The sequence below is a fragment of the Poeciliopsis prolifica genome, unplaced genomic scaffold (genome assembly GCF_027474105.1).
Source record: "Poeciliopsis prolifica strain line A6 unplaced genomic scaffold, Auburn_PproV2 SCAFFOLD018, whole genome shotgun sequence".
In the NCBI taxonomy this organism is placed as follows: Eukaryota; Metazoa; Chordata; class Actinopteri; order Cyprinodontiformes; family Poeciliidae; genus Poeciliopsis; species Poeciliopsis prolifica.
This window is the reverse complement of record NW_026562393.1, coordinates 7941142-8406938: the sequence shown is the minus strand read 5'-3', so window position 1 is coordinate 8406938 and position 465797 is coordinate 7941142. Positions and strand designations below refer to the sequence as shown.

Sequence of the window (465797 nt, the reverse complement as noted above, 5' to 3'; positions counted from 1 at the left end):
ATTCTTTACCAAAACAAGGGGGTCATTACGGCAGCTTGTCAAATCAATGCCGAGAGTGTCCTGGCTGATTAAGGCGTCCCCTCTCAGTCCTGACACGGTGTCAATATTGGCTGGCCTGTAGCTGCACACTCCCATGATTGGACTGAAATGCCCATCAGTCAGGCAGCTGAGCTGGACTAATGATTCCCTGTGCTGCCTATTAGAGAGACATGACAATTTAATCCTGTGGGCCAGGCGAGGAAAAGTGACCTTGGTGCTTTATATTGAGGCTGAGGTAAATTGACAAGAGCAGATAAATCTTTACCTTGGGCTATTAACAGAATTAAACAACAAAGGCAGAATGTTCTGTCTTTGTTGTTGTGCTTGAATGTGCCTTTTCCTATCCCAGTAAATTTAGGGCTCCCACATGTTTTTGATTTAAAAAAAAAAAATCATATTCCAGAAGATATAATTTTTTCCCACAGTTCTCAGTCTTTTAAGATGATTTTAAAATTCAAAATACCAAAATGCATTATGGAAGACTTTTTTATTTATTTATTTATTTTACCATGGATTGACCTTAAATGTGGAACCTGGATAAACCAGGGGCAGGCAGTCAGGAAGAAAAAAAAAGCCTGAAGAATACAAGGTAGCAAAGAAGAAGATTACAAGAAAGAAAGGAAGGGAGTAAGGAAGGAAATGATGACAAAAAGGAAAACCACAACAGGAATGAAAATGAGGTAGGACACAATGAAGGGGAAAAGAAATAAAGGAAGGAATTTATAAATGAAGGAAGTTAAGACACAAAGAAAGGAAAGTAAAATATAAGAAAAGCAGAGGAAACAAAGAAGGAAAAAAGGACAAGGGGAAGTGAAGGAGAAAGGCAATCATGAGAAACAAGAAAAGGAGAGAGAATAAAAACAAAGAAGGATATACGATAAGAGGAAAGGAAGGGTTGAAACGAGGTAAGGCACAAGTAATAAAGAAAACAGCGAGAATCTAAATAATACAAGAAAGACTGAAGGACACAAAAAGGAAGAACAGAAAGTAAGAAGGAAAACAAGGAATGGAGTAAAGAAAGGAAAGATGACAAAAAGTGGACATTAGTAAAGAAAGATACAAGAAATGACACTAAAAAAGAAGAAGGCAATGAAGGACATAATGAAAGAAGGGATAAAAGAGATTAATAACACATTTAAACACTGAGATAGGGAATAAAGTATAGATTTAATTATATTTTCTATACTCATAAATCCCAGACATGGAAGATAATCAAATTCCACATTTTTCAAGACTGCATAGGAAACTTGTAAATCTAAATCTCAATATTAAACAAACAAAAGTTGTTTAACATTTACAAAATATTGTTTGTAATAATCACCTCCACCTTCTGGAGGGTCACCTCCTCACGAGTCAAATAAAAGCCATTGTTTAAATCCATCTATTTTTAAGAATCAAGCTGGAATATTAAATTGGATGCTGCTTGAAGCTCGGTGTTTTTCAGATGTTCAAAGCCATTCCTGTATTGCCACAGGGCAAGCTATATTGCCTTGGACATCTATCTTAAGGGTACAAGAACAGTGTCTACATGGTTGGAAAAAAGCCATGTGTTTACACAGATGTTCCAAGCTTTTAGCACATTTCTTCCCCGACTGAGTTGCGGTGCCATCCTTTGTGCCGAGGGCCATATACATTTTATATTAGTTTCCCCTTTCATACTGAAATGAGGGATGGTAAGGTTTGCACTCAAAGGCTCTTTAAAACTGCATTTAAATTGAGAAAAATGAAAAAAAAAATGTGTTGTTAAGACTGAATTTGTTTCTCTTTTTTTGCATGGCTGTGTCAATATAACCTATATAAGAAAGAAAGGTGATGTGCCTTCAGCATTAAAAATAGAAAAAGATAAAAATTGAATTACTGTTGTAAGGATGGATCACGATTCTCCAATCCAATCTGTCTTGCAGGGCCTGGTTAAAATACTAACCTTTAATGTTCACTGAAACAAAAAAGGATAACTTGCTTCATTTACTTTGTTCTCATGCACGCTTATAGGCTATATAGTCTAAAGTAAAGCTTTCGGATAATTTAATATTTTAGCACAGACAACATGGCTAACTGATAGGGTGCCATTCCGGGCACAGATCGAAGGATAGGAGCCTCACATTGACAATATGTACCAAAATTAAAATCCTACAATTTGTAAGCTGCAAAATGGGTGTGGCACATAACAGAAGGATCTGATCATCAATGATGGAACGAACTGACTTATAACTTCCACAGCGGTGATCAGTGACAGGATGCAGTGCAGTTCAGTGGATAACTGGTGGAAAAATGACTAATGAAAACAGAAATGTTTTCACAGTGTCCTAAATATGGAGAGAAAGGATTTACCAAAGTGAAAGCCAACTCCAACAGTAAAATAAAAGTACTGAATAGTGGTTTGAAGATTTGTTGTAGTTTTAGAATTTAAAAAAGAAAAGGCTTAAACAATAAGTTTTTCTGTGTCCCACAGCAGAGAAATTCAGGATTGGGGATTCAACCGTGGCTGACGACAGGTGGGTACAACCAAAAACTTAATTTTATATTAAGTTTCATAAATTTACCGCCTGTTTTTTCTGTTTTTAACTTTTCTTCTGCACATTTAAAATATATTTTTGTCTTAAAGAAAATAACCTGTAGCAAATGACAAACAGATGGAAGCATCCCATAACATTACTTCTAAGCCAAAGTTGTAAAGATGATTTACAATTTGCACGATATCATTCTCTGTGATTCATGTTTCTGTCAGCTCACTCACTGGAGGTTAATAGAAATGCCAGCATACTTGCTGATTTACTTAGTAAAATTTTCATCCCAAGGTTCTGTTGTAGAAGATTGGAGTCAGAGAGAGTTACAGGATTCATGCATTATGCAGAACAAGTTGAAGCGACCTTCAGCCATCACAGTCTTTTCTATATATTACTGTGGGCTTGACCCTTCCAAGGCTAGAAGGAACGTTTGATATATTTAACCACTACTGCCATTAAATTACTCAGAGTACTTATGAACTGAGCCCTTTTTTATACATCCAGTAACATCCAGGAGGTATCGTTTTGATTAAAAGAGTTTATGATTTTCTTTTTCTTTTATCCGCAGGTAAAGTTTTATCAAAGAGGAAGAAAATCATATTTTAAACGTGAATTTAATCAACCAATAAATCTCCCGCTTGGCCCTTCTGATTTTTATGGCCCCATTATTGACTTCACCATATGTCTGACGTACGCAGAAAAAGAAAAAGAAAAACCTCTGCTGCCTCTGTTTGACACAGAACACATCAGGAATGGACAGGGAGTAAAAGGTTGGTTTACAGTATGATGCCCCTTTTCATATAATTGGCGTTAGGAATTATTTATGACATTAATTGCTGCATTATCGACTAGCTGTCAACTCCTTGAGCTTAGAGTCCATTCTTCTTCGCTAAGAGCGCCTGCTCAGCCTAAAGTAGACTGACAAGCTAATTATACCATCTTCCCTCTCAATGATAAATGCCACTAATGTGAATCTAGCCTTGAAATGAGACTCCCAAATCGACCCAGATCATCTTCATTCTGCCTTATTTCCTCTCCAATCAATTTATCTTAAAGAATTCATGGCACTTTAAAAAAAAAAAAAATCTCTAATATTACCCATTTATTTTGTATACAAGTTCAGAAAAAACTAAACCAACTCTGTTTATGTTTAAACAGTGATTGGTTAGAGAGACTTGCCAAACATGCAAGTGGTTGTATCAGTTAAGGCCTGAACATGTAACTGACACCTCAGGTTTACTTTCATAGTATAGAAAAACTCACTTTTTGACAACATCATGCAAAACTTTTCTTGTTTGAGGTCATTTAGGACAACCAGAGTTATTTCTAATTGCCTAATTCCATACCAATGAAAATACTTTTGAAAACACTTAAGATTTTGATGGCATGGGCTGCATTAGCAGATCATTAGCACTGTTCATGTGTTCTGTTTGTTGTTTGTCCTTTTTGTCTCAGTGCCTCTAACCTGTCCAGAGATACTGTCCTCTTCTTACTGACAAACTGCAGCAGACTGGCCGTCTTCCTACCTCGGACAGACAGATGGATGATTGAAACCAGTTGTGATTCCTTTCCTTCTCCACACAGCAACATTAGCATCAGGTGTAAAGAGGCATATTGTATCAGTATGAAAGGACTGTTGCCCACTTCGCATCTTTGTCACTATATTGAGCAACTTTTGATAACTTTTTATAAAATAAACCATTTAATTCTAAAGCGCTTTGAAACATTTGTCTTGAATTAGCACTATATGAATAAACTGATTTTAACTGAAAATGTCAATAACAATAACTGTATCTCCTGCCTTTTCCGTAAAAGATTATCCACACGTTCAGTGTCGATGTTTCGTTGCCAGGGCAGCTTAGCAAAAATCTATACATTAACGCAACTGTGTCAAAACATTAAACTTGAACTTTAAAAATCCCTTCAAGCTACTTAGCTCACAGAAACATTTTAAAAATGAGACCTTCCTTGTCAACCCTGCCCACACACTCTGAATAAGCATAAGAGGCTCACATTATCATCCTACACTTGAGTACTTATAAAAATAAAAAAATGAGGGGAAAAGACAAAAAAAATAAAAAATTATGCGACTTGGAACTGATTTTTCATACAATTTTTCCATTTTAATGACACCGTTAACATATCCCTACTTCACAGTGGATGTACCCTGACAACAATGAGAGCTGACACATACCAAACTTGGTATGTCCCAGAGCCATCTTCAGTGGCTGGGATGCTGTCAGCTCCACCTACATCAGTGGCTGTGTCTCAATGGTAGCGTGACACATGTCACAAACTTTTACATGTCTGCTCTTTTCTGCACAGAGCTTACTCATCCTGGAGGTGATGTTTTACTTATATTTATGTGTATGAATATTCAAAGTGGTTTTATTTGCTGTGATTTTGACAGCACTTTTGTCTCACTCTCCAACATTAAAAATCAGACAAAACTTTTCCTGTTTTTTTTAATATTTAGGATAAGGATTTTCATATGCTAACTTAAAAAAATAATGAAGATATAATATTTTGTATGATGGTTAGATTCAACTGAACCCTCAATCAGCTAAAAATATTAATAAAATGCCTATCATCTTTTTAAACCCACTCAATACATTTTCAGTAATTAATAGACTATGTTCATCTGCAGCTCCATCAGCCTCAGCAGCTAAAAACAGAGCCTACAATTCAACAGGAAAAGCCATCTGTGATGATTGCACATGCCTGCTACATCCAGAAGCACATCTGATCTTTAACCTCCTTTGATCAGCAGTTTTGGCAAGGCAATCCATCATGGTGCTCTTACTGTCAGAAGAGGTGCCTGGCTGCAGCTGTGTGTCACTGGCTAAGAGGGGCTGCTTAAAGGCAATCATGTCAAGCTCCTCACGACTGCTCAGACTCCCAGATTGAAGGAGGACTTGACAGGGCCAGAAGAGTCAGCTGAAGACACTGGAGGGCTGCGTCTGACTGCTCTGTAGCATGACAGGATGGCTGATTGCATACTGCAAACAGCTGACTGGATTCACTCAAAAATGCATCAAACTTAACACACTAATACACAATTTGTAATTGTGACTAAACAACACTGTATGGTGGCACAAAAAATCTATTATAACAGTAACTTAAATGTATATTTTGTCATGTTACAACCACCAAGATAAATTTTGTTTTCTGGGATTCCCCTTTACTGTTATGCTTCTAAAAAAAATCCAGTGCAAACATTTACCTTTGAAATCCTCATAATTATTAAATAGATTTCTCTTGCTTGTGGCTTTATCTCAATATAGATCTCATCCATCTTCTATAGCCGCTTCGATGGATTGCTGCACAGCCAATGACTCAATGCAATTGGTTGGATTTCCTCTAAAGCAATTTTTCTTTTTTTTTTTCATTTGTTTACATATTTGACAGAACTTGATTTTGTTTACGTGAAATACATGTAACTGAATCTGTCTTCAAGACCAATCAGAACTGAATATATATTTCTGTACAAGAATTTGATATGTTTTGTTTTGGAAAGTGTCTCGAGACCACATTTGCTGTGGATCAATGTTATATACAGTACCTACACTAAATTGAACTGCTTCAAATCAATACTTTCAAGACTGCTGAAGTGTGGTGGCAGATGGGGAGAGGTTATTTTTTTTCTTCTCTGACTAAACAATGCTGTACGGCGACACAAAAAATCTATTATAACAGTGCGGCATGGCAGTGACAACGTCATGCTGTGCAAATGCTTCTGTTTAGCAGGGAGACTGCTCAGAGATAATTAGAGGTGGGATGAACCTAAATATTACACAATCATAGAAAAATACCTGCTGGATGCTACAAAAGACTTGAAACCAGAGTTTAAGGCTCAGCTTTCAACAGAACAATGCTCCTAAACATGCAGTCAGAAATACAACGGATGGTTCAGACTAAAGAATAATCATGATCCAGTCAATGTCCAGACCTAAATCCAATTAGGGGTCTTTGAAGGGACTTAAAAATGACCGTCTCCAGATGTTTTCCAATCAATCAGTCGGAGCCTGTGTGGTTTTCCAAAAAAGGATGGGGAAAACTTTCTGTCTCTAGATGTGGAAATATGAAAGAGACATAAACCAAAACACTTGAAACCTTAATTGCAAAAAAAGTTGGAGTTACAATGTATCAACTGAATATAATACCACACTGTTCCTTCCAGAATACGTAATACATTTTTTGGTCAAAGACTGGAAATTCCAGTGAAGTAGTTGTTATATAACAAACACTTAAAAATGTCATGTTGTGTTTAACATTACTGAAAAACAGAAAGTTAGCCTCTGGAATTCTGACTTTCAAAGCAAGGAGCTTTGAAAAAGCATCTGTACTGTTTCATGGGAGTATTCTGCCAATCCATGGTCACAAAAGTGTTGCCTTTGGCTTTATTTCCAAAAAGGATCTAGGGTGAGTTGACCTGAAATGCATCAAAAATATGATGCATCTTTTTGAAAGTCACACACCGAAGGACACACTGAATATTTTTATGCCGATGTACACAATAAAAAAACGACCTAACTCTGGTTCTCAAAGAGATCTTCCAAAAATCAGGTCAAGCCGTCATTCCGCAAAATAACACTTGTCAGAGACTCAGAGAAACCAGTGGGAGCTATTCTGACTCCACTGTCGATGACTCTTTGACAGAGAAACAGATAGAAAATTCTCCATCTCTTTCACACAAGCACTGAGTGCATTAAGTGCAAAAACCAGCCCTGACTTTCAGACAAAGAAGCTGAGTGACGGCTTGCTGACTGCAGCTCTAAGGGTGCAATAACATGATGTGAAAGGACATTGTCAGGAGCCGAGGAGACGAGCCAAGATTGTACATAGTGACAGAAAACAGAGATGAGGACAGAGATACTGGTGCCATATTAGTGGCCAGCATATTCAAACACCGCGCTTGAGTTTAAGCAAACTTGACATCACCTCCAGTGGCTTCAAAGCGTTCACTCCCCTCTGCCTCCCACTTCTGTCTGCAGCCAGTTTTTCCCTCTGATGTGTCTCCACGCTCCTCTGTCTCTCATGTGGAGGGTAACCAGCAGGCCTGCTCTGACAAGATGGCGGATGGGGGGCGCTGCGGCCTGCAGATACCCTCAGTCAATCTAAATTTGGTCACGGCGGCGGGAAGTGTGCTCATTTTTTCCGATATCTGCGCTACTTGAGGTGATCTGCATGCCGAAGTGTGAGGAGCTGTCACCTTGTATGAGAGCCTGTACCAAACCCTCTGGAGGTGGTTTGAGGCAACGGAGGTGATGGAGATCTCTCCATCCTGATAGGCTGCTGGGACACTGTGGACCCTCAAAGTCGGAGCGGAGGGATCATGTTCCCCAGCATCTGCTTGGTGACGGGAGGCCGACAGTGCAATCACGGCTCCTCTTTGCAAGGAGTCGTGATTTTGCCTGACCAATCCACATTCATTCAGTGGAAAAGTGAAAATGTGACTGGTTGCTGTATTTGTTTTGGAATCTGATTTCAAAAAACAAAAAGACAATGGATAGACCAACTCTCATTGGGTCCATGTTAATGAAGGCTCCAAAAAACGGCATACAGTTTACATGACATTGTCAGCAGCAGAGCATCATGGAAAGTCTATCTAGACTTCCTTTTTTCAACTCATGTTATACTTTCATCAAACAGGCTGAATAGCTCGCCTGAACACAAATGTGTTGTCTTCTAACACTAACTGCTCTGCCACGTTTCTCATCTAAATTTCTCTCTTTTTTTCCATTTTAAAAATAAACTATTATATGGAGAATAATTGAGCTTCAAAATCTGTAAGAACATGTCAGCAGAAAGTATCAAGAATAAACAAAATGCTTTAAGACAAGAGAGACTAGTGATAAACCATGCATGGCATCAATGAAGCAGTCCCACTTGTGAATTCTGGCATTTGTTTGGGTTTTGCACTCTTCCTGGAAGGGATGCTGCAAGCCTGCCTTGAGGCAGCAGTAGGCACCGGTGTTTGCACTCCACAGGCCATTAACAGTTCAGCCCACCTTCCACAGCAGGGCAGCAGCTGGAGAGAGAGCAACAACCAGCAGTGGTGTGGGATGTGACCAGCACATTTAAAAAATAAAAAAAAAACACAGCCAGAGGCAGGGAAGGCTGGAATACGCTCCGAGTTAAGCTGCCAGCTGTGCGGCTGTGTGTGATAAAGTGCAGATCAGCATAAACACACTCAGGGGCTCCCTGCACAGCTGGTCACCGTAGGTTACAGTTCTGAAAGATGAAGTGCGGGAAAGGGAGGGTGGGAGAAGGAGACAGATGAGGATGGTGGCTGATCCACAGATCAGGTCTGAGGTGAAGAGGAGAAAAAAACATGAGGAGAGGGGAGATGATTGTGTAAGGAAAGAATTGGACATTCATAGTCATGTGCTGGCAATTAAAAAGACATCATCATAAAGGCATGAAAGCACTTTATGCATAATACAGCTCAAATTATATGTCAGCACACGAGTGTCCTCAGTACATAATGACCATTGTGCAATATTAAATAATGGACACACAGGTGGGACAGATTAGCTATCTCCTTACAGATTGAAAACAAGCACAGCCAACATGTCAGGGTTAGATTATAGTTAACAGGAAACACATTTATACCGAAATCAGCTCTCAGGCTTTTGGAGTCATTACTCTGACAAGGGGTGACACAGCCAAATGACGTGAAAACAACATGACCCAGTGACCCGTTTGCAACATCTTTAAGTGCTCGACTAGTCAAAAAGAGTTCAAATACTGTGCAAAAACCCTTTTGAACATAATTTACCATTCTTAATCACCGCCAACTTCATTTACATTAAGATGAACAAATGATAGGGTAGAATAATGGTGTTGATTTGCCTAAATTAATAACAAAAATGTAGTATAGTTACTTCTTAACTATAAGCAATCATTTTTTCTTAGAGTTAAGAAAAAAATGTTCTATAGTTGTTTTTTTTTACCGCAAGTCATTTTTCTCATAAATACTTAAAATGAATGTATCTTTTTTTTTTACTCTAATATAAGGGGGAAATAAACTTTAAGACATCAAAATCTTTGTATCAAAACTGATACACAAAACTTTTAGTGCATTGTAATTTTTAGAACTGAAAATTTGTAAAATTTTAGTTATGGGGTATATCTAGAAATCTGACTTTATTAAATGTCCAATGGAATCAATTCTTCAGACCTCATTAATATGAGTACAGTTTGACATAGACCAAACATTCCTAAACTAATACAGATTTTTAAAGTAATGAGATATAAGCAAATGTTTTTCAGTTTTTCTGAAGACAAGAAAAAAGCCAGAAGACACCAGGATCGACTGTAGCCGAATGGTGACTGTATAGTGAAACAGTAATTTAACATGAAACTGATTAAATTTAGAACTGAGTATAACTTTTATCAAGCATGTAGAACTTAATGACATCTTTCTTCACTGTATTAAATAATCTTACACCAAATATTTAATCATATGTTGAATACTGAGAGCCAAAACAGCCTGACACTGGGTGAAAGCCGCTGAAGTTTAGATGATTCATTCATTTCCGCGGTTGTGTTTGCTGAAATTCATCTGATCCCAGAGAAAACACAGAGCCGCATCTGATAAAGTTATGCAGGCATTTAAGTTTTCACTTTCCCTGATTTAGCATGACTGCGCTTGTCACAGAGATTTAGGACGGCCTGCAGTCTGCATTCTGTTTGTTGTGACCGAACATGCTGAGCGCCTGCATGCTTTCAACTTCAGAGTTATTGATTCATGTTTTAAATGGTTCCCATATCATCCAAGGACCTCTGAAAGATTAATTTGCGTCACGGTTCAGCTGTAATTTATTAGTCATTTGGAGAGTTTAACCAAAGAGACTCTGTCTTGAGCTGGAAAAAAAAAATCACTGAAGAGAAGCTTGTATGAGAGATAAACTTCTAGATTGTCAGTCACATACACTGAGACATGTGGCATAATAAGGTGTCTCATGTTTACAATAGTAACACACATAAATATGGATCAACACAAAGTAACAAACAAATGTAAATTGAAAGGAAAAGGATACATTTTTAAATAATAAAAAAATGAATAACTATGTTTTTTTAGATAATATGTTATCTCCACTACCCTGACACCACTGAATAAGATTACACAATATGTTTCAAAAATCCAACTCTGTGCAGTTCCACCTGTTAGCAAACAGCCTAATAAGGACCAATGGACACATTAAATAGGCTAGAGAAAAAGTAGTGGAGGTTAAAACTTCTATTCAATCCATCATCTGAAAAATTAAAGATTAAAGTACAAAATCAAAACATGGTCACTGATCATTGCTGACAGGCCAGGCAAGGAGACCAAAGGAGATCTGGGTGAGCTGTTGAGGTTCACAGCTCAGGTGACAATTTTGGGTTATATTCTCCCCAAATGAAAGTATGGCAAGAAGAAAACCAATTTTGAAAGAAAGTGAAAATAAATTCCGTTTGCAGTTTATCGCAGGCCTCACAGGAGACGCAGTAAAACAGATGGACCGAATGTGCATTTTTGGCCTACATGGAGAATGCTGCATGTGGAGGAAAACTATCCATCTGCCTCAAACTGAACACATGATGATCACTTGATCACTGTAATGAAGCATGATGGAAAAGAAAGCTAATCAGAGTGAAAAGAAGATGGCTGGAGCTTCCTCTGTCTTTGTGATTCTATTTGTTCACATTGGGAGACTTTACAGAACAGCTGAATTTATACCAAGATAAATTACATTCAGTTGAACTCTATTAATTAGGAGACTTCTGATGGTTCTTGCTTGGACAAGATTTTTTTTTTTGGGGTCATCTGAATCTGGGTGTATTAGTGCAATTTTGTGTAGTTTTATCTCATAAAATACAAGCTACTGTAGATCGTTTTGTTTTCCATATTGCAAAGTGAATGCTAGAACTTCATGACTTGTTTCCCTGAAAAACAGCATGCACTGTTTATGTGAGACTAAACAACAAATGTGACTGTGAAAATGAACACTGAGCTGGCTGTGTGTGACGGCAGGCTGTGTCCCGAGGCTTTGGGTCAGCAGTCAATTAAATTATCACACCAAAATGAAAGACTTACAAAATCCCCTTACTGAATAATGGCTGTCACACAGTCTGTATCCTCCATCATGTTCTGTTAAAATATGGTTGTAGAAATGGGATTAGGGCTTCATCCTCAGCTTCTTGTGTGCCCAGTCTAAAATGACTATCCTCTTATCTCAAGGCAACAGAGCTACATTATGTTATGTTCCGACTTCGTCAAGATAGAAGGGATGTCATTGAAATTAATTTAATCTTCCTTAAATTAGCTTCAGACTATGATCTCACCCAATCAGAATTTATGTCCTCCAGAATTCAATTTCCTGCACACAGTGATATGCTTTTATCAGTTGGTAACTATTCGGTGGCCTCCAATAATGAGAGCTGTCACAGAGACCAGAGACGGATAGTATTTGATGGCGAGCATGTTGTGACCACTGGAAGTGTTTCCTGCATCTGCCAGGAAACACACAGAAAAGGTTTGGAATTTCCTTCAATTTAACAAAGCAATTCTTGACTAAAAAATAAAATAAAAAAAATAATAATAACTTTCCCAACATTTACTGATCAAACTGAAAACATGGTATCCAGTTGCAGATGGAGTTTACATTTTGTCAGGGTGAAAGCAACCTTAGTGGATTCTGGAATTGTTTGGATTTGGGACTCTGAGGGAAAAAAAAGGCAAAAATTACTTTAAGATGACTTTAAACCTGAACTGCAGGCTAAGCAATTAGGTCACTTGCCAAAGAAGCAAACAAAAGATCCAGAACGTATCAGCTGGACAATTGCTGATTGTGTAATCTACAAATTTGGCCTTTATGGAAATGCTACAAGACGAATGTTGATGCTCCTTCAGGAGCACCAAAACAAAGCGTCACCTCTTACCTAAGATGTTTGGAGCCCGTCCAGCTTTCTGGTCCCCACTATTACTTTCATCTCATCTCAGCTCCTGATGCTTAATAAACTAATACCTGGGGGTCTTGTCTCTGTCTCTAAACTTGTATTTGATGTGGCAAGGAGACAGAAAACAGGGAAGAGCGGGGACAGAAATAAAAGAACAAGGGATCAAAATAACTGAGGCTTGCTGGCTGAGCGGAGTGGGGCCCATCAACACCAATAACCGTTAGCCGTGGACACGTGTGTCAAAGCGGGACAAGTGTCATATCACTCAGTCCACTGCTTCATTTGACTGGAGCACATCAATCACTCAGGGAAAATCAGCTCAGACATGCTGAGATAGGCTTCACCTCTGGCTCCCTCATTACATTGTGTCAGTGTTAGTAAAGTCCTCAGCCTGTCAGCAGTTTACTACCATCTTCCTATAAAGTAGGTTCTCCTGTCCAGGTGTTTCTAGCAAACACACAGTGCAACATCAAGAGAGACTTACCACAATGCATGGACAAATTTAACCCAATGAATCTTTCTTTCTGCAATGAATGTTTCATTAAAACTTCCCTTAAAATGCATGACTGCACATATCTTGGCTAGAGGTTAAATTTTTTCAAAATGTGCAAACCACCCACCGGCAGTATTAGTTGCATTTTCTCTCAACTTCAAAATTATGCACTACTTTGTATTAAATGAAATCCCAACAAAAATAATTAAAGTTCTAAGTTTTTCACTGTAACATGATGGAGTATAAAAAAGTTAAAGGTGTGTGATTACTTTTGAAAAGCACTGTGGTGGGCTTTAACGAAGGCATAACGTCTGATTAACGCCCCCTTTGAAAGCCCGTAGCTTTCTCTCTCGCCACCGTCCTGCAAACAGCAACGTATATAACTGCGACAGGTAGAATAATAACATCTATGTATCACAGTACCTAAGAGCCCGATCATCTAAATCTTCCCCTGCTCCCACCTCCCAGACTCCATTTTTGTATTGACGTACAATCTTCAGGAGCAGAGAAATCCTCAGCGCGTAAGGTCACTTGGTTATGAAGACATATTATCATATTATCTGCATGAGGGTTGTAGGGCTCAGGCCTGACAAAGCTAATTATAATTGGACATGATACAGAGCTCAGAGCATATTACGTGCTTGGCTGCCTGACAAAGTCGCAGCTGAGATATGAGTAGAAAGAGGAGCGGAACATGAGCTGAAACTCAATGCAGAGCTGTACAATAACAGTGGCGAGCGCTCTGATGATTATTTATGGATACACCAAGTAAAAGCACCAGGATGAACCTGTTTCTGCTCAGTCATAAGGACTGATATGGATAATACCTGTTTTATTGGAATGCAAGTTTAATATGTGTGTTCGCTCTAATGTCTGAATGTCACAAACTGGACAGATAATGTCTTATCTCCACTCCCAAAATTATTTCATTATCAACTTCTGTTTTACTTCTTAAGTGGCCAAGTCCTCATGCTGACTTTTTATGTACTTGTGGAACATTATTATTATTATTATGAATAGAGTCTCACTCAAATTTGAAACTGAAATTGAAACAGGAAATGAAAAATCTTACATATTAGTTCCTTTCTCTAAAATAATAATAATTTTATTGTTCATCTTGTGATCATCGCAACAAGAAGTTGTGTTTGACAGAAGGCTCAGACGGTAAAAGGCCCAGCATGGCTGGACTGAAGTCGAACTGTCGATCCCGTGGTTGCGGGATGTTCACTTTTGCACTCTCAATATTCCATAAGATACACAGAGCCAAACTACTCAGAAACCCCTCCCGCTGCAGTTTACGTCATGGTGTTTTGTCAAATGTGTGGTTAACAACAGTATAATAAACACAGCAATTATGGCAGAGAGGAATGACTGTAGCAAGTTCACGAGTTCAGATGAGAAGGGGGGGAATAATGATTGATATGCTGCAATATCTCATCGTATTTTCCATGTTATCGGAAGCCAAAAAAAAGCAGAGGGCGCTGGTGGGATGTTTGCCTGCTGCATCGGACCAGAACTGAGCAGAAAGAAGGTCCAACAGTACATACTTCCTCACGGCCTCGGACAACTGCTCCTCAAAACTAGTCTTTGTGGTCTGCAGCTGAAAAACTGGCTTCTGGACGTTCAATAGGCGTGACTGTTTTCTGCATAAACAAACACACCCATAAAATTCTGACCAATCACAAAATAGTTTCAGAAAGATTGGGTTGTGACAGGAACGGGTGGATGACATAAGACTGAAATCAAAATGATGTGATTTTCGATTCACAACTGCAACAACGAGAATCGATTTTGCCATGTAGGGCCGACCATTTTAAGAGAAAAACTGAATTGCTGTAATTTTATGTCTCTTTAGTAACTGGAGACACTGTCCAGTATTTGTATGTGGAAGGGATTAAAACACAGCCAATCACATGGGAGAAACTGGATGTATTAATGCATCTATGGTGATGAAGACAACTTGTTAAAGTTCAAACTGAGCTGTAGAATGGGAAAGAAAAATTATTTATGTGACATTGACCATGTCATGGTTATTGCTGGCAGACATGCTGGTCTGAGTTTCCTTATATCTGCTGCGATTTTTACCACAATCATCTTTTGTGTTTACAGGGAATGGTCCAACTGGGAAGTTCAGCTCACTTCATGGCAAATATTGGATTAAAATTAAAACAAGTGTCCTAATTTCTAAAACACAAATTCCGTTTGTCTGGGGGGAAAAAAAGCATTCCAAGCATCTGGAAGTTGAGATTCCAGTAAATCTCTCTGATAAACGATGCCGGCTTCAGAAATCTGAGGAAAATAATGAGTGGTGCAACATCTTGGCACAACTAAAAACATACTTGAAACACAAGACTACATCTGAGATGCTCAGCACCAAGACCACAAATCATCAAGGCTCAGAGTATTAGGAATTTATTTCAAAGCATATCATGTCTCACACACACACACACACACACACACACACACATTTGCAACCGTATATCTTTCCAGATACTGGCAAATGAAGCTTGAAGTCTGATTAATGATCATAGGTGAATTGGCTTGTTCAACAGCCCTGAGAGCGCTATGCTGTTATTAACAGGCACTTATTTCTGTAAGAATTTGCTTGGTCCATCATAAAGTGCCTTGTAAAAGTATTCATACCAGTTATTTTTTTATTTTATCCTGCTGCAACTATAAACTTTAATATATTTTATGGTGTTTTTATGCTGTAGATCCACACCAACTAGTCCGTAATTGCAAAAAGGACAGAAAATGATGAGCTTGATCTTAGCTTGATCTAAAAGCAAACAAAGAAAAACAGATTTAAACAGGAAAGGACTGTGAAAAAAAACTCAAATGCCAAAGCAAAATTTTAGACAGAAAGTTTTCTAGTGATAGGCCTAAACCACATATACTGAAGGTTTAACTTTACAAATCTTAGACACAATTTTTCTTCATATTTCAAAAATTCTTTGGATCAGTTAACCAATAATGTTAGATATCTGATCATGTAATAGAGATGGGCCAAGCAAACATATCCGTAGCACTATGTAGGACTTCAGTCTAAAAACTCACATCAGTCTCATTCATGTTACAGAAATTATTTGCAATATATTTTAGTGACTTTAATTATGCTTTTAGGAGTTATGCTTCTAGGAATTAGCTCACAAAGAAAAAAGACACCAATTATTACTTGCAACTAGTTAAGTAGTGACATAAATAAACTTCTGTGCAGTCCAAGATGACACGGACATTTGGAGAGAACTGCAGAAATTTCTGAGGCATACTGGCTTTTACCTTCTCACGACTAATCCACAGGTTGATGGAAGAGAACACAATGAAGAGGTAGTTGGCCCAGGTGATGGTTACTCGGCTGACAGTAGCTATGTTGACTTGAAACATGTCAGCAATGATCTGCTCCTTCAGGCCCACTGCAACCCTGAATGAGAACATCAGGAAGTCATCAATCAGAGGCATGCAGCGGGCAGGGCTGGCTTCAGCACATGCTTCCTCTCCAAGTTTCTGTGCTCTGGTCCAGTACACCAGGCGTGATGCAGAGAGTGCAATGGACTCCCAGAAGATCCGGAACACACATTCAGATGGAAATTTGGTGTATAACCGGATCTGGTCATCAGAGGCACAGTAGCGGCTAAAAAGTGTGGCAGACAAATCCACTTTCTGAAGTCTGGCCTCCAACTCCTTGATATAATCCAGAGCTTCATCAAGTGCACCTGTAAAATCACAAAATAAAATAGCAAAACATACGGTTAGCAATAAGTTTTAATTATATATTTGAAACATTACTTCTGTGAAGATCAATACATGTCTATACATCACTATAGCAAGCTATTTACCTGTGTACAGAGTGAACCCTACCGAGTTGACAAGGTTAGTACTGTAGAAATATCAAAACTCACAAGGTCTATCAATCAATTAAAGATCTGTCTGTAAATAAATCCATAGGAAAGGATCTTATTTCAGCTGAACATCTCAAATTTGCAAGTTCTAGGGTAGCCCCTCTTCTTGCTTTGTGCTTCACTGGTTTTATTATGCATGGCTTTATTCCTGATTCCTTGATGAATGTTCTTCTACTTCCTGTGATTAAAAACAAAGCTGGTAGAATTGGCAGCTCTGATAACTATAGACCTATAGCCATAGCTAGTACACTGTCTAAAGTCTTTGAACTAATTCTTTTGCCTAAATTTGAAAAGACAGTTATGTCTACTGATAATCAATTTGGGTTTAAGTCCAAACATGGCACTGATGTGTGTATATATGGCCTAAAAGAATTACTGAATAATTATACCAGCAAAACTCTACAGTCTTTTTGTGTTTTTTAGACGCCACGAAGGCTTTTGATCGTGTAATCATAGAAAATTATTTTAAAATTGTGCCAAGCTGGTGTGTCCAAATATATAGTAAGATGTCTGACATATTAGTATACCAATCAAACTATGCAGGTCAAATGGGACAATTGTATATATGCATCCTTTCGTGTCAGCCATGGAGTCAGACAAGGTAGTATTTTATCACCCATGTTATTTAACTTTTATATGAATTATCTCTCTAAGCAGCTTAACCTGTGTAGAACTGGCTGCATGGTTGGCAACACCATTATTAATCATTTAATGTATGCTGATGATATAGTGATTTTTAGTCCAAGTTCAGCTGGTCTTCAGAAGTTGCTTAATGTCTGTTCAGCATAATGTTAAATTTAATCCATCAAAAAGCATCATCTTGATCTGTCACACTAAGGAGGACAAATATAGCAAATTTCTTAATTTCATGCTGTCTGGGACTCAATTGAATATCTTGGTCATGTGTTGAGAGATACTTTGTCTGATGATGCAGACATTTATTCACAGGTTCGAAAGCTATATGCTTAGGCAAATATCCTGGTCCGTAAGTTTGACTTCTGTACAGATGCAGTGAAACTGCATTTGTTTCGATCATATTGTACATCATTGTATACAGCACATTTGTATACAGTCTTCAAAAATTGAAGGTGGCTTTTAATAATGCTCTAAGACTTTTGTTAAATAAGCCCAGATGGACCAGTGCTGGTGAACTGTTTGTATCTGCTCGCGTTAGCACTTTGATGGCTGTTTTAAGGAAGCTTATGTATCAATTTATTTGTCGTGTAAACGAGTCTAATAATAGAATTATTCTATTGTTGACGAATGTTAAATATAGTGTCGTAAAATACTCATCTGTACTCTGGAGACATTGGTACGATTGCCTCCTGACGGGTTAGTTGCCATTTTTTAACACACGTTTTATTGTTTTTCTTTTATATATTGTATATTTGGACTTTGAGTCTGTGTAATAAAATCTATCTATCTATCTATCTATCTATCTATCTATCTATCTATCTATCTATCTATGTTGTGAGTCGCAGCATGCATGTATACAGCCATTGATTTAATCTCTCCACAAAATACATAACCACATAATCTCATAATTTCATTATTATGTGATCATAATAATTATAATATTATACAGTTATATTTTACTGAAATTATCTTACATGGAAAACATATACAATGTACTCTTTATTAGACGTTTACCTGGTGGTGGATGTGCCGTGTAGTCATGGTCCGCAGTAGCATCTTCAGTCTGGCTAGCTTTCTGAGAGGACAAACTGCCGTTTCTTAGCCCTCTCGAAAGCAGTCTCTCTCATTGCCGGTGCAGTGAAGTTATTCCAGGCAAACAGGGAAGGAACAGCTCCACTTTTAAGGAGGCTGGTGGTGGATCCGCTAACAAAATCCTCCGGTGTGAAGTGGCGGCTACATACGAAAGTGCTCCCCGTCTTTATGCAAAAGTCCGGACCTTCATCTCTTCGGATTGCCTGGATCCACTGCCTCCGTTGGTCCGGGTCCGTCGGGAACGCATGATATGACAGATAAGGCTGTTTTCTTGCCCCACATGAACAACCAGGGACTGAACAAAAACAACTGCGCCGAGACTGAGCCATTTTCCTAGCCTTTTAATGCTAACGCTAGAGTCACCGGAAGTTGTCCAACCCACATCCGCCCCGTCCCGGCGCATGCGCACAACCGACCCGGCCCCGCGCATGCGCACAATCATCCCGTCCCCGCGCATGCGCACAACCAACCTTGCCCGCGCATGCGCACAACCAACCTTGCCCGCGCATGCGCACAACCGACCTAGTCCCGCGCATGCGCACAACCGTCCCGGCCCCGCGCATGCGCACAACCGTCCCGGCCCCGCGCATGCGCATAACTGCCCCTACCCCGCGCATGCGCACAACCGCCCCAGCCCCTGCGGGTTGATGTGCCGTGTAGTCATAGTCCGCAGTAGCATCTTCAGCCTGGCTAGCAGACTCTCTCATTGCCACTGAAGTTATTCCAGGCAAACAGGGAAGGAACAGCTCCACTTTTAAGGCGGCTGGTGGTGGATCCGCTAACAAAATCCTCCGCTGTGAAGTGGCGGCTACATACGAAAGTGCTCCCCGTGTTTATGCAAAAGTCCGGACCTTCATCTCTTCGGATCGCCTGGATCCATTGCCTCCGTTGGTCCGTCGGCAGTGGATCCAGCTCTTACACTTAAAAGCAGCTGTGTTTCAATTATTAGACTACAATACCCAGATCCTTGCTTACTATTTCTTATTAAAGATTACAAATGTGAAAGCCACAACTGAAACTGCCAAACATCTAAAACTGGTCAAGATGAGCTGGCAGCAGATAATTGTTGCTGTTTTCTTCCCTGATTCTGTCAAAACACTTCAATTGCATGATCTTGTTTGAGTGTAAAGAGAAGAATAAATAAAGACAAAATTTAGCAGACACATTTTTTCCAACAAAACGCAACAAAAAAGGTGCAAATGAAGGTCAGGAAAGCAGATGTTTCAGTTCATGCTGCTATGTGTAAACACTCCAACAGGTGGCATGAGACTCTTGCCCTGATCAGCTGGAGGAATTTCTCTTTTCTCTATTTTTCCAGAGAGCATGACCGAAACCTAATTTTCATATTTAGGTTTTAATTGTGCACAATGAACACCTGATTTTCTGTTCAATAATTCAATTCACAATTTTAAAACAAAAGTGGACCTTTGTAGCATTTTAGAAAAAATTGTTTCCATCCCTCTTCACTTTAGTCTTCCTTGTGAATACACACCAAGACAAATATTAAATCCACCCGCCCCTAGAGAACGTCAACAATTTTTCCCCCCCTATTTATTTCAATAGCCTTTGTGCACAGGCCTTTCATTTCCTAAAGTACGCTGTTAAAAGGGCTGCTCCACCCTGCCCTGACCAATTTCCTCTCAGCCTCACAGATCACAGGCCTTTTCCACCCGGTGCTCCCTTTGCTCCCACAAAGGCCGTCGTAATCCTGCTGCTTGTCTACAATTAATCTTCCCAGTTGCCACATTATTAACACAACCACCCACGGCCAGCGGATGCAAATGTAAAGCCAGGAATGGGCTTCTCGGCGTGTACTCCTCCCTTCCCTCCATCTCATCTTTGCTCCATAGTGGAGAGGCAAATGTGTCAATCACTAAGGGGGTTAAACTGCTGCCCATTATCAGCATCAAGGGCGTTTCAACCCCTTTCACCCCCTTCAACCGATCAAGCAACATGACCCCACCCCACCTTTCTCTTCATACCATCCACTGTCAGTCAGTCTTAGTCGGAGTCTTCTTGTATTCTAAATGCAGCTGCATTGTAGTCTAAATGCAGATTTAACTTAAAAATATTTTTTATGTCAGAAAATACAGAAAAAAAAATCCAATTTCAATTGGATTATTGAGTATGGTGCAGGATCCATGATGCTGTGGAGTTGTTTCTCCATAATTACAGAGGATGGCATCATAGGCCGAATACCACAATACCACAACTTTTTGCATTTAAAATCTGGTAGGTTGGGAAAAAGAGCATATAAGCAGACCCTGTGTATTCATCTATGAATGTGGGAACATTGTCAAAGAGATGTGAAAGCCTTCGAGTGTTTTGACAAGAAAAACTTTAAGCTTATCCTTTCATTTTCACAATAATTTCTGAAAATGTGTTACTAAATATAGACTCTATAATGCTTACAATGATTTCCTGAATAATGACCACAGTTCTTAATCTGTTTAGCAAAACTGCTGAAGATTAACTGAGCTATGTTAAATTTAAAAACTGTACATTTCTACAAGTTTTAGGTAAAACAATGAAGTTAAAAATGTAATTTGAATTGGTCAATGTACTTACCGAGCCACACTGTGATTGTCTTTTTTTTTCTTCAATATTTTAAATTCACCAAAACAGATTTGATTAAATTATCTCAATCAGAGCAACACAATAATCACTTGTAGACTTACTGACATATCACCAGCATTAAAAAATTTTTTTTTTGAATTAGAACATCAAAAAACAATTATGTTATTGAAGTGCTTAAACTCAGGATATTCATTTACCAAAGATTCTTAAATGATGAGTAATGACCTGCTGTGAATGTTCCTTCTACTCCATATAAATCCCACTGCTTTGGCACTGATGTGTTGTCATGTAAATGTTTAGAGGACATAAAAAAGCCCTTTGCATTGTTTGTCATGTTGCATTAAAGACTTGTGACCTACACAGTTTTCTAACAGGGTGAGCTCTACCAGTCGACCATTAGCCGTCAGACCACACTCTGCAAATCGCAGCCATGATCAAAGCTGCGACTGTGTGAATAGCTTGGCACCACTTTAAAAGGAATATGAAATAATGTCCCAATCCAGCAGTTCAGGAAAAACTAGAGAGGAAAAAGGGGAACGCATATGAGAAAAGCTGGTCACTCTATTGCCTTCAGTGTCACTTAACATGAAAGTAATGCCAGTTCTATGGAGATCCAAGCTGTTCCCCAGTGCTTGAAATGCTATTGTGTGTCAGACAAAAGGCATGGTTTCATAGCACCCCCGTGTTTGCATGCATGACCAACACTTTCAAATAAGGCCTTCAGATCTAAATCTCAGATTGCACTCAACACAGAAGACAGCAGGTAGCTCTGTTAGTGGTGAGAAATTACTGAGGATGTTCAAAACTGGAAGCTTTCACATCTCTTAACAGGAGCTTTGATTATAAGCTCTGTGTCAAAAAACCATGGTGAAGACGGTGCTGCAGCACTGAAGCATGTTTGTTGAAGCACAGAGATATGAATTGGTCTTTTGTTGCAAGGTCTTTGGAGACAAAGCTTTAAGGCATCTCAGATTTAAGAGATAAAAAGACAAACATTTTCGCAGTTGGAGGTTAATGGTTTAAAACAAAGATATTCTATTAAATGTACAAAAATAAGGACAGAAATTTTCTTTCTTTACAATGCTTTATAAAAGTGTCCATACAGTTTAAAAGCTGGAAATCTCAGAGTGGAACACAAGAATTATGTAAGGTTTTCCAGTGTTATTTTGTGTTTTTTTCTATATTTATTATTGTGCATTAATATCAACCTGCTGCCAATGGGACTACAAATGGCAATTAGCCACCTCTAGCTATAATTTAAATTTTGCATTTAAAATGTTCATTAATACTTATTGTCCAATTTTTTAAAATAACTAACTTATTTATGTTTCAAATAAAATTTGTTTTAGACAACAGGAGAAAACCATCAGCATCACAAAGACAAAGGAACATGGGTTAAAAAATAATATCCCAAGCTTTGAACTAAAGATGCACCAATCCGATATTAATATCTGCATTGGTCCCAATACTGAAGGAAATTGTAGATCGGTTATCACTGACAATGTACCTGATTTATAAAGGCAGATTTATTTATTTCCTACTTTGAACACATCACAGAGCTGTGTTAAATTCACTGTACAAAAATGGAAAGATTGTAGCACAACTGCAAGCCGCACCAACACATCGTCATCCATGAACTGTCTGAAGGAGTATGGTTACTATGGAGGTTCTGCAGGAGTCCACAGCTCAAACGGATAATCTCTCGGCAAGCCAGTTGTTAGCTCGTTGTCCAGTAAAATAATCTGGCCTCTATGAAAGAGTGTGAAAACAAGAAAGCCATTGTTTTGAACACAGAAACATGAGGAAGGTGCTCTGGTAAAACGCAATCAATATCCAAACATAAATCCAACTGATAATCAGTGACAATAATGGAAAATAAATGTTCACAGAAGTATGTGTTGCTTACAAAGTTTTCTATTCAACATTTTTTTTTCTAAATCAAGCATAATCCTAATATGACATGTTTGCTTAAAGAACTTGAGAAGTAACTAAAGTAGGATAAAATAAAGTGCAACTTTCTTCTTCTGAATTGTCAGTGTTGGCCTCAAACCTAAACTGTTATTTCAGTCTGACTTTAAAACCTTTCTTTAGCATGCTTTCTTGATGTTAAAAGGGAAAGATATATATTTCCCTCACTTTTCATGCTAAGAGAGAGCCCTAGCCAGCCTAAGCTCTCTGTCAGTGCTCAAAGTTATTATCAGAGGGAATAAAGAAACCATTTTTCTGCAGCGGGAGAGAAATTCTCACAGTGATATATCACCGCCTTGGATTCGGGGGAAGATAGACTGTCAGTAAAATATGTGATGATGCGTTAAACTTTAAGGACCTCCTGGGAGACGCCAAAGACAAAGTGAATAACAAATATGTGTTATTATTTGCAGCTATGATGACCTCAACTAAAAACTATACCTCTGAGGTAGAGCAAATAAGAAGGTCGAGCATGATTTACAAATGTTTTGTTAAATCATTGGCTGTACTAAATAATACGTCAGCAGCTCTCTGTGTAACACAGATGTGTTAAACTTGATAAATATAGCAGTGCAACGACTGAATATCTATCTGTCATATGCTGAAATCATTAAGATTTTTCCCTCTAGCAGCCTTTAGATTTAACTGAAAACCCAAAGAGCTGCCTGCAGAACATAAAAAAGAAAAATATGATTTTTATTGAAACTATGAAAAGGACAAACTGTTTTCAAAATTAGAGAGCCTGGTGCAATCTTAAGGGGTCAACGAGTGAGAGGTGGGGTACACCCTGGACAGGTCGCCAGTCCATTGGAGGGGACATTTTAACTTATAATATGAGAAAAATATTTTGTTCCACTGGCAGATTATTTCACTTATAACTACTACTTTTTAATCAATATCATAAAATAATTGACTAAAACACAAGCTACTATTTCTCTCCAAAAAGTATCTTGTAAATTAGTTTTGTCTTATCTGTAGTGTGCAAAGATATTTAAGCAAGAAACTAGACCAAAAATACTTCTGTACTTTGTGTTTTTATAGTATAACAAGTGTCACACTGTCATCGGCATCACTTGTTTCCAAATGAGTGTAGAAGCAACTTTGCTGAGAAGGTATTGTCTAAATAATGATTTAGAATGAAATTTTAAAATAAAAAGCAATGCTAAGATGCCATCTTTGCTTCAGATGCCTAAAGGTGAGAGATCATTTTGCTTCCTATAAACCCCCATGACTGTGTCAACCGTTCAGCCATTTCCTGACTTACTTTAACACCATATTCTTTTGTCTTTGCCATTTTGAGTAATGACTAAAAAAAATTGTGATCCTCTTCAACAAAAAGGACTAAGTAACTAGTAACCAGTGATTTGGTCAAAGAACAATTCTAGCGTTTATTTTTGCTCCTCTGAATAAATGTACTTCAATTGAAAGCTGGACGTTTTTCAAATTACCCTGCAGTAATAAGGGATAATTTTTTTGGAGCTCCAGTTTCAATAAAAATGTTGAAATTAATCAGTGATGAAATACGTAACACTGGCCTCCTCTGTTCCAGCTGGATTTATAAACAAGCACTTATTCCTAAACACATTAGCCATAACTGATTAAAGATGAAATAATTTGTTGTTGGATTATATATGGCAGTAAACATTTCATAACAGCACTTAAAATAAGCACATTAATGATAACTGCAGTAAACTGTTAAATTGCTTGTCGGGGAGGCAGAGACCCCCTCAGTGACTCATATTTAGTTTGGCGCCAAACACCAGAACAGAGGTGTAATTCTTCCAGGGTGCCTACTGCCAAAAACTCCTGGTGCTGTGCCACATTCGGACGTTTCCTCCGAAGACATGCGGCAGAGGATGCAGCGGGTGGGGCTGTCTGAAAAACAAAGAACAAGTCCTTCTCCAGCTGCTGGATTCCCATGTGAAAGAGCTGAGAACATGTGGAGGGGTTAGTCAGAGCTTGCCATGGATGAGCTGTGTGTAGGTTGGCCCAGTGGGCGTCAAGTGCTACTTTACTCACAGCGGGATTCGTAGCACCATTGTCTTAGTGACTCTGTAAATTCACATGTCATCAGCTGGAGCCACTGTCCTACAATACTCAAATTTTCAATGGAAGGCTGGTTGATTGGTATGTTGGCGTAAAAATGTTAGTGGTACCAAATAATTTGCCATTGTTATGCCAAATTTCAAAGATTATATTATTAAAGAACCTGTCCATGACAGGAATCTGTTCTACTAACTACAGTAGTTTTCTGAGGCCTTTATTAATGATCCACAACATTTAACTCAGTAAAAGCAAATCACTAGGTCAGATATTTAGCAAGACCTTGTCAGGTAAAGATGTGGGGGTAGTGGGTTGTGAATACAGAAGGCTAAACTCTGTCAAAAATGTTACATTGATTGATTTTTGTTTTATGTTCTAAACCACTGAACATAGTTTCAGTTTTAAATGCTTTAAAGCTGAAACCTTTGATAACTTTTACAAACAGGCGTTGAACAATCAGCAAAATCAGCGGCTGAGGAACTAAATCCTTAAAGTAATTTTGCAAGATTTTAAGAAATTTATGTTCAGCAGCACAAGAAAAAAACAATCACAACCTTCATGGATTCTTAACATTTTTTTGTGAAACAAGTGCTGCTGCTTTGAGGTGATTATAACAGTTTCACAGTGCAAACTCTGTGACATGAGCTATGGCTTGGTTACAGCTGTCTCTCCTCTTTTCTCACCTCAGAAGAAAGAGAACACCAATGTCCCAAGTCACCAAAGTCCTTTCTGTGGGATTTGTGGTGCCACAAAACTGGCTATAAAATCTACCTGCTATGACAGAAACTTTTACTGCTGAAAATTAAGCATTTTAATTCCACAATTTGAGCCTCTGCATACAATGCTGGAGTGGAAAGAGTGACCGCTCATCTTCGTCCAACATTAGGAACCATATTGGGCCCTGATATGGATCCAATATGGCCCCAGAATTTTTGGTCATGTTGAATCTTATTTCTGAAAATCCTACTACTAATAACTGTGTGATAACAATATTAATAATGCCAGTAGCTCTGCTTCTGAGGTCAGCATGTACAACAGACTTCAGTTGCCCTTAAGGGTGTCAGGCATCACTTTTCAAAAATCTAATTAAGCTGCTTTGTCAGACCTCCTCCGATGATCTGCCAAAATGTATGTTTCACATCACCTGGGAAATTGTTGGCAACACAATTTAATTACAACCTACAAAAAGTGTAGAAGTGTAAACATCACTCTCTTTCATCCCTTTATGTAAGTGGACATGAAGACAATGTGTTAGGTGGAAACAAATGTGCCCTGACAGCCACATCAAAGGGTGCAGTGAGGGGCTTACTGCTACTTAAGGCTAGGAATGCTGTTGCTAAGCATCGGCTCAGAACCTATCAGCCCTTTAAGGACTATACCAGTTTTGGGGGGAGGGTTAAACATTTATGTATAAACCCTATGACCAAACTTAGCATTCTTGGTACAAGTATTTTGGGACGCCAAAAGCAAAGTTAATATATTGCTCCATAACTGGTTGCATCAAGGAAAATGAAACAAGGCATCTAGAAATTGTAACATTGGATGAACACAACTTGTGGAGGTGCAAAACTCTCATCTTGATTTTTATTTATTCATTTATTTGTTTTTTAGCCGACTTCTTTAGATTCTTCGTTGATATCAAACAAGGAAGAAACACATTTAAAGTTTTGCCTTAAAACTCATTCACAGAATTACATCCAACTGATTCTTATGCTGTAATGTCAGTCAGAAAGAAAGGGATGTCTTTTTATGCAATGCATGTAAATATTGTAAATAATAAAATCCACAAATTAGCCTTAAAACTGAAACATGGATAGAAGAAAAAGACATATTGGTACATAAATGTAAGAGCACTGTGCATCACTACTCAAACAGTGATTTTAAAATGGACTGATATTTAATTTTGTTAGCAGCATCCAAAAAACCTTCAGTAGTTAAACAGAATAATTTTCAGACAATTATTTATTCAATTTGTCTCTAAATGTGTAATCTTGACGAAACCAGGGACAGATTTTATTCAGAAGTTTTATTGTATTTATGAAAAAAGAGAGAAGCTATCTGTTATGTGATTTCCTCTTGCGTTTTTATGGCGTTCATGCTTGCTGATGAATAGATGCATGCATCACTACATAAAAGCATTGAGTCAGTGCTAGTTGCCACCTTCCTGTGAATAAATTCAGCTCCCTCCTCTTGCCCGGATGAGGTGCTAAATCACTGGCACCGTTTGGAAACAGCGGGGTGTCATTGGACGGCCAGGGCAAGCAGGCTCTTATAATTCTGTCCATCAACTTAATTCATTATTTCAGCAGCTGCAGATTTCTGCTCTGAATTAGAGAAACTGACAGGTTTGAGCACAGTTCAAAGGAGAGAGCTTTCAAGTCAGACTTTGGCAAATGATCTGGAGGAGCACGTCGAATGCGCCCTGTCATTCACCATGCTGACAAGCAGTACATTTTCATGTCGGGGCAAGAAAATGAGCCAAAGCACGTCTGAAGGCTCACTTCTCGGAAATAGAAGTGCTAGGTGACCTCTCACTAACTTGTAATCCGCACAGTATTAGTCATAACAAGAGAGGATAAATCCTCTGTGAGAGATCTAAGCATGGCATGGGGCTGCCTGACCAACAAATCCTCTATTCTCTTCCCCCCCTTATTGTTGAGATGAAAGAGAAACGGTGCTGCAGATTACTGAGAACAATCAGCCATTATTAGCAATAAAAAAAGGAGAAAAATACAGGATCTGCTTTGTGAGAGGCCACTCATTACCAATTACATGCAATTTCTGACAGCCGGGAATAATTACCCGACATCAATTTGAGACAGACCTTAGTTGGTGTAACAGCTACAATCCTGCAGCTTCTCAATGGAAATCTATGTTTGTCATGTGTACGTTGCTTTGCAGCTACAAATTTCAAAAGCATTTTATTGGGATTTCATGTGACAGAAAAACTCAAAACAGTGTCTTCCTTACTCTGCTTGTTTTATCAGCTGTCATGATGGAGAAGCAATCCATTATTCTGCCACTATCATGTTTTACCTTCGAGATGGAGTGTTCGGACTGTTCAGTCTTACCTTTTCATTATGCGTATGGTGTAGGAAAATCGAAAGGTTTATTTTTGATTTCAAATTACCAAAGCATTTATTTCGCATGTTTTTTAAGGGGTATCAACTACTTTCAAAGGCACATGCACTAAATGGCATTTTTAGCTCTACAATCTTGCACTAATACTCCTTCACAATTGCTATTGTGAAAGAAGACATGTCATAAAGGCCAAAGAGAAGCAAAATTCACCTAAAAACTGTCTTACAATATCTCTAAAAAGAATCCCTCTGGGTTTTTTTGTCCTTCTTTTCTGCTTCTTTTTGAGCCAAACAGAGGCTCTGACAAAATCCAAAGGGTAACAGAAAGGAACAAAACCAATGTGTCAGTGTCCTGCCTTTAACCAGGCATGTAAAGAAGTCAAAAGTTTGTGGCTACACAATAATCAGACTGTACTTAAGAAGTGGCAGTCCATTCAGGGGTTGTTGAAACATCTCAACACTATCACTCTTCAATGTGCAACAGCCTGTGCTAAGGAGAGCAAAAAGGTCTAAGGCTTCCAAAGATGTGAAGTTAGCAGTGACAGACTACTACTGGGGTATGGCAAACCACAGTAGTAGTCTGTAATATATGTAATATATCTGACATCATATAATATGCATTTATTGCAACACTTGAGATTAAACAGTGCTGTACGAGGCAACTACCACTAGTCGCCACATACAGACGAGGTGTTAATTAAGCACAACCTATTGGTGTCTTGCCAGAGGAGGCAAAAGTGTAAACATATTATGATTGTTAACACCACAACATGAGGATTTCTGTACATTAGTCTGACTGCTGGGCACCGTTTAGTTAAAGCCAGAGAGAAACGTATTAAAATGATTGTTCAAATTTGATTCTGTTATATATAGCCCGCCTTGTCAGAAACTTTTCATAGCAAGATTGATTTTTCTATCTGTTTTTGAGATGGAGGATTTTGTTTTGTTTTATCAAACATTTCTCAATCTTTAACCTTAAAATCCTAACTTTAATGGAATATGAATCCCCAATAAATTACACAGAGGTTTGTGATTGTTCCACCGAAGTCTTAAATCTTTTGCAGAATCTAAAACGGCTTCCTTCCAGATCTGCTGGGTCTTTATCTTCATCCATATTTCCATCAACTCTGACAAACATTCTTGTCCATGCTGAAGAAAAGCATCTCTGCAGCATAATGCTGCAATCACTATGTTTCACAGTTGGCCAGGTTTGTTCAGGGTGAGAGAAAAAAAAAACAAGATGATACCAATCCTTGAGTAACTTTTACTCAAGGATTGGCACAGTAAAAGTTTTTCGTTTACTGTGAAGAAAAACAAAGAGAAGACAGAGAAAAAAAAAACATTTCAAGGAGAGATAGAAATTTAGATAAAGAAGCTGTGAGGAATGAGAACCTTGTATGGGAAATGTAAACAGTGTTATTCATATCACTGGCTCCTTTAAAAAGACATGATCAACATCAGTATTGGCTGTGTAGGAAAAATCAGGGGGTCAAAGTGTAAAGTCAATCCAAATTGGTGCAAGCAGTTGATATGACTGAGTACATTTACTGTTCAGTATGTATGTCAGCATGTATATAAAATGCACTTGAAAAAAATCTGATCTAACACAAAAATATTATCCATTAGTTTCAAAAAATGCAAGTAACGAGTTCCTCTAAAATACTCTCCAATAAATTAAAACCAAACTAAGAATTTCTTATTTAATACTCCAGGGAAAAATAACAGGAAAAAAAAAAACCGCAGAACTGTTCCTATTTTTAGTCTTTATGTGATATTTGCTGATGGACACACTACACTGACTCTGACTCAGTCAATCTTTTTCCTTTACTACAACCAGCTTTCATTCCAAGCCTTTTGATCAGTCGCTTTCCTTTGTGCGACACACCTCATCACCTTTATTTTCTGCCATAATTGCATGGGAAAGATCTCCCCTTTGATACCGTCTGCATGCCAAATCACTATCAGGGAAAGAGTGTCGAAAAGTGCCATGTGTGCTGTCTGCCGAGAGAGGACAAAAGGGTTCATACACCTGTGGAAGACAAACAGCCTTTTCAGAGATATGACATATCTATCATCCCAGTGCAGGATATGAACTGTTCTGTCATCTTAATGGTGCATAGTGGAACTTCAGGTGCTGATAGACATGTGTTGCACATGGTGAACTGTCTGGCAGCTGGCATTCCCAGATCTCCAACTCATACTTCTACAGCTTTAAGCCCTCCAAGGCCCCCCTGTCTCATCTCCTGGCCGTAATATGCAGACAGTCCTCTTCTAAAGGCCCATTGCTGAGCGACTGGGTGCAGCTGAACGGGATGTTCTGCTGCCTCCTGGGCCTGATTTCTCTTCTTGTTTACCACTGCTGTGATGTCAACACTTATCCTACATAACAGCCAAGTGGATTGTGAATATGTCTATTCTCTCCCTTAAAGAAATTATTTTTCTCACAAAATGAGCTTAAACATATAAAGGAAACATAAAACAAAATTGAATGAGCATTACATAGCTTTACAAGATGAAAAACGTTTTCTTAAAAACCCTGCAAAGGTCGAAGTGCATGTTTTAGAAAGAAATGCAAGCATAGCAGGTGAAACTCAAAATTTTAACGTTTAAGCAAACAGTGAATGCATCAACAGTGAATGCATCACAACAAAATTATAGAACGAAAGGCATTACTTTGAGAAAAAGGGTTAAAACTAAGTATTTTTAGCATCAGTAAAATGTTAAAAATGAAGCCAGCTTGTCTTTACTAGACTGCATTCAGTGGCACTCAGAAGAAATATTGATGTCAGCAAATACAATAAATGTACTATAATGAGTTGTTTAAGTCAGTAGACTAATCCTTGGTTCAAACAGAAAGTACAGAAAAAGAAGCACACCAGAGAATATTTTAAGAATGTCAGACATTTATATGCAGATGACAGTGAACTAAAAAGAAGCTGCTGTCAGCGACGTCTTGTATGCTGCTTTCTATTTACTCTTAAAGTTTGAACCGTTTCAAAAACAATGGCAACACCAAAGGAGGTTTTGGTTGAGATCAATAAAGACATGACAGAAAACAGAAAACACTGCTTTAGAAAAACATATAGTGGGCAGACCTTTACAATTAGTAAAAATAGCCATGCTATTCATGCTAATCACTTAAATTATAATGACTAGCATGCTGAAAACAACTTGAAATATCAAGTCGAAAAAACTTTTGTGTTTAAAAATAGTAAAGTTGTTGGACAGCTTTATTACACGGTGTTGTTGCTTCTGCTCATTAGAGAAATAGTACAAGGCATTAAAGATAGAAAGAAATCAAAATAAGCTAAAAAAAACTCAACTTGATTTGCACAAATTAAATGAGTGTCATAAATCCTCTTCTTCCTGTTTTTCTAGCTGTTTGTTTGATTTGGTTGGTTAAAACGAAAGACCTGCATTAGTCCGTCATGTTTGCTGCTTATTTATTGGGGGGAAAATGAAATAGAGTAGAACAATTTGAAATATTCTGAAGCAGCTCTGAGATGATTGCAAACAACAGAATGAATGCATGCCATCTACCCACACAGAGAGGCAGGGAGATAAGCAGGACGGATTCGACTGAGAGAATCTGTTATCAGGAATGGCGCTATGCTCTGACATCAGGATAAGCATATCTATCAGCATGCTGCCAAACATCCTCAAGTGAGCTTGGCGGAGAACAAAGCCTGCATCGTCTCTCACAGCTAAGGTTACAGCCGGATGATGATGTACTTGTCACTGCAGTGTAAATGATCCACTGCCCCAGCCAGTTCTAAGGGAACAAAAAGAACCCATACTAACATGGATATCATTTGAACTGTTTTAGATATCTGCTTATTAGTCCCTTGATAGATACAGCTGACTTGTTTCTTACAGCTCTGAACCAGGAAGCTGTGAAAGCCTGTCTCAGATAAAAGGCAAATCAAAAACAGTTGAAGTAAAACAAGGAAGATGGTTAATGCGGTCCATCAACACCTCGGCAGACACGCCTGTCTAGGTGAGGTCTCCCCACAGTCCAGTCTGTTCAGAATTATTGTTCTCTCATTACAACATCAGAGTAATGTCTTTGTTATTGAAACTCACCAAAAACCAGACAAGAGTTCAGTTGCATGAAGCAAAGTATATTTTCAAACCTTTGGAATCGTTATGAGAAGACAGACACAGTTAAGTTCTGCCATAATTGCATGGGAAAGATCTCCCCTTTGATACCGTCTGCATCCCAAATCACTATCAGGGAAAGAGTGTCAAAAAGTGCCATGTGTGCTGACAGCACACATGGTTAAGTTGCAAACAGTAACTTGCAAAAGTTTTCACACCCCTTGAACTTTTGTTGTGACATGTAGTAGTATTTACTCAACACAAAATTCAGCCACGTTGGCGGGTTTACAGTTACAAATAATGTGTTTAACGGCATGCCACAAAATATTATTGAGATTTAAGTTCACACACAAACTTATAATCTTACAGAACTTGATTTGACTTAAAATGAAATCTGCAAAAAGCTACCAAAGGTTTCAGATTGGGGCAAAGATTCGCCTTCCACTAGGTTACGAACCCTAAACTTATAGCCAGAGACAATGGAGCATTTTGGATCCAATCATATTCATGTATTTGAATGGTCCAGTCAAAGTTTATGGATATACTCAGAGCTATTTAGCAACTTTTTTCCTTTTCTCCTTCCACTTCCAGATTGGTTTTGACATAAAAAACAGTGAACAGAGTTAGTGGTTAAGCCATCCAATGATATGGATTCTCCGCTTCTTACACCTATTGTACCAGTAACACCATGAGCTAGCGAGCTATTAGTGACGCACTCTGCGTATCTCATTACCGAGAGGCCTAAAAAGAAAAAAAAAAGAACAGAAGCAAAACAAAAGCAGGACGGAGCAGCGTTTTGGCAGATGCTGCAAGTAAGAGCATATCCCCCGTTTTGTTCAAGGCCGTGAGAAAAAAAACAAAGCAAAAGAGAGCTGGCAGAACAATTTCAACCTGACAAAGTGTTGGTGGATGAGTCAGTGAATGAATCACTCACAGTATCACAGACCAAAGCGCAGCGTTTGAAGAGAAATCCAGCCCTCGAAGGGAAGTACAGCACTGGCAGTGATGAATTGCGGCCCACTCCGGTGCCTTCCACATGGTTCACCTCAATATCCTGTTCATTATGATGTACTGAGTCCCATCAATGGTATGTCTGTGGTTTATTTTTGGACAGTAACAGCCAGGCAGTTAGTTGAGCCAAATCACGAAATGACCCAGAGCCAAGAAAAGACATTGTGTATACAAATTCTGGGGTCTGATCTGAAGGATAAAAGCTGGTCCTGTATGAAGCAAATCTGTGTTTTATGTCTTTGTCCTGCTGCCAGCTAAAGCCAGAGACACTACTACAACAATCACAAAAGATCTCTGAGGTCACCACACACAGACAGCAAAGGTGCGAGTAGACAGAAAGGGTGTGGAGTGCTCAGAGCCAGACGAGGCAACTTGTCTTGCTCGCAAAGAGAAACATCCATCGGTGTGATCGCTCCACTCCACATGCCGGAGTCTAAACAAGCCGCTGTTTTTATTTCCATAAAGCCACGTTCTGTCTTTTGTTCTGACGCAGATAAGATGTATAAATTATGAGCAGCTGACAAAGTATACCGGGGCGCCTCGGGCAGCTCATCAGTCATGCTCAGCCTGTCAGCAGGTAACTGATGGGGGCCCTACAGGCACAAAGCCTCCTTTTTAAGCAAAGGAGGAGAAGGGGAGGGAGGTGGAGGAATTAAAGCAGTTGTTGGAATCCTGAGCACAACAGCTGACTCATATTTAACAGTCTCTTTAAAGGAGTACGGCAGACGCCAAGAGCTTCGGGCTTCACAGTGCGTTTTTGTGGCTCTCTCCTCAGGAGCGCATGTCTATCTGTTGTGCTCCGTCGGTATTACACAATGGTAGTCAAACTGGATGGAGGCACAAAAAGAGTCATCCTGAGAGACCACCCAAGACGGTCTGTGCTTAGAAGACCACATGGTTGCAAAGGTCTTCCATTTAAACAAATCACGCAGTGCTGGTCAGGAGTTTATTTAACTCCAGGTATTTAATAAAGTAGTAAAATGTCCATATGAAAAATTTCTGTCCTCTTGCAAACAGCATATTCCCCTGACTTACTTACATACAGATAGATATAAGATCATTTATCATAATATTTGACAAATGCAATATTAAATTTAACTTCACTTCTTCTTAGTAGAGACATCTAGACAGATATTTAATCATTCCATCTCCTTTGTAGACTCATATTTCACTGGTGGAAAAACAGGATGATGTTCCCACCTCACCTGAAAGCCTCACCTTGCCTCCTCCAAACAAAGGAGGCCAATGTTTGGTCATTATTGCCAAAAAGCTAAATCTAGTCTAAGACCTTTCTGCAGAAGGCATTTTGTTTTTATGTGGACAGTGGCAAATCTTGGTAAGAGTTGAAGGTTTTGGTTCTGGAGCAAAATCTTTCAACAGCCTCTCAGTCCAAGTGGATGTAAAACTCTGATCAGTTACACTGGAGTCCCAGGATGTCATAGTTTACGACAGACCAAATACTAAGTGGTTCCTCAATTCTTCCTCCACATACTAATCTGTTATATTTAATTAGACCTAACAGCTTGGGTTTGACTAATAAAACTTGGACACTGTTAAGTTTTCTAAGAGGGTAATCCCCCAAGCATTTAAAATCGGTCTGGAAAAGATAAATCTGCCTAACACCAAAAGAGAACTTTACATCTCGCAAACAAGATGAAACAATTGAGTTACCTATTTATTTGACTGTGCATTTTAGGGAATCATAATGAGACTGTATTGCAGTAAGGAAAGAAAGGTAAGAATGAATGACTCCATCTGCAGCCCTGTGGGCTTTGTTTTTGGGATTATTGCAACTATTCAAATTAAATTTAACAGCACTGAGAAGGATATGACAACAAAAGGGTGTTCATTATAGTAATTACAAAACAGATGTTTTTTTTGTTTTGTTTTTTTATCTGATCCACTTTAGATAATTCATACATAGGGTCAATACGTACATTTAGGTCTCCTGTTTTTACAGGAAACAAAACTCATTCTGAAGACAAGGGCGGTGAATTCAGCTGCATTCATGGTCCCTCATCATATTTCTGCAAACCTATCTCCAGAGCTGTCTGTCTGGAAGGACATAAAGCATCACACCTTCATGTGGGTCAGACAGGTATGTTACAGTATCAAATGATTGGGCGTATAAAACGTTGAAAAGTGTCCTGATACAAAAAAAATGAAGGACACCAACTGATGTACAGGAGATGTAAAATGAGACAGCCTATCTTGTGATGGCCTGGAGAAAAAGACATGTCCCATAGTTCCAAATACTGACAGCTTTGTATAAGAGTCACTGTGAAAAGTAAAAAATGTTTTGACCTGTAAAGTTGCAAAAATATTTTGGTTACACTACATTTCTCAGCTTCTACATCAGCAGACTGCTTATATATATATAAATCTATATATATACAGTCAAATAAATGACTGATTTAGGATTTATCTGGAAAAATTTACTTAGGGGAAGCCAAGAGCGCTAAATGTTTTCAAAGCTACATCGATAAGCTGCTAGTGCATGAGAAGAGTAGCAGAAGTGTGTGGAAGAACACATTATGATTTGATAAAACATCCATAAGGTATATTCTGTATAAGCAACACTGACCACCACCAAGACCACACCAGACCCACAGTAAGTCGGGGTTGTGGCAGCATCATGCTCTGTAATTAGCTTTCCTCAGATGGTTTTTGTATGGCGAATGAAATTATGATGACTTTGAAATACCAGACAGACCGATAAGCTTAAGAGGAAGACATATTTCACTGTCCTAGTCAACAAAAGATTGAGTTAAATAGGAAAAATTAAAGCCCAAGGATGTTCAAGGCCGGATTCTATAAGAGCTACCTTATAGTGCTTTCTCCACATATATGAATACAGCTATAAGTCACACTGCTCTTGAGCACAAGCTTTGTGAAGCGTTTGCATAAAGAAAGAAAGAGTGAAAGCAGGACAGAGTGGAACCTCAAAGGAGACAAAAAGCAAAAGCAAACATGCTTGTGTGAATTTGTACCAGAGCACTCACTCTATTCAGCTCCAGCCCGAAAGAGTTGTCTCAGAAACAACAATAGCGGGTAACATGATCTTTCATTACACATTGTGTAAACAGTGTAAGCTATCAGTGCTGCCAGTCAGCATGATTGATTGCGGCCTGTCACGGAAGAAGAGTGACACGTCAGGAAAAAGAAAAAGTTTTTCTCTCAACAAAGCGAGGCGCATTCAGGCTGCCACAGAAAAGCGGTGATTAATGCGTTCTCTCTGGGTAATCCCACACCCCTGGCTAATGAAGGAGGAATCTATCATCCGTGTTGCAGTGGCAGATGTCACAAGGACAGCAATCCAAGTGCATGGGAACAATTTACTTTCTTTTCTCTAATTGTTCCTGAAATGTGTGACAAGTTTGGAGAAAAACACTTGAGTCGACGGTTCCTGAGGGCAGACACAACAACAGCCGCCACTTCAATACACAATCCAGCCATTCTCTGCAGGATCCAAAGTACCGTTTGGATCCTGGAAGCACTCAGAGATAAGAACTGCCATTAGGCCACTCTCTATAGCTACTGCATTCTTTGACATTTTTGCTGTACGCAGCTCTGAGAGGCTGCCAAAGTAGAAAGCTGCTCAAATAAACTATATGCTCAGTACAAAAACTAGCCTTGAACTCCTTCATGCTAACAAGGGAAAGACCAGGAAATTCATAAACAATTTGTCTGTGCTTCATTAAGCTCGCTAGGGCCCATAATCAACTGCAAAGCAAAGAAATTAGGCAGCAATTAGAGAAAAGAGTTGAAGCTGAGGGATCATGACTCAAGTCCCTGAAGAATATGTCTTATAAAACATCCAGCTGCAGCCTGAGCAAAAACAGCTTTGGATTGATTGTTTACAAACTGTAATTTTCCAGAGGCTACACTGCTGTAAAAACTCTTACAGATTTCTTCTGTTTCTACTGTTTTTTTTTTTTTTTACTTTTAAATATTTCATAATAAACTATGTTAGATATTATATAAAGAGAAGCTGTTTTGTTTCTCTTACAAAGAAAAAAAGCTGTTCAAACCAATCTGTGAAAAAGGAAGTGTTCACTCTTAGTGGCAACAACTGCTTACACTATCAATGAGTGTTTTTTTCTCTCTTTTTGTTGGTATCCTTTGCACCATGGTCCTGCTGCGTAATTTGGGTCTCTATTAATTAAAACTAGCTGTACAGGTCCAGAAGCAGCAACGTCTCCCCTCACCATAACACTACCACCGTGTTTGACTACCGGTGTGATGACAGTGCACTGAACATTTTTCTAGCTGTTTTTACCCTAACTGTCCACTGGATGTTATTTTTCTCCCCGGTTTCTTTCTTATCTACTGTTAAATCATGAACAATGACTTAACCACGTGAGGCCTGCAGTGCTCCAGATGATGTTCTCGGTTCATTTGTGACTTCCTGGATGAATACGTGTTGGGCTCCTTTAGTGGTTTATTTGTGTTTTAATGTCCTGGTTAATCCAAAATATTTTTGTTGCTATTCAATGTGTTATAGATAAAGCTCCCATGGTGGTTTACTGGACTCCCAAAGCCTTAGAAATTACTGTGTAATTTTTTTAACACCGATAAATGTCAAAGTCTTTGTTTGAGGAATGTTGTTGCTTTTGGAGATCATTTAGCCTAATTCATGTTGTCAGATGGTTATATTAAAGTAATTTTTTATTCTACAATAATTAGGCTCAGGTAAGGCTCGAGAAAATGAATCAAGACTCTGTATAACACACTTAATTGAGACACATTGGCTGAAGGTATTTTTTTCTTTTAAAATAATTGCTACAGGCAGATTTGTATTTGAGTAAATACAAAACAGCATGTTGTATTTAGTCAAGCTATTTTTGTTTGATACATAGGATACTTTGATGATTTAAAATATTTAAGTATGAGAAAAAAAAAAGCATAGCAGAAAAAAAATCTAAAAGGAAGAAAATACTTTTCACTGTATTTTACTTTTGTTCTAAATATTTTATCTTCTCCCCATGTTGCTTCATTTTGATCGCTGAAAATAGGGCGAGGCAAAATAAAAAGAGCACATTTTCCATTTAGGAGCATGAACATCTAATTAGTGCAAAAGAGGCATGGCAGCAAAGTCCAAATGTACCACAGCTGTCTGTCCTCACATCATTTAATTTGATCTGGTTTCATGCCTGTTCATATTACGCTCCTGATAAAAACAGCAACACTCTCAAACATCTGCTCGCCTGGGAAGCCTGTTGATTATCCATTCAGCTGGAGGTCAGATGGCGCTCAGCTCATGCAGCTTCACAACCAAGCTAATAAATCAATTTCTGGAACAATTATGAGTAATTGTGTGCGCTTTAAATTTTAACAGTCAGAGTTTAGGAGGCTCTGCGTGGCGTGAAATATGTGAGTAGGTTGAGTCATGGTCTAATTGTGCGTGTTTTTGTGGACAGTGACCCAGTTGTGACCTCTGCACATACAAGTATGCCTCTTCTGGTGTTGCTTTAGATCACAACATGTGTTGATAGAAAGATTAAAGGCTCCGGCTGGAGTGTAAATCTTACACTTGACACATCAAATGAAGAGGAAGCCATCCATCAGGTGTAATTTTAACTTGCTAGAGATTACACAGCCCTGTAAGAGTATTTATACAACTTAAACTTTTTAGAAATGGTCACATTACAGCCAAAAAATCTTTAACGTTATGCACTGGGGCTTCATGAGAACGACCAACACAAAGTAGTGTGTAATTATGAGGTTGAGAAAAAATATACATGGTCTGCTAACTTCCTACAAATTAAATTTGCGTTAGGAAACGTGAGAACAAACAAGATCATCCAAAAAACAGAAAGCTGTTGCATGAATTTACATTGAGCCCCTGCTAAATCAATACTTTCAGCTACGGTTACAGCTGCGGGTATTCTAGGCTGTCTTTTCACATCAAGACGTTATATTTTTTTGCCCATTCCTTTTTGCAGAATAGCTAGAGCTTTGTTAGACTTGGTGGAGAATATCTGAAGTCTTGCCACATATTTTAACAAGTTTGCCCTGTTTTCAGCTCCATTCATCTTCCCGTCAACACCAGAAAATATGTATAAGTGTCCGTGCAGAAGCATCCCCAAAGCATAATTTTCCCACCAGCATGTGGTGGTTTTCTTCCACAAACACCATGTAGGCCAACAAAATTAATTGTGGTCTCATCTGAAAACAGCACTTTATTCCACCTTTGCTGTGTCCATAATGTGTGTTTTTAACAGGAATTTTTATGGCTTTTTTCAACATTTTCAAATTTCCTCTAACTGCTCTTCCATAAATATGAGATTTTTGGCATGCAGATCCTACAGAGACTTGTTTGTCAACAGATTATCTCATGTGAAGTTTGAATCTCTGCAGCTTCTACAGAGATTCTGATCAACACTCTCCTTGCTAAACATGTCATTTTTTATGATTGACCATGTCTTGTTAGGTTTGCAATTACAAAGTATTTGACTGAATTGAGTTGAACAGAAATGAAGTCGATCTGAAGTTGATTTGACTTAAAAAAATATATATATATATATATGTCTTTTATTTTTGTCATTAATGACTCAAGCAGGTTGTGAAGGTTTAAACAGATGCAACATAAAAACTAAAATGTTTGATTAATCTTTCATAGTTCTGGTATATTAAAAAAAACAAAAACATTTGTTGAATGGGAAAAAATAATCCCATAAGTAACTAAGGTGAGTAAAAAGGGATCAAAATGGCATTTGTAGGTTTAAATCATAAGGATTGTAAAATGTTTGGCAGTGCTGTAGTTGTTTCAGAGATTTATTTAGACATATGTCAGTAAAAAATAAGTTTAAGTTTATATTGCACTTTTTTCAAAAAGAATACAACTGAAATCAACCCCAGGGGGAGAAAATCTCAAGAAAATGCACAACAATTTCTGGTTTTAATATGACAAAGCAGGAAAACATTGAGATGGTGTGAATACTGAGTCAGTGGGTGAACAAAAGCATAAAAGCTCTTTGTAGAACCATGCTGGAGGTTAAAAGGTGATATTGCAAGTATGTTTGTTCTGGATTTTTAAAGCAGCACTTTGATCTGTTAAACAGCAATGACAAATCAACAATTTACCAGGCCTGATTTTTAATTCAAACCTAAATTATTTGTGCTGTTAGTACTCATCGAGTTTGGTTACCTTGTTAAATTTCATTTACACTAATGTGAACTATATTTTTCATAAAGCACTTTCTTGGCTAGAGTTGTAAAACTGTATAATTCCTTAGGAACCCAATAAAAATTAATTTATCCATATTTGCCTCCATATATGCATGTTCCTTTCTTTTCAACATCTCTCCTCCAGGGTTTAGTATGTTGGTTTTTGCTTGGGTGGAATTTTGCTATGAAAAAAAAAAAGACAGACAGAAATTGATTTTCCTTATGAAGCTTAAGCTATTAAACCTTTTCAGAATGGCCCGTCTCTATTATAAATCAGGCAGATGTAAAATTAAATACAGAGGGTATGATAGTGCAGTTGTCCTTTGGCCGAGGCTAAAACCCAGCTGTTATCATAATCAAAACAGCTGGACTCACTGTCCTCATGATCTCATCAAGGCTGAGTCAAGTAAACACTCGTGGAGAGATTAAGCATCAAAGAGCTGCCAAACAAGACTGAGTACCTGGCAGAGGTCCTGAACTGTGGGCTGGTTGTTCGAGCAGGCAGATCAGTGTGAGGTCAGTAGCTGACTTCAAACAGCAGAAAAATGTGCCTGCAGAGCTGCAGGTGGAGCGCATAAGAATGAGTGTTTCAGGCCTTCAAGTATGACTGTTGAATCACTGCAGTTAGAAGCTCATACCATTTTTTTAACCAGTGCTTCTAAACAGCACAGTTAGGTCAGCTTTTGTTGGAAAATAATTCCTAACCCTCAACATGTCAGACTGTGTTGCAACCTCAAGTGCTTTTAAGTGATGTGTTCTGTGATATGCTAATGAGTAATTGTGAATTGTAAGGAAAATGACACATGGTTGTCAGAATTTAGCATGGATATCGAAAATGTGTGGCAAGCATTTCCATTCAGACCAACCCCTAATTCAAAGTTATGACATTTTCCCCAAACCTTTTTGCAAAATAACTCAAGGTCAGTCAGTTACAATAGAAAGAAACCATGAATATAGACCTCAAACAGCTCAGTCTACTTCATAAATATTCTTTAATCTGAATTATTTCATTGTAGCTCTGTCTGATTATCTATGATTGCTATTCTGCTGGAGATGAAATTATTTTTCCACTTCTAAATGTTTTTGTTCCAGGGTTGTCATTTATTTAATTAAATCCATCTTTCCATTTACCCTGACCTGCACCTGTCAAATAAATAAACAATATTCCCACAGTATGATACTGTCACTACCATGTTTCGCTGTAAATAGAGTTATGTAAACTGCTAAGTTTTTGCCACACAGAGTGTTTTCTACATAGAGTTTTCATGGCACTCTACTTTCAGACCAAATTTGTGGAGTGCATGACTAATAGCTGTCTTAGTGATACACTCTAAACTGTGACTCTCTGCGGCTCTTTCAGAATTAGAATGGGTCTCTTGGTTGCTTCTCTGATTAATGCTCTTCCTGCTTAGCCTGTCAGTTTAAGGGAATGGCTGTGTCTTGGTAGGTTTGTAATTTTATCATTGTTGTTTCTTCTTTCATATAATGGATTAAATGCAGCTCTGGGAGATGTTCACAACTTGGGGTGATGTTTTATAACCTAAACCTGCTTTAAACATTTTCACAGCTTTTTTTTAACAGCTTCATTTTGAGCTGTAAGGCAGTTGGTTGCAATAGATACACTGTGATAAATTATGCACTTCCTTAACAGAGGCGAGCTTTGTGGCAAATTAAAGAATTATTACCAACTCTACTACACAAGACTCTTACTTAAACCTGATGTTTGAGAGCAGTATGAAAGTACATATGGATCTGCCGTTATTGAGCTTAACCTTGGCTGAATAATAAAGTGAAATTAGTTTGGAGGTCTTCTCTGTTTGGACTCTTTTGGCTGGTGCTTTTCCTACTCAGTCTCCAGGTTAGCAACAGCCTTTCTCCCAAAACGGATGGACATGAATCAGTCAGGACAAATTCAAACATTGTCACAGGTAAGATAGGACCTGTGATTCAGATACAAAATATTGTTTCAATGTAACAGTTTTTCAAAAAGAACTTTCAATGGACAGTTTAATAAATAGAGGTAGTTTTTACCTCTCCCCTGAGGGGTTTTTGTTTATCACCTGACCACTTATAGTATAAATATATAAATGTACATCAACCCAGTCATGGAATTGTTAATCATACAAGGCCAGCCTGAGATAAAACTGCACGTCCTGAACTTAATTAAGAAATCCTGACCTCCATGAATGTGTTTTGTCACTTCAATGTGAAACACTTTCAAGCCTAACATTGCACAGACTGGACAGATGCTGTCTACTTTGATGTAGGCTTATGCATATAAAATGAGGTCAGATTCTGGTCATTAAAAAGAACTCCTTTACACAGGACATCACGCTACAAGAGGCAATTTCTTCAAAGGGATTTTACTCAGGAGATTTCAGAGGGATTATGACAGGAAGGCATGTATAAACAAAGCAATGTGAGAAGAAACAGAAAAAAAAAAATGGGTCAGATAATTCCTTCTGTCACAGTTATTACATGTCTCAATTATTCAGTTCAAGGAGAAGTTACAAGGGATCTTTTACCAGAAAGGAGAACAAGACCAGCTGCATAGCCGGTTGATTCTGGGGCCATGTTTCATTTCTGTGCAGAAACTTTGGTATGTTGTTTAATTTTGCAACATAGAACTTATTTCTGTTAAGTCAACAAATAAATTATCTCAAAGAGGATCAAGAATAGGGTTGTATAAGTACATGTATCCCTCCCAAAATATCAGTTTGGTTGCCAGGTGTACCAATGAAATGCAGCATTGTTTCCTATCTGAACATATGCATAACGATTATGTGGGGAAGTACATTTGCAGTCCAATGTTGTGTAGCGCAACTTTAAAAAGTGACGCTCAAAAAACTGAATTACTCACCTTAAACAATACCAAGCTACATGTAAACGTCACTGGTACTGGAGAATCATCTGCTCAAGCTCAAATCCAGCTAGCATTGAAGCAATCCAAACTGTTATGGTTGTGATATGAAAACAACTCTAAACTGATTTAGACCCTTTTCAGTTCTCAAACGTCTACACAGGGTCCTTGTGCAAAAACTCTAAAAAATGATTGACCATTTTCAAGTGGTTTTAATGTTGGATATTCCGTCCATCCATTTAAGGAAATATTCCTACCACTGCTGACACTACTGCCCCCAGATATACAGTATGTAAGCTTGCAAAGCCTAAATATAGTTCATCCAGGTTATTTCTTTGATGAATGGGGGTTAATTGGTTTTCATATTTAGACTCTGGAGATTTTTCATCCTTTGCTACAACATTCACATCAACAAACAGGAAGAATCTGTGTCAAAGAAAAGGGCTTGGAATTCATCTTTCAGTGCTAAATTAATATTGTTATTTAATTATTTTCTATAGCCTTATTTGTTCCATAAATATGTCACTGGATTCATGCATTGTGATTGCTGTTTGAAGATTTACATTTGCTTTGGCAGAACTTCCCATGACCTGACTCTGCCCAGTCATTGTTAGCCTCTCGAGCCTAACCCTTGAAACAATAGATCACTTCTGAACTAATGTACAGTGATATGATGGAAAATAAATATTACATCAGAGAATCCCACTCTGCTGTCATTCAGATAATCTTTTTTGAGACAACTCCTAAGCAAATGTTTCTGTAAGGTCTTGGTGTATGATAAATAACTCAAGGTGTGGGCATTGTTTAAAAACAGCACTTACGAGGGGGGATCTGGTTTAAGTAAATATTAGTCATAGTTTAAAAAAATGCTATATGCATTATAAAAGGCTGTCTGAACTCATACTAAAGCCTTAGCTTGTTAATGGATACAAAGGTCTCAGAGGAGCGAGACTTTAAATAGATTTGTTTCTACGTACTTTTGAAACTCTAAAAAGTCCGTTAACAGGACAGACAGATGGAGGCAAAATATTATTTGTATAGTAAAAAAAAATCTAAGGTCATGTTTTAATAGAGAGGAAATAACCTACTTATCATGCTTTCTAAAGGATGAAAACATTGGGTGTTTTGTTCAGATCCTCTTGAGAAAGATTTATTTCTAACAGTTCTTTTACACTTTGAGGAATACATGAATACCCTTCCCAGTAATCACAAGTAATTGACATGAACAGAAGACCAAGCTGACAGCACAAAGTTCCCCTTCATTTGAATAAAAGACAAATTAGTAAAAACACAACAACAAAAAAACCCAACTATGTTGTCTTTGGAGGAGTTGGATGTTGAACTGAAACTTCAATAACACTCAAGTCAACACATATGGCTTATAACTCATTTCCTGAAACTGAAAATTCACAAATTCTCTCCAAGTTGTGGTCACAATCAAAAACAAAAGAGAGCCAAATTTATACATACCTCCTGAAAGCAGCACACTTCTTTTTGTTGCCTTCCTCACTCAGCTGAGATTCTGTAAGTTCAAAACATTAAGGTGTTGACAAAATGATGGATGGAGCTTGGTGAAGTGGTTAGCAATTTTAAGGGACTTGAAAACTTTTTTCTTTTTCTTTTTCAAGGCACAAACAAATGACTACTCAGTATTTCAATCAGCACTGCATCATTCTTTGTTGGAGGAGTGAGAAAACTGGTACAAGAGCACCACAAATGTAGATTAAAGGAAGACATGTTTCTTACATGTTCAGCATACAATATATAATTATTTTTTTTATTAGTTTTCCAAAAGTAAATGTGTAAATGTTTACCTATTGTCTAATATTTCAGTCTAATATACCAAGAGGTTTAAGTCGGAACATGCCACCATTTAAATTTGATGAACTCATCAGCCAACAGCAACAGTTTTATTTTTAACTTCATCCTATAACTGACCTGTTGGGACCAGCAACGTGGCAGAGCTGCTTGAACTGCAGATATCATTAACAGCAGAAGAAGAACTGAACTATGTCTTCAGTCTGGGGAAGCTTGGGGTGGTGATGTTTTGAAAACGGCAAAGGCGGTCCAACTATAATACGTCTGAGTGTATGTTGGCAAAAGAAATCATATACTTTTCTTGATACTGATGCACGCTGTTACAATGTTGAAATTGCATGAAATGTTCAAAGCTGCAATGTGATTCAAGTTAAACTAAAGTCTTCTTCAGTCTCCACTAGAGGTCTCTATGGCTCATACCCTTCTTAAAAAGGGTTTTCCCTTACAGACACTTCCACGTTTCCACAGTGCTTTTTTTCCCAAATGTGCAAAAGTGAAATGTGCAGAAAAATTATAACTGCAGCAACAACAAATACTAAATTAATCTGATTGTGTTTAAATGCATCAGATCAACAGAAATACGTGTTATATGTTTCTGGATCCCTTCGAATCTTTTAGAACTTGAATTAACTCAGTGGCCCAGAATCCAACATTTCCTGATAACCCCAAACAAACAGTGCTCAAAATGAGTCAATGATTTAGGCCTCACAGAAGAATGAACAACAAGCTTCGGCAGAGGCGGGATGCCTGGCGTGGTGCAGCATTCTTCACACACTGGCAGCATGAGCGATGCGGGTCACTTAGCAAGTGGCCAGGATTCAAAACAAAGAAAAGGGCCCAAGCAATGGGGTCCACTGGATAAATTTGTCAATGTCTTGTGCCTTAAGGCACCCAGCCTTGCCTGACCCCAACCTCCATTCTCAAGATAAATACCTCTGTCACCATTCACCTTCAGTCCCTGGACACAAATTTAACTTGTCATCCATCATCCTTGTACTGAGGCATAATTTTGCCCCCTTGCAGTAATGAGTTTAAGACCCTTGAAAAGAGCAGGGATGGGACCTCACTACTGAACATGACAAGACATTTTGGAAACCAGATTTTTTTGTCTTTGTTTGTGGCTGCTATTTGTATAAAATTGCTTGATCTTAGCGCTCCCTGCTGCAAAGGTTGCCAACTGGATAAATGATTGACTGTGACATTCACAGCAACTGTGGGTCCATACAAAGTTCAAGCCGTGGAAGGTGTAAAGCTCTGGGTATTTGTTTCTCTCAAATGGCCCCGCCTGACAACCTTGTATGATAATGTGCCCACGGTACATCATCTTAATTGACACTTAAATCTGTCAGTAGCCTTACAAATGCCGACCTTCTTGGGGGAACAAATCCTTTTTAATGTGCATTCGCTGTGAGTGATTGTTCATGGGGGGATGGTTTTCTCGGGAATGAGAGGATACAGAGTGGATAGAGAGAAAACTGTCAAGATAACCAATGTAGTGCAAACAGAATCATACAAGGTGAAGTGATTGTTCAGAAATGTCGAAGCTAGGTTTTGTTTAAAGGCAATTTATATTCAGCTGGCATTAGATAAACTTCTTGTTGCCTTCTATTGGTATAAAACCAGATTATTTGGACATAGAGGGTAAAGCCAATGGCTAGTCCAAGAGAGCCAAGACCAAAGTGGACTTCAACAATCTTAAAACAAGACCAACCTCTAAAACATCATAGCTGAATTAGCTGACTAAATTTGTGTTTATTTATTACAGCCAAAGGAACCATTGGATTCTCCAGTAACAGAGTTATTTTATTACAACTTAAAGGTAAATAAAATACCATCCACATTAACAGCTGTTCTGTTTTTGAGATTGGACCAAGAAAGCAGAAGCATGTTTGTTCTTTGACCCTCTAAGATTAGCCGTTAGTTAAGCCTTGGAGACCAACTAATGTGGATTTACATTAAATGCAAATGTAAAAAGTTTTCTGCTATATGTAAGATGTTAAATTTTCAAAACCATCTGATAGAACCCCTTGAAAAATGTATTCAAAGCTAATTATTTTAGATTTATTACATAAAAGTCCACACAAGCTAAGAGTCTACTCAGGAAGAAAATAATATTACCTCTGCATCTCTTTTCCCCTGTCTGATTAGGATATTTTTGCCCTGTAATGTTATTAGCGACCCGGTTAAAACGGAGCCGCTGTGCACTGGGGGTTGGCTTATTAATTGTTGTTTTCGTGTCACCAACGCTGTGTGCACCCGGTGATTTAATCAGCTAAATTCCCTGCCATGGGAGCTGCGGCTCGGGCCAGGTTTAACGCTTTAGGTGTAATAATAATATATTGGCAATGAAACTGTCATTACAATTCATTTCTGAAAATAATTTACATCTTTGTGCAGTGGATAACACTGATTAGCCAAATGGGATGGAGTTATCACCGTACTGCTTCATTGCATAAAAGCCGCCGTTTCATTAATTCAATCACTGCTTGCTCCTTGCAGCCTCTGAATGTCTGCTCATCGTGAAAGATTGCTCTGACTGGCTGACAGTTTAGGGCAAAATAGTAGGCCTATTATCACATGGACATTGTTAAGCTTTAAATTGTATGTATGCCTTCTGCTTCCTGAAGGGCTATAATGACCTGGGGGCAGCAGCGTCTATCTCCCTTGCAGGTACAATCTTGTTCAGCTCAATTCCCAACAGACTTGCACCTATCTCTCTCCTCAGAGGCCTGATCTGGCTTTTTTACCCTCACCTCTGTCACCTCCATGGCCCCTTTCTCTAATCACAATGCTTCTCTCTGCTCTGAGGCTGCATGTTATCAGAGGAGACAAGGCCTCTGGTACTTGCTGCAATTAACCTGGGGCCTTGTTACGAATACAGTCTTTGCAGCGAGTCAGTCTCCATGGGCAAATAGTACAAACAAGACATGGCTACTTTGCACTCATTAATGATAGTAAAAGTGATGACCAGGGTCACAGACAATACATATGCACATCATGAAATAAATCAAGCAGGGTGCTAAATCCAGAAAGGTGACTTCCCTAAGAAAAAGAAGCATTTATCTCTGCACCAAACAGGTAAGACATCCTCAAGATTTTACAAAATGATCGTTCTAAATCCCTTCTTCAATATGGACGGATTGCAAATATGTGCTTCTGCAGCCATCTCTTCTCACAGCCAATCCACTGAATGACACCGACAGCTACAGTGATGCAGAGGGAGCAGGACAGAGATGGATGGATCGATAGACGACCGCATATGCAGACATGCCTATTGATAAACTCCTGCTGACAACGGGCGAACACTTTGGGCTCATTGGTGGAAACGTCAGTCATGCTGGCCATTACTTTGCATGCACTTCAGGTCGGATGTCCTCAACCCGCGACCGAGGGGTACTCGGGCCAGCCCACAAGGCCCGTAACATGCCAAAACACTTTTTTATCACTTGTCAGATGGCGTTCCACTCGGTGTCAATCCAGGCTTCTCCTCCGCTGTTTGTGACAAGGAGGGAGGCTGTCTTGATGTTTGACATTGATGAACAGATAATGCATTTGACAAAGTGAAATAGGTCTGATAGACTACTAAATGAATTCACATTATCTTTACTGTCGTTCGCTTTAATTGCAGTTGTTTAAAACGCAGTTTGTGATTTGTGAAACTTTTACTGTTTTCATAAAAACAAACAAAATGTTTTTTTTACTTTCACTCGTCTCGTTCTTGTAAAACTAGAACTATTTATCATTTGATCTTTTGGGCTGGATGTAGTGTCTCACCACTCGTAAGTTTAAGTTATTGCTCTTTAGTCATTTCAATAATTTTGTTGACAACAAGTGAAGGAGCCTTAGTTTTTCCAAAAATATTGATAAGTTGTATCATCACAGGTCTATGACTATTAATCTCACTCCTTTAAATAAACTCCAGGGTAGCTGCTTTCAAAAGTGACATAATTAATAAACTGATGCCATCTGAGTCATTTAAATACATAATAAATACACGAGTTATTTGACGGCTACAGAAAATAGGCCATTCCCCCAAAAATATTGCTACAATCTCATTCTTGTGAATCCATATCTTGTGAGCATCTAAACTTGAGATCAATTAATCATTACACCCCGACTATTAAATAGTCAAAACCCAAACAAACATCCGATATAGTTGCTCATTTTTGCCACATGCAGAGTAACAGCACTTCATCATGTAGAGTAAACTGCGTAGAACAATCTCTTGCGCTCCACTGAGACATGCATTACGTGTCATATTATTAAACGTAAATAATTGAATCTTTGTACAACTAAAATGATGCAATATAAATATCCTGTCTATCCTGTGCCGTCGGCTTAATTCAGACCAATGTAAACTGAAGCCTGTGATCTATTCACTGACAGGTAACGGCTTATCACTGTAAGAGGTCCCAACGAGCTGCAGACCAGAGAAGTCATGTTTGTACCTTAATGAGGCCATTCTTGGCCAAGGAATGGCAGTCAAATCTAAATTCTGCTCGGGGAGCTCAGGGGAAAAATGCCTGATGAATTTGTCAATACAAGAAGAGTGATGGGGCTCATATGTGTGTAATGGACTGGATGTTCCACTGTATTGCCTGTCAAGACAGGGAACTATAATGAATGGCACACCAGAGCATAGCTGTAAATACATAATTCTCTCACATTCATTTAAAACGGTGAGGCATTGTTGGTTAAAATTCCAGTACGCTTTTTCATATCACTGGGGTAAATTTAGATGCCCTTTAATGTTTGAAATTGTGTTATTACAAAAACTAGAGATTTTGTGACAAAAATCACACAATATCAAATCTTTAACAACCTTATTAAATATAGTAGAGCATACAAATATGCATGTTTCAGTCATTTAGTCAGTTTTCTTGGTAGTATAGCATTCATAAAGTCACAGGTTGTGTTAGAGAATCATGTGAACGCTAAAGCTTTCATCAGCCCACAAAATCTCAGGAAAAGAATAGGAAGACGGTACTTTAACAAGGTTTAGATCACCACAAAGTAGCAGATAATTGTGCAGTAAAAAAATGTAAAAATCACAGTGTTCATAACAGTCAAGAGACCCAATATAACTCTAGAGGAGCTGCAGATATCCACAGATCAGGTGGAACAATTTGATTGCCAGATAACTATTGAAAAATGTGTAGAACAAGAAGTTGTTCTACAAAGTATTTACCAAGTGGGATGCATACTAGTCATTGACCACTAGATGTCAGTAGATGCTATGCGCTGCTCCTTTAAAGTGCAAATTTTAAATAAATGAACACATGCTGATTTTAACACCTTTTTAGTTTATTAGTCTTTGTTTAAGGTTAATTTTAAGATTCTCCTCAATATTTTTATTCTGTGACTGTCATTTTAATTATTTCTTTACTCAGCAGAAAATTATTTTACAGATAACATTTTACAAAATGCTTTATTCTTAGATTACTTTTAACCACTTATACTTCAAGACAGTTTCTCTCAGTCTTGAATATTTTCATTTTATTGGACTGTCAACTGGGAGTGAATGTAAAAATGGAGACGGTCACAAACTGGTTTGCTGACATAAGCAAGTGTATGATAAAACATTTCCTGCAAAGAGTGTAAGTATTTAGCATCATAGAATTTAAAAAGTAGTTGTTAAAATGTTTTTTTTTTTTTTTATATATAACTGATGATGTTTGCACTGATATTCCACCAATTCTTTCACTATTTTAACACGTAGGCAGACCTGTGGGAAAAAAAACTGTGTTTGACTAAAACCTTGAATGAATAATAGACTGCTTCCCTAGCAGAAGCACTCTTGGTGGTAGGAGGTTAATATTCTCACATGTCATTAGGTCTGCTGGCTGGACTGATGGCTCATTGAATCAGGCAGCAAATGATTTCCTCATGCTGGAGAGGACACAGCACTTCAAAGGGAAGGGGCTGAGGTCAGGACAGCACTCCGCTTTGATTAATGACCGGGGCTCTGCAGAGGTTGCCTGTAGGTAAAAATGTGACGCTGAATTGGATGTGAAGGGGCCCGACTTTTAAGCTGGATTTGACCCACCTTGAGTAAAGAAAAAAAAAAACTTGCAGATACCATCACATAGGTTGGCTTGATGGCTTGTGACTGAAAAGCCTGCTGACCCCTCTGGCTTACACAATCATAAAAATGAGACTTGCCTGCTGACAAGCTACATAAAATTGATGTAGAATAAAATAAATTTTTGTTTAAATAATGGTAGTGGAAATTAGATTTGAGTTGAGTTGATACTTAGTGACCTAACATTTTAACAATGTATCTGTTTAAGTAGAAGAAGACTTGGAAGAAAAGTAAGCTCCCACCCGGGTTGTCATTCTCCTGGGCCCCATTATCACCGTCCTTATTAGTTTTTGACTCAGCAGAACAAAACGTGACCACTTCAATCTTTGATCTTTCATGCGCTGACACAAATCCTTTCAAGCCTCCTGACGTTCCTCTGCTAAGGTAATTAGCACTAATTAAAAGGTTTCCAGCTGGCTTGTGTGCATTTTTTTTTTGTTCACACACAGCACATTGTCCTCACAGATGCATTTATTATGTTTACTGTGAGCATGTCACTCATATTCCTCCTCACTTGTTCACAGTGCATGATGAAGGGGATTAGGACCATTGTTTGTAAATGGCAAAGGAGGGAAAGATCAGATACATTCAGCAGAAAGCCATTTCAGGATTTATAAAAGGATTTATATAAAAATAAATCCTTTTATATTGTAAAAGGATTTATTTGTGAGTTAATGGTTTAATGTGGACAATAAGTTATTTTGGTTTTAATCTGTTTACGGACTGTGTGATTATGAGTTCAAGTATATATTTATAAAAACACCATCATCTAAGTATTTTATTAGGGTTTAGATGATACACCAACTTGAAGCAGCACAAAGTAAAGTAATGTATGTTCCAGGCACATAATGCCATTTCATAGCACAATCAAGTGACTATTTTACCTTCTAATTAGCTCTTACATTTCTGATACATCATCACAACAATGTCACTACACAGGAGGAGCTATGGGTAAACAGGTGGAGTTCTGTGTGAGCAAGCGTTTAGGCACCCCCAAAGGACTGCCACTAGAGATTCAGAGCAACATGCCAGGTACAGTTTAGAGAGAATGACATTTTAACATGACATGAATCTCAAAAAGTCAATGTCCCAAATTTAAGATTCATTTTCAAGTGTTGCCACGGATTCTCAAATAGATTTAGATCTGGACTTTGAGTCATAATACATGAATATTAGATCCCCAATGGAAATTAAATCAACAAAAGCATGCTTCTGAAATGTAAATCAGCTGCTTACAGTACTAAAAGGAAATGAGCTATTGCCATAGTTTTACATCACAACATCTGACCAAAAGTCAAAAAAAGAAACGGCAAACATCCTTCCAAAAACTGCACAAAAATGAAATGCAATGTTTCCAAAACAGAAAAGGAAGAAGGAGAAGAATAAATCACAAGGAACGTAACCGAGATACAGCAAAAGGTTTGGATAGACAATTCATTTCAACATTCCGGAAAAGCAACTTTGACTGAAGACATATTTTCCAAGTTTATAGTTGTTATAAAAATGTTAATATCTATAGCAAAAGGTCTGCATTCCATAGCACCTTATCTAGTCTTAGGATTCCAAACTGCTTTACATTACAATCAATCATTCACACACATATTCACATTCTAATGGCGGTAAGCTACATTGTAGCCACAACTGCCCTGTACATCAGTGTACTCTTTATATTGGAAAAAATCAGTTAAAATAATGTTAACTCTTCGATTGCAAGTTGACAAACGCAAACAAGTTTTTGTGGTTTGAATACAATATACTGTTGAGCTCATAAAATGTCATTTATAAATGATTAACGAAGGATTGCCCTCCCTCTTTCCTTAAATAAAACCCACCCAGTCAGATGACTAACAATCTTTTAAATTCACTTGCAAATCAGACTAAATAGCTTATAAATAACAGTAGCAGTCATTTCCCTGTCTGCTTCAGTTACATGTGAAGTGTTTTTAATTGTGTAATGAGCCAATGTATCTGAAAAAATTGCCACTTCAATGCCTCACATGAAACCTGTCGCCCAATGCCACCCGCTGACATGTCAAACTGGGATTAAACGTCCCCCATAATCAAGCCTTTGTGTTTAAATGAGCCCATTGTTTATTTGCACCTTGGGTGACAGGCGTCAAGGGCAAGCAGCGCTGCAGTGACACGGGACGTGGCAAAACGAATACTTCAAGGATCCACTTAAGCACATGCGAAAGTTTTTGTTTTAATTTATTTTTCCTACTGGTTGCAGCTCTGGACTGTTCCTGATTTGAATTCGCCTGCTGCCAAACTCTCCTTCCAAGAAAAATGCAATTTAAAAAATTTAGGGGAAGGAAAAAACTGACATGAGTGTAATTTAGGACTGATGTGAGACACATATTTATAAATAACCACCACCTAGTTTATCATTCTGGGAAGCTGAGGAAAAAGTCTTCATCTGCAAAATATAAAGTTAAATCATTTTTATCTCCTCTCTCTCTTTTATGAAGCATTAAGGGTTATTTAGAGCCCAGGAGAACAACTGAATTTCTGCAGCAGTTGTTATGCAGGAGATCATCCTTCCATCTTAGAAAAACAGATCTTTGTCTGAGACTGAAGCACTGGGTCTTCAGTGGAGCAAAAATATTAAGCCTGGGCAACAGAGGACACTTCTCTGGGTCATTAGGAACTACAGTAAATCTTCAGACAATTTATCCAAATGGAGGGACGAGAAAAACAGGAAACTAAATGAATAACCAAGATCAATTAGCAGGCCATGACCTTCAGAACTCCCTAGAAAGACACCCATCTCACATCAGGTGATGAAATATTGAGACTGACGAGTCTAAAGGGGCCACCATGTAAATCTTTAAAGCCAAGGTAGTTTTGGAAATGATGTGCGCAGGCATGCAGGAGGAAATGAGCGATAAATGGAGATCATTACCAGAACATATGTACTTGTTTAAAGAAATAAAATTGAGCAGAAAAGACTTAAAAAAAGAAGAAAATCAGCAAACCACTATTTTGGCATTTAAAGGAACATCTTTCAATAACAAAAGGAGAGACACTCTCTAACAAAGTTAAGATCAGGATCCCAATTGGGGTCATAATTACTTTACAAGTAATTATGTAAAAAAATTATGGAAATTATGGCTGCAAACTTGACAATTAGTTGCATTGCTATTTTTCTTTTTGTCTGAGCTAAATGAAGAATACGTTGTTTGATTTCTTGTGTTTGGGTATTCTGGTGCCCCTTCCATCCATCACATGTAAAGCAATGACATGTTGTGGAGAAGAAAACTATAAATTGACTTAAAGAGTTTGAGTGTTGTCATTGAAGGCGTCTTCAGTATGTTTCAACAGTTAGCTATCAAATTTTTGCAGTTAAATACCGGAACAATTTTCCACTAAATTAACAATGATTTACTTTCCGTAACACCTGTATGTAATGCATGTGTATATATACTTATCAAGACAGTTACTGTAATCCTGTAAATTAACAGTGATTACAGTATAATACTGCTGTTCAAACTTAGCTCTTACTCCACCTTTACAGTAGACACTGAACTTGCATTGCATTATCGGTATACCTTGAATTAATTGGTGTCATTTTGTCACTGTTCTCAGACTAAATACTTTTAGCATGCTACATTACTAAGCTAATGTACAAAATGCGTAGTGTAATGTGTTTGTAATCTGAAGCTGATTTGCATTAATGGCCCAATTCCTTTCATTTTATCTTTTTAAAGGTATTTGCACCAGTAAAATATGCCACTGCCAATATTACTGTAACTATAATGGTTATGGCAACAGACTGGTAGCACCATTGCCTATTTCCATTGTCACCAGTTCACAGTAGTTTTCTTGTGACTGTGAGGCTGGTGTGTTATCAGAACATAGGTAGATATGGTCACTAACTAACAACAGTGCTGTCAGTAAGTCCCTATAACATAAAGCAAAAAAAAAAAAAATGACAGCATACTTTCAAAGTTTTTGAAATCAGAGTTTTTAGCAGTCATTTCCCACTACATTTCTTTGTGTGCAGTAAATTACTTTTTGTAAAATATGAATGGCACAGAGCTCTACAGATCAATTATTGTTTTTCACAGTATTTCTATTACTAGTCTCGACTAATTATTACTAATCATACTAAAATTGGCAATCAACAATATTATAACACAAAGTGATTCAGTCTTTGATCACCAGGTCAGTTACTTTACATATAACAAATATTATTAGCATTAAATCTAGGCATATTTCTGTGTTTTGAATGATATTCCCAACAACTGTTTAAAAAAAACTTCCCAGTGTCTGGTCTGATTTGAACAATTATAATGAACACTGCAGACTTCCTGACGCTGCAGAGGACCAAATTGTGAGGCATTAGTCACAATAATGCATATGTTATAATCACAGAGAACTTACTTAAAATTCAATCCGCTTTGGCATCATTATCGTGTATCAACAAAATGAATGACTCCTTCAGAGTATGGTAATTATAATTTGATAAATCATCAGCAGAAAATTAACTAGATGTCAAAACATTCACTGGGAGGGGTGATGAATCGAGGATGATTGTGGTGATGAATTGTGTTAATCTGCACAGTATGTATCCAGTGAACTGGCTAAACAGCCCAAGATGGATGGAGCAGAGAAGCTGCAAGGTCAGACTATAAAGCTTTGAGGAAAAGGGAAATAATGGAAAAGCTCTGCCTCTGTGCATGTTTGACTTTGGTCACTTGTTTTCCTGATTTTGTTCAAATAATACTGACATTAAAAGCCGGATATTTTTGAGCCAGAAAACATACAACACATAACTAATTCACAATCTATTATTTATTTAGAAAAAAATCTCACTTAATGGGATTGATATGTCGTCGCTTACTGGCGACACCAACGTCTGTAGCACTGTCTATTGCTCCAACAGAAACACTTTTTGCAACAGAATTATATTTCACAACTGTACTGCTGGCTTTAAGTCAACTCAAAACTAATGGGAACACATTTATCACAGCGCATTTATCATCCACATCTATGACGAAGATCTCTGACGAAGAATTATAAAGAAAGATACTGAGGCAAACGGTGTGTCTTTTTATGCATGATAAGTTAATCTGCTAAGAAAATGTAACGACTTTCCTCAATTTTTACGGGTCCTGTCAGTACAAAATGTTGCTAATAGGATGCTTTAGTAAAATAAAAAATAATCCCTCCTTCCAACCATTCCTTCAGCATCTTTACCCACAGGAAAGATGCTGGAAAGATTTAAGAATTGACTTAATTATTTTTTTGTGTGTCTGAGCCAAATGAAGGAGAGAACATTTCACTGCAGATGCTGAGCCACCATTGTTCTGCTGCATGTGCAACCTTAGCTTTAAGTGACTTTTAAGGGAAAGTAATAGAATAAAATTAACAGCTCACAGACTAAAAGAGAGTAAATAATGTCAGAGCCCTCAGAATAAAGTTTTGACTGCTACATTACTGCATAACAAATGAACTATTATGAGTTAAACCTGGACTGGTTATGTGTGGAAAATAAAGACTTCCACCATCACAGAGTGGCTCCCCAATTTAAAGCATTCTTGTGGAGAAGTTGTTTGGAGAAATGGAGGGATTGATGTTGGTATGAGAAACAACTCTGCACAGGAAAAGAACAGACATTGCACCATGAATCCTGAATCCTATTGGAATGAATTTCCAATTAATTTTGTTACAAGCAATGTGTCCCCAAAGGTATAAGGTACAGTCAAACATGGCTCACCACAGAATACTTTTAAATTCCTCCATGGGAGGTTGGTTTGTTAAATCTCTAAGCTACTTTCTTTCTGATATACTTCTCACTAAATACTCTACCATCCAAAATTTTTTTAATCAAGTCACATTTCATGTGAAAATTTTACTGATCACTCATTTTATTCTGAGTGAATGTTGTGTTTTCACTCAGAAAACATTTCAAATGTGACTTTGGCCTTTAGTAATGTTCCTGTTAGCTGTGTTAAAGACTGTCTTGTGTTCACTGTTTGACACATATCATAAATTTATTCATAAATTGTTTCAAGCCTGAACACAAATGAAAAGGAAAAGTTGTTAAAAATATTATATTTGTCCCATAAAGTTCCAGAGATGAAATATGGGCTAGTCAGCATGTTGATAATTCAATAATCTATCATTTCACCTTTGAGCACTAATACTGAAAAATGCTGGTCATACAAGCCTCCCTTCCACACATCTGTAATTGTGCCCCCCTCCTGGATGTTCTTGATGTGAAAGATGTTGCTGCTAAGTGGGAGAGGTCAAACACGAGTCTAGATATTTATTACATGTGCTGAAACCAGATGGAGGCAACACATTCATCACAGCACAGTGTCACCGACGTAACACCCTCCTCACATAAAAAAGCTGCTCCCTCTTCCCAGCAGAAGCACTGGCCTTTACTGGTGTTTACAGCGACAGGGCTTGCATTGCTTTAAAAGCAGCCGGCTGGTTGCCGAAATAATCATCTCCACCTCTCTCTGCTTGGATTTCATCGACCGAGGTGACGTTGGAAACTTTTGGCTTTCTATCGATACTTTCTGCTCTGTAGCTGGGGGAGATATTAAAGCTGCACCAGGGCAAAGAAGGGCGTTTCTGACACTTGCTCCCTCATTTATCAGTCTCCTTCATAGGCCCCGTCAGTGACAATGAAAAGATTTCACAATACCGCAGGCAGAAACTCATTCCACCAGTAATCCATCATGCTCAGCCTAGCAGCCGTTCCACTGACCTAATCGGTAATGCCTGGCTGCATGCTGGAGACTTTTTAAAGCACTCTTTTCATTAGGTCTAGTTAGAATGAGGAGAGTGACTGGGCTAAGCTCTGTTGCTGGATGTGTCTTTCAATTCCTCCACATTAATTGGAAAATAAAAACATAAGTGTCATCCATGACCGTTCACCTATAAAGATAAGGCATCCATTTTTTGTTTGCATTCTTCATTCATGCAACCTTGAAAACGTCTGAAAAGAGTGTACTAAATAAGTGACAGATTCAAATTATTAATAATTAATTAATTAATTAATAGACAAGTAGCAGGTAATAACCTTTGCTCTCCAAAGACTCTATGCTCTTTTGCTCCCTTCTGGTAACCAGCTAATGTTTTCATTTAAATGAAATTAAATGATTCATTTAATTTAACTAAGGGGGATTTCTATTTTTTTTTCTTTTTTCCTCTTTAATCTTTTTATTTTTGATATATAAATTATTCATTTAAGTTGAAATTAAACAAATTATTTAATTTCAAATGATTCTTCATTCATGCAACCAAATTTGTCAATTTTGCAGACAGTCATAAAAGTGTTTGTAACAAAAGTGTTAGCAACCTTTCAAGCGTTGTGTCATTCTGTTTGTCTAAAAGCCACCTGTCGCAAATCAAAATGTGAAACTTCTTTAATTTGTTTTAATTGTTTTTATGTCTAGCCTTTAAGGGTTCCTTAACATTTGTTTATGTATTTCATTTGTCCACAACTTTGGCTAACACATAAGTTTGTGCATTTTTGAGAAAAACACATTCTGATCATTTTTTTAAGTGCTGATTTCACATTTTTGACCCCAAATATATATTTCAAATATGCTATCATGGCAATTTAATTTTTTTTTATTGAAATTACTTCATGGTGTCGAAATGCCTTCAGAAGTTCCTGTTTTATTATTTTCTATTGGATACTTCTTCATACTTTTGCATGTTTGGGATGAGAATTTATTTATTTTTTGACATTTTAATTACTTTGCACATAATATTGCTAGACATGTTTTACATGCCCAGGCTAAGGTAATACTTTAATTCAATTCAAATTGTTTAAGTGAGTTGAGGAAAAACAAAACTTTATATGTTTTAAAAGTGGCCGTATAGCAAAACCCCATTTGGATTGTTCTTGCCATAAACGTTTGTTTTGATACATACACCAATTTGTTCATTTTGGAGTAAAGTCTGTTTGTGTGACACATTTTTTGTGCTTACCCCCTATCCTGAAGGTGTGCAGTCTTTCTTTATTTTATGGTGCTTTCAAAGCCACCTCTGTGAGCCAGCAGAAGCAGTGACATACTCGAAGTTAAGATAAAGTTTTAAGCCAGAGACATTTCAAAAGAGAGCCACATATCTGTGCGGATGCAAGGGTTTCGGTGAGAAACTGAAACAGTAAATTTTATCCAATTTTAATATGAATTGTTGCAAAACTCTGGCGGTTCGTAAAATTTTATTTTTTCTCCTCAAATTTCCTGTTCTTTTGTAATTCTGTTTTCATGACTGTAGTTAAGAATTCATGGAATAGTAACCCATTCTTCAGATAAAATTCATTTCACTGATAATTTATGAGATTGATTTAATTATCATACCCTGCGAGACCAGTTGCGTTATCGACCCTAAAGTCAATTAAAGTAGCTACCTTAAAAGTTGCTGCTCACAAAAGGCACATAAATCGACATCAATTGAAAAGAAAAAAAAAAAGCAACAAATATTTCATGACCCTCCAAGCCTTAAGATAATTTGTGTTTTATTTCAACGTTATATTCTTTATGAGCGTGGATACATTTCTCCAAATCAACCATGGCTTTGAGGGCTTCTTCTAAAGTCCCCATCTCCCTTAATACCCCCACCCCTAATGAAGAGAGGTAGGTTCAGCCAGGGCACAGGGTTTGGTTCCAACTGTGTGGCCCTGCCAGCCCCAAGTTCAAGCTGCACTCTGGTGAGCATTAGTTAACACACAGGAGGAAAGCAAAGAGGATGAGGGAAAAGGAGAGGGGGGTTCAGGAGCGCTCTTTGACCCACTGCTGGCTTTTATAGAGAGATTATTCCCTAAACCCCCACAGCTGAGCTTTCTGGCACATTTCTCTTATCTACATCACTCCTTTTTCACTGCTTCCATCTATCACAGCTGTCTGCTGTGACCTGTCTCTTTAGTAAGCCTCTCCATGATGGGTGTCAGTACATTTTGCCAACATTTGGGTCAAATTAAGCTTGAACAAAGGTCTTCACTGTCCTACATTAGGGGAAAATGTAAAACACACAATACTTATCCTCTCATTCTCCTGCCAAACACCATTGGAAAGGGAAATCAGGAAGCACTTTGGGCAATGGTGCAACTTCAGATACATATTCAACCTTGGCTTGTTCGGTTCGCATTTGTTTGGGGGAATAGTTTTAAAGATACTGAAATTTGCCTTAAGACAGACCATTAAAAGACCTCGAATGGATAAAATCTGGGATTGTGAAGATTTGCAAAGTCAATTGTAAAATATTGAATATATTTTCCGCAACTGCTTCTCTTTGGAGGTCAGAGTTTGGACTAGACATACTGGCTGGTGTGAGTTTGTCATGGTATAATAAACACTTACAAAACATCCAACTGTTCTAATCAAATTATTTGAAAATTGTGGGTTACACTGGGTGATTTAAACTAAACATATTAGACAATATTTTAGTTTGACAATGTCATAAAATACTGTGAATTGGGTAACAAATCTGTTGAAAACTAGATTTGGGGATGGATCAGTAATCCAAACTTTCAATAAAAACATGGCGAAAGCAGCATTATTCTGTGGGGATGTTTATTAGGTTTTTGGGAGGATTATCAAAAGGTACACCTTAATAGAGTCGAGAAAATTTAATCAAAACAGCTGCTCAAAATTTTATTAGAATTATTGGAATCTCAAAAAAACCTGACAGCCCCCCTAAGCAAATAGTCTTATTTATTCAGTTACTTAATGTGATGTTTTTAAAAACATGCAGTATTATGTGCAGACTGATGTGAAAAATAGAGAGAAAGTTTTAATGTTTCATAAAAATTCAAAAGGACAACAGAGCAAGATCAGTGTACTCAAATAAAATCAGATGGAGTACAAAACTCTACTTTGTTTAAATCTTTCTGTTTACTGCTGAAGCACTTTATCTGAATGCAGCACAGACAATTTCCTCTAAAGTCACACCTTATGCCTCCGTGTTTCCAAAACATAATTTTAAAACACCTATCAGATGCAAAGTTAGCAAACTTTGAGTCATCTTCTGGCATTGACAATTTTGACAAAGGAAAGTGTTCACAGTATTTACACTAAAACTATAAACATAATGCATAGCAGCCTTAAATTGTTTTTATTTAAAAAAAAAAAAAAACAGAAAAGCAAGACATAGTTCTGTTGGTTCACTGAGACACTATTTAGGAAAAACTTGAAGAAAATCTCCAGTTTTTGGAAACTTTGGTTCTGTGAATGGCTCTCTTCATTGTTGCTACTGGCAAAGCTGCCGTTAGTGGGAGGATGCCACTTGATGGAGGTGTTGAGGTGGTATCTAAAACACTCATTGGACAGAGGGTATCTTGCCTGACCTCTGCATATTCACCTCGATATATGGGAAGCGCAGACCTTGATTCTATTGAACTTTCTCTGAGTGTCTCTGTCAAAGTACATTTTGAAACAAAAAGGGAAAACACGTTTTAAACAGTGCAAAACAAATATTTCTAACCCTTAGAGGCTAGTAAGGCACACATCCTATTATTCTGCTAACTATCAGCAATTATCTCCCTGTCAAAGCTCTAGGTGACAAATTCTCCCCATATCCCGCCTGGCAGTATCATCAACCGGACATGAGCTTCATGTGATGGAAACTAAATCACTGGCTCCACTCACAGTCCTGACAGACAAATGGCGTGGCTTGGAAAACCTAGGCCCATCACTCTGAGCTGGAGAGGGGAAAAAAGTCTCTCCCTCCCATTTGACCTTCTTTTATTCGCAGAGAGAGGAGATTAAATACCACAGATTCTGTATGTATGGTCTGTTTCCAAAATATGAGAATTATTAATGGCTTTTTCTAAGGGACTGTTTAATCTTTTGCCAGGTTGCAGTCATCGTTTTTACCTTGGGCTGTTTGCTTTCCTTACAGATGGTTCCAGAAAAACAGGAACTGTTTCCTATCCTTACAGCAAAGGCAAAGGAAGTGTGTGGGCAGTGTTAGGGCAGCAGAGTGATCATCCCTCTTGAGGCAGTGTAACATAATGATGTTAATAGTATTCAAAATTTATCCCTCTGTGTGAATGGATGTGAACAATACACAGACCTGGCAGGGACACCAAACAAGCTTTAACAAATGAACAGTAGTGGACGGTTAATTGTTTCACACCTAAACTCTGGTCTCTTCTCTTTACAGCATGACAGATTTGACCAGCAAAGGATTAATATTGCTTGTTGTTATCAGCAGCATGCTAGTTTAGACCACAGATGTGAGAAAGCACACCTTCCCTGAAGTGCGCATACTTACAGACAGATGCCACTTTTCACAATGAGGCCACAAATCAAATCCCAAAGCCAGAATGACGACTTGATCACAAGAGCATGACACAGTTAGTAAATTATTCTCTTGTCTTTTTGACCCCATGCTCCATTGAACTTTGTCTAAAAAGCCCGACTGGTGGTTTTAGTGCGTTTGCAATTCCATTGCATAATTTGCATTACACAAAAAGGAACTCAGTTGGTTGCGTCAGCAGCTCTTAGTAATGTTTTACACTATCAAGATGTATTGAGGTTTCAAAAATTTTAATGTGATTTAAGAGAAAGTACAGAAGAAACTAAAGTGATGTCAGCTATTATTCTTGGTAAGACTGCAAAATTCACCCAAAATATACTCCCAATTCATATCAGTTTGTTTTCGTATGATAATATATATTACTATATGAGAGATTTTGCACCACAAAACAAACAAAATTTGGAATATTTTATTCTGGTTAATTAAATAAAATAAGAAACTAAAGTTATAGTAAGCCTTCATGTAACCTTGACAACCAATAGATTATACATTAATGTTGTAGCTGTAAGAATAAATTGTCTTTTTTTTTGTCAGAAACAAAATCATGCCTTGTCTTTAAACTAAAATGAAATAATTTCTACTTAAATTATTATTTGTTAATGATTAATTCCTATATATGGCATTGCCATTTTATGTAAAAGAAGAACAATCTTGTGCAAGATTACTATCAAATGATAATATATTGTTAATCATCAAAAATGGTGGGTAGCATAACAACAGCAAAATATTCTATGAAAGTAAGTGTAGGATGTTGGTGCAGCATGTTTTTTGATGAAAAGTGTTATTCACCGGTGATTTTAATTGGGTTTCTTATGTAATCAAAACACCACACATACAAACTTGTGTTTTTTCGACATTAGTAGACTATCAACCAAGTTTTTTGCATATTTGTCATGAAAATGCAGCTTTCATCTGGTGCATTTTTGATTGAAATGTGCTTGTCATTCAGTGAAGTAGCTCGAGTTAGGTAGGGTGCTATCAAAATGTGTACTCAAGTAAGAGTTCAAAAATAATATTATTCATGGGAAATGTTGTTTCCAACTTAAAACTAGAAGGTTGTTAATTTTTATTCTTTTGGCCTTCTCCAAAGTACTCTGGTCCACCAGCTGCTTAAAGAGTTGCTTCCTTCTTTCCCTTGCCTGGAACGTTGCAGCACAGTTTGGGCTCCCTATTATTTACTTAAATTCCTTTGGTAGGCTGTCTACCAGGACAATCAGTGAATAGATAGAAGTTGTGAATAATGACGTTTTTCTGCACCGTCAACTGCAGGGGATAAAGTGAACAAAGCTGTTCGGTCTATGTTGACCACTCTTCCAAATATTGACTTAACATGAACAGTCGCCTTGTTCAGCTTGTCACTTCTGTCCTTGCAGTGGAGAATTTTTAATTTCTTTTTATAAAGCAGGTTATTTCCGGCAAACTTCATAGGGACGAACTGGCACACTACATTTGTTGGGTTGGGTCAGATTTAAAACGTCAATAGAGCCCAAGTCTCAAGGAAGTGATCGTTTTTCGATAGCTAAGAGTCCAGACCCTCGGTATGAAGCTAATAGTTTTTACCAAGAATTAAGGAACTGCCAGTGGTTTTCTTGTTTTTTGGCAAAAATAAATCACTGTTCTACAACAAATCACTATATTTATATTCTTTTTTGGGTCTATTTAGATTTGTAATGTGTATGTCCACAACAATTATGTTTTATTAGAGGAGCTTAGAATAAAAAACAATCCAGACAAATGAAATGAGATATAAAAGTTCCTTTCTAGTTCTAAACCCATTTACAGTGATGGATACTCACTTAGTTTGACTCCCATTATATTATACAGCGCTAATACAGTGCCCAGTGAAATTACATGCAGATGACCAATTATGCAAATTAGGTGATTACATCTTTAGCAACTTTTAGTGGCATTTAAAACACTCAGTAACCCTTTCGCATACCAAGCAGTTGGCTCAATTTAACCAACAAAACTTGAAAACACATTTAATCATCGTTTAGACTTAGATCACTTACAAGGTAAAAAAAAAAGTACTTGTTGACATTTTATAGAACACTAAAGTTTTAAGCTGTGTAATTGCTTAATTAATTTAGAACTCTTAGCTGTGGAATAGAATGACCAAATGTCCTCTTTTTCCAAGACATGTCCACGTTTCCTGTTTTGACCAGGACATCTTGGGAACATTCATTCATTGATGAAAATGTCAGGGTTTTCATTGATTTTTAAGGACACTGATAGGCATCCTTAAACTGACTGGTGCAATGCATGGAATACAACATCCTCTCTTTCGTGTGAAGGAGCCGCTGCCTATTGGGTTGTTCACCTCCGTTCATAGACAACAGGCTGCTCTGCAGAGCTCCTGCTGATGTTTACAAGATGCCAAAGTGCAAGGGTAGCTTTGCAGAGTAACTGGAAAATAAATTTACTTCATACCCTCCCTGTTACAACAAACAAGAGGCTGAGTGTATGGAGCACATGGCTGCCATATGTGTTTCTGTTCATGACAAACGTGCCAAAGATCCCTCACGTCATACGGACACAAAAGTTCAAAGTTAGTAATATATTGTAGTTACTTGATTAAACATTTTAGCTACCGTCTATTTGGGAACTCCTCAATTCCTTCACTGTTTCATGTCTTTGGAGGTATAATATTATGTCTTTGAAAGAGCCAATTCAATAGGAACAGTTCACAATTTTGCACAAACTTGTAGTCTACTCTAAGGACAAGTCTATGTATCTGATATATACAGCAACATCCTATTTAAAAGCAGGGATTGCTAAGGGATATTTTGGTTGCTCAGTGATCAAAGTCCCTACATTTAATGTATAAACTGGACCAAACAGGAAAATGGCTGTTATAAAAAGGTCAACATTAATGTAGGAAGGGTTAAAACACCAACGCATGGGAGTGATACAAGGGCAAAAACTGTCAAGAAGATGGGTAGTACTACAACAAAGTCTCCCAAAAATTCAAAGTTGGAACAAGTTATTGCCCATCCTCTTTTTGTCGATTAGACTTTCTGCACTCGGCCGCAACTAATTGACCTAAAAATGTTGGAAAAAGCAGCTCAGAGCCATCATGACCCTGACTTTGACAGGTACCTCACAAATCTGATTAATCCCTTCAGCTGAAGCTTACATCAAAACTGACTTGCCATGATAAATGACATTACTAACACCTCAGCCTTCTTCAGATTTCCTTGGAAGAAGGATTGAGTTATTGATATATTAAATCAATCCACTCGCTCCCCTGTGAAGGATCAAAACCACCCAAAACTGTATTACATAATGGTCTCTTTGCCCTTGGCATTCAGTGGACTCTTGCAAGGAATCCATATTGAGGGACATTCATGTCTCAGTGGGATCCAAACTTAATTAGCAACTTCTACTGTGCTTTAAAGGCTGTTCCCCCTATCTTCACCAATATATCACCTGGCCAAGTCAATTGAAGACAACTTCAGCAGCCTTTTCTTCCTGACCTTGGCATTTCTTCTCAGCCGTGGATTATTGATAATTTTCCGGCTGTGGTGCCTCTCCTCATTTGTCATGATTATTGCTGAATTTTTACTCTGTCATCCGCAAGCGTGGATCAATGCTTGTCGACTTTTCTTTTGTCATATTGGCAGCACAAATGTCCCTTCCTCTCCAAATGAGGCTCCTTTTACCTCCCTATCTATTAGCTGTCTGTCTACACCGCACTTGATCCTTTGTTGGGTCAGTCTATATGTCATTGTCCAAAGAAAAAATAAAAACTGACACTTTTGCATTGCAGGAATCAAGCAGATAAATGGATAACACATTGTCCATGGGTTTTTAGTGGAGCTCTAAACTGACTGGCCACTTTATTAGGTACATTTTCTGGATTTATCGACACATAGCAAATCAGTATATCACAGGCAGCAACTCAACTCATTTGTAAATATAGAATTTACTGAAGTTCAACCTGAGCATCAGTATGCTGAAAAAATAGACTCTGTCTGTCTTTGAATCTGGTGAGAACATTGTTTCCCAAACAGGTTACTCTGAGAATAGTTTAAATAAGAGGAAATATTCAGTGTGTGGCAGTTGTGTGAATAAGATTGTCCCATTGACGTCAAGAGGAAAAAGGAGATTGGGCAAACTGATTTGGAATAATATAACGTAGCAGTAGCTCCAATAATCACTTGCTACAATTAATGTATGCAGAATACCATCTTTGTGTGCACAACATGCCACATGGTGAATGTGGCACAGTGTGTAGAGTAGTCGCTTTAAGGTCAAGCAGTCATGAGAACAATGGCCACACATTACATTTTGTGACTTAACTCCCACTTCCATACTGGCTTGTGTACTTGTGTATGACTCTGTGCTTGTTAATGGGTAAATGTTTTGCAGTATTAAGATGCATTTGAAATAATGTGTTAATGTAACAGTAAGGATTTATTCACAATTATTAGTTGAAATTTTAAAACCAAGGCTTTTTCAGCAATAGCTGCATTAGGAAAACTTTATTATTATTATTATTATTATTATTATTATTATTATTATTATTACCTTAGTTAATTGCAAAAAGTTTTTTGCAATTAACTAAAAAAGCCTACCTTTCTTTTGCTAATGATGAAATCCATCAACAGTGAGAGCATCTTCTGATGGCCACTTCCAGCTCAAATCATCTCTGCTGAGGTCACAAGCACAACAGTGAGTTCACTGCACTCCAGTCACCAGATCTCAATCCAATAGAGCCCCTGTGGGAAAGGGTGAAAAATTAGACTCTTGTCATGAATGCACTGCTGCTGTAATGTCAATATGGACCAAAATTTCAGGGGAATTTTTTTGACACCTATGCCATCAAAAGTAAATTCAATTCAGCTCACACATCTTAAAAATAACTGGCTTGTGTTATTTACAACAGGGCCACGTTTCCCACTGAACTGCTCTTCTAATAAAATGCACTGGACAATCCAATCACTCAAGAGTCAACTATTCCATGTAATAAGGCCACATCTGTCAAACTGATTAATGAATTGTCACAGCAAAAGGAACCAGTTGGAGCCAGTAGCCGCCTCAAGCAGCTCACAATCCATCTCAGTTGGCTAGATGGTTAGTTCCTGTAGCCAGGCCAGTGGCATGGCTGGCTTCGTCCAGCTCTACCATGTCTACACCTATTCCTCCTTGTTCCCTCCTCCTCCCTTGACTGGCTGAACAGGTCTGACAGGCGGATTCCTTTTCTTTTCAATGTATTAAAGGCACTTTCCTGCTCTGACAGCTTGCTCTGTTCTGCCACCTTCTAGCTGGGGCTTCACACTACTCTGGGCAGCCACTACGTCTTGACAGACCACTGTCACTTCCCATCATCCTCTCTGTAGATCCTGTTCTCCCCCTTCTAAGCACGCAGACCCAGTTCCCAACCAGTGCAATTATTTTTTTTGACAAGCCATCCATCAGCTTTAACTTTAAAGCACTTTCCACTGATTCCCATTGTTACAGTTCTGTGGCTTTTTATGCAGGCGGCAGGAGAGAATATGATAGCAGACATTCAGACTACCCAACCATGTAAATCTACTTTGTTCCTTTTTTATTTCCAATTTTCTGTTCCATTTTTTTGCCAAATTATGCATATTTGTTGTGCATAATACGCCCTTGTCAAATCACATTAACATGTCCTTTTTTGCCGTCAGAAAAGATTATGATTGCGCTTTACACAAGAAACAGGGCATAAAGTCAAACCTAACTGCATAGCTTTACTCTTACTATGAGTCATGGCAGAGTGGTTACACTGGGATACATTTCTTGAAGACAAGTCACTGCAATTACACGACCTGCTGAAAGAGTGCCCTGACTCATGATGCATCGGATTGCACAATTAGAATGACAATCTCTAAAAATGTTGGCCGGATACAAAATATGATTTATGCCCCAAGGAGATCTAATTATGATCTCCGACACCGAGTTAATGATAGAAGGTGGGAGTAGCATCTGGGGATCTGGAGGGGACAATCTCTCAGCATGCGACATTTGCTGCCTCCTAACAACTGGGGTCATCAATGGGCTTCAGAAGTCCCTCCCACTGATTGGGAGCTTATGAGTGGAAGTTGTGTTGTATGAGGCCAAAATAGATTACATTTTCTGTAATGACTGGGTTTTCTGCCGTATTCTCTAATATTCTAACGTTCTGTAAAATTTTACGGAAATATCAATCTCATAATTTCTAGCTCAAATGGCCTTGCTCTAGCCAATCAGAAACTTAAAAATCTAGTTTTTTTTCTATCAGTATCAAAGTGCAACTTTGGACACTCTTCGGTGTGGAAGTTATTACAGGAGGAAGGAACCCAAACTCAGCCCGTCAATAAGATGTTTGACTTTTAAGCAAACACATGTATGAAGCTAATGTGTTGAATTGGTTTCTCACCAGTTCAACGTGTGAGAAACAAAGAGAGGGTCAAAACAGCTTCATCCTCTACTGCAGTACTGCAATGCGTCATGGACCGAGCTGGATTTAATCTGGATTATGTTGACAGTCTTTTCAAGTCAGGGTTTAGCAAAGAGACACATCTACAAACTTCAGGGAATACACTTGATTAGCTAGCAAGGCTAATTGCTAATAAAAGACAATGGATTCCTTTTGTAAGACGTTTCCTACTTCTTCGTTGGAATAAAAAAGGCCTAATTTAATCTTAATTTTGTCAAAGAAATTGGAGGCTGCCAAGAAAGAGTTCAGTGTCTGAAATACCTACTGTGTGCATAAAAGATTGTGAAAACAAGATAAATAAACTATTCATTAGTCACTTTTAAAGTTAACACAGTACTAAAAAAACTATAAAAATGTTGCACAGTGTTTGAATACATGAATAATAAAATTCTGACTCATAACCTTAATCATAATTAACAAATAGGAAATAGCAAATCCCACTTGTTTTCCAGTTTGCAACTAGAATACAAGTTGGGGTTGCAGTGCTTTTCTTAGATATAAATTCTGATTTGGATCTAGAAACCAAATCCCACCTTAAAAAAAGCTCAACATTTGTAATTATTTTAATCCTCATACAAAAAATAGATCAGAAATGGGCTGCAAAGCTCTAATTGGTGCAACTCTAGTACTCAAGATGATTTTTGTTCAATTTAATTTAATTTAATTTAAACATTGTTAGAATGTGTTCTGGAAGATCTGACAACAAAAATGGACATTTTTACTCATAAGTGAATCTTTACAAGTAGTTGAATACATTTCATTTAAAAAATCACAAAGTATTTGTGCTTTTGATTAATAAGAATAATTGGACAAGGCACTTAGTTGGTGCATTATACTAAGTAGTGAATCTGAAGTGCTGAGCAGCTAAAGAGCATATTTCCCAGGCAAACAAAGAATAAAAAAACATTTTCCTGAAACGGTTCAACAGTGACAAAGTGTGAACATATGGCACAGAATGACCCAGATGGTCTTATCACCCCTGAAGACCGTTAACTTATCTCTTCTTCCACAAGATTTCCAAAGCAGGTGTTGATGAGACATAATGAGAAACTCCACATTCAGCCTGAAGTCTATGATTTGCTGTTTATTGGCTATTATGGGCATTAATCTGACCCCACAGACGGGGGAACATTCGGTCTGCGTCCCTGCATAATCAGTCGAGGAGTTAATAACACACAGGTTGTCACAGCTGTTGAAGACAGAGAGACAAGCTGCCCTGGGTGACAATATGTCAATGGTTGTCTAGCAGATGAAACTGTGGATATTAATAAATCAAAGTGACCCCTACCTGAAGCCAAACAGATGCGACACCTGGACATGTAAATTCCTGCATAATGGGTGCCATAAATTTAAATCCGAAAAGCTCTGGTTTAATAACTGTGCAAGACAGCTGCAAGCGAGACAAACAGGTTGTGCTTAATGTGAAAGACAGATTTGGAGTAACAAACATCATCTGCTCCCATCACTTAATTCTAAACTGGGTAAAGAAGAATGTAGAACCACCATTTCTCTACTTTCTCCTGATGAAAACCATACATCAAGGAAGAAGGTGCAATAAAGTGTGTTTAGGTACGTAAGGTGAGAAGTGTGTTTGTCAGAAACAGTAGCTGGCTGGCAGTAAGGGGGGGTAACCTCCCGGCTGCTGTCAGTGTATTAATCACCACTGATGTGTGTTGTAAAAGGATTGCTGCAGGAAATAAAGACACCATGGTGTCAGCTGCATTGCCCTGATGTGACTCCATCAGACAAGAGGATGCTTATTGACAGGGTGAGAAAGGGGAATGGACAGAGAGAGAGAGAGGGGGGGAGAAAGAGGGAGCAATCAGTCCTCGAGTCAGTCACCTTGGCACTGACGCAATGTCACAAGAGCCCAGACCATTATTCCTCCTAGCCCACAGGAACATTATTTAAACTCAAACCTCAACCAGTGACTAGCCTGAATGTCACCAGAAGGACAAACATCAACACATACACAGCTGGGCCCAAAATTACTCATATCTTTGGCATATAAGAACAAGAAATATGGTCATTTAAGACATCTCTCAAAAGATATAAGAAACTAAAGGTCTCATTAAATATCATATGTTTTTGCTGACATTTTATTTTTGAAAAACTGCATGTAACTGATTATTTTATAATCCTCAATAAACAGTGAAAAAATCTTAACTGACATAGCAATGAAAGCCTTGTTATAACTGCATAGTTCAGGTATTCTAGTGGTTTATCATTGGTAATGAGTTCCAAGTCTTCAAGACTGGGTGACCTCCTTGCCAACACCTTAATCTTTAACTCAATCCACAGACTCTTTATCAGATTCAAGTCAGATTTCTCCTACATGAGGTTAACATTACTTCCAGTCAGAAGAAACATCCGGGTACCTAGAGGGGCTGATGACTATCTCCAAGAGTCATTGGGTGAGAACGATTCACCCTAGACAGGTCACCAGTGTGTCTCAAGGCAACACAGACACAGCTTTACACACACAAACTGTCTCATTCACTCCCAAGGGGGAATGAGACCTAACAGGGACATGGAGTACACTGAGACGTTTTCCCATGCTTGCTGAGAAAGAACATGCAAACTCAATGCAGAAACAGTCGAGGCTGGGATTTAAACCCAATACCCTCTTTCTACAACTAGGAATGCAGTGATATGAAAATGTGAGCCAATCTTCTGAAAATCTGAAAAAAATATTGAATAATATCGTTATGACTGATAACCAATATTTACAGATTTTGTATATTTTTTACATATTGGGAAAAAAACAACCACCCTGCTCCAAAACCATAATGGAAATAGATAGCGGTTGTTAAAATTGACCCAGTTTTATTTATCAATGTTAAAAAATTACCAGCATAGGCTAGTACCAACATTTGTATCATGCATCCCTAGCTATTATGCAACAGTATTAACAGCTACACCAAGCATCCCTCTGAATGAACATTTTGGCAAAAATTAAAGATTAAATAGACCTAACCCTCCAAGAGGAATTTATATATTTTTTGAGTTAATTGTCTGGTGAAATCAGGAGAAATGTGGTTTTGGAGCAGTAGCTGATTAACTTTATGCACATAAACTACACTCACAGTTGCCTTGGTACCGTACTTGTTGTGCCTGCTCAACTTATCACTTGTTGGCTTTTTGTTGTACAAAAGTGCCTAATTAATATCCACCTTGAAAAACACTGGTAAAAACCCATTGGAATGTATTTATTTTTAATACTTTCGGTATTTAAAGGTGTTATAGCTCTAAAAGATTTTAACACACTGAAATGCTTAAACATGCAGAAAACAGGACAACCCTAATACAAAGTTTAAAAGAATTTGAAGAAAAAAAAAAAACTTGATGGCATTTATATTGGTGACTGTGGGGCCTTTGCAATGAGCCATTCTGTATTAGCGCTCAAAAAAAAGGATAGAGGAAACTTTCAGAAGTTGCAACGCTGCACACACATACACACACATGCATGCACACACACTTCCTCTCGAGAGCTGTCAGTAGATCAAAGCACTCAGTCCTTCATCAAACACCCTTACAGAAGCACAAAGCCATACACTGACATTGTATGACCGCTGGCGTTTCAGATAGCACACACAATTTAACTTTACTGCACGTTCCTGCTAAACACCCTGGAAACCGACTCTAAGTACTAGATGAATGCTGCTGCTCAACAGGCAAGTTCAGCTGCTGGGCCAAATGCAGTATTTCATAGTTGGTTGTACCTTAAAAGGCGACACTCTCAGCACACAAAATGATCATTATTACATGGCACAAAAGTTGAAGTAGTTAAATGTTTTGTCCATTTGATTTTATTTTATTTGACAAAAACATAATTGCCAGGAGAAATTATACACAAGGATTGCAAATGACTCAGGTGAGGTAAACTCTTCCAAAGTTGTTTCTGCCTGTATTGCAATGGAGCAGTTGTCAGCATATCAGCCTCTGCATGTGTAATACTGTATATAAACATCCAGGAATGACATAGTCTAACACAATCTGGAAAAGTATGCAATTTGATTTATGTATTTTATTCAAACATTTTCAAGGCCCGAATAAGCATGACTAATAAAAACAAAGCATGGGAAAATATTTGTATATCAAGACTACATCCCCTGCAGAGTTCTGTAAAACGTAAATCCAACAATTCGTCTATCTATTGATCTAGCTGTCTTTCATACATTTCCCGGAAACTTGTAGCTCAGAAAATGATGGATTTATGTCAAAGAAAATCTGCAGGAATCCTGTGATACAGATGTTGCTTTGCTTAAAAAACTAAAAGTCAAATGCAAAAGAATATAGGTTTACAACCTGCTAATTCAAAGTATTGTCTATTATTTGTGGGAACCCTGAGTTAATTTTAAAAGTCTGAAATCTGCTATAGTCCATAATCTGAGTATTCAGAATAGTATACCAAAAAAGTATCCCTTCAAACTCACTTTGATTAAAAAAAATCAACTTAATGCAATAAAGATACTGATTGCTAATAACTACTTTACAAAGTCCAGCTACTAAAAATTCAGACGATATACTTAATCCAATTTCAAATATTTTTATATTGAACTTAAACTGTTCACTGAATACAGCAATAAAACAATATGTCACAGAAAAACTGAGAGCAGCACTGACTTCCTTGACCTGTCTTGGTAGAGTACCTTTCTAACCTGCCCCAAAAGGTGGGTTATTTAAGAAACAATTAGGAGCGTACACAAAGCAATTTGCAGGCAGTCGAACTCCTCAGGCTGAGCCAGTGAAGGGCTTTTCAGCGCTGATTTATCACGCTGTCGCCTTCAGAAGGCAACATAATTAATAGGAGCATGGACTTCTAATTCCACCCGCTTCCACGGCCAGTAGATTCCATTTGATTTATGACGGCCAAGGACTTTGCATTTTATCAGTTCATTCGCTCGTTATTTATGTTGATGACCAATTTCAGTGGGTCGCCATCATCTAACTCGCCACTAATCAAAGAGAATTAGGGTTCACTGCATTATTTAGAAGCAGCTAATTTATCTTTAGAATGAGAATGAGAAGTAAGTGTTGGTGCAGCAGTTCAGTTTGTGGTAACCGCACGGCTGTGCTTTTAAAATAATACAATTATGACCGCAGTTCAGTTTTATCCCCTGCATTTGATTGAATGATTAGACCTGGTTGCATTGATTAGGCTGCTGATGCTGAACTGAAAAATTATGAAAAGGCATTCATCAGGGGCAGAAACATTTTATTATGGCTTTTAAACCTTTGTTTCAAAAGAAACTGGTGCACCTGTGAGAATTTGTTCATTAGTGATCAAAACTAAACAGTTAAAATTATTCCCTCACAATATTTAATATTTGAATAAATAACCTCTAGCAAGGTTCAAAGCAGAATGTTGGCAAAGTTCTGCCCAAATATTTGACCTGGATATCTAATTGGGCACGACAGAGTTCATTTAAATTAGTCAGTTTCCTGACCTGGCTTTTAAAAATAGCCCATCCACATTCAATTGGGTTTAGGCTGGTCCCATTCCAGGAACCTAATGTCATCCTGTAATCTCATTCAAAAACCATTCTACAAATACTAAATTCCTTCCAGAGGAGAACTTTTGATGAGACAAAGATGAACCTGTTCAACCACAATGGCAAGAAGATTCAATTCGTAAAGGCGGCCATTAAACCTTATAAATGCGTCAAGCATGGTGGTAGGTGAACTAAGCAGAGGGGACGTTTTACTGGTAGTGATGCTGGTATATGGAAAGAAGATGTGATAATGAAGAAAGTGCTCTACATTCATACATAAACAGGTGTTCCAGCAGGACAATAATCACAATTACCATCTAAAAGAGATAAAGTCGGCTAGAATTCAACCTCAGATCTGTTGACAATTTATGGATTCCACTTTAAATGATAAAAAAGTAATCAAATATCCAAGCAGAATTGGATCACTACCATGTTGATGGCTACAAAAACTGTGATTTCAATATATATATAAATTCTAAGTTTAATAAATGACTGTAGTTGTTTTTTGACCTCATCAAAAAAAACTTGCATGTCAAAATGTGCAAAAGTAACATGATAACTGCATATAAACTTCTCACCTTTAGCATTAATTATCAGCTCTTCCTGTGTCTGAGGGAAAGTCATCAGAACACTATTAAAGATCAAAGATGGCGATAAAGCCGGATTTTTTTTCTTTTCTTTTCTTTTCAACTGAGTGCCTCACAAGAGCCCATTTCACTCCTCATAACCTATAATGGCTCATGGATTCTTGTGCAAAAGGCTATAAAGTCAAACTCCAATGGATCACAAGCTGGAACATCGAAGCACAACTGGACTGAAAAGATTTGCCGCAACACTAAGAGTGAATTATTGTCCAGCTAAAATAATGGGTCATGAATGGGTTGCAGATTAATACAATATATTACAAGAAACACAGATAAATAGGGTCACATTGCAGACGTGTTTGTTAGAAAAATTACACCTGTTCCAAGTGTTATGAACCTGCAAATGCTATTCTGAAGGTTAAATTGTGTATTACTGTAAAACAAATTGAGAGAGAGAAAGCCGCTGACAGAGGGACATTACTTAACGCCCTTGCAGGCAGTGCTACAAAAGGGGTAGGATTAAGATGCAATAAACCTTACACAGTCAAAGAAAAATAGCCCTTGTAAACAATGCAGTATAGAAGCTGTGGAGCACGTTGGGTAGGTTTAGGGGTTCGCATATGTCACTTTAATGCTACAGCAAACTTTCCAGGCAGGGATATTAGATTAAAAAACAGCTTTAGATTAAGATTTGACCTTCCAAGGTGCAGCACAGCAATGAATAAAATGTTTAGTAGTTATTTCTATTTAACAGCTGAATGCTTTGCAGAGGGATGTTATCATCTGTCTGTCTCATTATGTTTAATTATTCAGCAGAAAGGAAGATAGGATGTTTTTTGACAAAACGCTACTCGGTGCTTAGCACTGACACTGGGCGCTGTGATGTTCAGACGCTACGAAATCGACTGAGCTGCAGCCCCCTTGTTCACAAGGTGTATCATTTATCCAGCAGGGTAATAAGATGCTGAATTTACACAGGCCTGTCAATAGGCATGTCAATAGGAAGACACTTAGCATCTATCATCCAAAGAATCAATGCCATTTTTCAGCCATGAATCCCAGGAAATGATAGCTTTCAAATAAATGGTGCAAAAAGAAACACGACTCCCCTTGGGGACAGATAGATGTAGAGTGGCTCAATTTCCCTCTTTCTTGCTTCCTTCACAGCTTCTGCATGCTATCTGGTTTAAAGCAGAAGGTCAGGAGACACAAGAAAGAAAAATCCCCTGGAAAAAGGGAAGTGTTCCTTAAATATCTGGTTAACAAGCCAGCTCGCCGTTCACAGAGATTGACGTTTCTATCAATATCTGAGATCGAGAGCCATAATTAAAACAGGGAGAAGAGTGGATGTGCTCGATTCAGTTAAGCCTGCAATCTGGCCTCTCTTAAGATCAGTTCGAGTCTGAAAGCGAGGATCAGCCTCTGTTCAGCAATCGTCTCGCTGAAAGCATGTAAAGAGAAGAAAAGGCTTTTCATATCTGAGAGATAGAACCACAATTACATTCTCTAAAACAGTGTGTATGTTTGATGTATTTGTCTAAATTATATATTAGCATACTACACAACCTAAAGGCTGGATATTATGTAAAATCAACTTTTGAGGTTTATAATATGGTATAATGTTATTCCCTCATCAAAAAGATTGTAGACTTATTTCTTTCATGCATGTTTGATAAATTTGTGAATCTCCCCGTGGCAACCATTCAGTGCTACCCAAGCGCTTGCTGTGAAAAAGTGCTGCCTATTTCCACAAAGCTCCTCCTTGGAGCTGCAGACTCCAGCAAGGGTTTCCACATCACAGAGACCTCTCCTCCCCAACTCTCCCCACACAGCTCCAACAGACTAGCGGCGGCAACGATTAGCAAATACCTGACAGAGCTCCTCATCCTCTGAGCTCATCGTACGAACTTCTTCTCGGTTCAACTCTCCTAAGAATGATTGTAAATGACACAGTGGAGAAGCAATGTTGTGATTATGTCAAATTGCAAAGTAAAATTTGTTTGAATTAGTTTGATATATGCAGCATTTTTATAAAAGGTAACAGACTTACGTTCTTGTTCAACAAAATGGCACTAAGTACCTGGAAAATACATAACATCACCCCTTTAAACTACATATAGTCTTGGTTTTGGGTAAATGAAGGGGCCTGAAGGTAGAGGTCTGCTTTGGTCTTGGTTTATACTTATCAGAATCAACCTAAACTATATGAGTGCTATTATGCCACAAGTCGTCTACTGCAGTACACTTTAAAAATTCTTAAGCTTACTCAATTTAGTGATGTGTAACAATTAATAACTTTCAAATTAGTATCTAATACAATGATTTCTAAAAGCTACACTTCATTTATATACAAATTAAAACTCTGGCCAATGTTTATCAATGATCCTAATTTGAAATTCAAATAAAAACAGTGATCAGCTTGATAAATCAAAGTCAGAACTGTATGACTTTAATTTGATGATACAACATATCATTTTAATGCCATCTATATCATCTGTTTAGACATGGTGAGAACCTCTAGTCCTGTGGACAGCCAGGAGCAGCCACACTTAATCCTGTGTTGGTATCCTTACATTTCTCCGCTGCTGCTGATGCTCATAAAAGAGTGAGAGAGAGAGAGCAAAAAAGAAAATGATTTACACAAATCAATCATTTGCTGCTGCTGCTGCTCATCAGCTGTAATACTGGCAGCCTGTCATTATACCTCCATTGTAAAGGGCGCCTGCTGACAACCACAGTTGATTAAAGGCTATGGCTCCCTAACCTTATATGCTAAGAAGACTGTCACTGAGTGACACAAACTCTTTCTCCTCTTCCAGCCAGTTTGAGGCAAGAGTATTGGCATTAAAATTTGTGGCTGCTCTTGTGAACAGATGTGTGTTCTGGCGAATAAGGGTAATGACACCAGCAGGCCTTCTCTGCTTCCTGGGGCTATAACAGCATACACCCCGACCCCCCACCTACGAGTGCTCCAGAGGGGCAGGAGGGACAGCCTCAACAAGTGAATGCTTCACAAGCCTGCTTTCCACAGTTCTTTTCCCTTCTCTGCAATTATCATCAAAGAACATCTGTTTGTTGTTCCTCATCCACCCCACCTCTTCACAAGTGTCCTAGCCTCACCTTGACCCACACTTTCAATTGTGGTGGATGTTATGACTAAAAATAAACAGAGTGAAGGAGTGAGGCTACCCTTTGTGTGAGGAGGGCGTTTTCTCTCACTGCCGCCGTGAGGAAGGATATCGGCCAGCAAACAAAGCAGCTTCCTCCTACTACACCAACATCAAACCAACACATTTGTGTGGATCTGATCTGGGAGATGAATCGTGGTTGCTTGACTTGTTTACAGGTGTTCAAGTAGATCCGACTGTCGTTTTGCTGCTGTCACGGTCTGAATGGCCTTTCACAGAAATGTTCAATTGTTCCATGCAGGCAACACAGTTGCCTTCATCCTGTCTGATCCCTGAGACTAATCTATATTACAAGGCCTGGTCTTTGGTTTATTGCAGAGTCGTTTAACTCATTTCACAAATTGAAGTCAGGAACCTGACAGGGCTGCTTCAAAATGTTTGCATTAGCTTCATAGCCAAGTACTGGCAGAGTTTGTACTTTCTTTTTACAGTGATTGTAATTATCAAGGAATTAATTCTAAAAATCAATAAATACTACTAGCTACCCCTGTCCAAGGGCTAAACTATGTGGCTAAAGTTGATGATATATTGAGCAGTTAACCTTGAAAACAATAAATGGATGATAACACTATGGCAAAAATAAAGAATGTGATTGGCCAGCATAAATAATTCACAGTCAGTTATATTGATGGTATAATTAATCTGGACTGCAATGACTTTATTGCCACTTTAATGGACTAAACACATCAGCAAATACATGAGGGAAATGTGTACTTTTAGTTAAAGAGTTACTCAACAAATGAGCACAACTGAATAAGTTTAGAAGTATAAAATAACCTCACTTAACCCTAACTTTCTTGTTGACCCCAAAATGTTACCAAATTGATTATGTCTCCTACATCACCGTCATTCCCACACTTGAAACCCTCCCCACTCCACGCATCCCAAAAGCCAACCCTGTCCACAAAGCGTAGCCTATGCACTGAATGACCACTACAAGATGACGCCTCACACTAGTTCAGGACAAGGCAATGGTCGTCTGGTTGGTCTGGTGGAACAGGGGCAATGTCCTCTCAGATGCAGATTTGTTCATACTAACATTTTCACCTGATTTTGCATAATTAATTAAATAATCAAATGAGGTCAAAGGTTACTTGGCACATTGAGATAATGACATCTGCAGGATGTGGCATTGAATTTTCATGTTTTTAAAATATTTATAATATTTCTTGGAACCATTCTTTGTTGTGATAAGTTATGCATGTCATGATTTTTCTTATTTTGTATGTGTATAAATAAATTATTTTTCACGTGTATAAATTACACAGATTTGTGTAATTTTAGACTCTGCAGTTTCCCACCAGCAACAATTATTGCAGAGTATAAAACCTACATTTTCCCTAACATAACCAACATAAAATGTAATAATTTATAAATATCATGTTGTTAGGGAGGTCCAAGGATTTAATTTTGGATTAAACGGGTTAAGTTCACCAGACGAGCACCAGAAGACATGTACAGAATGAAGCCAAACAGTTTTGCTTCGTCCAGCTCCATCATTTTGACTTCAACATTTGAAATTTTGTCAACCTTACCATCTACTCTACTTAATCCTGTATGTACATGGTATAGCGAGTGAATGAGTAAAAAGCAGAAGAATGACCTAACAACACAGACCTCCTCTGCGCCCAGATACAATCACTATAGATAAGATTTTAAAACATGCTTACGAATTTCTACCCTTAACATCTGTCACAATACTTTAGCATGAAATATTTGACTGAGTGTCTTGGTGCCATGCCATGCAGCTAAGGTGGAGTCAAAATGACAACATTATAGATGGCTGTAATTAAATAATGCACAAGACCATTGTGCTGAACATTTTGGAAAATGGACAGACTCCAAGCCATCTGTGTTTGCTGACTGTCAATGGGTTACTAATGGGTAAAAACAAATGCAGATTTGCTTGTTTTAGATCTATTTTCTTTACGGAAATCCCTGGAGAAGTCTGATGATGGCAGTATGATTATTTCAGCCACATGGTCCAAGATGGATAAGCCCTAATTCTCAGTGCTCCAATCAATCTTCTTCGATCATCAAGATGACTCAAATTCTGAAATCAAACTTGATGGGAAAAAAAAAGAGGCCAAGCATTAAAAATCATAAGAGGGGGGAGGGGAAATCCAACTATACAAGTCAATCAGTTTTGAATATATGTAAGAAAACATATGGAGGAATAGTGGGGGTGTAGTGGTCAGCCTGCCTGTATGCAGTCCGTAATGTTCTATAAATCTTCCTCTATCTTCTCTGTAGTGATGGCAGAAAGGGATGAGCTGCTCACCAACCCCCCTCCATCTCTTTCACATGTCTATCTGCCTGTTATCTGTGCCCTTGAGCAAAGATTACTGATCCCCTGCCTTTGATATATGACACATCATGTGCCACAACATTTCATCCAGTGAATTAACCTGGAGAAAAGCAAAAAAAAAAAAAAAATGGCTGCTGTCAGTTTCCCAAATCACTCCCAAGTTCTCGTTTTTTGTGTGGGTACTTGCTGAAATTACAACTGAATCACTGGAGAAGTGTTATCTGACCTTTGCAGGACTCAGCATTATGCTATCCAGAGTGATTCAACTCACAGTCAACATAACAAAAATGAATCACTTTTAAAGGTCTTAATTCACCAGAGGTTAAAATCCTAAAATACTTTAATACCTTAAAAAAGTTATACTATTTTTGAGAAAGTGAAGCGGTCTGTTCAGAGTTTATGTCACTTCTTGCTCAACAGGTTTTATACATTACTTATTGTTTTCAACACCTTAAGACTTTTTGTTTTTGTGTGAACCTTTATACCTGATGCTGCTGTTACATTTGAATTTTTTCTTTGTTGGAATTTCTAACTTTCCTGAATTCAAGCAACACATGGATTATGGACGCAATAGAAAATAGCACATTGCAATAGATTAATAAAATATTTAAGCAAAGATTTTGATAATGGATTTTGCAGCAGCCTAAAGTCACTTGGCTTGAAGAGCTTTACATGTTTTGGATTTGCATGTTCTCCCCATGTATGCAGTGGTTCATGCCTGGTACTCCAGTTTCCACCCACATGAATTGGAATCACCAACTTGGCCTCAAGAGTGTGTAGGCGCGTGTGTGTGGATGGTTGACTGTCCTGTGTGCCTCTGTGATGAACTGAAAAACCTGTGTAGGGCATAATGCACCTCTTGCCCAATCACTGCTAGCGGCACCTTTTGTGAAAAACTGTTGAAAAAATAAATATGGGCGAACATATAGTACACTCAGTGCAGCAGTAAAATGCCTCTTCATCACCACAAATCTCACATCGGCATCTTAGAACAGTTTGTCTCCCTCAGTGTTATTCTTCTTTTTACATACCAGTCACCTGCCTGATACCCTTCAGCCATTTTCCACAGAAGCTGTCACACACCCCGGCTATAATATATGGCTGCACCAATGAGAACAGCTGTAGCCAATCTCCGTCCGCTCTCGCTCTCCTGGAGCCTACCGCCTGTCCAGCATAAAATAATAAATCAGGATTAATTGATTTTCTGTCACTCATGGAGAAGAAAATAAATTTCCATGCAGTCTGTTTCCAACAGTATTATAATTTTGTACATGGCATGTAATTTAAGTTTTTTAATTATACATGAGAGTGGAAAAAGTGTGATAAAATGTCTTGCCGCCTGGCTCAAGGCCACAAACGCTGGCCTTCATGTGTGCTGAGACAACGGCATTAACTTGAGCACATATAAATAATGCATTCATGTATTTAGAAGCTACACACCTTTGTCCAAAAAGAGAAAAAAAAAAGAGGTTCAGAGTCAAGGTCAGGAGCAGGCTATTTGTCTTAAAGCAATGACGTTCATTTGGAGAGCATGAGTCATCAAACATGTTCTCGGATGCCAAAATGTCAAGAGCAGGAAAGTCAGGATCGCTCTGATTTCCAGCCAGTGACAGGAAAACAGATAATGTGCTAACAAAACTGTGAAACTCTGGAAGCAATAATATGTTCCCTTGGAGCTTGAATACCTTTCAAAAAGTGTTTATGACGAAAGAGCTGGCCTCGTAAAACAAAGGACAGAAAAATGTAAAGGCCCATTATTAAAGATTTACACACTTCAGCATTTGTAGCTGGCTCTTTTTCATTGTTCAACAGATTAATGAATAGTGCACAGAACGAGAGGGCATTTCCCTAAGTCGAGCAAAACTGAAGCCTGGGATGAGGCAAGGAGAAGGAGGATGGGAGGGAGCAGCAAACAGGGTCATCAGTAGGCCAGGGTCTTAAATCAGACCAAAGGCCTGACCTGGTGTCAGCACTGGACCAGAGGGGGAGGAAAGTCTTCACAACAATGAGGAGGGGCTGAAAGGAGGCCTATTTGTCGTGGATATCTTTCTTTTTTTTTTCAGAAGCGACCAGCTGGGACTGAAAAGCAGCTGGACAGAAAGAGGCTACAGTATGAAAAGCCTCTGGGTCACGGAGAACTCTCAGTTACCCCCTAACTCACACAAATGGCACGAGTTTAACGAGGTATCACGCTGGAAATGATTACAAGCTTTGTTCACTCAAAACAGCTCAGAAAAGGAGAAAAAAAAAGATGTTTCAGTGATTTATTCTGCGGCTGTTGTTTTCTTACCCCGAAAAATGGCTTCACATCTGCAAACTGTCTGATTCAGAGCGTCCTGTGGCTAAAATTACAATGTGATGAATTGCATCATGAAAGATTTAACTGCTTTGACATTAAATAGCGCTCACAGCCTGATGTGGAGGTATTTTACCACAAATAAATACAGCCTATCTCTTGTTTGGTGACATGCGAAAGCGATTCCACACTAGTTAGCAAAATTCTCACCATCCTTCATGTTTTATTTTTATTTATTTGAACTCTGAGACACATGAATCTTGTTTTTCACTTCTATGTTTGTTGAGAACTACAATGTTGTGTAGTAGTAGCTTTTAAATAGATTTAATCTCTTTGCTTCAAAAAAAATAAAATAAAGATCTTAATATCAGCCAAACTGAGTAAACAGAAGATGATTTCAAATAGTGATTTCACTTATTGAGGGGATTAAAGGAACTGACTTATGTGAACATGTGCTCCCTAACATATTTACAGCAACTACAGCCATCAAGAGTTTGTAATATGTGTCTATCAGTTTTAACACAAATAAATGTTGACCTCTCCTTAGCTAATTTGTTTTAATTCAGCTAAACTGGAGGGTTTCTCATCAAAAAGAGGCCACTTAAAGTCACTTGATCTGGATTAAAGTCAAGACTTTGACTAGGCCACTAGCAAACACAGAGGAAATCAGAAAGGCAGCAAATACTTTTTCAGAGCACATCTGTTTTTATCTGTTGAAAAAATGCATGCTCATCTAAAATATGATCAAAAGGATTCGGGTAAGCTAACAATCAAATATCAAAGGTCAGGAATACACAGATAATAAATTGCTTGACTGTCATGTTCAATTCTCAGGGCTGCATTATCCCTAACAGGATTTAATTGTTATCAGGATGCTGAACAATTCACTTTGTGTCCTGCAAGCGTCCTGCCTCAAGTGAGGAAACCTCTATCACATTTCCCTGCATCCCACTGTAACACTGCCGCACTTCATGATCTGAGATGTTTGGGTGAATAAATTACTTCCACACTGGCCTCTGCCAAGGAGAGCTATCGCCTTTAATTGTCCTTCTTCCTCTCACTCCGGCTGCGTCTGCAACTCCATCCTCACTCGAGCACATGGCCAAAATAAATTAAGTTCAGCCTGAGCTTTGGCTGAACAAGCTGTACTACAAGGCTGTGGACAAGAGCTCTTAATGTTTTGTGAATGTGCCACATCTGCTAGGAGTTCACAGGGCTAGCAGATTTACGATTAAATATTAACAATGAAATCAATGTTACTTAAGCACTTTAACGTAAGTACTAATAGTAGATATATTATTAGATAATTGTTTTATTATGGCAGCTAAATTGCTCAGATATTACAATCTATGAAAATCTTCAAACAGTGAAGATGTGCTTTGTTGGGTTGCACAACACAGTCCATCTTAAGCATTTTTTGTACACTTTTTATTATGTACCAACCCCAAAATTCAATAGATTTTAGTATAATCTAATTCTAAAGTGGAAGGAAAAAATGATACAGGTATTTTAAATTTTTGTGCAGAAAAACATCTTGAATGTGTGCTAAATACGTTGATGCAGTTCTAGCTTTTGCAGAAAAAACTGCAGGTATTTTGGGGTGTAACTATCAGCTCGCATATCTATACAATGGAAATTTGGCTCATTCTTCTATGCAAAAGGTCCAAGGTGAGAAATTATTATGACTTATGAGAAATTACAAATTCTGCTAAATAGTGGCACTAATTTTATATAGCATGGAGCCAGTTACAGTGTTAAGGAGGCCTAGATTAAAATTATATAGACTTTTAGTTTGTTTTGCCAGTTCTAGTGTTTTTTTGTCTACCACCTAACATTACTCCGTAGATTATCAGCAGTGTTTAGATCAAGCCAGTTTATTGGCCTGTAAAACACAGTGATACCATGGTCATTAATGAAGGCATTGATAATTATGATTTTGTTTTTCAGCCATATTCTGCTAAAAAAAAAAAAAAAAAAAAGAATCAATAACTCCACCCATAAAGCTTCACAGCAAAGGGAAGAATGAATTGATCTAAAATTTCCCAGTAGATGATGGATCTGACTTTGGACTTTATAAATAATTATTGGAACTATACCAGCAAATGTCCGGCCCTGGAACATTGATTATGAAATGGAATGCATCTTCATATCAAAGGATTACTTTGGACCTCAGTCATTTCCATCAGAGCCAGGGAATGTGAAAGCTGTAGGCTAGGCTTGTGAATCTGCCTCTGGTCTTTTCTTTGTGGACCTCTTACTACTGCAGTCATTGTTGTTACTTTCTTTCTTCCCCTGAACTTTCTGTTAATATAGGGACTGTCAATAACTGTTTCCAGGACAACTTTCAACATTGCAGCCTCACCCATGATTGTGTTGTAGGACATATGCATTGCCATTTCATATATTTAAACTATTCAGAGAAGCTGAATTTGAAACACTTTTCATCTAAATTACCTGTCAAGCTCAAACAGCTTTTTATGCATACATGGAACTTAACAGTAGCATGCTTATATGTTATTTCATCAATCAAATCAAAGAAGTTTTTATCTGTATGCTGTCAAATTACATCACTGTGAAAGGATGTTCAACATTATTTAATTTCAAGAACTACTCATCAAATGCAAACACACCTATTTATTATTGCTTAATTTAACGCAGTTCAACTTCTTAAACTGGATTAAGAAAACATAAATGGACTTTTCTTTGGTAATCTTGACATGCGCCTGTATGATGTCTGCAACTGTTTAAACCATTATATGTATGATTTTTAAATGTACGCAGAGATGTTTAAATGTATAATTTAAGAGTTTTGTGTATGGATTCAAAGTACATGTTACGGATTTCTTTGTGATATAACAGACTTAACTGCAGTTCAAAACATTAATTACAATCTCCAATGTTCAGCTGAAAGACTTGTCAATCAATTAGAAAGTGACAATGGGTCGAAGCTGCAGCTCTTTTGTTTATATTTCAATTCTAATTGTTTTCTTCATTGTTTCTTTTGCCTTTTGTGTGAATGTATGATTAACACCAACCACTGATGAAGAGCGTGTTCACATACCTTCAGCACACCTTTATTTTATTTTTTTTGAGGTCTTAGTGTATTGATATACAATCCCCCCAGCTTTCTTACAAAATCTGAAAACAATCAGTGTGCGGTGCAGCACAATGCCGGGACATTAATCACAACAGGCAACACTTTATTCCACACAACCACACAGTACTGTTGCAACAGCTGCTAAGCATTCTGCTAAAGAAAATGATTTATAGCTGTGTCGCAATAACGATGAGAAAGAGCCATTACCATATCGACAAGCTCCCAGATGGATTATCTTCATTGATTACTTCATGGCCTGTTGATAAGTATTTGTTTGAAAGGCAAATGAGGAAAGAAAAATGTGCTTGGATGCTTTAAACAAAGCAAAAACTGAAGTATTTTGACTAAACCACATTACTGACGCTATTCACACTCAGATACAGTCAGGCTGTCAGATCAAAAGAGATGCGAGGTAAATAGTCCGGATGATGAGAAACAGCAAAGTGAGAGTTCACATGTGTAAGATTTCACAGCTAATCACAGATCACTCTGATTCATGGTGCAACTCCTTCTACCAGCTCATATATCACATCAAGCTTTCTTTAGCCCCCCTCCCTCCAGCGTCTCGTCACCCGGCCTTCCCATCCTGCAACCTTGCCAAGGTCAGCTGAAGGAAATGATACCTCTACACCGCAAGATTTATGAGAGATTCACTCCCGTTTGCCTCCCTGTTTACAGAATACATCGACTCCCACCAAGGAGCTGTTTCCTTCTCTTAGCGATAACAGAAAGGGAGCCCATCTACTGGATGTCACACAGGGGCTGAGTCCAACAGCTCGTCTCCTGTGACAGGTGCTAATTGAGAAGCAAGCACAGCCTAGATCTGTTAGAAAGCCAACCCTTGGACAGGACCAAAAAAAACTAACTCTAAGGATGATGTGTTGCAATACAAATACAATGAAAGTGTCACTAAAACCAGCCAGTTATGGTACAAAAACTGTAATCATTTTCAGGTGAGCTTAGTATCTGTTAGAAGTAGAATGAGAATCAGAATGAGTCTTTATTATCACCGTAAAGGAGCACAAAAAAATCTGTCAGTACAACCAATACAAAAAACACACACACACAAACAAGATGCAAAAAAAAAAAAAAAAAGTAAATGTTTTTACTTGAGAACACACAAAAATGAAAGTTATATTTCCAAAAAAAATTAAGCCTAAAAAATACAGTTTGAGTTTTTGTCAAAATGGACAAAATAAATTCATGGACCCTCCCAAAAAAGATGGTGAAAAAAATGTATTTTTTACGTCTCGTGGAGTCCATCTCATTGATGGTGTGTCGAGATAAACAACCAACAAGAAAACCCCGAAACATTGTTTTCAACTTCAACTATAAATGTAATGTTGTCTTTAGTAAAGTTTGGCCCTAATGCTACAAAAATATAAAGAGAAAAAGAAACAGAAAAAGTAGAAAGAGACCCTACGTTTGAAAATAAAACAAAAAGACAAGAATTGACTTAACACTAAACCTATTCTTCTCACATGGACTCTTTGTGAAAGTAGACACCAACAAAGGTCAGTTCTGCCAATGTGAGACAAGTAATACATTTGAGGGTGACTTGTTTATCCAGCTTCTCTGTAAGGCCAGAAATCTATTCTAGTTTTTCTATATATCTTGCAAATCTAATCCTAAAAATTTATCAAACTTAAAGAACAGACTTTTACCAACCAAATCTGACACCTGGTTGCCTGTTATCTCAAGTAGATAATTTTAAATCAGATTAATTAAAAGTGAGGACATAAGGTGGATGGTCTTCACATGCCCTTGGCTTTGTAATAAAAGGATAGCAAATGAGTGCGAGTGCATCACCCTCATCATTGACAGGGTGTTGCCCTGCCCCTTGCTTCTAAAGGACCGGGGCTTTAAATTGCTTCCATCTTTGTCACTGTGATTAATGAGAATAGTTCTAATCGGAGTTCCTCAGGCCAACAGCATTAGTCTTAATCTTCCAGGCTCCATCCAGCAGCAACACTGACATTTAACGTAGTGCTAGTGCAAATGGTAATGAGAATTCATTCCCCAACCAGCAAACTCCTCTACCCTCCACATTACAGGGCTTGGATTTGGGAAGGTTATTGGCCCTGAGTTTCAGGCCTTATTAACTCGTTTCAAACCATGAATTGTCTAAAATATCTGGTGTTTTACAGCTATGTAAATATACATATTAGAACAACACAATTTGTGTGGTCTCACACAAACTAAACAAATCATGTTGAGATTGACAGGTATGGATTCCTGTTTTACAAATCTAAATATTGTAAGAGTTTTTTGTAGACTATGAAGAGTATTGAACATGAATAGCCTTGGATCTCACTGTAAAATAAAAGAGAAATATTTTTGCAGAGAAGAAAATGTAAAACCTTTCAAAGTATGAAACAAGAGGAAATCAGTCGTCATTTCAAATGTTTGACAAACTGGATAAACACTTTCTGACAAAAAGGAAATTGGTCTTCAACGGACCAGTGCTTTCTCTTCTGTCCAACAATGCAAGAATAAATTTGAAAATATGACTAGGAGAAGTGTTTCTGTGTGACTTCATCTGTGTCTTTACAATAAGGAATTTGTGCCCATAGTTAATATGCATTAAATTGTGTAAAGAAAAAAAAAGCAACAATAAAAACAGCGTAAAACCATGCAACCTCAATAGAGGCCATTCCTGCTGTCAGGTGCTCTTGAAGTGATGCAAACAGCCCTCCTGTGCTCAGTTAGCAGTAGGTAAATTGCTCTGGGATTTGTGTTGCCGGAATGCTTTAGCAGGTAATTCCTCTCTGTCTTTCATTTTGTTTGTCTGTGTTAAGTTTCCACTTTGGCCCCATCCATTCTCACATCCAGTTCCCAGCTTTGTCCATCCATCAACGGGGCGCACTTTGTCAGCGCTGACTTCATCCCGGCTGCCGCAATCACATCCGAGCACGGCCCCGACTGCCACTGGGGAGCTTTTTCACCTCCCATCTGCATCCACCCGATGTGCTGACGGAGCCCCTGACGTGTAGTGTTTTCTATTGCACAGGCAAGCAAAAAAACACTAATGCTGCACCTCATTTCTTCAAACCACTCCAGGCCTCGGCTGGAAGGGGTGGGGTGAATGAGGTGAGATTGAGAGAGACAGGAAGGTAAAGAGGGGAGCAGTTTTACGCAGGATTGGCTCTCGGGTCAGGCAACAGCTCAATTTGTCTTTTCTTCTCAAATACATCAATAGACATCACAGCTAGAAAATGTATCACTAATTAAGACTTGATAAGCTGCAAGTCAACCGTACTTTGGAGCAGGAGAGAAAGGAAGGAAAGCAAGAGAAATACGGGAAATAAAAACCTTAATACTTTAATGCACAATTTGTGGAAAATTACAGTTTATGAAATCTAGGATCTAGTATAAAATATCATCAGAAAATAAGCATATTTTTTTGCATTAGTATCCATATTTTACCTTTTCAGCTAAGTACTGAGTGCTGATTTTTGTGAAAACGTATCTTTTCTCTGATTTTCTCTAAAGTATTAGAAAGAAAATGCAGGCCATGAAGCCGAAATACCTAGAAGAAATGCTACTTTTCTCCAGTCTGAGGGAAATAGTCAATCAGCAAATAGAAAAATGAATTTCAACCTTGGATAGGCTGCCTTGCAAAAGCTGGTCAACATCATGTAGAGTAGCATGGTACGTTGGTATCTTATTTTCCCAAGCTGCATTTTTTTGGGGGGGTGGGTTTTTTTTTTAGAAAACAATCAGCAAAGAAGTGAATTTCTGCAAATAATTTGGAGCTGCATCCCACACAAAAATCTGCAAATAGGTAAATACTGAACTGCCAATAGGTGGTGGTCCACTATTTTTTGCGTTGTTTGCTGATAAACTAAGGGATAATTAAACAGAATGAAAATTTTATTTCCACTTCTTAAAAAAAATCCAAATTGGACCCATATAGTAGGCTTCCAGAAAACGTATCTGTGAGTTTTATCATGCAGGATGTGCAGCTCCTAATGACCCTGCAGCATAAAGGCAAAACAACCAGCTGAAACCTCGAGACAGAACAATTATCTACAAAAAACAGCACTGTCACCAAAACACAGCATGTTACATTTAATCCATAATATTGGCTTCTTCAGTTGAGTTATTTAAAAAAATAGATGACACCAACAAAGATTTTTACAGCTCAAATTCACAGGCACTATGATTCATGCTCGTTTACATCAGGGTAGCACTAATTAGACTGCAATGGAGGGTTATTAATAGGCTGGACTTTCCAGAATGATCTTGTTATAAATGGTCCTGTCAAGACTTTCCTCAACCTCCAAATGAGTATTCTCACTTCACTGCCCCCGTCCCAAGTATCAGCACGGGCGCAGAATAACAAATGATTGCTATTAGCCGCATTGTCAGTAATGATGCCAGAGAACAAACAAAAGTTCATAAATAACAATTTGCTGTGGAAAAAAAATGAGCCCTCAAATCAGACAGATATGAAGGTGAGCTGTAGTGAATGATACAACAAGGTTTGAGGAGAAGAGGAAGGAAAAGTATTGTTGATAACCTATGGATGCATAGATGGACGGATGGATGAACAGTTATACAGCTGGACAGACAAATGACTCATACAAAATGGATCTCATGAGTTGCAGCAAATGACAGAGCGCCAGATGAGAAAAGGAGGAGGTTGATGTTTGAGCAGGGAGAATAAGGGATGAAGTGGGATCAGGGGAATGAGAATTTAACTGTTCCATCCAGTCCGTTGTTTTCCATGATGAGCTGTAATGATATTGGCAGATTACGGCTTATTCCACACACGCACACAAGCACACATACCAAATAGGAAAAACAAAATTCCCCTACCAAGCACTCAACTGAGTGGGCTTAAACAACAAAGCAGCTCCTGCTCAAGTCATTTACCCGGACACAAAGGCAATTCCTCATATTAATTAAGCCCTGTCACCAACATGCTCGCTCTCTCTCGCCAGGCACATGTCCGCAGCTCTGATATGTGGGGTAAGTGTTTTCCCTGACGCCTCTCTCAGCTCGCTGTTCGCAAAGAGCCTCTAGTGGGAGCCGCTGTTTACAGAGTCAGTTCCACTTACACAAATCCCCCCTGCCGTGTAAACAATATCCACGGTGACTAAACAGAGCTCTGTGCTGGGTGTTTACGGCATGAAAAATGTTTATCCAATTAAGTGACATTTCAATAACATAATCCTAAAACCATGAAGGCTTTTAACAAGATTACATGACCCACGGAGACGGAGGAGAGTCAACCGCTCTTTGACTTATGGCTCAATAACATTAAAAGCAGCAAAAGAATCTGATCATAACTACATGGAGTCCACACAGTGGTCGGTGCCAGAAGACAACAGTGAGGCTCATGTGATTAAACACCTAGCAAAATCACTTAAGCTCAGTCACACAGGATGGAGAATGTCCATAAACATTAGATTAGACATCATGTTTGTCTGGGCTTTGACTGGGCAATCTTAATCCAAAACCCTTTAATTGTTGTTTTAACTATTTCGCCAAACTGGAATGGAGGTTCGAAAGTGAACCTCCCTTGTATTGTATTAGCATCTTAACTTAATTAACTATGAAATACCTACATCAACATATTTGGCAAAATCACCAAAACGTTTTTTGACCACAACACTACACTGAGATTGCACCAGAAAAACATTCATATGTCATTCGACTGCATCACAAACATCTGCCCTATTCAACATCTGCGTTTGACACAGCGAATCAAACGCTAAAATACTGAATAATAGACCTTGATCTTGATCAGCCTGATGAAATATTAAAATTAGAACACAGAAAACCTAGCACATGTTTAGTTTTATTGGTTAGCTTATGGCAATGGTATCTTTACAGACTGTTACATGCAGTGGTTGCCTTGGGAATTTAATACAGACGTAAAATTTTTTTTTTAATTATCTGAAACGTTACTGTCAGAATCCTAACTAACACCAAGAACATGCATTATATTACAATAGTCCTTAAATCACTACCCAGGCTCCCTCTTTGTAAAATAATAGATTAAACTACAATTTTATTTACCAAAGTTCCTTTATTTTTTCTGTAAATCAATTTGGGTTACCTTATGTATGAATGGTACTTAACAAATAAACTTTCCTTTCTTTTCAGAAGGATTTTAATTCAGCCACACAAGATGTAATTTGTTTTATGATGAAGTCAAACAATTTGGAACCACCTTAAGATATTCAGCTAAAGTTAATGAAAAAAAGAAAGTGGAAAATGTATCAAAACGCTGAATGATTGTTTACGAGATGTGGCATGAAATGGGAGGTTCTAAGAGAGGGGCTGGGGCGCAGAGAGGCGATGGTGACGGATGGACAGAACTGACAGTGCGGTATTCATCCTGCACGCTAGAGCGCACGTCCTGCTAGTGGCAGTCGACAGAGCAATAAATCACAGGCCTTCCATCCTGTATCTACAGCTTATTACATCCACCATGACAAATAAATAATAATCTCTGTCAGCACAGCCCTTTGCTCAAGGATTGAGTCTGAAAGCGTTTGCTCATCACTCCTTTGCCTGAGTGAAAACACCAAAGAGAGAAAACAGGAAGATATAGTTTACTGGGCCTCTGCAGTTCTGATTGACTTGTTCAAAACAAGAGCAAAAAAAACAGCAAAAATTAATAACAAATACACGTGATTGCATAGGGTTAATATGACATGGCACACAGCTGAAGTCATAGGATGGTGAACATGACTGGATATTAATTGTAGTCCAGGTATTATTTGAGCTTTTTAGATGCTAATTTGCTGTTTCTAGTGTAAAATAACAAAACCTTGTTGCCGACAATTATGCATTATAACAACAGTCCAAAAGTGAAAAAATAAATAAATAAAAAATGTGAGAGGTGCACAGAGAAACCAGAGGGAATAATTGGCCAAACATGTAATCCTCTCAACCTAAAAGATCTATGAAACAAAGTCAGCAAAAAGATCAAATCAGAACAAAAATAACAAAGATACTCCAACATGTCACCATGAGCAGCACAATTTTTTAACTCAAGGATTTTCTCAAGGATGATTTAATTTAGCACAGAAAAAAGCTAACCAAACCAGCTTAGCCCTATGTGAAAAAAATAATTGCCCTAAAACTGGTTGTGCCATTCTTAGCAGCAAAAACTGCCATCAAGCACTTACAACAACTGTCCATCAGTCTTTTACATCTATGTTGAGAAGTATTTACCCAGTCTTCTTGAAAGAATTGCTTTGAAATGACCAAACTGGAAGATTTTATTGAGTGAGTCCTGCCAAAGAATCTGAATTTACTTCAAGTCTGGACTTAGTTCCTTTAAAACCCTCCTTCAATTTTTTTCTTAAACCATGCAGATGCAGTTTGATTTGTTTTAGTATTGGTTTGCTTTGGATTAGTATCTTGCTGCTTAACCTAAAAACACTTAGCTTAAGGTCATACTCAAACAGCCAGATATTCTCCAAGACAAGACAGTCTCATTCATGCTCTCATCAATTACAACATCTTGTACAGATCCCAGAACAGCTCAATCCTGCCGTTACATTAGCGCCACCCGTCTCTTAAATGTCAAGTTGATTTTACATTCTATATTGTGGTAGAACAGAGGAGCTGGAGGATGGAAATTACACTACTAAATATGAAAAATCAGAGGTCTGGAAGGATTTTAAACTGATAGCAGTTTAAAATAATATGCCAGTTCTGTTTGGTTAATTAGTAGAGTTAATAAATCGGGCTGGGCTTGGACACAATAATGTCCACGGGTTCGGGTCAGGTCTGGTTGGATTTCTAAACTATTTCTATACTATATAATATATATATATATATATATATATATATAAAAAATTATATATATATATATATATATATATATATATATATATATATATATATATATGCTGATGCAGCAAAAATTGTTTGCAGGATTTTTGAAAAATCATGGTATTAAGTATGTTCTAATTTTCTGGTTTATAAAGAAGGGTTCACAATCCAACTATTCAAATAATGCGGTGCTTTTTAGAAAAATTTTATCTTACTGGTTTATTTCCTCAAACTATTTTTGTCTGAGCAGAAAATATAGAAAGATCCTAATTAAAAGCACCTTGAAGTTAGGTAAGCATTCCCCATATACAGATATGGGGAACATTCAGATACCACTTAAACACTGAAGATGTATAACTGTGTGGATTCAGCTGCATCAAATATAATTTTCAATTTGGATAGATTCAGCATTTATCTAATTGTTTAATCGATGAATGTGCCATGCTGCTGGCTGTGTTGTTTGGATCAATACAAATTGATTTACATGTGTCTGCAGAGAAACACATCCTCATCATGGCACGTCTCGCTCTTCGCCTCTTCCTCCTCCTCCTCCTGTGACATTATTTAGAGGACACAGGCTATAAAGCTCATTTCAGGCCTTTGTCCTTCCTGCCCTCATGTTTCTGTTAAATACATAAGACCATTTAATCATGCTTAGATGAGGAACCATTTACTTTGCGCCGTCCTTCAATAAAAATTAAAAGCTCTCATAAAACCCGGAACGAGAGCGAGACACCCTCCCCTAAATCAAAGACTGCTGTTGTTCCAAAAGACGAGCCTGAATGCTTTTTGGGTCAGTTTTATTTTGACATTTGCAGACAACTTGAGCCGTTGAAAACAAAATAAAATGCACGTGAGAGTGTGCAGTCATAAAGGTTAGTGAACTGTAAATGGTGCTCTCCATCTTCTCTTATAGTAGGTGTAAAATTGTAAACAAGCCCGGGGGTGTGAGAAAGTCCTGTAGCTCCTTTAGGGACTGCATAAACATTAATCATATGATCACTCAGCAGTGATTAATCATGAGTGCCCGATCACACTCATCTCCAAGAGAAAATAAAGAGCTTGTTATTGCCGTCTCACAGCAATGTCTGTCACCATGAAATGTGGCTATTATGAACACGCACAGAGACATACTTACACAACTGCTCATGCCTATACCTTAATATGTTTGATTTAGGACCGGTAAAGATAAAACAAAAGTTCAGCGCAATGAACAAAAACTCAGCAGCTTTAAAATGGAGTAGAGTGTCACTTCATTTTATCAGTATTGCACTGGTTTTGCAACAATCATGTTCTAGACCCCACAGTTTACGGTTGTCTTGACAGTTGCAGTATTTTATGTTAAGATAAGTTGCTGGGTCAAGAAAGCTATTACAATATTTTGACAATGCATCACCTAAAGAAGGCATTGCTTCATCTAAATATCTGACTCAATATGTAGAGACAGTCTTCAACAAATTTATGTCTTGCTCCTGCTGACATTGAAAACATTATTAGTTCAAGTGCCGCCATCATTTTTGTCCCCATTTTTAACATGATTTGTTGCAGTTAATTGTATATGTGAAAGAGAACTTTTATAAAAAGTTGTTCTCTTTATCACTTGAGTTGAAAATCTTTGGACTGAGATGAAAATGTTTGCTACAGCAAGACTGCCCAGAAACTTAGTTACTCTGTTTCTATAAAGATAAATAACTAAAGTTAGACAATACTTGGCCAGGATACCCAAAATGTTTGTCTAAAGTCATCTCTATTATTAATAATAGTACGTTTGATAGATAGATATATCAATAGATATATAAAACACACTTTTCACATTTATACTTTTGAAACATTTGGAAAGTCACTTATCTTTTGACACTTATGTCTGTTTTTGTGTTTTTCTGTCACATAAAATCCCGATAAAGTTGAACTGATTTTGTGGTTTTGATCAGATGAAATGTGAAAGATTCAAGAAATATGAAGAAACTGTGTTTTGGTACTCTAATGGATCTTAGATTTCCCTAAAAATCTCTGGCATTCACAGTTAGAGATTATGCTAATCTGCTGCTTCTGCTCAGTATTCCATATGGAGAAGAGTTTAATGTACAAAGCACTACTAACCATTCGTTATAAATTCTTAAACCAAATTGTCTCCTGGCATTTTCATAATGTTTCTATGTATAACTGCTTAAACAGATGAATCTTGCACCTTGAAGCATCTGGAATTTCTATCCAAGTGTAAACCAGACAATTCTCTTTCCTTTCCTGCTATTCTTGCTGATTTGTTATTATGACACACAAGGAAGCAGTGTGGTTGAAGTTTTGCTTTAAATAAATCCACAGGTGTGCCAACAGTTACCTAAAAATGTTGTGAATTAACCCATCAAATGTTTACCACAACAGCTGGGCTCTCCGAATTTGAAGCTTAATTATTGTAGTTCACCTGAGCTTGTAAATTTCTGCCAAATAGAAATCATTTTGGTAGTCCTAAAGTTCTCAAACAGGAAGTGTTTAGTGCATATCTGAAAAGGAGAAACATTTTTCAGGTCTATTTGTATCGCAAATGTCTGGTTTCTTCTGTAAATCGAGCTCTTCAGTGAAGGCCTCAGAGGTTTGTTTGAGAACGTATCTGCCCTGTGCCCTGGTCAGATGAAACCCAACTTTAACCTTCTGACCTACATGCAAAAACCGATGTTTGGTGACTGATGTGGTATATCATGGTAATGATAGTTTTGTTTTTCTTAAGCTGGTTCAAAAAAGATGGTTTGTGTCAACAGTGAAACAAAATTGGCTTTACTTGTACTCTAACTCTTCCCTGCAGTTTACATGTTTTTGAACAAAAGCTGCATTGGTTTGTATTTTTAAATCAACTTTAATTCCTACGTAAATATAATTTTACCCTCTTAAAAAATAAAAGTATTTTGTTGATTTTTTTTTTATTCCAAACACAGAACCCAATACAACTTTTTTTTTCTAAATCTAAGCCTGAGCAGATGTTGAGACAAAATTCATGTCTGCTTTAATTTATTGTAAAAATGTCTGCAAGGTGTGTATATTAGAGGCCTGATGACCTCTGACTGAGAAAGTTAAAACAGCACCTTGTGCAGAAAAAGACAGAGCCTAATTAACATGTTTTTGGGAGATTGTAAATCTTCCCAAAGCAAACTCGGTACCTGAGCTCGCGGGAAGGGCTCAAATTCCACACTGTGTGGGAGTGAATATATGCCAAGAGGTAAACCACATGTCAGGCCCAAAGCTTGACAGATATGAGTCAGCTGCTGTCAGCCTAAATTCACGCCAATGATTCCTCAAAGGCTTATGAGCCCCTAAATCATCTGACTGTACTGGTAATTTACCATAATTCTGGGATTTGCAGTTATTTTCCGTGTCACGGGATGAACAAAGCGCACAGACTTAGGTGGGAGAAGCCTGATAAGAGCCGGTTACATTAAAGGGGTCGGGAGTTCACGCCCTTCTCTTCAACTCCTCAGGCGGGATTTTCAACTCCTGACCTTCTGAAAAGGGGGTGGTCTGACATGCACAGTAGCTGCATTTACAAATGCATGCTGACTCCATGCCAGCAAAGCGGATTCGAGATGAATCTGATAACATCTCACTTTGGAAAGGAGCTGCTCAGCTAGTCCTTTGTATTTATGGACAAGTCTCGTGGCTCTCCCTTCCTGCCACCAAAACAGCAGCACCACCATAAATCATGTTAATTGGTTTACTGATAAAATGTCTGTCAAGCCTTATTCATGTAAAGCTGAGGCAACCCCAGTTACTGTTTAATCTTTGTCCCGCAATAGTTCATCTGTTTAACTGACTTCTGGTGGGGAGTGTTAGAAAAAAAAGGAGCTGTGTATAAAACAGCTCAGCAATGCAAATTTTAGACACAGCATGGCTGACCAAAATGATAAACAACCAGACTTTTACTTCAAATATTTTCAGAATAACTCTACATGAGGCCAAATTAATTTTTTCCCAGCAATTTAATTTTTCAAAGCAATAAACTGGTATTATTTGTGCTTTGATATGCACAAGTATCCACACCTTCTAAGCTTTTTTAAGCACATATTTTACAACAACAAATTTCAATATATTTTATCAGATTTTTATGGACTACACCAGGAGCAGCCAGCTATACTTATTAAGAGGCATACTTTAGTTGTGTTACTCCTCCAACCTAACTGAATTATCTCTTCATTATATACTGTAGTTCTGCAGAGGCTTCAAATTGAACCAGTCATTTGATTCAGGTGTGTTGAAACATGAGTTCATCTTTTATCTTTATGCCTTACAACATTTCAAGCTGTTATCAAATTTTTGCACTACATTGCCCTCTGTTAACCAACTCATCCACCTAAGCTGGACGAGGAGAGGCTGCTAAAAATGTAACTGTGGAGGAGCTGCAGAGTCCCACTGCTCAGGTGGAGGAATTTGCTTCTCTTGAAGGCCACACATCTGGCTTTATGTGTGAGCCATAACATACCCCATTTCAAGTTATCCACAAGTCGCACAAGAGACACAATAAACATGTGGAAGTAGGTTTTCTGAGGAGCTGAGAGTAACACCTTCTGGTCTACAAGTCAAAACGTTTATACAAAATCAGCCTGAATTCACTCTTTTCACTGTAAAACACGGTGGTGGCTGCATCATGTTGCTTTGGAATGCATGGAGCAGCAATGGAATAGGTTAGGAATAGGTGTAAAAATGTAAAAAGGTTCAAAGGGTAGGAGGACCTTTGCCTCTTACCTTACATGCAGTTGCATTGATGTGATCAAAAATGGCAACAACTCACTTGTCAGGTTGGCAGTAATAAATAAAAAATGTTTGCCTTAAGGCTTCTCAGTAAATTGTATCAACTTTCAGGCAAGGACATGACAGCTCACAGAACGTAGCTATCCCTTCTCAACAGATAGGCCACACACAGACGTTCAGTTGTTTGTCAGACTAACATTAAGAGTAAGTCTGCACCAGGCTGTATAACAAGAAACCAAGAATAGTACTCGGAAAAAGGCATTCTTGTCTTTCAAAACCAGCTGTTGTGGTCATTTCATCAAAAAATGGGAAATTATAAACGGCAGCATTTTAACTGTCCTGACCAATAAGAATTTCTTCCAACCACAGTATAACTTTAATTAAAATGTAAGTAAAATCAGCTGGAAATAATCATATATAAGTTTATGTATAAGTAGACGCCATGATCCTCATAAGTTCCAGTGGCAATGCAGTGCAATCTATTTTTTGGGGCTGTCGTTGATCTTTGCATGATTAATGGCTTGAAAGGATCCAGAAAAAAGGTCAAACACAGAGTTGGGGATAGAGCTGCTATTCAGGGTAATTAAGAAAAACATGATTAATAACCCCGAGCTGCCACTGTGCTCTGTAAACAAGATTCAGCCGGATGGGATGCATATTATTAATATCATACATTAGTTTCCCAGATGCTTAAGGTGCATTCTTGAAAAAGTTTAATGCTAATTTTGGTTAAAAAAACCATAACAAAACCAAAAAAAAAGAAAAAAAACAGTAATAGCTTGTGATGTACGATGAGACGTGTGAATATAAAAGCCTTTACACCTCATTGAAGCTCAGCTTTCCATATAAAAATAAAATAAAATTGCTCCAATTACTACAAAGATGGAAAACTGATTGCATTTAATTACTCCTTAACTTTATTTTTCCCAAGACAAGAGCTGTGGATAACATGAGTATAGTATAATAGCTCCATCTTGGAGAGTAATAACAAGCCGTGATTACAGTCATGGTTGAGAGGGGAAATGTCTTCCATTTAGTTTGTTATCTTGCCCATTTTCCTCTCATTCTGCCCAGACAGACAACAGAGAAAGGGAATGAGTCCAGCTTCTATGGAGAGCATTGAGAAAGATGTGACATGATCCAACAAGCAAAGCAGATCAGCTCTGTTGTCTCTAAGATCCATTTTAATCCCCTGCTTCTCAAACTACACTAGCTTTCAAGAGTCAGCACTAAGACAGTTGCCTTAACTACTGGTAAATGATGGAGCCAGTTGATATAATACATGTTCTGAAACACGTACACCACTTTCTGGAATCAAACAAAGATAAATAATTAAAAAAAATAAAAAAGAAGAGAAGAACCAGCAAGTTGAGGCCTGCGACAACCAGTGATGTAATGACCAATGGTGAAATTTGATATGGGCCATATTGGCACTAACCCAGGGTAGCATTAGAAAGGGGTGTGCAGAAGCCAACTGTGCAAAGCAATGCAACTTATCTGTTGACTGTGTCTGGAAGAAGTTTGCAAGCCTGATGTGTGTTGTCAATCTGTGTTTTGGAATTAACTATTAACATAAAGATTGAGTGAAAATGCTTCTTAAGCTGGTAAGAATGTCTCATTACCCAGAGTGACATAAGTCTAGTATCAACATGAGCTGAAGAGGAAGAAGTAGCAGAGAAGAAGCCGTTGCTATAAATGCAAGATGGAAAGCCAGATCACAGTTTGGAAATTAATTCAGCTACAAAGTCCTTTCATATTCCAACATTTGTAAGTTTTTGACTAAAATGACCATTGTTGACCATTGCGAGTTAGATCAAATCCAGAAAAAACATCCCAATTTTTGGAAGGGTACCCAAATCCCACTGAAGTTACAGAAACTTATAAATACGTACAATAAATCTCAGCATGTATCGATATTGTGCTAGATACAAGATCAATATCGGTAAAAAATATGTCTGATAGAATTTTCTATAATTTCACTAAACTTCGGTCCATAACCCGACAGAACTCTGGGGCATGTAGGCTTTATTTGCTCAATATCTCACAGCTAGCGAAGCTCGCTGGGTGGCATCAACTAATTCGCTCGTTGGTTACTTAGCAACAATCAGTTGAATAACTTGTGGTTACCTAGCAACCATCTGTTGAGAAACTTGGACAGCAGCACTTTCAGGTTTAGCTACCGTGCCACATAACTGCTTAAAAATAAAAAACAGCTGCATGAACGGAGAAAATGACTACAACACCTTAATTGTAGTCACCATAGTTGACTAGAACTATGGTGTTGTCAACTACACCAATATTCTAAATCTTCATTTAGGCAAATGAAGATTAGGCTTCATTAGGCATCTGCATTTGATGCCTAATCAATACTTCTAATTATCAGGAAAGTACACGCCACAAGTTTGCCAGTATTTTAGATGTTTTAGAACAGAAAAACTAATCAATAATTAAAAATATCGAATGATATGAAATCCTTACATCGTGATAGCTTTAAATACACATTTTTAAGAACAGGATTACACAATATCATACCTGCATAAGACAAAAATCCTGAGGGACAAAACATTTATTAGCTCTAAATAAATAATAATGAGACGTTCAGGATAATTAACCTGCAGATGTCCAAAAGCATTGTTCTATCACTTCAAAGCAGCAAGATGAGGAAATGTGAGCTTCAAAGAAACCAAGGCAGACAAGGCACCACACACTCATGTATTGAAATAATAGCTGACAAAGATACTCAGCATTTGTGTCAGTGTAATGCTCAGTGGCACCCAAAGCAGCGCCTTTACTAAAGCCTCCAGTTTAATTTGGGCTGATGGGCCTGGGACTCTCTGTGGGCCGAGGAGGCCCACTGATGCAGGCGGCAGTCTGGCCTAATGCACCAACTTGATAGGAGATGAGTGTGTATTTACACGTTTGTGTGTGTGTGTTTATATGTGTCTGTGTTGGTGTGGGGGGGGATCGAGTGGAAGGAGGGGAGGTTAGGTCGCAGCTAGTGGGCACTTGCTGAGGTAAGACCACAGTGACAGTGAGCAGCTGTGAGAACTTTGATTCTCGCTCTCAACAGGAGTTCGTGCAAAGTAAGAGCATTTCAGAGGTTTGACAAAGGAGTGTTGCAGGGCTCTGATTAAATGTCAACTATGTGCCGATCTCAGCAAGCAGCTGCAGGTGGACAAAAGTGTTTAAGCAGGCAGAGGAAGGTGATGTCATGTATGAAACTCTTTGATCCACAATACAAAGGTCTGGTTTGAATCCAGCTAAAACCAAGAAACAGGCAGGAGATTTTGAGAATCTGGATTGCTCAAATCCCAAAAAAAAAAAAAATATTAATTATTAGTTTTCATGATTATCAGATCAAACCTTATTATGATGTCTTTAACATGATGGTTTTGTTGAGCAAGTTATTCAAATGCCAAAAGAGCTCCAAGTCTATTCATCTTCATTTGATACCATGTTGTGTTATAAAATAACACCACTTAAAAATACAAAATAAAAAAAACATCATTAAAACCATATTATTTAATAATGAATTTGAATGCATTTTGAAATACTGTCCTCTATGTTGGGTATTAAAAGTACTACCTTTTGCTTTGATTATTACAAAATGTATAGGAAGCTTTTGAAATGATAATGTACAACATGACACATTTTATAATAAATGCCCATTATATAATAAACTACCACAAACCACTGTTTGTGTTTATCCTAATCAATACTTCTAATAATTATGTCGTAGACTGTACATGTTTAAGTATTTGAAATTCATAGTATTTGAAAACAATTTTTCTATGGTGACAGATGAATGAATGGATATTTTTTTTAGAATTTATCTCCTCTGTTGAAGCTATAAAGTATAAAATCTCATTGCAATTTCTTTAATTCATTTATCGTTTTGCTTTCAAGTTACACATGAAGTTATGAGTAAAAAAAAAGCCTATTGCAATTATGTGTTGGACAAAAATTTGTTGAAATTATGAAAAAGTTGCATTGGATTACATCAAAGTACTATATGCGCAGTCCAAAAATAAAAAAACAGCCACAACTCCCTGCAAGAGAGAATTTCACTTTCAGGGTCAGTAGTCATTCTAAAGTAACAAGGCAAGCATATGCCACAGTGGTTCCTGTAATGTCCCAAGAAAGATCCAATTAATTCATCAATCTGTACACCTCTGTCACCACCTTGTGCATTTTAGCCCCTTGCCAGCAAAGATCCATCCATTACCCGCCAGGTTGTTCAGCACTTACTCTCCAACACATTCAGACTGCCAAAAACAGCCATTCACCATGGCTGCTGGGTAATTACACATTGCCTTGACAACGCAAATGATCGTTTTCCTAGCATATATTACTTCATTAGTACTTTCCAATATGCTGGAATTTTTTATGTCACTTTTTTCACTTAACTCCATCCATTCGTAACTCGTCTGGACATCATAACAATCATTAATAACTGTCAGTCGACAGCATCAGTTCAGCGGGCCGGCTGCCTCATTAGCATGGCCCGGCGTTTGTTCTCTGGTAAAGCTGATTATTTTCTACAACAGGCCAGCCCAATTACTTCAGTGAAATGGTATCACATAAATCAAAACTTAACAAGGTGGCAAATTTGAAGCTATCAGATTCCAAGAGACACTGTAACTAATATGTCACTGTCACAAGTGCTCTCTGTAGGTATGCCTCTGCCATACCAAATATATCATCCCCCCCAGGATCTCTTAGGCTTTCCAAGGGAAATTACCATATTCAGAAAAGTGGAAGCACAAATGGTATGAAAATGTAAACAGGAAAACCTGCTTTGGGGCAGTGGAAAGGGTGAGATGCTCAGAAAGGAAATGATCCTGCTATACTACATTTTCAGGTCAGTCCTGGAGAAAAAAACTCAGGCATTTCCTTGGATCTTAGGCCTTTTCCTTTAACATTTTACATAATAAAAAGAATATCATATCATGACAGCTACATCAGATCAATAAAAATACATGTAATCTAAATATGCTTGTGAACCACTTTGTTTTCTTATACAACTGCACAACTTTGAAAAGCAGAAGTAGAGCCTCCTGCACAACCAACAAGAACATAGCAAGTATGTTCTTGCCTGAAAAACACTTGTCTTTTCAGGCAGTCATTGTATAGCACATACAGAGATAAATAAACCAGCTGACCAAACACGCTGAAGCTCCACTTAAGTCGCTAGATTGTTAAGAAATGGGTTGGTTGGGGTTGCTAGGCAATGACATAGTGTGACGTAATCAGGGGGGTATCAAAATAACTTTTTTTACAGACATCAAAAAATGTTAACTTATTGGTAGAAATAGCTGGGTGCATATTTTAAGTGAGTGGGGTTTTTTTTTAGAAACAACTGAAACCCAAATGGAAGTAGAAATGTGCAAAATGTGGACTTTGCATAACAGGTCCCATTTAATAAGCAACAATGATGCTTTTACATTACTATGTAGGAATTTAGCCCCACTCTTCTCTGCAGAATTGCTCATCAGTTGCACTACAGGATTTTCTAGCATAAATAACCTAAATAAGGTCATGTCACTGCATGTCGATCTCACAATTTATGGTTCCATTAATTATGTCAGGTCGTTCAGGTCGTAAAGCAAATTGAGATCATCATAAATGAGGGAATATTTAGTTGATCTTTATGCACTTGTGATTTTTCATACAACCAGCCTGTTTGACTGTAGGCATGATGTTCTTATTCATTTAAAAAATGCATTCTGCATTAACTAAGGGTATCTTTGAAACTGAGTTGTTCTGATCATCTGAAACATTTTAGTAACAACAAAAGCAAAAAGAAGGGCGTATCTACAGCGGAGCAAATCCATTTTACAGCACCATAGTTGAATGAGACGTTCTAGCATCTGTACATTTATTCATGTAGAAAGAAAATAATTCTGCTATAATGTGTTTTCAGGTCAGTGCGGGACAATAAACGCAGGCTTTCTGTCGGATCTCGAGTCTCTCGTTTTAACTTTTTACATGATGATATTCATCCATCACTTTATGACAGCTAAATCAGAACAACAACAAACATGCAAACCCAGCAATCTAAAATATGCTGACACCACGTGCAGGCCCATAAATACTGGAATGCTTCAGCTCTGCTTTGTGTGGCCCCCTTTTTCTGTAGTCTGTTTAAACTAGATTTCCAATCTGCTGGGAATTCCCACAACACAGCATGTGTGATAAAGTACACCTCTGGTATAGGCAGTGACATGAGAGTGATTGCAGAAGCTGTGTAAATGGGTTTCTGTTTGTCTGCCCTTGTTTCTTCTCTCTCAGCACACTGAAGCCGTGGTTACTGACTGGTAAGTAAGTGACTGATTTTCTTCTTGATGTTAGTTAAAGAGGGATTACCTCTCGGTAAACAGTCGCCTCATCTTAACGTCATCTGATTCATTCGTTTTTCTTCGGCATGCAGCTCCTTCCTCATTTTGAAGAGAGAATCGAGGACAGACGAATGCAGACTTAAAGTTTCTGATCTTTAGCAGAAGTTATGGAGGGTTATCTTTGGCTGTATATCTCCGCTCTGGCAGCATTCCCTTGGTGATGAAGGATTAACCACCGCAGCTGTCTCCTCCCCGGAATGATGCAGTGCGCTGCTCCCCGACGCGACAGCATCACTTAATCTTAATGTCCGCCTCTACGGAGCGGCCGCACAGGACAAAGCCAATCAGCATCACATGCCATGGGGATGGACCTACAGCTTGGCCCTGGAGTTTCTCACCCTTGCAGGCCTATTCATCAACTTCAGCCACACCAATCCCAGAGTTCTACCTCGCAAACCGCAGCTGAGCCGGACGGTGATGTATGGGACAATGAAAAGGGTGTGGGGGTGTCCTGGCACACGCTGGAGAACACTTATCAGATTGCACATTATGCACTGCTTTGTGTTCTCAGGGACAAAAAGGAAGGGAGAGGAGTAATGAATGTACTCTGCCTTTCCTTCAGCCCAGACCACCTCTTTGCAGTGTTTAAAGAGATATCTGCTCAATAGTGCTCCGGCATTAAGAATGGGCCAGATCTGGAATAATGATCACTGCTCATTTAGATAAATTGCACTCGGGGAATCAATTTGTAAGGGCTTGAATTCACCTGGAAACTAAAACAATGGAAATGCATCTGTATCTTCTCAGCAACCACCTGCATCGCTGTAGCTGCAAAGAGCTCAGCATCATCCAGCTGTGGTCAGTTTGCCTGTTCATACCTCCCCTTTGGTACCCAGACATTGTCATTTCATCCCAGTCTATTTCAATTTCCAACCAGTGAACAAACCATTTCATACCTGTGTACCCAACGATCATAGTTCAATATTACTGATATGATAAAGATAAACTGAATACAATTTCAGAAGATTTTCCCGTCTCTTTCTTTTCTGGCATCAGGAGACCATTTTCACTCTATCTTAGCTTCAGCATCTAGGCCATTTCATATCATGTGGGGGTAATCTAGGGCAGCCCAGATTACCCCCACTGACAAAAGTATCCAACAACATTAAAATAAGTTGCTAAAATTGTTATTAGTTGCTTTCTTGGTTTAAAAAAATGGACAAAAGAGAAGGAGAAGTGGATGAATGTAACAGAAAAGCTCATGACTGGACCAAAGACGATTAGAACCAAACATTAGTCACAGCAACAATCACACCATATTATTGTCCCATAAAATGTTAGAACATGCCTGATATTTGTCATAGATCCTCTGAGATGTGGGAGCAATAAGTCGACTGTTACTGTCTGTCACAAAAATGATTTAGATAAGCTGCCCAATAAAGCTAATATGTTGTGTTCAGACCCCAAGCTTAACAACATTTTAAGAAAACAATGGAGAATTTAAATGAATTGTACGTGTTCTTTGAACACATGAGTATTTATCTGCAGTTATTTAAAATAATTACAATAAAAACTATAAAGCAAAATAAACTGAAATGCAATCGTTTATCTACAGACATACAAAATTGTTTGTTTATGGGTATGAAACGGTAATATCTAAATATAAAATTAATTCCTTCCTCAATGAATTGAGGAAGGAATTGATAAAAAATTAAGCCCATATATTCTCCACTGAAAGGTTGGTACTGCTTTCATTTAACATCAAAGAACAAAATCCAGATAACACTTAAAAGTAACAAAAGTATGATCTAAACATATTGATGATAAAAAATTATATATCCCCACCATATCGCGAGGCAGTCTTGTAATGTAAATTATGCCAAACAATATCGCGACGATAACCTAACCATAGCAATTTGAGTACTTCGGCAGCGTCAGCCGCCGGCCCCTGTTGAGAACCCGATAATAAAGAGATGACACTTTTATGATACCATAATTAACAGTGCTCCAGGATAAAATTAAATCAATATGCCCATCTAATATCATTTTCTCTATGCAAATCAAACATTCAAAGCCCTTGGAAAGTGATATGAATTGCTTTCACATTTCAGTTCACACATATTATCATATCAGAGCTCTTAGGTTTGATGACATGGAGGATGGTTGGGGTGGTGTTGGGGGGTTAACGATGTGAAGATTTCACTGTAGAGAGAAGGAGAGCCTCTCTGACTGCTGATTAGCTCCCAGTAACAGGGAGATAATGTGAGTGCTTAGATCGAAATACTTCTACTCATTTCTAAGATAAAACAGTTAAATCTCACTAAAAGAAATCTCCTGAACATTACAGCTCAGAATTAAGCCCCTGCTGCTGCTGCTGCTGCTGCTGCTGAGTAATGAAACGGCTGCAATATAACAAGATAGAGTTTAATTCCTGAGAGTAAATCTTAGTACCATTCTCCGATGAAACTGCACAGCCTTTCCCTATATGGGTGTGGGACAAAAGAGTGGCTGCAAAAGCTCAGCGCAGACAACACGAACAGTAGAAGGGGGAGCCTAATGGCCGTGATTAATGACAATAGGCCAGAGGAGAGCTGGGACACTGGCGCTACATATATCATCCCTTCTCATCAGTCCCTGCACCTCTGTGGCCTCCTCCCTGCAAACCAGCACATTACGCTAAGTAAAAAAAAAAAAATCTCATCTGGTCTCAGTCAGCAAACCACAGGCAAGCTTTTCATATGATTTTTTATGGGCCTCGCAGATGATAGCTAAGCAGGGAAATGACATGTAGAATAAGATATAATAAGTAAAGGGGAGACGGCTTTGTGTGCGATCACTCATGTTTTCCATGAACCAAATACTTCCTGCGCTTAAGTCACATCTCCAAGGTCTAATCTTCCATATGGAGGCAGATGAGTTATTGGCTATTTATGAATAGAAGTGATGATGAATGGTGCTGCATTTATCTGCATAAGTAACTCCAAGGCTATAATAAACATAGTTTGCACTCAGGGCAGCGCTTTATTTATGAGGCCTCTACGAATAGATATTATGTGGCCATCATCAGTTCCTTTCACTTCCCCGAGGAGAAGATAGGAAATGGCTCCACTACAGTGGTTTGTAAAAGTATTCATACCTAGTGAACTTTTCCCCTCTTTATCACATTACAACCATAAACTCCAATACATTTTATTGGCATTTTATGTGATAGACCAACACAGGGTGGAGCAAAGCTTTAGTAGATGAAAAATACGGTGATAGATGGTTTTGAAAATTGTTTTAAGAATAAAAATCTTAGTATTTTCCTGTCTTCTACACTGATACCCCCCAAAAAAGATCAAGTTCAGCAATTATCTGAAGGTAGAGTCTAATTGTACCTTTTTTAAACTAAATGCAAGAACTCCTATTCTACAAAGGCTTCAGATTTTTATTAAGAACATTAGATGCCATCATGAAGATCAAGAGAGACACCAGACACATGTAAGCCAGGCGGAAAAAAAAGGATTAGCTATTAGAAGTGTGCCCACCACACTTCTATGGTGAAAACCTTATCAAAATGGTTTATTGACTTTTTTCAGCAGTGACATCAAAAAAGCTTATAGAACCCACAGTCTTTCATTTCAGCTTTGTCACATATTTATTCAATTGTTTAATTTAGAACTAGAACTAGCATTTTGTATTTATCCCCAAACGGTTACATCGGGGGTGGGAATCGTTATAATTGTTTTTCCGTGTTTTTTCGGTCTCAATTTGTGTCATATTTTGCCATTTAACCTCTTCTTAGTAGAACCTTTTTTTAAAAAAAATAAAGTTGGTTTCCTTGCTCATAATTTAGATCATAGCATTTCAATGCAGTTCAAGCTACTAGTGTTGGACAAAGCTCCAAGAACAAGTTGTTCCGCTGCTTTATTGAAGAGGCCATGATTTAAAAAAATTGGCCACTCAGAACAAGGCTGGATGACTGCTGCAGGGTTTTTTTTTTTTATTGCAATGCCCTTACAAAGCCTACAGCCTACTGTAAATCGAAGCTGCTGAAAAAGTCGGTAAGGGCACAAAGTTATGTTTGATGAACCCTCTATGAGTCAACTAAGTGTAGGTCTGTGATGCTGAATAACCCAAAAGTTTATAATTTGCTTCTTCTGCTCTTCTTTATATCACTGTTTGACTGTATGGATAAAAAACCATGCAGAGAGATGTTGGAGTTGGGGATGTGATCCTTGCACATTATGATCAACGGAAGAGATCAAAAGATCACGCAAAGTATAGATCTGAGACTGAATGAACACATGTAGGCCACACTTTTCAAATCTGCAAGACTAAAACGTTTTGTTGTTGTTGTTGTTTTTTTCATGAGCTTTAAAGTTATGCACTACTCTGCATTGTTCTGTCTCACAAAATCCCAATAATATACTTTGAGGATTGTGGGTGAAAAGCACCAAAATACGAAAAGTTCAAGGGGTATGAACATTTTTGCAAGGCACTGTATATTCAAAACTCTCACAATTTAAACTCCAGTGAGAAGACTTACTGCCATCACCATAATCAGCTCTACTTGGGGTTTAGTTATGACCAATTAATGAACCACATTCTTATGGGAATTATAACACACTGAGGAACTTGAAGTTTTAATTAGGAGGCACCTTGTTAGATCCAAGTTAATGCCTTCATCGTACTGAAAACATGGCAAATTAATCCCCAATTAATACTACAGGCAGATTTAGTCATTATGAAACAGCTTTCCACATAACAGGGTTAAAAATCCCCTAAGTTCTTACAGTAATCTTATTTGGAGAGCAAAATACAGCATTTTGCTAAAGAGAAGCTCAACTACCTCCTAGCTTTTACTTATTTTTCTTAATAAGAATAGAAGATTAGATTAATAATCTTTTACCCCAGGGCTATCATCCCCTTTACCAGTTGCATTAAAAGGAAGTTATTTTAAAGTGGTGTAATGAAGCAAAGTGCATTTACACAAGTAAAACCAATTATTTTCAATATCTATTTTCAGGGTAATCCACTGTAAGCACAATTGTATAACAAGACATATATACTAGCACAACAAAAAAAGGAAAAAAGTACACTTAGGACACTCAGTTTTTCAACATTTTAGCAAAAATTGGTTATTTTGAACTTAGAGCACTGATCCTTGTCTGTTGACATCCACCGGAAAAAATGTCCAAAAGCCTAAAAGTAAATACTTGTTCTATTGCAGCAGTATAATCTCCCACTAAAAAAGAAAAACTCAATCTGTCAATACACATATTGGGTGAGAAGAAAAATCGCACAACCTCCAACCTGACCTATAACCCCAAGTGAATAATACACAACAATAGCAATGATGCATTACATTTTTGTCATGTTTACTAATTTAATGACACAGAATCTCTATGCTGTTCACCATGTTTGTTTTCTTGCGTTTAGCACAAAATACTTTATGCGTGTGCCCTCGTCTCTGCTTAGCTCCACCTACAGGCCTGGAAGACTAAAATAATAATAATAAAAATAGTTTTGTTCTGTTCTTTCTGTCTGAATGAAAACATTTCTGGAAAAGGTCCCCTGTGGATGCAAGTGTTTTCAAAAGCGGCAACCACTTTAAGAAAAAACATTATGTGTGTACAGGAATGTGAGTTAGTACTTTTCTTAAACACTTGCTATAGCAGGTAAATCTATTACAAAATACTTTTTACATATTCAGTATTAAATTGAAAAAAAAATATTTACATTGATTTAAAAAGTTACAATTTATGACGGCTTTTTGTTTGCTCTTTCTTTTAATAGCTGTCTGAAATTTATGTTTTTCCTTTTCAATAATGGCCGCAACATCTAATGTACCAATCATGCCACATAAAAATTCAAACTGGACCAAAAAGTATTTTTTATTCGACCTAATCAATATACATTGTTATTTTAAAAATCAAGTATTTTTTGTAACTTTCTCTGTAGGGTTAAATTGCTCTAAACATGAGTTCTCACACTGGATTCTTGTTCAGTTTCATACAAACAGGCAAGTAGACATTAATCATCACCCCTGTCATCTATGTTTCATGACTGCCTGCTCTTGACAGTAGAGAGAATTAAGAGCTTCTCACCTTCCTCGCTGCGTCTTCTGCTCTCCGAAAGCACAAACACGGCATCGTGTGAGAAAACAAAACATCTTTTGTCTATCTAACTGTTTTCGCCCACTTTCCACGGATGCTGTGTATAATTAATATCTCAGCAGTGCCCGGGGTTGTCATTTTTCAAATGGTTTCCCTGGAAATGTTCTACACCTCTTAATGGCCCTGCTAATGCTGTAGCTGTCATGTCTTGGACAGCTGCACTTTCAGAAGACAAACTCAGCTGTGCCACCAGCTTCTCTGTGGACTTACTTACTCGCTGGCTTAGAAGCCGGTCTTGCCAGCTGGTGATAGTGCACACAACGTTTGATTAATCGGCGCCTTGTGTCCATGAGTGGCGAGTCACCTTCCAGTATACTGAATATTTTAGCACCTGTTTGTGTGGGAATGTCGATCAAACAACTGGCCACAAATTCAGACAAACAAAAATTTATTGTTCAGCTTGGTAATAATTTGTGAAAATGACAGAAAAATACATTTATGTTTTATGGAAGCAGCATCATTTTTAATAGGAACTTTTGTTGAGTTTCAAGGGGGAAAAAAACATGTAAATGGATTTTTGTTTCATTTGTCTGGTGACTGAAGCTATGAAAAGAGGTTGATTTGGTGTCTGCAGAACAATTTATGTGTTGATTTGGCACTACATTTTGGATATGGACGTACATTTTATTCTGCTACAAAACCAATGATGAACTGTTTTCAGATTTTTGGCAAAACTCTGGAAATATTCCACTAAAATATCCTGGTATATCAGAGATAATAATCCAAAGATTCGAAATTTCCAGAAACAGACTCACGGCACTGGTCTGTTTCTCCACTTCACTTCACAGCAGACATAATATGCTTATTAATACAATCCTGTGTTTAATGTTAAATTGATTTTTAAAAAAGAAACAAAGCTAAAACCATCTAATTGCCATCTCATCTGACTTAGATAGATTTTGGCAAACTTTATCTGTATAGTTAATCTGAGATTATTTGAGTATTTATTTACTTATTTACATATCTTTTCTCTACAATTGCGCAAAGGGCATTTACTTGGTTTGACAGTTGAAAATAAATCCTGGCTATGTATAGATTTAATGTATACATATATTTAAGTTATTTTCATGTTTTTATTCTCTCATGTGGTATAAACTTGTATTTGCATTCCTTTTTTTTTGCAGCAGACTGACTTCAGGATTATTGCAAGTTAACAAGATATTTCTTCCAATGGACTCATTTGTGTCTGACAGAAGATCCTTTGGTGGTTTGTTGAGCCGGAGGGCTGAAAAATCTGCAGTTCAAAGTACCGTTGTTAGAACTGATATTTCAACCAAACTTCCTCAGTTGTAGATCAAAGACTTTTTGGAATAAAATTAAAACCCTGGGAGCAGTTTGTCCACCCTTGAAGCAATCATAAGATAAAGTGGAGATGTCACAAGATAATCAAGTTTCGACAGAGGGTAAAAAAAAAAAATAGCACAACTTTTTCTAAATGTTTACAGAGATAAGGTCATGTGCAGCCTTACACATTTGAAAAAAAGGAATGAAGAATCATATTTTAGCTTTCAGATAGGGAATAAGTTGTATTAATTAACAACAGGACTGATTATGAACAATTTATTTCTGTTTTGTCTGTCACCTTTTGGCTCTTTTGCCTAAAAAGGCAAGGCTAGGACCTGAATATTTTAAATCCAAAAATGACTACTTGAGACTTCGGTTGTTTCAGAGGACAATTTAGCCATAGAAAACGTTCAATAGCAAAAAGAACCAACTTAAATGGTATTGCGACCTAAACGAGCTTGCTTTTTTTTACATTGATGTGTACACAGACTACATATCCTGCATCCCCCATGTTGATTGGTAAATATATGTGAAAATTATTAAAATAAATAATAAATAATTGCAGTAGTATAATCAAAAAGTAAAAAAAAAAAACTCCAACCTTTAGCTTAAATGCATTATGTTTATTCAATGGAGGGACAATATAGTTCATACATATGTTTTAATAAATCATAAATGTGAACCTGCCATTCAAGTAAGGTAAATGTGAAATGTCACTTTTGCTGGTACCATTCCAATTAAGGAGCAGAGTTTGATATGCGATGAAAAAAAGGCATGAATTAAGAGAAGAAAGATCAAACATATTCAGTGCTTTTCACTCATTCTGTTTCTTACTCTGATATTTCCCTCTCTTACAGCATCATTACAGTTATATGAATAAGGCCAAATACGTAAAACATTACTTAGTGACTTCTAGGAATTTGGGACAGTCAAAGGATACTTTTCTTACCCCTTGCTCTTTGTGTCCTTCCCTGTCACATGTCCTTCCTTCCCTCCTGATTGAAAGATGTGTGTGAAACCTAATTTTTATAGTTTATTGTAACACATTCAGAGCTAGACACTTACTTGAAAACCAAAAACATATTGTCATGCAAACAATGACAGGAAACACCACTGTTTTTGCCATCTAATTAAAAAGGATTAAAAAGGACAAAAAAGATTTTTTTAAACCATTGGCTTTCCTTTGAGCTTTCTTTTTCACATGCAACTTCCCCCTTCCCCCAAAAAAGAGCCAATTTAACATCCCTTCAACACAAAGAATAAAAAAAGATCCACTGAAGTCCAAATCTGCCAGTAATGATAAGTAAAACCACCATGATGTGTGATATAATCACTGGGTAAGCATAAGAGCTGCTGTTTTTCTCTTTTCTAACACTATCTCTTTATTTCTCTGCTGAAAGCAGATATTGTTGACTGTGAGATGGCTATCATAATTCATGGGAGTTCAGATGGAGTTCAGGACAAACACTTCACATGCTTGTTACTTGTTAATAAAATGACAGAAGACAGATAAAGCCCCTGTTTTTTGGACATGTGGATCATGTGTGTGGGGTATGTGTGATCAGCGCTCAGATGGTGGAAATAAAGCAGTCATTGTAGCAGCCAGGCTTCACTCGAGGTCAGAGGACCACGTAATAGTGTTAATCTTGAATCAAGAAGTGTGAGGTCACAGGACATAAGATACCGAAACACAAAAACAAGTTTAAGTAGAGGACACTAGCTGTTACAGCCTTGAAAAACCATGCCTTTTTATGTCTGTATCTCTGGCTGAGGCGAAGCATGCAGGTGGCCCCTCAGCCCCCTACTTTCCAGCAGCTTAGACCTGGCTGTTTGATGAGGGCTTATCCCTCAGCTGACATATTATCATTGGACAGGCCTCTGGCTGAGAAAAAAGAACGAGCGACGCATGGGATTAGCCTCCGCACTCGTGCTAATGCAGTCAAACTGTCAGAGGGATCAAAGCCGCTCGCTTCAGATTAAGACCAATTAAAGCAGGTGGCCCTGCACAAATTAATAGCTGGAGCACTCACCTGTTAAAAGGAGGAAAAGCACTGAGAGGCTTTGTTCTTTCGGATGAAGTGAGAACGTGTCTAGCTTTCCTCTTGCCAGTGATGCGTTTCGGCAGGTAGTCAGCAAACACAATCACTTGTTTCATGGTGCTGAGAAAAAACAAAGTATGTGGTTAGTTCTTCCACATGAACTCAAGCCTTCTGAAGTGAGTGGCCATGTCCTGATGCCAGCTGGACAGTTGTGACTGATGCTTTTAGTAGTTAGCTTTAAGATAAATGGCAATGCTTCATTACAGTTCTTGTACAACTATTTACACTCTTTGAACATGTTAACATTTTGTTGCATTGCATATTAAGATATATATGGTTCTCAACATTTTTGCTTCTTGTACTAGAGGCTGCAAAAGACTTGTGACTAGGTCAGAGGATCACCTTCCAGCAGGACAACAACGCTAACCATATAGTCAGAGATACAATGGAATGGTTTAAATCAAAGCAACTAATGTGTTACAACAGTCCAGTCAAAGTCTACACATACTCTGAATTGACTATTTAAGTGAAGACTTGAAAACTAATGTTCAGAAATGCTTCCCATCCAATCTGACTGACTTTTTGATACTGGTAAAAAAATAAAAAGCTCTAACAGATTTTCCCAAAAGACTATTTTCAGTAAAAACTGACAGGACCAAGTACATATTCACTCCAGACTATTTTGTTGTTAAAATGTTTTAAAACTAGGATGTCTAGAGTCAAAAAGTTCAAGAGGTAGAGATACATTTGCATAGGATTGTATCAGACAACAATTTGGTCTTTTTCAGTGCTCTCCACTCAAAGAGAAGGTTTTCAAATTACCTAACACAGCAAGAGTATCTTGTTTCAAAATTATAAGACTGCTTCATCCAATTTAGAAAAGGGTTTTCCTGTATGAGAGTGTTTTGGAGAGAGGGTTAACAGTCTTACAGAAATGTGAACATCTGAGACTGAGGCATCTGAACCACAGCTGGTCAGATAGCCTGTGGGGTCATTTGAGGGCCAACGGAGGCTCTGCTGATCAAGGCCTCTCCTCTCGACAGGGGGATGAATGATGACTGCAGAGTAAATGCCAAAACTATAAATTTCATCCCACACTGAGCCAAAGCTCCTCCAGAGTTTATTTACATTTTGACATAGCATCTACTCTCGAGCGTCAATGTCGAAGGATCTCTCAGGATGGGGTGAATTAGTGATGCCAGTGCACGCGCTCTAAAGCACACATAGTCCGGGAAAGTTAATTTTGCTCCGACATGTCGGCCGTGCACGGCGCCGCTGAGAGGACTGAAAGAATCTTTCATTAACTTGTCTTTTCTAGTTACGCTCCCTGAATCTTGCTTTTGACTCGATCCAGCAGTGCTGAGCAGATCCAGTCGCAGCGTGTAAACCGCTCCTCAAACGACGCTTTGTCCCATTAATTACTAACATTAATGAGAAAGCAAAAAAAAAAAAAGGGAAAAGAAAGTCTAAAGAATCTGAGACCAGTCACATTTTTATATGTGGAAACTAAATAAATAACCTCGGCACCCCTGTGGCAAACTTTCCAATGAGCTTCGTAAGAGAGGCCTGTTTGATGTGGATGCCTAGAGTCGACTGTGTTTGGACAGTCATGAGGTGGGGCTGCCAGGCTTTTAACTGCTCCAGAGAACACAACCCACCACAGAGTGGCTCATAGGAGTCCCTCTGTCCTGAGGCTGGACACAAACTATCAACGGAGAGAATGAAAAAGAGAGAGAGAGAGCCAGACAGAGACCCACACTGGGATTTATTTCAGCACAGACCTGCCGGCAAAGACTGTGCAACACCTAAAAACATTCGGGGCCATTTAGCTTATACTAGAAAGTACAACAAATGAGGATTTTGTTTAATTTGATTTCTATTTGCTGCATTTTGTTTGATTCTTGTGAACTTGTCAAAGGTGAAACTGAGGGATCTCAAAAGTAGCTTAAAGTAAAATCATTCATTCCACTGAAGATATATTCAGACAGGGTGCAAATAACTCGTTGCTCCCATTTAGTGCTGTGGGAAGCAGGGAATGTCTAATTTGAGAGAACGAGCGTGCTTAAGTTATTACTGCAGAAAGGCAATCTGTCAAAGGCAGGCTGTTTTGGCATGTCGCATACCACTGCTGAGATCATAGAGTCAGATTCTGCTTGCAATTACCGCCGAAGGACCTTGGGTACAGGCAGGCGGCCATTAATCCTCCTTCTGGCCCCGCACATTCTGACATGTCAAAATCCTCACTGTCCTCCGTGCAACGACTCAGGGAAAAAAAGAAGAAAAAAAAGAAACGAAATTAAAAATGCACCCGAGCAGCCAAAACCACACCAGTGGAGTAATCGACGCCATCATTAGTTTAATTAGGTTCCTTTAAGTTGGCAGTATGTTATTATGACTTACTTTGTCCTGTGTGAATGTTATGTGGGGAGAGGAGATCACTGACATTTGCTTGATTAAGAGTTTATTAGAAAGCGGAGGGAGAGGGAGGGAGAAGAGTCTCAATTGTGAACTGAGTGGTAGTTCTTTAAAAACAAACAAAAAAATCATTTTTGAGCAAGAAAACCAGAAAATCTCAAAGGTATGCAATATAGGTAAATCAAAATGACCTTTCTATTGTTTTTCAAAATGAACTATAATTTCTTATCTCATACAAAAGTAAAAGCACTTGGAGACACACCCTCAATGCACTTTCATATCCACAAGGATGATGTCAGTGTCCACCACCATTTTGAAGTCTGTCATTGTGTTTTGTTCCAGAAAAATAATGTATAGCTTTCTTGTAGAAAAAAAGTTAAGGAAGTCAACAGGTAAAGAGACCAGCTCTCTAAACCCAGGACTATACACACTTGAAAATTTAAACTTTAGGGATGCTACAACCAAAAACCAGTTAAAAAGTGGATTTTGTAGGTGGAAGAAGAAGAAACCAACACAGTCATCCTCTCCTTGTGCAAAGGGAGGAGAGAGGAAGGTTTTTATTGTGAGTAGAGTATTAAACATTATGGTCTTAGAGTTACTACAAAATTAAACACAAAATATTCAAGTTATCATATCCACTGAAATAAAAGTAAAAAAACCTCTGTTAAGAATAAAACTATGTCAACTGAGAGCCTCAACCCTTTGTTTAAGGTAGCTGTTGAAGTAACTTCTCCAGTTTGGGCGTCTCTGGCCCAAGTGCCCTAATGACCACAGGCACTGTAGTTGCCTTCCCCTGTCAAGCTTTCTCCAGCTCCTCCCTGAGCAGTTGGTATTTCTCCATCTCCCTGGTGTTTCAGTCATGTGGCTGTCAGTTGGTTGACCATTACCACTTCCGCTTGTAAAAATTGCATTGCAGTACTTACTTCAGTTTTAAAGTCACAGTCTGGAATAATTTCAGTTTAAGCAAAAGAGAAAAATAAAAAAACAGCCCGTTTGGAATTGACTTGGGATTTGATTGTATTTTCTTTCATTAATAAATAATAATCAAGCCATTGCATGGATGAACGGGTCAATGAATGGATGAACATATGGATGGATGGAAAACAAAAAAACTATGCACTATGAATCTGGTTGATTTATAAACAACATTAATTCAATTTAAAGCAGCTTAAAATCACTATGCCTACTTAAAAAAAAATACATTTAGCAACTTACAAATAAATAAAAAACAGGATTATCAGAATCCAGTTGACATTCCGTGAACTATGGCATTACCCTTATTGTCACGCCTTCAAATATCTGCGTGGTGTGTCATAGTATGTCTGAGCATCTGTGTGCAATTGGAATGACTAGCATGACTGCCGTGCAGATGGTCACAGGATGTGACCACCTCAGATCTCCTGTTCCCATCCATCCACCGCTAAATAGCTCCTTTGACACTCTGTGCACACCGCCTGTCCTGTCCTAATCACATGATCATCACCATTTTGAAAATAACACAAAAATGAGATGAACAGATTCAGAATCTAGGAACTTTTGACCTTTTTGCAGCAGGCCGGGTGTCACAAGTTCGTCCTCTTGATATCACTCTTTGAAATCTAAATGTCCAACTGCCCTGCTTCATGGCCCCCTGCTCAACCGCTAAATCAGATTTATAACTACTGTCAAAGGCAGGAATGAAAGATAGATTAATCTTCCCCTCACAAGTTTACATCTTGGGCATCTGGACTGCTGATCTTGCCCTAACAAGCACAGAGGTCTTGGTGAGCTGTCTTTTAATGTTGATGTGTTTATGTCCAAAGATGAATGGTGCTGTCACAGGAATCTATTTATACAGCAGTTATATGGCAGTGCCACCAGATCCAGGACATTTCACTTCCCCGAGACGGGCACCAGCATCTGTTATAGGAAGTCAACAAATAGTACTTTCTTCTTGGTTTGGAGAGTTCAAGGTACATTTTGCATGTGTTACTGTCAATTTAAAAAAAAAGACACTGTACATATGAATGTTTTTTTTCTATCTAGTTCAAAATTATGACCCAAATCAGACATTAGAAAAATACATTTGTCGGTCATACATTGTCCATAAAAAGTATTGGATGTTTAACTTTTTTTTCAAAATTTTCCAAAAAATACACCTTAATGTTCAAGTGAAAACTGCTTACTACAAAATAATGACAATAATTGAGAGCATAAATATTTACCCCCTTTGAAGTGACTGTCCTATTTAAACAGAAGTCACTTTAAGTAGGTGACTTTTTAAATTTACATAATAGCTTTATGTTAGTAATGGCTTACAGTATGGGTTACTTCCAAAAGTTTAAAATCATAACTTGTCCTTCGCCATTTTTCTACTCATACCAGAGAGAAAATATGAAGACAAACACGATGGAATGTGCAATTTAAAGAGGATCACAAAAGGATGTCTGTTCAACAAAGCCACCTCAGACTTTTATCTCTCCTGGCCTCCTCCATGACCCTTTATACTGCATTTTCTTTTTTGTTTACACTAAGACCAATGGTAAAGCATCCCAAGTGCAGGACAGTGTTCTTATATCAGCTAATCTCTCCTGGATCATCCATAAACCTCACTTTATTAGCTCATGCACAAGGATAATCCGTATGGAATTAGAGCAAAAAGAAATTAACCAATGTAACTTTATTCAGATGTTCTGAAGGCAAACGTACAGCGATGTTGTTGAAATTTACTTTGAAAACCGTTTCTTATTATCCGTGAGGCATGAGAGGTTCAGGCTCAATGGATGCCAGGTGATCCCCGATGGGGGTGGAGGTGGTCCTGCTTCACACAAAATCAATTCTGGCCTTTGGTGTTGGCAAGACAGCAGGGTAGGGGGGCAGAAAGAGGGGGTAACACATGTCTGATACCTCCTGACTTTTTCATGAGGAACTGTTTGAAGTTTCAAACCCCCACAGAGGATTCTTGGGGCGATGAAGGCAGAAAGGTGCAGCTTAGGGCTCAGGCATATTATCATCAATGAAATCCGTGGCACAGCTTGATGAGAGGAGTCTAACAATTTCAATTTTAAGACCGAAATTAGTTTTTGCATCCTAAAATTTGAGACTTTGAGGTTGATATTCTATTTCTTCTTCTGCTTTCTTTTATGATGGACATCCTTTCTTTAAAAAGCCCCTCCTAAGCCATCCTCTTCTTAAGTAGCTCTGTTCACAGCCTGTTCTGCACACAAAGAAGAAGAGCACAACCTCAAAGCATCTTTTGTCACAGAAGCAGTGAAGGGTAGTGACTGCGATTCATGTGATGGGGTAAAGAGGTGTGGTAGGTACTGAGGAGGGTGGGCTAACACTGAAAGGCTTCAGTTTTGCAGCCCTGGTGGTCCGGTCTTGCAGCTGTTTTTGCAATAACAAAACTCAGCCATTTCTTAAGAGATCCGATAGTAACATGTTCATCACCAGCTCCGAGAGGTTTTGCATGTTGTTGAATGACTGAAGTTTGGCATATTTCTGGTTTCACCCTGGTATGACCTGCTGAACATCATGTCAGCGTAATGTGTCTTTTGTTTCACACACTCAGATTCCTTGGCTGACAGCTGTGTTGTTGGACCTCCATCATTCGCACCGTGTTCTGCTTCAGTAGAGCAGCTGAGAATAAATGTTTTGCCTCTAACAGCAGGCACTAAGGGGAGTTAAAGGGTAGAACGCTAAAGAATAGTTGTGGTTACATTTTTTCAGTGAGTTTGTGTTTCATCTAAATTGTGTTTTAGCAAAAGTTCTCAAAAAGCATGCATTGGAGGGGATTTTACTTCTAGATTTTTTATATTGCCAAAATCATAGGTTTGTACCCAATTTCTGAACACGTCATCATTGAATAAAATCTGGAGATTAAGGAAAAAAATGGCACTTTGTGAGCAGGAGAAGTGATCTGTAAGACTAGGTTTAAATTGATAAAATGATTTAGAATGAATTTAAAAACAATTTAACATCTTATTTTAGCGATTAGCACAATTACCATCATCGCCAGCCTCTGTTTATATTTTCTATGAAGAATATAGATATCACAAGAGGTTACCAATATTTTCAAACAAAGTATCATCCATAGAAGATGGAGGTTGGAAGCTGAGATTATAAAAATACTTTTTGTAATACATTTTATCTTTCTGTTATAGTAAAGTTGGGTTCAGGTGAATTTGGTACTGATCTAGTTTGATAAGGTACCCTGCAGGTGTGTATGAATTGACATCAAGCCAATTCATACACACAACTCTGTTTTGAACCTAAAAAAACAAAACTGCAAGATTACAAAATGGAGGAGTAAAATGACCAGCACCCACAGAGACTAGCTGTGTGATGCAGCATCCTAAATTAACAACCACGTTGTCCCTACAGAACATAATTTCTTTTAAAAAGTTTTTTATAGGTCTTTTGCTCTTCCTCTAATTTAAAATCCCTTAAGGATGCCGAAATGTCCAAATTTAAATGTTTCCTTCCTTCAGTAACAACTTCCACACCAAAGAAAGTTGTTGCAATATGTTAGCACTTAGGTGCTAATAGAATTTTTTGTTTAAGATAGATTTCTTTGAGTTTTTGACTCTCAAACATTTCATTCGTTTTCCCCTCAAGGATCCATGACTGCGACTATCAATTCAGGTTTCTGTGTGATTCCTATGAAAATTAATTCATCACCAGATTATACATGCAATATAAAACATTGTTTTATCTTGAACAATGCTAAAGATCTGCTCTTTAGCTTTTAAAGAACAGTTCTGTAGTAGTTTTCTTCCTTTGGTGCATATTAAATAGAGACCGACTCGAAGACTCAGACTTCCCAGATGTTAAAACCACCAGACCAACAAAAGTTAATTCCATAGGTCATTGATGGTGTTGGGGTCAAAGATTCCACTGAAGAGCATTAAAATTATATTAGCATCAAGATGAGCAAAGGACCATTTAGAAGAAAGTGAATAACAGTAACCATAAATTTAGTGACTCATACAGTGCTATGGTAACAGGACACCATCCATGAATACATTACAAAATCAAAGCTGAAGTAGAGCCATTTTGGCAAATTAATTTTTAATGGTGAGCTTAAGACCAGTAACAAATGTAAGTCCAGTATAACTTCACATGCAGAAAATAAAACTTTAATGCAGCCAATTTCACGTTAATAAAGTGTAATGTTAATAGATTTGACAGATTTTTACTTTTATATTACCTACTGCAGACATGTGTCACTTATGTCACAAAATGACCTAATAAAAGCACCACTGAAGCAGAAGACAAGCTGGTAAATGAGCTGCCAGGAGTATGTTTTGAAACAGTGTTTTAAAGAGGTCCTGGCGTCTATGTGTGAGACATAACTTCCTTCTTTTTAACAGTGGGCACTTCAAGCGCTGGCTCGGTGTCAACCTTCCATTCTAATGGACAGCCACAAAGCTGACAGGCAGTAAATCACAGGAAGTATAGAAAGCCATTAGTCCAGGGATACACAATAAAAAGCGGTAATGGTCTCATAAAGCCTGCAACACCACAGCAGACATTCTGATTCTGTCTATTAAGGCGTACGCAGAGTCTCAGATGAGTGAAAATAGAGAAGACATTTCTCTTCTGTGCATTGTTGCCTGGGGTCCTGTGTTCGTGATCAATGTACAGTGAAACGCAGTGCCCCGAAAACTATTTATTTAGATTGTACCATGGGTGAGAGAATATTAGAGGAGAACGCTGTGATTATGAAGTGCTTGTACAGAGCTCTGTGTTATAGACACTTTACTGACGTACTGAGAGCTGGTTAAAATGTGTTTTATGGATTAAAAGGGGAAAAAAAAACAATTGCTCAATTGAAATGTATAAAATGTCTAGTTAGGTCACAACTTTTAAGAAATTGTTGATTTAATAATCTAAACCAAATTTTTACCTAAGGCTTAGGTATGTTTACACATACACCATATTTTTATGCAATATTTTTGAGCACAAATTCAGACTGGTCTATGGCTGAAAAGTTTTGCACAAAAGAGAGTGCTTCTCCATAAATGAAATTGTCATCAACATATACATTTATTTTGACACGGTTTAGTCTCCATTCCATATGTTTTATAAAAACTCAGAAGAAAATGAAGGTTAAAATGGAGCCTTGGAAAACACATGGAAGCATTGTATCATAAATTAAACGGCAACACACCAAATCCTTTAAAAAGATAATTCATACATTTGGAGACTTTTTCTCAAGCCCCAAAGAATTGCTATGATCAAAAGTATTGAATACTTTAGAAAGGACAGTGTATTGGTTTTAATATCACATCTAAGGGTGAGAAACACAGAAGAAACAACCAGGATTTATTATAACAAAAATGTATTTGGATTGAATTAGTCCTACTCATTCAATAATAGAGAAATTCGGGCTTGAACTAAGATGTGTTCAAGGAGAAATGTATCTAAAATATGCATGACAGAACCTGAAGTTTCCACTTTTTACTGAAACTGTTTCAGATCATTGAATGTTTCAGCTTGCTTCGCATAACAGACGCAAGGACAGAATAGATTAGACACCGATAATGGATGGCCTGGCCTTCGACAGTAAATATTATGTAAACAGTTTCAGTCCAAATCTAAACAGAGGGTTTTGACAGAAAATGTAAAAAAAAAAAACCCAATATTGGCACAGCCAGAGGCTCATCTGTATTCAACAGGACTATAATTCACTGAAAAATAAAATCTTCCTTAAACTGTGCCAGCAATACAACCAGCTGCCAGATGTCTAAATAATTTCACAAAAATCAACCCAAATTTCTCTTCCCGAGAGATAAGAAATTCCTCAGAGTGACATTTCAACAGGCTGTTCCTAACTTATAGCAAGGCTGAACTCGCCCGAAGACAATGACAAGCTCCTCTCTGTCTGATGTCACTTCCCATTTCCAGGCCGGCCGCTATCTGCTGCTGGCTTCTGCCAATAATAGCTCATCAAAACAACACAACCCATCTTGGCACAAAAATAAAGGCTGCACTCCACGTCCGTGCCACTCAGTTGTCAATTAAGACTCCTCTTCACACTGACACTTGTGACTTAAAAGAAACAGTCAAGAGTGTGATGAATCCGAGTCGACAGATGAGAAGGCAGTGCGCTGCGTTGCAGTACCATAATGCACTTGAGATATGGATAACAACTGACACCACTGGCAGGTCTTATGAAGTTTGATTTCATTTGTCAGGCCTCTTCTACTTTGTCTTTTCAGCTCACTCGCTCCCTCGCTTTTCAATCATCATGGTAATAGCTCATTCTGATCGCCTGAAGAAACTCAGCCTCGTTTTCATTTAAAATGCAGAGACATAAATATAGCAAGCGCTGCTATGAGCAACATATAGTCAAGGAAGGTGGGGGAGCACAAAAACTAAGTACACCCCTACAGATTCGATTGGATTTAAGAGAGAAATCAGCAGCCTTTATGAGTTTTGGGCCGTTAGTTGATCTTGAGGATTCAAGCCCCTATTAAAAATGTCAAGAAAAAAGAGAAGCAACTGTTGCTGCAGATGAGTCTTTTTAAGACTGAGGTCTTAAAAAGGTTATTATTTTCAAACGCAAAACATTTAAGACTGGAAGGAAAGCAGACATGAGACAAAATATGGTATTATGTTGAGCACAAAAAGGATCTCTGCTGACGAAAATCATCAGATATCATAGTGCCGTATGACAAGGTATGGAAACAAAAGATATTTAACGGAAACTGAAGCATTATCGTACTGTGAAGAGATTTGTGGCTGATTCAGAACAAAGATGGGTTCATACAGATAAAGCCACAATGTACAATGTAGAAACAAAGCAATGAGTTATCCATGAAGTTTTCTGCTCACAGAAGTTTTGTAGAGTCAAATGTGAGACCAAACTGGTTTCTCAAGAGGAGCAGCAAATCTACAACAGAATGGCAGGAAGAGCCCAGTCAATGTTGGAACCTCAGCCTAATTTAAAATCTATTGTGAGACTTAAAGAGGAGTGTGCCAAAAACCCTTCCCAACAATGAGAGATTTTTAAAGTCTCCAAAGACTCACAAAGACTAATGTTCTTTTTTATGTGAAATGCGTGCAACTAAAACACAAATATCACACAAAAAAACACAAATTATAGAGAAACAACCTTCTGCTTCGATACGTGATCACTGTGAAGACAAACCGAACACTAAGTGTCCAAGCCTGTTTTGACAAATACCTCGCATGCTTGTCTCCAGCCAACCACATGACGGTAATTCCTGACTGAAGCGCTCCTCCTGTGAATCTCTATAATCCTGACTGTGAAATGTGACAAGATCATTCTTTAGGCTGCTTTAGTCTGAATAATCTGCCCGTCACAGACGTTCATCCTGACCTGCACAGCGCTTCCAGCGTCATAACGCGCTACCTGAACATTTCCACCCCCTGACTTTGGTTCCAGAAATTAAATCTAGATAAACAAATGTGAAGGATCAGCATCTAGTGCTGTATGAGTGTCATGTTGATTTTACAGTTATTGCTTCTCAGTTGAAATCTCACTGCATGGTGAGCTTTAAACTGATTTGAGACACTGACTTTAAAAGGCAAGATGGGTCACATTGTCTGGTCTGTTAAAAGAAGAAGAAAATCTGGACTGCATAAGTCAGAAAATGCTTTGGTTCTGGTCTTGTTTGATTTGTTTGTACTATACATTTAATTTATCAGAGAAATCAAGACAGCCACAGAACTTTCAGAAAATACTTTACAGTTGCAATCTCAATATATAAAATTGAGTTAAACGCCAAACTTTAATGTCAGCCAACATGAAAATGTTTGTTCCTGTGCAGCTCAAAGCCAACTGGCTCTGACATGAGCCCCTTGGAGTTTCCACAAAGTTCTAAACCAGTAATACGGCAGCTGTCAGCTTGAATCCAGCAGCTGGTTCCAGTGCTAACAGGGAGGTAAGGTGAAGTTAACTCTTCTCTACAGCATGACTACAACCCACGGGGGGGATCCTCACCCACCTGACGGCGAGTGGACGACAGCACGCCATCTCCGCAGGCTTTACTTTCAGCTCCTGACCAGCTTTGACTAATTGAGGAGACAAAGTGAATAAGACCCTTCAACCAGCACCATCTTGGCTGCAACTCAACTTTTCTGACTCTCACTCAGAGCTGAGCTCCGACGCTCTGACGTCCGGCTAGATACTGTAAGTTCTGCGTGTCACCTTTGAGTTGAGTTCTCGCAAAATGAAGTCAGCGCTACGTTCTTTGACACGAGAAGGTAGTGGGAAAGAGAAAAATATCCTCTGAGAAGTCAAAGAGAATGGGTATGACTTCTAAGTATCTCAAATGTCCTGTCTTGAGAACATAATATCTGTAATACTTCTTGACACATTCGCCTATAACCGCTTATTCTTTGCCGGCTTCTGTGGGGCCCTTTCTTCCCCCCTCTCTGGGCAGGAAAGAAAAGCAGTCTATTTTCTTGTCATATTTGGCTGAAAGGTGGGGGGAGGGAGAGTTTCAGCTTGGAGTCTAATTTCCTGCACTTTAAAGACAGTCCGCATGCAAGGTGCATTACCATGCTATCAAGGTGATGGGAACAATTTCAAAGTGTCAGTCAGTCATGGAAATATCAGAACGACTTAATGTCTGGAGCAACCTGTCAAAGGCTGTAAAGAAGTGGTGCAGAGTAGGAGTTTTATTCAGTCTGCACCCCTTACTTAGACTTTAGCTCAGTGTTGCACTCTAAAAAGTAGTCATGCCATATGTCTGCATGGGGATGTATTAATAGGTGAACCAAGGAGCACATCTAATGTAATTTTGAACAGGCAGAGAACAGAAACTTTGCTGGATGTTATACTAAAGCGATCAGCTTGTGCAGAAAACCGCCGTTCCTCATATGATCCCACCATTCGCCGCTTCACAGACGGCAGTTAGTTAAGGCTGTTAATTTCCTGATAGACGCACCACTGTGGGTGACACACACGGGCTGTACTTAACCATTATTAATGTGACAGGCCTCAGCGCAAAGCAAATCAATTAAACAGGAGCAATCACCGCAGCCTGGATAAGCAGCCTTTTAAGGCTGTTTTTTTCTTGACAAGGAGGTCCTCGATCCAGGCCCTCCAGTGCCAGGGCCTGACAGGTCAAGAAAGCACTGCGAAACAATAGCACCTTCCAACCATCATCTCGCCTTTTTACCTGTCACATCCAGTCGGCCTGTCTGGCTGCTGACGCGGCGCACCCTGTGCCGCCTGCCACAGGGGTGAATTTTCATGTCACCAAGAGGGAATTTCTTATTCTATTTGCTTGACATTATAATGCTGCATTTATCATCCATATCTCCCCCATTTCTTATTTGAAAGCTATATGTTAGGAGCTTTTGTGCCTGCAGTATCTTGGGAAAATAGTCATACTCCATGAAATGTTTCACATTTTGCCAAGTTACAATCACAAATTGTGATTCATTTTATTTGGATTTTACATAATAGACCAACATGAAAACACAAAAGGGCAAATTGCACTTTGTTTTAAATGTTTTAATAAATAAAAATAAAAATATTTACAATGTGTACACCCAGAGTTGTACCTTTGTGAAACCTTTGCTGCATCACCTCCATCCGTCTCCGCATTAACACAAACCAGCCTTACTGTTCAAGATGAATAAAATCCTTTAGGTGTTTTAGAGTAAAATGAATTGCATCTCTTTAAATTTTGAAAAACCATAAATTAATAATTATGTTCTGCTTTGTGTTTATCACATAAATTCAAATAAAACATATTTACATTTGTTATCAATGTGCCTAAATATTAAAAGGTTAAAGGAACATTAACAAGCTTTGCAAACAGTCTCAGTTTTTGACAATTTTCTTAAGATTTAGGTTGCTATGCTGTAGTTTTCAAAGATAGAACAGATTAACAGGACTGTTGCAAGGGCTCACCTTAATCTTAATCTTCCACCGCTGCTTGCAACCTTTAAAGTGTCCACAATGACATTACTTTAAAGCTTCATCAAGTCTTTAGCTGCTGTTAAAACAAGCACTGTCGCAATCTAATTTAAAATTTTCTAATCAGCCCAGCAGCAACCATCCTCCTTCAACAAGTTACATGATCCATGCAAGGTTACTTAATATGGACCTGGTCCTGCAGGCTTCAATAGCTAATACATTTCAATGTCATCAGTCACAGTGATAAAATGTAAGGCTGCCCAAAATTCATATTCTACAATATTAAATGAAATATTTTTTTCAAAGCATGGTTTCTTGAAATCTTACAACAGATTCTGCTTGTTCAGATAATATAAGGACAAGTTTAGTCAGGATGCAAGTTCCTTAAATTAGGTTTTCCTTTACAGCTTTAAGTTGCACATGGAGAAACAGAAAAGGTTTGCAAATATCATAAATAACTTGTCGACTAAAACTATGAGGTTGAAATGCTTTCTAAAGTTTGATATTTAAAACTTTGCAGAAAGTAGTAAAACAAAATTTCCTCCAGCTATTAGTTTTGGATTATCAGTGGCCCCCATCAGGCCACCCTTTGGAGGCACCCCTGCTCTTTAAAGTTTAATTTCCTCCACAATCTTTGTGATTAACTATTACCTGTCATAAAAAAAAAAAAGTTTGATTGTCACGAATGATGGCACCCAAACCTGTATTTGCATTAGGATTCATAACGAAGCCCTGGTGGTAAAATATTCTGCTTTGAACTAATGACTTACTGTGGAAGCCATTTAAGGATAAAGCTGAGAATTTGGTGTCTGCTGCTGCGAACCATCCATCACGTCCACAATAAAAGGAGTTTTTTTGCCTGACAGTTGAAATTTATGGTCGCCCTTCTCTGCCCTAATAACTCAAAGAGCTGTGTCAAAGCCTGACAGCCCTTGCCGAAAACAGCAGTCCTGTTATCAATCAAAAAACACTTGCATATGTTTAAACTTTCGCCTGATCAGCAAGACATTTATAGGCTATTGAGTAATAAGATGAGTGGGTCTGGTTCGATGGTCTAATGATTAATGGTGGCAAAAGGAGATATTTTAAAGCACGGTTCAAGTAAAAAGAAAAAGTACATTTTTGGGCAAGAATTTGGAGAAATAGGGGTAAATTTATGGTTTTTGTAAATACTTATCACTGCATTCGGTCAGTGATAAGTTTTTAAACCAGAAACGAATGAAGAGAAGCAGAAAAAGGGACATCTCACCTTATACCAAACATATATGGATTCATTTATTTTAAATCCAACAGAGAAGTGACAAGTGAGAAGAATAGCAGACAGCTGACAGATAGGCTGTCAGTGTGCTGTCCTGCATGGCAGCAGTGATTTACAGGGCAAAGTTCTAGCAAATGTGAAAAAATGTAAAAGAGCAGAGGTGCCACTATAAAGAGGGAAAAGGAGGACAACAATGGCTACAACTTTAAACTTGTTTCCTGGCTGACCAGTTTTATATGCATCTTTAATATTAGCATTAAGAAACATAACACATTTCCATAAAATAAAATATTTATTTATGCAATTTTAATAAACGCTAAGGCCTTTGTTTACCCTTTACAACATACCACTTCTAAATCTACCACTCCCTTCTGGCACCACCTCACTAAGTACGGCGATAGTCTGTTTAAGCTCATATTAAAGAGCTATTTTTGACTTTTGGTTTAGATTATCATTGCCCCCCCCTCTTGAAAGATGTTACATATTGAAGGTTTTTATCTACAATGGTGCATCAACACTCTTTTTTTGAAATTTTTGCTTCATGCAGGTATGTCTATGACTTTGGTAAAAAAAAATTTAATCAAAAAGTTTAGGCACTTCAGTAATTTAATTCAAACTCCTCTGAACAGCTCCTACACAAAGTTTCTGACATGATTATTACGGCTTTCAGATAATGAAAACTTAATATATTATAAAATTACAATAAAATATTATCTTAATTAAACACACTGATGCTATTCACATGCTGTAGGTTTTTCCATTGTGTGCAGACTTTTCACTTTATAGTTCTCCAGCAGACTCTCCCTGACACCTTCCTCAAAAAGAGAAAGCCTCAAAGGATCATTGTTAAGCAAGCTGGTAGTTCAGAGACTGTTGTATTAAAATGTTTAGTGGAAGGAAAATCTGTGTGACAACTTAGGAGAACTATAAAGGAAAGTCCATTTAAGAAATTAGGGGAGAATATTTATACCTGGGCTACAGATGGACAGACTATTCAGAACATCAGCTACATCTATCGTATTCCTGAACCAGAGACAGCATCAGAAGTTGGGCTGTTGCTCAGAGCTACAGAACCCTATTTATATGTGATCGTAAATTATGTACTATATTTGGATTTAACAAAAAAACTGAATTAAGCTTTTATTAAAGTCATAATATTAACATTTAAAATTAAAGTCTGGAAGAATGTCACTTTTTAGGAATACATCTGCCTTTCACTATATAAATGTTATTTACGGTAGTACTTTTGCTGACAATGTTCTAATTGAATTATGTTTATTAATTGTATGTCAAAAACTGTCCTCTGCAGTCCATCAACTTTGAAGTGTTGGCATGCATGAACTCCAAAACGTTCAAAAACGAGTTGGAATAAGGATGAAAATAAAAATCTTACAAGCTCAAATTATTTAATACCTTCTGTTCACTTCATGGAATTCGTGTTTGGATGATCTTTATCTATCGATCATTCTGCTCCAGAAAACCTAAATGTGCACACCCAAGCAGCAGAGGCGCAGCGCATGCGTCAGATCTCCAATTACGCAAATACACAGATAAAAATCTCCAAATTAAAAGGGCGCATGTTGCTGAAAACTGAACCAGACGTGAGTGTGAGGTCGGAAACGTCATGTTACTTCCACCTTCCATCACATTTGGTGGGATCTCTTTTTGATTGGGAGGCTGCGGACTGATTCAGACGCCGCTGAGGAGGAGGGGGAGGCGGAGTGATCCCTCCTGCCAGTTAAACCAAGTTCTCCCTGGGACCTAGCGCCCACATTGCTGAAGCGTCGCAGGGGATGAAGGCGCACGGATTCTGCTCTCTCATTCCGACTCCGATTTAAGGATATTTATTACTTCTTTGCATTTTTCCATCGCGAGGCTCTAATTAACATTAAAACAATCCTGACCGCTGGCTTTCTCTGATCTCCACATGTCTTTTCCAACCATTTGTACGAGAATCGGGTCATGATCACATCGCCCTTGGTGTCTGTTCTGAGAAATAGCACGAATCCAGCGTGGGAGAGCGGCTCCTCGGTGGGGGAGAAGGGAGCAGCGAACATCAGCCGACTGTCCGTCCACCACTGCGTCTCTCCCGCGGATCCCTCTCGCCAAGCCGGCCGTCTTCCCATCAAGGTGCTGAAAATGCTCACCGCTCGGGCAGGACACATCTTACACCCGGAGTACCTCCAGCCTCTGCCGTCCACTCCAGTTAGTCCCATCGAGGTAAGCATTAAAGCACATTTAGGGGACGTTTTTTGCGCACAGGAAAGTCAAGCTTCCGATGCGGGTTTCGTATAAAAATGTTGCATCAGACTTTTAGATTTGTTGTTATTCGCTTTAAATGTTTAACTCTGATGTTAGATTTGGAATAACTGCATATACTGACAACTATTTAGCAAGCTGGTGACTCTAAAATAACGTAAGCTTTAATGAGCAAATCTTCTACGCACATTAGAGTTTATTTAGTTTCTCTTCGAGATAACTTCATGCGCAGTGCGTAAAATACGCAAAGCGATTGTCTTTGCTGTCCTGAAAACATTTGCATGTTGACGTGTTTTTATTCCTTAAATACATCTTTTTTATTATTATTTTTCGCAGCTGGATGCAAAAAAGAGTCCGCTGGCCCTTTTGGCACAGACTTGCTCTCAGATCGGAAAGCCGGACCCCCCGTCCTCTTCCAAGCTTTCCTCCGTGACCTCCAGCGGATCCAGCGACAAGGAGACCAAATCCGGTCCGCTGAAAATGAGCGACATCGGAGCAGAGGACAAGTCCAGCTTCAAACCCTACTCGAAATCTTCAGAGAAGAAGGACTCCTCGAGCAGCATCAGTGGAGATAAAACTGGTTTCCGGGTGCCTAGCGCCACCTGCCAGCCGTTCACGCCCAGGACAGGCAGCCCCAGCTCCTGCACCTCCGTGTCGCCTCTACCGTCGGAGGGGAAAACTGGGGACAAGGAGGAAAAGAAGGAGCCTGACAGCAATAAAAGCGGCACGACTGATGGCAGCGGAAGCCAAAGGATAAATGGAATTACCTCTGACGACAGCACATCTGGACCCAAGGCTGCTACGTCAGACTCCACGTCTGTAACCTCCTCCTCTGTTCTCGGATCCGGACTGGTAGCTCCTGTCTCCCCCTATAAGCCGGGACACACAGTTTTTCCTTTGCCGCCCGCGAGTATTTCCTATCCTGGAAGTTTAGCCGGAGCGTATGCAGGTTACCCGCAGCCGTTCCTCCCGCCCGGAATGACCCTGGACCCCACCAAACCCAGCAGCCAGCTGCTGAGCGCGCAGTTCGCGGCCGCCAGCTCGTTGGGGTGCAGTAAAGCGGGGTCGAGCCCCCTGGCTGGAGCTTCTCCTCCTTCTTTAATGTCCGCCAGCCTGTGCAGAGACCCATACTGCCTGAGCTACCACTGCACCAGCCATCTGTCCGGTGCGTCAGGCGCAAACTGCGCGCACGACTCCGCTCTGAAGTCTGGATACCCGCTCATGTATCCAACACACCCCCTGCACGGTGTGCATTCCTCAGCCCCGTCTTTCAGCGGACACCCCCTGTACCCTTACGGCTTTATGTTGCCCAACGACCCGCTGCCGCATGTTTGCAATTGGGTATCTGCTAACGGACCCTGCGATAAGCGCTTCTCTTCCTCAGAGGAGCTTCTTAGCCACCTGCGGACTCACACCTCCTTCGCCGGGACGGAGAAGTTGATATCCGGGTACCCGGGCTCCACCACACTCGCGAACGCGGCTGCAGCCGCTGCCATGGCCTGTCACATGCACATCCCTTCAAACGGCAGTCCGGGCAGCCCCAGTGCGCTGGCCCTCCGGGGCCCCCACCACCCGCTCGGACTCAGCAGCCGCTATCACCCGTACTCAAAGAGCCCTCTGCCCGCTCCAGGGGCCCCGGTTCCGGTGCCCGCGGCCACAGGGCCTTATTACTCCCCGTACGCCCTGTACGGGCAAAGACTGACGACAGCTTCTGCCTTAGGATACCAGTGAAGTCGGAGAATTACACATTTATAACAGAATAATTTAGGCCCAATGAGTTTTATATTGGGACTGAATCCACGCCGGGATCAGTGTATTTATTTGCGATAGCTTCAAGCGTGACTAAAATAAAAAATATTATAATATACATTTTATAAGCCTCAACGTGCTTTATTTTATACTAGAAATGTTTGTTTTAGTAAATGTAAATACGATTTTAAATTCTGAACCCAAATTTCATTGTTGACCTTTTTAAGTTTTAAAAACAGGTGGAGGGGAAAAAAACAGTATGAGAAACTCACTCCTTCAGATGTGCACTGGATTTATTTTGCAGGGGTAAATGTTGCATTAAGCCCCGTATGTTGATCGTCACACCGCTATAAAACCAGAATGTTTTTAGTGTTTTACTTTAGACTCAAGATTTGATTAAATTAAAAGTAGAATTAATTGGGTCCAGTCAAGCTCTGGAGAACACATCAATATTTTTTAAGTTTCTCTGATTTTATTATTTATACTTATGTATATTAACTATTTTTATTTTAAATATTGCCAGTTTTAGAGTTTATTTTCAGAAAGTCACAAAAGATCATATATAAATTAGTAAAACATAAAATTAATATTTTACGTTCTGTATTCAGAAATACACATTTGGTGAAAACCTGTGATTTTCACTCATGCATTTGAGGATGATCTCCATTAATCTTTCGTATTGTTGTTGTGTGTAACTCAAACACTGAATGTCACACAGAATTTTTTTTATTCTAAAGCTTCAAATGTATTTTAATAATTGTTTTTTTTTTATTATTTTTGCTTAATTTATATGTGAATTGAAGTTTAAAAACAAATCCAATATTAAAGAAAACAAAAAAGTAGCACCTACTTTTAGTTGCAGCCTGGATTTTATGAGCTGGTGTCAGGCATGCTCCTTTATTCTGATTGTAATTGAAAAAATTGAAAATTCTGTTTTAAAAACAAAACAGAATCATTTAATTGTTTTAATTTAAAAAATAACTAAACAATTAGCCCATTAAAGTAATTACAATTGTATTATATAGACAAAAATTAAAATACAGGGGAAAATACAAAATTAATTATAGATTTTTAGTGCTTTTTTGCACAGAAAATAACTTTTTTTCCTTTTTTGCTCTTCACAAATTACCACAAGAATTAAAGACTGATTAGCTACTCAATAAGTGGGACTATCTGCTCCAGCAGAGCTAGCAGTTAACTACTGAAGCTTGTAGTTTGTAAACTGTATGTTTCTCTTCGGTTGGTTGTCTCATTGCTTACTATTGACACCCGGCCGGGCGCTGTGCAATTCTCTTGACATCACAAATTTGAACAGACAGTGTCCATTTTATTTTGTGGTACTCAGAAAAATGTAAGGCGAGGAGGTACTTAGCAAATTTTAAAAACTAATACTCAGACACTTAGCAAAAAGCTGAGAAAAACTGCAACAACAAAAAAACAAGTGAAAATCAGTTTCAAATTTTTGTCAAGAGCCAAGTTGGTGTGGGATACAATACACACACACACACACACACACACACACACACACACACACACACACACACACACACACACACACACACACACACACACACACACACACACACACACACACACGCACACACACTCGAGTTTTAAAAAAAAACATCCTTGGTATGATGAATTTGTTCTGGGTTGTTTTGAAGTTTGATTTATTAATCTTAGAGAGCTCTTGATACCATTACTGCATTGCTTACTATTTGATAGTAATTTAAATGATCACTGATTCAAATGAGTTTAAAATTGCAAAACGCATTAGCAGAATCCGTTCCCAAACTTATGTCTGTATCTGCAGACAAAAAGCTAGAATTTAACAAAAAAATAACTTTTTTTTTTAACTGAGACTACTTTAAATAACTACTTAAAGTAGTTAGTTAATTAGTAAATACTTGTACAATTAACTGCAAAACTAAACTATGCACCTTCATCATCCTGAGCTTAATGAAGGAGTATTTAATTTAAAATGTTTCACTGGTGAAGAGTAAAAAGGTTTTATAGCAGAAGTACCTATATCACTAATTGGAGCGGCAACTTTAGCTCCCATATATATATATGCTGGATCTTAAAATACTTCCTAACAGCTGAATTATATTTTTGTGAGCAAGGAAAATGTTTGAGGTTGTTTTCTGTCAGCTGACCTGCAGTGTACAGCAATGTGTGGGGGAGGGGCTGAACTGTGCTACTCTATGGTTCACAGACCTGAGAAAATCTGTGAGAACCTCGTTAAAAGGATTTTGAACCAATTGATGGTAGCCTGGTGAATCAGCAAGCACTGTTCATCATGACATATCTATATTGTGTTTTTTCAGCAAATCTACTTCACTAAAACTCTCTGAATTTCCTTCATCTTGCTGATAATTGATTCACCTTAAGACAGACAAGCTTTTAATATGACAAACCTCGAAACCAAAATTTACAGTGACTCAGATGTAAAATGTTTCCAGAGCTTTTTGTGATTGTTCTAATGAGGCTGTGAAGCACAGACTTTTAACAAGTTAATCAGTCCCTTAAAACAAATCAGCTAAATCAAGCCAACAGTGTCATTATCCATTCTCAGTAAATCAGACTGTTCTCCAGCAATGAGGAGAAGGAAAAAAAAAAAGAAGAATCAGCACGGTCAGACGTCGTATTCATCAAACCCGCCCATCCGTCATGCAGATGAGGCCCTAAACATAGCCTGGTGATAGATGGCAATAAAGCCGCGATTCAGCACTGCAGCCAGCCAGCCATGAAGGCAGCGTGGGTCACAGACGTGATGCATTCCGTTTTTACTAAAAACAGCACCATTAACATGATGTGAACAAATGGGGCAGAGATCTCAAGAGGCATTTATCAGAGGTTAATTGATGTGTGACGGTGTGGTATTGATTCACACATGAACCAGCAGATAAACTTGTCAACTATTTATTATGTAGATTTTCCTTAAATCCATTAAAGGAGTAAATTACTTTATATTTAGCAATTGACTGCAAGCATGGGTAGAATTAAATTATCTTAAAGTGAATATTTACATGGTAGTTCTGGCTTGTGTAATAGCATATATGACATTTAGTCTGGAACCATTTATTGAATTAAGCAGTTGATGCTTCAATATCCCTGTTTGAAGTGTTTTAATGAAACAACTTTGGATCAAACTTAAAAAAAATTGACACAATATAAAAGCTGAAAAGCTACCAATAAGTGTGCACAGAGATAATACCGATTGTACTTTAAATTATATAAATACAAAAAAGAAAAAAAAATCCTGCATCCAATCAGGTTTTTTTTATAGCAAAGTATCTCAATCTAAAGAATATGACAATTTTTTTTAAAGTCAATGTTTAGTTTTGTTTTTAAGATGCATCTTAAGTTATTTGTTTGGTAATATATTTTTTTCCCTTTAAATCAATGAAGAGTTGTTGACACGTACATTCATATGCATTACGTAAAAATGAGCCATAGGTGTCAGAAAATTAGCCAATGATAAATGTCTATAAGTTGGCAATAATCTAAATTTTTAGCTGTATTTTCAGTCTATTATCTAAATTGATAGATTATACCAAATTGTTAGCCTTTCTAAACTGTTTGCAGGCTATCAGGCAGGATAAACTTCATGTTTAAAGATAAGTTTAGGAGCGCAAATGATCTTTGGTCTTAAATTATCAATTGTTCTGTAAGTTAAGTGAGACCAAGAGCACAACGTGAGACGTGGACAACAAATCACAGGTCTTGAGATAATTTTCAAAACTTAAACAAAAAATTTAAGGTTTGATGGATAATAGTTGATCAGTTTCTGATAGAAGCTATGAATTGATACATATTGAAAGATTTACTAGTAATTGTAAGAATCCCCTTATACTTTTGTTTTAATATGAGCTTAGATTGCATTGCTACAGTTTTTTGTTGTTGTATTGGGTAACAATGGAAAACTATGGAAGCCACTAAAATAGCAAAAAAAAAAATAAAAAAAGCTATTTGGAAGAAATTATCACTTTGTAGTGAAGAGCATTAGTCTAATGTTACACTAATAGCATTTGGCCACTTTCTTTATCTTCATCTCAAGGTATTTCACCCAAAACGTTAATTTATTAAAAAAAACATTCCAATTTATCTCAGTAATCAAACAATGCAATAAGTTCAGTTTATTATTGGAATTGGTTTAAAAAGTCATTGACTTGGAGGATTCACTCCTATTGGATGAGTGTATAGCAACAGTAGACAATCACTTGCGGCTGTCTCTTCTTCTGAGCATGCATATAGTGACAGTGGAGAGTAAAAACTCCCCTTTAACAGAAAGACACCACCAGCAAAATATAAATAAATGATCAAACAAAAAACTTTCTGCATTTAAAAACATTGTGTAGCTTGATGCACTCTTTTAGTTTGATAAAACATGTGATGGAAGTTTAATGCATGAATGGGGAAAATCTTGCAATTTCTTCGTTTTCTTGATTGCACATAATTTCTTCTTTTAATGAAGCAGCAACATGGTTTCTTTTATGTGTTATAAACCAAAGAGGAAAAGAAAACAACACTCAGTAAGTCGGGACCTCAAGGAAAACTGGAAATCAGAATTCTCCAGGAATGCTATTCAATTAGAATATCATTGAAACTTTCAGTAATTCAGTTCAAGAAGTGGAAATTATACAGAATGATAAACATGTTTATTTTCTCATTTTGATTTCCAGCTAATAAAAAAAAACATCTTAAAATATGAATTTAATGTAATACCAACAAAAAGAGTTTTAAAATCTTATTTTGTGACCACAATGTGGCCTACGCAGTCCAAGGAAAGATTTTTAACATGAGTCATAGCACTCTAGACACGGAGGCTATGAAACAAAAGGTTATTACAACAGAAGATGTCTGTTCACAGACTGCTGTACCAAGTATATTACTGGAAAGCTTAGTGGAAGAAGAAAGTATGCACAAGCCAAAGGGATAACCCCAGCCCTGAGGGGAACGTGAACCAGAGCTCAGACATACATACTTTTTATTCAATTCCATTCATGGTCAAATTTGTTTGCACTCTTGGAAAAGATGAGTAAAAAGCAAGGCCCTTTAAAAAATAAAAATAAAAAAACACTGGTGGTATAATTATTAGTAGCTTGAAATTTTCCGTTGAAAAATGTTGGTTTTGTGACTTTATGCGTTTATCTCATGTTTTCAGTCAAACGTCGTTGAGGTAGGATTTAAAACTATCCACACTGACAGCAGATTCAACACTAACACAGTTTGGTTGAGTCTATTATCTTTTTTAAGATAGTGGACACATACCAGGCATAGAAAGCATACAATTGGGTTTCAAGGCGCTTTGGGAGAGACCCAGGCCCACAGAATCACAGATCCTTCACTGTGCTTAACAGGAGTCACAAGCTGTTGCAAAAACTCTGTGGTCTCCCAGCCACTACCCTGAAATGAGTTCCACAGTGCTATTAGTTTTTATTTTCTGAGCTTCAGTTCGACTTAATTAAAGGTCAGCAGGGGCCAGAGCCACGTCACGAGTTTCTGCTTAACAAGTTGCTGTTTATTCCATCACCTTAGAGACTGTTAAACACCATCAATCTTTCTGCTATTTGTGGATCTAAATGTCAGTTACAGCTATAATATGCAACAATATTCAGCTTTGTGACTGTTTTTACTGTAGCGTGAACGCAATGTGCAGTTTTCCACCTGGACATCAACAGTTCAGTGCAAAGCAGTTCTTCACAGACATGATTTTTTGTTAAAAATAGTAGTTTTGTCCCAGCTGGGGGCCATGTGTTTCTCCGTCCGCTGCCTCTTGTGAATAAAGGCCGAGGACGTCGCCAAACCAGTGTTTCCTCTCAAAAACGACTCTGGTTCAGTATGAAGAATCATGTTTTCCATATGCATGCAATACATAGATCAACACACTTTCAAACACTTGTCACTGATGTTGCAGTCGCATAATGAGTTTAGCACCCTTTTGTCAGTAATATTAATGATGCAATCACGGGATTTCCCCCAGAGTTACACAAACATTTGCTGCTTTGAGTAAACCTTCCTCTGTGCTTATGTTCTCTGGAAAAGCAAGCAGATCTCTGTTTATAGACACAAAGGAGGGGTGGGGGAAAAATTATGACCTTTTGCATGTTCACTCGGCTGAAAAGCGTGTCTTCCATCATCCGGCGAAACATGCGGTTTATTTTCACTGGAGAAAGGCTTTTTGCTTCTCCAAACAAGACCCCGAATTTATCATCGCCCCATCATTTCCTCCCTTTGACGGAGCACGTAAAAGCCAGGAACGCAGAGTAAAATCTGGGTTTCAGTGAGCTGCTGACCTTTGGAGCTTGTCCTCTTCAATTAATGCTGCATCATAAAGCGGAGGAAGTAAGCTTGGTATACGGAGATTATCCCAGTGTGAAGAACTCTGTGTGTGCAAAAAACCATAAAGCTATCCGATTGGGAAGCACAGTGAAGGGGTGGAGGGATTTTCTTTTTGAAGCGAGCTTGTCAACACACAAAGCAAAGAAAAGAGCAACAGTGAGTTAAACAGTGGGCTCTTGTCTTTCAGCGCTCGACATGCCCTATAATTTGAACACCGCTGACAGGGGCCATTTTGAAGCCTGTCATAGGCGGCAAACTTTTTGTCTCTGAACATCTTGCTCACAGTGAAGTCGACTCCTGCTACAGTTCAGGGTGATTAATGACTTATGGCCTTATTGTGTGGAGGTGGCTAATTAACTACAGGCTGACTGAAGAGACACGCTATAAAAACCCGGCTCTGATAACCCCCAACTTTTTCCCTTTCCTTTTTACTTGGCATGTGGAAGCTCTTACTGACAAATTTGCAAGAAGCAGACCAACGTTGAGTAAGATGAATGGCCTCTGCGAACGGTAAACAGCCTTTAATTTAGCCGTGTTTAAATGTATGACACGCTGGTATTGTGCTTCTTTGCTGTTCGTGCTCTAAAGCTGGTAAATGCAGCCAAACATCCCCCCCCTCCATCCTCTTGCTGTTGGGTTAAATTTAGGCTTGGCATATTCATGAAGGGAGTTTCTTCTGGCAAACATGTGTTCGTTGCCTCTTCAAGTTTTCCACAATCTCTTCAAACTGACATCTAAAGATACAGACAATCAATTTCTTTAACAAAGTAGCCTTAAATCACACCAAGCAGGGGGAACATTTTACAGAGATTTTTGTAGTATTACATGATCACATTAACTATAGGCCACTGTGCCTTCAAAAGCATTTCGAAGTGAAATGTTGCAGATTTTTTCAGGTTACAACCACCAACGTCAATTTTACTGCAATTATGTGTGATATGCTTTGCTTTGTGTTGGTCCAACTGTGAAATGGTAGATAAATGTATGTACAAAGTTTCTACTTTATTCGAAAGGTCAGGTTTGCAGAGTTGTCCTACTGATATAGGTAAAAATGCCCAAAGGGTGCTGTGTGGTCAGCTACACAGAGAAGGGCGTAAACCGAAATTGTCATTTTATTGTAAATGTTTTGATGAGGATAGAAAATGGCAATGGACAGCAACCGTTAATCATAAGGACTGTATTCAAGTCCTTTGGTGTCCTTTGGTGTATTCAAGGTTTTGCAGTGAACACATTTTACAAGGTAAGAAGATTCATATACTCCATGACTACGTAAGATTAACAAGATACAATCAAGTATCGTATTATGGAGAAGGTATGCATCTAACCATTAGCAACCATGGAGATAATGACCAATCGCTTTCTATACTTTCTATACTTTCAACCCTCACTTCCAATGTCTCTCATGGCGCCTCGGCGATCATATGACAGAGTCGCAAATGGTCAATACAGTTGACCAGTTTTAGCAATACCCCAGAAGGAACTGGAGCATGTGGCTGGGGAAAGGGATGTCTGGGGCTCTTTCCTGAATCTGTTGCCCCTGCAACGTAATCCTGTATAATTGCAAGAAAATGGATTTATGCAAAAGCAACTTGCATAGAGGTCCTAGTACAAATCTATGTCATATTTTTGGATGGATATTTTAAAAACCATCCATCTTTTTGTTTCCACACTATAATTTCACTGGACGTGTTACATAACTTCTGAATAAAAACACTTGGAAAAAAATGTGTGACGTTTGAAGCTGTATGAATATGTTTGTATTCATACAGCAACTGACATATGACCTTCAAATTATGTTAGCAGCCATTTTCGCCTTTGATAATTAGATTTGCTAACTTACAGTCTTGCCATGTTCACAGTCAGGTCAACAGTCTAATAAAGTTACAGTCGAACTGGTGCACCTCGCTGAGTGTGACAGCTTTAGTGCCAAAATTATTGCTCGAGCCTCGATGAGGAAATTAACTGTGGACACAACTTGGGAAGGTTTTTTTTTCCCTCCCAGGGTGAAAAACAATATTTACCACTGGAGTGACAATGATGGAAAATGGAGAGAAGAAATTTTCCTTCAATAAAGATGCATATGAAATATGCCTAGTGGACCAAAAAGAAGGGGGGAAAGCACAGTACCAGCTGGGAGAACATTAGAAGTTATGGACATTTTACTTTCCTAAGTCAAATATAACATACTGCTGTCCATTAATATACAGAAGGGCCTGCAGAATCGAGCCTGCCATCTGGTTGAAGTGACAGAGTAATCTACAGCTTGTAATTATAGCTGAGGAGCAGAGTTTCTCTTTAATCTTTTCCAGCTTTCATACAACAGAAAAAAAAGGAAAGAAAAATCCATCTGCACCGTGTAGCAGATCATTTTTCTTTAAGACAAATGGGTTGTTTTTGTATGATCCAAAATTAGATCAGCAGAAAAACAATCAATCTTGGAAAGGGCCTGGGAAAGGTATTAAGATTTGGATTCTGTTTTTCTTCCTCTTGTCTTCAACATTTCATCTCTCACTTTCTTTGCCTGGCTGGACGGCCATCAGCATTCCTCCCATGATGCTCTCTGCCATCACTCAACATACACTCGGCTAATGATGAATATGACAGTCGGCCTTAATATAGTGATCAGTCCTTAGCTTTTGCTTCCCCTGTGGCGTTCCACAAACAGATGGTGACCTGTGAGAGTCAAAATCCACATTGAGAGAAAAAAAAAGGACAAAATACTTTGTCATCCTGCCTGCAAATTAGAAAGATGATATAATTGTCAGATGCCAGCTTCCTGTGGCAGCAGAACCCTCCTCCCTTTTCCAGTTACAGGAGGACTGATGCTTTCACTACACGACAAAAAGGGAAATGGGCGCATGCTTTTTTATAGGAGACCTGTCTGTCAGCTGGCTCTAAAGTCATAACAAATCACCGGCACTCAGCTGAGGCTGAACATTCGGGGCGTCAGGAGGAAGACGGATGACCCGAGGCTTTTTGAAGTGCTCTGGCAGTTCAGATGGCTCGGCAGCGCTGACAGAGAAATATACACAACAGAGCAACCAATAATGAGAACATTAAACATTCCAGCCACCTGACAGGCTGACAAAAACAGCCTGGCCTCATATCAATCATCCTACGAGTCATAACCTTGACAATTAAGTCTCCTCTGATACTGCCCTGTTATACCTTCTGGGCCCGCACTGCAGAGAGTGTCTCCACTTATGTGTCTCCACTCTTTTAACGCTTTAATCAGATTCCTTAATTCTGATTGATAAAGATATAGGAGAGAGAAAAACACAATGAATTCAGAATAAGTTGTCACTGCCCCATCTGGTTTATTTCAGTGGTCTGCTTGGTGGGGGATCCTTCCCTTTGATTCAGTTTTTAAATTATGATTTATTAAATAAAAACACAAGCTATTCAAAGCAACTTGACCCTTTGTGGAAATATTATTGCTCACTAATCTGAAAAGCTCACCAAATTAATCTTGGTGAAAACAATCAAGTCAAGTTTTTGTGATACCCGATAGGTCTCATACATCTCAGTGGAGGAATTCTGGTAAACCATTCATTGAAGAATTGTTTTAATTCAGCCACAGGGGGTTTTCAAGAATAAATATCCTGTTTATGGTCCAGCCACAAGATCTCAATATTATTCAAGTCCAAACTTTGATTAGATCACACAAAGATTTGAGTGGTTTGTGTGACTGTCAGTCAGTCAGTCAGAACTGACTGACTGATATGTCAATTCTGACTGACTGAACTCACTGGCAGGAATAAATTTTCAGCATTTTCTGCTTGAGAACAAGTTATCCAGGATCTAAAGCAGCATTCCAGATCATTACACTGCCATCATCATGTTTTACTGTTGTTCTTGTTCTGAAATGTTGCTGGTTGTTAGTGAAGATGTAATCAGACAAACAAAGTTCAAATACATTCCACTTTTGTCCCATTAGTCCACAGAACTTTTTCTGTTCTGGTAACTGTCGATTCATTTTCTGGCAAACGTTAAAACAAATTGCATTGTTGCCCAGTATATTTTTTATACTTAAATCTAGAACACTGACCATAACCTACACAAGTTATACCTTTTATTATGCTACATTCGCTGCACTTTTGTCTTACAGACCACAGACTATTTCTTTTTATCTTGGAGATCATAAATACAGACCTTTGTGGGGGGGTTTGTCCTCTAAAATGGGTTTTTGCTTGGGATCTTTCCCATGAATTGGAGCACTTTTTGGTCAGTTATTTCCTTTTCTTCCCTTTTCTGTCTGGTCTCATCCCCTTCCATATTTTTTTCACTCTTTCCAGTTTAGTGTTTTTTTGTAATTGTCACAGCCTGCACTGGCTTCTTGCCCCAGAGACAGTCTGTTGCACCTTTATTTACTTAAATTAATTATATGAAGGCACTATCCCTTTTCTCACAGTTATAAAAAAAATCTGTTGTGACACAGTAAGGAAATCAGACTCACAGCACTGCTTGCTTAACATATCAGGACAGGACACCTCTAAAAAGGAAAAAAGTTAGTGCTTATCAGTTAAAAAATAAAAATATGCTTACACTGATGTTAGATTATTTTCCAATTGAGTGCACCTCAGTAAAGAGCATTAAAATGAATCAAGCATATGTTTACAGCTCTGGCTGCTCAAGTATGTGTTTTAAGGACACCCTGCAGGCATTTGGAAGCTATATAAGTGCTTGCAGTAGAGCCAACACATTTCAATAGGTGTAGATCAGCATTACAAGTCCTTCTTTATGACCATTTAATAAGGTTATATCCAAGCATGTATGTGGTGAAATGCCAAATGTCAGATCTAATAAAATGCTTTTGGAACATTGATTATTAAAGAAATTATTATTACCAGAAATTTCTTAATGATTCCTTCTGCTGACAAGCTTCATTGAGATGCTGTTTCCAGCCAGACTTGGCATCAAGCTGCCAAAGGTACCAAAACTTTTGGTGGTTTTACTGTGCTTGAGTGGTTATGAGACTGGGATGACCTGAACTCCATAGACAATCCAAAGAGTATCGTCAAGAAGAAGATTAAAAAAACCATCAGATCCAACAATGCAGAAGAAACAAACTTTTAAGAATTGTGAGATTACTGTATAATATGCTTTTGTACTAAACTTAGGTAATAAGTCTGTAATGTGTGAGACACTTTGGTTTTTCATTGACTGCAAACAATAACTATAACAATGACTTAAAAAAAAGATATTTCACTCTTTGTGTAATGAATCTATCTAATATAAAATGTCAACCTTTTGAAATGAGTGACAAAAATTATTTACCCTTATCACTAGAAAAAGTGCATGAAAAGAACTTCTACTCACCAAGCACAGAAAGACAAAGTACACCAATAGCTCCATCAAAGAAAAAGACAAAGTTAGAAACAGAGGCACTATGCCAGGTGTACTTTCTACACCTGCTTTAGCTTTTTATGCTAAAGCAGAAAAATCCCAGTGGTTAGCTCCAACTGGGAAAGACACATAGCTAAAGAGTAAATGGTAAGATGTACGTCCAATTCAATGAAAAACAAGAAAAAACATTGTTAGTGGAAGCAATATTCACAATTAAATAATGAAAAAAAAAACAGCTTACAACTTTAGCATTATTACCAAAGAGGTATCTCGGAATAACCTATGCTACACAAAAAGGAGAGTTGTAAGTCTTCCATTAAAAGCAGACAATGTGCCTGTCTAACAGATAAAGGCTTCAAATCTAAAGCAGAAGGTCATGCTGTCATCACGCTATCCACTCTTAACTATGTAGTTAACATATGACAAATGAGCCATGAGAAATGACATTTCCCTTTTGCCTTCACACCTGTAGAGAAAAAAGCAAAGCGAGTGACAGAAGGATGGATGGCAGAACCTCAAAACTACCGTATTGCCTTCTCATTTAGTGAAATGGAAAGAGCTGGACCGATGATTGTTTACAAAACCTACCTGAGATGGAGCAGTGGAGCTCCAAGCCCTCAGGATGATAAATGACTTTGCTAACCTTGCGAGACTGCAGAACCAAATGAGGACGGAACTAATTGCCATGCGAAACACTTTGGCATGAAGGAAAAGAAAATGCAGGCACGCCACTGCCAAAGAAAAAAAAAAGGGGGCCATTGGCTGCTCTGAACTCCAAGCGGGCTTTTGCTTACAAGAGTTCAGTTGGTGTCCATAAATCATGGACTGCTTACAGCTTAAACTACCCTTAGTCATCAACATGCAATAGACTGAATGACAGATTCCATCCTGACTACATTAGTTTCGGATTCAAGGGGTGGGGGGACTTTTTTTTTATCTCCCTCCATCTTGAACTCATAGGAAATGAAAACCATCTGTCCAACAATTGTTATGTGTAATGTAAAGCTGGGCTTGTATGAGAAAAAGACGCAAGAACTTGCAAGTTAGAAAGGGGAAATGTATATACATGGTTAAAGAAAACGACAGCGGTCAACTCAATGTATTTTGGGTGTTTGATATCCTCCAAGCGTTGCTTCGGACTCGGCTCTGTCCAGAGGCTGTGATTTGCAGCACATTCCTCATTTTCAGCTGACAAAAAAAACTGTCAGCTGAAATTTGGTGTTACGCCCGCACAGAAGAGCCCAAACTTTAGAGGTGTTCTCAGTTATGGTCTTAATTTCTATCATTATTATTATATGTAGCAGGTTTGACCAGCACAAGACAATTAAGTCACTCTGAACAACAGTGCAAAACAGAATGAACATTCTTATTTGAATTAATACCAATTTCTTTATTAACAAAAAAAAAAAGGATTTGAACCAATTGCAAATTTTAGAGGGGATTGAGAAACATCCATATATTATGAGTAAAAATATTCTGAAAACTGACAAACTTTTCAAATTAGAGAAAAAACTTCATTAGGCTAGTGAAATGTTTTTCCAACTTCCAACCCAAAAAGTAAGTAATTTTGATTCAGTTGCTGAACAAGCTGCTGAAAACCTGATTCCCCAACACTAAAAGTCCGCTCCATATAGTCTATCAAAACTTAGAGTCTAGGCATTAAAATCTGTTGGCACAGCAAACATTCGTCACAAATCTAGTCTTTATGAAAAAGTAACAAGAGGAATTGTCATGGAAAGAAAGCCATGCCACTTTAATCATGTGGGAAATTCATTGTGTGACAGAAACAAACACCCTCAATCCACTTTCCCCTTCATGAAGCATGGTAGTGGTAGCATCATGATCTGGGATAGAGACATACCCAAAAGACTTGCAACTCCAAGAGAATTATTAGGGAGAATAGAAATACACACCATAGTTTTGGTGTCATTAATTCAAGGTCCTGTATAAGTGAATAAATAATTTATGCAGATGGCCTGAATTAAGTGCCGAGGGGCAGGTGAAAGTGTAAGGCTAGGCTATGATTAACCTAGGAATCCTAGAGTTGTTTTCTAAGCCATATGGAAGTCTGTTTTAAATTACATGCTCAAAACAAATGATGTGATACAACCCTGAGTCTTTACTTTATTGTAAAACCCTCATACCAAATGCATAATCACTGAATTATTTTCCTCCAGAGAAAATCTTTAACCCTCGGTCGAGTGGCAAATAGGTAATCAGCATATCTCACACTACATGTCTTATTTATTATGAGTCCTGCAATTACCTCGCACAAACTGCGACTCCCTGGGGACTCTTTCAAGAAACATGTAATTAATGTAATTTATAAAGAGTAAATCCTACAGCTACAAGCATTTGCAAGGTAAATGTAACAGCATGGTTAGCTGTTTAAAGGGTTCCATTTGTAATGTGCAACGTAAAGGCCACAGACTGTTTTATGCTCAGGTGGCTTCGTAAACATCAAAGAAGCGCAACAAAGAACCTCATGTGGGCATGGAAAGCAGCATAGCAGGGAAGGAGTGGCTGCAATATAGTGAGCTGCAAAGTGAGCTGTGGTTTTTAATAACAATGATTTATATACTGTGCACTGCTTGTATCTCAGGAGTCGTTCCTTAACAACAGATTCCCTGATGAAATCTGTTGTCAGTTGTGCGTTTTTTTTGGGGGGGGGGGTTTGTGCCCAGCCGCCCCAAATGCCAAGACAATATTTGCGTTTTTATTAAAGCAGCATGTGACTCAAGTTATTCAGCTGCATAGCCTGCTTTTCATGTTGGACAGCTGAAAACTGTTGGCCTAATCTTACAGCAAATATGTTAGGTGAACAGATGTTGTGAGGTCAGCCTTTAGAGAACAGAATTTATAGACTGGAGTGAATCAGAGAGGCCAGAAGAGTAAGCCATTTTTGGTCTTCATAAATTATATATTGGAGATAGAAGATTTTTCTGAAAAATCAACTGCCAACCACAAAGAAAGTCAGTTAAACTTTCTCTCTGGAAAGTGAAGAAAGCTGAAATCTTTTATTTGTGTTTGCTTTTCAGTCATTGGTGAAGATCAAAGCTTGCACTCAGGGCCCTAGGTGTCAACGCACGACATCAATGACATCTCCCATTCACACCACATCTTCCCCTCACATCTCACATGCGCTCCGTCGTCACATCCCAACAACAAAGAGAGACGCCTCGAGTTATCATCCATCAAACCGAGCCTTTTATGGTCCATCAAAAGACAATGAAGTGCCAGAGTGAGAGGACTGTTTGCAACATGAAGAGACGGCAAATACTCCAGACGCAGATTAAACAGTGCTGGAAATGAGACGGCTGCCGACCGTTTTGGATAATTTTCGGGGATTAGACATATTATGAGTCATCCTTATGTTGGAAGAGGAGCTCGGATAAAAGCTGGTAGTTTGTATAGCTTAATTTTCTTTGATTCTGAAGTATGAACGTTTTCTTACAGTCACAGAGCGAGAACTTTGTTTTCAAACTTCGTCTCATCTTTAATGTGCAGCTCGTTAAGCAAAGGCTACGTGTAAGATAAAAAACAGGCTGATGAGGCAGATTTTCTTTTAAAGGCAGGCCACTGACAAAAACAGCAAAGGTTTAAAAACACATGAACTACTGACATCAGCAGGACTTTTAAGTTTCCCTCTAAGAGGTTTTCTTTCAGAATTGTCCTGTGTTTAGTTCAATGTGAATAGATTTCTTCTCCTCTTCCCACAGTACAGCCACCATGTTCCACTGAGGAGATGTTCCACTGAGGAGATTGAATGTGCAGAGAGATGTGCACTGATCATTTTTCACATTTAGATTTTGCATGTAGCATTTTATACATTCTTTCCTATGCCTGCTGTATTCCCTATGTCAATGGTCCTCAGCACTGGTCCATCGGACCCACTATCTTGGATGGTTTAGATGTTTTCCTGTTGATATGTTCAGCCTTATGTGCAAGGTTAATTTTCACAATGTATTTTCAACATTTTTAAGTTGGGCATCTGATCAAAGCATCATATATCACATTGCTGTGTCCCCTACTTGGCTTGTGGCAAACTCCAAACGCTACTTCTTTTGGCTTTCTGCTTGCCACTCTTCCACAAAGCCCAGATATGTGTAGTGCACAATCACGTCTCGTCTTTATTGCCTAAACATATAGACTACATTGTAAGACATAGCGCAGGTCGTCAAGACAGATTTTCTTTCAAAGGCAGCCCATTGACAATCAAAGCCAAAGAGGTTTAGCAAATAAGCAAACTACTGGCAGCCCAGAACATCACAGTGCACAATAAATGACTTGCATTATAAACTATCAACAGCTCTTTGTGTTCCATCTCCCATGGATTATTTCTCTGCAGTCAACCATCAACCACTGTGGGCACAGCGGTGTATGTGTAGTGCCTCACTCAGCAGAAGCCGAGTGAAACAGGACACCAGGATGATTATACTGTATCCTGGCTGTTACTGATTTATTGTGACAGCATTAACTCCCTACAGAACCCATGTTGTCAGGTGCGAGGACTGGTGTTGTGCAAGACACTTGATACGCCTCAGCCTTCTCCAACAAAGACCTTGTGAGAAAGTCTCCAGACGCTGCCGAGAACCTTCAAATCTTCATTACTAAATATACAATTGTGTTTTTGCTAATGCCTGAGGAGAAACAGAACTGTCAAGCTTGCAAAGTAACAACTGAGGTATATTTTTTACCAATAGGGGCCTCAAAATGTATAGTTATGCTTGTTTGAAGCCTTTTACTGTTTTCTATGTAGTTATTGCAGTGGTGGAATGCATGTACAGAAAAGAAAAATAAAACATTACATTACAGATCAATGCCTTAAATATCTTGTGAACTCAAATAGCTAAGTCAATTTGGATGGGCAGTGTCTGAAATTTTTTTTTAAAGTTTTCCAAAAGCTTCTTTGTTGGACTTGGGTTTGGAATTTGACTGACTTGGCCTAAGAGAAAATACATTTAAATCGCTCTATTGTAGCTCTGCCGGCATGTTTTGAGTTGTTGTTCAACTGGAGGGTGAACCTCCATCCCAGTTTCAATTCTTTTGTAGCCTCTAACTGGTTCAGCACTTTCACTACTGGTGTGACCTTTTTGTAGGAAAAATAAAATGTTTTGGCTCCAATATGAGTAACTGAGACCCACATACGACTGAATTTGCTAAAATATTTAAGTTTTAATGCATTTATTTGCTTTGCATGTTAGTTTATGTGATTTGCGGGATTAAGCTATGAGAGATGTCTATATTCTTCTGTACACCAACTCTCTTTAGTGATGCCTAGTTCATATTTGAGCAGAACTGGGTGTTCTCCTAAAGGAATTGAATAGTGTTTAAATATCAGGGCGTCTGCAGACCACATGTTCCTGCTAACTCTTAGGGGGGCTCTGTTGGGATATTGTAAATATTATATGCACACACATAAACAGTTGGTTATTCAAATATTGGTGGATAAGAATAATTTCCTTGAATAAAAAAATAAGTTTATTGCTAATTAAACGTTGTAAAAGTTAGGATAAGTAAATAACTTACAGTGAATTATTAATAATCTTCATTTGAAGAGTAATTTAAAATACATTAAACAAGTTAATTTAACTTTTTTTTTCTTAAATAATGTGTTTAACATGCCATGATAGGACTGACAATATTCAAGAGTTTCATGAAGCACGCGAACACAGCAGCATGAGCATGAAGGGAGGCATTATTTAGAATAAATGGATAATAAGAGAAACCAGCATGAACGACTCAATAAAAACGGTTGAAGCAGCCAGCGAGCGGAGGCCAACATGATTAATCACAGGCGTTCCAGGCCTGGATTTATTTTGTCTTTTATTTCTCCTTTAATGACTGGCTGTGAACACCAGTCTTAATATATCACCCATGTTTCCGGATTACGGGTGACTAATGAGGATTCGAATAGCTGTTATCTGCATTAACGTCTTCACATTCAAGAAGTCAATACTGCCCATGTGTGCGTCACGAATGTTTGAGTCAGGGCAACCGGCGGTAATCTGTTATAAACCTCGCAATTAAAAGGGGTTTTGGAAGCATAAATGAATCCTGGCATTTTTTAAAGTACATAGTACATTCCTAGATGTATTCATCCAAATAGGAAGGAACCGTTTCTCCACTTAGAAGTAAATTTATTACCCCTCCACCTGCATTTGAATTATTAAAAGGCTGAGTTGTCGCTTATTTTCACCACAAAGGATCGATGTTCTGCATCTGTTGGGTAAATGAGGCCATACTTCACATGTTGCTGTTTTCCAAGACCGTAGAGGTACAGTGTTGATAGATGGTTCCTAGCTGCCCTTGCATTAAAGCAGCTCAATTAAATGAAAAGAGCTGAGTCCAGCTCAGTAATGACCCCTGTGATTCATATATTCAGAACAGAAATCAATTCTACATCAGCTTTGCTCAGAAACAGAATCCTCTGCAGCCTTTAATCTTAGTGCCGAGCAGTCCGCACAAAACGGTGAGTCTAAATGGGGAACGGTGCCTTGAATGAGACAGATGAAGTTCATTAAAGAGTCAAATACAGGTATGAAGACAAAGCATTATTTCCAATAGCCAGTTTTTGAAGAGAATGGGAAACAAACGCACACAACGATACCTTGTCAGCCCATTTTACCGCTTTGCCGAAGTTATTTCAATCCATGATGTACAACAGCTGAGCTGAGCATGGCTGGATGGCACCCAGGAGAGGACTTGAGGTTCATGTTTGCCAATCTTTCTTTATACCCGCCCCCGGTGACCGTAAATACACTTTTATGCCTCCCAGAGAAATGCTTAAAGAAGCAAGTTGTCTGACTCCTGGAAGCGTTCGCATGGTAATATCCTTGATTAACGATGGCAGCAAAGTTCAAAAGACACCCTGAAGAGTTTCTTGCTCTTATTCATTTGGGAGATTTTCGTCTCTCAATATTCTCCTAGTGAACAATTGCACTGGAAATAATGAACACAGGTGTTAAAATAAGTCTAAAGGAATCTATTCAAAGAGAAGCTTACAGTAATTTTTTTTGGTGTTTTTTTTTTTTTTACTAAAAAAATTGAAGAGTGCTTTAACATCAGAGTAGGGGCAGACCTTTTGCTGTGTATTACAGGAAAACAAAAACCAATATTCAAACTAAAAACTTCAAAAGGTAAAATTAATAATCTCTTCAAAGCATCTGTCACTGACCTATCATCTATATCCATCTCTCCATGCTCCATTCAACAAGAGGCGGGGTGCACCTTCAACAGAGTAACACATAAAGTATACTACCATTTTTTGTAGTTTCATTGGAAATGTTCTGCAAAAATTGCAATAAGACACTTCATAAAGTTCCAAATGGCAAAAGAAAATATTCACCGCCTCGCTCAGAATCACACTGACATACAGCAGAGCTGGAAGCTGGAATTGAAATTACAACTTTTTGATTGGAAGGTGACAACTGAGCCACAGTCGCTCCCCAAAAAATACATGTTGAGTAAATGTGTTTTAAAATTGGCTAGACTTTGACCTGAACCGCCCGGATGTTTTTTTTTTTTTTTATTATTATCCAGAACTGAAACACCCAATGCTCTTAGCAAAAAGAACATGACTCAAGCCAGACTGAATAACTGGCCCACATTGTTACACACATAACCCCATTGTAACACAGCAGTTAGAGTCACATTACAGCGTTTCCAGTCAATAACAAGATGATTGGCTGGCAGCGGCATGTCTAGTTAGCGGCATATTGTTGCGCTTGACATTTATCACAGCTCTGGGGTCGTGAACTCGAAGCTAAACAGCGACTGAATCATTAAATCTGAATGGTCGCAGCTTTGTCGACTCTCTGAGGCACTGACATAAGTGTTTTCACGCTGAAATGAGTGACTAACTTCCGCTAAGCTAAACACGCCTTTGTTCAAACTAGGACATAATATGCTAAGAGGGAAATGTACTCATATTTTTGGTCGAACAAAGGCTTCTTTAACAGGGAATATTTTTGCTGCATTTGATACAAAATACCACTAACTGGATTAAATTGTCAATGGCATTTTCCAGCAAATCAAGTCATGTGTTTTGTCTAAGGAGTTTAAAAAGGAAACAACTTCAATTCAGGAAAAGACGCTTTGTAGGATGACAATGGAACTAAACACCAGGTTTCATGCTTCAACACATTCAGGACAGACTACTGTGGATTTATTTGGACTTTATGTGACAGAGACCACGAGAAGATGGATGGAGCTAAATACAGCACAATCTTTTAAAGAAAACTTGTCAGAGGTTGAAAAAAACTTGAGACCAGGGTGAAAGTTCGCAGTTTAGCTCAAACATGTTATGTTACTATGCAAAGAAGAACTAGCAGAAAGTCTCTGTCTCAGTCTGTGGATGTAGGTAGAGACATCCTCTACTTACAAGTATTGACTCCTGGGAGGTGCTGAATACAAACGCACACCACACTTTTTAGATTTTTATTTGTAAAACAAAAAAAGTTCCAAAACTAAGACTAAACTTGAGTAAAATGTTCAGCTTTTTATTAGTCTATCATTTAAAATCTTAATAAAATACAGATTTCATTAAGTTTGTGGTTGTAAATGAGACAAAAGGTTGAAAAGAATTTCTGGGGTGTGAACACTTTTGCAAGGCACTGTATTTAGAGGATTCACATTTCAAACATTTACATTGCAGAAGGAGATTAAACATCAAGAAGCCTCATTTAGCTGCTAAATTAATGCAATCCAGCTCCTGGAGCCCAGTAAAATAAACCAAATAGTTTCATTTCCACTCTTGAGCTCAAAGCAAATAAGGTGTTCGATAAAACGCAGCACTCTGCCTCTTGGTTAAAAGAAAAGGAAAAAGAAAATCAATGGCAAGGGGACGAAGAACCTATAGCCATTGCTTAATTCTCTTATCGTTGTGATTCAGTGAACAAGGATGATGTTAAATAACTGTAAATACTTATCTGTGACTTTGTGTGTGGTTTATGGCAGTTTCAACTGCGGCTCAGAGACAGAATGTCCATACCTTCTGCCGGATTTGCGATTTATAGCTTTATTACTCTTTGTCTCAAAGAGCAGAGAAACATAATTGAAAGGAGGAGATAGCAGCTATAGTTGAGGAGCAGGAGAGGGGGCATGCAGGAATTGAAGAATATCATTGCTGCAGACACATCAGAGCGACAGCTTTATGGCTGAAGAGCCGACCCAGTGGTTTCTTTTGGGGCTCTTTTTTTATGAAATGAGCAAGATCCAATTTTCTGATTCATCTGCAAACAATCCAGAATGAGCTTAGCGTTCTGGCACCGGGTTTAAAGCTGGCTTACATGAGTGCAGAGGTCACCAAGAGGGCTTGTGGAGCTGAAGTCATGAGTTTGCGCTCGCACTGTCACAGGCCTGCTCATATTTTTACCCTCTGTGACAACAAGCCTATTGTTTTCCCTGATAAGGCTTCAGTGTGCACAGTAATGGGAATTAAGCAGGGCATAAGTCACGGCAAAATTGGGTGACAGCAGATCAATAGATAGTGGTAAAACCTCTGGGAGCATTAGTGAAGGGGACTCCTTTGTTTGTCCAATGCTGCAAAAAGAGTTAATGGATGTTCACTTCTAAATTAATTGTCTGAACTAAGAATATAATAAGCTCATGAGACAAGGGAAGGAAAAGGATCAGACCTTTGTGTTTTTGTAAATAATGTAACTGTAGCACATCACAAAGTGCATAAGCTCATAACCACCTCTAATAAAATGGATCTTTTCCTTGGGTTGGTTTTGGTTTGCTTATTGTGCACTGCACTTTTGAAGGAGGAGGAATGTTTATGAAGGTTTTACCAAATTTACTCATGACTAAAAGGAATAACTTCCTCAAATCCAGATTCAGGCATTAACAACAGAAGGTAGTTACTGGAGAATGAACCTCATATTCATGAGAAGATTAGTATATTACAGGCAAAAACAACTACGGTACTTGAAAACGCACTATTTGTTCAAATATGCATTGACATTTACAAGTATTTCATTAATTTAATGGTATTGAAAAATCTGATGAAAAATCAGCAAAAAAAGAAAGATTCCACAGAGAAAAAACAGACAGGAAAGAATTAAATGAAGTAACACTTGAAGTTTAGCTACAAACTATGTGAGACATAATGATGATGGTAATATCCCATTAATTGGGTAATCTAACATTTAAAAAATTAAAAACAAATTTCAGTTTTCTTTGTGAAAAGTTAAATAAAAAAAACTAAAAAATAAAAATAGAAATAGATAAGCAGTCCATTGACTAAAAAGTTAAACATGAAAATTGTTTTCTTAAATTTGAACCCTTGTTTAGATTAAATCAATGGAAAATCAGTTAACCAACCAACTTGCATAAGAAGACCAAAAGTGAATAATATGTCATACTGTATATTTCTGGTTTAACTTATAAAATGTAGATAACATTAAAAGAATTAAATGCATACTTTTTACATTCAATAAATTCCAAAAAATCCAAATAGATTTGACAACGATAATACATAATACATGAAAAACTATATAACTAAAAAAAATAGGGTCAGTGTTATTGCAATTCAACATTTCATCACTGAAAACTATTTAATAATAAGTAAAACATATCTCAGTCAAGCAATTTTTTTCTTTTACTTGTTTACAGGATGAAGTGTGTCAGAGAGAGCACATGTGGTTTACGGTGAGTGTGACTGTGGGAAATGTGTACTACACCATTAAAGATGCCCTGCAGCCCTGTTCTGGAGCTGGAGGATGAAAATGCATTTGCCTCATCTACACAGTGTTCATAATGATTAGACAGAACATGTGACAACTCTGATAAAACCAATTCCCTTATTAAGCTCTTTGGGCAAATGCATATTGTGGCCATCACTCCAGGACATTCCCACTTAAATGCACATATAATTCGTTGCTGCAATGTATTATTCCTGCCCCAGAACAAGACCCCAGCCAAGCGAGCAGCGTGCCAATGATAACTGAAGATATTAATTAGTATATTACAACCGTGGCACATTCACTTTCGCTATTAATAAATTCCAGGCCATCAGGTTGTGATTTAATTATAAATTATGTAAATGGTTGCCATGAATCATTAAGGTTTATACATTTTACGAGCTAAATAGGAGGGTTGCATGTAGGCAAATCACAGTGATGAGGACGCCTATGTGATGACAGCACATGTACGAGAATAATTAGTGAACAAATCTTCCTGCTAATGGTAGAAAACATTTTTAAAAATCCATTAATAATTGACAAAAACATGTAATTTAGTTTATTAATTATTTTTATGTGAGTCTAAAATGATAATTATGTGTATAAATTAAATCTCCAGCTCAACAATAAATAGTGTAAATAAGATCATTCAAATTAAATTTTTTGTTCTATTAATCAGAGCCAGAATCAGCTTTATTTGTTTGTTAGGAATTAGTCTCAGTTTGCTCTCATTGAAACATAATATTTAGAAAAACTGTTGGGAATTGTTTTTTTTAATATGCGTCTACGCAATCATTTTTACAAGAGCTCAAGTTAAGGTTAAATTAGCGCAAACATGTCTGGCATCAGTCTGAGCACTATTAAGTTTTCTCACAGTAGACTCATTAATAACATTGATCTTGTTTAACCCCTCGACCTAGTTTGGTGTATCATTAGCTTTTGCTTCTCCAATTTGATCCACTCATATCCCACAAAACACAGACAGCAGTGTGGGTCCAATTTACCACAAGAATCAAAACTTAGAACCTGTATCTTGGAATGATGGAGTTAGTGTGGTGAAAAAGCAAAAGCAGTGGGAGAGTTCTCCGATGTTCTCAACAAACAGCAGTACAAGCTAATAACTATTTTCTTTCTCAAGATTGTTAAACAGTTCATGTTCCCAAAATGTTTATGTGGGCAACAGATATAAGGAAATACAGCCCATCAAACAGGCAAATAAAAAGTCTACATTGCATGTTCTGCTACATTTTATTGTTTCAGTGGCTATATTGGATGAGGAGTCCTGGGTTGAAGAGCCTTAGCATGAAAATATTGTGACTTTATGGGTTGATTTTTTTTCTAATGCAAACTGAAATTGCGGGTAGGAGAACCCTCATAGTGACAGCAAATACACAGCTTAGTGCAAAATCAACCTCCATCAGCAGCTAAAGAAATCATTTTTGTTTTACTTAAGCTGAGATTCTGCTGAAATAGCTGTCAGCTTTTGCAATATCATAGAGGCAGATGAAAACAATAAAAACAGAAAACCTCGCTGAAACTGGAGCCACATTTGTTCCTCCTCAGTGAAAAGCTAGCATCATCGCTGCAGCAGACAGCTGCTTCAGAAAGTTAGAAAAACAATGGTTTGAAATTCCCTTGAGCCACATAAATAGCAGCATTTAGGTAGATAACCATTGGAATGAGGTGTTCAGTGGTATTACATAATGCTTTTTTTGCTTGATGTTAGTCCAGTTGCGTTGATCATTAGACATTATTAGAACAAATCATCTACCATAAGTTTATGATCTAAGGGTAATTTTGTGAACAACAAAAGCATCCTGCATCTACTCCGGTGCGACAGATGGAGAAAGGAGCCAAAACTTACATTTATCTTGACATTGGGATACTTTCAAATTATGTATGTGATCATTTTGTAGTGTACCTAAAGTCAGACCTGATCTGCTCTCAGTCGTGATGGCAATCATTTTCAGACCCTGATGGTTGTAGCAAAAACCACATTATAGGGTAAGTCAAGAGAAAGGCACAAAGTTTTCAGTGGATGCTTCAAGTTAGATCCCTCCTTCGTCTTGATTGCTCATCTAATGGAAAAAGATGATAAATAAGCCACTGATCCCTCTGGGTGAACGTTTAATGTACCCACTAAATCCATTTGTTTAGACAAGTCTGATATTTTAACAATGACTGTAAAACTTTGTTGACTTTATATTTTAAAAATAATCATCTTCGTTTACATCAACACAAACACTATCAAATTTAAAAAAATATATCAAACAGGAATCCTTTTTGATAATTGAGACAGAAACCCAGTAGAATTCACACACATCAAATCAGTCCCACAAATTCTCTGACATTTCATAGCAAAATATAAACTTACACACCGTTTTGATTGTATACAAGTCTAACACAGAGCAGATGCATAGTTGGAATAAAATATTGGAGTGTTTTTTCCCCATAATTTCACATTGAAACAGGCATTAAACTAGTGAGAGCCAAATCAAATTTTTAAGCACTTTTCGTCTTGTCAGGTTGATGTAGCACCAGGAATGAGGAGTATATTTGGTCTGAAGAGGCCTGTCATATCGAACTGTCAGGCAGCACTTTTTGATGGGGCTGTATCATTCGCTCATATGTCAGTCAAAGAGAAAGACTGCTGCCAACGTCAAGCTCCAGAGCTGAGACAAGAGGCGTACATGACATTTCATTGTCTGGCAAGGAAAGAAAGCTCAGCAGTGGAGTTTGTGGGGCCATGTTTGCTCAGTAATAAAGTTTAACAAAGGGTAAAGATGAGAACAACTCTTAAAACTTGTCACAGAGGAGATGTCTAATGCCAAGTATAGAGATAGCCATAAAGTTTTCATCAAGTAAATGACATGAAGATTATTGCCTCATCAGGCTTAGAAAGCATAGACTTTTCATATACAACATTTTCATGAGAGGTCATAAAATGTATATCATTATTTTTCCAAACATTTAGTCAGACGATTATAGTTCTAGTATCTGCAAAGAAGCGAGATTAACCCGAGTGCATGGAACAGTAACTGTAGTCCTTGAACATTATAGATTTTGTCATAAGATAACTATTTATAGACCTATAAACAGTTATATAAACACCACTGGTATTTTATGTGTAATAGACAAACAAACTGGTGCATATTTGAGAAGTGAAATGAAAATTATTTTTAACAAAATGTTTAATACAAATCTAAGTCAATCCAAACTGCCAGATTCCATTGTAACTCTGAAGGAGCTAAAGATTCACAGAAACTATTAGTTGTGTACAACACAAATCTGGTCTTTAGTGAATACTAAGTAGAAGAAGGTTTATGTTTTTCAAAGCATTAAAAACATTCATTAACAGTTTGCTACAAGCCACATAGGCAACATTAGTAACACGAGGAAGAAAGAGTTCTGGTCAGAGGAGACCAAAATTAAAGGTTTGTTTTACACAATTTGTGGAAAAAAGAAAAAACGGTGGTGGCTGCATTATGCCATTGAAATATTTTTGTTTTGTATGGCTACAGAAGATGGTCAGAGTTAATCAAAGTATGGATGGTGCTAAATATAGAACAATCCTGGAAGAAAAACTGTTTGAGGTTGAAATAAACTTGGGTGGACGATTACCTTCCAACAGGACAATAACCCCAAACATGCAGCCTGAGTTACAAATGAACAGTTTAAAGCACCTTCATGTCTGAGAAAGGTGCAGTAAAAGTGCAAACCTGAATTTAACTGAGAATATGTGGCAAGACTTGACAACTGATGTTTATGAACACTTTGACACTAAAATTTACTGCAAACTGGCATAAATATTCATCCCTAGAGATCTAGAAATGTGCAAAATTGTCAGACAGATACCCCCAAATTGAAATTTTTATTTAAAAAAATTCTGAAGCTATTTTCTCCACTTTCTAATTATGCACAACTTTGTGTTAATGCATCACTTTGCCACACACTGAATGAAAAACTCAGCTAGTAGGTAAATACTGTTGCAAGATGCTGCATAGTCAGAATTCCATTAAAGATGTATACAAAACAACAACCATAATGCTGCTGAAAATACTTCTTTCTGTTAGTTTTCTGGCTGTTTTCATTATGTCTCTTTCTTAAATTGGAAAAGAAAATAGGTTGTGAAAAGGTAAATATGTAAACTCATTTCAGTCTGGAGTCTTTAAGGTCCTTCATCCTTTTTTAGTGCTTAGAAACTAGTAAAAACAACAACTAAACTTTCAGGCCTCTGCAGGAAACTGTGGATACTACTTGTGGTCAGTAAGAGTTGTCCATAACATCAAAGCCAAACTGGCCAATATTGCGTCTTTGTTTTTGCATTTACTCACAGCAGAGGTTTATTCTGAAGGAAGAAGTCACACCTCTCCGGCCCAGATGTTAATGTCCCAACTCTCCTGGGGGTTCCTCTATTCTTTCCTGTTGTCTGGACTCTGTCACTGCAAACCACAAGCCAGGAAGCAGAGTGAGAATCTAAAAGTAAATGAACAAGCGGAGCATTAGATCTTTTATTGCTGAAATCAACACCTTGTTAAACTGAACCAATTATGCTCAATGCTATGCACTGTATCATGGTGTAATTCCTTTATTTTATTAATAAATAAGACATTTATAAATCAACCACCTTTAATAATATAACAAGAAAAAATATAATAAAAAAAAAACTAATACATTTTTTCAGATTAATAACTATTATTCCAGAAATCCTAATAGCTTCTTGTGGACAAACCAGACAGCTGAGACATGTCTAAGTTTATTTGCAATGTATTCACTGCCCCTTTGTGCATGAACACTGGCATTGCAAGTGGAGAAAACAACAACATTTCACCAAATGTCTCACACAATGACCACCTTACAGCCTGAGTAAAAAGCCTGAGTATGGTACTATCATAACTTGCCACAAGTTTTAAAATGATTCAGTCCATTTTAAGAACAAGTGGAAGCCTTTATTCAGTTATCAGAAAATCAACCGGGCACTAGAGAAGGCATGCATTAAGGTCCACTCTAACATTACACCACACATCTAAAAAAAATTTACAAACCTGATAAAATTGTGCATATCATTTTCATTCAACCAAGACATTCGTTTCTAATCAAAGTTAGTAGGCTAAGGCATGGTGGTAGATCTGATTTAAGAACAAATTTCTACATTCACCTCAAAACATTTGAAGACATTGAAATATATATTGAATAATGCTTGCTAGTTTTTTAAATATGAACATGCTGTTTCTGCAATGTAGTTAATGTAATAAGTCACATACATTACTGACTAAATGAAATCAGGATAGAAGAACATCATTGCTGCACAAAGTCAGAGCAAATGTGAGAAAGAAAATGCAGAAATGCAGTTTTTAGACTATAGCGCACAAACTCTATTCTTTTAACTAGAAGTTGAAATAATAGGAGTCAATCCAGAATTTTAAAATAGAACTCGGTTTGTATTTTTGACCAGAAGGGGGCAGTCAAACTTCAAAAGATTCATCTTGAGTTTCTCTGCATGACCACAGTTTGAACTTCTCGTCGTTTCATGGAGGTATTTAAAGCAGTTCGTGGTGAGAACTATTTGGTATTTTATTATATTTATGTATGCATATTTGCACAGAAAGCAATACACCAAAGGTTGCAAAAGCATTTTTTTGTATTCAGTAAGTTCAGAAATTGCTGGATGAACAGTCGATGGATTTATTCCCTTTTTTGATATCTTTGTATTTTGTCTTTATGGAATTTATTACATTTAATTTGTTTCCTTTTGTTAGCAGCGCTTGTTTTAGTCACACCTGCTCTCATTTACTAATCATTTCACCTTGCAGCCATTGTTTCTCACCATTTCGTTGCCTGTCATGTCCTCAGCTTCTAACGGGTTTTTTATATTTCTTGTCCAATTTGTTTCCTTTTTAGTTTTTGTGAGTAAACATAATTAAACAACTTACCTGCCCGTTGCCCCTTTCCCTCGCATTTGTGTGCGTCGCAGACGGAAGGGCTGCCAATCCTGCAGCTCCCTCGTGTGGTGATTGAAGAAAGTAGCACCTATACTTAATGTTTCAGCAAGAAAGAAGGCAGTTTTTCTCTTCTTCCTCAGGCAAGAAATTATCTTGGCGAAGATGCTTTCGAGCAGCGGAAAGGAATATTAGTAAACGAGCTTAAACCCAATTTTTACTTCATGTTTATCTTTAGTGGACTCATTGATTATTTTTAGTTATTTCAAGATTTTTCAACGGAGCTTAGCGACTGAAAGGGTTGAAGTAGTTAATGCAGTTGCATCTCAATGAATCACCAACATCAAAAGGTTTGATTTATTTCTGTAAATCAATTTAAGAAGTCAAACATGTTCTATACATTTAATATGTGACATAATTAAGCCTTCACTTTTATTGTGGCTTCCAGTGACTGAAAAATACAGAATTCAGAAAACTGTATTATTAACAGTAAATTTCTGATACACTGTTATGTTGAGGGCCACACAAGCACGAGACTGCTGATGTTAAAGTTGTTTTTCAAACACAAAAGGTCATTGTTGAAGAAGCAGGTATTTAGCAGGTGTTCAACCTAAGTCAATTAATAGAACATTTAGTGGGAGGAAAAACTTGATGAAACAGATGGATTTATGCTGAGATTTAATTATACTTATGTGGATGCTAGTTGGTTATACTGGATTTCATTTAGAGGTATCAGAATAAACGGGCCTCGCTATAAATTAATGCCATTCTTTTTAATATCATATATATTTAAATTAAAGTCATGCAATATTTTCCTTCCACTTCATAATTATCCACTACACTTAAATACTTAATGTTAAATTTGCAGTATATTTGTTAGAGAAATATCACAAATGTATCTGATGTGACGGACGCAAAGTAATGCAATTTAAAGGTCATGAATTTTACAGACTTGGATGAGCTTTTCCAAATGAATGGTCACACTGTTTGATCTTTGACCTGGCAAAGACATTGGTTAGCAGACCAAAGAGCTCTGGGCAATGTTTGTAAAAAGTCACATAAACAAGAAGATGCAATCCCATTAACAACTTTAAAATATACTGGGAGCCACTGAATGGGGTCCAGAAGTGATGTGATTGTGTCTTCAAGTGTTCATTAACAGGTGAGGTTGAGGGAGTCCTGGTTTATTCCAACATAAAGATAATTACAATAATGAAAACATGAGTAGCCTTTTCAATGTCACTTTGACTCAGAAAGAGTTTAATTTAGTCAGAAGTCAACTAAAGTTCAACCGACTTTAGAAACTGGAACAAGCAGATGGTGAAACTGGTTGCACCATCAACCTGTTCCTCCACTCAAATACTTAATGTAATTGATGTATCAGACCCAAAATAATTTGTATGTCTATATTTCATTTCGAGGTACAAAAAAAAAAATAAAGGGTTGGCTTCATGTTTTAATCCTGGAATGGAGACATTATATGTTTCCTCCCTATTACGGCCAATAATTCATGTTGAGCAGTACAGAATTAAATTCCTGGGAGAATTTATACAAGCAGCCCATCTCACAATGAATTAATTAAAAATTTCATTTAGAAAGAGAGATGTAAACATTAGGTTTTTCATCATAAAAGTCCTTTTCTTATGACGTTTCTCTCTCCCCGCCCAAATATCTGGACAGCATCATGAAACATTAAACATTTTCTATTAAATGAGCCAATCATTTGCAGAGTCCCTCTGTTCTGACAGGGGGCGTCTGTAATTTATTTATTTCATACAAGCCTATCACAAAAGCCTCAGCGGATCACATGATTACTGTCAGACACACATGACTTGCCAGGTCTTCAGAGCTCATTTAAGAAGGAATCGCCTCCGTAATTGCAGTCCAGGGAAGGAGGTTTACCAACTTTAAAAGTGGTGAGTTAAATTTAGTTTAAAGGACTGAGCTGCGTTTTCATGCCTTTGCAGCCAGGAACGCTGCCATTGCATAATAATTCCTAATTAACATTCATTATGATAATATTATGATTAATATTCTTGAGCATCATTTCCATTCATGAAAAAAATGGGTTATTTATGTTCTTTTGCATTTTATGCGCGTCGTATTTTCCTGACAGTATTACGGTAAAGCAGCTGAGGCAACACGGAAGCGCCTGCGCTGCCCCGCTGTATAATCCTGCGTGGATATTTATCGCTCTTGTACAAACATGTCTTATCGCAATATTTCCAAAGAGGCTCTGGTTGGCTCTCTCGCCGTCGGGGTTGTTTTCGTCGCAGGATATGTCCTTGGTAAGAGCGAAGAGGTTCGACTCTTTCTAATAATCTAATACAGTCCGAGATTTAAAAGGTTACTTTCGAGGTAATCTTCCAGGAACAGGTTGACGTGCGCGCGTACGTGTGTGTGGGTGTGCGTGCGTGGAAAAGTTGGAGGGAAAGTCAAATTAGTCCATATTAACATTTATTGATCTGACGTGCAGCAAAAATAACAAAAGAGAAGAAATCCTTCAGGATTAGTCTGGTGGTGTGTGTGTGTGTGTGTGTGTGTGTGTGTGTGCGTGTGCGTGTGTGTGTGTGGGTGTGGGTGTGTGGGTGTTTTGAGAAAAGAATTTTAGTCTAACTGGAATTTCATAGTAATAAAATATATATATATATATATATATATATATATATATATATATATATATATATATATATAAATGCCATGGCTCCTCAAACCTAAATGTGAGACATCTGTTTAATCTTTGATTACATATCCTGTTTCAAATTTATTATGTTCCACTTGAATTTTTCTATTTGATATGTTAAACTTTATCAGAGTGTGTCTATATTTCATTTTTTTAACTAAACCTCTTATGTCTATTGTGGTAGAGACAAAGATGTCCCAGTATGTGGATTTGAGAGACAGATCTATACAAACAAATGCTGCACTTAGTAAAGCTAAATTATTCAGTCAAGATAACATTCATGTGTAGTGTGTATATCATTAAATTTTACGATTTAATGCGTATCGTCCATGTAGTTTTTCTGGGTTTCTTTATGGCTCTTCTCAATATTCTATTTCAGATACAAATCTCTTGTTGACTTATTATACTTCCTTGAAGCTGCAACATGAAATCACGTCACTATTTCCTTTGTATGTCGCCTTCAAATACTTAAATTTAATTTTCTCTCTGAGGTCACTTGTCCTGGAATACATCTCAATTTAATAACAGCTCCAATACCAGTCTGCAATTTTATGAGGTCTGGACTCTTGAGATCCTTATTGTTTCATGTTTTCCATCAGGAAAAAAGAAATCATTCAGAATGAGCATCTCCAAAAGTCACACTGGGGGAAAAGACAACCCACTGATGCAGTACGTGCTTAATCATTCGCTGAGGGAACATCCGGTTCTGAAAAACCTCCGGCTGGTCAGTATTGGAGTACTGCTTTTGTGAATTCTGTGTGGTCAGATATGATCAGGTTTCAGGAAATTGTATGTGATCAGTTTCTGTTTGCTGGTTTAGAGGACGATGCAGGACTCCTGGAACATCATGATGGTTGCCTGTGAGCAGGCGCAGTTCATGGCCAATTTGGCTAAACTAATTCAAGCCAAAAAGGCACTGGAGATTGGTAAGTAGGCATCCAAGTTAGTTTCACTTTCTTTTGCCTTGATGACAAACTGAGGTTAAAAAGCATGTATTACCACAATGCAAGATGTGTGGAAAACTGTTACTGGATTTCTTATGGCTTTTGTACAAAAGGCCAGATCACTTCACAATACAAAGTTGTTGTTTTTTTAAAAAGACCTTAAAAAGATGCATTTTTTACAACAGTCACTCCTAAGTCAAAGTGCTTTCTATTAGTACAAGAATAAAAGATATGACAATAGTAACAGACTAGAATAAATACCATTTAAAAACATATTTATATAGTGCTGCTATGTGCTAAAAGCAACTCTACACAAATGTGTTTTAGCTTAGATTTAAACAGGAATAGATCATTAACAGTAAACTGTTTAAAGGCCATGAATTTCCCAGGTATGGACCAACTTTTGCGAATAAATGGTTACCACACTGTTTGAACTTTGACCCAGGGAAGATGTTGGTCAATAGCTAGAAGAGCTCCGAGTAATGTCTGTAAAAGGTCACATAAATAAAAAGATGCAACTTTAAAATACACTAGAAGCCAGTGAGAAATGATGTGACTGTGCCTTCAAGTATTTATCAGCAGGCCAAGGAATCCTGGTTTTAGGCCTGCTGTAAACTAATATTTTAGTAATTGAGTAATCTATTGATTATTCTTACGATTAATCTAGTAATTGAATTTTTAAAAAAAGATGAAATAAAACATTAGTAAATCTAACATAACAGCAGTATTACTATCGCATATCAACATCAGTCCAATTTTTTCACAGTCATGCATCCCTAACAATAATTTTTCAGTAGTTTTAGAAAATCAACTCGTAACAATAGCAGCTCACTTTCCAAGTTATACAAAAATCGGAAATTATAGTCAATTCAATAATACAGAGGCAGACTCACATTTACACTTATAAAAATGTCTATGCTCCAGCTTTTGGTTTATGTATTTGACTTCAGTCAGTTTCATAGCTGAACTCTGACCTTGTCCAGACATTTATAGATTTTGTGTTTATGTTAGTGGCGGGATTTAATCAATCAATCAAATTTTATTTGTATAGCACATTTCAGCAGCAAGGCATTTCAAAGTGCTTTACATCATAAACACAAAAACACAAAGTCATGCATCATGGAATAAACAATACATTGTTACATATTACATTTCAAATACAGTTATAAACAGGTGTGTTTTTAGTTGAGATTTAAAGGAAATCAGTTTACAGTTTTCTGGAAGTTTGTTCCAAATTTTTGGTGCAAAAATGTCTGTGTGCGACACCTTCGTTCGTCACACACAGAAACCTACCAGCTACGTGCCGCCATGATGAGCTCTGCTACCCATTTGTTGAAACCAGGATGACGTGAAATAAATTTTCTGCTTCGTCCATAAAGCTACCCTTAGGTTAATTATCTAATGCGCAGCCGCCCACCGTCTTCAGTCTATCCACTCACCTCTATAAATACACCTGCAGCCCTCTTCCCCACTGTTCGCTCTGAACCGGGAGGAGAAAAGACTACCATACTCCAGGCATCACACCAATAAGCCTTTTAAGGTGCTTATTGGTCCCCCGAAAAATGACAAAGATCCAGATATTGTCATCAATCAATAAAATGCCCCCAGGCCGAACTTGAAAACTGGACATTATGCTGTTAACACTTAGCTTTCGTCAAGCGGTGGGCAACGCAAGTAATGAAATATAATTTAACAAAGCTTCGAGGCAGATAAACTTTCCTCAAGAAATTTTAATACTTGAGCTACTCTAATCACTCGAGGAATCGTTTCAGCTCTACCTGGTTTACGCCAACATAAAATTTATGACAATAATCGATATGGGAGCCAATGAAACATCCATAGCCTTTTCAAGGTCACTTTGACTCAGAAGGGGTTTAACTTTAGCCAGAAGTCAACTAAAGTTAAATCTAGGTAAAGTCAGAAGTCACCAGTTTTCCAGACATTTAAGAATCTTCCTCTGGTATTTGTGTGTTAACATTCAGTTTTAAATCTTTAGAAAGAATGGGCCACAAATCAACACAAAGTTGAGTCAAATTGGTCTGAAACAGTACCCCCCTCTCGTTCTTATGTAATCTGTTCTTTCATCCTTCCACTCTGATGCTGCCGCCTGCACACATTTCAAAAGCCGATTAAAAGCCTGTTTGGATGCATCTGCTGCCAGGAAATCAGCTTTCTCCAGGAGAAGTGTGGCTGCTGAATTTGGGTCACAGGTCACCGCCTGCTGTGACATACCTCTGCAGACAGTGACCCTGATGACTGAGCTTGGTAGCCGAGAAAGAGATAAGACTTTTGAAATATGTTTTGACCAAATCAGTCAAGCCTTATTTCTTAAGTGCATCTTTATTTATTTTTTAAAAATACATGAAAAGGATTGTTAGTATTTTACCACGAGCCTATTAAGGGATTGCAGAAAATACTGCAGTCTACCCTTTAACTTTACAATTGTGCTCTACTTTGTGTTAGTCTGTCATATATCATCCCAATAAAATACCCCAAAGTTTGGCTTTATTCTCAAACTTTATTAATGTTATCAGGTTGTGGAAACTACTGACTGTGAAGCCACAAAGTTGTTTACTTACTTCTAAAGATTTTACTCTTTGTGTTATCATATTTCAATGTTATAACCCTAACCGTAACCATGTATTCACAGGAGTATACACAGGCTACAACACTCTGAATATGGCGCTGTCCTTACCTGAGGATGGAGTTGTGGTAGCATGTGACATCAGTGAAGAATACACGAATATCGGCAAACCGTTCTGGAAAGAAGTACAGTAACCATCTATTCTCTTGACTGAAATACAGCAAGTGGCATTCTGGACTTATTCAACTGTATATGCTTTGTTTTTATATTATATGTTGCAAAACGTCTGTAATTGTGTCGACATTCTCAATATTCTTCTATGAGAAAACATGATCCAGTTTGTTGCGATGTTCTGTTGGAATCAAGCAGTGAACTGAACCAAAGTGTATTGATTTTCTCTATTAATGTTTGTATTTTTGCTTATAGGCTGGAGTTGAACATAAAATTGATCTCCGCATTCAACCAGCACTGCAAACTCTCGGTACAGTGCTTCGTCTTTGATAACAGGAATTTGACAGGAATTGTACTTCAGATGTTGGGAAAGTGACTGGGAAGTATTCGTTTCATAGAAACAAAAAGTCCTCATGTCATTTATTACTTTTTGTTTGTTTGTTCAACATGCAAATATGCTTAAAACTCAGAAAAGCTCATCTGGGTTGTAAGGAGCAACTAATCAGAAACGCAACCCGTTACAAATGTGGTTTAGTGCAAGTTTGAGTCTATGAATTTGAATATCTTCGAAAAAGATCAAATAAACTTCAAAATGTTATTCCCATGTAGGATCTCATAGGAGCACTAGGTATACTCTGACTGTTTAACTTAGTTTCAAATGCATTGATACCTAAAAATTGACATGAGTAACAATGGCTAAACTGGCTTTGAATAGAAGATTTTCAGTCATGAGTAAGAACAAAATCTTAAATTCCTCTAAATATGAGAACAAAAGCTTGGCTTTGTCACAGCCAGAGATTATGCAACAGAAACAATACAGTTTCTATACTGTGTCTAGTGAGATAACTCCCAACAGTAAGGAGTGAAAGACTTACTACCTAAACATACACACATTTTCACTAATGTTTGTGTTTTTCTTTAACAGATGAACTCCTATCTTCTGGACAGGCCGAAACGTTTGACTTTGTCTTTATTGACGCAGACAAAGTTAATTATGACAATTACTACGAAAAGTCTCTGCTACTGTTGAGGAAAGGCGGCATCATCGCTATCGACAATGTGAGAGCTGCACTGAAAACAGGAGCCTTCTTTTTCCATTTATAATGTGTAATAATACATGTTTGTGGTGTCTTCAGGTGCTGTGGGGTGGGAGGGTGCTGAATCCGTCTCCCAATGATGCCGACACGGTTGCGATTGACAAGCTGAACAAGAAGCTCCACAGAGACATCCGGGTCACTTTGAGCATGCTCACAGTGGGAGACGGCCTGACGCTGGCAATGAAACTGTAGATTTTCATGTCTTTGAAACCATTGTGAGCGCTAATCTGGATAATGTTAAAGTCACATGCTGTATGAATGATATGATTGGTTAATTTTTTGGAGTTCCTGCCTAAACAGAACTTCCACATTGATCTTTATGCCCATTAATCCAATGAATCTGATTAAAGTGAAACATTCCTTTTGAATTACACCAAGTTGCCTTTTGAAATAAAATTCAGTGGAGAACAGTCTGATTTCAAGGTTTTATTTTGCAGGTAGACACACGCCAACATACAGACTGCTCTTTTAGCGTCGTCTCTAAAACGGAAGAGAACTTGATTTTGATTCAATGAGGAAAACTTTTGCATTGCCACGCAACTAAAGGCAAACTAAAAAAATGTGACGCCACAATGAAAGGTTCTACTGGAAATAAGTGAGGAGCAGCAAAATTCCACCAGGCAGTACAACTCTACCAAAATATGCAGAGATAATAGGACCAAGAGCTTAAATAAAAGTTATATATTCTACTGTGCAAAATATCAGTTGTACATTCTACATAATCACATTGCAGCAGAATATTAAGGTTCTGAAACCACTTTTGGATTGTCAAACTAAACAAGCTGGGGCATTTCTCTGTTGTGTGGGATAAATTGGCATAAGGGGAAAGTAGCTGATAAATAAATACATGTGGCTGAATCACAATTACAGGAGGTTGGTGGAAATGCTCGTTTCCATCTGATAGGTGCCTGTGTCTTGGGACTCTACTTTGTTTGGCCTCGTCGTTAAAATATCCGTCGCTGAGCGCACAGAATCTGCTGATATTCTTCTGAAACTGTGAAGCGGTTCTTTACGCCTCCAGCTCCAGGCCTAGACCAACCTTGTGACCACCAGCATTGATGTTCTTCCCATCCACTAATGCCGAGAGGTTTAGCTTCATACCTGCACAAAGGTTTGAAAGTTGAATGCTATTCAGTTTTTAAGATTTCTCAACTCTCTTGCTTTGAGATGGTTCTTACCAGGCCGCAGGGTCTGGGTGTATCCAACTCCTACCAAGCTGGAATTATTCACCTTAGCCTGAAGGAAAAGCACAAATTTTCTTGATTTCAAAAAGGTGAAATCCAGATCAAAGACTGGTGCATCTCACTACATTAGATTATTGAGAAATTTATTTAGGCTAATTGGTGCTATGGATGGCTTCCAGCTACAAAAACACTCATTTGGTCTGACAAAATTTAGAATATTACACAAGAATTGAGTATTATTTTTGATTGAGAAATGTTATGTTCTACTCTTATCATGGAGAAACTGCTGACTTGGCAGTCATAAACAACCTCCACAAGGAAGGTAACCATAGCAGGTTGTTCAGAGTACTGCATCCTCAAATTTAAAAGGGACAATCACAGCTTTAAGAAGCTTGTTCAGCAAACCCTCGTTGAAGAAATTCACAAGTTGGTGCCTCAGATGCGACAGGACAGTTTGCATATGTGGCACATGTTTACAGATTACATTAAGTGATAATGTAGGAAGCCTCAATTTCTCAGGACTGCAGTTATTCCTGTTACTTGCTGCCATGTTTTTCTTCCTCTAAGCTTTCCATTAACATGCTTGGATACAACATTCTGAAAAGGCAAGTTTTTTGGGGTTTTTTTTTTTTTGCAATATCCACAAGATTTGTTTTATAAAATCATAATATAATTTTTTCTCAATAAGCTTCAGATAAGCTACAAATTTAATCGTGTTAAGGAATCAAAGATATATTATCACTGCTAAATGAGTGTAGGCAATTTCAAACTCACAAGCTACTTGAACTGCTTTAAATATTAGCCAACTCTTCAAATACATGTAGTGATACTCTCAGAGCGGGTAACACATTTAGCTGCATTTGTTTATTGTGGTAGCAATTTTTTTAAAGAAGGGGATCAGGATGTTCTGGAAGAACCAATTAGAAACTACAACTAATGTGTTTTTGCCAAAGCAGAAAATTTAACCATTTGGAACTTTTTTAATAATCCCATGTTGTTGGGATAGAAATATTTTTTTTCCCCCAGAAGTTGGACTGACGTCTCATTATCTGGGATCTATGTCCAAACTGAATCATCATAATTAACATATACACATTTTACTTTTTTAACTGAAATAAATGAACTTTTCAACAATATTTGAATTTAAGATCTACAGGCAAAGCTGCACTTACTGATACAGAGGCACTAGAGTCTAACTGGTATTTAGCAGCAATTCCGAAGCGAGTGCCATTGCTGCCAGCGGACCAGGCGATGTTCACGGCCGTCTCCAGGTCCTTGTTTACCTTCTGATAGATCGATCCACCAAACTCCGAACCATCATTTCTGTGGGGGGGGGGAAGAAAGGATGAGCACAACACTTGAAAGTTAAAAACTTTTAAATATCTACACCTAAAACAAAATCAAGATGTTAACATAATATTTGTGAATGTTATTCATTTTGAGACCTACATATTGGTGTGAAGCTGGAAGTCCCCTGTCTTGTATCCAATAGCGAAGTTGCTCTGAGCCATCTTAGATTTAGCAGAGTCAAAGGTCATCTGGTAGCCACCAAGCCAACCCTCGTATCCAACCACCGCCGCTGCATGGATAGTTGGACCGGCAAAGTCTAAGTCCACATCGACTCCAGCGTTGACGTATTCCCGTTTATATGTTATCTTGATTTTACCGCTCTTCTTCCTGTGGCAATACGACAGAAGATGAACACTGAGAATACACACAGGAAAAAACTCCACTTAATAAGATGCAATTGAAATCCAACTTGCCCAGTGTTGGGTGAAAACGTGTTTTCAAATTGAAGTTTCAGTCCCTTGGTGATCTGTTAAAAGGAAGAATCTGCTATAAGTCATTTCAAACCTTTTCAAAGTGGTGACAGAATCACAAGAGGAGCAAATTTTTCTCCGTTTACCTTATCCTCAACACAGATTTCTGTCCCCAGAGTGTTTTCCGTGGTCCACTTCTCTGTAAAGGTCAGCCCATACTCAGCCAACTTATACTTGGTTTCCAGAGTGCCAGTGACCTTGCTGGTGTCTATGTTTGAGGTGCCAGATGTTTTAAATTCCTGAAAGGAACATAAAAGAAATGTATAAAAAGCTGAAGACAATATAGATTGGAAAGTTTCTTTATCTTTCAATGCTGGTAGATATGAGGCCAGCCCTGATGGCAGTTATTTCAGAAACTACTAAATATTTTTTTTAAAAGGAGCATAATCAAAAGAACAAATGTTTCTGGCACCTTGATGAATCAATCTACGGAGAAGAGGAGCTGATTGGTACCTGCAAGTCTACCGAATAAAGTGGACACTCAGCATAATTTCACAAAAACTTAAAAAAAAAAAAAAATTATGCATCGAGGAAAATAGTTCTAAACCTACAGTGCAACAGTACGTAGAACCCCTAACAAATCCTATAAAATACATTTTGCTTTTCTTTTTAAGGACATCAAAGTTTTCAGAACTTTCTAATTCATAATCCACAACTTCCTGTTTCTCTTTGTTGTAAATGACAAACAAATCTTGCCATAGCCACAAGACTGGACAAGAACCTATGTTGGGAGTTCATCTTACCACTCCATTTGAAGACGTGGTCTTCACATCAAGCTTAATCGTTCCAAAACCTGTAGAGACAGAGACAGTGAGCAGCTGCATCCAGCGCACACCTCCTGAAAAGACTCATCTTGTTTCTAGTTACCATATCCTTTGTTGAAGATATCCTTTGCTAATTTCCCAAGGTCGGTATATGCTGGAGGAACTGCCATTATGTCTATTGAAAAAAGGTTTCAGAAGAGACAGGTTAGGAAAATAGTAAATAATCTGTGAAACTGCATATATGGGTTACCAAATATAGAAACGTATCATTCAAGACTTGTCCCTTTTAAACAATATCTAAAACAAACCTTTTATGGACAGCATTTTTGTCATGATACAAGCACAAACTTTAATTTTATTGAGACTTTAAGGATAGGCCATCACTATGTAGTGGATAAAAGTGAAATGAAATAATGAATTGTAATCAAACTACAGCCAGAATTACTTTCCATAGCCCTGGCTGTGGTTAGGATCGTCATCCTACTGGAAGGTGAACTTCTACGCTAGCGTCAACTCTTTTGCACCTCTGTAAAGTTTTCTCTCAGGTCCTTGTATTAAGCGCCATCTTTATGATCGCATTTTCTGATCCTGTTGAAGATTGGTAGCTTCACAGAATAATATTGCCGCCAGCATGTATCACTGTACACATGGTGTCTCCAGGATGAAAAAGGCCATATTTGTCAAGAGTGTGGCCAATAGCTGTCCTGTCAATATATTTTCCCACCTAAGCCATGGATTTCTGCAGCTCCTCCATAGATGCTTCTCTGACTAACATAGTCCCCACTCTGCTTGTCAGGTTAAGTGGATGGCCATGTCCTTAGACAACTGCAGGTATCCAGTAATTCACAATTCTGCAATACCTAATGTTAGCCTATCACATAAAATCCCAATAAAACACAGGGATGTTTGTGTGTGTCTAAAAAGAACGTAAAGGCACAAAACGCCAACAATATTAACAGACTAGATATCACTCATCATTTCTAATTAAATTTAAATGCATACAGGATGAATGATTATACAAGCTTCTTTTCTACATAAATCATCTGAATAGTTTGAATAAAAGTGGGCTGACGGTACAGCTCGGGGCACCTATTGACTAAGTTAAATAGTCAAGGTTAAACCGAAAGGCTCCAGCTTCCTTCCCACAGCCTGTTGCCATAAATACGAAGTCACACCTTGTCCTCATGTTGCTAATGTGCTACTTTCTGAACAGTAGATGTCAAATTTCAGCTAACATTTTACGACAGGAAGAGCAACTGATTATCATGTTGCACTGAAGTGATGTATATGGACAAATAATTTCAATTTAATTCAATAGGAATGGTTTTATTCGGAGTATTTTTGTTCATTTTCGACGTGAATCAAGCTAGCTTTCGCTCATGATGATCCGCAGCCTGAGTCTGTCGTTCCCACTGTTATGAAGGAGTTTCGGAAAGTGAGCCAGGGGGGCGTTTTACGGCTTTCGAATTAGGTAACCGGTCCTTAACAAGCTTTTATGTAAGCAAAACACGAAACAATGAACGCACAGGAGCGAACTACTTACCAAGAATAACGGCTACTCGGTCTACCGGTGAGATTAGCAAAGGTTGGAGGCAGCCGGTGTAAGGACGATATGGAGGAGATACTGCATAGACACCCTGTTGACCTCGGCACCGAAGGACCCCAGAATAAAGCTGTTTAATTAGCGCCTGATGAAAATCAGACGGCGATGGACACGTTGTTGCTCTTTATCTAGGTAATTTAGAAATCTATTTCACGAATTACTCAACATAAAATGTAAACGATTTGATCTTTGTATGACGAATTTTTATTTGGAGGACACAGGCAGTAGAAAGATATCTACGTCACCATGGTAACTAATATATACTAATACGTAGCCATAAAGCTAATGTGATGAATCACAATTTTAGCTTGATTTTAGAAAATACAAATGTCCATATATATATATATTATTTTATTTTGTTTTGCGTTAGGTCTTTCCGAAAATGTTTGTGTTCAATTTTACAACAGTTGGAATTAAATTCAAAGTGCCATATAAGATAAATATGGCATTTTAAATAAGCGTTTAACCGATTTATCATGGGGAATAATAGTTGATGACGGATGAATCACTCCTAAAAAGGTTATCTTTTTCTCTCGCCAATAATTAACCGTGTTAACCTACAATAAAACTATAATATCCAGCTGGATCAACTTATTTATTCTGAAGACTTCAGCAAATCACCCCTAGAATTAATTTATCTATTAAAAAAAAGAGTCATCTTGTGTGAAATTTTGAGTATAAATATTGTTGTTCTGTGAAGGTTTCAGAGGTTTGTTTGCAATTATCATCAAAGCCAAGGAAAACACTAGGAAGGTCAGGGATACAAATCTGGAGACATTCAAGTTTTGAATATCTAAAAATTCCATTACCTAAAAATGGAAAGTGTATGACAACTGCAAACCTGCAGCCATCCAGGTGAGGACCGCTTTAATCCAAGCAGGTCAGAGGGCCGTGGTAACGCTGGAGGAGCTGTAGCAGCTCACAGCCCAGGTGAGAATCTATTGATTGAAGAACTCCACAAATTTTATATTTAGAGTGGTGATAGAGCAATTGTATCAAAGAACCCTGATTTAAAATTGACAAAAATGTAATAAAGACTGGCAAAATATGAGAAAAGAGGTGGAAATATGGCAGACAACTTGCACTACACATCACCTTCAATTAGTCAGAATTGAAAATCGCTGTTAACATCCTCTTAACTTTAAGGCATGAAGTCATGCTAAAATGTATTTTCTTGCACAATAGAGAAAGACAAAAAAGTTTTTTTTATCCAGTTCTTTAATGAAAGAAATGACTGACCAAAATAAGCGATGAGGCGCTGAACACATCAACCTTTCTGAATGAAAGAATATTTTGGATTGTTCTATACATCATGTTTCAGATAATCTGCAATGACAACATTCTCTCCATGAAAGAGCACAAATCAAAGTCTACACTTAACACTCTGTATTTCAAACATACAATTCAACATAACTGTAAACATTTCTTTCAATGTACATGATTCTGCAACTGTGGAGGGGAAGTATAAAAATATCTATTGATGTTTAGAAAATAAATATACACACATACCGTAACATCTCTCTCAGGGGTTAGTTTTGTAGTGATTAAAGACAAAGGTATAATATCAGAAAGCGCACAAAAACTGGTCTTAGACTTGTAATTTTATAGTGCATGGAGATTTCTTCCATCTAAAATTACACCGATATGCAACATGAAATCTGAAAACATTTTGATGGAGTGAAATCTCTTAATTGGCAAGGAAATACTTAAGACATATTGTAGAGACAGCAGAAAAGTTTTCTTCCCAAGGATTTGGCTGATGACATTTTTTAATAAATTAGACCTTGTTAAATAGTGAAATAAAATATGATCTCAGGAAACAGATATTGATAATTTCCATGCCTAAAGATCACAAATGTCAACTAACAGCATGACTTGTGTCAGAAGCTACAAAATATGTAATTCTTACTACATGAAAAGATTTCCCTCTTGCTGTAACTTCACTGTGTTCTTTTAAACAACACGACTGAGCTTACAGTAGACCTTGCCTAATTCACCTAAAAAATTGTTGCCATCACGAAGCAAATTAGAGGTGGTCTCCAAAACTAACAGAAGGTTTGGCTCTGAGCATCACATCGGGCGTCTTTGTCAAGGATGTCACAGTTGGCAACTTCACAAAACGTGACTAAAAAAACCCAGGGGTGTCGCAGTTTGTTATCCAATCAGCCGCTTCATTATGGCAGGTCTGGAGAAGGGCCAGCAGTACTCGTTGGGGACGGGCCCGTTGACGTTGCACTCAAAGAAGGAGAACATGGGGAACCAGATGCGGGCTCGCCGACTCTGCTGGTACGCCCGGGTGTTGGCCAGAGTGTGGTAGTACAGGAAGAGTCTGGTAGTGATATAGAAGGCAATGAACACATCAATGGAGTAGTGTTCATGGGCAGCCAGGATGAAGAAGATCCCAAAGAGGTTGAGGACCCAAGACAAGGTGTGAATGAAGTTCCAGCTTCGTGGAGTGTCTGAGCGAATGAAAAGAAGAACGTATTTGTTAATATTACCCATAAATGCTTCACGTCGGAGGTGAAATTGTCAAAAAAAAAACAAAAGAATTCCATTTTAATCTACTCCCAGTAGATATTTTGTAGAGACACAATTAACTATATCTGGAAAAACTTTTCAGATTTTTCTTTACAAAATAGATAAAGTTCAATCAAACATTTTCAGATTCTCTATTGGACTTTTGTCTGGACTTTGACTGGGCCATTGTAACATGAATTTGCTTTGATGTAAACCATTAAATTTAAGCTCTCGCTGTATTTTTAGAGTTGTAGTCCTCTTGTAAGGTTAACTTATTCATCAATCCATTAAATTTTATGTATACATTTAACTAATTTTATTTTAAATATTATACTGCAAATGTTCTTGTAATATAGTGATTATAATTTTAGAACCTCTAATCCCTGCAATTCTAAATGGCTGAGGTTCTGTGATGTTGTGGGACTCTCTCTTCCTAAGTCCCTGTGACCTTTAGAGTGCATGACATCACCAACTCAATAACATTAAGAGACTTTTAATTAAAACTGGTCAAGGATGAAACTTTTTTTACCCAAAACAGGTCATAATCAGGTCCATTCAGCAGGATAACAATCCAAAACAACAAGATCAATTTATTTTCAGATGAGATTTTGTCACTAAAATAAAAATAAATCCATTTTGCTACTTTTCACACATTTTCTTTTACTAGGGGTGCCAACAATTGTACGTGAAATATATTTTGTTTTACTCACACTCAGTGACAAAGAAGTTGAGCATTGTGAGGACGACAGTATGGCCACTGAACATGTAGTCCCCACATGTATGCACACCAGTCAGGCTCATTCCAAAACCACTCCAGATGGCCACGGCCCGCTGCAGTTTGGCCCACATGTCGCCATAAATCTACAATGACGGAGGAAGTGAGACCATTAAATATTGTTGTATGTAAGACAGCACGAAAATGGATGGAAAATTGAACTAGTTTACCTTTCCTGTGCACTGCAGATGTTGCCCAGGCACAGACAGGGAGGTGACAAACATGGTTACACACCGCAGCATAAAAACTGTCCCCATCAGGCTACACATGCGTCGCAAAAGGATGGACCTGCAAGTCGACGCAAACAGGGAACTGAGCTCTCATCCAATGTCAAGCAATGTCCTTAAGTCTTTATTGTACTTTTCATCCAAACAAAGTGATTTAGTTATAAGGAAAACAGTAGACAATAAGATAACTGCAAAACAATCTATGAGTTAAACCAGGGTAAATGTGGGAGAAAAAAGTACAGAAATGTGTAACTTTCAACAGATAAATTTGAAGTATTGAACTATGTGTTGATGTTGAGATAGAAGACCGTAGAAGCAGAAACAAAAGACATACGGACTAAAATCCTGATAAAAGTGTTAAATCTCTCAAAAAAATTTTTTTGTTTGAATCACAATTAAAAAGACAACTAAATAAATAACTAGAAAAACTATTCAAAATCCATATTGAGCCAAACTAAAGAAGCTATAATCTCCACCTTCTGGAAACCTAAACTGTTCACTGATTGATTATATTACCTGTGTTTATGCAGCAACAGAACCAGCAGCCAGATGTTACAGAGAATCACCCCGCATGCCTCGGCCATAGCAAAGGCCCATGGTATTCTTGGCACGCTGTTGAAAAGTGTAAAATCATTTATTTTTTTAAACAAAACACAAAAAATATCTGACACGTCTTCAACAAAAAAATAGAACAGATGAGCCCGTGTTGTCGACATTCAGAATAACTTTAAAAAAGCTGAAAGCAGTATTTTATTACCAGCTGCCTACCAAAAAGACAGAACGTGCTTCTATTTTCCTTTAGCCACAAGCCCTGGCAAAGTGTTGACACCCCTTAACTTTTCCATCACTACCACAAATTTGAATAAACTCTGTGAGCTGGACCAGCACAGATTAAAGCATACTGGAAATGTTTGCAAAACAAATCTAAAAGTATTTTATGCTGATTTAGTTTCATTTTTTGTTCAATCTATCACTGGGTACTTGTGTGAGACTTATTCAGCTGTTGGAACATATTCGTTGATTTTAAGGCTTTGAGCAGAAAACAAAAACATTTAAACACAAAATGAAGAAATTATGGTGTTTCAAAACTGAACACGACAGAAAACATTTACTTTCAAGTATTCTTCTCTAAGCTGCTCATTAAGAAGAAAATCATGGGACTAAATTGGGGAAATAACTGACGTCAGCATGTTTTATTTCCCCAAACGCATCCTGAAGCAGCTCCCTGAAATCAGCTGATCAGGCGGAGCATTTTCATAAAAGTTCAAAGCCGCTTTTTAACAGTAGATCACACCTCAAACTAGGTCAGTTTAAAAACTCTCCATGATCTCTTGGAAGCCGAGTTTCCTCTTCAGGAGTTTGTGAGGACAACAATAGACAGAAGACTGCAGTAGTAACATCAAATTCACCCACTCAGCCACACTTCACAACTGATTATTTCTTTATGTCATAAATCAGGATTGGTGAGCACTAACCTGTCGAGGAAAATGTCAGGCAGTGGTGGGTAGGTGCGCATGTCAGGCACCCTTTCGTGTACTATGACCATGACGAAGGACGTGAACCCGAACACAAACACCACGTAGACGGAGCTGAGCACCGTCTTCCAGTATTCAGGATCCAGCCGCCTCATCTGCTGCTTGTATTTCCCGTTGGTGTACTGCTGGTACTCCTCCCCCACCGGAGCCGTGTTGGTGCTGTCACAGTCTCTGCCAGGGTCTCCATTGCACAACCATTCCAAGTTGCTCCCAGAGCTCGACGGAGAGAGGCCGTCGAAGGGGACGCCCAACTCTTCCAGCAAGTCCATGTTCTGTTTCTGCAGCTTGCGGATGGACATCATCAGCCTCTTGATGTCGCCCAGCACCTTGAGCTCCAGAGGCGGTGAGCGCAGGTCGTACTCGCTGAGGGCAAGCAGGCTGGTGCCATCCAGCCGGTGTTTGTTGCACAGCAGGTCCACGTACTCGCAGAAGCCTTCTTCCTTTAGCCACCTGGCTACGTGTTTAGGCGCCCAGTGACGGACGCTAAGCTGGGTCATTTTCTTCTCACGCCGAAGGCTGAAACAATCAGACTTCAATGTGAACGCAAAGTATTTACTGTCTCTGCAACACCGAACAAGGCTAAGAAGCAAACTGATCAGGTTATTTATAATAAATAAATATCTTTAAGAACAGACCTGGAGATTATGAGTTTCTTTTTTTCTTAAAAGAAACAATATGCCATTTGAGTGAGATAGAAGTTTTTAAAATCCAACAGAAAAATGCAATGATTACATTCTTACTCACATTTTCGAATCAAAGTAGGACAGAAGCGATTAATCGCATTAATCATGATGAGTCAACTATGAAACTATTGAAAGGAAACGCTGAGTTCTTTTAAATAAAGACAAAAAATATTTGTTTAAAGTTACCTTTGATTAATAATAACACTGACAAATTCTAATCTGGATCACAACTTTTCATGACTTGTCTTTATTTTGCCACTGATACAATATTGTTTGTTTATTGCGTTATGTCTTCATCATGCAAAGCACGCTGAACTGCCTTGCTGTTGGAATGTGCTGTGCATATAAACTTGACCACATATTTCTCAGAGGAAATGGTAGAGGAAAAAAATAGTTAAATCATTTGGTAATCAAAACTTATGCCCACATAGATTAAATGACATGTTCTCTTTGTTAAATATATCAATAAAGTCAAATTACGCAATGCTTGGAATTTCCTATACTTCCACTTTTGAAGGGAAATTAGTCTCCAAGACTGTAAGGCAACCAGAGTAGAGAATAACCAAAATTAATAAAATTTGTGACAAAAGGTAAACAAGACTCTTTTAAAAAAATAAGTAAGAGTACCGCCAATACTTGGCTGGGAATGGTACAATCGGCTGGGCCCCTGAAAACAGATCTGTCATTTAAAACTGCATTTTTGTCCTATCGACAATCTAAACATACTCAGAATAAAATTAGTTCTCTTTTTTTAACCATTCATTTTAATGACATGTAATCCAGGGACAATTGCTGAAGTTCAAATTACCTTTAGACAACAACAAATTTTATGTCAACACTACTAAACAGGTGATGAAAGTTAATCATTGATTGCATATTCTTAAACTGCAGAATAATCATCAAAAGATTGCTTACATAGCTTCATTTTTAAATTAAGCCATTCATTAATAAGTTATACCAAAGTTCTGTATTTTTAGAGTACTGAGTCTCATCACTACCTATTTTGTCTATGTAGTTGTATGTACTGTATGAGGGAAATATCATATTCCTTTTCTTGGAAACAACACCCCCAACACATCAAATATGAGAAGATACTGAGACATCTTTTATTTGTTGAGTGACTACTTTCCGAAATCCTCCATTCACAGCAGCTCAAATCACTGGTAAGCAAACATGCTGAAGAGGAAGTCTAAGTCACCACTTCTGCAGCTCAGTTTTCATCCTGCAACTTGTATGGGTTGTACGCAAACACAATTTCTGTCTGACAAAAACGTGAAAACAAATCTAAGCATCGCCTGCGATCTACGTCTTAAAGGACATAGGTCCTAGCTTAATGGCGCTAACGGACGGTAGCTTTCACTCACCAGTTTGAGACGCACCTGAAGAAGACACGGAGCTTCTTTACTCAGCTAACTAACTAACCGGCATCTCTCGAAAACTAACCGACACCCTGTTAGCGGAGCATGGAGCAACACGAGCTGGGAGGAAATCATTTTGGCCAAGATTCGCGCTGACTAGCTTACTGTTGACAAGCCAGTGCGCTAATGTGGGGAATAGACGCGCACTTAAAAAAAAAAAGAAAGAGCTTTTGCTCAAGCTGATCAACACTGACATCTGGTGGTCAAAGTTGATACTGCTGATTAACACTGACACCAACTTTGACCACACGGTGGTCAAAGTTGATACTGCAGCGTTTTTCGGCATCAGCGTTTCTATGCCATACTGTAAAATTACAAGAAATGTTGTAATTTAATGATTGTTTTCTTAACTGTTGGAATAGTGTTCTGAGGTTTAAAAACTTTATCAAATCCAATAAGACTTATTGTCATTGTGGAAAGGGTTTTCTTTTCATGCAGGTAGCTAGAAATTAACTACTACTATTATTATAGAGCCTAATTTTAGAATATGTACTTCTTTGTTGGCCAGAAAAGCCTTCCAGTCAATTTGGATTTAAAACTATCTTCACTGTTGTATGACATTGGGCTAGGTGGATCCAGGGTTGTTTTTGAACATCTTAACCAGTTTTCTGTCCTGAGAGGTAGAGTAAAATTGCAACATTTGGTTTTATTTATTTATTTATTTGTTTGTTTGTTTGTTTCAAACAGGTTTTGAAATAAAAAAATAAAACAAACAATCAGTAGGATAGAGAAAATACGTGCATTCATAACTGAAAACAAAATAAGTAGTTCACCATTTCATCCTTTGTTTAATATTTAAATGTCATTTGTTTCCATATTTAGGATAAATATCTAGATTTGATGTATTATTTACTGAGTTCTTTGTTTGTTTCAAGTTTAGGTATTTTTTCTTTAACTAATAAATTCTTGTGCATGTATATAAAAAAATTATAAAATTAACAACAGTATTATAATTTATGTATTCTGTCGCTCATTTCTTTCTTTGTTTGTTTTTGTACTGCAAAAAAGTAAGTCAATCACAGTGGTCTAAACCTGACATTAAGAAAATAGGTCAGTGTTTTAATTTTAGAACAGAGCCACCTGTCTATGTCAGTACTAACATGGCTGTAGTAAAGCCTCAACAGTTTAGAAATACATTTTTCATCCTCAGGGAATCTAGAGAATAAATCATCTGAAGTGGTAGTTTTTGGAGTAGTATTTTAGTAGACATATATTTAATATTTTGAACACAGAATTTCTCAAAATGCAGGATAAAAGCAGTGCAGTTTCCTGTGTCACTGTCTCTCTAAAAGAACTGCAGAAGGTTTTGTATGGAGGTAAGAGATTTGGGAACCATGTGGATGAAGTTTGGCCAAGGCTCTACATTGGGGACATGTAAGTGTTAACTTCCACAATATTCGTTTCTCATCCGGTCCCGTGCCGAATATTATGGATGTTTGCTTTCTCCTCAGGTCAGTTGCTAACGACCGCTACAGACTGTGGAAGCTGGGAATTACTCATGTTGTGAATGCAGCTCATGGGAGGACATACAGTCAGGGAAGTCGTGACTTTTATGGAGCCACAGTGGAATATTATGGAGTCCCTGCTGATGACTCACCGAGTTTTGACCTTTCTCGCTATTTCTTGCCAACTGCTGAGTATATTCACGACTCACTCAACACGAATGGGGGTAAATACCTGTCAAGTTGCCTTAGTTTCATTATTTAAGAGAATAACAATAATGTCCTCCACTTTAATTTATTTTCTTCTACTGTAGCTCGGGTGTTAGTGCACTGTGCAGTTGGAGTGAGCAGGTCTGCCTCGCTGGTGTTGGCTTACCTCATAATCTACCATTCTTACACCCTGCTGGATGCCATCAATAAGGTCAAAGAGTGCAGGTGGATTTTCCCAAACAGTGGTTTTCTGAAGCAGCTGTGTGCTTTGGATCTGAAACTACAAAATACTCCTGCTAATGGGACTTAAGACATCGGTTTTCTTCAGGATGAGTGATGCTGTGCGTTTCTGCCTGCAGAGGTTGACACAAAGCTGGCCAGGGCCAGAAACAAACTAAGCTGCTGCAGGGCGCCTCCAGGCCAGCAGGGGTCCCCCAAGAACTCCTCAATTCTCATGCAGATGTTTGATATTTGTTTTTCGAGAGTGAACGTTCCTTGTCATTTGTCCTAATGATTTCAAAATAGGAAAGCTGGTAATCTATATTATTATTTTCATTTTAGAAATGTAATTCCTTTAAGATTAACATGTGTTTAAAAACTTGCAACTTGTCATCACACAACGGACAAACTTCAAGATTAGTTCAGTTGTAAATGAATCTAACAAGTAATTACAGGTTGTAATTTCTGCGACACACGACTAATTAAACCCGTTCCCTCTTGCTTGACTCCACTGAGTCTGCTTGAAACACAGAACAACAGAACAAATGTGTTGGTCAGTGAAATACTCTGCAGGATATGTCTGGCTTTCTGTCTGTTGTCATTTACACGGGCTTTCTGAAATGCAGACTACTGATGAGGTGAAAAGCTGTGCTGTCTGTTGTTTTCAAGTCAGTCACATCAGGGAGGAAGTGACTCAGGATCATCAATGCTCTTCACCTGAGTAGTGCAGAAAATGAAGCAACAAGAGGGAAATCAGAATTTGATCAACTCAAAAAAATGCAACCTCTTTACGAGGAGATGAGAGAGGCCTGCACCCGAAACTACCACCCTCTCCAGGAGACCGGCATTGATGAGAATGGTTGCCTCAAAAGCAAGGGTTATATTCAAGCAAAGATAGAGGGCAAGAATGTCTTCAGGGGCTTCAATTTTTTTCTTTCATACCTCCAGCTATGGATACACCTGGGACTTCTTTGTTTATGAGGAGAAAACAGTACTAGAAAATGACTCAGTCATGACTCTTTGACAAGGTTTATAAAAACATCATTGCTTGGCACAGGCTACAAATAGTTTGAGGACAATTTTTACACCAGTCCCATCCTTTTCCAAGATTTCCTATAGCAGAGGATCATGGTGTGCTACCTTAAGTAAAAAGGCAATGCCCTTACTCCTAGACCTCCTCAAGGCAGCATTTGTTGGCTTCACTTCAGCTCACTCCTTTGTCCAGTACATAGATACCTGCAATGTCTTCCTTTGCTCCATCATCTACACAACAGTGACACAGGAAAGTGAAGGACAGCAGTGGCCTCTGAACAAAGAACATTCCAATTCCTCTTTTCATCAAAGATTATCTAAGTTCTTTGACATACTCAGGTTCAAGGGAGGAGCAGAGGCAAATCAAGATCTCCACAAAATCCATAAGCGGCACAGAATATTTTTCTAGCACGTTTTGACGTTGCGGTAGTGAACGTCTTCCTTCTCTTCGAAAAGCTCTGCTCAGCTGACCATTCATGTGACGCTCTACCACGGGAATATCACAGACTTTTAATGAGGTCAGTAACATGAGCTCTAAACTATTGTGTTGTAGGAACATCTCAACCAGGGTCAGATCCATCAAGATATTCATTGATTCAAAAATATTTTATCACACTTTATACACACTTAACTCGCTTTATTTTCCTCAAAAGATTAAGATTTTAGTATTTGTGCTTCACTGAAGGGGGTAGATTTTATGTTGAATGGGAAGTTTTTGCTGAATTGTTGCTTTATTACCTAAAGGTAGTGAATTTGTGTGATGGTGACCATCATTAAGCAACTTCTCTAGTTCCAGCCACAGTCTTTGAATGTAGCTCATTATGATTTAAGAAATCTGACTATTCAGCAATTACCAAGAAAAACATTTGAGTTGTCACGTTTTTGCTGGTTTTCACCAAATAAGTTAGGCTTTCATAATGCTGTCAGCAGATGGTGGTATAGGCTTTAATAAGCTTAGCTGTGACAGAAAACCAAAGTTCATCAAGAAAGAAAACTAGAAATTTTGTTACTTTAGTTTAAAGATTGTGCATCTAATGGGATAATAATGGCTATACAGAGACTATTTGTTGCAAATTGAGCCAAAAAATAAACAACCCAACAAAAGGTTGTATCTATTGTGCTTTATGAATAATAAATCACAAGAATTTACCTGTGTAATTTCTCATTATTTCCTACCACTCTAAAGAAAAAAAAAGCTATTTCAAAGTGTTCCTTAAAAATTTGACCACTTTTTAAAAAATGTTTTGAATGACAGAATAAACTTCAGTCATCATTCACAAACAACGTTCGTGGATTGTTTTGGTTTATTATTTCAAACCCCTTAAATGTCAGATTTAGTTAATAAAATATAAATTTCTTTACCATTCAAGTTCAACGTTATGAAAAAACGTGTAATTGAACTCAGGACAGTTACATTTTAGTAAAGTTGGCCTAAAAAACAAAACACAAAACGGATGGTAATGTCGAATAGTTATCTCATTCTGGTTTTTACTCTTTGGTAGTCTACCTAGAACTGTTACCATCTGTCAGAACAACAACAACAAAACTGAAGCAGAAATTTTCTCCTTAAGGTCTGTAAATCTCATTGCTAATAATTTATTTATGAGAAATCCTGTTTTTTGCAGCTCAGGTTCTAAGAAACACAATTTACAAAACACATTTGGACATCGATTAATTGCATATATTCTACATTAGTGGTGGGAACTGTCACATAAATATGAAACAAAAGCCTGCCTTTAAATAATCCATCGATTACCTTCAGGTCAAAAATTACCCACAAAGATTTTTTGACCAGCACTCGCACTGAACACGTTCCATCAACATTTATGATCCAACAAGAGAAAAATTTGTGATGAAATAAAGTTTTCTTTTACTCTCTCTGACAGCTAGAATGAGTTCAACCTGCAACCTGATAAGGGTGAAACATGACAAGCATGTGTTTCACTCTTTTAAACCCAATTTGCTGCGATGTTTGCACGGCAGCATTTAACACATGACGCAAAGTGATTCTGTTCAATAAATGCTGAGTTACATCCAATATAAGCAGTGCTCTTTAACAGTTTGACCATAATTATGCCCAATTATCACTGCTTTATAGAATGATTCATCACTGAGCGAGGCTGATTAAATTAAAGTCCCATGGCGGTGTGTGAAAAGCAGAGTCCCTGCTGCAGAGTGTGTTGCTCTGCCCTCTGCATGGGTAAGACTACACGCTAGGTTAAGCACCAAATTGGGTAACTGTCCAGCGACAGCACCTGCTGGAAATGATCATCCCAATCTGGACAGAGACTGGGACTGCTTTGATAACAACAAACACTTTGGCCGGCAATCGATCCAAGACAGGACTTTTGGACTTATAATGACGACTGTGAAAGACAAGGCAAAAGAATATCCAACTGTGAAGGACCTGCAGAAGGTTCTGGATGCTTGTAAGCTGCACCTCAACCAAATTGATGAAGTATGGCCAAATATATACATAGGAAACGTGTAAGTAGTATTTAATTACATTTTTATAGGATGGAACTGCATGTACAGAGGTTCATTTAGAAAATTTGATTATCATAAACATTCGTTTCAGTAAGTATTTATTTTCACTTATGTTGATGATTCTACTTTAAAGCTAACAAAAATGGACAATTATGTCTCAAATATTAGAATAATGCATAATTCCAATAAAATAAAGTCATTCAAAAATGTTATGCCCAACATGATGATGAGGAAGATTGCTGACTTGATAATTGTCCAGCAGACGTTCGCTGACAAAACCCACAATGAGGGCAAACCACAGTCCAATGTGTTCGGGCATATCAATGGAAAGTTGACTGGAAGGTAGAAAAGGGCCACTGCAACCTTAGGATGATAAAGTGAAGGATATTCAAAGTTTTGGGGGAAATATCAATGTTGTATCAAGGTGTGGAGTTGCAATTGTTGCCTTCCTTACTTGAAGAAAAAGGCTGGAGTATAAAGTCCTCGTTTCAGATGAAAGTACATTTTTCATTTCATTTGAAATTCAAGATCCCTCATTCTGGGGGTGTGGTGGGGAAATAGTGAGATCCAGTGTGAAGTTTCCACTGTCAGTCCCTTTGTGTTAAAAGTCAATCCTTTTATATGTCACCACATACTAGCTCTCCTAAATAAATGACTCAAACCAATCAACTGACCTTCTTTAGGTAAAAAAAAAAATGCATCAATTGGCATTATGAACAAAATTTTACTGCTTTGGAATATATTAAAATTAAATAGACTCTTATAAGATTAAACTGAGATGAATTTGTTGTGGATTGAGTATCTTTGTTCATTTCTTTCATATAGAAATAAATAAAGTGACTGAATTGATTAGTTGAGCCACGTTGTGCTAGTGTTGAGATCAAGTCTGTCAGTGCAGCCATCTAACAGGAAATCTTTGAGCACTTTATGCTTCACTCTGCTGACAAGCTTAATAGAGATGCTGATTTCATTTTCCAGCAGGACTTGGCAACTGCCCACACTCCTAAAAGTGCCAACATTTGATTTAGTGGCCATATAGTATCTCTGATCTCGACTGGTCAGCAAACTGGTCTGATCTGTATTCCACAGAAAAGCAGTGGAGTATTGTGAGGAGAAAAATGAGAGACTCTAAAACAAATGGAATAAAGTTGCCTATGGAGAATCTATGGCGTTTAGTTCAAGCGATTAAGTGCTGAGTATATATATTATATAGTATAGGTAGTTTTCAGTAAGCCATCATTTCTGCAATACGTATTTTTTTAATTAGTGCGATATTACATATTATTTATCTACCAAACAAAATTTTGGATTTTCATCAACTCTCGTACATAATCAGTCAACTGTACAAAGGACCAACTGTACATTTGATAAGACTCTTCAAATATCTAAGCACATGTGCAATACTTTCTGTGGCATTTTTCCTTCCACTCAATTTTCCATTAAAATCTTTAAAAACCACACTGTTTGTACAGCCAGTTTCTTTTTATTGCTCACCCTCCTTGTGAAGGGTGTCAGTGATTTCCCACTGGACACTTGTCAACTCCTCCTCACGACTTTGCATTTCATAGTCACAATGTCGCATTTCACTATCAAAAAATATTTTTTATGGGCCCTATGAGATATTCCTTTTTTATCAGAAGATGAACTTAAGGGTTTCATTAGCTGTTAACAGCATTATCAAAATTAACAGAAACAACCACTTGAAATATATCAATCCGTGTAATGTAGAGTACAATACGAAATTAATCACTGTGACAAAATACATTTTTTTAATGATGTTCTAATTTACTTACATCCAGCCATCACATTTTTTGAAGCTCTACCCCATATTGTCATTCTGATAGAAAACCATTGTGCTGTGATGCATAGCTTTCACCAACGTCTTGAACTTCTCTCTGTCTCTGTGTCTTGCTAGGGCAGTAGCCCAAAACAAGGCTGTCCTGCTGAATTTAGGCATAACTCATGTGTTAAATGCTGCTCACTCCAAGCAAGGCAGCCCAGGGAACCAAAGCTTTTATGGCAACGACTTTGTGTATTTTGGCATTCCAGCAGATGACTCAACGCACTTTGATCTGGACGTCTACTTCCAGCCCGCTGCGGATTTCATTCACAAAGCTCTGAAGTCACCTGGTGGTAAGAACTTTCAACAAACTTGATCCAGAACGAACAGAAGGAAAAGACGCTTCCCAGAATGAAACGAAAATCATTCGTTTCATTCTGTAAATTCTTAATAGAGTTAACCATCCAAAAAAAAAAAAAAAACCCTCTCACATCTTGCTGCTCTTTCAATGTCACCTGGCACCACAATGTAGCAGAGCTTGTACTGCTATGCAAATGTATGTTCACCCTGTAACAATAAGACTCTTACCTTGCTGAATTTAAGTATGCAATAGCTTCTTTCAAAGAAAAAAGGAGAGGATGAGTTGGGATTAAAGAGAGTTGGCCTGTCTAAAAGAACTTCAAATGAACAAAGATGATGAATTGTCGACTATTTTTAGCTCACAAGCAGAAAAAAGGAAAGGCCACAGTGTGAGACGGGCAGTCATGTATGATATTAATAAGTCTGAGGCCTCACTAATCCTTCCCTCACACCTCTCTCTGTCTTTGTCTTGTTCTTCAGGGAAGGTTTTGGTGCACTGCATCATGGGAATGAGCCGCTCGTCGACTTTGGTGCTGGCCTACCTCATGATCTACCATCACCTCCCGCTCAAACAGGCCCTGCAGAAAGTGGTCCAGAAAAGGGCCATTTATCCCAACAGGAATTTCCTGGCTTTGCTGCTGGATCTAGATCTTCAGATGACAAGAAAAAAGAAAACCTGCCACATACTGTAGACTTTCGTAGCCTTACTGCGTTTTAGTCATGCGTCAAGTATTCCAGCAGTCTGTTGATCCAGCAGTCTGGACTGCGAGTTTTCTTCAGAAAAAATGTTTTTGGCTCGGCAGGTCACAGATTTTTGGAGACATTCAGGTGACAGTATGTTAGCATTTAAGCTGCAAAGAGAATCTGTGTACACATTTGCGCTTCCAAAAATCGTATTCATCAGACTATTGTTTCCCAGACCCACGATTAATCTTTTGTCATGTTAATCAATGACTTAAGAATTCAGATTCTACCAAAAATCTAAATATCACTAAATTTCACTCTCTGTAACAGACCTGCAGAGCAATAGTACAATATCAGTACAGCTGTACTTCTAAGTGGATGGGACGTTTTGTGCCTTTGTGTACTTCACCCATTATTCAGCAATTTACTTCTCAAGTGGTGAAGTATTTTCATGAATTATTGAGATAAATGGTCCAAAAAATATTGGTCCAAATGTTTGGAGGGTGAGAACACAGTTTTGTTCAACCAAAACTACAAAAGTGCAAAACAACAAACACCCATCTTTGGATGTTTAAGGGTTTTCTACCTCTCTTTTCTGATTTCTTTTTATGTTCTGTCTTGTAATGTTGAGGTTTTTACAACTGTGTGTGCTATTTTGTCAAATATGAAGTTATTGATGAACTTTTGAGCAGATTTGTTTTGTTCAGTTTCAGCAACAAGTTTTGAGTTATATACTGCAAAAAAATACCCACAGCGCAATGTTGTTCTCCCCAGACAAATCACCATGAAAATATGGAAAAAAGTTATGTTACGGTTTCTCTTGTTCCCCTGGAAACTATATTAGGTCATGAGGTTTAATCATGACCTAATATGATTAAAGTTGGATTATTGCAGTAAAAGAAAAAAACAAAACACTAAACCTTCAGTGATATCATTGACTATAACTAGTTTTGATTATTGATATTTCTAGGCAAGTATTTGTCATAAAATATGGACATAATTGTCACAAAATACAAAAATCAAACATATTGTAAATGATATTGATATTTTCTACTTTAATTGCAATCACGGCATTCATGCTTTGATGTCCATTTTCCTTAATTTATGAACATTTGATGAAGAAACCGTTTGTGTTTTGATTTTGGATGAAATCTAAAAAGTCCAAATGTCTTGTTGGTTAGTGATACAGAAGATGATAGCTATTATTTACAAGCAGTTACTCATATTTCAATCATTCTCATAAGAGAAAAAGGACCAAATGAATCATAACCATGCTGAACAAGAATTGTTTACTTTAGCTTCTTCATCTCTGGAAAAGAGAGAATAATTCAACAACATCTGTCCAACACATCACAGCGTGAATTTCCTTTGTTGTATTTATCATAGCGGCTGAGTTGATCACTGCTGTGCATCAAAAGGCATCAGTTCCTTTGACGGTCTCTGAACTCATCTGTAAGAATCTGAGTTACAAAAAAGGTATGAACAAAATCTCTATAGTCACGGTTTCTAAATGTTATGTACTTTATTCCTAGAAAGCACTAGCACAATTCAACACAAAACTTGTTAAAATTAAATATCAATGCCATTCAGAACTTGGATAAACAGATATCAAATAACAGTGAATAATGACATTTTTCATTTCATTTTGTCAAGACATCTCTTTCTATACATATAAAAAATTGCGAGAAAAAAAAAGAATAAATTCTTAAAAAAAATAAATACATCAATTGGTTCAATGTGGTATTTTCATATTTTGCGTAAGGCAAGAAGTGTATCAGTGTTCTGGAGGTAAATAAAGTAATCAATAAATGACACAAAGCTTTAAAAAAAAATGAAAAGTCCTGATCAAACGGCATGTGGTTGATTAAAATACATGGAAGGATGGAAGATTGACAGAAAAGTTCAGGCACGGGAGCACGGATCTAATTTTCCTCACTATTAAAAAAAGCAGCGTCCTATCCTCGTTCCTGCACTGGCAGCTCGGGTAACCTTTAAGGAATGTAGAGGATGACGCCAGAATTATTTTGGGCCGTGATTCAGATGTTAAAATTAGCAAAAAAGGTTGCAGGGTAGATTTCCAAGGAGAACACATAGACAGTTGTGCTCTCGACCTAGATGTAGGTCTTGTGTAGCGAGACCATGAAAAGCGACGATTTCAGCCAAGGCAAGTGTCTGCTAACAATCTGCTCTTCTAAATTTACTGCACATATGGTGTGTTGGGAAATATCTGAGTATGTTCTGTGTGGCGTAGAGCTCCTCGTCATTTTAGCTGACCAGGTGAAATTCATAATTGAGGAAAAATTTAATCTTGTAGATTTCTCAAAACAATAAGCTAATCTCTTCAAATGAATAGTTTTCTGACGCTCCAGATTATTTGTTTTGTTTAAATGAAAGTAAGCTGCAGCTCCACTGGACTCTGTTACATGAAACAAGTACAGGTAAAGGTAATTTTATCTATATAGCACATTTTCAACAAAAAGGCAATACAAAGTGCTTTACAAGAATTAAAGGAAATACAAACAAAACAACAAACCACAGGAAAAAGCAAAAGAAGAAAAAGCTAATAATGTTGTTCCAAAGTAAATAAACGAGATATTCCTATTCAGGGTTGGTAGGGAGGGTTGGTCTAATACCTTTTCTGGTTGAAGTCTAAAAGCTCAATGAACGCTGGGATTAGACGTGCCGCCTCGTTCCAGGTTTCACAGCACAGGCTGAAATACCAGTAAGAACAGTTTTGCAGTAGCCAGGGCAGACTGGGTTTTGTGTTGGATTAGGTTAGATGTTGTTCTGGGTTCAGTCTGGTCTCCTGGGTGTGTTGATGCACTCGATTAAGTTCACCTGCCACTCCTGGGAAGGTTCACCAACCGTTCCAGATTTTCTCCATTTGTGTCTAACCGTTTGCTCCAATCCGAAAGCCTCTTAAATGGCTTTGCTTCTTATTCTTGAATTTCTTTAATACCCAGCATAATGTGTTTGTTTTTAAGATGATTTAGTCTGCTTCAGGTCGTCAAACAGGTTCTACTTATGTAGTTTCTTGATTCTACAGTTGAGACAGGTGTGGCTTGTGAAAATGTACACAAAATATGAGCTTAACGACACTTAGCTCAATGTTTTAAAAAAGGAGGGGCGTTATATTTTCACGTGGGAACAAGTTGGTTGAGAAATCTTGATTCTCGTACTAACTGACATCATTTGAAAATTGCTTTTTGTATTTCCTCCTTATTTCTGACTGATTAATAACAGTTGTTTTATGATCTAATTATGACAAAAGAAATCTTCGAGGAACGATTTTTTTTAAACGTTATTTCTATTTGAGTTGTCATAGGAATCATTTCTGCATTTATGATATATATTCTTAGAGCCCATAGAGATACTACTGTTCTTTCACTGAGTGCATAACGGACTACTAAAGAAGAATATGTCCAGCACAGACACAGTTCTTCCTAGCAGGTTTTCAAACTTTCTTCTTTTTAGTAATTTGCCTATGAATCCAGATGAGCCACATCTGAAAGGCTAAAGTAGGTAATGCAATTCTTAAAATCACCAAGAAAAGGGCCTGAGGTGGCAAAAAAGAGGCCATTTTTATTTGCCCTCCGTGTTAACTGCAGGCACTTTCCCATAGAAAGTATCTTTAATTACACAAAAGTGGAGCAGGAAGGACAGCTTCGCCTGAGGGGGGTAGGCTGAGAAAGCAGAGCTGAAGCTCAACATATGCACCAGGGAAATCAGTTCTCTGCCCCTGACTGTGGGATGGAGGGAAAAGGCTGCACTCCTAGATCAATGAGGAGAAAGAAGAGCCTGCAGGTTCTTCTGGGTTTGTGTTGTATAAAGATGCTCTTCAACCTGCCTTCAACGCTCAAACACTCATGGAGCACGCGCTGGGTCATCTGCAGCTTCTTCTCGCATGCACCTCCTCAAAGTGACACTTGGGCAATCAGCAGCGATGGATCCAGCCATCATGATGTGCCCCTCCATATGCTACAGCAGCTCAGTCAAAGGTCACTGGAACAGACTTGGTCTCAATGACTCATTACCGTGGACAAAAACATCAGAACCACAGCACGTCCCCCACTCACGAGAAAGCCTGCAAGTAAGAAGCGGAGCATGCGGTAGTGCATGCACATCAGTTGTTCGCTCTCAGCCTTAAGCACAGTCACACACAAGGCTAAACTGATGCTAATGTATACAGCATGTAGCATAGAAGTCTCTCTAAAGCCTGGCATATAAATTGTAAAGGCACAGGTTAGAACTGAATACAGGAAATGAAAATCAGTTTACAGACCTTGAATACAAACTTTCTGTTTCTCTGGAGATAAATAAATTTACCAAGAGCTGCTGAATTATAAATAAAATAAAGAGAGCAGCATAAGGTCAACTCATAATTATGTGATCTTGTGCTTCTGTGCCAGTATGGAGAGCATTTATTGGAGTAACTCTGGTCTATATTTAAAAGCTAAATATAAATACTTATAATGAATGTTCTACTTAACAGGCCCTCTCTATAACCCTGCATCTCCTTTATCCATTTATAAAATGATGCCCTCATTTGAATTGTATAATGTGTTTTAATTAAATCATGTGGCATTTTAGGGTAAGGCGTATCGTGTCAGAAGCTGGGAAAACACCGGTGTCTCAAAGGAGAAATTGGAAACAATATGCAAATCTGTTGCTAGATTCAGTTGCTAATGTTTCATTTCAAGTAAATTTATGTTTACAATCAGCAAGAAAACCCACAAAAGGACACAAGTAATTATAATTACAGTCAGTTAACAATTAGTACTGATAAAAATCAAATATAGCGCAATTAATTCACTTAAATAGTGTTAATAAAATGCACGCTTCATAGCACAGCTATCTGGTACAGGAAGATAGAAAAGAAGCATTGCACTTTCACATTTCTATATGTGAAAGTTGCTGTGAGTTACTCAGGACATTATTGCCATTTTATGCATCAATGTTTATCCAAATAAAAATTGATGCATAACATCTGCGTGGGGCACGTATGTTTTTCTAGGTTTGTTTTAAGGTTTGAGAGATAATGAGGCATTGTCTTTTTCTAACCTTATTGCTTCAAACATCTCAACAAATTTATCCTTGAGTTGTCTGATGTTTTTTACCGGTGCTGATGCTTCTTTTTAATTACTGAAGTTGTCCAACAAAACCCTCAGGGCTAATAGAACATCTGGATTTATACAGAGATTAAACTGCACAGGTGGACTCTTGTAAGTGGCTTGGTCAATCACATACAATGTCAAAAAACAATGTGGTTTTAATGGGACAAATCTGAACAGGTTCATGGTATCATCTTTCAAAGCACTACTGAGTCCCTCACCTTATTGTTTTAAGTGCCTTTGTATTTCCTTTTAGCTGAAGTTGTACCTTAACATATTTAAACATGATAAATGTTTGTGGAGCTTCCTTTGATAAATAAAAAATGTTATTTAATACAGAGAAAAGCTTGACCAGAGTCACCTGACTCTACACCCTGCAGGCCTGTTCGGTAATTCTTGCATGCTTCTCAGCAGTCATTGTTGAACAAAGACGATTACCAGTTCTGTTCTTGGCAATAGAGTGAAGGTAGCGCAAGATATGCCCAGAGGCCTTGGCAGCATGGCGAGCCGTCAGGTGCAACCGGGCAGCTATGAGACCCCCACAGCCTCTGAACTACACAGACTGATGTGGACAAAGAAAGGCGGGAACAACCGTATGGACGAAGTTTATCCCCGGATCTATATAGGAGACATGTGAGAATTAACCACCTGTTTGATTAGCATTTGTTATGAATGGTGTGACAATGAATCCAGTAAAATCATTCACAGAATAAGTCAGAAGCTTTATATCCAGATATGTTTATCTATTATTTTGTGCAATTTGTGGCTTTCACTTGTAGTGTTTAGACAGGAAAGGGTTAGAAAGAGAAGAGGTCAGACAAGCTGCAAAGGTCATGAGATTGTAAGCCGAACCCCAGACGGCTGCAAGAACTTAGCATTAGGGGCGCTTGCTCTCCCGTCAAGTCATGAGTCACCTCAAAGATCCCAGAATGCTGCCACACCAAGGGTTTCTGAGCTTTGAAAGCCTCTTTACTGTTTTTGGAACAAAATATTGTGAACCAGCCCAATGAGAAGTCAACTCAGGCTGCCTTTATGCCACCAGGACGAACGGTTGAGTTAAAAACTCAATGCTAAATATTTGGCAGCATTCACGCAGCATAACATCTGAAAAAAAATATTTACATATATATGTAGAGAGAGAGAGAGAGAGAGAGAGAGAGAGAGAGAATGTACTGATGTGCTTGCGTATCATTTTTCTCCCAATGTCAGTGAATTATGATTGCACAGGTTTCTCCATATAATCAATCAATATTTTATCACCAGTCAATTTTTATAACACTGTCTACAATACAATTATAACATATTTAGTACTAAAAAACATCACTTCAGGCTAAAGCTACACATTCTGGATAGAAGTTAAAATACTGGTGTACAATCGATTTGGAAATGCTTTGTCATTCCTTTGGCTCAGACACAGGAAAAGAAAACAAGCCACACCATCTTTGCCAGCAATAAAATGTCTTAAGCATTCCTCTTGCTCAGACTTTAATTGCTCGTAATTTTGGAAGTGTGGTCAACACAGACTGAATGGCTTTGTTCACTTCCTCCCCTGCCATTGCCAAACTCCAACCAAAGACAGATTCAAATTGAAAAACAGTGCAGAAAACTGACGTCATCATTCATAACTTCTCCTTCAGGTCACCAGAATAAAATTCATCCAGGGAAATTGAGCTCAAGGGGACAAATTCCACATGGACCACTGAAGGGAGATCAGAATAAAGCAGAATTGCATAGAAAAGCAATGGACAGGCTAGTAAAAATGTGATCCATTGCATTACTGCACAAAGGGTCTCTGTTAATGAGATAAACATTCTGTTTGTTGTTTATGGAAACAGGCAGTAAGTGACTCATGCGGCATCAACTCTAAATGAAAGTAGAAGAAAATAGATGGCTCTTCAATCAAAATTTAACTGCAACAAGAAGTTTTTATATTGAGACCTTTTTACACCCCTTTCTTTCATATTTAATCTAGCTAGAGAGAGCTTACTTATCATTTAGTCTGTTAAAATGCAAACAGTTACTGTACACATTCATTTTTTTGCCTTAGGTATGCAGCAAAGGACAAGAGGACACTCCAGGCTCACCACATCACCCATGTCCTCAATGCCGCTGATGGAAAATTCAACGTGAACACGGGACCAAGCTTTTACAGGGACACCGCCATCACTTATCATGGAGTGGAAGCTTTTGACATGCCGTCCTTTGACTTGAGTCCCTTCTTTTACCCAGCGGCCAGTTTTATCAAGAATGCTCTGAGTCTGCCCACAGGTGAGGAGGCTCTCTTGGCACTGAAGGTGTTTCTCTTCATTATCCACATGTTGACTTTGGGAAGGCGAAGCAGATTGTTGAAACATTTGTCAGTCAATTCCCACTACAGCAACCCCCAGTTGTGTTACTCATTAAAATGCAAATCAAACACTAAACATAATATCAAGCTAATATCTTCCCCCACGGTAATCTTCTCATGGGCTCAGACCTTTGTCGGGGAAATTAGTTTTAAATGGATTGCCCTGGTAATTTGTAAGCTAGACTTTTATTGGACATGGAAATTACACAATTATGTTTGTGGCCTGCGTCTGCATGGCCTGTTATGCAAAGTGAAGTCGGTATCTGACATGACAGTAATAAGATGAGGCCTCCTTCTTCACATGCCGGCTGATCAGGGGGCTCCAGTGTGTGGCGGGGCCTGCGGTAATCCCCGGCGGAAATACACAGAAGCCAAGACAGTTCAATTACTTGCTCCTCTGCTCCCTAATCCTCGGGCCTGATAAGAAACCCGGGATTAACGTGTGTAGAAACATTTGTTGCAACATTGTCGAAAACTTTTACTTTGGAGTTAGAAGTGTTCTCTTTTTTTGTGACGTTCATGGTTTTTAATCCACAGAGGAGTAACAAATTGGACATTTAGAATGATGTCTGACACAATAATCCCTTGATTGCATGGTTGTAAATGCAGAAATAAAGCTTGTAGGGAATGCCACAAAAAGACGGTGATCCACTGGGTCTGTGTTTTTTTGTTTTGTTTTGTTTCCGTTGGTCCCCAGGGAAGGTTTTTGTCCACTGCGCAATGGGACTCAGCCGGTCCTCCACCTTGGTTCTGGCCTATTTAATGATCCACGAGAACATGACTCTGGTGGACGCCATCAAAGCTGTCAGTGCCAACAGGAATGTTTCACCCAACGAGGGATTCCTGGAGCAGCTCCGTCGTCTGGACAAAAAGCTGCACTGTCTTTAGGCAGTTGAACAATCAGAGTGGATTTAGTTAAGCTTAATTATATTGTGGCCTCTTGCTGATATGAAGCTGCTATAACAACAAACACAATGTAAATCATATTGTTGTATTGTCTTTGTAAAATATATTCTATCTGTGTTACAAAAAAAAGCTAGTAATAGCTTGAAATGTTATGATCTCAGACAAGAACATGTAGACATTACAGTTGGTCTTTGATTCAAAATCATTCAGAGGAACGAAAACAAGCGAGCAGAAACATAACCCAGAAAACCCAGAAAACAATTTTGAGAGAAAACTGACTGAAAATCAAAACAAATTTATGGATGTCCCCATGAACTGTATTTTATTAAATGTAAACAATATACCAATTCTACAATAATAATAAAAAAAATTCCTTACATATTTTAAAATTCCTTACATATTTTAGTGACATTTCAAGAGGACAAAGCAGTTAACATCCTACGTATGTAGCCAAAGATGCAGAAAATATTTAAATGGTTCATTTTACACTTCTCTGTCAACTCAAATTCAAAGAACAACATGGCCAATAAAGTTCATATTTCATCATGTGTTGTTCCCAGAAACTGTAGGACTCTTGAGAGTGCTAGCATAAATATTTCTCAACAAGGTTGCAAATCACTTTTTCAGGGCAGTTAAGTGAATTTCAACAAACATTTCTGTAAAAGTGAGGATTTTTATATGCAGGTGTGCATCAACTGCATTACAATGGATGAAGCGTTGACAGGTCGTCAAACATTGCAAAGGGTCTCCAGTGCCAACCCATCTGACCTGTCTTTACGAAGTAGATTCTAACATGGCCACAAGTTGGACAGTGAAAGACTGGCAAGAACCTGCTGATGTGGGATCTAAGGTCCCTCAGAGGCTGGGGTCCACCATCAACCCAACTCATGCACTTCATCGAAGAGGTGAAGGGCCATTTTAATACAACTCAAAAGATTGTAACCTATGCCTGAGTTGAGGAAAGTTGGAGGAGACGAGTAGAGTCCTGCAGTCATCTTGCGAATTGGTTGTCTGACCTACAGGGACAAAAAAGACTAACTGAACCATCTCGAAGCGAGTTAGCGCCACATTTCTCCTCAGGACAGTTTACATTCAGCCTCATTGTTTACCTCATCTATCTTTGTTCCTTTTTAGTGGAATGTTGCTCCAAATCACTTGCAACAGAATGTGCGTATTCATATTTATTTATTGGGTTTATCTAAAATATTCAAATGAAAATGAAGTTTGGGAAGCTGAAACATTTTGGTGCAATGCTAAGTGACACTATTGGCTGGGATTTGCAAAGCAGCCAATCTGGGAGCAGCACTAATTTTCATTTAGGAAAACTGTGTGTGTTAACTTCTGCAGTAGTGCCAAAATGGTTCCCATTGTGCTCGTTAATGCATAGTAAAGTATATTTGATGTCTGAACTTATAAAACAGGTAATCGTACACATTTTTAGAGGGGGCCTCATCAAGTATTTGTAACTTTTAGCAGTTTGCTGTCCATAAATCCTGTAATTACTAGGGTCCTCCATAAATGATTAGCCTTCCTGGAGAAATGCTAATAAGTCCCAACTTATTGACTTGGAATTGGAAGTGGAAAACGAGTTGCCCAGTGGGCCATACTTGGTAAGAGCTAGCTGAAGTAAATGTAAGGTTAAGGTAATCGTTGCTGGCAGTCATTAACCTATAACCACAAATTTTATTGTTATTTCAACAGGAAAGGATTGGAGCTTTCTAACCAAAACTGTTAATTGGGTGAATTATTAATGTTTATTGCAATGACAGCCAAGATAGAGTAAGTATTTCTATTTTTTGCCAAAGGTGCTGTAACCTTGGGAATGTGTACAGTACTGCAATGGTTAAGACATTACAGGAAAAATGTGGACCGATTGTGTGCAGATAGGTGTGACTTTCAGCTCCTTCCATTCACTGAAGCTATGTTTTACACTGCCACTGAACAGCCCACTATAATAAAGTATTCTGATGGCTTTCTGAATAATAATTACTGTCACAAGCTGTTATTCGCCACTGTGGAGAACGACAGGCAGACTGGCTTTGCTGCAATGTCCATCTGTTGGGTTTCCAAGCTGTTGGTTCCCAGATAAAGTTTCACCTTACATTTTCTTCATCAGTGGATAAATTACAGCATAAACCTTCATTAAATGAGTTTACAATAAAGCCTGAAACTTTAATATCAGTGTTAGATTCCTGGTTGGCCTCTGTGTTAATTTTGGTTAGGAATGTAGTTCTGAGGAGAGAGTTGTTTGAAAGAATGTTTTGTGTTGGAATACAAGTGAAATCTTCAAATCTATGTTGTAATTTTTACAATTTAAGTGTGAAATAAAGGCCCCTTTAATTGCTAAGCTGGTGGGGTTTTTTTGTTTGTGTTTTTGCTCTAATTCTTTATCCACATTTGAGATCTTAAAGAGTTAAACCTCTGATGCCAGGATGGTGGAAACATGAGACATTAACAGACATCCTGTGAAGGCTGAATGGACATTCCTATCATTTTTTTGTTGAGTTCAAATAAACTCAACAAAAAGTTCATTTGTTGCAACTAAACAGCCTACAACCAACTCAGTCCCACTTGTTTTTAAAGTTTACAGATAACTCTGATTTTAGATGCGTTTGATACAGCTTTGAGTCACTAGTCCAACATAAATGTTGAAAGAGTCATTGCAAAGATGCAGGCTGACTTCTGGCGCACAGGAATAAATAGTCTACACTGCCTCAGTTTAGCCTCTGGCATGTTCAGCTGTCCATTTGCAGCGGGTCAACTATCCTGATTTCCAGCTAAGTCTCAAAACCGAGCAGATTGAAGCTGTTTGGTTAAGATTTACTGCAAGGTTTGCAAAGGGAAAAGTTGTGGCAAGATTTTATTTTTAACTTTTGTTACTGAACCACATTTGGGAAAGTCATCTGGCTTTTAGGTTCAAATCGAGAGGAATATAAATCGTGGTAATCATATACCAACATTGAGGTGAGAATTAGCGGGTATGAGCTCAGAGGAGTCAATGGATCAGACACCGCCCACTTGCGGTCTGCTGGGCCTTCTGCTGAAGAACAGGCGTCCCACCGGAGCTGTCAACGAGGTCTGGCCCGGTCTCTTCATTGGGAACGCGTAAGTGACATTCTCACTTTTGGGAAATGTGCTGATGTGATTGTGAAACTGTTTCTGCAAACATGCCTGACCAACTGATGGGACGGATATAGAAAAAAAAAAATCTGTACATTTGAGTCACCAGTGATGCATTTTTGCAAACATATGCTGCCAGAGATGGCTGCGGGTGAGAAAAAAAACGGCAAAACGTCACAGTCCTCCTATCATCTCTGCGTGCTATTTGTAGGGCGACAGCTCGAAATAAGACGCTGCTACAGAATCTGGGAATAACACACGTGGTGAATGCTGCAGATGGCCCTCGGCACAGTGACACCCTGCCACGTTTCTACAGAGACACCAACATTCAGTATCATGGAGTAGAGGCAGCAGACTGCAGAGATTTTGACTTGAGTCCGTTCTTCTCAGAGACTGCTGATTTCATTCAAGGAGCTCTGAGTCAGAAAGGTACGATTCGGTCAAACCACATCAGGTCGGAGGCGTGGAGGTAACTCATGAGGCACAAATGTGATGCATCACCAAGATGGATTAAATGTCAACAAAATCTGCAAAATTATGACTAAATAATGCTCAAATCTGTTGCTTTCTTGCTTTGCAAGAGGGAGAGTATAAATATTTCTTAATAAGACTAAACAGTCTGATGCCTCCTGCATTTTTGAGTTTTAAGCTGAAAGTTTTAGTTGAATAAATCACTTTCAGCTTACATTTTACTACATTTTATGTGAAAATCAATGAGGAAAACAACTTCAGTTAAAGGCTCATGTTTTATTCTACATTTTGTAATAACTGTTTGTTGGTTAAAGATGGACCATTTTTGCAGCCTGGGGTGTAAATGTAAATTATTGATTGCTGCACTGAATGTCAGTTTTATGCTTCTGGATTAAGTGAAAACGACGCAATATTATTTGAAGTGTACAACCTTGTATTATTGAATTGTTAAAAAGCTCATTGTGCCTCAGAAAAGTTTTAATTTCACATTTTATGCTGCGACAACAAACTTTGGTATATTTTAATGGGATTTCCTAAAATCTGCAGATTGTAAAGCTAAACTGCTAATTTAAAAAAATAGAAGATAAAAATCCCCAAACTGTGGCATATGGACACTAAACTTTTTGTCCATAGTGCTTTAAAAAATAGCAACATAGCTAATGTTGTTACGTTTAAAATAGTACATTTTTCGATCTTGCCATTACTAAGACATGAATATGCTTTCCTCTAAACTACATCGTAGCTTAGGCTGTACATCTATCGTTGATATTCTCCTGCGTGGTGAATCCACAAAAGTCTCTAATCCTATGAAGCCTCCTGCACTTTTTCCATCCATCTTCCAGCTTTACTGAAAAACTACCCTGCCAGCTGGGTACCGGAAGGTCGTTGAACCTTATTTATTTATTTAATTAAAGTAAAGGGGACTGAATAGGAATGCATACATTAAAGTTTGTATTTGCAAAAAAATATATATCACATAAAATCCCAATAAAATACTCAGAGGATTTTCGCTGTAATGCAATTTTTTTTCTTCTTTTTTACAACACACTATATTCTGTGGCAAAGGTTTGTAGGTGGTGTGTTTTTTTTCTCTGTGCAGGTAAAGTACTTGTCCACTGCGCTCGGGGAATCAGCCGCTCAGGAACTCTCGTGTTAGCCTTCCTCATGATCAAAGAAGGTCTTACCCTGGTGGAAGCAGTGGAGCTCGTTTGCAGGAGCAGAAATATCCTGCCGAACACTGGGTTTCTGAATCAGCTCCGTCAGCTGGACTCAGCTTTGCAAAGAAGAAAAATAACATTCGGAGGCGGAGAGAACATGTGAATGATGTACTGCTAAAAGGAGTTTCATTTTCATGAATACTTTCTATATATATATATATATGTAAAAATACAAATCCCTATGGAAGCCCGTTTAACTTTGTTAAAAAAAAAAAATCTCATTATAATGAGATACTATCTCAAAATAATGATATATATATATATATATATATATATATATATATATATATATATATATATATATATATATATATATATATATATATATATATATATATATATGTTTTTTGTTTTTTTTTAAACACGGTGGTGGAAACGGGCTTCCATAGTTTGAGATACTATCTCATTATAATGAGAAAATTTATTTACATTTTTTTTAACAGGGTGGCAGAAACACGCTTCCATACAAAACAGAATGGTTCAGTCTGGATTTTCTGTTTTCGAATTACGTCCCCTGTAATTGTTCACATTTTGAGACATATTTTATTGGGGTTTTATGAATGCACGCTGCAATTTTAAGATATTTCTAAAAAGAACAAACTTTTGGAATAATCATTTTCTGTCCTCTTAACTACATCCTCCCAAATATTTCAAGGACCGTGTAAATATGACAGAAATAAAGTCATAATATTATGAGAAAACAGTCATAATATTATTTATGAATATTATTTATTCTGGTAATATTATGACTTTACTCTCATATCTTTAGTGCCTTATTCTTGTAAGACTTTATTCTTGGGACATTATGAGTTAAATCTCATAAAACTACAACTTTATTGTCAAAATGTGACTTTATTCTCACAATTTTATGACTATTTTCCTAATTTAACTTTTTCTTAGTATGGCCCTACTGTTAGGGCCATACTAAAGTGACTAGTATTGCAAGTCACTGTAACCACATAAAACATCTCGACATGCAATACTCATGATCTGAACTAATGCAATGTTTGACGACCAACAGGAGAAACACATGATTCTAGTCTTTAGGGAGAATTTCCCATGATGGATCTCAAATCTACAGAATATCGCTGCCTAAAACACACCAACATTAGTACCAGACTGCAGAGACCCAGGCTGCATTGAAACAACACAGAAACAGCTTACGCCTATAAATAAACAATGCTCCACCTAAGTATTCATTTCAGTCCAGTGAAGTATGGTTAAAACTGTGAAATGTCTAAAAAGGCTTGATGCAAATTGACAAAAAATATGCCATCGTGGTTCTGAAGGAGTATACAGATTCAGGTCAGACTTTGAAAGAGAGATGAAAAGCCGAAGCCATCTTAATAAGAAATGCTCTCCAGAGCTCACTGGGAGAAAGATGCTGTCAAAATAAAAGGAATTGGATATCACAGGTTTAATGATTTCACTGTCAGAATGAATGATGGCGGGGTATGAAGATACGAGGGGTGGAGGGAGCAAGTAAAAGGGGCCTGATGGTGTGAAAACTCAGTCTGACATGTTAGCAGCTTCATCCCGCCATCCTGCAACGCAGCCATCACTGCGCTCCCACTTTTGGGGGCTCGCGTTTAGATCTCTGAATGGACCGTGCATATCATATAATGGGGGAATCAAAGGCATGTGCCATCCCACTTGAAAACCTCATCTGTTGAACTGTCTGACACGTTTCAGCTCCAGCCTACGGCCCCCCGAGAGGCTGCGGGAGATGCAGAACATCCTTAACGGGTGTTGTAAGGCTGCACTTACACGCTTTCTCCCTGCATCTGAAGACACGCGGAAAGGCTAAGAGAGACTGACGCGATTTCAAGAAGCAAAGCCTCGGAGTGCCCTGTTCACTCCATTGCATGTGGGTATCCTCTGGCAAGCTCAGAGTTTGGATAAGCGCAGCTTGCCGCCAGCAGTGGAGATTAAAGTCGCACGTTTAAATGTGGATGGCAGGGACTGGCTGGGTGGAAGCTTTTCCCCACAGGCAGGAACACATGGCAGCTAAGGTCAGAGGGGCCCTGCCGCATCACAGCCCTAAAAATATCCTCTGCATTTGATGCCCTGTCACACAGACAGTTACACAATCTGCACCCAGAACTAACCCTTCGTATGTTCTGCCTTCGAGCGTTGCTTCACAACAATCTGGCAGAGGGATGAAAACAAAGATCCTCCATGTCTCGGTGAGCTGAGCTGGAGATGCATGCGGAAGATAAAAAACAAAAAGTGTGCTTTTTCACGACTTCAGGCAAAGGGACCATGTATGGAAGGGAGCCACGGTGAGGGGGAAAAAATGGCTTCTTATGAGTCAAAGGACAGATCAAAGATAAACGCTGCCAAAGCAGCAGAGGAGTCCAACACGGCGGACGATTATGTCACACCTGGAACCTACGAGCTGGAGAAAATCCTCAACCGTGGGAGCGTGGCTTACACTCATGTCAACGAGGTGTGGCCTAACGTCTACATTGGAAATGAGTGAGTAAAAAAAAAAAAGAGAAAAAAATACTAGACAGTCTAAAAATAGAGTAGTGTGAAAAATTGGTTGCCTTCCTCGATTTCCTGTCCTTTCTTTTTTCTCACACTTAAATATTTCAGATCAAACAAATTCAAATGTCAAACATAACCTGAGCAAATACAAGATGCAATAAAAAACAAATTTTAAACCCTCGTGGGTTTAAAATTGCCCCTAAACATGATGCTTAGGCGGGTAATTGGCAACAAGTTTTTTAAATTGCTGGAAAGGAATTTCGGCACTTTGTTTTAATTCAGTACCACTGAGGGGTTACAACTCCGCATGTCTTAATGAAATCTAAGTCCAGTCTTTGGATAGCATTAACTTTGACTTTATGAAAAGATATCAAAAGCTAATAGCAAGACATTTGCCAAAAAAGCAGAATTAATGGATCCATCAATTGCAGAAACTGTTCAGGTTCTGATCATCACACTCCCACCACCATGTTTGACTGTAACGATGCTTTTTTCTGAAAGGCTGTTTTGGGTTTTAAAACAGATCTAATGAGACCCCAACTTCCCAAAACGTTCCAATTTTGTTCCGATAGGCCACAGAAAACCATAGCAGTATTTAAATTTTTACCTGGATCTCACACATGGATGCAATCTTTAAGAATTTTTGAGCTTTAAACAATTTTCTGGGCTCTTTTGTTCCCATTTGCTCTGGGACACCTGAGATTCACCAGTGTTTTATGCTTTCTCCATTTGTTCATAAAGACCCTTTCCCAACTTACATGTCAGGCCTCGTTTCTCATTTGTTTTTGACTTTATTTAGATCATCACATACTGTGTTTTAAGATCTTATAACCTACTGCATATTGTCAGAAAGGCTCTTTTTATTTCCATGCAATTTTCAAGTATGAACAGTGCTTTTTATTGACTTCCTGCAGGGAGACTGCGATGGATAAGTGTACCCTGAAGAGGCTGGGAGTTACTCACATATTGAATGCAGCAGAAGGAACTTGGAACAATGTGGACACTGGACCTGGCTACTACAAAGACATGGACATTGTTTACTATGGTGTTGTTGCAGAAGACATCCCAACATTTGACCTCAGCCAGCATTTCTTCTCTGCAGCCAAGTTCATTCAGGAAACACTGAGAAATCCTCAGAGTAAGACAATTTTACCAGCTTCACAGAAACGTTACTGTCTATGGGTTTTTTTTTTCTTTTTTTCTGGTTTATCACGTTACAAAAACTCCAGACTTAAATTCAGTTTTAAGTAATGGACCAGCACAAAGTAGCTCATAACTGTAGAGGAAGGTGTTCAAAATTGTTCACTAAAACTGGGGTGGAGATTCAAGATCTAGCAGGACAAAACCTACAGCAGTAACCTTTAGATAAAAATAAATCCATGATAGAAATGTAACTGAGAATCTGTCCAAGACTTTAAGATTGACAATCCCAAATTTATGTTACGAAAACTTTCCCTTTCACATCGCAATTATGAGCTTCTTGGTGTTGCTCAAATTCCCAACAAAATGTATTGAAATTTTAGATTCATTGCAGGACAAAATTTTATGACGCACTTTTTCACGGCACTAAATATATAAAGAATAAACAACATAATCCAATCAATAGCTCACAGGCATTTACATTATCCCTAATTTTATTTTCTTAAATGTAAATTCTGCTGGTTGTGCACACTTCATGTCATTTCATTATTCATCTATCACTTCTGAAGGAAATAAAAAGTGTCGTGATTTATCTCCAGATAAACTGCTGGTTCATTGTGTGATGGGAAGGAGTCGGTCCGCCACCCTCTTTCTTGCCTACCTGATGATCTACGAGAGCATGACGATTGTGGACGCCATCGAGCACGTAAAGAGACGCCGACGGATCATCCCTAACTGGGGCTTCCTGAAGCAGCTGAGGGAACTAGACCAGCAGCTCCTGGAGGGAAGAGGAGGCTTATAAATTTAAGAGTCAAATCAAGTCCACTATACTTGATAATTGTACCAAGATTTTTTTAAAAAAGTAAATGTATGTTTTTCACATCCTTAAATATAAATAAGAAAAACATTTGGACAATCAAGCCTTCTTAATACCAATTCAAATATTCACTGTGTGGCCTTGAAAAGACGGTTCAAAACTTTTGGTTTTGGATAACGCCTTGATACTTTTTTTTTTTTTTAGAGAAATCCAAGCTGTGTCTCACATAAAAGGAGAACAATCAAGTACATGGTCAATCATAATTTATTCTTATGCTAAAATGTACAGCATTTTAAGTGACTGACAAAAGGAGAAAAGTCATAAATACAAGAATGTCATTCTGTTCGATTTGAGTGCACATAGCCAGATATTTCCCCCCGTTCTTACCAGCAACTCTGTACAGGTACAAAGGCTACAAAAGAGCAATATTAACAAAAACACAAGTACAAGTTGCGTTTTACATGCAATCCATTAGCTTAGTTTGGTCTATTCACAGGCTCTATTCTTCTACAATTCGGTAAAATATAAATCCAACGTTTTATAAAGATAGAAAACAAATCTACACATGGAATGAAAACGTAGCTTTAAAGGCATTATGTAAAATATCAACTTTGGACTAAATTTATATCATCTTTATTGTTATTTCATCATTATAATCATTTAATCTTTTTAAATTCTGCCACACTTCGGGACACTTTGAAATGTTTTAGAATTTTCTTTTTCAGGGTACAAACACTGAGATATGCTTTGTTATTTTCTGACAGAAATCAGTCTGTTTTATTAAACAGAAAGCTGCCTTGAGGAGATCTGTTACAAAAGGCTTCAGAATTATACATACATCGCAATAAAACCTTTCAAACCAAACAGAAGACTAAAGTTTACATTTTTTTTACATTATTAGATTTAATAAAATATAGTTTCATCTTTCTCCCTGTGAAGGGAAACCTAATAAAGGCCATATATTTTTTTTAAATGGCTTGCTATTAAGCACAACACTTGTACAGTACTACTCAATGCACTGTCACTAACAGAGACTGAAGCATGCTTTTTATCACTTTACAAAATAAGTACAATAATTTAAATATACAAAGGCATGAGTATAGTACAAACTAATTGTCAGCACTGTTAGACAGGTACACTGAACAGCCACTATTTCCACTCGCAGCAGGCGCATTAAATGGCTTCATTTGAGGCTGCTACACTGATGAAACTTCTACGACTGAGCTCCGAACCCGCCTGGCCTAAAGACACATCAGAGACACTAACACTAATTAAATAGATTTTCATCTTAATGATGTAAGGCTTCCCATCTGGAGGAACAAAAATACTTTTTAACGCTAGCTTTAAAAGTTACCTCACGGATGAAAGTTTTTGCATTCTTTACAAGTGCTGCTGCTGGTTTTTTTTTTTTTTTTTTTTTTTTTTTAAGTAACAAACATAAGAAAAACGGAAGAAAAAAAAAAAAGGACACCAAAAACAACAAAAGAAGAAGAAGAAGAAAGCAAGGCCTAATCAGTGCATCTTTAGAAACAGCCAAATGCACAGGAGGAGAAGCAGCTCTGTCCTGCGGAGAGTTACCGCCTGATTAAGGGACCTTTCAGGGACTGCTTGGACATGCCCGTGTTCATGTAGCCATGGTGACCAGCTGGAGGGTACACCATGTTGCCATGTGGCGGAGCCTGCATGGACTGCTGGGGGTATGGCTGCGTTCCCATCATGCCCATCTGCATAGAGTACTGGGGTGACTGGTTCATATAGGCGTGGTTGCCATGGTAGCCACTGTTCATCATGGGCTGGCTCATGCCGTAGCCGTTCATGGCGTTGAGGGAGGGCATGTTCATCGAATTGACATTGTAGCCCGGCGCCGGCATGATGTTCATGCTCATGTTCATGCGCGGCATGGCGGCCAGGGTCCTGGGCGCCTGCATGGCGACGGCCTGCGGCGGTCGGGCGTACATCTGCTGCTGGTGGTTATGGGACAGCGGCGCCGACTTGGAGCGCGCCGAGACGTGGCTCTTCGACGGCATGTGGGGCACGCGCTGCGAGCGGGAGATGCCCATGTTGGGCTGCAGCATCATGGATGATGGGGAGCTCAGATTTGGGGGCGGGGTCATGGTGGCCTGCACCTGCGGGTTGGGGACTCTGTGAGGATTCTGGGGTAAGGACACCAAGCTGGAGTGCTGCGATGACAGCGAAGGATTGTTTGCGTACGACGTGATGGGGTGTGGGGCTGCGTGGTTGAACGGATTGGAGTGCGGGTGGTCAATGAACGTGTTGGTGAATTGCTGCAGCTTGGCTAGGCTGAGGCCCGACGACTGGGGGTAATGCCCGCTGCCATACTCCCCCTGTGGGTTGATTCTCTCATAGAGGGCAAAGTTGGGGTTGCCAGACTCGGGGATGTCCGCCAGCTGCATGGTGGTGGTGAAGTTGGGAGGGATGGAGCACTGGGCCATGTGCGGCGGCTGCTGCTGGCTGTGGAGGCCGTGCTGAGCGTGCTGATTGTGCTGGCTGAGCTGATTGTGCTGCGGGTGGTGATTGTGGTGGTGGCTGTGCTGGCTGTGTTGACTGAGCTGATTGTGTGGGGCGTGCTGATTGTGTTGGCTGTGCTGATTGTGTGGCGGGCCATGCCTGCTGTGTTGGCTGCGTTGGCTGTGTTGGCTGTGCTGGTTGTGCTGGGAGTTACTGGGGGGCCTCTCCACCACCACGCAGCCCTGTGGTGACTTGACGCCGCAGTGTGGCGGCGAGCTCAGGCTATTCTGCTGAATCATCCCGCAACTGCCAGGGTTGACGGCCGCCATTTGCTGGCTCACGGCGCAGCTGCTAGGGGGGATGGTGCCGTACGAGCAGCTGTTCTGGGAGGGGCCCGCGCCGCAGATGCTGCCCCCCATGGTGGAGTCATAGCTGCTGGGATTCTCGTAATTCTCCGTGGTGCTCTCGATGCTACCTAGGTCGCTGAAACCGCTGTCCACAACCTGCTGTGAGTGATCCGACACCGATGGCACGTCCATCATGGGGCTGGTCTCCATATTGTGGATCGAGGGCACTGATATGGCGCTGTGGTCTGGGCTTATCTGCGTGTAGCCACTCTCCAGGATGGAGACAGCGGGGCTGCTGACCGAGCGTACAGACTGGCTGGGATGGGACTGCGCGGAGGAGAGGGGGCTGCTGTGGTCCGACTGAGGGCAGTCGTCCAGCGGAGTGAGCTGAGGACTTTGCGTCACGTGGGCGTAGGTCTGCAGATTCCTGCAGGGTTCCTGGCTCTCGGCGCAGTCCTGGAACACCGTCTCTCCCTCACTTTCCTGCGTCAGCGACTGAACAGCTTGGACCGTCTCTGAGTCAAACTCTGTGCAGACGGGGGGATCCTCTCTCAGCACGGGGCTGAGCGCAGATCTTCCTATGGGTGGAAGAGGTGGGTGGTTTGGACCAGGGCTGGGCGCGCTTTCCTCCTCAGATTCAGAGTCTGCTGGGTTATCAGAGTCTGGTGGAGCTATGGATGCAACTGCTGTTGCTGCCGGAGGTGAAGTTTCTGCTGTAGTTTCTGGCATTGCATCCTGCAGTTTATCTACAGCACTAACCGGTACCTCTTCATTGCAGGATTCTTTGGAAACCTGCTGACTTAGTTCAGAGCCGTCATCTTCTTTTGGATCTAAAAAAGCCTGAGTGACATTTGGTGCGCCTTTCAAACTTTGCTCTGATTCTTCTGTGCCACCCTCAGGCGCCGCCTTCTTGCTGTGACGTTCATCTTCATCATCAGCATTCTGATCCTCTATAAGAGTTCTCTGCTCCTCCTCGTAACTTTCTTCATTGCTGTTCTCTGGCGATGCAGCCCTCTCAGAACTGTCCTCCATGTCTTTGGCTGGAGAATCAGGATCATGACCGCTATCCTGCTTGTCATCCCCTGGCGGTTCTGGTGAGTCAGTTCTGTCCTCAGGCTGTGGGGAGGGAGCCTCAACAGAAAGAGCAGGTGAACACGCTGGCGAAGCAACTGGTGACCCTTCAGGGGAGCTTGATGTCTGGGAGCCATGATCAGCAGGACTTGGGGGGTCTGAGTGGAGCCCCTCCTGCATTACATCTGGACTGTCCAAGGACCCTCCTGCTTTTGTTTCCTCGTCGCCACTGAATGACTCCTGGTCCGGTATGTGTTTTGTTTCCTCAGTGCGAATGTGATGCTGCTCTGCCTCCATGGGTGTTTCTGGTGGAGTGTAGAGATTCAGCTTGAAGCTGTTCTTGAGCCTCCATTTAGGAGGGCCGCGCTTGACCCCCTTGGGCCAGCCTTTCTTCCGTTTCACTGGACGGGGTCTGCTGGATCTCTTTGAAACCAGTTCGGGTCCTGCAAATTAAAAAACAAACATCAAAGATGTCCCATCTCTGAATTTTTAGCAGGTTTAAAGGACAACTTTTTAAAATTAATTTAAAACCTTAATTTTAAGACATTTTAAAGACTTTTTTTGAAACTACAAATATTTGAAATTCTAACCTCTAACAGATCGTCCACATTTGTAAAGAATGATTTTTAAGTAGAAGCAAATACCTTCACTCCAGCGCTCAAGATTGTCTTTGCGTGCATTTTTGTCAAGCCTTGGACGGCCTCTTTGCCGTTTCATTGGTAAAGCTGATATCTTGTACTTTTGCATCTCTTCCTCCTCGTCATCATCATCATCATCGTCTTCATCGTCCTCCATCTCTCTCATCCTGGAGGTGTGCTCCAACCGGGGCATTGGACGCTCATCCTCTGAGTTGTCAAACGGTTCGTTCAGAACCTCGGTCGTCTCAGAGATTGTTTCTGTCGTTACGCTGCTGTTGATTCGCTTCCTTTTACGCCCTCGCTTCTTGAGAACCGCTGAGCTCTGAAAGATAAACAAACCAAACATCACATATAAAAGTTAAGTAAAATTGTTTAATTTCAATTGGAGTTACAATTAACCTGGGCTTTCAGACTGAATGTTGTGAAGTAGGAGGACTGAAATTTTCAAAGCTTGAAATATTGTTTTATCACCTAACTCTGGTCATTGTCAACCAGTCTTGCATGTTCTTGTGCTAATCTTCTCCACTGAAAACCAGAGGCTTTTGCTACAGGTGGATTGATACAGAAATTAAATTAAACAAGTAGGATCTATTTATTGAACTGAATTTCATGTATGGGTATTGGAATAAAATGGACTGAATACAAATCCACATCATACTTTAAAACTTCATTTTCATTCTGCTTTACAGTTATGCACTACTTTAAGTTGGTCTATAACATAAAATTTAGTTAAAATACGTTGAAAAGTTACCTCACAGATGAACCCACATTTGTGAGTTTAATATGGGAAAATATAAGTAGACTTCAAAGGGTTTAAATTTATTTTGAAAGGTACTTTAACATAAAAATCTTCAGCTGTACTTCAGATTGCGTGATTAAAGTCACAGCAACTGTAGATTTTTCAAATGTTGTAGTTTTAGAAGAATGATAAAAGTTACCAAATATAATATAAATTAGACATTAAAAGCATTACAATGGCATTAAAATCTGTTAACTGAGAAAATAGTTCTATTTCTGGGAGTTATTGCATGTCTAGCTCCTGTTCTTTAGTTTCCAAGCATGCCACTGAAAATTCTGTTTTAAGGGCCACAGAGCAATTTCCTTTCACCCTTCCCCATACTCTGCAAAAACAAACAAACATAAAAAACAGTGTTACCCTATTCCATTAGAAATGTTGGGTAAAGGGCTAAGAATGACAGCTGAGGAGTGAAATGAGATCCAGCGTGAAAAGCAATGCAGCACAGTGTGGAAAACCACAAATGAGAAAGTCAAGAGTAAGCAGACCACAGTCTATATTTTACATTCTTCAGTTGTTTCCCACTGACTTGCCTGCGACTCTTCTTCAAAACCCCTTTCACAAGCAGAATGTGAAATCAATACTGTAACTAAGGCACTAAATAAACTCAGCCGGACAGCATCAAGGCATTTTCTGGCTCGGTGTAATATTATCTGCAGCACAAGGGGGCAGTGCCTTATAGAAAGAACAGATGTGAGGAGCAACAGAAGAGGGCGGTAAATTAACCATGACCGCTGACAATAGAACAAGGTTTAGCCTGCAAAGTCTCGACACCAGCAGTGAAAACACAATCCATTATCTACTGCTGCAGGCACACACAAGAGGCTCCAGAAGACAGGATGGAGTTACTGGAGCCTGAGCACACTTTATGAGTAATTACTAAAACTTATATCACATGCAAGTAAACAAGATGTTCTTTAATGAGGGGAAATATCTGGCTAAAAACTTATCAATGTGGTAATCGCATGGAGAACAGATCAAACCTTTCTCTTGGCTGAAAGCAATTCATGAGCTTTTGTCAGGATGGGTGGTGAGCCATCGGAGTCGTCGTCGGCGTCGCTCACAACCTCTGGTCGCTGGACACGCCTGGACCATGGAGGGGCCGGCCGGCGCTCGTAGGTCCTGTAGGGAATCTTGCAGTGGACCTTGGTGAGAGGTTGCCTGCTTCCATGAGTCATCATGTAGCTCTCCCTCTCCTCCTTCTCCCAGCAGCTGGCTTGCTCCTTCAGCCGCTCGGCCTGGTAATTAAACGGACAAGATGCATTATCTCTGGGAAAGGAGCATGCACGGAAAAAGAAAAAAGAAAAAGAGAAAGAAAACCATCTGAGCAACGAGGCTAATGGGAAAACAAGAGATCTGAATTAACATCATGACAAATGAATCATTGAAGATTTCTTCCAGATAATATGAACAGCATCCTGATTGGATGTCTGCCCGTCAGGATGAAAACATTTCCGTAAAGCAACCGTAGAGAGATTGCATTTCATGGTTTATTCAGTGCTATCAATTATATGATGATTTAGGGGTAATTTTGCACAACATTAGATGCCTCCTGAAAGTCAAAGTGAATTTCTCATGATTTGCCTCAATTTAAACTCCTCAGCCAATCTAACATACATCTGCTAAAAGCATTTCAGGTACATGTAGACAAATAACTCCCAGCATAGCTCAATAAAACAATTTACTTTAGTATGATTCTTCATTACACATAGTTGCTGAAAAAGCAATGTCATTAATATAGATGAAAAGTTGAGTGGAAAGAAAAAATGAGTTAGAAAAAGATGCAAAGGAGATGAATCATAATTGTTAAGACGGGAGATTTGACAATATGTAAATACATTATGAAATCTGTTCAGAAAAGAAAATAACCTATATTTTCTGATGACATTCTAACGTTTTGAGGTGTACATGCATTTTTTTCTCTCGAGCTCAGAAACCTACATCCATCTCTGCCTCCCTTTCTTCCTCAGACAAGACAGCGTTCAGAGTGGTAGAGGGAGTCCAGCGCAGGGCGTCCGGGTCCACCTCATTTTTGCGTGGGTTAGCCCTCAGCCTCTCCATGTGCCTCTGTATCAGCCTCTCTCTTCTGACCAACACAGTCCTACAACACAGAAGAGCAGAGCGCATGAATTAGGAGTCAGAGTGGAGAGAGAAGTGAGGCGGGGGGATGTGCAGTTAAACACAAGCACAAAGACAAGCTCTTCGGGACCGCAGGTGCTCCATGTCCTTGGGGGTACTTAACCTGACTTACTTCTGTCAATATTCAGCAGCATTAATGGATATGCTGTTAAAAATACTCCCTGGCCTGGATAAGTCAGACGGCGTGCAGAAGCGGCAACTGAAAGAGAGTGGCTGTGAAACTGACCTGCCGTCCCGTCTGTCAATCATGCCAAGCTGCTGGAGAGTGGCGGCGATGTCATGTGGACACATCCCAGTGGCCCTGCTGATTCCTTTAACGCTGATGTGTTTATCTGGGTGCTTATAAAGGTGCTCCAGCATGACACTTTTCCAATATGCCAGGTAGGATAAGCGACCCAGTTCTGACAGCGGCTTCTCTGGGGAGCCAGCTTGTCCTTCTTGTCTGGTGAGGAGGTAACCTAAAAAGACACGAATCAAACACACACAAGGAAAAAAAATGCTTTAGTCAAGCTAAATAGCGCCACTGGGTTGTTTCCTTACATATTCAATGAGGTAAGAATATGACAAAGAAGTCACCGTTTTATGTCGTCAGCCACTGTTAGTGAGCTACGATGGAGGGTGATAAAATTTTGTTGAAACTAGAAGGTTGTTTTTGAGACCTGTAAAGTAATTACTATATTAAATTCACAACTGTGCGCTATTGTGTTGTTCTATCACATGAAATCCAAATAAAATATCTAAACGTTTCTGGCTGTAACACAGCAAAATGCGGGAAAAGCTTAGAGGATATGAGTACTTTAGCCTGGCACTATAAAGGAGCCAAACAGAGAAGCAACTGAATGTCGTTGCTCACATGACTGCACTAAGGACAGATAATGAACAAGAAAAAATCTAATATGTATGCGAGTGTAATTAGTTTCATGGCCGCCCTGTAAAGGGTCATCCATTATGAGAGACATAAAATTAATTAATGCCTTTTAAGAGCACCCACTTCTGAGAGCCAAACAAGCACATCTAATGGCAGAACAGTGAACATAACAATATTTCACTGATTGTGACAATATTTATAACTAAAGCTAAGATAATGAGCCTTTGATTGCAATGAATATAGTAATGAAATTAAACGAGAAAAACATTTCCTGCTCTTTTTTGTTCTGAGTTCAAAGGGAATATTTTCCTAGCAAACACATATTTTTGAAGCTACCTGTGAAAATGTGTTCCTCCAAAACAATCCAATATAACAGAAAATCTTAATCTAAACAACTTCCAGCACCAAAGCTACATTTTCCAATAAAGCCTTCAAAGAGCTCAGAACTCAGCTGCGTTCAATCTCCCTTAATCCCCGTCTTTGTTATCTGCTCACTCTCAATATCACAGATCCTCTCGCATCTCTGTGTCTCAATGGCTCCCAAAAGTGAACAGGAAATCAAATGCTCCATTACCGCCCGCCCTCCCTGCGCTTGCCCCTTGTATCCTCCCCCCCTTTCTTACACAAACAAAGTCAACAATTCTTGAATTTTTTCTCATTACTTTTTATTACTTTTTAAAAATGCCTATACAGACAAAAAAAACCTGCCAGGTCAAACACAGAAATCCACTCAAGGCAGCAACTGTTTTCTTAAGTGGACCGCAGAGCTATAAATATTGTATGTGCTGCATTTACTACCACTCAAACATAAAAGCAGCATCTACACCTCGTCACAAGTCAACAAGAGAAAATTGGGGGCTATTATTTTGTATAGAAATAGCTGTTTAGGTGAAAACACTACTAGGGATCGAATAATACAAGCACCCATAATATTGTTTTTTGGGGTGTGATTGCCTAAGCACTGTACATGAATGCTCTTGATTAGACCCTTTCAAAGCCTTAACAAAATAACAGCACCTTGCCACAAGCTACAAATCCCCCTTTTAATCTAAAATTATTTGTAAAGACCAATAAAATAGGTGAAATTGTGTTTCTGGTGGTCCAAAAAACAAGCATTAAAGAACTTACTGAAATCAATGAGGAACCTTCCAAATCCTTGCCTTTGGTACTGAGGCATAATCATTATGCAGGAGACATTGTACTTCTGCTGGCAAAGCTTTTCCTGAGGGAAGGAGAAACAGATCAAGTATGTCAGAGCTCTGCTGAAGCTGGCAATTTACTGCACCTGCCACTGTCCTTGTCTTTACACACAAAACACACACTCACACACATAATGGCATTCAATTTAAGAGCACGGCTGAGTGAGAAATTAGGTACGTAACTGATGATTATCAGTAAATCAGCTTGATGAGAGAATCTGTTATTTAGCAAGTCAGAGTTGTTCGGCAAAGCCAAAATTGTTAGAAATATACTTCAAATCCTCCAAAATCAGTTTAAAAAAACTAATTTCCATGCTGGAAAAGCAGACTTAATGCACTGAGGTCTTTTTGTAATCGTTTAAAAAATGAAGTGCCGTAATCCGTAGTTTCCCATAAAATCACCCTGTAATCCATACCTTGGAGAAATAGCCCACAAGATGACAGCCTTTCTCATCATTCTTCGTAAGTATGTAGAAGAGGAAAGGCTCCACATCATAATACAAGGTCTTGTGATCCAGGAAAAGCTTGGCTAACAGGCAGAGGTTTTGGCAGAAGAGTTTGCTGACATTTCCATCAACCTAAACATGGAAAAACAGAGAAGAGAGACAAAGAAAGAAAGCAAGGGGACAGCGTTTAAGTAGCTTGTATATTTTCCCCTGCTCATTCCTGACCTCATTCATTGGTGAAATCTCATGCTGTACACCGTTGTTGCTGTGTTGCCATAAAGCAGAGCTGACCTCAAACACGGAAAGGTTGTCCTTTCTGTAGATTTCAGTGGCAGGAGGGTGAAACCAGCCACACTTCTTTGTGTGTCTCTGGAGAATGTTTTTGCTTCTCATATACTTCAGGCAGAACTCACACAGATAAAGCTTTTGTAATCTGTTGGAGACAACGTTTAAAGCTGAAGTTTAGACTTCTAGAATGAGAGGTATTTACAACAGAACCAAGAAAAGAAGGGGACTTTCTTCTGAAGTAAGAATAAACATCACCTGGAATATTCAGGTGGGTACGGTGAGGAGTACCAGGTCTGGATCTCGTACTTTCCGAATTCGATGACAGCGGGACGCCGGACGAAGTCTGTGTTCGTTAGAGAGCCGGTTTTCTATGAGAGATGAAGAATCGCTTAGCAACTCAAATCATTTAAAGTTACATTGCTTCTTATCATCAGTAAATGTTATTATATTGAAATAAATTCAGTTTAAGTTTCCCGTGAGGGAACAACAGATACATCAAGATACATGAGAACAAGATGGGACTCTTAAACTCAGTAAGAGCAGTTTTATGGTTGTTAAATCAGTCATTCTAATAGTCTGAACATGTGTCTCTTTTTCTATCATCCAACTGGGAAATGTTCTGCATATGATCATTTCAGTCAAACCATTACAGATCTTGTTGCATTTACCAATTTTAATAAAAACCAGAGAAAGCAGAATCATACCAAATTACACATAAATGTAAATGATAAGTTCATAGACATTTTTACAAACAAGAAGAGTTTTCTAGAACCAAATTTTCAAAGTTCAAATTTTTTGTTTAGTCTATTTTTGCTCATATTTAAAGTATAGAAACAGTTTGCAAGTTTACAGAAAATGTTTCAGAGGCAAAGCTTTACATACAGACATGGATGGATGAATAATAGACAGGTGACTGCAGCTCTCATAAAAAAAATGGGATAAGTGATTGTGTGGGTGGGTTACCAGCTTTATCTCTGTACTTTACCGACATGCAAAGCTATGTAGAAATCTCAAATTGCAACATTCCCCACACTTTTCTTATCCCATTTCTCACCTGAGCAGCAAGCTCCTGGACACGAGTGAATGTCTCAATGTCTTCCTCTGAGACGTGATCTCTGGACATGGCCGCCAAGTCCGCTTGGGCCTCCTGCTTCACATGCAGCTTGCTGAGGTGGCCTGTCACAGGCACAATAAGAAATCAACACCAACGCATCAAACACCAGCCTTTTAAAGCAGCCGCAGCTGAATAATCTCATAAATGCATTCTATGCAAATGTTCTTATACTGAGTACTGCTGCCGAGTCTCTGAGGAATTTCATAATGTATCATCTTTGCATGTTTGTATTAAAATCCCTAATGTAATGAAGTGAAACTAAATCACTCTAATTGCATAACCGCTTTCATGTGCTTAGTCATCCACCAAGACAGTTTCCCATGAATTAAGAAGCCGATGCAGTGAGGGGAGCGAGTGTCGACATGAAAAGCAACTGATGTTGGAAAGCAGGCAGTAATTTTATGAAAGACATCAACAACATGATTTAACCACCAAAACAAAAACCCATTAGAAGTGGAAGTGAAGTGTCATCAGCATATTTATGGATACAGTACCTTGCACATGTGTTTATGCTCTGAACATGTTTATGAAGTTACAACCACAAACTTAAAACGTTTTCAATATGATTTTAGTGACATACCAGCACAAAATAGTGCATAATTGTGAGCAGGAATGAAAAGGGTACATGAATCTCACATCCTTTTACACGTAAAAATCAAAAACATTTTGACAATTGTGGCATGCATTTGTATTTACCACCACTCTAATCTGTTATTGCAGGAATTGAATCCAGCTGAACCATTTGCTTTAAGATGTTCCCAAATTAGCCTTATTCAGCCTACTATGGAAAGAGTATACCAAATTGCATTTTTATTACCCAAACTGACTGAGTGGGCAAAGTGAGAATTAATCAGAGAAGCAGCCAAGAGGTCCATGGTAACGCTGGAGAACTTGAAATCCAATCTGTTGACAGGACATCTATTAGTTGTACTTTCCACAAATCTGTCTTTAATGAAAGAGTGGCAGGAAGAAAATAGTTGTTCAAGGAAAAGTAGAACATGTCCAACTCTAACTCAAGTGATTTGTTTAGAAGAGACTAAACTTTTACTTTTTGGCCTTCAGTTGCTTTTCCTCAGCAGAGACAGGAAAGCTGGTCAGAGTTGATAGGCATTCCTGGAAAACAAAACCCTTAGAGGCTACAAAAGGTTTGCATTCCACCAGGACAACAACTCTTAACACACAGAACTGAAATAGGATTTACACTGAGAACCTGTGGCAAAACTTCACAATTTAAGTTCAAAGACCTTACTCTGTTTTGGCTTTTCCCTTTAGGACTCCACTTAGTCCTACCCTCACACCAACTAACTTCATGTCTTCTTTCAGCACATCCATAAATTCCTCTTGACCTCCCAGCCTGTGGTTCCATCCTCAGCATCCTTCTACTGCTATAAATATTGTGTCTCCTCTGCACAAGTCCAAACCACCTGGCCTCTCTGATTTTATCTCTAAAACATCTAACTTGAGCCATCTGTCCAATGTACTAAATCCTGATTCTATCCATTCTCATCACTCAAAGAGAATCTCAACATCTTGAGCTCTGAAACCTCTAGTTCTGCCTTCTGTCTTTTCCTCAAAGGAACTGTTTCACTCATCTGCAAACATTTCAGCCCAACTCTAAGCTCAACTGTCTTCCTGTCCATCACCAAAGCAAACAAGATGGAGCTTAGAGCTGACCTTGGATGATGTCCTACATCCACCTTGAACTCCTCCGTCACTCCTAGAGCACATTTCACTGCTGTCTCACAGCTCTCATACACGTCCTACACCACAGCAGTTCTCAAAAGGTCTTGACTTAAAGTGACAGAACATGACCAATTTTGCATTTAGTCTGTGGATGCACAAAGCTAGTAGATACATAACAGTCCCGCAGTTATAATAGTAGCAAAACTTAGTTCTGCAAAGTATATATTTAAAGGTCATTACAAATGCACAAAAAACAAAACAAAATAACAGGGTGAGAACTAGTCGTCCCTTTAGATTAATGCTTCATATCGCTCTATCACAAAAAACCCACATTAACCCCAATGACGGTTTAAAGTCTGTGGTTGTACTATGACAAAATGTGAAAAGGTATAAACACCTTTGCAAGGCAATATATACTGCTGCATGTTTGAGCAGAAGCTCAAAACTTCTTGAAGTATGTATTCTTTAGTTTTTCTTCTGTGATTATTCCTACTAGGACTTCATTCTGGTGGACAGTGAAATATGAGGGTGAGTGCACTTCTGGGTGTAATCATCGTGTCAGCTCTGAGTCAACTTGGGTGGCTGAATTACTGGGTTGTATGCGTCTAATGACCACTGGAAGTGAGGCTGAGAAGACACAGTGGGATGAGGAGGAGCGCAATGTGACTACAGGCTCTACTGTGTGGTGATCACAATGTGCGCACTATTGGAGAGGGTCAAGGACAGAGCAAGGAGCGGTATGAGGGAGTTAGTGGGCCATGCACTATGACAAAAAGCCAACGGGCGAGAAGATGGAAGCCATTGAAACTTCGCAGCCAAGTCAAAACGCAACAAAACTGTGTTAATGAACTAAAACTAATTCAAATCAGGAGGAGGATTAGTAGCCTGTTAGAATGTTGAGGGTGACTTCAAAAAGAAAATATTAGCTCTACAATTGCTAGTGTCAAGCTTAACACAAAAAAAAAAGAAAAAAAAAAAAAAGAAGCTTAAAGATGTGGAGACGCAGATCTTGGCTGGTATTTTGAGCCTTGCTTACCATGATTATTCTCAGGCTTAATTCTTCCATCTGTCAAGTCTCCCTTTTCTGGTGAGGTGGCTCCGTTGTGAGCTCTCACTCTATACTTCAGTCTGCCTAGTGTCCTGTGATTTTTAAGGAAAGGGTTGCATTTGAAATGACTGACCATCTTAAAAGAGGGTCCTCTGAGTCGGCCAGACCCTGCAGAGGTGGGGTGGAACCTATTTTTGCTAAACTCGTTCTTTCCAAGGCACTGGGACAAGTCCTGCTTATAGGGCCTGCGCTTAGGTGGTGCGTAGCACGGTAGTCTCTTTTTCCGCGACTGTCCCTGAGTCGTGTAAATATGAGAGAGTCCATCAAAGAGTCCCTTCAGTTGGCTGCTACTGCAGAGACTACCCAGGGAAGGAACACTAGACTGGCTGGAAGAGCTCTGAGGCGAGTTTGCCGAGGTGGAGCTGCTGGACACCTGCGGGGGGGAGCTAAGTCCTGGTGACGTGGAAGTGGCAGGAAGTGCAGAGGATGTCGGGGTTATCTTATGAGGGGCATCAGCAGCAAAGGCGAACGGTTCTGGATGCTGGGACAGCTTGGGTGTGCCCTTGTCTCTAGAGCTCAACTCTATGGCTACGGCTCGCGAGCGACGGCCCACAGGGGAAGGAGTAAAGAATTTGGAAAGCCCATCAATAAGCCCTTTGGTTTTCTTGTTAACAGTGAGTGTGGCTGGGGTGGAGGTGGGCGTGAGGGAGGGAGTGGTGGTGGTGGGAGGGGAGGGGGTGAATTGGGAGGCGTTGACCGCACAACAAGGCTGTGCGACAGTCAATCTGTCTCTGGCGTCCTTCACAGATGCAGCATGACCAGATGAAGGTGTGGAACAGACGGTAATCTTTTGACCCCTACCAGGTGACCCCCTTCCTCCAAGTGCTACCATGGAGCCATCACCACTGGTTACAGACCTGCAGAGACAAGCAGAAAAAGTCTGTTGTTAGAAGGCAGCAGCATTACTTATTAAGAAATTAAAATATCATTCAAAAGGTAAAAAAATAAAATAAAATAAACCCATCATTCAGGTAAAAAAAAATACAAATTAATACTAATGAAAACCCTAATTAAGTTTCTCAGAAAATTTGTATATTACATACAAATACTACACACAAGAATTACACAGACTCTGCAGAGTCAAATAATCTTTTTAAGCCTCCTGAATGTCTTTGGTGTGTATCATGTTCCTTGTAAAAATACTTCAGATTTTCCATGGGGTTTAGTTTAGGTGAACTTGCTTGTGAGTTGTGATAACACGTTCATTAAGTATTAGTACTTTTGGCAGTGTGACAAGACCCTAAGTCCTGCTTGGAAATGAAATCAGCATCTCCATAAAGCTTGTCAGCAATGGGAAACATGGAGTGCTCTAAAATTTCCTGGTAGACAGCTGTGCTGACTTTGGACTTGATAAAACACATTGGACCTACACCAGCAGATGTCATTGCTCCCAAAATCATCACTCACTGTGGAAACTTCACACTGGACTAACAGCAATTTGCATTCTGTGCCTCTTCACTCTTCCTCCACACTCTGGGAGTTTGATTTCTAAATTAAATGCAGATTTTACGTTCATTTAAAAGTATCTGGACCACTGAGAAACAATTCAGTACTTTTTCTCTTCAGTCCAAATTTTGACTTTGTGTCAGATTCATGTGACGGCTGTAGTTCTAATCCTTGGATGCATCTGTTTCTGGTGGCTCATAAAGTTCTAACTCCAGCCGCAATGCACAGTTGCGAATCTTTGAATGAACTTTGTTTCACAATCTTTTCAAGACTGCATGTTTTTCTGCACCCTTTTCTCGCCAATTTTTTTCTTGCACTTAACTTTCTATTAACATGCTTGGGTATAGCACTTTAAGCAGCCAGCTTTATTTCTGGTAGCTTTTATGTCCAAGTTGCATTATTTTAACTGTGTTTGAAGAATAAATGGGCATTGACATTACATTAAATGGAAAATTCATTTGTGGCCAAATAAGACACCATTATTTTAAACAGTGCACACTTACATTCTTTGTTTGAGCTTATTTTTCGGTCGTCCAATGGGCTTTGCATATCGACGTTTGATCTCGTCAGCCTTCCTGTGCAGCAGCTTTTTGCCGTTCTCCTTCGGCCTGCACACTTGGCAGATCCAGGTTCCTGGAGGGCATCCAAGCAGAGAAGTACCATTTTATTTTTGGTAGGGTTCATCAAGCAAGGGGACAAACAGCACATTCATTTCAAACATTTCCTTTAATGCACAGCGCTGGCGAGAATCCCACCAGCTCACAATGACCAATCAATTACTCAGCACAAAGCGAAAATCCATAGGAAAAACATGGGGTCAATTCTCTGGCTGGTGAAATAGACTTCGTGTCAGCTTGTTGAGCTAAGCTATGTGACTTGTATGCACTGCCTGCCAAATACCCAACTACAGTACGTGTGGCATCATTACAAGCCTTGCTGTAGGGTCAGTACTGTAATCCAGAGATAGAAGATCTCCCCAGGGATGCTGGGAAAATTTGATATGCATGCAAAGCCCCTAATAAGCCACTGCTGCTTCTTGGTGTGCTGAGTGACAGCCCCAAACGGCGGTCTGTGAAGCAAACGCTTTGAATTGACAGCAGAAGGGGAGCAAGCGGCGAAGGCAGACAGTGTAAACACCTCACCTTTTGGCATTCTTGAAAGTGGCGGATCGCAGCATTCCATGTGAAAGCCCCGATCGCATGAATCGCAGAAAAGCATCTCGTCCTGAAAGGGAACAGCAGGCGTGTGTAAGTGACGTCCCAGCTGCATACATGTAACACCACTGTCATTTAACGTCTTTAGGAGAAATAAGCCCAACTCTGCACACGAGAAGGTTTGCAAATCTTGACAAATCCCCAGAGATCTACAGTCAAGCCATCGGCACTGAAAAGGGTGTATTAAGATGAACATATTATACTCACAGCATTTTTCCCCTGTATTCGACAGGAGCTGCAGGTTTTGCATTCAATGCACTGCCACCGTAATCTCTTTACATTTGAGGTCAGCTCGGGGGAGAACTTTAGACATGATGGATGCCCTTGAGAAACGACAACACATTTTAGTATGACATGCTTCTACCAGCGCAGGCTGAGTCAACAAGCAACAGCTATCGTTTTCCATTTCTTCACACATTAAAGTTAAACATTAACACCAAAAATCATAAAAACAATGGTGTGCCTGTGTGTCCGCACCGCGCTCTCTTCTTCAGGCTACTTCTGCCTAAAAACAGTATGATCAAACATCTGAGCTGCTAATTACAGATAATTTGATCTTAATGAGGCAGAAACAGCAGCAGAGCTCTTTCTAATGGAAGGCGATCCATGAAAGTCATGTAAAAAGCTTGCCGTCTCTCTCATGCTGCTCCCTCTCATGGTTGTAAAACAGCTGTTTTACAGTGAGAGCACAATTTGTGTACACTAAAAGTGGTTAATGAAAACCACCTCAATGGCACTCTGTCAAATTTGAGCTATAAAAATGTCACTGGGAGAACAATTCCTTACGGCATTTAAAATAATTGTTCAAACATAAATGACTCCTTGGTTGAGGTAATTTTACGGGAACAAAGGACCACTAAAAGGAATACCAACAATCTGCTGTGAGGCAGGAATGGGGCCATAACTGGGACGTTCTACTCCACAACCTGAACCGGAGAAAAAATTACATGTATTGATTTTGGACTTTGACAGTCACCTGGAATAGTTTTATTCCTGCTTGACTTGCATGCAATTCGCAAAGTTAGACTTCTTTTTTAATGTTTGGATAAGTGAAGAAAAAAATGGAAAAGTAATTTAAATAAGATGGATTTTCAGACAGCATTCCATGCCACACTGTCTAAATCCAGCTGTTTGTTCAACCAATCCAGGAAGACTTCATTAAATACAATAAAAATGAATGAAAAAATGAAGACAAGTCACCATTTATCTGACTTTTAATAAGGGCTCTCATTTCATCATCTTAAATGTTGGAAAAAAGTCAAGCAGTGTAAAACAAATTTGCATCTGTAAAAATATATAAATCACACTGAATGTTAAAAAAGTTGGCCTTTAGGAAATGGCAGAATGTGCATATTTTGGGGGGAGTTTTATCATGTGTTACATTTGCACTACATGATTTAATTAGCCTTTCAGCATCGCCAGAAGCTGTGACTTCTTAGCTCTCACCAAATGAGTCAATTATCCGTCCGCAATGTAACACTACACCAATTCTAAACTCAAACCCACCAGTCCATTTAAACACTTACAGTTTCCATAAAGTTGATTGTAGTAAGACTGTTGTATGCTCAGTAATGACAAAAAAACAGAAAAGGAAAGTTTGCTTGCATGGCAATTTTCTGAATAAATCTTCAAGCAGAATACTACTTTTTATGAGGCCAACACAATTTTTGCTTCAGTGCGCCGTCAATCATTTAAAATTCACGGGTAAAACAATCTCTTCTTCAGTCTTTGTAAAATAAATTCTTTTTGCTATAATAAAACTTCAAAACTGAGGCAAGTCTAAAATAATTGCTTCTATGCATTGTTGGTTGTTTATATTTGAGGACAACCATATTTTGTTTGAAGATCGTTTTTGTATGAAATTGGATATGCTCTCAGCAGGTCCTTTAAAATGTTTGCTGGTTTTTGGAAAATGTCTCAGTTTTACATAAGTTATGGCAAACAAAGCATTACAACCCATTGAACTTCACTACAGAGATCTTTAAAGTGTTTTCTCTCATGCTGATGCTCTAATACGTTTTTAATTTTTTATTTTTTGGGAAAATACTTTGAAAATATGCTTTCTTTCACTTTTTATGTCACAACTACAACTACCTGACAATATGTGAAAATGTTCAATTGATATGAATACTTTTGCAAAACAAAGTGTACACTTCTAAAATTTGCCGGTTTCTTTAACACCACTATAATATTCACAACATTTTTTCCACCTCTAATTCATTCCAATTTCAGTTTTTGAGCTACTCTAACATCACTTTCGTGTCTGAAACAAAAAGCAATAATTTTGAAAACATTTGCTCAACGAAGCGTTACAGAAGCTCGCTTACCACTGCTTCCACAGTCTGCACAGGACAGCAGCTCTTCCGGCCGCTTGTCCCGATTTGACTCCTTCGTCCCGAGACAGAAACTGCATATTGGGATGGGGTCGACCCGGAGCTGAGTGGAGAAAAAGAACAGAAAGAAACCTTTTAAAACACATGAATAGGAAGTGGCTATAAGCATGTTTCGGTGCGAACTTTAAGAGATGACTGTAGTATTATCTCTTTGAGTCAAAGAGGATAAAACTGGTCTGTGGGTTTAATAAAACAGTGGCAAAAATATCATCTGAAAGCAGAAGCTCAGAAAATGGGAAAAAAAAGAGGAGTTCTCACAGACTAGAAATGAATAATAAATGGCTTTCATCCTCAGAGAGATGCTGCGTTTGAGATCCACCTCCTTTTATCCATTACATCTGAATGTGTAAGTGATCTTGGTAATCATAGTTTAAGGGCTTAATCCAATTCTTAAAGCTTGCACTTGAGTCTGAAAGGATTAACCAGCATGTAATCAAATTACCTCAATAATATAACATGCTCTCATTGTTACTGCCCTGATCCACTGTAAATGTTGCAAATCTCAGAACAAACACTCATTTAAGGGCTTATAGTACAGTTCAGAAGTAAAATATGAGCTCAAGGTTTAGGATTTCTCTCCATTGATCACTCAGAATGAAGGAAGGTAAAGGAAACTTAGTGTCACACTTAGGAGTGGTCTAAACGTAACCGATCATATGTGGAAATCAAGATCAAACATAAACGGCTCAAGCAGAGCAGCAAACAGACTACTGGGAGGAAGTTCATAATGGAAAATAACAATCTCTGGGTGTGACCATAAATAACCCACCTCATCATCAGTTTACACACTAAGGCCTTACCAACTGACTACAGCTCTGAATGGCACTCTGGGGATGCCCATAATTAGTTCCTGGTTTCTATGACGCAGATCAGCATCCTGAGTCAAACCAAATTTGCATCTTTCAAATCTACCCTGGTGCTGACCTTGAGCTGGCCTCCACTCAATCATTTTATTTGTCATTTCATTTATGTCAATACACACAAAGTAGGCGGAGCTGGAGCACTTTTATTTTAATCTGTCACACCATCCAAATGATGCCCAGGGGGGTGGGAAGCAGAGGCCGTTTGGTCATTGTTCCTGGCTCCATCAATGTGTTGTTGTAGAGAGGGGAAGCAGTTTACTTCCACATCGATGATTGCTCTATTTTCCAACCTGCCAGGTCAATATCTGGGGCATTAGGTGAACCAGAAGCGACTGGAAAAGAGGAAAGTCCACAAAAATTTGTGACTGCTTGATAGAAATGTTTATAATAAAGTTTATAGGACTCAATTAAGTTTTACAGTTATTTAAATTATAAATCACCGCTTAATTGCTACGGAAGACTGTTTGGCATTCTTACATAATTTCACTAAAAATACTTCATGACAAACATAAAAAAACAAAAACATTTTACTCTAACCAACTAGACATGGGTCGTTCAGTGTACCGACATTTTTCGTTTCAATACTACAAACCTTTTCATCATACCACTTCAATGTTTTGCACTGCTTTTAATGAGTTGTTGGAGAAAGAGCCAGAGCGACTTGAGTTTTTTCTGGCTTTATCAAGTGCAGATTAATGAAGCATTCCCTTTCTTCCAATTGTTAGTGCACGCTGCCTGTCAGCTGGCCTAAAAAGAGAAACTATACTTTTACTTCAACAAGAAAGAGAAATTCAACTCTTTGCAAACACTCCTGCTCATTAAAACAGACCATCTTGTGGAAATTAAGCAGGATCATGACACTGCTTCAAAACAGTTGGCAAACTCCGAGTGGTAAGTTTGGAAAGCAGTTGACCGCAGGTTTTATACTGCAGCAGATAGCCCAGCTAATATAAAACATATATTTTAGTTATTCTCCAAAGAGTGAAATCATTGTACTTTACCCAAGGCCACCACACTATGATAATCTCATGTTATCCTATGCTTAAATAATAACATAAGGGGGAAATAACACATGTAAGAACAACATTAGCTGTAGCCTCTCCTCCAAAATAATAGTTTGGAATAGAACAGAAAATAACTCACTTTTGTTGAAAGTTCAAAGTACATCCTCTCAGTTGATATACATTTATGGACCAAATATTTTAGTTCAAAAAGTAGGAAAAAGGGAACTCAATTGGCTGATTCTGATCTTCGGTTGATTGATTAATTTATGTCTAACAAAAATGCGTGTTTTATATTTTGAGTTACAAAAAATGTAGTAATGTAGTAATGTCGTAATATTTCCAAACAGAGGATCATAAGCTCTGAGCTATGAAGTCTAACCCAGGAACTAGATTCATTTCCATGAGGATTTTTTTTTTTGCTCTAGTGATTATAATCAATAGCAATTTACAATTTATAAGAGGCTAAAATGCAAAAAATAAACACAGCTGTAGAGATGCTGATGATTTACTTGGGGATTCTAAATTAAGAACATTACAGGAAATTATGCTGCTTCAAAAGAGCAGGCTGTCCTGAGTGAGGGGGTGGGGTCCTATTAGAACACTGCTGGTAGAGCGAGAGGGAGCTCAAGTGGTTGCATAACACAGCAGGGGAAAAAAAAAAAAAAAACACTCATTCCTTGTCTTTGTTCCTGCCAGAGTCTCTTCAGAATCTAATAAACTCTAAAACCAAGACTGCTCTTTTTTTAACCTCAAAGTATCTCTCATTATCAGCACGCACACACACGCTCTCTCTCTCGTTGCGCCTTAACAGCTAAGCAGGCAGAAACGTCTCATCCTTTGAAGTAAATGTTAAACCTGAACTGGTGAGGTGATGTCATCAAGGGCCGGGAGCGAGGGGTTGAAATTTTCCAAATGGAAAACAGTGGGGCCCTTCCTGAGAGCCGTCGCAGGACACAGTGTCTCTGCAGCACTTCTCGGTTTCACTTTTGGCCTGATCACAGACAACAGTCACAGTTGTGGCTGCAGTATCAAGGTGTCGCTTCCTGATTATTCACTGCGAAACTGCCGGGGAGTGGGGTGACATCTCTGTTGCCTGATGCAGCTCACCACTTCAGCTGCACAACTTGCATAAAGCATGAGACCGCGCTTAATCTCGATAAGCCCCAACACGAGATACGTTAAAAGCCTCCACAACAAACCAGATGACTGCACATTGCGCTTAACAGAAGCTGCAAAATGACAACCGTTTTCCATCAAAAATTACAAATCATATTGCAATTAACATAAGTGCTGCCATTTCTGGGACTTTTCAAATTGCAAGGGATCAGACAAAGAAACACAGGAGGAGGTGAAAGCAATGGTATTGATGCTAACCTGGAAGTTTGTTTGTCAGGTTCTTATTTCCTCCCTCTGGCATGTTTGTTTGCACAAAGCTCATAACAGCTGCATGCAGTCAGAGAGCACTCTGGGTTCCTTACTCAACATATTCTCATGCCACCTACAAATTACCAATAAAATAGCTGTTCTATTGCAGCTCATAAGACAAGCTAGTCCCATCCTTTAAGGTCATTAGGATAGGGTTGCATAACCTGTGGGAAGACCACTGCAGACTGCCTACCACACACAGACACTGTCAGCATGACTTTCTGATTATCCAAGCTCTCTTGTTATGGAACTCGCAACACAGACGTAAAAGAATGAACTTTAAATGGCATTGTTTTAACTCTTGGGCTTAAGTCCCAAATAAGAAGGCTTTAATAGTGAAATTCTTACGAAGAAAAAAACTATCCATGCTTTAAATTAATTTTGGACAAAAAGAAACAAACCTTACCTTTCACAACCTTGCAGTGCATTTTAAAAGGGAAAGTTCAAGTCAAGTCAAGCTGATAAGCAGGTAACAATAAACACCTTTGAAAGGGGCATTTGGTTTAAAACAGAAATAAGGAAAAAAGAAAAAAAATCTGCTGTATCATGTGATGTCATGAACGATTGTTTTTGTGAGAGACTTTATCAAAACTAGCAAGACAAATAGAAGGCAATCCCCATTGCATTTCTAAGCAATGGGCATTGCTCTAAATTATTTTTACTGGATTTCGCAGCAGAGGTGGGCCAATTTGGTCCTTAAAGGCACATGTCCTAAAAATTTTAGATGTACCCCTACTCCAACACCTGATTCAAATCATTAAATTAACTCCTGAGCCTGTTTTCAAGTTGTGCAGCTGCTTGCTAATGATCCCCTCATTTAAGTCAGCTGTGTTTGAGCAGGGAAATGTCTAAACCTGCACCACATCATACCTTGTGGACCATTTTTGTTTAGATTGCAGCTTTGGTATCCTACTTTCCATGTATAGCTGCTTTAGTGTCTTTGTTAAGTACAAATTAAGATTAGCTAGACCTTGAAGCTGAAGGTAAATGTTGGTTAGTAGATCAAGACTGAAGAGGACCTCTATCATTTTAAAACTCCGCCAAAATGCTGTGGCAGTTTATATAGCGTTATTGTCAGTGGTCAACTGGTTCGATCAAGAAAAAGAAGTAGCTTGGTTTCCACAGCCAGAGAACCAGCAAAAATTTGTGTATATCAGTTCTAGATTAATCAGCTCACACTTTTATCCGAATGTTACTTCAAACAACTAGCCCATTATCATCAACTTCATTTATTCACGCTGTTTTAAGCAAGATCCTTTGGTTGTGAACATTTCATAAGCAGCTAAACTCTAATCAGCACCAGCACTGCTACAAGAGGCAGTTCAACACTGTGATTAGAGGAGGATTCAATAACCTAATTTTTAAAAGACCGGCAGCGTCTAACAACTGAATCGAAGATGGCATTTATGCAGCTAGCATTAAATATCAGCTATAAGGGCTGCTCTATGCAGTGCATTCATCCAATCAAATTCCATGACAAATGCCAGCAGGAAATAGAATGTGAGCTCATATTTACCAATGCTAATTAACTTTGTGTTCATTCTGAAGCTCAGTGGTTATCTTGCTTTTTTGTCTTCAGTTAGGTAGATGAAAATCAAAGCTAACTCAGGAGCTTTCAACATGGCTGTCATATTTTTTTTTATTGGTTGCTGGTTTCATGACACTAACCTAACCCTTAAGAGTACACTTCTTCCCTATAAAACAGCTCAAAGCAGCAGCGGCTCATAGATTCCAGAGGAAGAGTTTTACTTTTACATGAGGTAGTCGTCCCCACTGGCAAGTATGCTTTAAATGTTAAGCTCTCAGGTTGATTATTGGTGGTGGATCCCATTCTGACCCCTATCTTCTCCAGGAAATGGCCTGAAGTTGTTTCAAGACTATAAAAGTTTGTGTTGGTCTTGACCATCTCTCTCACTCAGGGTTTCTGCAGGTTTCACCAATTTCACCAAATTCAAGACTTCTTGTGTTTTTTTTCTTTTTTTTTTGCACAGAATTAATGTAGCATTGTATGGGTTGGCAACGGAAGTGATCCAACAGCGAAGATGAATGACATCCACCCTACTGGTGATAAATTTCCACTTAACCATTGATAGAGGCAAAAAAAGCAAGCTTGCTAGCCTTTTATTTTAGACAAAAGGCTAGCATTTCAACTCCAGGAACCAGAACCACTAGTCCCTTCTAACATAGCTGCTAATATACATTTGCCAGCCAGCAAGTATAAATTAGCAGATAGCTACTAGAAGTCTCAACCGCCTCGAGTCACACAACACAATGAAGAGACTCAAAAGTGACAAACATCTACTTCATGGAAAATTGATGAGGAAAAAGAAAATACATAGAATATGAGAGATTTAATACTATTACCACCACAACATTTAAGATCTGTGATTCACATATTTTAGCCCAACTTAACTTTTTTAATGAATTTTTTAGGCCTTGATTTTAGATAGTTGAATTTAAGACTTTTTCAGGATGCACAAACTCTCCTCGCTTTACCCACTTAGACATCTGGAGTTGAATCAAAAGTCTCCTGTACTTCAGGTAAGATATTGCTTCAAAGACTCACAAATGTCCATGGCCTTTAAGGATACTGCTCTTTGCATCACTGAAAAATTAATTGTTTGAAAAAGTTTTTTTGAAGTTTTTTTTACCTTGACGTAAATGAGTGAAAGTGCAAAGGTCTAGGTGTGTATACCTGCTCGCGCTCATGAGGGAGGAGTGTCACTGATGACAGGACCAAGGGGGAAGCACTTGGACACCTGGGGTTCCTTCCCTCCACGCTGCCATGGCTGAGTTTATACCGAGGGCCGTTTTTTAACAGCCTGCCATTGTTGACTGACCGCTTAGCGGCTAGCCGCAACCTCTGACGGAAAGCGGAATTATCAACAACTTCTGACAGATCGTCCTGATTCCTCAGATATCGCTCAATGTTTTTAAGTGAGGAGCCATGGGTATCATCCAGACCCTCGATGGCCCTCCTGAGTATTTTATTCCAATCGATATGGCGCAGATCACTTGAATTCCATATAGATTCCTTTGACGGCAAAGGTGCATTTGCAGGCAATATTGATCCGATTCTTCCAGGGTTTCCTGGGTCCTTGTAGGAGGCGCTTCCTTTATTTGTAACCTTAAGGACAGAGCCATCATGAACACTTAATTCCAACTGCTCAAGGACGATCTTCTTGTCCAGTCCATGCAACGTGGACACCGCATGACAAATTCGCTCCTCAGAAGGCCTCTGCTTTTGCCTCTTAATTTTCTGTATTGCTTCAAGAATCCACTCCGTGTAGTGAGGGTTTGCAAGTTTTACCATGGTTGAACAATAAGCCTCACAGAAACGTGATCCATAAAGATTCCCTCTTTCTGCAGCCGAAAGCAAGGTACATCCACATCCTTAGGAAAAAGGTCACGAAGTTAGGTTCCACAAAAGCATCCAGAGATATGTCCTCAGGTTCCAAGGGTGAGCTTGAGAAAAAGTTGGCACAAGTAAATTCCACACTGGTGTAGGTATCACATGACCTGGAATAGGTCTGTATTAAAATCCGAGATCAAATCTGCAAAAGAAAACAAAAAAGCAATTAATATTGAGGCAATTTAATTACCATTCACAATACACCCAATATTCATAGCTATGGTATGTTTGGTGTAAATCAGCTACAAACTGATTGGTGACAAATCAACACAAAGTATTACATAATAGTTAAATGGCAGAAATTTAAAACATCGTTCAAAACTTTTCACACATACAAATCTATAAGTGTGCTTTATTGTGACAGCACTAAATACAATCCAGTGCAATAAACTGGCTTCAGAGATTTCTTAATTAATAGAGTACACCTTATTGTAGTGTAATCTAACAGGTTTGATAGAGAACAATAGTGAGCCACAAAACAAGGAACACACCATACAGTTTTTGAGAAGTTCAAGGCAGGGTCATGTTATAAAACGATATTCCTTGTGCACATCACAAAACTGGCCTTTATAGGTGAGTACCAAAAATAAAGTCATTGTTAACAGAAAGCCATAAAAATACTGTCTGCACTGTTTCACAAGCCATTTAGGGACACTGTAAACATGTGGTTCTTTGGTCAGATGAGAGCACTTTTTTCTTTCTTGGGCTATGTGAAAAACTGTGCAGCGGAAATCAAGCACTGCATATTAGCCAGGACAAACCCCCTCAAGGTAGTGGCAGCATTATGCTGATTTTATTCAATAGGGACAGTGAAGCTGATGAGAGTTGATAAGGCAATGAAATAAGCAAGTATAGCATTCCTGGTAGAACACCTGTAAGAAGCTGCAAAATACTTCTGACTGAGGCTGAGGTTCACCTTTCAGCAGGACAACAACCCTTAACACAGCCTGAGATGCCATTGAGTCACTTAGGTTAAAGCAATATCATGCCTGATTTAGTCAAAGTCTGAATCCAAGTCTAAAAGTAAATTGTAAATGATTATCACATATGACTTAAGATATTTTGAAGAATGTGCAAACATTTCATTTTCCAGATCTATAAAACTTGCACACAATTGAATGGCATACTTTACAGATTTTTATTTGTATAAAAAATGAAAAGCATGCATCACTTTCCCTCCACTTCACAAGTATGCACTACTTTGCATTGGCCCACAACAGAAACAATTGATCATTGACTAAAATTAACTAAAAATATGTAGATGTCCCAGGGGTGTGAATACTTTTGCAAGGGGCTAGTGATCATAACATGTTATGTTAGGTATGAATAAAACAAGCATATTAGATGCCTTGATTTCTAAACATTAACACCAGCCATGTAGTATAAAAAGGCTACAGCTAAGGAATGCAGGACTTCTTAAAGATGTGCATACACACGAGAAACAGATGGATAAAAACAGATGCAGGCGCTGTCATGGCTGCTGCTAAGGAAATCAAAGTGACTTAATCCGTAGTCTGACACCATAATCCGCACACCAAACCAGATGTCCAATTCAAAAGAGACCGTTTTCTCAAATAAAAAGGGCAAGTTATTCACACTATGACAGCCATCTAGAAACTTCTCATGACCTGTGGAAAACTGCTCGCTGTCTTCGACAGATCCATATTTTCGGTTTCAGATTCCTTCGAAAGTTTACATTTATTTCAACAGTGCGTTATTTTAGAAAAGAAAACACAACTGCGTTAAGTGTCTGGCTTAAAAATACATAAAATGGAGAAAGCAGAACAACAAGCCAAAGTTTTAACCGTTAGATGTCCGCGCGACACTTTTTGACAGCTCGACAAACGAGCAACCCGATCAGCGCGAGCCTTAATGACACCCGTATAATCAATGCTCACATCCTGACAGCTGCTCCGACACCATGTTTACCCCCCCCACGGAGCCGTTTATCCGAAGAAAGAAGAAGAAAAGCAGAAATAGCTGCGTAACAAACCCCCGTGAGTCGCGCTCCGCCGAGTTGGGCTGTTAAACGTCAAGTGCTGCCAGCTTTACCCCCGATGTCACCTAAACTAGCGGTCGCCATTTTGTTACAATGTTGTAGTTTACATGAATCCGACATGACGCTGATTACAATCCAATGGAGTCTCATTAAACCTCACCTAACGCTAATGCGCCCTCCCCAGCAACTTCAATATTGGCTGTAAAGGCGAGATCCGATCCCTGGTTTGATAAAGCGCACGTCAATCTTTATGTATGAGCTCACTCCGAAAGGCACGTCACTGGCTGTGTGATCTGTCACTTCACTCTGTTAACCCGCCTCTTAAGGTGCCTCTGGTGATGAATCGATAGCACTCACCTCTAAATGCTCGTAAAAAACGCCGAATTTTACGGCTTAAGTGGACATAAAAGGGTTGTTAATAAGTTACAAACGCGTGGTAACGCACGTAAACCGGCTGGAATAAATATTTAACCTCGTTTGCGCGGCGTTTAACGTCGGCCCACCTTTACTCGGATTCCTCCTTGAAACAGTTGGTTACACTTGAAAGTGATTTGGATCATTTTAGACTTTAATTGGCTGTTTGTTAAATCGATCATTTGTTTGCATAAAAACGCACCGACTTAAAGCGGAACGCGTTGAATTTATTTTAGCACTTCCAGGTAGCGCCGCATAGCACACAAAAAAATAAACATAAAAATAAAAATGTACCCAAGCTGTCGCCTCTTCATCCTTGTCCGGTTTCTTTATATTTCCTCCTCCGAGGAGATATTTAACGTTCAAACTACGTGACGTACAAGAAGGGCTATAAATGCACACAATTTGCTGAGAAAATAATTATAAGAAGAAGAAAAAGTGGAATTATTAACGTCACGTTTATCACCATTAACTATCAAATGCCTCCCCATGAGGAGAAATAGTAAAGAGCCCGGAGGAAGAAAAGACGTTCAGCAGGGGAATACAAGTTATAACCGCTTCTCTCAGTTATGCATCGTCAGCCCCATATTTTGTTTTCAGCCTCAACTCTCGACTCCCATGCATTACATTCGCAATCTCTTTTTAAAACACATACATCGTCTTCCGAGATGTCGCGCAAACCCACTCTGCTGTGGCGGAGAAGACCTAATTAACGCCAAGTTTAGCGCGAGGACGAACGTGCATCCGTGGATATAAAATTTTTAAAAAAGAGCAGACGCGACGGTAAATATTTGCTGGTAGTTTTTTTTTTTTTTTTTTACCTCTTCAAGTTTTTCCCCCTCTCTCTCTCTCGGGTACTCCTCTTCTTTATCACGTCGAATGGGGTAAAATGCGAAGCGACGTATCCGAGCGATTTCGTGGGATTTTTTTTTTTTTTTTTTTTTTTGACGTGTTAAAAGCGAAGGCTGGAAAGCTCTCGCCGAGACATGGAGAGGACCTGATAACAACTAATTGAAAGGTTAATCTACATAGCAGCCTGTGACAAAGTGGTACCCTCCCCCTTCTTCTTCTTCCTCTCCCACTGTAGACATCCCTTTACTTCAGCGTAGCGGACCGTCGCCCCTTTTTTAGTGCGCTCCTCACAATGATATTGTCAATTTCAATTTTTTCCACACTTTTCTTATAGCCTACATGACATATTACTACTATCTTTTTTCCCCCCTTATTATTATTATTATTATTTATGTAGCACCTATTAACATTAATTCCCAAAGGGCATTTTAAACTTCCATTTATTTAACATTTAACATGATAGGGCTACTTTTCATTTTTAAAGAAGCTATTTCCTACAATTGACACAAGGGGTATTTAACGCCCTAATCAGGTAATTAACTCCACCGAGCTGAAGACAGAGCAACAGCAATAGCAATAATGCTAATGTATGATTACATTTTTCAGTTTCTACATCAGTGCTCCCTTCACTCATCTCTCTTGCAGCAAAAGAAATACCAGAAAGCTCATTTCTCATGCAGTAATGCGGATGTAATTAGAGAGATAATTGGTTACTTCTCATCAGATAACAAACACATACACAGAGCTGGATGAGGAGCCCAAATGAAAGCTTTTCTCTCCTGTAGAGATCCATTTAGTGACTCATTTAAATAATCTAGTACACTTGTTAATAATCTTGTCATTTGGCCATCAAGAAGGTCCACAGTTAACTCAAGAAAAAAAAAGATGAAGCTTGATCTCACTGGATCAAGACCCAAAGGAAGACTTATCTGCAAGCAGATCAATTAGTTATCAGTCTTTTTGATTTTACTACAGTTGATGAGCTCTTGCAAACTTCTGATGAATACTAAATGCGATCACTGGCTACTTAGATAGGTGAGCTTTCCTAGTCCGAGGTTGAACTGCTTTGACTCTTTGTGGCACAGACTCAACAAGTGGTCAGAAACATTCCTCAGAGATTTTGGTTCAAGTTAATATGACAGTATCACACAGTAGCGATCAGATTTCTCAGATGGACATCCGTGATGTGAATCTCTACCACACTCCAAAGGTGATTTTTTTTTTTTTTTGATTGATGCTGGATCACTGTCAAGGTCGTTAGTATACAGGGAAGTCATTAAAAGGATGGAAATGGTTAACAACCTCCAAACCGTTACATCTAGTAGCACCAGGACTGACAGACTGAATATATGCTTTCATGTTGTTTACACTGAATTCTGACCTTTGAATGCAACATCTGAAATTGATGCTCATCAGACAAGGAAACCTTTTCCAGTCTCATATTGTCCAACTTTGGGGAATATGTAAGATGCATATAGCTTAAGTTTTTCTTTTGTTAGTTAACAGAAAAGACATCCAGGATGGCATCCTGTTACTGCAACCGTGCAAAGGATACAATGTTGTGTGTTCAGAGATTTCTTGTGGAATATCAATTCCTCATACCTTGTTTCTATTGAATGTGCACCTGAACTGTTGTCTTTCTATAATCCTAAACTAGTCTGACCGTTTTCCTTTGACATCAACAAGGTATTATCGTCCACACAAGTCACACACAGTTAATTGAAAAAAAATGAGTGCACCCAACTTAAAATTCAGTTTCTCCAAAAGAAACATTCATATCATGCCTAGTCTTTTTTATTTATTTCAAGAGAAAGTGATTTATTTCCAGGTGAACACCAACTGACTTTGTTGTAGTCATTAACAAAGTCATACAAAAAGATGGGTATTTTGACAAAAAAAAGTTTGCACCACTCTTTATTTTCAGCTGTGAGTTGTTTGAGCGATTTCTTGCAAGAAAAGCCTTTTTTAAACAACCCAGCCAGCATCTCAATGAGATGAAGATGTGTGTTTTGACACAACCAGGGATTTTCTTAGTTGTCAGTCAGCAGATATACTGGTATGTTTTGGGTCACTATCATTTTAAAGGTTTCGGTTTTGGTTCAGCTGACATTCAACATGTCCTCTGTTCTAGTGTCTAAAAAAATTCAATTTCAGATTCACCTCTCCTAGAACAGTACTCAAGAAGTCCTGGTCCATATTCTTCTCTATGGCAACATTTTTTTTGGCTCTCATGTTTTTCTCAGAGATCAAAGGTTCCTCCTTGCACACTCGATGAAAGTTTAACTTGCATATTATCTTTCTGATTGCACAAGAAAGATAATATGCAAGAATATCAGCAGTAGCGAGAGCCTGCAGTATGTTCAGTGATCACATTTTAGGAACTTTGGAGACTTCTTTTAGCTCCTTGCAGTCTGTTCTTAAGGTAGGTTTGCTTGGCGGACCAAACCTCAGCATGCTGGCAGTCCTTTAGAGTCTCTTGCATTTGGAGACAGTTTTTCAGACAGCGGATTGGCTGATTTAAAAATCCTTTGATTCTTCTGTAAATCCCTTACCAGACTTCTAAGCTCCTAAAATCTTCTTTCTGAAGGCCACAAACAGTTCTTTCAGTCTCATCATCGTTTTCAACCTCACTTCAGTAGTCAGGGTTGCACCAAGTAAACATCTGAGTTTTAAATATGGAAAGCCTTTTTCAAAATGCTGAGTAACACTCTTTTAATTGTGTGTTTCTGGCTTGATATGCCTGTGTGTAATATTAGCCATTAAAATAGGATTAAATGTGGGGTGTCCTAATGTAATCCTTACCAGACACTGCAATATTAAAGATTGAAAAAGTATTTTATTTACTTTTGTCGTTAAGTTATATTACTTGAAACTTCTGGTTATTTCCTGCTCTGATGCTCAGTTTGGAACTCAGTCAGCCTCAATACAGAAGTCCATTCAGTTGCAGCCATGTTGCTGGCTGATCCCCTACTTTGTTCAACAATTTAACAGGTGTACCTAATAAAGGGACTGGTGAGTTTACACTCCTGATGTTTTTGAGTGGATATCGCTCAACGTTAATTGAAGCTCCCTCATTATCAGGATTGGCTGTTCTTGTCATTATCTACATGTTTTTATTGAACTGCAGCATTTGTCATGTTTTCTGCTATTCATCTACTGAAATTTATGCAAATCGACAAAACGATTCAGTCAACAAAATTGTCAATTTAGAAAACGTTTAAGCAGGTGAAATATGAATAAAGAGAATTTGTGGATTGGGGGTCATAATAAATAGCGACTGAGCAGAGGAAAAAAAAAAAAAAAAACATGCCAGTGTCTGGGTGTAATGAATGCCACCCTGGGCCCCAGCAGGTCCTCCACTGCTGCATGGGTCCAGGGATAATTTGAATTGGAGCATGTGCCATAGCAGTCGGCCCATCCCCCCCCTCAATCCCTGCCAACTGCCACACTGGTGTTCACAAACACTGCTGCCCATCTGCGGGGCAAAACACTGGCTAGGACCCCAGTTACTCCTTTGCAAGCATTATTATTATCATCATTAGTGCTAACAGCAACTATATATGCTGGTGAACTAACTACTGTGGACAAATGTCACAAAATCTAAATTTAATGTAATGGAAAAGTGAAGTTTTGGCCAAAGAATGAAAATTAGAGACATTGCAGACCAAGCTTCACTATTTGTTGAAGGTCTGTTGAAATCACAGAACGTGATAATATGCTAAATGCTCTCGAGTTTGTTTTTCATCCGTGTGCACTGAGCAGGGCCAAAGTTTGTTGGAGAAAGTGAGAAAAGTAGTTTCCCTCATTGTGGCAGGCATCCTCATGACTTAATCATGGCTCTCTCTCTTTTTGTGTTTGTGTTTTGCCATCTGTCATCTTGAGAAGTAAATGAACCAGCTGCCATGGAGTCTTGTCCAATCAGAATGGTGGACCTTTTCAGAGCGCATCTGTGGAAATCCTTTTTTAAAAAAATGGTTGATTAAAAAAAATAAGAGTTGTAAGTAACACTTTGGCAAGAGAAAGTTTTTCAACCTGTATGATCTGGGTTAATACAAGCAAAGGCAAAAAAAAAAAAGATACAGGATGTAACAAGTATTTCAATAGGAGTAAAAACGGTTATTCTCACACTTCACTGTGGAACAGATGAGTTTGAATTAGTTCAAACACTTGAGACACTTCCCAACAGTTTCTGCCGGCGGGTGGGCAACCCTTTTTTACCAAGGGTTGCTCCCTCTGATCTCTGCCTCCCACCCCCAACAACGGCACAGCTGGGTATGAAGGATCAGGCTAATTTTCGGGTCCCTTTAATGATCGTGGCGAAGAGCAAACCACTAATCCCTTAAACTGAGAGAAATGATCTCCTGCTGCCCTGCAGACACAGAGTCCAGTTTGGACCCCAACTAGCCATGGGAGTGATGGGGGAGGCTGGGTGACCCGAGCAATTCCAGGTTACAATGACCATGATGTCAGAGTGCGATACCTTGCTGATTAAATGAAATAAAGGAACTTTACAAATTATCTGTGTGTTGCATGGTACATTTCAGGTGAGTTCACCTGTTTGTTTAAGAAATAAAAATCAAATGTGACTTTGTGTGGGTTGAGACAAGACTAATGTGGTTTTTCTTGTTTCTGTACAAACAAAACAATTACCTCCAGTTTGGCTTTGTTGTTTCTGAAAGGGAAAATGTCATCAAGGTTTAGAGCCATAAACTCTACAAATGCATGAAAATGAAACATAATGAGGCTTTTGTTGTTTTTCAAGTAAGAAAAGAAGTTTTAAAAACCATTTTTGCACCTGGACTCCAATTTTGGGTGATGATCTTACATCTGAAACACCACTATCAGATTAACTATTGATTGCGATGTAGGACATAGATCGTTTTCTTGATAGAAAAAAAAATACAGATAAAGTTAATCTATATAAAAACTATGGGTGAATTCCATCAAAGTGAAAGATGAATTTTTCCAAAAACAGCTGTTTTGCACCCAGCATTATGCAACACTCAGAATCTTGGTTCTAACTGAATAAAAGGCCCCAAACATAAGAGAAGAGGACATAGCAGAGTTCATGCCATAGCTGGAACAGGGAAACCACTGTCATACCTCAATAAAAAAAACTGTGGGTATTGTTTGTGAGCATAAATTTCTGGTAAGATAATTCTTCATCCTGCAGATGTTTTTAATTTTTGTGTGGCTTCTATCACACTACTAGCTTCCACTCTGACTTCTTCTCATCTGTGGTGTGGCAACAGTTTCATTAGAATAACTCAGATATTTTACCACGTCACTTTGTTGTAGTTTAACCCTCATGAGTAAAATATAGACCGAATGTGCAGAGAAAATTTAGACTTCTGACAGTTTTTGTCACAAGCAGTAAAACTCCACTGTGGGCTCCAGACAGCGTGCTTTTAAATCCCTTAGAGGGGTGCCTGTTTGTAAGATATCCAAGCTGCTGCTCCAAACATTTCTCTTGACTTCCTCCTCATCACTGGATGACGCTCTACAAAAGTCTTCACTTCATTGGATTAACTTAAAACTGGAGACACTGCAATCACCATTTTGTTCTTGGGGCATTCTCTGCTGTTGATAAAGTTTGGTGTTCCAACATTTAACGTCATCACTTTTATACTTTTCTTGTATTTTCAGTCGAAAAATAATGAATGTGTTGATTGATATGTGCTCCATACGAAATGGGAAGCAGTCAATAGTCGTAATTTATCAACGATGTCTGCAGCACCAAACTGCAAATCAAAGGAATATTCTTTTTTAAATTGAATAACAAACATTTTTACCAACAGGCATCAATGATGATGCTTTGTACAGTGCTAGCTTGCATTAATTATTTACACCACAACAGGGCCTTCTGCACACACAATAAAGTTTTGTAAATAGCCCTAAAATAAATTAAGCTTTTATTGCAGCAGCATAATTGTACACTAAACAATTAGGAAAATTACACCTTTAATTTCAGTATATTTCTTCAACAAGGAAAAAATATCCATCCTTAGGAAATATTTGATTTTACAAACCGCTGGTGACAAACTTAATGATATATGTAATCATTTTTATAAAATCAATGGAACTGAAATATTTTATGAATGTTCACCTTTTACTTTTTATTAGTTGACTTTCTGCTACCCTGGTATTTAACCTTCTTAGGGTGAGTGGTATGCATGAAATCCCTAAATTACTGCGATATTTTAAATGGAAATCTATGCATGCTTCTTCCAGACAACTGAAAGTTTATTATCATTGGATCTGTCAGCAAAATACAAGAGTCAAACCAACACCAAAATGGTTCACCAGTCACCAACATTCTGAATTTACCAGAATAAGGGTTGATTATTTTTTAGAATAACGAAAATAATTGTGTGATCTTATGCTGCTGCAATACATTTATTCTGACAGTTGAGAAGTGGATTGTAATGCTGTTTGTTCATTAGCATTTTGTGGTCACAAGTTACTTATAACTCTCAGGTAAGGGAACAAGAAACCACATTTTAGAATAACTACTGAGAAACACTTGAGATATCCCCACACTATGATACATTTCTCAGACATTGAGCAATTTCTTTTATATATTTAAATTATATTATGAAATACCTTCAAGCTATTTCTTAAATATTATGGACAAAGTACCAAGACAGTGTCTACATTACTGATTCAAAATTATCAGCTATTCAGGTATGCAGTTGTTGATTCTCAAATGGCAGTTGCTGCTGGAATGCGGCTTTTCCTATGAACATTTTCCAATGTCTGATGCTAGTACATTGTTTGAATAGCATTATAATATCTCAATTGCTTATCATGGCTCGATAAATCCATCAAGCCGCAGCAATTATTTTCAAAATGCCAGTCAGAGGGAATAGAAAAATACACGTAAAATCCTGAAGAGTATAAATCGGTACAGTAAGCATCTTGTGGGAATGACAGATCGGATTAATCAGTGAAAATCCGGTTTCTCTGGGAAGGTGCATCCGACCCGCCTGATGATCACGTTGGCTGCATAGTGCCCGGCCCGGATGCACTCCTCCAATGACTGCTCTTGGACAAGTGCAAAGAGGAATCCTGAGGAGGAAGAGCAACTGAGGTAACTTATCAGAATCAGAAGTTTCAGAATAAATCAAATTTTATCACGTGTTAGCAATGCAGACAGTTCTGTTTCCTTGACAAAACCCATGTGTTGGAAGTTCTATGTTAAGCTGATTGACATACAATTTCATACCTCCAACAAAGGCGTCTCCTGCTCCGTTGGTGTCCACAATGTCATTTTGGTCGATGTCCAAAACAGGAAACACGGTCACTTTATCACCTGTGGCCAGGAAGTAAAATGATAGTTACTTGAAACGCCTCTAATTTTCTTCACAGTGCAAAAGTATTTATAGCCATTTAGCTTTTTCACATTAAAACCACACAGTTCGATGTATTTCAATGAATATAATGGGATAAATCAACTTAAGGTAGAGAACATTATAAAAAAAGAATGAAAATGATACATGGTTAAATGCATCATTTCACAAACATGATGACTAGTTCCACAATTTTTCTTTGTAAAAAACCTCAAACGTCAGATTAGACATTTAAATCCCTGCCATATACTCTTTGTTCTGGAAGAGGATGACCCTTCAGTCCAATGTGAAGTCCTTTGCAGCCTATAAAGCAGTTCTTGCAGGATTTTGCTGTTTTCAGTTTCATCGATCTTCCCCTCAACTCAGACCAGTTTTTCTATCTTTGCTGAAGAAAAGCATCTCCACAGCATCATGATGCAACCTCCATGTCTGACAGAGTTCTGGCTGTGCGCAGGTCACTTTTCTTCCTCTATAGGTGTATTGTTAGAAACGGGAGTGAAAAGTAATGCATAGAACACTGTTAAAAAAATGTTATTGCTGAAACCAGTTAAAACCTCATATCATTTTCCTTCCACAGAATAATTATGAACCACTTTGTGTTTTGAATTAGCACATAAAATTACAATAAAGTGCATTAAGGTTTGTTTGTGATTTCCTGAGATTAATAGTGTTAAGTAATCACTTAGCTGAGGATAACATTCTGCTGTGTGAGAGAGCATTTCAGTTTGAATAATCATATGTGAAATATTAGAAGATCTTTGAACTACAAACAGTTTGAATCTGGAACAGCTTAGATCAGATTAACAGCAATGCTGCCGCTCAGATGTTCGTCCTCCTAAAGAAAACTACTTCCCACATCACACACTTGAAAATGTTTTTACTTTTCCTCACTCCTGTCAACCTTAATGCTTGGCTTGGATTTTTATGCCCCCCTTGGGATAAACTATCTCAGCTTTGGTGATCAAATATGTACAAAGTTAAAGAGCGTCAGTGCTAGAAGTGGTTAGTTTGTCCAAAGCCAGATGGTTGATTGAATAAATAAATAAGGATAAATAATAAAATATAAAACAAATCCAGATTTACTAATATTGCACATATTCACAACTACAACTCATCTGAAAGAACTTTATATAATGAGAAAACTAACATTTCACTTTCAAGAACTACTCAGAGCTCCTGGGGGAAAAAACTAATAAGAAATTGGTACATAATCAAGGCTTTTTTTCTTTCCAATAAGGTGATATATTATGTACTTATGTTAGTTTCAGCTGAATGTTAATGTTTGCTGACAGAAAAGTCAGTTTTTCTTCAGCTCAGTTTCTAACAGCAACAATATTACAATGTTTATTCCTTTGCGTTCTTTGGGCGGTTCTTTGTGTTTTAAGAATCAGTGAGATCAGCAGTGAAAAGTCTCTTCTGTTAAACTATTTCCCTACATGATCTTAAACAATCAGTCTAAGGCACTTCAATAAATTTATCTGGAGTTATATGTTATGAACCACGACAAAATCATGTAAAATTGTTAAATGGAAGTAAATTGAAACAAAAAAATTTGTAATTATTTTTTTAAAATCAAGATTTGAAAGGCATGATTCACTTTTGTATTGAACTCTCCTGATTCATTGCTTTGCAAACCCAGCTTTCACTGCAGTTAAAGCTTTAATTTGCTAGGGTTTTGACATAATTTCTCTGCTGTGAAAGGCACTTAGATAAAACTTGCTGTCTTGCATGCTTTTATCTTAACTTCTTTTCATTTTTACATAAATTATTTTTAAAATATCACCAATTTACTGAAAAAAAAATAGATACATGTGCTTTTTTAAAAAAATGCTACTTCTAGGTAAATGGTTAGCCTTTTCAACATTCCCAAATTTTATCACAGGCATTTTACCATCACTACACATCTCAACAGTACAGGAGCTCAAATATGTCATTAGTTTACTAAAAAGCATAATGGAAATTATCATTCTCAACGAGTTTTTAATAAGTTTTTAAAAGTTACTCTATTCTATAAGTGACCAAATAGAAGATGGATGAAAATCTAGAGGAAATATTAACTTTTCAGACGGTGAACAAGCTTTACGCGCCTACTGTTTTGGATTAACCGCAGCGCGAGGTCAGTGTAGTGGTTTCACTTTAAAACTGAATCCATAACATGAGAGTCTTTTTATTATTTTCAGAGGATTACGCTGAAATCACATACTGCTTCAATTATCAGCAGTGTGTGAACTTCAAAGACGCTTCCAGCTTAAAGTGGAGAGAGGGGTGGAAGGAAGAGGAACAAAAATCTACCAGATGACAAAGTCTTGAGGTGTAGAGTGACATTAAATCAGCAACTTATGTCAGAACAATGTAAACCACACACACGATCTTCAAACAATCCGAGGGCCCCGGTGCAGACGTGAACCTTCAAGAGGGTGTCGGAGACAAAAGACTGACATGTGGATGAAAGTAACAAGAGGAGGCTGACAGACCTCTTATTGAGAAGAGACACGGGGAGTTTAAGGAGAACATGAAATAGAAAAGAACTACAAAAAATTTGTTTAATGAGGCTCCCTGCTATGTGACAAGGGCTCAGAGTCGATCTGAGCAGCAGATAAGACACCGCACCTTATCAATTTTTTAATACGTTAAAGTTCCCGCCCTGAAGAGCAAGAGATAAACCTGCAGTTGAACACCTGATGTCATTGAACAAAGCTGAAGAAACTCCTTGTGTAGCGAAAAGCTGCGCAACAGATCATCTATCAATAATGCAGCAGATAAAAGAGTTCAATGGTGTTTTCATAACAGCACTAATTCTTGTGAAAAGGAAGCAGATGAGTGATAAAAATAATTACAATAAAACAAGAATCCTTTCAGGATCAGCTAATTAACAGCATAAAGACTTTGTTTAATTAATGCCACAGATGAAGCCTGAGAGCCCTCCTCTCTCTTGAAATGATTAATCACACGTAAAAATGCGTGCTTACAATAAATTTGAGCTTGTCAGTTATTCTGCTGTTGAGTGAACTGAAGTCGTTAAATGTGGTCTTGCAAATTCGACGAGCTTTGCGGATGCTTTAAAAGGCTGAAACTGCTGCACTTGTTCTCCAGAGGCCGGAGCTCAACACAGCCAGATTATCTCTCATCAGGATTCTCAACTTTGTACTTAGAAGTATTAGGACTTTGATGTTTTGTCACGTATTAACTGTATTAACTTTAAAAAAAAAAACAAGAAAATGTTTAGATTTTAATAATAAGCCAACAAAATGAGACACAACTTTAACAGTCTACATCCTGCACAGCTCAAATGTTTGGCAACACTTCAAATGAATGTTTCTATCCATCTAGACACATAAATATCTTAACATATTTATCATTATTAAATTCATTTGCAAAAACACATGTAAAAAAAACAAAAAAACACTCCTTTATTTTATTGCGGCAACACTACAACCGAAAGTTGGGTGAAATTAATAAATCAAATTGTTCTACATTTTCTAGCATTTGTGCATTACCACATAGTTTTTTTGTAGGTTCTTACAAATTATTTATTTCTAAGTTTACACCCTTTCACATCCATTTTGATTGGTCTAAAACCACACTGAGTTTATAAATATTAGGTACGGCTCCGAATAGACATATTTACTCATGTCCAAACAAACTCCAAGTCCAGATTTAATGTTGAAATGTGATGCGATGGAAGGGGAGCCGAATACAAAATGCACATATTTTTATTCGGAAAAACATTTGAGAACCATGTTAGCACAAAATTCTAACTGAATACATTGACAAGATGTGAAAAAGTCCAGGCAGAAAGAATCATTTTGTAATAAACTCAAAGGGATGCAATTATTATTTATCGCCTTTGCAAAATTCACCTAAAAGTGCAAGTGAATAATTAAACATGCTTCAAAATAAAATGTATGATCACTCTTTTTGAAAATTGTTTTTACCTCTCAGTATTTGGATTTATCACTTACAGACAGATCTGTGAATTTCTATCTTATTTTCACATTCAAGTTTTAGCAAGTTAGCACAATAACAGAGTAGACTCTTTTCACGCCAACAGTTTGGTTGCATCTTTTAAGTCATAATAACTCTTGAATTTGCCACAAAACGTTTTGCAAACTGTCCTGTCATTGCAACCTGTTTCACAGACGATTACACAAATTCTGAATTCAGTTGTTTTTGTTTCAAGCCTCTGCAATCAACGGAACTGCCCTTTAACACACTGTTTATGGATTAAATAACTTTCAAGGCCTCCAGTTTGGTAAAAAGTATCAAGTAGCTTGATAGACAAAGACATTTTGATTAGAGTAATTACACAGAACCAGTTCTTCCATTCCAGCCATTATTAAAGACAATCAGGAATCACTCTCAGTTCAGGTTAAAAAAAAACTCGAGACCTCTCCAGTGGATAATCTAAAGAACTTTGCTTTTATAGAACGTTGTGCATTAGAAAGTAGGTCATAAAGTCGGCATTTCTTCAGATCAAGCTAGAGCTCAACAACTGGACTCAGGTTGGATGGATAGTTTTGATTCTTCCAAGTTAGGATTTTAGAATGCGTTGACAAAAATGATAGGGAAACATCTCCAGTAATGAGCAAGAATGTCTCATTCAGGAGGAAACCAGAGTCTGATACCTTCAGTGATGCTGAAAATGCCAACAGGGACGGCCATTCAAAATCATTGCAGATAATTCTCAGTGCCCTTTTACAGATGGCTGTTCAATACATAGTTTGACATTGTTTGAAAAACCAGGCTTTGTTAGTTGTTTTCAGGTTTGCTACTGGAAACACAGTCAACTTACTTCAGTCAAGGAGATTCTGCTGATCATGCTAGTAGAGATTCCTGTTAGAATCAGGAAGACTGGAAAGAGCCGAAAAAGCTTTTTTTTTGGCTTTGACACCAAAGCAGCCTACACTGAGTGGACAGCAGTGAATCTTCTATCGTATGGTGACATTTGAATGGGATACAGCGGCAAAGAGACAAAGAGCTTTAAAAAATAAGAAGAGGATGATGGCTGTTTTATGTGCAAAACTGTGGTGCGATCAGCTGTGATGAAGCATCTGTCCCCTGCTGAAACCAGCATTAGCACTAACCCTGATGGAGAGACAGAGATGAGCAGAAACAGCAATGGAGAAAATTCTGCTGCGATATGAACCAGAGAGCATTGAAGAAACTCTGTTTGACCTGATATTTTGTGCTGTGTGAAGGACGTCCTGCATATTTATATGGAGCCATTTAGCCTCTACTGTGATGCATGTGTGACTATTATGAGCAAACAATAAATGTCCCAAAGTTTGATTCTATGTTGATTTTTTTATCTGCACTGATGAAGACTTACTCATGTTGATACACAGAAAGTGAAACAATGTTTTCATACTTTGCTATTAATTAAGGAAATAATTATTCGACCCACTAGGGTATATATGAGGCTCTGAAATTTAATTCTTAGATGATTAGTTGATCTTGAATAGGAAAGAAAAATGAAGCAAGGCTGACAACACAGAAAAAGTAACAAAAACTGATCTGACAGAGCAGAACATTTTGAAAACATATTCAATGTCCTGGCCTCTATTGTCATATTAACTTGGAAAAAGTGAATCTGTAATTGTCAATTTTATCAAGATCAAGTGGGTAATGCAAACCCTATTTCAATTACACAAAAGGTCAACCAGAAAGTACACACTTCACAATGTATTTATTTTTTTGTAGATAGCCTGATTTGTTTATATGTTTTAATTTATTTTTACAAACCTTCCCACTTTGGCTTTGTTTTAGCAGTAACTGATATTGAAAAGTGTATTGTGTATTGCCTATTTGAGTTTTTACTGTTTTAGTAAGACTTTGCTATTATAGCCTTTTATGTATTAGACCCCAAGAAGTAACAGAGGGTTGTACTTTCTTTAACCAGACGGCAAAGTCAATTAAAATTTTTTAGCATCAAACAGAGCCTCTCTTTCTGATTTCTGACTTAGAAACATTGCTGATGAGTTTTCCAGAACATTTCCGCGAAAGGCACATCATGGTACATTAGACCTTCAATATTTCTCATTATTCATGACCACAGTTTGTATTCTGCTGCTGGGGGAAAGTTCACACAACCTCACCGATGCAAAATATTCCATTTGACTGACACGTCAACTCAAGTTACACTCCAACAATTCCCTCGCTGTCTTTAACAAAGACCTCATTGGCAAAAATCTGCCACGGACATGGCAATAAGTACTAAAATAAAATAAAATATTTAAAAAATCCTTCTGCCAGAACCCTCTGACTCTGTTGTTACTGGCTCACAGAACATCTGAAAACATCACTTCACTGCACTCACTTCACATTTCACAGTAATGAGTCTGGCAACGTTTTTTTCAATCAATAAACCTTTGCAGAATGTTTTTTTTTTTAATAAACATAATGCTGTTCTTTTCAATTTATTCTGGCAAAAAATAGGGGAGCAGATTGGTGGCGAATATGTGGGAGTTTTGTAAGGCAGCGCTGTGACAGGTAATGTGCACCAGCAGCGACAAAAAAAACAACAAAAAAAACTCAAAAGGAATTCAAATAATTCCTTCCAGTAAGGTGCTGTATAATTGTGTGCTTTGTTAATTCACACTTCATAATTCCCTCATTACAGCTCTTGAATGGTGGTGATTAAAAGAAATTCTTTCAGCAGCCATCTCTTTGAAATGAGTATCAATTAAGTCCTTTATTACTGGCTATTCTTTTTGGCAATGACAACCCTCAGCACAGCCCTGACTGAGAAAATGCTTCCTAATGAAAAATAAGTTACTGTTTAAATAAGAGGACTTCAGCTGCTTTGAAAAATGATCATATGCAGCAGTGTTTTGATTTGGATTACTACAAGCTATATCGCTTGTGTTCCAGCGTTCGATATTTTTGTGCTTTGACAGGTAGAGCACGGAGCTGTCAAGTCATTAAAATTAATCATCTACACAAGTATAACAATGAGTTCATTTCATATGCTGCTCTCACCGCTGAGTGAATGGGAGCTGCGCATGAATATTTAGCCCAAGTGCTCGACAGAGATTCAGGGAAACATTTTTTTTTTTCTTTACGTGAGAAACTTCCCAGAGAACGCTCCTTCTGGAACGGTTCCCGTTGTGTCGGAGCCAAAATCCAGGGCCTCAGAGAGGAAAGCAAGCCTCACCGCTTTTCTTGGCAAACGTCACAGGTTAGAAGCGAGCTGACATTCAATCTGTTTCCCTATCACGAACGGCATCTTTGCTCGCAAGTGAGTTATATAAAAGAGGACATATGCCCAAAATTACTGAAACCTCAGCCGAAATATCATCAGTGGCTGAGCAAAAAGAGAAATGCCTGGTAAAAGTATTCATTCCCCTTCAAATCTTTTTGTCATGGTACAACCTCAACAAATTAGGAAGTAAATAAAAGCGCCAAAGCTCTTGGAAAGAAAATCTTAAATGTGACATGGCGGCCATTTGCATTCAACTTTCCTGGGAAAATACTTTGTAGATACTTTTGCTGCAAGTTTTGCAGACCTGAAGACCTGTCCCCCCAAAAACTGTGCATAAGAATTGTGATTCTCATTTACTATGATTCTGAATCAATATAAAAGATTTGCCTTATAAGGTCTCCATTTTGTAACGACTCAGGACGTCCTAACTTCACCATATTCACCACATGGTACTGGAACATAAACATGAGTGAAAAGCATCACAATGAAGAAGAAACTATAAAATGAAAGGGAGAGAGATTCAACCAGGCCCATCTTCAATGAAGGCAAACATTTGGACCTGTTCAGTTTGAGGTATGCTTTTACCGTGCGCGAGATTTGCAAAATGAAGATGAAGTCCTTCAGGAACACCGCAAATGTGCAAAACCATGGTACGCCATACCCGCCCATATCAAGCCCTGTGCGGTGTGTTGTATGATTGGTCAGAAGTTTGCGGGTGTGTTTTATGGAGAAACAATGTTGATATTTCACTTCAAGTAGTCCACCTCCACTATCCAGTCTTCAAATCCACAGGCGGTGTGAAAACATTTGGGGAACATTTACGCAACACAGTAAGGAGTTGTGTAGATTTGCACAATTCCTCACTAAACTACTACAGCTACTGTAAAATGGATAAAAACTATCCATTTGATAGAACATGTTACGTTTGCCAAAACAGCCACAACCCGTTTTGGAGGAAATTGAAATGAGATAGGCAGAGAAGGCTGCAGAAAGGTGTGGCCGTCTCTCAGTGACCGTTTTGTTAAAACGAAATGGAATCGTGCAGGAAGAGAGTGGGTAAGATACTCTAGTGACTTCATTTGTCATTCTGCCTTGCAAAGCAAACTGTGGTGGATCATTATAAATTAAAGCAGGAATTATTATGAAAACTAGTTTTGAACTGATATTGCACCAAAGATGTTTAGTAAACATAAATTAACTGCAAACAAATTCATAGGAAATATTTACGCGACTCTAAGAAGTCCTTACTGACCTTCTGAAAGTGAATAAAAGCTACTGCTTCTATTTATTCGTGGTTGAGATCCCTCTGGAGCGTATCACTGCAGCCACCACCTGTTTTGGAGGAGAACTGCTTGTTCCAGAGGCGTGTCTGCTGGTGAAGCATTACTTTGTGGACCTATGTGCAACCTTCTGCTGGTTTATCACATCAAATCTCAGTTACACATTCTGAACTTTGTGGTTGTAGCGTGAGGAGGTTGCAGCTGGAGGTTGATAATTTATTCTGTTGAATATAAAGTATGTAACACAAACATCGCACTTTATTAACGGTGTTCAATTACCATGTAAATGACTCCACTTTCTGCTTTAACGGAAACTAAAGGAGAAAATCGTTTTTGCTTCATGTCTAGTATAAGCTTCGTCCTCCATCTGACGTGATTAACACATATAGATTGGTATCAGAGGTAAAATCTGTCTGCCTTGCCCTGCCGAGAGCTCTAAAACTCTCAGAGGAGCCGAGTCAGGCTTTATCAAGTCCTTATCAGCGATTACAGCAGCAAACCCTGCTGAATGATGGTTTATTAGATCTCCTCCCTGTTAAGGTTCAGAGTGTAGTGATCTTAATTACCGTAATAATGTATAAGGAAAGGCCTGGTGTAATTCAGCAGTGTCAGAGGCAGCTAAAAAGAAGAGCCGTTTCAACTTGCTCCTGGCTCTTAAGCGTCACATTTGAAGCAGTTTTATGTTAAAAAGCTCTGAATAAAGGGCTGAAAAAAGAATAACAAATTGACATCTCTTTTTGGAGAATTATACCACAGGGAAAGGCATTCTCCCACCCTTAATCACTATAAAATGGTTTATAAAATGGTTTAACATGACACACAGAGGCTGGCAAATGATCAAATGCTGACAGGAGGACAAATTGCAAACAAAATGAGAGATCAAGTTTATTAGAGTGCCGCCTCTGGGAAATGAAAATCTTTAATTCTCTTTTTACATTGACATTTATTTGGCTGGTACGGATAGCACGCAGACAAACACACGCACACAAATCGCTTGTGTTGCACCTACGACAGCTGTAACAGCTCCACCGCAATGAAGGCACAGTCAATGACATTTATCATGTTTGCCTTTGTAGATGACATCTGAAACACATTGTCTTTCATCCAGCCAGCATTCATCATGTATTTTATATAAAGTTCACAGCAGCACACGGCTGTGTCTTCATGCGGGAGCAATGAGAGGAGCAGGCAGGAATTATCCATCACCTCCAGCAGAAACGATGGATCCTTATTCCCTTTTAACCCTCAGGCCTGTCGATAAAAAGGCTTCTTGTAAAATTCCCCCTGAAAGTAAATTCCCTTCTAAGAGCCTCACTATAGTTATCAATATTTAAATTGTTATTGGCTTATTATTTATTTATGTACAGAATAATTTATGGCAAGGAAATGAATCTGTATCATCATTTATTGACTAGACATGGATTTACATTGTCTTGCAAGTGCTTATTACCATTTAATCTCTCCAAAAATGGTCTCGTTGCAACCACAAACTGAATTGTATTTGGAATTTAAAAGTAGTACATGTAGTACAACTGTAATTAATTTTCAATTAACATTTTTTTAATGGATAACAATCTGAAAAGTGTGGTATGCTGGGACAATTATAATTGAAAGTCTTTGAAATGATGTCTTTTGCAGTTTTGCACACCTGGGACTGACATTTTTGTGCATATTTGCAAAACTGCTTGCAATCCGCAAACATTATTGTCTTTGATACTCTATCAGATGTAGATCTGAACTTTAACTGGACCATTTAAACATTTGGTTCAAAACCAGGGGATTTCAACTTCAGATTCCTTTGAGGGCCATTTTCCCTCAGCTTTTGCATGTGTCTCTGCTTCAACATGGTGTTCTTGCTGAAAACAAGTATATCCCAAATATGATGCTGCTCCCACCATGTTTCACAAAGGGGCATTTTGCATGAGGAATAAAAAGTCACATTTCAGTCTCACATGAATATCTCCCTCTGCATGACTAAGGCTTTAAGGTGTTTTTTCAAGGCCATGTGCAAACCACAATACTCACAGAAAGACTCCGATTTGCAAATAAAAATTGCAGCTTATATTATTGAAGTTTTGAAACTTTGATAAATTTCAAAACTTAAGTTTGAATAAGTCTTGAAACTTACTGAAACAGATTGAAAATATTGCAATTTTGAAACTTGAACCAACTTATTAGCTTTTTCAAATTTTGGTCGTTACATCTTACGAATATGATTACGTTTCATTGATAAGCCACATCCAGTGGGGAACTCTGGTGGCATTCAGCCAACAACACTCCCAAAAAAAAAGCTGGTTTGTTTTCACAACTTATTTATAGCCCCAAACAAAGCAGCAGCAGCATATTTGCATAATGACAACATCGGCGTCCATTGTTTTCCCTCTAAGTGCTCGAACCAGCTGCTACAAGACAGCTGATGAGTGTTACTGCATCAGGATACGCCGCTGACATTTTTCTGTTGCATGTCACAGCTACTATATCAGGACTACTTGAGAGTGTGTTGTGTGACCAGTGAGTGTAATATTAGGCAGATGACACAACACTAAACAATGGGTGTGTCGTGTGTTCCTCTCAAATAAATTAAGCACCACAGTGACTTACAGGAAAATCACGCAGGCCTGCTTAAGCTTTTCATCATTTCACCAGATTACGATTGCAAAATTCTACGTGCTTGATTTGGCTTTTATATGGTAGATAAACACACAGCAGTGAACATTTGAGAAGGGTAACAAAACTCACTATTTGGGGGAAAAAAAATACAAATAAAAATATGAAAAGAGTGGCATGTGTTTGAATTCACATATCATGCTGCCACTAGCACCATTTTCAAAGTTTCTCATTCTTATTAGTTAAATAAATGACTTTTCTTACACTAGCTTTTATTGAGGGGTATCACTTCCAGGAGACAAAATGATAATGCACAACACACTTGTAAAAATTGGCAAAATGTTAAAGTTTCTTTCCTTTTCACATTATGGACTTTTCTTTTGAAAAAAGAAATCAGCAGTAATTTTGTGATTGCAACAGAAATACAATAGCTGTTATGCTTAGAATTACTAGCTGAGTCGTAATTACTTAAAGATGAATTATCTAAAGAATTTTACTTTACACATTATTAATATCCAAAGTGATACTGATAAAACATCTGTGATGAAGATGTGTCGCAGATTTTCTCAAAAGGACTTTCAAACACATTGGTTTTCATCAATTAGGCTGCAAATCATCACGGCATTATGTCTGAATAAGTAACCTTGATGGTTTTCACTTGCAATTCATGCCACTAACAAGGGCAAATTTATTAACATTCATGCATCCTTTACAATGTAGAAAGAAGTTACACTAAGTGATAAAGTATGTGTAATATTGCATTCACTTTAGGGGGAATTGAAGAGGCTAGACATGGCTTTTTAATACATGATTTAAAAGATGTTGCAGCCAGCTGTAAATATGATTTCATGACAGAAACGTTGTGTGTACAAACAAGAGTACTCCTGCTTGGTTTTGTTTTTACAGCACAGCAAAGAAAAGTCCTGATTGCTTGCCACAGCATTTTGAGCATCTTCAGCTGAAAGACAACAGAGAGACTCCCAGGTGTAGAGGAATTTTTTTTTCTCAAGCTGATAACATGAGAACTCATTACAGCAGGTAGAGTGAAACTTCAGTGTTCAGAAGATATATATATAACAAAAATATATATATTTAGCCTCTATGTATCATGCTATATGTCTGCACAAAACAACATTTTTATCTATATGCTCGGCAAGTGAAAATGACAATAAAACTTGTCAATCTTAAAATGTTTACAACAAATATATATTTGTGCATAATTCAGCTTCTGGTTTAAAAACGCTAAAACTTTAAATTATATTGTTCCTATGGTTCACTGTCCTACGATAAAGAACTTAAGTAGTTTTCTTAAGCAACATAAAGCTGCCCGTCCCCCACATGTTGCTGAGCAGCTGGCTGAAAGAAGGCTAATACACATACATTTCCCACGCTGCAAAGAATAACTACAAATTTGTCTGCCAAACAAAATGCAAAAACTGTTGTGAAAACTAACGCAGCAATACTTATTAGCCTTAATAAATAAACTGTTTTAAAAGTACTAAATAATTTCCGTTTAATGTCAGTGAGATATACCAGTTTGACTGTATAAGGCGTAGAATGCCAAGAAGAGTTTTTAGAAAAAGCACAGGTACTTTTGAAACTATATTTATGTATTTATATAAAATGTCTGTGCCCACAGTCTATGTATCAACATACAGTATGTATTATATACGTTATCAAGGGTGGGGAAAATGTAGCTTTTTACATTTTTTAAAAATTGTTTTGCAAATATGATGGAAGCATAATATTTTTTCTAAAAGTTATGTCACAATCTCAGTTTAAGTATGAATTTAACGCACAGGAATATGAAATAGAAGCATCCATGATACCTGAGTTTACAGGTTTCATGGTGCCTGTAAACCAGTTAATTAGAAAAATCTAATTATTTCTGGAATGAAATGTGGAAGAAACCCTTACAATTCACTATTCCTTGACCTTTTTAATCCTTGAAAGAAACTGTCAATCCGTTGATCAACAGCACACAATAGCATAGATGTATTTCATATTTACCTTCAGCGGCTTCGAAGAATGCTTTATGAAAGGGAAAAAAGGTCAAGGGGAATATTTTTAGGAGATTTGCATAGCAAACTGCAAATTTATCATCATCAAAATATGAGCATCCCCAACATTAATATAGCAAAGAACTGCTTGGAGTGAAAGAATTAATAGCCAATTAAATAAATGCCATGCATGACATTTGCCAACAATGTAACAGGCTTTTCTGATATGGTGTCCCATGCACCAAGAAAACATGCATTCATCAAGCTTTTACTGGCTGATTCCCTATGTGTTCCAGTTTTGTTTCCAGAAAACAAAACAAAAAAGATCAACATTTACCACAGAACTGCACTACAGGCTGTTTAACTGAAGTAGCAGTTTACTCCCATTTAGGCATAAAAACCTTTTTTTGCTTTCTATTTTCTGATTTAGACTAAACTGAGAAAAAGTAAATAAAAAAATATGCATTTTAGATCAGTTTGATTGCTTGATGCATTACTATGCAATAACATTGACAGATACTAGATGTAAAATAAACACTGAAATTTAAATGTGTATTCTAATAATCTTAATCTGAAAATTCTGGACCCATCAGAAGACGCGGTTCTGAATCACTTGCATTTCTCTTGTAACTGTACCCTTCTGTGGGCCCCAGTGATGATTGATTTGTTACCTACAGGCCAGCTCTCTCCATGCTCTGCTAAAATGAACTGAACCACAAGGGCAATGAGGAGAGACACCCTGTGGCTCCAAACAAAGGCAAAGGCTCGCAGTTGTCATCTGAAACTACCACGGCTTTTCTCACTGCACTCATAGTTAGCATTCAATGTAAGATCTTAATTTCATTAATATTAAATGTAATTCTTGCTTCTCTCTTGTCAATATTTCCATTTTAAAGGGGTGTTTATTAAGCTTCACACTGATTCTATGAACTTAAAACCCTGAGAAATACAAATAAAAATCTTTGGTTTCTTCTTCTAGTGTTTGGTAAACACAACTTCCAGGAAGAGTAGGATTCCTTATTGATTTTGGTGGCTCATTAAGCTTGTTGGTTTATAAGTATATAAGTTAACTTAATATTGCCACTGTTCTGGTCCGGAACAAATTCTGTATTAAGAGGGAATGGATTGATTTTAGTGAACAAGCTCTGTCCACTTCTTCCAAAGGTCACTCTGCAAGCATTTGGCACAGGAAAGAGAGGAAAAGAGGGCAGGATGTTAGAGTTGAAGCATTAAAAATTGCAGTGGACCAGCCTGGAGTGTATTCAAGGCAAAGTTAGAAGTACTTCACAAATCAATGGCTGTTCTCTGCAACCCCCACACTTCTTTTATGCTCTGAAATGACAGAATGTAGAGCAAGCATTCTTGTCTTTTTTTTTAAACATCTGGCGTCAATATCAGAGCTTCACTTCAAAGACATTACTGATAACACTCTGGCCTCTCCAGTCATCTATTTAAAGCTCTGCTCTCTGCAGTTTGGAGATACAGGGTTTAAGTGAAGGGTAAATATGTCCAAAAGGAGCCAATGCGGACAAAAAGCAGAAACCTACCAACAGTTGCAACGGTGTCGTCCTTGCCCTGGGTGAAGACCACCAATCGCTGCCTCTTTGCGTTCTCCTTGGGGAGGTTTTGGGTCTTGTGCGCGATCACTGCAATGTCATCCGTCTGTGAAAACACCATAGAAACCCGGGAGGGGTGAACATGTTAAGTTGAGTGAAAGCATCATGAAGAGCATTTCGGAGTAGTCAATCAAAGATCACAAGTGTTACTGAGAGCAGGTCAGATTTTTTTTTTTTCCTATCCAGCCAGACGGATCAAGTGATAATAAAACTAGATGAGCTGGTGTGAAACGGATCAATAGGAGCATGCTCGATGATGCTTCCATTGAAGTTGCTAGAGGGCCTGGAAAATATTACAATGTCATATTCCCTAAGTGAAATGAAAATGAGAGTGTGAAGATACGCTTTTTTTTTTGTCAGATAACGCCGCAGTCTGTGAGCAGCAGGGGATAGGCGGTGCATGTACTGTATCGTTCTCCTCCTGAAACAGGCCATCTCTCCTCAGCATCTGCACGGAATGGATATTCTCGCCTGGAGACGACAGAGCTCTCCGGAGTGCTTGCCTTTGATCATGAGAGGGATAAAAAAAAAACCCACACCTGTCAGTGCCGCTTTATTATTAACTCATCATGATGTACTATGAGCAGGTAGAACGTCTTTATCGCAATCTTCCAACGAAGTGGACGGCTTTTTCTGTACATCGAGGAGCTGAAATTACAGTTGCCTCGGACATCTGTGTCAAAGCTAGCACTAAAGCAACTTTAGGTTGAGCAAATACCGTGATTATGGAAGCAATCAGAGAGATAGACTCTGACCCGCATCAGCCACTCTGCCTCACTCAAACCAATGAGCTTTTACACCTCTAAATGCTTCCCAAACGTCCTTTAATCAGCCCTAAGAGGTCCAGGGAGACCCAGGGCTGAGGGAAAAATGGGTGTAACACTCTAAGTAAGTGCTAATAGTGAGGTTAATACAGAGGCTGTTAGCAGGCGATGGTGAAAAAAGAGCAATTTGTCACTGTGACTACACGTAACCACAAGCACTGAATGCAAAACCACACCGGCTCCAGCACATTGCCGCCCTCAGGTTTTATGTTCGCTGACATAAAATAGACATACCTCCACTTGGGTTCAGGAGCTGAGAGGTTCTAAGAACATGAGGTGGAGGTGTACCCATCAGGGCAAACATCATGACAAAAGGTAAGCAAAGCCACAGTCACATATCAGAAACACTCACCTGGGTTATTCTCTGAATTCAGTTCATCTTGTAACTCACAGGTTTATCTCAAAGGCAATAAACGTCATATAATGCAAAACACATTTGAGAAAATTAAGAAATGGAAATATCCAGATGGCTTGGTAATGTAACATGCAAATATATTTTTAAAAATTATATTTTGAAAAATTTGATGGGTTGTTGGAGCGTAGAGGTCAGCCAAATCAGAATGTCCCCACTGCCCGAAGTTCATTTTTCAATGAATATAAAACAAATTAAAATAGCCAGTAACTGCAAGTTATTTCTACTAACATAAACATTTTTAGGTATACTTTAACCTAAATAAAAGAAATATGAGAAAATACATTAATTATTTATAAAATAGCACTTTTAAATCATGTCCCTCCAGTTCTGTTCAGCCCCATAACAACATACCAATCCCTCCTATTTATAAATAATAGTTCAGTCCAATTTGCTCAGCACCCTGGAAGTGACATCATGTAAGTCTTTTCCTGCTCACACTAAAAAGAGATTTAAGTGTTAGGAAAGTTTCCCGCCTATATTCGATTATTTTTATCCATAAATCGTCATCGTCAAGCTCAACCTTTCAACACCGTTACGCACGTAAAAGATATTTACTGTTGTTTGGGGAAAAGTAAAGAATTGTCTTTGAAAATTATATTAATTAGTTATTTTAGTCAAGGGACTGGTGATCTCAAAGGAACTGGAAGAATTTGATTAATTATGTTAGGGACTTGTACTCATAGAGGAATAAAATTGTCCCGTTACGAGGTTGACTTTAAAGCAACCTCAGTAACAAAGAAATTCGTAATACTGTTTGGGATTTCACGCATAGAGTGGAAAAAACATATTTTCTTGGCGGTTCAAAGAGTACTTCAATTGATGCTGTGCTTTTTTGTAGTATATTTTTAAGTAACCTGAGACCCCAAAATGTACCGAATTCAGAGAATCACCCACCTGACAACTTCTTATCGAGAGAAAATGTCGTTGAGGGGAGAGTGGAAAAAAAACAGCACGCTAGAAGTGGATTGACAAACGATACGGTCAATTTGGTTCACGGCTGACAAATGGCAATATTTACGATCGCAGGGCGACTGATCAGACATAAATCAACAAAGCGTGAAATATGAAAGCTTTACAAGGGTGTTAAATTGCGTTGCCACGTCGAAGCCACCGAGAAACTGATAATCTCCACCGCGGGCTGCTTGGAGGGGAAAAAAAATGCTGCAGGGGAGAGATTCAATTAGAGCTGTGATGCAGAGAGTTCTTTTGAGCATTTAAAGGAAACAGATCACAATCAGGAGACCGCGTTCAGATCTGCTGATTGCTGCGTCTAGGAGGACAAGCTCTTTATCTTGTATTTATACTGAAGAAGAGTGGCTGTCATTTGTGCTAGTCATCCATAATGTGATGATAACAGTGTTTCAGAATACATTAGGAGCACATCACGCTGTGTCTTGAGGGTTAGATCCTAGCAATATTTAATTAAAGTTTCACTAAAAAGGCCTAATTAGTGAATTAACAAGACTTCTGATGGACTGAGATCAACCTCACTGTCATTATAGGACCCAAAGTGCTTAAAGAAATCTACTTCAGTAAATTAGCTTGTTAAACGTGACAATACTAGAAATAAAGCAGTGGCCTCTATGTGCTGTTTAACATTTTGTACTGAAAGGACAGAAAAATGCTCCGGTTTAAAATGGTATGACAAAAAATATGTGCTCGCATTTTAAACCACCCCAATATTTCTTGTTAGAGTGAAGCTCTATCCGTTTGCTCTCGGCATGTGATTAGCATCCGGAAAAGCCTACGCTGTTATTATAAGCCTTTGAAATATTTTGTCTTGCAATTCTTTGGGAACTCTGTAGAAAGAAAAAAACAATGACAGATAACATTCTATCGGTGCTAAGCTAATGAGCTGTTTCACAGTTTTTTAATCAGTTCTTTTTAAAACATAAGGCTACAATTTAAGCTTGTGTTAGCATTAGAACCTAATGAAAACATTTATACGTTTCAGGCTACCGGGATCTTTCAAAAGAGCATGTGCGTTTGATGACATGCCTAAGTCATAGCGCCATATAGTGGCCTGGCATGACAATTACAGCAGATTCTAGATGTCTCGTTGATGCTATCTTAGCGTCCGAAAATCCCGGCAGTTTCCAGTCAGTGGTCTCGTGCACACATGAACTTGACTTGAGAATGAAATCTGGAAATATACATTTTCCCATGAACTATATTCCTTACTCATCCAGATCTGGAAAACACTTACAGAGTTAAATTACATACTTTTTCCAGTCTTCCCTGCCGACATACTGACCCTACAAACCTCCTCCGTACTGTTATATATATAAGCAACAGTGTTTTCAAAAGTTGTTACTGGGAACATTGAAGAAGTAGCCTGTCAAAGGAAAGTACAACTCTCATCAGAAAGTGACAAAAATAAATAAATAAAAAACACTTCACTACTGTGAAGAAAACATCTTTCAGCTACAACCATCCAGAAATGCAGTGGGTACAGTACACACCACTGCTGTTATATGGAAAAAAAAATCACATTCATCCAATGCAATTTCACAGAGTGTTCTGCCAAATCAAGTTGACACAGAAAATGTCAAAGAACTGTAACTACTCGCCAAGTCTTGACTTTGCCCTTTGTGCTGTTTTTTTTTTTTTGAACATGAGGCCCCTCCATTATTACCTCCTCCTCCTCCTCCTGCCTTCATCCCATCTCCTCTCTTAAACCTGTCACTGCCATCAGGATTGCATTTCTATTCTAGTCACGTTGATCACACCGTTAGTGATTCTGGATGACAATTATTCACACAGAGCAGAGCCATATTCAAGGCGGATCTCTCTCTGAAAGATAGCACTTAAAATACCTGAAAAACACAGATCTCGGCTATTTGTGTGGTTTTTTTTCCCGCATTTAAATAGAGATGTGGATAATGTGGAGGGGAAAAAAAAACAAAACAAACAAAAAAAAAAAAACAAGTGAAGAAGAGACTCGGGGAATATTCATTTTACACTTAAGAGGCAGCCCAAACAAGCGCTGCAATTTTCATCTCTGTAATCTAAAACAAGTGGCTTTAATCTGGGTGTTAAAGAAGAGTATTTCCGTACGGTGTCATGGTATGGTATTGAGTAGAAACCATACAGTAACATCCCTGAGTGTGACGAGGATAATGAGGAGGCTTTTTAACCTGGCAACCTGATGAGCTTCGAGCCTGCGGAGAAAGGCTTGAAACCGTGCCCAACTTCTCCGCTTCCCAAGAGGCTTTTCAAAATTCAATAAATAACATCTGTAGGCGATGTTGGGTGCAGACCGAGCGAGTGCGTCATAACAGAGAGCGGGGCTGAACAAAGAAACCATGACGACTGCCTGGTTACCATAGCAACTGCTGCAAGGCCTGGAGAGTATAATAGCACATCAATCACTGTCCAAAAGGAACTTCATTATCAGCAAAAAAAATAAACCTTTAGGATCTTTTTTTACTGTTAAATTGCCGGTCAACTCACCTCAAAGCCCAGCTCTTTGGCAAACGTGGCCGCTTCCTGGAAGAGATAAAACACACGCACAAACACACAGAGACACACAAATGAACAGTTAATTACAGAGTCACAAAACAGAGCACAATGTCCAACCACAGACGTGAAGTGAAGACATCTCGTTTCCCCTCGGCTCCTCACATGTCACATGAGAATAAGTAACCTGAGCGAGCATCACTCTGCCAGCTCCTGATTTAATAGGCAGGCAGCCCACCCCATTTAAACTATTATCAGACATCATCTCATCTTACCGCAGCAGCATGAGATAACACTACATCAGCCTGAAGGCTTGAAACAACCACTGAAACCATGAATATGTGCTGGTATGTGGGAATCCCCCATCCTGCAGGCATTCAGCGCCTCGTATAAATAGGTCGCTTTAGACTCTGAACAGGTGCACTTTGCATACCACTGCTTTTTCTTATTTAGGTTACATCGTTTTCCTAAACATGCAAACTTTCAAAAGCTTTTTAAAGCACTAAGTCTTTAGCTTTCAAGATACATAGTTGAAAGCAGATCATTTGATTTGCTGCGTAAACCAATATACCGCAACTTGTTTTTTCTTTGTATGAAATTAAATTACACTTTTCATGTCTTATGTCCATTAGGATAATGAAAACGATTATTAGTTTTGACAAATTCAGAAGTTTACATATCACTCGCTTCCACTGAATTGAACGGCATGGGTTGGTGTAGTTCGGCATGCTATCTTATTTTCTGGCATTTCCAGCTCTACCCGGACTCTTTGCCCAGTACAACTGTAGAAGGTCGAGGAATGGTGCAGTTCAGGACGCTTTTACAATGGAAACAGACACAAGAACGTAGCGACCCACACCATCCCATGCCGCACTGCTCAGGGGAAACGAGGCATCACATCAAGACTTCTATGCCTTTGAAGAATTTGGAAAAGCCTAAATGATACAATGGCTTTACAGAATTAAGCTTCTGATTAATTCCCAGCCTCTGAGTCAAACAGAGGTGCAACATTGGACCTTAAACATACTGTCTCCATGTGTGACATAATGAAAAAATAAAAGAAAATCAGCCAAGAAATCTGGAAGGAAATTGTGAACCTCTACAAGTCATTCGGTATAGTTTCCAGAAGCCTAGAGGCGCCGCATTCATGTGATCAAACACTTATATGCAAGTACATAAGATCTTGCAAATATACTTTGTGACGATTCTGGTTGAGGGTAATAAAAAAATTCTTAAAATTCTAAAAATTTTATAAATTGAGATACAGAGCATAAACTTATTCTATCTGTAACTATTGGACTATTAAACAATGGACATTAATCTTAATAATTGTTAACAAGAATAAAACACTACTGAAAAGAAAAAGATCCTGTTACATTTATAGTTTTGTATTTTAAAATGGAATAAATGTAGTCTCCAGTATCTTGTAAACGGTTCTTTCATGACAGCAAGTGTCGGCGCTGGTTCTCCTCTTCGAGTGGAAACAGCTGCTCATTAAAGGTGATCAGTCATGTGAGGTACATGTTTGGCATGTCAAGATTTATTTACAAAAATGTGCTTAAATTGTCTGGTTTAACTCGTTGTTTACCTTACCAGAGAAAAAGCGGTTTAATTTTTTGAAAAACAGGGAAATTGTTCTCCGACTTCTACTCAATTTCAGTCAGCTTGTTTAAAGCAAAGCTGATTATTTTTTGTTTTCTTAAAAGAAAGAAAAATTATATGGTTTACAATTCATTTATCTGCAAAATGGGTAGAGAATGTGCAAAAACAAACATGGTAATTTGAAATGGCAGTAAAGAGAAGTGTGTCTGAAGGTGTACATTACTGCTTACTACTCTGGCAGCTGCAGTGTTGGGGAATATTAGGTGTGACCAAAAGTTGCCTCTTTTCTCAACTGGATGGATTTCGATAATTTTATGGATCAAATTGGTTCTAACCCAAACCCTTTCAATCTATATTCAATTTCCTTTTACAATCGATTTGTGAGCAGAAGTTCCCAGATGGTTCCATGTCACAAACCATCTGGCAGGTCAGGTTACCTTTGCTTAACAGATGGCATATAATGGCAAAGTCAAAGTCTACAATGAGCAATGTGATCCAAATTCATGCTGTGCATCTATTTTGTTTAACAATCATACTTACATCTCTGGTTGTTATATAAATGTGTCTTGAAACAACAGAAAACAACAAAATGTAGAAAACACTCAAACTGTGAGGAGTTTTTCAATCCCATTGAAATACCTACTCTCCTACTCTGCATGTGCAACATTTTGTGAGGTTTTGTAAATGCTTAGGTCTCCAAAAAGCTGTAATAATGACATCCACAATTATTAAAAACATAAATTTTTACTGTAGAGTTGTTAGTAAAGGAGTTTTGATTTCTCTTTGTGTTATAGAAACAATGATGATCACAAATGAAGGAGGAACGACAACCTGAAAGCTACCAGAAAATATATATTTAAATTACAGTTCTTAGCACATATAGTCAATCTCCACTGTGTTTACCTCAAAACACTTTAAAATTTCTCCAAAGGGTATTTGATTGATAGACTAGTGCTGGTGCACCCAGGCAGTAAACTCAATGTTTTATGAACTAAACAGAAAATCTGGAGACTTTGCTATCACTACTTTTTATCTCTTGCAGGTTGATGCCCAAATTTAGCATTCCAGTGAGAAAAATCATTACACTTCAGTTATTTTTAGTGGGGTTCTTGGGTGTCTTATCATTTATACAGCTTGTGCAATTAAAATCTAAGATCTCATTTACAAGAGGGGCCTGTCCTGTGCTCGCTTTTATTATTTCATTTAATTCAAGAAATGTTTTTTTGATTTTGATTCAAAACTGCATGTACTTATCGGGACATACAAGCACATACTCAAGTAGAAGGTGTAAAAATATCAATATACGTTATTTGCCACGGTTATCCACAACATTATTTATATGATTTACACTATTCAGCTTGTTTTACGTTTCACTGAAGACAGAAACAAGTTACTTGTCAGTTAGGAACGGTGCCGTAAATCATGAGAGACAACCTAGTTCGCCAAGCACACTTCTGACCTCAGACGGGGCTGTAAGTTGGTTTTATGATTCTAAATAATCCAATTACGTGCAGAAGTGGGATGGGCGTTTGCGTGACCTTGGGGAGAGGTTGACATCTCGCTCCTCAAACAGAAGGGGAGGAGATGACATGGAACAATAAGGTTACAGGTCCCTGGAGGGAGCCCTCATGGCTCGCTCTCTCTCTCTGTTTTGGATCAACTTCACAGCAACAGCAATATGTCAACTCATCACCCCCCATCCTGTCCACAATTAGCAGATATAGTCAAAGGGCTGTTTTATAATCATTTAAAATAGTCATGTCTTCACATTTCACCTCACTTCGCCTTTTCAACCCGTCGAAGATTCAGGTCTCATTTGTTTTCCTTTATTTATGTCCACATATTGACTTTTCTCCTCAGGAGCGCTCAATCACTGACAAACGATGAGGCTTCTCGTGGAGACATGAGCAGCTTAGAAAACACCCTGTCAAAACTGTTGTATTTCACAACAAAGCATTTAAAAGAGAAACATAAATGAAGGCTGCAGTAACGATGGTGCCGCTGAGCAGCACGTGGCTCTGATTCAGACTCCCTCTAGTTAGCAGCTATAATATTTGTGAGAAAAGCCTTTCGAGTGTGTGTGGGCGTCAGGAGAAAAGATAATTGAAGCAATATCTATGAGCCACATGTGTACACTGTAATCCTTTTCAGGAATTTATTAATTTCTATCAGTTGCTATGAATTCCAACATCAGAAATATTTGTAATATAAGCTTAGCTAAACCTCATGTATAAACACTGTATGGCAGTAAATATGTAATTACCAGGACTGAACATGCAAGCCAATAAAACAGAGCACATAGGTAATTAAAGTCGCAATTCCTTAAGGAGCTTATGGCATTAATATTCAAAAAATATCCTGTTCCAGGCTGCGCCTGTTTCGCATTTGACATGTGCTTGTTTTGGTATGTTGTGGTAGACGGCTTCCAAATGACGTCCCATGTGCTTCTGCAGCTGTTGCAACAATGACAAGTGCCTTAAAGTGACATCTGGGCAGAATCTCTGTGCACTCAAAAAAGTATCTTGTTTGTTCTGAGATTGCCGTGATTGCATGCTCGCTTTTGATGATCTGCTGCCGAGTCGGATTCCAGAAAAAGAGAGAGTCAGAGAAAGGACTGTGGCAGATTTCAGGGCCCGCGAGTTCTCCGCCTTTTCTCCTCTTTGGGCAAAGAAGGTAAAAGATAACAAGGCAGCCTGAGTGCATGAGCCCCTCTGAAGCCGGAGTTATTATGAAGCTATCAAAATGTGTGAGATGTTGCCGCTGTCAAAGGCTTAAACAGGCAGAGGGATATTTTTAGAGACCTTAAGCTAATAATCCAGAGCCCAGTCAGAGGGGTGGAGGGGGTCCATCATTTCTTGCCAAGCAAAATGGATGTGGATATGCACACTTCATGCAAGGGCCAGCTTACAAAGCATCACCACCCTTGACAACTGACATGAACATATTTGGCTTTCTTTGGAATCCATCTATCCAGGAACAGTGTCTGTGTAAGCTCTGAATTTACTCTTACTGTATTGTTCAGCCACTGTATGTCACTACATACTTTTATTAGGGATGCAATGAAATCTTGTGGTACAATATTGAAACATAATGTTTATATACAGGCAAGCAAGTGTAAGCTATTCCTAAGAGCCTTGCATATGAAGCTAAGTGGTTTACACTTGAAACCCTGTAACTATATTGGATGTCTGTGAATAGCTGAACTCCGCTGTAAAAATGATTATAACTGACTATTTTGACACAAATCAAAACCTACTTTAATAGTTACAACATCAAATATGCCATAATATGCATTAAACGTAACACAAACAGTCATAGAACTACTACATAAGCTAATCGGCACCCAGCAAAAAGAATGGTGCCTTTGGGATGTGGTGCCATGAAGAATTAAGGTGGTTCTGAAAACAAAAGAGGGTTGAACCATTTACTAACAAGATGTTCCAAAGGACGAGGCTACGAGGTGTAAATTAATTGTGTTTAATATTTAAATTGCATTTTGCCAATAACAGTTTTGATAATCAATATTATCAAAGATAAGGATAAGCAGTACATGAAGAGAAAAAACTAACCGACTCATGCATGGAGAGTTGGAACTGGTTTCCCACATAGCAACAAAAAGTTAACATTGTCAACAGAACTTGTTTTATTTTGGTTACTTTCCATCTCAGTCATTATTGTCAAGCCTAAGTCAATGTTTTCTCTTTACTTTTTGACATCAAACCAACTCTGGGAGGTTTTGCAAAAGTCTTCTGAGAAGTAAAGTCTACGAACAAACTTTCTCCCGGGGACATTTGGGCCCTTAAAATCTACTGTAAATAATTACTCGAGGCAGTCAAAGAAACCATCAGTAAGTGATGTCTTCTGATCTTTTGGCATCAGTCAACAAGCGAAGAACTCAAAGCCACGTCCAACTGATAGAGAACTACAATTTCATTTAAAGCATAGCTGTGGTGACAGGAGAAAATCCAAAAAGCAAACAAACAAAAAAAATCCCTGTTAGTTTTTTTAGACATCAACTAACTTGGATAAAAAATTAAAAAAAATCTGTTGGCCTTAAATGCTCATTATATTCATTGGCCTGTCAGTGGTTCAGTTAAAAGACATTTCTGTTTGGCACATAAGTGAAGACCAAAATCGGAGAAAAGATACAAGCTATTGGCTTTCATGGTAAAATAGCAGAAATAACAAGCATTTAGATTTTTCTCGCACTTGTGACAAGTTGTTCAGCATATGTCACACCAGAAGCGAGAGAAGAAGAAAAAAAAAATCCAATTTCAGTGTTTCCCAAAGAATCCAAATCAAAGAACAAACCTCAGTGCTAAGGTTAATAAATGTTGATAAGCTGGAAAGTGTAACTCCCCCAGGCCCTTCGGAAAATAAGCATTTGCTTGACCGTGTTAGCCCCAGCTGAGGCAGAGGCAGAAATTGAATTGTATTTGACACTTTGTGCGAAGGGAACACGACACTGAGGAGGGTATAGCCCTGACAAGCTGTTTGCAACAATAAATCTGTTTTCTTCTACCTCGCCGTGTGTTTCAGTAAGAGTTCTGTTTTAAACAGCCGAGCTGGGATATTTCAAGGGAGAACAAAATGAAAATGTTTCCTCTTTAAACTGTGGGAGACAAAGGAGGGCGCATTATCAGCTGGAAATGACGAATCGCTCAGTGTAGAAACCTTTTAAACTAAAGTTAGCATGACGGGGTTATGACATGTCAAATGATTCAGCCAATTATCACTACTTAACAGTTCCATATATAAATATAACAATGGCAAATGACATATTTTTCACGTTCTCAGCTTGTTAGCCAAGGCATCACTGGGATGAGCCAGACAGCTTTCTTAAATGCCTGGTAAAATAGCATATGGCATTTCATGCTTGTGCTTTTAGTCAGATTATTACATTGAAGTGCTCCTGATTGATATGTAATCAAAATGATGTCACTGGATAGGACTGACAGCAGCTTTAATGAAGCTCTAGGTGATTGTTGAGGAGATTTTTTATATTCTGTTAAAACCACCTTAAATTTTACCTTCAGCAGATAAAGCTTTAGGCATGTCGTGACAGATTATATCGCCATTTAAAAGTTAATCTAAGTGTTAGCTGTAAACAGATTACATGCGTTAAATATTTAAAAGTAAGGCAGTGTGAATAAAAACAGTATTCATCCAAATAACTTTTTACATTGTTGTAGTTAATATAAAGGAGCGATTTTCACTGGAAATGCTTTACATGTTTCGTTCTCTGAATGTTTCACACAGATAAATCATTGGTGTTTCACCACTTCCAACTCTTATCTGACATCATCATTGGCTTCTGTCTAAATTATAGCCCAATTCAAACAAGACAAAAATTTAAAGGTTTATGAATTAGCGTTTGCATAAATATTAATAAAGTTTTTGGACCTGCAGTTCAGAGCTTAGCCGTCATTTTCATCTTTTAGGCCCAACTAATCTGGATAGTAAATGGAGCTGCTAAAAGAGCTATCTAAGATTATAACTGCTTTCACCTTTGAACACAACCTCACTTTGAAAATCCTCGACAACTCCTTCGACAAAACAGTTCAGCCATATTATCTGACCTGAAAACATCCAGATGCGATTATTATTATGATTCCGCTAGCTGAAGGCAGCACTTTGGGTGAAAAGACATTAACTTGCTCCTGTGCAGGATGGATTCAGAGGAATAAATCACCTGTGTGCCGAGCCCTCCTGCAGAATCCGGGAGGATGTAGCAATCCAGCTTAAGCATGACGGGCCACAAACATGAAGGTAAACACACGCAGGAGCAACACATGCCACAGAGGCAGGAATGGCTTTACCTGCCTACTGCAGCTGACGGTATTTCACTTGGATACATTACTCGGCTATTAGGCACCACGTTCTAAAACTCTGATACAATCGCATATTTGTGACCCTTTTGTTATTGCAGTAAGATTTACATCTGCTATTCACAGCCAATTTAGCCAGATTCCTTGAAAGCTCTCAAACCTGCAACCACAAACTTTTGCTCTTATCGCCGTTTTCAGAATGCCTGAAATCAAAGTTGGACAACAGCATTTAAAATGCATAATAACTGCAATTATTTTAAAAATAACTCTTTCTTTTTTTCTTTCGGCATCAAACAAAGCACAGTTTTTCCCAGATGTTATGCCACTGAGGTAAAATTCTGAACAGCAAAAAAAAAAAGTAATAATTGTCTTTGAAATCTTCTTGATCTCAAATATTGATCTAAATGCAAAAGAGTTACCACAAACAACTTAATTACGTAAAATATTCTTAGAGTATGATAATTCTTAGTAAAAAACCTACATGATTAAACTATTAAAGCATAAAATACTCATACATGAAGAATCTTTTTAAATCTTTTACACACTTAAAAACATTTGATAAGAAATTGATGTGATAGATTCCAGAGTTAAAGCATTGGTGAAATTATATATCGCTTTTAATGTTTTCAATAAATAAAAATCTGAAAGTGTGGCTTGCTTTTACTATTCCATAGAAGTGCAGAAAACACTGGGAAATCTTAAAGGATTCAAAATACTCAAAAATCAAATTTAAATTGCATTTAAGTTGTATGTCTTTGCTGCTATGGTTTGCACGCACAATGCTGCCCACTCTGTCACCGTAGAATATCGTTTTCTACATATTGTGTATATTCAATAATTCTTTGATATGTTTTTCTAAAAGAAAAAGACAGGAAGCTAAGTTGACCTAATGCTGGTTACAATGATTGATGCCCAAACCTATTTTTGTATTAAGATAAACCGATGGGATTTGATACATTATGGAACCTTATAGAATTATTGTATATAAATATTCTATTTGTTTACACTGTCTTTTCCTCTTGTCAGTCACATATTTTGAACAGAATCTGTAGATCCTTTGAAAATTGGCTTCTGAATTAAAAATTGGTTTCTGAATCGAATTCTGATCCTGAAAATCTGAGATTTACATTTCTACTATCTAACCACCTCACTTTATACCTCACAACTAAATCCAATGCACATAGTTTAATCTCAGTTATCTATTTTCTGTGTAAATATAGTTAAGGTGTGAAGAGGCCTGTTACAGAACTTCTTCACAGATGTGCACATAACAGGTAGAGGAGAAAGCTGTGAAAAAGCTTAAGCAAATGATCCATTGTTCAATCATCACCTCGATGAGGTGGCGGTTTTGCTGCAGCTAAACTGCCACCTCATCGAGGCAGAAGCAGCCAAGTGGCCCGCGATAACTCTGGAGGAGGTACAGAGATGTGTTGACGAGAAAACTCTTAGTCAGGCACACCAAAAAAGAGTGACAACAAGAATGCCATTGTTTAAAGGAAGTCGTTAGCGGTCACGTTTAAAATTTTGCCACAACTAAAGAAGAGGAAACAGCCAACAAGTGGAACAACATGTTCAGGTCAGAAGAGACCAAAACGTAGCTATTGATTTGAGATGCAAAACATTCTGTGTGGTGAAAACAGTCACATAGACCTGAACAAACCACCGCCATTGTAAAACATGGTGGTGATTGGACAGCAGAACAAAGATCCCAAGCAGACGACCACAAATTGGTTTAGATCAAAGCATATTGAATTCTTCAAATGGCTTAATCAAAGTAAAGAGCTAAATTCAAATCAGAATATGTGGAGAGACTTTATTTTGTTTAAAGTTTTACATCTAACTTGACTGAGCTTGAGCAAAGTTGCAAAGGGGAAAAATGTCATGCAATGGATGTACAACATGGGATGATGATGCAGACTGTTGGGTGGTGACATAGACTAACCTTAGAAACACAAACGCACACACAAATGCACGCACGCATATATACACACACACACACATATTAAACTAAATGACTATGACTGTCATGGAAATAAGGATGCATCATGGATACAATAATGTTTTGAAAGAAAGAAAGAACAGTCCTCTGCTTTGTTCTAGACACAAAACTAAACACCAGTTAAATGTAATTGTAGTAAGCGTACAAATCTGACTCCTAACATTGTTTTTTTCACTGTTGTTTTATGAAGTAAAGTTCTGAGTCTGAAAACTTGAGGTTACCTTGTTAATTAGCAAAAACAGGTATGAAGTAGCTTATTTTACCAATATACCTGATAAATCTCATTTTTGAGCAGTCAGTGGTGCTTCTGTAGAATCAAAATAATGACACAAAACAGATACTATAGTGTGTTTGTTTGCAGTAGTTCAGAATTGTTTGCAGAAAATCCATCAATCCCACTGTCTATGTTGAAACCAAAACTTTTTAAAATCGTCATACACCTTGAAACCAGAAGCCAGACTATTCACAATCAACAACCATTTGGATAAACAGTTCTAAAATTTAAAAGTTAAACCTCACCCTTTTTAAAATTGTTTAATGCTAAGTGTTACATCAAGGGCCAAAAGAAAACAACACCAATTATTTCATTTGGGTTGGCCAGCTTGCAACTGAGAACAGCCTGAGTTTTGTCTCTAGGTCAGCATCGCTCTTCTCACAAATTGTCTGACAACTTCCAAAATTGTGTTGTTGAAAGCAATAAAAACTCTGAAATTAAATGTTTGCTCATATCTCTGCACATTGCCGAGGCTCCCTGGAGATCAGGGCTGCTGGTCTACTTGAGGTTTGGCAGACCGGTCGCAAAGCCCGCTAAATCCCGGTCAATGAATATCTCAACCGCTCCGCCACTGTGTCTAAAGCAATGCTACAATACAACTGAGACCATGGCAGGTCAATCCACATGCTTGATCCACTTATCAGGATACTGCTTATCAGGATCACCAAAGTCATGTTGTCTGCCAGATAAATAAATTCAGTCACCAACTGCTGCAGGAAGAGAATGGAGAGGACTGTTCATGACCTGAACTGCCCTGAACTCGCATTTTTAGACCAAAGGAATTTGCGTTATAACCCTGACTAGTCCTGAAGCAATTCTTAACTAATTTCATGGAAAATAAGTTGGGTTTGAGTCATTTTTATAAACTGGAGAAAGAAAAATGTGCATCTGTGAAACCCTGAACTTATAGTACAACACAGTAAGGTAAATCAATTCAGAAATATTTTCAATAGTGAGTGATGTGTCAAAGCATTTCAATGGAAAGTTGAGTGGAATAAAAAAGTACGATAGAGAAAATGTGCACAATCAACAGAATCTATAATGACTTGAAGAAACCATGTCACCTGGTCCTGATAAATCAAGCTTTATCAGGTGGTCAAAAGTCAGTGCAGCATTTTCGAGCCCTTCCTGTCACCATGCTTTGAAATACTTACTGGAAATGTAGATTTCATTTTTCAGTTGAACTTGCCATCTACCACCACGCCTAAAACTATCAACACCTTGCTTAATGACCATGGTTTTACAGGCTGTATTAATGCAGTAATTTATGTAACAGGATCCCTCACCAAGTATTAAGTGAATATACTGTGCAGTAGAAGGACTTACTTTTCAGTAATTTGCCAGTGATTAAAAAAAAGTCATTTTATTTTATTGGTCTGATGTAATAATTACATTTCTGTGAAACCATCAAAAAACAAAAAAATGATCCCTTTATGTCATGAATATATAAAGTTTTACTTTTGCATTAAACTAGTGAAATAAATTTGCATTCCAATGACAGAGAATCTAAATGAAAGGGTTCTTAGGTGACAAAGCTAAAATAAATAACTGGAAATTGCTGCTAAAATGTGTCCAATCTTTAGCTTTCCTGTCACCAGTTTTATCTGAGGTCTTTCCAATCAGTCCATTACCCACTTATAAGAGCAGCGTCTGATTCCATCAGACTCCGTTTACCTAGAGGGGCGGGAGAGAGGTCTCAAGCCCACAGGGACAGCAGCTGCCCCCCTCCTGCTCAGGTCTAAAGGTTAAACAATCAGAAACATGTGCAGCACATAAATATCTTCACTGATAGCAATCTCGGCACAAAAACCCAGGGTTTGCATAAGGGACTCTGAACAGAGGATGTAACCTCAGATAGCACTAAAACGACTGGGCAGCCGTTCAGCCTTTAGAGCCTAATGGAAGCTGTGGCAGCGGCAGGCGCAGCTCTGCAGCGGGGGGAGTTTTTTTTTTTTATCAGTCTTTATCAGCGCTGAAGGCCTCTATCACACATCTCACCTCTGAGCTCTGACGAGAGGTCAGCAAACAATGCAGGACTACCGGAAAGTCGCTATCTCTCAAGGAAGTGGATAAAGGATTAAGGGTGGATGAAGAAGTTTGCTTAACGAACAAAGTTCACGCAGCACGTTTTAACAACGGGTAAATCTCATTACGCTGATATTTCCAGCTGGTTTATTTTCCGTTCTTCTGAGTTGTTAGTCAGAGTCAGAATATGCAACGTTCTGGGTTTTCATTTTCTCTCCTCTGACTGCTGGTGCCTCACTCCAGATGTGTTGGTTCTGGATCTGTCATTGTTTAACCCTCTTTTATCCGCCTTGCTCTTTCTAGTGCATTTATATTTGTCAGTGTTTCTGGTACGCGTTAAATGTGAATGGCTTTGTGACGTCCCATGTGTTACAGTTCCATTATATGATATTTTTAACTGCAGTACAGTAGCAAAGAAGTACTTTCTTCTATAATGTACAATAGTGTATGTGTGCTTCACAAAGTGTGAAACTGCTTTTCCTCTGCAAACCTTGCGTTTCCTTCTCTTCAGATGTTTGTGTTCATTGTCTGGGATGACTGTGTGTGGGTGTTCATGCACACAAGAGTCCTCAGGAGCAAGCAAAGTTCTGGCTTTCTCTCTGCTGAATAACACACCTCCTTTAGATGAAAAGACTCAAACAAAGAATTGGAAGCATCCTGAGCCCACATAGATCTGTTTTTATCAAAATATATAGATCTACGACCAAGTTCTTGACTCTAAGTTTTGTTTCGCTTTTGATTTTGGCACAGTTTTATTTTGGAGTGATATGCACTTGGCTGGTATATCTTTAATAGAAACTTTCATCTTTCCAGGTATTCTGAGCAGAAAAATGTGTTTAAGTTTTTACCTACCAATAAATATTCTTCATTTACTGGTTGACCTTGGTAACATTTGAAATATTGCTTTATTTTTCATAATCGTGGTCAAAGACATGGAATTGTTTTTATCTTTGATGCTTTTTTATGGCAATTCACATCATACCTCTGGAAATATTTTGAGGAAACATTTGGCACTGTGCTTTAGGCCTGCCACAAAATGGTGCTAGAATAATTTCAAGAAAAAGTCTGAGAAAATGTGTTAATTAGAAGAGTAGAATGGTCACTTTGACAGGGACTTGTGCTGAAAAACAATCTATTTTTGCCAACCATCATTATCTTGAGGGAAATAAAGGCTGTCATCACCACTTTAAAAGGGCTTCACATTAAACAATATTGCTGCAAGTAGCTTCTCAAACCAACTCTTTCATTAGGAACTGAAAGAGTCAAACTGGTTTAAAGGAAGCTACGAAAGTTCAAGAAGGATCAGGACTCTAGTAAAGATTATTCAAATGTGGGATCAGCTTGCCACCAGCACAGAGTTTGCTCAGGAATGGTTGTTGGCAAGAGTGAGTTTTTCTGCTAGCTAAGTGTTTCAGAGACTTTTGGAGGTATGATGCTTCTCTCCAAAAAATACCAAGAACTGATTCAGTTCCAGAAGTTAACTCCAAGGGGAAGGGATTAAGGTATTCACTCCAATCAAATCCCATGTAGACTGTATGGGCAATCAGAGAGGAACATAACCATGAGTCCTGCTTATTTTGATGGTAAACTGCCATCTTAGCTTTTTTTCTTCATGCAAAATGGAGCCCAATATCGCAAGGAAAATTGATAACTAAGTGGCTCGTAGAATAGAATATTGACATTTTGGGTTTATTTTTGAGGAAATCTTCAACCTATTGAAGTTCATGGAGGTTTGGTTGTTCAGTCCACTTGTGTTTAGGTGTCAGACTCTAATCCTCAAGGACCAGACTCCTGCAATAGTTAGATGTGTCTCAACATAAGGACACTTGAATCACAATATTAAGTCATGACTAAGCTACAACTTGTCTACCTGGGGAAGTAATTCAGCCTTTTGAATCAGATGTGTTGTACCTGGGCATCATTTAAATGTTGCAAGACACCTCCATGTGAGAACTGGAGTATCACACCCCAGGCAGAGTGGATCTAGGGACTACCCCCTAGGCATTTTATGGCTGATACTACTGATCTACAGGGTGTACAGACAAGAAAGAGCTGCATCCAAATTTAGCTTGTTATCAGAGCAGGTTGGACTCTTCCAGAATCTTGTCATTGATCCTGTTTGTGGTGTTCATGAACAGGATGTCAAAATGATGTCCTAAAGATGGAGGTGTCTAGTTTTGGGAAGTTTTGGATTTCATATTTTCTTTTTGAAGATGATTCTGGTTCTGTCAGCATCTTAAACCCATGACCTTCAGTGCAAACTACAGTGGTGAGCAGCAAACTGGGTCGGCTCCCATAAAGGTGGGTTGCAGAGTTTCAACCTGAAAAGAGTGGACTGCTACACCCAGACTTGTCAGCCTCAAGCAGAGGAATTCAAGTATCTTTGCATATTTATCATCAAAGATAGTAGGATGGAGTGACAGATGGATAGATAGATTTAGACTTGTCCAGGTTGTTCGGGTCAAGAAAGAGCAAAGTTTTACATTTACCAGTCTATATACAATCTGAATTCCTGCTTTGGTCATTACAAATCATTACTGACCAAACAAGCACAATAAAACCAAATCCAACAACACTCAAGCAATAAGGTTTACAAAATGTTGATGTCTCAAAACGTAACACTAGCAAGCTGCATATAATTACTGATTACTTTTCAACACCAGCTAAAAGCTTTGCGCCCTTTAACCGATTGACTACACAGTGAAAAACATTTTTTATCAAGTTGTGAATCGGTAGGTCTAATAAGGAAAATATTAACTGGTAATAAAATAGGAAAATTGCTTTTCAAGTTAACTTTTCCTTTTTGCTTGAGTAAGTTTCAAGTCCTCAAGTTTCTTTGGCCAAGGTCATCTTAATTAAATTTGAAGAATTTCCACAGATGCAGCATTGGTTTATTTTTTACTTGTGCAAAAAAGCGACTGAATCAAAACTCTCTTCCAGTCTTTGACGCAGATTTTCAAGGTCAATCTATCAATTTATCTAAGAATTTAATAAGCAAGAGAAATGATATCTTCTGGTGTGACAGTAAGTCAGAAATTGTTTAACATTCAAAGATTAAGCTGCCCGCAGGCCCTTTGGTTATAGACCTGCAGGCAAAGGCCTTGAAAGCTTGTTTTCTTAATCAGTGAGATTCTGCTTCAACACAATATTGTACTAAGGTCAAGTCATGAGAAATCTTTCCTTTTAAGCAGTAATGAATAGTTTTGGTTTCCTTTTATGTATTTGTTGGTAAAGCTAATGAATCGTCAAAACACACCCGCGCATTCATTATGAACACAATTTGGTTAAAATCAAGTGTTCAGTCAATTGTTTTTAGCCTTTAAATCATTTCCACATATAAACACAAAGTTTACAGAGCTATACAGCGAACTCCCGCCTATTCGAGGAATGGTATTCACAGATTCACTTATTCATGGATTCTTCTGTGGAACGTAACTCAAACAAAATTTGCCTATTCACATATTTGCCATAAAAAATATGTAAAATAATTTTTAAAAAAGATGCAGGGTGGCACTGACCACCATTGAAACCTGATTGGGCGCACTAAGTGATACCCAACATGACCGACTGGTCATTTCCATCTATCGTTGAAAGATACGTGACCTCAATATAACACAAAGACATACATGATTTACAGCTGCTTTAGAAAAGACTCTGAAACCCAGTTTATTGTATTAATTTATGGTTCAAGTGCATGTATTTGTTGTTTACCTTGTTGGTTGACTTCTTATTTGGTTGAATTATGGCAGAGGCCACAAGGAAGCAATTAATTTGACATCCTGATGATGGGATGCAGAGGTGCAAATAGGAGTTCATATTACATATTATATGACGATGAAGTATATTTGCATCAGTTGTCTTATAAATATGCATTATGTGCTTGTGTATGTCCATTGTTAAGAAAGATATGTTGTAGCTTACTGTTGTAGATGCTGTCATAGTGAGGATATAAAAGGATAGTTTTCTTGGCAATTTTGGGTCAAATCTCAAAGCATGTAAGTGAGAAAAGTCTAGATGCACACGACAATGCCAAGTGGAGTGAGAGTTGTCAGGAAAGCAGGTACCAGGATACAAAAACAGAATGTTTCCTTTATTAGTATACGGATACCCTAATAAAACTTTACCCACTCTCTGGCCACCCGTTGTGTAAAAGTCTAGTTCCGCCGCAGCACACACTTTTGGTGCAGTCAAGCCAAACTCAACAGTCAACTCTATAGCCTTTCTTCACTTTATTATCCCTGTAAATTCAACAAACATTTGCTTGAAGCTGCTGCAGACAAAGGTCAAGACACCAAACAGCTTTTTTGTTTCCTGTGGAGAACTGTTGAGAACAGTGACCATACCCTCTTGTGTATAATAAACATCTGAGAATTTGGCCTGCACTATTTACCTCCTAATGAGAAACAAAGATCTGCTCTGGAGAGGGTTGCATGCCTCAGATGATGAAAAACCCAGGGAGGGAGGGGAAAAAAAGCCCTTAAAATAATCCAAACCACTTGTGTTGCACATGAGACACAGGAGTGGTGTGCGTTTGGATGTGTGTGTGTGTACACTGACCATACAAAAAAAAAAGAGGTAATATTTCATGTCTGTTTATGTGGCATCTGATGGCTATTAGCCAAATAAAAATATGTATGAAAGACATATGTAAGGACCACAAACACCTCTGAATTGACCTTTCACCCACGAGAAATGCTCTCCTCCAAGCACCTTAAAAATGTCCTTGCGAGATTCATACAGCTAGCCAAAGCAACAGTTTATCCCATGCTGATGGCTTCACTACTCTAAAATATCTCACAATAAAGTGTTATGATGAACACAAGTCTTCTCTGATCGTCTTAACCCAGTGGAATCCCATCTATTCGTGGTTCAGTGTTTGTGGATTTGCAGACTAAATGCATCCTGCTGATTTTGAGCTAAAAACATGTGGAAGAGTTATGGACAGGATGCTTTGTTGCACATTTAGTTCAAAAGCTCATTTGAAACGTTGGCTGAAGCGGTGCTTTTAGTTCCAGTCTCCACTGTGGCACCAGAGCACAGGTTAGTGTTTGAATCTATAGCCTGAGCCCAACCTGAAATTCAGGACTTGATGAGACAAAATTTTTTTTTTGATGGACAATTCAATTCAAGTTTCTGTGGTGTGTTCAACAGGACCTACAATCCAATCAATCAATCAATCAATCAATCAATCAAATTTTATTTGTAAAGCACATTTCAGCTACAAGGCATTTCAAAGTGCTTTACATCATAAACACAAAACACAAAGTCATGCAACATAGAATAAAATACCAAGGTTTTTTTTTTTTCTTTTCTTTTTGTCACGGAATTTAAGTGCCTGTTACCGCCGGACTCCGCCATCCGTTTAACCACGGGTATTCGTCGGGCCCCGTTCCCCACAACAGGAAAAAAAAATAAATAAAAAAATTACATACATATCCACAAATACAAATCCATACATATTACATTTCAAATACAATTCTAAACAGGTGGGTTTTTAGTTGAGATTTAAAGGAAGTCAGGGTTTCAACTGTTTTACAGTTTTCTGGAAGTTTGTTCCTAATTTTTGGTGCATAGATGCTGAAAGCTGCTTCTCCTCTCTTGGTTCTGGTTCTGGGGATGCAGAGCAGACCAGAACCAGAAGACCTGAGAGGTCTGGAAGGTTGATACAACAACAGCAGATTTGATGTATTGTGGTGCTAAACCGTTCATGATTGTAAACTAACAACAGTATTTTAAAATCTATTCTTTGAGCTACAGGGAGCCAGTGGAGGGACTTTAAAACTGGTGTTATGTCTCTATCTTCCTGGTTCTAGTGAGAACGCGAGCAGCAGCATTCTGGATCAGCTGCAGCTGTTTGATTGATTTGTTGGTCAGGCCTCTGAAGACGCTGTTACAATAATCAATGTGACTAAAGATAAACGCATGAATGAGTTTCTCTAGATCTGAATGAGACATTAGTCCTCTAATCCTGGAGATGTTCTTCAGGTGATAGAAGAACAAAGAAAACTTAATGAGAATGCTATGTTGTGTTAATCAATCAACGGTCTAATCAGAGGAGCATAGGTTCAGGCAGTTTAGCTTGTTGAGGAAAGAAATTAAGTAAGGTACAAAAGTTAGAGTGTACCAACCGTAGCACACTGAACAATTAAATAGTCCCGCCCTGGTCCAATCCTCATAATCGCCCAACCCAGATGATTTGGACTTGACTCACTCTGCGGTTGCAACAAGCGACAAAATGGAGCTGGAAGGTATTTACCCAAAGCTAAAATGAGAGAAGTTGCAATTATTACTCAAACGGTATTATAAAAACAAAAGCAGCATAATCTTAATTAAAATAATATGTCAGGTTTACTTCAGGCTCGGGCCCCTGATTAAAGCTTGTTCACAATATCTATGAGCTTGATTTGATTTTTTTAGGACGGATCCAAAATGCAGATTTGTCCTCCAGATATTGACCAAAAGAAAGTTGTGCGATCAGAGAAAAGTGGGTGATGCGTTCGTAATCGAAGTGGAGTCATTTAATTTCATTTTTCATTTGTAGCTATTACACGGGACGCAGTCATTGGTTTTTGTCACTATGGAGAAAAGGTTAAATGTGTTCATCTGCTCGATGTGTGATTTGCTCACACATCAAGCAGTTAATCATCAACACAGTGCTGAATTCTCTGTTCATCTATGAATATTAATTAAACCAAATAAAAAAATGAAATGCAACTGAATGGCATATGTTGTAATTATCATTTAAAAATAGGCTGGTAAAAAATAGAAAGTGACAGACTTTTTCTTTTTTTTTTTTCGCCATTGAGCGTGACCTCTGGCCTCAAAACTTAGAAAGTAAAAGTCCTAAAAGCCCGGGTTATCAACCTTTTCACATGCTGTGTGGTGAAACTTCAAATATCTTACAGCTGAAAATAAGGAGTAGGGAAAAGCTTCCTCAGACTGAAGCAAATAGATGGCGACAAGAACTTTCCCACGTAAGTTATTTCAGTCAAAGAAGAAACACTAGCTGTTAGGATGTAGGATGTCCTAACTCTTTCCTCCTTTTTCTCAGTTAGAAAGAAAAGTTTTTATTATCTTTTTAGATTCTACATCAATTATTTTGAAAAAACTGAAAATTTAATTGCTCTGCCAGGTTTTTTTTTTTTTTTTTAGACTGAAAGAAACTTATACAACACTTCAGACTATTGAAGCAAGTCTGCCACACATACCCAGCCTGATACAACCTCAAATTAGAGAAAAACAGAATTTCATTGAGTGGAGAAATTAGCAAAGGGTAGACTGACATAGCTCCAGTAATCCATGGCAGAAAAGATATTTGCCATTAAGGGTTAGCAGATTGTGTCTGCTGATTGCTGATCTTTTGTGTCCTCTTATCCAGAATTTTCTAACCGCAAGAAGAATTAGGGATCCCTCCAAGAAAAACTGGAAAACATGACTGAATAGTCTGGACTGTGGGAATACAATCAGGACCAGACAAAGGCCAGTCCTCCTGCCAACTCTGTGGATAAGAGGATTGGAGATGGGAGAAAAGCAACCAGCCAAACTCTGAGCAACAGTGATTTGGGAGCAGCACATGCCTCAGGATTGTAAGGGTATCTGCGGTGCTAGCTGGTGTTCAAACCAGCTAGCACCGCTGCGTCCCCAGACCAACAAGCTGACATCCTGCCATCTTTCCTGCTGCGACAAATAAATAAACAAAATACACAGATCTGAATGGCAGCGGAACCCAGGCGCTATTGATCTGCTCCCAGTGCAATATCTCCTCTTACATCCATAATTATTCTCCTTCACTGCGTGCCCTGGCTGCCAGACTGGCTAGCTTTCCCGACTGCTTTCTTGTAAAAGATGCTGTATGCGCTCACATTTCATGTTGCACTGCCAGCGACCCCTCTCTCTTAACCCCGGCATTTTCAAATATTTCATGGTTCAGTCCCAGGCTGGGGAAGGCGGCTTCGGCACGGCACAATTACAGTGGTTAGCTGGACTCCTCTGGTGGAGCCGTGCTGGCTCTCAAAGTACCATGACTGGTGAACAGACAGCCAGGAAAAACAGAGGAGTGTCAGAGAAGTCATTCTTCTTCTGAACTGAATCAACTCTTGGCCTACATATACAGGAACATACTGATGGGGTAATTGCAGCAACACTTTGTGTGAATGAAAACTTTTTTTGGCTATGAAAGCCACTTTTTTAAAAACTTTCCTGTTACTAATAGAAAACGTTGGGCACACAAGCAAGGAAAATGCCCATTACTGTATTTAGCCGCTTTTGCTGCAAAATAGATTCAAATAATTCATTTTAGACCAACTTTCAGGCAGATGAAATCATTTGACATGCGAGTACAGAGTCGCCGAACATGTGAAACGCGGAAGAAATATAGTTTGTGAACAAACTATATGTGAATATAGGTCTCCGACCTCGACCGACCTTTCTGGTGTGTCATAGCAGTAACTTTGTCTTCTGTATCCATGTTCCCATCACCTCCCTTTCTGACTGGCTACACTTTACTTTTACCAGGCGTCGTGCTCGTTTTTCCTCAGGTCACACCCCACATGCTAGCACAGTGAGCCACAACAATCCAACATGCTGAACGTCCCCGATTTGGGATCGGATCGGTCTGATCGTCCTTCCTAACTAAATAAATCCCTCTAATCCCACCAGACACAGGCAGGAATCTCTGTAGAACCACGGCAATAATCTGAGCATCCTTAAGGTTATCAGAAATCAAAAATTGGGTCCAAAATTGACAACTATCTTGGAGCAGGGGCACCTTATAGGGGGGAAAAGTTTGGACAATTCCAAGGGCCCCTGACCGACAGGGTACTCTATCCCAATTATTTTTTCTTATTGGAACAGAAAAAATTGGGGGCCCTATCAATTACAAAATTAATCATATAGAGTTTTTACAATTATTTTAGGGGTAAAAATTAAATGTTACCACTCTCAGACCAAAAAACGCCATCCATATTTGACCTCAACGCCCCCCGGGATCGTCATGAAATGGTTGATTTCTGCTTAGCTCTTGACATTGACTCAGCAGTAGAAGACAAGAACGACTGTGGCAGTTACTGTGCTACCAAGAAAAATAATAAAATAAGGTTTTCAAAAAGAGAGGGAAAGAAAAAGACAAGAGTCAATTTATAGCCCAGCTTTTCTCAAAGGGAGGTGGGTCGACTGTGCGAGATTGTCAACTATTTAGCGTAGTTAGCTTAGTTACAGGCTACTGGTTGCCTCCATTTCACTGGAACATAATGAATGAAGAATTAAAAAACATATTCATATATTTAATTTGTGCCTGTAGCAGCTCTAACACAGATACCAGCCTAACCCCTCCTCCCCATCCCAGTGATAAAGGGCAGCAACACTGTGTTCAATCCATGTTCACTTTTCCTCTCTCTAATCTTTTTAAAGCTACACAACATAAACAATTGATTACTCACAGAAATTACACCAATCTTTATAAAATCTTCATTTAGCACACTTATCAGTGAGTGAATGAGTTTATCACAACATGGTGACAACTTTACCAAATGTGGGAAAAACATATTTTTTAGGTATATACTGCAGCCTCAATAAAATGCAACTCCATAGCATTTTTTTTGACGAGTCTGGATTGCTTCATGTTTACTTTGCACGTTGCCTGGGACTGTTGCTTGAGGGGAGAGACATTTCAATGAGTGAAAACTAATAATGAAAAAAATTTGATTTTTTTTTTATAACTGTATTGTGATATTCTGCAAATGCAATAAAAGATGAGGATATTTCAAGGTTTTTAACATGTCCTTGCAAAGGGGAGGGGCAGGAACAAGTGAGAAAGCAGTTAAATGACTCATATCTCAGGCCATAGTCATCCAAGCACAAATCTGAGTTTCTTATGATTTAGGAACATCTGTTTTGGCTGCAGACCTGGAAAAAAGGAGGCCGAGATCTTGATCCAAATTTATTTGATTCAAACAGGGATCCAAAGTACGTATTGTAGCCTCCGGTCTGTCCTCTGTCCAATATGTGGGGAACAAGTCCTGCAGCCATGAGATCATAATTTCTTTTATACAGTTTATATTTCAAACCTCTTGACAATCACATTGACACAGGCAGCTGAAGCATAAACCGATGAAGACATTCATAAGAAGGCCTTGGAAAGGGAAAGGACAGTCTTAGGATCTGATGTCCTCCAGAAGTGTCTCGCATCGTGGACGTCATAAACGTTTCTACACCTTTAGAGTCAAGGCCTCTGATTCTGACTGATCAATTGAAACAAAATATAAAATAGTAAATAAAAAATGTGTTAAAAATAACTCACTTTTTGTATTTAGTAAAGCGTCACCACTAATGTACGCCGTGACTCATCTTCGAAGTCGCTGAGTGTTTACGTCACACTGAAGGTCAGTGGAACGGGGAGGCATGCGACTCATCGCCGAAACAGGACACTTAATTAAAATGTATCTGTGCGAGACACAAAAGGAGAACACTACTTCATGTCTTCATTCCTCCAATGACACGTTGTGATTGTTCTGCTTCGCTGGCTTCAGAAATGGTTCTATGTTCATCCTCCAACTTGGCCTGTGGGGCCTTGTGAATAAACAGGCAGAGGTTAATGTCTCATGTTCTTCCCTGTTCTCTGCAGACAGCTCTGACAGGAGGAGGAGGAGAGAGAAGAGCCTGAAAGGGAAGCTGTTTTGGTAATACGCTAATCTGGCTCTCGCATCTCTTTGTTTCAGGCAGTGAGACGAGATTTTTTTTTTTCTTTTTTTCCCCAAGCCACCACTGAGGAGTACATCTCCAGTCCGCTGTGGGTGAGCTGTCATGGGGAAACTATTTCTTCGTTTCTTTTTCCCCCACAGTACTTCTCATACCCTGAGGGGTCTTTAGTGAACTTGCCATCACCCACACATACTGACAGCAGAGAGCACGTACATCCACACGTCACTGAGGCGATAAACAGCCACGGGCCCCGCCACAGAGATAAGGCTTCTGAGCAGTCTATCAAACAAACAAAGCCAGATGATGACTCTGGAGGGATGTTAAGAAATGACGCCATATAATCGCCCTCTCTTTCCTCCTGCCTCTCTTTTTCCATCCACAGATGGAAATGTATACTCAACACTTATATATACTCAACACGGGTATTAATTTCATCATAATTTTGGTGCTCTTAATCATTAATTGAACTAATCTGTCTTTTCAAGCTGGACTAAAATTATGCAATAATGTAGTAAAAAGCTTAAATGACAGTTAAAATAAGAATTTGGTGCACAAGCTTGAAGTTATAGATTTTCTCTCAAACAGTATCAAATTCTTAAAAATATTTGGCTAAATGTCTCTTAGCAAGCTGCAGAAAAAACTCTCACCTGTCATAGCGTTCAACAACCTTCAGAGATATTTATGACTGGATAACACTGTTCTTTTCAGAAACTGATTAAATGGTCTGGTTTCCTGGCACAGAGTTTTTTTAAGTGTTAGACACAAACCTAGATGCAGGTCGAGGTCATGACCCTTCTTGAAGCTTAATGCTACCTTGCTTTATGCATCCCAAAACCTGTTTGGATATGAATTAGTCACCCAGTTGGTAATTTAAAACGATATAAGTTTGTGGTTCCAGAATTTTCCCCATGCTGGAAATGTACATATTCTGTTAAAAACTGGATTAGTTCCAGGAGATCAACCAATTTAAATATTATGAGTGGTATTATGGCCACTTACAGTGGGATAATTTGCTAATCTCAAACAGCTGCACAATAAATTAAATCACAATCATCATTGTGATAGTGTGTGTTGGAACTGCAAAAGATGGTTCATACTTAATATTTGGTAGGAAGGAGTGTTTCATATCTGCCTAATCAAAAGTATATTTTGAGGTTTATGGAAAGCAGGGGATGTCATGTAATTGGAAAAATATTTTTTTTTTTTTCATATCGGCTAGATTAAAAACATGACAATGACATTAACACAGGCACAATCACTCTAAAACATACACACAGTGAATAATACTTCAAACATCTGTAAAAAAAAAAAAAAAAAAAGACTAAAATGACAATGGAGTCATACCCAATCAAATTTTAAATTGAACAAAAATAATGGCCTGAGTAATAAGAGTTTTTTTTTTCCATCTGTTCTTTGATTTTGGCTGACTGAAGTTCTTTCCAGATAGTAGGAGCTTAAAGTCTCCATGAAAATGTTTCTGTTAAACCAGGTTTTATTATATATATGCACTCTCACACCCTTACTTGTTCACATCTTCTGGCCTCACGCATAAATACACAACACTGGATGCAGGAGGAGAAAAGAGAAAAATGGGGCTGAGAGCCAGAAGGCCAGAGGGGTTTTTCATGACAATAACCTTCTGTAGGGCTGCTTGTATCCCTTCACCTAGATTACAGTGAGTTGCTGAGGGATGGGTGGAAAGAAAAGGCATGACAAACACAGAAAATATTAGGTGAAGAACATTCACACAAAGAAGAGAGAAGAAAGAAATCTGTGTCATTTTTGCTCTCATGGCCTGGAGAGATGGCAGGCTAAATGCTCTTTTAAAACAGCTTGAACACTGAAATGATGATGGCTCCCTTTTTTGCCTCAGCAAAGCACATTAATACATAGTTGAATGCCATTTCCACTTTTGTTAAATGGCTCACCTATTGCGTATTCAATTACAATGACTGTCTCTCATTTGGAAGATGGGGCCGGAACCCATATAAATCCCCTCCCTCTGAGTGTGGAGCTGCAGAATGCATTGGGCAGCAATGGGACACATGTGGAGCTCCATGTATGGGGGTGGTATATAAATGTTAATGGCACAGAAGAGGTTGTTGGATATTAGCTCCAGGGCAAAAAAAGCTACTCCTGTCTAGAGCTGTTTTATTGAGAAAGAAGGTTTTTAAACCATATCCACAATAAAGACCTGCACTGAGAAACAAGCATGAACTGATCTAAGGTAATTTTCAGTTTGGGCAAACTTTTGTCAAAGTACACATACAGATTTAAGACCTTTTAATGAGATGCACGAGAAAGTGCCTGAATAAGCCAATGCTTTCTCCTGTTTTGTCTTGTTTCATGAGGCACAGAGTAGACCAGTTGTTTCCCCTCCTCCACCTGCTGCTGAGTGTTTGTGTCAGGTGGCTAAAACAAGGTCACTACACTTCTAACCTGCTTACAATAAACTGCACAGACTGTCAAAAAGTGCCCACATCACTCTAATTAAGGCAAAACTATTTAAAAATTATAGTTAGGGGAACTACAAGCGCCATCCTAATTCGAGCTGACTGACAAGTTTGTTATACTAGCTATGTCATAAAGAGCAAAATGGAAAGAAAATATGTAACATTGTAAGAAATAATCTACTTCCATAGTGTAAGTCTGTGAATCAAAATCAGAACTACAGTAAATAGATTATGTTTTGTGAACATATTTGATATCTATTTATTTTTTTAAAACTTTTTTAGTAAAAATTTGACTGGCATGCAAGTTTTTTTGGCTATTACAGCTTTATCTTAAAGAGCAATTAGAGATCAGACATGCACTGTAGATTCTCGTCACAGATCTCGTGATGGTTGACAATAAATGGCATTCGAGCATGTCCAATACTGATCGAAGTTCAACGCTGAACAGAGTAAATCAAAGCAGCTCAGATGTATTCTGCTGAGTCTTACTTTCATCTAGATGTCTTGCTCTCTCTTGCTCTTTCGCAGCTTGAATTAGATGTACATATATGTCTTCACATACAGATAATACATTTTATTTCTAAATAGCTTCTTGTATCACTGACTTTCAACCAAAGGTAGATAACATTGACTTTCCAAGCTAGGTAGATATTTAATGATCAAAAACTGGGCATTACCTGTCAGGGCAGATCAAGCTGAATTACTATGTCACATTACATTAAGATAGATAAGAAAAGATAGTTGTTGATTTTTTGCTTTAAATAAGTAATTATATTCTGTTTCTTGTGTAAATGCTGTGAAACTATGATGTTTCTACTGAAAGTCATCACACTGCCAGAATCTTCACGCAGCCTATCCCTACTGAGAAACCCAAATGAACTGGCTTAAAAAAAAACCCACATCAGTCAAGACGATTAACTCAGCGCTGATTAATCATCCCATTCGTTTATAATATGTCTAAAATTCTAGAATACAAATCCACCAGTAATGATCCAATCCTCCTTCCCCCCATTGTGTGGTTTATCTCATATGCTCAAACAGCAAAAGCAAATTGTGGATAATTTTAATCGGCGAATCCACTGGCATGCGGTTTTTCCAGCGGTAATGATTCCCTCACTCGGTCCTAATTAACTGCGGCCATTAAAACCAAGGGAAATGTAATGCCCTGGGTCCTGTGTCAGGTAGTGAGGAGGAGGAGGACGGCACAGGAGGACTCAATTAGGCCTACGCTGTTCCCAGGTTATCACGCGACATGTTTGCCAATTAAGTGAAGTAGCCTCTGATGTCTGCGCGCCTCTGTCGGCTCCATCTCAGAGGCCCCGACAACACAGAAACGCCGTCGCGCTGGATCCCACCCCCACCCCTTCCAACGGCGAAGGAACAGACACTACACTATGCCCCAAAAAGGCAGTAATTACAGGATGGATGGGAGACTGTTATATAAGCACAGGGCTGCCGATAGGGCCAGGCAGGCCACGCCAATGCCAGGTTTTAAACAAGTACCAGCAGGATCGAGTTATAGCTGAATTACTCAGGGCAGAAACACAGGCACATTTCCACTTCAGGAGTAGGCAAAAAAAAAAAAAAAAAGCGAAGCTATTGATGTTTTTTGAAGTCTGTGGTGTTGCATAGCTGTTTTGGAATTTTAAGCAAGCAGAAAAAGAATTATGATCTGGATGAAACAAGTTTCCAGCCTTGATTAAAAAAAAAAAAGTTAAAAAAAAAGAAAGTAGCAATCGATTCTCAAAAACTCTCCTGCTCAAGTCTAACGCCAGTCACTTTCAGAATATGAGCTCTTATAGCTGCTTTAAGCAGATTTTTTTTTTCCCCTCATTGAGGGTAGCTCTGGATCGTGACTCAGTGAGTGTGGGAGAGGAAGGCAGAGACAAGCAGACACATTAGCCTTCCCTTATGGCACATTCTGCAAGGCAACAGGAGTCAGACTGCATGATGCTGACTGTCATTGACTTGTTATGAAAGCATTGCGGGGCCCAGGCTTATCCATCACGTCGGGGGGTGGAAGTCGGGGTGAAAGGACGGCTGGGCGGGCCGGAGGGGGGCCGAGCGTGGGCGAGGCAGCCCTGTTGCCTGTCACTCATCACGCACCACTGCATGACCGCCAACCTTGTCTGGCCTGTGCACAATGGGAGGTCTGGGACTCGACTGTATGAGCAGTCATTCCCCGTTTCCCTCCTCCCAGCAGCCAACGTGAGGAGGCGAGATATGGGAGGGTACGAGGGGAGGGAAGGGGGCTAAAAGGAGTCAAAACACACCGGACAGGCATTAGTCTTACACTGAGCCTTGAAGACCTCACTGCTTCAGAGTGAATATCTGCTCTGTTCCCAACTGAGTCCTGTCTTAACCTTACATACAAGCCCTGACAGAGACCCAAAGAGATAATCTCCTTCAACAAATATAAGATGCAATTATCCAGAGTCATTAAAGTGCAATAACTGGAGGTGTGAGCAGAAAGTTACAGTACCACCCAACTGAAAAATACATACCACTTGTAAAAATGTACACTGCAGTTTAGGAGACAGAAATGTTCCTCCCAGCAATTAGGAAGCAACACAGAGAGAGAGAGAAAGAGAGAGAGGTGCATATGTAAAAGGAAAGCTTTATGTCGGCTGCGGAAAGAAAAGAAGAAAAAAAAAAAAGCTGAAGTCAGCAGGAGCAATAAATCCTCCAATGCTGAGCAGTTTCTTCCAGCTCTGTCCTGTTCTGCGGACCTCATCCCGAACCTGAAGGCTGGGCTCTGTTTAGTAGCTTTAGCAGCAGGGAGGCGAGTTCAGCCTAAAGAACATCCACTCCTTCATTCACCCTTCCCCCCCGTCTAGGTGAAGTTGGTCCAGGTGGGGACTCAGAGTCAGGCTGCTCTGGCCTGTTAAAGGATACTTCCCAGCAGCGCCGCAGTCTGTGACCACAGCTTGACCTCCAACACAGCTTTTACACTTCCACCAGGCAGGTGAAAAAAAAAAAAAAAAAAAAGAATCAATAGATCAAGCGGAGGGAAATGCTGCTGAGATTGAGATGAATGATCGCTGCACTAATTCTATTAATCTCTTTATGGGGCTGTAATAAGTGAGACGTTAAATGGATATGGAGGAGATCAATTAGGGAAATCAAACAATGGATACAGAGTTTTGATTTAAACAAAGTGAGAGGAGATGTTCGCCTAATGCGGAAAGCCTTAAATCAAAGCGCCTTAAATGCTGCCGGCTGGGTCCAATACTCTGCTTTTAAAATCACAAATAGACGAATTTTAGAAGTATTTAAGCTTCATCTGGTATAGCTAATGGGTTGACTCATTCTGTATACAGTTTTTTTTTCAACTTGCAGTGCAGTTTTACAGCAGCTTTGAAGTAGATCCTAAACTCATTCTGCAGAAAATCACATTAGGTAGTAACTAGGGATGTAATCTCGTGGTACTGGATATTAAAAAGCCTCAAGATTCTTTATTAAAGTGAACTCTGTCTTGCAAAATCCAAATGCGACTTTATCTAGTGAAGTAAGTGCATTTTTAACAGCTCGAAAACAGGCCATATCATTCGTAACCCGCAATGCATTTTGCGACATTACACCACATGGGTAGAGGTGCAAACATCTGTTAACATAATGCAAAGCTGTAAAGAGCTCATAATTTTTAATAAAAAGGATATTGATAAAGATATCAACCTGTGTATGCACCTATGATCATTAGATGAAGAAAACCACTGCAAAAAACATTTGGCATCCACGTGTAAGGCCACTAGAGCCACTTCTTTAATTTTTAAGTCATATAATTTTAATAGTTTTTTCCCAAAAGGCCCATTATTTGGAATGACAACATGTCTGGGTCATTTTTATGAGTAAGTAGTGAATGGTAGGAGATGTAAAAGATTGCTGTTTTGCACAGAAGCATGTTGGTGAACCAGAATGTACAAAATATATACAAAACATATACAGATGGCGAGGCCAGTCTGTAATTTGCTTCAAATTGTGGCACATTTCTCAGGAGGATCCCTGTGAAAATGTAGCTGATTTTAGCAATTTAAAACAACTGAGACCGGAAATGCTCATGTGTCACCCTTAAGTATGTTGTTGTTTCAACAATGCCTCAGCAATGAGGAAATTACATAGCCTAAAGCTGGTGGTTGCATCAATCTGCCTCATTAACTGGTTGTCAGTCCCCCAAAATCATTTCCAAACAACTACAAAACCTGAAAAAACACAACAATAAACCATCTCCATTGTAACAAATAAAACATGTTACAAAATCCAAAAGTTTCCCCAACGTCTGGTGGACTTTTAGAAGACTGGCATTCAGCTGTCAGGGGTCCACAGCCTCAACAAACATTCGTGTAGAAGCCTGCATTTTTTTGGGAAGTGTCAACATACTGAAAAATTTGCAAAAACAGAGCTTACCAGAGTAACTGAAAACACTCCTCTGGTTCTTTCTGTGGATCAGGAATTTTATGTCATTGTGATGGAATGAATGGTTTTGTGAGCCATCGTTTATACATGTTTAAATCGCTTGATTGTGATGGAATAACAGCAAAATAACCAGTGCTTGATTCAATTTAAAATGGTAAAAAAAACAATATGTTCCATAAAATGGCATGACAAACATTCAGCTATGGGACAATATCACATGACTTTATAAGCAGATAGAAACTCCAACTCTTAGAGTATAATTTGAGGAGGAGAAAATGGATTCACCCAATCCCTGTATGGAGTATATGAAAAACTCTAATCAATATATTCTGACTTTCTGGACGAATTTAGTTTAAAACAGACATTTGTGAGAATTTGGAAAACTTCAAGCTATGTGTTTGGAAAAGCCTTTTTTAAATCCAGATGAGAAAAAAATGCTTGTGGAAAAACAAAACAAACCTTCTGTTCTCCACATGTTAACTCTCTACTTGCATTAAAACTTTACACAACTAAACCATGCATTTTTTGAGTATCAGATTTGGTTGTTTTGGTTTATTTCCACTTTAGACGCAGACCTAATCAGCTGTTACCACAGCAGCACACTGTGAAACTGCTACAACACAAAACAAGGACACAAACCCTTGTAGTGTCAGTCTGTAAAGAGGTCAAAGCATTGCGAAAGCTGTGCATTCTCGCTACTGATGGATCAAAAAGAGGAAGTGCTGGACATCTTTCCGTGTGAACCTACACTGCACAGAGCTATTATCTATAAACCTATTCTAAGACTTATTTTTCTTGAAGGGAAGTGAGCGACTTTGGTGTTTGCAGTGGTTTCATGTCACCTTTAAGAGTTGGCCCAGCTCTCTTTGAACTTCAACAATGGTAGCCTTTATGCTGAAAGATACGTGGTTGTGAAGAATTATCGAGATCAAAAAATGTCAACCTGGAAAGTCATGAGGGTCACAGAGTCGCTGTTATTCATTCTGTCAAGGATGAATAACATATTCTACAGCAATACCTTCAATAATTGTTGAGATCCTTTCACTTTATCCACAAAAGGTCAAACCCAAGAAGGCATCAGATAAGTATTACAAGTGTGAAACATAAATAATGGTAAGAAATTAAGAAAAACCTGGAGCAATTCAGCCTCGGCGATCACAGTTCTAATTGTTCTAAAACATTTTTAGGTGGCCATTGCAATTCTGAGCTTATTTAAAAAATATTCAAAATGGGGGCATGCTGTGGTGTTGTAGGGCACAGCACGACCCACATTTGCAGGCCTTGAGTCCTCGACGTGGCCGTTGCGGGTTCGACTCCCGAACAATATTTGCCGTATGTCCTCCCCCCTCTCGTTACCCCCAAAGAGACACTAGACACCACAAAAAAAACCCTGGAGGGGGAAAAAATGTTAAAAAACAATTCAAAATGAAAGTCCAGATCTCAGTCCAATCAAAGAGCAACCTTACAGAGCTTGAGCTGTTTTGGAGGGAAGAATGGACAAAAACTGCAGTGGTCAGATGTGTCACAAAAACTATAATATTGAATTTAGTTTACATGCCTTTAATTCATATTTTTTGTAGAAAGCAATGATTTTTCACATTGATATTAGGATTTAAAAAAAAAAGTTATTTAACTATAATTATTTAATTTAATTATATTGACCATGATTTTATTTATAAAAGCAATAAAGGGAGAAGCATAGGTCCACAAATCATGAATCTGATTTAGTTTATACTGAAGGGACTGATGCAGCTACCAAGACAGAGACACATAACAGCAATAAAATACATTGTTTTACAAAATAGAAGCTTTTTATATAGATTGGCGTACTGCATTAACATTTTAAGTATGCTAACATTCTGAGTTTTACTGATGATAATGATGAGGTTAAATTAATTGCTGCACATTTTAAAGAGGCATTAAATGTATTTTTACTTGTTTATTTTTTTGTTCACTCACCGTTTCGTTGCCAAACAAGATGTCAACGTATGGCATCACCTTCATCAAGGGTTCTTTAAAGAATTGGCTGATGAACGGTGCAGAGAGGTTCATGCAGAAGATTTTGTTGTTTTCTGAAGCATGCTTTGCCACCTTAAGGATCGAATCTGGAGAAACGGTCAGGAAAAACCCCTACAAGAACAGAAGAAGTCAGACGTTAGTAAGGATTACTATCAGAGCACAAAATTACATACATATTTCACATCCAAATGTTGCATTTTTGGATGGATGGATGGATGGATTGAATAGGAATGAGGCAAATGTAAAGAAAAATTGCAAAATAATATTGAAGGTTTTTCCAGAATATATAGTGGATATAAACTGTGTCAGTATGCAGATAAGCTTTATACAGACTGAACAGTTGCAGGTTATGAAATGACAAAACTGCTGGGGTTTGGACTCTGTTTGCAGTTGTTTGGCTGACATAGCTTGATATTACTGCCAGAATACTGGATCCTGAAGATGGAAAAATCAACAGCAGTGCTCAAATGCAGATCTGAAAGAGCTTTTTATAACATAAACAAAACAACAAAGAAGAGGAAAAAGAGCAGGAAAAAAAAAATCCATCCACGACAAAGCATGTGGCTGGACTCCAAGGTTCGTACCGGAGGAAGCAACAAGCACGTATCCAATGATGGGGCAAACAAAAGTCTCGTCTGGACTCTCCTTACTTGGAAACAAGAGAGGCAGGCCCACTCATTGTGTGAATGAATACAAATCAGGTAAGGAAACACCTTTGTGTTTCAGGTGGAAACCTGAAGCGAGACTCTCCTGCAAGCCACACAAAAACACTCCTCCTTTGATACCGATCTTTCTTAACCTTGTTTTTCAGCAACAAGCTGCTCTGTAAAACCACTGTGTCACAATAGGGCCAAAGGGGCGGAGGAGAGGAAAGGAAAGTTTTCAGCACAGTGATACATTTAATCTGCCTGAAAAGCTCTTATTATGGGGTACAGTGGTGCTCTCATTAAAGCGCTATGACATTTGCACCAACAGAGGAGCGACCTCAGTGAAAAAGAAGGGTATAATACCCATGAATAGAGGGTGACCGCGTCGTTAATTTAACATACAAGGTATTACAATGTAGCCATGCAAAGCAGGTACGTTCTTTATGAGGCATTCAACGTGTCATTCATTCATTCCTCCCCAGGGCTTCAGTGTTTCCTGTTTTTTTACATCTGTATGTCAAGGTTCAGGTCAAGCCCGTCGTCGCTGTGTCACGGTATCATCTGTTGAAGACTAAAAAAGGTGTTTTCAATGGGTTCTGGGAGCACAAAAAAGAGCCCACTCTGGGCTAATGGCCCGTCTCTGACCCTGACATTTTTCTTTTGAGGTGTGCCAATGTGCCAGAGGAAGAGGAGATTGTTCTCTGACACAAATGGTCTTTTTTGGACAAAAGCAGAAAATAAACTGTCAGGGTTAGCCGTTATGTTAACACTGATCAAAGGCTGAAGACTTGATGGGGCAGTTCTGAAAGGGTGGTGAACTTTAAAAGCAGTGCAACAGCTTTACGCCGCCTCTGTCCCTAGAAGGACTGACATGGCATTGAATTGCTAAGAACGGTAAACTCTGAAGTTACTTCGGAAGAAATTCAATGCTTTGCATGATTACTGATGCATCATAACATTTTCCCCAACTTCGCCGAGTCAGCGTTTGCAGTGTATGCATAAATGATTATTTGTGGGTTTTCAATTGTTCTACAATTTCACTCATATAACCTGAAATAAAACCAACTGCAACAACTAGGTGAATAGATTTGATGCAAAATTTATTCTCAGTTGTGAGATCAAAGAATATTCATGCACTGATTTGTCCAAATGTAAATCCAATTGAAAAAATATTGGACATACATTTTAAATCTGTTCACACTGACATTATTCATCCAAGCTGACTAAGGTTGAGCTATCTTAAATAGAAATATGACCTTTCGCCTCTAGATGTGCAAGGTGGATGAAAAAATAAGCTAATTAAGGTTTTACAAAGTACAAATGTTTTCAATACATTTCATCAAAGTATCACTTGTAAAAAAAACTTGAGAAGAAAAACTTGTATAATGTGTCACTTCCTCCCAGTTTACAATTACGTGCTACTTTGTGTTACTCTACCACATAAAATCCCAATAGAACAGAAAAAAGTTTGTGGTTGCAACAAAACAAATGTGAAAAAGTTCAATACTTTTACAAGACTTTATATGCAGCTATAACTAAAAAGTGGAATACTTTCTCCTTGTTAACACCCTTATGCCCTGTCTGCATGCACACGCTGCAAAACATTCTCCAATGCTCATGACTTCAAACTGCTCAGACAAACAAAAACACATATGAAACAAACTATAGTCTTTACAGTTTTGAAAAAAAAAAAATTTTAAAAATAAAACGCAAGAAACAACGCAAGAGAGAAGCGTCCCTAATCCTGACTCACATTGTTAGTTTTTTATAGACCTCAAAAGTATAGTTGAGGTTTATAAAACATAAAGTGCAAAAACATGAGTGGCTTTTCTTCTATTCATGAATGTAAAATACAGACCAGACTTGAAACAAATTAAACTCAACTGGCTTATGGGGAAAAAAAAAAAAAGCAAGTCTGAGCCGTGCAAAATTACCACCAGTAGGAAACAGGAGAAGTTTAGTCTTTAGTACTGTGGTGCAGATCATGTATCAAGACTACCAGCTCCAGTTTCCTAGGTGTCAGGGAGGCCTGTGAAGTTGAGGGACTATCACATTTCCAGGTCAAGATGATCAGAGTGCTGGGTACACTTTGTATAATTCCCACCCAGCCAAAACACTCAGTAAAGCATCCAGATGTGCATTTTTCCAGGCAGACGACAATGCAGAGTGATATCTGGCCACGTCAACTAGTAATTTGAGGGAAGAGCTGAAAAGGGAGAGCATCCATTTTCAATGTTTACCATAAAGAGAGGAACAACTTCCACTTTACTCAGAGAAAGAAAATTTAAATGCTACTCTGAGATTAAATCAGTGGTAATCTAACCATAGAGAAGCCAGCAACTCGGCTGCAGCAAGCTATCACACTTACCCAGCATAGTATCAGTGTTTTCCCCAGGGTTGCTCACATCTGAAAGGCTGAGTGTGATGGATGGCATGGTGTCGCCAGGCTTAAAATAAAAGTGGACATCTGAAGGGTAAAAATGATCTATTTTGGGAAGGGCATTTTCATTTGCACCAGCAGTGGAGGTGGTCATGGAAAAAGAAGCCTCTTTTTTTTTCCCAGGTCTATTTAAATCAGCTAGGATAAGTGGGAGTGTCATGATGGTTTCGACACCTTTTATTACTCAGGAATGATAGAGCAAATTTAAACCATCACTGCCTCAGTGAAAAGAGTAATTATCTCCACTACAATTTTTTCCTAAATTAAATAAAATCCCTGGATCTTTTACGGTTTTATTTACGCAGCTACAAATAAACGTCTCAGTGAGGGGTTATCATTATTTCTAAACTAAGAGTGAATAAAATTACACTGTTTGATGTGAAAGGGCTAATTTAGAGCAGGAAAATGAAATATTTGAACTCCTAATTTCCAGAGCCTTTCTGTGCTGGATAAATCATCATTATTTGAATTAGTAGAATTTGTTCAATATGTTCATACAGGGACGGAAAACTTATATCTTACCTCTTATATTTCTATCTATCAAGCAGCATGTGGCTAAATTAGGCACAAGTGTGCAGGTAGGAGACAAGTTGTGCCTTTAAAATCTAGTTAATTAACATCACCAGTTCCTGTGAACCTTTTAGCAGGTTCACATGTGTTAACAGACCTTTAACGCATTTAGATGCATCTAAATGCACGTATAAATGGGTTTTTAGATGCACATTTAGTCAAGCAGAGTGATGGCAGAATCATGATTTGGGCTGTTTCTTTTTTTTACAAACACAGGACATGCATGAGCAATTTGCAGTCGTATAGTTGAACAGTCCTCTGCATACGCCATTGACACGTGATCAATATCTATAGATAATAGACCTGGTATTACATACAGATTATCTTTCAGAAAGCTCTGAAAAAAATTAAGATACCACTGAACTGAGCCCCGTTGAAAACCTCATGGTTATTCCACCAAATATTGATTTCTGACTTAAAACATTAAATGGATATAAATTTGTGTTCTTAGCATTTGTTGAGGTCTGAAGGACTGCATCTTCTTGGTTATTTTGACCATTTCTCATTTTCTGGAAATAAATACTAAACTTTTTGCTTGGAATTTAAGACATGTTATCAGTAGCTCATCGAATAAAAGACCAATGTTCATTTTACTCAAACAAACAAAGAGTAAAAAACTAATCATTTTAAGTAGTCTCATATATGTATATCTCTATATATATGTGTGTAGAGAGAGAAAGAGGGCCATGTGAGCGAGCCAGCTGTGTTTCAAAGCTTTTTTCAAAAGCCGCCCAGGCTACCCCTGTCATTGCATTAGAAAGCCCCCCTATCATTCTCTCTGGTTTACTGGGTTCATTACACAGAATTAGATGTCACACAGATCAGAGCGTGCGTGATGCCACACACTGCTCCCCTCCTCTGTTATCTCTGTGAAGCACCGTTGTGAGGTGGATCGATAGCTGAGGTTTGGAGCTTCATTAGCTCAGTATGACTCCATCTCCATCAAAACCCCTCTGGCATGCTACGGTGGTGCAGCAAGATATTTTTTACTCTGAGATCCTGAAGGTCCTGCTGTTTTACACATAAACACGTAGGCTTTCACGCATGATGAGGGAAATGTAGGGATCTGTGCTCGTCTCCGACTCGATAAACAGGAAAAGAAAAAGAAAAAAAAACAGAAGTAAGTGATTAATGGTGTCACAAAGTGGCTCGGTTGGAGGAAAGTAAAATACAAGGCTGAAAAACATCCATTTGAGGCTTTTTATTTCAACTGGGGGGAAAAAAAGCCACAAAGCTGATAATTCACAATGCAAATGATGTTTTGTTTACATTGAAATAGCCAGTTGGTTTCATTTAGAGGCAAGTTCAATTACCAACGGAGGAGATAAATGCGTAACAATCTCACGGCATGATTCCACATTCACTGCACTTTTAGGATGTTTGATCTGGCTGCGAGGCAATTCAAGCACGCTGATAGCATCTGCCTCTTCTTCTTCTCTCTTCCATTAGGAATCATGTTCTAGTGAAGCTTATCAGACATCTAGGAATTCATCCTCTTCTTCTGAAGGGGGCTGGAGGGAGGCCAGCTGTACGGGAAACAGAAGGGAGGATTTTGCTTTTAAGGCAGACTTGAAGATGAGAAAATTGTGGCGGGGAAGACCTCCAGGGCTACATAAATGTGCCACGAACACTAGTTTTAACAACTGGGCAGAGCCATCACTTACTAACCTCTGGGGCATCTTACCCTGGTTATACTCTGATGTTGTAGCTGTTTCTTTTGCAGGAAGAGAAAATACAAATCTAACTCCAAGGTTGTGTTAAAAACCAATGCACCTGGCCAAATTCTCCTTAATGGGTGCACATAAAACAAGACATTAGATCTGACTGCTGCAGCACCTGAGGGGAGGGTGTGACACACCACTAACCTGCAATTTGTACAACCACCAGAGATTGTAATTACATTAACCTCAAAGGTCTCCAATCTGAACTGAAATGCTGCGAGATACCAAGACGGGGAGAAAACAGACGCAGCTTCAAGTGCAAGTCTTGCTGGCATCAAAACGCTGGAAAAAAACTGGTTTAATTTCAGTCAAAGTAATTCAGGATCGGCGTCGGGGTCTCTTCAGATGGCTGCTTTTTTCTCTCCTGTCAGGCTCTGCAGCTTCAAAAAATGTGTTGGCCGAAGGGAAGGGGGCCGGCCGGAGCGAGGGGGAGCAGGTTTGCCAAGGAATGTACTTAAGATTTAAAACAGACAAGATTTAAAGCCAAGAGCGCTTAAACGGCAATACTAATCCGCAAAATAATTCATTGCATAGTACACACTGTCTCTCCCTTACAGATACCATATGGTACCTCTGTAAGAAGATAAAAATCAAAGAAACAAAGCCAGAGGAGACGATTTTTTCTCTCTCCTCAAACTATGTGATCTAAGAAATGAAAATCAAGCCCGAGTTCCTTTTTCTTTATCTCCATCACAGGGAGATGAGCCCAGAACACACTGTTTGGTTTGCAGGGAGTTAAAATTCGCCAATGCACACACACACACACACACACACACACACACACACACACACACACACGCACTCAAGTGTCCTTGTGTGCCACACTGCACTTAATTTGCATTTTAGTGTGCGGGGTACTCTCTCCCTCAGTAGTGCCAAAGGGAAAACATCCCTCTGGTTTACCCAAACATACATGCAGTGTTGTGCAAAAGTATTCATACCGCTTGAAGTTTTTAAATGTTTTGTCTCGTAACAACCACAAACTTTAATGCGTTCTATTGAGCTTCTATGTGTAAGATCAACACAAAGTAGTACACACAGATGACAGTGAAGGAAAGTGACGGTTCACCAAATATTCCATAAAAACAGATTGAAAAAATGGGTTGTGGATTTGTATTCACACCACGATTCAATAAACTGCAGACCTCCTTTGACAACAAACAGCTGCAAGTCTAAGAAAAGTCATTTTCAACTGATTTAATTAGATTTAAGTCTGGACTTTGCGTGGGCCATTGAAACATACTATACTTTAATAAAAAAAAACTACTAATGCCCTTCTTCTCTGTTTAGATGTATGACTATGCCACTTTACAGTAGTGCCATGTCGTTTCTTGATCTAACCCAGGTTTTAAATTTCTCCAAAACTTTCTCGCTGACCTGTCTGCATTTTTTAGTGTTCTTGTTGGTGCTGTTTATTCATTAAAGTTATCCTGCAAACCTCTGGGGCCATCAATATTTATTTAATTGTATAGAAGGGTATCAAAATAAAGGGGATGAACAGAATTAATTTGCAAACTTTTCATATTTTCATTCGTAAAAAAGTCTGAAAAACCTTTTTTTCTTGAACTTCACAATTCTCCTTTCTGTCAGTGAATCACCACAAAGTACACCGATATTTGTGGCATAATGCGACAATAAATGGAAAATGTTTTGCAAGGCGATGCGTGCTTTCAGTGGATGCGTGCCTGGACAATTTAAAGGCAACATGTAAAATATCAGATTATTTAACATGGGGGAGACAAGGTTAATGCGAATAAAAGACCACCATGTGAAAACAGATGTCTGGGTAAGGAGTTGTCTCTTCTGAATTGGCCTGAAAGGACAGATTACTTTATGGGTCAGATGTAGAAAGCAGAGACTCTGTGTCGATTCTGCAGATTCGGAGGTGTCTAGTTTCAGTGCTTAAGAGGTTGTGCTCAGACAAAGTAAATCCTCCCCACAAAATCCCCGCAGCAGGAAAGCAAACATTTCCAAAAGCGCCACTCTGCTGATGTTCATGAATTATTGCACCTCGCCCGGACGCTAAAATTAGGAACCGAGGAGACAATCTTTCACTGTTCTGAGTTGCTCTGGTGAAAGCTAGTGCACCAGGTTGGAAAATTACAGGTAATTGCTGAGGCCATTGAATCCAGTTTGGTTTTGGTTGAGAGACTAAAATAACAAAGCTCTGATTGCTGAAAAGACAAGGGCAGGGAGCTCAGAGGCCCTGTTGCTAAGAGTTAATTTGATACATATTTCCCCCTTGAAATGTCTGAAGTACTGGCAAGAGACTGAAAAAAAGCAGGAAGAAGGAGGGTGAGACCCCGACTCTCCCCTGCAAATACTATCCATCTGCCGTACTGCATTTAAGCAGCATGAGAAGCTAAGAGAGCACCCTTGCACAATATTGTGAGAAGGCTGTCAAACTCAATGCAAGAGCTTGGGGCCTACTGCTAAGAGCTGAGGACATGGGGCTGCTTAAATTTAGTCTAATAATAACTTCTGACTGTGCGCTCCAGCCAAACAGGAGAACATTCAGCAGGAGATGAAATTTTAATTATTTATGTTTGTTTTCAAACAAACCATCTAACAGAAAGTGTTAAAAAATGATGTGCCCCAGATGAAAACACCAACAGCTATCGAGAGCTTTCTAAACATTTCGCCCCTCATCCCCCATCTATTTTTTTTTTTTTTGCCTAATCACAAAATTTGAATTTAAGATGAGCTGAGAGGCTAAAAACTTGCAGTAGATCCAAATGAAAATAGCAGCTTTTGGCAGATCCTAGACAAGTAGTGGTAGCAGTAGCAGGAGAGCTGGCCAAGTAGCAAATTGACCCAGCGCCCACTTTAGCTGGTGATTCGTTGCTTTGCTTCAAAATCTTTTAGCTTTTGTTTGCCTTCGTCACATAACAGCCACAAACTTCAATTTATTTCACTGAGATATGATGAGAAGGACAAACACAGGGAAGTACATAACTGGGAAGTGGAAGGAAAGTGACAACATTTGCAAATAAAAATCTGAAAAACACTGCAGGCATTTCAATTTATGCATAAGTAGCGCTACCGATCTTCCGTATGGACTTTTACTAGGCCATTCTGACATATAAATAGTACTGACATAAACCATTCCACTTTAGATCCTTCAAGCTGCACAGCATCCAAAACAAGATAGGACAACTGTCCAAAAACAACAACAACAAAAACAAACAAACAAACAACCCGGCAAAATGTTATGAACCAAAGTTTACAAAAAACAAAGAACTAATTTAACAAAGCTACTCCAACGTGTTGCCATTTTGAGCTGCCCAATGAAAGAATTAGGGACTAAAACAACAAAATTTGCTTGAGGAGTTTATTTTGAGAAATGTAGATTTTTATCTTTTAGGAAGTGAGGTGCAAGAGATAAAGGCTGGGAACGCAATGTTTTTCCATAATGTTTTCTTTTTTTCTATACTTATCCAGACCAAAAATAGACTGAAGTCAAACATAACCCTTTTATAAAATTTGTATATAAAGTAAGTAGCCATCTATGTAATTATTCTTTTTTAATAATTAATTGCTCAGAAAGTAAATCAGACATGTGTAGTTAATCAGAGAATTTACTGCACTCTAATGATGCTTTTAATCTTAAATCTCCTCTGATTTATTAGTTATCAAGAACAAACAACATTTCTCCTCAGCACACGGGTGGCTCAACTTTAAGTGATGAAATTACCCAGGCACTTACAGCCAGGTTCAAGCATCCTTAGCCCTATGTGACATGTAACATGGCTCTAACACGCCGTGCTAGTACTGCTACAACACTAAAATCAAGCTTGGAAGAAATCAATTGCCTCGAGGCAAAAAGTGTGAACTTTCATACCACAAGTCCAATTTCCTTGAAAGTTGAGGTTTTAAAGGTTTTAAATCAAATCAAGCCAAGCCAATGCACCGTAGAATTATGCAAAAAAAAAAAAAAAGAAGAAGATACAGCTATATAAAATGACAAGCAGCGAGAAACGGAGTTGGAGCTAAGAAAGCTCAGAGTTTGTTGATTCACACTAAATTTCTTTACCTTCTGTGACGATGCTGCAAGTCAGCTCTGATTATCTTTGATTTTATTCAGGACCACGAGGAAGAAAACACTCACTGCAGACAGATAGGAGCGCAAACTCAAGCAACAAAGAAAAAAATCTACAAGTCTTGTACATGATGGCATATGTTCAATGAAAACTCCTGTTATTTTGGGGTTTTGATTTTCAAAAAAGGTGTCAGTTTTTGCTGAAAGTTTAAGCTGCTTGGAGAGTGAAGAGTTTGGTACCTGTGCCTGGTTAATCCCACCAGATGGAAATACCTCTGTAGGACTTTAAACTCTTACTGATCAAAACTGAAAGCAGCAGAAAACCGAAAGACACCGAGGGAGCTTTTAACTTATCACAATAAATGCATGACAGCACCATTAAAAGTTGGCCACCATTCCAGTACTTATCCTCCGTCTGCAAGTAATTGTGCAAGTTGCTCCTCTCGATTGACGAAAAGACATCCCCCCCAACCCACAAACTACTCAGATGTTAGAAATGTAGAGCACTAAAACCTTCTCCCACTTCAGAAACATATCTAAGGATAAACTGTATACAATGACAGCCTGAGAATAAATTTATTTTATTCTGCTAAGCCTAAAACAAAAATTAACACCCAAAATCAAAAGCTGCTGGTGGGCGTCTGGGTTGTCTGCCAAAAGTATCAGGGCAAAGAAATGTCTTAGATGATAAATGAAAAGGGTCTGGAGGCTTTGGCATAATGTTTGTCTTTGATAATTCAGCACAAATGGCAAAATCACCTCTCAGTAGGACAAAAAGAACTAATATATATTGGAGGCTTGTTCTATAAAGAAGTAATATGCGAGGTCAAACTAGTAATTACAATGTGTTCGAAATTTCAAACAGTCCAGTCGGTAGACAAAAATAAATATGAATAATTTAACTCTGTGAGTGTAATTACCATTTTCTTTTTCATTATGTTGTTCATAAAGATGGACCTGAAAATTGAATGAAATGATTTTAAAACTGATTAATCAGTTTGTTTCCAATCACTGAATCCATTATAAGAAATACCAGGTTGTATTAATGACAACACTCTTCAGTGTGCAAGCTGTTACCAAGTGAAGACTAAACTTTTTTTTAAATTTCATTTCAGATCTTTCAAATGGAAACTTGAAACAACACTGTGTTTCCTATGAGATGTCACGGCATGTCTGCTGTTCAAGCTGGCTGTGAGAAGAAAGGTACAAATGTTCCTTCTGCAGAATAGAGAATATGTTTTATAAGGCTTTCTACATGATCTGATATGACAAGACATTTAAAGCCAGTTTAAAATGCCAACTTTGAAATTATTTTACATTTACTCTCTCATGCATAGACAAAGCCTTATCGATATTAGTAATTAATAATAATGACCACATGCAGAAGAAAGCCTAGAAAAATGCACAAAAACCAGAAATGGGCCACAAAACTCTAATCAGTGCCCATTTCTAGTTGTCCAATAATTGTTTTTTATTGGTAATAAGTATCAAACTGTTTGAAGATAATGATTAGTAGGTAATTCTACTTTTAAAATATCAAGAAACATGAAGAAAACATTTATTTTAAACATGGTAGTGCGGATAAAAATGATCATTTGCAAGACTTACTGAGTTAGTTCATATTTTTGGGATTGTGAACAGGAATATTAATCACACGAGAAGATTTAATACTGCGCCAGATTTTAAATATTAAATATTATACAACACAAGATGATAAAAACAGACCAGCTAATTTATATCTACCTGTAATGTGGACAACACTGGATACCAATTATGTTTTTACGGACTTCATGGAAAATAATTCCTCATATTTCTGATGCCTGTTCCATTCTTTAATGCCCTTAAACGAGAAAACAGATTCGCCAAAAGTTGAATCTCTTTCAGAGACTCTACACAGCACCCTGAAAAGTGGAGCAGGAGGATCTTCTCATCCATTCCTAACTAAGTATCAGAACCATTTCTACTGGTTGAATTGCTGTCCTGTGATTAACTGGTGACCTGTGCAGAGCATAACCTGCATTTCGCCCAATGACCACTGGAAAAGGATCCAACCTTAATGGATAAATGAGGTAAAAACTGTTTAGGATGTTAAAAGCCCACCATCTATCTTCAAAGTTTGAATACCAGAACCCAACATCTTATCTATAAGACGAAACTTAAGTACTTTTCAAACTGGTTTTAAAGAGAGATTATGAAGTTGTCTTCTCTCTTGAGAGAAGAATTTAAAATTAGTTGAAAAACTGCTCTTTTGAAGTACTCATCCTTTTGATGTTGCATTTTGAAAGTACTTCAAAAAGCAACATTACTAATTTTGTAGTTGGTCTTCCCTCCATACAGGTGCAACGCCAGAGAAAGGGAAGCTAATGTCTTTGCAGAACCCACACATTCTGGACACAAACTGTTTACTTTTAACTTCAGGTTGGCGTGACAAACTGCCGAAGGTTAAAAAAACTATTTTCAACCTTCTCTTTTTTTGGGTATGTTTCAATATCTTCTTAGAGAGCAAAGCGGAGCTGAAGTCAAATTCCTTGTCTGTGTGCACAAACGTAGTGAATAAAACTTATTCTCGTGTTTCTTCGTCTTGACATCTGTTTTGCAGACATTCTTCACCTTTACATAATCCAGAAATAAGATATCATTCTGTAACCAGTGTTTGACAAAGTATTCCTGAAAGCCAGATTTGATAACTTACCAGTCTGCAAGCTGGTTAGTTTAATATTTTTACAATTAAACTCAGTAATTGGAATATGTGTGTTTTTTAAAGCTATAGCAAAAAATCTTGCGTACCAAACAGAGGCAGGACAGTGATGCATCTACGTGTGCTTTCACATAACAAAATCTATTTTAGTTTCAGCAGAGTACCAAACTGGATGTTGGTAAAGATAAGAGTGATGAGATTTGCCCCCATCAAGATCCTTTTAGCACAAACATATCAGAAAGGTTTCCATCTTCTTGAACCTGCTTCGTGAAGCTCTAGAAAAATTGTCTGCAAATAAAAACATGAGGCGGATCAGTTTCACTTTAAGTTAGTGTTTTAAAAGGGGCTAGTAGCTCATAAAAGGTCAGATGCATGGATCAGTTTAAATGACATTTGATACGAGTGAAAAACAAACAAAAGGTTTTTTTCATACATACAGTGTGATTTGTTGTTTTGTTTTTTTTTTAGGACTATGATGTAGTCAGTTGGCAGCAGTCATCTTCCAGGCATCAGTGAAATGATGAAACAATCAAACCTCAGGCAAACAAAAGCACTGAAGAAAATCTGATTGAAATATGTGATACGTTTACATAATTCGAGGAGCAGCGGTGGATGGAAAAGCAGATACATTTTATTTCCCTGATTTGAGCTACATTTGGGGGGGAACTTTACTCCAGGTCTGATGTTTTCTCCTGCTGCAATTTATCATCTCTCCAGTGGAGCGGAAGTTCAGTGCATGTTTAAGTCTTCATGTATGTCTTGATTTATTACCAGAATCTGTTTCTTCTGCACTCTCTTGATCTGCTTTTATTAATGCACCAACTTTTCCACCTCGGGGAAGTACAACTTTTTGGCTTTATTTTGACAACTTTCTGCGCTTTCCAGTCCAAGTTACTCCATATAGGAACGGAAATACATGAGCTTTGCAAAAGCATTTACATCCCCTGTTGCAATGGGACATCTGGTCCCATCGCTACCACAGACTTCAACATTATTTATTGGGATTTTATATGACAAGCCAGCTCAAGACATCACATAAATGTTAAGCAGAGGTGGTGACTCGAGTTTGAGACTCTGATTCGAGTTCCTCTAACATTGCAAAAAAAAAAAAAAGAACTCCTTCAGACATGACTTAGGTTACATTCACATTGCAGGTCTTGACGCTCCATTCCGAATTTTTTGCCAATGTACCAATATTTTCGCCTGGTCATTCATACTACTTATTAAATGTGGCCACAATCAAACTGCGGTATGAACGGCTTGCGACCTCAAACCGACGTAGATGGCACACAGCTTGCTCGAGTAATAAACAATGCTAATGTCTTCTTTAGTCAAGAGAGGTTTAGAGATTTAACTGTGAAAGTATTTCAATCTCGTTCCACAAGTTTTCTGAGAGCATAAATGCATATTTATATTCCAGATAGGGGAATTGTATTTTTTATTTGATTTCTAAATAAAGCAGTCTTTTGCATTCTTTTGGGTGGTGAAATAAATAAATGGGGGAATCATGTCTAATTAATGTACCTTTGGTACAGTGAAAACACTTTTTGGTCACTGGGAATTAGGTACCTCTCATTCCCATCTGGTTGAAGAATATCAATTACCTAATATACACCCACATTTCTAAGAGCTTAGCAGCAACATGAAAAATTACCACTTAAGGGAAAAATAAACGTATAAAGCCAGTCTGAAGAGCAGGAGGTGGAAGGTTGCCTTCTAATTGCTGGAGGGAAGAGAAACCATGTTAGAGTAAACAAAGTCTGATCGATGGTCGGGGATTATATCAGAAAGAGCCTTTGGCCTCTGGCCAAGATGAGCAAACACAGTGGTCTCTGTCTGAGCTACAGATGGAAAAAAACAGCCAAGGCAAAAAGAAAAAAAAAATGTGGTGAGTTAAAAGCATTATATTTCACAAGGACCGGGGTGGTGGGACTACACCAGAAATGACATGTAGCCGGCTATATCATGTCCTGGCTATTTGTATCAGAGAGAAATGCCAGAAGATAAGAGAGCGGCGTTGTGAGTTTGATGGAAAGTTGTTCCAGCTGGAGGCTTAGCTTTAGGTAAGGCTGCACTCCTACAGAGCTGCGGTGCTGCGGGTGAAAACCTCTCCATCACAACATGCGCAGGTTCGACTTGTTGTTGTTAGACGGTCACGGCAAGGGAGAAAATTATTCAGTACACTCCCCGCTTCAATGTGGCAACTGCAATTCACATAAGCCACTTAAGAAAATCTGCAGAAGGAGAGAGGAGGGAAAAAAAAAGTTAAAGAACTGAAAGGAGGCTTACAGGTTACTGGAGCCTTTTCAAAAAAGACGAAGGCACGGCGTCAGTGAGGGTCTTTTTTTTTTCTCTCCCCCGTCAAGTTATGTAAATGAGTTCACTCCAATTTACTTTAAATCCTTGTAAACGTATTAAGTTTCAAAATAGCATAATTCATTACCTTTAGAACATGTTTAACCTGAAGATGTAATATAAGCAAGGATTTTCTTTCTTCAAAGCAAGTAGGAATGGGCAAAATGTAAGCTATTCTATCTGTCTGTTATTCAGTGTAACAGGAACATTAATGACTTCTGAATCCATTCAGCAACACGCTGCAATTTGTGATTTATATTAATGGCCCGTGCATCGCTTTCCCCACCTCCAAGAGGGTCGCGTTCTGCTAAATTTCCCTGTAATATTCTTGTCGATAAACAGGTGAGAAAAGGGACTGATTATATTTGCTAATTCCCCAAAGAAATTAGGCGAGATTGATGAATGCGTGCATGCACTCTATACAAAGCCTTGGGAGTCTCTAAAAGCTGTTACCATGGTGGTATCCCATTAGAATAACAAACATTTCCCCTGGATGTTTAACATTGCTTCCCAGTGAGCACAGCCCTCCCCAAACCTCTCTCCCTCTCTCTTTCTCTCAAGCACCTGCCTTCACATTTTCCACTTCTGAAATTCCATGAGCTGCTTGGAAAAGAGGAGGAAAAAAAATGAAGAAGAGGAAGGATGAAATATGCAATGCAGTCACGAGAAAACTTGAGTGCCAAAAAAAGGACTTTTCTTCAAACCCGTAATAACTTTCCTTGGGAATAGGAAGAAACTTAAAAAGAACAACACTCCCCCCCTTGATTTTTTTTTTTTTACTCCTACCACTTTTTTTTTAAAAAAAAAAGCAGCCACTGAATTTCCTGAAGTGATAAGGGCTTAGCCAATGTAATCCTCAGAGGACCCCTCTCCGGCATGCTAGGAATCAAGAAACCTTTTCGTCTCAAAAAAAAAAGAGAGAGAGGAAAAAAAATAGTTGAAAAAGACAGAGAGAGGGTGGCAGCAGTAGGTTCAGGAACAAGGAGACGAGGCAGCCACAGCATGCTATCTCCACACGAGCGTCCTGGCAAACGCAAATCAGCATGTGCAGAAAGAGCAGCCGGACTCCAGCCTCAGCTGGAGATCACCAGACCAATATTGACATGACAAAGCAAAGGGGGCTTCCCTGACGACGGGGGCTACTGATGACTCTCAAATTAGGCCCAAGCGAGGGAAAGGTGAAACTTAGTGTGTGTAAAACGTAAATGTTTCACAGTGATTGATTTATTGTCAGTGTGCTCGACAAGCTGGGTGGGCCTTGTAAAATTTCCAGCTTGGGGCGTGTAAGTCACTGAATCAGCGACAGGACGGGATATATATCACCCCGACCTTTCACTGCAGAAGCTGAAATGAGAGCCAGAAACATGACTTGTTGCACTGCAGGACTACTACCAGGCTGAAAGATGACGCTCTGATAGGTGACAGCGCAATGGGAAACAGCAATAATTTAAAAGTGCCTTTTCTGTCAAGAAAGAAATGCCACAATGGGCTGATTTTTTTTGTTTTTGTTTGCTTGATTCAAAGATAAAGCGCATAAAAATCACTTTTGATTAGGAGTTACAGAGCCTTGCAACATTATTCCTTGAACTTTTCCACATTTTGTCACATTGCAACCACAAACTTTAATCTGTGTTGTGGGGATTCTGTGTGACAGCCCAACACAATGAGTGCTTAATTGAGCGTGTGCATTCATATTTCTTTACTCCAGTACAGTGATGAGTGGGAATGAAACATTTATAGGTTTTAATTATCACCGTCATAAAATTCCCAGCTGTTAGGATTTCCTTTCAAAATGAAACTTACATTTTAAAATGTAATTTTTTTATCATCTGTTGATCTTGCCCTTGGCTGCATGGTAGAACTGTGATTAGCACCACTGCCTTGCATTGACAAAGGATAGATGGAAAGATGGAGGAATGATTGGAGCATCTCAGTCATTCAGTAAACCTGACACATTTAGCAGAGAATACTAAGCATGTGGAATTGTGTTTTTGATGTGATAACAGAATGTTTCCCAGAGACTGTTTGACGTTTGTGACACAAATTATCATCAGGGTAACTTTTCGGCAGTTATTTGTAATCTAAACAGAATTGTCTGTTTAGTCTGTGCAACTTTTTACAAGCTTCTCTTATTTGTTGATTACCAGCATTGCAGTCGAGGGTCTGCTTTTATGCATGATAGTTTAAAAAAATTAAGAGCATTTGTGGTTCGATGAGCAGCTTGGTGAAAACCTTGATGCAACAGAAGATCAAGTACTTTTTGCAAACCACACACAAGCGCGCACACACACACACACCGCATACTTCTTTAGTCACAAGTACTTCTAAGCTTCAGATATTTTTGAATGAATGGGCAAAACAAGTTGTAATAGATGAGTAAAGAACACCCCAAAGAACTTGAAAGGAGGAAATTTTGAAGGTTGTTGTAAAACTGGATTTTATTTAGGTGTATCAGAGTAAAGGGGAGTGATTACATATGCAGGTGACGCCTTATATTGGTGAAAATATTTGAAATCCATTAATCATTTTCACTCAACTTCACAGTTACGTTGCATTTTATGCTACTCTCTCACAAAACAAAAATACACAGACGTTTGTGGTTGAAAAGTTGACAAAAACGCAAAGGACATTTTTATTCTTACCAAATATATTACTGGAAACATATTCATATTTAGCCACTTCCACATACACTCTACTACAATAGGTTGTAGCAAGAGCACATATAAAATGATGCAGACAAATTCTGTTGCATCTCCTCATGTGGTGTAACAAGACATTTTTGTCCAGTGATAAATGTGCACAAATTATTCGATGTCCCACAAAAACACTAATCTGTCCATTAAAAAAAAAAAAAAAAAAAAAAGGAACCGCCAGCTTTGCAGACATTCAGAGCCGCTGAAGATCACTGGCAGCCATTTAGGAGCCGTGAGAAAGCCAGTTCAGCATCTCAGCTCCTCGCTGGGTGGTTTGTTACATGTGGTTGACACATTTGCATCTTCAAAGATGCACGCAGACAAACTCAATATGTGAGATAGTCTGGACGGCATGTGGAAAACCCCCATCCTTTCTCTGAAGAGGTTTCCTCCGCTCCCCACCTCCCCAAAAATGAAAAAAAAAAAAAAAAGACGTTTGCACGACGTTTTGAGGCCCCCTTTATCTGTCAAGCGGTTGCTTCGGCAGTGAGTTAAAAACAAGCGGCTTGGACTGGATGCACAGAAAAATGTTGTATACAGCATGGTGCATCGCCGTCTACTCTGCAACAAACCGAAACAAAAAAAAAAAAAAGAAGGCGCTGCAGGAAACTGCAAATCAAGAACCATTACGCAGCAACAAATATGACAGGAACAGTGCTGCACATTATTTGAGCTCCAACAATCACTCACTCGGTGTCTCTTCCAATGAGCGTGAACAATGCGAGCCGAGTGTGCATTGTGCTGCGGAGCAGGAGACTGTTCCTTTGAATTGGGGGTAAATTACAAAAGAGGCCTTTGCAAATTAGACATGATGGCTTCATAATATGTCTGAAGTGTCAGCTTCTTCAGAAACCTATCCCCAGGCTACACTCTGCAGATCGAAGCTTTGAACTTCCAATTATTCCTGCCAAACCGAAGCAATCACCGTTCTGTAAGACACTTGCTCCAACATTGCGAAACACACACGATCAATGCTGACTAAGTTGTTGGCAGCAACGGGTTACCGGCTTAATTTATGCCTTCATTACACGATTTATACAAGGAACACAGAGACCCTACTTAATTGCTGAAAAGGGTTTAAGTCTCTCCTTGTCCTTTTTAAATTGCTGCTTTTTAATCTAACTGCTGGAAGAAGATTAATATCTCCAAGGTGTCTGTTGTGGTTTCAATCCCGAGAAAGTGTTTTGTTACAGAAAAAGGAAAACACTGTCATGTCTCCTGATATCTGCCTAAGTGAGGAAAACATATTCAAGTGCTATCATACTTCCATAAGTCTACAGCACAGAGAGGTCTCAGAAAAAAGGAAAACAAAAAACCAGCAGGATCTGGCATGTGTGCAACTGCTAAGCAATTTGATATTACAATATAACCTCTGACTCATGTCTAATTCTGTTCCCAAAGAAACAAATTACCTTTGCAGTTTGGGACACCTCCAGAGGTGCTGCTGGGTGCCATTTGTCTGAGGTGTGTTGTGAGATTGTGTGATTGTGAGCGGGCAAATGAAAAGGAACGCTAAACCAGCTGAACCAGAAAAAAAAGTGACCAGAACGGCTGCATTGCATGAGACAGTAAAAGAAGAATAAATAAATAAATAAATCAGAGCCCCAGGGATAGGCAGACGGAAAGAATAAGCTTCCTGTGAGTTATTTACTCAAAGGGACAAACAAAGTATCATCTCGTCTCTGATTAACTCTTCAATATATACCCCAAAGTCAAGTACAGCGAGTTATACATACATAAGATGTCTGGTTGGGATGCATCAATATTGTCTGCTCAACTGTGCCTGCTACATAATTAATACACACACTGACATGACATGGATATGATATGACAAGAGTATCAGAGGCGAAGAGTTAGAAAGAGAGCTGGAGCGAATGCATTTTTTATGAGCTGCAGGGCTCTCCATGCCAAAGTTCTAGACATGATGTTTCACTTTCCGAGACCAAGAGGAGGCCGAGAGAGCCAAAGATACGAGGCTGCAGGAAAACAAATCTGGGTTTTCATATGCAGTCTGGGAGCGCAGATAGGAACACATCTTTGATCCCGCATCCAGGGGTGAACGCGCTCCGATCAGGCTGTTACTGACTGGTACTGGTTTCTGCTTTTCTTTTGAGGTCTGGACTGTTGGTTCCAAATTGCACTGATTAGATTTTTTGTTTGTTTTAAATGAATTTGAAAAATAAATAGAAAATTATGCTACTGCTGCTGTTAAACCCTGCGTAGAATAAAGCATGTAATGAGAAGAGCCACATTAATATGTCTCTAGCCTCTGTTTTTAATTAAAAATCTATTTTTTAAATATATTAATTTTATTTTACTAAATCCAAAACACTTCTAAGTATATTTGGTTGGTTCTTATATTAATCAGTGCTGTGCAGCAATTAAAAGATTAATCAGAATAACTGCAATGTAGCATATTTAACTTTGTAAGCTTGAAATGTAAAAATGCCCGTTTTCAAACAAAATATTTTAAAAAAATGTTCTATTATCTCAAACTAAACATTTCAGTTTTCCAGGTTTGCATTTTCAGGAAGGTTTAAAAGAAGTAATTTAGTTTTAGACGTAATTTAGAAACATTAACTATAGATTGGTTGTGCTTCGGTGGAAGGATAATTCATTATTGCACTAAGAACATGCTACCTCGGTTTTATCCAAATGTCCATTGTCGTGTTTTTTAAAGCAAAACTGGTCACTGAACCAATTTTTCTTGACTCTCTCATCTTTAAGACATGGCTTTGTTGACCTCAATACAAAACGATGTGCCGCGGTGCTTTAACCAAACTAACTACGCAGGAGAGAAGCTTTTATGTCAAAACAGGTAATGCAATTAATTTGCATTGTGTAATATGAATGCATAAAGGCTTTGGCAGCCCTAATTTTAATACACAGAAATAATGGGAAACACGTCTCTGATCTACCAATCATTTATACAACTGATTAAAGGAGAACTCAAGAACTCAGACTCCCCAGTTACCAATGCAGTTTGGATATAGGTCAAAAGTCATCTGAACTGCCTGGCTTCTATCAGCTGCAAGCTCATCTTCTTACAGCAGTCGTCCATGAAGACCAGATTTATGGATTGACACATTTGAATTCTTTCACCTAAGTTGTGTACCTCTGCAGCTCCTCCAGAACTAAAATGGACCTGTGATCCCATTCCAGTCTCTGGTTTGACTCAATAGTAATGCACCAATTATTGACCAAACGGTAAATGTTCCTTCTTCTAATGCTCTAAAATCTGAGATCATCCAATGAAACAAAGGTTGTAAGAGTTTCTGATTTATAAAATCACAGATTAGTGAAGCTGCTTGGGAAAACAGCTGGGCTTTAGGCGACGGGAAGGGGGGGAGCCAAACAGAGGCCATTGCTCCTCATTCAGAGGCATTACCACGCCACTGTCACTGCCAGTCTGTCCCCTCACCCATCACGAGAGCCCATAGTGGGCTCCAAACCTCCCAACCAAATCACATTCAGAGCACAAACGGCCTGCGCCGCACAGCCTCTGCTGTATCTAATCTAATCTGGCCATCTCCTGTGTCTCCACACATGCACATCAACACACACGACGCCTCGCAAACTTCTGGAAAGGCAGGCAAACATCCCAGAGCCCTCAATCATGCACATTTCCGCTGTGTGTGGTAAAACGAGAGTCAGTAATGCAAATCAGAATCCGGGATTTGCCTCGATAATTGGGGCTTTATCAGCTCATTAAGAAGCAGGGAGGCAGCGCTGAAATGAGAATGCAATGTACCCATTAAAACCACCAAAGGAGACCGCACTTAAAACAAATCAACATGAGTCCTTGGAAGGGAGGAGAAAACAGCTTTGATTGATAAGGTTAGTGTCCTGTCACTTAAAGGAGAATATCGTATATTTATATAACACCGAGGAGGAGGCAGCAATTTTCGCAAAAAGAACAGAACCAATGTTCTCAGGTGGAGCTGATGGCCACTTTTCTGCCTCTCAGTCTTATAATGCTCACACTAAATGGCACATTGTATTAAAAACTTGACAGATTTATTATTACAGTTGTTTAACCTCTTTATAATCAAATCGTGTTAGGGGTTCAAGGAGACTCCCTCTCTCCCTCTCCCTCTTTCTCTGTCTGTGTGAATCACAATCATTTTAGTTTTAAACCATGCACCTGGTTGCTGTTACATTTCCTGTTAAAACCAGCTTCATTCTGAACTCAGAACACAAGGGGGGATTAAAAAAAATAATAGCAATCATGGAGTTGTTTTGCACTTAAAGTCCTCTGTAAAAAATAAAAAAATAAACATAATGTGTTTTTTTTTCCCAATCTATTGTGTCAAAAGGAAATGACAGGGTACAGAGTTGGACTTCCACCCTCCTTTGGTGCACAAGAACAGCTTTAGTGGCACAAGCTGTACTTCTAAAACTCTCACGGTTGAATGGCAGGATATGAAATTATTTGTATTAATGTGGGCGGGCAAAGCTGCATTAACCCCCTCGCTCTGCATTTGAAAGACAAGAGGGTTGACATCCTGGTTTGTTCTGCTCGCTGGACAATACAGTATCATGCAAAAGTTTTCAACTCAATAAAAAACAACTTTTTCCACATTTTGTCACATTAAAACCACAAAGCAGTCCATAATTGTAAAGAGAATGTGATGCATGGTTTGTAGCATTTTTTACAAATTAAAATGTGTGGATTGCATTTTTGTTCAGGAACCTTTGGGACTACATTCTGCTGCAGAATTAAGTTTTTTGGATCCATCTCTATCAGCTTTACACATCTAAAAACTGAATGTTTTGCCTTTTAGTGTCAGCTCAAGCTCAGTCAGACTGAACAGTCTGTGAACATCAATAACACACCAACATGTGATTATGTTTTGATTTAAACCATTTCATTGTAGCTCTAGTTGTATGTTTATTGCCATTTTTCTGCTGGAAGGTGAACATTCGCCCCAGACTTAAGCCTTTTTGCATTTTTTTCTTCCAGGATTGTTTTGTATTTTGCTCCATCCATCATCCAATCAACTCTGAAGTAAAACATAGAAAGTGATTTTTTGATGTTTTACTATCCAACCCTGCCTTGAACTTTTCAACAGTTTTATCTCTGATCATCTACTAATCTATTTTTTACAAGTTCCAAGGACTTTTGGAACCTGTAAAAAAAGTAAAATGACAATTTTACCTTTTTGCTGTAGGTACAATTGTCAGAGTTTAAGCTGACTACCTTGACATTATCTTGAACTTGGTCTCTTAAACTGTCTCCTTTTGTTGTTCTAGATTTCTGTATGATAGCCTTCAAATATCCTCAAAAAAGGAACAAAACTAACTAAACAGTTGTGTTCATTGGTCTTCATGATGCTTTTTATTCTCTACTGACCTCTGAGACCTTCACAGATCAGCTGGATTTTACATTGGAGTAGAATTACACACAGATTAACTTATTTACAAGTGAGGTAAATTTTGAATGCTGATATTTGGCCTGGAATTTACTTAGGTAATCACAGTAAAAATGCACACCATGTTTTTTTTAAGACCATTTCAAATGAGAAACAATCTATGATTTGCCTCACGGGTTGCTTCGTGTTGGGTCAGCAACATAAAATGCTAATGCAACACAGTAAATTTTATAGCTGTAAGATGAGAAAAATGTGGAAAAGTCCAATGGGCGTGAAAACTTTTAGAAAGCACTGGGATTGCTGCCACCCGAAGAGCTGAGAGGTGACGCCGCTGCATGCTGTATAATGATGAACGAAGCGTGTCATTGGGCCCACCGGGAGTGGACCGCCATTATCTACAGGACGCTGATGATTGAGTAACACTCCTCACACCGCTGCACAGAAAAAACAAGCGAAAGCCGTCAGCACAATCAATATGGTTTGAGCTGTTGGAATGCAAATAGCGACTTTTCTGCCTGCATGACATGGGATGATACACCATTACTTATTCTGGCTCCATTCAATGTCATCATTAGCCTCTGCAGTGTCAGATCCGCTCAATAAAGAGCATTATTTCCAAAAGGATAAGAGCTGCATTAATCCTTTTATGCTGCTTTCAGCAGGATAGACTCTCCCATAGCTAATATTAATGTGTGAGGTGTCAAGAGTGAGATGGCTAATCCTGATAACTCGGGATGTTCAGTCAACTTTCTGCAGATGGCTATCTGCCCTATTCCTGCTCTCCTAATAGGCACGGGAACAGGATGTGCTCTTAATGCCGCACTTCCTAAACTGTCGCCTTCAAAGCAAAGCGATCATTTTCAACGGGGCTTTCTGAACCGAGGAGATAAGCCAAAGAACGGGGGAGGACAAAATAAAAATGATGCTTGCCTCAGAGAGGGAAAAATAGCTTCCTGATATAGTCCTAGCTCCCTCTTTAAAGCTGACACCTAGAACATACAGTTTATCAATTATACATGAAGCCAGAATTTATCTTTCTGTTGGCAGCTTATTTGGATCTGGCCCGGGCCCTCTGAGTGGTGAAATGTGTCTCTGAGCCCCCATCCCTCCTGTAGACTTTTTTTATTTCCCCCTCCCTACTTGCAAGCCTGTCCTTAAATCAATCCCTGTTTAGGCCTGAATTTATTTCTCCTGTAACAAATCTGTCTTGGCAAATGATGTCACATAAGCGGCGAGAATGACAGCCTGATGTCTGCGTGGGGAACATCAACCTTGCCACGGCAGCCTCCTCCCAAGGTGAGTAATCATGCTGAGGAGCGGTGCAGAGAGTGGATGCCAGCCAGAGTCCAAACAAACCCAGAGTCTGTTGCTCAAGATAAACAAACCAATTAGGGGGAAGGCATGTTATTCCTCAGCTGGTGGGATATTTGCGAGATGGAAAATAATCAATGCATTCTTATTTCCACTGAGCAAAGCTGAAAAGTCCTGAGCAGAATACAATCTGGGCAAAGCAAGTGAGCAAAACTATTTATAAGATGGAGAAGAAGAAAAAAATAATGGGACTAAACCGGCTACTAGTCATGTAATTAATCCAAGCAGGCTCACTGGAGAGCAGCAAGCACAGAGGGGAGGATTCATCATAGCATTTTGCCCCTCGCTCCCAGGGATACATGCCCTTCTTGTGTGGATGAGTCAGCTTACATCCTCTGACAACTGTGAGCCAAGGGCTTTGTCAAAAGGAACCACAGTTATTGTTTTGATTGGTCCCCCCCAGACCCCTCCACCATTCTTGCTATGTTCAGAGCGCAAAACGCTTTCAAATGTGATTGCGCCACAGCATCTGAAAATAAAGCACGCACATAAAGAACATCAAAAAGGGAAGATGTCTGCTTTTTATTTACAGAGAACGACGATCGTTTGGCACTTTAGCGCTCTTGCTGGCCTCGCCTCCGAACTGGAACAAGCGGCCATAGCTGTAATTGCAGGGAGCGGTCCCCATTGGCCGGCCAGAGGCGTTAGACAACTGGGCTTGCGGCACATGACATTCAAGCTGGCCAATAATGATGGACGTGCTAATCAAAGCGTATCTGGGAGGCCAAAGACGGCGCATCTGGAGGACTTTGCCCAGCCGGGGTGATGTGCAGCTGCTCTGGCTACATTTCCACCGTGCCCGCTCCCCCTCAGGGGCTGGGCACCAGGCTAACCGCTGGCACAAGACTTTAGAGGCTCAAGAAATAAAAGAGAGGAGGAAAAAATAGTGGAGTCTAGCAATGCCACACATGAAAAATAAATCACAGCCAGCTTGTTAGCATGGCAGGAAGAGAGAGAGACAGAGAGAGGGGGAGAAAAGAGGGACACTGAGAAGAAAGGGAGGGGAGAGGAAGAACTGGGTTAAGAGATTTAATGTGCAGCTGAAAATCTGACACTTGCCAGAGGTCCAAATGTTCCACCAGAGAAACGGCAGCCCTGTCGGCTAAGTCTTTATAAAGCCTCCAAAGCTGCTTACAATATACACTTGAGAAACAATAGATAAGGTCAAAGTGGTAGAGCATGTTTAACTGGGACCATGCATGGAAAAACAAAGACCACTCCATTGCATGTGCTCACTACAGACATGCTTAATAAAAACAAACCAGTACTTTGTTCAATGCTGGAGCTCATAAAGACTTTAAAAAGTACTTGAAGAAAATTTAGCACATAGCTGTAAAAACCAAGACCAAATCCATTCAAATGGATAAATGGTTTGCCCAGGCACAAGACCTTATTACAAGTCTCTGGAGTCACAACCATTTGACATTTTGGCAGTTTGACTGCATTTTGAAATTAAGGGGTATATAATTACAGCTGCAAGTCTCTTGGATTACAACTATTAAAAGGGCAGTAATATGTAAAATCAACCTTTTTGAGCTTTATATTATGCTATAATGTTATTCCATCATCAAAAACAGTGTTGCTTTGATTTTTTCATGCATCTTTTGAGGAATTCTTGAATCGAGGGTACCTAAATGCTTGCCCCCTTTTCCCGCAGCTGCTCCTTGTCGCTGTTGTCTACAGCCGAACGTCCGCCTCACAAAGTATCTCTCCATCAGACCTCCCACGCTCAGCTCCTTCAGACTAGCGACAGCAGCAAACCCCTATTGGAACTGTGCATCTGCTGAGCTCATCATACAAACTATTTCTCAGTCCAGCACCCCTAAACGGCAAAAAGGAGGAGAAGAGGGCAGCAAAGAGAAGGAGCTTCTTCAAGACAAAGAGGCCAATTTCAAGGTGTCAATTTAAAAAGTCAGTTTAAATTTAAGTCATGTTTGATAAATATAGCATTTTTATAACAACTGAAGGTAATATAGTTTCTTAATTGTGCTTCAAAATGGCTCTATGTGCCTGGAAAGTACATATCGCTGTCCCTTTAACGCAGAGAGCAAAGGTTTTGCCCATTTCTCTTTTTGCAATAGCTCAAGATGGCTTATTAGGATGTGGGAACATCAGTTTTGAAGCAATGCAACTAAATTCTAATTGACTTTGACTAGGCCTTTCACATAAATATAATAATAATCCTCCGTTGTAGCTCTGGTTGTACATCTGAGGTTGCTGTCCAGCTGGAAGGTAAAGCTCCATTGCAGTTTCAGGTATTTTTCAGCCTTTAACAGGTTTTCCTTTGGGATTGTCCAGTATGTAGCTTCATTCAAGTTTCCACTGATTAGCCAGCTTCACCTTCCCTCTTTAAAAAAAAAATATCCCCAGAGTATTATTCAGCTACCATGATTCACACTGGAAAGAGCTGTATTCAGGTTAAGGGGTAACATTAGCTGCCCTACGCATAACAATTTGAATTTAAGTGAAAAGTTTAAATTTGGCCTCACCTGACCAGAGCACCTTCTTCCTCAAGTTTGCTAGGAATGATGTTTTATAACCTACCTGCACTGTAAATTATATTCCTGACCTCTCTGCTGTGTTCCTTGGCTTTCATGGTGTTGTTTGTTCACTTATTAAAGGTCAAGTCTCAGGGGTAACAGCTCTGGCAGGGAAAACACAACACTCAAACCCTTTATGATGCTCTGAAACTCCTTCTGGAGAAACTTTCTGTCATTCTCAGACCAAGAGGAGCATACAGTCCTGCTAGTGAGTTCTGGGTCTGCCTTTTGGTAAATCAAGGCTCAGCTTTTTCTTCACTGCAACAGATTGAAACAACGATGCATTACTGCCGACAAGTAATGCATTTCCTGCTTCATCCTACCATCATGCTACTATCACACGGGAACAAGAAAGAAAGATACTAAAGCTGCTCTGAGACTGACCCAGAGTAGGAGAAAGCGATCCACTTTTTTCTAGTAGAGAACTACAGTTTGACAAGAGCTGACTCTGAACTTGGCCTCAGTATGTGAATCTAAAGAATCACAGGTGAGTACAAAATATTAATATGACTGCTTAAATGTAACACATTTTAAAAGCTTTAAATTGTGTTGCAAGAATTTAAATATTCAGAAGTATATTTGCCTAAATGACAGCAACAACCAATTAAAAATGTCAGGAAGATAAATAGTATCTATACCCCTTCAACTTTCTCACATTCAGTGACATTAGAACAGACGTCAGTCAGTTTTATAGGGATTTTGTGACACAGACCAACAATAACTTGTGCAATACATGGTTACGTCAACAAAAAACGACAAAAAGATAGCATTTATTTCAGCTGTCTTTACTCTTACACCTGGAAATAAAATAAAGGGTAAATAATGTTAATCCAGCTGTTCTGCAAAGGCCTAAGAGGTTTGTTAGAGAACATTAGTGAACAACCAGCTTCATAAAGACCCAAGAATACAGCAAAAAAGTTGAGGAAAAGCTCCAGGAAAGTTAGGCTATAAATCATTAAGCAAAACTTTGAACATCAAAACACAACTTCAAACCCACCAGGACACAGCCCTCCAGCATGGAGAAAGGTCTGGACAAAGACTGAAATACTAATTAGAGAAGGAATTTGGAGATTTGAATACAAATATATGTCACCTCTTTTCAGGTTTTTAAAATTTATTTTATATAACCAGATAAACCCCGTTGAGATCTAGATCTCATTTTCAAGAGGGACCTGGGCAGAAGTCTGTAATACAGCGCAACCTGGTTACAAAATAGAACTAATTAATACATATGCACAAGTGTAAAACAATAGAAAACAATTTAAAAGCAGTGACACTGTTTAATATTTTCTTGTTGCCTGTTTATAAGAACCGCTCGAAATAAATCCAATGAAATCAATTCTGACATCTTGAGTTCAGACTGGAGCTGATTCCAGGAGCCACTCCACTAATCGCTTGCTTGAATTAACATGGAAACCATTATAAAAATTATGCATCTATTAAAAATATATATATTTAAGTTTGTTGCAATGTGACAGAAGCAGAAAATGCTCAAGAGGTATGAAAACATCTGTCTGCCACTGCATCTTCTATTGAGTAGCTAGTCTTTGCCGGACACCTTGGAAATTTGGTTAACATGACCCGAGAGGTACGGATCATTTATGACACGAATATTCCAGCAGTATTTATGAAGCCATGGCTTCATGTGATAATGTAACACTGTCTGACACTTAACTCTGCTCACCATCTTTGCCCAGGAGACATGCTATCCTAAAGCGTCTGCGGTTCCATCATGTGAATCTTAATCAGATACTTAGCCAGTAGAGCAGGTTTTTCCTCTCCCTGGTGAGAGTATCAACACATGGCTATCAGGCACAATTCACAGCCGCAAAGTGGCTATTTATTTTCTGCTCGGCATTACTTGACAAATAATTACTCAGGCTATTCAATTAAGCTGTGGAACTCACACAAATGGCCACAAACTCCCACTGTAGCACTGAAACATTATTCAGTGTTTTACAACTTGGTCTCATGAATAACGAGGCCCACATATGCCGCGGGGCTTTGAAGCAGAGGGAGAGAGGCGACAAGGTGATGGCAAGCAGAAATATCATTAAGTCAGAACTATTTCATCCAGCAGAAAACAGAGCTGTTGTTGCTGGTGGTGCAGACGCACATAGTAATCTGGGGGTGAAAGAACATGGTGTTTTTTCCACCTCGCCGCAGAAGAAAAACGTTTTTTACAAGGTAAATGTGGGTGTAGAAGGAAAAGTCTGTGAATGCTGCTTAAGCAATATGGGCCTGGGAACCCTCCGTGGTCCAAAAACGCTCCAATAATTAATTGTAAATAAAGCTTTCCAAAACAATTTCAGCGCAAGCCCTGCCAACTTTGTATTTAAATAAACAACTCCGGCAAAAAACCTAACAATATCAAATCATTATGGACTAAAATAGATCTTGTTGAGTACGATGAGAAGTTATTCTCCAGAATAACCAAGTGAGACGAACTTTGACTTTCTTTTTGTAAACAATCCCAAACTTTCTTGTTCTTCTAAAATTCACAATGTTTATGCTGATCTTGAGCAAATAAACTGCCTTCATAAGACAGTGCTGATGCAGATCAAGCTCTTATTCAAGGCACATGAATCTTTCCTGAACGTATCTCACGCCGCATGATGGTATATGTAAGATTTAGACACCTCCAACTGCGATTTCCTGCGCCAAATGCAATGAAAACAAACTCAACTGTTGCCACTGCACACCAGAAACGCAGTCAAAGTAACTCATTCACGTATTCACAATAAGAGGATTCAGTTTGGCCTCACACAGGAGTTTACATTGGCCCTCCTTTACCCTTTCTCAACCGGCAGCCACTCATGTTATAGGCTGGTAATACGCACCCATTGTACGGTAAACTTTTGACCGTGGCTGCGCACTTCCCGTACAACAAATGTACTTTGGTTGCAAAAAACCCCACTACTGCCAACAAAAGCAATCATCCAAAGCCAAAGTGAAACAATGTAACAGTCATTCAACGTGAATTAGCCTCATGAGTTTGGGTTGTTTCAGGTGGCAAACATTTGCTCTTCTCATGGCTGAGTTTTGAGAGGCTATTGGCAAGCCCGTCAGTTCCCCTTAGCTGAGAGTTTCTGCTCGATGATTAAGAGAAGCTACATGAAGGCATTTGTAATGTAAAAATATAACCTGCTGGAACTTTTCATGACAAAAATATGAGCTAACCAAAAATGACATTGATTTCTACGTGCTATTAATTGCTGAGCCATCTGTATGAGCATCACTAGTTTTCTGTCTGCATTTCAATGGTCATGGAAGGATAAATCTTTAAGAGCAGTCTGGTCTACATGGCAGTTTTTCCTGAGCTCCAAACCAAAACAGGTTGATCAGGCCGTCACATGAGCTGCCTAAAAACAGCTGAAAAAATGCTAGAAGAGCCAAAAACCTCTCTCCCATTCAGATCTTTGAGGTTGGACATCCTCTTTGCCATCTCTTTAATCTTCATTTCCCCTAATAAATTCAAATCTGACTGGGCCAGAGTTAAATTATTATTCTGTGTTAGCCAGTTCTTCAATGCTTCAGTTCCAACAGGATTACTGCCATCTTGTAGCCATCAATGCTTGCAGGATTTTTCCAGTGTAATCTTCAAGTATTTACAATACATCACTATATTTCATGATATCACTGCAAACATCGAATCAATCCTCCTATCAATCTCCCACTCCATTGTTTCCTCATCCCTGAACAAGACTTGTAGAAACTAAAACGCTTCCACTTATGTATGTTCTGTTTTTATTTATCTCTGGGGAAAGAAAGTAATTTGTTTATAGGTAAACATCAAAAATCAACATTGTTGTACTTCCTAAATAAAACATATTAAAATAACACCCTTTCTCTTTAAAAGCCAGTGAAATCCCCAAAGTTTTTAAGTGAAATAAAGATCTGGGCTTTGACTTGACCATTTAGGATGTTCCATTTCTTACACCTCAACCAGGTTTTGTTGGATTTACTAGTATATTTTTGGGTCACGATCATGTTGGAGGGTCCAGCTCAGTTTCAGCTTTATTTTTTTTTTTTTTTACAGATGTACCCGCCTCTCACCGAAATAATTGCTCGAGGCAGGTTTTGATTCCCGCCCCCTATTTTTAATCAACTTCTTTTTGGTCTTTTTCAAACAGAGATTTGTTGATCCATTGTTTTTCCTTTTCAGAATTTGAAATGCCTCCCTGCATTGTGTGTGCCTTAACAGAAGTAGGATTTTATTGATCAGTGTCCATGGAGACCAGCCACGTGCAGAGCCGGCTGCTTCGATATGTTGGTGCCAGAACAGTAAAAAACAAAACAAAACAACAAAAAAAAAAAAAACATTTTTGCAATTATGTTGATTACCTTGATTGCAGATTCTGGCTTTGCCACAGTTAAAGAGAAAATTGCCTTTTGTGTTTAAAAAAAAGAAAAAAAAAGATAAGAAGAAATAGCTGTGTTTTACATATACATTATGTAAAACACACACACACACAAAAAAAACAATTATACAACTCTGACAAGAAAAGTGAGACGAAATCTGAAGAAAGGATAATCATAAACGACCTAAATAAATCCCACGGTTGAGTGAGAGCCACAGGATGTCTTCACAGCCGGCGTCACTGGCCTCTCCACCCTAACTCACCACTCTCCGCCCACTCAGGCCTGCCGGACCGTAAAGCTGGCTGGTTCTCCAGCAGGGCCGGGCCAACCTATACATCCCCACTGGCACGGGACTCCCTGCCAGCAGCCAATCACCGAGCCCACACTCCTGACAGCTCATTACCACTCAATTAGGCAGGTGCACCTCCAAGCACAGCCTTCTGACAAATGCAGCCCTCCCAGATGCATGTTTAACATTGGAGAGAATTATATAGTGACAGCAAACACCAAACACCTCCCCCTTATCACTTGATTGCCTCAAGATTGAAATCCTATAATTGGCCCAGGCCATCGGGAGGAGGGAGAGAAAAATAAATAAGCAGACGAATATGATCCAGTCGACTTGTAATTGAACAATAATGAATTCATATTCGTAAGATGTTTGTTGGCAATTACAAAATCCCATCTGATTAGGCACAATTTGAAATGACATTGTTCCATGCAAAAGAGTATGTGGTGTCAGCCTAATAAGACGAAGGCACATCAGAGCAGTCGCCCGGCTGCCGACATGACCTCTGGAGATGAGAGACATGCTGACACAGTGGGCTTGGCCGGTGACAGACGGGATTTGGCTCCCGTTGCTCTTTGTCCCCTTAAAACCTACTGCTTACACTCACCGGAGGGACAAAATGAAGTGAGGATTGGCTTTTACATTTTTTAGCACCGGTAGAGATAGACGTAACAAAAAGACAAGCAAATGAAAACAACAACAAGAGAAAAAAAAAATTTGATCCCACGAGAACAGATTCTAATCAAGATGAAATGATTTACAAATCTATTTAATAAGACTTGCCAGAAGTCAAACTTGGCATGTAAATGCGGTGGGGATTAAATTTCATCGGCAACCAAGACTGTAACTGATCGCCTGCAGACAAAGAGGAAGCCTGCCAGTTTTTTTCCCCCCCTTCTTCTTCTCTAACCCTTCCACTTCTCCATCCTCCCTCCCTTTCTTCCTCTCCCATGTCTGCATTTTGCCTCGTGATCTCTCCCTGGCTGTGTGGAAGGACAGGGGCAGCGCAGAGTGGTGCAGTACAGAGAGGAAAAGAAAGAAAGAAAGAAAGAAGAGAAAATGAGGAATGAGACAGGGAAGAGGGGGATAGAGATATAAAGAACAGTGGAAGGATGGAGAGCAGAAGGACAGTGGAAGACAGTCTGAAGGTCAGCGGGAGGACAGTGTGGTCCTCATAGTTGGACACAAACGCAGCCGCAGTCACCTCTGTGCTGATCAGCCCTTCGGCTGGCTGATGAGGTGTCAGATGTGTGTGTGGAAAACCTTTCTCTGCTTTTTTGGCTGCAAACTGAAGGAGACTAGTGAGGTGGACTAACAGTGTGTGCGTGCGTGTGTGTGCCACTCTCGGGTGTAAGCAGGCTGACGTGCAGCTTGTGGTGCCAGAGCTGCGCTTTTCTTTCCTGCCTTTGCCTTCTTTTTTTTTTTTTTTCTCTCTTGCATATTATGCTTCAGTGACTGAAGCTGAACTCAGCTTTCCCCTGCAGTGAGGGCAGGAATACAACCAGCAATTAATGCTGTATACAGTGTACTAGTGTTAACAGTGTGAGGCATTCTGGTTCAACTAGCATTGGTGCCTTGAAAAACAAACATTAAAAAAAAGCTCCTTTTTTTAGTAGGGTTGTAGCAATAAACCCAGCCCATGAGACAATCCACGAGATTTGGTCATGAGGCTAAACTCTTTTGGGGTCTGATCTACCAGCTCTGCACATTTCCAACTAAAACTTGTCTCCATTTCTCTTCGTAAAACAGATAAAGTTAAGTCTGATTGGACAGATGGCATCTCTCAACTGGATTTTGAGTTGGACATTGTTTGCGTAATTGTGCTGCTTGAAGTTTCTAGTCTTTTGCAGCCACATTTTCTTTTTTTGTTTTTAGCTACACCAGCCTTCATATAAACTCTGACCAGTTTTCCTGATGACTAATGCTTTGGTCTACTTTCTGATGCAAATATCTTAGCATGCTTCAAGACAAAACTAACTGACAAGTAACTTTTCAGAAAGACACAGCAGCATGTTTAAAGTCAATAATTTCTTAATAATGATGATCATGTATTAGTTATAAGTGAAACAATCTTCCAAAACTTTACCCATATTGATTTGAGAAATGTCTTGTTCCACAAGTTATAATGGAACATGTAATTTCTGGGTAAATACAAGTCAATGCCACATTTTCATGTTTTTATTTGTGATAAGTTTTGAAAACCATGTCATCACTTTCTTTCCACATCACAATTCTTGCTGCTGTATCACAAAATCTCAATAAAATTGTGTACAATTGCATTTGTGCTCGTAAAATGACAATTTAGAAGATTTGGAGCAGCTGTGTACTGTCTGCAAGCCCATAAAGGAAACTACCTTTGAGCGCTTTGGGTGAGGCAAAGTCTCTATTAACACCACAAAAAAGACGGTTGCGTTACTGCACGGTCTGGACACTACGCAGGAAGTAGTATCCAGAGTTCAGAATCTACTTCCTTGTATTCTTCAAAATAGGAGTCACAAACAGGATGCCAAGCTTAATATGCTCGACTTCACATCCTGGGTGCGTAATAGCCGTGCTGATTGCAACTGGACAGAGCTTAGTGATCCAGACGAGAAATGTTTTGGCATTTTAATATTGGGATATCTTGTGCCACAAGACCTCATCATGCTCTTTTTAATTTCTTTTTTTATTTTTAGGCGTGGCTAACGAGGACTGAGCTCGTAGGATAGATTGGAAAGGAGCAGCTGTGATCAGATCTGTGACCTAACAGCTCTGCAGCTTGTGCCTCATTGGTTGAATTTGGTGTACCAGGCCAGTTGGCAGGGGCGAGCGTCTCCTGCGTCTATCCTTGGGTTATTTTCTGGCCATCTGTGCCCAGTCATTAACAGGCCTTTTCACAGTCAATTGTCTTGTTTCTCTGCTCTCTTTCTGTTAGTTACATTGTACACGGCCATGAGACAGAGGGCCTCTTTTTTTCCTTTTTTTTTTTTTTTTTAAATTAATCTGAGTAAGTTAGAAGAGACCATTTTATTAGCAGGGGGCCAAGGAGAGCTGGTGCAGACATAGGTTAATTCAAAGTGGCATCATGGAGGATGCATCAAGCGGTGGAGATCAAATTACAGGGCAATGCGCTCAGTAGTAAGAAAAACAAGCCAGTGGTATGCTGCAGAATGTGTGCTTGCATGCTGGGAGTGTTTAACAGTAAAATGTATGTGTGTCTGGGAGACTAGAGGAGAGAGGAAGAGGGCGCAAAGGGAGAGGAGGAGGAGGGGGTGAGGAAGGTGTCCACAGAAGGCCAACGAGGGGAGGAGGGGGAGAGACTAACTGGGGCAGCATGCACAAATCACCTAGACCAATTAGAGTCACTCATCTTCGCTTTTTACCATTTCTGATGCTTACAGTCATCATGGTAGGAAATAACTGCACACATCACTGCAAAGGGCGATGGCATTCAAAGAAAAAAGCAAAACAAAAAGGTTTGCCTGAAATGCGTTTAGCCATTCCTTCTACTCGCCTTTGTTATTGGTCTTTGTGCAATGATTTGCCTAAGGACCCAGATTTCCTAGCAACAGCCTGCCACAAAAACATTTGGCAGGAGTTCAACATTCTCTCTCCCTCTCTTCCTCTCTCCCTCTCTTTCTCTCTGTGTCTCTTTGTGAGAAATGGCAGTGCTGCCTCCCTGCTCTGCGTCTGCCACCAGCCCTGCTGCTGCTGCTGGAGCTGCTGCTGGATGATGAGCCAGTCTGGCTGCAAGAGAGAGAGAGCCCTCTAATAATTCTGTTTTCATCCAATCACACCACATCGTAGCAGGCACCTTGAAAGAGCCTCTGCCAGGAATCATCAATCACCTTCTTAACACGCATGCCCTGACAGACGCAGACACATGTGCAAGCAAATAAACGTGGCAGCACACGCGCGCACGCACGCACAAACACATGTGCGCCTTTTTTGGGGGGGTAATTAAATTTACGGATCAAAGCGTACATGGCCGCAAAAACCACCCGGCAGCAGTTTAATGCGAACGAAAATCAACAAGGAACATTAATACAGTGAAAAGGTTAGCGCAGAGAGAGGGAAAAATTTACAATCCAGCTGTAAATTAGGTAAATACATCTAAGTGCTCTCGACAAGGTTAATGGAGAGAGAAGGCCTCGGTGTATGCTAGTCTAGACACGCCACACAGTATTAAGTGGGAATAGCTGTGGCAGTGTATCTAGATAAGTACTTTACAAGTGCCAATGGGACTTTAATAAAGCGAATGATTCCCCCCTCCCTGTTTTGACAAAGAGGCCCAAGAGGGACGCTACAAACCGCATTTTAGATTCCAAGCACTGACAAACACCCATTTGTGGCCCGTCGATCCTCCCCCCTCGTCCCAGCTCCCGCACCCCACCCCTTAAAATCCCACGGAAGCTTTTCCCTGTGCACAAGACTGTCGGATGTGGGCAAAAACCAACTGCCAATTTGCAGAGGATGTGCCATGTTTGCTAATGTGAAGCAGAGGCTAAAAAGATGAGACCACACAAACTCGGGAGGATGGACAGGCCGAGCATAAGCAACGATTTATTTTATCTTCATTTTCTTGGCTTTTGTTTCACTGAGCACTAAATTATGGGATCATAACAGCTTCTATAGCACAGCTAGCAATGTGCAGCTAGTTTTCTTTATACCAAGGATTGTGTTAATGGCTTGGCTGTAATCACTGGTGACCATTACATCACACAGTATATGTACATATTTAGATACTTTTTTGTAACTACATTTGAGAACAAGATTTAAAATAAAATTAATTTAAAATAAAGTTAATATTTTAAAATGCCTTTACTGATTCAGTGGGTTGCTGTAGTTGCCATTGCAATAACCTGTTAATTTCCTAAAAATTGAAATTTTTTATAAAGATGCCAACATTTCTCAATGTTTGATCCGTTTTAAAAGTTAAAACGGATCAAATTGTATCTGTGTTACCTTCCACAGTCTTGCTCTCTCTCTTTCTTTCAAAGTCTGGATGATTGATTTTGAACTCAAATTTTCCAGATTTCTTAAAAAGACAGTGACTTTGCACCCGTCTAGTCAGACACCACAGTTCATGTCACGTGATTGTTTTACAAAACACACATCTGGAGTGCAAATGGCAGACATTTTGTTTGTGTCACTCGCTGATGGGAGGGCTCCCTGGGCAGTGAGCCATATCCTGCCATATCACAAACCACCACTGGCTGTAACGCTGATTCATGCCAATAATAAAGTGTTTAAAGACATGGAATGCGGTGTGATTTCAGGGTTATCGTCTTGATCTGAGATGAGGGAAAACGTTGATCTGCGGGAATTAAATATAATCCCAAACAGTGAAACATGAGAACGACAGGGCATCTTGCTCCACAAGCTCCAAGTGAAGACATTACCTCAGTAGCAGCATACATCTGTCCCCCTCAATCTGTGTGTGTATGTGTGTGTTTGAGTGGAAGATTGTGTAGGCGGTTGGGGGAGGAGGGGTAAAGCCCAATGAACTTGCATAATCAATTTTCACACTTTGGCAGCACCTGTTGGCTTGTCTTCATGTTAAAAGAAATGAATGAATACATTACATCTAGAACAATTTCACACTGCGCTGCAGCTTGGTGCACAAAGACGGGGGGGGGAGAGGGAAAATGGAGCTGTATTGTCTCAATAGGTAACATAGCTCATTTCCCCCACAAAGGATGAATGGATGTATTGACAATACCGAGGGCGTGCTGAGGCATTTCCTGAATAAAGCCTCTTAACATTTTGTCCTCTTCTGGCTAACAGAGTTGGGGAACAGTCACTCTGAATATAGAGGGGTCTCACTTACCGCAATATAATAGACCTTGGCTTTCTCCACCAGCTCCCAGTTGCTGTCCAAGTCCAGGTGTTTTTCCTTTTTGTAGCAGTTTGCCGCTGCCAGGTTAGCAACAAGGGACCTGCCGAGACAGACCCCATAAATCTTCTGCCTCGCTTATCATCCATCTTAATTTTGTCTCAAAAACATCCTTAAAAAAAAAACCCAGAAAGGCTGCAGACATTTCTTTGTTCTTTCACCACATAAAAAGAATGATAATAGCTTCCCAGAGGGTTTGAACCAAGGTGAAATAAAGTCATGTAGATGTTTCTATTTTGCCGCTTGTTTGTTTTGTTTTGTTTTTTTCAAAAGCAGGCTATTTTAAATCATCAGACATTAAAGTAGGAACAATAGGCCACCTCCAAATAATTCATACTCTCACATCATCAGGAGAAATGGCTCGCACTTGATGAAGGTGGAGAAACAACAAAAACGCATTACTAAATGAGCACTTTAGCTGAGTAGTGGGAGATGGGATGTGAAGCAGGTGGCCTTATCTTAACATAGCTCATTAGCCCATCCTCATGTTCTTCTTCTTTATGAGCGACCATCAAAATGAGAGCAGCCATCACAGCTACTTAGGGGAAAACTGTTAGGCGACCATATGACAGGAGAGCGCTGCTACAGGAAGGGGGTCCGCTCTCACATGGCATGAAGAAGCTGCTCGCCGCAGTTAGTGTCACAGAGACGAGTAGCGGCGCAGTAAGTTGATCAGAGTGCGATGACGAAGGCCGTGATGTGACAGCGGGACCGAGTTTGACCCGGGCTGCGGTAATGGACTGGAAGGTTGGGGCCACACAAGACAGGCGAAATGAGTGTCATTACTGGGGCCGTTCAAAAGAACTGAATAAATGAAAGAACGAATGAGGTTTGGTGGGATACTTCTATAAAAGTGCAACTGCAGCGTTGCTGTCTGCATTTTCAGAGAGAAGTGCTCCAGTCCTCAGCCTACAGCTGGTCTTAAATGACCTGATGGGTGCACTTAAATCCCTCCACTTAACTGCAACTACTGCAACTGTGATTTTTACAGCCATGCTTGCAAAACTATTGAAGGACGTGGACACTATTTTGTTGAGCTAACAACAATCAGCTGGCATCCACATTGAAAGAGAGACTGAATTGGCTGATGCATATTCCACTTTTTCTGTCATCTGTGCTCAAACAACTGTTGCTGTGTGGGGCAGAAACTGAAACACAACTCCTAAATGTTTACCAAGTTTGGGAGCAACTTTTTCAACTTTAGTTCACACAGAAATATGCGCCAAACTTAAATCATTAAGAAATTATATCAAAACAGTTCATAAATGATCTTAGCCTAACACTTCAGCAAACTGCTCCGTATTGAAACATTGAGACTAAGAGCAAAATAGGGGTTTGTTAAAAACTAAAGCTGGATGGAAACCAAAGTCACATTTAAGTAAATAAAACAAAATAAAGTAAGTAGTTATGAACTCTGACAACTCAAGACTCAACTTGGATTGATGCCCTGAGACTGAAGTTTTGTAAACAATCTTTATGTCATGCAGTCAGAGTTGAGTAGAAGCTGTTATTCCCTCTAAGCATCTTACCATAATGTTTACAACTCACTAGCCGTCGTGGGAACGTTATGGCTTTTCTCTGATGTTTTTGATGCATTACTGTAAGTGAAAGTAAAAGAAGTTTGTCTTTTTTATTTAATGCTAGCATCTACCAAGCTTTAACAGTAAGTAAACCACAGGCCGCAGCTTCAAACGTGATACACACATTCTCCGAATGCAACATCAATGCAAAAATTGCACAAGTTTTTTTTCAAAATAAAAGCATTTCCTGTTTGATTTGTTGAGACGTTTTGTGTCAACTTATTTCTGCTTTTTTCTTTTGATATTGAGGATGTTTATGTTGCTTTAAAACCTTAAAGTTTTCAAAAATATAGAGGCCATAAAATGGGCATCTTCCACAAAACATCAAATTAACTTGCTCATTGTTTTTAGTTTTAAGCTGGAAAATTCTCATTTCCAAACCATATTCAACAAAAAAACGTGCTAATAGGAGTGTGTATTTAATCAGATTAAATACACACATTGATATTAAACAGGAAGAAACAGCAAAATTGCTTCACTAAAAGGGACCTATTGTGACTGTTACACAATTATGTTCCTTGGCAATCATACCTAATGCTAATTAAATAAATGTTATTTGTTATATTTCACCACTTAAAACTGCAAGTGAAAAATTGTGCATCACTCAACATAATGAACTGTAAGTATGGAAGAAATTACTTAATTTTGAAAGCTAGTTATTGTCAGTCAAAAATTAGCCAACAATCAGGGATTTGTAATCACTTCATCCTTGTGTTCTGTGATTGTTTAAATTTGTTAGAGTTAGTAAGATTATTAGATAGACATTTTTCATTTTATAAAATGGATCCAAAATGTTTGGCTGCCATCATGCAAACTTTGAGATCTGTGATTTGCTGATTAAACCTCTGATTGCACATTGAAAAAAATCTAATAAGCTTGTTTCTTAATGTCTAAAATGTGGCTGTTCTTCATGAAACATATTCACAGACTGGAAGTTCAATTCTGAAATCTGAGAAAGACCGGAAAAAGGCAGATTTTGTTTTTTTTCTTAGTTTGAAGCCTTTCACTAATCAAATCTTGAGAGGTTGTGACATGTTAGCTCCCAGTCCTTCAAAGCCATCGCTTTTTCAATCCGGCCCTGTGGTCGACCTTTTTCTTCTGGGTTCCTGAGCTCTCTGTTAAACACCTGTAAGAAATATTACAGAGTTCGCCTCCTCGAGCACGGCACCTGACCTTTTCAGGTGTCAGAGCCCACATCAAACAAGCCCACTAAGACCATTCACCAGAGCTGGCTCCCGGGATGGGTGGGGTCCGGCTGCTGACTGACTGACAAGCGTGGTATCCGTCAGGATGAAGGGCTGCCGAGGGGGAAGAGTGTTTAGAGATGAGGGTTATTGATCGCTGCCAGGCCTATCATGAACTGCAGCCCTTAATGTTAGTGATATTTGTGTGTATGAACGTGAAAGTTTGACCTTTGCTGTCTCAAATGTGCTGATGATGCAAGTGGCAGAGTCGCCAGAGACGCTAAAGCCCCTTTTTGCAGGCTGACAGGTGAGAGCCCAGGAATCTCTAACACGTTGCTACTGTCAGGCTATAGATGGATGACAACCTGCTATAGTGGCAGAGACTGAGTGGGGCCCCAAAAAAACAAGCTCAAGCTGTTAATTTTTACCCTTCTGATGTGGGGAGCTAAGACCTGAAGAAGAAGTGGCTCTGTCAAATCGCAGATAAAGGGCAGTTTCCAGGTCAAAGGTCCCAAACAGGAGGCTAACCTATTGTCTCCAGTGATGCAAGCTGCACAGGTACCAGTCGGCTCCTCGGTCTGCTCGTAGTAATGGGCATCGACATGAGCTTCCTCCGCCTTCTTCTTCAGGATCTTGCCGAAGTCATCCTTCCCGATGCACCCAAAGAAGGTAGCCACCTTATGCGGTTTCTGGAGCATCCACTAGGAAAAAAAAAAGAAAAAAAAAAACAGTAAAGAGAAGAGCTCAGTTTACAAATACAAGTCTGTTTGGAGGGTCAAGTTCAGCTAAGGCAGATGGCACGCAAACTGTAGCTTCACAGCAAACATACTGCCTGTGATATATGAGAGCCGCGAGCTGTCGTAAACAACCCAAAAGCAATCCTGCTGCACACAGAGAGACTATTCTCATCCAAGCACTCCTCCTTCCACCCGGTGTGCTAAAAACAGTCTCATCTCCTTATTTACACAAACCCAATAATTTAAGGCTTCATCCTACTTCTACAAACACAGACTGTGTGTGAGACTGTACTCGCTGAACTGCTGTTTTTATTTTTTTTTTAGTTTTTTTTTCTGGTCCCCATCGTGTTGATGTACTCTGTGACTTTTACCTGACTGGGCTGCTCGGATTCTACAGAGCTCAGGTTTAACCTCCAAAGATTTATTGACGTGCAGTACGTGCTGCTGTTTGCGTATTTTATTGCAGCCTCCTGCTTTGTTGCTGACGGAGGGCCCCTTGTGAATGAGATGTTGCTGCTTTTGGAGATGACCTGTATATGTGTGAAATTAATCATTTCATGCCACCAAACCTGCATCTTGTGGTGGGAGAAAGCTGCGTTTTCATCTTTCGTCCTGATGTCCTTTTGTTATTTTTCACATCCACCCACCTGCCCTGAGGGGAAATAATTGAAATTTTTAAAAGAATATATGGGGGGCGGGGAAAGCTGAACTATCCTGGAGAGTATATATTGATGTTATTTTAAGAGTTTTGGAGTTTATACATATATTTTACAATTTTACTCCATTTAAAATTTGATTCATAATATTTTCGAGCAGGTGTTTTGTGTTTTAAGTCATTCTATTCTTAAAATTGAAAGACAAGTGGGGTTTTGCATATATTTTAAAAGTATATTTTATCTTCAATGAAAGTTAAAATCTGTTAATCTGTTATAATTTTGATTTATTCTAATACCTTATTGTGTTTATAAATCTGGTTAGCAAACTCTGTTGTACAGATCTTTACTTGCATGTCTTACACCACTATTTTAAATATTACTTAGTTTGATTCTTAGTTGCTAAGCAAGTTGTTTCATGGATGTTAATTTTGTTGCTGTATTTCATCATTTTATTTTTAATGTTACTGTGCAAATATGTTTTATTTTTATATTGTAATGTTCTTCTTTATTAAATTTGTAAAGCAAGTATTCTTTTACACATTTGTATTGTTTTGTTTTTTCATTTGATTTCCTCTGAAAGTCATTTAATTATATTGTTCTACTTTGCCAATTGCTGCAAGTAAAACAAATACATAATAATATTCTTAAATGATATTTTTAATAACTGCAATATAATAGACAATGAACAAAGAAATGCAGAAAAAAACAAATACGTAAAATAGGAAATTATATTTTTTCTGAAAACCATCTCCTCCTATAAAAAACAACAATATGGTATCATGTTTTGCCCCTGTGTTGCATCAGTAATTGTTTTAAAAGCACAATGCACATACTTGGAAACTAATAAATCTAAGTGCTGTAGTTTTAAAGATTAAATGTTTACCATTTCAAACTGATTGGATATCAGCACATTAAAATGACAGAGATTCTTTTGCCTTTTTTTTTCTATTCATAATGGATTAAATTTTCCCAAAGGTTTTAATAGTGGGCAAGCAACAGTCTTAACAGTAGCAATGTATACACTACTGTTTTAAATGGGTAACTAATCATAAGTAATGGAAGTGTTCCATCGTGCTGTGGGAGTAAGTGTTTTAGAGCAAAGGGGGTTGATAACAACTGCCTGGCACACTTTATTATGAAAACTTTGAAAAGTAAATATCATTTTTCTTCCATGTCACAATTATGAGCTAAGTTGTGAAATCTAAAATATACTGTGGTTTGTGGTTTTAAAGGGTGGTGAAAAACTTTGCAAAGAAACACATGCTGGCCAAAAGCTTGCACAAATGTTAATAAATTCCCAGCAATCACAAATTTTAAATTCTGCTCTGATGGCAGGGTGGATTATCCCTCTCCTTTCAATGCTCAAGGACACAGCATTCATGACTTGTTATAAAAATAAAAAAAAAGTCTTAATGAGGGAGGCAGTGATTTGAAATTTTGTTCGTACTTTTTATGTTTTAGAAAATAATTTTAAGTTGAGCAGCGGTCCCAGACCAAAGCAGGTTTCCACTGTATCGACCTGTGGTGTGTTATAGTCAATACTGGTTTCCAGCTCTTTATTCTGCAGGGTGTTCAATGTTAACATAAAGCACAGATCAGTGAGCCTCTAAATGTTCAGCTTCTGAAAATGAAACTGTCTCAGTCACTCCACTGTACAGTGCTTTGTGAAAGTCTTCACACCCTTCTGGCGTCTCCACATTGCCATGTTACGACCACCAACCTCGGTGTAATTTAAGAGTTAATGAGACGGACCAATTCAAAGCAGCACATAATCGTGAAGTGGAAACACATTGTTTTCAAACTTTTATTTCCAAATAAATATCTGAAAACACTTTAATATCACTAAATAAAATGTAGTGCACAAATTAGCTTAAAAAGTCATCTAAAGAAAAGATTGAGTCCACGTGTGTGTTATTTAATCTCAGTATAAATCCAGCTGTTGTGTGAAGGCCTCAGAGGTTTGTAGGACAGCATTAGAGAGCAAACAGCATCATTAAAAAACAAGAAACACAGCAGACAGGTCAGGGAGAAACTTATGGAGAAGTTTAAATCAGGGTAAGATTATAGAACAATATGCCCCAAATATCCAGTTTATTGCAATGAATGCAATAAACATTGGTTCTGCATACTATTGTGGGACTGAATACAAATGCATGCCACACTTGTTAGACTTTTCTACACAAATAATAAAAAAAAGAGGCATGTACAATTTACTTGTAATTACTTTGCATTGATCTATTACATAAAATGCTAACAAAACCATAGAATTTGTAGCTGTAGCGTGACAAAATGTGGACAATTAAAAGGTATGGGTACTTTTGCAAAGTACCGAAGTTTTTTTTTTTTTTTTGTTAATTAAAGCATGCTACTTTTATGTGGTAATGGCTCAAGACCCTCTTCTGTTTTACAACACAGAATGGAGTCCAGCTTACGTTGACAATAAAATCCCCAAATTATTTGCAGCTTAACACCAGGAGTTGTTACTCCTTTAACACAGAAGTATTTGACCACACACAGTCATTCACAGATTAATCATCCTCTCACTATATTTACTTTGTAAACTCCCACTGCATGCACTTTCAAAGCCCAGTCCTGTCACTGCCCTGCTGCCAAGCGGTCTAATTAACCAAGAAATGCAATGGGAAATTTTTTGGATCATGTTTCAAGCATTAATATATATATATATATATATATATATATATATATATATATATATATATATATATATATATATATATATATATATATAAAAAACATTGTGGGCATATATTTATTTGTGTGGGTTTTTTTTCAGAGTTTTGTCATATTTTATGATATCGTATTTTAACTTATTTAATTTATTTGGTGGTTCCCGACTTCCTTCCATAGTAACAACAAAGCTGCAGATGTGTCTCACCACCCTGCACACCGTTCTATAACACTATTCTGCCAAGCGGATTGTTTCATGAGACGTAACAAGATGTCTGACCTCGGCCTCCGCTACAATATCTGCCTTCGGATGCAGCACTTTTCAACAAACCGAATGCAGTCTGTCAAGACCCCACCACTCCTGCTCCCTGTTTCTCAGCACAGGAGCCCCACAAGGCTGCGTCCTGAGTCTCTGTTTTTGTACTCCCTTTAGAGGCAGGAATGTATGTCCACCCACAATACCACCGGCGTCATTAAATCAACAAATAACACAACTATGGTCAGCCTACGGAGATGACTCAGTGTACAGAGCGGTCTGTACAACCAGACCACCGGCTGATTGCACAGATATTACTTTAAACACTGAGAAAACAAAGGAAATCATCAATGACTCAGGGAAGAAAAAGGTGGCTCAACAATAACTGGAAAAAGACGCAGGGAGGGTGTCACAGCACAACTTCAGAGAAATTCCATGGAAGGCACAACAATGGCTACACTTCCTGAAAGCTCTCAGTGTGATGAACCAGCCATAACATCGTCTTACCACTGATCTATTGACAGAGGCCTGATCAGCCTCATCCTGATGTGACTCAGCAGCAACTCTACAGCTGACAAAAGGCCCTGCAGAGAGCGATCAAAACCGCACAAGAAACAATAAAAACCTGCCTGACTTGAACAATATCTTCACCTCCTGATGCCTCTAGAAAGCAACACACATCTTGAAGGACTCATATCACCATCTCTGTGAGTTTCCTCCTGGCATTGCGTCCTTGAACATTATGTCACTTAAGCAAAAATATTTGCACATTTTTGCTTTTATTTCCAAATCTTTTGGTACTTCAACATGAAAGTGATTCTACTTTATGTCATGTTCCATTTACCTTTATGTTGAGCTGTAGAATCAGGTGTGTGTGATATTTATGACAAAAAGAATCTGAATCTTGAGGCTGGTGAGAGGCTAAAAACTAGTGTTTTCACTCATTTTTGGAGTTTGAAATAATTCAAAGGATAAATGCTTATATCTGTGGAATACACCTGTATGATAGTGGAGACTGAATGTCTATAATTTCACAAGGTTTATTGTTGTTTTCTCAGCTGAACAATGGCCGTGTCAACCAATCAAGTCATCAAACTTTGCATGGTAACAGATGTTGTTCTGATGAGAAAATAGTTACAAACTTAAAGAGCCTCTCAAAAGAAAACATTTTCACCTTGTTTTTGAGAGATATGTCTATGTATGTAAGGTGTTTATGGCACCAGTGGTCTCTATTCAACAGCAGCTGAACAGAAAGAACGATTGAGAGAGGGAAGGGGAAGAGACGCAACAAAGCGCCAGGAATCAAACTTGTGACAACTGCATAACATAACAGGTTCATCCCTCAAAAAATCCCTTCTGTTCATAATGTCCTTTCAGATCATGCTGCAAATCTCTGCAGAAAAGCACCCAAATAAAACCACTCATCATCATACTTTAACTACTGGTGTACTTAGGATACTAAATCTGATTGCCGTGTATCTCTGCAAGGAAAATAGCTTTAATCAAATTGTGTCTGATCCAAGTAACGTAATGTCACACCAACACAAACAGGTCAAAGAAAAGCATTTAGAGAGGTTGGAGGCAGGGTTAGGTTGTAACACAATAGCCCAAGCTTCAAATCTGGCCTTCAAAGAACAATAGTAAGAAAAAGCCACAAGGCAGGCAGCAGATACAGCAAAAAGCTGGGAGAAATTGCTCTGCTTAGAAGAAAATGAAATTGAACCAACATGCAACATATAATGTGTGAAGAAAAACTAACACTGCTCATTACCTACACTGTCCTCACAAATGATGGTGGCAGTATTATGCTGTAGGGATCCTTTTCTTCAAAAGGCCCCAACTGGTCAGAGATGATGGGCAGATAAACAGGCAGAAAATCAGTTAGGAACTGAATATAAGTTGGGAATATGACAAAAGTTCACATTCCAGCAGAACAGCAATAGTTCAAAGCATATTCAAAAATTTACCATACCATACCTTACCAACTTTATTTATAAAGCACTTTAAAACAACCACAGCTGATACAAAGTGCTGTACATAAAATAAATAAAAACAAATAAAAACTCTTACAGTTTAAAACAAACAAACATACAATGTAAAACTAGATTTCGCTGGAGTTGAAAGCCAAGTAAAATAGATGGGTTTTAAGACGAGCTTTAAAAGTGATTAAAGTAATTTAAATGGTCCAGTCAAAGTCTTGAACTTGAATGTAAGAAGGAATACGATTTGAAAACTGATGTTCCCTGATGCCCTCTATCTGATTTGATTGACTCCAAATTATTCTGCAAGGAGGAAAAGGGAAAGTTTTCAGCCTCTATATTACAGTTTTTGGTGTAATTGCACCAAAACATGGCTCTACTATTGACTCAGGGGATGAATATATTAGGCACAACACTTTTCAGACTCTCATTTATAAAACCTTTCAAAAAGCAAGTATCATTTTGCTTCCACTTCCTAATTATGCACCACTTTGTGTTAGTCTAGCACATAAAGTCCCAATACTGAGATTTGTGGTTGTAACATGACAAGATGTGAAAAAGGTTCAAATGGTGTGAATAACTTTGCAAGGTGCTATAGGTGTGAAAACAGAGTTTATTTATAGTTTGGATATTGCTCACTAACTTCACTCCAGTAATAATAAGCAATGGTTTTAATAGTCTGGCTGTGATGTTATTTTCCCCTCCGATGTATCGTTGTCTCTGAGCAGCCTGACCACGTGGCATTTTGAGTCATGATTCAGTCATTCGACCATGTCTCCAACTCTCCACCTGGTTGTAGCACACAAACACACAAACATGTACACATGTGTGCAAATCCAAGCTTGACTCCCCCTAACCTCTTGCTGCAGGCACCTCACACTTATCAAGGTCACTGGCTCGGGTACACGTCAAGTCCAATCTGATTTTCCCTTCGCAGTGATGAGCTCCGAATCCAAGGTTAGGAGCTGCAGGCTGTAAATAATGACAGCGCGGCCCCTCCATTTGCAGGCCTCTCAGGTGGGAATAGAGAGGGCCACTGAGGGCCCTCGGTCCCTCTGTGATGACAGCATGGTGAATCACACCGACCACCGACCTCACAGCCGCCACCCCACCCCTCCTCTCCACATCTGAACTCTCATACCTCCTCCACCTTCTCTCTCTCACTGACAAGCGGCTGTACTCTCCCTGCCAGCTCTGCTTGTCATTTTACAGGGTCATTAGCAGACACACACACACACACGCATGCACGCAAACATGTGAATACACAGTGCACCCACGCAGGGAAGTGACTGACACACACACATGCAGAGAAATCCTCTCTTGCATCAAATCTCTCTGCCTTCACATGAAAAAAAAAAAGACAAGCCACCCCTGCTTTTCGCCAGAAGCTGCTCTCCTACTCCAATAAACACAAAGCGGCAATAGATAAGAAGAAAATGTCTTCATTACGAGCGTGTAAAAAAAAAAAAAAAAAAAAGTATCTCACACTTATTTCAGCTCCCCCTCTGCGGCGAACAGGACTGGGGGGGAGGCATGAATTCATTTCCATTCCCCGGCACCCTGCAGACAGTCCCCCTCTTCCCACTCCCAGATCATGTGAGATAATACCTCCATTATGACAAAAGCACTATCCATGGGGTCGTGGAGAGGTCAACCAACCCTGCGCTGGGTATTCATGCTTAGTCACATCCCAATTATATTGCGGTGGCAGAGGCAGAAATTGGCAAATGTACATCAAGGCGCTTCATTACTGAGGGGCCGCTCAGTGAAATTAAGCAGCAGATGAGACAGAGTGAGATTTGCCCCCAGGCGGCGTGTTCGAGAGAACGAGAGGAGGACAGAAAGAAAGAGGAGAAACTAAGGGAACAAGGTTTTTTTTTTTTTTTTTGAAGGTGCTTCCAGCTTCTATCCCGCACGAGCAGCTCATGTATATTTACTTAACAAGGAAGAACGCTGCTCCCCGGAGATTAATAAACTCCCACGGTACACCACAGTGATATATCTCTAGGTACATTTAGATATAGAGAGGAAACTTAATACAAACAAGAGCAAAAAATAATCCCTGAAAAGCAGAGGGTAGGATGCAGCACACGCTTGCTGCAGGCAAAGCGAAGATAAGTATACATTAAAGGCATAGTTCAGGATTTTTCTGAAGTGAGTTTTTGATCAAACTAGAGAGGAATAAGATATTTAAACACCACAATATTTTTCATTAACATGAAATTCACCAAGCGCAGCGCTGTCTAGTTTCTGCCGTTATGTCACTTTGTCTGTTGAAATACATGTCAGCTTTCAGTTTGAGGGTAAATGCTTCAAGCTTGACACCCTGGGAAGTGAATCTTGAGTTGGCTAAATCATTAGCAAATGTGTTAACATTAAGTAGTTAGACAGTAATCTAGGTTCACTGAAGGATAAAGAAACATTGATGGACAACATTGCAGTTTGTAAATACTGCAAAATTACAAAAACTGGCTAAATGTTAGCCGCTAACACCAATAACATACCATCTCATTATGAGCTGGATGCATCATTACACCTCCAGTTAAAAGATCATATGCAGTTAATATCTTACCTGCCTCTCTCGAGGCCTTCATTTAATATAAATCCAGATTAGCTGGACCCACAGGCTGAAACTAACGACTTGTGCTAACATGGTTTTATAAACCATTAAAATGTTATGTTTTTATTGGATGATTAATTAAATTGAAACTGTGGTCATTTTTATGATTATTTCTATTTACACCTAAGGAGAAATACAGTGACTTTACAAAGCATTCATCTCTTGGATGTCTTACCCTTTTCTTGCTTTTATAAATCTATCGACAAAATGGGTTTTCTGACTAAAATAAAACAGAACATTTTTAATAACAAAATAAGAACTGATTTCTACTCAATTAAATAAACATGCAACATAAAATAAGTCAATGTCTAGATGCACCTTTGTCTGCAGTCACAGCACAGAGTCTGTGTGAATCAGGTCAGAATCAGGGTTGCACTTATAAATACAAAACTGTTACTGATACATAATAAGAACCAGAATTTGTCTCACAACCAGTTAGTTTTACTCAGGCTCTCCCTGTACATAATTTCCCAGATTATTTGTCCTGCTGTGTCTTTGTTAATGTCAAGGTAATAATATATGAATGACGTCGAGCTTCGCTCAGTGAGTCATCTCACTTTACAGTCCTATTTGCTTTACGTCTTAAGTTATTTATGGTTCACATGCAAAAAAATATCAACAAACACAATCAAGATAGATCCTTCACACATTTTAAATATGAAAGAAATGAAGATCACAGCTGTGAAGGTTATGTTTCCTAGACAAACAAAATGCAGTCTTTAGTCATTTAAAATCTTAAAATGTTTTCAGACTTTAATTCTGTTTCTGAATGTAGCTGCTCAGCAAAATCACCAATTATGTTTCTGGAACATCAAGCCTGATTCATTAGATTCTCTTGCTTTAAGAGTCAATGAAAGAAAACAAAAATATCTTTAAAGTTCGTTACAGACCTTAAGACATTTACTGATTATAAACTGATCCGTCATGTTTGGTGGACTGCACATTTGCCGTTACATTTTGCTAGCCTTAGAATTGCCTAAATGCCGCCAACTCTCAAATTCTCCACAAAAAGCTTGCCTGCAGGCCAACAGATAGCTATTAATTATGACATCTGATGGTTGCAAGGGGTCCCTCTTGGGGACCTGACCCAGACCTGCACTTCAACATCCAGCAGCTGCCACTCTTCACTTGCGGAGGCAGCCGCTTCACGTGGTGGCTTCCAGGAGGGCAATTACACAGCCCAGATGAGATGAGGCAGCTGAATGTTTGGGACTTGAGTGCTCAGACTGCCATTAGCACTATAAGCTATTACATTCCTTCCTCTCCTTTTCTACTCCTCTCCCTGCTCACTAGCTTCTGTATATTGATGATGTGGTAATGGGACCTCTAGTTAGATATTCCCCCTGTAAAAACAATGTCTTGTTTCTAGTCTCTCCCTGAGGGGTCAATGAATTCTCCCAGAGTCGCTGGGAATCATTTCTGCTCTATTAATGATGCAATCGCAATGCAATTCAGATCTACTGAAGACACAGCCACAGTGGGCTCCTTGCAGGGTAGCTGACAGATGATGCCTGGTGTTATCCTGCAGCTCGAAAAACAAAGCAGCACATCTGCACATCACAGAGAAGCTGGCTGGCCGTCACTCTTTATCAACTCTTCGCAAGGCTCAGTTCATCCACACATACAGGTACATCTCCAAAAATTTGAATACTGTGAAAAAGTTCAGTGTTTGTTGTCACTCAATCCAAAAAGTGAAACTCATATTAAAGATCTCCAACATGCACTGAGTGAAGCTTTTATTTCTTTTTATTTTGATTATTATTAGGCCCGAGCAGCAAAGCGCTGTGAAGGCCTATTGTCAGGTTCCTTCATCTAAATCCAAACTTCAATTTATTTGTTCATCCTGGGTATAAACAGAGGAACTATTAATGATGAGTGAGGAGAAATGATGAACAGTATCCTTGTATCAAATGAAGTTTTTCTTGTCATACAGAATGACAGGAGACAAGACATCGAGGATCTCATCCTCCATATATGGTGTCTTCCTGGCTCAAAAGACTTTCTGCTTGGGAAAAGTGCATTTAAAATTACTCATCTGGTTTGAAAATGATGAAAAATGGTCAATTCTGAATTATTTATTTCATACTTTCAAGATTTTTAGGTCTGTGGCTCTAATATATGATGTCATGTGCACTTTAAGTTTCTATTCTTCCCAGCTTGCACTTCTTTAGCTGGTTTCCCCCAGACAATGGCCATTTCTAATGATGGTCACATTAATTATAGGCTTATCAACCTTCGCTAAAATTCAAGAAGGCTATTAATGGCTACAAGGAGAGAGGGTAAGGGTGCTTTATGTTGAGTTCGGCTCCCCTTTTAGACTCAGTTGTCAGTAGCTGAAATGAGTGTTTCTCTTGACTGTGCAGTTAAAACAACCAGCAAACATCTGCCCATCAGGGCCTGTCATCGCAGGCACTTTTATATAAAACACTGCTGGCGCACTGCGAGTGCTGACATTGATGAGATCTGGCAGCTTCCATTAAATCACTCTTTCCTGTAAAGTGGCTTCCATCAAACCAACCGGCTGAGATTTTTCACTCAATCAGGTACCACACAAGCTACCACCTCCCCTCACCTGCACCTCAACTCCTCCATGTCCTCTCAGGAGCTGGAGTCTTCTGGTCAATAACTCCAATCAGTTCAATTTCATGCACAGTTAGTCATGTTAGGGTTCTAGGGGACCACTCGCATCATGGTTGCAGATGTTGTTGTTGCTTGTATTTAGTTTTTTTGGGGGGTTTTTTCCCCCGCTATCCCCAGAGAGATGATAAGTGGGACGAGATCCTGCACTGTGTAAAAATGGAGACTAGCCAAGGCTAGCATGGTTGTTTTAACTGTGCCTCGACACAGCAGGCTCTTTGCCAAACCATTAAAAGTCGCCGTGCTCTGCTCCGGTGACACAGCTAAAAGAATAGAAAGTGGGTGAAAGGGAGAGCTGTAAATGATCAACAAGATAATGAGCTGATTATCAGTCAAAGGCATGGATAAGCTCTCTCTCTCTTCAGCAATTTCCCCTTTCAGATCAGTTAACCAGACCCTTAGGTCTGCAATCAACACTCAAAGAGAGAACGTGATGGAAGACCAGCCCAATTTCAGCTTCAAACATCCAGATCCTGGTGGTCTTCTGTTGAGAGCCTTTGCTCCGTCCCTTTCCTACACAGCAGAATGGTGGGGAGGCTTGTGTACCACTGCTCAGTTCTTTGGTAATGGGTGTTTCACAGTTGTCATACGGCTTCAAGCTCTGGCTGCGAGACAACTTAAAGCTGACTGATAGTCAACTGATGCAATCTGTGCAAGAATTTCCATTTCTACACTCGCACATTTCCTATTATTTTGGCACTACTGGTGTGGCATCAGAAGTATAAGAGGAGAGACTGAGCACATAAAAAAATCTAATTAATTAGGAGAGTCATTCTTTTTAAATGGTAATTCAATATGAGCTACGTGAGTAACAAGATTTTGTATTAAAATTTGACTTTTAAATCATCTGTGTGGCAGAATTTTTAGTGCTTGATAATTTTTTAAAAAAACCAAAAACCCCAGAAAGACCAGAATTACAAAATATTAATGATTTGGGAACATTGTGAGAATATTTAACTGATAGTACCTAGCAACACTTTGAATGGCATTTATTTTTGAGATTCCTGACAGTAATGAAGGTCTATTTCACAGTTTATTAATGAGTCTGGACTGCATTTAATTGATAGACAAGATAAAAATGGTTTGTAAGCGCTGCAAAATAGCGGGAACTGGTTTCAAGCTGTCAGTCAGTTCTGTATCATGGGCAAATAAGTGTATTACCTGAAAATCACGACAATTACTTTAAACTGACAGTCAGTTGTTTGTTATTTCACACAGCAGGTACAGTCTGGGAGCGTGTTGAATTCAAACCGAATGGCCGTGGTGAAACTTAATCATTAAAACTTAATGATTAAAACTTAATCATCAGATGTAGTTTTCAAAATGCAAAATGGCACAGTGACCTTTTTGCCTAATCGTTGAGGAGAAGCTGCCCTTTAATCTAATTGAAAAGCCATAATTTCAAGAAATGTTGCAAACATTTGACATCCAGTACACAGTACTTAGTTTACACTTTGATTTTCTCACAAAAGTCCTAACTGGCGGGGTCACCTGTTTTCCCTGTCAGGAGTCTAATGATTTTTATATTTTGAAGGGCAAGTTTGTTTACAAAGACTTCATAATCTATTTTATTTGTTTTTGGTTTGCTCAATTATTTGGATATTCTCGATGTCTTACTGATCTTTGAGAGTGTTTACTTGCATTACCATTTTAAACTGTTAGTCTTTACTAGTCTCAAAATGACAATGTTCTCGTTCATCACAATAATTTAGGGGACATTTTATCGCCCAGCAAAATTTGTTACTGTGACAAATCTACTGGGATCACAGTGGGATTCTCCCAGACTGAGATGGAGAATGTCACTGAGAGAAGAGGAATGTCTGTGGATGTATCTTCAACCTGCTAGCTCTTCGACCCGAGCGTGGTCAAGGCTCAGCTATTAAAAGACCTTTGTACTCATCACTCCTTTCAAGGCTACGCTATTATGAAACAAACCTTGGCAACAAGCTGCAAAGTGCAATGTCTGTTGGTAAAATAAACAACTTGCTGAGGCAGATAACCTGGTCCATTAACCTCTACCATCAGTGTATCAGACAGCTAACTTTATAAAATAACACAAAATAACTAATATTTTGCACAATCAGCATACTTCCTTTAGCATTACTATGAAATGTAGCTGGTGCTTTTATAGTTCAGTCTTTACACTCACCAGTATTCCCTGACTCTGAATCTGTGCACCAAAATAAAATAAAACAGTATAAATTACTAGACTGCATCGTTATTGTTGCAATATTCATCAATAACGATATGCGAATCTTACTTTTGCAAAACTTTATTGCACAATTTGAATCTTAGCATATGTTTCACTTTTAACTCCAGGATTTCTAGTGGGAACCTTCCTAAATAAACAAAAGGAGCACATAGTAGAGCCTTTTTCTCTTTCTGGGAGTGATTCAAGCACACTTTTAAGATTCCCTCAGAGCATCATCAAGTACAGGTTTTACTTTGTACAGAGAAAAAACGAGCGGCATTTTAAACCAGCCTTTCACTTATTATGACTGTGAAGTCAGAAGGTGACAACAGGGATTATGTTCACTCCTACATGTTTTCCCAATACAGCTGTCACTTATAAACACAATAAATTCACTCTGACACACGACAACATGGACCAATGAAGGTGCAACAATCAAACCAATAAAAAAGAGTCTCAGAGTAAGTTTAACTACTTCTGAGATAAGAAAAGGAGAAAGACTTTGGGAGAGAAAGGTCAAGGCATTTCTGCTTGAAAACCTTCATGAAAAGATGCAACAGCTACATTGGTGTTCAAAGTAATCATGTGCTTATATTGCAAGGATCAGTCATTGTTGCTGCTGATTTCAAACAGAAACGCCAGAGGATTTGCTAATTTACTTCCCTCAGTTTGACCCAATGCAGCAACTGTTTCTATAGGAACAAAAACACAGTGAATAAATATTTATCCATCTTAATAAAACCATTACAGTCACGTCAGTCAGACTGTCATAAGTCATGGCAATGCTTCCGTATTGCATTTTTTAAACTGTAATTCTGTGCAAATGAAAATCAATTAACATGAACTACCAAGATGTACATATACAAGAGGCCAAAACAAGATTACATAATTAATCTGAACAGTGGAACATCACTGCTAATGCCCACCCACGAAAAAATCCAACTCATTTAAATCTTTGCAAAGAGTCAAAGGATGACTGATCTACTTTTAGCTTTTATTTTGTTCTTTTGGAAAAAGATGTAGCGGTTTTGTTCAAAGTGGAGGCAGAAATTAGGGGTTTGGAATACAGAATCTATTTACTTAATTGATCCCTCTGTATCACTAAAAGTGTTATTTTTGGTAATTCAGGAAGATTTCAAATGTGATTGTTCTCCAAAACCTTTGTGCCTTGTTTCTGCAAGATAGTTTCCATTGTGTATTAAGTGTGTTAAGCCCAGTTCACACTGCACGATTTTAGAAAAGTCGGCCGATTCTGAAGACGTGAGAGAGAGAGACCACACACTAGCAGATTTAAAATCGTAGGTATAATGGGTTCGATCATAGAGTGTGAGGTTTCATTCGAACACATTCTGATTCCAGATACGAAATCCCTTCAAATTAAAATTCTGCGCTACCACACCTGAATTTAGAGTAAACAAACAAACATAGACAACAATGTTGAAGTGGTAACTTTAGTTTGCAGACTTATGTTAACCCAAAAAAGACGCAACCAAAAATCAAAGCTTTGGATTAAGAACTGGAGACATTGCAAGCAAGGATTATATTTGTTACATCGCAACATGGAGGTGGGGTTTTAACGTGGAGTTTTATTACAGTACGCAGAGAGAACTAGTGCACCAGTAGGGAAGCTCTTTGTGCTGACTGATATTAACCACTCATTACAGGTCATTATGTTACATTATTTGTCAGTGATTTATGTTGTCGGTTATGTTTGTCAGTTTTTTTTTTCAGTTAACGGCGGTCTGAGCGGACTTCTGGAGAGTGTGACGTCATGTGCAAAGGATCAGTAGTTTGATTCGCAGAACTGATCTGATCGTTTCCACAGCAACAACCAGAAACAAGATCTAGCCTCAGAACTTCAGTGAGGTCACTGATGAGGTCACACACATCATAGATCAAAGAGGTTTGAGGTTCTGCTTGTCTCTCAGAACGTCACTCAGAACTGAAGTGTTGAACATAGAGGAGAAAATGTCTGTTTTTGGAAAATTACCAGCAAGTGTTGTTTTTTCAGTTGGATTTGGTGTAGGTTTCGCCGCTGCTTTAGGAGTGAGAAAACTAATAGATTATAGCTGTAGACGCGATTTGGAGAAGAGAAATAATGCACAGGGAGAAACGGCTGGCCCTCCTGCATCTGCAAATCGTCCTGCCCTGCCAGCGACTGATGCTCATCCTAAAAAGCAATAAATTATTATCTAAGTTTATTAATTTGTTATTCGTGAACAAACAGAATAAATTCAAAAATTAAACTCATAGCATCAGATTGTTGCTATGGTAACAAAACAAAATGAATCTTGTTCTTTGAACTTTTACAAAGTAAAGTTGCCAGATCCTGAAAAACTTGTATATAAATGTAAAACAATTTAAAAAATGTTAATTATGCATGCTAAAATCATTAAATCAAATTTAGAAGCATTGATAAACTCTATAAACAAATGTTACATTTATGTATCTGTGGTCTGTGTTGAAATATTAGCATTTATGGGGCCCCTGAACCCCTGGGGGCCTTAGGCCCAGTTCACACTACACAATTTTAGAAAAGTCGGCCGATTCTGAAGACGTGAGAGAGAGACCACACACTAGCTGATTTAAAATCGTAGGTATAATGGGTTCGATCGTAGAGTGTGAGGTTTCACTTGAACATATTCTGATTCCAGATACGAAATCCCTTCAAATTAAAATTCTTTGCTACCACACCTGAATTTAGAGTAAACAAACAAACATGGACAACAATGTTGAAGTGGTAACTTTAATTTGCGAACTTATGTTAACCCAAAAAAGACGCAACCAAAAATCAAAGCTTTGGATTAAGAACTGGAGACATTGTGAGAAAGAATGATATTTGTTGCATCGCAACAGGGAAGTGAATTTTTTTCTTTTTTTCATAAAAAATACTGTTTTTAATGTTTTAGGTTTTATCGTTTAATTAACCGTTTATGTCTAATTTTATAATTATCTTTCATTGGAAAAAAAAAAAAAAAGTCGGGGAAACACCACAGACATTGCGATGAATGAGCCAAAATCATTAAACACCTTCAATATCTAAGATTTTAGATCAAAGCGGTCCCGATGTTCCACCGACTGGACCCGATCAGTCGTAACGCACCACACACTACAGGATGATCGGTTACGATTGTCGCAAGGGCAAAATCGGGCCCGAAAATCGTGTAGAAATGTAAAAATCGTAACCGAAAATCAAAGCTTTGGATTAAGAACTGGAGACATTGCAAGCAAGGATTATATTTGTTACATCGCAACATGGAGGTGGGGTTTTAACGTGGAGTTTTATTACAGTACGCAGAGAACTAGTGCACCAGTAGGGAAGCTCTTTGTGCTGACTGATATTAACCACTCATTACAGGTCATCATGTTACATTATTTGTCAGTGATTTATGTTGTCAGTTATGTTTGTCAGTTTTTTTTCAGTTAAGTTTCTCAGTTTGTCTAACATGTTGGTTTGCTGTGAGTCTGTCAGTTTGTTTGTTTCCTGTTTCTATGACGACATGACGTGCCAGAGACGTTGAGTAAATTTTAAAAAAATGTTAATTTATTACAAAAAAATCCCAAAATAATTTCAAAATTAAGGCCGCAAGTGGGGTCGTGTGGCCCTCGAAGCCAAGCGCCGCTCTGGCCTATTGGCCACCGCGGGGGTACTAGCAACGGCTCAAATGTTTCTGATCTACTGAAAACGGTACTTTACGCCAAGTATTTGCAGGGCTTTCCAAGGTTGAGACGTTGAGTAAATAAAAAATAAAAAAACTTAATTTATTACAAAAAAATCCCAAAATAATTTCAAAATGATAAATTGGGCCCAAAATTGAGATTAAAAAAACAAACTAAAACTCAGGTAGTAACACAAGTAACTCAAACAAAAACTGACTGACAAAACAAGTTGTATTAAATTAATTTTAAAGATGTATTATCAATCAAATATCACTATACAATCATCTGTTAGAAAATTATGTTTTTAAGCCTGATTGTAATAATTAGTGAGACACAGTCTGTTCAGCGCTTTACTATGAACGTAGAGAACGAGTGGACCAGTAGGGAAGCTCATTGTGCTGATTTATATTAACCACTCATTACAGAAAATTCAACCAACTGGCCTCCTCAGTGTGCATGACGGGACGGGCAGGGAGGAAGCTGTTACATTATGAATTAAATCAAATGCGCCATTTCAACCAAAGATTGGAATGCGTTTCTCAACCAGATGTACTCTGTGCAATAATTTTATAATTATCTTTCATTTAAAAAAAAACAAAAAACAAACGATCCAATAGCTCTTTCTGATTGGCTACTTGTCACATTCAACAGACTTCCTTCTCGCTCCCAGTCGGGGGAACACCACAGACTTTGCGATGAACGAGCCAAGATGATTAAACACATTCAATATCCACGATTTTAGATCAAAGCGGCCCCGACGTTCCACCGGATCAGTCGTAACGCACCACACGCGACAGGATGATCGGTTACGATTGTCGGGAGCGACAATCTTAGAACTCAGAACGTTCTAAGATTGTCTTAAGGGTAAAATCGGGGCAAAAAATCGTGTAGTGTGAACTGGGCATTACTTATAAAGTGCATGGCGGACTGAGCGGACTTCTGGAGAGTGTGACGTCATGTGCAAAGGATCAGTAGTTTGATTCGCAGAACTGATCTGATCGTTTCCATAGCAACGACCAGAAACAAGATCTTGCCTCAGAACTTCAGTGAGGTCACTGATGAGGTCACACACATCATAGATCAAAGAGGTTTGAGGTTCTGCTTGTCTCTCAGAACGTCACTCAGAACTGAAGTGTTGAAATGTCTGAAATGTCTGTTTTTGGAAAATTACCCGCAAGACTTGTTTTCTCAGTTGGGCTTGGAGTAGGTTTCGCCGCTGCGCTTGCTGTGCGAAAACTAATAGATTATAGCAGTAACCCTCCAGCCGCTGCCAATCGTCCTGCCCTGCCAGAGACGGATGCTCATCCTGCCCCCCTTGCCACTGATGCTCATTCTGCCCTGCCAGCGACTGATGCTCATCTTGCCCCTCTTGCCACTGATGCTCATCTTGCCCCTCTTGCCACTGATGCTCATCCTGCCCTGCCAGCGACTGATGCTCATCCTGCCCCTCTTGCCACTGATGTTCATCTTGCCCCTCTTGCCACTGACGCTCATCCTGCCCTGCCAGCGACTGATGCTCATCTTGCCCCTCTTGCCACTGATGCTCATCCTGCCCCTCTTGCCACTGATGCTCATCCTGCCCCTCTTGCCACTGATGCTCATCCTGCCCTGCCTGCCACTGATGCTCATCCTGCCCCTCTTGCCACTGATGCTCATCCTGCCCCTCTTGCCACTGATGCTCATCCTGCCCCTCTTGCCACTGATGCTCATCCTGCCCCTCTTGCCACTGATGCTCATCCTGCCCTGCTAGCCATTGATGCTCATCTTGCCCCTCTTGCCATTGATGCTCATCCTGCCCCTCTTGCCACTGATGCTCATCCTGCCCTGCCTGCCACTGATGCTCATTTTGCCCCTCTTGCCACTGATGCACATCCTTCTAAACAGAAAGCAAAACAAAATAAAGGATTTATTTTTCACGATGTCTACCTTTTAGTCATCGTATTTTTGATTTGCTGGAATTTTGATTTTTTATACTCCTATTTTGGTGAATTGTGCACAATTGTATTGAGTTTGATTGTCACAATTTTGTGTTCCGTAGACCTTGGGACACTAGAGCCATTGAAAACAAGAAATTATGACCTTGTTGATGCTGAAGACCTTCTGGATAGTGACGCATATCCTGCCACTGATGCCCCTCCTGCTACTGCTCTTAGTCCTGCCACTGATGCTCATCCTATCTTCACTGCCACCGATGCTCGCCCTGCTCTTCCGACCAATTTTAAGATCTCTCCGCTGATACAGGCAGTGTGGGAAGCATCACTTCAACAACGCAGTAAAAAGCGTTTTTTTCACTTTTGAATGACTGACGCTCATCCAGCCCCTCTTGCCACTGATGCTCATCCTGCCCCTGCTGCCCAATGATGCTCATACTGCCCCTCTTGTCACTGATGCTCATCCTGCCCCTCTTGCCACTGATGCTCATTCTGCCCCTCTTTCCACTGATGCTCATCCTGCCCCTCTTGCCACTGATGCTCATCCTGCCCTCTTGCCACTGATGCTCATGCTGCCCTTCCTGCCACTGATGCTCCTCCTGCCCTGCCAGCGACTGATGCTCATCCTGCCCCTCTTGCCACTGACGCTCATCCTGCCCCTGCTGGCCACTGATGTTCATCTTGCCCTCTTGCCACTGACGTTCATCCTGCCCCTCTTGTCACTGATGCTCATCCTGCCCCTCTTGCCAATGATGCTCATACTGCCCCTCTTGTCACTGATGCTCATTCTGCCCCTCTTGCCACTGATGCTCATCCTGCCCCTCTTGCCACTGATGCTCATCCTGCCCTGCTGCCCACTGATGCTCATCCTGCCCTCTTGCCACTGATGCTCATCCTGCCCCTCTTGCCACTGATGCTCATCCTGCCCCTCTTGCCACTGATGCACATCCTGCCCTGCTGCCCACTGATGCTAATTCTGCCCCTCTTGCCACTGATGCTCATCCTGCCCGTGCTGGCCAATGATGCTCATACTGCCCCTCTTGTCACTGATGCTCATTCTGCCCCTCTTGCCACTGATGCTAATTCTGCCCCTCTTGCCACTGATGCTCATCCTGCCCGTGCTGGCCAATGATGCTCATACTGCCCCTCTTGCCACTGATGCTCATCCTGCCCTGCTGCCCACTGATGCTCATCCTGCCCCTCTTGCCACTGATGCTCGTCCTGCCCCTCTTGCCACTGATGCTCATCCTGCCCTCTTGCCACTGATGCTCATCCTGCCCGTGCTGGCCAATGATGCTCATCCTGCCCCTCTTGCCACTGATGCTCATCCTGCCCTGCTGCCCACTGATGCTCATCCTGCCCCTCTTGCCACTGATGCTCGTCTGCCCCTCTTGCCACTGATGCTCATCCTGCCCCTCTTGCCACTGATGCTCATCCTGCCCTGCTGCCCACTGATGCCAATTCTGCCCCTCTTGCCACTGATGCTCATCCTGCCCGTGCTGGCCAATGATGCTCATACTGCCCCTCTTGTCACTGATGCTCATTCTGCCCCTCTTGCCACTGATGCTAATTCTGCCCCTCTTGCCACTGATGCTCATCCTGCCCGTGCTGGCCAATGATGCTCATACTGCCCCTCTTGCCACTGATGCTCATCCTGCCCCTCTTGCCACTGATGCTCATCCTGCCCTGCTGCCCACTGATGCCAATTCTGCCCCTCTTGCCACTGATGCTCATCCTGCCCCTGCTGGCCAATGATGCTCATACTGCCCCTCTTGTCACTGATGCTAATTCTGCCCCTCTTGCCACTGATACTCATCCTGCCCCTGCTGGCCAATGATGCTCATACTGCCCCTCTTGCCACTGATGCTCATCCTGCCCCTCTTGCCACTGATGCTCATCCTGCCCTGCTGCCCACTGATGCTAATTCTGCCCCTCTTGCCACTGATACTCATCCTGCCCCTGCTGGCCAATGATGCTCATACTGCCCCTCTTGCCACTGATGCTCATCCTGCCCCTCTTGCCACTGATGCTCATCCTGCCCTGCTGCCCACTGATGCTCATCCTGCCCCTCTTGCCACTGATGCTCGTCCTGCCCCTCTTGCCACTGATGCTCATCCTGCCCCTCTTGCCACTGATGCTCATCCTGCCCTGCTGCCCACTGATGCTAATTCTGCCCCTCTTGCCACTGATGCTCATCCTGCCCGTGCTGGCCAATGATGCTCATACTGCCCCTCTTGTCACTGATGCTCATTCTGCCCCTCTTGCCACTGATGCTCATCCTGCCCCTCTTGCCACTGATGCTAATTCTGCCCCTCTTGCCACTGATGCTAATTCTGCCCCTCTTGCCACTGATGCTCATCCTGCCCCTCTTGCCACTGATGCTCATCCTGCCCCTGCTGGCCAATGATGCTCATACTGCCCCTCTTGTCACTGATGCTCATCCTGCCCCTCTTGCCACTGATGCTCATTCTGCCCCTCTTTCCACTGATGCTCATCTTGCCCCTCTTGCCACTGATGCTCATCCTGCCCCTCTTGCCACTGATGCTCATCCTGCCCTTCCTGCCACTGATGCTCCTCCTGCCCTGCCAGCGACTGATGCTCATCCTGCCCCTCTTGTCACTGACGCTCATCCTGCCCCTCTTGTCACTGACGCTCATCCTGCCCCTCTTGCCACTGATGCTCATCCTGCCCCTCTTGCCACTGACGCTCATCCTGCCCCTCTTGTCACTGATGCTCATCCTGCCCCTCTTGCCACTGATGCTCATCCTGCCCCTCTTGTCACTGATGCTCATCCTGCCCCTCTTGCCACTGATGTTCATCTTGCCCCTCTTGCCACTGACGTTCATCCTGCCCTGCCAGCGACTGAAGCTCATCTTGCCCCTCTTGTCACTGATGCTCATTCTGCCCCTCTTGCCACTGATGCTCATCCTGCCCCTCTTGCCACTGATGCTCATCCTGCCCTGCTGCCCACTGATGCCAATTCTGCCCCTCTTGCCACTGATGCTCATCCTGCCCCTGCTGGCCAATGATGCTCATACTGCCCCTCTTGTCACTGATGCTCATTCTGCCCCTCTTGCCACTGATGCTCATCCTGCCCCTCTTGCCACTGATGCTCATCCTGCCCTGCTGCCCACTGATGCTCATCCTGCCCCTCTTGCCACTGATGCTCGTCCTGCCCCTCTTGCCACTGATGCTCATCCTGCCCTGCTGCCCACTGATGCTAATTCTGCCCCTCTTGCCACTGATGCTCATCCTGCCCGTGCTGGCCAATGATGCTCATACTGCCCCTCTTGTCACTGATTCTCATTCTGCCCCTCTTGCCACTGATGCTAATTCTGCCCCTCTTGCCACTGATGCTCATCCTGCCCGTGCTGGCCAATGATGCTCATACTGCCCCTCTTGCCACTGATGCTCATCCTGCCCTGCTGCCCACTGATGCTCATCCTGCCCCTCTTGCCACTGATGCTCGTCCTGCCCCTCTTGCCACTGATGCTCATCCTGCCCCTCTTGCCACTGATGCTCATCCTGCCCGTGGGCCAATGATGCTCATCCTGCCCCTCTTGCCACTGATGCTCATCCTGCCCTGCTGCCCACTGATGCTCATCCTGCCCCTCTTGCCACTGATGCTCGTCCTGCCCCTCTTGCCACTGATGCTCATCCTGCCCCTCTTGCCACTGATGCTCATCCTGCCCTGCTGCCCACTGATGCCAATTCTGCCCCTCTTGCCACTGATGCTCATCCTGCCCGTGCTGGCCAATGATGCTCATACTGCCCCTCTTGCCACTGATGCTAATTCTGCCCCTCTTGCCACTGATGCTCATCCTGCCCGTGCTGGCCAATGATGCTCATACTGCCCCTCTTGCCACTGATGCTCATCCTGCCCCTCTTGCCACTGATGCTCATCCTGCCCTGCTGCCCACTGATGCCAATTCTGCCCCTCTTGCCACTGATGCTCATCCTGCCCCTGCTGGCCAATGATGCTCATACTGCCCCTCTTGTCACTGATGCTAATTCTGCCCCTCTTGCCACTGATGCTCATCCTGCCCCTGCTGGCCAATGATGCTCATACTGCCCCTCTTGTCACTGATGCTCATCCTGCCCTGCTGCCCACTGATGCTAATTCTGCCCCTCTTGCCACTGATGCTCATCCTGCCCCTGCTGGCCAATGATGCTCATACTGCCCCTCTTGCCACTGATGCTCATCCTGCCCCTCTTGCCACTGATGCTCATCCTGCCCTGCTGCCCACTGATGCTCATCCTGCCCCTCTTGCCACTGATGCTCATCCTGCCCCTCTTGCCACTGATGCTCATCCTGCCCTGCTGCCCACTGATGCTAATTCTGCCCCTCTTGCCACTGATGCTCATCCTGCCCGTGCTGGCCAATGATGCTCATACTGCCCCTCTTGTCACTGATGCTCATTCTGCCCCTCTTGCCACTGATGCTCATCCTGCCCCTCTTGCCACTGATGCTAATTCTGCCCTCTTCCCACTGATACTCATCCTGCCCCTCTTGCCACTGATGCTAATTCTGCCCCTCTTCCCACTGATGCTCATCCTGCCCTGCTGCCCACTGATGCTAATTCTGCCCCTCTTGCCACTGATACTCATCCTGCCCCTGCTGGCCAATGATGCTCATACTGCCCCTCTTGCCACTGATGCTCATCCTGCCCCTCTTGCCACTGATGCTCATCCTGCCCTGCTGCCCACTGATGCTCATCCTGCCCCTCTTGCCACTGATGCTCATCCTGCCCCTCTTGCCACTGATGCTCATCCTGCCCTGCTGCCCACTGATGCTAATTCTGCCCCTCTTGCCACTGATGCTCATCCTGCCCGTGCTGGCCAATGATGCTCATACTGCCCCTCTTGTCACTGATGCTCATCCTGCCCCTCTTGCCACTGATGCTCATCCTGCCCCTCTTGCCACTGATGCTAATTCTGCCCCTCTTGCCACTGATACTCATCCTGCCCCTGCTGGCCAATGATGCTCATACTGCCCCTCTTGCCACTGATGCTCATCCTGCCCCTCTTGCCACTGATGCTCATCCTGCCCCTCTTGCCACTGATGCTCATCCTGCCCTGCTGCCCACTGATGCTAATTCTGCCCCTCTTGCCACTGATGCTCATCCTGCCCGTGCTGGCCAATGATGCTCATACTGCCCCTCTTGTCACTGATGCTCATTCTGCCCCTCTTGCCACTGATGCTCATCCTGCCCCTCTTGCCACTGATGCTAATTCTGCCCCTCTTGCCACTGATACTCATCCTGCCCCTCTTGCCACTGATGCTAATTCTGCCCCTCTTCCCACTGATGCTCATCCTGCCCTGCTGCCCACTGATGCTAATTCTGCCCCTCTTGCCACTGATACTCATCCTGCCCCTGCTGGCCAATGATGCTCATCCTGCCCCTCTTGCCACTGATGCTCATCCTGCCCTGCTGCCCACTGATGCTCATCCTGCCCCTCTTGCCACTGATGCTCATCCTGCCCCTCTTGCCACTGATGCTCATCCTGCCCTGCTGCCCACTGATGCTAATTCTGCCCCTCTTGCCACTGATGCTCATCCTTCCGTGCTGGCCAATGATGATCATACTGCCCCTCTTGTCACTGATGCTCATCTGCCCTCTTGCACTGATGCTCATCCTGCCCCTCTTGCCACTGATGCTAATTCTGCCCCTCTTCCCACTGATACTCATCCTGCCCCTGCTGCCAATGATGCTCATGCTGCCCGTCTTGCCACTGATGCTCATCCTGCCCTGCTGCCACTGATGCTCATCCTGCCCCTCTTGCCACTGATGCTCATCCTGCCCCTGCTGGCCAATGATGCTCATCTGCCCCTCTTGCCACTGATGCTCATCCTGCCCTGCTGCCCACTGATGCTAATTCTGCCCCTCTTGCCACTGATGCTCATCCTGCCCGTGCTGGCCAATGATGCTCATACTGCCCCTCTTGTCACTGATGCTCATTCTGCCCCTCTTGCCACTGATGCTCATCCTGCCCCTCTTGCCACTGATGCTAATTCTGCCCCTCTTGCCACTGATGCTCATCCTGCCCCTCTTGCCACTGATGCTCATCCTGCCCCTCTTGCCACTGATGCTCATGCTGCCCTGCTGCCCACTGATGCTCATCCTAAAAAGCAATAAATTATTATCTAAGATTATTAATTTGTTATTCGTGAACAAACAGAATAAATTCAAAAATTAAACTCATAGCATCAGATTGTTGCTATGGTAACAAAACAAAATGAATCTTGTTCTTTGAACTTTTACAAAGTAAAGTTGCCAGATCCTGAAAAACTTGTATATAAATGTAAAACAATTTAAAAAATGTTAATTATGCATGCTAAAACCACTAAATCAAATTTAGAAGCATTGATCAACTCTATAAACAAATGTTACATTTATGTATCTGTGGTCTGTGTTGAAATATTAGCATTTATGGGGCCCCTGAACCCCTGGGGGCCTTAAGCCCAGTTCACACTACACAATTTTAGAAAAGTCGGCCGATTCTGATCGTAGGTGTAATCTTGGATATTGAACGTGTTTAATCATTTTGGCTCATTCATCGCAATGTCTGTGGTGTTTCTCCGACTTTTTTTTATTTATTTTTTTTAATGAAAGATAATTATAAAATTATTGCACAGAGTGCATCTGGTTGAGAAGCGCATTCCAATGTTTGGTTGAAATCACGCATCTGATTATATTCTGCAGTCATAATACAATTTTAAACAATACAATAAGTTTCAATTAAAGGAGCTGGAATACGTTAAGCTTTCGGTCAGTTGGGGGAAAAGGATAACTGCCATCCGATTTTCTAAAAACGAATATGCAGGAAATGCTTTCTTCTACTTTAAGCTGCTCTGATGTTTCAGTCATTCCATTATATGCATATATTCTACAACATAAACACAGCGAAAAATTATAAAATTTTACGGTAATGGTTAACTCAATGACAAAACCGAAAACATTAAAAACAGTATTGTTTTGTCTTTTTTAATAAAAAAAGACAAAAAAAAACCTCACTTGTTGCGATGCAACAAATATAATTCTTGCTCTCGATGTCTCCAATTCTCAATTCAAAGCTTTGATTTTTAGTTGCGTCTTTTTTGGGTTAACACAAGTCCGCAAACTAAAGTTACCACTTCAACATTGTTGTCCATGTTTGTTCGTATCTGGAATCAGAATGTGTTCGAGTGAAACCTCACATTCTACGATCGAACCCATTATACCTACGATTTTAAATCGGCTAGTGTGTGGTCTCTCTCTCTCACGTTTTCAGAATCGGCTGACTTTTCAAAAATTATGTAGTGTGAACTGGGCTTAAGTTGTATTTGGAGTTTGAGCCATTAAAATAGGTACTTAAAAGGATTTTCAGAGGAGATCCTAAGAATTCGCAGCCTCATGAGGTCCCTAACCCCTGCGAAAACTGAGGATCTGCTCTATTACATTCTCCCTCACCAAAATTCAAATCCAATACAACTGTTCAAACTCACTGTGGAAATTAAAGCAACACAACACACTTGCCATTACCCGGAGGTATGCTAAGCAGCCAATTACATACTAGTTACTTGAGTAGATTAACAATTAACAAGCTATTATCAGTTGTTGTAGAAAGAGCAGAACGGCAAAAAAAAAGTACCATACTTAATCTGAAACAAAAGCCAGTTAGAGCTACTACTAAATTTAGTGTTTTACTCTACTTTCTTGCTCTATATTGAAGTAGAAAAATTATACTGATTTAATCGTTTTTTATTATAAACTCTTTAACAGCATCAATTACTGTGGGTAACAGTTACAGATTAATGCAATATACTTTTGTTGTCACAGATATACAGGGAAAATGTGATATTAGTCCATGCCTACGAAGCACCACAGCAACATATGTGACCAAAGGCTTCAGTTTTTAATGAAGATGTTGGCTAACCAGGTGGTGGAGAAATTACTAACGACCAGAAATGTTTTGGTTGTGTTGTTAAATGTGACAAGAATGTCCCTTAAAGTATTTGCCTTGCAAGAAGAGTGACTGAAGGCCTCAAATATTATATGAACCTTTCAACACTTCTACAGTACACAGACACGCATACACACACACAAACACCTTTAACACATTTTGATGCAGCATCTTCGCACTGCATAGGAATCAGGGACGTGTCGCTGTCTCCAGGCTCCAGGTTTATCTAAAAAGGAAACACCTGATTTGTTTTTTTTTTTCCTGTCTGGCTCCTCTCATTCCTCGACTCCCTTGTTAAACATGCAACCTTGATTTTGTTTCTGTAGCCCGGAAGGGGTGAATTATTTGCACGATAAACAAGGTGATGTTGTTTCAGAGTCAGTGAGAGCCAAAATCCCCCCCTTCATCCCCCAATGCAGCAACAGAGAGGCAGATGGGTTTACCTGGCAGGCATTAGGGGCTGAGCTTGGATGCAAAAGCCAAGCAACAGCAGCATCACAATGGCAACCTGCGTGGTGATATTTATCTGAATTGGAAGAGGTGAGGAGGAATAATATCCCTCCACAACAGATTCATGGGCTGGGAGTCCCAAACTGCCGGGTTGCCCTCTTTATCTGCAGAGACAATTGTGGCTATAAAAGCACAGGAGCTGATTTGTAGGGAGTGAGCATGCATAAAAGTGGGGATGGAGGTGTTATTAAGTGATCAGAAAATGGTATTTATGTTTGCAGGGGATGGCTGCCAGACAAGGTTCTGGCAGAGGAAGATGATGAGGAGACCTGTGCAGCTAAAGCCTCTAATCCTTTCTGTGGTCAGTGGGCTCCAGCTGTTTGGATTGCAGCTGCGCTTGGCCTCTGCACAGGTGAATCTGTTCTGGACCCCCCACCACTTCCACAAACTCCCCTGTACACAGTATGGTGGATTTGCACGGTGCTTTGATCTCGTAGAGGTGGCAGCAAGCGAGTGTGATCCATGTTTCAGAGTTGTTGTTTTTTTTTTTTTTGTTTTTTTTTTAACATACGCTAAATGGCAGCTCCCGTCAAGGGCTTAGCACAGGTCAGGCCTGGCTAAATTTGATGTGGCAGTGCAGAAAATTCACTTCAGAGCTGCACTGCCAGAGGAAAGTGGGTTTTAATGAGTGCTGCAATTGTGCAATTGTGAATTTATTTGCAAGCTGATGAGAAAGATATCTACAAAAACAAAGTAACTCAGAGATAACCAGTCACCAACAGCCAATAGATTAATTATAGGATCCAACACAAAACATTCTTAAGTTTTTCACTCAAGAGAAAGTCAAGTGTTGAATATTTGAAATCAAAATCCAAGTCAAACATTTTTATCAAGTCCCACTTAAATATCTCCAAGGTCAATCTCATGTTTTTGAAGAATAAGCCCAAGTAAAAACTCAAGACTTTCAGGAGCTGGTCAATGTTATCTGTCTAATACTTCACCCCAACTTGAAGTCTGAAGTCTTTGAAGGCCAGGTTTCAGAACTTAAGGTTATTCTCAAGCTGTTAAGGGACAAGTCATCGCTCAACTCTGTTTGTAGAACATTGTTTCATTTTGTTTCTTTTTTTGTAAAGTTGCAAATTTACCAAAATAAATCAAATCAAATCAAACCTTTTCCAAAGTCTTAGCCACGTCTAAAGTCTTTTACTTAAACCAGCTGAAGTCAAGGCTTCACACTTTTACATCAAATTCAAGTCAATTCTCAGGTTTTTGAGGACAAAGACTTAGCCATGCCTCAAGTTCTTCACCCTCAATTCCAAATCTTTAAGGTGAAAGTTTTAGCCATGTCAATATTGTTTCGTCTCAAACCAAAATCAGATCTCAGGTCTTTGAAAGAAAAGGTCAAGCTTCAATCCTTTCACTCCAAATCAAAGAAAGGTTTCATGGATGGCGAATGTAAGTCAAGTCTCAAACCTTTCAGCAACAAGTCCAAGCCAAGAATAGTATCAAACCATTTCATCCAATTTTAAGCTTCATATCTCTGAAGGCAAAGTCCAAGACAATTTTTTCAGGGGAGCATGCCCAGGTCAAGTCTTAAGCCTACGTGGAGCAAAACTTTTCCCCACTTGTTTCCAGTTTCAAGAAATTGAGTTAGTCCAAGTTACACATCAACTCTTTCCATGATAATCCTCAATGTTTACAGAGTTAAAACAGGCCGGAATATTTTAGTACCTATTCCATGGCCATATTCTGTGAACGGAGATTCGAGTAATGGCACCACAAAGCTCCCTTGATTCTTGGAAAAGATTCCTCAAATTGAAAATGTGCCTACGGTCTAGTTTAGTGAAGTGGGTTTCAATGTATGAGAAGCCTAAACAGTCATAACTTCACCTCTTGGTGATCCTGGTCCATCACTTAAAGAAGACACTGGTGTTTTTAAGAAAATCAGACTTGAAATTAAGCTGACACAATGCATTCATCAGAAGTGACCAGACTAAACATCTGACCTGTCAGCCTGACCTCTGCGCCAATGTGCACATCTCAAACACAGTGTTTCGGATTTAACACACCGCTTTCCTTTGACAGGGACACAATGGCCGGATGTGAATCGTCCTTTGACACAAATACAAAAAAAATAAAAAATACATCATGTACCGTAGTGAGATCCCTCTTATCATATTACTCATGCCTTTGTGTTCTTTTCTGCAGACGCAGAGGTTTCTCTTCATGTTTCCAGCTGGAAATATCCGTGATGAGCTTCTCCGCTTACTAAGCTCGCTGGTGCAGAGGCAGTTTGTGTGCAGATTCTGTGGCCGGCTGGCTGCACAGGTAAGCAGAAAATAGCTCTTAGCTTGGGCCTGACCTTGACAAGGATGCCATTCAATCAGTGAGCTCGCCTCAGCAACGACCCTATCATTGCACTAATAGACTGGATCTTCCTCTCTGCCTAGATCATAGAAAAAATCATGGATGGCTTCCTCCTGCTTGACAAGTTAAAGGGGCAATTTATTTAATAAATTAAACAAGGAAAATAAGCCATGATGGAAAAAATACTAGCGCTGTTGCTGCTGGGTGGGTATAGATTAAACCCAAGTAACAGTCTGCACACCTAATTTTATTTTCACTTTATAGACATACAGAAATGGATGATGGTAATCGAAAAAACAGTTAAAATGCAAGACTGGATATCGGAGATGAGGTGTGTGCGCCGCACGTTCCAATCTCACAGCAGAAGGCAGACACATTATCAAGGACTGGAGTTTAAAAACAGCTACCTACTTTGAACTTGAAGATTGTGCGATCAAACTTCACATTATCAATTCATACTTTAAACAAGTCATGTTATTTTGGTGAAGGCTTACACAGGGAGGGAGAGAACAAGCTGGAGGCATCATAACTACTGGCTGAAGCACTGCTTCGTGACAAACAACAGAGAAAAACTTGGGATTTATTGCTCTGATAACCTTCCAGATCCCTCCGACTGGTGCTGCACGCCAGACAACTCCAACAGAATTATGCATCATTAATCCTCATGAACGCTGCCAGAGATAAATAACGCTCTGTGTCCCTAGGAAAAATAAGGCAGTTATTACCAAACCATAAAGAAGATATTTGTATCATCGCTGCCAGCAGATAATAATGCAAAGATACGAGTTTTCAGCAACTCAGAAGTGCAGTAAAAGTGCCAGAAAATAGAGCATTTGTGCTATTGTCAATGTGCTATTGGGGAGAAAGCTTGAGAAAGCACTCAAGCTGTGCAGTTGAAACATTTTCATGTGTTTGCTCTTCTGCTTGCAATACTTAGAAGACTGTATAAGGTAAATAACAACAAAGTCAATAATGGCTTAGCTTCTTATGAAATGTGCTTTGGCAAATAAGAGATAATAAATAAGATTAGAACAAAAAGTGCATCTAAAATCCTTTTTATAAAACAGCTGTGGCAAGAAAGGTTAGAAAAACAGTTGAAAATGCCGTGTCTATATTTTATCAAGTACCAAAAGGACTAAATATCTAATGAGAGAATGAGAAATTTTCAAAGCTCAGGTACCATTGATACATAATCTCACTAACCTGCTGCCATGCGATTGGTTGTCTCCCTATCACTGTTAATCATTGATCATATATATACCTTTTAAGGTGGTTGATGAGTCCTATTATATTATTACCACCCAACCCTTCTCTAGAAGCCTACAGAGAGTTCCTCAAGGGACACTGTCTTTAGTTTCTATAGATCAGGGGTGTCAAACTCCAGTCCTCAAGGGCCGCTGTCCTGCAGGTTTTAGATGTGTCACAGATATAAAGCACTGGAACGAAATGACGAAATGGCTTAATTACCTCCTTCTTGTGTTGATAAGTTCTCCAGAGCCTTGCTAATGACTTAATTATTCTATTCAGGTGTGGTGCAGCAGAGGCGCATCTAAAAGCTGCAGGGCAGTGACCCTCCAGGACTGGAGTTTGACGCCTGTGCTATAGATGAACCAAACTGTTATGGTAAAGATCGGTTCCAATGTTCCCTGGACTCCTGCAACGCGGCAGTCTACAGATGGGAAGTTCGCAGCCCGGTGACACGGAAGTGACTGTTGTGTAAAGCAGACGTCGGCTTAAAAGAAACAAAATTTGGAAGATTCTGTTTCATGGAGGATCTGGAAATATAAACACGGCTTTCAAGTTTCAAATGGGAACTCTTCAACCTTTTGTTAGAGTCCTGACCTACTTATTTATTAGCCCGATCACATTGTTCCACAATGGGATTTCAGTGAAGAAACAAAAAAAAAACAAAAAACAAACCAGAAATCGTTAAAGTGCCTTAAACTGTGTGCAGTAATGTCTAGGCCAGCGCTGTCCAAATGTTCTGGTATGGAGGCCAAAGATATCAAGTTTAAAGTACTCTGGGGGCCACAGAATGTTTTGTATTTTTTTTCTTTTTATTATAATTGGAAAAAATATTTTATTTTTACCTTCTCAACTAAAAACTAAGCTCAATATTTTAATAAAATGAGCAATTTAGATAGACAAGGGGGTCTGTAAATCCTTGTAGATTTAAACCTTAAAAAGAGTTTTGCAGTTTTTCCACATAAAAAAATCCCAATAAATTAAATTCAAAGAAAGAACCTGGATAAATGCTTGTGTGGTATCTTATGTTCTCAATGGTAAAATGCTAAAACTAAATGCTAAAAACTGTTTTTGGCAGACTGGGCATCAATGAAATTTTCACCCTAACATGCTGCAAAAACAAAATCTTACAAAGTATTTTTGGTCTAATTTCAAGTGCAAATATCTTAGAACACTTGACATGAGAAAAAAACAACTTAGAAGTAACTTTTAGCAAGAAGTACGAGCTTCTTTTAAGTAATTAACTCCTTAATATATTGAAGAGAAAGTACTAGTTTCATTTGCAGATTATTTTATGTTTAACAAGACATTTTCATTATTTAAGTTATTTTTTTCTGCCAATGATACTAGAATTTTTCCGCCGCACTTTGGACACCGCTGGCTTACTGTGTTATTCGTCCAACTGCATAGTAATACAAAGTGCTTTGGTTCTCTAAAGTATTGCATAATAGTGTCAAAAAATGATACTGTTAAGCAAAGTGATAAACTGTTAAAAGTCTTCAACTCAACTGGGGAGACTTTTAAGGCTATCTTTTGTAACCTAAGTAGGAGCTATGTGCTCCAAGCCAGCACAAAGCTGCGCATGTTTCCTGTGCAGGTTGCTCCTCGTCATTGATCATTTTTCTGGTGTTCATGCATAGGATCTCAAAGTCTAATCGTGGAGTGGAAGGCGTCTAATTTGAAAAGCTGCAGTTTTCTCCATATGAAATGGATCTGTTGGCATCTTCAAGCCAGGACCTTCATGGTGTACTGGAGCAGGTCAGAACTGAGTGACGTAGCAACTGTGATAATAATCAGCTCCCATAAGTCTGAGAACAAGGTGGTTTTCAACAGGAAAACAGTGGATGGCTCCATCCAGGTTGGGGATGAGTGTGAGCCTGAAGTGAAGGAGCTGAACTGACTTGGTGAATGAATGCAGGTTTGATGACTGGAACATGATGAAACGTGACACATCAACAATTTGGTTTTCATTGATTCTCAAAATTGTTTTCAGATTCTTCGTTCGTACAGGATTTTTATTGCTCACCATTATTTACTTCAGTACATAAAGCATCTAGTGGCTTCAGGTGGTGACAAGTCTGGACTGAAAAGACCCGCTTAGTAAACAGGTTGTTTTGAAAAGGACTCATGCTGCTGTAATGCATACCATCAGATCTAGAGCACTGAATGTGTTTTAACACGCGTTAGTTAAATGACAACACAAACCGATTTTCAGAGGTGTTCCCGAAAACAGGCTGCATTTTCCATTACAGTCATTCACACCCAGTCAAATTTGATTTTAGCCTTATTACCTTATTTTTAGACGATCATATGATTCTGAATCATGTAGAAAACAAAGACGGAACTGAACATTTTAATTACACTTTCCAGTTACTTTTAGGGGGAAAAAAAACTACGGCTTTATGCTGGACTCAGATCTATGACTGAAATCACGGTGAGTTCCAGTCGCAAAATAAAAAGCAGAGGGATTCCTCATGATGTGTGCTCAGAGATTAGACCAAGTATAGTTAGAAAAATATTTCAAAAATAATATATTTCTCTTCATTTTATGATATGTCCACTAACAGAGAGAGTGCCAAGCTTTGATTGTGTGTCACTTAATGGGATAAAATATATTAAAAGTGCAAAGTGAAAAGAAAGGTTTTTCTTACTAGAAAATTACTTCTCAGAAATGTTTTTACCCATTTTTCAATCTTCAGATTTTGCAAAGATTTGATCTACCAGTGGTTAGACTCAGATTGCTCTTTAAGTACTATAATCCTCAACATTCAGGATCTTTGTGTTTCGTTTTTCCACAGGAAAAATGAGAGCCTTGACCGACCAGTCAAGTCACTGAGACACATAAGAGAAAGAAAAGCCGCATGTCGCTCATTAGCTGCGTGTTAGCCACTCCTGCCCCAGTCAATGCCCTCCCCACATTACAAACGCTTCTGACTGCACTGCTTTTGAGCATGCTGCTTATGTTGCTTATGTGTGACTGACAATTAATACATTTAAATAGAAAAGACGCTCTCTTTTCACCTATGTGTTTTGCCATTTTTGTGCATTTTGACTTTTTCTTATTTTCAATCAAACATGGAATCAGGTGTACATGAATATAACTCCTCACTTTTTATATCTTTCGCTTTTCCCCACATTGAGTGGTTCATTTCCCCCAGTCTGCTAATTTCTCAACGCTCAGACTTGAATCCAGTCCAATGAACACAGTAATACTATATCCCCTACAGGTGTAAATTCTTGGTGGTTAAGCACTGCAAAGAGAAACTGGAAGGAACTGTTTGATACAGAGATGTTTCTAGCACCAGATGCTGTGGGGCCCTCTCTTGTGAGAATTCGGGCGAAGATTACTTACTTTCCTATCGAGAACTGGAACATAAATTCAAATCCTGCTATAAATCAAATATAAATTTTCAGCTCCCCTCACTTTCCTGAGAACGGCTGCAATAACAATGTCATCCGACACTGCCTGGTTACCATTAATGCTCTGGATTCTATCCATGCTAATAATTTGGCTCCATATTCTGAGCGTTTTACAAAGCCGCAGCAAAAGAGGGGAAATATTACTGACCTATTTAATGCTTTGCAGACCGAGCGAAGAAACACAGCTCTGTAACAAATGCTCTTTACATATACAGTACTTCTAAACTCTCAAAATGGATTATCTGTACCAGAAATAACACCCTGCACCCCAATAACTTTAACAGAACAAAACTTAGACAGTTCAAAAGCAAAGTTTCTGAGCCAGAAAGAAGGATAATTAATTTAACCCAAATCTAACCTGAGTGAAAAATGGTGCACCGTTTTATTTAGATATTGATCTATCTGCCAACCAGGGTAAGCTTCTGCCAAAAACTGAATTTGATCTGATTCGCTCTATTTTCTCCTTAAAAATCACAGTCCCATAATAATCTAAACCAAGTGTTGAGCCAAGACTGACTCACATAAGTCCAATCCCATAAAACATATTTACTGGAAAACCCACATATCACAGAGAGGGCAGGTTTTCTAACCCAAATAAATAGTTCCACTATGGAAATCCAATTCATACATTAGTTTCACACAGTTTAGACTGATTTTTTTTTTTTTTTATTCCAGTAAAGCCATAACCCTGAGAAGAAACCCTGAAAGAAAGTAGATCTAGGGAGAGCACCCATTATGGCTAAAGCAGACCTCTCCTTTTAAGCTAACTGTAAACCAGTTGCAGTGCAGTTTCTGCAACCTTTCTCCAAGTTACCTTTGGTGAAGGAAATTCAAAAAGTTAAAATGCAGAACTGTGTGCCTATAAATGCTCATTTAAATAAAACCCGTGGAGGAAGAACATGTTTTTTTTTAGGATAAAAAGGATCAGGATTGAAGCAAAACAAATAAAAGAAAAGGCAAAAGGACTCGAAGTTTATTACTGTGCCGTGCAAACCCCTGGAACTTTTTCGCATTTTATCAGGTTACAACCACAAACCTCACGATGTTTTATTAAGGTTTTATGTGATAGACCAACACAAAGTAGCGCATAATTGCAATCTGGAAGGAAAATTATTCATGGTTAACATAGAGTTCTGCCATCAGCCTTTTGGCTTCTTCTGGGTTTAGGTGGACGGCCATGTCTTGATAGGTTTGCACATTATTCTATTTCTGGATGATGAATTAACCAGTTCTTCATTAGATGTTCCAAGCTTGGGGTATTGTTTTATGACCTTCCTTTAAGCCTCACCACAGCTTTCTCTCTGACAAGTCTACTGTGTCCCTTGGACTCCATGATGCTGTTCGTGTTCTCCACCAAACCTCTGAGGCCTTAGCGGACAGCTGCACAATGAGGTTAAATTAGACACATATGGATTCTATTTAATGACTAAGTCACTTCTTAAGGTGATGGGTTGCACTTCATTTTATTCAGGGGATAAGAGTTAAGGGATTAATAGAAAAGTACACTATGTTTTTCAGGCCTTTCCTGGAAAAGAAAAGCTTATAACTCTCTTTACAACATTGTGCTGCTTTGTGGTGTACCATTTTAAGACCTCCAATGAAAAACATTTGTTTGTTGTTGACAACTTCTGAAAGATTTCATTGAGTATGAATACTTTTTATAACCACGGCGAACATCTCATAAATTCTGAGCAAAACTTGAGTTTAAAATATCCAAACCATCCCTTAAAATTCAAGATTTCTCTTTCCCAAAGTGGATAAAAAGGAATTGCTGGGGAGGTTTTTCACCCCCCAAAAGTCGAAGTCAAACAGTAATATAAACGGCATTTGTGTATTGAATTTTTACAACGGCAGGATGATTTTAGTCTGACTCCAAATTAAACAACAGAGGCTGTACTGAGTGGTGAAGTGAGTCACTGAAGGGTTTATGAGACAACAAAGAAGTCAAAACACAGGCGCAAGGGAAAAAGTTTCGCAAGACATGCAATACTTTCTCAGATTAGAAAAAAAATAAGCCAGGCACTAACCAGCTGTGAACAAAACAATCGATCATATCAAACCAACACATCTTATTATTTGTCTATAAAACAATGGATTTCTGCATGACACAAGGATGACAGCTGGGAGGCAAAAAGTAAATCCCCCCAAGATCAAACAGTAGTCCCAGTTTATCTGCTAATCCGAGTTGGATCTGATGACAGTTGGTAAAACTTCTAAACATAACATGGTCAGTGCGAAGTCGGGCGTTGGCAGAGACTCGGCTTTCCATTTCCACAACACGAAATCTATGAACCAGACATATCTCCAGTAATTCTGGTTCTCTGAGTGCTGACTAACATCTGCAGGGTCAAGTTCTAATAAAAATTCCTCTCTTCTGCTTCCTTTTGTCATTTCCTAAGAGGTTTGATTTTTTTATTTTTAAATTATTAAAATTTCGGACTTTATGTTACATGGAATAAGCAACCAAAGATTGTTGTTTTCTCCAATAAATTGCTGCCCAGAGATTAAACATTGCACATTGGCCCTTTATCAGTCATGCATACTGCAGAAAACTATGAGACATTTTACTCAGGACTCAGACCATGGAGGCTAGTTTATGTCAATGTTTATGTCAATCAAGCTGTGGTGGAGACTTATTACAGCACAAGTGCAATATGTCAGCGGATTTCTTTATTTTGCGTGGTATATATAAGTAAAAATGAAACATAAAAAAATCTTTTAGCTTCTAAACAAGAAATCTTTATAGAAGCCATGCTTCTCATTTCTCAGAAGCATGACTGTTGTACAGTAGTAGTACATCTGCTGAACTCCCGATATTTAAGTGTCTGATTTATTGCTGTCTGTTCACGCAGAACATTAAACACAAGACAGTTGGCAGTTTGAGATGTATAATTTCCCAGCAAACATTTCCTGGATCATACAGATGATTTCTAAATGCAAAGTGATCATTATATAGCTTTTCTCTTGTAGAGTAAATTCTTATGCACCTTTCTCCAAAATCTAAAACTACCTTAAAAGAGGGGAACCTGGTGTTTCCATAAGACTGCAGACATTATCAACATTAAGAATTTTCAGCAGGAAACCTGGGAAGTGACTAGTTAGCATCCACAGGCTAAATGTGCTACATTGAACTCTTAAAGCAGAAATACATCGTGCAGTCCTGCACAATTTTGTGCTGAACAAATGAACTACATTTGGTGCTCTGCAGCATAATGAACTACAGTCAGACGGTGTCAAGACTTCTTTCTTCACTTCAAATGTGTGACTGTGTCATACTCATATTAGGCAGAGCTGCAATTAGCAGAACAAAGTCACTTTAAAAACTACAGAATCTTTAGCTCATTTGTGTCACTAAATCTGTGGACAATCTCACTAAATTTTTGGATAAAAACGGGGCGTAGTCTCTACTTTGGATTCTTTGCAACTGCCAGATTTATCAACACCAGAACGTTCTCACACTGGGAATGTCCAGAATACACAAAGTTTCATAAATTAGACATGCAACTTGTCCTCCAATTATTTCTGTGCCCAAATCCACACCACTGTTGGATAAATGAGCCTCAAAGCATTTATGTAGCAGACGCAGAATGCATATATCAACATAGATCTATTGCCATGAAAACAAACCAAAACTCAACCTTAAAGTCTGCATGACCTGGAGCTAAGTTTTTTTTTTTTTTTGTACATTAATAGCTATTAATGATGGGAAAGCCCCAAGGAGCTTCTTTTAAAGGTTGTCAGAGCAAAAACCAACATCTGCCAACCACAGGAATCCAGAAACTCCAAACCAGCACTTTGTGACTGGCATAAGGAAGTTACACCCACTTTGTAATGACATGTTTGTGTTTGGTGAGGTGCCAGATGGGCAGCTGCCAATGCAGAAATGACAGGCTCATTAGATCATTCTGTGAGAAAACACCAGGCCAAGCAAAACTGCAATTATTTGTCTGGGGTTGGTGGTCAGGTTGCTTTACAACTCATAAATCCAAATGAAATATAACTAACAGAACAAATATCATAATGTGTTTCAACTCAAAAAGTAATTTTGATGAATCTGATTAATGATAGCAATTAGACTTTATAATTATTTTCAGATATGCTTCCATTTCTTATAAATCATACAGCAAGGTAATAGTGACATGTACTTACAGCGCTACTATGCAATTCTTAGATACTTATTTCTTTTAAATTGCTAATGTAATATTCAGGACATTAAGGTGGCACAACACTGCTGCTGTTTGTACAGTAACTGTAGTTTGAATCAAATAAATCAAGCAGAAGACGGTGAGAATATTTCAAGAAAAATTAGCTTCAGTCACAGCCGCAGTACATCTTCCTGGGCTCCACCACACCTGCTCAGGTCCATCTGTAATAATCTGCTGTCTCGACTCTGCAGGTGCACACTGGGTATTATACCAAGACCCACTTACCACAACCACATGCAACAGTCTGCTCCTATAGGTTGATTTCTACTTCTGTCAAAGCCTAATGCTGTCGATACAGCGCTCTCATGGAAAAAAAATTAAATTAAGTTCTCTGAAAGGCTCTTAAAAAAGAAAGAAACTATGGCGCACGTTTTGTTCTAACATAAACAAAAATAAATGACAGAAAACACTTCAATTTGACCAATTATGTTTTAATTGGTTTCAGTTTTAAGAACAAATATTCTTATTCTTATTTAGAAACAATAAAATATGATCAAACTTGTCATAAATTGCGCTTCATCTGATTTCAGTTTTAAGCGTCTCAGTAAAACTTACAACAGCACACTTAAACTCTTCTTCCTGCAGTTAGAACTTCCACACCAAAGAGCGTTGATATGTATGGTGTGTTCAGTGATTGGAAAAAATAAATTTTTCAGCTTGCAACCAAGTGGTCACTGGTTGGACAATTTCTATGTCAGCCTGTAGTTAGCAGGCCAAATCTGCGCAATGCATAAGCAATTCCTCCTCTATTATGACAAATCACAGTCGTGAGTCCTCCATCAGTGATGTCACCAACAAAATGCATTTAACTTTGGTCTTATAGTGGTTTTGCAAACTCTTAGGGACATATTGCGAAGCATGCAAGATGGGGAAACCAATGCTAAAGCACAGGCTATTACCAAGCCTCAATATATCAAATCAAGAGTCAAAAATCAAATGACACAGTCACGCAAAAAAAGGAAAAAACTTTGACAGCTTCATAAAACAACCTGCCTTGAAAAACAAACAGGATAATGGGGGAAATCAGCTCTTGGATGTCGTTTGAAATTCCTGCACAACCAGGTGACAAACAGCTGAAGTAACTGAGAGACTCTTGAGACTTTCCCCGTTACTCGACATTCCTCAGATTGTCCCACTTCTATTTTAACAGCACCTTTGAAGAGCACAGATAAAATTTCTTTATATGTTTACCTTTCCTTCATCCCTGCCACCTCCTTCCTCCCCCCTCCCCTGCAGCACTTCACATTTTCTTTTTCCTCCCAAAAGACAAAGCATGCAGACAGCTCTAATAAACAGTGGCATGAAGCCTTACAGTGAAGGCGTATGCCGAGGCAGCCCGATGTGATCAATTATCGAGTGGCCGATTCTCTTTAATTAGAGGCTTTAAGTATTGAGCTGAGCCTGGGTGGGAAGCTGAGAAGCAGCATGTAAACCAACCTCATTACACTGCAGTGATTCACCTCCCAGGAGCTGTGATCCACGCAGTGTTTACACCATACATTTGTTTCTGTGGTAACATATCGAGTAGAGGAATGGCTTGGTGACAGACCCAGTTTTTTTATGCACCCCCTTCCTCCTCTCTCTCCTCTCCTCTGCTCGACTCTCCATTTTCTTTCTTTCACTCTCCCTCCCACTCACTGTTGAAGAGGCTGTCACACTGGTTTGCCTTTTGTTGTGGAGAGTCTGGAGAGGTAGCACAATGTGTCCTAGTTAAAGCAGTGCCCCATCTGCCCGGCATAATTAGACAATTATGCTGGAAGGATCCATCATTAATTCCTTTGTGGAGCCCAATTTCGCGCCACAAAGAGGTCTCAGGTTTAGTTTTTCTTTGCGAATCTGTGTTCATTTACTCCAGCTCGGATTATCATGATCAAGTATCGATACCGTGGCAACTCAGGGCAGGAAAATATTCTGCTAATATTGACTGGTTTGTGCTGTTGTCGAGGAAAGGCCATGGGGGAATACTGGCTGCTGTGTTGCGCTGAATAAAAACAAGCAGCGAGGAAACAGTGGTGTGATTACACCGGCAGACAATCGACAAACGACCACACTTAGTATTCTGGCTTGAGGTAAACTGATGAAATATATAACTTGGAATAATCTTAAAGCAATGTAATTAGGTTTGCAGACTGATCGTTTTAAATTGTCGGCTTAACCAGAAAGCTCAGTCAATCTATGGCTGCTTAATACTAGGAAGAAATGCAGTTGCTTTACTATTATTGATTTCTGTTGCTATTCACCCACATTTCCTTATGTGTTTCTTTCTTCCCTTCATCATACCGTTATTGCTACTATCTGAAGGCTTTAGCATCACAATCAATAGAATCTATATAAGATGTGGGCATCAAGGACAAGGAATCTCCATCCAACTGGCTAAACATATTATTGGCATGCAGAGTGTGAATGCATGGTGCTTAAAATATAATCATCTGCCAAACATTGCAGCCAAACAATCATTTGAAATACCGCATGCATTGAAATTGTGAGAACAGCTGAAATTTGATATAATGTGCAACTTTAGTTGAATTATACCCATGTTATGACGGAAACCTCAAGTGAACTGCTCACATTTTTGTAAATATCTAACCGCAGTGTGAGCTCAAACCTGTCATTTTATTACTTCAATTATTAACACAGTAAAAGTCAAACTCAAACTAAAACATGTATTTTTATCAGTTTCTTTTCAAATCAAATAAAACAAATGTATTGGTGATTTATTGTATAATTAAATAGCACAAACACAAAAAAACTGTTTTTTTCTTCAATTTATACCATGTTATTTTAAAATTAGCTAATTATAAGATCTTGGGCTAAGCGTGAGGACCTTCCATCAACTTTCTCGGTTCCCCTCACTATCTTGTGCACGGCCATCTTCTCTGCTATAACATATTTTTTTAAAAATGTAGGGTTTGCCAGACGCTGTTGGTTTCTTTCACGCACACATGTGTTTCTGCAGGTATTTACTTTTAATGCACTGCAATAATAATTATAGTAACATGATGTGCATTATATTTTTAGTCAGTAGCAGGTTGTGACATGGCTCTTCACTCAGGGTGATACTGATTTAGGGATAGAAGTGAAACATTTGGCTAAAAATGATGAGTGAAGTGTTAGTTGTTATTAAAAAGATTCCAAGCTGAATTATCCACATCTTATTTTTCCAGCACAATTTGATATCCATAGCAAAACTATCTTTGTGAAAACATTAAAAAGCCTTTTCATCAGCAAGATAACCTCATACAGAATCAGGCATAAAAACAAAATCAAAGTCAAGTCAAACCTGGAATGAATTATTCTACCCTGACCCTGACCACAAATTCAACAAAACATCATCATCGAAACATTGGGGCTTTTTGCTGTTTTTGTTGATTTTAAAGTCTAATAACTCAATCTTGTCACATTCTCAGGTGCAGAAGGAGGGGGTTCATTCCTGCAAGGAGCTCCATTGGTTCCAGTATTGTAAATAAAAATATGTGAGCAGTTCTGACCATTAGGGATTTGTTTTGGAATATAAAAACTGCAGAAAGGATTTAAACTCTCTGTCATGTTTTTCCAGCCACTTTTACTACAAAAGGCATATGTCTTAACCCAAGAGGCCAGCGGTATCTGTACATTCTGCTGCATGTGGAGGTATGTGCAGTTTGATTTGTGGCTCTGAAATGTGGCAGCTGGCCAAGCAAAATCCACCCAAATACCAGGAACCGAGCTTTCCCATAGACTACGATTTAAAATAGTTCAAATCCACCTACATCCAAAAGTCCATTCAGTTTATTTGTTCCTTAACATAATAACTCAGGATTTTGCAGTGAGGTATCTTGCCTGTAACTTTCTTAACTTTCTTTATGTGTTTATTTATTAGTGTGTAACCAAAATTAGCTGAGAGGCTAAAGGTAACGGATAGTCTGAAAGGAACCATGATCAACTCAATTTGTGGCTCATAAAAGTGCCAGTGATGTATGCGAGTTATGTTTTATGAACTTTTGAACAGACAACAAGTGCATCAAATGGTTATTGGAGGCAGTGCAGCACCAATGATCTTCCTATGTGGAAGACAAATCGGGAAAAGAGATTGTAAACCTGTTTCAGTGTCACAGTAAAATCAGGCAGTGAGAATGATCAAGAAAGTAATTTAAACCACAATTATATGTACATTTTCTTTTTTTTTTACACCGCTTTATGGTGTCACCAACTTTATAGGCATTCTGCTTGGCATCAAAACTTCAGCACAGGAGTGAAAGATGGAGCAATTCAGACACAGTGAAAGGAATTCTCACTGTGTCTCACAATGTGTAAAGCGAGTCACTTTTCAGAGGTAATTGCATGCAGTTTTCTATCTGTTGTTCATGACTGACCTGCTTCCAGTCAAAATCTTAAAGTGTGAACTCACATAACCGTTAACTGCTCACCATTCAGACCGAGAAACTCAGCTAGAGAGACATGTGGGAAGATATTTCACAATGTAGCTCAAATCTGATTAAAGCAGCAATCTAATCAGCCATGAATTCATCTGTGAAGACAAGCAAGCAAAGAGAAAATCACCGCAGAGAATTCGGTGTAATTATCAAAAAATCTCACAGTGGTACATTAAAATTCTAATTACGACATATTATCTTAATTGCTAAGGAGATGCAAATCAAAACAAGGTTAGCGCTGCTCCCTTAACATACAGGAGAACATGTGGTGGGAAACCTCTTCAGCATTCACAGAATCAGCTTGACTTGTTCGACATGAGAGGCTGTCATTTTGTAACGCTTCTCCCTCTTTGGGGGTAATAATCCTCGCTGAGAGCACGCACGCAGGCGCAATCGTGCAACAATAATAAAGAACAAACATCTAATTGCCTCGCAAATCATTTCCTTTTATTGTATTAAACGAAATACAAGTAGAAGATGCTCAAAAAGGCCCTAATTTTGTTGTCCAGAGAACTAGGAAGGCTTCCAAAATGAAACTTTTTCACATTTTCATGCTTGGCCAACTGCTGCTGTAAATGTATTCATGTACAGAATAAATCAAAATCAGGAAAGGAGGAAAAAGTTCTCAAGAAACTGCAACTCCCTGGCTACACAACAAATTGTATGCCATAAATTGTATCTGACAGGTGCACACTGTAACTCTGCCGACATAAGACAGGCGGATGACAGCAGGCACAAGGGGTAATGGTGACAGGAGAGAACATGCCATTCTACAGATTTATGAGAGGGCCAGACCAAGGCTATCTATCAGTGGAGTCAATTGGCATCTAACATGGATAAGAAATGTTCAAATGAGGCTTTGGAGGGTTACAAAGTTGACAATCTAAACTAAACTGTTGAAGTGTGCTGAGATATATAATCTGATGCCAGCATCAAAAGGGGATCTATCTCATTGTGCCTAGCGAAAGTGTTCATAACCCTTGTAGCTTTCCTCTCTTTATCACATTACAACCAAAGACTTGAATGTATTTTATTGGTGTTTCATGTGAGAGACCAACACAAAAAAGCAGATTGAAAAGAAGATGCAAAGTGATATATGTTTTTAAAAATGCCTTACAAATAAAAATCTGAAAAGCGTGGTAACTAAACGCACTGAGAAGCCAGCTTATTAGTAGATTCGTTCTGTGTGTAATTTAATCCCAGTACAAATGCAGCTGTTCAGCGAAGATTTGTTAGTGAACAACTGCATCATGTAGACCAAAGAGCACAGCAAGTCAGGGATAAAGCTGCGAAAACGTTTAAAGCAGAGTTAGGTTATAAAACAATATCCAAGGTGTTGAGCATTTTATGGAGCAGTGTTCTCTCAAAAAATGGAAACAACTGTAAACACATTTGGTTAGACATGGCCACCTACCTCAGCTAAACGGAAACGCACATGTGGGTCAAATTCCTTGGGAAGATTAAGTTTAATATGGACAATCCTGAAAAAAACATTTGGACATCAACCTTAATGTCACAAAGTCACTTCCAAAATAACTACTTAAGCTGAGTAGCATTATTTCAGACTTTTGACCAAGTCAAACAAGTTTTGTTATATCACACCACTGTTCTCTATTTGCTCTCTCATATAGGGCTTGAAATCTACAAGCACCGACGTACATCAGAGAATCTTTACACTCATTTGTTTCATTTCATTTGGGGGTAGCAGAGCAAAGGGAGCCAAATACAAATGCATGCTGAACACTTTTTTTTTTTTTTTTTTTTTTTTAAAGGTCATTTTTCTTCTGCTTACTATTTATGCATTGATGTCACATAAGTTACATCAAAGTTTGTAATTGTAATGGGCAAAACACGAGAAACTACAACTGGTAAGAATATTTCAGAAAATAGCTGAGCATGGTGCTTCCTTTTAATTTGAGTGGCTGTGCTTTGACTTCTCTAGAAGTTTTCACTCTATAATAATTACAGTAATCAAGAGCTTTAACTAGCTGTAGTTATTTCTGAGTGCTCAAATTCTTGATGGAAAATAGAGTGAGGGTAAAGCGTGCTTTTGCTGAAATATATTGGAGTTTCTCTTCCATTTGGCTTTGGGGATGGCGGTTACCCCTTCTGTAAATTGAGTTTCTTGTTCTCACTTTCTCCTCGCACACAGTACAAACACTTTCCCGTCCCTCGCTGGACGGGAATGAATGGAGACCCCAGGAGTTCCCTTTGGCCCCGGCCCTGGGAGTATACAGCAGAACCGACAGCTCTGATCGCTCCTGAGAAAGCAAAAGCTGCTCAGGGATCGCTTTACAATTCTCAGGGGCTCGAATAACCTGATCTTGAACTGATCCTGAGCTCTGATCCTTTTTGGTATTGGGTTAGGAACGTGTGAAGGGGCCTGTTGAATGAGCTCGCTGGATATCAACATCCTCGCTCCGTGTTGCTCCGTTGCGGCAGATTGTTTGACTTGATTAGTCTCTGCCCAAGTGTTAGACTACCCAACGCCGGGCCCTCCAGACACCAGTATCAGTGTGTCCGAGAGGAAAAGTGTTTTACCAAGTCTCGAGGTGGAGCCCATTACCCTGAGTGAGAGCACTGTAAGTTAATAGGATTTGCTCGCGATCAAGAGACTGAGCTATTTCCTGAGGCTGTTACAGGCCAAAGCACAAAAATAAATGTTCCTTTATTCAACCCTATTAAGCTTCTACCTCCCCAAAAAAATACTCCCTAACATCAACCACCCTAACCCCACCCCTACTTTTTCTTCTTCTTGGGGTACCTGTTTTTTGGGGAGGTTTTTTTGTTGCTGTTGCAGGAGGTTGTCCTTTCTCTCTACTCTCTCTCTTTCTTTTCTAACAAGCAGCGAGCAAAAGCGAAAGGTTGGCACTTTTTCTCTAAAGGAGCCATTTGTTCAGGTGAAAATGAAACTTGCACGGTAAGCAGAGTGAGGCTTGCTTTTGGACAGGGGCAGAGAGGATTCCAGATTAATCACAGGACTATACACCATGCAGATATTCATTGAGGAGGAGTAATTGCTAAGGGGCTTTATGTAATGTATTCTCCCCATGAGGTAAAACCTTGTAGGAGTGAGGAAGGATAATAGAGTAAGAGGATCATATAAAAATGTTTGCTGCTCCAACCTTTTGCTCCGAGCTTAACCCTGACCTCGGTTAGTAATTACAGAGTTACAGAGTTAATTGCCGACTGATCTGAGCAAGAAGATCCATCCTGTTCTACTGTGATGTCAACTGGGCTTATCCACCTCCTGTAGAGGGGTAATTTTTCACTACTTCATCAGTTTCTGAATTCTTTGAATTTCCCTGTTTGAATAAAGAGTATGACTTATAATTACTTTTTCACACAAGTCCTTCAAACAAATTAAGCTAGTTTAACAAATGAGACAACAAGCTAGCGACTGGTTTCAGGAATTGAGATAGTTAAACCCAAAATTATTCATGCTTCATGCTTTAAATCAAGTCTATATGCATAGCACATTTCAGCGGCAAAGCCGTTCAAAGTGTTTTACTAAATAAAAACATAACACAATAAACAAACAAAAACAAAACATGACATTAGAGTGGCAAAATGAAGACAAGTAATAAGTTGCAAATTAATTACATAATGAATCAATGTTCAAGTTGTTATGAATCAAAAGCATCTCCAAACTAATGGGTTTTTCAGTCTTGATTTTAAAGGAACTCAGTGTTTCAGCAGTAATGTGGTTTTCTGGAAGTTTGTTCCAGATTAGTGGGGAATTTAAATTGAATGCTACTTCGCCATGTTTGGCTCTGACTCTGGGGAAGCAGAGTTGATATGAACCTGAAGACCTGAGTGGTCTGGAATGTTGATAGATCAAGAAGATGTCTTTAACGTATTTTGGTCCTAAGTCATTCAGTGATTTATAAGGTAATAACAGTATTTTAAAGTGTATACTCTACACAACAGGGAAGCAGCGTTCAGGATCAGCTGTGGCTGTCTGACATTTTGTGAAGACACTGCAACAGGTCTTAAACCTGCTTTTATTAATTATTTTATTCTTTTGGGATATGAGAACGGTCTCTGTAAAGGCATTAAAAACAATGTATCAACAGTTTTTAAAAAATGGCAAACCAAAAGTTATGTACACCCTTCTTAGAAGTCAATGAAGAAATTTTTAGTGGTATTAGAGCAATTAAACTTGCTTTTCTTCACAATTTCAGACAATTAAAATATGTCTCTGGAAGAAAGTATGGCTCAACAAATCTGTCACTAGCTGGTGCAAATTATAACTTCAGCTCTTGCTGACGTTGACACAGACCTGCATTCTTTGGTGAGCATGATAGGCTGTAACCCCAGACAGAAAAAGCACATTACACTACATAATAAGGTTCTATTTCCTCTGGATTTGTTTAAACCCTAAAGAAAGAATGAAACTGGTGTATTTCACAGTAGATCTAAGTGCCGCTCACTCAGGAAACCTGAATGTCTTCAGTGAGTCAAATAGTTAAGTTGAGCCGGAGCTGCCATAAACCCGGTGGGAGAGCTTGGAATAATCTAGGCGATGTTAATGATGCAATTTATATGTGAGGGGACCGGTGTTTGGCAGGCTGTTTCCGTCTGAACGGGCTGCACAACCCAGCGAGCTCCCAGCACCCCCTGCTAGATGTAGGGGGTGGAGTAGGAGGAGGATGTCAGAGCCCATGTGAAAAGAGGGAGCGAGCGAAGCACTGATAAGAGCCATTACTATTAGTGTCTGTCTGTCACCTGCTGTGCGTCATCCAGCCTGCTCTCTCTCCACATGCGCCCCATCCCTGTCGCTCCATCCCCGATCCGTTTTCCTGAGGCACATCACTTCAAATTTGCACTCACCTACACATTTTTCCATCCTGTCAAGGATATACTCGGTTGGCTCGACAACTGAGCCGGGCTGAACTTTGAAAACTCCTGCGAGCTCTGTTTCAAAACAGTTGTGAATTAGCGAAGGTGCAGACATCTGCCAGCATTTATTCAATAAACACAACAGAAATAGATGCAAACGAATTGGCAGAAGAGGAAAAAATACTCGACTCACAGAGAGTTTTTCATGTTTTTCCAGGCCAACACAAAGCCTAATTTGGTATTTCATTTATTGCTTGGCACAACTCTACAGCTCCTTAAACTTATGAACTCGGGAGAAATGAACAGTAATTGCAGGCTGTTCTTTATTTTCTTTAAACCTTTTTAAGCAAAATATTTAAAGCTGTTTTTCCTCAGTTGCTATGCAACACTTCAACCGCAAGAGTGGGAGCATGCTGAGAATGTGCCAAATAAATACTACTGCCACAGGCATTCTGTGGGGAAATAAGAGAGAGGGGCATTATTCAATACTTTTATGAAAATGGAGGGCGGTCGTGTAAAATGCACAATCATTCGTTCATTCAGCCGTTACTTGACCTGTGTGAGCAGATAATCCCTGTGGTGTTTTTTTAATGAAACATTGTTTACAGTGTCAGACCAATCACTATAATCTGTGCACATAATTTACACATTCCTGTCTTTAAAGGGTATAGCAAGACTAGTTATTATTGGAAACATTTGGATACATTATGCTACCTATAGAGCAACATTTTATGCTCAGTTTTTCTGAGCATTTCTTATTTTTCTATTTAATCAAAATAAAATTAGTTATTATTTCAAATGTATTTGTATTTTTCCCTTTTTTCCTTCTACATTGTTTTTTGCTTAAATGTGTCCTTTAAATGTGCAAGCTTGTATTCAGGAGGTGCAGCAATGACCTCATGGAGTACAACTTTCATCCCAAGATGATCAACTGATTCTTAAATGTGGAAAAGATTAAAATAAGGCTGACCCACAAAGTGTGGCCAGTTACCCCCAATGTCCATGTACCTGCAGCAGAGCAGTCAGTACTGAAGGGCTCAATGTTGCGCCACTGTATCACATTTTCTTGATTGACTTTTGCCTCAGTTCTTTCTTCATAGTTTAGAGTTAATTGGAGACCAACAGGTTGAGCACCTCATAACTGAAATATATCCAGGTCTTCCAAATTTACATCACGATATCAAGAAAAGAATTTGTCATTTCACCCCTTCGCCATTTGGTATTTTTTGCAGTTTTGGACGTTAAAATTCACATTGTTTTTGTGTGTGTGTGTGTGTGTGTGTGTGTGTGTGTGTGTGTGTGTGTGTGTGTGTGTGTGTGTGTATGTGTGTGTGTGTGCGCGTGTGTGTGTGTGTGTGTGTGTTTTGTTTAGCTGAAAACAATTGTGAAAAATAAACCGGCATGCAGTTGTTTAAGTATATTGTTTACAGATGTAACAAGGCAGTAGGGCAAAATTTGTGGCGCATGAATATTATAAATGGGGTTGTAAATTGGTGCGACAGACTGGCGTCCTGACCAGGGTGTATCCCGCCTCTCGCCTGAAACGTTTGCTAGAGATGGGAACCAGCACCCCTCCCAAGCCCACTAAGGAGAAGGGTGTACAGAAAATGAATGAATGAATGAATGAATGAATGAATGAATGAATGAATGAATGAATGAATGAATGAATGAATGAACGGACGGACGGACGGACGGGTTGTAAATTGCCTCAAACACATCTAAATTTGATTAACAGGGGATAATGTTTGCTAAATCCAGCTGATCAGACCAGGTGTTCTGCCTCTTGTGATGTCATCAACCCAAGTCCTCACAAAGCAGAATTGATGCTGTATTTCTTCGATATTAAAATCCCACTAGCGTTACAGTCCATAGCTCATCACTCAGTTATATTGATACATTTAAAGGGAAAATATAAACACCACTAGATATAATATTTAAATACAGAATATTTAAGAGTACATACAGCATTCTAACTGTCCTGCTTTAAACATCTTTCAGTAATTTGACTAGTGAATGCTGCCAGATTTGTAGATTTCCCTTTTAACAAGTCCTGTCAGATTGCTCTCAAAGCTTGGACTGGCGCCTGAGCAGCATTACAAAAGCCACACACAAAGCAGGAAACTCTGCAATACAGCCTTCCTTCCCAAGCCGGGAACCAAGGACTCAAAGCAAGGACGTGTTACACGAGATATCACATTCAATTCCAGTGCCAGCCTGTGAGGCAAGATGATACAAGTTAGTGTGTCTGTCTCCCGAGCCCTCAATGTTAATCAACACCCTTTTCCAATGCATACTTATGAGTTACAATCTACTCCCCATGTCTTCCCCTTTGGCAGCTTAAATTAAGTCGCAAATTTGATGGCAAATTAACTTCAACAGGGATGTTGATATGTCACCTATATGGCAAACTGTGTGGATTCTTGCAGGGGCAACAAAAATATCCTGCATCTGACAAGAAAATTAAATCAAGGTAATTATTTTGTTCAAAGAAACAAGGGTGGGGGGGGTTGCTGTAGGTCATGCTTGTCGGATGTTAATGACAAAACCTTGCGTAATCGCTCAGTCAACCTTTATCGTCGGGATCACAAAGCTTGAGATTAAATGAGTGCGAGTATTAGCTGTGACATACAGTCACAATACAGTTGAGGTGGGGGGAACACATGCTCCTGCAGGGTGTGTAAGTGTGTGAGTGTGTAAAAGGGAGGTGAATGTGGAGCCAACTGAGATCTCCTCACTTCATCATTGAGTAAATGGCACCGCAGACATGAGCTGCGACTTCACAGCTGCCTCATGGCGGGTGACATTGAAGCCCACGCATGAACACACCGCTCATCAAAGCGAATGAGGCGTTCTTCGCTTCTGCTGCTTATGCCGAGGAAAAACAATGGCAACTACCCCCCTCGAGTGCATACTTGTGCACCTGGAATGTTTAGAGTGAGTGGAGATGAAAGGGACAAAAAAATCCATTTGGATTCATGCATCTCTCACGACGAGCTCAGCAGACTGTGACCTTTTCACTGCTTTTTAATGGGAGGGAAACAACAAGACACCGTTGCCATAAAACAGCTCAGACTGGATGCCGACGGTGCTTCTGCAATTAGCCTGTCTTAAAACAAAAAAAAAGATTGTGATCTCAATGGGCAAAGCTGGGTAAATATTGGAAAATATTTGAAAGGATGAATAAAAAAGGACAGAGACAAAACCAAGAGAGCAAACACAATGGTTCAATTAACAATATCAAGGGGAAATGGTGGCACTGGACTTCATGTAAAATAATAGGGGCAAAGAGAGCTGAACATAAATGCACACTCCACTTCAGTTTTTATATGGGGACATTTATAAACAACTCATCCTTTTCCATTCAATTCTCAATTACCGTGGTGTGAAAAAGTGTTTGGCTCCTTCATGATTTCCCTTTGCTTTGCATGTGTGTTAAACTTAAGCACAAATAGATAACTATGTTAACTTATATAACCATCAAAGAATTGCTGAATATATAAAAAAAAAAATAACATAACATTTGACTTTGCAAATTGACACTTTGAAATTGGCTGCTTTAATTAAAGAGACAGTATGTCAGACACTCCACCCTCAGGATGTTGTTTGGTCAAGTAGATGGCTTTAACTAGAGCCATCTACTTGAATTTAACATCAGACAAAGAGTTCACAGGGTTTATGTCTATGGCATGAAACTTTGATGCTCACTAGGATCCAGGTCTTAATCGGTTATTAGCACGCTCATTTCCACGCAGCTGCACTTCAATTTCTGCTTGGACAAAGTCTCTCAATTTGATTTAAGAAAAAACAGAAACTTGAAAATGAGCCAGCATCAAATTACTCAAACGTCCCCCAGGTCACTTCTAGACAAAGAAGATTTGTTCTAACGCAGATCATTAAGTGTGAGAGAAGAAAGTAAAAACAGAAAGTGACAGAAAAAATATAAATGCCTCCTTTTAGCGTATATAAGCACATCCCTCTTGAACGACAGTGCGAACACAAAAGCTCCACTCTTTCTCCTTAACTGTCCTCTTTTTCTTTAAGTGGTACCAGACGTAGGCATTTCTTCATTCAGCTCATTCAAACTGAGGCAACTTGCCATTCTTTATTTATTTAACAAAACGAGCGGTAAAAGCCAAACATTAGGTCATGGAACATTTTCACCCCGAGAAATAAGTCACCGCCTTCAATGAGACATCAAAACCAGTTGGAGTATTCTCCTGCAAGAAAATATGAGCTGGTGAGGAACTTTCTCAAAGTCAAGTGGTGCTGTGGGACTTTTTCCTGTTATTTGAATACGACTTTCAACAGTGTGGTGCACATGCGTTTCCAATTAGGAGCTCAGAGCCAACGACCAGAGCTGGGCCCCACTCAGCCGTTCCACGACTGACCAAGTCTCAGGAAATGTTAAACAGGCATCATAACCGTGACAGAGACAGCAGATTTTTCAAAAGCCTTTGCTCTCTAAACAATAATTAAGACATCACAGTGGACTGATTATGTAGACTGCAAAAAATGCACAAACCTAAATAGAGGAGAGAGCACATAATTAATCATATGTTTCTGTGACACATTTATAGCTGGGGCGCTTACACAAAGCTATTTGTCTGTTTGGTAAATGCGTATGAAGCATGCTTAGAGTCAAAAGAAACAATATGTCAATGATGTTGATTTGTGGGGACCCTAATGAGAGCGCATGGTTTACATGAGGCAGTCAGAGCAGGATCCACTTCACTCACAGCAGCAATAACTCCCTGTGAGCCTGTCTCTGCTCAGACTTCAATCTCCAGGCCCTTAGGAGCTGTTGGAGGACTTTGATGTTCTGTCTAAATGAATTGACTGTGCTTCTTGATACAGCCCTCCAGTCAACTGACTCCCCCCCACCAATTCTGTCACCTGTGATAAACACCACGAGTGCTCAGAAGTACCAAAATTTGGATCACATGCTCAGAAAAGCCACATTTTCTTCTCCTCCCTCCAGCTTTGTAAATAACTGGGGAAAAAAATATGATTGTTGTTTTCCACTGCGCTCTATCTGAGCCCAGACCTTTTGATGTGTGTGGCTGCATTTGAGCAGGCAACACCAGGCTGGTTTTTGTTACCTTACAGCCCTGCAACATTCAGTAAGTAAGCCTTTATGCAGGATGGCCCCACAGGGCATGGTGTTTGTTAGAGCCAGGGCAAAGGCAACAACCTCCGATCCCCCCCTCCCCACTTTCTATCATACTGGAACACTTTCTTACAAAGAATCAGAGCCAGACAGCTCTAGGTGCATGTGGGTTCACTGACTTGATCCAAACAAGATCTAAGGCTTATTCAGGAGCACTTGTGTGCAGCAAGGAATGTGGACATGTAATAATTAATCTACTTTGAGAGAGCCCTACAATGTCACAGATGCTGACTTGAACATGCATAAGTACATGAACAGCAAACATTTTTATAATTCTAGCCTTAATGGAGGAGGACAAAACTAAAGTTATTGTTGAAGTTTTTGAAAGGACTGAAAATGAAAGTTTTCTTTTGAAGAGACCAAAACATGAAAAAAAATTTTTATGTCTGGCTGCACTGAACACACCATCCCCATGATGAAACATGGCGGACATCATGCTTAATTTCAGATATTTCTAGTTGTTTTGATAACAAAATATCAATATATCTCACCTGTAGGTTGTGCTAATTATAATCATAATATGAACACCTATTATTTTTTAATTTGTGGTACAGGCCTACAGCTTTTTTGGCACCTGAATTAACTGACTTCCACTAATTGCAAAATCTGTAACTTCTAGACTTTAATTTAATTTTATGCATAGTTTTTTTTAACTTGGGTACTTTTGCAATATTTTGATTGTAAAATTTCCATAAAATAGCCATTTGTTTGGCATTCTAACTAGCACTAATTTTGGAACCATAGTTTCAGTTCAATCTGAAACTTATACGTAAAAAAAAATATATATATATATCAATCTGAAAATTGACTCTTTTTTTGTTAAAGTGAGTGCATTCAGTCCTCAAGTCAAAAAATAAAATATTGATGGAGAAAATAAAATGCAGATGTAAATGGAAAACATAATGTTAAGGATGTAATATATGTAAAAACAACTATTTGTCAAGCAATATTACATTTTTGGTCTTTGTAAAAGGTACGGAAGATCAAAGATTTTCCCCTCTCAATTTTCTGTTTGGTCAATTTTCAAATTGAAGGTCTGTGAAAAGAATTGAAAATAGCTGTTTTGAGGTTTTTCAAAGAAGAACAGAAACTATTTATATCTTTTAAAACCTTTTGATTGCATCAAAGTCTCAGTGTTCTACCCAGTAAAACACACAGAAGCTCGGGTTACAATGTGACAACATGTGAAAAAGTTCAAAGGCTATGAACACTTCTGTGAGGATCCCTTTTAAGCTTCTTCTTGGTCAATTTCCATTTACCCAAATCCAATCAGTATCGATTCTGCATTTTCCTCAAGCTGAGGTAAAGGTTTTCCTTGAAATCTTAACTTGGATGAAACAGCAGTATTTAACCTATCACAGCCTCGGATGAGCTGGCTGGGTTTTTGAAGGGAAGTATGAGTTCTACAGGCGAAGGCATTGATCCTCCCACACCTTGGGTTTTTCCCAGCGTGTACAACGATTCCTGTGCAAAGCCTCTGAACACTTCTCTCCCTCCTCCAGCGGTCGATGGTGAGCAAACCTGCCCCTGGATCGAGCATCTCATTTAGTCGCCGGGCCCCTTTGATGTGGATTCAGTGCTGCGGTGCATATCATTTGTGTTTGAAGGTTCAGCTTCCACAATACAGCGAGGGTTTGAAGTTTCACATATTGCAGGTGCTACAATGTGATAATCCGGGAGCTGGTTATGCATTATACATTTTTTTTTTCATAAAAGAACACTATAAACTCAAAGTGAAATGTGGAAAAAGTCAGCGCTTGAAGGTATATATTGACAGAAACAGCTTCTGAGACTTCAGGGTGCGGGACGAAAACACTCTTGTTATCTCGAGCTTTTCAGAATCAGCTCTACATCTTCACACAGAAGGGGGTAAATATCCAAATAAACAGAGTAGAATAACATTTGACTAGGGCCTGCTATGCCGTTATGAGACCAATTTAGTTCACTGAGCACTTCTCTGGGGGCACAGAGAGGAGAAGGGCCATGACTGGTCCTTCTTCGTCTGCAAGGACCGGCAATAAAAATCTCTTTTGCCATCTAATTTCACACGGGACTTGATCTGCAGCTCGGGGGCAATTCCTGCAGTGTGCACTTAAATAAAAGATGAAACAATCATTGTCAACATCGATGTCTTAACAGGAAAAGATCACACTGCACATAATATATATGTCTTTCCAGTTGCTAGACAAATAGGAGAAGAAAATGGCTTCCTGCAGGAAAATTTAGCGATTATATTTCAAGAATTTTTTTTTTTTTAAAGAGCTCAGCCTTGCATCAAGCAAGCAGAGGATTTAAAATGGGGGGAGTCGTTGCCCAGAGAATAAAATCTCGTTGACATTTAACGTCTGTAAGAGACAGAGTTTTAAGCAAAGGTTTATGATCTTGATAATTAAAGAGTGTTTGTATGGAGGTGCAGAGCTAGGCGTCTCTTTTTAAAAGATGTTTACTGTCTCTAAAGCGAAGAGATGGTGGCAGCCTGAGGGCCTGCCTACTCTCTTTTTCCCAGCTCTGTCTCTATCTTTTGATAAATACACACAAACACACACATGGGTATATATGCAAACTCTGCACGCCGAACAAACACGCTCGGAAAAAAATTAAATAAAAACAACACATGCACACACAGACAAGAAAGACTTGCTGCTTTTCACAGGCATCAGCCTCTCAATTAGCTTCTGAACTCATTTCTCCCTCCTTGGAAGGGAATTATTTTTCAGCTGGATGCCTTTTCTTTGTTTACTGTGAGCAGACCCGAGCCTTATCAGCAGCTAATCACTGCATGTCAAATTCAAAGACTTGCTGCAGTCACTTTAGAGGAAAAAAAGGAATTAGTAAATAATCTTTTAAAGTTCAGATTGTCATTTTAGATTTGAACAATCACCAATTTCTTTAAGATGCACAAATCTGTCTAACAGCCAGGGAGAAGATCAGGGTTTGTTGGATATAATTTGTTGTGACACGTTAATTGCATCTACTTGTAATTCTCTCTAATTGATGCTTGATATGTCTCAGGAAATTAGGCCAACTAGATAACACTGTAAATATTATTAATCTTCCCCGCCTTTCCCTTTTCCATGGCAGGTCTGATGAATTCACAACAGCCAGAGCTGTAATGTGTCAATGTGCCGTGCAGCTATGCTGTGTATTCCCAGGGCTGCTGGGCTGACAAATCTAAGGTTACAGCCGTACCACTGTATATTCAAAACACATTCAGGCACACTGCAGAGAGTCAAAGATGACTAACCTGAGCGATTTTCACTGAGTTCTGGGTAGAGCCACCGGCATGGTATTCAACTTTGTTTCTCTTGACAATTTCTTCAAACCTGAAATAAGAACAGACCTGTCAGTCAATGTGAAGTTTAGGCGTATTTGTCCAAAATCCCGATTTTATGAATATGCAGGATAATGAAAATATACAGCTGTGTCTGTCATAGGATGCTCCCTTGACCCAGAACAGGTGGGAGACAGAAGGACTCTAACTCAAATACCATCACTGTATGGTGATGGTACAGTGATGGTATTTGAAAAAAGCTTCTTCCTAAGTGCACAAAGGAGCATTACCGCAGGCCATTCTTCCTAACAGCTGTAATACTGTATCACTATCACTGCTCCCAACAGCTTCCTGTTGGCTTTTACTCATTTCTGATGCTTTTATTTACACTTCTGGCAAAAACACTACGAAAACACAAAAAATAAGTAACAAGTGTTTGTTTTATTTTGTTAAAAATAAAACAATACTAACATACAAGAAACTTTTTGGCACAATATGGGAGCTTGTTTTAAGTCAATAATTTCTTAATATTGATGAAAAAGTGCTAGTTACAAGTGAAGAGATTACAAGACATTATTTCATTCTTAAAATGCCTTGTTCCACTGGCAGATTATGTCACTTAATACTAGTATTTTTCTCATCAATATTAAGGAATTATTGTCTTGAAAAAAGTTAATACTTCTTTCTGAAAAGTTAGTTTTGCCTTATTTCAACTATACCAAGATATTTGCACTGGAATTAGACCAAAAATACTTGAGATTGTATTTTTGCAGTATCATGTGTTATTTTTTTATTCACAAATACACATGCACATTTTGTATTTTTATTTTTTTTAAATTGTCCCACTTAGTTGCACCTTTATCTGGAACGAAGCATGTTAACTGTACAAGTGTACTTTTGCCCGTGCTTATTTGTCTTTATCTTTGTGTGAATTTACATGCTTCGATTGCTTGTCACTTTCCTGCTGCTACATCTAAAATTTCTCACAATGGAACAATAAAAGAATAGTTCTATTTCTTTCCTTTCTATGAAGCAAAAGATTTCAACCCCACTGAACGTTTTTACATTTCATATTCAAACATATTTATTGAGATCTGAGGTAGACAAACCAATTTTTAGAATAACTGTGCAGTGCACAATCATTTTTTATAACACCTTTTACTCTGATATGCCTTACTAATCTCTAGAGCACAATTTCTAAAAAATAAACTAAGACCTCAAAGGTCACTTGAAAATATAGTTAGCCACAAATACAAAACTACAAGAGCTTATAGTTCTTGCAAAACTACAAGAAAATTAACTAATCAACTGGACAAAGACAGTAATGCCCAGAAAATCAACCAGGAAGCTAACAGTAACTCTGGAAGAGCTGCAAAAATCAACGGCTCAGCTATAACTAATGCACTCCACAAAGCTGGTATTTATGAAAGAGTGGCAGGAAGAAGGCCAAAAAACCTAGCTTGAACCATTTGACTTTACACAAAATGCTATATATTGCAGGAACCACATGCCTCTAGACCACCTATAACTTTAAAAACATCTGTGCTGTGATTATAAAACAGCTTTCTCAATAATTATCACATTACAAGATGTGTAGGTGTGACTTGATAAGAGCTACTAATTAGTCACCTGAAATTTACTGGAAAAGGCTTAAAAACCTATAAAGACCAACTGTAGTCTGTGAAAACTTTGTCAAGTTCATTTGTTTACACTAGCTCTGCACATGACAATTCAAAGAACCTCAGAGAATTACAAGAAATGATATTAAAATTAACATTAAAGACAGGATGGATAGATAGCATTTGACAGATAAAAAGAGTACTTCTAATGGTAGTGTTTAAAAAGGGTAACTGGGGTCAAAATGTCAGTCTGAATAAAGCAAAAGAAGAATCGTTCACACATGGTTATAGTTAGCCATCTTGCATTAAATCAGGCTAAGCAGTAAAAGTTCAATGTTAGAAACATGATCTGCTTTCTTCAAAACAATACAACATGTAAAAGCAGCTATTAATCTTTAATAAGGCACAATGTGCTGCTGTTTCATAGGCTTTTGCTTTCAGGTCTGTTAAATAAATAGCTTTTATAGTTTCCTTGTGTACATAACTAGGGAAAGTATTTAGGGAGAGTCAACCTCTGACTAAATATTTTATGTCTAAACCATGCCAAAAAAAAGTTTAAAAGTGACAGTAAAAGACTAAACAAAACAGCAACAAAAAAAGAAAACAGGCTCCATTACCCTAAGGAATGGGCAGAAAACAACCATGGAGGTATCCAACACAAGGCACAGGAACACACTCTGGCCTACAGAGAAACACTGAGAGAGTTTGCGTACATTTCGTTTCATCGCTTCGTAATGCCATTTCAGACATCAATAGCGACCATGCTTCTGCGTAATATGATGCAAAGCTTGGCTCTGCTGCAAGATAGATGCTTATTATCTATGAAGCAGGAATGTGTATTTTCCACATCGTTCACACAAACAGGCTCCCAGAGGGCGTCCACCCCACTAAAGTAATTGACCAAGCTACAGTCAAGATGCAATGCCATGTTAGGTGTCTGGCTTCCCCCCCCCCCACTCAACTTTGAATCGAAGTGTGTCTACTCCAGGGGGAAAATAACGAAATGACATTAAAGTGAACAACACCATCTCCACTGGTGGGTGTGTAATTTCACTTTAAATAATTAGACTAAAAAAATAATATTAAAAAAAGCTTCCTGTCGAGATGCTTTTGTGTATTCCCAAAGCAGTTAAGTTGTTTTCCCAGGCATTTTAAGATTTAAAGATATTTTCAGGGATGCAGGATGTGAAGTGAAGCGCCTACATTTTATTCAGTGAAACATGCATCTGTTGTACATATAGTTCAAAGACAAGTGTAATCTGTATGCAAAGTGTATCGTGGCTTACCAACATGTAGAAGTCAGTGAAGTTCAATACCCCTAGTTCAACCTGGTTTAACTAAGCATGGCTGATTTTTGAGCTGGTGTGAAAGTAACCTTTACTGGTTCAAAGAAAGTCTACAGATCATGTCTCAAGGCAACGAGTCTACCCAGGGCAGAGTGCTCTGAATAATATAAAATAAATTAAAATAAAAAAATAAAAAACTTTTCTCACAAGTGGAATATATGCTAACCGGAGGAAAAAAAATTGTTCCTGAGACACCTGTTTTGACTCCTTGACAAAAGAAGAATTTAAGCACTGTGGGTGTTTATAACATGAAGGGAGCCGAGGGACTCCAGACCCATTTCAAATAGACACACAGCTTCAGAGGATTTGAGGGTCTTTTTTTTCCCACTAGAACTATTTGCTCCACCTTTCAGTGCAGACAGCATGGGGCCCTGCTCTTGGAAGCCTCGAAAAATCCCATCCGAAAAGGAGCAGCTGCCTCGAGACCTTTACACCCTCAAACATCATGTGATCCCACAGTAGTGACACCGTAAACGGCCCCCATGGCCATTTAGGGGTAGAAAATCCCTTTCCATCTACTGCAGCTTGAGCCGACTAAGCGATGGGAGGGACCAGAGAAAAAGAAATTGTTTTGAACAAAATGTCCTTAGCTACTAACCTCAGCTTTTAAAAGCTGCCGGCGTCGTTCAATGGAGGAGCAATTTCAACTATGCCACGCATTCCATGGTTAGTCTGTGTTATAAAACAAGAGCAGTCCAGCATACTGCCAGCTAAATGCAGAATGCACATTTTGTTTATCATATCTTCCAATGTGAAATGGATTAAATTAAATTAAAATACAGTATATTGTAATATTCAGATAACATTATTCTAAGGGTTTTTCAGAATCAACAAAAATCCTCGAGCCGACAAACTGTTTCAATAGTAAAACTATAATATAGACATTATTTTGTGTATTTGTGTAATTCAATTTAGCTCAACAGCAAAATAAATCGAAGTAAATCAAAGCAAATTTCGTATTCCAATATTACAGCCCTCCATGCCAAACAGTATGTACATACAGTTAGGGCCAGAAATATTTGGACAGTGACACAGGTTTTGTTATTTTAGCTGTTGACACACATATGTTCAGAAATACAATTTATATATAGTATGGGCTGAAAGTGCACACTCCCAGCTGCAATATGAGAGTTTCCACATCCAAATCGGAGAAAGGATTTAGGAATCATAGCTCTGTAATGCAGAGCCTCCTCTTTTTCAAGGGACCAAAAGTAATTGGACAATGGACTCTAAAGGCTGCAAGTAACTCAAAAGGCCTTTCCCTCGTTAACCTGTAATCAAGTAAGTAGTTAAAAGGTCTGGGTTGTTTCCAGGTGTGTGGTTTTGCATTTGGAAGCTGTTGTTGTGACCAGACAACATGCGGTCAAAGGAGCTCTCAATTGAGGTGAAGCAGAACATCCTGAGGCTGAAAAAAAGAAAAAATCCATCAGAGAGATAGCAGACATGCTTGGAGTAGCAAAATCAACAGTCTGGTACATTCTGAGGAAAAAGGAATTGACTGGTGAGCTTGGGAACTCAAAAAGGCCTGGGTGTCCACGGAAGACAACAGTGGTGGATGATCGCCGCATACTTTCTTTGGTGAAGAAGGACCCGTTCACAACATCAACTGAAGTCCAGAACACTCTCAGAGAAGTAGGTTTATCTGTCTCTAAGTCAACAGTAAAGAGAAGACTCCATGAAAGCAAATACAAAGGGTTCACATGTAGATGCAAACCATTCATCAATTCCAAAAATAGACAGGCCAGGTTAAATTTGCCCAAAAACACCTCAAGAAGCCAGCCCAGTTCTGGAAAAGTATTCTATGGACAGATGAGACAAAGATCAACCTGTACCAGAATGATGGGAAGAAAAAAGTTTGGAGAAGAAAGGGAACGGCACATGATCCAAGGCACACCACATCCTCTGTAAAACATGGTGGAGGCAACGTGATGGCATGGGCATGCATGGCTTTCAATGGCACTGGGTCACTTGTGTTTATTGATGACATAACAGCAGACAAGAGTAGCCGGATGAATTCTGAAGTGTACCGGGATATACTGTCAGCCCAGATTCAGCCAAATGCTGCAAAGTTGATCGGACGGCGCTTCACAGTACAGATGGATAATGACCCCAAGCATACAGCCAAAGCTACTCAGGAGTTCATGAGAGCAAAAAGGTGGAATATTCTGCAATGGCCAAGTCAATCACCAGATCTTAACCCAATGAGCATGCATTTCACTTGCTCAAATCCAGACTTCAGACGGAAAGACCCACTAACAAGCAAGACCTGAAGGCTGCGGCTGTAAAGGCCTGGCAAAGCATTAAGAAGGAGGAAACCCAGCGTTTGGTGATGTCCATGGGTTCCAGACTTAAGGCAGTGATTGCCTCCAAAGGATTCGCAACAAAATATTGAGAAAAAACTTTTTGTTTGGGTTATGTTTATATGTCCAATTACTTTTGAGCTCCTAAAATGTGGAGTGTTTGTAAACAAATGTGTACAATTCCTACATTTTCTATCAGAATTTTTGTTCAACCCTTTAAATTAAACGTTACAATCTGCACTTGAATTCTGTTGTAGAGGTTTCATTTCAAATCCAATGCGGTGGCATGCAGAGCCCAACTCACGAAAATTGTGTTACTGTCCAAATATTTCTGGCCCTAACTGTAGTATGTGGCCAACATGATAAAGCTCACAATGAATGGTGTGGAGATTGAGATGAAGGAAGTAAAAGGACAGAATCAGAAAATTTAAGTTGATAATAATCATTAGCATTATTGCATTACTGAGCAATAGAACTGTGATTAAAAGTTTTGGTGTTTTGCTGCCACAGCAGAAGCCATCAGAAAACAACTATTCTCCTAAAATCATCCCCAAGGTAAGTGTGAATTGATTCATGCTTAAAAAGACGCATCCTGTGGAAGGTCTTAGTTTACTTACAGGGTCAGAATAACCAGAACTGGTGAGAATATATGACTATAAGAAAGTAGCTACTTGTCTAAACTTGATCAGAGATAGATAAGACAAAATTTTCCCAGAATGGGAATGGGTACTGATGCCTAATCCATTAAAAAAACACTACAGAAGATATATCCTTTAGTACCATCCATGGTAAAGAATACCAAGTGTAGGACCTGCCACAAGTTAAAAGCTACTGCATTTGTACATATTTACGGCAATAAAAATTTTTTTAAAAACACCTTGAATTCACTGGAACTGGTAATATAAGACCTGATCAAAATGTAAGTTTATTTTGCCATCGTGTGCAATGAAGAGGATAGCAAATTGGGCTCATGAAATCTCAGAAAAACCACAGTATGAAAACTGCAGCCAATGTTTTGGTGAGATTATGCAACTCAAAGAACGAATTCATTTATTTTAATGCGTTTTTTTGACATCTTTACCAGGTGGGCCAATACATGTGGAGGGTGCTGCAGGCTAAATCAGAATCATATCCCAATTAGAGTAATAAGACTGCATAAAATATTTTTATGCAGAGGATTTTGCAGTGTAGTACTACGGTTCTTTCTGAACTTAAGACATCTGTAACTGTGGGGCAGATCAAACAAGTCAGGATCATTCTGCTGTTTACATTCCTGGGGACGGAGCCCCCAACGTTGTTTCCCATCAAGGGAAATATGAGAGCTTCCGAAGTACTTTGAGTGTTCTCTGCTTTGAGTCACTCATGAGTTCCTTTTAACCCCCCTTAAAAAAGAAGAACAAGAAAAACAAGCAAAGTATATTATTTACATGAGGCAATAATTCAAGATTTGCTCCTTAAAGTCTCTTACATGGAGGGCAAAGTGAGCCCATTTACCGACTCCCTCTTCATTCGCCTTTGATGTTAGCCTATCTCGATAAGACCAGATGAGTGCCCTAAAATCCCAGTCGAGTGATTTCGCAGGAAGAACAAGTCTCTGTTAATCAATGGTAAGATTGGATCTGGATTCTCCGGAGTGGTCTGCCTGAAAGTCCTCCCGAGTGTTTGAGTGCACACCAGGGTAATTCGCTGTTAATGATCACAGCGGCACCCACTCTCCTACGCACCGTTCATTCCCCATTTAATTGCCTCGTTCGCGTTTAAACAGCTTACAAATCACAAGGACAGGCAGGAAAACATGATCAAACGGCGACTATCGCTAATCAGGGGAGGACAAGAGGAAAGGTTAGAGGGAAATGGGGGTTTTGGTGCTCTCCTTGGGGTATTAGGAAGGAGGTGGGTCATACAGGAGCACTAAATTATCTCTGCTTCAACTATAGCAGGCAGGTACCTTTAAACAGGCAGATCCATCTTCTCTCTATCTGACAGAGGCAGCTAAAAGACTTTGGTAATCCCAGTTTCAACACAGGCATCTGGAGCGGAGACAAGTTCCACCATTGATTAGATTCCCCAATCAGTGCATACATCCTCCAGTAGCCTCGCTTGGTAGTCTGGAGGCAGAACAAGGCCTGATGTGCAGTAATTGTTTCCATAGGTCAGGCGGAGGGGAGAAAAAACAGCTCAGGGCCGTGATGAAAGGGAGATGGAAAGGGTGAGGAATATTGTTGTTTTTTCCCCCCAATTAAATTGTTTGTCAAACCCTTCACAAAGGGTTACGCAGTTTATCTGTTTAAAATCAATACGCTCGTCTCAGTGTGAAAGCTTGTCCCGACACAAGACAGGCCCATTAATTATTCTGTTCTGTGCACTATCGCTGAGCTGCTCAAGGTTGAGCCTTATCTTTTCTTATTTCAAATCAATAATTATCTTCTACCATGCTCATGCTGCCTCTTAGAAAAAGATGTGCTTTTTATTCAATGCCTGTAGAGTCTCTCTCTCTCTCTCCTTCTGTGTTTTTTTTCTTTCTTTCTCTCTGTAGTAACCGATGAGGAACGCAGAATGAATAGGGCATTCTTATCACTGGAACATTAGGGCATGATGGGAGTAGACGGCGAAGACTGAGGCGCATAAAAGCGCTGAACACAAATGAGTCACGATTCAAACATTGACTGAGGCCTTGTTCCTCATTTTCTGACATCTTCTAATAAAGTGAAGTGAATGTTGATTTGTACAAAAGCTCTATGATGTTGACATGATTAAGGTACCGGGGCCTGCAATGCATCTCATTCAATTAGAAAAATTGGAAAAGTGTATTTCTGTACTTGAATGCAGAAAGTGAAACTCACACATTATAAAGAATTGCTGCAGTTTTGATGATTATGGCAAAACAGTAATGAAAGCCCAAAACTTTAGATTCTCAGACAATAGGAATATTACAAAAAAGCAATACAGCAAGACTATGAATACGGAAATGTTATCCTATGGCAGTTGTAGTCCATCCTCCATACTTAGGGTAAGTCAAAAAATGTAAAAGTGTGTGCATAAAGTCTACTATAAAAGCATATTTATGGAAAGTTAAATGGAAGGAGAAAATGTTCAGAAGAAGCACGTTCAGGTTTAACAGGTTAGTAAAGCTCACTCTCCTGCTATCTTGTGAAACAAATTCACAAGTTTCACAAGGTGTGCCCTGCAGTTTTGGTAAAGTTGACAAATGTAGAATCCAGGAATATTAAGTTGAGAGGAAGGAAAAACTGGGTTAGAGTAAACAAACACCTACATAGGAATAAATGTTGCATTAATTTAAGTTTATTTGATAGGTACAGACACACATCGACCGGCAAACTGAACAGAACAGTAGTCCCATGTTTGCATCATAGTGCTTCCAGCAAAAGCTAATGCACAGCAGCTGTCCCCAGATGGGTCTAAAAACTAGTAGAAAGTGAAATAGTAAGGTTTGTGAAGCAAAGTCTACTTTGGAGTTTTGGAGGAAACACAAGATCTGCACTGGATGTTTAAGTCACTTCTGAATGAGAGAACATATCAGGAGTGTCTTAACTAAGGTAAGGAGTGAAAGGTCTGGACAGTTGCTCAAAGGCCTAAAGTCTTCCTTTCAGATTAAAGAAAATTTCAAATTTAATTTGGAAACCAAGAGTCCACAGGAATCATGGAGAGACAAAAAAACCAAGCTGCGGGAGATCCAGCGTGAAGTTTCCACCAGCAGTGATGATTCAGGGAGGCATGTCAAATTCTGATGTTGATTAACTTGGGTTTGATCAAGTCAAAGGTTACTTAAACCCTCTACCAGGAAATTTTTAAAGCACTTCTCGCTTCCCTCTCCTGAAAGGTTTTTATGGAGAAGCTGATTTCATTTTCCAGCTGGACTTGGCACCTCTCCACATTGCCAAAACTACCAATGCCTGCTTTAATGGTCATGGTGTTCCTGTGTTTGATTAGCCAGCAAACCAGCCTGACCAAAATCCCCCTGGAGAGTCTCTGTAGTGCTGTCAGGAGGAAGATGTGGGACTCTAGAACAAACAATGCAGATGAGCTAAAGGCTGAAATTAAAGCAATCTGTGCCACAGTCTGACTGTTCTCAATGACTAGTAATTCATGAAAAAGGAGCCCAGACCAAGTGCTGAGTCGATGAACTGTGCAGCGAAAGACCATAATTTTCAGTATGATCTTCTGGCATTTCTGCATTAAAAATCCTTTTTCATTGGTAGTGTGTACCATTTTAATTGCTCGACAAGCAAACACTGAGTCCCTTAGCTGTTAGTCATAACAAAAAACTTGAAATATATCCCTCTGTGTGTAATGAATTAGCTCCACTTGGAATTAAATTACAAAAACAAAATAGCTTTTCAGTGATGTAATTTATTGAGATGCACCTGCATTTAGGAACATTGAGCCGAAAAAAGTCCTGCCGCAACAAAAGGGGGGAAAAATGGCTTTGCTGTAACAGAGACTGGATGCACAATTAATGGCTGCACAATTACATGGTCATAATCGGTGAGTAATTGCATTAGAATGCAGAAACAACAAATGTGCATCCCTTTAATAATCGACCGATCCGGCAGCAGCAACAGCCCATTTGTTGGCATTAGCTGAGAACTGCTGTTTGTACTTAATTAGGCTGCGCTCAAGGATTTAGATGGTGGGGGTGAAATCTGCTCACGGAGAATGAGTTCATATTATTTCCTCTAAAATGTCACAGGTTTTTGGCTTCACGCTGCAGAGGGTGGCGTTGTTTGTCACACTCTGCCGTGTGGATGTAGTGCAGGCGTGTGTGTGTTTGAGTGAGAGATAGAGATAGAGGATATGAAAGAGAGAAAGAGGGACACACTGGGGGAGAGGAGTGGGAAGAGGGAGCGTGTGTAAGGAAGGATGGGGGCTTCTGGCGTTCTCTCGAGGATTGAGATTTGAAGCCGGAGCACAAAGCCTTTGAGACGTTCCCCCTTATCTCGGTGGTTGATACCAGGATCTGGGTGATTCAGAGCGCTCCGTGTGAATAATTCCACCAACACCCCCTGCTGTGGGGACCATATGGCCCTGTGTGAACTTTAAACACACTGGGAGTGTTGCTGCTCACCAGTCAGGCCTCCCAATCTCTACCCCCGCACAGGCAAGGTGTAAAGAAATGATCAGCACAGATGATATAAGAACTACTTCACATGTATGAAAGCTGCTGCCATTAATGTGGCAGCTAGGGGGGAAATCAAAGATGACTAAAAATAGCCCTAAGCATGCTTTTCTGAAACGAACGCGCCGTACGTTCAGCGTCTGAGACGGCCCCCCGTTTTAATTATAAAATGCTCTTTAAAAGGTGGGGAGTTGAGGAGGTGATGGATGAGAAGTAAGATGTAGATTACATTTGTTACATCCCCCTTTTGACTAGTGATGTTTCCTTCTGGCACCACCTGCTGGCAGCTGCCAGCCACCAAACAGAGGCATCTGCAGCTCTGGCGACGACAATCTTTAATTATGATTGCATCAGCCATCCCCTTCGTGATGCAGCGTGCAACCTTTAAATGCAGAAGAAAGAAAAACAAGAAGTATAAAAAAAATGTTTTTAATCAACCAGCCCCACAACATGTTCATGGAGATTTACCTCATTTTCCTGAAATTTTTTTAAGACGACTTGTTTATAATTTACAAGGATGCAGATTTTTTCCAGCTTGGATTTATGCCCCAAATTGTCAAATTCACGCTTATCAATAAAACATTAAGAGCGGCACGTCTGGCAGCTGAACATGGTTTTGATGTCTCAATTACCAGTCGAGTGCAATTAATTTCTGCTTTCTCTTTGATAAGGAGGTGGGCTGATGGATGCAGGCTAGTGACCTTTGGCCTACACCGCACAAGAAGAGGTCTGTATCGGCACTCTGTAAAACAACAAGAGACCTTGAAAATAAGAGGTGGTTGTGGTAGTGTGTCTATACACTGAGTCAGGCATCAGTGCATCCAGTGAAGTGGCACATGCAGCCTCTGCATGCAATCTTGCATGTCTGCACATACGCTCACACACACCCACGCACCCACTAGGTGGAGAGTTTCATCTCATGACAAGCCAGGATAGCTCCACTGGGGGTTCCCAGTACTCTCGATTCACTTCGTTATTTATTAAAAATGCAAGAAATAAAGAAAGAGTCAGTAGAGTCAAGTGTGTTTACATACCAGAATCCATCACACGCACACATGCATACAAACCCAAGAGTGTTTAGCATGTACTCAGTGAGAGAGGGCCTTTGTTGTTTCCTTGCCGGTAAGCAGATTGAGCTGCAGCAGCAGCAGCAGGGGTGTGCAAGATGTACACAGACAGCGGGGTGTTTGAGTGGAGAGGCACCTCCACTGATCTCCTGTGTCGTGTGATGATGTGTGTGTGTGATGTGTGTCTCAATCCAGTGGCTGATCCCCCTGAGTCAGCCCCCGTCAGTGATACGATCGTCCCCCCCTGCCCCCCCCCCTCCATCCTTCCCCCCACCTCCATCCCCCTTCACTCTTTGCTTCGCCATCCGGAATGCTAATAACAGCCAGCCACTAACGCTGCGGCGCTGAATTATTCATGCAGCAGAGGGTCACACGGCATAATGAGGAGTTTACTCTCATTCTGGATGTGATTGTGACGCTGCTAATCTGCATTTAGCACAGAGAAACAGAGAAAAGGATGGAGGATGGGGGTGGAGGGAGAGGGGATTACAGAGCGGGAGGAGGAGAGAGGATGAGCACTGATGAACTTAATTGCTGTGAGCAAACAACCTCTGAAAAGAGTCACGCCATCATCCCGAGATGAGAAAGTAAACAATTAATTATCATTGGACAAAGGGAGTCATAAAGCAAATGTTTGAGCAGCACCAATATTCAGAAACACACACACACACACTTTCTCTGCGAGGTGAAAATACAATCACTATAACAATGACTCACTAATTTGACACACTAATAATTATTAGCTCTAATATGACATGGTTAACAATCCCAGGAGGGCTTGGGTCCATGCTACATTATGAAATACCCTCTGGTTCAGAACTACTTATGATAAATAGTCACCCTGAAATAAAAAGTTTATTTACCTGCACTCTGATTTAGAGCAGAAACAGGAATGTTTCCATTATGTAGCTCGCTGTGGAGAGCTAGTTGGAGGTAGAAACAGCAGGCAGCTGATGCCACCTGCTGGAGACACAATGTGCATACAATAAGTATGCAAGTGGAAGGTTGAAAATGATCAGCAGCGCCGCAGGAGACATATGTTTACATTAAATAAAAAGCGAAAACAATGTCAGTTTCACATGACATCTAAACTTTGTCAGGGAATTTCCTTTCCTAAAATATATTAACAGATGCTGGTCATTTTGCCTGTTTACCTTTTCATATTTGCGCAAATTTGGCCTTTTTGTCACTGCTTTAACAAATAAAGTAAATTTTATACTCTGCTCTGCTAACTAATGCAATACTTCGCACTGTGCGAGCGTGATCCAACAAAACTTGAAGTGGAGGAGCAATTTAATATGTCAAACACAAAGTAGTGTATACTTGTTTTCAAACCTATCCTAGTAAATGCTTTGTAAAAGCGGCTGCTCTGGCTGCATCTCAAGTATTGTGCAGCCTCCACCAATTCTTCCACTATGGGTCAGAAAAGGGCAATCAATCCATCTTCCTATCAAGTCTGCACAGGTTCTCCACCTCTGAAGCCTTCACACAAAAGTCTCTAATAGTTATTTTTGTTTGATCAAGCTTTATAATACGTCAGACTCGCAATTCATAAAATCTTTGAAAAATTGTATGCAAAAATAAAACTGAATGAGATGCTTGAGAGTTTTCTGATTAGTTAGCTTCATAATTAAAACAAAATAATTAACTACTGATTGTAGTTAATTATGCTGATAAACAATTAAGTCAAGGATGGTGACAAGTTCGCGTGAAATATGTCAACCCAAAACAAGTTATAGTCTCACATCTGACAATATCATTGTCTGAAAAAGCAGGGTTCTCACAAGGAGAGGAAGTCATACGCAGCATTTTGGTTGAGCTGGTTTCCGACCTTGAGCTCAAAACCTACATTGAAAAACCAGCATCTGCTGAAAAAGAGTTGCCCTTAAAGGGCAGCTTGGAAACCACACTGGAGATACTGTGTAGAGAAAAGAGAAGACAGAGCATGGCCGACACAGCTACTAAAACAAGATCATGGAACTAATGTAAGCAGTATGGTATAATAATAGGCAGACAGAGTTGCTTCTGCATCAAAATGAAATAGCATATTATATACACTTATTACACACAGATGATTTCAAGTGATTAGGTCTGAAAAGCACATTTAAAACCCAAATTCTGCTTTTCTAAAAATTGGAATATTACATGAAACCAAAACATAATAATATTTTTAAATAGAGAAATGTCAATGTGCTCCACAGTGTATTAACTCAACACTTGATCAGGGCATGCAAGAATTACTGCATCAATGGAGTGTTGCATGGAGGCAATCAGTCTGCTGAGGTGTTAAGGCAATCCATAAAATAGCATATAGCTATTTATTTTCATTCATCAATAGAAAACTCAAAATCATATATATATATATATATATGATTGCTGAGAAAGTAAAAGCAGCACTTTTTCGCACGATTAATCAGCTATCAAAACACAAAAGCCTACACAGCTGCCGGGGCTTACTCTGAACACAAACACAAGAAACAGAAGCAGAAGAAAAAAAATAAAGCACCAACTCCCCAGCCAGTACTAACAGGGACATAGATGCTTTCTACTGTATAGCAGGCAATTTCTCAGCCACAACAGGATTATATGGGCTCTGCTGCGACTAGATAATTGAATTCAGGAACGGCCACAGTGCACTGCATCCAATGATCTTTCCCACCAGGGTGATGGGAAGAAAGAGAGGCGGAGGGGAGGGGGTAGCTTGTGAATCGTGTTACACTAGATTCAGTTGTGCAACAACTAGTTGAGAGAAGTGTTAGTTGAGAGAAGTTGTAAGCCTATTGAGAGCTTTTTTTTTGTAATTAACCCATTTGTCAGGATATCGTTTATAGTTCATCTTTCTGAGATGAGCTACTTAGTAGATTACATAATGTAACACCAAGTCTCATTTATCAAGCCGCCAAAGAGTGAACGCTCTGGGTTTTATCCAAGAATCGAAATAAAAAGGAATAAACACTGCATGTTCACAGTAAGGTAACCTGATAGAGATGAGAGTGCATGCTCCTTTGTGTTGAATTGGTGAGGATATGCACTGAAATGTATTGTGACAGGAATTAACCACCAAAGCTGCTTGTTAATCCTGCCCTGACCTTGTGCAGAATGTACAGAGAACAGTGTCTGTGGGGCTAAAGATAACACCGCAGCCTTTGTGCTGAAGGAGAACAACACTGCTGATGATGCTGCTTTGTGCTGCCTCTGCTGCCCAAGGTCACGTGTGTCCTTTTGTGGAGTAACAAGACCTGACAAGGTAGCCTTTTGTAGCGCTGATGTACTGATATGCCCATGAACTGTATACGGGATCTTGCAAAAGTATTTATTTGCCTTTTTGATCCCTTTTTTCACATTTTGTCACATTACAACCATTGTGTTTGTCGGGATGCAGGCCAAGAATGGTTAAAACTTTCCTGTTTTAGAACACAACGTCCCCATGTGGCCACAACATTAGTTTGGCACTCCACAACTCCAATTATTAAGAAAAGAAAAAGCAGTTCACTGGACAAAAGGGAACAAATGGAAGAAGATGCCGTGGTCAAATCCAAAACTGAACTGTTTGGGCTAAATGAAACACACCATGCAACCTAAAACACTGCAGGTCATCCTGAAGACACCATCTCCTTGAAACGTGGTTGTAGTAGGTTGATGCACGATTGCTTTTTTCCATCAGGGACCAGGAAGCTGGTCATGACTGACCAAAAGATGGATGGACGTAAATACAGAGTAGAAATAAAAGATGGGAGACTGAGGTGAAGGTTCATTTTCCAGCAGAAAAACCCTAAATATACAGCCAGAGATATCTAGTTTCTTTGGGAAGGTGTGAATGTACGATCTACTGGTGGAGACAAGAGTAGACTCTTGTCTGTCTAAAAACATAGGTCTCGGTCTGCTTCAAGTGAATCAAATATAGAAAATGGGGCACACGGCAGGGCATTTTAGGTAAACACGACCAAAGTAAATGTGTTTATAGCAAAACTGCCAAGCGAAATGGTTCACCATCACTTGTGGATTGAAGGACAAGTTTAAAGCTCTGCTATAAATATGTTCAGACAAAAGTATACCACAGCTGCTGGTAAACTCCCACAAGAAGGATGAAGTTTTCAATTACTTAGTGCAAAAGTCGAGGCTACTGAGGATAAGAAAAAGTGACAGTTCAGGAGGCGAAGTGGACAAGTATAAACAACCTGATGCCAACTGGTACAAATCAATTGTAATTTAGCAGTCTAAAAGTTGACACGGTGACTTCCTTCATTTAGCTTTCTAAAAAGAGACCTTTAAAGTTTGGCGAGTTTTTTTTGTATAATTTTTCCAGTTGTTTTGACTTTCCAATTGTTGCGCAGACTAGAGACATGGTGAATTTCCCTATTATCATATAGGGCTCCAAGCCGCGTAACATTTATACTTATATCACAGGGAAACAGAATGTTACAGACCACAACATTAAATAAAAAACATCAGACACTGTGACCAATCTAAAAATTAAGATATGCTTCGGTTACATTTATTTTATGTCAGAATATTTTTCTATTTTCCCAGATCAAACAAAAGACAGATTTTTACATATTCTTAATTATTGCGAGGGGTGCTGAGGTTTGTGTGCTATTGCTAATGTTACATATGCACGGTCATAAAGACTGGGGTTTTCACATTTAACTGATATACAAATGTGCAGCTGTGAGGGGTAGGAATGTACTCACAAGGGACATTTGACACTTGCTCAGTGAAAGAAAAAGATTCATCTGTTGCACTCTAGTAAGTGTGCTGGAGGCATATTTTATACTGGCAGTTTTACTTTACAAGTTGAGTAAAATGTGATAAATAAAGCTTCAAAAAAAGACACAAATCAAACATTTGAGAAACACCACCAGAAAGTAAGTACAGAACACATTAACTTCTTCTTCTCCTTAAATGTATTTCTAATTAGGCATGTAGTTTGCACTAGACAACAAATCAAGCAATCTTAACAGACAAATAAAATAAAAATACTTTATAATTTGTAATTTGAAAAGCGTAAACTAGACTGGCACCCATTATAAATATTGAACACACGAAGAAGCGAAGCTGCCAAGAGCAATACTAGTCCAAGAAACAGAGTCGTTTGAAAGTAATCCTGCTTCCTCTCAGTGCAAAAGGTGAACCACAATAAAAAGATTTCTCATTACCAATGTAATACATAAAGCAGAATGTCATCATGGGTATACCTTAAGAGATTCCTCAAGACTTCTTCAACCTTTTAGTTGCAAACATACTGATGGAAATGGTTACGTATGTACCAACTATGTACCCATAGATACATAGTAAAATGTTAACTAAATATCCCAGTTAACAACCCAGGAGTGAAAAGAAAATCAACATGATATGTTCTACAGAAGCGAAACAAACAAACAAAAACCTGGAGTTACACTTTTTTATGAAAACAACTATGCATTCAAGCACACTCACCCCTTTGCCAGGGCAGTGGACAAAACTCAACCTTAAGTCAGGTTGAAGCTTGTTTAATGTCTGTTGCAGAACTTTGAACATGGCAATGTAAACTGTTACAATACAACAGATGTATTCAGTTCTGGCAGGCTATAATTGAAATGAATCCATGTATCAACATTAGGACAATTATGTTATTTCTCCAAAACTTCAAGATGGTACTCTTTGTTTTGAAAATTTTGAAGGAAAATGTATCTTTTAAAGAAAAAGAAATCACCTGTACGCCTTCAAACAGAAGACAAAGTTTGGCATAAGGTCAGCTGAAAATCAGATGTCTGAGTTTGTTCATGTCGCTCTTGTTTACCTTCCATTTCAAAAGGTGTGACGATCTGCACTCAGGAAAATGCGGGCATAGTTTTGATAAAGCTTAAAAAGTGACTCTACATCTGCCTGGAAAATGCAGGTCTGGAAGGGGAACAGACATGCTTTGGAAAACCGTTTCCGTGAATTAAGCATGAAACAAAACATACACATTAAAATCCAAACAAAATCCTACAATTTATACTGAGAGGGTTGTAGTGTCAGACTTCAAAATATTAGGTAGTGCCAAGCCTTAAAGCTAAGTTGCACCATGGTGAATTTATAACCATGCTATTTTGAGCACAGCAAACAGTGAGAAGATGTTAGTGGGGTATGAATGACGAGTGTAACCCTTATTTGGTTTGCCATAATTTTAGCAAGATACGTTACGCTATAGGAGACCATGTGGTTCCCCCGGTGTGTCTGACTCACAAGGCTTTGTGTTTGTCTTCAGCCAAGATCTGGTCGTTTGGTTTCAGTCCAAACCTTTCACAAAGACAAGGGAACAGGGATGGTCAATAACTTTATTGTGTTAGTGAGTTTTTGGTAATGTATAAGTAAAATCAAAGCAGCTAAAGACACTCACTTGTCAAGGAAATCTTTGTCCACCACAGCTGAGATGTCCAACAAGGGATTTCCCATCCCAAACAGCATGTTTTCACTGTGAAAGAGGGAACAAAAACATATTGTAATCTGCAGACTCCCACATAGTGGCTAGGCTAGGAGAGAGTGGAGGAAACGAGCAATCTGTGCATCGCTGTGAAACAGGAAATCATCTGGTTGGGATTTGTTGTCTTAAATAACAGAAATTTCAGTCAGGAGCGCACCCCTGTTTTACTGCTTCACCAAAATTGCATCTGCTATCATTATGTCAGCAACATGTGTGAATTTATAGCTACCAAAACATGCACATGTATGTTATGTGTTTTAGTTTGTGAATTTTTGCTTGCACATCAATTTTATCTACAAATTCACAGCAATGAGATATAGTGGGCAAAGTCTGCTCTTGATAGGATAACAGGTTAACTAACCCACTTTAAATAAGCAACATAATAACAGCAAATATCTGTTTAGGACATACAAGGGTTAATAATTATTTTGGTGAACGTATACAATATTTCTCCAAACAGTATTTTTCAATTAAACTAAGCAAAACACAGCTGATAGAGTAAAAGCATTTCCTCAAAACATCAATCTTAATAGCTCAACTGCCCTTTGCAGAGTATTTCCTGGTTTGGATCTCACCTTGGAGTTGGCATGATGTCAGAAAATTCTTCCAGAATATTAAATGATCAACAGCTTTCCCCCTCTCTGACAAAACCAATGTGCTTTCTGAGTCCAGGAACTAGAGCTCCACTTTGGACCAACCCTAATGTTGGTGAACAGAGTGGGCTGGTCTTCGGTGACCTTCTTGGCTTGTGATTGGCTACACATGGGGCAAATATTGTTGGGCTTTCAGTGCTGCATTTGAGGTCAATGAAGAAAACGAGAACTTGCAATGTAACATGGTCTACCCTGTTACATTAGCCAATATAATTGTAAGATGTATGAAATAGTGTATGCAGAGCCATTGGCTCATCATATGTCAATTAATAATGTATTTAAGAGATATAAATCTAGAGATGTTAATTCATAGTTTCCCCACTTTTGATTCATAAATTCACAAGCATAATCATGTGTAGGCTTGGGGCATACACATGATGCATAAACTGGGATTTTTTAAATTTCTGTTGTATTTATAATCCACACTTTCATCAAAGAAAAAAACATTTATTTTCTTGTGTATGCATCATTGGTCAAAATCCGTATCTGCACATTAGACCTTCAAAAAAATCAGAAATAGTTATCAGCCTGTTCTGTGCATCTCCACCAAAAACTTGTTAGCTCCCATTAAAAGGTTATTCCGCAAAATTACAAAACACAATACCTAAGAATTGTAATAATAATTATTATTATTATTACATATTTTCTAAAACAATGGTTCTTTAAGTACATACTTAACGACTTACTCTCGCCAGTGTAAACCTCAGAGAAGAGTTTGCGGCTGATAACTAGCTTTCCCAGGTCAATTGAACGCGGCATGGTTCACTTTATTGATTTGTTTCATTTGTAAACAAATCAAAAACCTCATCGTTTGTTTATTGATTTACTGCTGACAGTTAAACAGTCATTCCGAATATAATTGTTCCGCCGTTAAATATAAACGCTGCCGGTTATTTTTTCTTGAACAAGACGTGATTCAAACACTGCCTTAACTTCTTACTAATCCAACAAGTTTATTTCTGGCTTGTTTAACACTGTCAACAATTCGTCACTGTCAAAATAACATACTTAGTTCCTCCTGATTCGTTCTCATTAAAAAACTCTTCTTTAAAGGACAGTTAGAGGTTGGATGTATGCAGCGACATTTTTTTTTTTTTCCGTGTTCCAGTCATGTTGTGAAACCATGAAATCACGGCGGTCTGCTCGCTGTGGCTTGTTTCGTCACGACCCGATAAGCGGTGTACATGAAGAGACTAAATGAGAGCGGGGGGTACAGAGGAGGAAAACGGCTGGTCGAAGCGCTTTCTCCCCGCAGCTCCAGCTGTCAGTTAACACAACACCAGAGGCGCTAGCTGCAACCAACGGCTAGCAGCAGGCAGCGGCTAGCAGCGCGGAGCTCGGCGCATCATTTCGCTTCACAATAAACAACCCCGTCTCTTTTCTTCCTTTCGTTCTTTTTTTTTTTTTACCTCAACGCCGTCTTCATCTTCCAAGTCGACGTGGCTGTTTCTTCCTCAGCCATCTCTCTTCAACGCGTCCGTTGCTGATGGTGAATCTCCACAGCCTCTTTTCTTTTCCTCTCTGGCGGGGAAGAGTAGCAGGAAGCTGCCGCTTCCTCCCCATCAAACCATAAAGGACAAATTGTTCGACCGCGTGAAAAATAAACAGGGGGGAAATAAGAGTTTATTTGTGGTTGGGGAATGATTGTGCTTACTCGCTTTGCGGAGAGACAAAAGTAGCTGAATTCCATCAAGTTCCCCTGCAAAGATTGCCCATTCCAAGCTGATGATGAAACGTTTTAACATTTGACGGTGCTGGGAGTATGGATTCACAAGCAAAACTTATGCATGCGTTGTTTTTCTTTCTTTGAACTCTAAAAAAAAAAAGCTGCACATAATCACTGCTGAAGTTGCTGCAAAATCTTACAGGAAAAAATGTTCCCTTGTAGTGCTACAGTCACACTGTCAACAGCCTTTGCAAAATCAATCGATCAATCAAATTGTATTTGAATAGCACATTTCAGCAGCAAGGCATTTCAAAGTGCTTCACATCATAAACACAAAAGTCATGCAACATAGAATCAACAATCAAAACATGACATTATGTTAAGTTCCATCATTAAATTTATAATTGATTACATTTCAAATTCAACTCTAAACAGGTGGGTTTTTAGTTCAGTTTTAAAGGAAGTCAGTGTTTCAGCTGTTTTACAGTTTTCTGGAAGTTTGTTCCAAATTTGTGGTGCATAGATGCTGAAAGCTGCTCGTTTGGTTCTGGTTCTGGGGATGCAGAGCAGACCAGAACCAGAAGACCTGAGAGGTCTGGAGGGTTGCAGATCTTTAATGTTTGTGGTGCTAAACCGTTTAGTGATTTGTATACTAACAACAGTATTTTAAAGTCTATTTTCTCAGGTACAGGGAGCCAGTGGAGGAACTTTAAAACTGGTGTTATGTGCTCTATCTTCCTGGTTTTAGTAAGAACGTGAGCAGCAGCAAAAAATGTCCCCTGAAGGTTGCAACGTGAAGCTAGAGAAAGATTTCTTTGATGGTTATGTGGTGAAACCTTTAGCTTCCTTTAGGAAACCATAACAGAACATTTCCTGGAGATCATACAGTCAATACTGAAAATAGTCTGAGAATGATTTCTTTTAGACCTTAGAAGGTTTCACCAATGTTTATGTTGAGTAGTGGTGTCTAACCGTAGAAACTAAGAACATTCTTCAATGATCCCCTGCAGTTACCACTAACAAATAGTAAATTACCTACACTAGTATAGCACTTTTATCAAGTCTAGAGACTAGAAAGCTCTTTATATGATAGTCATTCACAAACATACAATTGACGGAGGTAAGCAACATTGCAGCCTCTCGGACAGATTGACGGAAACGAGGCTGCTATCCAATCTTTTGAGAAACAGGAACATAAGAATATTTAGGTTTATTTATAGTTCAGTTACATTATGAATGTTGAAACTAACAGACAACATTTAGGAATGGTTTCCTGAAGGTTACATTGTGAAAGTTGTGGTTAACCATATGGAAACCTTTGCTCTTTGGTTGTTCCGTTTATATTGGAACTAAAAGTTTCAGAAAGCTTTTATAAATGCATCTTTGATTCTGTGATGCTTAGAACATGGGTAGCCTTTATCTACTAAGCTTAATGTTTGTTGGGCAAGTCTTTAAAGCCTTCACTACCGCTATTCTTATTGAATTATTGCTTTTTCTAAGCCGACTGTCTTAAAACTCAGCCATGCAATAATTATGTCTCCCAGGGAACAGACGGTGCCACAGAGGTGGGTTGTAAATCAGGAAGAAACTGTTTGCACTCCTGCGTCGAGATGCTTTGGTTGACTGACTTGATAGCATCAGAGCAAAAAGACTTCATTCTTTTCAACAAAACAAAAACAAACTGAGTGTTATAAAATGCTTTATTACAAAATTGTGAACAATGCTAAGGCAAAATTATCTTTCAGACCCATTATATCCCAACCAAGTTGCATATTTGTTTTGTTGAGGGGAAACATGGTTTGCATAAAGTATTTTGTGAGTACTTGAAAAAGGCTTTAAAGAAGAATCCTGTACAGTAAGTGTTCCGAACAAATTAGCACTGACAACTTGTACAAACAATACAAAATATCTGAAAATGAAAATATTAATCGCAAAACAAGGCACATCAGTTAGACGCCCAAAGTAAACTTTCACAAAAAAGAAAAAAAAAAAGCTTCAGACATTTTAAAATATTTAATACAGAATTACCACAAAAGGTGATCAGTTCTGTTTAGTGTATCAAGACAACTTAGATTAACTTAGCTGCAGTTATTGTGCTTTATGAAGTGGTGCTAATTTTTTGCTATATAAATTAACTTTTTTCAAGAATTGTGCACACACACACACACAAAAGTGAACAGGTGTGCCAAAAACAAAAGCAGGAGGTTTCATTCAAACTCTCATAGCATGCCAGGAACAGTAAACAAATGGCTTTTAGGCTACATAAAGTAGCACAAGGCTGTTTAATAGATGTTATATTAATGCAATCTAGAATGACTTGAATGGGTCAAATCAGAAACTTGTTCCCTAAATTTCATGCATTAAACAGTGTGGATGAAATATCTTTGGCAGAACTCTAGACTGCTTCAACACAAAATGAAACAAACACCAGCATTTCTCTTTCGCTTCATGCAGCACAGAATATCAAACGGAAGCATCTGCACTGAGCAAATACCTCTGCTGTACTTGTAACAACTCCTTAAGTTCATGTGCTTATCCAAGCAAAGCAGAAGTAATTGTGATAATAAAATATTCAGTATGAAGATATAAAAATGTTCTTTAATTCAATTTAATTTAATGTGGTCTAGATCTAGAAAAGCCCATACATAATTACCCTCACATGATATGAAATCTAACCTCTGATCATTATATAAATATGCATATTTCAAGAATTCTTTATCATAACCCCTAAAATATATTTCAAACTAACAGTCCCACATTTTATATTATATCAGAACAGCAACCGCTACAGACAGGACATATGAGGGAGAAACTTTGCCCATATATAGGCGTGGGGCAGTGTAATCGTTGCTTTGATGAATCATATGTCTGTCCATTCATCGTCCCCGTGAACAGCAGGGCAGAACCAGCACCAACCAGAGGACTGATGACTCGTCTCTTACTGGTACCAGGGGGTCTTTCTGACCCAGTGGAGAGTGAAACCTGCATCTGTCCGGATCTTAATGGAGGCCGCCTCTGCCTCTCTGACGGTCTCCTTCACAGACTGCATCAGGTTCTGGGCGTTGTGGACCAACATTTCAGTTGCCTGAAGCATAAAGAATAAAAAGAGATTCAATGATGAGGAAGGTTTTAAGTGATGACTTTCCAAAAGATTCTCAAACATTTTTCCAGTTGATTCCACACATCACAACCTAATATTAGCCAGTCATAATTATCACTATGGACATACCTCAGATTTTCAAACAGAAGTTTTACCACCACAGATTATAAAGATGAAGGACAGGAGGATGACAAATAAATGAATGAATGCACAAAGATGTTAAATAGACAGGGGTGATAGTTTTAAGGAAAATGGAGAAATAGATGAACGGAGAGATAATGGAGGAAGATTTGGATTGATAAATGGATGATAAACAGATGGAGGAGTGGACCAATGAATGAGTTGACAGATACTGATAAATGGGCCACATGGATGGATAAACTAATGGATTAGAAGATGAATTCACAGGACAGAAAAAAAAAATTTAGAAAAATTGACAAGAAAAAAAAAAGATGGATGACAGGAGGGACACAGATACAAAAGGGAAAGACGCAAAGGCGAATGGATAAAGAAATGGGAGATGGACAAAGGAATAAACATTTTTGCTTTCCATATGGATCTAGACATGAGAAAAATGCTATGCTTTTTCTAGACTGCATGATAACTATATTAAACTATAATAACTATATTAAGATAATATTAGGACGTCACCTGCTCAGACTCCTCTTCACTGATGTTGGTACGGCCCAACATGGTGGCCTTGACAGTGGACAGGATTTTGAGCTGAGTGCTGATGGTGGGAATGCGCTCACACACCTGAAATGAGGTCAAAGTGTCAAAATATATCAATTTTTAAAAATTAAAACATCAGTTTCTAACTTGATGGTTTCTTTTACGGACCTGGAGCAGGTTGGTCCGGATTCGTTTGTCGGTACACTGCTTGGCCACTTCCTTCGCCAGCCGTGTGACTTCGTCAGAGGCTTTGGCGATGTCCTTTGCGCACTGGATCAGGGCGCGTTTGTTTCCGCTGCCACCACGCACCAAACGGGACATCTCTGCCATGAGCAGAGCCATTCGCTTGGCAGCGCCGATGATGTCGTTTCCCTGTGTGGATCAACAGAATCAGCAAGTGCTTGAAAGCGCATTTGTTCTGTCTACCCCAGAAAACTGATATAATAGAGAGCCATTGATGGTTGCTAAACAATTCTTAATGGTTGAATATTCCAAAATCTATTAATGTTACGAGCTTTCTCTTACTTTATAGTGATTGAATTTTTTTATTTTCACAACCGGAGTTTCTTTTCTTTTTCAGAGAATCAGCAGCTGAACACAATGTCCTTCTCTATGAACTTCATTTGGGAATCCACAACAGTTACAGATGTCTATGCAATTTGGAGAGGCTTTACTTACTTTCTAAACTCTAACCACAATGGAACAATCTTGGGTTAATACATTAGGTTTTTCAGAGCTTTTCCAAATCTCCCCCTCTGGACCCAATGCTTTAAAGAGTCCCTTGACCCAGTTCAATGAAGGTGTAGCAATGACAATGAGATTTCCTGCTGTGCAAATGGTAGTTGGCAGATTAACAGGCTACAGATGACTTGCATTTCACCTTCTAGTGTTATGTTTTCAATGCATTAACACTCATGCATTATAACAGTTAAAAAAAACAACAACTTTTGTTTGCATTCTTTGAGAAGAGACTGAGCTAATGCATGTTGTTTCATCCAGGTACTAACAAGTCCAATTTGGTGGAACTTTCAATTGCACATGCATAAGAACATTTTGATAATGGCCCAGTTGCGCATTGACATGAGAAACAAACTCCTCACTAAAACTCTGTTTTATTGAGCCCTTACTTTGCTGGACCATTTGCGGGCTTCATCGTGAAGCTGCCTAGCAGCCACCATCATGGGTTCATTGACTTTCTCTCCAGCTTTGTGCTCTGGGAACTCCTCATCTTTCTCCTCAGGCGGAGGAGGTCTGGGTGGAGGAACTTCTCCCTCTGGAAGAGGAGGCTTGGGAGGTGCTGCTTCATCATTGAGCTGTACAAGTAAAGTAATTTGACAGGTAAATCATACAAGCGTTTGGACACTTTGGTTGACTTGAGTTATTTGTATGTCGTGGTCGTTTATGTTCTTACGCTGAGCTGATCGAGCTCCGGAGGAGGTGGTGGGAAATCTGGCTCTTGAGGCTGGAAGGCCTCCCTAACCTTTGCTACAGCTCCAAGAATCTTATAACCTGAATCCAAAAATCCCTTTTGAAGATCTGTAAAATTAAAAAAAAACATTTTTACTCAAAGGGTTCCAAACACAACCCAAAGACAAATCCTTCTCATTAGCAACCGTAACTTACTTGGATCCTGGATATTTCCAGCCACAGCCTTTGCATTCATCACCATGGGAGAAATCGTCTGGCTCAGTTCATCTGATGCAGCCTTCACCATTTCTCTGAATTTTGGATCTTCAGAGTTCTCCACCTCTCGTTTTGCCACCAGAAGGACCCGGTTGGCTCTTCGGGCGATGCTGGTAGCGCCGGCCACCAGCATCTGAGGCTGGTGATTGGTCATGGCAACACGACATTTATCCAAGTCCTTCTTTATGGCATCCTCGGAGGCGTCCAGCAGAGATTTGGTATCAATAGCCTCGTCGACCAAAACTGGTAAACCACAGAAGACCGATGAGAAACTTGAAGGTTTGTTTAGTGGAAAACTATAAATACCACTAAAACTTTTGCACATTTCGAGCAACCACAAATTACACCTCTTGGAGATATTGCATGATAAATCACCACAGGGTAGCACACAATTGTGACGTGGAAGGAAAATGCTACAGTTTTCAAATAGAAAAACAACCTGAAAAGTTTGGCATACAGTTTATAAGACCTTTGTTACTTTGACTCCCCTAAATAAAATCCAGTGTAAAAATTTCCCAGAAGTTACCAAATTCACCAATAGCAAAAAGTAAAAGTGTTCTGTGAAAGCGCCAAAGGTTTGTTTGAGAACCTTAATGATTAGAAGGGCTATTGTAACTCTGGAGGACTTGCAGAACTCCACAACTCAGGTGGGAGAATCTATTAAGACAAAGGTTCGTCAGACAATCTAATAATCTGGAATTTCTGAAAGAGTGCCAAAGAAAAATGCCACTGTTGAAAGAAAACACCGTTAAAAATACAGTTGAAGCAACAGTGGAGTGTTTTTCACCAAAGAAGATTCAATTTCACTCGATGTGCAAAGCTGGTAAAGATATACTGAAACACCTGGAGCTTTAAATGCAGTGAAATGTGGTCCAAAGAACCCAGAGCAGCTGAACACACCACACCTTTCAGCTTTTCATTTACATAGTCATGTATTGTTTTCCCTTTTTTCTCTATCACAGAGAGTTCCAATAAAACTCAGGAAAGCTTCTAGTTGTAATGTGAGAAAATGTGGGAAAAGTCCAGGGGTGTGAATACTTTTGCAGCTTACCAGTCATCTTTTCCACATTGTCAATCCACTGATTCTTCATGGTCTCAAAATGTTCATATGCTGCTTGGTTGCCAGGGTTTCTTAGCAGAATGCGAGCAGCAGACACCACCTAAAAAACAAACAATGAACTAGTTATAACTAACAAAAGTAAAATTCTTGAACTGTTTCTGTGGCTTTTGTTTCAGGGTGGAGGTCAAACCGGACCAGAAAACCACTCAACCTTGACCTACTTGTGGTGTAAGATCTCTGGTTGACTTGACGGCAGCCTGGATTCCCTCCACTGTACTCTTGTTCGCAGTGCCGACCGCGGCCGCCTTCTCGGCCGTGGCGCCCAGCCTGTTTGCGTGGTTCTCAAAGTTGGCGGCTCTGTCGTCAAAGACCTACACATTCAAAGTAAAGTTGGGACCCAAAAGTACTGACGGAAAGAATACAGCACTCTACAGATTAATATCCCAGTGACCTCATCTCTGTTGGGAGCATCGAGGGGTGCTGTAGCGGCCACTGCCAGCAACTTGATGGGGGTGGTGGTGTCACTGAAGATGTCAGACACTTCCTGAGTCATTGCCTCCTGCATCTTTCCTTTCAGGTCCTGAGAGAAGGAGGAACATATTACAGCAAACAAGCGACCCATGGAAACCTTTGTTGACTTTATCATTTCTTAATTTTTATGAAGGATTATAAAAAATATTCAAATATAACCCAGTTTGCAAAAATTGGTTGTAGAGGAACACTGCAGGGAGCCTGAAAATATGTAACATCCTTACATATTTTTTTCAGATATTATGAAGAAATATTTTGACTTTTTTTTTTTTTAATTAGAATTTTAGCATTAGTTTGGTTGACTTGTTCTTCTTGTTACCTTAAAGCAGGGGTGCCCAAAGTCAGTTCTAGAGGGCAGCAACCTTGATGTTTTAGGTCTCTCCCTGGTAGTACCAACAACCTTTTCAGCATGTCAGTGTTATTCTTGGGCCTTCTAACGAGCCATCATTTGATCCAGGTCCGTTAAGCCAGGGAGAGAACTAAAACATGCAGGATGCCAGCCCTTGAGGATCGACTTTGGGCACCCCTGCCTTAAAGTAACAAGCAGAACTGAAAAGTGACATAAAACATGTACATTTCCAAAGTAAGTATGACAGGGGTGGGACACTACAGGCCTCGAGGGCCAGTCTCCAGAAACTTGTAGATGTGTCTCCACTTCAACACACCTGAGTCAAATAATGAGGTTATTAGCAGGACTCTGGAGAAACTGACTGCACTTAGAAGGTGATTCAGTGATTTGATTCAGCTGTGTTGGGCCAGGGAGACATTCAAGAGTTGCAGGATACCGGCCCTCGAGGACCAGGATTGCCCACCCCTGAAGTACGGGGAAAGCACTAGTTTTTACTTTATAAACCAAAAAATATCAAGATATATTTTACCATCTATGCCACTGAAATGACAGTATTTTGTAAATTTCCTAGAAATCCAAAATAACCAGCTTTTATTTCTTCTACCACAAACAACCAGCAGAGGGAGCCATTTCATCATGTATGAATTCTAAGCTCTCCCTGTGGAGCTTGGAGATTCATTGAGAGCTGCTGGTGGAGTGTGAGTAGCAGTCTTACTTTCAAGGCCTCCTGGAGCTGCTGAGCCACAGCGCGTGCCTGCGGGGAGTCCCCTTCGCCACGGGCGGCCAAGTCAGCCAGCTGGGCCATGAGCTGCTCCACCTGCTCACATTTCCCCACCAGCTCCTGCTTGTACGGGCCCTGCAGAGCGTTGGCCAGCCGGCGGCCCTCGGCCACCAGCCCACGGATGGCTGCCTGGCCTGAGAGCACAGAACACAGGAAGCATTTTACAGGCTTGAACGCAGATGATTATTTTTGGAACAGAACTGATAAAAAGCAAACAGAAGTTCCTTGTTTTTTTCCGTGCCACCAAAACAGCAAATTTCTGTTCTTGATTTATGCTGCATAACACTTGTTTCCTTTGTAGCTAGACCAGTTTACTTCCTGCAGGCTAATGCATAACTGCAATACATATCTATTGTTTTGACTGCAGTTCCACATAAAATTCTAGAAAATGTAAAAACAATGCCAAAAGCATTGCAGACTTTTTTACATTAAGTAACAGATTACAAAATAGTTAAAAAGGACACAGGATTTTTGTTTACAATTCATCCATCCATCCATTTTCTGTTCACCCTTGCCCCTTTATTTGTTTACAAATAATTTGCAAAACTTTCTATTTGTATCAATTTACTCTTATCCCCAGAAATAAAACTCAATGCAACCAACTTTCTTCAGTTGTCAGCCAGTTGGTAAATAAATATAATTTATTCTGAGTATACATACTGAGCTCTAAAAGCTAAATGTCACAATATTTACCAATACTATTCAATGTTAAAAATGTTTAATATTGTGCAGCCTTAATCAAAATACACGATTCTGGAAGAACACGTGACAGAAGCTCCAAAACACTCAAAGGAGGTTCATCTTTCAGCAGGACAATGACTGTAAACATACAGCTGGAGCAACAATGAGTGGTTTACATCAAACCACTAAAATGGCACAATCAAAGTCCAGATCTAAAGATAACTGAGAATCTGAGGCAAGACTTGCAGATGATTGTCATCCAATCTGACAAACCTATTCTGATAATGAAAAGGACAAATATATCTTTGCAAAGCAGGTGGCATACTCAAAAAGCGTCTGCAGCAGCAATTTCAGCTAAAGGTGATTTTAGAACGTTTTGAAGAAGGTGGGATGGAAACAAATGATCACTGAAAACTGTCTTTAGCTGTAAAAAAAATACATGCATGGTTTTTCTTCAACTTTGTGTTGATTCTACTACATGATATCCCACTCAAACTAACGTTTATTGTTAAGTCAAAGAAAATATAACAATAATAAGAAGTGTGGCTATTTATGCAACCGAATCACCAATATTTTACATTATTTTCCTCCTGTAAACATCTTGAGGCAAGAGATGAGCTCTTTATTTGAACTATGATAAAAAAGATAAAGCTCAAAAAACCAATTTGTTTTACAAATAGTCCAACTTAAAGTACAAAGCAAATAGGAAATGCGGGGCAACAAGAGTGTGACGAGTTACATGTTCTCCGCTATCAGAAAGAAGCATGAAGATAAGATACAAATTAAGTAGAGGTATGAAAATATTTCAATGTGTTCAAAAGCCTAAAAGCAAATAGAGCAAAAGTCATCAAATGATCAAATCCCTTTCATTGTAACTGTCTATGATTATGTGCCAACTACACGCTCAATAACATTTATTTGATTTAGTTTAGCTTTATTAATTGCCAAATTCACAATTATTAAATGAAAGTCAAATTTGAATAAATGTAAAGGTAGAAATACAATAACTGGACAAAAAATATTGACAATTTTGGTACACTTATTCCTGAAGTAACTTCCACTATATCATGTTTTTTTCCACCTCAGGCTCCAGCTGCTTTTGTAAACACATAAAAATGTCGTCCACATTTTTGTGGAGCCCTGCCAGAACCAAAGGACAACACAGCAGGGATGGGAGAACATGTTCTGCATGAGGTCACCAGAGGAGTGGAAGGAATGTGCTCGAGTGTGAAAGAGGTTTAGGGGGATGGACGCCAGACTCACCCACACCGCTGTCGTCCACGTTGGGGTTGTCGATCCAACGCTGTGCCTGCTCCGTCTTCCCCTCCAGGTGAACGGCGGCCTTCGCAGGCCGGCTGTTGGCCACAGCCTTGTTGGTTTTCGACTGCAGGTTCTGCAGGGCTGTTGCTATCTGCTTGGCCAAAGCTCGGGCCTCAGGAGTGTCACCTTTACCCCTATAAAGAGACACATTTACTATAAAGATATGGCTGAAACAAAATCTATGTAGTAGGCAATATTTTCCAATATGAATGTAAAGATTCCTTGTCAACTTATGGCAGACATTGCTATGGTAGACTGTTATATAAATTTTACTGTTGTGTCTTTGCACAACATGAATATAATAAGTCCAAGTCAATATGAGATATGCAAACAAACACCAACAAGGAATGAAGGAAAGATGAGAAAGGAATGAAAAAGGACAAGAAAGAAGAGCATGGACAGAAAAAATAAGGAAAAAAAGGGAAAAACACCAGACAAGAAGGCAATCAAAGGACAGAATGAAGAGTAGTAGGAAGTAAGGAAATACAAATAAGGAATGAAAGAACATCACAAGGAGGGCCCATAAAGGGGGAAGGACAAGAAAGAAAGGGATGACAAAGAATGGGACGACATAAAGAAAGGAAAGGAAAAAGAGGAATCATAGCAGAAAAATGACAAAGGAAAATGAGAGGAAGGACACAAGTGACGAAGGAAGTAAAGACAAGGAAGAAAGTGGAAATCAAAGGACACCAGGATAAAAAGTACAAATAAGAAATTAGATAATAATTTCAGAATAAATAGATAATAAAGTAGATAATAATAATAATAGAAATTAATAAGAAAATTACAAAAAGAAATTGTTCAATGAAGTCTACTTTATTTAAAAAAAACATCTAATTTTCCCAAAGTCCTGGACACAAGTAAGACAGATAAAAGACATAACTGAAAGAATGAGGAATAACACAAGACAAAAGAAGAAAAAAAAAAAAAGGAAAAACACAAGGAAGGAAGAGATGACGAAAGAGAGGACAGTAAATATTTCAGTAATGATACAGAAAATCAGTATCCAATTTTATTTTCTGTGCTTAACCACAGCTGGAAACACTGATATCAAGTTCCTAACTTTTCCAGACAGTGTAGGAAGCCTGTCTACAAATACAGGAATGATTTAACCTCTGTAAGAAAGCATGTGAGGAGCTGTAACTGTGTATGAAAATAGACCAACTGGGTTTACTGAGACAGACATAAGCCCAGCGTAACTCACTGTCTTCTGAGTTCACACAGCTTGGCAGTCATAGCGGCCAGGTCTCCAGCAGAGCGCAAAATCTCCTCTCTTTCTTTGGGATCCTCACACATGTCTGCAATCTTTCTGGCCTCATTGAGGAGGGCCTTGATATTCTCCTCTCCCTCTGGGCTGCCATGAGGGTCTGCAAGCCAGCTCTGTGCAAAGACACCAAACCATTAGAACACAATGAAGAGACTGTCTGAATCTCCGTTTTGTGGACCCAGATCTGCTGACTCACTTGTGCAGCGTCGATCCTTTTGGCGATGGCCTGCTTGGAGTTGGTCATGGCCTCGAGTTTGCGAGCAGCATTGCCAACCTTGCCGGCCAGAACGTCGAGTCCCTGGGAAACTTGCTGTGCCTTCTGCATGGCAGCCGGGGATGCTCCTTGACCTCTGGAGGAGGCAAAAAGCGCAACATCACTGAGCATTTACACTACCAATGTTTAAGCCCCAGTCTGGTTTTAGAATAGAAAGCAGATCCTTGCAAAAGCAAAACCAGGTGGAGAACCAAAAAAATTGAGTGTAGCCCTACTTCAACATATTTTTACTCACATAAAAGTAAACAATACTCATTTAAAGATCAAAATGACAATAATGTATAAAAATAATTATAAAACATTAACAAAAACTCTAGGCTTCTGTGTCTGGCGAACTTCTAATTAAAACAAGCCTGTTTCTCATTCAATGAAGTTACTCACAGTGGACTGAGCATTCAGATATTTTACTCAACTAAGAGTAATAAAATGACAAGTAAAAGTAAAAAGTACAGCGTAGTAAAAATATTCCAAAAAGTTCTTCTTTGTAACTAATTTCTACCCAATTCTGAGTATAATCCACTATTATTCAGTATTTGAATGGGATCTTATAAGAAAGTACAGCACTCGAAGATATATGCCTGTCAATTATTCTTTTACAGATTAAAAATCTGCAAAATATTTAGTTTTTTTTCACTATTCCAATTATTAATTGTGCACAACTTTGTATTTGAGTGAAAGTGTGGATTATTTCTGTGTCTACCTTGCCCTCATCTCCGACACCTGGTCAGTCATTTGACCCAGAGTCTTGGCCGTTCCCAGGATGTCCCTGCGCTCCTTCCCAGCACAGAGCTCACCGACTTTGCCGGCTTCATCCAGTATCTGACGGACAGCCTGCTCACCGGCGTCCCCTGTAGGTCCAACAAATCAGAGTAAGATCCACCAATAATCTTCCTAGACGAGTCACAGGAACAACGCGATGCGTTTTCTGTCTACCTGGTGGAGCGTATGGATCCCTCAGCCAGTTTTTAGCCTGACCCATCTTTGAATCAATCAGTCCCAGAGCCCTCTTCATGGCCTCAGTGTCCTTTAGATGGAAAAGAACAGAATTTATCTTCATTTCCACATCATAACTATATTTTTCTGTCCTTGAATCACAATATGCTAATTGATCATTAAGAAATCTCTTTTTCAACCACAGGTTTTTTATTTTGAGTCTGCTAATTGATCAGTGCAAGTTCTTTATTGGTTAAACTGCTATTTTGTGTTTAGCAAAATAAACATTTGTTAAAATCCATACGACAAGCATCATTACCATCCATCAGGCAAAACAATTCAAACCATGCAGCTTGTTTCATGATCAACAGTCTGAACAGAGCTTCATATTTAAAAAAAGCTAAATGTTGTTCCATCTTTCTCAAAGTGGATGGAAATATAGTCCTTCCAACAGCCACAGATTCAACAATGAGACTAGCCATTGTTGAACTCCAAACAAAGCAGAGTCCTGTTGGCAGTAAAAAAATAGAGGAACAAGAGAAATTAGGAAAACATAACTTCAATATTTAATCTCAGATGTAAATCAAATTTCTAACTGAGCGATTAAAAGGGTTCATATCTATGTTTCATAATTTGCACACACAAATGTCCAGAAATTGTAGTTGTATTTTAAGGAATAATTACAGAAGTAACAATTTTATGGAATTATTTTATACAGTATAAAAATGCTTTATACTGTTGGAATAAAAGAACTTTAGTAAAATGTTGTTTACGAAGGTTTCACATCTGGATTTTCAGACGAGAGAAAAAAAAGGGCAGATGGACAAACAAATGGAAGGATGTGTGAACAAATGAATGGAAAGAGGATGGATGGAATGATGAATGGATGGACAGATTGTAGATGAGCAAATGGATGGATGAACTGATCTAGGGGCCAAAGGGACATCGGACCTTACAAAACCAAATAATAAATATATATATATTTCTAAGTGGGCTACAGATGTTGATTCTTCACATCAGGGGCTCAGCCAGGTGGCCTCATTCTACGACAAAGTTTATTTTCTATTTTTAAAAGATAGATGATTCATCTTGTTCTAAACTCTGAAAATAGCAATTTTTTTGAAAAGTTAACTTCCTCAGCTTTCAAAATAAAACTAAACTTGTATCTGTTTTATTTTGCTGACTCCTGAACCAGACAGAATGATGAATGAATTGACTGTCAGGCAGAGAGACAGACGGATGCGTCCATTGATTAACAGATGGACGCATGATGGACAGTCAGATGAATGGACGGACATGAATGATAATTAAAAACAGATGAGAAAATGGATGTGTGTAATAAAAGAAACAAGAGTGATTGACATATAGATGGGTGATAAGATGAGTGGATTAATATATGGATTAAATAATGAAATAAGAGAAGAAAAGTCTGAAAATAAAAATAGTTTTTCATACTCTCTTCTTTCTTCACATTATTTTTTCCAGACCAAGCAGAAACCTGAATTTTAAAATAAAACTGCCTAAATCTAGCATGTTTATATCAGCATCCTGTTTCATGCACATCGTGAGATAAAGGCAGGGTAAAAAAACAGGAAGTACAAAGGTGTGAAGTGACAACAAAGTGTGGGTATATTACTTTACTGCTCAAACATTCAGTTCACACGGCTGCTTCACTGATCTGAGGAGGCTGCCAGTTTGGAAAAAGCCACATATGTGAACTTAAAAAGCTGAAAGGAATTTTTCTGCAGTGTCACTGATTACATGTCAAATTATACTCCAGTTCCATGATTTGTCACATGCGTGAGTGGTAGATAACGTAAATAATAAGAAATGTGCATGTTTAGTGTTCATGTCCAAGGAAACTGGGCAAATATTTGTTGGATTCAAATAGAAAGCTTTCTGTGTGCATCCACCATCAGGAGAAACCTGATATCCATGATAAGAAGATGTAAACCCTCGGAGAACTCTCCTTAATGACACCAAAATCAATACTGCATGACTCAGGTCAATCAATAAGGATGAGGCAGTGTTTAAGGGTCTCACATGTTGATACAAACTTGACACAGAGCAAAAGAAACACTCCATATATCAACACAGCAGAAATTCAACCCTTAAACATTAAAACTAATGTCTCTTAGTCTCATAGCGGTCTAACAAATGAAGCACACAGAGGCATCACAGAGCACAAAGCAGCTCACTCATCTGTCAGACATGCTGCTGCACAACCAGGGCGTGACAGAGGTGGGGGAGGGGCTTACCTTCTACAGGGGGTGAAGTGAGAACAAACAGTGAAAAGAAAGGAAGAACATAAATGTAAGCATTTAACTAAACATACCAAAGAGGAGCAAGGGGAAAAAAATAAGAAGTGTCAACAAAGATGGAAGAGTCTCAAGAAAAACATTTCACAAAACTTTAAGGCAGAAAAGCTGTAAGAAGCGCACCGATTATACAAGGAAAGGACTCTTGATTCACCACCTGCACAAATAACACATTTTAGACTTTCCTCCGATATGATAGATTATTAATTAAATTAGAATGTAGTTGAAAAATATACTTGAGTTATATAACACAGAAAACCCCTACAATGCAAAGATTCACAACACACAATGTATTTCAAGCGTTGATGTTATTGATTCTGGCTTACAACAAATGAAAACCCCAAATCCAGCTTTTCCAACACTTTTAATAAAAGACTAATAAAAACAAGAGATTTTTAACAAAGAAATAGTGTGAGGAAAGGCTACTGACTGCACAGCTGTTCAACAGACAGTCACTGAGACTCTCCGCAATGAGGACAAGCTACGTGTTTTCTGTAAAACTGCCAGATTTTTCCAGACTCTGGCTTCCAGACTTCTTGGTCCTTCCAAAATTCACTTTGAATTTAAGGCAAATATTTCTGCAGTTAACAGCCTTTAACACAGAATATGGGGGAACCGAGACAGGAAGAAAAGAAAAGCAGACACAAAGGAGGAAAGTAAAGATTTGAGAAATAAAAAACACAAGGAAGGAACGGTGGAAGCCAGGAAAACAAAAGGAAGGAAGGGACACATTTATAAAAACGTATAAAACTACAAAAGCACACCTATTTATGTATAGTCTTATCTTTGTGTGTTTCTCAGAATGGGGATCATAGTGAATTAATGTAATGAACAGAGTGACTGTAATTTCCTTTTACAGTTGAGCTGTAAGCTCAGACTTGTTGGACCCACCTTATTGGCCCAGGCGTCTTCGTCCCAGGATGTGAGTTGCAGCACTCTGATGATCTCATTTATCTCAGCGCTCATCTTCTCATAAGTGAAGTTTCGGTTCTTCAAGGCTTCCTCCACACCCTGGCTCCCAGATGTCTTGGTTGTCACAAAGATTTTTATACCTAACAAGAGTAAAAAAAACAAAAATCTCATCAACAACAAACACAGGGTACAGAATAAACTTATGTCAAGACAATAAAAGTCAGTGTGGTTACCTGAGATGAGGATGGGCAGCAGCTCTTTGACTGTATTCATGGAATTGACCAGCATCACACGGTGCTCCTGATGTGTGAGCTCCTGCTGGCGCTCATCGATCATTTTTGCCATCTTTGTCATACCTGTAAAGTGGACAATTAGCAGACTTTCCAGTGAAATTTTCTCTGATTTTCTTTTTAATTAATCAAATAGAACTCTGAAATGTTAAAAACTTGGGTTGTCGTTTTATAACGTAACCCTATAACTAGGGCAGTTTGTCTCTGTTCCCCAGTTTTTATGATGCTGCACACTGACCTGGCCCCAGATTCTTTGTGTATGTGATCAGGTCCTCCATTGACTCCACCACCTCTGCCACGCTCAGATATTCCAAGATGCCTTTGCACACACGGATTATTTTGCGGACCTGCGACAGTGAAGCGACGGCAAAGGCTGATTGAGACACAATTCTGAGAAAGTACTGATTATGTAAACATGACTGGTCCCTTTTCCCTGAACAGATTCTCTCTAATTATACTCTGACAAAGCTTCCTACTGACATTGTAACCACTTTGTCTGGAATCGTTTCAGTTTCACAGATTGCTGGAGTCACTGCTTTATTATCTAGCTGCATTGCAAAAACATGTTGGCATCGCTGACTGATGACTCCTGCTGACTCCTGCAGACGTGTCAGAGTATTTGATATGTGATTCTGGAGCGCTGATCAGCAACTTCTCCCGGTCTGTTACTGTCCCTGCCCTGAAATGAAGGATGGGGCTGATAGATGCCACCCTTGTTTGATTCAGGGGTTTTCAGATAGTAATATGGAGAGGTCCTCAGACTTGTTTACTTACTTTTCAAGGGCTTTTTGATGTGTAATCACTCAATTTAAAAGGCAAAACCAGTAAAGCTCTAAATTAAACTCAGCTCTTCAGAGAAGGGACTTATGATCATAAAATTTCCTCAAGAGATGAATCAGGAATCATCAGATCATTAGATCTGTAATATTTACAATCCAAAGAGTATTTTTTAACCTTCAGTGCATCTAAATAAAACTCATTGAGAGTCACAAATGTTGCTGACCTTTTGAAACAAGACAACTTATCATTTTTTGATAAATATGTGCAAGAGGAAATCTGTCATTTTTAAAATGCCATATTTCTATTTTTAAATTTCAAGATAAAATAAAACTTTTGTTCATTTTGCTCAATGAGATGTTGACATTTTGGGAAAATTATGTAATGAGAGGAAAAATAGATCTAAAAAACCCCAACACTGATATGTTAAGTCTTATTCTGTTGTAGAAATTCAATGCAACTACTAGAAAATAAATAGAAAACTGCTGGAATCTTCAGCAGCCATTATATAGCTACATTTAAAAGCATCAGTTATCTGTGGCTCCTGGGCTACAGGTTGTAAACCCCTACAAGTAGACAAACATGGAAAGGCCGAGTGCTTATAGCTACTTGTGCAACCAAAGTAAAATACTAGATTTAAAGAGCTCATCCCTGATTTTACTGAAAGAAGTGGGCCAGACAGCTGAAGTATAAAATTTAAAGAAGAACAAACAAATGAATCGATACCTCTGCCTCATCAAAAGTGAGGAGCAGGTCAGATGTTCCAGACAGAATGCCTCGAGATCCATCGATGAGGTAATCCCGAGCAGGAACAGAGTATGGGTCAGCTTTCAGCATGGAGGCAGCTTGAACCAGCTTTGTGCAGGCATTCTCCACTCTGGGAAGCAGAACGTAATCGATATGATCACCAGTTGCAGAAAAGAAAAATGTTTAGGAAAAGGTAGTGCTGATGGCAGCTCTCCAGAAACCTGAGGAGTACCATCATCTGTCTGAGGAAACTTTGGTCCAAAATTGACAATGTTATTGTCTCTTCTTGTATTGTTTTAAACTCATTCATGAAAATGCAAAAATGAAAATGTAAAGCTCAGGAATCATCATCTAATCATCCTCTCTAAAAGTGCTAAAAACACAAAAAAAAATCTACATAAATCTGTACTTAAATAAATGAAAATGCATAGACTTCTTGTCTTTGTATTGCAGGAATAATATGAATATTGCAAAGAAGCAACTGTAATCCTATATATTTTGAATAACAGTGACATGTTTCATAAAATATTTCTGAAATAATTTAAAAGTTCTGATGAAGTCTTTAAGAGTCATAGTTTTAGATGATGGAAGGAGTTTTTTTGGCCTTCTATAGTTTGGGACATACACACACACGCAAACACGCACACACACACACACACACACACACACACACACACACACACACACACACACACACACTCCCAAAAGAGTAAACAAAAAAATTCTACAATTTTACATAAAGTTTCCCAAAAAATAAAAATAGTGACACCAAAGACAAATATGATTCTTGATTACAAGAAATTACAAGAATCTCTTCACTTTGTTTTTAAGTATTTTAAGAGCAGGCTTATAAAATCAAAACAAAACTCAAGGTGGATATTCTGAATCTGTTCCAGTTTAACATCAGCCCAGAGTTATCATGAGCTGTTTACCAGTGTCTAAGTATACATTGATTTTATTTAAAAAGTGCAGTTTTGAACTGTAACAGCTCTATGCTTCTCTGGCTGAATGGAGCAGAGTAACAGTGTTTTCACTCCCAACTTGCTACAGTGCACTGCTGGTCAGCTGGCTGAAAGAAGACTAATACACCTTTCCCACACTTGCAAAGAAAGGACAAATTCAGACATTTTTCAGGTCACAAAAAACTACAGTTGGCAATAGATAATTATGTAACCAAGACTCAATAGGGGATTTTATTTAAGCAATATTAGCAATATGTTTGATGTCTTCTGTTTTACATGAAAGCAACTAAATCATGCATGCAGTTTATGTTAGATATTTGTGTAAATACAGTGTAACTCTGCCACTTAGGTGAAGGTTATCATGCCATTAGAATCTCATAGCAGCCTATGCAGCTTGCAGAGGAATATAAATTATTCAAATAGTTCCCTCCTGGGTGCGATGTACCCAGTGATCCCCAGAGCAGGAAAATCTGCCAGCTCAGCTGAGTGATTCACTGTCATGCATGCCACCTGCATTGTACAGGCAGCATGTCTGTGCATGGAAACAGGCAACAAGCCAAGGACCTGCATGTGTTCCAGTTCCCACATTTCCTACTTCTGCCTAGAGCAAACCGTAGGAAAACATAAACTTTATGAGCGTTTTCCACATTTCGAAGCCAAACAGAAAGGGCTTTACTTGTTTTTGTCTCTCCTGGCTTTTATATATAGTAATGATGACTTTAAGACTGATGGGAATCTCTGGAGTGTGAGCAAGAAGTCTTTCTGTGTGCACCACATAAAAAAAAAAAAGCCATGCAATCCAGGCTCCGTCTAGCACTATATTTAGTAGGGAGAAGGGTTTGCATTCCAGCACATGTGCTGATGGATGACGACAGGGTGACGAAGTGACTTTGAGGCGCCAAATGTGTTAAACCTGACGACCTGTGCATGCCGATGAATCTCATCCCTGACCTTGGGCAGGGGGGGATCTCAGAACCCCCCACTTTACAGCTTTTTCCTCTTGTAAAACAAAAAAAGTGATTTTTATTTAAACGTACAAAAGAATACAAAAGCAGCATCTGAAGCTAATGACCAATATGGCCTTCTTCCTGGAAGGTATAGCAACTCCTCGCTTATAAAAGTATTTCAGTAACACCAGAGCAGGACTCTGAGGCACTTAACATGCCACGTCTGACCTTTGTCTGGGCACAGCCAACCATTTCTGCAACAGATAAAGAAAGAAAGGAAGCCAAAGAAAGGCTAGGATACCGCACCAGAGAGAAGAGAATTAAGAATTATTTAGTATTTCTGTGCCAATATTACTTACTTAATAAAGGCTGGTGGCATATCCCTTTTCATGATCTGGTCCTCTGTTGTTTGCACGGTATCCTTTCCAACCTGTAAAACATAGATGCATTGTGAATTAACCTGCTGCAAATATTTTATTTTAGATCAATAGCCCTTCAATCCTGCCACATTTTGGCAATCACAGTTTTTTTTCTAATCAAAGAAAGGTAAGAATAATTAAAAATCAAACTAAAAACATCTGTCTTGGCTTCCGTTGCTCATTTCTAGTGTGGACTTTTATTTTGAAAATTATGAGGCAAACGCAATCCAGTTGTGCAAACACCTAGAATAAAAATTAAAAACAAAGCCATCTAAAATCAGTCTTATATTGTGAGAATTAGTCTAAGCAAGTTGTTTGAAGACACTTAGCAGTATGTAGATATTCCAGATAACAGATTCAACACTCTCCTGTAATATAGTCAACTGTCTGTTGTGTTTCCCTAACAAACATCTGAGACCTTCATAGAACAGCTGGATTTGAAGCTGAACAGAAAGAGTTCAGATAAAAAATTACACATGTGAACTACTACTTTCTAAATTGGTAACATCTGTAGACAAAAGGTTGCACTGGATTTTCTTTTCATTCCACTTCACAATTACGTTCTAATTTGTGCTCGTCTATCACATAAAAACCCAACAAAATACACAAACACTAAATGTTAAATATTAGGGTTTCAAGTATTTTCGCAAGGCACAATATCTGTAGAATCTGAGAACAAACTGCTATTCCACCAAGGACAGATAAAGAGACAGAGTTATAATATAAAGAGCAGCTGAGCACATGTTCAAACTGTTTCATGATCTCACATCTGTTGAAACTACTCACCCAAGTTAACGGTTTGTGGTAAAGCTAACATGAGTCATACTATAAAGATGATAGTGTTGGTATTTAAGTAAATGAGTTCATTCTCACTAAAGATGAACTTGTTTCCATTTTTAATAATAAGACAAATATCTCTTATTATGTTTAACTTTAAGATTTTGGCGACCTGCTTGAACGTTGGTGTCACATGTGTGTTTTAAGACATCAGTTTTGAAGCAATAAGTATCAAAGTTGACCAAATCGCCTGTCTGCAGCAGGAAATGGATCATTTCCTGCTGATCATTCAGGATGTCGTCTCTCTACTACTCTGAGAGTTGCCTGTGAATAAACAAGCCTCCAGCAGTAGCAGAGTCATCCCAGTCGGTTAACATGAAGGCAGTGTTGAAGCAGAGCAAGCATGTATTTCTCACCCTGTTTTCGCCGCGCTTCAGGGTCCCTGAGGAACCAGTGGGTCATAAATTAGGGCTAAAGCTTGTGCCAAACTAGAGCTCAACAGAAGAAGCCATCCCACTGAGCCACTGTGATATTCCACTAATGAGTGCTTCTAACCTAAAGTCAGAAACCACGAGAACAACCCAAGTTGTTTTGGCAGATTTAACTGTTTAACTCCCAGTTTGGATGAGAATTTGAATAGTTTAGGAATGTTTTCCTAAAGAAACCATTTCGAAGTTGAATTAGAGAGATTTGCCAGAGAACATCTGATATTAGTTGTCGAGTTCCTCAAATTAAAAACAACTTACTCAGTTGTAAAACTTAAATGCAACAAAAATTGACCTTGAAGTTTTACTTATTTTGTCACATGACTACCTCGAGCTTCAATGGATCTTTTTGACCAAATATAGGACAGACCAACACAAATTAGTGGTTAATTATGAAGGTAAAGAGAATGGACCTTCCCCCATTTACCCTGACCAACTTCACTATTCCCACTGAAAAAGAGCATTCCTATAGTCACCACCATGTTTCACCCAGTTTTCTGGCTTATTTATAATAAAAGTTTCATCATGATCATATCTGATCAAAGCACCTTCTTCCACAAGTGCTACTCCATTTGTGACAGCCTAGAAAGACCGATGGCTTTTTTGCTTCTCCCTCCACCGTAAAGGCCAGTTTTGTGGTGTGCATCACCAATAGTTTCCCTGTTGACAGACTCTCCCACCTAAGAAGATCTACATGTTAGTGTTTTTTCACTACGATTTTCTCTAACAAACCTCTGAAGCCTTACTAACCACTGGCCGAGATTGACTTTACAAATTAGATATTTTTTAAAGGCTATCAGTTCCCAGTGGTTTTATTTAGAGGTATTAAAATGCCCACCAGAATTAAGACCATTTAAAAATGTTATAAATCATGCCTCTTCTTCTTTTCACTACCCCAATTTTACAGTTAAGTTGCTGTTTTACAAAAGTAGAAAATATATTGAAGTGTACGATTGTTGCATTACAAAATGTTGAAGTTCAAGATGACTGAATAGTATTGCAAAGCACTTTAGAGAAAATGACAAGATAAAGCAACATCTTGAGACAAACTGGCAATGCAAAAGTCAAACCACACTAACTGGGTTTTTGACCTCAAAGAAGTAGTGACAAACTCGACTAAGATGCTTGCATTTTCTTATTTTCAGAACTGAGCAAAGAAAGAACCATTTCTAGTCAAGTTCAGACATGACATAAACTGGATACTGGAGAAAAAAAAGATTGATAGAGAACCAACAGAAAGCTGAATGCAAGCTACGCTAATGAGTCATGTTTTCCCAAAAGTATTATAAAGGAACCTTTGAAACTGAGCAAATCTGAGGTTCAGTGTGTTTTCAACAGGTCATTATTGTCTTCCTTTTCCTCTTTCCTTTGCAGCCGCTTCCTGTTGTCTGCAGAGCTAAAACAGTCAGCAGCTGCGGCCCATTAGGATTTTAATTTTTAGCCGTTGTTGTCAAGCAGCATCTGAAGCTTTTTACTATTCTGAGCCTCTGTCATGATTCTGGACCATGTACTCTAAATACTAAAAGCAGGTGACTTTGTCTTTATTAATAGTTCCACAGATCCAAGGGGGGTATTTTTAAACTACAAGAGATGCTGGGAGAAGAAAAATTAAACTCTCATTTGAAGAAGCAGAAATGACTAGTGAAGATGGGAAACTTTAAAGGGAGAGAAAGACCTGATGTAAGACACCACCCCAACCACACCAACATACCATCTTCCCTGAATAGCATCAAGAAAAGGCAGCTGTTCACTTCCACCTTCTTAAAACCTTTCACAGTCTCATCCTCTTGTTCCAAGCTGCCACACAGTATCAATGGCTGTCAGTGTCATTTAGCACTGGATTGGAAACACTGGCAGTCCTTTTACCACCCAAGTGTGCGAATGCAGAAACCCTGTGTTGTTGTGAAGTAGCTTGATAGAGTGGCTGCTCTTCTGGAACAGACTTGGCTTTGTTAACAGTGACCCATCCTTCTAAGTAGAGAATAAAGGCCACATTGACAACCTCAAGGCTGCCAGGAGGACACAGACTGCCTTTTTACATGTTGGGAAGCTTTGACACAATGCTCTAATAGTCATGGTGACCACAACGATATATGGTGGCAAGCATTGTTACTAATGGCAAAAAGGATTGATTTTGTGTTTCTGGCTGCTGGTAAGATTTATGTCTTCAAAAGTGAGGCAGTGACTTAAGGCTAAAGCAATTTTTTGGCTTAATCGTGATTAATCAATAACAAATTGTCATCAAATTTAGTAACCGATTAATTGATCATAAGTATATGCATATTTTAAAAAATCTCTGAATACGTTTGCTGAAAAAATCTAGTCAGAACAATAATTAAGCCAAAACAGTACAGAATATATACACATTTTGGATTTCAGATAACACTTTTGTATATATTTTTTACCCAAAACTCCTCAAGTGGCATAGTTTTAACTTCAAATTCACTAAAGGAATGTTACTGCACCAAGAATTTATTTTTTATTATTATTTATTAATTTGCATCTTAGTGTATTTCTAATATTTTATTTTAAAACAAGACTTAAGTGGTTGAATGAAAAATCTGCAAAATGTACCAAATTTTTTTTATCCGATTAATCGCCAGGATAATTGGTTCCTAAAATAATCATTAGTTGCAGCCCTACACTGATTGTTACACTGCATCTTTTCATGTAATATAATCAACTTAGAGCCACTTGGCTTTTCATTTATTAAAATATCAACTGACCAATAAGGAGTAATATGTTTGAGAGGCTGAACTGAAGGTGGACGCCTTTATCATGAGTCTATCAAACCCTGTCAGACGTTATTTATTAATTTGGTTCTGGAAGCAGCAGCTCTACGTGGTGTGTCCAAGGTGATGAAAGGCACAAATCAAGCGGCCTCCCTGGCCATGGCGAAAACAACTTCTGCAGCCAGGGAGAGTATGTCACTAGTATCTCATGTTGCAGGAGCTTAACAGCTCATCAAGAGTTGGGGAATCCTGATATCAAAAAGTACAGTCAGAGAAAATATATCCAAGCTCTTGATTTTCCCCAAAACAAACACAGGTGACAGGCAAGGGCGGCTGACGATTTTTGTCTTACATTTACTTATTGAGACAGGGCTGGTGATTTAAAATATAGGACAAAATAAAAGTTTATTTTGATGATTGTTTATTATTTATTTAATCAAGTTTTGATAAGGAAGGGAAGCAGCTGTTTCCACACCAACTTTGCATTATTCTGCCATAAAAAAAAACTAATATATTCCGATATTTCCCAAAGTTGGAGTTTTGAGGAATTAAGTCTGGAGTCATGAGATTTAGTGAATATAATTTTACTAGAGGTAAATGCACAAAACAATGTTCATCAACTTTGTTTATTGAGATAAAAACATTCCACTATTTTACTGTGGCTTTAGTCATTAAAGATAGCCATGTTGGATTTTGAGGTCAGGCCATAACAACCTTCCAAACTCCAAACTATGTCATATTGTTGTTTTAAGTGATCTGTTCGTTTGCTACTTAAAGGTATGATACTTTTATAATATCATAAAGTACAGCAACAATACCACTAGAAAGGTGGAGAACTACAGGCCTATTTAATTTAGGCTCATCAACCATGGATGCAAATAGACCAAATTTGATATTACAGCAATAACCCAGACTTTAAGTCTCACTGAATAACTTGAGCATGAATAGTTAAAAAAGATAATGTCAGATGATGTTAAAAAGTAATTAGTCGAGCCCTTTGCAGATAGTGCAGTTAAGGACGATGCTTTGAACATGTTTATTAGTCACCAATACGCAATAACAAAAAATATTTCTGTCAAACGTCTGTTGGTTCATTTTGAGCCGAAATCTACATTGGAAATAAAAGTGTCCTGTTTCAGATTCTAAACTAAAAATGCCATGTTGCAGACAGAAAAGAATAGAAAAATATTTGAAAAAGGAAGCTGGTTTGTACAGCTGGTTGCTGAATCTAATCTAATGATAACAGCATACTGATTTTTATCTCTATGTCTAATGACATGTTGGAGTTCCTCAGATCCAAAAGCAAGAACTAGTTTTTTTATTTCACATTAACTTTGGAAGTTGATGTCTTCCCATCAATAAATGGAGTTCAACCCAGGTGCATTTTACTCTGTGTCAAGATTAGTCTCCACAGAGGCTATACATAATCAAAGCAATGAGTTTTTCCAGGAGCTGGCTCCCTACCAAGTCCCAAGTGGAAGAGACAGCTGACTGGCCTTCCTGACTTGGCTTCCTGAGTTTCCTTTTCAACACACTCCTCCATGTCACTGCATCCTGACAAATCATCTTCCTGAAGAGAAACAAAATGACCACAGGTGCAGAATCAACCCTTAAGGGATTTATGCCTTCAGTCAGAAAATATGATCTCATTTCAATGGAATCACTCAACTTGGACTGGACTGTTGCCAAGATGACATAATCAAGTGGCAAGCAAGGTTAATTGTCAAATAGCATGGTGTGTGTTTGTATGCTTTTTCAGCACAAGTCACTGAATGAATTTGCTTACTATGTTGAAAAGGTCACTGGAAAAAATTAATTTAAATTACTACAGCTATTATTATGCGTATATTTACTCTGAAACCACAAAATCTTACAAAATACTTCCTTATTTTGAATCATCTCAATTTCCTTTAATATTTCAGACTTTCAAGAAGTTGTGACGTGCTGCCTGTGTTGCAACAACATTGCATTGTGCCGACTGAATTCTCTATCAACGCCTCCGTTCTTTTAGTTATTGCATATTTTTGGTCTTACATAAAACACCGCAATATTTTGTAATCTCAGAGATGTTGCAGCAGAGCCAGTAAATATACTACACAGAAGAATCCAAAAGTCATGTCATGACAAAACTTTGCCTCAAACATCCCCTGCATTCTTCTATACTACCCTTAAGAAAAACAAATCAACCCGTGAAGGTAATGAAGTAAAACAGGCCTCTAAAGTCAAGCAGAAGATTGTTGAGCAAGACAAAAAATTGTGCTTCCATCCTCTCAACCAAGAAACTAAAAGAGCTGTTTAATTCATTATATATATTAAAGATGTGCCTAGCAACTGCGTTCTTGTTATTTCACTGCTTTGCAAAAGTATTCATTAACCTTCAACAGTTTTTTATTTCAACACCTTGTCTTGGGTTGTTAGCATGCTTTGACTTTCCTACAGCAACCGTCTTCATATTTGTTGCAAGACTGACTGCTACCAGAGAGCCTTCTGTCCAAAGTGGCTTTTTGGAGATGCTTGAATGACAGAATCAATGACAACATTTATTTCCCCTTTGGGAAAAAGACAGTATTTTTGAATAGCTCCATCTTCCCAAAAACAGCTTTCTAGCCCTGTTGAGACCTACATTTCCAAAGCACCACGAACATGTTTCACAAAGTAGGGTTGCAAAGATTCAATATTTTTCTCTAAAAGTATTGTTTAAGGTCACAGTTCTATTAGAATATTTCTATACTAGGTTGCTGAAGCAACAACTATTTGTGTCATAAACACAAGGTCATTGCACAAGTGCTAGTCACACTGTACACCAATCAGGGAATTTTCCCACAGCAAGCAGTCAAAGAAATGTGGGAGACCTGCTTTCTTTAACCCAAACAAAGTTTTTCCAGCACTGGCTTCTTGTTCTTTAAATCCACTTGTTAAAAAAAGTAATTCAAAGAATCAGCTTTACCCCCCGTCTGAGTGGGGGGCTACGTCCTGGCTTGTTGAAATTTCTTCACATTCCTTACATTCATTTCTAATTGAGGTCTCTCTCAATGCCCCCGACAATAACAAATCATGCCGAGCACAACTGGTCGGTCACTGGTTAAACAGACAACCAGTTTGTGGCCATGTCAAACTTTCAGTTCCTGGTTCATCGCTGACGTTTAACATCTGTACATCCAAGCTCTAAAAAACGTGCACCTTGTCTTAGACAAGCTTATGCTCTTCAGTACCACACCATGAAACTTCATTTTTCAAAACTATACATCTATAATCTTTGGTAACAATGTTGAATATGGTTTTTGACAATGATTACAATCTATTTAACTTTGTGTAGACTTTAATTTAACTAAAATATTCCACAAATGTAATTAAGCGGCTAGATCTCCTCTTCCAAAGGTAATGCCTGTCAGAACAATCATTATAAAGTCAAGCAAATAAAATCATGGAAAAAGTCACAGATAAAAGCCACACAGTATGTTTTTCCTCTTAGTCGTTTATGTCTCAGGAGTCTGAAACCAAAAGCAATTACATCTCCAAACTAAATTCAATGATCTCATAACACTATCCATGTTGTAATGTTGCTACAGCAACTGGAAATAATTACAGACTCGTGCACTGATTCAGGCCACTGTTAGAAACATCTGACTATAATTGAAGAACGTCCAGAGAGTCTGGTGTGTTTCATCTTCACAGGGGGATGTTTTCATGTGTCAGGATATGATGGCCAGAGCTCAGTACAGTTTCTATATTTAAAGCTGGAGTGACTCTCTTGCTTAATCAGCTATTGCAGAACCGCATAATCCAAAACATTATTAATTCAAGCAGAGTCCCACAGACAAAAACATGTTGTCTTTATTTTGAGTCTTATTTTTTCTCATTTAGATCTGGTCCAAACTTGCAGCAAAAATACATTTTTACAGAGTCCTAGTAGTAGTTGCTATACCTTTTAAACCCTCTTTCTCCCCCAAAGAGGAAGGAAGTCGCATTGGGTGTAGACATAAATAATGTGAGAAAAACAAAGAAATGAACCAAAACATGTGAGGCTTATAGTACATTTATTTATGCAGTCACATTCAAAAATTATAACTCAGAATTATTTCAAATTAAGGAATATATTTTGAGTTTTTACTTTGCTTTTTTTTAAATTGTGTGCCCCTAGGAAGCTAAGTCTGTTCGCAGTTTAAAGTCTACCTGCTCTACCACAAAGTCACAATGCAACCCGACTTCTGTTAGTTTGAATGATTACAGGATACAGCTAATGAATGCCGAAAATTGTTTCTCACAAAGTCATAAAATTACATAAACTGATTTTTATCGAGAAATGTTTTGGCTTTCACAATCATGAGAAAACTGCTGACTTGACGATTGTTCAGCAGACAGTCATTAACATTCTCCGCAATGACAGTAAGTCATAAAAGATCACTGGCATAAAACCGTTGCTCATAGCGGACTGTATTCAGGCATGCTGATTTGAAGTTCAGTGGAAGAAAAAAGTGTCTTAGAGGAATCTACACGAGCACTTAAGGTCTGGATTGTTGCTGACTGGATCAAAGTCTTCAGATTTTCAGATAAAAATACATTTTGTAGGAGTGGAGAGGCACACAATTAAAGCTGCTTAAGGTCCACAGTTGGTTGTGATTTGTTTGGATCAGTTGAGATCCATGTCATATGTTGATGTTGGTTTATTTGGTTTATAAATGGCTTTTGCTAGCAGTTGTAATGTTGTGTCACCCTCTGACAGTGCCAGTTTGTGTCACTGTGAAAACGCCACTGTGGGCAGATCACAACTAATTCTAAAAATACCCAAAACTATAGCTGTTCTGCAGAAAGGGGGTGTGTTTCATTTCATGTTTAAAAATCTGACTGTCTGAAAATACATAATTACTAAGAAATTAGATATTATGATTCCACTGAAGGCAGAAATGCAAAATTTCAGTATGTCTTAAAGAGCTTAAAGTTTTACATCTTTACCTCAATTAGTAAACACTTCAATAGCAAAGGGAAAGTAAGTGATTACACAGTTAAAAAAGTTATTACACAGTTAAAAAAGATGTATAAGAACAATTTAGAGTTCATTCAACATTTTTATGAAAACTGGAAATCTTTAATGCCTTCTCTGCAGATTGAGAAAACCTCAGATCAGGGGTCCAGCATTACAGTTTTTTGGCCAATCACCAATCTTTAAAAAGAACCTGATCTGCCAATTCCTATACCGATTTTTTTGTCTAGTTAAGTTGGTGACAGTGGGGTAAGTACTAACACCACTTTCTAAAAGTTTTTCTTTCATACAACTTTCTTTTATTATTGTTGTTTCCAGCAAGCTCGTTAAAATCAGATCAATGTCATTTAGTTCTGTTTCTGATAAGTTTGGTTCTTTTCATTGACGGGTTCGTCCAAGGTGCCAGTGATGTCAGATCCGCCACTGCCTCGTTTGCCCACACCACTTAGTCACTGAACTAGTGCCTACGTAGAACTATGGCAGTCAGCTCCTCAGGAGGGCAGGGCAAGCTTTGAAGGGGAAAAAGGGCGTCACTGCCCTTTGCCCCGACTCTATTCACTTCAGAAAAAGTTTAATACCCCACACACACATCTCCTCTGTAGTTACGCGCAAGGAAATTAAGGATTTCCATTCGTATTGTGGCTGATAACGGCGTCATGTTTTAACGTTTAATTCAATTCGAGAGCGAAAAGCGTGGGACAAAGCGACAGGTAGGCAGGGCTACGACAACCCCAGCCGAGCCTGGAGAGTTTCATAGACAGGAGCAGAGGAGGAGAAAAGTTACTCACCCGAACCAGGTTGCTAACGGCCGCCTGCACGGCAGCCACCGGCCCGGACAGATCTGGGATTGCCTTCCCGTCAACTTCACCTTCCTCGTGCATTATCACCAGATGGGATATTTGCTGAGCCACCGGCTCCAGGATACTTTCTATCGTCTTCGTGTGGAAAACCGGCATTTTGACAGTTTTGAATCTCTATCCGATGAGAATGTCCAACAATTTAGGGCACTTTCCCCCGCAACAAAAAGTCCTGCGAGAAAAAGCAGCTAAAACCGCAGCCGACCGCCTTTCTTTCTGCCAGAGAACAGCGTGAAGACTTCAACTACTCCTGTAAACCCATCAGCGCTAAGAAAAAAAAACCTCCCGAATTTAGCGTCATCCTCCCATCCGACCAATCAGAGAGCGAGTAGAAAGGGAATTTCGTGTCCGATTGGTCAACTGTAGTGTCGCTTAATATTACCACCTCCTACTCCCGCACCGTCGAGTTTGCTAGCTTCAGTTCCAAGTGCTCCCTAAATTACGTAATAGATCCGTATTTCCTAAAAGGGAAATATGTGCCTCCTGAAACATTCCTGCCCCTGTGCACTGAATAATCAGTAAAGTTTAAGTTTGGTACTGCCACCGCAGAAGTACAAGCTATGACTCACAGGAAATTACGTCTCAATAAGAGAGATGAGATCACATTAATCATAAATATATGATCACGATGACCTAATAATGAAACGCATTTGGATTTCTCATAAGTCTTTAATTGATTTAGTCATTGTTGCAACTCTTGTTGGTATTTTCGATATCTGCACTACATTGCAGAATTATTCACAACTCTTGAACTTTTTCACATTTCATCATGTTACAACTACAAACTTTATTGAAATATACTTGGATTTTATATGCTAGACCACCAGGTAATATTGATATGTTAGAGAGGAAACCCTTTACAAATAAAAATCTGAACGGTGTGGCGCGCTTAATTCATTCATCCATCCATGAGAGAGTGCAAATTCCATGTTCAAAGACATCAGGTCAGGATTTATACCCATGACCTTCTTACTGCAAGGCAGCAGTGCTGTGCATAATTTAATTCAGCACAGTACAGTTCACTTCAGTTCAAAATTACTTCAATCATCCCAAAGGTAAATTAAATGTTATCATAGCTTGAAATCCACAGATTTCACTACTCACCCAATTAGTAAAAAAAAAAAAAAAGTCAATCTGTACGTAATTTATTCTCAGTAGTTGTGGAGGCTGGATTTCTGTGGGTCAAATTTGAAAATATCACCTGATAATTATACATTATTGGAAGCCTGGCAGATTAATACCTAAACAACTATAAAGCCTTAAAAAAGGCAATAAATAAACAATGCCTACCCTGGTGGGGGCATAAGTAATCTGGTGGCCCGCCAGGCTTATAATACAGTGTGGGAAAACCCTGGGGTGATGATGTTATGATGTTCTCAGAGTTGATGGCAAAATAGAGGAAACTTTATACAGAGCAATCCTGTAAGAAATCCTGTGAAAGGCTCAGACTGCTGTTTCCAGTGAAATAGCAACCTTAAATGTGCAGTCAGACCTACAACAGTTTGAATTAAAAAAAAACACACATTCATGTGTTAGAATGACCCAGTGAAAACAACAAACCTAAATGTAATTTTGATTCCATTGTAAAACGTGAAAGTTGATGTTTACAAATGCTCTATGTCAAACGCAGATGAGCCTCAACAAAATTTATGCAACAAAAATATATATTTATATTTCTAAAGAAACATGTTTTTTTTTTCAATGTTGCATTTAGGAGTCAGATTGCATTGGACTGTCACATACAATTAAAAGCAATACCTACAAGTCTAAAGTTGTAATGCTTCAAAATTTGGGAAAATAGGGACAAAAATCCATGTGTGTAAACAATTTTGTAAAGCACTCCAGATGCCTATGCAACAAAGACAGTAGCACTCAAAATTTCCTAAAGCCATCTCTGCCAGTGGCCCAACATGCTATATTATCTTCTCAATTCCTTTTCTGTCCCAACCTCCTGAAGCAAAACACATTTCAAGATAGAAAACCAGCTGCCAAGCAAACCAGCTAAGGAATTCCCACAGAATCCCAGGAGGGCTTGCAAGGCAGCAGCCCATTGCCTAAAAAGGAAGAGTCCAAAAAGAAAGAATCAAGGAAGTCACTCCGCTTGAACCCTGTATAAACACATGATTTCCTTTTACACAGGAGGTTATTCAAAATATCAAAGAACTCCAAAATTCTCCCGCACTCTGAAAAAAACAATACTTTTTTTATCTTTATTGTACCTTGATAAAATGACATTTAACACAAGAAATACACAAGTCTCTTCAGTGAAATGCTCTGTCTGGCAGAGTCCGTCATGAATATAGACATCAAAGGTGTCCTGCTGTTTCCTCGGCTCTCCGGTTCCTGACCAGTCCACCTCTTGAGTCCATATTGGAATGTACAGGGCTGGTCAAGATGGGTGGTCTGCAACCTACCATGCTGTCCCTTAATGTCCTGCTAAGAAGACAATGTGACCGGCTTCTGTCAGAGCTGTGCCTGTGTAAAGTGTTGTTTTTTGTTTTAATCAGAAGAGGTGAAATTGAAGGGTTTAAAGCATGATTTTTAAAACCTATGACCCCTATAATGGTTATTACATGTAAGCGCAAAGTTCACATCCAAGTACTGTGCTTCTTACAACTGCAATCATGATGTGGTGTGTGCGGTTCTGGTGAGTTATTTGTTTATTCACCCCTACGAGCCGTTCTCGCCATCTTGTGGTTGAGAAAGGTAAATGCAGGCTGTCAAAAAAAATCTTAAAATCTGAAGAGACTAATTTATTTACTTCCTTTTTCCAATGTTCTAAAGAAAAGAAAGCATAAAACAAATATGTGCAATAAACATTAATGTCAATGGAGATAACGCAGGTTTTAAACACACCATAAAATACCGTACTGTGTCACTATATTATGTTTTCTTTACCAGTAGCGCCCTCTACATTTGCTGGTACTAATTTACTCATGTTTTGGTCTGAAAGACCCAGTGACGAGATGTGTTCATTTTCTGACAAACGCAAACACATTTGTTCATCGAAATTTTCCTGGAAGTTTAAAATGTCCACAATGTTGTCCAGTCTGACAAGAAGAAGGGGATTTTTGAAGGAAAACTGGCCCACAGCATGACCAATCCTCCACCATACCTCACAGTGAGCATGAGGAGCTTTTCCACTCATTCATCTGTTGTTTCACGCTTGAAGTATTTTTTTTCTGACAAGCTCAAAAAACCACAAAACAAACAAAAAGCATTCAGTACTGCCTCTGGCTTGCATCTATCCCGGCTATTCAACGTCTAACATGTCTTTGGCAAACCACTGTCTGTTTTTGCTCTTGGCATCGTCGTGCTCCCTTTACAAAACCAGGAACAATTGAAACATTCACAGAGCGAACCCTAAAAAGAAAAACAAACAAACAAACAAACAAAAAAACAGTCTAGTGAATCATTTCTGATCAAATCAAATTGTTCCAGTTAATATTCCAGGAGAGTGTAACTAACTCTATATGTGTACTTTATTTTAGTAGAAAATAAAGGTACTCCTCAATATACATAGGTTAATTAATCTTCCATTTTATCTGGGTTTACATATGTTTAAATAGATATATCCAAAAATCTATTCATTTAATTTAGGTGTGTTACAACAAGGACACATGTAAAGGTTGCAGGGCTGTGCCAATCAGGGACCAGAGTTGGAGTTGGAGTTTTCTCCAACAGAACAAGAATAAGCTCAGAGACAATGAAAGCCAAAGTCAATAAGAATCATGACAAAGTGGAGATCTTTTTCAAACAGTACTCAACGTTGATGAGCAAATACTTTAGGGAAAGAATTTTTCCTAGCCCACTTGTTTGTATTTCATCACTGAAGACAATGAGCACTTCAGTAACGCCAACGGGTTTTCCATTTATGCAGTCTGATCTGCTCCTGACCACAACCTCAGCTTTCTAAATACAGATGAATTGCAATTTGGTGCCTCACTGTGCGAAGAAGCCACATGTGATTACATTGTGCACAAATAAAGTCTCAGAGAATGAAATAGCTACTTGTTTAAGAGAGTCTTAATGGCTAAAACTAAAGGGGCAGTTTACATATATTTCAGATTTTTAAATTAGATTGGTGACATATCAGTCATTATTTTCACAAAATGTTACATTTAATTGGTACAGAAAGGGAAGGACTTTGCTTAAACAGACATGTAAACGTGAAGTAAAAAGAGGAATCAAAGAGTAAATAAACACAGTAGCCAGCCAATAAACTAAACTCAACTACAAAAAGAAGGATGTGAAGAAAAATGAACTCTGGAAGGAACACACACAGAGTAGGTACGGCCACTTTAATCTGTTTTCTTTTCAACGGCCTCCAGCGCCTAGAAGAAGTTGAATGTGATGTTGTAAAAAAAAAAAAAGAAGGTATATTCACTTTTGGGAAACAGTCTCACATTATGAAACAGCTTTACAATACTGGTACCATAATCACTCAGACATTTCTATAAAATAAAGGCAACTAAGTTTATTTTTTGAACTATTTCTTTACTCTTTTAGATTGATGAGGGTGTCTAGGAACATAATCCTGTTTATTTGGCTGCACAGTGCAGCAGTTTTTAAGCCCTGTTGCCTCGGAGAAAGAAGGCAGTCGGTTCAAGTTGCAGGAGGGACTTTCTGTAAGAAATTTGCACATTCTCCTTGTGAATGCGTGGCCTCTCTCTGGGTACTCTGACTTTCACCCTTTATCCACCTCATGAGTGTACCTCACCCTCTAATCCGTTTAATCTGCTGGAGACAGGACAGAGAGTTGAGAAGAGCAAATTCTTCATGTTTCCTGTGTGAACAGGAAGAAAAATATTCAGTTTTTCTTTGCCATTGTATAAAATCGGAAAGACAAGAAAGCATGGCAGAGGTGAGAAAATAACCTGCTTCTTTTGGTTTTAAGAAAAAGATAGTTTAACACTGAAGTACAAACACCTGTATTTGCAATCTCAACAACAAATGCTTAAACTTACTGGCAAAGGATGTTTTATTATTATTATTATTATTATTATTATTATTATTATTATTATTATTATTATAGTAGTAGTAGTAGTAGTAGTAGTAGTAGTAGTAGTAGTAGTAGTAGTATATTGCCTGAACACACACAGTCAGGAAGAAAGGTGAAGAAAAAGCAAAATAAACAAAAACTCCAATATCACAACTGTCCAAAATATATATTTGAATCTTTCTCTACCATTTCTTAAACTACACTTTTTAATATTGTTCAATATGAATGCCCTTTTTCAGTCATAAACATGCAAGCTACAAATTTGTATGAGAAAGACACTATAATCTGGGATTTTTCCCAAATGTTGTCATTAATAGGTTGTTGTTTTGAGTGTGTTGTTTTGCTTTGCATGGCCTTCTGTTTTCATTGCTAATGAGCAAATATGTGCACATGAACATCCCAAAGTCCAAAGATCATTATTCCCTGCTGAGAGGCAGCCTGCTGGCGTTGCTTCTGTGAACATGTAGGTGGATGCTTGCACGTTGTTCCACTGAAAACCAGTAGCGTTCATCTGTGGTGCTCGGAGAAGCAAAAGACCATTTGTTCAAAGACCACATGAGGGCAGCAACGTATGTAAATAGACGGATTTCTGGAGCTTCTTAAAAGATAAATTCATTTAAAAAAATGTAAACTAAGAAAACATGTAATTTTCTTGTATGGGTTGAAAAGATTTTTGTTGCTGTAGGAGGTTTGTGTTGACACACACGGTGTAAAGACATTTGCTGTTTCTAACAGGTTATCTTCCAGGATCGGTCTTCATTTACTTTCCATCCATGGCTCAGTTTCAATCATTTGCAGAAGAAAAACATCCCACCTAGACTTGTTATGGTTTGCTTTCTTTTTGCCAAACTTTTATACAGGGCAAATTTGTGGCACAAAGAAATACTAGTTGTTCTGGCAAAGGGCCTTCCAACCTAAGCTGTGGATCTCTGCAGCTCATCCAGGCGCTACCATGGGCCTCTTGACTGAATGATACCCATTAGACTAAGTATTTGCACATTGAACAAAATGTTCAGTGTTGGCTTAATTTAAATCTATACAAATCCTCTGTTTCTGACACATGCGACTGACAGGATCAGAATGGCTAAATTAGCGAGGATCGGCCCCTTTTTTCACTTTTACAGACACTTTTTAAAGCATCCAATGTTCTTCTAGCTCAAGTCAATATACATTTGAAAAAAAAAACAAGAATCACTTTCTCCCAAATTTCTACTCTAAATGTGTTCGAAAAGCAAAGTTGGAAGGCTAAATGGACTAACTCCGATAAAGTTATGCAGCCATTTATATCCTTTCTAACTGAATCCACATATAGATTAAATATTCATTGTTCTCTTAACACTGTTAAAAAGGATCCAGTCTTGAGGGACATCCTGTACCTTTGAAATGCTCCAGAATCTTCATCAACTTCATGGTGACTTTATCTGCTTGCCATTCGCCACTATTTTCATGATGAAAATATTTTTAGCAAAGCTTTCAGTGTCCGGATAGGCCATTACAGTGAGACCAGATTCATAATGGGAAGCTCCTGGAACTGAATTCAGCTGCTATAAATATCCTTTGTCAAACTAATTTATCCTGTAATGGAGCCAAACTGACAGATGCAAAAAGTTCTGATTGAAGTATCACTGCCAGCAAGTTAAAAGCAAAGATTCTAACAAAGAAACATAAATGTAACGTAAAGTAGTGCCTCCAGATGGCTTTGTCATCTGGAGGCAAAGCCATCTGGATTTAATTTGGCTGTTAAATCCACTGCAGGGACTCTTGTTGGAATGTAACACCCGATTTATATAAGATCCTTTACTCTTATCTGTTTCCAGGAACTGTTTTCATGGAAAACACAGAGCAAGAACACCAATTATAGTCATATTTGTCAACTGTTATGCAATAAGAGAGCAGGAGCTTCTTAAAAATTTCAGTGTAAGTGAAAATTTCTAAAACTTAATATTGCCATTTGGGATTGTTCTTTTATGACCTAGAATTTAACTCTGATTGTTCTGAAAAATCTTAAAGAGAAGATCATTTCCAAAGAAAAGTTTTGTTTTAGCTAAATTGTGTTGAATATATTTAAGAGCCAACATTATTTCATGTTTCAACAGAAATGACTTCTTGGCCATTTTAATGTACAATGGCTGCTGGAGTTTCTTATAAAATGTCCTGGTAACTTGCTCAGTTGTGCATTTAAATGTCACATTATGTTGTAGAAATGTACATTTTAAAATAACAATGTTAATTTTAAAACCCAATAGAAAATTTTAGAATTTGGACATCTGCACAACATTTTGTATTTATATTTCTTATAAAGGGTTTTGTAAAACTAAATAAAGTTCTCAATATGGTGTAAGTTGTGTGTTTGGTGCTTTTGGGGTGTCAAGCAATTCAAGCAGAATGGAAATGTTAGACAAATAAATAGTTTTAATGTACAGACTGGCATACCAAGGGATGTCTTTAATATGTTCTCTTAAACATATTAAATATAATATTAAAGTTAAGCCTAACTGAGAATCTGCAGCAAAATGTTCTCTATCAAAAACGACTGTTTTTGTAACATGACAAGACTGTGAATACTTTACTGAAGCACTGTTTCACTGCAATGTGGTTCTGTTATGAATTCAGGGCACTAAGTGGACAATCTTCAGTGTGAAAATGTCACAGTCTGATGACATTTGGTGCATTATGAAAATATAAAACCACTTTTTGTGTTTAATTCTGGAACAGCCTCTGGACATGAAAAATTAAGCAAATGGCAATTTTTCACAACTAATTGAATTATGAGACCAGTCAAGCATGGATCAGACTTTTAATGGCTTCCTCTTTTTGAAGTTTTGACAGTGTAGTGAGGTTCAGAGCTTAGCGTGACCACACACTGTTTGCCTCATTGAGTAATTGTGCTTCTCATAATAAATTTAATATAAAATGCCTTGCAAAGTGAGTGAATGAAATAATTCCTAGTTCTCTTTCAGAAAACAGCTCGCTTCAGTCAGACTGGATTCTTTTAGCAGTAATTGTTCAGGGTTGTTGTCCTGCTGGAAAGCAAACCTCCACCTATGCAGACTCAAGTCTTGAGCAACCTCTTCTATTTTTTAGTTTTACAAAATTGCCCTGATTTTAGCTTCATCCATTTTCCCGATCTATGATGACCAACTTTCCTTTCCATGTTGAACAGAACAATCCCCACAGCATGATGCTGCCGCCACCACATTTCACAATGGGGGATGGTATCTTTAAGGTGAAATGTTAGTTTTCCTCCACACACTGCATGCCACATGCTGTCAAAAACACTTCAATCCTGGTGCTTTATTTTGTTGTGTCACCTAAATGATTCGTGGCAGGATGCAGACATGCGTATGCATTTATTCTTGCACTCTTCCAAATTTAATTTGAGTGCATGATGAATAATTGTCTTCTATGAGTGGACAACTCATAGAAGTTGTCCACTCAACTTCTACGAGTTGAGTGGAGTTTACAGGGGGGGGTCTTGGTTTATTTCCCAAAATACCAATAAAATAGATTGAAGTTGTGACTGTAGCATTACAAAATGTGAAAAAGTTTTAGCCAGATAAAAAAATGCTATGTACCAGTTTATCCAAGTAGACAAGTCCTTCATATTGTTTATCGTTCTTTCTTGCATTCAGTGAGATTAAATTATTTTATTATGTTCTTCTCCTTTGTACAGTTCATAGTTTTGCATAACTGCATGTAGAAAATGGCCCCCTCTGTGTTTATTGTTAACTCATTCCTCTCCTCCCTACTCTTTTTACCCTCTGTGTCTCTTTCTCTCTCCTCATCCACTACTCTCAGTTTCTTTCTTTCCTTTTGCTCACTCTGGTCCCTTCCTCCTCTTGCTCTCTCTCTCCCTCCACTCCTGCACATCTCTGTCACACAATTGCAGACTCGCAGCGGCTCTCCCCCCTGAGCATCATCTCCACTATCGGAGATCCTCCTCGTGTCTTGTGTTCTGCTGGGTGGACGCACGCCCCACAGTCACCATTTCTGCCCCGGAGAGCTCCAGGCTGGCAGCACAGCCCCTTCCCAGGCTGAGCATCGGGCGGAAGACCCTGGTGGCAGCTGCAGTGGGGGTCATGCTGGTCCTGGTTCTGGTGGTCCTCATCCCTGTGCTCGTCAGCTCTGTGGGTGCTGGTGGCACAGATGACAGCGCGAGCCACTATGAGATGTTGGGTACCTGCCGGATGGTGTGTGACCCCTTCCCCAGCACGGGCACCACAGGAACAGGGATCCACATGGACACATCAACCAGTGGCTTCCTGGTGGACAATGAGGAAGACCTAAGCGATCACAGCATCAGCCCTTCACTGCCTACATACAGCACAAACGGCCCACAGGGAAAACCAGGACGTCAGGGCAAACCTGGACCTCCAGGACCTCCTGGAGAACCGGGTCCACCGGGCCCAAAAGGGCCTCCGGGGGACAGCGGAGACATAGTTCGGACGGGGATCCTGGGAGCGGTTAGCACAACCACCTACAACACCACTCCTCGAGTGGCGTTTTATGCAGGACTCCGAAACCCCCAAGAAGGCTATGACATTTTGCGATTCGATGATGTGGTAACTAACATCGGGGGGAACTACGAGGGAAAGACGGGCAAGTTCACCTGTAAGATTCCAGGGACCTACTTTTTTATCTACAACGTTTTGATGAGAGGAGGAGACGGCACCAGCATGTGGGCTGACCTGATCAAAAACAATCAGGTGGGTGATGCTTTTGACACACGTTCTGTGAAATGCCAAAGGTGTAGCTTTTTAAAACCATAAAGATCCATTTTTACCCCATTGTCTATTGGCAGCAAATAAATAAATAAATATTTCTTATTCTTTTTATGCTCAGAAACATGCCTGTCACAAATTCAACATTTAATTTCCCTTTGTGATCAATAAAGTATTTCTGAATTGAATTGACTTGAATAACTGAGTGAAAACTGTAACATTTGGCTCATATTTTAACATTTGCTTGTCCAATTTACTTAAAATAACTGTTCTAGATATCTTAATCTCTTTTATGAATATATATTTCCTCATTTGGCTTTTCTTATCTTAACAAATTTCTTCTCCCCTCTATTGAATTGTAATATAGAACAAAAGAAATCGTTGAATTCCTCATCATCTTAATATTTTTGAGTATCTAAAATATCTCAATCTTTCTATTTCTGGTGACATTTATGGACTCTCTGTTCAATATTATCCCATTTAGATTTTAACTCCATAACTTCACCTGTAGATCTTTATCTTATAAACACTTATAAACATGGTAACTGTAACTATTAGTTTAACTAATCTGCAAAAAAAATTTGGTCCCAAGAATAGTAAGTTAAGTACTATTTTAATGCAGCAATATTTAGGGTTGTACAAGTGTTTATTTATTTATTTATTTTTACTATAGTAAACACAACAGTGGTCAATATTTTAAGTTAAGGTGTAACCAGTGATGCATAATGCTTACTTTTTTCTTTACTTTGGTAAAACAAAACAAGGCAGAATGGGTCAAATCCAACCAAAAGCAGCTGAAATCTGTGAATACTTGAGACCCCTTTTAAAAATACTTACCTGCCTATTTTAATAGCTTAAACACTAAGTGTATCTAAATGTGGATTGACGCAGACAATGGAAACCGTTTTGGCATTATCACAGAAGCTAACATCTGCATTCTGCCTTATTTCCACTACAGCCAACCACTGCCAAGGAAAATGAACGGTGCTCCTGGATTAGCTGCTTTGCAAAGGCCAGCCAGCAGCATGTGAAGTAGCATCGTGCCAAGTTGTTCAAACTTCTCAAACTGCATTTTCTTCAGCTATTTCGGATGGTTTATAAACAATTTGCAAATAGGCAGATTTTCTGCAAGTGACTTGGAGTCATAAATGCACAAACACTGGATCTATTTTACACTATCACATTCTCATAAAGTAATGTCTTTTGAATATCTGCCCTTCTGGAGTGATCAGTATGCAGGGAAGGGTTAAATCATGCAACCACAGTGTGATGGCCTCGCTTAGGGAAAGATGCAAACAGTTTCCAGGCAGTCTTAATTGGGTATTCATGTGTGCAATGATTTTAGACTTGTCTGGTGTTAAAGTCTGGTGTAATGACAATCCACACTGGCATGCTGCCAGATTGAATTTCTATGGATTTTTGCACATCATGTGATGATGTACACGTTGACATGAGTAGAGGGAGTGCTGCGCTATCTCTGCTGAGCACACATCAGAAAACAGCCCGGGGTTGTGGCTAGTTCAAAGCGGTTGCCCTTTAAAATACAACAAGCTTTATGGAGTCTTGGTGTGCCAGCACGCGTTATCAGGCCGGCTGTCGGGCCAAAACGTTTGATTATCGATTCATGATATTTGCTAAATTCACGGGTGATTTTGTAACGTCCTAAATGGCTGCGGGCGATGACACCAACCAAACAACATATTCATCTGAGCTTGTAAACATCTCATCCAGGCTTCAACAGACTAAACAGGGAGCGGACACAATAACATTCCAGATATTTTAAAGTGTCTTGTTCATGGAAGTAATATTTTTTGTAGAACATCTTACAAAATATAAGACCATAGCTTTGCATTTGGTGCTGCTAAATAGAATGATGAAGACAGAGCGCACTAAAAAATCATAATGCTGTCTGATGGGATCACATCAGTTTCAAGGTGTTCATGTTTTTCTCCTTAAGGAGGCGAATATTATAAGACATAAAACAAAAGCAGCTCCTAATAAATAACTTTCTCTACGCTGACAGACATGTCACAAATACTGTTTGTATGGCTGTTATGTTGGTTTATTTTCACTGTGTTCTGTTCTTTACTGTAGGCTTGATTGCATTAAAATTGTTTTAGGAGATAATCTCAGTCTATGAGAAAAGTCCTTGTGAGAGCAAACACAACCAGATTATTGCCCACCAGGAGATATATTCAATTACTTGTCTGATCTAAGCATATCAGTTTGTTGTTTCGACCAAGAAAAGACAACTTCCTGTGATATTTAATCACAATAAAACAAAAGAGGTGACTCTCCATCAGAGCACTGAATAAGAAATGTCACATCCAACCGTCTCTGTGGTGAGACTGAGCATAAAAAACTGGGCATAGCACATGAACCACTCATTTTTTAAGTATTTGTATCTTTGGAGGACAACAAAGCTAATTTTTTTCCAAGTTAATGAGTTATTTCTAAAAGTGCCATCTGTCACTATTTCTTCAGATTTCACTCCATTAACTCTGTTTCATAAATTTTGTCCCACTGTTATTTTTTTAACAAGATAGTATAATTTTTATGAATATAAATACAAGCTCTGTGAAAACTTTATTCTATGATGCCCCATCCAGAGTTTCTGCTGGCTCTCCAGGGAAGAGTCACTGAGCCAAAGGTTTCTCCTATTATTCAAAATTCAGTGGCATCTAGTTTCTCAGGGGATCCGTGTCCTGGTTCAGCACACCAGAATCAAATGAATGGGTCATTACCAGGCCTCTGCAGAACTTGGGGCTGTAATTTAGACATTTGAGTTGACTGTGCAGGACGAGAGACTCATCTAAAACTTGGACTTCATGAACTACAGAGCTTTGTAAAAGTGCTCACACCACTTTCCACTTTCTATCTTTTTACAACCATAAACTTGAATGTATTTAGTGGGATTTCATGAGACAGATTTATACAAAACAGTGCAATACTTTAACAGAAGGGATGTGACACATGGTTTTCAACATGTTTTACATCTTTTGCAAATTTTCAACGGGTATAAATACTATTGGAAGCCAATCTATATATTGAGAGATTACAGAAGCAAGAGCAGCAATAACAATTTTGACATGTTCATATTGTAATAAATAAATGGCACACAGAGTACAAAACCTAAAGCATATCAACAGTTTTATTCAACATCTCTGAGTCAATGGTAGATATTGTGGAACACAGTAGAAGCAGCTTAGGACGGCTAAAAATTCATCATCATGCCGTCATCTGTCCTGTAGCTTTCCATCTCAAATTGTGCACATATCTTCACAACTCCATTAGAGGATAATGTTTTTATTTTTGGTTCAGCTAACCTGTCGTCACAATCTTTGTCAGCAAGCGGATTAAACTTTTATGGATGGCACAGTAAAGCTGGAGTAAAGCCTCAGAGGGGATCTGTCTTCCAGCAGCTGCATGCTAAGGAACTTACCCCGAGACAGGCGAGCAGATTTGGGGATGATGCGCCCAAACCAACACCCTCCGTAATTACCCTGTGTTGACAAAATGACACTTATGTGTGGCAAAACGTGGCAGTTTCTAGCGTTTCACCCAACAAAATGAGGACATGCGAGTGGAAGATGAGGGGAAGGGATAGTATGTACTGACTTTGTTCCTCACAGGCAGACTGACTCAAGTTTGACCCGTTTGGTTGAGTCATAATATAAAAAACAAGATATTCACCAGGGGGGACGCACTCACACAAAGTCAAACTTCTTAATTCAGGCTTTACTTTTCTACAAGTTTTCTTGTAATGACATTAAACCTTATCACTTCAAGAATAAACTGTTAAAAAAAAAAGGTTGATACTTGGTTTTCCTTTAGTTCTATTTACTGGCAGCATTTTCTTTCTATTTCTTCCCACATTTCTTCTGCTTTTGTATTTTTCCCCACACATATAGATCATCAAGCAAATATAATTAATATCAGACAAAGGTAAACTGAGGAAATACAGAGAATGAGTTTTCAAGTGATGTCGTCGTTATTAAAGGAAAATAGCTACCAAAACCAACATGGCCCAACATGTGAAAGAATAATTGCCCCCTGAGCCTAATAACCGGTTGTGCCAGTCTTGTGCCAGCCTTGTGCCATCAAGCGTTTACAATAGTTGGCAATGAAACTTCAGCCCACGCTTCTTTTTAGGAAATGTCTTAATTCAGTCACATTAAAAAGGTCTAAGGGGATGAACGGCCTGTTCAAGGTCACAGCATCTCATCTGGATTTGAAACTGCACTTTTGTACAAATATGTTTTTTCCATAATTGTCAAAACTGTCATCAAGGTCTGACAATATAGTATGAGACGGATAAGCTGTGAAAAAAATTAAGCTTTTCCTCCACTTCATTGAGGCATATTAGAACTGAAAGACATGCACCGCTCTTGGTCAAAAACAACCAATCAGAGCCAGGAGGAAGGACCTGATGGAAGCTGTTAGCACATTGCTGCTCAATGTGCTAACAGCTTACCAATTACCATAACTTCGTAAGTTAATGTACCATCAATTGTAACAAATTGTAATAGTTGATGGTACATGCTGCCACCTTCCATGACTGACTTGTGGGATCACGTTCTTTTCCTGAAACACAGTGGTAATTTTAGACGTAATGGGGGAAAAAAGCTTGCCGCACCGAGACAGGCGGCTGAAAGCACCATTAGCTCACATTACATTCTGTGATCCCTTGATTTTTCCACATTGATGGCTGATGTTTCTTGAACTTTTTTTTTTTTTTTTACAAAAACTTAATCTTGTAAGGAGTTTCTGGGAAATTTGAGACAGGCCTTTTGCTTCTTTTTATCACCTTTGTCCAGTCTTTTTGTCATCGTTAAATCAACTTAGCTAAGGCAAGTTTGGGTTGCAGTTTTTTGATCTGGCTTCTTCTATGGCCTCCTAAATAAATTTTTGATGTATTCTGGGAGAAATGTTGACAGGCTGGCCTCTCTTGGGAACAGGTTCCCCCTCTGTTCCAGGTTTTCTCTTTTTGTGGATAATGGCTCTGACTTTTTGAGATTCTGCAGCCTACTTCATGTTGCCAGACAAGTTCTATTGAGATGATTCCTTTCTGGTATGAATCAGACTTGTGACCCAACTTTTCAAATGATTTTTTCTATCATTGATAAATGATCATTTAACAGGAGGAGTAATTTTTCATAAAAGGCCATGATGTCTTTCATTTATTTTCCACACCAATAATTGGAATAATTATTTCAAAGCCGACATTTTTATCGATTGATTATTTGAAACATGCAAAAACAAAAACAGGAGAAATTTATGGGAGGGCAAATACTTTACTTTTCGACAGCACCTTTTTTTAAAATTAATTTTGCTGATCAGCAAAAAGGGAATGTTTTCGGATCCTCAGTGACTAATTCTCTTCTCTAACCTCCTATTGCATTTCTTTGTGTTTAAAATTCCAGGTCAGAGCCAGTGCTATTGCCCAAGACCAAGACCAGAGTTATGACTATGCCAGCAACAGTGTCATACTTCATCTGGATGCAGGTGATGAGGTTTTCATCAAACTGGATGGGGGCAAAGCTCATGGGGGCAACAGCAACAAATACAGCACCTTCTCTGGGTTCATCCTCTATGCCGACTGACAACCGGGCAGAACAGGAGGCTGGGAGGTGAAAGGTCCCAGCCGCAGACATTTACTTCCTGACTTCCACTTGGCATTCTTGCAGTGAGGTTAATGTCACAGTCACCGCTCCACAGTCTTTAAAGTAATGTAATGATGATGCACGCTGCAGTTTTGTAGTTTTCGCTAATCTCTTAATCTGTTTCAATACAACATGATTACGTACTGGGTGCCTATGCTGCTAACATTATGGACATGTGTCATGCGGTAGCAACTGTGACAGCACAGAGAGGCCATGCCATCATTCCTCAGCTGTCATGTCAAATTCAAGTCTGGAAATCCCACAGTGGTGGAGGCCTCAGTGTTAGTAAATGTGCTCTCTGGGTTTATGTTATGGTTATGTCTTTGCTTTCACATGCTGTCTGTGTGATAAGATGTTTTCCATCAGTGGAGGAGGAGTCCTGCCTCAAGACATTTGTCAAAAATGTGGATGTAAGAATGAGACCATGATGTCCGAATGCCAGAGCGTAAGAAAAGGTTTCAATGTGATGATTTGAAAAGGCGTGTCATATATTAGACCTACGTTACATCTTTAATCTTTATTAAGGACAGTGCACATTAATGAACAATCAACACTACTGTATAGACTGTAAATGAGCCAGATTATAGCATAATTGCTAATTTCCATCTGTAGTCCTAGACAAGGAGACCCAAACAACCTAAAGACATTATAAACATACAATCAAGAATTAACAAACATTTAACAAACATTAACAAACATTAACAAACATTCAGATTAAAATGCTCGGTTGATTAGCACCTCAATATGTAGTGTTATACCGTACACAAATGGAAGCACAAATCTAATGTCCTAATGTAAGATTTTTCAATATAAGACAAGTTTATTTTAAGGCTATTGACACATCTTTACCAGGAGAGCCAATAAAAGTGGAGGGTGATGTATGTAATATTTGGCATATTGTATAACATGTAAATTCGATATTAACTCTGTATCTCAATACAGACAAAGCATTATCAACCATATACATTTTATTGTGTTTCTAAAAAAAACATTATGTATTGAATGATGACTGTGTAATTTTATTATTTCATGTGCAGGTTTAATTATTTGATCAATGCATGCAAAGTCAAAATGTTTTGTTTCCATAAAATGATAAATGATGATTTAAAACTGTTTTAAAAAGCTAAATGTGGCCATTATTTGCTGCCTTTACTCACAAACTTCAATTAAAAGAATAACTCTTTTAGCATTTACCAACATTATACACAGTCAGTGTCACTCTTCTCATCAGGTTCACTGATCAGCCACTCTGATCTCCTCATTAAACTGTGAAACAAGCCTTTAGTCCTTCAAATGTTACACAAAAAAAGAATCTCAGCAGCACAGCAAGAGGCAATCAACACGGAGGAGATCACAGCTACGTTAAATACCAAATGAAGCGGGGGATTATTGTGATTTACAATCAAAGATGATACATTGGTTTTGGTCTTTTAATACGTGTGGATGTGGTGAGATACGGCAGGAGCAAGTTATGAGACGGGTGTTCGGACAGATCACAACAAAGCTTAGATCTGCCCTGCAAAGTGATAGGGGGGGATTAGGCTCTGCTGTGACTGCAACACAGCTGTCAGATACCAGAAAGTAACTCTAGGGCATGAACTGTTGAAACTGTCTGTTTTATCAAGAGCTTCTTTGACAATATGAAATTCTTTGGACACGATTCACCTTTGACTTGGGCCACCAAACTGTCCCTTATCCAGTTTGAAACACAAACTTAAAAGTTCAAAAGTAAAAAGTTAGGGATTTTCTTAGCTATGGAAGCAAAGGATTACCGGTAATTCAGTGCAAGATCGCCACAATGACTTCTACTGTCTTCCCTGTTATCTGTTTTAACTGCTGTGTGCATTAAAAGCCAGAACACCCTCTGGTCTAAACTGAAGCCTGTCTTAAGACAGCAAAAAAAATTCCTCCAGACACAATTAAGACTGAGGTTTTGTGCATAGGCAGAGGTCAACAGAGCCACATGGCCGTATAGAATGCCAGGCCAGCACAGGCTGTTTTCTCCTTGCAGGGTGTATGAGCACATCGTCACATTAGAGATGTCACGACGTCAAAGACAAATGCCCCCGGTGGTGGGAGAAGCCGAGCTCTCTCTGCAGAGACCTCAGGATGCAGCAGATTTTCTTGAAGTCTTTGAGTGACATGAGTGAAAGTGTATAAACAGCCTGCAAATATTGAACATTTCAAGCAATTTTTGTCAGGAAAAATCATCAGCAAAACACAGGTTCTGTCTTCTTTCTGATAGCAAACAAGAGGCTGCTTCAGTTTGATGAATGAAAACAGCTTTAGACTTGTTGCATAGATCAGAAACAAGACATACAGATTTACAGAAGTGGTCTGCCTCCTGCATTTTTTCTGTTTTTGGATCATTTATGATTTCCTTTATTCAGGGTAAATACAAAAAGAAAAATGGCAAATGTGAAAAAGTGGTTGTAGACATTAAGTACTTTTGATAACAAGTAATCTTATACACTGCAACGGAGGGACGTTTTGGCCCACTCTTCTTTGCAGAGTTGTTTTAATTCAGTTTCATTGTTGGGTTTTAAACATGAAAAACCCCTTTACGGTCAAGCCAAAGAATCTCAACTGGATTCAAATCCTAACTTGGACTAGACCAGTTAATTTAGTTTTTTGTTTTAGTTATTTAGAGGTGGGTTTGATGGAATCTTTGAATCATTGACTGCTGCATAATCCAAGTACATATCATGATTTTCTAAAAGAGCAAAATTCATGGTTCCATCATTTATGACAAGTCATTCAGAACTTTGTGTATGATGTTCTGATAGCGTGACTGAAAAGCAAAAACAGAAGACATTTGGACACGCCAGTCCCAAAGTCGCCTCTTGGGAGACCTTCGGGTAGGTTTGAAATCTCTGCTCCTGCCTCTAATGCATTCATCGCAACACAGACTTAAGCTTTCTTCTGGGAGGTGCAGTAAGCTTCTTTTTATTTACACTCTTTCACAGAGCTTTGCAGATATTTAAAGAATTTCATCAGGATCTATTTTCATAGCACGTAAGCCGGGGGATTTGCCATATTAAGTCTCGGCAGTGGACTTAACGTAGGTAATCTTAGGTTTATGCAAAAGCCACAGGAAGAGCATTTTGAGTTATTCATTTACACACGCTGCCTTGCAAGGAAACAGAGACAGCTCCAGTCTGACATTTGCAGGGGCAAAGTTGTTGAGGCGTGAGTCTTATCAGGCTAGTCTTATCAGGCTACTGCAGAGCGCGCGTGGACCCTTGAAGAGAAGCGCGTGCGAGTGTGTGGGGTCAACGCTGTCCGTGTGCTCTCCTTCGTGTCTCCATAGAGACGGGACTCGGCCTCCCATGAAATGTCTGAAGTGACGTTAATGAGCCCTTGCTGTTGTTATCTTGAGTATTCCTTCTGAACTCACCGGGGGAGATCCGAGTCAGAGATAGATGTTTTAACTGTCAGGCCAAATTGCCCTTCATGCCAATGCATGCTTCCTACGACGAAATGAGCAAGCCACCTTCCCACACTCTTCATTGGCTTTATTGGTGTGGGCATGCAATCCTGGCATCTCTTTCTTACGATGGGTTTCGCACAGTGACTTAAAACAATCTACATTTTCTCCTACTTGTTCATTATGACACAGTGCTAAAGCTCAAAACAACACAACGCAAACACTCTACACATGCCAGACTTAGTTAGCGGCTGTGCTTTGGATATAACGAAAAAGCAGGTTATTTTACGGTCACAGGTGGGTCATAAAAGGGCCAAACAATTCAATGAGAACGTGGAGGCTTAGTAAGCTTATCCACCTGTGTGATACAAAAACCAACCTTCTCAGCACCTTTTTGATGCCGATAGCCACTGACGTGGAACAGAATCTTCCCTGCTGTACCGCCGTCTCTTTCTGATGTGTCATCTCAAGGGTCACCACAAGCCCGAGTGTATCACCTTGGATCCTAAAAATAAACGGTAAGCGTTAACGTACACTGTAGCTGAACTCTTTCCTCAGGCAGCCGCAAGATCTGTGGAGCAGGAAGCCTCTTGCACTTATGCAAGATGAAGTTTGCAAACATGTCAGCAACACTGTTTTTTAAGAGGGGACAAGAGTGACCAGAGGATCTACAGTGCTTTGCAAAAACGTTCATGCCCCTTGGACCTTTTCACATTTTGTCACAATTCAACCCCAAACTTTAGCATGAACGCAATAAATAACGATAAAGTTGAAGGGAGCAGATGCATGTTTCTAATAATAAAATCTGAAAATTGTGGCCTCATTTGTATTTAGATCCCCGTTACTCGAAGACCACTTGGTAAAATCCAATCTTTTGGATACAGTGTTTAGTTCATCAAATAAAGAGCATGTCAAAACAAAGGCAGAGCAGATGATTCAGAAAAGATTAATCAGTTTTTATAATAATATGGGAATGTGTGAGCAGGTACAGATCCGCTTCTCAGATCTGACTCTGCAAGAAAGTTAGGACGATGAGTGACAGGTAAGGCCATCAGGTAACATTCAAACAAGAAGAAAAGATTTACTTGGATCATTTCCCAAACGTTCTTCTCCCAGGACTTCGTTTGACTGGAATACTTTACAGAAAGAAAGAGGAGAAAGTCTTTGTTTTTTGGAAATTGTTTCACGGGGTTTGTACAGAGAAGAAGACTCTATATGATGGTAATTGAGAGTGGTGAAGTAATGGAGAGGAAAAACTCCAGTAGCCAGGTAAGGTTGTTTACACTCAGCAATACAGAGGTCAGGTTTCTCCACGAAAAGGCAAATGATCACTCTGTCCATCGTCCTGAAATCTGTAGACAACTAAACAGGCTAAGTCAGCAACTGAGATGAGAGATGAGGCAGAACAAATCCAATATCCCAATTCAGGAGTCTGATCAGATGAAACCAAATTTAAAAAAGAAAAAGTAATACTGAACATTACCTTCCTCAATGTGAGGTGTGTGCTGTCACCATCCAGTGTGACTGACCTTCAATAATTTGCAAAGGTCTGTTGGTCAGGAAGAGATACAATCTTCCAGGTTTTAGGGACATGCGACTCTATAAAGTCACAAATTTTGAAAAACATAAACCGATTTCCTTCAGCTTTACAGCTACGCACCACTCTGTAACAGTTCGTAACACAAGAATTACTTGCTATAACATGACAAAATGGGAGAAAGTTTCAAGGAAGGCTTAAATAGGAAAAGAAGGAGAAGCAAAAAGGTTTGTGATCAACTCAGCATCAGTTACAGCTGTAATTACAGGGTATTCATCGAGTCATGGCAGCCTTAATCACAGCTGCTCACAGCAGCTCCGCCTTGCTGCCCACTTCAAATGGTGCCTCAGGCAGCAAGATCTTTATAGTGAAGCTCTGAACATGTAATTCCACCCCGGTTCTTATTAAAGCTACAAACAAGCTCAGCTAATATTTTGAGAAGATTGCCTTTACAATGAGGCCATAAACCATTTCTGAATGCTTCAAATCTTCAATCCTTTTTAGTTTTTGTTTTAGTTTAGTTCTCTTCCAGCCATGGTCTTTGGATTATTTTTGAACCTTTCAGTGGCATTCTGGTTTTCTATTTTGTTAGATTAACTCTAGACTTCGAAGTGGAGTCGTCTTTATTCCCGAAAGCATTTCAAAACTATGATCTGACTACTTTAGAACAATGGTGTCTTCCTGGCAAGGTGGTCACATAGAAGACTCTTTGTATATTGTAATATATTCACATAGAAGAAGACAAACAGTCTTCATATAGAAGTGTGACTGAATCCTTGTGTGCGGATTCAGTCACACAAGGCTGTCTGAATCCGCCTTGTGTGGATGCTGATTCAGTCAGCGTCCACACAAGGCTTATTGCGTCCCTCTGAGGTCGATTCACACATCTCAAAGTAACCGTTCATCTTCGGACACAGAATATGGAAAATCTTATGATATTTATTTTTATGTAGAACTGCTTGAACAGACGGAATGGAAAAAAATCTTCAAAAATCTAGAAATTGCAAACCTTACTCCTCATTTTGAGATGTAAAACACAAGTCAGCGTTGCTCTGTGTGCTATTTCGTAGTCCAATATATTCAGGACATTTCCATCTTTGGACTCTAACTGGGCAGACAGAGTTAAACCCCAAACACCTAATGCACTAGCATGTCTCATGCTTGTAGTAAGCAGTGACGTTTTTCTGTCATCAAGTCACTGAACGGTGTTATGTGGCGCCAATAGCTGCATCTTAACTGTATCATTGTTCTGTGGACCTACAACTGAAGGCTGTCCAGGAAGGAATGGTATTATACGGACCGGTTACAGGCTGGTTTTACAGTGGAAGCAGACCGAATCATGCCGTACGAGGCATTTTTAGAGGTCTTGAATGATTTCTTCCTTGAGTTCTGTAGATTTTGTCAGTGGGGGTGCATTCAAATAAGATTTGACATGTTTATAAAATTGCAAAACAGATAAAAAGTCTGCCCACAAAAGCATGGACTGAAGAAAGTGTAGTTTATTACAAGTTTTATTACAAGTTAAAAAAATCTTTAGGAAGAACAGCATATTTGATGGCTACTGGTGTAAATAACTTCAAATTGTGTTGTATCTGTTCAGGTTTTGCATTGTCTTCTTTCATTTTATGTTTTTGTGTTGTAATTTATATCTAAGAAGTTTTATGTTTTAGGATTTGAATATATTGCAATGATTTATGAATAGTAGTTATGTTCAACATGATATGTGCATGATGTGTCTTCATGTACCTTTTAAGTCAAGTAATTTAATTATTGTTTTTGAAATATGGATAGCAAGTTATTTGAATAATGAAAAATCAATTAAATCTTTCCTATGATGGCACACAAGACAGTATAGTACTGAAGCTGCTGTGTAAATATTGTTTTCTATTTTACACAGTTACGTGAATTTAAAACCTTTTATTAATTTTTATTTTTGTTTTTATTTGACAAAGCATTTTTCTTACAAGAATCCATAAAAAGAAATATCACCATCCGGCTCAGTATGGGCTCTGCTTTGGGACCGCAGTGTGTTTAGTATAAACAGAGAACACAACATTTGATGCTCCAAAAACTGATGTTACCTGATGCATGTGCAGCGCAAAAGGTGGAGATGCACTGAATTAATCACCTTGCATTACGGCAGAGGCACGGCTGCATGTGTGCACACATTACCCCATGTCCCCCGCGCTCCTTGAGAGAACGTGACATCGTGCAGCGATCTCCCCTCCCTCCTCTACCCGTGATAAGGGCCTTGTCCACTGTGTCAGTGACTCAATACCAACGGCCTTGTTCCCTCGTGTTCCTGACTGAGCCGGGCTAACGCAGGCGGACAGGTTGAGTCATGTTGCTGGAGATGCTCCGCTGGCGTGTTGCCTGTCTCTTCACCTCACCGCGGCCTCGTGGATGCAGCCTGACATTAGACTATGGAAGTGCTGCGAGTGTCCCTTTCCCCAGTATGACACTAGATGCCAGAGTTCAGGAGCACTGCAGTTGCTGTAGTTTCTCAGGCTAGTTTATTCTACTTGTTGGTGTCGAGCTGCATTTGGGGCTTTTGCGTGAAGGGAGAGGACGCACATGTTTTGTAATTTCTTCTTGTTTGTAACTGCTTCGGCAAACCTGTAAACTCTAGATAATTTAAAGAAAATTAAATTGCCTAAAAATACAACGATTCTTCAAAGAATTGAGACTTGAAGCTCAATTAAAAATGCTTTCATCGTTGTCACAGTGAAAGGTGAAAACAGATGCATCTTCTAAAAGGCTGTCTTCCAACATTGCTTTATTTAACTCAATCCATAATTTGACAAGTTTTCCTGAAGAAAAGAATCCCTCAGCATAATGTGGCCTCCGCCATGTTTCCCCATAAGGTGGTGGGGAGTTTTGAAGTTGCGCCACAGCTTTTCTATCATCTGAACATTGAACACTCCTTGTGAGATTTTTAAATACGGATACTGTTTTAGTACGTAATCCTGCTTCAAATTAATAAAATCTAATTAAGACACACTAATATCTATTGTTATAAATTAGAAAAACAGAAACAACTGATTTGTGTTTTAAATATTTCACATTTGCCCATTTTTTGTATTGACGTTTGTGACTGATATATTTGTCTTTTTCTTCCATTAACTTTTCTGATGACGCCTTTAAATTAAACTTTTTCAGTTTATTTCACCATTTTGACCAAAGCTCCCTGCAAGAAGAGATGATTTTAACATTATAACCAAAGGATTTATTTCTAATATTCGTTGCTCCATCTGCAGTTCCACAGCAGTGTTAGTTGGAAAATAATTTCAGTGGTACTGTATATAATTACTATATTTTCCTTCTACAATAATTGGGGAGAGTACAGTTCTAATTCAGATAAAAAAATTACATTAATTAAAGCGACAACCACTAGTTACTTGCTTCATATGTATAAGAGAACAAATGTTGGTTAAATAAATAAGTCTAACAATCCTTTCAGCAGCACTGGAGGTGAAAAGGTGCTCATGTCCAATAACAACAATTACAGCTGCGCCTCATCTAAAATTTGAAACTGAATAATTACTGAATTTATGGCATCGACATGATTGTAGATTAACAGTGATCCTCTACCCTGCTCCTCAATACGCAGTATCCTGCATATCTTAGAAATGTCCCTGCTCCACCATTACTGATGCAAATGGTTGAATTTAATCCTCAGCATGCCACCAAATGCTGCACAAGCCTGTTAATCACCCATTCTCCCAGTCCATCACACCACCACTCATGCAGGGCCATGGGTATTTGGCAGCAGAAGGTAATCTACCCGTACAATAATGCCGCGACTAGAACAGAATTTATAAAGTTTGATCGAACTGATCAGCGATAAAAAAGCTCTCGTTTCTCTTAAAGGTCTTTTAAAATAGCATATTAGTTTCCTTACATCTGTTACATTTAGTTATTTCTGCCACTATTTACTCAGTAGTAAAACATAATATTTTCTAAAAATAAAAGCTAAATCACTGGTGGTGGATTCTGAAAACATTCAATCCTCTGGACCATTGGAGTATTGTCTAAAAACAAACCTCCTCAATCAGGATCCAAACTCAAAACACTTCAGTTAGATCATGCTGTAGCAATTAGATAATGTTCATAGCTACATTGCATTATTGTTTGGCAGTAATATAAGCATGAGAGATGATGAAAACCCACTCAGACAAGAGATTACAAAATGTCGACACCGCATGGCGCCATAGGCCAACTCTGAACGTGACGGTGACATTATGCAAGCATTTACCCCCTGCCACTCGTAAATTATTTGGTTTGTTCCTAGAAAAGACCCATTACAGACTCTAAAGCAGCGGGGCATCCTTTACACTGTGATACAACAGATCTTCAAAGTTTTCTCCTCCTCTTAGCTTAACACCTTCAGAATTAAACCCACTTTACATTCAGACCGAGGTATCAGCGCCCATCTTTCCCTAAAGCAGTCACACTTGCTGGTGCATAAATATAGCCTGCTTTTCTCACTCTGGTCTTTGTCTGAGCAAGAGATGGATGAGCAGCTGTCTGTTTGCTAAACCAAGTAATCAGGATGTATTACTATGTGCTGTTCTGTTCGAAATATAATATTTTGTTTGTTTTAAAAATGTGG

The 465797-nt window shown here is 38.9% G+C and overlaps 13 protein-coding genes and 1 long non-coding RNA gene across 25 annotated transcripts; 8 read left to right on the top strand and 6 right to left on the bottom strand.

The window, feature by feature from the left end:
- Positions 1–61610: 61610 nt before the first annotated feature.
- Positions 61611–111093, bottom strand: LOC129368213 (uncharacterized). Its single transcript, XR_008606814.1, has 3 exons — positions 110979–111093; positions 67182–67325; positions 61611–61698 (listed from the first exon to the last, which is right to left on the bottom strand). It is a non-coding gene; the product is annotated as an uncharacterized LOC129368213 (long non-coding RNA).
- Positions 111094–130502: 19409 nt separating this feature from the next.
- Positions 130503–133043, top strand: LOC129368347 (zinc finger protein 503-like). The gene is made up of 2 exons (XM_055043278.1): positions 130503–131142; positions 131518–133043. The coding sequence occupies exons 1-2, from the start codon at positions 130885–130887 to the stop codon at positions 132910–132912; spliced, it is 1653 nt and encodes a 550-aa protein (XP_054899253.1). The 5' UTR covers positions 130503–130884; the 3' UTR covers positions 132913–133043.
- Positions 133044–163050: 30007 nt separating this feature from the next.
- Positions 163051–169134, top strand: LOC129368094 (catechol O-methyltransferase domain-containing protein 1-like). 3 transcript variants are annotated; one of them, XM_055042936.1, is made up of 7 exons: positions 163051–163161; positions 164528–164652; positions 164749–164854; positions 167523–167641; positions 167883–167937; positions 168553–168686; positions 168764–169134. In XM_055042936.1, the coding sequence occupies exons 2-7, from the start codon at positions 164548–164550 to the stop codon at positions 168914–168916; spliced, it is 672 nt and encodes a 223-aa protein (XP_054898911.1). In that variant the 5' UTR covers positions 163051–163161; positions 164528–164547; the 3' UTR covers positions 168917–169134. The 3 variants fall into 3 exon arrangements, with proteins under 3 accessions (XP_054898911.1, XP_054898910.1, XP_054898912.1); XM_055042935.1 differs by lacking the exon at positions 163051–163161 and adding an exon at positions 163395–163533; XM_055042937.1 differs by lacking the exon at positions 163051–163161 and adding an exon at positions 163426–163547.
- A 1-nt stretch (position 169135) lies between these two features.
- Positions 169136–174169, bottom strand: LOC129368095 (voltage-dependent anion-selective channel protein 2-like). The gene is made up of 9 exons (XM_055042938.1): positions 174036–174169; positions 172596–172667; positions 172472–172521; positions 171815–171967; positions 171631–171724; positions 171358–171586; positions 171081–171231; positions 169903–169960; positions 169136–169825 (listed from the first exon to the last, which is right to left on the bottom strand). Exons 2-9 carry the CDS (start codon positions 172660–172662, stop codon positions 169734–169736), a joined length of 894 nt encoding a protein of 297 aa, XP_054898913.1. The 5' UTR covers positions 172663–172667; positions 174036–174169; the 3' UTR covers positions 169136–169733.
- Positions 174170–175309: 1140 nt separating this feature from the next.
- samd8 (sterile alpha motif domain containing 8) lies at positions 175310–181393 on the bottom strand. The gene is made up of 6 exons (XM_055043150.1): positions 181197–181393; positions 179090–179665; positions 178131–178226; positions 177558–177675; positions 177323–177473; positions 175310–176554 (listed from the first exon to the last, which is right to left on the bottom strand). The coding sequence occupies exons 2-6, from the start codon at positions 179644–179646 to the stop codon at positions 176250–176252; spliced, it is 1227 nt and encodes a 408-aa protein (XP_054899125.1). The 5' UTR covers positions 179647–179665; positions 181197–181393; the 3' UTR covers positions 175310–176249.
- A 972-nt stretch (positions 181394–182365) lies between these two features.
- On the top strand, positions 182366–185284 carry LOC129368247 (dual specificity protein phosphatase 13-like). Its single transcript, XM_055043151.1, has 3 exons — positions 182366–182624; positions 182702–182919; positions 183007–185284. Exons 1-3 carry the CDS (start codon positions 182494–182496, stop codon positions 183210–183212), a joined length of 555 nt encoding a protein of 184 aa, XP_054899126.1. The 5' UTR covers positions 182366–182493; the 3' UTR covers positions 183213–185284.
- A 1031-nt stretch (positions 185285–186315) lies between these two features.
- LOC129368145 (dual specificity protein phosphatase 13-like) lies at positions 186316–191187 on the top strand. Its single transcript, XM_055043003.1, has 3 exons — positions 186316–186640; positions 188556–188773; positions 189261–191187. Exons 1-3 carry the CDS (start codon positions 186513–186515, stop codon positions 189470–189472), a joined length of 558 nt encoding a protein of 185 aa, XP_054898978.1. The 5' UTR covers positions 186316–186512; the 3' UTR covers positions 189473–191187.
- Positions 191188–191525: 338 nt separating this feature from the next.
- LOC129368144 (dual specificity protein phosphatase 13-like) lies at positions 191526–198208 on the top strand. Of its 3 annotated transcripts, XM_055043002.1 has the most exons (4): positions 191932–193554; positions 195035–195208; positions 196623–196843; positions 197620–198208. In XM_055043002.1, the coding sequence occupies exons 1-4, from the start codon at positions 193487–193489 to the stop codon at positions 197808–197810; spliced, it is 654 nt and encodes a 217-aa protein (XP_054898977.1). In that variant the 5' UTR covers positions 191932–193486; the 3' UTR covers positions 197811–198208. The 3 variants fall into 3 exon arrangements, with proteins under 3 accessions (XP_054898976.1, XP_054898975.1, XP_054898977.1); XM_055043001.1 differs by lacking the exons at positions 191932–193554; positions 197620–198208 and adding an exon at positions 191526–191628 and having other exon boundaries at positions 196623–197569; XM_055043000.1 differs by lacking the exon at positions 197620–198208 and having other exon boundaries at positions 191931–193554; positions 196623–197569.
- Positions 198209–200570: 2362 nt separating this feature from the next.
- Positions 200571–202841, top strand: dusp13a (dual specificity phosphatase 13a). The gene is made up of 3 exons (XM_055042999.1): positions 200571–200933; positions 201160–201377; positions 202519–202841. The coding sequence occupies exons 1-3, from the start codon at positions 200809–200811 to the stop codon at positions 202737–202739; spliced, it is 564 nt and encodes a 187-aa protein (XP_054898974.1). The 5' UTR covers positions 200571–200808; the 3' UTR covers positions 202740–202841.
- Positions 202842–204072: 1231 nt separating this feature from the next.
- On the top strand, positions 204073–207942 carry dusp29 (dual specificity phosphatase 29). Its single transcript, XM_055042997.1, has 3 exons — positions 204073–205114; positions 206041–206264; positions 206866–207942. Exons 1-3 carry the CDS (start codon positions 204843–204845, stop codon positions 207066–207068), a joined length of 699 nt encoding a protein of 232 aa, XP_054898972.1. The 5' UTR covers positions 204073–204842; the 3' UTR covers positions 207069–207942.
- Positions 207943–208503: 561 nt separating this feature from the next.
- On the bottom strand, positions 208504–236517 carry kat6b (K(lysine) acetyltransferase 6B). Of its 7 annotated transcripts, none has more exons than XM_055042989.1 (17): positions 236241–236517; positions 232290–233148; positions 226237–226345; positions 224117–224232; positions 223838–223919; positions 223199–223328; positions 221178–222106; positions 218399–218520; positions 217600–217712; positions 217348–217489; positions 217027–217188; positions 216540–216633; positions 214770–215001; positions 214346–214505; positions 213388–213642; positions 211615–211930; positions 208504–211413 (listed from the first exon to the last, which is right to left on the bottom strand). In XM_055042989.1, the coding sequence occupies exons 2-17, from the start codon at positions 232905–232907 to the stop codon at positions 208658–208660; spliced, it is 6336 nt and encodes a 2111-aa protein (XP_054898964.1). In that variant the 5' UTR covers positions 232908–233148; positions 236241–236517; the 3' UTR covers positions 208504–208657. The 7 variants fall into 7 exon arrangements, with proteins under 7 accessions (XP_054898964.1, XP_054898967.1, XP_054898965.1 ...); XM_055042992.1 differs by lacking the exon at positions 236241–236517 and adding an exon at positions 236075–236234; XM_055042990.1 differs by lacking the exon at positions 236241–236517 and adding an exon at positions 235166–235356.
- A 1498-nt stretch (positions 236518–238015) lies between these two features.
- On the bottom strand, positions 238016–410993 carry adkb (adenosine kinase b). 2 transcript variants are annotated; one of them, XM_055042995.1, is made up of 11 exons: positions 410724–410993; positions 408578–408652; positions 408424–408477; positions 390721–390799; positions 334598–334770; positions 331240–331348; positions 294274–294444; positions 263017–263052; positions 258256–258370; positions 243497–243583; positions 238016–243339 (listed from the first exon to the last, which is right to left on the bottom strand). In XM_055042995.1, exons 1-11 carry the CDS (start codon positions 410774–410776, stop codon positions 243215–243217), a joined length of 1077 nt encoding a protein of 358 aa, XP_054898970.1. In that variant the 5' UTR covers positions 410777–410993; the 3' UTR covers positions 238016–243214. The 2 variants fall into 2 exon arrangements, with proteins under 2 accessions (XP_054898970.1, XP_054898971.1); XM_055042996.1 differs by lacking the exon at positions 410724–410993 and adding an exon at positions 409237–409343.
- Positions 410994–412662: 1669 nt separating this feature from the next.
- LOC129368132 (vinculin) lies at positions 412663–441087 on the bottom strand. Its single transcript, XM_055042980.1, has 21 exons — positions 440767–441087; positions 430944–431014; positions 428655–428805; positions 427390–427498; positions 427095–427217; positions 426841–427001; positions 423632–423722; positions 423399–423546; positions 422621–422774; positions 422362–422537; positions 421101–421291; positions 419091–419290; positions 417947–418075; positions 417717–417866; positions 417487–417595; positions 416376–416678; positions 416164–416288; positions 415880–416065; positions 414921–415124; positions 414732–414836; positions 412663–414065 (listed from the first exon to the last, which is right to left on the bottom strand). Exons 1-21 carry the CDS (start codon positions 440932–440934, stop codon positions 413919–413921), a joined length of 3201 nt encoding a protein of 1066 aa, XP_054898955.1. The 5' UTR covers positions 440935–441087; the 3' UTR covers positions 412663–413918.
- Positions 441088–449661: 8574 nt separating this feature from the next.
- Positions 449662–457183, top strand: LOC129368351 (C1q-related factor-like). Its single transcript, XM_055043280.1, has 2 exons — positions 449662–450543; positions 455982–457183. The coding sequence occupies exons 1-2, from the start codon at positions 449917–449919 to the stop codon at positions 456159–456161; spliced, it is 807 nt and encodes a 268-aa protein (XP_054899255.1). The 5' UTR covers positions 449662–449916; the 3' UTR covers positions 456162–457183.
- Positions 457184–465797: the final 8614 nt, after the last annotated feature.

Excerpts from the sequence above, each read along its gene's own strand:
- LOC129368094 (XM_055042935.1), top strand. The coding sequence starts at position 163,452 with ATGTCTTATCGCAATATTTCCAAAGAGGCTCTGGTTGGCTCTCTCGCC. Across the intron at positions 167,642-167,882 it reads GCAAACCGTTCTGGAAAGAA|GCTGGAGTTGAACATAAAAT; the intron begins GTACAGTAACCA and ends TTTTGCTTATAG. Across the intron at positions 167,938-168,552 it reads ACCAGCACTGCAAACTCTCG|ATGAACTCCTATCTTCTGGA; the intron begins GTACAGTGCTTC and ends TTTCTTTAACAG.
- LOC129368347 (XM_055043278.1), top strand. The coding sequence starts at position 130,885 with ATGATCACATCGCCCTTGGTGTCTGTTCTGAGAAATAGCACGAATCCA. Across the intron at positions 131,143-131,517 it reads CTCCAGTTAGTCCCATCGAG|CTGGATGCAAAAAAGAGTCC; the intron begins GTAAGCATTAAA and ends TATTTTTCGCAG.
- LOC129368351 (XM_055043280.1), top strand. The coding sequence starts at position 449,917 with ATGCTGGTCCTGGTTCTGGTGGTCCTCATCCCTGTGCTCGTCAGCTCT. Across the intron at positions 450,544-455,981 it reads ACCTGATCAAAAACAATCAG|GTCAGAGCCAGTGCTATTGC; the intron begins GTGGGTGATGCT and ends TTAAAATTCCAG.
- adkb (XM_055042995.1), bottom strand. The coding sequence starts at position 410,776 with ATGGCTGAGGAAGAAACAGCCACGTCGACTTGGAAGATGAAGACGGCG. Across the intron at positions 263,053-294,273 it reads TCTTGTTTGGCAACGAAACG|GAAGCGGCCACGTTTGCCAA; the intron begins GTGAGTGAACAA and ends TATCTCTTCCAG. Across the intron at positions 258,371-263,016 it reads CCAAAGAGCTGGGCTTTGAG|ACGGATGACATTGCAGTGAT; the intron begins GTGAGTTGACCG and ends GTGTTTTCACAG.
- LOC129368247 (XM_055043151.1), top strand. The coding sequence starts at position 182,494 with ATGCAGGATAAAAGCAGTGCAGTTTCCTGTGTCACTGTCTCTCTAAAA. Across the intron at positions 182,625-182,701 it reads AGGCTCTACATTGGGGACAT|GTCAGTTGCTAACGACCGCT; the intron begins GTAAGTGTTAAC and ends CTTTCTCCTCAG. Across the intron at positions 182,920-183,006 it reads CTCACTCAACACGAATGGGG|CTCGGGTGTTAGTGCACTGT; the intron begins GTAAATACCTGT and ends CTTCTACTGTAG.
- LOC129368145 (XM_055043003.1), top strand. The coding sequence starts at position 186,513 with ATGACGACTGTGAAAGACAAGGCAAAAGAATATCCAACTGTGAAGGAC. Across the intron at positions 186,641-188,555 it reads AATATATACATAGGAAACGT|GGCAGTAGCCCAAAACAAGG; the intron begins GTAAGTAGTATT and ends GTGTCTTGCTAG. Across the intron at positions 188,774-189,260 it reads AGCTCTGAAGTCACCTGGTG|GGAAGGTTTTGGTGCACTGC; the intron begins GTAAGAACTTTC and ends CTTGTTCTTCAG.
- samd8 (XM_055043150.1), bottom strand. The coding sequence starts at position 179,646 with ATGACCCAGCTTAGCGTCCGTCACTGGGCGCCTAAACACGTAGCCAGG. Across the intron at positions 177,474-177,557 it reads ATCTGCAGTGCACAGGAAAG|ATTTATGGCGACATGTGGGC; the intron begins GTAAACTAGTTC and ends CCGTCATTGTAG. Across the intron at positions 176,555-177,322 it reads CAACTTCTTTGTCACTGAGT|ACACTCCACGAAGCTGGAAC; the intron begins GTGAGTAAAACA and ends TCATTCGCTCAG.
- dusp29 (XM_055042997.1), top strand. The coding sequence starts at position 204,843 with ATGCGGAAGATAAAAAACAAAAAGTGTGCTTTTTCACGACTTCAGGCA. Across the intron at positions 205,115-206,040 it reads AACGTCTACATTGGAAATGA|GGAGACTGCGATGGATAAGT; the intron begins GTGAGTAAAAAA and ends GACTTCCTGCAG. Across the intron at positions 206,265-206,865 it reads AACACTGAGAAATCCTCAGA|ATAAACTGCTGGTTCATTGT; the intron begins GTAAGACAATTT and ends ATTTATCTCCAG.
- LOC129368095 (XM_055042938.1), bottom strand. The coding sequence starts at position 172,662 with ATGGCAGTTCCTCCAGCATATACCGACCTTGGGAAATTAGCAAAGGAT. Across the intron at positions 172,522-172,595 it reads TATCTTCAACAAAGGATATG|GTTTTGGAACGATTAAGCTT; the intron begins GTAACTAGAAAC and ends CTGTCTCTACAG. Across the intron at positions 171,587-171,630 it reads TCTTATTAAGTGGAGTTTTT|GGAAGAAGAGCGGTAAAATC; the intron begins TCCTGTGTGTAT and ends CGTATTGCCACA.
- dusp13a (XM_055042999.1), top strand. The coding sequence starts at position 200,809 with ATGAGCTCAGAGGAGTCAATGGATCAGACACCGCCCACTTGCGGTCTG. Across the intron at positions 200,934-201,159 it reads GGTCTCTTCATTGGGAACGC|GGCGACAGCTCGAAATAAGA; the intron begins GTAAGTGACATT and ends TGCTATTTGTAG. Across the intron at positions 201,378-202,518 it reads AGGAGCTCTGAGTCAGAAAG|GTAAAGTACTTGTCCACTGC; the intron begins GTACGATTCGGT and ends TTCTCTGTGCAG.
- kat6b (XM_055042989.1), bottom strand. The coding sequence starts at position 232,907 with ATGGTAAAACTTGCAAACCCTCACTACACGGAGTGGATTCTTGAAGCA. Across the intron at positions 216,634-217,026 it reads TTGTGGGCTATTTCTCCAAG|GAAAAGCTTTGCCAGCAGAA; the intron begins GTATGGATTACA and ends TCCTTCCCTCAG. Across the intron at positions 211,414-211,614 it reads TCTTGAGCGCTGGAGTGAAG|GACCCGAACTGGTTTCAAAG; the intron begins GTATTTGCTTCT and ends TTTAATTTGCAG.
- LOC129368132 (XM_055042980.1), bottom strand. The coding sequence starts at position 440,934 with ATGCCGGTTTTCCACACGAAGACGATAGAAAGTATCCTGGAGCCGGTG. Across the intron at positions 427,218-427,389 it reads CACAAAGAATCTGGGGCCAG|GTATGACAAAGATGGCAAAA; the intron begins GTCAGTGTGCAG and ends TCCACTTTACAG. Across the intron at positions 416,066-416,163 it reads CGGAGCTCGATCAGCTCAGC|CTCAATGATGAAGCAGCACC; the intron begins GTAAGAACATAA and ends TTACTTGTACAG.
- LOC129368144 (XM_055043000.1), top strand. The coding sequence starts at position 193,487 with ATGACTCATTACCGTGGACAAAAACATCAGAACCACAGCACGTCCCCC. Across the intron at positions 193,555-195,034 it reads ACTCACGAGAAAGCCTGCAA|AGTGAAGGTAGCGCAAGATA; the intron begins GTAAGAAGCGGA and ends TCTTGGCAATAG. Across the intron at positions 195,209-196,622 it reads CGGATCTATATAGGAGACAT|GTATGCAGCAAAGGACAAGA; the intron begins GTGAGAATTAAC and ends TTTTTGCCTTAG.